General features: G+C 41.1%; 8 protein-coding genes, 1 long non-coding RNA gene and 2 pseudogenes across 19 annotated transcripts; 6 read left to right on the plus strand and 5 right to left on the minus strand.

Annotated features, from left to right (window-relative positions):
• The first annotated feature begins 2,891 nt into the window (after window positions 1-2,891).
• Window positions 2,892-110,203, plus strand: EIF2B3 (eukaryotic translation initiation factor 2B subunit gamma). 2 transcript variants are annotated; one of them, XR_015697281.1, is made up of 12 exons: window positions 2,892-3,024; window positions 3,610-3,765; window positions 9,030-9,169; window positions 24,103-24,262; window positions 27,927-28,038; window positions 54,176-54,265; window positions 69,662-69,789; window positions 70,750-70,940; window positions 75,541-75,618; window positions 76,905-76,926; window positions 101,832-101,935; window positions 109,997-110,203. XR_015697281.1 is itself a non-coding variant. In XM_087719759.1 (12 exons), exons 2-12 carry the CDS (start codon window positions 3,618-3,620, stop codon window positions 110,047-110,049), a joined length of 1,353 nt encoding a protein of 450 aa, XP_087575885.1. In that variant the 5' UTR covers window positions 2,897-3,024; window positions 3,610-3,617; the 3' UTR covers window positions 110,050-110,203. The 2 variants fall into 2 exon arrangements, 1 of the variants encoding a protein (XP_087575885.1); XM_087719759.1 differs by having other exon boundaries at window positions 2,897-3,024; window positions 76,905-77,053.
• Window positions 110,204-141,873: 31,670 nt separating this feature from the next.
• Window positions 141,874-218,701, plus strand: PTCH2 (patched 2). Its single transcript, XM_087719760.1, has 23 exons — window positions 141,874-142,249; window positions 143,534-143,726; window positions 178,526-178,715; window positions 179,491-179,560; window positions 180,825-180,916; window positions 188,151-188,346; window positions 191,790-191,911; window positions 193,566-193,713; window positions 194,713-194,844; window positions 194,958-195,113; window positions 195,865-195,957; window positions 196,070-196,195; window positions 196,673-196,791; window positions 197,161-197,563; window positions 198,458-198,770; window positions 201,379-201,521; window positions 201,777-201,957; window positions 202,182-202,465; window positions 207,108-207,245; window positions 207,879-208,021; window positions 208,708-208,807; window positions 211,229-211,477; window positions 214,696-218,701. The coding sequence occupies exons 1-23, from the start codon at window positions 142,109-142,111 to the stop codon at window positions 215,110-215,112; spliced, it is 4,149 nt and encodes a 1,382-aa protein (XP_087575886.1). The 5' UTR covers window positions 141,874-142,108; the 3' UTR covers window positions 215,113-218,701.
• A 10,011-nt stretch (window positions 218,702-228,712) lies between these two features.
• On the minus strand, window positions 228,713-251,683 carry HECTD3 (HECT domain E3 ubiquitin protein ligase 3). The gene is made up of 21 exons (XM_014066305.2): window positions 251,238-251,683; window positions 250,148-250,308; window positions 249,579-249,671; window positions 249,153-249,288; window positions 248,182-248,297; window positions 247,109-247,222; window positions 245,435-245,517; window positions 244,518-244,683; window positions 242,767-242,848; window positions 241,786-241,968; window positions 239,792-239,844; window positions 239,346-239,410; window positions 238,603-238,706; window positions 233,706-233,825; window positions 232,280-232,369; window positions 231,694-231,900; window positions 230,615-230,744; window positions 230,248-230,322; window positions 229,728-229,809; window positions 229,545-229,616; window positions 228,713-229,088 (listed from the first exon to the last, which is right to left on the minus strand). The coding sequence occupies exons 1-21, from the start codon at window positions 251,592-251,594 to the stop codon at window positions 229,004-229,006; spliced, it is 2,574 nt and encodes an 857-aa protein (XP_013921780.1). The 5' UTR covers window positions 251,595-251,683; the 3' UTR covers window positions 228,713-229,003.
• On the plus strand, window positions 230,891-230,996 carry LOC148044618 (U2 spliceosomal RNA; annotated as a pseudogene).
• On the plus strand, window positions 251,660-289,179 carry UROD (uroporphyrinogen decarboxylase). 4 transcript variants are annotated; one of them, XM_087719762.1, is made up of 10 exons: window positions 251,660-252,548; window positions 261,608-261,720; window positions 262,855-262,934; window positions 265,582-265,644; window positions 265,764-265,961; window positions 266,561-266,722; window positions 279,758-279,895; window positions 280,790-280,890; window positions 285,785-285,851; window positions 286,697-289,179. In XM_087719762.1, exons 1-10 carry the CDS (start codon window positions 252,442-252,444, stop codon window positions 286,859-286,861), a joined length of 1,194 nt encoding a protein of 397 aa, XP_087575888.1. In that variant the 5' UTR covers window positions 251,660-252,441; the 3' UTR covers window positions 286,862-289,179. The 4 variants fall into 4 exon arrangements, with proteins under 4 accessions (XP_087575888.1, XP_013921781.1, XP_013921782.1 ...); XM_014066306.2 differs by lacking the exon at window positions 251,660-252,548 and adding an exon at window positions 256,505-256,614; XM_014066307.2 differs by lacking the exon at window positions 251,660-252,548 and adding an exon at window positions 258,191-258,316.
• On the minus strand, window positions 281,485-284,221 carry LOC148044619 (uncharacterized; annotated as a pseudogene).
• ZSWIM5 (zinc finger SWIM-type containing 5) lies at window positions 288,481-457,011 on the minus strand. The gene is made up of 14 exons (XM_014066302.2): window positions 456,336-457,011; window positions 331,718-332,074; window positions 321,175-321,323; window positions 317,928-318,078; window positions 310,397-310,576; window positions 308,488-308,664; window positions 306,132-306,278; window positions 305,476-305,613; window positions 304,531-304,791; window positions 302,538-302,673; window positions 301,480-301,634; window positions 292,352-292,515; window positions 291,209-291,290; window positions 288,481-290,528 (listed from the first exon to the last, which is right to left on the minus strand). Exons 1-14 carry the CDS (start codon window positions 457,009-457,011, stop codon window positions 289,666-289,668), a joined length of 3,636 nt encoding a protein of 1,211 aa, XP_013921777.2. The 3' UTR covers window positions 288,481-289,665.
• Window positions 306,168-307,989, plus strand: LOC148044620 (uncharacterized). The gene is made up of 2 exons (XR_015697282.1): window positions 306,168-306,303; window positions 307,315-307,989. It is a non-coding gene; the product is annotated as an uncharacterized LOC148044620 (long non-coding RNA).
• A 5,510-nt stretch (window positions 457,012-462,521) lies between the features above and the next one.
• Window positions 462,522-491,355, minus strand: MMACHC (metabolism of cobalamin associated C). 3 transcript variants are annotated; one of them, XM_014066316.2, is made up of 6 exons: window positions 491,224-491,355; window positions 482,103-482,297; window positions 469,539-469,691; window positions 467,661-467,741; window positions 464,220-464,367; window positions 462,522-463,437 (listed from the first exon to the last, which is right to left on the minus strand). In XM_014066316.2, exons 1-5 carry the CDS (start codon window positions 491,302-491,304, stop codon window positions 464,257-464,259), a joined length of 621 nt encoding a protein of 206 aa, XP_013921791.1. In that variant the 5' UTR covers window positions 491,305-491,355; the 3' UTR covers window positions 462,522-463,437; window positions 464,220-464,256. The 3 variants fall into 3 exon arrangements, with proteins under 3 accessions (XP_013921791.1, XP_013921792.1, XP_013921790.1); XM_014066317.2 differs by lacking the exons at window positions 462,522-463,437; window positions 464,220-464,367 and adding an exon at window positions 465,160-466,097; XM_014066315.2 differs by lacking the exons at window positions 462,522-463,437; window positions 464,220-464,367 and having other exon boundaries at window positions 465,160-467,741.
• LOC106548836 (uncharacterized) lies at window positions 482,348-505,808 on the plus strand. 4 transcript variants are annotated; one of them, XM_014066313.2, is made up of 13 exons: window positions 482,348-482,437; window positions 486,006-486,058; window positions 493,317-493,383; window positions 494,950-494,983; window positions 495,905-496,065; window positions 496,949-497,030; window positions 498,503-498,683; window positions 499,130-499,197; window positions 499,330-499,406; window positions 500,338-500,438; window positions 500,941-501,032; window positions 503,855-503,989; window positions 504,675-505,808. In XM_014066313.2, exons 3-13 carry the CDS (start codon window positions 493,318-493,320, stop codon window positions 504,806-504,808), a joined length of 1,131 nt encoding a protein of 376 aa, XP_013921788.2. In that variant the 5' UTR covers window positions 482,348-482,437; window positions 486,006-486,058; window position 493,317; the 3' UTR covers window positions 504,809-505,808. The 4 variants fall into 4 exon arrangements, with proteins under 4 accessions (XP_013921788.2, XP_013921784.2, XP_013921783.2 ...); XM_014066309.2 differs by lacking the exons at window positions 482,348-482,437; window positions 486,006-486,058 and adding an exon at window positions 491,707-491,845; XM_014066308.2 differs by lacking the exons at window positions 482,348-482,437; window positions 486,006-486,058 and adding an exon at window positions 491,756-491,889.
• An 11,347-nt stretch (window positions 505,809-517,155) lies between these two features.
• On the minus strand, window positions 517,156-528,663 carry LOC106542789 (uncharacterized). 2 transcript variants are annotated; one of them, XM_014058616.2, is made up of 5 exons: window positions 528,006-528,663; window positions 520,655-521,053; window positions 519,290-519,592; window positions 518,723-518,889; window positions 517,156-518,122 (listed from the first exon to the last, which is right to left on the minus strand). In XM_014058616.2, exons 1-5 carry the CDS (start codon window positions 528,082-528,084, stop codon window positions 518,078-518,080), a joined length of 993 nt encoding a protein of 330 aa, XP_013914091.2. In that variant the 5' UTR covers window positions 528,085-528,663; the 3' UTR covers window positions 517,156-518,077. The 2 variants fall into 2 exon arrangements, with proteins under 2 accessions (XP_013914091.2, XP_013914090.2); XM_014058615.2 differs by having other exon boundaries at window positions 519,290-519,604; window positions 528,006-528,660.
• Between the last annotated feature and the right edge of the window lie 14,177 nt (window positions 528,664-542,840).

A 542,840-nucleotide genomic window follows, 5' to 3' on the forward strand; every position in this document is an offset into this window, starting at 1 on the left:
TGAAAGAAAAAAAAATTAATTCTAGTTGATCCCAGTTAAGAGACTACTCCCCCCCCCAAAAAACCACATCTAAAATTAATCTTGCAGACAATCAGAGATAACTCTATTCATTCTTGTATTTAAAAATTTACCTGAAATGTACCCATTATTTTTCTCAACAGGCTGCCAAAAAGCAAAAGAAGATATTTTGTGGTTTCTATCTAGTAGCTTAACAATTAGTGACAGCAGGTGCTGTTCCCCAGAAGACAAGCCCCACACAAATATCCCCCTCTGCCCAGCTGCCAGCTTTTATATTCTAAATGTAAATTATATTTACATCAATAGTCTTCAATAGCATACAAAATGAAAGCGTGATCATAAGGGATACACACATCCTTGCTAGCAAAACACCTCTTCTTTTTACACTTGAAGTTCTAAAATAAAAAAGATAGGAGAACTGCAGAGGACAGGTCAAAACTCAAGGTCAAGTATACCTCTGCAGGAAAATGCCCCCATCAATATTACAAAAAAGCATGAGCAAGATGCACATTTCCCACCTGTTTCTGCTTTGCTTAGCAGGCCAATCAGCCATGGCTTTTCTGGATTTGAAATGCACTATGAAATCTGTGCAAATATTAGACACAAGAAAATCCAGTGTACAGAATGCAAAAATGAATCAATGTCACCAAAATGTAAAAAATCCAAACAAGCCAAATGAACCAAAGCACATCATCAGCATAGAACTTTTGAGGAAAGAAAAAAATAATATTGATTTCTACTGGAACGATGGCCTACTTCTGGACACCACCTTCATATTGTCTTTGATCCAGGATGATCAGGTATTGAGGCCCAGCAAATTCATCACTGGCTATACCTGAAAATAGATGAGTCATGGGAATCAGACTTGGGAAAGTCTGGGAGGGTTGTGAATTGAATCTTTGTTGAATCTTAGTACTTTCATATGGTCCAGGGGCTAGATAAGCCCACATGGAGCTTATTCCGCATAAGATCGAATTTATACATTTGGTCAGTCGTTGCTCAGAGAGACTGAAGGGGATGGTCAGATGAGCCATATGGTTCTTACCCAAATATACCTTTCTTAGGTGACTAGGCCATGAATTATCCCTGTATTGCTTTTTCCCCTGACCAAATTGGTCATTGGTCAATGGAACAAGCTTTATACACGTGAGTTGATATCTTAGAGGCAGCAATTTCACTTCACTATTGGACACATCTAGGTGTTGGGCAGATTGCTGTCAGCAATTGGGAGGGCACGGTGAATGGCTGGACCTCAGCTGTTTGAGGTAATCCATAAAAATAAGTTTATCACAGGTTTGTTTCACCAAGTCATCGCTCAGGTCTGAAGGACAAAATGTCATAAATTATCTTCCCTAGAAAACAGCATCTTATCAGTCAGGATGATGTTGGCAGGCAAGAAATGTAATTGGCCAACTGACACTGGTTACCCAAAACTGGGGGAGGTCTGTCCCTTATGGTCTCCAGCTAGTTCAGGTAACACAGAATTGAGCAATCTGCATTGTATCAACAGTCCTCTTTTCTTCCTGGCGACACGCCATGCACACTACCCTAAGTTCAGGCTGATGCCCTTAGGCCTGTCTTCAATGAGTTTCAAAACCTCAAGTTGCAGCATGCACGATTTTATAATGTCTGCCACATCTCCCTTTACTTTCCATTCTAGGCTAAAGGACCAATTACTATAATCTTTCCTTATAGGGAAGGTGCTGTATTATTCACACATTTTTCTCTCTTTGCATCTTTTCTATTTTTTTAAAGCATAATGATCCATACTATACAAGGTTTAACACTCCAAATGTATTTTCACTATAGATTTGTATAATAAAATTATGTTGGCAATCCTATTTGGTTTGTCAATAGTTACAAGCATAGCATGTGCTTTTCTTTCTTTTTTTACTTTTTTTAATCCACCGGCATTTGGCTTACAAGCCTGTCCTGGTAACACCTTTTTGTTTCTACCATGTCTCCATGATGCTGAACGCATCTCATTTTCAGTCCATGAATGAGAGATAGCTTATTTTGTGCTAGGTATCATATTTGACCCAATTCTAGGCCAGCTTCAAGGTACTAGGATCTGTCACGGATTACCTTGGGCAGCAGTGAGGTGAGTTGCCTAACTTGAAACAGAGGCAACATTGTTAACCCACTGGGGATAACCCACTTCAAGCAGCAGAGGTCTTCAAACTTGGCAACTGTAAGACTTGTGGACTTCAACTCCCAGAATTCTCCAGTCAGCAGAGCTCCACCCAGCAGAGCAGAGCTGGCTGGAGAATTCTGGGAATTAAAGTCCACAAGTCTTAAAGTTGCCAAGTTTGAAGACACCTGAGCTATAGTTTCCAGCAAGATAGGTCAGCGCCTCAAGTCAATAGTGGGGTGGGGGGAAGCCCACAGTGTGCGTTCTGCAATAAGCTTTATATCAGTCCAAATCAAGCAATATTTAAATGTAAAATGTTACAACACCATACTATGTAAATCCTCTTATGATGTATTAATTTTCTCAATGCATATCACCATTTTTTGTTTCTTAAACTTAAAAGCACCCTGGTAGTTGACATAATACTTGGGAAATTACCCTGAACGAAGGCAGCCCTTCAAGAAAAAAATAGGAAATCAGCCACCTATTTCTCCCCCTTTTTATTCAGCGCTCTTCCAAAAGAAGATCGATATCTCTGAGCTCTTTCGTAAGGCTCCTGTTCTTCGGAAATCCATAGATCGGCATTCTCTTCACTTGATTATTTTTCCCTACCAGTGACAAGTAGATCGGTTATTCGGTGTTCTCCGTTAGGGCTGTTCATAGATTCACTCCGCGTGTAAACCCGGTACGGTAGAGGGTGTGCACGTTTTGTTAGCGGCGCAAACGTGGAAGTGCACCGGAGGAGAAGCGAAGCTCTTATCATTGGTTCCTCCTTGTCACGGTGAAACCAAAGAGCCTTTAGGCTTCAGGTACCAAAGCGCTTGGTGGGACGTTGGGAAGAGAAGCCCATCCTTTCCCCCGCCGTAGCCTGCCAGGTTGTTATTTATTTTCGTTAGCTTCGCATGTTTATTAGGTATAAAATTGATGCCTGGCTTTTCCAACAAGAGTTTCTGATAAGGGGGTTCATATTCATGTGGAGCATATTTTGTCTACTCACCTGGCAGTGGTAAGGCTTAAAAACACAGCAGATTGGTCTAGAGTAGACTCTAGAATAAATGGAAAGAAAAATGATGTAATAAAGTCTATGAGCAAGAATAGAATCTCTCAGCTCAAAGGGACCAGGTCTTCAGCTGCTTTAACTCAGAAAACAAAGGTTTAATACAAGAATGAGAAGTGTACTATAATCTTTCAGAGGTTGACCTACAGTTTTGTGCATTTTCCAACATTGGCTATACTAGCTAGGGCTGTAATACAGCAACTGGTTGTTGTAGTTATGTAACACAAAAGGGATGATTAAATGGCAAAATGATCAAATGGCTGAGGATGTTGGTTTCTGAGGGTTGTTAAAGTCTTACTATGGACTATGGGAAGTAACTAGTTCTGCACTTTTTTTCCATGTAAAGAGCATAGGTTGTCTGCTTATTGGTTGAATGTTTTATGGATTATTTTCCCCCCCCCAGATTTTGGTATGGAGTTTCAAGCTGTGGTGATGGCTGTAGGTGGTGGATCCCGCATGATGGATCTGACCTCAAATATCCCTAAAGCTCTTCTTCCTATTGGTAATAAACCCTTGATATGGTACCCACTCAACCTGTTGGAACAAGTTGGTTTTGAAGGTAAACAGCCTTGAATATGATGTTTTGCTTTGTGGAGAAATGACATAACAAAAAGTCAAGGACACTATTTCAGCAGTACTGGGAACGAACTTTGTCAATAAATCCAAGGAATCCGGATTTATTGGACTTACCATAGCTGGAAGTCGGGTTAATTCAGGATATCCCATTGTACTTCTAACATGATTTAGAACAAGGGTGTCACTCGCAGCTTGCGGGCTGGATGTGTCATGCACTGGCCACACCCACACCTGGTTTAGGAAAGGGGGGAAAGTCACAATACGTCACGTGACAAAGCCATGCAACCCAAGTTTGACACCCTTGATTTAGAAGGAGGTTATTTGATTGAGATCATCTCTGTATTTAAGTAAACATATACAAGCTTTCTACATAAAGAATGCACACATTGAAATTTTTCTTATCTTTTTTTCTTCTGGGAATTTGATGGGAATATTAACCAAATAAGGGGGCATAATGGCTCAACAGTTAAAGACCGTGTTCAAGACTCGAACAATGCACAATGGGGTGAACTCCTGTTTCTGTCCCAGCTCCTGTCCACCCAGCCCTTCAAAAGCATGCAAATGCAAATAGATTAATAAGTACCACTTTGGTGGGAAGGTAACAGCATTCTGTGCCCCTTTGTTGTATAAGGATGCTGGTCACATGACCATGGAAAGTGTCTTCAGACAACTCTTGGCTCCCTTGGCCAAGAAACAGAGATAAGCACCATGCTCTGCAGAGTTGGACATGATTGGACAGGGAAAGCTTTACCTTTTTATCAACAAAATAGAATCAGTTCAGTGTAGTGGTTAAAGCATCTCACTATGAAACTGGCATTAGTCTAGCTCAAATTAGTTTTGGAAGATCTGTGGGAAGCTTCCAAGAAGTAAATTGTGTGTGTGGATGAAAGAGATTGTATTAATGCCATATTTATATGTAAAGGCAGTATAAATCACCCTTTCCTTCCAAAGGTTTTATATGATAATAATATTCACAATTTGAAGCATTAGACTAATTTTTCTCCAAGCACTTTATTCACTGATATATTTTTCATCCAAAATTTTCATTACCTTGGGTTAACTGATATGGTTTATAATGAATATGTAGTGGAGTAATGCAGTATTTCAGTTTTCAAAGTAAAATGGATTCTTGGGAGAATGCACAAATATAGTACCTGTGTGTAATTACACAAAGCAGCTTGCTTTTTCCTGGAATTGTGCAGGAAAATTGTACAATCACATGAAAAAGCGTGTCATATAGTTGTATAATTAGGCTTCACTGTAATATACCGGTAGTTAGTTCTACATTTAGTCTGCTTCTCTAATTCTGTTATGCTGGTAAACATTTTAACAATTCTTAGTTTAACCCAATGTATGAGACCAATCATTGTATCACATATGTTCATAATTAGTTTGTCATGAGTTATATCTTCCATCTGCATTTACAGTCTTTTAAGAAAAGGTCTAAACTGAAGAAGTTTTAATATAAATAATTTTAACTTTAAATGTATTCACACCTGATTAGTCATGAGGTTCAGTAACTTTGCACAAACCCCAGAATCATTTTCCTTATGGACTAGCATTTTAAATGTAATGTGAATAGTGGCAGAATAGCAGTTTTATGAATAATGCTCATTTGCTATGGTTACTATTGAAAATTATCTAACTGAATACGAAATAGGAAATCATACTAGACTTTTTGGCTCCAAGTAGGGAAAGAATAACTAATTGTTCAGTAATCATGGAGCTTAATGTGTAATTAAAATAGCTTAACACATTAACAGAGTTGAAAGGGACATTGGAGGTCTTCTAGTGCAACCCCCTACTCAAGCAGGAGACCCTATACTATTTCAGACAAATGGCTGTTCCCTCTGTTTTTAAAAACCTCTAGTAACGGAGCACCCACAACTTCTGAAGGCAAACTGATCTAGCTCAGGGCTGTCAAACTCCCGGCCCATGGGCCAGATGTGTCATGTGCTGGCCATGCCCACGCCCAGTTTAGCGAAGGGAAAAAAAGCCCCAATACATCCTATGACGCCGCTGTGACGATGTGAGTTTGACACCTCTGATCTAGCTTGTTAAGATTTTTTTTCTAGTGCATCATTTTCTTTTTAGGATATTATTTATTACATGAAGCTAATAGATTCTTATTCATGGTTCCTATGTTTAATTATCATATGGTTAGTAAAGTTTCTAAAACAAAGTTGGCAAAATAGGGTTATAAATAAGCACTAGGATGGGTTTCTACAGGTTGCATCTCTTCTCTGAGCCAAGAATTCTGTATTTTCTGCAGTGTCAAGCAAGAGCTAATGCCCTTTTTTCTTAAATCCCAGTAATAAGAAGTATTCTTTATTAAGGTTGTATTGTGGAGGCTTCAAGGGAAAGTGTCCGGGGAATTTTAAAGCTAGAACAGAGAATGAGCCATGTCTACTATTGTCAAATTGTTCCAGTTTAATGAATGATTTTGTCCTTGCAACAGTAAATACACCAATGGCAGATGATAGAAAGCGTTCCATTCTTGAAAATAGTTCATTTCAAAGCGGATATATTAAGAAATGCTTAATATGTTAACAAATGCTTAATATACTTTATGAAGGATAATTATTGAGCATTTCCAATATTGGTGTTTAGTATGTAGTTTCATTGGAGAAAGGATAAAGAGATTTCTGGCACAGAGACTACAATAAGAAATTATTACAAAGGCCTTCACTGCTAAAAGATCCTGTTTTCTTTTGAGTTAACCCATTCTGCTTTTTCCATTCCCATTCCATTTCCTTCAAAGGAAATCAGAGCAATAGTTTAGGCTAATTTCCGGAATGCATTAGAGTGCTATGAAAATGTAGTTTCATTTGCAATACTAGCACACTGCCTTTTACTCTGCCTGCTCTTCGTTTAACAAATGGCTAATCTCAAATAATTTCCTTCTGCTTTTCTTCCCAGGGCCACAAGTTTAGGATATTTGGCACCTGGCAAAACGTAGTTAACTAAATGCTAGATCTTGCTTATACGTATAATGTACTTCCTAGAAATCTCCTTTCTGTTAGTTATAAAACTTGTTTTCCTAAGCATTGCTTAGGTCAGATTTCTACCTTCAATAATACTCAAACGACTAAATAAAATATTTCAATCTCCAACAAACCAAATTCCAATCATGAGAATTATTTCTTTGAAATAACTTCAAAACAGAAAAAAAATGCAGAAGAATTTTTCTATTTGGTCCTATACAGATTGGAAAAGAAAACTGACTTAATGAGACACCATTTGCAAAACTGTCCAACCCAATTCCATTTCAAAATAAAATTATTTTAATAAAAAAATGAGTTATTTCCTAAGAAGTCTATACTGTTTGAACAGAAGTTTCCCTCTTACTGCCCAAGAGAAATAGACATTAGCTCAAACTTAAAATATTACTGGCAATGTATTTCATACTCAGTGAAGTGATTCTAAATTTAAAACAACCTAATTCTGAGATATTTCCATTATGAGTGGATTTGCCTAGTTGTTCCCTTGCTGATCCAAAACTGCTTTTGGATTTAATTCCAATGTAGATTAAATGTTTTGATCAGTTCTATGCACCATGATTAATGGCAGGGGCTGTGGGAGTTCAAAACATCTGGTGTTTACTATGCAAGTCTTTGTTCTAGAATCTAGAGATCATTCATAATTATATATTTAAACAGTGGTGGTCTCAGTGCAATTCCCTGGCTGTCCCATTGTTTAGTTTCAACTATTGTGAAAGTTGGCCATTTATTCCTAATCCAAGGTCTCTGCTCATCAAACAATTACAAATGAATAAAGAAACTTTTACTGTGTTAGTTTATTCAAAAACATTGTGATAGATCTATCAAATGTGTTTTGAGAATCCAAATAAATAGTGCATATGAATTTACTACTATCCACATCCATATTGGGACTCTAAAACAGTGTTTCTCAACTTGGCAAATTTAAGACATGTGGACTTCAATTCTTCCCTCTCCCTAAATATACCAGGAATAAATGTTATCCTGAAAAATCTGTTTTCTTAAATGCTTTAAAAAGTTGATATTGCACTGGCTATCTCTTTCTTTCTTTCTTTCTTTCTTTCTTTCTTTCTTTCTTTCTTTCTTTCTTTCTTTCTTTCTTTCTCTCTCTCTCTCTCTCTCTCTCTCTCTCTCTCTCTCTCTCTCTCTCCTTCTCTTTCCTGTCTCTCCTCTCTCTCTTCTTTCCCTCCCTCCCCTCCGTCTCCAAGATCACCGTAAGGTACTGCATTTGCTGATTTTAGGAATATTAAATTTTACATATGAGACTTTTTTTTAGAACACTTGGATTAAAACCAATTAAATCAGATGAAAACGTATCTCAAACTCTTCTAAATGTTACATGGGGAGGCTCATGTATGCTTTTTCAAGAGCCTGATTTAATGGAATTTGAATTCAGAAGACAAAATTCCATCTAGACCAGGGGTGTCAAACTGGTGGCCCACGAGTTGGATACGTCATGTGCAGGCCATGCCCACCCCATCTCCACAAATGGGAAAAATGGTGCAAAACATCACATGACAGCAATGTGACGCAGCAAGTTTGACTCCCGTGATCTAGACAATCTCCTAAAATAAGGGACAAGTTGGTTGCAGCCACGAAGCTTTGGCGAGGTAAATTTATATTATTTGCAAAAATGTATATCAATTGTGTAATTACATTACACTACATTACATAATTACATTACACAAATGATGTAAATTGGTACGAATTACATGTTTTAAAATTTAATAGACATTTAAGATTAATAGAGGCTTCCTCCTCCCAACTTTTCCATTATTCAAGTTATATTTCCATATCTTTATTAATGTCTAGCTTTGTGTTAAATACATAATTATATAATATAATTTTTATAGAATATATTCTATAAAAATTATAGAATATATGCAATTATATTGATATTTTTATATTTTTTAGATTTACTATCTTATATTTTGCTTAGGAGGTCTATCTTACAAAAGCAAAATTACATTCAATAAAATAGCATAAAATATTGTTCTGCAGAAATAATGCTATTTTGTTCAGTAAATTATTTTGGCACATTTTGGCATATAATGAGAACTTTGAAGCCTTGAAGAACTTGATCAAATTATTTGAGGACTTTGAAAGTTTTACAGTTTTAAAAGAATATAAACTTTACATTTAAACTTTACATTTAACAGTTACATCATTCTAAACTATCTAAAATGATCTATTCTGAAAAATGTAAACTATTTCATAGACCTATTTACTTTTTCTTTCTTTTCTGCAGAAGTCATTGTGGTTACAACGAAAGATGTTCAGAAAGTGCTAAACTTGGAGACAAAACTGAAGCTGGATATTGTATGTATTGCTGATGATGCAGATATGGGAACTGCAGACTCGTTACGGCAAATTCATGAGAAAATAAAGGTAATACTAAGCATTTAAAATCATTTTAATTTATCATAATATGAGTAATGTGTATGTGCAAAATATAGAAATAATTCAACAGACCAGTGTTCACTAAGGAAATTAAGCAAATTTATTTATTTATTTATTTCTATGCGGTCCATCTCCCCTCAAGGTGATTCTGGGCAGCTAAGATAAACCATCATCTTAGGAGATGTTTAGATCTTGCAAAGCATGTATATGTTTTTGAACTCTTCTTATTCATGCTGTGTCCAATTCAGTTTTAAGGACAAGATTAACAAACTAAGCCAACCAATGAACAATAATGTAATTATTGTGTACCATATCTTTGAGAAATTATGAGAGAAAAATCCATTTGCTAAATAATGTTAAAAATGGATTCATATCTCAATTTAGATAAGCTAACATTAGTACAAAATATATTCGCCACCTTGAGTTATTTCTAAAAATAATAAAGACAGGCTGCCAATAAATAAATAAATAAATAAAAATTCACTATAGATCATAGACTTTCTGTAAGTCTATGATCCATAGTAAATTTATGTAGAAATGTAATATTTCTACATTCAGTGAGATCTGACTCTTAATATTGAACTGAAACACAAGAACAAAAATAATTGACTTCCTATATATTCTAGGTATGATTCAATTTCATTATCCAGCATGTTAGTGAAACAATATTGTGTTCACGGGTACACTAAAGTGCATGTAAATCAAATTTCATTAGAATATTTTGAGCCGGTTGTTGGTTTTTTGTGTTTCTTATGGTTACATGTTTTTATTGTTAATGTTCAATATTTATCTTGATCCAATATAAATTATTTGGATGCTGAATTAAAATTTTAATTCAATTACTTCTTAATATGAAATTAAATTTAACTATATTGATATGCTTTATGAAAGCATATCAGTAATTTAAATAATTGAAATCCACATTACTAATATCAAAAAGCAGTGAAATAAAAACTGAGAAAGTGATAATCTTAGGTCATGAAGTGAACCTGTTGTTGTATATCAGATACACTAGCAGTAAGTTTTAAATCTGAGCTGTGTATCCACATTATTACCACTGCTAGTGCCAGGAATTATCACTGCAGTACCACTGCTGTGAACAGAACTGATTTTATAAAATCAACATGGTGCTATTTAACGAGTTGTTGAATAAGGGAGAAAATGTCTTCTTTTCTGTTTTGGTGGCTTTGCATCCAGCTCATTGCAATATTTTGTTTCCTGGCAGAAAGCAATGTGTGAATTTGGGCAATATTTCGTCTGTTTCCTGAGGTTTGGCAGCAACATCTGTAGACTCAGGTTATGCGGGAAGAGCCTATGGCATAGCTGCTTCCCATGCTATTATTGCTCCTCTTGGGAATAGAAACAATTTTGGTACGCGAAGGAAACCCACCATCAGCACTTCCTACATACTCTCACTTCTTTATAAAATTACAAGGAAAAGCCCTGTGCAATTAAGACTAATGATGGGAAGTGCTCTTGCTTCTTATTCAGTGTGAGCCAGAGACATATAGAACCACAGATATGGCCCAAAACTGTACTGCCTGGGTAAGAAGACTAACCATTTTTGCTGGCATGTGCATAGATAATATTATGTTGGTTTGGAATATGAAGATGAAAGCTGACACATTTTTCCTCTCTCATCCTGTAAAGATCTTCTCCAATTTATGTCAGTAACTATATTCCAACCAGCTATTAAAATATAGTATTCCAGTAGTATAACAGAATGGAAAAATGTACATTTTCCTGCACTAATAAATGTTTACTTGTTTTAATGGAACCCCTGACTAAACCATACAGTTAGATACTATTGTTAGTAGACCTTGACTATGAAGTAATGATAGGTGGACAACCTAGTGTTTCCTAAATCTTTCAGAATAAAAGTTGCAAAAATGTACCCATGATCCTTCCATCAACAATGAAAAAAAGTAGTAATTTCTTGGAAGAGCTGAGCTAAGATTTGCATCCTGTGTACATCTTTAGGAGCCGTGTTGTGGAAAGTGTGATGTCACAGCAGTGGTCTGTATGCTGCTGAGGGTCAGTGATCCATGTAGTTTTGGACAGACAAGTTTAGTGCTTCACTTCCTGTGCTGAAAAACCTTCTTTCCAAATACATGACATAAGAAAGCTCACTGTAATAGCTGGGAGGTGGAATCTGTGTTTTTGGTACAGTTGAGATGGGTTTGGTGACCATGGAAAAAAACCATAACTTGTAACAGAGACGTTTTTGGACTGTTGTTGGATTTAAAAACAACCATGAAATATGTGCATAGAGACAAATGAGACGTTTTACGCCTTACTTATAGGTTAATTTTGAAATAAATAAATAGAGCATATTATTTCTTAAAGCAGTTTACCAGACTTCTTTTACTGGGGCTTAACCAATGTTCTCTGAAGCACCGTATATATTTCTGAAATAAAAATAACAAGTGCTTTGCCTTACTCACCTCTCTTAACCACACCACAGAGACTTCTATACGACAAAAATAATAATACTTCAAGAGGTTGACAATCATAGGAGCTTTGTTAAGGTCTGTGTCTCAGTGGATTATATGTGAAAATCCTTAGGTCACAATGCACAACCAGAAGCAACTCCCCCCCACCCCACCCAAAAAATCATTTTGCTCATTCTAGACATGAATTCATTTTGAAATTCTCTTGTAAACCTGGATCCTATTATGAAAAAGGAATGGTTACAGAGAGAACTACTGTAGGGAATATCAAATTCAAGTTCAATTAAGGTTATGTTAATCCGGTTTTCTTGCATAAACATTTTTCCTCTATGGGCTAGTCAAAGCAATAAATATATTTCCAGCACATATGTGGTAGGAAAGTTGCTTGTTTTGCCGAAGGTCACTATGTATATTTGCTGTTCCCTTATTTTAGTTCTGGAAGAGGATGGAAAAATGTGTGGAGCAGCTAACTCATCTATAAGGCCCATCTTATAAAATAATGCAATGTGCCCGATCAAAACTTGGAATGGAATGACTTATAAATTCTAAGCACTGGTTATACATCTTCAAAACAGAATTAATCTTTTTACTATTGTAATTAGAAAAGTTATCTATGGAGATTCTCAATCATCCGGGTCATGATTGTCCCAAAGGTGCTTTTTTCTAAAAGAGAAATAGACTTTCTTGGGTTTTTTTTTTCCTTTGAAAATGTTTTGTGTCTCATCCAAGAACCTCAACTGAAGAAGCTTCTTGAATGAGAAACAAAGTGTTTTCAGAGAAAAGAACCCAAAGTCCAATTGCCTTTTGGAAAAAGCACCTCTGGGATAGAAGTACCACTTTTGCATCTCTTCTAGAAAGGAAGAAAGGGTTGCCTTTTCTTTAGGTGTGTTCTCAAAAGTCCTCCTTAAATCTTAGAATTGAGAATTAGGTTGCTACTATTCTTTCTGTAGAATGAATATTTTATTGGTATAGAGTCCAGTGATGGTGAACCTTTTTCTTACGGCATGCCAAAATTGCACATGTGCGCATGCCTGCATGCCCACACCAATTCAATCCTCCCCACCCACTTGCACACGACCCCTCCCCAGCCTCCAGAGGCTTTCCTGAAATCTGGGGAGGGCGAAAAGCAGCTGGCTGGGACATGCATGCGTGCCAGAGCTGACGGTTCACATGCCAACAAATATGGCTCCGTGTGTCACCTGTGGCACGCATGCCATAGGTTCGTCATCACGGGTATAGACCATTATGGTTTTGGAAGTGAAATGGGGACTATTTTCTCTTTTAAAAGATCACGAAAGTAGTAAAAAGTTGGCAAGATTTGGGTCTCCTGGATGGCAGAAACTGATAAAATAAGGTACTTGATTGAAGTTGAGCTCCAGAAAAAAATGTGTTGTTGGTGCTGATTATTTTAAGTAATACAATAAGCTGAATAAGTCTTATCAACTCACTGAGACCATATTGAAATTATTTAAATATGTGTGTGTAGATAAATCTGCACCAGCAGTCATAAGTTGCAAATGTGGATTACAGGCTCCCTGAATTCTTAGTGGGAATTGTACAACACAGTATCAGTATATACTAATATCAGTATCAATATATTGGTACATAGTTGACATACAGTTGTTAAAAGAAGATGGTTACATGAGAAAGCTCTTGAATTAGCTACTTCTTTCATGCTGATTCCCCTCTAAATCCTTCATGCACCAAATGTATGCGCATATGCATATGTATGTATGTGTGTGTATGTATATACATACATACATACATACATACATACATATGCACGTAAGCATCAAATACAAATTCCTTGTGTGTCCAATCAGACTTGGCCAGTAAAGAATTCTATTTTATTCTATTCTATTCTAGCAGCTTTATTCACTGTGCTGTAATTTAATAGTGTATAATACCAGACATTATTTACACAGACTCTCACAGAAGTTACGCAGTTGCTATACTTTCGTTCTCTTCACAGGTTTACATTGTGTACATAGGTTTAGAGCCCCATCTGTAATCGTTTGGATCATATTAAGGTGGATAGGTAACTTTGATATAGTGGCATATTGGCTGAATGATATACAGGCGAAACTTGAAAAATTAGAATATCGTGCAAAAGTTCATTTACCGTATTTTTCAGAGTATAAAATGCATCTTTTTTCCTCAAAAAAGAGGCTGAAAATCTGGATGCGTCTTATACATCGAATACAGCATTTTTTGCCTCCCGAAGCCCTGCCCCTTCACCAAAATGGCCGTGCAGAGCCTTATGAAGGCTTTCAGAGAGCTACTGGGGGCTGGGGAGGGCAGAAATGAGCAAAGAATGGGCCACTTTTTGACCCCCAGCTCCCAGCAGCACTCTATAAGCCTCCATAATGCTATGCATGCAATTTTTTTTGACAAAAAACAGGCCCGTTTTCACAAAAAATGGGCTGTTGTTTGCTCTTTTTTGGCCCCCCACTCCCCAGGAGCACTCTGCAAGCCCCCCAAGGCTATTGATGCCTTTTATTTGAAAAAAAACAGGCCCGTTTTCACGAAAAATGGACCATTTTTCAGAGGTTTGCAGAGTGCAAAAACTTTTTTTTCCTTTTGGAAAGCTCCTTAACGTCCAGATCACACTCCCTTGTCTCCTCCCCACTGGTCCAAGGCTCAGGCGCCTCCTGGTGGCCAACCAGCCTCTCTGTGCCCTGCTCGGAGTCGGAACCCTGTCCAGGGTCCTCCACATCCTCCAAAGCTGACTCATAGGCCCCCTCACTCTCGGAGTCTGGTGGCAGCTCCAACGGCTCCTGCTGGGCCACAACGGCTCCTGCTGGGCCACAACAGCTTCCTATTAATGTGCTTTGATACAGCACTTTGGGAACATCCAACTTCTTTTGCAATTACCTTTTGAGGCTTTCCCTCCTTATGGAGGGTGTCAGTGATGGTTTTCTGCACAACTGTCAGGTCAGCAGTCTTCCCCATGTTTGTGATTCCTACTGAACCAGACTGGGAGACCATTTAAAGGCTCAGGAACCCTCTGCAGGTGTTATGGCTTAATTAGAGTGGGACACTTTGAGCCTAGAATATTGCACCTTTTCACAATATTCTGAGATTGTGGATTTGGGGTTTTCATGAGCTGTAAGCCGTAATCATTACAATTATGACAAATCACGGCTTGAACTATCATCTTTGCATTAATGAGTCTATCTCATATGTTAGTTTCACCTTTTAAGTTGCATTACTGAAATAAATGAACTTTTGCACGATATTCTAATTTTTCGAGTTTCACCTGTAGTTCACGAAAAGAAAAGCTTAATTTAAATTCTATGGAGATTCTCAGTCATCCAGGTCATGGTTGTCCCAAAGGTACTTTTTCAAGAGGCAACTGGACTTTCTTGTTTTTATTTGAAAACGTTTTGCTTCTCATCCAAGAAGCTTCTTGGATGAGAAGCAAAACGTTTTTAAAGAAAAACAAGAAAGTCAGTTGTCTCTTGAAAAAGTAACTTTGGGAGTTAATTTAAATGCTTACTCTCAGAAATTCTGAACATCTTTAAAATCAATTTGGCATTTTTTCATTTTTATTCATCTATAATTCATTGATTAGGGGAAAGATAAACTGGTGATAGTGAAGGTGTGTCCCATCCAGTTGTTGGCGTGATGAGATAAAAGAAATAGCCATTTTTAAGCTCAGTCTCAGACTTTTGAATTGTAATCTTGGATGTTTTATTCAAATAGAATAAAGGATATTTATTCAGAAAGAAAGAAAGAAAATTGTGTTTTTATATAACCTTTGTAAACAATACTATTAAGGGAGCCACTTTGGTATGGTTGTTAAGGCACCAGGCTAGAAAATGTGAGACCATGAGTTCTAATCCTGTCATAGCCATAAAGCTGGTTATGTGACCTTGGACTAGTAATTGTTTGTCAAAAGCAGACAATGGCAACCCATTTCTGAAAAAACTTGTCAAGAAAACTGTAGTGACATTTCCAGATAATTGCCAGGGTTAAGAACTGGAAGGCATGTGAACAGACATATAGACACACGATACTGCTAAATTCTGAAATTGGTGGTGGGCACAAAAGCTATATAGTTTTAGTTTCCTAAACCAATATATAGTCTACTGCATTTATACAGTATAGCAAAAATTTATAGTGTGAAAACAGAGCAAATAAGGATAATTGAACCTAGTATACTACAGCTGAATGTTTTATGGATTGCTTTAAGTAAAACTGGAATGAATCCTACAGACTAATGTCTGGGGTGAAACTGCATATTTCAGGTGTTTAGCCTTAGGGATCTGTTGACTGACTTCAGATAGTAGATACCTAGATTATATTTTCCAATGAGATGGGGTAGATGGGACGTAATGCACTAGTTGAACAATAAGAAGAAACTACTGCATCAATAGGTGACATTAGAAGCAAATAATTGGGAAGAGGTTCTGCCTTGCTGGAGGCCTTCAAACAGAAGCTGGAATGTTGGGGAAAGCACAGGAGACTGTAAATGGAAAAGATGCCTGAACCAGGGATGGGTTGGTGTTGGTTTTACTACTGGTTCACAACCTGCGTGCAACGCATGTGTGCGTGACAACTTCGCTCACATGCTCATCTGCACTCTTCAGTGTAAATTGTTCTTTGTATATGCGCAGAACAATTTACAGTGAACTGCACACGTGCAGTCACTAAAAAACAAAATGGCGGTGCCCCAGCAGCGGCAAGGGAACCAGTTTGGGGCCGTGGCAGGCCTAGGTCACTGCCGGTTCTGCGACCCAGTTCTGAATTCCACTACCGGTTCGGCCAAATCGGGAGCAACCCACCTCTAGCCTGAACCCCTTGTAAAAACTATTAATCAGACAATCTTTATGCAATAAGAACCACACCCTAAAGCACCCTTGGTCTTTTTTTAAAAAAGAAATCCTAATGTTATTTAAAGAAATATTTCTTTTGATTTGTTCTGATATCCAGCTTAATTGGATAAAGCCATATTCTGATATTATGAAAGAAAAAAATACTCAAGCATTAAAAATGTCTAATAAAATGTTTAATAAACCTCTTTAATGTCCTTGTTGGAGTTGCTCTTATCTGCTTAAGAAGGTGATTTCCTAGGAGAGCAGCTGTGGCACTTAACCGCCCTGAGTCACTCATGATATTGCAGTACATAAATTTGATAGATAAATAGAAATAAACTTTATAACACTAAAAATTGCTGTATGTTTAGAAAACTATTATAGTTATATATATTTTTACGAAGATGTACGGTTATATACTGTTAGCACAGTTTTCTGAACTGTAGGGATTATTGTGAGTGTTATTAAATTAAACATACCTATATTTCTGTTACAATATAACAGATTATGTGGCCAGATTTTAACCCACAAATTCTGTGTAGTTGTGATTTATTTGTATTTGTATTTGTATTTGTGTTTATTTGTATGCCGCCCTTTTCCCTGGGGGGACTCAGGGCGGCTCACAATCCAAAGGAGGGGGGAAAACAGACTTTTACATATAAGACAGTACATGATTAAAACGCAACATTCATACCATTCGGGCGGGTTACAATCTTAGCCCCAGGCCTGACGGGATAGCCAGATTCTAAAGGCTGTGCGGAAGGTCTGGAGGGTGGTGAGGGTACGAAGCTCCACAGGGAGATCGTTCCATTGGGTCGGGGCTACCACCGAAAAGGCTCTCCTCCGCGTGGTGGCCAGTCGGCATTGGCCAGCGGATGGAACTCGGAGGAGGCCTAGACGATGAGATCTAATGGGTCATGTGGAGGTGATCGGCAGTAGGCGGTCTCTCAAGTACCCAGATCCACTACCATAAAGGGCTTTATAGGTGGCAAGTAGCACCTTGAAGCATATCCGGAGATCGACAGGTAGCCAGCGCAGCTCGCGGAGGATAGGTGTTACGTGGGTGAAGCGAGTTGCACCCACAATCGCTCGCGCGGCCGCATTCTGGACTAGCTGAAGTCGCCGAATACTCCTCAAGGGCAGCCCCATGTAGAGCACATTGCAGTACTCCAGCCTAGAGGTCACAAGGGCACGAGTGACTGTTGTGAGAGCCTCCCGGTTCAGGTAGGGGCGCAACTGGTGCACCAGGCGAACCTGGGCAAATGCCCCCCTGGTCACAGCTGACAAATGGTGTTCAAAAGTCAGCTGTGGATCCAGGAGGACTCCCAAGTTGCGGACCCTGTCTGAGGGGTATAATGTTTGACCCCCCAGCCTGAGAGATGGAATATTTGCCAAATTGGCGGGAGGGAAACACAACAGCCACTCGGTCTTATCCGGGTTGAGCACGAGTTTGTTAGCCCTCATCCAGTCCCTAACAGCTTCAAGTCCCTGGTTCATCACTTCCACCGCTTCATTGAGTTGGCACGGGGCGGACAGATACAGCTGGGTATCGTCCGCATACTGGTGGTATTTTATCCCGTGCCGCCGAATGATCTCGCCCAGAATGATCTGTTTATTTTAATCATACACTATTTCTTTTGCATTCAGCAATTTAATACTGCAATCCTTTAGATACCAACTCCAAAAATGTCTTATTGAATTTAACAAAATGTCCTAGTTAAGTGCACGTAGCACATGATTTTTAGGGATTTTTTAAAAAAAAAATTGGCTTGGCTACTAATTTAAAATAAGAATAACATTTCTCTTTATGTGGTCTGGGTGATCCTAGATCATCTGTCTTAACGGACTTTCTCTGGAGTATCTGAATCAATTATATTTTTTAATTTCTTGGGTTAAATTCAGTTGTCAGCATTGGAATGAATGTTCAAAATCTATAGTTGCTTTGATTTTAATCTCTGCTTACATTAATTGTATTAATTGCAGTATGTATATAATTGGCATACTATATCCTACATCAGAAAGCCTTAACTATTAATTTGGATGTGCTGTATATTTCATTATTGGTTTCACAGCTACCATGTTTCACTGAAAATAAGACAGGGCCTTATTTTCTTTTGACCCCCGAAATAAGCGCTTGGCCTTATTTTTGGGAGGGTGTTATTATTTTTGAGGTGCAGGAGGCAGCAAGTGTGGTCACCTCATGGTTGCTGCTGTGTTGCAATATTTTCGGGGAGGGTTATTTTGGCGGGAAGGCTTATTTTAGTGCATGTGCTCAAAAGCCCAGTTGGGCTTATTATCCAGTGAGGTCTTATTTTCAAGGAAACAGGGTATTATTTTTGCATTTGCATAAAATCAATGTTGTGTAAAATTAATTAATACAACATTGCCCTTTTAATCAGATTGATATGTAAGGGATAGTTGTTTTTTTCAATCATTGATCCTAATGAGACTTTCTTACTATATCGTTTTTAAAAAAATACAGACCATATTTCCCCCCTCTATCTGCCACATCGACCATTGAAAGTAAAGGAAAATAGAAGCGTCTACTAGGGTGCTTGCCTAGTTTATTTTTCATTCAGGCATTAGTTTATTCTTTCAGGGGTTCCATACTGGAAAAAGGGCATCCATCAGACACTAAGAACTTTATTTATGAGGGTGTTGGTGTTTCAAAGGGGAGGCTGTTGAATCCCAAAAGAGCCTTTCATGGTGTACTCTCAGCATGTATCTGAGGCCGCTGCTCTGCTCATCAGGAGGAGAGGCCGAAATTTGGGCTTCACTTAGCAACAGTGTGTTTCACTGGTCCCTGTGCTCTCTGACGTTTATTTACATATTGAAGAGTAAATGGGTAGAACAGATGGCAACCAGACATGTGGTGGTTCTGTTCCCTTATGCTCCTCAGGGGTCTTGTATTCAGCCTTTGCCAGAGTTCATCCTAAAGAAAACCTCGAGAAGGCTGTCGCAGTTATGAAAACCTTGTTGGCAGTTTATGAGAATGATAGATTAAAATAGTGCAGCTAAATAATTACAAGATTGAGTTCAAAATGAAGGCTTGCCCACGGGCCTGAGGTGACTTTCATCATTGATAAGAAGGAGGTATCCTATTGAGAAAAGATCTAGTCTTTAAAAGCAATCAAACTGTAACCTTGTCCAGGTTTTCAACAAAATGTTGTGTTGTTACAATACGTTTGACAGATACAGTTTATAGCTTTTAAGGATTCCTTATGTGTATAACTAATAATTATTTGAATATTTATTCAGATTGGTTGGTGTGGAATTTTATGTTTTCTTTGCCCCTATCAGATTAAGTGGGATTACTTTATAATAGGAGGATAATTTTTATGTGTTGTCAGTTTTTCTGTGAAATATTCTGAAATACTATCTTTGAAAAGCTGCTTTATATGCAGATAAATTGGTTACAAAAGACATAACCTTTGTAGTTTATTTCCTTTTCTTTTTAAGTTTTACAACTTAACCCATTGCTGGATATGACCTAGTCTGTCTAGTTAATTCTGTAATAGTATTAAATTATTATGTAGTAGTTAGTGAAACTGATTATTTTTTGAAGATTTTATGGTGGGTGGTGGTGGTGGTGGTGGTGGTAGAGGAGGGGAGGAGGGGGAGGAGAAGGAGGAGGAAGAAAACAATGACTATCATTCCAGGCTGATGTTATTCTTTTCAAAAAGAGCAATATTCATATTCTTCTATTAAAGCAATATAGGCTCAGGATTTTGCCTAAAGCTAAAGGAAGAGGAATTAAAATGACCTCTGTTTAAGAAATATTGTGAATAGTATAGAATAGTATAGTATAGTATAGTATAGAATAGTATAAAATTTCTGTAATAGTTTAAGATTAAACTATTAATCTTATTAATGACTTATTTATAATGACTTCACAATATGAAAAATTAATGTACCTTGAAAGGAAATAATGATGGAATGATTTTTGACAACATTGATCATCATATATATCAGGCTCAGCCTAAGAAGAATGTAGAGCAACCCAGCCAGACTTCAGTTCTTTATTTGCTTAAACATATTACCATCTAAACCCTTACTACTCCCACCCTAGTGGGTATAACCTGAGAGATTCTAGGGAGTGGCCATTCTAACTCTCTTCCTCTGTCTTCTATCTAGTTCCGGGCTATGGTCCCCTCCTCCTGTTTCTGGAATGTGCTCACTCCTTCCTGCTGCTTCACTGTAATCCATCTCACCAGCTCCCACTCCGTAGGCACTATATGCTATAAAATTCTCAAATGAAAATACCAGGCTGTTACTTGAATGTCTTGAACTTATTGGTTAGTGTGCTTCTCCTTATGTGGGAATGGCCTAAAGAGAGAAGGGAAAAAGATGCCCCCTAGGGAATGATCAGATGAGAGAGGGCATAGCACACAGTTGCATAATGGGCAGAGAAAGAGACTCAGAAAGGAACCCCTCTAATTTCTCAGGCTGTAAAAGAGACAGCAGGAGACTAGCACTATCAAACCTGTACGTTTCTGTTCATGTAGACTCATAATAAAGTAGAACTAGCTGAACTGGTCCTGTCTGGTCTACTTGGGTAGTTTCATTTCTGCCTTCCCTTCAGAGTGTATACCTTATTATGTAGGATAGAGGAAGAGGTGAGAAACGCTGCCCCAACATCAATCATCTGTTTGTTTGTTTGTTTGTTTCGGGTCTCAGTATTTATTATTGTGTATTACATTATACATTTATTAAACTTATAAATTTATATTTAAGCCAGGGATCTCTAACCTTATCAACTTTAAGACTTGTGGAGCAAAGCTGGCTGAGGAACTCTGGGAGTTGAAGTCCACAAGTCTTAAAGTTGCCAAGGTTGGAGAGCCCTGATCTTAGTGATCTAACCTTGGGTGCTTTAGAATTCTCCAGCATGTGTCCTTGACCACCTCAGTCAAGACTTTACAGGAATTGAAACTTAATACATCAGATTGAAGAAGGTGGCTTTATATGGCATGAAATCTTTGGCTACACTTTCTTATTTCTGTCATTCTCACAGGTCCAAGGCTCTTTAAGCGGCCTTTAGGGAGAAGTAATCTAAAGCATGGTTTTTAATAAATGGAATGAAAATTACATCTATAGGGAACAGGGTTGAATATTTACAACACTTACAAGAGTATTGTATCTGCTCTCTACAGATGTAACTTACAAGTGGTGTAAATGTACAAAAGGCTCTTTTAAGATATATATTAATATAAAAGTGATGCAGAGACAGAAACCTCGATGCCTGGTTTGCGGAGAATATTTTATGTCATGCTCATTGTAAATAATGAGAGCTTTCTCCCCCTCCCTTTTTAATTAATATTTTTAAGAAATGTATTTCCTAGAAAAGAAAACCTAAATGTTGATATTAATAGAATATCCCATACCTTGCAGATATTTTCTTGCTATTGCAATGCAAAAACTGTCATAGTTTACATGTTGGAAATATGTGTTTATACATTTTAGTTTGCTGGAGCATGAAGCCCAGTTTGGACCATTTGCATGTTTACAATGTTTGCCTGGGCAGGCCGACCCATTCAGAAGGTGGCTACATCTTACTTTGTAGACATTCTTAAAACATCATTGTATCAACCTCCTTCCTCCCTAAGATGCCCCCTGTCACTACTGCTCACCTTCTCCTTTCCCCTTTTTCTGGATAGATGGGCATCATTCCAAAGATAGCATCCATTTTCATTTTCTGAGAAACTTTATGAGACCCAGTAGCATTCTTGGAAATAAAAGCAGGAATGGAAATTGAACTTTGCTTTATAGTATTCCAGATATTTGCCTGTAACGTTTTCTTTTAATAACATACAATATATTTTAGAATTATCAAATCTTTAATTCAGAATAGCATTTATAATGTTTATTGCATTAATCTTATCTTGAAGTAGATGTATTCTTAAATTTTGTGTCAGTGAAATTTAAATAAAATACAGTACGTTGGCATAAGGTTTTGAGGTATTTATAAATAAATAGTTCCTGTTGGGAATTCCTGAGGTACACTTTAGAAGTCATAAAATGAAATTAAAATTACAAGAGGATGAAAGATGTCAACTGCTTTAATTCATTCTGACTGACCTGCTGCATTTTTGATAATTTGCCATCAAGTCAGTGTTGACTTTTAGCAACCAGTTTTCCTAACTGGTCAGACAATTTTTCACTAACTGATCTATCAGATCCTCTAATGGTGCAATCATGACTACAGCAACTGAAGCCATCCAGTTTTGCTGCTGGTCATCATCTTCTGAAATAGGATAATTTGAGCCTGAAATTTATGCCTTGAGTGAGGCTGGATTGATGTCTTCAGTGATCCATTTGTTTTGTTTTTCTGGCTGTCCACTATATTCTCTGGAATCTTTTCCAACACTAAAGTTCAAAAACATCAATACTCTTGATACCAACTCTCACTTCTATAGATTATCACAAGAATTAGTATTTTAATCTTGGTAGATATAGATACATCACTGTGATGGAATATCTTTTCCAAATCCTGCGCTTAATCCCATGGAATGTGCTATTGGGTAGGAAAATGTGAGGATTGTCACTGTAAATAATAAAACTGTGCACATTTTTATAATTCTGCAATCCAGAATTATATGGCAAGGAGAGGATTAAAATAAAATACCACTAGCCCTTACCAAATATAATGGCAATAACAGAAATGTTAAAGTAATACAGGTTTTTGCAATCTAATAACTCTATCTGGAAGAGATATTGCAAGCGTACCACACTGTAAGTGGCTATTGGACTAATAGCTGACCCCTCCCCCTTCGTTGCTCATCGTTTAATTCATATTGCTGTATTTTCATTATTCTTATTGTTCCATTGTTTAACTATTTTTATATTTAAATATTTATAATTTTCTACTGTTTTAAGCTGGCCAGAATAGCCCTGTAGCAAGATGAGTGGTAAATAAATGTAATAAATAAATAGATAGATAGATGATAGATAGATAGATAGATAGATAGATAGATAGATAGATAGATGATAGATAGATAGATAGATGATAGATAGATAGATAGATAGATAGATAGATAGATAGATAGATGATAGATAGATAGATGATAGATAGATAGATAGATAGATAGATAGATAGATAGATAGATAGATAGATAGATTAGATAGATAGATAGATAGATAGATAGATAGATAGATAGATAGATAGATAGATAGATAGATAGATAGATAGATAAATAAAATGTCTAGCACATAAAATGCCTTTAAAAGGTGGGAAATAAGTAAATAAATATAAAATAATAAAAAGCTATTGTAGGATTGATGTACCCTGTTTCTCCAAAAATAAGACCACCCTGGATAATAAGCCCAATCGGGCTTTTGAGCGCATGTGCTAAAATAAGCCTTCTCCCAAAAATAAGACGTCCCTGAAAAATATTGCATCACAGCAGCAGCCATGAGGTGACCATGCTCGCCACCTCTGCGCTTCAAAAATTATAAGACCTCCACGAAAATAAGGCCAAGTGCTTATTCGGGGGTCAAAAGAAAACAAGTCACTGTCTTATTTTTGGGGAAACACGGTAGAATGTTAACAGCTTTAGCAGTATTTGCTGGAAAATCCTCCTATGTACTCTTCTTCATATTTCAAAACAATGCATGTACATGTTTATAAGGAAACAATTTTTTTTTTATGTTTTCACAGACAGATGTGTTGGTGCTGAGTTGTGATCTAATTACAGATGTTGCTCTTCATGAAGTAGTAGATTTATTTCGAACACATGATGCCACACTCTCCATGTTAATGAAGAAGGTCTGTGAACCCACAGAACTCGGACCTGGACAAAAAGGAAAGAAAAAATTAGGTAATTCGGTGAGCCTTATTCTAGAATTTGAACTATGGGTCCAGTGGTGGGATTCATTTTTTTTTATTACTGGTTCTATGGGCATGGCATTGCTTGGTAGCCATGGCTTGGTGAGCGTGGCAGGGGCAGGATAGAGTAAAATCTCCATTCCCACCACACTCTAAGGGAAGGTTACTGCAAAATCCCCATTTCCTCCCTATCAGCTGGGACTCTGGAGGCAGAGAATAGATGGGGGCGGGGCCAGTCAGAGGTGGTATTTACCAGTTGTCTGAACTACTCAAAATTTCCGCTACTGGTTCTCCAGAACTGGTCAGAACCTGCTGAATACCATCTCTGCACTGGTAGATTCATACGGTTTGGTAGTTTTTGCAGAATGTTAACAGTTTTCACAAGCTGTCTGCAAGCTGAAATGATATCTCAGTTTCTCTTCCAATTCCTGATAACCATATAATTATTGTAATTACTATTATGATGTTGCCATGCAATATAAGAGTGTCATTTTTCTGTTATATTCTAGCAGCAGTTCTATTCGTAATAACAAAATGTTGGGTTATTTAGCAATAATATTGAAACAGCTTGATTTATACCATGAGGTAAAATGCACAACCCCAAAATAAACTATACATGACTTACAAGATTATGCCTTTAATAAAAATGTATTAGTTCGAAAAGAATCTACCAGATTCCATCTGATTCTGGCTACCATAAACTAACACAGCTCTCTTCCTACAATACTCAATATGGTGACTTTCTTTGTAAACCTTATAATACATTTACTCAAAATATTTGTTTTTTTGTGGCATTCCATCACTATTCTGTTTAGGCAGAATAAACATAAGTTTCGTAAATGAAATTGCTGCTACACTGCTGTTTGTGTTCTCCTGTTTGTGTTCATTAACTTTGGCAAAGTCTCTCTTAGAAATGATTCCTCAATTTTGGAATCTCTTTTAGAAAATTTACCCTTTATTTCTACATAAGCCCAAAATTCTAGCTATTAATTGATATTATTATATGAAACAATATGTCTTTCAATACTTGCTAGCTATGCCAAAAATAATAAGATTTTGGTAAGAATTTGAATTTGAATTTACTTTATTTGTATGCCGCCCTTTTCCCTGAGGGGACTCAGGGCGGCTCACAATTCAAGGGAGGGGAAAAAAACAAACAAAGTTACAAAACATAAGGACCATACACAGCTAAAAAACACAACAATCATACCATTCGAAGTGGGGCTGCAAGTCTTTAGCCCCAGGCCTGTCGGAACAGCCAGGTTTTAAGGGCTATGCGGAAGGCCTGGAGGGTGGTGAGGGTACGAATCTCCACGGGGAGTTCGTTCCACAGGGTCGGAGCAGCCACAGAGAAGGCCCTCCTCTGGGTAGTCGCCAGTCGACACTGTGCGGCTGATGGAATTCGGAGGAGGCCTAGTCTGTGGGATCTTATTGGTCTAGTGGAGGTAATTGGCAGTAGGCGGTCTCTCAAGTACCCAGATCCAATACCATGAAGGGCTTTGTAGGTGACAACTAGCACCTTGAAGCGAATCCGGAGACCAACAGGCAGCCAGTGCAGCTCACGGAGGATAGGTGTTACGTGGGTGAATCGAGGTGCACCCACGATCGCTCGCGCGGCTGCATTCTGGACAAGCTGAAGTCGCCGGATACTCTTCAAGGGCAGCCCCATGTAGAGCACGTTGCAGTACTCCAGCCTAGAGGTCACAAGGGCACGAGTGACTGTTGTGAGAGCCTCCCAGTTCAGGTAGGGACGCAACTGGTGCACCAGGCGAACCTGGGCAAATGCCCCCCTGGTCACAGCTGACAAATGGTGTTCAAAAGTCAGCTGTGGGTCCAGGAGGACTCCCAAGTTGCGGACCCTATCTGAGGGGCGTACTATTTGACCCCCCAGCCTGAGAGATGGAACACTTGGCCAATTAGTAGGAGGGAAGCACAACAGCCACTCGGTCTTATCTGGATTGAGTACAAGCTTGTTAACCCTCATCCAGTCCCTAACAGCCTCGAGGCCCTGGCTCATCACGTCCATCGCTTCATTGAGTTGGCACGGGGCGGACAGATACAGCTGTGTATCGTCCGCATACTGGTGGTATTTTATCCCGTGCTGTCGAATGATCTCACCCAGCGGTTTCATGTAGATATTAAAGAGGAGGGGGGGACAGGACCGAACCCTGCGGCACCCCATACGTTAGGGGCCTAGGGGTCAATCTCTGCCCTCCAACTAACACCGACTGCGACCTGTCCGAGAGGTAAGAGGAGAACCACCGTAAGACAGTGCCTCCCACCCCCACCTCCCGCAGTCGTCGCAGAAGGATACCATGGTCGATGGTATCGAAAGCCGCAGAGAGGTCAAGGAGTACTAGGATGGAGGCATGACCTCCATCCCTGGCTCTCCAGAGATCATCGATCAACGCGACCAAAGCGGTTTCCGTGCTGTAGCCAGGCCTGAAACCCGACTGGAAGGGATCTAGATAACTGGTTTCCTCCAAGGACCGCTGGAGCTGAAAGGCCACCACCTTCTCAACAACCTTCCCCACAAAGGGGAGGTTGGAGACTGGACAATAGTTGTTTAGGACGGCTTGATCCAAAGATGGTTTCTTCAGGAGGGGTCTCACCACCGCCACCTTTAATGCGGGGGGAAAGACCCCCTCCCGAAGGGAGGCGGCAACAACCGCCTGGATCCAGCCCCGTGTCACCTCCCTGCTGTTAACAACCAGCCAGGAGGGGCACGGGTCCAGTACACATGTGGAGGCACTTACAACTCTCATGGCCTTGTCCACGTCCTCAGGGGTAACAGCTTGAAAATCAATCCAGAGATGTCCTACCAGATTATCCCTTGGTGCCTCAGCTGGTTCTGCGGGATTGGAGTCCAGGTCCGTCCGAAACCGAGCAACTTTATCCGCGAGGAATTGGACGTAGTCCTCAGCTCTGCCCTGCAAAGGATCGCTCGTATCCCTCCTATTTAAGAAGAAACTACTCCTCATTTTCCCTGATTCAATAATTCAAATTGTAAAGCAGTGAAGTGGCAATACAAGAATCTTTCAAATTACAGCCACACATAGCTAAAGGATCTCTCATGGAGCTTCTTTATTTTTCTTTGATTCCTCTCTGATTGGAACACTCTTGCTAGAATTTTCAGGAAAATTCTTTCAGGTTCGATGATCAAACTTTGTTGACATTTATACAGGTAATCCTCAATGTACAACCATTCATTTCATGACCATTCAAAGCTACAATGGCATTGAAAAAAGTGATTTATGACCTAACCTATGACTAATGTAACATCCCCACAATCACAGGATCAAAATTCAGTTGCTTGGCCACCGGCATGTATCCATGATGGTGGCAGCATCCCAAGGCCATGTGATTGCCATTTGTGACCTTCCCAAACAGTTTCTGACAAGCAAAGTCAATGGGGGAAGTTGGATTCATTTAAGAACCACATTCTTCACTTCACTGCAGGGATTCACTTAACAGTTGTGGTAAAAAAGATCATAAAATAGGGTCCAACTCACTGAACAAGTGCTTTATTCTAGTCTCAATTATGGTCATAAATTAAGGACCACCTGTATATGCTTTGTTTCAGGTGTTCTAGCCATACTCTTACTAGGTTACAGACAAGAATTGTAAAAGAGTTATGTTATTATTTTCTATTTCAGTGGAACAGCGTGACTTCATTGGAGTAGATGACTCAGAGAAGAGGTTGCTTTTCATGGCCAATGAAGTAGATCTGAATGAAGAAATTGTCATTAAGAGATCTATCCTTCAAAAGTAAGCTTTGGACTTTGCCTCTTTCCAAATTAACAAGTTTCAATCTTATGAAATATACATAAAACAAATAATTATGAAGGCTAGCTGCTGTAGATATTCAAATGTTTCCATTTCACCCAGAATCTATGATGTTTTGTGATTATGTGTATTTATAGTTATTTATATTTTTCAAAGCTAATTCATAATAATATGCACCATAAAATTGTAATGTGAAATTGAACAATTTAATTATTTATTCCTAAAGCTAGTTCACAGCTTATTATTAATCCAGGAAAAAATTGGGTAAACATTACAGCCTCTTAACTTTCCCACAGAAGATAAACTACTATACTGATCTTTCTTTTTACTGCAGTTTTTAAATCTTTGCTTTCCATATGTTTCGTCATTTTGCAAGTAGTACTAACATGGAAAGCCAGTAGAATCATTTTATTTTCATTTTTTCAAACTTTTACTGATAAAGAGAAATTGGTAAGGATGAAATAAGAAAAAGTGCAAACTGGAGTATCTCAATATGTGAATATAAGAATAATATTTTCTGAATTTGAATACATATATTATTATTTTATCTATTATTGTTATTTTCTAACTTAGTATAAAGCATAGTATAAAAATCTGAGCCCCTGAAAGATTTATTAAAAAGGCATTGGATTAATGTTCCTTTCAAAGGTGGCGTTACTAGACTGTATTCTAACATTACAATTAACATTGAAATCTTGCATTGAGATTGTCTGCAACATAGATGGTGAAATTCCAAATGCAATTTGCTTTGGCAACATTAATTGGAATAATAAGAACCTTTTCTAGGCATTTTCTTTTCTAACCTTTTCTAACCAAATAAAGTAGAATTACAGAATTGGCCTTAGACTTATTTTCTGTTATAGTCATTAACTAATATAAAGTAAAATCACTAAGCTAATAAAATTATAGATTTATAGAGTAGATAAGTAGGATTAAAATAAATGATGTACATATATGTATGTGTGTATCTATTTTATTCAATTTAGGTGCCATTTAACCTTAAATTGACTCTTGAGTGGCTAGGATATAAACTTGAATCATTGTGATATCATTAATGTGCCTCTTGATTACAAGAATTAAAATTAAATGTTTAACAAGCATACAGCCAACTAATTGGTTTAGTTTAGGCTCAAAAAATAACTGTGTCTTTCTACTCCTACATATCAGTGTAGATGCACTGTAATACTAATTATACCTCAGGCGTTTCTGTTTTACTTTGTTTTAGCAAACAAAGAAATAAAATCACTAAAAGAAATAGTAAAAAACAGGCTATACAGCTAAAATGAATAAAACATGTTGAATGATTCTTTATGTTGCTTATCAAAACTTCCCAAATGATGAATTAAAAATTAGCATAATGATGCTAAGCAAACAGAGAATAGGTCAAATCGAGCTTCCCTGTAGAATAAAGTTAGGCATCACTACTGGGGGAAAATCCTTTGTTTCATATTACTTTAAATTCTGGTAGAACAGGAATATGGCACCAGACTTTTTAAAATTATTTTATTGTAGGAATTGGTTCATAAAAAATGAATGATTATAAATGATTCCTAGAAATTAGTTGGAGATAAGAGATTAGGATAATTATATTTTGAAATGTACAGGTTTGGGTAATAACAAATTCTTTCCTTCCTTTCACCATATTTATAGCTTGCCTATCCATAGTAGACTCTTAGCAAGGAGCTATATCTCACATTGAATTAGATCTTATATTACACAGGGAAAAAATTGTCTATATTCAAATAGTAACAATAATGTTGTTTAATTAAAAAAAACTTAATTACTTAGCTATCAGTCCTTACTAGATAATCCTAATTCAATTTAAAATATTATTTACCACTGGAATCTAAAAAATACTTAGCTTCTGAAGCTAAATTCAGTTTCCCTCATGTAACACTTTTCTACTGTTGTGTAGTACATGAATGTACAAACATCAGGAGTTGAACTTGATTTGGCAAATTCTTATTTTTTTTATCTTTGGTTCTGAAAAAAAATGCAAGTGTTTTCTTAAACTCATAGTTAAAATGCCTAGGAAGATACAGTCAGCTCTTTCATTGACCAATAAGGCTATTCGTATCATGATAACCAAAGACATTCTAGCGCATGCATCTATCAAAGTCAAATGAGAATCAGTTTTGGAGGTAGCTTTTCCCAAATTGGATATTCTTTAGATATGTGGATTTTAGCTCTCCTAATTCTCAGGAGTAGCTATGGGAATTCTGGGAATGGGAAATATATGTGGAATATGCCTACTTGTGGAAGTCGGCTATAAGGAAAGTATTTACATTGGATTTTGTATTTACATTGAGTTTATTCATTTCCATTGTCACTTGTCACATTTCAAATGTTAGCTGTGATAACCCAAACACTAAGTCATAAATTATGCCAAATGAAGAAATGTTGAATTACCTTTATGTTAAACCAGGATAGGAAATATGTGTCTTTTCAAATTTTGCTGAACTGTAATTCATAACATCACTCACTATAGGCAGTGTTTCTAGAGAGGCGTAGAATTTCCACCTTTGTGTTATGCTGAGGATAAATATTGGATAGCAGTTTGGATCTGGCATTTGTATGTACTTTGAAGTCTCACTTCACTAAGCTCTATCTTTCTAAGCATTTGGCAAGCCACAGCATTGAAAAATAATGAGAATTCTATCGGCCTTTCTCTATCTCTCAGCTACAAAGGTGGTGGTGGAACTGATATACTTGTTTTCATGGAGTGATTACTACAAGCGAAGAAATGTTTGCCTCACCTTAGATATATATAATTGTTTTTTAAAAATATTCTAAAAGACACCTGTTAGAGCAGGTCTAAATTTGGATCATTTCCCCTTAAAATGCTCTGGGTTGTTTGAGGATGAGCTGTCCCTAATAAACCATCCACCTTCGTGGGTGTCCCATCTCTGTAAATGCAGGTGCAGTGCTGCTCCAGAGAGGATGCACTAATAAATCACAGCCACAATCGGGCCTACTCATTACCTCATACAAAAAGGAATACCTCCTATATGATTGTATGGGGTAATGGCAAGAATGGCTTTGAAGTGACAATGCAGTCTCTATTCAAAAGACCTAACCCATTTATGTATGAAGAGGATATTGTGGTTTTACTTAGTCCTCTTTAAAATTCCTTTTGTGGGAGGAAAAGCATATTTAAGTGCGGAGATGAATCATTAAAAGAATTGTTCCGGCACAGAAATGTATTAGGCACCTCTGAAATACTAAGAGAATACAAAGTTAGTTCATTTTTGTTATTTACAGTGGAGGTTAATTTAAACAACTAGTGGATTCTATACTAATACAATAATTTTTGTTACTGTGGTGTTCTTATGAAATTGCTTCTATGAACCTCTATTATATTTTTTTACAATATAATTCCGTAACATTGCATACCTCCTGTAAAGTTAGTGCATATTTCAGGTTAATTAGGGATTGTGTGTCAGTGTTGAGCTTTTTATAGTTACCTCCAAGGCGTTGTAAATCATCATGATTAGAAAAGGGCTACCTAGAGAGAACGGCATGTTAAGAAGCTAAGAGAATATTCTTTTTGTAAGAGTCAATTGATTTTTCCCTACTTTTGTAAGTAAAGTTTTGTTGTTATCCCAAAATATTATAGAGAACTCCTCTGAATCAAATTGATTGCTGCTTATACAACAATGAGTGTGTGAATGTTCACATGCACATGCCTTTACATCAGTGGTGGGTTTCAAAAATTGTTCGAACCTACTCTGTGGGTGTGGCCTACTTTGTGGGAGTGGCTTGCCGCCCATGTGACTGGATGGGAGTGGCTTGCTGCCCATGTGACCAGATATGAAGATGTCGACGACACTTGTCAGAACCACCTTAAATTACACACAGCACTGGCATGCATAAGAATATGATGTAAACTTGTTTTTTAAAAGGCATCTTTGGTTTGCGTTAAAACAACTTCAACACACGCAATGTTCTGATTGCACCACAAACGCAGTAGTCATCCTTACCTTTCACAGAGGCACTGAGTTTTATAAATATGAGCATGATAGTGTAGAATAATCATATCCAAGGACCAGTGGTGGGTTTCAAAAAATATTGGAACCTCTTCTGTGGGTGTGGCTTGCTTTCCGGGTCCACTGGTGGAACCTCTTCTAACCAGTTCGGTAGATTTGACGAACCGGTTCTACCGAATAGGTGCGAACTGGTAGGAACCCACCTCTGCTTTACATGCTCTTGGCTTCAGATAACCACAATAACATACTGAGGAAACTGTCATGAAAAAGCCTATAAGGACTATAAACTTATTTGTACGATCCATTAATCTTTGAATTGTACATTATTTGCATTGCATTGAACAACATGATGTAACACAATGTGCTTTATGTCTTTGCACTAGACTCGGATAGGAAATTTAAAGTGAACCAAGCCAAATTTGGTGTCTACCTACCTTGTCTCAAGCTTACGCTTCTAAGCTAGGCAGAAAATATGGTACTCAAGAGGGAAACTGGCTGGAAGGAGAGGAAAACCCAGGAAGAACAGTCTGTTTCTGGATTCTTGCTATGGACTATGCCAGTGATGGCGAACGTTTTTGGCGCTGAGTGCTGAAAAGGGAGTGCATGTGCGTTCCGCCTGGAACGCAACCCAGAAGAGCTGCCCAGGGGGCAGACCCGCGCTAGAAAATGAACTTCCAGTTTCTGGTGCACATATGCGTGCCGGCCAGCTAGTCTTCCAGTTACTGGCACACATGTGCGCCAATGATCAGCTGCCCAGTGCACATGCTCACGCAGGAAAATGGAAGACCAGCTCTTCCAGTTTTCGGCACTGCTGCATGCACGAAGGCCAGCTGATCATTGCATATTCATGCATGGCAGAAACCCAAAAGAGGAACGGGCAGCGCTGCACGTGCCAGGCAATATGACACGCAGAGCATGTCATAGGTTCGCCATCACGGGACTATGCCTTAGAACAGAGATTTCCAATTTGAGATCCAAAGGTTGTATATACTCCTGAAAACCTTGGATGTGATCCCTTAGAGACCTTCCCAGATTTTTAACCTTTTAAAGTAAGAGTGAAAAATATTAAATACATGATCATGTTAACAGCATTTAAATTAATTGAAATAATTTAAAATGGAAAGGAAATGAACTTCAGTTTGTGTCCTGGCCTCACTGATGTCTCCTCTGCATTTCGTCCTGTGTGGAATATAGAGCCTGACATGCCATTCAAGGGCCCAGGGCAGTTCTCATCCCAAAAACAGTTGTACATCTTTGGCTTAGATGACGGGAATCCTGCCCGTCAATCAAATATAGAACTGAATGAACATTATTGCAATTTTCATTGCTTTGTCTTCCCTTGATGCATCTTTGTTCTATAAATAGTCATTATTCAAGGAACTTGTGAAAATATAATTCATTAACTCTAGAGCTCTACATAATATATTGGGCTGAAAGATCATGATTGACCAAGCAAAGTTGCCCAAGAGACATCTCAGCTGAGGGATGATTTGAATCAAAGTCTTTTGAGTCTATCACTTACTCTACTGCTAGTATACAGGTAATCCTCGACTTACAGACTTTAATTTATTTACTGACCGTTCAAAGTTACAACTGCAATTTATGAGCATTTTTTACATTTACGGTCGTTGTAGTATCCCCATGGTTATATCAAAATTTGGACGCTTTGCAACTAGCTTATATTTATGACGGTTGCTGGGGTCATGTGATCACCTTTTGCAACCTTATGACAAGCAAAATCAACGGGGAAGCCAGATTCACTTAACAACCATGTAACTAATTTAACAACTGCAGTGATTCATTTAACAATAAGAAACATCATAAAACAGGACAAAGCTCACTTGACAACTGTCTTGTTTAGCAACGCACATTTTGGGCTCAATTGTGGTCATAACTTGAGAACTTCCTGTATGTTTAATGCAGGGTTATTGGGGTTGGCAAAATATAGAATAAAGCAGAGAAGAGTAGTTGGAGCTCAGAATTAGAGAAATACTGCACTTGAAAATCTATTGTTTTAATTTTACATTTTAATTACACACTATTAAATGCTCAGGAAATACTTGCAAGTTGTTGGAAATGATGAGACTCTTTAGGTTGAGGGTGGGATAGAAGAGAGTGAAAAAGAGAATATTCCAAAGTATGAATAAAAATAATGGACAATTATTGTATAGATTTAGGTCCAGTAAAAGTGATCACAGTAGAGGTCAAAGAGTTCTTGTCTTCATCATATATGAACTGCAGGACACTGTCTAAACATATTTAAATGATGGCTGTTTATGCACACATCCTTCTAAAACCTCTCTATATATAACCAAAGAACCTGAAGAAGGAGGTTCACTGAATCCTACAATAATTCTTTTTATTGGTACTCTAACAAGGAATAATTAATAAATGCTACAATAATTTCTTTTAACACAGACGTCTATGTTTGCATGAATGCAAAACCTCAGCAGAAATCTGGGATAAGCTAGAAACTCACTGTAATAAATTAAACTGCTATATATAAAAAGCAATTGAAAGTTTAAATTAGCCACATAGTTTTTAAGGAATTAGAAACTTAATGGACCATGTTATCACCCAAAGCTGAAAAAGAACTTGTTGGGTAGATTCTTCTGAAGAAAAAATATGACATGCAAATAATGCCACATACACTCGGAGTATTCGTTGTGCTAGAAAGGTACTTCAGAGCCTACAAATTATGTTCTAGATCAGTGTTTCTCAACCTTGGCAACTTGAAGCAAAACTGGCTAGAGAATTCTGGGAGTTGAAGTTCACGCATCTTCAAGTTCCAAGGTTGGGAAACACTCTTCAGTTGCTTTTTGTGGGGGTCTTTATACATTTAGACAATCCTCCAAACCACACTGGTCACTGAATTTGAACTTTTTCTGCTCTGACTTACCTGCTTATTGGTTGAGTTGAGAAGTGTGCTATATTTACTTAGTTTTACAACATCCTGTCAATGATAGATTTTGTTTTTTTACTCTTATAGACCTCTTAGTAAAACTATATGGTTTCGGATTTCAAAGGTAAAGAGCTCTGACTCCTTATAGGGCAGTTGGAGAGACTGACCTTTTGGTGCATCCATTTCTTACAATTTGAGCTTCTCTCTCTCTCTAACTCTGTTAACTTTCAAAGGAAAAGGTTGGGAAAAAACCAATTCAATTTTCTGAGTGGGAATTTCTATTTCTTAAAAACATGTAGGTTTTTAATTTTAATCTACTTTGCTCTTTTTGGGGCGAGGGGGTTTACATTAGAATTTCAGTACAGAAGCAGTTAAATATTTAATCTAATTGCTCTTTTCAGATTATTTTGTCAAAGCTCAGTATGTATCTGTGCATATATATTATGTAAATTAACCTTCCTCCATTTTGTACCATATTTAAATTCGCCTTTCCCAACCAGCATGACAATAGACCATGAAAGTGTAATCCAACACTTTAGTACCAGACCATAAAAGGGATAATGCCTTTTGAATGTTTACAGGATCTTTCTCAGTGGACAATTCCTAACTTGTTTAGCTTCATAGAATCATTTTACCGTGCTGCTCAGGTGGCATAGAGACTGAGTCTAAGGTCAGTGGAGTTATCCATGCCTATTTGAACACAGTCCGAATCTTCTTGGCCACATGTTAGACATATGTTACTCATCAATAGCTGTGGAACTCCATGACGCAAACCAGACTGGAATGCAGCAGTTAGTTAACACCCCAGTCCGCGTTGTAAATATATTAGCAAATGTAAAGAAGCAGAAGAGAGAGAAAACATTACCTAAAGTACTGCAAGAATAGCATAAGGCATTTGTCAATCTGTGATAACAAACCGAAGCAGTTTCTGTAGCCTTTTATTTTAAACTATCTAGTCAATCTTTAATAAGGGACAGCAGAATAGGATTTTCTATCTGGAAACACCTATGGGAATTGTTTAATTGATTTGTCGTACTCCAAGAAATGCTACCTTGAAAGAGCTCTTATATCAACCCTATCTTTTAGTTCAAAGGAATATGCTTTCTAAAAAGACATACAAGTGAACGTGTTTTCAGAATTGTAGTTACATTTGGTACTGATTGAACTAATTGGAGTTACATAATGACAATTTGCTACACTTACTGCATTGGCTGCTGAGTTAACAATGCCTAGCCAGCACATTCACAGTGGTGCAATTTGGCTGAGGAAGCTGAAAAAACTAAATACCAGCAGGAATCATGCTACAAAGTAATAGGCCACTTGGGAAGTCACCTAAAGGTGAATAGTCTTCTGAACTGTAATTTTTTGAGTTTGTAGGCAAAGAGAATTGTTGTAACAATTACTGATTGGCTGTGTAGGTAGTTCTTGACTTCAGACCAGTCATTAATGACTGTTTGAAGTTATGACAGCTCTGAATGGTTGCTTTATGGTACGTACACAGTTCCAGTCAGGGTAAAATGTAACACACACACACACACACACACACACACACACACTGGTTAAACAATCAGAATTTGGTTGCTTGACAGTCTGTTCCCATTTACGACCAGAGCCAAGTTTCCCACAACCATGGGATAGTCAATTATGATCTTCTCTGCTGGCTTTCCACCATGGAAGTCTTTGGGGATCTCTGAACTGAGCTTGAAAAATGAAGCAGGGATCATGAAGATCTGAGCTTTGTTCCTCCAGCGACACTCCATGCATGGAGGGGAAAAGAACTTCTGCGCTAGGCTGGAGAAACAAAGCAAGGATCAGGAAGATCTGAGCTCCATTTTTCCAGCCCAGCACAGGAGTTTCTTTCTGGTCATGGAGGGGAGGGGAACTCCAGCATTGGGCTGGATAAATGGAGAATCCTGAAGATCCAAGCTCTTTTCCTGCACACTACTGTAGGAGTCCACTTTCATGCATGGAGGGGAGCTCTTGCGTTCCTTCAGCAGGCAACTGTTTCGCTCTATGAGCGAATGGTCATTTAACAACTGCAACTCGGAGAACCAGGATTGTGGTCATTGAGTGAAGTCATCATGTGAGGATCTCATTTAACAACTGCTTCATCAACAGCTGAGATTCTGGTCCCAATTGTAAGTCAGGGAGACCAGAAATATTATTTCCTTTGTTCTTTATTTTTAAGAATTCGGAGGGTAAAATTAAGCCTCAGAGCATTTGATTGCCTCACTTAATTTTAAAAAAAAAAAGTTTTCACTTTGTGGGAACAGTGAAGCCGAAATCAGCCATGCTACAAATGTCTCAGGCCCCATAGGTGTTCTTCGAATTTTGAAATGGTGAGTGAGGGCAACACAGAGCTTTATTGGAAATATGCTCACCTGCCCAGAACGTGGCAAGCTAAGTGTAGCTGAAAACATATTAAGAGGGTAGCCAAAATGGCAGGAAGTTCCTCCCCAGTTTGCCTTCTCCTGAATGCATTTTGTGATTGCTACCAGCTGGCAGCTATTTTATGAATGAATCTAATCCCAACCTAGACCTCCTTCCTCATGGCAGTCATTGTGAGAGCACTCAATTAATTTTAAATATGCCTACAAACCCCTCAAATTTGAAGATATTTATTTAGAGCACACAGCAACCTCTACCTTTTAATGTGACAAAGTCAACATTTGTAGATTCAGATAAGAGAAATTATGAGCTAAATATTTCCTTACATTCATCTTGCTGCTTTCTGAAATTTATCTTCTCCTGTGTTATTTGTTTAAAAGAAAGAAAAGCTCCATATTGGAAATAAATATCAGAAAACAATCGATCAAGGGTAGAGAAGAGGAAGGGGAAGAATGATGGCAATCTGGTCTGGATTGATAACGTACATTTGATAACAAAAAATGGGCAAAGTGAACAATTGCATGCTGGTATATAATAAATCATCAGTTTAATTTAACAAGTTTAGAATTAGATAATTCAGAATGAGAAAAGGAAGAAACTGTCAACATACATTGCATGTAGCAATCTGCCAATTATAAAAATATATTTTGAGTTTAGTCTAAGAAGTAAAATAGGCAAAGTTCCCAGAGAGAAGATTTTCACTGCACCTATTTTGTTAATCAACTTCAAAAAGTTAAGAAGAAAAGAGGTTGGGGAGAGGGGAGGAAGGAATTTTGGCTGCATTCCTGGTTGTGGTTTATCCTTATTGGATCATTGCCATGACACTGCAGCTCCTGGTTGTGTTGTTTGCTTGTCCTTTGAGTAAAGCTGTGTGTAAACCCCCCCCCCCCGAATGTGTTTGTAGGTAACACAATAGTTATACAGGATATGTCAGCCTCTGCTTTGCTGCTGTTTCGGCTGCCATTGAAACGGGGAGGGGGGGCATGGTATTTGGGAAGGGAATCATTATGTGCTGGAGGAAGATTCTAGACGCTGGCCTGACCATCTCATTGCGCATGCGGAGGAAGGGAGTTTCCCGCCAAGGTTAACTGTCCAGCATTCCATCCTGGTGATGTTTTTTGAAGATATCTCCCACCTGACAGTTGGATGAATTATAATTGGATAGAAGGAAAAGAAAAATGTCTTTACATGAAAGCGACCAGGAAGAAGACATGGGTGCAACGGCAGCACCATCTTTAACAGAAATGCTAGCTGACCTGAGAGTGGAGGAACCTGCTGTTCGACCCAGATGGACTTGGGGTGTGGGACAGAAAGAGGAACCTGAGGAATTACAAACTGGAGTCACGAGAAGGAGGCCAAGAAAAACCCCAGCTGCTGACTGGAGTGGCTCTGGAGAGGAAGATTACAAAATGTCCCAAGCCATGAGTCTCCTTGAAGAGGCATGGAGTGAACGCCGGATTCAAGAGAGAGCTGTGGAAAGGGAACCAGCAGAGGAACTGGAAAAAAGGTACCCGCTGCATAGCTTAAGGGAGACTGGAAGGGCCGAAGGGGGATGTGCACAAGAAAACCCAGCACCGACCTCCCCCCCCCTGCGGCTAGAGACATTCAGAGAGCAGAGTGGGGGGCAGGCGATGCTGGATGGCTAAGGTTCTACCCTTAAGCGTAAAAGATGATGGAGAACCCAGCGGCCTTGGGTTGTTTATTATTCAGGTCTGGAATTATATGGAAATATATGGGCCTGATTTGGTTACTGATGAATCTAAAGTGAGAATAGTGTTAATGGCTTTGGAGAAGAAAGCAGCCGACTGGATGGTCAGATTACATAACAGTAACTCCCCTCTCTTGAGGAATTTTGATGACTTTATGGCAGCAATGAGGAGAAGGTTTGACGACCCCTTGACTGAGTGTCGAGCTAGATTAAAATTTACGACCCTCAGACAGGGAAAGAAAACTGTGCCTGAATATGTGCAGGAATTCCGGGAGTTGTCGGCCTATATGAGGGGATGTTCGGAAGAGGCCTTGTTGGATCGATTCGCTGATGGCTTGAATAAAGATGTTTACCAACAATGCATAAACAGGTGCATTCCCTGCCGTTTGGAGCCTTGGTATGAGAGTGCTGCAGATATTGAGCTGGACTTAACCAGGCTTCATTGCATGGATGAGGGAGAGGTTGAGAAATAATAACTTTTATTGTAGCGCCTGGGATGGACCGGGCCCTTATTTTAGGACTCCCCTGGCTCCGTAGATGGAACCCACGCATTAACTGGAGAGGGGTGGTTGCGAATTCGGACAGCCATACCTGAGGGGAAAGTTGAAACTCCAGACTCTGAGACTACTACCCCCACACTAGCAGCCAGGAGGCAGGAGAAAATTGTGGGAGGAAAGAATTCCAGGGGAATATTGGGACCTCAAGGATGTTTTTAGTGAAAAATCTTCTGATAAATTACCCCCTCACAGACCCACAGATTGCACCATTGATATTTCACCTGGAGTAAAGCTTCCAAAGCCCCAAATATATTCAATGACCCCTAGAGAGATGGAGGAAATGAGGAAATTCATTGATAAAAACTTGGAAAGGGGATTCATTGAATCAGCAAGGCCCAAGGTAGCAGCTCCAGTATTGTTCAGGGAAAAGAAAGATGTCTCCTTCAGATTATGTGTTAATTTCAAAAACTTAAACTGCATCTCTGCTCAGAACCTCTACCCCTTATCACTGATGAAGGGCCGGATTTTCAGTAAATTGGACCTAAGGGAAGCGTACTATAGGGTCAGAATTAAAGAGGGGACAAATGAAAAACTGCTTTCAATTGCCCCCTTGGTTGCTTCCAATTTCGAGTAATGCCATTTGGCCTCCAGGGGGCGCCAGCAGTCTTCATGCAATTGATTAATGAGGTTTTACATGACCATCTTTACAAAGGCGTAATGGTCTATTTAGACGATATCCTTATTTACACGGAAACACGTGAAGAACACGTGAAGCTTGTTCGCATGGTTGTAAAGAAACTCCGAGCGGCAGAACTGTACGCCAAGTTGTCCAAGTGCAAATTTCATCAGGAAAAAGTTGATTACCTGGGCTATCGGATCTCCCACAAGGGGATAGAAATGGACCCCTCTAAAGTCAGGGCTGTCACCGACTGGGAGGCCCCATGTACAGGTAAGCAATTACAGAGATTTTTGGGATTTGCTAACTTCTATCGTCAATTTATTCCCTCCTTCGCTAAGATAGCTCTCCCTATAACTAACCTCCTTAAATCGAAAGGAGGGGCTAAGCCTAAACCTAGCAAACTGTTGGACTGGACTATGGACTGTCAAGCTGCTTTCAAGAAGTTGAAACGCCTCTTTGTGAAGGAACCAGTCCTCAAGCACCCTGACATGGACGCACCGTTTGTGGTCCAAGCTGACGCCAGTGATGTGGCAGTGGGAGCTGTACTACTTCAAGCAAATAGCCAAGGTAAATTATAACCCTACGCTTACACCTCTCGCAAACTGACCGACACAGAAAGACGTTGGGCTATTTGGGAGAAAGAGGCTTTTGCTGTTCGTTGGGCTTTATCAACCTGGCGCCATTTTCTAGAGGGCGCCAAGCACCCTTTCGAGGTGTGGACTGACCATAAAAATTTGGAGGCATTGAGAACCCCCAGAAAACTTTCACCTAAGCAGATGCGCTGGGCTCAGCATTTCAATAGATTCAATTTTACCTTGAAATACATTCCGGGAGGGAAATATTTTATGGCTGATGCTTTGTCCAGACTCCCTCAGTACCACTGTTCAAAGCTCAGTGTTGTCCAGCCTGTCATTCCCACAAAGAGCCTAGCTGCTCCTGTTGTTACTAGAAGTCAGACAACTTCCAAATTGGAGGTCACTGAGGACTTTCTATCTAACCTAAAAAAAGCCCTTACTGAGGATGACTGGTTCCAGCAACACGTGGATGAATGCACTATAAAAGATGGATTGGCTTGGATTGGAGCAAAGTTATACATCTCTATGTCCATTAGGACCATTGTACTTCAACGGGCTCATGACTCCTGGATGGCTGGACACTTTGGGTTCATTAAGACCCTGCACCTCGTTAAGAGCCAATTTTGATGGCCATCGCTGAAAAAAGACATTGAGGCTTATGTAGCTAGTTGTCCAGTTTGTGCTGCGGCTAAACACCCTCCGGGTAAGCCCCAGGGGTTGCTCCAGGCGGTGGCCCGCCCAGTAGCCCCGTGGAAGGAGATCTCCATGGATTTCATTGTTGAACGTCCAGAAAGTCAAGGAAACACAGTAATCTGGGTTGTTACTGACTTATTCTCCAAGCAAGTTCATTTCATCCCTTGCTCCAAGATCCCTTCCGCTAAATCTCTCGCTAAGATGTTCATCTCACATCTCACGCTTACATGGGGTACACGACCGCATCATTTCGGACAGGGGTGTTCAGTTCACCTCCCTCTTCTGGAAAGAATTCCTGAAGTGGATTGGCTCCACCCAGGGTTTAAGCTCCTCCCACCACCCTCAAACTAATGGGGCCTGCGAGAGGACTAATTCTGTGTTGGAGCAATATTTACGTTGTTTCATCAACTACCAACAAGATGATTGGGTGGAATTGTTGCCTCATGCTGAGGTAGCTTACAACAATTCTGTGCATAGCAGCACTGGCTTTACCCCTTTCCGTGTCGTGTATGGCCAGGATTTTGTGCCCATTCCTGAGATTCCTTGCGAGTAGCCGCAAGTATCTTCGCTGTCCGAGTGGAGTGATCGCCTTCGGGACGTCTGGCCTTTGGCACTCCAGACTCTAGATGCTGCGCACCGGGCTCATAAGAAACAAGCTGATAAGAAACGGACTAAACCCCATGAATATAAGGTTGGTGATCAAGTTTATTTATCCACTAGATTTCTTCAAACGACGCAGAAGTCGAAGAAGTTGGGCCCCAAGTATGTTGGCCCGTTTCCTATTGTCAAGATTATCAACCCTGTCTCAGTCCGTCTCCAGTTGCCTAAGCATCTCAACCGAGTTTACCCTGTTTTTCATGTTAATCTCCTGAAGCCTCAACACACTTCTTCCTTGAGAGCACCTCTTCCTCCTCCACCTGCTCCACTTTTGATAGAGGGAGAGCATCAATTCGAGATCCGTGAGATTTTGGACACTCGTAAGCGGCGCAACCGTGTCCAGTACCTGGTGGTTTGGAAGCATTTTCCCCCATCTCACGCTGAATGGGTTGACAAGTCCCATGTTCGAGCTCCTCGTCTGCTCCGCAAGTTCTACTCTGCCTATCCTGATAAGCCCTGATTCTTGGACAGTCTGCTACTTCTCCTTTTTTTTGGTTTTTTTCCTCCCTTCCCCTTTCTCTCTTTCGTGTCTTGTTGTCTGTCTGTTTGTTTGTGTTCTTTTTGTTTCTGCAGGTCTGACCGCCCTTTTCTGGAGGAGGGCCGGATGTCAGCCTCTGCTTTGCTGCTGCTTCGGCTGCCATTGAAACGGGGAGGGGGGGCATGGTATTTGGGAAGGGAATCATTATGTGCTGGAGGAAGATTCTAGACGCTGGCCTGACCATCTCATTGCGTATGTGGAGGAAAGGAGTTTCCCGCCAAGGTTAACTGTCCAGCATTCCATCCTGGTGATGTTTTTTGAAGATATCTCCCACCTGACAGTTGGGTGAATTATAAATGGACTATGGACTGGGGTGCCAAGGGGAGGGGATTGACCTATACATGATATCCTTTGCTTTCGCGCCTAATTAACCAGATTCAGCTTTGCTTCACTACTATTCATTTGTAATTTGTAAAAAAGTTTGTAAAACTTTTGTAAAAAAGTACACTTAATTTCAAGCAAATGGAGTTGAGTTGTTTCTTTCCTGATTATTAAATGAAGTAGCATCTGACAGGATATTTTATAAAAAATAAGGTGTAATAAATTCCATATTCCTGTAATTTATAATCTTACAGAGAAAAGAAAGGAGGACAAAGTCAGAGATATATATGAGATTACTTCAATAAATTGTATTTCAGATTATTTACTGTAAACTAATATGAATATAACGTGTGTTTTATTCATTGTTAATGCACATTGGAAGATATCTGTCCTAAACTAATGCTAAAAAAGAAATACATTTATTAAACACTTTAAGTTATTCTGAATGACAAAAAGAAAAACAAACAAAAAACAAGGGAGGGATGGCTTTAGTAGCAAATTATTACATAGATTAAATCCTGCCATGAAAAAAGTAGAATTGACTTTTGTAGCAATATCTGAAAAATATGTCTAAGCTCTAAGAATGCAAGGCAGATTGTACTGGCATAAATATACTGGCCCCAAGTATATGATGAATTAATTCTGGACAAATAATTTAAGTACAGCTATTTGAGCAATTACTAGTTATTCAACACTGAGTTACTAAGTAAGTTTGCAGGAAAAGTGTAAAACAGCTGGCTAGTATCAGGATACTAGTGACAATTAGCTTAGAACCCGTACCCTTCCTTGTGGCTTCATATAGTTGCTTAATATGGTAGAAAAGTTAGAAATCAGGCAGGATTTCCTATGTTAAGTTATGTTATATAACATAACCAAGATGTTCTGCATCCATTTTCGTTAGTTTGATGGGGATGTTGCATGGGGAGGGATGGCTACTTTATATGAATTATTGTAACAATGCAAAGGAATAAATATTGTAAAAAAATGCTTGCAACTGGCATTTACGAAAACATAAAGGATAAGGATAGCAAAATCCTCTATAGTGCTTTAGAAATTAGTAATGCAGAACTTTAAAGACCACACCAGTCAATTTGCTGAGCTTTTTGTTCCAGATGTCTAGATATTCAGGATGGTTATATAAATGGGAAGTTGTTGAAAATGAGTTCTCCATTTGAAGTACTGTATCTCTAGCCAGAGTGGAATTGTATTAAGTAGTAAATAATATTTGGTAATTTTCATCTAGAAAATGCCAATTTTTGTTTGCACTATTATGAAAGCCATTTGTGAAAAAGGGCTGTTGGCAAGCTTTCTTATTTTTGGAAGGATATAATCCCCCCTCCCCCATTTTTGCAATGTAGGATTTTGGATTATGGGTATAGAATTGCCCCTAAAGAGTGGCCATGAGATATAATTTGCTTAAGCCACTCTAACAACCCTGAGAACAGGCCCTCTTCAGAATTCTTTCTTCCCACAGCCTTTGTTTTTAAGAGCACTTGAAAATATTGTTCTTCGGGTAAATCAAGTTCCATGCTTGAGCCATGCCTTAGGATTTCAGTGAACATCTCTTTCCCAGGCCAAGAAGCTATTGAATTTTTAAAGCTTTTCAGGAAGAAGCATCCATGAGCACATATTTAGCAGTACCAGACTCTATTGAAAGAATAATGGCTTGTTCCTCCATTCAGCAGCATTCTTGTCCTAACAGAGTGCTTGAGTTGCAGTTGTGTCAAAATTATTTTATTTCTATACTTTAACATTACTTTTGGTCCCCCCTTTATCCCAAGTGTTCTCAATAAAATATGGGTATTTAAGATATGGGGGGGGGAGTTTGTCTTAGGAAATGCTTTGCAAATAATCCTTATGAGATGGGAAAGTATTATCTGCACAAAAACTATAGTGCTTCCTAATGCTCTGCTTTTATTTTCTATCCCAACTTCTTTTTGTGATGTACCTTATTCCTTAATAACGAAGTCCTAAGTTAGTAGTTATTAAATGATATTGTGAATTAAATAGGCCTTTTGAATGGTGGGCATGAGTCTTACAGTTGCATGGATCATCTTGTTACAAATATAATATAACATAAACAATAGCAGTTAGACTTATTGTTAGACTTAACAAAAGTGAGAGTTCAATTTTTTTTTTAAAAAAACTTACTCTTTTGAAACTATACCTGTATGAAAGATACCTTCTTTTATCACAAAATATTAACTCAGAAATTCAGCCTGTGTAATACACTTCACCGTTCATAGTTCATCATTTTATAAGGTATTTTTAATCCTTAAATAATGATTCTAATATCAACTAGTTTTAACTTGCAATTTACTAATTTGTTATTTTTTTAAAATAAAATTCTGTGTAATTGACAGCTGTCTAAAATGGAGATGGAGAAGAAAGCTAGGAAAAGGCTTAAAGGAGAAATGTTTCTTCTTAATCCTGTTTCCTGTGGTAGTTTTCTGTCTTCACTCATCACACAACTAAAATACATTGCGGCCTTTTGAGAGGGAGATAGCAGAATCTAATCCTCAAATGAAAGACTTCCTTCTGTTCTAACTGCTAACTATTGTGCATGGATAACGTGGATATATACTGTATTGCAAAGTATTTGAACACAGCTTTACAGTTAAAGTAGTTTTGTGAATTTATGCTCCATTACTGTTTAATCCTTAATCTGTAATGCCACTTTGGATGCTACCAGTAAAGTTAATGAAAAGAATGACTCAACTTCACATTCCTTTTTTGACACTTCACAACAATATCAGAGAGGGTCCCAGATATTGTTCAGAAGTATCAAACAGTAAAGTGCAGGTGATCTCTTTTTCAGTTTTTGGAAACATCTGAAGTAGCAACTTAGTCTTTTGCTATGAGAAAAATAAATGAGTTACTTTTTTGCTGGAGGCATTTGTACGTTTTTGTTTTGTTTTGTTGCAAGTTATAAATAGTAGAAAGCATATCCTGTTTAGTACTTTATGTCTGAATTTGCCTTAAGAAACAATGTATAGTTGGAGGCAGAGATTTTTCCTTTTGCTTTTTCATCTTTTCATAGTAAAAAACTGTTTTTACTTTCCTGTCAGTGGTGGAATATCTCTTCTTTTGTCCTGGGTTGATTAGTGAGACTCAGCAGTATGTCTACACAAAAGTTAGGTTTCCCCTTTGCTTTTTGATGTGAAATATCTAAGTGTGGCTTTTGATCTTGAAGATATTTTCCTCACAAATCTACCAATTCTCAATATCCATTTATATAACTTTGAAAACTTTCTGTGTAAAACCTAAGCCTCAAATATATGAAGGTTTTTTTTGGTACAACTCTTCTTTCCTAACTTTCCTTTTGTTCTTTTAAGTTTAAGTCAACATTACAAGTAATCCTTGACCTACAACCTAATTGAGCTCAAATTACTGTTGCTAAGCAAGACAGCTGTTAAGTGCGTTTCATTTTAAGACTTCTTCTCACTTGAACTCATAATCTATTGTTTTCTAGCCTAGTGTCCATCTAGTGTCTAGTTAACCACTAAACCAACATGTTTCATGCTACTATTATATAATTAGCACAATGTATGACTAATCTCTGTTGAATTACTCTTGCATATTAGAAATGTTCTCAATAAGTTTTTACAGAGCCTGAATGAAAAACCGCAATGTAGGACAGCTTCCATTGTTATGTGGATCCCTGGGTAGAAAAAAGAAGGAATAAAAACCCCAAGGTCCATTACAATTTACTAGAACCCAATGAGTTTATGAAGTGTATTTCTTCCTCATGGACACTCTAAAACAGAAACAATCAAAATAAGGCACTAATGTTTTGCAGAAAGTTACAATATGCAAATTATAATATGTATAAAAATGGCCAATTATCTGGTATGTACCGTTACAATGGTGTCTATAATAGGATAGTCTCAGCTGTAAATTCAAACAGTCAAGACCACCTCAGGGCTAGACTTCTTTGCTGTTTCCTTTGGATAGCAGAGTTCTGAAGCCACACTGTGCTCTAAATTGCTCCTGTTACTAAAATTCCTGTTGATAAAGAAAAAGCCATGGTTTCAGTTTCACTTGATTGTCATTTTATGGTGTATTGTTCAAACCAAATAGCACCATGAGTTACAGAAACTTGAAACCCAAATAAGTAGTCCCCTGCTGTAAATTTAATCCTTTTTGAATATTTAAGTAGCTAATTAAACACATTTAGACATTTTTATCTTGCTTCTGTAGCTGGATTGGATTGGATTAGATTAGATTGGCTGGTGAGAGAGAAAGACCATTAAATAAAATTAGATTCACAACACCACTTTCTATCAGTGGTTTTCTCATCTTCCTTGTATACTCGCTCTTGAGCCTCGGGACAATGCCCCCAAATAATTTTCTAGTTAGCTCAGTGAAACTGGCAGCCATAATTTGGACTTCAAGACTTAATACATGGGTATCCAACCTTATGGCTTGCCTGGGCCACATTGAATGAAGAGGAATTGTTTGGGGCCATATATAAAATATATAATATAGTTAATTTATGATGTTGTGGGGGTCGCATTACTAGCTGTCCATGACCACATGCATAGGTTTCAAATGGGCTTAAAACCTAATCTCTTAAGTATATGCCATGCAAAAGACATATAAGAGAAAATAATTAAGAAACCTTAGTGATATTCACATCGTTTTAAGTCATAAAGTTCAATTTAGGAAACTGAAATTTGAACAAGCAATATGCTAAGGAATGGGTTAAATTTATGCCCTTGATTGTATTTCCACCATTCAATTTAGATTTTAAAATTTTCCTAACTCTGTTGGTGTACTCTCGCCTGACAATAGTTTTTACTTCTCCATGCTTGATGTTATCCAACTACAGAATGCCTAAGTATTTGTAGGCTTCATTTTCTTTGCATTTAATTAATTGGCCATTGGGCATTTCAATTCCCTCACATGCAGTGATTTTGCCCCTTTTTATGGATACAGTGGCGCATTTTTCCATGCCAAACTGCATTGAAATATCGGTGCTGAATACTCGGACTGTGTTTGTCAATGATTGGATTTCTATTTCTGACTTTCCATAGAGTATCAAATCATCCATATATAGTAAATGTGAAATTTTTTCAGCTTCTTTGGCTGTTTGGTAGCCTAATTTCATTTTTTTTAAGATTACTGATAGTGGGATCATTGCGATGATGAAGAGAAGAGGTGAAAGTGAATCACCCTGGAAAATTCCTCGCTTGATATTAACCATTCCGTAGATCTCATTCCCTACTGCCAACTCAGTTCTCCATTGTTTCATCGATGATGATGATTATTATTATTATTATACAATTGTATCACAGCGGCCAGTTGTTTCGCCGGATTTGGCATTGGTTACTAGTCGGGCCCCACCCGACTAGTATTATTATTATTATTATTATTATTATTATTATTATTATTATTATTATTATTATTTATTTGTCTTGTATGCCGCCCACTCCCGGAGGACTCCGGGCGGCTCACAAAAGACAAGGGAAAGGGGGAAACGAGACAAAGACAACATATTAAACACAAAACCAACATTCACAATTTCCGTGGAGGTAGATGCTTCTCAGCTCCCCCCAGCCTGCTGGAACAGCCAGGACTTGGTGGCTTTGCGGAAGGCCGGGAGGGTAGTAAGGGTCTGGATCTCAACAGGGAGCTCGTTCCAGAGGGCTGGAGCTGCAACAGAGAAGGCCCTCCCCTGGGGAGTCACCAGCCGACATTGGCTGGCAGATGGAATCCGGAGGAGACCCAACCTGTGCGATCTAATTGGTTTGAGAGGGGTAATCGGCAGGAGGCGGTCTCTCAGGTACCCAGGTCCGATGCCATGTAGGGCTTTATAGGTAGCAACCAGCACTTTGAAGCGGATTCGGAGACTAATAAGTAGCCAGTGCAGCTCGCGGAGGATAGGTGTAACGTGGGTGTACCTTGGTGCACCCACAATCGCTCGCGCGGCTGCATTCTGGACTAATTGGAGTCTTCGAACACTCTTCAAGGGCAGCCCCATGTAGAGCGCATTACAATAATCCAGTCTTGAGGTCACAAGGGCGTGAGTGACTGTCTGAAGGGCCTTCCGATTCAGGTAGGGTCGCAATTGGTGCACCAGGCGGACCTGGGCAAAGGTCCCCCTGGTCACAGCTGACAGATGGTGTTCTAGAGTCAGCTGTGGGTCCAGGAGGACTCACAAATTGCGAACCCTCTCTGAGGGGCGTATAATTTCGCCCCCCAGCCTGAGAGATGGAACAGTTGGACAATCTTTGGGAGGGAACATCAGAAGCCACTCGGTCTTGTCTGGATTGAGTGCCAACTTGTTTGCTCCCATCCAGACTCTAACAGCCTCCAGGCACTGGCACATCACTTCCACTGCTTCGCTGAGTTGGCACGGGGCAGACAGATACAGCTGCGTATCGTCTGCATATTGGTGATACTTAATCCCGTGCCGGCGTATGATCTCACCCAGCGGCTTCATGTAGATGTTAAATAGGAGGGGGGACAGGACCGAACCCTGTGGCACCCCATACTTGAGGGGCCTTGGGGTCGATCTCTGCCCTCCGACCAACACCGACTGCGACCTGTCCGAGAGGTAGGAGGAGAACCACCGCAAAACGGTGCCTCCCACCCCCACCTCTCGCAACCGTCGCAGAAGGATACCATGGTCGATGGTATCGAAGGCCACTGAGAGGTCAAGAAGCACAAGGATAGAGGGTTGACCCCTATCCCTGGCCCGCCAGAGATCATCGATCAGCGCGACCAAAGCAGTTTCCGTGCTGTAACCAGGCCTGAAACCCGACTGAAAAGAGTCTAGATAATCGGCTTCATCCAAGGACCGTCGGAGTTGCGAGGCCACCACTTTCTCAACAACCTTCCCTACAAAGGGAAGGTTGGAGACTGGATGATAGTTGCTCAAAATGGCTGGGTCCAGAGACGATTTCTTCAGGAGGGGTCTCACCACTGCATCCTTTAGGAGGGGTGGGAAGATTCCCTCCTGGAGAGAGGTGTTCACAATCGTCTGGATCCAGCCGCGTGTCACCTCCCTGCTGGTCGAGACCAGCCAGGAGGGACACGGGTCCAGTATACAAGTGGAGGCACTCACCGCTCCCGTGGCCTTGTCCACTTCATCAGGAGAAGCCCGTTGAAACTCAATCCATAGTGTTAAACTTGAGAGAGTGGTTTATTATACCTAAACTAGCCAGTAACGAATACTGTATGAAATTGGGCAGAATCCATTGTAAACTTCCAGTTAGGACTTTGCCAGTCTTGTTTTCTTATTTGCTTAGGGCTTTTTCACACACTGCATTTTTAAACTGCTTGATTCCCAGAAATAAAATTGGTTTAAGAAACCTGTCCCAGATTTCAGCTACTTCGGCCTCCAATTAGTGGCCTCCTCTGTTTTTGTTTTTGTTTTTTGTTTTGTTTTTTTGTTAATTCCTATGGCCCATACCAGGAAATGAAGCAACAATGGCTTTGCTTTCCATGAGTAAGTCTTTGAGAAGAGAACATATGGATTCCATTGACAGACCTTTTCTTTTGTATGGACTTTTCTGTATTGGCTCTGCCTCAAACTGTGCACCAATCCATGGACTGGGGGAGAAAAACATCTTTTTTTTCATTTATTTTTTCTGTTCCTTAGCCTAGAAGTTAGCTCAACTAGTAACTGAATGGGAGGGGGCATTCCTACCACAGCAAACAGTAATTAATTGTAATAAAGATACACAGAATGCAAACTGGACACCCTGCTTATAATGGTAGGAATCCTAAAACACTACTTTAGATGCAAGCCAGAGGGCAAGGTTGAGTAATGGTTGTCATTGTATGTTCCTGCTCTCAAGAAGCACCTAACATGGTAGCCTAGTCATGCAGATCAGCCCTTAGTCCTTATAGAAAATGAGGACTACGATGAATGAACAGATTGCCTGTATCAGTATATATCTCATTCATACTTTATTAGATCAGTAGCCACGTGAACATGACATTTTCTGAAAGAATTTTCTATTAATCTATTACGTTTAGGTATCTTTTTGCCTTATATTTTATGCTTTATGATAATGTAACCATAACTGATCTGGGTAACACTTAGGGCTAGGCAAATAAACATTTAAAGAATAATTATGAATATTTCAATATTGTTCAATTAGCATGTATTTGTTAAGTTGCAAGTTTAATCTTAATTTAGCCTCCAAATGGGAGGAGCCACTTTTGCTTAAATGGGGCATTATTTTAAAATCCTGTTGGTGGCTACATTTGTTTTAACATGGAAATTTGTCCTCATTGCCAGGAATAGAGTTGGAGTGCTGCAGGGTTTGTATTTCTAGAATTCTTTTATAACTTTAATTTATATTTGATTGTTGGCATGGTTGCAATATTTGTATGATCTGATTGACTGTCTGGATAATTTTTTTAATTAAATGCAGACTGAACTCACTCAATACATGTTGCATTTACTTGTAACAAGTTTTCAAATGATTTGAAATATCTTCCCTTGGTCATCTTTAAGTAGTTGAGCAAGCAGTTAACATTTATGACTCCCATTTTAATAAATGTGTTGGAGGTCTTTTTAACACAAACAAAATGTGCTATGCAGGATAATTAAATCAATATTAACATGTAAGAACTTGCAGTTTCTGGAACTGCTGTCTTAAAACTCAGATATAAACAAAAACCCTGTTATTTTTTGTGGTGTACAAGCCCAGATGAAGGAGGTGTTTCCTGCTTTGTGCTGTTCATGGAATGCATATGGGACTTTTGTTGTTGAATGTGACTTGCAGTTGCCCTGGATTTGCATAGCAACAAATGAGAATTTCAGAATCTGTAACATGTCTTTTCCAATTAAGAAGGATAGAGAAAGAGTTGAATTTTCCAGGGCTTTTTCAAAGGCAGGAGCTGATATACGGTACCTTGCCTAACAAATAGGTGTAATACAGACAGTGATCTGTAAATCCTCAGAGCAGATAATAAATATTCTGGTTAAAATCCAAAAATTTCATACTTGTTTCATGAACTTCGCATCTGTTGTGGAAGGAACATATAGAGCTCTCTTATCATTGAAGGTAATGGAGGAGACTTGGTTTGTGGAACATTCTTCAACATAAAACACTCTTACAAAATATTAAGCGTTGTTATGTTCAGCAATACCTCCAGATAATTATCATGCCTATTAAGATGGAAATCCCCTTAAATTTAGTGGGCTTGTTTCTGATAATATATCCATATACTTGTGCATTTTGGATCCTTCATCTTCGATCAGGGATATAAATGACAGAATTACAGTAGAAACAAATCTGGAATAGTTATTAAAGTGTGTTGCTATTGGTATTTTGCAAGGACAGGCAACTTTTTTGTGGCCAGAGGTAGGGTTCATGGTGGAAAATAGTTTTTTGAATCTACGACCACTTGCAACTCTAACTCAGAATAGTCTAATGTGTCCTCTTTGGGGTCTTTTAGTAGCAGTCTATGTATGCCAGTACAAGTATTTTTGTGAGTTTATCATTTTTGTATATCTCTTTCTGTATCTTAGAATTACTAAACTACGGAAGGATTAATGGAAAAAATAAGATTTATGCTCAAAGGAGATATAAAGATCACCTGGTCAATTGCTCTCCTATAACTAAATACCTACAAAGTCTTTGAAATTGCCATTTTGAATTGTTCTATTCTGAAAAATGAGTACAGATATTTCTTGCTTACCAGCCATTCATTCGGCAACTGATTGATATTATGATGGTGCTGAACACATGGTAGTTATGCCCAGTCCTCAAAGTTACAGTTATTGCTGCATCCCTGCAGTCATGAGATCAAAATTTAGTTGCTTATCAGTCTGCTATCATTTACACCCACAGGGGCATTTCAACTCCCCATCCACCCACTTATCTCTCCCAAATCTGTCCTTTCTGACTGCCCTGCCCTCCACTGCTATCGCTCATCCCTACCACCCCTTACTGGCCCTAGCTGTCCTTTGTCATCTCGGAGGGAAAAATATGGTGTAGGAAAGACAAAAGGACAGAAATGGGAGAGGAATAGGTGGATGGGAGTGTTGAAGCAGAGGCGGATGCAAGGCAGGAGAAGGGTTTGCTCTTACCTAATGATGGAACGGTCCTCCCATAACAATCACAATAAGGACTACTGAAACTGCCGTTGCTAAGTAGTGTCTCCATGTGATGTTCAACCTAACAGCCACTTCACTTAGAAGTCACAATTAGGGAAATTAAGCAAGGTTTACTGTACATTCTTTATTTAGAGGTATTATATGCTTAGAGCCAAAATTTAGAATCCTCATAAAAAAAAATTCAGTTACATCAAAAAAAGGTTGAATTTCTCTTTTCCTTTCATTTGTTTTCTTAGGAGACTGAAAGTAGCTTTCCCCAATTTAGTGCTTTTCTAATGCGATAACATTGGATTAGGTAAAACTGATTTAAAAGAATAGAGAGAGATTTTTTTTTTGAAATTCTATTTCAAATAGATTACATTTCCTGTTACTAAATAAGCTACAAGTTGAGCACACTTATCTATCTGGACAAAGGTTATATAAAACACATGATATCACAATTCCTAAAGCTTTCTCTAAAATTCATACATTCAACTTTAGAAAATAACTCAGTGGAAAAAATCAATAGGAACCAGTACCTTTTATGGTTAGAAATATTTGTTGTTACCAAAATAATAATATTCTGTAAATGTCATGTTCTGTTGTATTTCCCCCCCCCCCCCAAAAAAGAAGTAAACAAATTAAACTGGTAAAATTTATTTGAAAAAAACGTATTTGTATGGAAGCAGAAGAAAATCCGATAAAGGAAACATTGCAAATAGTTTGCAGAAATAATATTAGGCAATATTGGTATTTCTAATTTAAATTGTTGCTGCAGTTCATATCAGTCTTTCCCTTTGATACCAAACCTTAAACAAAAGTCTCCTGCAGAACAATGTGGCATAGAATTAATGTAACATCAGCTTTCAAGGATTAGAGCCTGATGTACTTACAGAATGGAATCAGTGACAAACTGGATAAGCAGGTGTGTGTTTGTATGACAAATTAAAGTCATGGGAGCCATCACAATTCACCTCTCCACTAATTCCATAACAAAGGTTTGGGAACACAGATGGCCCTTGTAAAATTTTACCATCAAGAAATTTTAAAGTGGAGCTCTTAAAGTAACTCTGGAATGCAGAGCTAAGTGACTTCATTCTCTGTTATTTCCTCTCCAGGCATTCACGAATTCACATTAGGACAGGTTTGATGGATGCTCATCTGTACTGTTTGAAGAAATGTGTCATAGACTTCCTTGTGGAGAACAGGTAAGGAAAAGGATCTAGAACCCAAATGCACTTCAAAAATGTTTGAATGTCACACTGGAAACATCCTCGGTCTTGCTAAAAAGCAGATTACAATATACAACTAGTGTTTTTCTTGCTTTAAATATAATAACACCCTCTTCAATTTGTGATCACATGGATGCAATCCCTTGATATCCCATGAACCTTCTTTTTATGCTCATGGAATATCAAGGAATGCACTGTGCATTTTAATGATATGCATTGCAGGAGTTCTACCTCATTTTCTACTTATGGGCTCTCACATGTATAAAAGAAATGAAAGAGAAGCAGAAAATACTGAGAAGATCCGATCCCTTCATCTTCCTACTTCCTCTTAGGTACCATGTTTCAGTTTTGAACATATGCATATAGTTATTCCAATCCTGTTCTCAGACTCAGCATTCCCTTTAAAAAAAACACTTGGGTTTTTCCAGGGCCCTCTCCACTGCCTTTCTAGCACTGAAATCAGATGGACAATGAGCAAATTAAAGAATAGAGAGTGAGATGAAACTTTCTTAAAGGTGCTCCTCACCATCATTATTGGTACCATTTATGTTGCAGAACATACAAATGAAGCATCATCTGTAAGGTTTAATTATGTTTTTAAAAAATAATTGAGTCGGAGGAAGATTATGCAGGCCAGTTGCATTGAAAAGGTAAGAGCTTATAAAAAATGCATGGCATCATTCTCTTTCCCACCTCTGATTTGCCACATAGCTTCTTAAAGATAACACAACTATATCTACTGCATCTCACTCATTTTGAATTTGAAGAAGAGAAGGGGTAAATTAAAAAGTTTATCTCTCTGCTTGTTGCATAAAGAATCACTCAGTTTCTTCCCGTTCCTTAGCTGGAGGGGTGTTATGGACTATTTCTATTTGTCCTTCAGATGTTGGACATTTGTAAGTGACCACAATTTTTTGTTAGCCATCAAGGCCACCCAAACTTTGTTGGCTCTTGGTGGGAAATAAGTTTAAAGAGGAAGGCGACAGTGACAAGTTCCATTTAACTGAGAGTTATCTGCAGGATGTCTGCTCTCTGGAATATATCAAGTGCGGGGCAAGTTTATTCAACATGAATGCTAGACAATTAACTCTAATTGACAAGACCTAAACAACTTGTTTGGACACTGGAAATTAAATCCAACCCATTACCTCCCCTGCCTCCCTTTTGTATATGATGGTAACTTTCCACTCAGTAGCATTAGACAATGGAGGATTCCCACACTGAACTAATAATCTTGTTGACTTCATACTGAAACTTAATATGTGCCTTCTTTTGTCTTCATTTATATCTATTAAAATGCTATGTTCAGTAATATGAGTATTTCTATTCCTTTTGTATGGGTCTTCTTTTTGCACATTATTTTGTCTATTTGTAAATCCAATCCTTGGGATAAATCCTCATGTTGGCTATTTTTGATACAACCTGTGTATGTTGCGGTGTTCCTAATATGAAATTGAGACCACCTACTGTGAGGAAGAAAGGCATCCTTTTATGGAAGAAGAGGGAGATCCTGGCTATAATGGTTTACCCGCAATGAAGAGCTATGTACTCACCTCAAACTAGAAGTAACTTAAAGCTGAACCCCAGGCATAATTTTCAGTCCCACCTGCTCCAGATGTTGCTGGAGCTGAAACAGCTGTGTTCCATAATACTTTGCCCCCTTGAAATACTGCAGAAGGCACAGGTGATAATAATTAAAGAAAAAGATAAGATGCTAAGGATAGAGTTTAAATGTTATGGCCAAGTGATATAGTCAAGATGATAATTTTGTCTGTACATTACAGACAGGTAAGGAGGTGAAGGATGACCAATGTGCAAGCAAGTTTCCTACAAGTAAAATAGTTTGCTGTAGTAAGAAACCCTACTTTTATTCCCTCTTCCCCATTTTCAAAACAATTCTTACATATGTGTTTGAATGTATAACATATTTTTATGTTCACCAGACTTTTAGTTTAGAGGCTACTTATTTTATATTTTGATAGATTAGATTAGATTAGATAACATGTTATAGTATTGCTGATTTATTTTATCTGTATTCTCCTTAGTAATAAATCCATGGTAAAGTTGTTGTAACAACTAATACTGGCTGGCCATTGGCTGCATGCCAACCATAGCTACAGGAAAGATAGATCTGTACAAGATGTAAGGTAAAGATTTAATTGGCTACATTCTTTGCTATCAATATGAGACAGGCAGTTAGGTTTCTGCAGTTTGAAAAAAAAGTTACTAGTTCCTGAGATATAAATCAAAAGAAAAGACACTACTTTCTTCTTAATTCTCATGTAATGGTCTGATCAGTTTGGTTTCTCTTTATTGAAGAATGCCAGATCATTAATATTGAAGATCACCAGAAGATTCAACTGGTCCAGAATGTGGCAGCATGGACAGTAATGGGCATGCCTTGGTGTACCCTCACTGCACAAGCTGCACTGGTTGTGAGTTTGCTTCCTCATGTGATTCAGGATACTAGTGATTACCTACAAAGCCCTAAAGGCACAGGGCCCAGGTACACAAAGGATCATCTGTCTCCGCTGGTATCTTCTTGGTCACTTCAATCCAGCAGGATTAGTTTGCTCCAAATTTCTTCAGTTTAAGATTGCCATCTGTTTGGAATCTGGAAAGGAACCTTATACAGTATCTGTCATAGAACCTACTCTCTTGAATATGGTTCTCCAAGAACCGCTATTTGCAACCTTCACCATCTGCTTCCAACTTCCACTTTTGCTGTGATTGCAAAATCAATGGGAAACCCAGTAGAAGGTTGCAAATGGTGATAATATGAGCATGGGATTCTATTACAAGGTAGGATTTGCCTAACAACAGCTACTGATAGTGCCAGAACTACCTTAAAAAGACTCTGTGGCCCCATGAAAGTACATTTTAGAATCCCATTGTTTACAATGGAGTTCCCTATCCCAATTACTATCGATGTGACCTATAGCTCCTTTCTACAGGTATATTTACCTCTACACACACAGACCTTCTGAGCTGAACTGAAGATGCCTCTTGGATGAGCAGTGAAACATTTTCAAAGAAAGTTGTTGCCTTTTTGAAAAAGCACCTTTGGATTGATTCAGAATCTTTCCAGTTGGAGAAAGTGGATTATTTCAAACAGAAGCCTTCAGGGCTAAAGAAACTGAAATTATAGTCCAGCCAATTTATCAAATGGAATAGCAATAGATAAAGTTGTTTAATTCTAACATTTTTTACTCCTGATAACTGTAACTAAATCCTGATGACGCCACTTAGTTTGGTAATGAAATATCTGCAAGAAAAGACCCAAGTTCAGAGGATACCAGGAAATCCCCAGTTCAACCCTGAGGTACTAATTTCCCCTTCTATAGGTACCTAAATGAAATCTAAACACGAAAACTACATTTTTAGTTTTCATCTGTTATATTTATGCCTTCCCCTTTCCCCAATAAATTCAAATCAATGTCTACTTCTTTCCTGTTCTGTTTTACCAACCCAAACCCTTTATCAAAGCAGTCAGACAAAGATGGTGAATTTGAAGGCTAGAGATTTGAATTTGGATCTTTCCCATCCCTAGAACATGGAAACAAGAAGGGCAAAATAGAACTTTGAGCTACTCAGAGCACAAGAAATGATGTGAGGATGATTAGGAACAACTCTTGTGGATAAATTCTAAAGAGTAATAAGTTAGATAATTAGTTTTGTCATATTTTGTTACTTTTGAACCTATAAATGTCAAATTTAATAGCCCTACACGGAGCAGTTTCCCGAGCAAAGTTAATCTGCTTTTCAGAAAAAGCTTTTAATGCTCTTGGCTTGCTTGCATTCAGAGAAGCAAAGTATCAAATATGATTTGGGAAAGAAGAAAAAGCCTTAATGGGTGGTTGAAAAAATTGGCTATTGATAAGCCGCTTCCTCTGCAGTTCCCTTCCTCCTACCCTCAGTCAGTCTCCCAAGATCTTTACTGTGACCTTTTCTGGAAAGCTGTTTCAGAAAAAGATTATTTTTCTCCCATCTGAGCTGCAGACTGGAAGGAATGCTGTGAAGAAAAATCTTCAAAGTTCTGTACCTTCCATGAATAGCACCAAGACCACCAGAGGGTAGGAGCTGTGTTTTGGTTGATTAGAGTAAATTTTGTCCACGGGCTTCTGCTTGATTTGCTTTGTGGTATATTGTACACAGAGGCCCCTGCAGGTTTACATTAAGATATTGCCCAGACTAAACCAGTCTGTAGTTTTGCTTTCTCCCTTTCAATGCCTTTTTATCATTCACGCTGTCACCTGTGTTTCCTGGCAAGGCCTATGGACTGTGAGGGAGGTCTGGCAGAGTCAGACTTCTTCTGGCTTTAATGCATGCTCTCTCTTTCTCTTTTTCTTCTTGCCTGCCGGAAAAATGTCTGTAAAAGAATGTTTGCTGTGTGGATACTGAAGAGAGATACTGAAGAGAGAGCGCGTCAGTTCTATGACTGATGTCTTCCTGATAATGTTCAGGTTGTATAATGAGTATTTTCCATGTGAAAAGAGAAATTGAACAGATTACAACTTAGGAATTAAAATGCAGACAAATAGATGAAATGGCCAAACAAGATGAAAAATATAAAAAATGCAGCTAAAGGAAGACCATTCCTGCAGATTTACTGAAAATTTAAATGGTGGTCATAGGAAAAGGTTTAGGGATGATTAGCATTTACTTCAAGTAGCCCTCAAATTATAACTGTTTCTTCAGCAACTGTGGAGAGTTATGGTGGGTGCTGAACAAAGGGAATAACAATGGGTTTTCAAACTTTTGACTGTTACAATGTGTTGTGACCCGCCAGTGGCCAGCAGAGCTGGCAGCAGATTTGGACAGTAAGGAGGTTGGGGTGGAACATGGGCCAGCCCTGGAGTCTGGGAAAGGCTCTGATGAGGGCTCTATGTCAGAGGCAAAGAGGGGCCCAGAGCCGTATGCCAGTTATCAGGTGCCTTCAGAGTCAGACATCAGTGAGGCAGACGAACAGCTGGAGCCTGTTCCCAGTGTGCGCATGCGCAGAGTTGCCAAATGAAGGGAAGAGCTAAAGATCAGGAGCCAACTTGGGAGTAAGGCCAGAGGTGGACGATGAATGACCCCTCTCAGAAGAAATAAAAGAGGAGTGGAGTTTGCAGGAAACAATTAGTTCGCTTAATTGGTTTGCGACTCTCCGAGACTCCTTGCCAAATTTTGCAGATATTGGTCGGTTAGCTGTCCAAGCCAGGTAAGGTCTTTCACTGTAAATCCTCCCTTGAAAGACTTTGCTGGATGTGAATGAGCAGAATTCACAGTAAATTAATAAAAGGGGGTTTTATCTGGACAAGGAGTTTGCTTCATGCTCTTGGGAAGCCTAGGTCAGAACACAATGCTCCCGCAGTCACGTGAACAGAGCCGAGGTGGTGCAGTGGTTAGAGTGCAGTACTGCAGGCCACTTCAGCTGACTGCTATCTGCAGTTTGGCAGTTCAAATCTCACCGGCTCAAGGTTGACTCAGCCTTCCATCCTTCCGAGGTGGGTGAAATGAGGACCCAGACTGTGGGGGCAATATGCTGACTCTGTAAACCGCTTAGAGAGGGCTGAAAGCCCTATGAAGCGGTATATAAGTCTAACTGCTATTGCTATTGCTAGTGAACAAAATATGAATGCTTGGCAACCAGCTTGCACTTATAACCAGTTGCAGCATCCCTCGGTCATGTGATTGCCATTGGGAACCTTCTTTGCTGGCTTCCCACAGGCAAGGTCCATGGGGATGCCAGCAGGGAAGACTGCAGGTTACTTAATAACTGCCTTTCTTCACTTGCATGCACCACATCCTCCTTTGCTTGCAAGCACACCAGCTCTCTTTTCTTGGCCCTCCTGGCCTCCCTGCATTCACACAAACCTTCCACCTTCTTTCTCTGGCCTCCCTGTGCTTGCACTCACCCTTTCATTCACTTTATGTAACCTGTCTGAATTTGCACCCATACCACAACACCACCACCAACAACAACAATTTCTGTGCGACCTACACTGGACCTCCCAGAGCTTCCCATACCTTGCTGTAGCACCTCCATAGCTTTACCTGGGACAGCCTCTGCTTCTCATATAATGACCCACGCATCTGGAGTTACAACAACAACAACCCAGACTGCCTGGATTGTTATCTTGAAGATAAATTGATAATTCATTCTCAAAATGTTTATTTATGGACAATAATAATGTATGGTTGTACCAAATAGTCCTCTTGGACTTGGACTTAATCTTCGTAAATGTCAACGTCCATAAGGCAGTGACCGTTGCATTGTGAAGGCCAGGGGCAGGACGTCACGGATTACAGCACGCCATTGATTCCGATTTAGGGCGGCTTGTTGGGCATCGGTTATCTAGAAATGGAGTGGTTGAAGATCGTGAGCCACTTGGGATATCCACGTTTTCTTTGGGGCATTTCGTGCGATTTTCCACCCATCCGGTCGCAGCGAGTTAATCGATCAGTAAGGTAATCGGCTATTGTCCATACGGCAAACGTGTCCAAACCATCTAAGTCGTTGTCTTCTTAGGTAAAGTTCGATTGTAGTTTGGTTTTTACACAGCTGCAATACCGTTTCGTTTTTCCATCAGTCCCGTAGAGTTATGTGCAGAATGTTGCGCAGGCATCTTAGCTGGAATCGTTCTAATAGGTTCAGGTCACTTTTAAGTAAAGTCCACGATTCCGAGCCGTACAGTAAGATTGTGCAGATGGAAGCATTAAATATCCTCATCTTGGTCGCAATCGTCACGTCATTTTGGCTCCACAGGCACTTCCTTAAAGAGGCGAATGTGGCTGTAGCATTGCCAATGTGGCTTTTGATGTCATTTGTAGCCACTACACGTTGGCTGTCGATGATCGACCCCAAATATTTAAACGTGTCTACTCTTTCGATAGGGTTGCCTTCGAGGTGCAGTTGAGCTGGTTGAGTGCCCGTGAAAATGAATTTGGTTTTTGCACCATTTATCACCAGGCCGAGTTTGTTAGCATTTGCTTGTAATGCATCCAGGGTATTTTGGGCGGTTTGGGCTGTTTCAGCAAAGAAGACGATGTCATCAGCATACACCAAGTCCGTGAGAGACAGCTGAGCCCCGATTTGAACGCCTGGTGTGTCTTTAAAAGTTTGTCTGAGGATCCAATCCATGATTATATTGAAGAGCATTGGTGAAATAATACAGCCTTGTTTGACGCCGGTAGTTATTGAGAATGGTGGGAACAGATTTCCCAGGTAAATAGTCCTCAATCTACAATTGCAACTGAGAACAGAATTGCTGCAAGCTTACTTTATTGCAATTCTCATCTTAACAGCAGTACAACTAATATATTAATTTTATGTATAAATAAACTTTTTGAGAATGAATTGCCAATTCATCTTCAAATACTATAGTTAATCCTGCCCTTGGGATTTTACTACTGTAACTCACTTTTACTAGGGGATGATGCAGATAAAAAAAAGTTACGTAATAGTTACAAAATTCTACTCAATAAAATTAATTTATAACTTATCAACCAATAATACCAACAATTAAAATTACAATACAACAATATATATTTAAATGAGTGTCCTATAATATCACAGAGTACACATATATCCAGGAATCATATAAAATAAATACCCCAAAGATGGGAATAGGGTAAAATAACCAGAACCCAATAATAATAATAAAAAAATATTCTAAAATCTCTTTAAAAGCCAAATAGTTTTGAAGAGCAAAGTATAGGATGAAACTGATTCTAAAGCAATATTTTTCAAACTTGGCAACTTCTTAAAGTAATGTGTGGATTGCTGGCTGGGGAATTCTGAGAGTTGAAGTCCGCACATCTTAAAAGTTTGAAAAACACTATTCTAGAGTCATGGTGCTGGGTCTGTGAAAAAAGACCACAGCCCTAAAGGGGAAACAGTAAGGTGACTGTACCCAAAGGAACATAAGCAAAAAGCATTTTTTAATGGAGGGCAAATAATATATTTTAAAAGATGCTGTCTCTGTGCTCATACATTTAATGATAGTGATCTTGATTTTAATAGTAATTTTACTTTATAAAGAGTGAAAAGTCAGCTATACATTTCATAATAAATTGGAATATAAATCCACAAAGGGCCAGTGTGTTGAAAAAAAATTACACTATGAAAAAGTGATTTTTTTCTTCCAGAATATCTAATAAAACTAGCTTACTGGAGATTCAAGACAAACAAAATATTGTTTTCATTGCATAGCAGAGTTAGCTGTGAAATGTGCTATCCCAAAAACCTAGATGCATTTAAACAAAAATAAGATTAGTTCTCAGTGGCTACTAGTCAGGTTCTCAGTGGCTACTACTAGTCTATGTAGTATACCTAAGACAGTTACATTATGCTTTTTAGTATTAGTCATGGCTCCGAGGATAGAATCTATCCTGTGGGTTTCTATAAGGAAGCAGGGGAATCACTAATAAAAATGGAAGAGAATTAGATGTACAGTAATGGCCAAAATTGTGGAAACCTTTTGGAAAAAGTGTATTTTTGAGGTTTGTTGGCTAATAACACCACTGTTTTTGGAATAGTAGCATAAAATTATATATCAATGGAAAGATAATTTAATCAAGAATGTAATGCAATAATTTTTATGAAGGATTTGCTATTAGAATAGCAGTTATAAAGAAGAAAAGTGAAACAAATAGAAAAAACAAGATATACCAAAATTATCACCATAGAAAAAATAAGATATACAAAAATTATCACCATACCAGTTAATACTTAATTGGGTAACCTTTAGCATGAATTACGGTCTTACAATGTCTTCCCATGGAGTGAACGAAGTCTTTTAGTTCTGCAGCTGTTATAATGTGAAACCAAGATTGAATGATTGCTTCTTAACTGGGTTTTAATGCTGGGTCGCTTCTGACCTATAACATTTCATGGAATACAGATAATTGAACTAACTTTGTTGCCTTACATTCTTGATTAAATTATCTTTCCATTGATATATAATTTTATGGTACTACTACAAAAAAAGGTGGTGTTATTAGCTATCAAACCTCAAAAATACACCTTTTCTCTCAAAAGGTTTCCACAATTTTGGCTACTACTGTAAGTGCATCAGAACTGCTCTTCCATAGTTGTATGTTCACCTGTTCTTCATTCTCTTTGTGGCCACATCCAATCCTAGCCCCACACTGTGGGAATTTGCAGCTGCAACAAATCCTTGGGATATTTTTGCTATAATCTACATGAATTTGCTTTGAATGTTTCTAATTCTACTTGTGTCCAATGTGCAGCTGGCAGAGCCATTTACATCTACAGCTGTTGTTTGGAGTTCTTTGAAAATTCCAGCTTGTTATGACATAAAAGGAGCCCATTTGGAAGGGTTTTTCCACAACCTGAAATACCCTGATTAGTCTTCCTGCTGTGCCCTCCACTTGGGTTCCTTTCTTCCTATACACTTAACTGTTGGTGGCCAAAGCCACCTGTGATTAGTATTAATGTGCAATACACACTACAAATATAACTGTTGCTTTTTGTTTTGTATTTGGTATACAATGATCATGCTCTGTAAGGAATTTGAGGTACAGATTGGTGAGATCACTGTTTACAATTAGCCATAGTCACAATAAAACATTCCTATTGTTCACATCACTTTTTGTAATAATGGGTAGTGTTTGCTTTTCCTCATGCCAGTGCACACAAACACAGATAAAGTTTTAGGTTGCTTCAGAGAGAGATAATTTATAAATGCAACATTCCCCCTGCTTTTAATGCTCTTATACATAAGACATTAGTCAAATAAAATTAAGAATCACAAACAGAAGTGGACCATAAAGGAATAAAGGTAAACTATAATTATGAAATACATAGAAAACAGACCAAAAGAAATTATCAAACAGTGAGGAAAATTTTGGTCACGTAAAATAATGTTGACTGGACCTTTCCACTATGTTGACAGGAGACCAATTCACATGTGTAGGATAAACATATGTCTTTAATCTAGGATTTTACAGCAGGTGTACTAGTCTTTCCATTGAAGTAAAACAGCCTGTCTAGCCACAGACCACACACTGTAAATCTAGAATTCTTCATACTTCACTTCCAAATGTTTTATATATAATTTAGCAGCAGTCTCATCTCTAATTTTTTTCTTATTCCAACACCATATTAAAAATCTTATAAATATTAAACCAAATGAGCACAACTGTAGAATATGCCCAAAACATGAGTCTTCAGTAAAATTATCCTTGCAGCATACAATTGAGGTCTAGCCTTATTAATATTCTTTGTAGTGTTCTAAAAATATGAAAAATAACTTTTTGTTCTATTCATCACTTTTTAGAACTACACTACAAATTCAATATTCTTTAGAACACTTTGCCTATTAAATTGTAAAAAGAAGATATTCTAGCTCCTTGTTTCCCCTATCTGGCTTAGTAATACTTCTGCATTTTTATCTGATACTTTTTTAAAGCACCAAGTTTACTAGGTGTCTACAAATCTATTAAAATATATAGTTTAAAACAAGCCCAATTTAAAATACAGATATAGTTCTTATTTAGTAACTGTCTGGTTTGGCAACCATTCACAGTTACCACAGTGATGAAAAATCTCTGATCAGGCCACACATTTACAACTTTGCTGCTCTGTAAAGCAAAGGAAAGCTGGATTGAGTACAAGAAGGCATCTGATTCTGCCACAGGATTGGATAATCAAGTGCCTAGAAACAAGAAGAGTTAGTAGAAATATCAGAAGTTTTATGCAAAGGTCAGTGGAGGACATAATTAATAATAAGTGGTGATAGACTTAGAAAGGTTAATATCAAGGGAGGAATATTTCAAGGAGATTTACTATCAGACTTACTACTCTTTGTCATTGCACTAATTCCTCTTCAGCAATATTGAACAAGCCAGGGCATGGCTATCAAACATCAAAAACATCTGCCCAGCTATTCTATCTCCTTTACATGGATGGTCTGAAGCTGTATGAAAAACCATCTGAATCGCTGCTCAGCACTTCATATATGCAGCCAAAATATTGTAATAGCATTTGGATTGGATAGATGAGCCACTCTCATCATCAACAGTAGAAAAATAATGAAAACTGGAGGAATCAAAATGTCCTATGGAAATTATATCAAGACACTGGATGAAGACAATTACTACAAATACCTGGGCATCCTTCAAGATGATAATATCAAACACGCTGAAATCAAGAAGGAGGTTAGAAGTGAATACATCATGAAAGTGAAAAAGATCTTAAGGTCCTGACTCAGTGGCAGCAATTAATAACATATGGCAATTAATATCAGGGCAATTCCAGTCATTAGATATACAGCTGGAATAGTTAATTAAACTCAAGCAGAACTAAAACATCCATGCAGTGAAATTGACAGACTCTACTTGCCAAGGAAAATAGGTGGGTATGGAATGTTGCAAGTCCACCAGACAGTTGAAGAAGAAAAAGGGGCATTGGATGAATATCTGAGGGACAGTGAAGAAGATGCCTTGAGGCTAGTATATCATGAAGACTTAATTGAGTATAGGAGAGACTAAACTGGTCTACAGGAAAGAACAAATGAAGAACAGAAAAGAGGCATAACAACCCAAAATATTACATGGCCAGTACATAAAAAATAGGCAAAGCAGATAATAACAACACCTGGCAATGGCTAACAGCAGGAAAATTGAAGAGACACAGGTGGTGATTGGAGCTGCATAAGACCAGGCCTTAAGAACTAATACATATTAAGCCAGAATTGAAAAGACAGCAACAGACAGCAAATGCCACCTCTGCAAATAAGCTGAAGAAACAGTGGATCACCTACTTAGCTGCTGCGAGACAATACTGATTACAAACGGTGGCATGACAAAGTAGTAACAAGTAGCAAGACTAGTGGGACCACAAAATAGACAAAGCAATAGAAAATGAAGAGGCTAAAGTTTACTAACTAAAGTTCCTTTGTAAGATTCTTATTAGTACATTATCCACCTCACCAGTGATTGTTTACAATAATTGTCTGACTTGTTAACAAGCAGCTGTCAATATTTTATTTATGTATTTACTCTGTTCATATGCTATATTTCTGCCTTTCTGTTCAATGTTTATAATTTAAAATTCTAAAACAAGAAGATGAAATAGTGAAATACAGTCTTGCTTTAGACTATGAGTGCTTTAATTGGAATACCATAGCAGGAAGCTTGTATCTCTTAGCAGAACAATGATAAAAGTTTTGTCTTTCTATTTTTTCCTCTTTTTTTGCAAAGAGATTTGAACCCAAGGGGCAGTTTAAATTTGCTTCCACTTGTGCCATAAAATTTCACAGCCGAATGACACAAAGGCAGGCATGTTGTGTTAAACTTAAAGTCACCATGGTTATAATTTGAGTAACGCACATGGAATTATTTAAAATATCCTGGTCTACCTGACGACTTTAACATTTCTTTCACTTGTCATTTAAAAGTGTAAATCGAGCTAGGAGTAGGGAGAGGAAAATGATGTAAATTGCAATCAGATTTTTTTGCTTAATTTTTCCATTAATGCTTGATTCTCTATCTCAGAAATGCCATGCATTTTAAGTATAAGTATAATCTTTATTGTCATTGTACTTAAATACAACGAAATTGGTTTTAACCTCACTGGTGCAAAATTATTACAGAAACGAAAAAAGAAAGAAAAAGAAAAAAAACTAGCATGTGCATGGAGTGATTGTGGTTGTATTTAAAAGTCTCACAGCCCACGGATAAAAACTATCTTTAAACCTGTTTGTTCGGCTGGCTATACTTTGATGTCTTCTGTCTGATGGTAGAAGTGCAAAGAGACACTGAGCAGGGTGCGAATCATCTCTGAGTATCTTCCTTACTCTGCTAAAGCAGCGAGATCTGGTGATGTCATCCAGTGGTGTCAGAGGGCAACCAATGGTTTCTTGTGCCGAATTGATCACTCTCTGTAGTGCCTTCTGTCCACAGCTGTTAAACCAGCATACCATACTGTAATACAATATGTGAGGACACTTTCTATGGTGGACCGATAGAAAGAGGTCATCAGCCGTTGTTCCACCTGATTTTTTCGCAGGACTTTAAGGAAATGAAGTCTCTGTTGGGCCTTTCCAATCACCAGGGACGTGTTGTTTTTCCAGGTGTGATCTTGACTAATAAGCACTCCCAAGAATTTAAAAGAGGAAACACTCTCCACACAGCCCCCCTCAATATACAGTGGGGCAGGTTCCTCTCTGTGCTTCCAGAAATCTAGCACCATCTCCTTTGTTTTACTAGTATTTAGATGTAAGTTGTTTCTTGAGCACCATGCGGATGCCTTTTGGACTTCTTCCCTGTATGCTGATTCGTCCCCTCACTGACGCAGCACTGTTGTGTCATCTGCAAACTTTATTATGATTATTTAAAAGAATAAATTGCTCAGGAGAGTTTCCAAATTCAGAATATGCTTACCAAAGCCATATTATGTGAAATCAACCAAATTTTGACTTAAGGAGCCAAAGAGGCAGATGGTATTAACTAGAGGTTTTAACTCTTTTTCAGTTCTCCTCCATTTCCTTGAAGGTACAAGCAAGGAAAATATATATTAAGGAAAATTTTTCCTGCTTTTGTACTGAGATTTTAATATTGGCTGGAATAAATGTTTTTTCCCTAATGCCCTTGTTCTTGACATTGTTTTGTTTTTATTCTTTAAAGTGTGATGACTTTTCTTTATAGCAGTGGGGATGGGGGAAAGAAATGATAGCTGATTGTTCTAGTTTGGAATATTAGAGAGCTGGGGGGAAAATAACTTGTTTTATTATTTGAATTCACTTTATAACTATAAGGTTCACAAATAACCTTTCCTTTCACCTCTCTTCCTTTACTTTTTTTACTGTTGTGTTTGATTTTCTGAAATACAACATAATTAAATCTTTAAGATATTTTTAATCATTGACAAGAATTTCTTTCTCTATTAGAACTCTAGGCATCCTTAACTTATAATAAGTCACTTAACCATTGAAGGTTACAGCAGACCCCTCTCCCAAAGCTACTTACATCACACTCTTAAAGTTACAGCAGCTGCAATGTACCCACGATTGTTCATCCTTATGGCCGATTGCAGATCTTCTGCAGCATCCCCCACCCATTCTCTCCCTCATTCCCCACTCTGCAGCACCTTAGACATGTTTCCCACACCTTCCATTGGGCCCTACACCTTCCTCCTCACTTATCTTTCATACATCTCTAAAGGTCAGGATAAGGAAGGAGGACAGGCCTTTCCATTGCACAATTCTGGTCAACATCTTTCAAGTGGTCATATTGAATTGTAGCCAAATTGTAGGACAAAGGCCGCTTCTAGGAATATACCATGCAGCCCAGCAATGAAACACCTTGTTTTGATTTGCTAATGTGACTTCCACAACATTGGAGAATGTTAGAGTATAATAACATCACCAAATATTGAGCTTGACTCAAAGCAGTTTCTATGGTTTTTTTTCTGCTAGGAAATTATATTAGTCTGTGTTTCAAATACTTTGCAGGTCAGATTCAGTGATATCTTTTGCAGCAAGAACTATGTTGTGGTACCTTAACTAATGTATAGGTTGGGGTTTTTGTGCCTCATCACACATAGTCCATTTTATCAGATGTCCAAATTATTTTTCAGTGGTCTGATCATGCATCAGGCAGAGAGAATCAGTCCATTCAGTGTTCCTGCTAAGAGTCACCAGGATATTTAATAGGAAAGGACATATAAATGAGCTTGTGGGCTTTCCTCCTGTGGAACAGCTGCTCCCAACAACATAGCATCCAAATAGCCTGGTATGTTTCATTCCAGTTTGGTCAGTTTTACCCAGCTTCCTTTGCCTGCATTACTGGGCATGCAAAAACATTTTAAAGGATCTATAAATAATCAAAATAGTCAATGTCAATGACAGCTCCATTTTGCAATGAAATCAGCTGGTTGGGTTGCATTTGATTGGCTACAAAGAGGGAGCTGAGAATGTGTCAAGCCACCATTCCCTTTAAATAGACTGTGAATGTTATGCTGCTGAAGCTGAGAGGCAGGGGGAAGGCACAAATTCCCAGAAAAGGGAAAACGGACCACTTACAAGTTCTGCTCAGGGCTATAAAAAGAGAGAATGTATTTTGCCATGCTGGATACATTGCAGTTAAGGCAGAAATAAATTACCTGAGATGCAAACACAAACTGCAGCTGGAAAACAGAATTCGAGAGTTGGTCCTGGAAGGGTATAAAGAGGACCAATACTATATTTTAGTTACAAACTTACAGATTAATGTTTTAGACTATTCTTGAAATGTTCTGCTCTTGTTCAAATCTAGATTTTGCGAACAGCTATTTGAACATCAACTATAAGAAAGAAGCCATTGTTTTCTCAGGAACTTGTAAATAATATATTTATCTTAGTGCTATTGTTTTAATTTCCTTAGGAGATTTACTTCAATCAGAAGTGAATTGATCCCATACTTGGTTAGAAAGCAGTTTTCCTCTCCTGCACAATTTCAGCAGGACCAAAACCACAAAGAGCAAGACCAAAAGAAAAAGGACCAGAAAACAGGTTAGTACAAAAAAAGAAGAAAAAAACCACCCGTGGAGGAGAAAATAAATATCACTTGGGGAATATTACTCCAAAATGGGGAATGCAATCATCTCCCAATTCATAAACTCTTTTTAGCCTGCTTCTTGACAAATAAAAAAAGCTTGTCTCAATCAAAAATCTGGTAAAATTACATATAGAAATAAACGCGACATTGTTGCCACCAGGGTTTAAAAAGATAAGAAACAACATGGGAAAAGGTGAAGGCAAAGATAATGAGGGTGACCAGTTTGTTAATGCCAGAAGTAAGTTAGTGTTCCGTATTATATCCAAACTTGGGAAGTTATCATTTGTTATAATAAGGCAGTCAGCTTGTTTAACAGATCAGTTTAAACAAACATTGGGTTCCTGAATTTGGCTGAAATGGGGAGTTTTGGTCTGTTAAAGAAAGAAACTCCTTTCTTTTGACAGCCATATAAGAGACAGGAACTTATGGGGCCTTGTTCATATATTACAAAAGTACAAAAAAAAAACAAAAAAAAAAAACATTATTCTCTTACAATTGAAGCAGAAATTAGTCTTATTTCTGGGAGGAAAAAACAAAGCATTTTCTTAACGCTGATACTTTTATTATTTGTTTCTTTGATCCCAGTTAAAACAGAGATCTTTGGGTGTTAGCAAGAAATTTCTTCCGAAAGCAGCTCTTTTTCTAACCAGTGGATGGAGCCACACTGTTTTTTTCATTGTCGTGATATATTACCTATGGGCCAACAATCCCAGAGTCCATTGTTGTTCTGGGCAGTGGCAAAGATTGGAATATTGAGCAATGTGGTATAATGTCATTCGTAAAGGATAAGTTCAGCCACTCTTTACCCACCCATTCATTCTGTGCAAAAGAAAAAAAAATGTGAATGTGCCATATATAATGCTCACTTTGATTCCATTTGGAATGTTTATGATTTATATATTTGTATTCCACAGACATTTATAGCTTTATGAAGGGTGATAGCTGGTTTGAATTGGGTACAGACAGAATATGCTGGAACAATTGCAGAGGAGATGTAAAAGAGGCATTCCATGGAGGAAACATTCGTTGTTATGTTCACATCATGAAAGATGGACTATGTTACCGAGTTAACACTCTTGGACTATATATTGAAGCAAACAGGCAGGTAAGAAAAAAAAGCAGTTTTTAACTCAAGACTGGTACTCGTGTAATTATAACAAGAGAGGGACAGAATAGGGAGATTAGATTGAAATATTTTTATCTTGGTTCCTTCATGAAGGGGGGAAATGACTGAATGACCAAAGTATATTTGTTCATATATTTACAGTATTTGCATCCAATCTTTCTGGTCAGAAATCATTCACGATGACTTAAAACATTTTTGAAACTTAGAATGACAACAAATCAACAGTATGTTTCGAAGCTTGGGAATAATGTAAGTGAAGACCCTCTCTTGCACGCCAAATAAATAAACCTCTGACACTGGAGAGATCTTCAAAGGAACCTCTCCTGCAGTACTTCTTGGCCAGACAGACCCATAATGAAGCAGCCTCATCTAAAAAAAGTCCAGGCCTTGACTTATTTAAAGATCAAGTGATCTCTAAAACCTTCACCAGTTACTTCCATAGCTTCTGGACACTTGGTGTCCATTACGTTGCACCTTGTGAACACTTTTGAAGGATAACCCAGGCATAGATCATTATCAGATCGGATTGCTCAGGGACAGTTGCAATTGGTGTACTGATTGTGCTTGCAAGAACACCTCTTTACCATAGCTGTCCTTTATGAAAACAGTAACAGCTGAGGAGTATTTCCCAACTGCGGACTTGGTCTTTCGGGAGGAGTGAAACCTCATCCACAATACACTGAATCAGAGTCATAAAAGCCTTTAATTATTTATCAATAGTGTGTATATATATTCTGGATTTATTCATGGTCAAGTCCATTATAAGAGTTAAGCCTTTTCTAGGAGTGATGGCATATTCGTATGAACTGACTTTAGGGCACATTCATAGTACATCAAAACTTATTTTTCCATATCAGAGAGGAGCTATTTTGGAGTCTGTAATAAGGGATAGTAGATAGAAGATCTCATTTTGCAGATGGAAAAAAGAAAAATGCACAATCGCTAACAGAGTTATATTTTAATTTCAAGGGTTTAAAAGAAAGAAATAAAATTGGTGCATTTTGACAGTCTTAACAGGTGCAAGAGTGAATTGAAGAACAAATTCTAGAGTTATCTGTCTAAATATGTTATTCATTTGGAGTCAGTATTCCAAATATCCCTCTCTCCCCGTGTGATAATTCCAATTAATATATATTGTATATTTACAAAACATTCAGCGATTAGAGACAAATTTTCTTCAATAGTAACTTTTCTGGAATGGAAATATAAGGCAAACTAACTAAGCTAAAGCATTAATACTTCTGAGAATTTTCACAGTTTAAAGAGAATTCTAATAGCCTTATGCTTTTTATTTTGCTTAAGCTGTTCTGGTTTCCAAATATTCCATAATGGTTTGATTTGTGGATATCAAAAAGCATATCAAAGTCAGGGATTTATTCAGAAAGTTCATTCAGTGAAATTTATATATAGCATGATTTTTCTGCAGCCTCCTTTATATCCTATAGCTTGAGAGTATGATCACTCTGTCTTGTTTGTGTCCCATTATTTCTACACATGGAAAGGAGAAGGGACTGATTGTAGCATCATTATATTCAACCATGTCTTCCAACAGATGCATGTACAAATATGGCAGTGTGAGCACAGTATATATTTTGTCCATAACTGGGGAAAACAGCTGCTAATGTATTAGAATTAGCAGCAGAAATAAACCAGCACTTCAGCTCCCTGTTTTTGTACTTAGAAAATATTTTACTTGTTTCCGTTGACCTCTTCAGTCTGCTGCGCCCTTTGTGTGGGCAGATGGCAGCAGGAGAGAGTAATTTTTGGGAATAGGAAGTAGATTACTTCACAGAAAAAAGTACCTTAAAGTTAAACTAAACCACCCCTTGCCCTGGCGCTCCCTGAACATTCTGTTACGCAACTGCTTGTCTCATTAGTTGCTTTCCATATAACAGCATATTTAAATATTTTTTATTATATGTAAAGTTGAGGGGGGGAGAAGTTTTTAAACATATATATTTTATGTTCTAAACAGAAATCTTATGTACATATCATGTAATTACCCTTAAAAGAACAATTTAAGTCAGTTAATAATGAAAAGAGATTAATAAGTATATACACCAGTATATGCAATATAATTTTTAAATAATTAATTTAGTGGTATTTCCAATGGCAAAACGCTTAAGACTAAAATAAATGTTATTCAGACTGTCTTTTAATTGATAAAAACAGGTATCCTTCTGGCCTTTTTGCAACCCTAAAAGCAAATGCACAACAGTTTTTATCCAAGTTTCAGTTCAAGCTAAAGTGGAAAAACAAAACCAGCAGTTTCCACAAGATTATTTTGAGTACATAGCCACCTTTTTAAAAGGAGAATATTAGGAATCACTTTGAAGATCTGAATCTCACTGACAGGCAACCAAAGGAACTGTGGAATGAAATTGAAGAAGTTACTAAGACACCAGAAAATGGAACAAATCAACTGGTGCCAGTAGAGATGTTGGAAATTGGCAAGCCTAGCTAAGAAAGACAAAGGCCTCAGGAAGAAACCTAACAAAGAACTTTAGAGAGCTGTTTAGAAGAGACAAAAAGTAGCATCACAACGACCTTTGTAAAGACATTGAGGATGGAAACAAGATGGAAAAACAAGGAAAGTCATCCAAAAGAACTCAACTGAGAAGACAGTTCCAATCTAAACTTGGTATGTTAATCGACATCAGTGAACAGATAGTAACCAATCAGATAAGATCAAATTTTGAAAGAAGCATACTGAAATATTGTATATTAAAGGTATTTCCTATTTACAATAATTTATAGTACTGTTTAGATCACTATTCAGGTGATTATCAAGTCAGAAGGCTAAAGGAACTGATATGGCAAGCAACAAAAGAACAAGCAAATGCTTTAACCGAACTATGCCAGCAAATCTGAAGAACAATAAACTCCAACAATTGGAAGACATCAGTTTATATCAAAAAGAGGAAATTTAAGAGGGTATGAAGTATCATACAATAGCCTTAAAAATACCACATGCTGGCAAATCACGCTATCATTCAGGGCAGATTAGAGGCCTACATAAAAAAGAATAATTGAGAAAGCCAAAGAAGTCCAAAATAAAATCATTATCTACTTCATTGATTATAGAAATGGTTTAGTTGTATTGACCGTGACACAGTGTGAAATATTCTTAGGAAAATGTGAATCCTAGAATAACTAATTGTCCTTCCCTATCATAGGACAGGAGGCTACACTCTATGGAATTAAAAGTTAAACTTCTTTAAAAAACAACTAGTAATATTAAAAGAATCAGACTACTTACTATGATTTGATGGGTAACATTGAAGGTCTTGGAAAAGATATACAGATACTGTGATGTGTATGTTTCTGCTGAGATCAGAATTGTGCAGGTGTTAGGGTTTTTTTTAGACATTCTATGGAATCAAAAGCAAGATAGAATATTGATGTTATGAACTTTGCTGTTGGAGAAGACTCATGAGAACACTATGGATATCCAAAAAACCCAGCAAATAGATTATAGAATAAACCAATCCAGAATATCTAGAACAATTGGTTTATCTAGAATAAACCAATTGTCCCTTGATGTACAAATAACCAGGGTCAAATTATCAGATTTTGGATGTATTTTGCAAAGTCCTAACTTTTGTGAAATTGATAATATTGGGAAAGGCACAAAGAAGAATTGGCCAATAGCAAAGTGAATACATTTCTTTAGTGAAGTCAGATCATTCTGGAGAAGGCCTGACTAATGGGGTTGCCAAGAGTCAGATTGTTGGCAAATAATCTTATTGCAGGATCTAATCTGGGTTGGTCATTGGAACCAGAGGTTTAGCCTTCCAAGCTTTCAGACTTCTTCTGGAGCCCATCCTTAGGGACTTTCTCTCTACCAAAAGCTCGGAAGACTAAATCTCTGGTCCCGGTCACCATCCCAGATTGGATCCTGCAATAAGATTTTTCTTAAATCCATATTTCAGGATACAGCACAATCTATTGCTGAAGGGAGGCTACACAAAAGGCTCAGCCCGCAAATTAGATGTATCTTGCTGGGATCACAAAGAACTAGATGTTCATTACAAACATCATAGGAAAATAATTTTAACTCTTCCTGGTGTTCCTGAACATTTAATTGTCATTTTCCACCTATGAAGGCCCTTTAGCATGTGTTCTAAACAATTTTAAATAATTGCTTCTTTGCAAGTGACTTGCTTATTTGCAGATAGTGGTGGAGGGACTCCACTTATTTCAGTTTATTTCCAAATGGGTTTATCAGTTGAAATCTATTTACAATTTATCTCTCTTCTAATATTTTTGCTCAGTGTGTAACGCCAAAGCAATGTTCAAACTTAGACTAAGTTTGATATATGAAATACTTGCACAGCCTGTAACTTCCTATAGTCTCCTGAAGCCTAATTGATTGTTGCCTGTTTAAAAAATTAAAATCATCATGCATAATTAGGACATAAGAGGTTTTACACACGCGCACACACTTTTTATGCATGTCCTTTTTAGTCTCTTGAACATAATAACTTTAATTGAGTAAACTAATGGTAATTTTTATATTAGAAACAGGAGTGTGTTTGGTAGAGCATTAATGTATGATTTCTATTTTTTTTTATTTCAGGTTCCCAAAATGCTACCTTCACTTTGTCCTGAAGAACCTCTGGTTCATAGTTCTGCTCAGATTATTGATAAGTGCATGGTGAGTAGCAAGAAGGGGATAATGGGGAGATAGAGGTAAATAAATATGGCATAGCATTTTGTTTTCATGTTTTTTTTTCCTAGTAAATATTGTTATAATGAAAGCTCTTTCCAGCTTTCAGGCAATATACCTTTGTATTTTAACCATTTCTCTGCACATCTGAATGAACAGATAATTATAATTTTCAGTTTTGTTTTGTCTTGTTTGCTGGAGTAGGAAGCAAGGGTTTCAGCTTCAGAGCGATTAGGATCTGGTATCACGATCAATGAGTAGATTAAGATTCTGAGTTTTAGAGCAGGTAAGAAAAAATGCTTAGTTTAGGCAAACTAAGTAGGATAGATGATAACAAATTTTCTAATGCTATGAGGACGACACTCTTTTGTGAATAAAGCAGGAGCAATTGCACAGGAAATCTTAAGGTCCATAAAAGATGTATGCATTGCATTCAGACTTGCTGAGAAAGAGAATGGGTCTGGGTATGAGTACAAGGCAGGTAGGATTGTGTGAAATGACCACCTTCTACTTTAATCAAGTCAGATTTTCTCACATGGCACAAAAAAAAAATCCTGTCCACTTGTTCATGTGTTTGTGTAGAACACGGATGTCAACCTCACAGTGTCACGTTGCCCTCATGTGACATATCACAACATTTTCCCCATTCGCGGAGCTGGGTTTGGGGTGGCCTGCAGATGATGCATCCGGCCGACAGGTTTGACGGTGTAGAACATGCTTCTCCTAGAACCCTCCTAGAGAGTTAAACAGATCATGGGAACAAGACCTACTGTATGCTTGATCTGCTGGGTTGGTATTGCTGAAGTGCACTTATTTTTATTAATTATAAAAGTAGCATTTACATCTATCTAGTCTGACTTCGCTAACTCCCTGCAATGGACTATTATATATGTATTTATAATGTATACTATTTATTCCAGGAGGCTGGAAACAGTTAACTTCAGAGAAAGTGCCAGATGACAGAATTATTTCTTTTTATGTTTTTGAAAAGTGCAGTCAAAAAACCTTAATCACTTGAACATCAATTTAGTAGCTATGGTACATATTCAAAACAACTCAATTTCTCTTTTACTAATCCATTTGGAGTGCTTTGTATTCTCCAAAATACAACAGAAAAAAGTAGATCTTTTTCATGTGAAAAAAGAAAAAGATTCTTGAGGCTTCATTAAAGCTAATTTGGGTCTCTTCAGTCTGTTAATTGGCAGCTATCAGCAACTCAAAGAGAATATATTGTTTAATACTTGGTGGTTCTGTTTTTTTCTCTTCCTCTATAGGTTGGATCTGACAGCATTGTAGGTGCATCATCTCAAATAGGCGAAAAGACTTCAGTAAAGCGTTCTGTCATTGGTACTTCATGCTTGATCAAAGACAAAGTTAAAATTACTAACTGCATCATCATGAATTCTGTCAGAATTGAAGAGGGGTAGGTGGTCTTTTGAAAGAAAATCTTTTGTGGTTTTATATAGAGAATCGTAGCATTAAAATCAATTAATTATGGAATATCCGAAGGATACCCTGTTTGGCTGAATGCCACCCCTTTATTTCCAGGAGAGAATAGAGAATTATGAATGAGGATAGAGGCATCCACAATAGGGCCATAAGAGGCAACATTGTGCTATTGTGATGCAAACTGTACCCTTTTTGTATATGTACTGTATCAAGACTGCAATTCTCTTTTTATCATTTTGATGAAATCCTTCATTCATGCAGATGCTTCTATCTGAGAAGTATTAACATGCCCTGATATGCGTAATAAATAAAATTGGTGTTAAAAAGATTGTCATTGGCATATAATATTGGGATGCTAAAAACAAGAGTAATGCCATGTTTTTTTAAATACGATTCAGAGAACATTTAGAAAATTACAAGCAGAATAGTTTTATTTTGAATAAATTGGTGGTGAGATAATACATTAAAGTAAAATTGCCTGAAGAAGTGTTAGTATTTTCAAATAATGAAGAAATGCTAAATGAATTTTACAAAAATAAGTTATGACCACAAACACTGTACTGTAGCGGTCCCCAACCTTTCCAGCTCCATAGTCCAGCAATGGTGGTGGTGGTGGTGGTGAGAATGGTTTCGTGCATGTGTCTGCCACTTGTACAAATGGAGCTTTCGTATTCATCCACCACTTGTGAGGGTCACGGCCTGATACCAGGCCATACCCCGAGGCTTGGTGCAGGGGTGGGTTCCTGCCGGCATTACTACTGGTTCGGCACACAAAAAATGTTGTCTGAACGAAGCGGTATGGTAGAGCAAAGCCTGCTGGATCAACTGAATGCACTACATAGGTTTTTTTTTGCCATTTTTAATTTATTTTTTAATAATTTATAAAATTATTTAATGTTTTAATTTTCTTAAAATAATAAAATCTAAGTTAATAGTGGTATTCATGCTGATTAACTTTACAAAATTATTTATTTTAACATATTTTATATGTGTTATTTTATATACACTGAGAGCATATGCACCAAAGACAAATTCCTTGTGTGTCCAATCATACTTGGCCAATAAAGAATTCTATTCTATTCTATTCTATTCTATTCTATTCTATTCTATAGGAACTGCTCCCACAAACCTTATTGTGGTAAGGTTTTTCTCAATGGATTGTCCTTTTAGTTCCATACTTTTCTTGTATTGTTTGAAAAAGTTAAATTGTTACATAAATGATGGCTGTTGTGTAAGTGATCTATTTTCCTTTGCAAGCAATTTTTAGTATCAATGAATTGAAAGCATTAAATAATGAATTAAAACAACCGCTCTTTGAAGTTGATTCTCATCACATGCTTGATAATGTGAAGAAAAAGCTTAGTTTTCTGAAGCACATTGCAATTACAAAACTAAGTTATAGGTATTGTAAATATAATTGCCACATTTAATTGCCAGCACACTATAAATTAAATCACCATACCATAAAGATAAAGGGTAATTTCAAATTCATCTTCAGACAAGACCAATTCTACTATTATAAAAAAACAATAAATAATACTCCTGTTAAGATTCACCTAAGACAAGAGTAGATCTTTGGAAAGAGTAAAGAATTTAGGAGCTAACAGTGTTCAAATTTAATTTTCTAAAGCAGAAATCAACAGTCTTTGCTAAGAGAGAATGTGAGAGAGACATTCACATGGCAGTGTCCCAATTAAAGGTTTCCTGAAATGGCCTATCGGGTATTAATATTTAGATAAATGACATTATAGAGAGCAATAAATTATTCTTTATTTTCTCAACTTTTTAGTCTTAGAATTAAAAATATATTGGAATTTGTAGATGCTTGCCTTATATCTACTCAGTAGACTGGAGAGATCTCCTGTACTACTTTTATTTTAATTTTATAAATCTTATGTTTTAGTTTTACATTTTGTAATTATGTTTATTTTCTTTTGCTTTTAACTTTTGTTACTATGACAAAATTCTCAAGGATCAATGCAAATGGCCACATCAAAATGTATAGTTGGGAAGAAATCACCATACTGTATTAACCAAGTTGCAGAGGCCTTTTGAATGTCATCTAGGCACATCTGTCTTGCTGTACAGTAATTTCTGGATTCCTTCAACACAACACAACAATACAATACAATACAATACAATACAACAGCAGAATTGGAAGGGACCTTGGAGGTTTTCTAGTCCAACCCCCTGTCTAGGCAGGAAACCCTATACCATTTCAGACAGATGGCTATCCAACATCTTCTTAAAGACTTCCAGTGTTGGGGCATTCACAACTTCTGGAGGCAAGCTGTTCCACTGATTAATTGTTCTAACTGTCAGGAAATTTCTCCTCAGTTCTAAGTTGCTTCTCTCCTTGATTAGTTTCCACCCATTGCTTCTTGTTCTGCCCTTGGAGAGTAGTTTGACTCCCTCTTCTTTGTGGCAACCCTGAGATATTGAAACACTGCTATCATGTCTCCCCTAGTCCTTTTCATTAAACTAGACATACCCAGTTCCTGCAACCAGTCTTCATATGTTTTAGCCTCCAGTCTCCTAATCATCTTTGTTGCTCTTCTCTGCACTCTTTCTAGAGTCTTCACATCTTTTGTACATCATGGTGACCAAAACCGAATGCATTATTTCAAGTGTGGCCTTACCAAGGCATTATAAAGTGGTATTAACACTTCACGTGATCTTGATTCTATCCCTCTGTTTATGCAGCCTAGAACTGTGTTGGCTTTTCTGGCAGCTCCTGCACACTGCTGGCTAGCAGAAAGTGCTTCAATCTAGCAGAAAGTGAGGCTTGGTGTCATTACTTTCGTAATAGTTTTGGAAGAATGGGGTTATATAATTTCAGTTCTCAGGCTGCTTAGCATGCAGTGAGTGATGGCATCTAAACACTGAAGGGAGAATTCTGACTATATATCTATATTTGGCTCATTTCTTCTCCCTCTTTGTTCATATGTAACGAATTAAGGAGTATCAGTTACATCAAATAGCCACCCTGGAACTTGTCCCTCTTTTGACTTTTTAAGGAAGCGGATGCAGTTTTATAACCAAAATTTCTGCACTAAAGTTGACTTCAGTAGACATTTGATGACTTTTCTTCCTCTTCACCAATAAAGGTTTTTTTCTAATCTTAATTTTAAAAATAGTACTGCCTTTCACCTCATTCATTCATTCAATTTATATCTTACACTTTCTTAGAAGCTCAGGGCAATGTGCCTAGCATCCTGCCTCCCATTTTTCCTCACAATAATCACAACCATGTGAGATATGTTAGTCTAAAAGAGAGTGATTGGCACAAAGCCATTCTATGAGCTTCCATGGCTAGGATAGATTTGAATTTTGGTATCCCAATTTCTGGTCCAACATCTTAACCCCCATGCTACATTGGGTGTCATTTATTTATGTCACTTACTAGAACTTGTTTTATGCTGGTATAAGGAAAGACTACTATATATCAAGTATATACTTTCCTTGCCCCCTAATCCATAGGTGGGTGGGCTGCTTCACCTGTTTTTGTGACCTTCAATGCTCCCCCAGATTGTGCTGCTGAAATACACCATCAATTGTTGGCAACTTTTTTTGAATAAAAGAAATAGAAGTGTTAAATCTCTAACAGGATAGCATATTAATTTTGAATAGCTGCTTTAAAAATAATAATAAATATTTTTCCCATTCTCCCTCCAGTAGCATTACCACTGAAAACACCATAAAAACATGTTTCATGTTCCTTTTCTAATTTTCTCCATAACAGTTGCTGTGACAGCTTAATGGCAGCTTTCCTGTGATGAAGTCTACTTAATAATCTGAATAAGTGAGATTTAATCCATGTATACTGATTCCCCTGGAAAAATATATGTAATCTCTGTATTAATGTCTTGAGTATATATTTTCCCTCCAAAGTGAGATAGGGAAAGAAAAAAGATATTAATACACTTAAGTCAAGGAAGGCAATGTGGTCTTGGTTGTGAAATATTATCCCAAGCTTGTTGATCTTAAGTAGTAAATTATAGCTATTATACATTTTATAACTAACAGGTTAGCTCAAATGTGATTTTCTTGTAAGGTAGTCCCCGACTTTTTGTTTTGTTTGAGTTAAAAAAACAAACATCAATATTTTACCAGTTTTTGACAAGTAAATGAATGAAGGGAAAACACCTCTAGAATTCTTAATTGACAGATTATCAGAATGCATTTTAAGGAGTATTTGATGTCTTAATCATATGCTGAGTCACCTCCCTGAAAAGAGATTGTGTTACTGTTTGTTGTGGTGCTCAATTTATAAAATTATCTTTTTAAAATCTTTAATGTATTCAGTTTGTTACTATATCATAAGTGGGAAATACACAGCTTTTCACTAGAAGTGTCAGTCCATTTCTCACAGCAGTGAGTTGGCTTGATGTATCTAATAGCATGCATAGCACATCTGGGAAGTTAGCTGGCTAGATGACAAGCTTAAAGTAGCAGTGGATGTCAGAGTGAAACTGATGTCATTTGTAATAGAAACATGTTTGGCAAGATTGCTACTCTTCTTTATTTTGAGTATATACTCAGTTTTGTTCCCAGAAGCCATGAATTTAAACTTGTTGAGTTGCACAGAAAATGTGGCTTCTGTATCTGTGTGAATAGTCTATTGCAGTGATGGGCAACCTTTTTGGCATGGTGTGTCAAAAATCGCCAAAAAATCAAGCATAACTCGCGTTGTGTGTCACTTCGACAAAAACATAATTTTGCGCAATTTATAGTTTAGAGGTTTTTTTAGAGGTTTTAGAGGTTTTATTTGCATTTGTAGGCCGCCCTTTTCCCTGAGGGGACTCAGGGCGGCTCACAGAAAACCAGGGAAGGGGGAAATACAACATTGAGACAACAACACATAATAAAATAATGAGCAACATGCATACAACATTCGGGCGGGGTAGGAATCCTTATCCCCAGGCCTGACGGGCGAGCCAGTTCTTCAAGGCTGTGCGGAAGGCTTGGACGGTGGAGAGGGTACGAATCTCTACGGGGAGCTCGTTCCAAAGGGTCGGGGCCACTGCTGAGAAGGCCCTCCTCCTTGTGGTTGCCAGCCGACACTGGCTGGCCGATGGAATGCGGAGGAGGCCTAATCTATGGGATCTTATAGGTCGTAGGGAGGTAATTGGCAGAAGGCGGTCTCTCAAGTATCCAGATCCACTGCCATGTAGGGCTTTATGGGTGATCAATAGCACCTTGAAGCGCATCCGGAGATCGACAGGTAGCCAGCGCAGCTCGCGGAGGATAGGTGTAATGCGGGTGAATCGAGGTGCACCCGCAATCACTCGCGCGGCTGCGTTCTGTACTAGCTGAAGTCGCCGGATGCTCCTCAAGGGCAGCCCCATGTAGAGCACGTTGCAGTATTCCAGCCTAGAGGTCACAAGGGCCCGAGTGACTGTTGTGAGGGCCTCCCGATTCAGGTAGGGTCGCAACTGGCGCACCAGGCGTACCTGGGCGAATGCCCCCCTGGTCACAGCCGCTATATGATGGTCGAATGACAGCTGTGTAGTTTAAACTACAAAAATGTATAATGGCGCTCACAGTTCCCGTTGGCACTCCGCTGTTCCCTGCTGTGGTGCGGTCATAACCGACAGTCCCAGGAGTAGACTCTCTGTGCCGGCCTGACTGGAGAGAGGCGCGCACTGTTCCCGCGCTCCTCTCCTGCGGGTCCTCCCTCGCCGCGCTGATGACGTGTGTGCGCACGGCACGCACGCCTTACCAGCAGCCCCTGCGCTCAGAAAGGGGCGGCGGCGATACAGTAAGTGAGTGTGGGCAGGGGAGATCACACGTCCCGCCCCCCCCCGTTCCTCCAGCACAGATTCTTTCATCCTCGGCGGCCGTGCAGGAGCCGAGGATGAATCGCATGAAATCCTGTGCGTGTCACCCCAAATGGCTACGCGTGTCAGCACTGACACCACTGTTCCCTCTAAGGTGCGCGGCTGCGCGGCCGCGCACCTTGCAAGAAAGCCCCGCGCAGAGTTTCTATCTGCCGCGCAGAGAAACTCTGTAAAGGAAACGTTTTGCAGGCGGCTACAACTGGATCCGGCAGTGCTGTTGCCTGTTGGAGGAGGAGGAGGCGAACCAGCCTGCCACCACTGGCCACAGCCAGCCCCGCCGCTCTTCCCGCCCCCTTCCCAGTCCCACAGTCCAGCGGACGCAGAAGAAGCAGCCCCGGGGCTCCGCTGCCATCCCAGGGGAGGAAAATCGTGTTGGACCAGCAATGGCTGCAACAGTGAGGAGTTAGGAAGTGGGGGATGCAAATGCCCAGCTGTCCGCAAGGCATAGAAATCCTCCCATTCCCCATAATCCTGTCAGAGCTGAAGAAGCTCTGTGCAAAAAAACCCCTTTGTTCCCATCTCGCCTGAGCTTAAAACCGCAGCCTTTAAATGAGGCTCAGCATAACGCGGAGGAAGGAAGGCGTTTCCTTCTGGGGAAAGAGCTGGAGGCCGGGAGAAAGATCCAAACGCAGACCCTGGCTATCTCCCCCCTCCCACCTCCTCGCTTCCAGGAACTCCCCGCAACCCCCCCCGCCCCACAAGAGAGACATCAGCGCCGCCCCGAGGGACAGGAGGGGTCCCAGGCGCAGCGGCATCGTCTCCCCCCCCCCCCGCCCGAATAGGGACTCCCAAGTTTTCTAACATTATCTGTTTCTTCTGTTTTTCAATGCAATCAGAGACAAAAATGTTATGTCTGAAATTAAAACACAAGAAGATTGGTATAACTTCAGAATATAGGAGAAATATAAGCTTATTTACTAGATATTCAGGAATAAAACCAACCTTATGAATAGCTTTCACACAGGAAAAAATATTTCAGAATGCAGAAATGACTTGCTTTGCAACATATTTTACGCACCAATTAGGAAATTTTAATTTTAAAAAACTTAAGAGAAAAAAATACCCCTCACAATAACCCATATTCTTAGAGACTTTCATTTTGGATCTACAATACATGAGGGTGCCTTAGCACCTTGGAGCCATACAGTGGTAGGAAGGGACTGTGATAATAGTTGAATTCTATTTTAATCCACTCACACTTTATAATTCTATGCCTAATGTTAATCTTTATTTATTCTCAATAACACATTAAAACCTTTAAAATGCTTTTGTATGAAATCATGCTAGAAAGAATCATGTGTCTCTAACAATTTTATTGAAATTATAAAACAGGCAGTGACATTTTAATAATTTGAGACACAGTTTACAGAAAGCAAAATTGATTGGGGTTATTATAATTCCCCATTTGTTACCAGAGTTTACTTCTGACAAAAAACAGGACGAAGCCCTAGGAAGGGCTATTTTACACATTCCTTGAGGGGCTTAATAGTTAAGGCACTGGACTAGGATTTAAGAGACCTGGTTCAAAACTACCCTCAAGACACAGCCACTTTTTTTCCGCAGGAAGGGGGAGTTGAGCTGGTGCTCTGCAGATTTTGATTTTAGAAAAAGAAAATAAAGGCTTCTTGGTCCACCTGGACCGGAAAGTCAAAATCCAGAAAATTAACCTTGTTTAGGAAAGTTTTGCACTGATGGAAAAATAGTGTTTTCCAGTGAAAGTTTTTTCCCTACTTTTCCTTGTTTGCTTTTTTGGCCTCTATTCCTTCTCTTCTCTCCTCTCCTCTTTTCTTTCTTCCTTTTTTCTTTCCTTCCTTCTTTCTTCCTTTCCTCTTTCTCTCTCTTTCTTTTTTCTGCCTCTTTTTCTTATCCTCCCATCCTCCTCTCCCCTTTCTTTTTCTCTTTCTCCTCTTTCCTTTTTTGTCTCTCCCTCTGTCTCTGTCTCCCTCTCCCTCTCCCTTCTTTCCTTCCTCCCTTCCTTCCTCTCCCCTCTTTGTTTGCTTCTTCAAGTGCTCCAATTGCTAATCTATATCAGTTGGTAATTTATTCATAACTTGCTAATATCACTGAAGACTATTGGATAGTAAGGGGGAAAGTATAGTCCTCAACTTACAACAGTTCACTTAATGACTAAAGCTACATCAGCACTGAAAAAAGTGAATTACAGCTGTTCTTCACACATGATCATTGCAGCATCCCCATGGTCATAGGATTAAAATTTGGATCTTTGGCAACTGCCTCATATTTATGACGGTTGCAGTGTCCTGGGCTCACCTTTTGCAACCATCTGCCAAGGAAAGTCAGTAGGAAAGTCAGACTGACTTAACAACCAGATTACTGATTTAACCGCAGTGATTCACTTAACTGTAGCAAGAAAGGTTGTAAAATGGGGCAAAACTCACTTAACAAATGTCTCACTTAGCAATAGAAACTTTGGGCTCAATTATGGTCGTAGATTGAGGACTACCTGTATAGGGAGATTTCTTTACTTAATGGATATTTACATGGTAGAATTGAGTTTCAAATAACACTAAGTTCGTTGTCTTGGGTGACATCTATGAAAAAAATCCAGGTGCTCAGGTATGAAAATGTGCTGCTCAAACACTATACTTTTCCGCTCACACTGAAAAAAAATTAGAGGGAACATTGACTGACACGCGTGTCATAGGTTCACCATCACTGGTCTATTGTGTTAAACATAAAAATAGATAAAAACAACAAAATGCTTTCTGATCTAACTTTATTGGTAATATAGTTTTGTCTCTAGTCCAGATAATTGATATTGAACTCCAATTTATGGTATGCAAAATGTCTCAAAGACACACACACACACACACACTGTCAGGGTTCTGACCAGTGCCCTAACACAATTAAGAGTCTCAACCCATCTGGCAATAAAAATCGAGTCTTTTATTAGGAGCACCATGTCAGCATTACCTAGGTGAAGCCAACTCTGACTTCATTCCTTTAACGCCTTGCCTCTGATCCTGTTTCCCCCTCCCCTCAAAGTGTGTCACCCGGTCATATTCCCCAATGAGGTAATTTCGCGGGTTGCAAAAGTCACTCCCTTCCAGGCATTGCTGGTATCCACGGAGATGGCCTTGACTTGGTCTGTCAGAATGCATCTTGTTATGACTGAGGAGTAAATTCTATGGTGCAGCTGCGAGGTGTGATTTCCCATTCCCCTGCCTATGGCAACTTGAGAATAAGCCAGGGAAGTTTCACAAGTTGATACACACTTACTAAAATGTAATGTAAGTACTCCCTGATCATCTTTATTCAATTCTCACTTGCCAACATAAGACGAGATATTATTCTCAAACTATCTTTGAGGAGGATATCTGATTTATATTTTCTTGATTTGGAAGGAGACTAAATTCTGCTTTTTTTAAAATTATTAATATGAATAGAAAGAGCAACATGTTCAAAATCCATATAAACAGCATGCTGTCTGGTTACAATTATTTTGAGTAATATTCATCATAATGATAATAATAGTATTCTCTAATAGTAATCTCATAATAACTGTGCTTTTCCCTCATAATATTAATACATATTTATTGTTAATACTAATCAAAATTAATAAGTTATAGTGATCAACCCTAATAACAAAATTAATATTTTCTCTTGTAATTTTAGAAGTTCTAACGCCTGTTTCTCTTTTTTAACCATTGATAAAACAGATCCCATACCTCAAAATGTTCAATGTCTTCCTTTTATTTAATTTCAAATCGTAGTTTATTCATTTCTGCACATTCTAAATTTTTTGTTATTATCTTTCTCTCTGTGGGGATCGCCTCACTCTTCCAATATTGTGCGAACACAATTCTGGCCGCTGTTAACTCATGTATTATTAAATATGCATTCCTTTTACTGTATTTGGTATGATGCCCAACAGTAATATTTCAGGTTTTAAATCTATATCTTCCTTTATCATTTTTTTCTAGCCAGGTGTGTATTTTTGTCCAGTATTTTTTTGTTTTCCTCTGGAAGGAGACCAAATTCTTTGTAGCACTTCAAATCACCAAAGAAATAAGTAAGTTCTTCCTGATGTATGGAATTTTTGGCAGAGCTCCATAAGTAAGATATAAGTGGACTAGAAGCTGCTACTCTTTAATAAGAGAACACTTTTTATAATTGAAACAAACTTTCAACTTGTGTTATTCAGATGTATTGGAAAGCCATATTGATTGAAAATTCTAGCAATCTTTGCTGTTCATTGCCAGTTCACACCAGACTGAACAATGCTGTTTGGTAAATTGCCTTTGCCATATTGCCTCAAGAATAACTTAAGGAGTTTATTTTGCAAAGAGTTTTGAATTATGGGGAATAATATTGGAATATATTAAACATGTTTAAAGGCAGAGAAGTCTCAAATAGCTTTAAGCCCTTGTCTATGTTAAAACAGAATTCAAAGTAAGGTTTTCAATTGAACTCATTTAGATCCACTACTAGGATTTGTTCAAGATTTTGGGAATAGGCATGGAGATGGAAGACCAATATCAATAGACACTTTGATACCTGTATCAGAGGATCCTAATGTCTGTAGAAATGTTCTTCCAAGTCAACTGCAATGAAAGAGTGGAAATCCTAACAGGAGTGACCTGCTTGTTTTCAACTGGCATTTGTTTCTAATAGTATCATATATAACTGTTACAAAAGCTACAAATGGCACAAAGAGCCGTGGAAAAATACATGCTCGCTTTTTAAAAGACAAGATAGGTAGACCTGCACAAGGATTAGAGGACAAATGAAAGTATATGATATCATCAAGAGAGTAAAAGAATTGAACTGGAAATAAGCTAGTCACATAGCAAGAAGAACTGATGGCAGATGGAGCAAGGCAGATAGAATAGATTCTATTAGATAAATAGCGTCCACGAAAGAGACCTAAAACAAGATGGATCGACAAAATCAGCATGATGTTGATCCAATTGGCAAAAGAAAGCTCAGCACCATATGGGTTGGAAACATGTGGAAGAGGCCTTCATCCTGCAGTGGATAGACAATGGCTAAGATGATGATGACGATGACAATGATGATGGTGATATCTGTTACTTTTCAGCCCCAAGTCAGGTTTGGACTAGAGCTGTCACATCACCTTTCACCTTGGGAGGACTATTATGAATGCCCATGTGATTAATGAGATGGGAAACAGACACCCAAGTTTGGATGGCAATCCTGGATAATAATTGTGGATTTTGAAAGAAATGAAGAGGAATAACTACAAAATTTCTATGCAACTTAATTAAGCTGAAGAAGCTTCTTGGATGAAAAGTGAAACGTCTTCAAAGAAAAACCAGAAAGTCCAATTACCTCTTGAAAAAAGCACCTTTGGGACAACCATGATCAGGATGACTAAGAATCTCCATGGACATTTAATTAAGCTGACTTACTAGATCTCCTATAGTCACTTAATACATTTTCATAACATTATTTCTTTAGATTGTCTGAAGATATTATTGCTGCTGAAATTATTATTGTGAATTGTTTTTGCACAAATTTGTAAGCTATTTGGAACACAAATGGTATAGATAATGTGGAATAGAAATGTAAAGAATACAAAACGTGTTGCTGAACCTGTTAAATCTGGGCCCTTAAACAAGAGCTGCTGTTCTGCAGCTCATGCATAAGCCAGGTGAATTTGCCTTAGCAAATGATACAGTCTTGTTCTTGCAGCAAGATTATGAATGAGGAAGAGCATGTGTGTCTAGTTAAACCCTGCTGCCACCTACCACATGTCTTCAATTTAATGCTGTTTTGTGTGAGAATATGTCCAAGTGAAGGGGAAGTTAAAAAGAAAGTAATAGAATTAGTTGAAGATGGATCATGAAGCGATTAGGTGGTTTTCTTAATAGTGCCTGGGCTAGGGATGAGCTGAAAAAAATCTAATTAATCCCAGGGCGGGGGGGTTGTGATTAATAGACTACAGCGCAAAACCTTTCACTCACTTTCTATCTTATATAATGCATGCATTAGAGCAAACCCGTTCCAAGGTGATATTTATATATTGTACCATCATAACAGAGTTTAAGGACATTCCCTCAGGAGAAAAGATGCTTGCTTCCAATTTCATAATTTGCAAAGCTGCAAATAATGTGGCACTCATGTGGAGATGATCAAATACATTATCTTATACTCTTGGGATGGTATCTTCCTTTCACAGGACTTGCTGAATGCCTCTCATATTAGCCATGCATGCCACATTTATCCCAGTGTGCAGAGCTGTGAGCACTACATCCCGCAAAAGAACAGATTCTCATAATGTAGGCAATGTGCACTAAGCAGTGTGTTTCAGAATTAATATAAAGAGGAACAATTAGATGAAACTCTGTGAAACAAAGATACTAACTTTATCCTTACAGATTTCAAATTAGCCACTCTGAGAAACAGATATGGCAGCACGTGAATATGGAGGTGTGTTCCATAGTCTTTGTGGAAGTTGGTTGCTATTTAAAAAGGGCCCCATTACAGAAAATATTCTCCTTGTAAGATTTATATTTAAATCCAATAGCTCTTGCCAGAGACCGACAAAAAACAGCCAGCAAGATGCTTGCTTTGGCATTGGGCCTGGACAGCAATGCTTCTGGAGTTCCAGGATGAGTTCTGCACTGCATTATACTAATAGACAATGTCGCTCACTGACACCTTAAGTGTCCTTCGCCATTATGGAACACCCAAGTAAGCAGACCACCCAGGACCATGGCACAGTGCTCTGTGACCTAATGGAAATGCCCACTGAGTGAAATGGGTTGTTTTTTATGATACCATGTCTCCCTGTTATCCTACCAAAACACTAAAATTCCAGCATGAAAAATTGAGTCATTTCTATTTATTACCCCACTCATTGCTTCAAAACAGTTCCTTACTTTGCATAATATGTTTTAGAGAGAGTAGCATTGCAGAAGTGTTAATTCTTTTCCAAAGTAAACAGTGATGATGTCAGGAAAACAGAAGATAATAGTGGCAGCTCTAGGACAGGTCAACCAAAAATCTATGGGTACCAGATCCCCAAGTTGTCTCAGATCCCAAACATGGAAAAGACAACAATTTCACATACAATATTCAACCAGGGAGGTTCAGTTTTACAAATCAGTTAACCCCACTTCTTTTCAGGCAAATGCTTTACTACATAGCCAACTATAAGTAGGTGGACCAAAATATACTCCCTGCGAAATGCAGCTCAGAGTTGGTTGATATTACAGATTGGCATTTAAATGCTCAGATCAGTGGTGGCATTCAGCCAGTTTGCACCACTTCGGGAGAACCAGTCGTTAACTTTCTGAGCAGTTTGGTGAACTGGTTGTTGGAAAAAATCATTAGGGCAGAGAACTGGTTGTTAAATTATTTGAATCCCACTACTGGCCCAGATAGAGTAGCAAATGCATTCTACCTCTTAATATCTTAATATCTGACTATAAAGCAAGGATTGATCATCCATCTAGGGCTGTGAATGAATGAATCCTAAATAATTGGTATAGAGCCTCTAATTATGGACTGTCTTTGCTTTGCTGAAGTCTGTTTCTTGTACGAAAATAATGCATATTTCAATCTCCCTGGTTATTCTAACTCTTTCTCTCTGTTCATTTTCATCCATTTCTGTTTTCTGGGAAAAAAGAAAATGCAAAAATACAGTTTTTTTAAAATAGTCTCAGTATTTTAAGTAAAAGAGCCACACACACCCCTCTCTTGTTAAATTTGCTCAACACACTTGATTTATAGATAGATAGCAAGCTCTGAAAGTCAGCAGTCCTGGCACTGTGTAAATCAGCTTTCCTTATTTATAGTTTCAACAGGAAAAGGAATTATTTCCCAACTCTTTACATTTCTTTCCGAAGCAATCGACCACCCTGTCCTTTGGTTTAAAGCTGTGTAGCTTTACCACAAAAGAGTGGCGGGGAGGAGAGAATGCAGCCTGGAATTGCTCTGCTATAAAAACTCCAGATTGTGTGTTCTTGGATGTTGCCTTTAAAACAGCTTCCTTTAAGGCCACACAAGAGATGGCCTGTGTCTTTGGCTTCCTCCCACCCACCCACCCCCCAATCTCTGACCTCTTAGAAAAATAAATAAAAGATAAAGCAGGGTCTGGAATGCTGCAGAATGAGTATACATTTTACTCTCTGTTGTTTTCTGCTGGGATTAGTTGTTTACAATGAGAGGGAGGTGCAAGTTGCAGCCTTACTGAAATTAGAAGCATTTCAGAGTTATCTTGTTAGGTGGTCTGTGCTTTAAAGGCTTAAATCTACTGCCTTCCCTTTTGTCTTCTGGGTCATCATTTCTCCATGTGCCCTCTGTTAAAGAGAAGCCAAACCCTCTTTCTCTTCATCATATCTAAACAATATGCTAACTGTGCTTGTGCTCCTAACCCAAAAGTGGGTATATATTCTCTCCTATGAATGTAAAAGGTTATCGACTTTTAATTCTGCTTTAAACAAATTTAAATAAATAAACTTTTACATTCTTCAAAATTGAAATCATTGAACAAATGTTCTACACATTATATACATATATGTTAAGGTTTATACCTCAATTATGAATTAAAAATCCAAGGAATCAAAGGGTTGGAAGGGTCCTGGGAAGTCTTCTAGTACAACACCCTGTCCATTGCAGGTATTGTCATACCGTCCTGGGCAAACAGCCATCCAATCTTTTCTGGAAAAACTTCCAGTGACAGAGCTTCCATGACTTACAGAGCTTTAATAGCTCTTGTAGCCAGGAAACTCATTCTTATTTCAACTATGGATCTGTCTCTGTAGAGCAGAGCTGTCAAACCGCTGGCCCATGGCCCAGATGCATCACACGCTGGCCATGCCCACACCCAGTTTAGCGAAAGGGGGAAAAGTCGGTGATGACACGAGTTTGACACCCCTGCTGCAGAGCATCTTTTGATTGGTTCATGTTCTATCCTTGGGTGCTATGGAGAATAAATTCATCCACTGTCCGATGCCATTCCATCATATATGGAAGACTGCTGTCATATCTCCCCTTAACTTTCTCTTCCTTAGGCTAAACGTACCCAGTTCCATTACCTTTTCTTTGTTGAATTTAGCCTCCAAGTCCCTTACTATCTCTGCTATTCTTCTTTGAACTCTTTCTAATTTTTCAAGATTTTTTCTTTTTTATATTGTGGTGACCAGAAGTGGACACCATATTCCAGTGGTGGTTTTACCAATGTGGCATAGAGCAATGTTATCACTTCCTGTGAACTTGACACCATAATTCTGTTGATGCCAATTGCATTGACTCTTTTGGCAGATACAGCATTCTGTTTGATAAATGAACGCATGTTTTTGCACAATCCTCTATTTGTAGACATGCTTCAACAAAGCATGAGATATATTTCAGTTCACAGGGTGGAAGTTCCTTTCCCTCTCCTTCCTGTGAAGCTTTTTTATACACACTGCCAAATCAGGTACTATATTGCCCCCATTTTTAGGATCACATTGGTGGTCCCTAGGAACCTAACAAGAGGGGGGGAAAGGTAGCATAAGGACATTATCAGTCATGGAGATCAGTAGACACGATTGAATTCAAGCCAGTATGTTGTAATGTTAGAATACTTCCACTAGATATACAAAAGATCACGTTACAAGTGACATCTGGAAGAATCAGAGATAAGTTGTGGAAAAAGTTGCACAATACTCTCAATAAATAAATTCCAGAGAAAATTTATTCTGTTAGTTAGCATGGATGCTGGGAACAAGATGAGAGAGTACAGGAAAAGCAAATGGATCATTTGGACCATTCAGATATCCAAGAATGAATGAGAATGATAACTCGTGAGGAAGTGCTTAAAAAGACAATTTATTTGTTTTGCATACATAGTTTAAGAGCTAATGTCAGTGCACATGTGAATGAATTAAAAATTGAGAATGAGTGCAAAAAATGTAGATGAGAGGAAGATTTTCAATGGAGAAAGTTGTACAAGAGAGCAAGGAATGGTTAAGTTAATGCAGACAGAAAATGCAAAGAAATTTTGATGGAAAAAAGGACAAACAGGAAGACATCAGTGCTATGTGAATATTAGAAGATGGTAAGATTGCAGGAATAGACACTGCAACGGAGAAAGGTTAAACTATAGATGGGATTGCTTATGGAGTGACTGTGTTCAGTTTAACAAGTGTGTGAAGACTATAACCATGCCTGATGATTGGAATACCATTTAATATCCTATGCAAAGGAAAAGATAGCAAAAAAATATAAAATATTCAGGGTGTTAGTTTATTAAATGTGTATGGAAAATGTTTGGCAGAATTCTGATTGAAAGGTACAAATGAAACAGAGAGAAAATTTGTGAACCAAATTTGTGTTGGGCAGGGGAATGCAGATTTTAAGAAAAATGGCTTTTGGAAAAATGGCAAAAAATTAAAAGAAATTGATGAATTATGTACCGTGATAGAATATTTAATAAAGACAGATGAAATGTTTGTCAGGAAGAAAAATTGGCTGGGTTTTGGAGTATCACTCTGCCCATTTTCTTATATGGAAGTGAGAGTTGGCTATGTTAGAGGAAACCTAAAAGTAAATTGTATGCAGTGGGAATAGAGCACATAAGAAACACAACAAAAAGAGACAAACCAGGAATGAATGATAATGAATTATTGTAGATTGAACACTAACATAAGTGATCAGTATGTAAGTAAGAAATATGTTGAGGCAGCTTTGTCATATAGAAGAAATTATCAGATTTTTAAAAAATGAATAGATCAAGAAGACAATACAAATTGATAAAATATGGAGAGATATAATGAATTGAATTGGTATAAATGATATTTAGCAATATTTCTTTTTTCTAACCCCATACATAATTTATTTTAATTGCTATTTTTATTTGTTTTTTGCACTTCACATACTTTTGCTTACCCCAAAAGAGCATACTATAACATGTATCAAATGTATATTACCATAATGAATATTATCACTGTATTTCATTTGTAAAAGATCAAGTAAAACAGCTGTTTCTTGCATATTAATATTAATAAAATTATCCAAACATTTAAGAAGGCTTTAATCCTAGTCAGACTCTTTGTTTTGCCAAATGTTTTCATATTTCATTTTAAAATTAGTTCCATATTTGTAAATAACAAGTAACAATTGACATTTTAAATAAAATGTATTTGGAATCATAATTAAAATTAATTTTTCATAATTTGTTAAAGTTGTCCTTTTGGGGGGGGGGGCATTTTTCAACAGAGAGAAGTTCTGGGCTGAAAATATTGTTGGATATTTTCTCCCCTTTTTCATGTATCACTGAAGTTTTAAAATTCATATTTTACTCCAATATGGATGTAAATTGGAACTATAATTCCCGTAATTCTGAGAGTCTTCCTGGATGGGGGTTACAGGTAATCCTTGACTTACTACCATTTGTTTAGCAACAGTTTGAAGTTACAATGACACTGAAAAAGTGCCTTACAACCAGTCCTGGCGCTTAGGACCATCACAGCATCCTTACATTATGGGTTCAAATTCAGGCATTTGGCAACTGGCATGTGTTTACAAGGGTTGCAGTGTCCTGGGATCACATGATTTGCAACCTTCCCAGCCAGCTTCTTGCAAGCAAAGTCAGTGTAGGAAATGGATTTGCTTGTGTGAATTACTTAACAGCTGCAGTGATTCACACCTCCATGCAAAAAAGGGTTGCAAAATTGGAGCATTTAAAAACTGCCTTCCTTAGCAACAGAAATTCTGGTCCCTTGTTATCATTGTCAGTTGAGGACTACCTGTATGGAGTTACGCCCAAGGCACATCTGCTTTTCCTACGTGAGAGGGTACAACTTCATGTTTATAACTGATGTATTCCACTGTCTTTTACCAATAATATAGTCAATTTAATTTCTCTGGCCTCCATATACCCTGCTAGGAAAGATACCCTTGGCACACACTCCTGGCATTCTCTGCTTATTCCTCATAGGAGTAGTCCCTGCTGCTACAATGGGAGAGCACAGCAGGACATGTGTGGACTTAGTCATACCCAAAAGTTATCTGCAAAATATGCTGTCTATAAAGCTAATGTGGTGTCACAGAGGTTAGCACATACTGCTCAACACATAACCTCTTAAACTTTTTCCAACTTTAGGATGAGTTGTGCCTTTCAGTTGTAAAAACTGTATTATAATAATCTTTATTATTAATCTTAGAAACCACTGCTTCAAAAACGTTGTTGTAAAGATAGCTGCTATCAACATGCTTAGTTTTAATATTCATAATTTTATAAAGCTGCCTTGCTCAAAATTGAAAATTAGAAGGCCCCAATACAAAGTGCTTGTTGTACAAGAATATAAATTTATTTCTAGTTCTTTATCCTGGATGGTAAGGAAGGACAGAAATGAGGTTGAAATTCAACAAACATACAGTTCTTCTGTTGGCGGTCTTTACGGTTTGATTTTTCAAAATGTGCACAAAAAGGCATTTGCAAGTAATTTCCAAATGGCTGTATTACAGCTGTCAGTGAGTGGAAGGAACACCCACAAAATGTGCTTCAATTTGTTTTCTACTCCTGTGGTAAATACTAGCCAAATTGCTCTGTTGTGTGACAGGGCCATAGCGGGAGCTAGAATTATCAATGTGTGCCTGAAATCCTACATACAGAGATTGAACTCTAAACTGTTTCCAGTCCTGGTATGCTTCCATCATCCTGCTGTCAGAGGATATGTTACTCTAGTTTTGCTAGCTTCCAAAATGAGGATTGTGCTTTACTGGTTCTTTCAACTCCAATAAATGTGTGCAGTTATAGATGTTTTTTTATTCTTAGCAATTCCTAACAGAAGAATGGTCTGTATGTTTTTATAAAACAAACTGAAAGTCACACAACTTTGACATATCTATTGAAATGTTTTTTTTTAAAGTTCCATAGGCTCAGTGTTTTAAAAAAGATGTGAGAGGTTATTATATTACAAGCCCTTTCACGATATTTCAAACTAACATGCAGATTGATTAGGATTGGTTTTGCCAGTCAAAATGTTGATACAAAAATGTTACGCACCAAAAATATGCAATTCAGGAGTAACTTTAGATATTTTTATTGTCCAAGGTTTGAGACAGCTGTGGCCAATCCTCAGTGACAAAAGAGAAGTGTTTTACTTCCATACCATTTTTATTGGAATTCTTGCACTGTATTTTCAGCACATGTCTTCGAGAAATTCCTTGTAGCATGAGGGTTTTTTAGGGGAGGAGGGATAATATTATTTTAAACGTATTATTTTGGTGCTTTTTTTCTATTTATGGTTTTTATCTTTTTCTTTTTAGTCCTTTGAAATGTTTATCTCAGATGAATGAAAAGTCTTTTTTTCCCCTTTTACCTATGGAAATACTGGCAATTTACGTACATCATTGTTCATTATGTCATCTGTAGTTGTTAACTATGAAATTGCTTATGAATCTTTCTCAGAAGGGATAGATATTTTCTAAATTGGGCAATAACAAATCCTACGAAATCTATGAAAACTAGGAAAAAAAAGCTGAATCTTAATAGATATCCTGTTGAATGACAAAAAATCTATACATTGTTAATATACAGGATTTGTTCCTCTACTGCTGGAGGTTTACAGTTATGCTTTTTCAAATGTTCTTGAAGGTTGGTAAAAATTTTGCTGATTTTGTACAAACTGTTCTCAGATATTCTAGTCAACTGTTGAACTCAGAATCTGCCAACAGCATTAGCAGAAAGACTATTCATAGATGATATCATGTTTCACTGTGCTATCAAGTATCAGAAAAAGGGTGAGAAATCTTGCTTACTTAATCTTGCTTACTTGTATACTTAAGTTGTACCATTCTAGGATTTGTAGTGGTGATTTCCTCCAATTCCTGCTAATTGGATTAAAATGTGAGCTTTTATTTCTCTGACCAGAGTTATTACAAAATGAATTATCAAGATGGAACTCATCAAAGATATTTTTCTTCTTATGTTTAATTATCCTGGGCGCCTCTAATTAGGATTTGAAATATATCCTGGGTATAAAAATAGTGATGAGCACAAATCATTATTATATGCTGATGAAATATTATGTTGTAATGATAATTATGAAGATTCTATATCAAGATTTATAGACATAGTACATCAGTTTGTTAAATATCAGGTTACTCAATTCATTGAAGTAAGTTTCACATACTTTCAAAAAACTGTAATTTATACCTGGAAATCTGGGAAAAAAAGTATTTACCGTGTTTTTTGGAGTATAAGACGCACCTTCCCCCCCCTAAAAGAGCATGGAAATGTTAGTGGGTCTTATACACCGAATACAGCCATTTTTGGCCTCCCAAAGCCCCGCACCTGCACCCGATTTTTGTGAAATATGGGCAAAAAACGGGCCATTTTTTACCAAAATGGTGTTTTTGCCTTCCCCCACCCCCCAGAAGTACTCTGCAGGCTTCAGCAGGGCTGGGGGAAGTGAAAAATGCCCCCATTTTGGTGAAAAATGGGGGCACTTTTGCCTTACGCTAACCTGCTGAAGCCTGCAGAATGCTCCTGGGGGCTGGGGGATGACAAAGACTTTTTTTCTTACTTACCTCTTCGAAATCTTGGTGCATCTTATACACCAGTGCGTCTTATAGTCCGAAAAATAGGGTACTTATTGTTTTACTTTTTAGAATATCTTGGAATATTTATTCTCCCCTATCCCAATTCCTATTTCTAGATGTAATTCTTTAAAAAATATTTTTGATTAATATTTATATAAATAGATCTCAGTGACTTTATACAGAAGGATAAATGTAAAAGAAAATATTTCAAGATTTATATAAGTATTAGTATGATTCCCATGGTAATACCTGTAAGGTATTTCATGTAGATGGTTTACCAAGAAACTTTTTAAGGGAAGAGCCTCCAAGATTTTTTTTATCTAAATTACAGATAAAGAAATACAATACAATAAGACTTTAATTTGTCCAACTTTCAGCTTTCTTACTATGCATACATTTTGACTTCTATTTCTTTATGGAATCCTAGTGGACATAATTAGGAAAGTTATTATGGGGCTCCTGATATAACTGAAGTTTGGTTCCTATTTTCTAGTCAAAACTCTATTTCATGGTATAAGACGATGTCAAACTTGATTTCATTGAGGGCCACTTCAGGGGTATGTTTGACCTGGTGGGCCGGGGTGGGAGTGGCCAGGGAGGGTATGGCCAGCTCAACGTCACTCATGTTGGGGGTGCCTGTGGTGACCCGAGCACTCTGACAGTGAAAACAGAGTTTGGAAGAGCCGCGTGCAGCCCTCCTGAGCTCTTTTTGCTGGCAGAGGTACCACGGGCCAGTCCTTTGCTATTTCCAGGACAGCTCCATGGACCAGATCTAAGCATCTTGCTGGCCGGATCTGGTCCCGGGGCCTTGAATTTGACACCCCTGGTATAAGGCATATTTGGAAAACAGGTGGAAATGCAACTTTGACTCTTATTCACATGACAGATATATACATTGGGAAATCTGAGTCTGAAAATTGAAGATAAACAGTTATAATTCAGTAAGAAAGGCATTAATTAGCTAGCCAAGTTTTAAGCCATTTAAATTACTGCAAGAGAGATTCAGATTGTCCAAAACTATAGAAAATTGCAATGTACTCGATCAAATATGATTGGTCTTCACAATTTATTCAAAATGCATTAGCGGCATCTCTATCCTGAATCATTATCGGCACTGAAATTTGTTTTGGTTGGATGATTCCAAATGTATAGTATTTTGAATAGAATACTAATCATAAGAGAAGATGACTTCCAACACGTGTTTTCCCATTTATTGGACACATTAGATTAGAAAATGTGTATAAACCAGTGGATCAATGACATTTTATCCTGTTGCCCATGTGAAGGCGTGGTTAATCTTCCTGCCATCACAACTGGAGCAGTTGGAAAGGAAACAGCTGTGTCAGTGCAGCAGGAATAAGAAACCCAGGGAAAGAGCTGTCTATTCAGACTTTCCCTTAGAATTAACATCTCAATAAGAGGCTTTGCCAAGGCAACCTGAGCTAGATGACTCCATCATCATAACTCTATCTTGTGTGAAAGGGGAGGCTGCTGGCCTAGGATTCAGTCAAGTCCTTCCTGTTCAAAATATTTCTTCCTTTTCGTACCATAGAATTACTCTTCCCTAGACTGTAGGAGATGTCAATTTGGCTGTGACCATAGAAGAGCATTTTCTATGTGTAGGACAAAAAATGGTGTTCTTATCAAAATCCATTTGCATTTCTGAAGCTTTAAGAAATCAAGATCTCTGTTGTGATATTTTACTTACTATGGATGACCAGCCTAATTTATCAGCAATATTTGGGTAGAAGAGTAATCATATCAACCAATAAGAGAACTTCCTAGAACATTATTCTAGTCATTGTAAAAAGTTGTACCTTGTTTTTCTTTCTCATTCCCATTGTCTTTTCCTTCTCTACCATGTCTTTTTAGATTATAACCCTGAAGACAGAACTGCCTGCTTTTAATTATTCTGGGATCTTTCAGATGGAAAATGTGGAGTATTAGCATAAGTAGCCTTGTGGTTCCTCATTATGAAACCCCTGTGGAAGGCCTCAAAATTATTTTGTGGTCCAGCCAACTGGAAGCTACCCATTAACCCCTTACAATTCTGAATTTCTGTTTGCAGATTAAAAGAACAAGATCTCTCCTTTTCCATGTGGACTAGAACCTCAAGATTGTAGACAGTATGATGCAACATGACCTGTGTGAATACAAATTAAATTTTTATTTTTCTATATCAAGACAGCTGTCCTGTTAATTGTTATTTCCAGAGAGAGAATTCGCTCCCCACAGAGATCTTGATTTACTGTTAATAGCTCTTATTCAAGGGAAGTTTTTTTCTAATATTTAATTAAAATCTGTTTGTCAGCCAGTCCTGTTCATTGTCTTTAGAATTAGCGCAACAAATAGTTTTGCTCAAGATAGGCTTCCAGGTATTGGAAGGCTGCTTTTACATGTCTCCTTAATTCTTTTCTCTTGTAAAACATTCAAAAGTGCTTGCTTTTAATAGGATTTGTAGACATCAACTTTCCTAAGCTACTATTTTCTGGATGTGTCAATGGCATTTTGTAAAATATAGCCCCTAGTCATTAACTTAGTTCTGGAGCTAACACAAAGTGGAGTAAAACAGTTGTTTGGTGTTGTTTGGGATAAATTACCTTAGCTTTTCATATTGTGTGGCTATCTCACTTTCATACTATTCATATTCCATCTTGTCATCCGCTAAGATACCTAAACCTTCTTGGATATTCTGCTATGTCTGTACTTGAATATTTTATATCTAAATGTTAGATGTTACATATTGGTTTAATTTAGTCTCATGTTATTCAGTGATTCAATTCTCTACTTTAGTTTCAAACTACTGCTTCATCTTTCAAGATTCAATTCATTCATTATGCTTACTGTCTAGTTTAATAAGGATACTGTTGGAAATAACTTTTTCTTCTTACTGCTTCAGTAAACCCATCAGATTATTGATTGCCAGTAAAAGATGATTGAGTTTAATCTGGCAAGACTTATTTTTGACAAATCAATGTTGGCTCCTAGCAATCAATATTGTTAATTATAAAAGTACTTTTCCAATTATTAGATTTATACCCCATCACTTTGAAGGAACCCCTCATATTTGATATCAAGATCTACCAAAATATTTTTGTTGCCAGATAGATTTCCCTTTTTTTACCCTTTCCTTTTCTGTCTTCTAGGGAGGAGTAATTAAAACATGCTTGTAACACTCATTCCTCCATTTTCCTACCTAGAACCTCATAAATTTTAGAAGTTTTCATAGGCATGGTTTTTGTTCCAACACCGATGAGCAGTAAAGGATAGTATTCAGCTATTTGTGTTAACTCACATGTTGAATACAGGCATTGAAAAGCCAAACACCAGAGGAGGATGTGTGTGCAATGTGTGTGCCTTCATTCCTCTTATAGGAGGGACATGATCAACACACTTGTGTTTCTGTGTGGGTCTGAGTGTTTTCATTAGTGCTTCTTGATTTATTATCTGCCAATAGCTCACAATAAAAAACTGGTACTATTATAGAATTCCAATGGCATCCAATGCCTCGCAAACTGTTTTGGTTAATGTGTCATGTTCTTGAACTCCTGGGCTACCATATCTGGATTGCAAACATCAGATGACAATTAGTAGGTCTTTGTTGCCATTTGGGGGGCATTTGAATTTCTGTCCAAATATGGTGCTTTTGCTTATTTCTTGCCTTTTGTCTCTTATCCCTGTCTTTCATTCATCCAGTATGTGGGGGTCATACAAAGAAAATACCTGAATCTCCTTTGATGTTTTTCTTGCAGAAGGCAAAACTTCCATTTTCTTGGGAAGTAGTTTACATTGTTGTTGGGCAGAAGGTTCACAGCTTGCAGGTCATTGATCGCTTCCTCAATGTCACCTATGCCAGGTTTTCTAAACCCATATAATAGTTTTCTACATTTCCTTAAACCTCCCCACTATATTTTTTATATAAAGATTCCCTTTTGTGTGCTTCCCTTGTGATATCGTTTGTAAATATAAATTTAACCAGGCTCACCAAAATTGTCAATTGGCTTTCCAGAATTTCGGATAGAAGATTTTTCATACTCACACTTATCTACTCTTTAAATGGAGAGAAAGATATAATTTTATGTAAACCATATACTTTGCCACTTAAATATATTGCCTATCTCTTCCCCACAGGGCTTCCATCGGAGGCAATGGAAATGGTCAAGATGACAGGTGCAGCCATGGGATTGAAGCCTGGCCCCTTTTGTGCATGCATTGAGGATGCACCATATGTAAAAGGGGAGGGGCTTCAATTGCAAAATCACAGATGCTATCTTGACTTTCTGATCCACTGCAAATGTTCTGCTTCCTCATCACTTCCTCAATTACTTGGTTACAGGAATGATGGTTACTTTAATTTCTATATTTGTTTTAAATCCTCGGTTATCTTTACAGGTGCAGCATACAGAATTGTGTTGTTTGTCATCATGCAGTGATAGAGAAAGGAAGTGACCTCAAGGACTGTTTGATTGGAAATAGCCAGCACCTGGAAACTAATTGTAAGTAGAATGTAACCAGTGATTGTTAAAAGGGCTGATATTGTAATCCAGTATTTCTCAACCTTAGCAATTCTGGCTGGGGAATTCTGGGAGCTAAAGTCCACACATTTTAAAATTGCTGAGGTTGAGAAACATTGCTGTAATCTGTCTGTGTTCCTGGAATTGTCCTCTGAAGCGATGCAAATGAACTAGTTCAATTTTAATCTGCTCTATAGATTTAATAAGACAGTAATTGTAGAAGGAACTGCCAGAAGCAAAGTTTTAGAAGTCCAACCCAAATTAAAAAAGTAGAAGCACTTTTACTCACTCACTGTAGATTAAAATTAAATTTTTAAATGACAAAACTTAAATCATGTAGACCAGGGATGTCAAACTCCCGCCCACGCCAATGCATCATACGCTAACCATACCTACGCCTGGTTTAGCAAAGGGGAAAATAGTCCCAATATATCACAAGACACTGTTGTCACAATGTGAGTTTGACACTCCTGATGTAGGCAGTAGTAAACTGCACAAAATATTGGTAATTAACATTTTTATGAGACCATTTGAATATTTGCAGAAAATAAGAAGGTTGGGATAGATCTTTAGAGAGAGCTTAATTGTGAAAACCCTGTCTTAAAGCTAATAGTTTATGCCAATCCCTTATAAAATGATACCAGCCATTAAAGCTTTCAGAATCTATCGTTCTTTTTACTAAGTGTACTTGCTGGAGCCAAGAGTAAAACATTAGTTCAAGTGAGAACATGGTTTGGCCAGATTCAAACATATATGTTTTTTAGCAGTCTGGTTTAAGTATTATTGTTAGAAAATCAACAGACAACCTCTCGACAATGTATTGTAAATCACTTACACATGTACTTTCCACCGAATCCTGTGCTAAACTATGGGTGCCTGTGTAAATAAGTGAGCCTATGCTCAGACATTACTCGCTTTGCCAAGTTACACAGTGCAGCCTTAGCAACTGCTGCATGGTTTCATTGATCAACATGATGTTCTGTGTTGGGATCTAAGCAGTTCATGCTAGGATCAAGGTGAAACAAAGTTATTCAGATTAAAAGCATGCCCGCAACAGACTTATTTTAAGGATGAAGTGCTTTCCTTCATTACATTTCAAGGAGTGTTGGCAACTGTCCCATGTGAATTGATGAGGTCCAGTTTGACAAAGGACAGCTGTCTAAACTATCTCTTCTCATCCTGAAGCTTTGTAAGAATATCTGAAGTGATGTGTTCTCCTTTGCTTAGGTGTGGGCCTATGAAAAAACTATAGCATTAGCTGGTTATGGTGGTCTGGGGGTGGGGTTGTTTAAAGTAATTTCCCCCCACAAGCAATGGGCTTCTAAGGTCTTCAAAGTTTGTAATGGAAAAACTGGCTGAGTTTGTATATACACTATATTTATGCTTATTGCAGAAGTATTTATACTATGTTTTGCCATTTAATTTGGACACTAAGGCAGTTAACTCTCCAGAGTATCAATAAACCCTGTGCAGGATTTTTTGTATCTTGGATTTTTGAACAAATTTATCTCTAAATTTGTGGGTCTGAAAATTAGAGATGGATAATATTTTAAAGCAACCAGTAACATCTTTTTAAAAGACAGACAGACAGACATATTTGTGCACACATACACACACACAAACGTACAGAGTGCCCAAGAAGTCTAGCTGACTTCATCAAAGTATAGCTTGCTTCAATCTCTCTTTTGCTTTAAACATCGGCTTTCAAGAATAAAGTAACCTTCTTTAATCCTTAAGCCTTAATATAGACCTGAAGGATGCTAATTCGGGAAAATATATGTCTAGCATTACAGAGTAATTTGTTTGGTGGCTGGGCTATTTTTATAACTAGAAAGAACTATTTTCTATCTTCGTTTATTCTGCTATCAAAGTAATTATAGCTTGTCTTTTTACCCTCTATATTTTCTCTCTTAATTAAATATTTGGTAATTTCTTTTCCCTTATTCTTCTTTTCCTCCTCTAATGAACAATATTTTAAATTATGAGGCATCAGCAGTTTTTATTGTCTTCATATGAGCCAGGAACAAAATGGAATTATCTTTGAGAGGCTTCTATTGGATTTTTTTTTCTTTTTTCGGTTTAAAATATTCTGAATATTCCTACTTAGCTAAAGTATCACAATATTATGTTTTACTATTTAATTATTTTATGTTGAATTAAATCACTTCACTTTGCCATTTTATAATCTGTTCATTCCAAATTCTCATTTATATTCTGATACATATTTCTGACCCTTCTTTTCCGAGGGGCTGAAACACTGCCTCCTTAAAAAAAGGGTTTCCGGAACTATGAATGTTAGTACACCTTTTACGACGTAATAGTTTTTTTAAACTGAAGAGCTAAGATCTTTTTTTTAAAAAGAAGTAAGTATTGTACAAAAACGATTGTTGGTCATTCGAGAAGTAGCTTTATTATGGCGCTGTAAGTTAAAGAAACATAATAATCAAGATAAATTGATGATATCTGTACTGATATATATTCTGATTGCTGATTTCCATAACATACATTGTTCACTTCTCTTCAATCAAATTCTCTTTAGCTAGTAGCTGTCAGTGGTCCTAATCCAAATTCCAACAGAAACCATACCCAACTGCTTGTCACCTAGAGATTTAAAATTCATAATTCTTCTGTAATAATGATTACGCTTTAGTCAAGAGGTTGAGAGAAAGCTGCTTTGAATGCAGAAGTCTATCCTGGATTAGAATCCACCATAACAGGAAACAGTTCTGTGTGGCCTGAGATTCTTTGTAAACAGCCTATGTGAGTCAGAGACCTTGTTGTTAGCAGTCCAAATCACCATATGACATTTGTATAATAGCAACTGTGCATCTGGAAGGTCTTAGAAATTTAACTCTAGGGAACCAGCTGTGTACATGAAGTGGCATCTGTATATGACCCGACTCTCTGATTGTATATGAACACCCACCCTTTGCCAAAAATCTGCAGTCGCATACATCTCCTGTTATTGCTTCCTATTTTCCCTTCTAAGGTGGGTTCAGTAGCCCTTCAGATGCATATTGTCATACATTCATTTGAAAGTACGAACAATTAAAGTTTTCCCAGACCATCAGCGTTTATGCTTACTAGTGATGACTGCAGAGCATTGCAGCACAACTTGCGCTTTCCTTTCTCTGCAATGACTTCATTTAGAAAGTTCCTCACAAAGAGAAACTAGTTAGGCAGACAAGATAGAAGTACTTTTGCTATCGTGAGGCACCTACCTGTGAAAAGGCAAAGTAAGGTAGGATAAAGAAAAGGTATTACAGCATAGCTTATCTTCTGGCATGTAAATAATTCTTCCTAGTTCAATAAGACTCTTCATCAAGCAATCTATTCAATCTTTTATAACTGTAAAAAGGTGTAAAAGAGATATTTGATATGCAAAAATCTTATCTTCATCTTGCTACCACTATAGTTAATTTTAAAATGTATCCACAAACATGCCTTTTTTTTCAGCTACATATATTCAGAGAGATATTTATATGCTTTTTATCTGCAGAGCAGCATTCAATGTAGTTTAAAGGTAAAGGTTCCCCTTGCACATATGTTCTAGTCATTCCTGACCCTAGGGGCAGTGATAATCTCTGTTTCAAAGCCAAAGAGCCAGCACAGTTCAAAGACGTCTCCATGGTCATGTGGCCGGCATGACTAAATGCCGAAGACGCACGGAACGCTGTTACCTTCCAACCAAAGGTGGTCCCTATTTTTCTACTTGCATTTTTACAAGCTTTCGAACTGCTAGATTGGCAGAAGTTGGGACAAGTAACGGGAGCTCACTCCCGTTACTTATGCAGCGGTAGGGATTCAAACTACTGAACTGCCAACTTTCTGATCGACAAGCTCAGCATTTAAGCCATTGAGCCACCGCATCCCCTATATATATATATCAATGTAGTTTAGCATATTACAAATCGTACAAAAACTCCCACATTAAAATATAATATTTAATTATAATGTATAAAAGTGATAGCCTTTAGTTACAAATGCAAACTATAAGTGATAGGATAATTAAAATCAAGAACTAGGGGGAAGGGGGGACTTGTCAAAACAACAATGTTTCAGTATCTCTTTTTAAAAAAGAACACCATTTTACTTATCCTGTTGGAGGGAGAGTTTTAAAATGTTAATTCCCCTGGTCTGATTCTGAAGAGAAACTTACGGCTGATCAGGATTCATAATTCTACAAAAGATATTAATTCCCAAGTAACAATACAGAGAGGCACATTTCTCCTTGATTAATGAAGGCAACCTGATATCATAGACTAAAATCTATGATATCCTAAACTCCTAAAATCCCTCCTGGGTGAACATTATGGAAGTTGTAGTCCAAACTGTCTGGAGTTCAATAAACTACATTCCTCAGGCCAAGGTATCCGAGAGTTTGTGGGAAAATATCTTAAATACATAGGCTTCTTCCCTTTCACGATGGGTTGTATGAAAGTTCCCCCTTGAAAGAAATCTCTTTTTTCCCTTTCACCTCTCTAGTGAGTCCAGTGAGCTGCCCCATTTTGATTGTTTCTCCTAAGAATATTGCTTCTCTTTCCTTCTGTCCTGGCTTGCAATCCTTGGAGAGGATTAAGCTTCCAGTTTGCCCTGGCACCTACTGAATGTTTTCTTTCCCAACAAAAGAAAGACACATCAGACTTTTAGTAGACATAAGCAGTGGTCTTCCTTCTTACTGAAAGCCTCTCATGCGTTCTTGGTTTTGAAGTATAGGGGAAGCAGTCTGGGTCAGCAAATGGTTACTGTAGTTCTCTTTCCTCCATAATAATTACAGCGGATAGATATCATAAATAGAAGAAGGTGTGACCGTGCAGGTTTTAGAGCAGAGGCAGTGGTTTCCTGCTATAGTTTAAAAATTGGTATTTATTCCTCATGTTGATGGAAGTTTATTCATCGATTTAAATCATTTATATACTGCCTAGCAATAGCAATAGCAATAGCAGTTAGGCTTATATACCACTTCATAGGGCTTTCAGCCCTCTCTAAGTAGTTTACAGAGTCAGCATATTGCCCCCACAGTCTGGGTCCTCATTTCACCCACCTTGGAAGGATGGAAGGCTGAGTCAACCTTGAGCCGGTGAGATTTGAACCGCTGAACTGCAGATAGCAGTCAGCTGAAGTGGCCTGCAGTACTGCACTCTAACCACTGCGCCACCTCGGCTCTTTCCAGGAATATAAATCTTAAATAGGTTTACAATTAAAAGTTATAGTTTAAACAATAGGTTAAAACATTTAACAAAAACATACTTTAAGGCACTATATTTTTTTCCTGTTCAACTTTGTCCAATAGGACTGCCTGGACAAATCCCTGCCATCTTCTTGGCAAAGTTTTTCAGAAATGGTTTGCCATTGCCTCTTTCCTGAGAGAATGACTGGCCCAAGGCTACACAGCTAGCTTTGTGCCTAAAATGGGACTAGAACTCAGAGTCTCTTGGTTTCTAATCTGATGTTTTAACCTCTCTGCCAAACTGAATCTCTAGGCACTATATAAACAGTGAATAAAGAGAAAATCAAATCAAACTGCTCAAACAATAGAAACTTAAATCTAAAAGCAGGAATGAAAATTTTTAAATCATGGTGGCATTAACACATTATTTAGAGGCTTGGGAGAATTTTTTTAAAAAGTCTTTGCTTGGTGCCAAAATATACAGTAAGGTCTGGCAGGTATGTTCAAAGGAAGCCTGACTATCCGTTGATAAGTGAGCAGTTTTGGGTTATGGGCTTAGTGCTTTTCTGGAAGCCAGCAATCACGTGTAGGGCAGAGGGTGGCTTCATGCCATAAACCTCAGAGAAAGGGTTGGTTGTTTCTCTTCTCATTCACCGCATAACCCTGCACCACCACCATCATTACTGGTCAGCTGCCCTTCGGGAGGCTGATCCAGGTCGCAGGACCAGTATCAGGATTTTGTATAGATTGAAAAAGCTAAACTTCAGTATTGCCCATAGCAATGGAGGACAGGGGCCAGTGGAGTGGGGCTATGTCCACACCAACTTTAACTGGCCAAACAATGATGAGTTGATCCCATGGCCAAAAAAAAAACAGTGGCTGTGATATCAGCAGAATAGTTGGTAAAGCATGCCAAATTGCGCCCACAATAAAACTGCCAATGGTTGTTGCTTTGGTGCAAATAGGAAAATGCTCTGAGTTCCATCCACTGTCAAAATAAATCTATGAGTGGAACACATTTGCCATAAGCTACTGTTGTCTGTGCTAAATAGCCTGTTTCCTTTTACTCTCCCAGCTACATACTTTCCAGAACCCTTCTCTTCTACTAGTACACCACCCAGAGACCTGTGTTGGGAAATAGCCAGGCAGTGAGGAGGTCTCAAGTGGGGAATTAGCCTTGAATTCTTGTGCAACCATAAGAAATCCAGAACTGACCTCTCCACCTCCAAAGCTTCATAGAGCCTTGTCTATTTGGTTCCAAGAGAAGGCAAACAGTCTGGGGAGATTCCTGAATAATAAGAAAAATATAATAAAGTAATTAGTTTGAACTCTGCACATATGGATCTGGTTGCCTGCGCCTAACACTCTGTGAGTGTGATGGGCAGTTCCAAAATTTGATAAATAAATGTGTGTTTCTTGCCATTTGCTCTTCGTGTCCTCAAGGTTCTTATGCTTTCTATCATCTTAATATTCATTGGGGTAGTAGGGACCAAAAGCATTGCATTTCAAGACCACATTCATGGAGATGCATACATGAACCTGCATATGTCTACATTTTTGTAGCTTCATGCCCATGCTCAACTCACTGTTTCTTTTTAGATGCTATTATTAAAAATATCTCCAGCTTTTAAAAAGTGTTCATACACAACTGAGCCTTTTCGTCAGTGGTGTATAATAGAAGAGCAATTTAGTGCCAGGGACTGTACTGTATTTTATTTAAAAGGATTTATGAAACTGTGTGTAATTGAGTGAGTAAACTGAATATTTTTGAGCCCCTGAGGGCTGGAGCTTCGTGGTGGTCCTGGGTTTTGGTCCTAACCTCTTCTTTCTTCTCTTCCCACACACTCCTCCTTCTCTTCCTCCTCCTCTTTATGGCTTAGCTTTGCCACCACCACCAGCAATCTGTCTGGGGCTAATTGAGCAAATAACAAGGAGGTGCTTTCATTTCCCCCCAAGGCTGCGTTCCCAAGGAGAGATGCTGCCAGAAGATATCTGCTATCCATTGGGGGGGGGGGGGATACTTTTCACTCCAGTACCATGTTGGAGTTTGTTGGAACAGAGTCATTGTTGTCCTTATGTTTGTCAAATTGCCCCATTATACACAATACTGTAATCCATAAACTTCAGGAGCCAGATTTTCTGTAAGTTTGTCACACCTACATTTTCCAAGGTCTGATTCTTCCCGCACTCCCTATAAAAATAAGTGCCGCATTCTCTAAGCCATTCAGGTGGGAGCTCCTGGGCCAGGCAGTCCTGCCTCCCTCACATTCTGATGGGGCTCCGAATCTGCCTGGCAGAGATGCTCTTGGTCTTAAGCAATCATGCCAACAAATTCTGGGACAGTTTTGAAAGTACCTTATTTAATCCCTCTTTTCTGTGTGGTTTGAATGCATCTGTAGCCCTGCCAATGGCAAATAAAAGACAGCCTGGTCAAAAATTTCTGGGGAGGTGGAGAATTTGTAAATTCCTATCTGGCTCTGAGAACAGAATGAAGCCAGCTGAAGAAGCGTTGCCTCTCAACCAGGGATTGAGTGATTCTGGGCCCACTTCCATGTAGGGCTAACCCAAGAAAGTTGTACAGTGCTTAGGATTGGAGAGTGTTACCTTCCTTTTATGCTTATGTGATTCTGTACCTCCCAGCTGTGTTACTTGACTGCAGTGATACAGACATGAAAGTTTTCTCATTCGAGTTCTGAAACCAGGTTATTTCACTCAGCTTGGAACATTATATTTGAGGCTTTCACTTTACCCCATCACTGCCACATGCACCACATAGTCTCTTTTGTGTCACAGTGGACAAAGCATAACTTTTAAACTTTTCTCTCTCCCAAATGCTACTCCCCCCCTTCTCTCTCCCTCCCTCTCTATTGCAGCTAAACATGCAAATGAAGTTATTATGGGCACTGAACAGCTGATGGAAATCTGAGTCTGGCAGAATTGAAGGATGGATTTCTGGCAACCTGAACCAATAGCTCAGCTGGAGATTGTGCTACATGAATTTCTCCTGGCATCACTGACGCTGACAGCCACTCCTGCTCCAACTTCTTCTTTACCTCTTAATAAAGAAATATTTACAACGACATCTGTCTGTCTCCTCCATTTAACTAAGAGTTCCCCTGCTCCTCTTCTCATTGACAGGCAGGCTGCTTTGCAGAGGATGATATGGGGTCCCTGTAAATCCAGTGAACGCATTTTGTTGCCAGCCAAGCTAAGAGCGAGGACCACACAGATTGCTTTCCGCCAAAACAACAGCTGACCAGAGTATCTGCAATGAAAGTGCCAGTCCTCTGAGTACCACTAATTAGAAAAGGAAGGTAGTGCATGTTGATTCAACTTTGCATATGAGGTTAAAAAACATTACATAAGGGGAGAAGAAATGGGGTGCAAAGTGATGAAGGGTCAGAAAAGTACTCTCTATCCATTTGGATTGTGAACACTGTGCTTATCTTTTTCTTAAGTGGAAGTAGTTACTAGCTTCTATTGCCTGTAATTCCCAAAATTATTGTACAAACTATTCCAATCATTAAAAAAAACTGGAAAAGAGAGGAAAAACACTGTAGACAATATGCATGTGTAAGCCAACAGTGAGTATTAGATTTTGCCAAAAATGTAAAATAAACACCTTTTCATTCCAGATTGGGACAAGCACATAACGGTACAGATTACCATTAACTGATCATCATTAAGTGTGTCCCGACCACTAAGACAATTATAGTAAAGTAATTACTTGGAGACAATTACTATTGGCTTTTGCACAGCCCTTCTGAGATCCCCAGATCAATTTGGTAGTGCTTGTGACTATAGAGTCCACTGTATAAAAATATAACTATGCAGTGATGTTGTTGAATCTATAATCCAAAACGTTCAGGTTGGGGGCCATGTGAGAGAACAGTCTTGATCCAAACTACTTTTATAATATTTTTGGCCAAAGTGTCAACACACAGAGTGATTGTTTAGATTTAAAATATTACATTGGACCACATTTTACACCGGCATTCTAGTGCAATAATTCTCATCATATCTGAGTTGTACTTAGTATTTTATCTACGATGAAGCTACATTTTATCTTTCTAGTCAATAATAGCTAGATTATAAGAAAATAATGAAAAATAAGAATGAACAATTTAAAATATGCCTGAAGCATGATGAACTAAAGGTTCTTGGAAACACATAGTTTTCGCCCTAAAATGTTTGGCTTGCAGGGATCTTTTAAGTAGGATTCTAAAACACATATCTGCACCTGTAAAGGCCTCCAGCTGTTGACCCAGAGGTATTCATTTTCATTAGTTGGTGTGATAAACATCTTCCTCATCTTTTTCCTCCCAGAGGGGCTCTTCTTTTTTTCTTTCTTTCTTTGTTTCACACAGGAGTGTCAAAATTATAAACCAGCCCTGCCCAATCCTTCATAAATGAAAAATAAACCACATTAAAGAACTGGCTTAGACTGGGAAAATGTGATGCAGCAGCTGTCTCAGATGAAAGGTTTCTTAGCTCCCCATGTGTGTAAGTGTATACAAATGTAATACATACTTCTGCTAGCCCAAATTAACCTCACAAGCTTCTCTGGTGCCTGGTTTGCATGACATTTGTTAAGTGTATAAAACTGCAAATCTGCTAACTTTCCCAGGAAAAAAAAAGTTCAGCAAATTAAGTTGCATCCCCTTTTCTTTATTCAGTTGAAGGGAAAACTGAGCGCTCCAAAGCATGAATTTCTCATAAAGTGAAGTCTATTACTGAAAAATAATATTATCAGTTAGGGGTCTTGAGCTTTACATAACCCGGATGCTATTACAAAACATAAGGTTTTAAATTCAGACTAGCATATTGGGTGATGCCCTACATATTTCAGTTTGCATCCTTCCTTTAATCTATTCCCTTGTAACCCACTTCACACTGGCAAAATGACCTAGGTCTAATCAAATGTGATTTGATTAGTACACTTACATTATTCAGCAAATATAATAAAATAACAATGCAAACCTCATACAATGCAAACGACCATTGTAATTTTGCTAAGAAAATGTGTAAGTTCAACAGAACTGTCATTCTCACATGATGCAAGGTGCCCATCATTTATTTATACAAGTACATGGTCCTAAGATAAAAATATATACGGAGTAGTAAACCTGAAGAAGTGAAGGTGCTGAATCCAATGTAAAGGCTATATTTAATTTGTCACCTTTGGATGAATATTTGGAATATAATTTCAAGAAGAAATTGCAATCCTTGATGTAATCCCTATTTTCCATGCCTTAGGAAGATGGAGAGTAATCGCTTCCTCCTTTTGCCTCCACAAGGAAGCTCACATAGATTTTATGATGTTTTTCTGTACTGACTTCCCACATCTGAGGAGTCGTCCTGTCTTTATGCTCTTGTTTTGTAGTATGATGAAAAGCCATAAAAAGATGAAGTATGCAAACAAGAACCAAGGCCCTTAATCCATGCACTCCACAGCTTGCACTGACTTTTCCTTTTTTCTTTTATAACCTGCAGGTGTTTGGGGCAAGATAAAAGTAGATTATCAAAGCAAAGATTCATCCTTGATGTAGACATTGTGTGTGGCAGTACTGTAATTATGAAAAATAATTCCAAATAATGTTTTCCCTCAGAAATTGCAGGATCATTGCTAGAAATTTAACTCTCAGATTGTCTAATGGTAAGGAAGTATGGGGTATTCTGGACCCCATTGTGAACAAGCATCTTCCTTCACGTCTGTTGCTGTCAGAAAGGCAGTCTTCAGATAGTTCCATTTACCCTGGTATTTATAGAATTCACAAGCCAACTAACTACAGATAAGCAATTACTGTACCTCAGAAGCTATATTCTTCAAGCAACCTCTCTCTAGAAATATATATCTACAAGTGAATTATTACATGCAAAGGATTCTAGTACTTAAAATTTAAAAACTGATCCATAGTTAGGAGTGGGGTATAAGCATAAGCATATAATTTCCCAATACCTTCAATACATACTTCTCATACATCCCAATTCTCCTGAAGTTTGTACAGCTGACAAGTAGCAAAAATATCCCATACTTCATAATAGGCTGCAAAAAATGTACACCATCATCTGGATTGTGCACATGATAAACATTTGGCACTTCCTGGCATATGAATTTTTTCTGCCACACCAACAGAAGGTAGGAATCGCAGCTTATTAGGAATGTGGGGAACACAATGAGGGGTCCTTGGTGATCTCTGAGCTTGATTGGTTTTTTTGCAGACATTTCATTACACAGTTTCACTAGCACTGGTGATGTTACCTAGTTTGGGTAATGAAATGTCTGCAAAAAAACAAGCTCAGAGAGCACCAAGGACCCCTCATTTCAACCCTGAGCTACAAATATTATTGATTGGTAACTTATACAAGATCTTTTTGTCCATTTAGTTTAATTCTAGATTCATATGTAGCTAAGTTGACGTTTCTTCCATAGTTCATTTGGTGTTGCATTGAACAAGCTGTGGTGGACTTCTTTTTTAAAAAAAGTTTTTTATTTATTTTTAGACAAACAAAGACGAACAACACATGAAACATAAAACCATCATCAATTACATATACATATAGCATGTCATTTGGTTACAAACATTTGTGTATCACTGCTTTCAATTATATATAAAATCACAGATTGTCCATCAAGTATACATAGGTACATTATTCTCATTGTAGATCATACAATCATTCAGCTTACAATTATTATTCCTTCATTTTTTAAACAAATATTCTAAAGATTAGATTCATGTATATACCAACATTCCATTACATCATTAATCTATTTAGTAATAATATGTCTTTCTAGTATCACCTATCTCATTCTATTGTTCTTACCATATGAAAAAATTCTCCAACATTTTGTACTTGTGCATCACCATTTTCAATTGTATATAAAATCACGAATTGTCCATCAAATATACATAGATACATTGTTATCATTGTACATCATATATTCAACAACAATAGTGATTCCTTCATTTTAAACAAAATATTGTGAGCTTGGCCAGCATATGACATATCTGGCCCGCGAGCTGCGAGTTTGACACCCTTGGTCTAGGGCAGGGGTCGGCAAATATAAACACTCAAAGAGCCATTTGGACCCGTTTCCCACAGAAAAGAAAACACCGGGAGCCACAAAGGTCTTAACCGGAAGCCCCCTGTTCAATTCTGGAGCTGACCGGAAGTTCAGTACCCCCACCATAGAGTCTCCTCCTAGCGCGGTATACTTTTTCCTCTACCTGTCATAACCAAAAGCCCTATCAATTGTGGAAACAACTGGAAAGCCCTCCCCTTGCCATAGAGTCTTCTCCAGGCGCACTGTGCTTCTCCCCCCCCCCCCAGAAGCTCCTCTCAAAATTGTGGTGCCAACTGGTGACGGAGCTGCAGCAGAGGGAGGAAAGAGCCGCATGTGGCTTCAGAGCCACAGTTTGCTGACCCCTGGTCTAGGGCATTCATGATCTACAGTATGAAAAGCATGTGACCTGCTTACAGCAAAAGGAAAGTGTTAATGTATTTCATTAACACTTCATGTCTGCTCCAAAGCGAAGAACAGATTAATTGCATGCTAGCAACATGTTCTGGGGCTGCAGTTTGACAAGCCCAGGATCAACATGAATACCATGAATTCAGGATGTGCACTTGCCCCTCCATCAAGACTTGAATGTTTAAATCACCCAAAACTAAAAGCCTTAGGAGGTTTTGTCCAATCAAGTTTGTACACTCAATTAGCATCATGTCATAAGACAGAAACAATCTGGTTACTCATCTGGCATTTAGTAGCTGGGGACCAAGATAACGGTTAATTCCCAGAACTGGAACTACTGGCTTAACAGAGCAGAACTTCATCAGTATACAACTCTTCTTTTTCTTGCAACAGCCTTTCCAATGCCATCTACTTATTTCCTCCCATCCTTCACAATTCCAGTGTGTCTCCTATACAAATCAACAATGGAGGCCAACAATGGCTCATCTCACATCTCTTTTCGCACATGCTCTGGGCAGGGCATTTCTGCAAGCCTAGCCTGGGCATCACTCATTCATACATTTATACCATTTGCTTTAAACAAGCCAGTAGAGTAGAATGTTGATTCCACATTATTTCATAGGTAATCCATTATCTATGAACGCTATGTAAGCCAACCTGTTTTGTCAGCTTTCTCCTTTTCTTGTCCTGCATAGAGTATTAGGTAGAGATTTTACCCATTATACAATTGCTGTCAATTTAGTTGTTTGTAGCCTGCAGCCTAATGCCACGCCAAAGTTAGAATGAGATTTATCAGCTACTGTTAAATTCGCTAGAAAAGAAACACCTTTCTTTTATACCCTGATTCCCTGAAAATAAGCCCTCCTCCCAAAATAAGCCCTCCCTGAAAATATTGCAACACAGCAGCAGCCATGAGGTGACCACGCTCGCCACCTCCTGCACCTCAAAAATAATAAGACCTCCCTGAAAATAAGGCCAAGCACTTATCTTGGGGGTCAAAAGAAAATAAGACCCTGTCTTATTTTGGGGAAAACACGGTAATGTCTTTTGTTCTTCAGTGCTGGTAACTCAGGTTGAGAATATGGCTAATCTTGAAGAACCAAAACTTCATGGTTAGCCTAAATTCCGATGCTTGAGCTGTTGTTCCTATTTAACAGAATACGCAAGTGTAAACATTAATTTCATCAGTATCTCTTAAGAAATGTCATATTTCCCTTTTCCCTAATATCCAAGCTACTTGAGGTAGTAATTGAAGGTACCCATACAATGAATGAAGTTGCGAATAGCTGTAGTAGTAACTGACAGGGAATCTTGCAAAATGTGTAAACAGTATGATTAATTAAAACTTAGGTTCAAAAGATATTAAAATTTCTGGAATGTCATAAAAAGTGGTACATTTTAACCAGTAAGATAAGAAAGCTGTTGGCTTGTGAAGCTCAGACTTGAAAACATGTGGGAAGCTATAGTTGGGTCTTTATCATTCAAGGAAAACTGAAGAGTTTAGTGGATTTTCCTGGCTTTTGTTTTTTAGTAGAAAGGAAAAGATCTGCCCCCAGTTCTTTGCCCCTCATCCTTTCTTTCAGCCGCCCAACGAAAAGGACTAGTGGCTGGCCTTGTATGCATAAGCTAATCCTTTGTGCAACATCTAAATGGTTAATTGTATTTGAGGAAGACATACAGCAAATGGGGAGGGAGGGAGAGAGAGAGAGACCACCCAGCATGAAACAGACAAGAAAGAGCAATCTTTGCAATGTTTAACCAGGGAGAGAGCAAAGTTGTTTAAAAATATTTAATTTACAACATTCCACTCTGCTGATTATAAGCCAAGCAGCCAAGAAAACGCCACTGCGTGTGGGGAATCATCCAGGAAGTTTGCAACAAATTCCTGGGATTGTTTTTAATCTTCCACTGTCAAGCACTTTCTAACTCAAGGCCTGGTATAGCTAAGTTGCCACAGGCCAATAAAATACTATCGAGTCCATCAACCTTCATCTTTTAAAAGTAGCCTTGGAACAGGGGAGGAAAAAAAAGAAGGAACTGATAGGATATGGTCAGTTTAATATTTGATACTGATAGGATATGGTCTTAGTTTAATATTTCCTAATTGTTCACTGATTCAGAGTAAACTTTAATGTTTTTGGCCAGAAGCTAGCTGATTGTTGCATATTTTATCATAAAGTACCTGTTCTATTACTTGTTATAATGTAGAAATATGATGAAGCATGACATCATTAAGTGCTCTGCTCTAGCAATAGCAATAGCAGTAGACTTATATACCGCTTCATAGGCCTTTCAGGCCTCTCTAAGCGGTTTACAGAGAGTCAGCATATTGCCCCCAACAATCTGGGTCCTCATTTTACCCACCTCGGAAGGATGGAAGGCTGAGTCAACCCTGAGCCGGTGAGATTTGAACCGCTGACCTGCTGATCTAGCAGTAGCCTGCACTGCTGCATTTAACCACTGCACCACCTTGGCTCTACAGGGAGTACAATGGGGAGGGGCTACACTGCCTTCCTATCCAGTCTATATTACCTAACCTAGTGATTCTCAACCTTTTCTTTACCTTTTAAGTGTCTTTTGTGGTCAATGGTCCATGGCCACAGAACCCCAAGTCTTAATTCAAGATTTAAATCATATCATTTCTTCAAGCCCCCTCAGAAGGCATTGCAGGGTCCCGGGGGTTGGCCAACTACAGATTGAGAATCACTGACCTAGCCTATATAAATGGCATTCTGGACTTCTGGAGTAATGAATACCATCCCTGCTGAGAAGAGTGGAGAAGAAACTTGAACTAAGATTGGAGAGTTGTACTTTTAAGTCTTCATTAAGTCTTAAAGGTCACTATAAGGTCGGTCACGAGTTATTATCTTTTATCTCGACATTCCTCACAAGGTTGATATAAAGAAGTCTTTTTATACATTATATCTATTTATGCATTTATATTTATATAAATCTATCTATATCTATATCTATATCTATATCTATATCTATATCTATATCTATATCTATATCTATATCTATATCTATATCTATATCTATATCTATATCTATCCATACATACATACATACATACATACATACATACATACATACATACATACACAGACACACAAACACAGACACACACACACACACACACATATATATATATATATATATATGTATATGTATATGTATATGTATATGTATATGTATATGTATATGTATACACACACACACACACACACACATACTGAGTTACCAGCACTGAAGAACAAAAGACATTAGGGCTCTTAGGGCTGTAAAACACTATGAAGCAGTATGTAAGTTTAAGTGCTATTGCTATGTGTAGAACACTTCCTGCTAAACTCAGACTTCAATTCTTTTCCCCTCTCCCCTAAACATTTCTATATCTTGCATGCTATTTGGATTTCCAAGGGCTGAATTATCCACCTAATCCAATGGTCAGATAACTTAGGCTGCCACTGCATTTTGCACAGGTAATGAATGTGTGAGTTTATCATTCATAAAGCTTGCCAGTGGTTCTGTGTTTATGTGTGTGTGTATGTAAGGGGGCAGAGGCTGATAGGATAGGTCTTCAGTAAAGGTTATGTAGTTGAGCCAAGTTTGTACAGTTGTCATTGGGACTGATACTCCTGCTTGCTTATTTGGCAGACTTTAAAAGAATCCCGCCCCAGTTAATTAGCTCCTAGTGGGAGTGAGAGACTTCCTTGTTTCTAGCTGTAGCCTGTTAAGAGTAGGGAGCCCTGGGATGCTGGTAAACTGCTGTGGGTTTAGCCTCCTCCCTTCCTGGCTGAGGAGACCAGAGATGAGTGCTAGGCAGTCTGCAGAAATTCAGCCAGCTTTACTAGGTACTAGTTAGAGCAACTCTTGGAACAAAAGAGTTTCTGTCCATATGCCAAAGTTAAAACGTTCTGCAAGCCAAATCAAACCTTGATGCTTCCCATAGTGCAAGGACCTGGGCCAACTTAATCATGTCTAAGCTCCTCCTTTGAAAATACAGTATAGAGGTTTGTTTCTTCACTAGGAATTTACCAGGAACATCCTTTTCTTGCTATCTACGTGGCTGCCATGCAAGAGTCACACCATCCCTTTTCCTCCCTACACCTATGCAGACACACAGGGATACCCTTTGTGAGACTTTGCCCTCCAGGGGGCTCCTCTGCAGAACATAGGAAGTTTTGTGCTGAGGCAGACCACTGATCCACTGAACTTAACATTGCCTGTCCTGGCTGGCAGCAGCTTCCAGAATTTCAGACAGAAGTCAGATGCCGTGGATTTCTATTTTGGACGATATGCGCATGTCCTCTACTACTGAAGTATAACCATTTTCACACAATTGCTCTTCCCTTGGCTTCGCTCTTCTGTTTTTTTTCACAGCATCTTTCCAAAGGGGGATAAATCCTCTTCGCTGCTTCTCTTGGAAAACGTTTCTGGCTCAGTTTCTAGCGCTATCATTAAGTAAAACCTGGCTTGCAGTCCTTAGATTTGGACTTCATTCCTTATTCCCCCCCCCCATGTTTTTTTTTCTTGATTCAGAATTCTTCTGATCTTCTCAGCCCAAAGGTTTGACTTCTGGATAACACCTTTCTAGCAGAGCTGCTAACCTCCTCCGTGTTCTCCTGCTGCTTACCTTTCTGCTCTTCTGCCCTTCTCGTTTTTATCGTTGCTGACTGGAAAAAAATATGTTTTCATTTTGTCTAACCAATTAATGGTGTGGGATCCACTTCTTGATCATAAAGGCTTGATTCTTACTGATGTTTAGACTCCAGCCAGTGTCATTTGGGATCTTTAGGCTTGTATTCATTTCTTATTCGTTTGACTTATTGATAAAATAGCCCCCAGGCAGCATATATGGTGCTTCCTATTACCTCTTTCCTCCATAACAGCAACCCTGTCAGGTGGGTTGGCTAAATAAGAGTGACTACTCCAAAGCCTTGTGGATGAGCCTCTGGGACTGATGGTGGACCAAACACAGTCTTCCTGTTCCCAAACCAACAAATAAAGAAATTGGGCCCTGACTAAGCTGGTGTTGACCCCCTCAGCTATTCCAAGGATTCAGTTCTTTATCAGAGTTTGTGGAGAACGAATTCCAAATACTATAACTCAGGCAGGGCATATAATATACCGTATTTTTCAGAGTATAAGACAAAACTTTTCCCCTCAAAAAAGAGGATAAAAATATGGGTGCGTCTTATACACTGAATACTGCATTTTTGGCCTACTGAAACCTTTCCCCCTTTGCAAAAATGGAGGTGCAGAGGGTTTGGGAGGCTTGCAAAGTGCTCCTGAGGGCTGGGGAGGGCCGTTTTTGCCCCCCCAGCCCCCAGGAGCACTCTACAAGCCTCCCAAAGACTCTGCATGCCCCCCTTTTTTTGCAAAAAACAGCCCATTTTTTGCTCGTTTTTGGCTCCTCACCAGCCCCCAGGAGCACTCTACCAGACTACCAAACTCTGCATGCCCTCCATTTTTTTTTGCAAAAAACGAGGCATGCAGAGGGTTTGAAGAGGGTTATCTCTTCAAAATCATGGTGCATCTTATACTCCGGTGCGTCTTACAGTCTGAAAAATACAGTACATGGCCACATTTTATGCTCAGGGCTTGCCCCAGCTCGTAATTGTTAGGGGCTAAATCTTATTTAGAATGTATTAGTATGTTTGTACCCTTGGTCTATGGTAGGAATGCCTGTCAGTCCTGACTACTGTAACTTGGATCCAATATATGAAGCAGCATTTGGAGGTGAGCTAGTCAAAAATGAAAATCCTCATCCAGAAGCCAGTGTAAAAAATTGTTCAGCCATGATTAGCTGCATTTAGTATTTTGATATAGAACATAGAATAATAGAGTTGGAAGGGACGTCAGAGATCTAGTTCAACCCCCTGCTTGAGCAGGAGAACCTCACAAATGGTTGTCCAGTCTCTTTACTGTTTATATCAGTGCTTTAAAGCTAATTTGTGTTCTTTATTTGCCAGTTACACATGTGCAACAAAACATTTCTCTGAAATGTTCCTATTAGAAAGATTGCTGCAGGGTTCTTACCAGAAACAATATATTGTACGATAAACTTTATGTTTACTCTTAGTGGTGTGCTATATTAGTTTAATAGCAGTTTATCTAATATATGGAGTTGGTATGGGCTAATTAATGGGAAATATATATTTAATCATGATGCTGCAAATCAATGGTAGCAATCAAGAAGGCATACTTCTAGATGCTTGATTTGGCTGAAGAGCAGCAGATGAGGGCTACCTTGGATAGAAGTGTACAGTCAGCTGACAGTGCTAAACCAGGGGCTAAATAAATTACACAGACATTCTAGGAGAGGAGGCAAAGTTGATGCTTCTGATGAAAAATATTTAAATGATGTCTGATTAATTTTGGTGAAAATGTCACTGATAAAGTTATGTTCAAAAAATAAACTTAAGGCACATTCACCAAACACATATCTTCAGAGCTGACATCCATTTCTGGCAGCAGGAAGAGCCTAGGAATATTGATGCCTGCTGTTACCCCTGTGAGGTAGTACAAGAAGCACAACCAGGAGTAGTAACTTTAGCTTTATTGTTAAGCTACATAAACAGAATCTTGGAGGACTGAAAATATTCCTCCCCTCCTTTCCTTTTACTCTGACAAATAAGGGAGGGTCACTTTTGAAACTTTTCCCATCCCCCTTTTGTGAAAGAAGACATCTTTTGTGTGTCCTGTCTTTAGCTCTCCTTCCTCCTTCCCAAGATCATACAATTATACCTGCTTTGCCTGGATACCACTTTAGAAAATTTCAGCAAGCGCTCTGAGTTAACCAACATTTACGGTAAATGGACTGTAGTGCCTCCAAGAGAGAGTATGCCCCGGTTTCTTTCAACCATGGACTGTTGAATAAGGTGCAACTGTCATGATAAATCAGAGTTAGGTGACTCTAGACCCACCCTGGTGTTTGCATCAGGCTACCAGATCCCAGTGGAAAAATTTCAGACAACCCAAAGATATCGCTCTGCAACAAGCAATGATTGTCTGGAAGATCACAGACCAAGGCTATGAAACAAGTTCTGAGTGGACTTACATTTGGCTCTCCTCTTCTTCTTTGGTGCTGGATTCAGTATTACTCTGTCTTGCCCCACAGTGTGCCCCACACACACAACACATAACACACCTTTTACTGACTTGAATATCAATTCTCTTTCCTACCCCAGCCTGGACTCTGGTGTGTCACAGACGCTTAATCCAGTCTGTAAACAAGGTTGGCCAGCACCTCATTAAACCTTCACAGGGTCTCTCTTCTAAAGTTTGTCTGCCTTGCTTTCCTTTTACCCCCTTGTTAAGTTTCAACTGGCAGGCAGTCCCCTTACAAAGTTGGGTGTCTTTCATACAACAAGGCATCAGATCCCATACAAATTACTTTGGAGTTAAAGCAACAAAAAACCAGGAACATGTTGCTTGGTAGGAGACAAGGCCTGGCTAGTCCTCAAGACAAATATGTGGAAAACTCGCTCATCTGTAAGTTTGCTGTGTGCCTGGGGAGGGGGCATTGCAAGAGCAGTTCTGTTTTCTTTCGCTCAACTGTTGTCAAGGCCTTCAACTGTTGTTTTAGCAGCCTGAGGCTTTAGAGCCCAAGAAAAACTGAAGCATTGGACAAAATCTAGGCTGTTTTTAAAAGAGGCAAAGTAAGCCAAAGGATAGAGTTTTAAGTATGCTATGACAGCAAACACAATCTATATTATTATTATTATTATTATTATTATTATTATTATTATTATTATTTGTAAATGTGTTTTTATTTTGCATTTTGGAGGAAACCAGTTATCTTGATCCATTCCAGTCAGGCTTCAGGCCTGGCTACAGCACAGAAACCGCTTTGGTCGCATTGACCGATGATCTCTGGAGAGCCAGAGATGGAGGTCATGCCTCCATCCTAGTACTCCTTGACCTCTCTGCGGCTTTCGATACCATCGACCATGGTATCCTTCTGCGACGACTGCGGGAGGTGGGGGTGGGAGGCACTGTTTTACAGTGGTTCTCCTCTTACCTCTCGGACAGGTCGCAGTCGGTGTTAGTTGGAGGGCAGAGATCGACCCCTAGGCCCCTAACGTATGGGGTGCCGCAGGGTTCGGTCCTGTCCCCCCTTCTTTTTAATATCTACATGAAACCGCTGGGTGAGATCATTCGACGGCACAGGATAAAATACCACCAGTATGTGGACGATACACAGCTGTATCTGTCCGCCCCGTGCCAACTCAATGAAGCGATGGACGTGATGAGCCAGGGCCTTGAGGTTGTCAGAGACTGGATGGGAGTTAACAAGCTTGTACTCAATCCAGATAAGACCGAGTGGCTGCTGTGCTTCCCTCCTACTAATTGGCCAAGTGTTCCATCTCTCAGGCTGGGGGGTCAAATTGTACGCCCCTCAGATAGGGTCCGCAACTTGGGAGTCCTCCTGGACCCACAGCTGACTTTTGAACACCATTTGTCAGCTGTGACCAGGGGGGCATTTGCCCAGGTTCGCCTGGTGCACCAGTTGCGTCCCTACCTGAACCGGGAGGCTCTCACAACAGTCACTCGTGCCCTTGTGACCTCTAGGCTGGAGTACTGCAACGTGCTGTACATGGGGCTTCCCTTGAAGAGCATTCGGCGACTTCAGCTGGTCCAGAATGCAGCCGCGCGAGCGATCGTGGGTGCACCTCGATTCACCCACGTAACACCTATCCTCCGCGAGCTGCACTGGCTGCCTGTTGGTCTCCGGGTGCGCTTCAAGGTGCTAGTTGTCACTTACAAAGCCCTTCATGGTATAGGATCTGGGTACTTGAGAGACCGCCTACTGCCAATTACCTCCACTAGACCAATAAGATCCCATAGACTAGGCCTCCTCCGAATTCCATCAGCCGGCCAGTGTCGACTGGCAACTACCCGGAGGAGGGCCTTCTCGGTGGCTGCTCCGACCCTCTGGAACGAACTCCCCGTAGAGATTCGTACCCTCACCACCCTCCAGGCCTTCCGCATAGTCCTTAAAACCTGGCTGTTCCGACAGGCCTGGGGCTAAAGACTAAAGCCCCACTCGAATGGTATGACTGTTGTGCTTTTTAATGATGTATGATCTTCATGTTATGTTTTGTAACTTGTCTGTTCTTCCCCTCCCTTGAATTGTGAGCCACCCTGAGTCCCCTCAGGGAAAAGGGCGGCATACAAATAAAGTAAAATCTAATCTAATCTAATCTAAATTTTCATTTTCGTACAGTCACATATATACTGTGCAGAACCGGGGCCATATAACATTAAACAATAAACACAGCCATTCCTCTTGTCAATAATACCCCCCAAAATAGAAACCCAATGTACCTCTTCGACCCTCCATACACCCTTTCTTTCGCCCCCCCTCCAACTTTCCATCTTCCCTCCATCATTCCCCTCTACCCTACTTCCCCTCCCCCTCTACCACTCCTCTCTCGCAGTACACTCCCTCCCTTCCTTCTCACAATCTATATTATGTCAACAATTAGCGTACAGGAAGGTAATTTTGAGGAAAGTGTTGTCATCCGCCCATTCTTAAAATGGCCAGCCACCTGGCCCTGTTATTGCTTCTACTCTTTATCTCTTTTGCACTTCTGACTTGGCAGCAAGGAGTACTCTTAAACAAGAGTATTGTGGTGTGTTATCTGAACCTGTTCAGTTCAGATTATTTAAACAAGCCATGACTTAGCATGGTGTATGTCCCAGGCTATAATTTGGGAGGTTGACTAACCAAGGTCACTTTAGTATAACCATATGCTACAGAGAGTTGCCAGATAGAACTTTGCTTCCTGCATGTATTGAAATCTTCTCTTGAATCAGAAAATGATACTCTACAGTAAACAGAGAACTAAAGAGCCTCTTGATGCAGGTGAAGAACGAGAGTGCAAAAGTTGGCTTGTAACTCAACATTAAGAAAACTAAGATCATAGCATCCGGCCCTCTCAATTCCTGGCAAATAGATGGGGGGGGGAAATGGAGGTAGTGACATATTTTATTTTCCTGGGCTCCAGGATCACCACAGATTGGGGCTGCAGCCAAGAAATTAAAAGACACTTGCTCCTGAGAAGAAAAGCTATGGCAAATCTAGACAGCATACTAAGAAGCAGAGACATCACCCTGCCAACGAAAGTGTGTATAGTCAAGGCTATGGTTTTCCCAGTTGCAATGTATGGCTGTGAAAGTTGGACCATAAGAAAGGCTGAGCACCAAAGAATGGAGGCCTTTGAACTATGGTGCTGGAGAAGACTCCAACACTTGGACTGCAAGATGATCAAACCGGTCGGTCCTAGAGGAGATCAACCCTGACTGCTCTTTAGAAGGTCAGATCGTGAAGATGAGGTGACTGGATAGAGTCACCGAAGCAGTAGGCGTGAGCTTAAATGGACTCCAGAGGATGGTAGAGGACAGAAAGGCCTGGAGGAACATTGTCCATGGGGTCGCGATGAGTCGGACACGACTTCACAACTGACAACAACAAATGTTATTTCTTAGGTTAATAGAGAAAAATAGGAATCTTGCGTAGTCCCCACTTTCTCCTGGAATGGGTGTGTGTAATTGGGGGCTTCCACTGACATGTGTATTACTGCCATCTGTGTTGGAGACAGCCATTTCCTTCATGCTTCAGGTATATGTATGTACACAAAACAGATTATTCTAACTTGTATGCACAAATGTCTGTGCTGGGAATCTATGTGGGTGAGTTCATTGCTAAAATGGATCTCTCCCTCCCTATTTCCTCCAGGCAAGCCCCAGTTCAATGTCCGGTTGCAAAGAACTGCTCCCTTATTGTTTGTCTCATGCAGATTTTGGGGGTGTGAGGAGGAAGGACGAGATGAGATGTGAAGAGAAGGGACAAGATAAAAAGCTTTGCTCTTGCCTGATCAAGCAGAGGCCACCCAAGTTTCATGGTGTTTGCTTGGATGTTTGACCTCTGCACCTTCGCAGGGCACTTTCCTACATTTGCTTCTGTGTTTCTAAATTGCAAACAATTTCCTCCCTTATAAACAGAGCTGGGTGTGAAAAGAACTGCTGGGGTATGTGTCCCTCCTGGATTTGCCTGTCTTTCTGTCTGTCTGCCATTTAAGCAACTGGAACACTTCAGCCTGTTTGGTGAAGCTGGAGCTTTTATTTTGTGTCGCAGCTGATAATTAAATAGTTACTGGGCTTATAAAAGGTATTGCTGCAATTCTTACAGGTGCATGATGTGAGAATTATTTCTGCATATGTCTCAGGGAATGCAAGAAAAAGAACAAATATTTGATGTGCTGAGTAAAAGGGCATTCAGACAAACTTGTTGCCGTTGCTTTCCTTAGAGTTAAAATATTTTTCAAATCTTCAGAGAGATGCTGAGCGAGACTGAACTTTATGCGAAATCCAGATGGAATCTGTCAATCTTGTTTGGGGAAAGAGCATCAACAGCTTTTCTTAATCTGAGATAAATTTCAGCTGTGTTGAGATTGCTACTTTTATCATTCCCAACCCCTTGGGAATTGTTGGGAATTTTGAGAACTACAAACCCTATACAACTGCAAGTGCTAGGTGGGGGAACTGTAATAAACATTATTTAATTAAATATTAAGTTTAAAAAAACCTGACACTATCCAATATGACCAATTTCAGTTTCTATGAACTACCCAATGTCCAAGTTACTGGGATGATTCTGAAGACCAATTTTATCTTTTAAAAATCTTGTGATCTTTCCATATAGTGTATATACATTTCCCATGTCTTTAATTGTGCTTTCTTACAAATGTGAAATGAAAATAATTAATGGGGCTATTGGACCTTCTAGTCTTCTCTAGTTTCTGCCTAGTCCAGTGATGACTAACCTTTTTCCCATCGCGTGCCAAATGCAGAGGGAGCGCAGGGGGTATGTGCGTGATCCGCGCCTGCATGCATGCGCAAACCCCATTTCCCCCCCGCACTTTTGGCCCACAACTGACCCATTTTTTGTCCTCCCCAGGCTCCAGAGGCTTTCTAGGAGCCTGGGGAGGGAGAAAACAGTCTCCCCCGCCCCTCTGGAGGGCAAAAAACGGCCCTACGGGCAACTTGGTAGTCCATTCCTGAACTTCCAGTTTGTGTGTTGGGTTGTTTTTCGCCCTCTGGAGGCTTCAGGGAAGCTTCCAGAGGGCAAAAAATGGCTGAAAAAGAAGGCCAAAGTCAGCTGGCTAGCCTGCACATGCATGCTGTAGCTGATAGGGCAACGCCTGATGCGCCCTAACAAATGATTCTGTGTGCCACAGGTGGCACGCATGCATAGGTTTGCCATCACGGGCCTCGTCTGTACAATTGGGCAGAGTTGGTGTGCTCCAAATCCTCTCCGTTAAACACTATCATCTGACAGGACCCAGGAAAAATACCTTCGATCACAGCACCAACTTCTGGAACACTCCCCCGCAAAAGATATATCTGGTCCCCACTCTGCCTGGATTTTAAACCATGGGTTAAAGTGAGTTCTGTCTTTTGTGTGTTAATGATTCAAATGGTTGTTTTTCTTCTGGATTTTTAAGTGTATTTTAGCATTAATTATAATGTGTGCTGCTCAGACTCATCATAAAGTTGGGCAATCTTATAAATTTAATGAAGCAAATGAATCACAGGTCTGCGACTAAAAAGCTGTTTGATTATTTTCATCTAATTTCCATGTATTTTGGTGTGCTGAAAACAAATAAAATATTGAAAAAACTCCTAGATGTCATGATTTGCCACAACATGCAAAATTGTCTTCAAATTTATCAATTTTTTAAAATTTTTGGTATTTTTTTATATTATGGGGTTTTAACCAAATTTAAAGTCCAAATTACTATTAATTAATTCACATAAGTGCATTTAAGATATAAAATGCAAAAAAAAAAAACTTAAAGGATTTGTCCGAGTTATGTAAAAAAATATAGCACTGTAAATCTGATGGTCAGCAATATATACATAAGCTAAGCAAGTTTTAAGTCTGTGCTTCTAATGGTAGAAGAGGTTAATCTTTCCTGAAGAATCCAGTGGGAGGGAGACACAGGGCAGATAGTAGCATCTCTGGTCAGTGCAGGGGGCGTGGCCAGCACTGTGACGTCTCGTGTACAGACATAGAGCTGCTCTCTCTTGCATGCCACACTTGTGCACGAATCATCATCAGGTTCTTGGTTCTAGGCTGTTCATACTTTTTCATCGCAATTCATGTTAGCTCGTCATTCTTCAACCGTAAAGTTATGGCTCTGCAAAAGTGTATTAATTCACCAGACAGTTTCTGTTTCATCTGTGGTGAATATACAGTGTTGAAGCAACAGCAGAATATTACAGAATTTGTGAAAAAAGTATACTTTGCATACTTTGGACTAAAAATCAAGATAAAGTTTGGGTGCCTCATAAAGTGTGCAAATGGTGTGTTGAGGACCTCCAAAACTGGTTCAAGAGTAAGAAAAAATCTTTCCGTTATGGGATTCCTATGGTATGGTGAGAGCAAAAGAACCATAGTGATGACTGTTACTTTTGTTCATGCGATGTGAAAGGGTTTAATTCCAAATGGAAGCATTCCATTTCATACCCCAATCTTCACTCAGCAATTTGTCCCATCCCCCATGGCACAGATATACCAGTACCCAAGCCCCCTGCTACCTTGGAAGAGATACCTAGCTCCGATGAACGTGAAGTCATACCTGAACCAGATGACGACTCAAGTTCTGACTTTGAAGATGATACAAGACCAAAATTGTTTTCTCAGGGGGAGATGAATGATTTGGTAAGAGACTTGAATCTTCCCAAAGATGCCGCTGAGTTACTCAGATCAAGGCTGAAAAGCAGGCATTTATTGTTGCTAGGAGTGTCATCTTCATGGTTCAGACATCGTGAAAAGGAGTTCGTTCCTTACTTCGCCCAGGAAGACAAGTTGGTTTATTGCATCAATGTCAAAGGTCTGATGGGTCAATTTAAAATCCAATATGATTCAGAGCAATGGCGTCTTTTCATAGATTCTTCAAAAAGAAGTCTCAAAGCAGTTTTACTCCACAACGGTTTTTACGCTTCCATACCTATAGGTTATTCCGTACACTTGAAGGAAACCTACGAGAACTTGGAATTGATTCTTTGTAAACTTAAATATGAAGACCATGGTTGGCAAGTGTGTGGGAACTTGAAGGTCTTGTGCATGCTGCTTGGGCAACAAGCTGGATATACCAAATACCCTTGCTTTCTGTGTCTATGGGACAGTCGAGACCGACAAAATCACTGGACCAAGAAGAGTTGGCAGCTGAGGGTGCTAACAGTCGGTGAAAAAAATGTCCTCCGAGAAACTTTGGTACCTTCCCATAAAGTTCTTCTACCACCTCTCCACATAAAATTGGGATTGATGAAGCAATTCGTAAAATCACTTCCAAGAGATGGAGAATGCTTCAAATACTTGGTCACCAAGTTTCCATGCCTGTCAGAGGCAAAATTGAAGGAAGGTGTGATCGTCTGACCAGACATTAGAAGGCTTATAGTTGATCAAGAGTTTGTCAATACCATGACAGATCCTCAAAAAGAAGAATGGATTGCATTTAAAGAAGTCGTACTTAAATTTTTAGGCAATAACAAAGATCCTCACTACAAAAAGATCGTTGGAAGAATGCTGAAAGCATTTCAAGCTTTAGCTTGCCTGATGAGTTTGAAAGTGCATTTCCTCCAGTCCTACCTTGACTACTTTCCTGAAAATTTGGGAGCTGTGAGTGAGGAACAAGGTGAACGATTCCACCAAGACATTAAAGAGATGGAAAGGAGATACCAGGGAAAATGGAGCATTACAATGATGGCAGGCTACTGTTGGATGCTTCAGAGAGACATTCCAGATGCTACTCACAAGCGTAAATGCACCAAGAGGAGCCTCACAAGGAAGAAGAATTGGGTTTAGTGTGTGTAAGTGAGCTCATTTCAGTTCAAAAAAGGATTTTCATGAAAATATTGTAATAAAACTTTAATTTTATAAGTCTATTTCCATTTATTTTGAGGTATTGCCTTATTTAACATAGTTACCTGAATTGTCAGGAAATGTGATGTCCTATGACAAAATGGAGGTCATTTTCGGATTCAGCGCACCAAAAAAATAAAGATTACGTGGAATAACCAAAACAGCTCTCGAAAAAAAAATTTTTGCAGACCTATGGGGTGCCCTTTGTGTGTCTAAGAAATCATCAGGTATACAGATTCATACCATTTTCCTTTTAAGATATTATTGCTATTCTTGTATATCAGAGGTTAAAGAAAATCAACTAACTGATCCCAAGACGAATTGCAGTGCAGAACTGCAAAGTTTCTAATTCATTAATGTTCAATAATAGCAAAGTAAAATATTCTTTCCTAAATTAGATTGCTGAAATGAAGAAAATTTAAGATGATCTCTAAAGCAATGTTTTTGTAGGAAAGGAGAACCATCTCAATTATGATACCAAAAACTGATTTTTGATTGAGTGAGCTCTGTGCATAAGCTCTTCCTTAAACAACTGATTTCCTATCTGCATAGAGTTACCATTTTGGATAGACCTCCAGATAGTTGATTCGGAACAAAATATATCCTGGAAGCTCAACGTATCTGTTTCTTTGCATTCATTTTTTTAAAAATCTTTCATCAGCTTTCTTGTTTTTTGGACACAGAAGCAAAAGCAATCCCTTGAGTTCTGATAGTATATTTCAGACTTAGTAGTATGAATAATCGCCTGTTACAGGACAAAATAAATTCCACAAAAATGTATGTGTTTACTTTGTGCATAGGCATGTCATGCTTTAGGCATTTCATAACATGCATAACCTCCAGAATTTTGCTTAGCATTTAGGCGTATTGGAACTGAAGCAGATTTTCATGTTGACCAAATTGAACTTGCAAAGGACATTGAGATTAGATTCCTCAAAAGAACAAGAATCGCTAGAAGACATTAACTGACTACATGAATATTTTCATCCCATAGGATATTATGAATATTCCTGATTTCCAATAGATCCAACTGCCTCCAATATTTGATAGAACTAATGTGGATCCTTTGATCAGGGATATCTGCTTGCAATCCCCAATTAGGTTTCCTTAGTTGTGAATCTTGCAATGGCAGTATAAATTGGAAACAAATGGTTCAGCATGAAGAGTTGAAAAGAGAGAATGTGTCAGAAGTGCACTTTCTCCTTCTCCCATTCCCCCCCACTCTTCTATTACTGTCAGTACAGCAAAAATGACTAAGGAGCTTCCCTGTTCTGTTCTTCTCTGCTCCCTGCATCTTCAACCAGCCTCCCCTTCCCAGCCCCCCCCCCCAAATAAAAGTGCCTGAAGAAGACAAAAGGCCCTGTTTTGGCCATGCCACCTGCTATCCCCTATCTTACAATACCGCCTTAAAAAAACGGGACAAACAAAAGGCCTTAAAATCTTAAAGGAGACCATTCATTAGGGTGACAAAAAGGAAAAGAAATACATTATCATAATTAATCCTGCGGCTGGCGGTGGGTGGCGAGGCCCTCTGTCTCCAAAGGTGGCAGTGATGGTTGTGTCATCAGGTCCAGTCTAAAACACTGGGTAGGCAGTTGGTGTGTGAGAGTCAAACTGTAAGAGTTGAGTGCAGAATTGTCTTCTCTTTGCCTGCTCCCCACCCCATGTTACCCCACTGATACGCACTGGTTCTTGTGCAAATTAGCTCACCAACATGCATAGGTTCTGTTCCCCAGTCCATCCTCCTCCCTCTCCTGTGCGTGGCTATGAATGCTATTAGATCTAGGCTGTAAAAAACAAGATGACTATTAGATGGCAGGAAAGAGTGTTTTAGGCAATCTCTTTGCTGCATGTCATGGTTGTCCAGTGTTTTGCAGTTCAAATCTACTTAGCCCCATGCAAGCTCCATTGTAACCCTTGAGCCAATGAAAATTAGATATTAGAAATGGTGAAAATAAATTAGATAAGTCTCTGTATTAGTCTCATATAGAAACTCAAGTCAACTGCAACGCTGTACTAGCCAAACTTGTTAGATTTGTCTGAGCCTTGTTCTTGCAGCCTTGGAAACTACCCCTGAAATCATAGCTTTTGGATGGATGAAGTACTGTTCATGGGTCTGGTTCCTGATTTGTTTGGGATGGCATTGCCCTAGTGACGGTTTTGCCCTCACTGCTTATAAGCAGGTGCCCTGCCAGCTGATTGAGAATCTGTCAGGTAGATGAAAAAGCATTTTGAGCAGCCCTCTATTCCTTCTCTCATCCATCTCCACTCATTTATTCTTTCATTTCTAGGTTATCAGAGTGCCTGCTTGGACAATATGAATTACAGTAATTCTGTTTTTAAACTTGTAAATTAGTCATGGTTAGGAACTGTGCTAATAAAGAAAATTTACTCTTGATATGGTATAGATTGGTTGGAAAAAATCACTGGACATTTTCTTAGAGACAGTAAGTTCTTCTACTAGTAAGTCGGCATAGAATTAGTGAATACCAATGAATATACATTCTAGCTGCATAGGTTCTTGCTGATATGAGTTGTAGTCAAATTCCAGATGTGTTTCTGTCCAAGAAAGTTTATTTATTTTTGTTTTTAAAAGTGCATAGGCATAAGATTTTTACCAAATGCTATTTTTCTCTTCACACTGAAGCATGTAGCAGAGTTTCTGATTCTATAAAGTAAAGAGAGTGCATTCCCTCCTAAGATCCATTCATCTTTTTATTGCTATATTTTTGTAAATATTACATTGGATGATATACACATCCTTTTTAGAAACAGATGCTTGTTTCTCTCTTTGGATAAGACAAAAATAGCTTATGCTGGCTTATGTTGCTATTGTGTTTCATTGCAGCTTTTACAATTGTTGACTATATACTCCTATAGCGTAAGAGCATATTTATTTATTTGTTATTTATTTATTTATTTATTTGTTTGTTTATTTATTTATTTGTTTGTTTGTTTATTTATTTATTTATTTATTTATTTATTTATTTATTTATTTATTTATTTATTTGCAGGATATACAGGATACCTATCTCTGTGATGGTAAATCTATGCCATGTGTGTCAGAGGTGGTACACAGGGCCCTTTTTGTGGGCACGCATGTGGCAGTCAGCTGCTCTTCTGTGTTCCATCATGCGCATGCATGCACCATTGCATGTGTGCAATAGAACCTGGAAGAGCAGCTGGCTGCCATGCGCATACACACCAGCCAGCTGCTCCCTTCTGGGTTCCGGCAGTCTGGTGCATGCACTCCAGTTTTGGCACTCGGTGCCAAAAAGGTTAACCATCACTGTCCTATCTCATATAATGACACTGGGTAGCTCAGTATACTTGTATACAAGTAGCAATGCACAATCCACTAGTGTTTACTCAGAAAGAAATAATATCAAAGATACCCCATTCTATAATCCTGCTGCTTTTCAGTCAATAACATTTTGCTGTAGGTAGAAGACTGCAAATGCGCATAGACACAGCACATTAACATACCTGCAGGTTCAAAGCTGGGATGTTTTCAAAAGTAAATGTATTTTTATTTTAATATTAAGGAGTAAATGAGTCATACGTCTGAACTGCATGTTGATTAATCAGCTGATTATTTATCAAAATAACAAAACTCCATACAGGTGAAATACTGGGAAAAAATGTAAAAACTTGAGAAAAGTGCTATCTATTGAGCTTAAAAAGAACAGGTAGTCTGAAAGATGGAATGCAGATTTTGAATAAGCATTCTAGGTTAGGCACCACGCTAGAAGCCAGGGGACTGTGAGTTCTAGTCTCTCCTTAGATGAAAGCCAATTGGCTGATCTTGGGCCAGGCACTCCTCCTCAGCACATCCCACCTCACAGTATTGTTGCTGTGGGGAAAATAGGAGGAGGAAGGAGCATTAAATATGTTCATGACCTTGAAATATTTATAAAAATAATAAAGGTGGGATTAAAAAAAAATAAGGCACCTCCAGGGGAACTGAGGATGATTCTTGTCTGAAACCCTCAAAGGATACGGCCAGTCAGTAGAAAGAACAGTTGGTCATCCTTCTAATTGCTGGATTTAACAATTTGGGTACACACAAGATAATCCTGTACAGTAGATGAGGCCATGATTTTCTTGTATTATTCTGGAGGGATTAAATCTGCATTACATTTTCTTTTATAGTTTTTCTATCTTCCCTGCCTTAAAATGAAATAATGACACCACACTTCAGTAATTGTGATTGGAAGAGGCTCTGGAGCATGCAGAAATTGGATTTGGGGGTGCACAATGCCCCAGAACTGAAGACCATCTACCCTAGAGGTAAACAATTCCAGCAGGCTAAATAAACCAGTGATTTCAATTAGTGCAAACTTATTTTGTTTTTAATTTTGAGTATCAGAAGCCCAAATATGGATGGGTGGAGGCAAATGGCATCACCTGCATCTTGACATTATCGCATAAAGAACAAATTATATCATTTGTATTTAATTACATATTTTGTATCATCATATATGTACTATCACCATGGCTACTACTGGTTGCTTATGAGCCCACTCAATTTGGTCAAACCGCAGACTGTTTAATACACAAAATCCATTCTGTTGAAAGTGCTTAGGGCAAGCTTGTTTGATGTCTAATTACCTAATGAACATCAGAGACGATGTTGAAATTTAGTATCTGCCTGCATGCAGTCATCTATAGTAGACTTTAAAAAAAGAGTTTTAATATCCATTTCTTTTTACCGTAACAAGGGTAGATGAAGCTGAAAGATAAAGAGTTTGTTATTCGAGGAGAAAGCACCATTCTGCTACGACTCCATTGTTATCAATCACAGGATAAACTCACTTTCTAATGTATTGTTCTTTTTTTATAAGTAAAGATTTTAAAATACGCATATAAACTTATAAAAGGAGTATTAGTAACAGGCAATCAGATAACTCTCAGCATTAATCAACTACAGCTACGTATATGATTTCTTAAGACTGTCAACATTATCAATGTTTTGTCACAGGTATCAATAGCTACTTAATAAAGCAGTATAACTTATTCTGAATACTATATAAGGGTATAAAAGAGATGTTCTTGGGCAGTTTCTTCTTATTGTTGTCCACTAGGGGGGTTCTCCTTTCTTTCTTCTTTAAAGTTGTGGCTCCATCTCAATGACCAAGTGAGTTATTGAAGATGCTGAGCTGAGCTCTCTGAAACAATTATATGAATTGGCCAAAAAAGAAGTAAAAATTCACATTTGCTCTATATGGATGATTAAAATTATTTGGAAAAACAAATGTGAGACAAAATTTAAATCATTAAAAATTAAAGATGAAAACTCTTTAATTTCACAACTTCATAGTTTCAATTGGGAAACTGTCACCATCCTAGACCAAACCAAGTTCAAGACTACTAGGGAATTTATAGAAGCCTGGCATTCTGACAAATTAGTCATCAATAGCACAAACAATATCTATATACAAAGCAAAAGAGACAAGAAGCCAAAAAGGGAACAAAAAGACCAAAACAGCTACCCACCAGCAATCAGCACCCAGATGACCATAGATTAACTCCAAGATTAAATTCAAACCAACAATCAAATAAATAATACACCAATCAAGGAATTGCCAAACAAACCAACAGTAAACAATCCAACCAAAGAACCTCTAAGACCACTGCTTACCAATACTAAGAGGACAAGCCACTAGAATATAAATGGAAAGCAAGCCCCATTCCTTACTAGTACCTACCTAGTTTGGTATAAAACATCTGCAAGAGAAAACAACCAAACCCAGGGAGCACCAAAGATCCCTCATTTCAACCCTGAACTACAAATATTCTCCTTTATTTAACCATAGATAGGTTTTAGCAAAATTCAAATAAAATGACAGCAATCCATATCAGTTCAACATATCTCCTCTATTAGTAACAACACTATTAGTCAGAATATGCTTTTGTTATCTACCTTGCAGCTAACACCAACAATATAATTTGTATCATTACATATTTGTCTTCATCAGACGACAAAAAGATATTTTGTCTTCTAAACTACACTGATTCAGTTGGATTAACAAGGGCATAATGAATCTAGCTCTAGGTTCCTTCTAAAGTTTGCAATGTAATAAGTAATAGGTCAAATCTTCCAAGAGCATAAATGACAAGTAGTTGGAAAACTGTTGTATCTTCCATCCAAATGGTTGGTGCTTTGTTTGAAAGTGAAGTTCTATGTAGATTTGTCTCAGGCAATGGGATGTAAATAGTATGGCATTCCTTGTCCTTCTTTAAGAAATGGATACTAGTTAGCTAATTTAAGCTTATATACCTACTGTCTATCTTGTTTAAAATCTTTAAAAAAACAAGTATTCCCTCAGTAGTTTATGATAATTTACATCACTTAGAAGTTCATGATCTAGCAAGAATTGGGAAAGTAGTTTTAGACACAAATTTATCCATATAGTACTGTTAAATTTTTTCATGGAAGCAGTGTTTTGCCAAATAAGTTTCAGGTATGAGAACCAGTCTCTTGTAATATAAGTATTGTTTTTGTTACCTTTATATTTATTGATGAAAAGGTCACTTATAATATCAACATGGCTGCTAGTATACATGGGATAAGACTAAGACTGATCTTACAAATTTATTCTGGACCACTTCTAATCTTCTAATTCAGCAAGAGAGCGGGGGAGGGAAGGGAGGGAGAGAGAGAGTAAGAGAGAAAGAGAATGGGAAGATGTGTTTACTATCACCTCAACACCCATAAAGGAAATTTGCTGTGCTGGAGGACTGAGAGAAAACTAAATTTGGTCTGTGAAATCTGCTTCCCCAGAAGAGAAACCAAAGCTAAAATGTAAATGATGAGAGAAAAGAATCCTGCCCATAAATTAGACTTTATGTGCTGTTTGTGGAGAGAAACACAGCCTTTTCTGTACAAATCTAGAGTAATGAATGTTGCAGTATTAGTACTGAGACCTTTCTTTGAATAAACTGGTCTTCAAGTGTAGAATAATCATCAGCAAATTGTAATCCCAGTCTGGGATATGCCCTAAATGGGGAAAACTGGTTAAAAAAAAACCTAGATAGTTTCTTCAGGTGTGACCTCTTTTAGTTGAACACCTATGCTGAATGGACAGTATAGTAGATGGAAATGAAAGTTTATTTCTGCAAAAATATTGTTTGTGGGGCCCATAATCTTCTTTTAGAAGGTGACAAAAACAGTGAGTCTTGTGGCACCTTAAAGACCAACAAACATACTACAGCATAAGCAATCCATTTTACAGGTGATGAAGTATTATCCCGAGAAACAAAGATATTGAATTGGAGATTTTCTTTTGGACTTTTACCAAAAAAGTTTCAAATAGCCAATAAATAGGAGTGAGAAACTATAGCTTTCCAGATGTTCCTGGATTATAACTTTTGATAGACTGACCCAGCCAGTGAGGTATCCTGGGAATTGTAGTTCAACATGTTTGGAAGGCCTCAAATTCTGCACCTGAATAGCTGATAGTACTTCAAGGTGGGGGAAACCTAGGGCCCTTATACTGTTCCTAGGAGCAGATCAAGCTGGTAGTTGAGCACCGAGGAAGTTTAAATCAGCATGGAGTGGGGGTTGTTACTGCAGCTGCTGCAGCACACTCAAACAGACAGAGTGTGTGGGATGTTAGGCAGAGAACTTGTTCTCATTAGCTGGACTCTTTTAACTACGTCAGTATCCCTTTGCCTAATAGGAAAAGGTCGGAGACAATAATTTACTAATAGAGACCAGTACAGTCTGGAATCTTAAAATCACATTAGTTCTGCTGACTTTCTAATGCCTTAGAACCCTCTTTCCCAAGCCAATGTTCTTCAAATGTATCGGACTAAACATCTCAATAATCCCAGTTACTGCAAAGTTGAAAGAGAATGACAGGAACTGGAGTCTAGGTACCTGGAAGGCATTATATTGGGAAAAGCTGTTTCAGTGCTTGATTGTAGTAAAACAGTGTTCTCAATCTTAGCAATTTATAGATATGTGGACTTCATCTTCCAGGGGTTTCCCAGTCAGCTGGGAAATCCTGGGAGTTGAAGTCCACATGTCTTAAAGTTGCTAAGGCTGAACAATTACTATGTAATAGAGAAAATAATGGGCTGGGCAATGTATCTGGATTGGGACCCTTTTGCCCTCTAACTTTTCCCCCTCTCTACAGGCCTAAGCAGATGAGAGCTGCTGGAAATTACAATTCATCAATATTTGGCAGGCTGTGAATTCATCACTGATGATCTATATGAAAAGTGGATTATTGTATTAGAAAAAAAACATTTGTTTTTCTCTCCAGTCTCTTTTTACCCAGCTTCAGCACATTATGCAACTTATTGAGGCAAAAGCTACTTGAAAGGAAGCATAAAGGAGACAATTAGCCCAGGATTAAACTAGATGACCTATTAAATTATTTTTTTCCCAGAAAATGAAAAAAAACACCTTTTGCTATTAATGGTTACGACATAAACTGTTATTGTGGGAAACTAACAAACAAAAAATACTTAGCTTGTTATACTGAGGTATTGTCAATCATACAAGGCAGACCAGACCAGGAAATCAACTCTACAAGTAGGCTAGAACTACTTTTATTGATTATAGTAACAGACTCTTCCAAGAGTGATTGTGCTATGCTGCCTCCTCCTTTTGAATGAGTTAGGAAGGTTGAACCACTTTCAAATGTTATCTCATGTTCAGGACTCTTTGTGCCAAGTAATGGTTACTACATATCTCCATTCAGGTAACCTTCCTTACTCTCTACAGATGTAAAGACAGTGAACATTGTTCCCATTCCAAATTTGTTCAGGAAATGGATTTTACTGTAATAAACTGAATTGAATTAATGGATTGATTTTACAGAATTCTGTGTGATTGCTTGTGAAGAACTTTCCTTCTCTCATTTGATCTGTTCACAAAATATTCCACTATGCCATTTTCCCACGATCTTCCATATCTGTCCTATTGCCTAATAAGAAAGTGGTGGTGATTCTATCATGATGGATGACCAAACAGAGCTTTCTTTTCCATTAAAGGAAGTTGCTGAAATGTATCTAAATACAAGTCTGTTCTGTTTGGGTTGTCCAAACTGAGCTTTACGTCAAAGAATCATGTGAATATGCTTCAGACTGCTTCACATCTCTTTGAACAAACTAGACCCACCATTTGTGGTCACATAATGGTCTTTTCTGTATGGTGGCCCATTTTCATTCAGCTCAGAGTCTGTAGCTATATAAATGAATCTCTATTAGATACTTGCACAGTTCTTCCTGCTTCCTCACAGAAATATAAACATAATAACTGTCTTGTAGACTGAAAGAAAATGTCCCCTTTAAAGGCCCATTACTTGTTAACTGACTACAGTAGGGAAAGGAGAGATGATGCTTGTTGCAATCTAAACAGCATTGGTAAGTAATCATGCGGCTTATTCATGTGGTTTGTTGTGTGTAAAATGTACATCCTGCTTTTCCTTTAGGAGCTTAAGGCAGTGCACACAGCGCTGTCTCCTTTAGTTTTTCCTTTCCACCACGGGTGTCAAATGTGGTGTCACATTGCGATGTTTTGTGACGTTTTCCCCATTTGTGGAGCGGGGCAGGTCTGGGCCTGGCCTGCGCCTGACACATCCGGCCCACAGGCCGCCAGTTTGACACACCTGCATTTACCCTGTAATATAGGAGGTTCCACAGAGACGATGATGATGATGATAACAATAACAACAACAACAACAACAACAATTGGTATTTGTGATGCATTTTTGAATGTTCAGTTGACTGAGTTTCATGTTTCATGAATAAAGTATATAATAACAGCCTTTATTGTCATTGTACATCATGTACACAACGAAATTCGTTTAGTACTGGTGCAATCCATGAGAAAAAATACAAGACAGTACAGAGACTAGTTTATCCAAAATCATCAATAAGTCTCAAGTATGTGAGTGAACTTGAACCCACCCAGGTATCCTGTATTTTAACCCTATACCACACCCCAGGAGAGAATTTTATTCTGTAATTGTCCTGTCTGGGGGAGGGAGGCAGTCCAGAGTATACCATCTTCTACTTGCATCCCTTTTCCAGCAAAAAATAGGTAATGTCTTTTTATCAGTAGTTTAAGACTGTTCATATAGACGTTTCCCCCACCTGGATTTTTTGTTTTACTCACTTGCTTCTGAATTAGCAGGAAGTCTTCTTTTGGTCTTTTATTCTATATCTGATTCATTCATATCCTGTCTTAATATTGGGAAATTATTTTTCTGTAAGTTTCAGTTACTCTTTGTTTGTTTTAGATAGGTTAGCTTGTGGGAGGGTGACAGGGTCACTGCATTAGGCAGCTTGCATTTTGTCAAACTGCTTTGATTTTATAGGAAAATTGTCTGAATGGGGAAGTAAAGGATGACATAAGGCTCCTCCCTGTTTCTTTTTTGACCTGGTTGTGTTTTATCAGTGATGAGAAGGAAGCAGGAGGGCTTCCCTCCTGCTAGAGCCAGTCAAGCAAATAGCCCCATGACTGAAAGAGGAGGAGGAGGAGCAGGGAGAGCTGGTACGCCAAGGCCTCCAAGCAAGTCTTCTCTCTTCAGATGTGCTGAAGAATGTTGCCCCATTCCCATCTTAAAAGAATAAGTCACCTGCCAGTTCAGTCAGTTTTCCTACATGGAATTGGAACAGAATGGGAGGCAGAATTTGGGTATCCCCAGGGCTACTTCTGAATATGGTTTTATGTTGTCTGCCCGTTATGTGGTTTTGCTTGAAGAGCAATATATCTACAACTATAAGCAGGTCTCCTGCTTATCTAGAGGCATCAGTCTAGACCAGGGGTCAGCAAACCACGGCTCTAGAGCTGCATGTGGCTCTTTCATCCCTCTGCTGCGTCTCCCTGTCACTCAAAATATGTATCACAATTGCCAATGTGCAACACCCGCCAGCATGTGATTTATTGAGCTTTTCAACCCCGGTAGGCCAACCATGGATAAATCCAAGAAAAGAAAAGTTTCAGAAGAAAACAGAATGTTTAATTCAACTACATATAGTAGTTTTGTGGCCGCTCAGGAAATAGTCAGGCATGGAAAGGGTTTTGTGGCTCCCAGTGTTTTCTTTTCTGTGAGAAACAGGTCCAAATGGCTCTTTGAATGTATAAGATTGCTGACCCCTGACCTAGACAATTTGAAGCCTGGCTTTTCTCTCCTCTGACTACCATCAGATTTTATTTCCATTTTGTAGATTTCACTTCCATTGGAGGATTGGTCAAAATTAGTGGTCAGAAATCCTTGGCCTGTGAAGACGGGATATTTCTTCACATTTCCAGAACGGAGTCATTTTCCTTACTCAATACACCAGAAACTTGGTCATTGGCATACCGTTTGATTTTGGAAAGATCAACATTTGCGGGAAAGAGACAAAAGTAATAAGATAGTTGTTGAATGCATTTGGTTAATGTGTCTGTATTTTCCCTTTAAAAAATTAGGGATAACGATCTCATACATGCAGAATGACTTTAGGTTCTAAGGGACAGATGAGGGACTCAACTTCCTTTGGAAATTTCATATCCATCCCTGTTGCCTCACTACTTCTCTGGGCCCATAGGATTTAGAGAAAAGAGTTTTCTCTGTAGGGAAATAACAGTACTCTATACATGATTAAATCTTTCCTTTTGCTTATGATACTGCATAACTCCTGATGTAAGCACAGGACATTTTGCGCTGTATTTTGTCACTTAAATCATTCCTTCCAGTCACCACTCTATTCTTTCTCTTGTATGTCCTGTTGGCATTAATTCCAATTTGGATCCACCTATTACTTTTCCTGAAATCCATCAATCAAGTTCCCCTTTCCTAAAACTAAAAGTTTTATTCCTTTATTTTTTTTTCTTTCCTGCTCCAGAGTTCCTCGCCTCCTCCCTCCCCCCCCCGCAAGTTTGCAGCTGCCTCGATGTATCCAAACGTCCGCTTGCAATTACAAATAAAGGAGCTCGTTTGGATTGGGGTGGGGTGGGGGGAGCTGGGAAGGGACAACGGGCAGTATTTGAAAATCTGTGGAGCAGAATTCCTGTGTGGAAGGCAAGGCTCCCTCCCCCTGCCCTCATTGATTTGAGGCGGGGAGGAGGGAGGCGGGGGAGGCGCTGCCTGGGTGGTCTCTTCTCTCTCCACTTTGGTGAGCTGTTGCTTAGCAGCTAATAATAGGAGATGTTTGCGGAGTAATTTGCCTCTTCCTCGGCCAATGGGAACTGGAGCACTTTCCCATCAAACCAAACCTTCCTCCCCCCTTTCCTCTTTTCAGGATCTCGAAGGAGGCTGTTTGTTCCAAATGTTGGTGGGACGGGTTCCGAGGCGCACAGCACCGCCGGGCACCCGAGCGACTCTCCTCTCGCTCCCGGAGGCTGTGTGAGTGCTTTGCTCCCCCGTCTCCCGCCGCGCGTTGAAGGGCCACGCTGGGCGGCGCCGAGGGCGTCTGGGGTGCGCCCGCATGGCCCCGGATTCGCCCCCATAATGTTCGCATGGGATCCCCGCAGAAGCCATTCTGAAGCCTCGGACCCCGCACTTTTCTCTCGTGGATTACCGCTCTTGGGAAGCCGCCGGAGCTCCCTCGCTTCTCGTCCTCGTTCGACCCCGCACCATGGCTTCGGGTCAGCCGGTCCCCGGGAGCTGGGGCTTCTTTGGAGAGCTCCCGTCGTCTTACGCGGCCGCTGCCAACTCCGATCTCCTTCGGAGACCCAGCTATTGCCACGCAGCCTTTGCCCTCAAGCAAATCTCCAAGGTAAGGAAGCGGGACGGCGGCGCTTTTCCCACGGATGGGGAGGAGACGAGTGGGTAAAACTTTGGGGGTTCCTTCTCTTCAGGAGCAGTTTTGCAAAGGGGTGAAGGCGAAAGCAGCCCTCTTGGACGCGGGCGTGGGGGCTGCGTGATGGTAGATCCTCGAGGAGTCCCCCGGCTTGTTTTGGGGTGGGAGATGAAAGGAGGGGGCCGGTTCTCTAGAGACAGTCTGCTCTGGGGTCTCAGAAACTTGTTTATGGGAAGAGGGGAGACGAAGCAGAGTCTTCCTAGGGGGGGGGACTGTTCCTAAATGGGGAGCCAGGAAAGGCCTACTCCCGAAAATATGCCTGAGAGGATGGGAAGGGGATAGGAACAGGAGGACCCGCTGCTTGAGTGTGAGGAGGAGAAGGAGGATGGATTTTGCCTAGTCATGTGGAAAGAGAAGTCTATCGTGGTCAGACCTTCAGAATGAAACCACGGGGAGGACCAAGAGAGCTAACTGAGAGAAGGGTGGAAGAGGCTGAGGGAATGAGGTAAGACAAAAAGATGCAGCTGATAAATGGGGAGAAAAAGCTTACACCTCTTTTTCTCCCCTCTTTCCCTGGAAAGTATCTGGGAGTTAAGTTGACCAGATTCTTGACATTCTAGCTGCAATGAGGCTACAGACACCAAACAAGGAGCTTCAGATAAGAGCTGTGTTCAGGAGAAAGAGAAGGTGAGATTCCTTCTCTAAGCCATTATCTGGGTGAGACAACCCCACCAAGTCTTAACTGTAAACTTTACAGTGACTTCTCTCTCTCTCTCTCTCTCTTTTTTTGCATAGTAGCTACCCAAAGTATAAGTGTAGATGGACCCGTATCTAGAAGCATCAGTCACTAGTGCAGCAGCCTTTCTAAAACTTTGCATCCTTCAGGTGTGTTAGACTATAAAGCCATCACTTTCAACCAACACAACCTTAAATACAGTGTGTGAAGGTTATGGAGTACAGTCCAACGCATCTGGAACTGCACAAGGCAAAGGAAGGCTGAACAAACTCAAACTCATATCTTCAAACTAGAAGGGAAGAATCAGCAAGGAGATGAATAAGTTACTAGCAAATAGATTCAATTGAGGCCCTAGCAGATGACTATAGGGAAACACCTATGGCCCCAAATCTGTGAGTAAGATTTCACAGGAATGCTTTACTTAAAGCTAGTAAATCTTCCTGAACCCCAGTGCTAGCTAATCCTCAAACAGGATGTTCCATGTAAGGAAATCATTTTGGCTAACTTTCAGTTTTTCTCCCCAGGGTAAAGCTGTTGGCCAGAAAGCCCCACTGTGGCTGCGGGCCCAGTTCCAGGCTCTGTTGTTTACACTGGGCTGCTGGATCCAGCATCATTGTGGCAAAGTGCTTTTTGTGGGGCTGCTGGTCTTTGGGGCACTGGCAGTAGGGCTGCGAGTAGCCTCCATCGAAACTGACATTGAACAGCTCTGGGTAGAAGGTAAGTTTCTTCCTGGTTGATGTGACTGCTAGGAGGACTACATGTAGCATGGAGTGTGTTAGGGGTGAGATAAAAGTTGTCTAACACATTGGAAGAAAATTTAGTTTTGCTACCAGACAGCTCATATATATTTGAGCACAAAAATGAAAAGGAATTGTGTCCTGGTGTAATATGTATGTAAACTAGTAAAAACATTGCATCAATATTTTTTACTTTTATATAGAACAAAATAATTTTAGGACATTTCTTTGCATTACAACAGATAAACATTGATAGCAGATGTTGTAAAAGTATGGAATACAGGCTTTCTGTGTTTTATGGCAGTTATGTAGGCAACTTCAAAGTAAAAAAATAAATATGGGTTTTACTTCAGTATTGTTTGTTTTGTCACTTAAGACTGTTCCAGAGATTGTGTGGATAAAAGGTATCCAGAAGGTATCTGTTTTGAAGGTTTTAGTAACGAGATGCAACATATTAGGAACAGTTTCTGAAGTTTTGGGAAACCACAGATTTTGATGTTTACTTGTTTACTTATTTATTTATTACATTTTACTTTCTCTTTGAGAAACTTCCAAGTTGCTAGTCTGGCATATGAAGTATTATGCAGAGGCACACCTATATAGTTTAAGCAAAAGAGTTTTAGTTACCCATCAGGCCATTTTCTGATAAGAATGAAATTGTGGTTATTCTCTAGATTGACCTTGTGCCTAGGCCAGGAAATTTCTCTTTAATCTCAGGTTTGTTCAGAAACATTTAAATTAATCTGTTTTTTTTAAAAAAAACAAACCCTATGACTTAAAGCCACAAGTTTTAGGAAGCATATCTTACCCACAATCCATAGATTTATTAACTTTTTTTTTTTAAAGAGACAGTTTGACTCCTGTGCCAGATTTGTTCATAGGATAGTATGTTTGTGTATAAACTTTTCATTGCTGTTCTGCATTTGTGTTCCTGTGCACATTGTCTCATTGTAAGTTGTGTGCAATCCAGATTTCTGTCAGTGAAAATGCATTCTTCCACATATATGTATAGAGGATTGTGTGTTGTTGGTATGATTTATTTGGTTAGGGATTTTCTTTCTTTCACTGTGATATGTATTTGTGTTGGGGGGACACTAAAGGAGAATCATTGTACACATGTTGTGCACTGACAATAAAGGTTGAATTGAATGGAATTGAAATTCAAGTATAATTAGACCGATTGTCTCCCCTCATGGTTTTTCTTGCCACCAATTCCTGATGGGTTCATTACATTATTGATATTCAAACACTGAATTATCTTTTGAGGGTGATACTGAAGGAGTGAATAATTGCAGCCTGCAACCAAGGTGTCAGTTGCACTTTGGTTTGGATCCCACTCTCTGGCAACTGAAAATGAATTCAGGTTAAATGCAGTCAGCCCAAAACAATGGCATCATCCAGGAATACATCTTAATTTGATTTAAAAAATGATGTTTTAGGAAGTCCAGCATGCTAACTCTTTTAAAATTGCTGCTATTTCATCCTGTTCTTTCCCTTCCATCCACTCCCTTGCAATCTTCTCCCTTCCAACTCCAGGTTGTGCTGAATTTTCACACCCTGGGACTTATTTATTTATTTATACTTTTTTTTTTTTGCAAGCAGCCTGGGAGCTTTCCAAGAGCAGATGTTTCTCTGTGATGACTGTCAGCGATCTTTGGCGTTCCACACCTCCTCCCCCTGCACAACCCAAACTCCATGTGTGGTCCTAAACTACTCTTGGATTTTGTTCAACAATAAAGGCAACTTTACTGTTCCACCCTCCCACTCCCTTTTAAATAAAACCACTCTCACATGAATGCCAGTAAAGTTTACCCACCTGTTTCACACTCTGAAAGGGGATTGGAAAGAAAAGAAAATATCTCAACCTTAGCCTTTTCCCCTCCCCTATTTCTTGCCTCTGTGTGATAGAGTCTCATGGCAAAAGGAGATCCATCAAAAATCTGCAGCTGTTTAAACATTTAAAGATGGGAAATACCCTTTTTTAGTAATCAACACATCTTAGTCCAAATCAAGAACCTCCCCTGAGAACCTACAGAATTAGGTTTGTTCTTACTGTTTGGCCATTGACAGTTTGCTCAGTTTTTATGATAGGATTCTTCTTTGGTGCTTGTCCCAATGTTGAGTTGCTGCTTGCAGGATCTAGGGCTCAGCTTTGAGTGCTGCTAAGAAGAGAACCTATGCACAGTCTTAAAAGAAATTCTCACTGATGCCATTTTGAATAGATACTTCTCAACACCATAGGTTGTGTATTACAGCAAATGATTGTGCTTGTACTTCAGTGAAATGCAATGTTTATCAGTTGACTAGCATTTGCCACCCACTGTTTTGAGGTATATTGTTGTGGATAGCTATGTGCTAGGAAATTTGGATACAAAAAGTTGGCATACGGATGGAAGTAAGAGAAGATTTCACCTATATATCTCCTTTCCTGCTGTTCCTCCATCTTCTATTCTATAAATATGGTTATAAATCCTTTTGGTAGTTAAAACACAGTTTTTTCCCCTTGGAAATAAGTACTCATGTGAAAGTGCTGCATTGAATTCTGCATTCTTTTCTGTAGTTATTGTGGGTCTCTTGAACATAAGTTGGTTATCAACATACTGATTTCTAAATTTTCCAATGTTACCTCCAAGCTGATTATTTATAGTGCTGTGCACAGAATACAAAACAGTATTTGGGTTCATGACTGAATTTGACATATGCTTCATCCTTTGTCATCATTGGTTTGGTTTGAGAAAAGCCCTAAATAGGCATATCTCGGACAGTGAGAGGAAAACTTTTTCTGCATTTCAGAGATTGGCAAGGCTGAAACCAAAAATAGATAGACCAGAGTTGAAAGTGGGTGTGTTCCTCTTCCCCCCCCCCTTTTTTTGGCAACTCTCTTTTCCCATTTTCTTGTCTTATCCGCCTCTTCTTTCCTCATATAGATGTAATTCTTAAGGGAAGAATAAATAATTCATGCCAGACATCAGAACTAGTTGCTGTCTGGTGGTGATCGTGTTTTCTTTTCTGTATTTTGGGTTTTTCCCTCAGTCTTTTTCTCTTCCCTAAACCTCCAGATTGAACTCTGGGCTCATCCACATATTGAAAGTAGCCTGTGGATCTCACAGCACAGATTGTTAGCCCTGATCTAGGGAGAGGCTTCTTTTATCCTACTGTAGTATAATTCTTTTTGCCGGTTCATATCAATGGCAACTTCTCAGAATTTATTTCATCAGTACGTACAGGTAGTCCTCGACTTATGATACAATTGCACTCAAAATTTCTGTTGCTAAGTGAGACCTTTGCTAAGTGAGGTTTGCCCCATTTTACAATCTTTCTTGCCACAGTTATGAAGTGAATCACTGCAGTTGTTCAATTAGTAAAACAGTTGTTAAGTGAATCTTCCTTCCCCATTGACTTTGCTTGTCTTAAGGTTATAAAAGGTAACCCCAGGATATGACAACTATTATGAATCAGCTGCCAAATGTCTGAATTTTGATCATGTGACCATGGGGATGCTACAGTGGTCATAAGTGTGAAAAATGGTCATAAGTCACCTTTTCCAGTGCTATTTGAATGGTCACTAAGTGAATTGTTGTAGGTTGAGGATTACCTGTATATTACAATGGATATGGGAATCATCCTTCAAATGTAACTTCTGCCCAAAACATTGGTTCTGAAAGCACAAAATGTTCAGTCCATCGCATGGGGTGTCAAACTGGCAGCCTACGGGCTGGATGTGTCACGTGCAGGCCACGCTCACCCCAGCTCCACAAATGAGAAAAACGTCATGGGACAGCAACATGACGCAGCAAGTTTGACACCCGTGGTCTATAGTGTCTATGAGAATGATGGCAGAGACTAAATAAAGAACTATAAAGAATATAGCTCTTGTAGCAATCAACATCACATCTGATGTTCTTCTAGTCATCAAAATAATCATGGCTGTCTCCTGTTTTTGCATACTGTTCCTCTTTAGATTCCTTCCACCTAATTATTCAATATGCAATGTTGTTATAAATTACCCTTCCTTAGTGTGTTACTATTCAGAGTGCAACTCCTGTCATTCTTAACCATGATTCCTAACACACAAGAAGAATAACAGATTGGAAAAGATTTGGTGTAGATACAAGTGTAGATAAGACCTGCCATCTCCACCTTTTGGTTTGTATAGTGTAGATATGATTTTCCTAACCTAAAAGCACTAAGGCCCTCATCTTGAGGGCATTATTTCTTTATTTCAGAACTGAATGATATGAAGGGATAACAATTGATTGGGAATGGTAGCAGGAAAACATCTATTTAAAACATTTCTGCAAGCCATGTCTTTTGGTCTGTAAGAATGTTTGAGACAAAGCAACTACCAAATTAAATTAATGTTCTTGAACTATGAATGGTTTAAAAGATTTTGAGGTTGTTAAATCTTTTGTGGTTTATTCTGGAAAAAGATCAAACCATTATTTGTTTTTAATAAAATAACTTTTTCTAGTGCTGATATCTTAAATGACTCAAAGGCAGAAGGCATTAATGATATCCTGGGTGGACTTTTTCCATGGAGCTAAGGATACACCAAGTTCATACTTCTTTTAGGTGGACATTTTTCTCCTCGAATATTGAGCACAAATGATTTTGACCAATTTTATGCATTGAAATGTGATTTTAGTAGTGAAAGGTCAAGCTTTTGCCTCATAGCTTAGGAGGTTGAGCTTTTTTCCTCAACTCAATTTTTACTGAAAAGTCATTTTTGGACACATTAGGATGTGTTTTTTATGCATTAAAAACCCTCAGAATATTTTCCAAAGAACTACTGACAATTAAGATACTGTAAAAATATTCCATGAGCAACATTTAGGACTGGCATCTTATAATTAGAAATGTGATAAAACAATAGTATTGACATTTGCAAATATTCTGGAGTAAGAAACATGAGTTTATATCTATCCCACAAACTAGCATTTTAAATTTGAATCTTTCTTTTTTCAATCTCTTGCATCTTTCTATGTATGATTGGTGGGTGGGTGATTATAGCCTGATAATAACATCCAGATTAGAAAGAAAAAACTGGCATGGAATTGAAATCATAAATAATATGCTTTTATTTAATATGAACTGATGAATGAGTTTCCAGAGGCTTTCTCAAGTTTATATACTGTACTCTGTCATATATTACAGGTATTTATTACAGTGAATAATCCTAAATACTTGAACCTGCACACTTTCCTGAAAGCTCATGGCATCCCCCACCCCCCACCCCACCCCCGGGGCCTGGATTTTAGGTTATTTTTTTCTTGTCACATGGTCTAGGCAGCTTTATAAGGCTCCACTAAGAATCAACAGACGGGAATACCATAGTAGTATCTTCACTCACAAGTAAACTAAGGCTTATTTAACATAAATGTAAAAATCCAGGTGATAATCTTTGTCTGGCTTGTATTACTTTAAACTACATGTGGGAGCTTGCAGAAGTGCTCCTCTGTTTTCCAAACACTCTTCTAGATTAAAAAAAAACTTGCATATCAGAAAGAATGCTCTAAATCATTCTTTTCCTTGAAATGTTCATTTTCTGTTTGTAGGATTTGTTTGTGTGTATGGAAGATTATGTGACTCCTGATCTGTGGCATGAAGGGTATAGTCCTGAAACACATTTACCATCATTTGGTGAGAACTAAGCTTAAAAAGTTGGGTTTTTTTTTTAGCCAATTCCCCATGCTAATTACTGTAGTAGCATTCCAACAGCTAAAATATTTTATTTTCTAGTTAAGACCTATAGAATTTCAGACAGTTCACTAACAATGTTTGGATTAAGCCAAAAAGGAATTTATCTCAGTTTATAAATAATATTTTTTAAATTAGCATCTGTATTTTGGAATTTCAGAGCAAGAAAGGAACCTCTTAATGTTCAGTGTACAAAATACTAAACATGAGTAGTACTGATAGTGATAGTCCTAACCACCAGTTTCATGCTAGAGAAAAACTGATAGTGATGTCAAGGGGATTGGTTGGAAGCCCTTATAGGTTAATATCTTTGATGGCACTTGCCAGTTGGCGTAGTTATATCCATGGTAGACTGCTCAGTAGGGATTAAATCAAAAGCTTGGGGCTTGGAAACAAGCAAGTATTATGGAGGCAAAAGGTCATGGCTGATTTATAGGCCAGGGTGACCTCAAAGAAGGCAGGTTTAATTTTTAACTAGAATGTTTTAGTGTAGCTGGCCGCAGGGCTTTTTTAAAGGTTGCTGCTACTGGATGATTATTTTGGCAGACTAAACGCATTTATCCCGCATTCTCCAGTGTGCAAAAGGTAAGAAAAAAATATGGAAGGCTTTTTGCCCATTCTTATTAAGTGGACAAGAATAGGAAAAAAAACAGATGAAGAAATGCTAGTTACCCAGAGATCTGGAAAGTGCTATTGAACAAACAGGTGTTTATTGTTCTAAAATGGTGGACAAGATTCTTCTGACCTTGAATATCTTGTTTCCATATCTTGCATATGTCCGGACAGATTAAATGATAGTTGTGTTTCCTGCTCCAGGAGTTACATCAGTGGTGGAGTTTTTTTGTTTTTGTTTTGCTGTGGATCTACCTCTTAAATAGGATCATTCAGTGAAGATTGATTTTCTTTTAATAGTCAAAATCAAATGATTTAATTGACCCAGTAAATTATAGATGAGGTGATAGCATATTTTATCCTGTAGACTGGGATAGAAGAAATCCTAGATTCAGTTCTTGCTTGGAGACATAGAAAGGGGCTAGTAACACAGGAACAAGTTAACTGGTGTGTTTGAATATAGTATCTGACTTGGGACAGAATAAGAGGAAGAAAGATTCTGAGATTTGGATATTCCTGGAATATACAAACTTGAACTGTTAACTCCATTCTCTCCGATCTAACATCTCTTTATGTGATGTTCAATGAAGAATGCCTGAACTATTTGAAAGAATTGTGTATATAGAGTGCTGAGACTGAAACAGAAGATACATATTCATTCAGAGAGAACTGATGTTTGATGGAAGCAGATTTAGCCTGACGCCTCTGCATATGGGATGAATGAAGCTATCTTTGAATTAGATCAGACCACAGGATATTTGTGATTGGAGATGAACCCCATCAAAGTGGGCAATTTGAAGAATGTTAGATAGCCCATCTTATGTTCAATTAGGCTTTTCTACTATAGCCAGTCTTGTGAACAGATAAATAAACTGTAACTGTGGGGTCTGCATACCTCACTCATAAGAGCAAATAAACAAGCCCCCAAGGCAGCTGAATGCAGAGGCCAAGGGGCTTCAATGTATATGTGTAAGTAATATTCTTGGGTGGGCAGCAGAGGTGGGTGGCCTACTGGCTAGCTGAAGGCTCTGAATGACTTTGGTGCTGATAAGAGAGAAGAAGGAAAAATCTGAAAAGGGTAGGAGCCATGGGTGAGATGGATGACATAGGCTGAAGTGTACTTTTCATAGTGTTAGGCATTTGTGTTTCATAGATGCAAAGAAATTGGAAACCGAAATTGAGATAACATGATTGACCGCATGAAGTATATATAGATTTTGAATAGCCAACATGAAGTTTATTATTAAACAGCAAACTGAAACATATGCATAAAAAAGCATATCTCAAAATGCTGTGAAGCATCAGGATCCTGCAAATACCAAAGAAATTAGGTAATTCGTGGCAACAGGCTACAAAGAATTATCACACATTCTCAAAATTCTATAGAAAATGCCTTGTTTACAAAAGAAAACCCAGATTGTCAATTCTTTTCTTTCTTATATTAAAGAAGTATCCTTAATTTAGACAACCAATGTATACTTATAGATAGGCCAATCACTCTACTGAAATGACAGCTCGCCCACAACAATAATTACATGAATTTCCTTTTGTGATAATTTAAGAAAATAAGTTACTTCCATAATAATCTTAGCCTGCATTCAATATCAGCTTTTACAGAAAGATCATTTGAGAAATTTAATTTGAGATTCACAAATCCAATTAAAGTACATGCATGGAGAATGAAATAGTTTATTTAATTAATTTACATGATCACCCGTCTCACATATGTGACTCTGGGTCAAACAAAATCAAATTATATTGAACTTTGTAAATAAAAAATAAAGAATAATGTTAAAAATACTAAGGAAGAAAACATTTTCCTTGCTTGCCAATAAGATATTATTTTATATCTGCAGTACAAAGTAATATTAGTGGTATTAATCTCAGAAAAAGAATAATGTTGGCAATTAAACGGAGTGTTTAAAGATTTCAGGAAAAGCCAATTTAAAGTTCTCATGCAAAATAATTATTTTTTGCCCATTACTAATAACAGCTCTGACAGTTACTTGAATTGATTCATTCTAGAGAATGAAAGTGTTTTCAGATGCACTCTAAAAACAGAAATATAATGACAAACAAAGAAATTATCCACTATCTTCCAAATCTGTTTTGTTTTCTGCCTTTGCTTTGACATTTGCTCTAAGAAGCATCTTCTAACTGTGATGGCCTGCTTTGAAAGGATCTTTCTTTCCTCAGACTAGCTGAAACTTGCTAGAGTTGCCACTCAGGCTGTTTCAGTTTTCCAAAGAATTGAAAGATTGGGGGAGGAAGAAGCCTTTTGGGGGGAGGCAGCTGAACAAGAGAAAAGAAGTAGGAAGGACAAGTTAAAATAAAAATGGGCTCTCTCTCTCCACCTTGCTCATATGCTTGGAAATGTGGAATCAAAATTTTAAGGGATAGGTGTGAAAAAATGTTTAGCTTTTTTTTAAATGTTATTTTATTGGCAAGGGGCTAACTATAGGACAGAAAATGGAGAGAGCAAAAAGGAGAGAGGAGTGTTATTCTCTGGTTCATCCTCCCCGCTTGGAAAAGTGGTCTGAGTTCAAAAAATTCATTTCTTGCCTGAATGAAGGCAGCAATGTGGAAAAATTTGACCATTCAGAGGGGAATGAATGTATGTTTCAACCCCACATTAAGTCACATTAGCAGGCAGTGGAGTGCTTAATGTGGGCATTTTTCACAGGGCCAACAGAGGAGATGATTAGCATAATTAGTCCAGGCAACTCTATACATATGGAAATGCCAAATGCGTAAATGCCAACACCAGTGGAAATTTATGTCAATGCTGACAAGAGTCTTAGCAGTGAATGGCTCCCAACTGAATCTCTTTTTAGCCCTCTTTCGGGGGGTCGGGCCTTCCCCATATCTTTGGCCAAGGCTCCTTCAGGCCATTCCTCTCCCCGCTCGCCCCCTCCACACTGGGAACCTGAGCCCTTTGCATTTCTGGTAAATAAAGACATTAATTTAGGCCTGGAATAAACAAAAGGGCAAGCCGAGCCTGGGGATTGGGGAGTAGGCCTCAAACAGGCCTTTCACTGCTCTTCTTAAAGCCCGATCCCCCGCCTGCTCTGCCAAGCACTCAGCACCCCTCCCCTTGTTTATTTAGCAAGCAGCCTGGCGTCTCTGTCTTTGTCCCCCATTCGGTTTGTTAGAGAACAAGCACCAGGGGATGCAGCACATCTCCCCCTACCTCAAACTGTTTAGCCCCAAGCGGTTAGCTTAATAGGGTGCCCAGGCACCCTTTCTTCTCTTGATGGAGGCAACCAAGGAACAGGATCCTGTCTGAATGTGTTTTGACAGCAGTAGGCAGCTAGCGGCCGGCTGGCCTTTCAGAGCAACCAGGACAGGTAAAAATGGCTCTTTTAGCCTGCCCCCAGCGAGACTTCCTCCTGAGCAGCATGGCTCCTTTCATAGCTGCCTTAATCCAGCTAATCCGCCCCTCAACACTTTGAAGGTGGCCCATGGCATGTGCGTGCTGCTTGCTCTGTGCAGGGGAAGCTGCAAAAAAAACAAAAAAACAAAAAAAAACAGATTCAGCTGCCATCTCTCTCTCTCTCTCTCTCTCTCTCTCTCTCTCTCTCTCTCTCTCTCTCTCTCTCTCTCCCTCTCTCCCTCTCTCTCTCTCCCTCTCTCTCTCTCTCTCTCTGTCTCTCTCTCTCTGTGTGTGTGTGTGTGTGTTGCCCCTCCACTATCCTTCTTTCTATTTCAGGTCAGCCAAGAAATCATATCCCCACATGGAACTGGAGGGGACACAGCTGTCCCCTTGATCTCCATTATTGGCTGCATTATTCAGTTAATTGCTGATAGGAGTAATCATGGATTAAGCCAAACATAAACTGTCCATGCTGGGGCCTTATTTTCACACTGGCTCAAGTCTAAGTCCATCTAGACTGGTTTTCTACTTCTTATAAGGCAGCTTCTAATTGTTATTGAGGAGTTTCCTAGTACTGTAGTGACCAGATATGGGGTAATTTTGCCTGCATAAAGGCTTCAACCAGACTTAGGCAGTGCAAAATATTCTTCAATCCTTTAAGAAACAAGTTGACAAGTTTCATAATAATTAAAGTCTGTAAACCAAAATAAATCTTACAGGATTGGAGTGAAGACAAAATATATAATATTTCCTAAAAATTGTCATTTGACACATTCTTGTATTAGGCAACAAGTTTATACTACATAGCATTGATACCTAATATTAAGACTAATATTTTAGTTTAGTCATATATAAAGCAAAAAAAAAAAAGATTCATCATGAATACCACTATTCATAATATTTAATCCTAAGGCATTTCCTTCAGTTATATTTGTTTTTTATTATTTTTCGTTCTTCCCAGCCCAACCCAACAATAGAAGTACATTATGAAAACGGAGCTTAGGTTTGTGTATGTCTGTCTGTCCATCCACTAGATAACTCTCAAAATGCAACAGAACAAAACCAAATTTGGCAGCAGAAGTCAGCAGAAAAAGATTTAGCTCTATAATGGGCCGCATTTAGTCAGAGGTTGTGAAGGAGAAAAAATCCCCAGGGAGAAGCATTTGGGCAGTAGCTTGGCATATTACTGTATATAGATTCCTCCTTTCCAAACTACAGAGTCCTTCCTCCTTATCATATAACTCAGGATGGAGTATATGTGAAGCAGTGACGTGCGGTGATCTTTATGGCTGGTGAGGCAGCAATTTTCTTAGACTTGTGGACTTCAACTTCCAGAATTCCACATCCAGGCATGCTCAGTTCCGATTTAAAGCGACAGCATTTTCCCCCCTTGCAAAGTAAGTTTTCCCATTCTTTTTCTTCTCCCTCCCCCTCCTTCCTCCCTCCCTCTCTCCCTCCCTCCCCCCTCTCTCAAACAGACACACGCACACAGAGAAGTTGGATCCCTCTCTCACTCACTCACTCTCAAACAAACACAAACACAGAAGTTGGATTGGATATATTTTCCAACAGCTTGAAAGCAGCTCCTCTGCCCTACCCCCCCACCCTCCCCTGCTGTCTTCCGATCGGAATCTTTGATTGCAGGTGAAGCCACGTTGCCTTTTCAAACTTGTAATCAGTGAAGCTGGGCTTATATACTTTTATCCAGCTGTGTGTGTGTTTGAAAAGGCAACGTGGTTCTGCATGCAATCAAACTTTTTGAATTCCTCTCCCCTCCCCACACACGCACCTTTTCCAGCTGTTTCAGAGAGCATTTCAACTCTGCTTTTGCCTGCCATCATGAAAAGAAAAAAAAATGTAAAAAGAGAAAGGCCACAGTTCTGAGTCAGACTGAGCTAGTTGCTCCCAGAGAACTCTAAAAAGCCTCTAAAAATGCCCTCTACAGGAGGCGAGAGAACACGTGCCTCCTTTGCATAAGGAATTTTAACCCTTGCTTAACTCTGCTCAAGTGATCATAAAGCTAGAATAAAGGAGGCCCATAGTTCTCTTGCCTCCCACTGCAGTTAAGCACTAAGCAGAGTCATCCACTGTGACTCTGTCAGCAACTACCTTAGCCTTTTTCCTTTTAATTATTCTTTTCTTTTCCTCATGACACTGGTGAGGCCCCGCCTCCCCTGCCTCCCCTGACTACACGTCCCTGATGTGAAGCAACCTTCATAGTGCACACTTGCACATCATAACACAGGCAAATGCACACAGTGGCAATACATATATAAGCCTCCTTCAGTAAACCAAACTATCCATTCATAGAGGAGCACCACATATGGACTTACTCTGTTAAACTGTCGCATCCCACAAAAAGGTGCCACACATATGGACACACCTTATTTAATATTTGGAAAAAAGCAGATGTATATACTCATGGACAAAATAAGTTGCTACATAAGAGAGAACAAAATACATATGTTTCCTATGCTGCTGGTAAAGGATTTGAAAAGAATTCCAGAAACTATGTTCTGCATGCTTTTCCTATTTTTGTAAATTTAAAACATTCGCTTTATTTCTCTTCTAAATAAGAAGGGAAACCGGTAAGATCATGTGCTTTTAAAAATGATCTGTTAGGATCTTGCAATGTATAACAATGAATACAGATGTCAATATTGTAAGTTAGTATGAGACTACTCTCATCGCTTTTGGCCTTTAATGCAATATCTTCTCTAGATCCCAGCACAAAACATTTGTGCACAGTTATGATGATAACATCAAAAACCTTTTCAGATCCCAAAATATTAAACTCCAAAATATGCAATTGAAAAAAATGTACAAGGTTTTTGAATGGTAAAAAGTAAGCAAGCTAGCTAAATCCAGGAATAAAGAGCAAAAAAGAATATGTTGGTTGCAGATACTTGATGACCAAATGTAGGGAAGCCAATTTTAGCCTAAGGAAAAAAAGCAGTATTTCCTGATTTTGCATTTTTCTATGTTTACCCAAGTTAAACTTTCACAAACTTTTAATGAGAGTGCACTTGGGCTTTGGCAAAGCCTTTATAAATATGAAAAATTAATTTACTTTGTCTTCAAAATACAAATTATCTTGTTTACACACTCTGTTTAATATTTTTCTTTTATTTATATTGTGAACTCTTTGTTATTCTGGTAAGTTATTTATTTAAAACATTTATATAGCAGCCCATCATGTAACAAACTCTGGGTGGCTCACAACCAAAAAAAATAAAACACCATTCTTTACAATTAAAAATATTATAGTAAAGCCATAAGACTGGCACCATAGCTGAATTATTCCATACAGCTCACAACAAGTTCATCTCAACTATTGCAGCATTTGAAGGAAAAATCCATGTCTTGAGTGCTTTTTGGAAAGTTAAAAGGGTGGGGACCTGCCAAACATCAGTGGGAAAGGTGTTCCATAGATAAGGTGACCAGATTTTCAGATTGGTAAAGAGGGACACCATTGACCGGGGGGGGGGGGGGGGCTTGATTAAAATGATTTTATGGAGCAACAAAAATTTTAATACAACGCAAACATAGTATTGTAATATATTTTTAATTTCAACATAACTACAATTTAACAATATAATACATTTATTTACATTTATATTTATTAAATATATTTACAAAAATTATGTACAATATTATTTTATTCTTTGGCATATTTCTCACTTGAGTGAATTTTTTTTAGTAGCTTGCTGTTGTTGTTTAAAAGGTCATGAAATTTTTCACAAGAATTTGTTAAATTATATTTCACACATAAAATGGCTTTCAAAGTCTCAACACTTAATTGTGATTTTTCTGATGTCCACACTTTATTTACCGTGGAAAAAATGCGTTCAGACGCAGCAGACTATTTAAAAAAAGATTCTATCCAAAATACAAAATACCAGCTGCAGTTATTCACTTAAGAACTGTGGCAAGAAAGGTGGTATAATGGGCTTAGTGACCAAAGTTACAATGGCAATGAAAAAAGTGACTGATGATCATTTTTCACACTTAGCAACCATTTTCACACTTAGCGATCGTTGCAGCATCCTCATGGTCACGCGATCAAAATTTTGATGTTTGGCAACGAATGAAAAATGGTCATCAGTCACTTTTTTCAATGCCATTGTAACTTTGGTCACTAAGCCCATTATACCACCTTTCTTGCCACAGTTCTTAAGTGAATAACTGCAGCTGATAAGTTAGTAACATAAGTAAATCTGGTTTTCCCATTTGACTTTGTCAAAAGGTGATTATATGACCCAAGGACACTGAAAACATCATCAATATGAATCTGTTGCCAAACATCAAAATTTTAATCGGGTGACCATGAGGATACTGCAATGGTCGCTAAGTGTGAAAATGGTCGCTAAGTGTGGGAAATGGTCATCAGTCACTTTTTTCAATGCCATTGTAACTTTGGTCACTAAGCCCATTATACCACCTTTCTTGCCACAGTTCTTAAGTGAATAACTGCAGCTGGTATTTTGTATTTTGGATAGAATATTTTTTTAAATAGTCTAAGACAATTTAAAAAAAGAATCCACACAGAATAAATTGAAGTAAAACATTTCAAACTATTCCACAGAGAATAAATTGAAGTAAAACTATTTTAAAAAATTCTATGCACAATACATTTCAAAGTATTGAGTGTAGAATTTTTAAAAATGGTTTCACTTCAATTTATTTTGGATAGAATCTTTTTTTAAATAGTCTAAGACAATTTAAAAAAAGAATCCACACAAAATAAAACTATTTAAAAAAATCCTATGCACAATAAATAAAATATTATTTTGAAATACATTAAAAAAATAAAAGAAAAAAACCCGGCTCACTCACCAGCAGGCAGAATTAGCAGAACTCCGATGCGATGAATCCTCGCAGCATGGATGGAAGCAACAGGGAGCAGGCAAGCCTAGCTTTCCCCCCTGCCCCCATCTCTACACCTGCTTAGTGACCCTAGCCTTGTAGTCCCTCCACAGTCCAGTGTCTTACCTGTTCCTGCTGCCTCTCTGCCTGCCTGCTCCCTGTTGCTTCAATCCATGATGCGAGGATCCATCGCATCGGAGTTCTTCTGATTCTGCTTGTTGGTGAGTGAGCTGGGTTTTTTTCTTTTATTTTTTTAATCAGCAGAACTCCGATATGATAGATCTCGCAGCAATGGATGGAAGCAACAAGGAGCAGGCAGGCAGAGAGGCAGCAGCTGTAGGAACAGGTAAGACACTGGACTGGACTGTGGAGGGACAACAAGGCTAGGGTCACTAAGCAGGTGTGGAGAAGGGGGCGGGGGGGAAGGCTAGGCCGCGGCAGCTACTGCCAGCCAGCCCGCAGCCTTGCTAGGCTAGGGAAGGCCTTCCCTTGGGAAGGCTAGGCCGCAGCAGCTACTGCCAGCCTGCGGCCTTGCTAGGGAAGGCCTTCGCAAGTGAAGGCCTTCCCTTGCAAAGGCTAGGCTGCCGCCGCCCACCCGAAGCCTCCTGAGTCCCACTGTCGGAGTTGCTTACCTGAAACAGCAGAAGGCGAAGGCGAAATGGAAGACTTGAGCAGCATGAAACTTTTAAACTTAAACTTTTCTGCCCCCAGCCCGCTCACTGATTGGCTGGAGTCTGGACTCCAGCCAATCAGTGAGCGGCAGGCTGGGCTGCCTTGGTGCGAATGGGCGGGGGAGAGAGAGAGTGAGCTGCAACGCGGCAAAAATGGGGGAGCGAGTGAGGGAGCGAGAAGGCGCCAAAATTAAAAATGAAAAATCGGGACATTTTGATAATGATGCGGGACCCGGGACAAATTGTAGAAAATCATGACTGTCCCGCCAAAATCGGGACATCTGGTCACCTTATTCATAGACCAAGGATTGCCATGGAAAAGCCATGTTTCCTAGGTCCCATAAGATGGCATCATTTTAGGAGTGGGCTAGGAACATGTGCATGTGATAGGAGCATGTAGTAGAACAGGCAGATGTCCTTGGAGAGAGACCGTCCCATAAAGATCATGTCTTAGAATAAGGTGACCAGACGTCCCGATTTCAGCGGGACAGTCACGATTTCTAACAATTTGTCCCGTGTCCCGGGACGTTTTTAAAAGTCCCGATTTTCTGGCTTCATGTTGAAAGCCCAGTGGATTTGCTTAAGAAATCCTAACCAGGGCAAGACAAAAGACACCCTGTCTAATCCCTCTCTCTGTCTCAGTACTTTCATTGAAAATAAAACGTTAAAGCAAGAAAACGGACACCACCACCCCCGCCCTTTTACCTACTTTTATAAGAAAAAATGACCCAGCACCCTAGAGCTCCAGGGAATACTTGGCTAGAGAAGTAAGGACTGTTTCTTCCTGGATTTTCCGGAGGGGAGGGGCACGGAGGTTGGAAGTCTGCTTGTGTGGAAAAAATGGTGGCAAAGTTTCTTTGAAAAATATTTCCCTGGAACTAATTTCACCATTTTAATTTGCTCAGTTCTTTGTATTAACATCTATATCATTCTGGATTGACCTGGAGTGCTCACTTGTGCCTGCTGGTAAGTGAGCTGGGTTTTTTTCTTTTATTTTTTAATGTATTTAAAAATAATATTTTATTTATTGTGCATAGGATTTTTAAAAATAGTTTTATTCTGTGTGGATTCTTTTTTTAAATTGTCTTAGACTATTTAAAAAAAGATTCTATCCAAAATAAATTGAAGTGAAACCATTTTTAAAAATTCTATGCACAATACTTTGAAATATATTGTGCATAGAATTTTTAAAAATAATTTTACTTCAATTTATTCTGTGTGGAATAGTTTGAAATGTTTTACTTCAATTTATTCTGTGTGGATTCTTTTTTTAAATTGTCTTAGACTATTTAAAAAAGATTCTATCCAAAATACAAAATACCAGCTGCAGTCATTCACTTAAGAACTGTGGCAAGAAAGGTGGTTGGTATAGTGACCAAAGTTACAATGGCATTGAAAAAAGTGACTGATGACCATTTTTCACACTTAGCGACCATTTTCACACTTAGCAACTGTTGCAGCATCCTCATGGTCATGTGATCAAAATTTTGATGTTTGACAACATTTACAATTTATATTTGTAAATTGTAGTTATGTTGAAATAAAAAAAAAGTACAATACTATTTTTGCATTGTATGAAAAATTTTGTTGCTCTGTATAACATTTTTAATCAAGCCCCCCCCCCCCTCCGGTCAAAGGTGTCCCTCTTTACCAATCTGAAAATCTGGTCACCTTAGGCTAGCACTATGATAGAAATGATAATTTTAATCAATCAAGTGACAGTTCGTAGAGATTTAGCTAGAACAAATCTATTTCTATAAAATTATAAGGATTTTCTCTGACTTTTATGGAGATATGGTATGCTTGAGTTAATACCACTTATCAATCAAATGGAATTAGATGCGCTTTACAAGTGCTTTAATTTTGTGGTTGTTTATGGTTTGTGTTATGTTTGATGGCTGCAATACCTAGAATGCTAAAAGGTTTTGTGTCCAAGGAAAATTTTTGATTTCTTTTCCACTAAATCAATGTCTTCTGAAAGCTTCATCTGGATATATTTTCCTTTAAATAGGGAAATTTCAACAAGCGGCAGTAGGGATCGGTGCTCTAGACGATTCTGGACAAAAGGAGTAGTTTCCTCAAGATTCATACAAATATAATGTACATACAAATATAGGCAATCTCACAGAATATAGGCATTTTAGGCAACTGGCAACTGGTAACTCCAAATATTTTGTGACTGAATCTTTCCCATTCTGTTGCTGAATATAATTGGACAGTATTGCTTTAGCAGAATTAAGAATTTAAAGTAGAAATGCTTTTCTCTTTAGTACACCTTTTGTTTTAAGCTCTGTAAACTGAATGATGCCAGTATTAGGAGCGCTATATTTTTCCATAAAGTTTTAGTTGCCTTGAGAAAATCCTGACTTTTCACTGAAAAGTACATCAAATGCTTTAAAATGTAGCTGGTTTCTCCCACTTCTCTGGAACATCTATTTATTCATGGAGTGTGTCTAAGCAAAAATATTTGTGCATGCATAGATTTATGTATAATTTTCTTGGCAGTTTTATAGAAGTGATTTTCCAAGCAACGCTGGGATTCCCAGTGGTCCTCAATCTAAGTACTAAGCAAGTCTGACCATCCATAATTTTTTTAATCAATCAATATCAATTAGGTGCTACTAGGCAAACAATTAAACCTAGCTTTTGTAGTCAATTAGTAGTTCAGTGTACTGTGCCATGTGAAACTAGGATATAGAGTCAGTTGATTAAACAGTTGCATTAACCATTAATAAAAATGATGTGTACCATATTCACAGCCATGGGATAATGATCACCGCTAAGCAATTCTCCTCCAGCGCATTCCATAAAGCAATTCTAAATTACATAATCTTAATAGTTGTCAAAATGCTTACTGGGACTTCATAAATGCAATCTTCTTATTTTGAATATGTTTTACAGTGGTTTCTTAGTACTCAGTGACTTTGAAACTCATTGAATTGAATACTCAATGGATTTTGACATGAAAATGTTGTCCTGGTACTCATTGTTTGGTATTCAATGCACAAACTAGAATTTTTTGATGCTGGCTGCCGTGATTCACTACATTATTCCTTATGGGGAAAATTTGTTTGGTACTCATCATTTTTAATAGTCATCACAGCTCTCAGAACCAATTAATGATGAGTACCAAGGTACCACTGTAAATGTAATGGGTTTTTAAAAAAGATATTCTTGTTCTAACCCATTTAGACTTTTGTAATTCAGTAAGAAAACCCTGTAATGGATAGTAAAGAGGAAGTCTATATGCAATTCCTGGCATTGGATCAATGCGTTCATTGATGTTCTATTAAGCATTCTACTTGCTGTGCACTGTACTAGCTGAATCTTCTAAACTGATATTGAGGTACTTCCTGGTTGAGCACATGACAACAAACTAATATATTGAGCATCAGTGAACAGGGTTAAAGATTTTCTGTTAAGGAACAGATGTTCTGCTGTTTCACTCAAAGCCGGAGATACTTTTTAGTCACTGAGGCTATCTGAGACTTTATGGACAAAGATATCAAATTGTGAACCTGTTTAATCTAAAACTGGCAAATTGTCTAGCTCACAAACTCAATAACATCTCAACCTAAGAATCCATTTTATCAGAATTCAGTTTCATCACAAATTCAACTCTATGGCAGGGGTGTCAAACTTGCGGCATCATGTGACCACTGTTCCCTCTAAGGTGCGCGGCCGCGCGGCCGCGCACATGGCAAGAAACCCCCGTGCAGAGGTTTCTAACTCCCACGCAGAGGTTTCTTTCAAAGCAAACGTGGGGAAGTCCTTTGCAGGCAGCTAGAACTGGCTGCCTGCAAAGGACCTCCCCAAACTTGTTTCAGCGGCAGCTCTCAGCCTGGCGGCAGCGTCACACAGGCTGTGGAACGAGGGGGAGGAGGAGGGAACCAAAGAGAGGCTTTTACCGAGTCTGCGCCCCACAGCCAGGACCGTCCTGGCGCCTCCAGCCGCGTTTCTTCCCCGCAAAGCCCTTCGGGCAACCCGAGAGTTCCGCTTGACGCCAGAAGGGCTTTGCAGGAAGAAACGCGGCGTTTCTTCCTGCAAAGCCCTTCTGGCGCCAAAAGGAACTCTCGGGTTGCCCGAAGGGCTTTGCGGGGAAGAAACACGGCTGGAGGCGCCAGGACGGTCCTGGCTGTGGGGCGCAGACTCGGTAAAAGCCTCTCTTTGGTTCCCTCCTCCTCCTCCTCCTCCTCCTTCTTTCTGGAGCCCCTTCCTCAAAGATTTGGTACCAAAGCAATGGCGGTGAGGAAGTTGTGTCTTTTGGATTTTGCACTGTTGTCTTTTCAATGGTTCTCAGACTGGTTGAACCTTTAGCAGCTGGGGTGATATTCTTTACTGTTAAGGTTACAATTGGATGTGTTGGACAAATCTTAAAAGATGAAACTTTTATTAAAACGTTTGACTTAACTAAAAACGTCTTCCTTTTTCTTCTTCTTCTTAAATATGATTTATTTATTTATTTTTACTTCAGAAGTTTGATGACCGTTGTACAAACTAATCCAACCTAAATGTAGAGGAGGAGAAGAAGGGGGGGGGGATTTAAAAAGAGCAGAGGAAAAAGAAAAGAAAGCATGAAGAAAACATAAAGAAAGGGATGGGAGGGAGGGAAGGAAGGAAGGCACTTTATGTTGAAACAGAAAATATTATATAAGGAAGAAAATGGAAATAACTTAGGAAGGAAGGAAGGAAGGAAGGAATTGCACTTAATATTGAAGGAAAAGAGAATGAAGGAAAAAGTATTGGAAGGATTGAAAGAAGGAAGGAGGAACAAAGAATTACACTTAATATTGAAATGGAAAAGAAAATATAATGAATGAAAGAAGAAGTATAGGAAGGGAAGGAAGGAAGAAAGAAAGAAACAAAGACTGTTGAAACAGAAAAGATAATATAAGGAAGAAAATGGAAAGACGTATAGGAAGGAAGGAAGGAAAAAAGGAAGACAATGTTGAAATGGAAAAGAATATAAGGAAGAAAATGGAAAAAAGTATAGGAAGAAAGGAAGAAATGTACTTAATATTGAAACAGACAAGGGAATGAAGGAAAAAATATTGGAAGGATTGAAAGAAGGAAGAAAGAATGGAAGGAACAAAGACAATGTTGAAATGGAAAAGAATATAAGGGAAAAAATGGAAAAATGTTAGGAAGGAAGAATTACACTTAATATTGAAACAGTTGAATATAATGAAGGAAAAGGAAACAGGAATAAGGGAGGGACGGAGGACTTCAGCTCCCAGAATTTCCCTGGCTGAAGAATTCTGGGAACTGAAGTCCACCCCTCGTAAAGTGACCAAGGCTGGGAAAAGAATCCGCACTAGGGACAATGCAAGCTATGCTTCACCCCGTCAGTCCATCTTAGCGTGCAAGAAAGACATCAGACAACGCCATAGTTGCTATGGTAGCATTTGGCTATGCGCAGCGATGCTCTCCTGGTCTTTATGGGTGGGAGGGGGGCAGTTGAGCTATGATGCTAATCCCCTCGTGGGAACACAGAGGGTGGGAGAAGAGAACCAAAGAACTTCAAACTCCAAGGTTCTGGAGTGGAGAATAAGGGGATCAACTTTGTCTAAATGATATTGACATATAAAGAACGGTTGTAGGAACTGGGTATGTCCAGTTTGATGAAAAGAAGGACTAGGGGAGACATGATAGCAGTCTTCCAATATCTCAGGGCCCAGGGTTGCTCCAAAGAAGAGGGAGTCAAACTATTCTCCAAGGCACCTGAAGGCTGGACAAGAAGCAATGGATGGAAACTAATCAAGGAGAGAAGCAACCTAGAACTAAGGATAAATTTCCTGACAGTGAGAACAATTAACCAATGGACCAACTTGCCTCCAGAAGTTGGGAATGCTCCAACACTGGAAGTTTTAAAGAAGATTTTGGATAACCGTTTGTCTTAAGTAGTGTAGGGTTTCCTGCCTAGGCAGGGGGTTGGACTAGAAGACCTCCAAGGTCCCTTCTGTCATTCTATTCTACGATTAGGGGACTGGAGGCTAAAACATATGAAGAATGGTTGCAAGAACTGGGTATAATGAAAAGAAGGAATTGGGGAGACATGATAGCAGTCTTCCAATATCTCAGGGGTTGCCACAAAAAAAGAGGGAGTCAAGCTATTCTCCAAAGCACCTGAGGGCAGGACAAGAAGCAATGGGTGGAAACTAATCAAGGAGAGAAGAAACTTAGAACTAAGGAGAAAATTCCTAACAGTTAAAACAATTAACGGAACAGCTTGCCTCCAGAAGTTGTGAATGCCCCAACACTGGAAGTCTTTAAGAAGATGTGGGATAGCCATTTGTCTTAAGTGGTGTAGGGTTTCCTGCCTAAGCAGGGAGTTGGACTAGAAGACCTCCAAGGTCCCTTCCAATTCTATTTCTATTGTATTCTCTATATTCTATTCTTTCTCTGTTCTATTCTAATCTCTTCTGAACTAAATGTTTATCTAGAACTCAAATAAATAGCTGCTTTTTGGTTTTATTTTTTTTAATATTTATCAGTCTCTCTTTTATTCCATACTTCTGGTTGAAAGACTATTCTATGTCATGCTAAACAAATGCATATTCTAGTGGTGGCGGGAGCTCGTTGGCATCTTCAGCAGCAGCCCTGCCTCCTGTGAAAAAACCGAAGATGGAGCAGATCCACGCAGATGACGTTGCTGCAACATGACTGGAGGAGGAATTCTGGGAGTTGAAGTCCACAAGGCTTAAAGCTGTCAGGTTTGAAGACCCCTGGGGTTTTTTTCCTAAAGGGTTAGGGGTGCGAGGGTCTTGTAACTTGACAGCTTTAAGACTTGCACGCTTCAATGCCAGAGTTTCTGAGCCAACATTTTGGTTGCTAAGCAGGACCGTTGTTAAGTGATACTGATATTATATAACACTTTTAATTAAGCGGGTACCTTGAATAAACATAACTTTGAGTTTCAAATAATACTGATTTCGTTGTTGTCTTAGGTGACATCTGTGAAAAAAATTCAGGTGCTCAGGCATGAAAATGTGCCGCTCAAACACTATACTTTTCCGCTCACACTGAAAAAAAATTAGAGGGAACATTGCATGTGACGTATCACGATTTCCCCCCCTTCGCTAAACCAGGCACGGCCATGGCCAGCACATTACACATCCGACCCAACAGGCAGTGAGTTTGACCCCTGCTGTATGGCATATCTCCAAAGCCTCAATAGATGTTAAAATACTACAAAGCATATCAAATCCCATCTCCAGATAATAGACCACTGTGTAGGAATTGAATCATGTTAACAAGGTACATTCACTTCCCCAGTTGAGACAGCACTATAGTTGAGAGCATTAAGAGCTTTTGTTTTTTATTACTTACAGGAATGCTTTATCCAAATCTGGAAAAATAGCCCATGCGTTTTGGAATGATAATTTAAACTGAATATTATCTAAATATGTTCAGTTTTTTTATCATATTAACACACTTTGTTGGTTAAATCTGTCTATTTTGAATGTGATTTAATTCACACATTTTACTAAACTATAATGTAATTTGTTTAGTTTTGGCTTAAGATGCGTTAATCCAACCACTTGTGACTTATTAAAAAAAAACATGGTTTTAATAACCCAGGGCTTAGTACAACATGTGAACAAGATCTTTTTTTTTCTCAGCTAAACTTCCTCAAACTTGTGTTAGTTCAAGCACTACTCACTTCAAGAACAGTTCAGAGTGTTTCTTTCTATCTATTCCAGACATGCTAGCTTTGAAAATTGTTCCTCCCAACTCAATGAGTTCACTCAGCTGCTGGGATCTGATCACTGAAGCCTTTCTTCTGGCAAATGCTGTGAACTGAAAGATCCCAGCTGGAACTTGAGCACAAAGCAGTAAGAATTATCTTCAACTTTTAGACTAAGGCCCGGAATTGGGCTTATTCATTTGAAAATGTGGCATTATAGAAGGATAAATATGAATGTATTCTATTGACTCAAAACAGCTCTGAACATCCCTAAGATCCAGATAAGAAACATATTTTCCACATTGCTATATATTAATATAATACTATTTCCTTTAAATTAGTATTATTTACTGAACTGGAAAATTGTGGAATATAGTATACCGTATACAATATACCACTTTTAGTGTTTAACAGTTCATAAAATTTTGAAAGGCAAATTACAAATATCATGAATAAGTAGCATATTTTCAGGATACAAATATGTGCAGGAGGAAAAGCAGAGCAAATGTAATCAAATCAGTTGCCACAAATAGGAACTTTAGGTTCCAATATCTTCATTTTGATTATTGAGACTGCCTTTATACAAAACTTGTAGTAATCTTGTATTCTGCTGCTGAAGCAGCAGGAATATATGATCATCACAATAGTGATATACTGTAGTACCAGCATGAGATGATTGCCTAAGACACAGTATGTTCAGATGTTGTGGGGAATTGCCAGGCTTTTCAATATAAAATTATGACATTCCACTTCATTTACAGTAATCCAAGAAGCTCATATCTCAAGTAACTACTGTTACTACTGTTTTGTGGCTCAGGTCTGGGAGTCAACCAGGTAGCTCTGAAATGAAGTAGCTGGAAAATGGGATCAGAAACAAAGGGGATTGTACTATGTTGTGGATGTGTATTCCTGGTTATCTATTGCTTGTATTTATCCATGTTACATCTTCGTTTTGCAATCAAGCTAAATGATTGTACAAATAATGGAAAATTAAAATTTAATCATACCAATTACTTTTTCTGTAAGATTTTGTGAGTCTAAAGGACAACATTCTCATATTAATGCCCAAAGCAATTGGATGAGCAAAATAAGGATTTTGTCTACATTCTCTACTCTCTCAGAGAAATCCTTGAATGCTTTGTATAAGTGAGAATGCTGGCTTCCCTAGGAATGATTTGCTAGTAGTTCTCAGCAAATATTTCAGTTTTCATCTTGTAGAATATACCCTAATTTTATATAATATAAACCAAGTCAACCTATTTTATAGATATTAGAAGTAAATTATTCTTGCTTCATGCAATTTACCAGACTGTCATTATAAGAGTGTCTTCTTCAGGGCTGAGAATATCACAGATTTCACACTTGGGAATTAATAATGCTTTCAGGTTAGCTTAAAAATGCAGTCTCATTGAGGGCAGTTTAGTGCTTTGGATCATATCTTGAAGCTTTTATTTGCTCAATTTCTTATTCCAACAGGTAGTGCTTTCTACCAGATTTAGGAATGACTCTGTATCAACTTCTACAGTATCTTAGGAACCAAATTTAGAAACTTTCTAAGCAATATATGAATTTTAAAATATTTTTATAAAACTTTAAAAAGAAATAAGACACATTAAAGATGGGGGGGGATAATCCAGTAATAATATAGTAATAGTAATATAAGATTTTTCAACTGTTCTACATATACTGTATATTCATGGCATATTAAGCAGTTAAAGTTATTTAAACACAGAAAATGTCACACGTTATTTAAATGAACAAGCCTTATTTGTATTTTATAAATAGTGCATTTTGGACAGATTTTGTAAGTTAGCCCTTGGTTCAAAAATTGTTTCTCTATGATGCACTGTTTTGCCCAGTTAAACAGCATAACTACAAGAGTTTTAGTGGTATATTAGACATCCTGTACCCATTGGGTTATTGTTTCAGAGACATTTCCTTACCTAAACAGAGAAATAAATGACCTTGGGTGGGCAAAAAAGCAGTGGGAGTGACTTCTGACTTCCTGCCAGCTTCCCCATTGAGTTTCCTTGCACTTTTAAATTAGAAGATGTGCTGCTGATTTTTTTCCTTTCTCAGGAAATGCAGCAATTTTTCCAATGCTAAAATTACAATATTTGAAAAGATTAAGATACGTGTCCTATCTTCCAAATCTGTTGCCTGGGAACCATAAGCATATATTAGTGCTTATCACATGTTAACAGTCCCACCTTCGTTTTTAGTAATAGCTTTTCTTTCTAGATTAAAATGTTAGTCTTTGGGACATTCTAAACATATTTTTTCTGGGTTAGTACATATTTGTAAGCATGAGATTTCCCCTCACCACTTCTGGGCTCCCCAACAATCCACAAATGGAAAATAAAACATTTTCTGTGTCTTTGAGTAGAACATTAGTTTGTTCATACCATCTAAAGATCAGAACCCAAAGTGACTTGCAAGAGTTCATTTCTCCAGGAACTCAACTGTCCTGCATTTTCTTATGGTGCATCTCCTTCCTGCCTGCTGGTACACAGGAAAAGTGGAGCAGGAGCTAAGAGAGCTCTGATAATTTAACCAAAAACTAGGTTGTGTGGAACAATATTCTAGCTTACGCATTGAGTATCAAGCAAACTATGATTACCAGACAAAATTTTCACATCAAAATGCATTGAGTTCCAAATTCAATGAGTTTTAAAGCAATTGAGTACCAAGGTACAACTGTATGAATAAATATCTAGATGAGGACTATGTTATGGAAAAGGATTTAAATCTTGGGCCTCTGCTGTAGTTCTAAATTACTGTAAATTACACTAGGTCTTCCATATTTGGGCACTAAAAATCCAATAGCTATTATATACCAGCAGATTTTCTTATATCTTTGCTGCTATGTAATTGTAATCTGGAGTTTTGGAATCTAGATATGGTCATTATACTTATACACAAATATTTCACATGTGTTCTTGGAGAAGAGTTGCCAATTGATTATATTCATTGTTTAGATATAACATTTATATTTTGTCTGTATGCCAAAAATGTGCTCATGGAGGCTTAGCACTAATAAAATGCAAATAAACAGAATTACAACTGAAAAATAAAACAATTCAATCAAAAGGAAATAACAGCAGCCCTAATTAAAACAAACTTCAACAAAGCAATCAATTTAATTGCCAAATGTCTATCTGAATGTCTCTGCTTGCTTGTAAAAGAGTAACAGAGATACTCTTCTAATTACTTCATTTGATCCTGGGCTCTAAGACTCCTTGTTTTAGTACTCAATAGCAAAAAATGTTTGTAAGGCTACAGTATTCCCTGTACTTCTCTTTAGTTTCCCTTGCCAGGCGGACCAATAACTATAAAACCCTAACATATCTTCTTTAACTTGGACTCTTATAAGTGGTTTGGAAACAAAACAGGAGGGCCTATTAGGGGGACTCATTTGGGTGGCCCACCAGGAAAGAGGAGGTGTCCAGCAATTTATTCAAGAACCTATAATTATAGGGATAATTGTGAAGTTTCACTGCCAGAGAAGTGGCTATGCTATATCCAAGAGGAAAGATAGGAGAAAGATAGTGTTAACTGAAACACTGCTTTTGTCAACAACAGGTAATTGAACTCATCTACAACTCAGGTATACAATTGTCCATTTCTCAACAGAGTTTGGCTTGCTGTGGTTTTTCAAGGATAAAAAAATAATGTATGATCTAACAATATTGTACTCTGTAGGCTTATAGATAGCAAGCAAGATTTCAAAACAGATTCTTTACTAAGTCTGTAAAAGTAAATTATCTAGGTACAAATCCTGTGGGATGTAATGCACAGTTGGGATCCAGGATGTCTGTCGTTTACAGGCGTAATATTTGTGCGTCCCTGCTTCTTTTGTATGAGGAAACTAAAGTTTTGAGAGGCTGTGGGAATGAGTTATGGTATCTCTTCTGTGTGTATGCGTGCAATGTATGGAAGAGGAATGAGAGATAATCCAATCTAATAATCAGCAGAAATACAATTGAGGTTTGATCATGAGGGAAGAGAATCTTTTGCATGAAAAAGGAGAGGGCTTCCTTTGTTAATTGGAATAAAAAAGAATTTCCATAGGGCTTCTCATTAACATGCTCACTGTTGCTACCTCATTGGATCTTAGAAACTCCTCGCCCAATTTTGCATCAAACAAAGTAATTCTCTCAGCATTAGGGGAGGTGAACAGGAGCAGATGTGGAAGGGGGGGGGTTGTATAATGACTGACAGTTCCTAGTTTAACTCCCTTTCTGTCAGAGAGGAGAGTGCCCCATATAAGCATACTTGGCAGCTTCTCTGTTTGCCTTGTCTTTTCATGCTGCTCCCTGGTTAATTAAGGTGTTGGAATTTGAGGCTTCCTCAATCCACTTTGAAGCTTCAGATACTCCTCTTCCAAATTAAGTTTAATTATAAGAAGAGCTTCCCTCTTTTTCCTCTTCATAATGTTTGCAGATACTCTACATTTTCTACTACAAAGGATGTAATGAAGAAACAAATGCCCCTGTGTCTCTTAAACCACCATTACTCACCTAAGACAGAGCACAAACAAGGCTAGTTCAGTTCAGGAGTTTTTCTGCAGTGCAGATAATGAGAAGGGCAAAGTTAAGCCAGATTTTTGTGCCAAAGGGAGGGATTTGTGTGCATGCCAATCTCTCTCCATGCTTATTTTTGCCCTGGCCATTATACAACATAAAACCATATCCAGGCAGTTGTTAATGAGACTCTATACTTAAAGCCCATCAAGATGGACTTTTTAAATTTTGGGATCCATCTTTGCCTGCGGCTTTAAAGTTTGGACTGAACATATTCTCCACCCTTCCTCAGATTCTGGTTTTGCATGTGTGGTTTTTCTCTTGGGTGGCCTAGTCAAGATCAGCATAGCACAGCATGACTCCTGGTGTTTTGCCTCCCAAACAGCCTGGAATGGTTTGGATTCTGAGCCTGATGCTTCCCCTCCAGCTCAGAAGGATGTAGTGTGTCTGTCCCCTCCCTATGTTCCTTGGCATGGCCTCCTCCCTTACTGGCATCCTAGGAGGTTTTTTTTTGAGAGAATTCAGCTAATGCAAACTTCAGTATTAGAATTGAAAAGTCAGAAAATAGTAGCTCTTCAGCAATGAAATTATCATAAAAACATAGGCGATCCTTATTGGAAGATAATAATCCTTGTTAAAGAATCCTCTTAACATTAGATCAACATTAGCCCAAATTAATTATCAAATTATGGTTTTTGTTAATGTCCTCATTTTCAGTTAAGTCTAAAAATGTTTTTAAAAGTTATGCCAAAGTTAAATGCCCTGATAATTAAAACTTGAGTGGTCAAAAATCTATCCTGTAAATGATATAGATATTTAGGTAGCAACTTGATTATTAGTAAGGACTTTCTAGTGGAAGATTTAAGACTTTTGCTGTGACCACAGCTCTACCACAAGGGACACTTGCATCGTAATTTCTATTTTGATTTTTTCACAATATGGTTTTCATACTCAGTAATGAACCCTAACAATTGTAGCTAGTGGAGATGCATAATATTTCTCTATTACTCATCTTTTTGAATAAATTAGAAAATTGCTTTATCAGTGACATTCTGTTAACAGATTTTGTAGCATTTTAACTATGTGTGTTGTGTTTTCTAACAGTCTAGAAAACAGAGCACATGAAAATGGGACAATATGATTCAGAGTAGAATTCAGCCTTGGAAATTCTGTGCCTTGAGCTCTGTTTGTCTACATAAAATAAAATAGAAATTATGCCCTTACAATATGGCACAAGTTGGTCAAAACATACTTGTTTTATAGATTTAAATGGTTTGGGATTGGTTTAACAGTAGGACTATTCTCCAAAAAACATAGAAATTGTATCATTTTTGTGGAGGTGCTTTGAATTGGAGGTCAGTCCCTTTAAAATAAAGTGGATTTACAAAAGGAATATAACATTGCTTGTAGCCTAAAGTAACTGATTTTATAGCAAAGTGAAGAAATATAGTTTTATAACTATAAGTAGCAGCTTAAAATAATATCTTCAAAATAGGGATTCTGGGAAGAATATGAGGGAGCTGCATTTTAATGAGAGGATGCAACAGTCAGTTGAATAGTCCTGAAAGACTGCTTTACCTGTCCATTTTCATTTTTACACCAAGTATCATGCAGCCACGGAGGATACATGCCTGTGCCAGGTGCACTCTCAGTTTGTGCAGGATGACAATAAGACCAGTGACTTGGACATTTCTCAGCCTGAATTCACCATGCTTCCAAAATGTGTTCTAGAATCACCTGTGATATTCATGAGTTTCTATGATAAATTGGCAAGATGTTTTAGCAGACATCCTCTCTCCCCACCCCCTCATTAAGATGCAATGCAGCAAATATTGACCCTAGCGGTGGGGTAAGGAGAGCAGTGTTGGTTCTATACTGAGTCATGATGTTTGTCTTGAGATGAAGTACCTGGTTGTACATGTGTTACTTACTTCATTGGAGAAATCAACATTGTTATGGAAATATCTAGAAGAGGGCCAGCAATGTTGATATTGGTAGGCAACAGAAGTGGTATTGCTCTGTTCCCCAGTAAGTGATCGATATGAGTAGAGGCAGAGTCAAAGGGGAATGAATTGCCCAAGGACACGTAGCTGAAATCACCAGCTACAAATCTCAAGAAGGTATTTAAAAGAATGTTAAGGCCCAGGGAGCCAGAGGATTGACTACAGAGAGAGCAATGGAGGGTTGCAACTTCTCAAGTCTTGGGCTATAACTCATTGTCCTAATTAGCTGGAAAACTATAAGGGATGCTATCACCCTTCTGGAATGTGTGGGATGTATTGTCAGGAGTATTAAGAATGGGAAAGAAAGCAGGAAGTTTTGGGAGGCAAGTCACTTCCACTTTCATCTTTAAAAAAAATCTTAACCTCTACAACTCTTCAAATCTGGTGGCAAAGTGGGATTGGCAGCACAATTTCAGACAGTTTGGGAGGGGAAGTGTTTTAAAATTACAACCTAGAGCTGTTTAACTTCTGCTCTCACAGTTATTTCTGAGAGAGCAAAGATGCATCATTGAAAGCTGTCTATTTTTAAATAAATAAAATATTGGAATGGCACAGTTTTGGGTACCTAGGCAGGTGTCCGAAATGGGCTGCCTATACTAACTTTTAGGTACCTTGACATAAGAACATCTCGGAGGCTACTTAGTTGTGAAGTTGATGGACAAAAAAAGGAGTCATCTTGTAGGTCACCTTTAAAGTTTCCTACAGTTCCAAGGTACCTCTCTTGGTACAAAGAAGTATTGCACTTTACAGTATAAATACTCTTATTTCTTATATCATTTCTGTGAATTCTGAAACACTAGTACAATGTACAATAGTCAATTTTCTATGTCACAAAATTAATGACTACATTGTGTTCAGCATTAGTACTATTTCTTGCTACTCTACAAGGTAAATGAGATTAAGAAATAGAGTCCATGGAACTCTTTATTTATATTGTCTATAGTAATATAATTGTGCAAGTCTGATTGTGCTTCCCCTCTTTCTTCTTTTTGATTTTGTGTGCTGGAAGGAGGGTCTATCTGAGGTGTTTTTGACTCAAGCAATGTTTTTATTTTTGTTACTTTGGTAATGGAACTTGATGGAACTCTCCATCACATTCATCCTTTTTACTGTCTACTTGTCTTACCACACTTTTATGCTTTTATTTAAAACACAACACAAAACATCACAACCACTAAATCTGAAATCTATTGTGGAAGATCTATAAGTGGCAAGTGCTTCTTATCTAAGGTGACCAGACGTCCCGCTTTTGGCGGGACAGTCACGCTTTTGAACAATTTGTCCCGCATCCCGCGGCTTTTTTAAAAAGTCCCAATTTTTAGATGGGCTTTGCAATACTTGCAATGAGGGTTTTTACCCAGGGGCGCATCCAGCTTTTCCAAACGCTCCCAGCTGTTTCACCTGCAGCGGCCAGGCTGCGGCTGCTCCATCCCTGGAGGGGGACGCAGATGGGGGCGGCGGCGGCTGAGTGCTCTCGGCCCCAGTGCGACGCCCCTCCCAGCTCGGCCCCACGCTTTGCACGTACACACCTGAAGTGGAGGTCCCCGCGGAAGGTAGGGTGTTGCAGCCCGCCATGGCAATTGCAACCAGCCCGCTGGCTTCCCCGGGCAGCATGGCCGCCCTGCTCCCCGCTGCCCTGCTTCAAACGGCTTCAATCGGAGCGGCTCTGCCTTGCCTTCCGACAAAGAGGCAGCCGGCGCCCAGGAGCTTTGCTTCGGAAGGAAGTGGGGCCGGCAGAGCAGGTGGGCCGTGCCCGGGGAAGGAGCTGAGCCCGGGGTCACAGCCTGCGGGGCTTTTACAAGATGAGGACAATAAAAGGTGCCCTTCTCTTCCCTTCCTCCCTTTCCCCTTCCTCCCTTTTGCCTCCCTCCCCTCTTTCCTTCCCTCCCGTCTTTCCTTCCTTTCTTCCTTCCTTTTCTCCCTCCCTTCCTCCTTCTCTCCTTCCTTCCTTCCTTCCTTCTCCTCCCTCCTCCCCTCCCTGCTTTCCTCCTTCTTTCCTTCCCTATCTACCTTCCCTTCCTTCCTTCCTTCTCCTCCCCTCCCTCCAGCCCAGAGGAGAAGCAGCTGCTTCTGGAACTTCTTGAGGAGTTTCCTTGCCTGCTTTTCTCCTTCTCAAATGCCTTCCAATGACTGGCCAAGCTCTCCTCCCCGGAGTCTCTTTCTTCTGCCTGGGAATGGAATGGGGGGGTGGTATTATTGATTAAAACTTTTGCCATCCAGTGCTGCGGCTGAGGTGAAGCTGCCAAGCTCCTGCCGGCACCCCCGCCTGTGACAGCGGCGCCTCCCCCTTCACTCGGAGCATCTCAGCTGGGCACCGCATTACCCCTGCTCCCTCCTCCTCCGCCGTGCTTTTGAGGAGCCATGAGGCCGCAGGAGCCAGTAGGAAGGCGGTGGAGGGGGCAGGAGCAGGAAAAAAAAGACCCCATGGTTTCTCAAAAGCACGGCGGAGGAGGAGGAGGTGGCGGCAGGGGTAATACGGTGCCCAGCTCAGGTGCTCCGAGCGGAGGGGAAGGGGGGCGGCACCGCCGCTGCCATGGGCAGGGTCGCCAGCGGGAGCTTTGGCAGCTTCACCTCAGCCGCAGCACCGGGCGGCAAAATTTTTAATCAAGAACACACCGTTCTTCCCCCCCCCGTCAATTGTGTCCCACTTAACCAGTTTTAAAATCTGGTCACTATATTCTTACCCATTCCTAGGTCCAGCCCACAGAAATTGCTACTTCGTTATTATGCTTTTGTCCAAAGTTTTCGTTAGAAGGAAGATGCTCCACAATGCAGGAAGTCAATTTGGCAGGTGAATTTTAGTGGAAAACTAATTGGAAAGGAAAGAAGCAGTTAATAACTATTGAAACTACATTTGTCAAATTTAGAAATGTAAAAGGCTGGGTGCTATTTAGTATTATGCATATCTTAATTTGTGTGTTTTATGCAGTTTTAATTAATTGCAGTTAAAAGTAATTCCAATCCTTTAATTTGGATAGCTGGAAAACATTAGGACTGTGAGTTACTGAGTCTTCACAGATAAAGCATCACTGAGGCAACTCCATCATAATGTAAGTATCTGCTGTTCTTTGGCAGATGAAAAGCTGGAGTGGTGGTAGCCAACAGAAGGTCCCATTTCAGGGCAGGAGGGAATCAGAACCAGTTTTGGATCTGCTTGATCCATCTGTTTCCATTCTTGCAGCCTCCTGCCCTGGAGCTGGTGTATTTATTTTTCTTCCTCATCCATTGCTTTCAAAGAAGAATGAGAATTGAGCACATATCTTTCAGGATTCAACAGAACTAACATTTGTTTCTGTCTAGCTCCATTTATAGCACTTTTTAATGTTACTGCTTCAACTCTCCAAGTTCTCAAAGCATTCTGAAGTCATTTGTGCAGTTTGTGTTATTCCTGCTGACTTCAAAATGTTACAATCAGGCAAGGAACACAGTGAATCTTTCCAGCTGGCCAACAGGCAAGTGTAAAGATTTTCAGTCAATCAGTAGCTCCATCTGAGCTATAGCAATTCCTATATTAATGAACATATCCTTATATTTTGTAAAAAAAAAAAAAAAAAAAGAGGAAAAACAATTGTTTTCTCCTCATTTTCAGTACATGTTATGTGTTTGTCTGTTTTTGAAAGTACATAAATCTGTGTTGTTGTCATTACACCAAAGCAGCCGACTATCAGATCAGATTTTCTTTATATAAATTCTAGTTAAAACCCAAGTCTTTCCCAAATGGGGCAATCATGGATGTAGGTTGCAATGACCAGCCTTTGAGTTGGAGAGATGAGAGACAGCTAGCTTGAGCCCAAAGACTGGTAAAAGTGTAATATGGGAAAATTTTAGGGAAAACATTTTGCTTATCTGCAGGATTTCTTTTAAGAGAGATTATGAAATTGATTTAAACTGATCTGAAGCATTTCAGATAGTTAGTTGATAAACTTTGCTTATGTAAGGAGGGGAAAACAACCAAGATAACTTTTTATGAAAGTTGTAAAACTGCCTAGAAGGATTTAGAATTCATTGGTAAAACTGTGGAATCTACTTGGCAATTCAGCAGGCTGAGATTAGTGATTCTAGTAATCAGCTAGATCCAGTTTTGGATCTGCTTGATCCATCTGTTTCCATTCTTGCAGCCTCCTACCCTGGAACTGGTGTATTTATTTTTCTTCCTTGTCCATTTCTTTCAAAGAAGAATTAGAATTCAGCACATCTCTTATATCTTTCAGGATTCAACAGAACTAACATTTATTTCTGTCTGGCTCCATTTATAGCACTATAGAATCTACTTGGCAGTTCAGCGGGCTGAGATTAGTGATCCTAGTAATCAGCTAGGATATCCAATAAGAATGACATTGTGATAGTGGTGGGATTCAATCGGTGTAACAACCAGTTTGCTGATCGTGCACACCTGTACTCCGCGTGCGCACAGTGGGTTTGAAAACAGTTCTAAAACTTACCTTCTACTGCAGCCCCAGTGAGTAAAACAGCTGAGGTGCGGCAATCTGCTCTGCTGCGCCTATTGGCAGGAATTCCAACAAAGGAAATATAGGACAAACTAGCGCAGGGGTGGATGGATGGGGCCAACTGATTGCCGGAACTACCAGTTCGCCAGAACCGGTCTGAACCAGCTGAATCCCACCCCTGCATTGTGGGGATACAACATGCTATCTTGGTGCAGATGCTTTCTGTAGCTGGCTCAAGTCTTTTACAATGACATATATTAGAATGTTGAATCTGCATTTTAAGTCTGAGCATGAGAAAAATGCATTACTGAACTATTCATCTTGAATCTGTAAGAAATACAGGTAGTCTTTGATTTATTACCACAATCACAAGCAGAATTTCCACTGTTAGGCAAGACAGTGAATTGTGCCCAATTTTACAAACTTTTTTGTCATGGTTGTTAAGTGAGTCACTGCAGTTTTTAAGTAAATCATATCTTTAAATGAATCCGGCTTCTCCCATTGACATTGCTTGTTAGAAGCCAGCTGGGAAGGTCACTGGTGATCACATGACACTGGGATGCTGCAACCATGGTAAATACATGCTGGTTGCAAAGCACCAAATTTTGATCATATGACTGTGGGGAACCTGCTACAGTCATAAGTGCAAAGGCCAGTCATAAGTCACCTTTTCAGGGCTATGTTAGCTTCAGAAGGTCACAAACCAAATAGTTACATGCTGAGGATTACTTTTAAAATTAAGAAGTAGTATGTAAAACTTCAACTGAATTGCATTTGATATGAACATATCCCCAATTTTAATATCTTGATTGATGATAATGTGAAAGCTGATTTAACAGTGGCAGAGATAAGAGAAAGGTATATTAATTACATTCTTTTTTCTCCCTCTCCCTCTCCAGAGGGCAGTCGTGTCAGCCAAGAGCTCCGATACACAAGAGAAAAGCTTGGTGAAGAATCTCTCTACACATCCCAGATGCTAATACAAACTCCCAAACAGGAAGGAGAAAACATCCTAACTCCAGATGCCTTGGAAATGCATCTTGAAGCTGCTTTGGCTGCTAGTAAAGTGCAAGTCTTACTATTTGGAAAGTAAGTCTGACATGGAGCAACTGTATTACACTAATAATAAGATCTGTTGGAGTATTTTCACTCATTCATTAGATTAGAAGCCCCTCTCCTCTGTAATAGTACTTGCAGATTTCTGGTTTTCCATCGCAGGAAATCAACAGTTTTACTGTTTGTTTGGGTAGCACCATCCCTTTCCTCTTAGCAATTCTGCTGGAGATGCCTGGTTTCCTCCTGCTAATTTTGAGTTGCAGGGAAAAAAGAAGCCATGAGATTTTCCTCCTTTTTCCAGCATTCTACTAGATATAGAATCAACTGTTTTATTGCCTGCTGATTAGCTGACTTGCTAATTAACTTACCAGCAAGACAATCAGAATATCTGTTATCATCCCTTAGTAGCAAATCAATTGGCGGATGGCAATAATTGCAGATTTCTACCTGCTAATGGCAACTGGGAAAGTAGTTTGGCTTTTCCATCGCTCTCTGGACTGCATTCTCTGTGGTAATGGAGCCATAAGCAATCTTGGTCTGCAGAATTACCTATCATTGGATTAAACCAAGATCTAGTTACTTTAGTATTCTGTTGTAGTCACTTACTAACTATATGCTACCACAAAATCATAAATAGGGCATACAAATCATGGCCCTCTGTCCAAGATCTGATGTTCAGAAATTTATTGTCTTGAAATATATTGAAGTCTCATTTAAATATCTTCATATAAATCTTGCATTAGTTAGGACAAGTCTCTCCCAGAACTCCAGATTTCCTGATGTTTGCTATTTCTGCTCTTACTCTTAGATCATGGGATCTCAACAAAATATGCTACAAATCAGGCGTCCCAATAATTGAGAATGGAATGATTGCACGGGTGAGTATATGAGGGAATATATGCCTCTACAACAAGAGCTGATAACCCATGTGTGCATTTGGTTCCTCAGGCTCCAATCTGAGGCCTCTAGAATATCCCAACATCAAGATGTCTATTTTTATTGATGCTCTTTAAAAAATAAAATAAAGCTAAAATATGCATGGAAATGCTTCACTAGAACTCTACAAGCAAAACAAATCCATGAACACTGTTACCAATCTTCGTTACTCAAGGCCAACTACTTTCAGTTTCACAGACATGTGAGGGGTCTAAATCAGTGTTTCTCAAGCTGGGCAACTTGAAGATGGGTTAACGTCAACTCCCAGCATTCCCCAGTCAGCATAGGCTGGCTGGAGGAATGCTGGGAGTTGAAGTCTACCCATCTTCAAGTTACCCAGCTTGAGAATCACTGATCAAAAACATATATGTATGCAGCTGCCAAGCAGAAAAACAACAACAATCCATTTGTCCCATTATTGCATAGTACGTATAGAAAGGAGGTGAAACCAGGGGAAGATATTTTTGTTGAATAGTGTAATTTCTTGGAGGATTACTGGTTTTACTGGAGAGTGGAGTAGATGCTAGAGGGGATCTTGCTATATGGGGGATAGGTGGAATCTTTTTAAAATGCCATCACAAAAGAGCAGCTTTCTAAGTCATCCTTTTGGATTCAGAGATCTGTTTTTTTTTTAAGTTACTGGACTTCTTATTCTAATAACATTCACTTATCTCTGTTCAAGATATCGGCTACTTGTTAATGTTTATCTCCATTCCATTCTGTGGAGTAAGAAAATTTATTTTGTTGTTCTTTGTTTTCAGCAGTGCCTGATCTTTGCTAATAAGGATTTTATATTCCTTAGGCTTGGATTGTAAGAAACTGTAGTGTTTGACCCTTTGTACAATGTCACCAACTTACTGTCACATTAGTCAGGATGCTATCCTTAGAGTGAAGACTTCCCATTGACTAGCCAATGCTAGGACGTGGCTTTCAATATCTTACAGAGTAAGGTGTTGTTTAGATTGTAGACTTTGTATTTAAGATGGTACTCCTTGGTTCCCAGGGCAAATTTCTATTTTAAAAAATCAGTATAGGTTTTTAGATTTTAGTAATAGTAGGGAAAGGATTGCAGAATAAGTAGTCAAGTATGCAGTAAAATGAAGAAAATGTTAACAGATTAAAATAGAGGAAAGAATCCCCATCATGTAGAACTGGCTGCATGAATTTATATTTATGTATCATGATTATTCTTCCTTTTATTGTCAGATGATTGAAAAGCTCTTCCCCTGTGTTGTTGTGACTCCACTGGATTGTTTCTGGGATGGTGCCAAACTACAAGGAGGGTCTGCTTATCTACCGTAAGTATCTGCTTTTTTTTTTTTTTTTTGCTATGTCATTCTATCCCATCCTCCTGCAGTCATATGATGGGACCCAAATTATGAGAAAGATGTAGTTCATTAAGTACTGAATATTATGATGAGTTTCCCTCCCCCTGCCCATACTTTCATTACTCCGATGAAAAGATGTGATGTGATTAGCCATTGTTGCTTTATTTTTTCATAAGATAATAATTGAGCTATGCAAAGCAATAATACTTATCCTCCTCCGATTCCCATTTCTCATTTATCACATTAAATGCTTCTATTTAATATTCACTAAAAGTATTTTCTTTCAAAGAATCCCTCAGCTAATAAACTAGCTGGGTACCCCAACCAACTTAATTTGGTTACTTAATTGATCCTTTCTGCATTTCTTCAATGCATTGAATAGAGTGAAGCCAAAACGATAGGATTTATACCACTTGCTAAATATGAAGCCAACTCTTCCATCTTAATTGACAAGGCTAAGAAGTTTGAAAAAACCCAGTTTTTGCAAAGGAAAAAGAAAGAGAGGATTGCTGCTGATATTATTCATAATACAGTATTATGAAACATTTTCCCTAAACACTTAAAGCACTGAGCTAACATAATCACAATAATGATGATAACCAACTTATATGATCAGAGTTTCATAGAGGAAATAGCTATGCTATCTACTTCCACATTATCATTATGAAGATTAGTGAAGGAGCAGGCTCTCTGCATACCATTTTCCTGTTATACTCACTTCCCTTAGTCTCCTCCCTTTCTTGCTATCTTCCTCCGCTAAACAGTGAGCTGGTACTGTCTGTACTTTAATATTAAAGTGTATATTATTGAAAGTTAATTAGGAAATGGAGACCTCCCTGGTGGTTCATGAATAGAACAAATTTAAATATAGAATTTTCAGTTCTTAGTTTACTGTATTACAGGATTCTATTTGCTAAGTAATGCCCAATAAGGATGGACAGCGTCCCTGATCTGAGATCACTGATTTAAAAGGGGAAGGGTTCATTGAATATTTATGATAAAGAATGGTCATAGGCCAGTGATAGCTAACCTTTTTTGGTTGGAGTGCCCAAAGTGTGCATGCCCAAACCCCCAAAATGCAATGTGTGCACACACACACACCACATGCGCCCCACGCATGCGCGGCAGAGACCCGAAGACCAGCTGGCCAGCAGGAGGAGTGGAGGCATGCACGGTGGAGCTGAACTGGGGCAACAGTTCATATGCCATCAGAGAGGGCGCTTCATGCCACCTCTGGCACGTGTGCCATAGGTTCGTCATCACGGCCATAGACTAAAATTTGGAGGCTAGGATATTGGGAGCTCTCGCCCAGACACATAAAGAGGGCATTGCAAAGGTTTACACTTAAATTAAAGTGTACTATTCAGGCACAACATTTGAACTCAATTATCCTGGACACCTTAGGGGAAAAGGCTGGATTAGTTTGGCAGATTGTAGAACAGAGTCTAACTGATGATATTGAAAAGGGGATCTTTTAAATTTTTTCCTTTGAAAACATTTTGTCCTTTACTGATTTCCTGCACAGATAACCATAAGGTCCTTGTCTGATAATAGTTTTCTTCCTTAGCTTGCTTGACAATTTTGATAAGGCTCCCTTTGCATCTGGTGCCTTCAAGATATTTAGGTACCTACATGACAGAATGTATTCAAGATCACTTCTTATATAAGGAAGCAGTGGTCATTCTGAGTGATCTCAGGGCATACATATCAGGAGTAAAGCTTTTCAGTATTCTCTCTCTTGAAGAATGATGAGACACCAAGGGCATAGGCAGAAATGTTTTGTCATATTACTCTGGACAGGGGAAGAGGTCTCTCCTACCCTGATGGTATTACTATTTACCTTCTTTTTGTATGAAACAAAACATGAAAAGGAAATATAGCTTGCCTTTTTCACCTGCTTTCAATGCAAGAAGATAGAAATCTATGAGTGACAGCACAGAAATATTATGTCAAATATTTTGAGAACATGACTAAGGTCCCAAGGTCTGCTCTCTGTTCCCATTCCAAATCAAAGGGGGCTGGGGTTGCCACTTGCTGTCATCTGTCCCCTGCCCAAATTTTCTGGGCTCAGTTGCCTTGTTTTATTACTTCTGCTGCCTTATAATTATGTTTCTATTAAGGTGTACAAAATGGGAGATGAAGGAGGGGGAGAGTGAAGTTGTGGAGACCGCCCTCTAGAGGGGAGGGGGAAAGTGTGGGAGGGCCAGGGACAATTGCTGGCATTCTTTCTGTTTACAAGTGTGTTTGTCTGTAAGGGGCCCTGGAAACTTATGCTTTGTCAGCAAATGGCAACACCACATATTCTCATGCTAATGACACTTTGAAAGCTCCAAGTTGCCCAACAAATGGAATAGTAGCTTTATTCAGTCTGCTGCTGAGTGGAAGAGGACAGTGAGAGTGAGTAAAGGAGGAGAAAACAGATTTCTAAAACAGAAACATAAAGAGGGAGGGATTACAGCATCCAACTGCCAGAAGGCTTATGGGGAGGTACAGTGCTTTCCGCTTGAACTCAGTAGCAGCACAAATCCAAGGTAAGCAGAACAGGACCTGATTTCATTGCACTGGATGTAGATGACAGGATTATTGGCTCTTTTGGGTCAACAAGATGAGATTTATTCTTCGCCTCTAGGAATGTAGCGGGATTTCTTTCAAGATGGTTACCATGCTTCGGATTTTGAGGAACCATCTTATTACAATATCCTTAACTTTCCTTTTTTGTTTTTTAAAAAGTAGATTTTCATAAATATTACACTTCTTGTACAACAAGGACAATTGACCAGGTTGTTTAATTCTTTTCAGTCACTACAATGGATAGGACTAAACGCAAAGCCTTTGCTCCCTTGTTTTTGCACCTGTCTTTTGGTTTCCAAATTTACCTTTCTTATATTCTTACTCTTTAAATATTTTACACACACACACACACACACACACACACACACACACACACACACAAGTTTTTCTTCTGAATGTCTGAAATGGGGGAGCTTTTACTCCAGCTTCCGCTTCAGTTCAGTTGAGGGTCTCTGTCTCCGCCCCCCCTGTCCTTTTAACGCAAAGGGAGTGAAAATTTGGAGAACAAAAGGCAGCAATCTATGGAAAAACAAAAGTGCTGGACTTGGCTCAGTGAAGCAAGAAACAGCAGATAAAAGAAGCTCTCTTTAGGAGCAGGAGCTGGGCTGTTTGGAATGTGGGAATCAAGCAAGAAGGAAACTTCTTGGGATCTGAGATTTCATGAGTGAGTGGAGGGTGATCTTGCCAAAACCATGACAAGATTTACTCTGCCTGAGTTATCATCATTTCCCCATCTTTGAGTTTAGTATTTATCTATTACTATTAAAAATAATTCAAGACATTCTTCATTATTCTTGTTGAAGATCTCAGAAAACACCAATTGGGTTTATTAAACATTGATTAGTAATCAATGTTTATTAATAATATTGTCACTTTTACTTTTGATTCTCAAAGTTAAATTATATAGTTAGATAGTAACCTTAAGCAGGGAAAACACTAAAGAATTCACTATAGATTTAGGGAGATAAAATCACTTTTTTAAGGAGGCTCTGAAGAGAGATCATGTTTATTTTGAAGAAACTGACAGAAGGAAGAACTGGCTTTTTTTTTTTGCAGAATTTGGCTAGCAGACAAGACAATCTGGCTTGGAGAATCTGCATAAGCCTTCCCTTACCTGGAGTCTTTCAGATATGCCACACTGATTAAGCATTCTGAAAACTGCAGTCACAATTCATCTGGCAGACACCACATTGTGGAAGGTTAACATACATGAAGTTGCCAGCTTTGCATGAGAAAGAAACGAACTCTAACAACTTTCAGCTGGGCAGCTGTTAAATAAGAACATATTTTGCTATTACAGTGCCAAAATGTTAAAATACGTATATATAGGTAGTCCTCGACTCACAACAGTTCATTTAGTGACTTGTTCAAGTTACAACAGCACTGACAAAAGTGAATTATGACCATTTTTCCACACTTACAAACTGTTATGGCCTCTCCATGGTCACTTGATCAAAATTCAGACGCTTGGTAACTGAGTCATATTTATGACTGTTGCCATGTCCTGGGGTCAAGCAATCCCCTTTGTGACCTTCTGACAAGCAAAATCAATGGGGAAGCCAGATTCACTTCAACTGTGGCAAGAAAAGTTGTAAAATGGGGCAAGACTCACTTAGCAACATAAAGTTTGGGCTCAGTTGTCATATACAGGATTATACACATATACAGGACTGCCTGTATATGTTTTTATATATACAAACGTGTGTGTGTGTGTGTGTGTTGCAAGATTTCAGAATCTTGCAAGTCCGAAAGTACAATTTTCCCCTTCCCTTTTCACCCCAAGAAATTAGAGAGGGTGTTCTGAGATTCTTGTCCCACGCAATAGCCAGCTGCAGACTGTGCTGCCTCTTATCTGATCTGACTGTTTCCTAAGCAGTATTTCTTGGCCCAGTCTGCCAAGGTCAGTCCCACATACCATTACACTATTATAGACCCAGAAATTCAATAGCTATTTGTTTCCAAGCTTCGTGTGCCGGACTACTTCTACTGGAAAAGAGATGTATGAAAAAAATGTATACTTAAAAAAAAAGATGATCAAAGGTTGTTGTTGCTGTACCACCTCTCATTGCTTTTCAATAGTTTTAGCTGTTGCCCCATAGCAGAAATTGGACAAGAGTTGATAAGGGTACCTGTAATGGATGGGCCAGTCTTCCTAACCTGGTGCTGTTTAGATGTAGTGGGATTTCAACTCTCTTTTTCTATCCAACAGTTATTATTTGGTAAATTCCAGAAGCTATTATCCAGGACACCAATTTATGGAAGGTTCCACTTAGAATAATCAGTACATCAGCAGAATTGTGTAACTAACATCTTCCATCTTGGCCTAGAGAAGATCAGGGACCCATTCAGATCACACCTCAGTATTTGTCTGAATTCTGATGTAGAAGGGAACAAGCAATAGATCTGTTTATGTCTGCTGGTGCCCCCAGTAGTGGGCACTACTAAAAAAATGTGGATAATTATGCTGGGTATATAGAGGCCAATGTATGGTTATCCATACTTATTGCAGTTTCTATATACAGATACATTTGATGAACATATACATTTCTCCTATGCAGAATTCTTCTCTTTCCTCTCCATTCCTGTTGAAAATAGCTTTTTCCTTTCAAATAAGTGTAATTTCTTCATGTTCTCATCCTTGTGCATAACTACATTTTCTGGTCCTGCCAGAGAAGCACTATCCAATTACAGTATTTTTTGGACTATAAGGCGCTCTTTCCCCCATCTCCCCAAAAGTGGGTGTAAATGTCTGTGCGTCTTATACAATGAATGTCAAACTATTCTCCAAGGATAGAACTGAGGATAGAACATGAAGCAATGGGTGGAAATTAATCAAGGAGAGAAGCAACTTAGAACTGAGGAGAAATTTCCTGACAGTTAGAACAATTAATCAGTGGAACAACTTGCCTCCAGAAGTTGTGTATGCCCCAACACTGGAAGTCTTTAAGAAGATGTTGGATAGCCATTTGTCTGAAACAGTATAGGGTTTCCTACCTAGGTAGGGGATTGGACTAGAAGACCTCCAAGGTCCCTTCCAACTCTGCTATTGTATTGTATTAATGTTGCCAAAGCCCCACCCAAATGATGGCCCCCCACTCTTCAGTCTCTTCCTCCAAGCAATTTGCCTCTTTACAGTAAGTACCCTGGTTAGCTTCAGCACAGCCTGATTTAGCAAGAGCAGGTGATTGGGGGTTGGAACAACCTCCCGGAATACTGATTATCAGCTGTTCCAGGCTGTGTGGATCACCATCACCCATTGCCACTCATTGCAGCTGCTGCCTATCGCTGCCTCCACGCACCCCATTTTTGGCTTCCATGTATCCCTTTTTCTGTGTGTTCTGTTTGGTGGCGATAGGCAGCAGCAGCAGCAATTCCTGCTGTCTGGAACAAGGCGAAAATGGGACGTGCAGAGTCCAAAAATGGGGTGCAGAGGCTAAAAATGGAATGCACGGAGGCTGAAAATGGGGGGTCTGGAGGCAGTGATAGATGGCAGCGATCCCCACAGCTTGGAATAGCTGATCAGCAGTATTCTGGGAGGCCGATCCAACTGCCAATCAGCTGCTCATGCTAAATCAGGCTGTGCAGAAACTGACCAGTCTGTTTGCTGTTTGTTGCAAGGAGGCAAATTGCTGGGAGGCAGAGACAGATTTTTTTTTCTTGTTTTCTTCCCCAAAAGCTAGGTGCGTCTTATAGTGCAAAAAATATGGTACTTCAGAATTGGCTCTCCAAGCCACATGCAAAAGGAAAGCAGCATGCCTGATCCTGTTAACGTATGGGGACAAAGGGAATGACAGCCTGTTCAAACCCTGCACAAATCCCTCCTATTCCTAAATAAGTCTTTTGCAGCCAGTCAAGGCAATTATGTTCTCCTCTACAGCTTCCTCTTAGCTGAACTCTCTTTGGAATAATAGCTGGCTTACTGGACTGCTTTTGCTGTCCTTACAACAACAACAACAACAAATCAAACCACTCCAATAATTCGATTTTAAAATGCGTTTTTTTCTTTATGACAAAAGATTAAAAATGTTCCTTAAAATCCAACCATGCAATTAAAATCAGCAATTTTGGAGCAAATTCAGTAGCAACTCTCATAAGACAGTTAGAGGCAAACTACTTAAAAGTTAAACCTGTAACATTTTTATGACTTTTTCACTGCAGGAAAAGAATAAATAGAAGGAATGAAAAAAGATTTGCAGCCCAATGTTATAGTGTGAAATGCTTCTCATTCGAAATTCCAATAACTCCACTCAATCTTTAGTCCCTTTCCCAGTTCTGGGTATTTTTTTAATCCCAACAGTTAATTAGTACTCCAGGTTTTGATCACATGCATCCTCGGTGGACCTTTATTGTTTTTCTGTTTGTTTTTCAAAACTCTTTTTTTCAGTTCTAAAAACTTTCAGATTCCTAAAGTAAAATTTTCCCACATGAGCAGGAGAAATGATTCATTACTATACCTTTAAGCATCCCTTTTTGGATGTCCAGAACCAGCCAGAGTAGAGATGGCTCTGAGTGTTGGTGGGATTTAAAAGATGGACATGAGTATAAGCGGTATTGCTACTTTAAGCGATATCAGTATGTAGGGCCAATTGATATGTTTTGAATTCTATTAATCTACAGCATTTTGCCTCTACAGGGGCCGGCGCGATATTCAGTGGACCAACTTAGATCCTATTCAGTTGATGGAGGAACTGGGTCAATTTGCCTCACTGGAAGGATTCAAGGAGATGTTGGATAAGGCAGAGGTTGGCCAGGCCTATATGGAGCGGCCTTGCCTTGATCCTTTTGACCCTGAGTGCCCTTCTAGTGCTCCCAACAGCCAAAGCCAGAAGGTGAGTTTCCTCCAATTTTTGGTGCATTTATGAGAATAAGAGCCAACCTGATTTCCCCCCCACCCCACCCCAAAATTTAAGTTTAAAGTAATTTGCTAAAAGAGGAGAGGGAGTTGGGTTTTGGAAGAGGGATATTTAATCCATTACAGGAGAATATTTGTTGCTCAGGGTTGAAATGAGTGGTCCTTGATGCTCTCTGACATTGGTTGTTTTCTTGCAGTCATTTCGTTACTCAAACTAGTGCTAGTAAGGAGTAGGGTTTGCTCTCCATTTATATTCTACTGCTTGCCCTCTCAGTGTTTGTGGAAGTAGATCTTGGAGGTTCTTCTGTTGGGCTGTTTACTGTTAGCTTGTATGGCAGTTCTTTGAGTGGGGTATTGCTTACTTCTTGATTGTTGGTCTATTTAATCCATTTTCCTATGTTGTTTTCCTCAATCTAAATTGATTTTCCTCATGAGAAGCTGCTGTTCAGACGATAGTTATTGTGGAGAAATCTATTTTAAAAGTGGCACCTAAATTCAGTCAGGGTGATATTTCTGTATTTTGACAATATATAAAGATATTTTTAAACATTTATCAAATATTGATTTTTATTCTGTGTTTCTCCATTTTCAGTAATAATTTCTATTATGAATTTTTAAGTTTTTTGGGCTTTTGTAATATATTATTAGCATTTTCTGATATTTAGTGTTGTGTATTAAGTGCAAGACTATGTCAAAAGCATTCAATATAGAATCCAGAATTGTATCAAATTGGGCTAGATAAGCCAATGTTTTAATGTGCAATAATCAGCTTCTATTACCGCTTTTTAAATCTGACTCTCCCACAGTCCTATTATTCTTATACATGCAGCTAATCTTGGAAAGTCATTGCCATTATTTTTATTGCGATTTCAGCAAATAGTTTACTGTTCCAAGTATTATTTTGCTTATTTTCTATTATTACTGCGTTTGACAAGATACAGCAAGATATTAACAATGCTGAATTTCTATAAAGATCCAATTAGTAATTAAAAAAAAGAAAATAAAGGGTGGTTCATTATTTTAGTATTTTAGTATTTTATTAATATTTATAGGCCGCCCTTTTCCCCGCGGGGACTCAGGGCGGCTTACATAAAATAGGGAGGGGGGTATAAACAATAAACATAAAACAATACATAAGAGTTAAAATAGTACTCAACATTCATTCTTCATTCGGGTGGGGACAGATTGTGATCTTATCCCCAGGCCTGACGGGATAGCCAGGTCTTGAGGGCTGTGCGGAAGGTCTGGACGGTTATAATATTACAGACGATAAAGAATATAGACTATGGAAAGGATGCAAAAGTTGCCATTAGTGCAGAGAATTTAGAAATTTGGCCTTCTATAAATTAGTAGCAAGAAGTTGAACATTGGCACTCTTTTGATAAATAAAGGAAAAATGAATAAGAATAATCAACTGATTAAAATAAATTTTCCGAAGAAAAGTTTAGGTCCCCCCCCCCCCTTATCATTCATAGCTATTTGCTACAAGATAACTGCAAGTACACACTAAGTTATATCTCTGAAAATGACAGAGATTGGCTTTAAGGAGAGATGGTTCTCTTGGTTGAATGGAGAAGAGAATGAAGGAGACGAACTTCATTGTCATATGCATATACGTTCGTATGAAACCATATGGTAGTTTCCTGAAGGCCAGAGACGTGTTTTCAGGCTTTGTGTGGCCAAACATACTCAACTAACTGTGGGGTCCCCCATTTCATTAGCCTTGCCCTCCTTATTCAGGGTATGGGGATGCCAAATAAAAGAAGCGGAATGCATGGCCCCGTGCCAAAGCTGGACTGATAGTGCTGATTCAGGCAGGCGTAGTGCAAGTGCTGACCAGCAGGTGGTCAGGGTTGGAATGTGTCCCAGAACAGATGGCAGCATGGCAGCGCTTGGGAAACAGAGGAGGAGGGAGCAGCCTGTGACATGCACACAGAGACTGGGAACCATATGACGGAGGACCGGCTCAGGGAGTGGGAGGGTGGGATTGCAGCCATAATTCCACATTTCCTGGCTTGAAAACCAGACTGTTATCATTATGGCTATCCAGTTTCCCCCTTTTTTCCACCACAGAAAAAGGAAAGATACAGTATGCCTTTGGGTCTGAAAGAAATATCCAAAGTGCCAGGGGTCAAGCATCTGTGGCCGTGTGTATGCGTGCACAAACACAGAGAAAAACAGGATTTTATATTTAGAATGATTTCTGACCAAATACAATCAGCATGTGTTTGCTCATTTTTCACAGTCCTAGAAAACCAGAATGATTCTGTACAGTAGAATGATTCATGTCGATCACTGGAACTTTTTATATTTCTTTGTGTGTGTGTGCGCGCACACACACACACACACATACACATACACATACACACATACACACATACACACATACACACACACACACACACACACACACACACACACACACACACACACACACACACACACACACACACACACACACACATATATATATATATATATATATATATATATATATATATATATATATATATATATACACTCTTGTGACGAGCCGATTGACAGATGATGGAAGCAGTTAGCTTCCTCCCATAATTGGGGCTTACCAGGGGTTGTAAAAATGTAATAGATACCTTTCACCCTGGCTTCGCTGATAACGGATTAGAGCCTGTGGCCTAATGGCTAAGAAGTCTGCCTAGTATGTAATATAGCCCAGGTTCAAAGCCCAGTAAGGGTATGGCTAGCTGATGAGAGCTAAATAGCTTGAAATAGATCTATACTAGTCTCCCTTTATTTATTTATCAGCACAAATAAAACACACACACACACACACACACACACACATATATATGCTCATTTACTTGGTTTTGTTTGTTCATCCAGGCAGGTGCTCTGTTGTTTTCATAGCTGATGTATGGAAAACTTCCAAACAGATGGAATAGATAGAGATACATTAAAGTATGAACAGTGTGGTTTTAGAAGGTCTTTTTGGTAAACAGGTTCAAATCCCCACTCATCCAAAAGGTTAATGGAATGACACTGGAACAGACAGCCCTAGACTTTCAGTAAGCTAATTAGCCTAATTTATCGTTAGGAAACACATTAGTACTTAATATATAAAACTGCAATGCTTTTGCTCTCTCATAAGCCCAACTTGATATTTCTTCTTCTAGGTTTTGCTGCCTCTCATACTTTCTTGGTTTATTTTGGATCTGATATTTGCCAAAGAGCAGCATTTACCCTTGTTTGCCATAGTTAACCAGTTTGTGCACATTTGTAGTAAATAATCAGTCTTAAACAAAGCAAGGTTCCTTGGGGATTCAATGGTTGTAGTTTCTTAGCTTTCAAGAGCTAAAACAGGCTATAGGGAGTTATTGCTTACTATGGAAAACTCTTTGATTGCATACTCACTTTGCGTTCTCTTCTTTTTGCTCCTGCCAGAAACCACACATCCCTTCCGAACTCACAGGTGGCTGCCATGGCTTCTCCCGGAAATACATGCATTGGCAAGAGGAACTCATCTTGGGGGGTACAGTAAAAGATCCTCAAGGAAAACTGCAAAAGTAAGTTGGATTGTGAGTCCCTCTGTATATTAGGAAAAGGTTTCTGTTTTGGAATATACGTGGAAACTAAGGGATTCTGCCTGCAGATCACGTGACTTCTTTTTGCACCGAGGAAAATTAAAGATGATGGTCAGTGCGATCCAGTACATTTGTTTTTCATCTCAAAAAGAAGGATATGCCGCTGGGAAATGAGTGGACTTCACTCTTCCTCCTCTACACTTTGGAATGGTGCTATACTGGCCCCTGAGCCAGCATGTAACTTGATGCTTCTGAGGCTTCAATTTCTGTGAGTGATGAGTGCAAGTCTATGGCCTGACCCTGGGAACAACTGGCAAGCATTTCTCGGCCATGGGATTTACGTTGATCCTGAAGCCTGGGCTGCTGTTATCCCTTCCTTCCGGAAGCTACTGCTCACCCCAACCCCTTCCACTTAATGTGGATGCTATCTTAAAACTAAAACACCTGTTTTTACTACTCTGAACAGCAGATTCTAGAGGGAGCTCAAACGTAGGCAAATTTGAGTTTCTCAACATAATCTGACTTTCAAAATTGTTCCCCATACCAAGATCACTTTGGAAATTTGGTCCTCTGCCAATCTCTTTGTCATCCTTTGTACAATGCTGGGTCCATAGCCATTTATTGGCCAGATTACTGCTACTTAAGTATAGAAGGACACATTCCACATCCTGGTGCGATCAGAATCATTACTGAATTTTCTCATACATTATGCATATGTAGAAAGAAATTATTATGGATGCATCTGTCCCTGAACTCTTTCATGTCGGGGAAGGTAAAGGGTTGTAGGCAAATGGTGAAAGATAAAGATTGCTGATGAGAAGAGCAATAGCTGTTTTCATTTCAAAAATAATAAATGCAACAAAGCAACTAAAAAATCTAAAAGCATGCTAGCTTTTTTTTCAAAGGTTGAGATGCAAGTACAAGATATTATAGAAAGTAAACCTTCGTGTCTTTCAGTACATGAAGGCTTGTGTTTTTGGATGGGTTGAACAACCACACGGTGAACAATATGAGCAATCATGTTCACAAGCACAAATCATAGGCCTACAGTATCTGCCATCACAGGCCATTCGGAAAGGCTGATGGTTTCACTTTCATTTTGCTTGGAGCAGTAGCCAACCTGGAGGACATTACAGCATCATTCCTTCTGCATTACGTTTAGATGTGTACATGAAGCATTTGCTTGGGCTGAAGGAAATGCTGAAAATAAACTTCTGAAAGAGCTGATGGTGGTGAAAGCAAAGTAGAAGTCAGAGCAGGGGTGAAATGCTCTGAAGTCTGCTACCGGTTTGCTTCGCGCGCATGCGCACTGCTGGTTGTCACACAGCTGATCGTCAGAATTACTGGTTCACCTGAATGGGTAGGATTTTTTAAAATTCTGATGATCGACTGTGCGACAATCAGCTGTGCCGTGTGATTAGAAATTGCGTGGCACAGCTGATTGTTGGAGTTACCAGTTTACTCGAACCGGTAATATTTTTTTACTACCGGTTCGGGTAAACTGGTCCGAACCGGTAGCATTCCATCCCTGAATCAGAGCTCCTGTTTTCTTACCTCAGACTGGGTAGAATGCTTTGGCTGCAGAGTTTGGGCAGAAGAAGGGGGTCTCTAAGCCTCTAAGCTTCTCTTTCTCCAGAGCTGAAGCCCTGCAAAGCATGTTCCTGCTGATGAGCCCAAGACAACTTTATGAGCACTACCGGGATGACTATGAGATACATGATATCAGCTGGAGCGAGGAGAAGGCTGCCGCTGTGCTGGAGGCTTGGCAGCGGGAATTCGTTGAGGTGAGGTGCCAATAGGTCTATTCTGGCAGGGGCACTAATGTGCTGCCCGATGTGGGCTGCCTATGGAATGAGAGTTGAAAAGCAGCAAGCAGAACAAGGCAAAGCTATGTTCAATATTTTCTTATAAATATAAATTATTTCTGACTGCTTGTGCTTGACTGCTTGTAAATACTGCTAAGTGGACTTCTTTTTTTAACAAGAAACCACCACCCATGACCAATTATTGCCCAGGCTAAGATTTGAATATAGGATATATTGTATGGCAACATACAAGTTGAAGTGTGCTTAAAGATCTCGGCCAAATTGAGACCGTACAGAAAGTATCAGCAAGGGATTTATTGCACTTGAGTGGATTCTAGGACTTAATTGGCATGCCAAGTAAGAGGATGATTGAGGCAGATTTTTTTTTCTGGAAATGTTTCCGTTTTTGTGCAAGACAATTAGTTAATTGAGCACTACCATGTTTCCCTGAAAATAAGACAGGGTCTTATTTTCTTTTGACCCCCAAAAGAAGCACTTGGACTTATTTTCGGGGAGGTCTTATTATTTTTGAGGTGCTGGAGGTGGTGAGCGTGGTCACCTTATGGCTGCTGCTGTGTTGCAATATTTTCAGGGAGGGCTTATTTTCGATGCAGGGCTTATTTTAGTGCATGCGCTCAAAAGCCCAATTGGGGAGGTCTTATTTTTGGGGAAACAGGGTAGGTTGTTTGTGAGCATATGCTTTCCCTAGGAGCATGCTAGGCATATCTGTGAGAAAGATTGCTTTATTCTACGAATGTCGGCAAAAGGTTTAGGTTTAGGTTTAGTTTTATTCGATTTATATGCCGCCCTTCTCCCAAGGACTCAGGGCGGTGTACAACATTAAAAGAAACATATAATACAAAAGTTAAGAAGAAATTAAACAGGATATCCCAAACCCAATTAAAATTGACAAAAACCATACAAATGTTTTCTTAGAAGTTTTTCTTGCAACGTCTTACCAATTTTTTCTCATTCCAGGTGGCCCAGGAATCTCTGCCTTCAAATTATTCTCAGAACATTCATGCCTTCTCTACCACCACACTCAGTGATATGATGAAGTCCTTTTCAGATGTGAGTGCCATCCGTGTGGCTGGTGGTTATCTGCTAATGGTGCGTAGCAGCTTCTTTCCATCTTTCCCACCTTATTTATTTCACTCTAATTGTGGACAATGAATACTTTTCCCATTCCTACTCTTACAATTTCCATTTTCATCTCTTTGCAGCTAGCGTATGCTTGCGTCACCCTGTTGCGCTGGGACTGCTCCAAATCGCAGGGTGCTGTGGGCCTGGCTGGTGTTCTCCTAGTTGCCCTTTCAGTAGCAGCTGGACTTGGACTTTGCTCCTTGCTTGGAATTTCATTCAATGCAGCCACCACTCAGGTATGTGACCCCCATTTGAGAGGTCCAGATTTCCTGATTTTTAAAAAGAAATCTGTGACCTTTCCTTCTACAATGTTTCTTTTCTTCCTATTCTGAAACATTAGTTACACCGGCCTAAGGTTGACTCGGCCTTCTGCGGTCGGTAAAATGAGAACCCAGATTGTTGGGGGCTGTGTGCTGACTTTGTCAACCACTTAGAGAAGGATGTAAAGCACTGTGAAGCGGTATATAAGTCTAAGTGCTATTGCTATTCAGCCTGTTAAGATTTTTCAACATTAAGCATTGAGGTGGATTTAGCTGATTATCCTAGCACGGCATTATGAATATGTTGCGTTGTAGAGAATATTTCAAACTTGGTGTTACTCTTGGGGCTCCAAAATTATTCCCGTGCTGCTTTCAGCTCCCAAAAGCCTAAAACCTACTACTTTCACATTCAAAGGTGCATCAGAAAATGTAGAGCTAGGGCTAAGCATTGGTGTTCCTTTGATTATGGTGAAATCTTTTACATCCCATTTAGAAATATGCCTAAGAAACCTCTGTTCTAATCTTCAAGGCAAGGAGAGAAATATATTGGTATCTTTTAATGCCTAAGCCCAAAAGCTCAACATAGCATTTATCAAGATTCCCAGCCATTCCATTCCTTCCAGCCATTCCCTTTCCTGCATAGACTAAGATCTATGTCTAATTTTGCAAAACTTGGATAGGTTCTGATCGTGTCCCTTTTGTTACACTTCCATCCTGACCTGTACAGGTGCTGCCCTTCCTGGCACTCGGCATTGGCGTGGATGACATGTTCTTGCTAGCACATGCCTTCACGGAGACTAGTCAGCATGTCCCTGTCAAGGTGAGTATATCTGTCTAGATTTTGGGATCCTGTGTACTGCCAGTTGTAACGTCAGGCTTTATTGTCCATCCATTCTGAGTTTGTGTTGCTCATTTTCACATTTCTTATCCAGGAACGGACTGGTGAATGCCTACGGCGTAGTGGCACCAGTGTGGCACTCACATCTGTCAATAATATGATTGCCTTCTTCATGGCTGCCCTTGTGCCTATCCCTGCATTGCGTGCCTTCTCTCTACAGGTAAGCTCCTCTGCTAACAGCTTTTATACAATATGCTTATAGAATCATAGTATCCTAAAGTTGGAAAGGATCTTAGAAGTCACCTACAAGTGAAATCCCCTGCTGCTTTTCCCTGATTTTACATAAGAGCCAAATCTTTATTCTGCCTCTAGATGCTATTGCTAATGGCAGCAGTTTTCCATAGGAATGGAACTACATGGAGAGTAGAATATCTCCTTCCATTTCATAGTGTGCCCCTCAGACTGCCTATTTGTGAAGAAAACTCTTACACAGATGAGCAAATAAGATGCATAAAAGTGTAATTGTCCTTTAGCGTTTCTGGCCTCTTCTAGAAAGCAGAACGATCCATTTACTTAAAGGGAACTAGTGGTAGAAGAATCAATTTTCATATTTAAAAAAGATTGCATCATTCAAGATCTTGGAATCTTCAATGAGAACTTTGCTTTTTTAAAAGAAAAATCTGCTTGTTTATTGCAGGCTGCAGTAGTGGTGGTTTTTAACTTTGCCATGGTGCTCTTCATTTTTCCTGCCATTCTGAGTCTGGATCTTCACAGGCGTGAAAACAAGAGGCTTGATATTCTCTGCTGCTTCTACAGGTACTGTCTTAGGAGTGGGATGAAGACAAGTATCTTTTGGAGTAACACTTTTTCTGACAAACTGGGCTTTTAAGAGAGGAGAATAATTTGAAAAAGCATTTAGATACAGCAAAAAAAATCAAAGGTCTAAAAAAAATGTCAAAGCCACCAAAAATCAGATATTAGTTTTATTCCTGTCTTAAAAACAAAGGTTTAAAAATTGACATGCAGGATCTAAAACTATTGGCAGAGGGCTACCCTTCCTCTTCATTCCACAGTCTGAAAATTATGTCTGGTCATAAGTAGGAAATGTATCTTTACAGCATGAAAATCTAGAATTGTGTACCTGCCTTTTCTGTTACAGTTTTCAATGACTTCTTCCTCCCACAGCCTCTGTTCTGCTCGTGTCATCCAGATCCAACCACAAGAATATGCTGATGTGAATGACAACCACACTGCACCGACTTATCCCCATGGCCATCCAGCCCTGGCGACCAGCACACACATCACTACCACTGTGCAGGCCTTCACTCAGTGTGACTCCTCTGGGAGACATGTAGTCACTATTTTACCACCCACACAGCATGTGTTTACCAATCCCTCCACTCTCCTTCCTGCCAATCCTCTGGGCTCGCAAATCTTCACTCCTGCCAGTTCCACTCGAGATCTTCTGGCACAGCTAGATGAAAGCAAAGGAGCCCAAGAATGTGTGCCCTTGCCGATTTGTCGATGGAACCTTTCCAGCTTTGCTCGTGACAGATATGCACCCATCCTGCTGCAGAGCCAAACTAAGGTAGGCAACACAGAGTCATTCCCAAGAGGGTTTTTTGGGGGTGGGTGGGTGGGTGGGTGGGGTGTTAAGCATCTTGATCTGTATAGATCATCCTGGACTATCATCCTGGATACAAATGTGCGATTTGAGGAGTAAAGCCAGTTGGAAACTAAATTTCCTTGACTATCTCAACCAAATGAGAGTTGTGTTCCTTTGCAAACAATGTATTCACTGTATGCTTCTAACAAACTCTTGAGTTGGTTGTACCTTGCCAAGTCAGCCCACAAGAGGGAAATATTTTTTTCATAGCAGATATGGATCCTTTGTGCATCTAGTCAGTTCAAAATGAGAACTGAGCAAAATAAGATAAAATAGCTGGGTTTGAAAGGCAACTCACGCCACCCTCATTCAGGCATTAGGATCTCCCACCAGAGGATTAAGAATAGCCAGCCTGCAGGCTCTTCTAGCTCCCTTCCTGGAACGTTAAGAAAAATAGTTCAAGCTGTAAGAAGAAGCACATTGCAGATGTTTCATCTGGCGCATCCACAGCCATTCTCTGTACTGAAGGAAATGCTACAATGACTTTATTTCATCTCACACATAGAAAAAGTACTTGGAGTTGAATGAACTGGGGAGCAATGGCTTCCTCCATTTTATCATCCTTAGATTGCCTTTGGGCAGCATAAGATGCAAAACCTTGTCTGTCTGCTTTATTCTGCATTGAGAATGGATTGCACCTGGGGCAAAGCTTCCAGGAAGCATCATTTGGCCTATAATCCAACCCTGGATATAAAATTTCCAGAGAACCAAACAGGCCAAATCTCATGATAAATAAAAGAGTAAAAGATGGATTATGCAAAAGGGGATATTGTTTGTTCACACCCGTCTTGACACTTTCCTCCCTTGCTTTTTCAGGGAATTGTGGTAGCTCTATTCCTAGCCCTGCTGGGCCTCAGCCTCTATGGTACAACCAAGGTGCATGATGGACTCTATCTGACGGATATTGTACCACGAGGTACAAAGGAGCATGCCTTCATTTCAGCTCAATTCAAGTATTTCTCCTTTTACAACATGTTTGTGGTAACGAATGGAGGCTTTGATTACCCAAACTCACAGGAAGCTCTTTACAGCCTACACAAGACCTTTGCTGCCATCCAGTATGTAGTACGTGAGGAGAACCGCCAGTTGCCAAAGATGTGGCTGCACTACTTCCGAGATTGGCTACAAGGTGAATTAATCTCTCTTTAGCAACTCTCTTTTCTTAGACTTCAATCTCTTGAGCGGATTTTATGGAGCGAGTTTCAACTTGTTGCTCCTGAGGAAGTGAACAAGGCCATGGGAGCGGTGAGTGCCTCCACCTGTGTACTGGATCCGTGCCCCTCCTGGCTGGTCTTGACCAGCAGGGAGGTGACACGTGGCTGGATCCAGAGGATAGTTAACACCTCTATCTGGGAGAGATCCTTCCCGCTCCTCCTAAAGGATGCGGTGGTGAGACCCCTCTTGAAGAAGCCTTTTCTGGACCCAGCCATTTTAAGTAACTATCGTCCAGTCTCCAACCTCCCCTTTGTAGGGAAGGTTGTTGAGAAAGTGGTGGCCTTTCAACTCCGGCGGTCCTTGGATGAAACCGATTATCTGGATTCCTTTCAGTCCAGTTTCAGGCCTCGTTACAGCATGGAAACTGCTTTGGTCGCACTGATCGATGATCTCTGGCGAGCCAGGGATAGGGGTCACTCCTCTATCCTAGTGCTCCTTGACCTCTCAGCGGCCTTCGATACCATTGACCATGGTATCCTTCTGCGACAGTTACGGGAGGTGGGAGTGGGAGGCACTGTTCTTCGGTGGTTCTCCTCCTACCTCTCGGACAGGTCGCAGTCAGTGTTGGTCGGAGGGCAGAAGTCGACCCCTAGGCCCCTCAATTATGGGGTGCCACAGGGTTCGGTCCTGTCCCCCCTTCTATTTAACATCTACATGAAGCCACTGGGTGAGATCATATGACGGCACGGGATTAAATACCACCAATATGCGGACGACACGCAACTGTATCTGTCCGCCCCGTGCCAACTCAGTGAAGCGGTAGAAGTGATGTGCCAGTGCTTGGAGGCTGTTATGGTCTGGATGGGAACGAACAAGCTGGCACTCAATCCCGACAAGACTGAGTGGCTATTGATGCTCCCTCCCAAAGATGGTCCAGCTATTCCATCTCTGAGCCTGGGGGGTGAAATTATACGCCCCTCAGAGAGGGTTTGCAATTTGGGAGTCCTCCTGGATCCGCAGCTGACATTAGAACATCACTTGTCGGCTGTGGCCAGGGGGACCTTTGCCCAGGTTTGCCTGGTGCACCAATTGCGACCCTACCTGGACCGGGAGGCCCTTTGGATAGTCACTCACGCCCTTGTCACCTCAAGACTGGATTACTGTAATGCGCTCTACATGGGGCTGCCCTTGAAGAGTGTTCGAAGACTCCAGTTAGTCCAGAACGCAGCCGCGCGAGCGATTGTGGGTGCACCTAGGTACACCCACGTTACACCTATCCTCCGTGAGCTGCACTGGCTGCCCATTGGTCTCCGGACATGCTTCAAGGTGCTAGTCGTTACTTTTAAAGCCCTATGTGGCATCGGACCTGGCTACCTGAGAGACCGCCTCTTGCCAATCACCTCCCAAAGACCAATTAGAGTGCACAGACTAGGCCTCCTCCGGATTCCATCTGCCGGCCAATGTCGGCTGGCGACTCCCCGGGGGAGGGCCTTCTCTGTTGCAGCTCCGGCCCTTTGGAACGATCTCCCCGTTGAGATCCAGACCCTTACTACCCTTCCGGCCTTCCGTAAAGCAACTAAGACCTAGCTGTTCCGACAGGCCTGGGGCTGTTGAATTATCCAGCCCCACTTTAAGTTATGAATGTTGCTGTAATTTTAAATTGTTGTATTGTTTTATGTATTCCCCCTCCCTTTTTTATTGTAAGCCGCCCGGAGTCTTCCGAGAGTGGGCGGCATACAAAACTAATAAACTATAAAATAAAAAAAACTATAACTCTATCTCTAAAGCCCTCAAAAGGGATGTTTCCCAGTTCTCGTTGCAGGATGCTTTGAGTGTAAACTGACCGGTATTTTAGGGGAAAACAGGATTTGGTACTTTGTTTAACAAGATGTGTCCAGGGAAGAAAAGTTCAAATCTCTATTTCAAAACTGCACTCAGGATAAGATGTATTCTAGGCTACCAGAAACCCTAATAGATCTATCTGTAGACATTTTAACCCCAGCAACATTTCCATCAGAGCTGTGTTTCATATAGGAATTGGTGGTTTGTATTTTGCACAGAGGTAAATGTAGGCTGGCAGTGTTTATTTGTACACAGAAGTAATGTGTATGCATGTCCAGCTGCCCATATAGGACATACACAACCACAGAGGATTTCCTACCATCTAGAACTGAAACTGTGTTCTTATAAGTTAATGTTAGTATTGTTGTATGCAGAAACTGGAGGCCAGGGAATACATGCTGGAATATTTTCTTGAAAGATAGAAAAATAGTGTCTTCCTTCTTTTTTCTCCCACTGTTAAAACATCTGTTGATGCAGATATTAGTCATATTGTGCTGTTCTTATTTGTCAGCAAATTGTTGGGTAATGATCATATATTCCTATATACCTTAACTGTATTAAACACCTTGTGTGTAAGAGTTCAAAGTCAGTTTCTCTGCACTGCGTAAATCCTTTCCTGTGTAACCTGGCCAAAATTATTTTGATAAAGCATAAGAGCAATGGTACGATGAGGGGAGGTGCTAAATATGGACAGATCTCTTAGAGAACTCTCATTTAATTTTACACTCTCTGAATTCCAGATCTACAGGCAGCCTTCAATCAAGACTGGAAAGCCGGGCACATCACCAGGGAAAATTATCGGAATGGTTCGGAAGATGGTGTTCTTGCTTATAAACTCCTTATCCAGACGGGCAACAAGAAAGAGCCTTTCAACTTAAACCAAGTAAGCATTAAGACTAACTCAGTAGTTAGTAGGGAGAAGAAAGTGGATAGATGAACCGTAATAATGAATAATATAGTAAGCGCAAGAAGAGAAGTTCTGCAAAATATATATAGGGAAAGGAGTGTTTCCCTGCTGGAATTATGAGAAGGGTGTTTCTTGGAAATAAAGGTTGGAAGGGACACGGATGATCTGCATTCTTTTGGAGATTTGAATTTTATCCTGCTCAATTCCCTAATTTTTCCATCTGCCCCACAGCTGACAACTCGCCGTCTCGTCGATGAAAATGGGATCATTCCCCCTGATATCTTTTACATCTGCTTGACAGTGTGGGTCAGCAATGACCCCCTTGGTTTTGCTGCCTCCCAGGCCAACTTCTATCCGCCACCCCCGGAATGGATCCATGATAAATATGATGCTACTGGTGAAAATCTTCGAAGTGAGTATTTATGAAAGCTCCATTTCCATTCAGCCTTGTACCACATTTCAATGTTTCAACCCAAGTCCCATTCTGTCATACCATAGAGCTATATAAATGGAATCATCTGCCTAGCTTCATGATTTGGTGGGCCTTAGGCAGAGGGGGACAATTAATCTTGGGGCCCAGAAGTAAGAGTGGGCCAGGAGGTCACTTTCCCTAATGGTTGCCTCTGCTTCCTCTAGTCCCAGCTGCACAGCCTCTGGAGTTTGCTCAGTTCCCCTTCTACCTCAATGGCCTTCAACATACATCAGACTTCGTGGCAGCTATCCAGAGTGTGCGTGCCATCTGTGATGAAATGGCCCAGACACATGGAGTATTTAGTTACCCCAGTGGTTATCCATTCCTCTTCTGGGAGCAGTACATTGGCCTGCGCCACTGGCTTCTGCAAGCCATCAGCATTGTGCTGGCCTGCACATTTCTGGTGTGCACCCTGCTGCTACTCAATCCTTGGACTGCCAGTATCATTGTAAGTATTTTCATTTATGGCTATGTGGGAAGAACAGAGATTTTGAATTGCCATATTCAAACATTATCTGCTGTAGCATATATATGTATGGTTGTCAAATTGGCATTGCAAAATCCATATCGTTGATAGCTCTTGTAAATCAAGGGTCAAGGTTAAAAACAGGTTTAGATTAAACTATGTGAAGCTTCCTGAGATTAGGGGACTTCTACTATTTCCATGGGACGCAGTGGCTCAGTGGCTAAGACGCTGAAGTTGTTGATCAGACAGATTGGCAGTTTGGCGGTTCGAAACCCTAGCACTGCGTAACAGAGTGAGCTCCCGTTACTTATCCCAGCTTCTGCCAACCTAGCAGTTTGAAAGCACATAAAAAATGCAAGTAGAAAAATAGGGATCACTTTGGTGGGAAGGTAACAGCATTCCATGCGCCTTTGGCATTTAGTCATGCCAGTCACATGACCACAGAGACGTCTTCGGACAGCGCTGGCTTTTTGGCTTTGAAAGAGAGATGAGCACCACCCCCTAGAGTCGGGAACGACTAGCACATATGTGCGAGGGGAACCTTTACCTTTACTATTCCCATGATTCCCCTTCTGTGCCCTACTGCTCTTCCCCTTAAACCTGTTTTTTTCTCATCTATACAATATTCTAAAATGCTTTAATTTTTATCACAATTTATTCATTCATTCATTTATTGAATTTCTATGCTGCCCAATCCCAAGGGACTCCGGGCGGCTTACAGAAATGAAAAAAAAAATTAAAAAGAATTTTTAAAAACAATGGGACACAACAAAGTTAAAAAAGGAACACAACAAACACCCAATCGAAAGGGGGCTGGACCTCAATCAAGGGGTCAACAGCCCCAGGCCTGCCGGAGAAGCCAGGTTTTAATGGCTTTGTGAAAGGCCATGAGAGTGGGCAGGGCCCGGATCTGGGGGGTGAAATTCTATGCCCCTCAGACAGGGTTCGCAATTTGGGAGTCCTCCTGGATCCACAGCTGACCTTAGAACATCATCTGTCGGCTGTGACCAGGGGGGCATTTGCCCAGGTTCTCCTGGTGCACCAATTACGTCCCTACTTGAACCGGGAGGCACTCGCAACAGTCACTCATGCCCTTGTGACCTCAAGACTGGACTACTGCAATGCGCTCTACATGGGGCAGCCCTTGAAGAGCATTCGGAGACTTCAGTTCGTCCAGAATGCAGCCGCGCGAGCGATTGTGGGTGCACCCCGGTACACCTACGTTACACCTATCCTCCGTGAGCTGCACTGGTTACCGATTGGTCTCCGGATACACTTCAAAGTGCTAGTTGTCACTTATAAATCCCTTCATGGTATTGGACCTGGGTACTTGAGAGACCACCTGCTGCCAATTACCTCCCAAAGGCCCATTAGATCCCACAGATTAGGCTTTCTCTGGGTTCCATCTACTGGCCAATGTCATCTGGCTACTACCCGGGGGAGGGCCTTCTCTATGGCTGCTCCGGCCCTTTGGAACGAACTCCCCGCAGAGATTCGGACCCTCACCTCTCTCCAGGCTTTCCGCAAAGCCGTTAAAACCTGGCTGTGCCGGCAGGCCTGGGGTTGATGAGTTCCCTTCCCCTCTCGAACCGTGTGACTGTTGATTGTCTTTTAAATTCCCTTGTACCTTCTTTGTTGTATTTCCTTCCTCCCCCCCCCCTTGGGTTTGTGAGCCGCCCTGAGTCCCTCAGGGAATAGGGTGGCATAGAAATAAAATAAACCTTCAACCTTCATCTCTGGGGGCAGCTCATTCCATAGGGCTGGAGCGGCAACAGAGAAGGCCCTACTCCTAGGCATCGCCAGCCGGCATTGTCCCGCTGAAGGCACCCGGAGAAGGTCCATCCTGTGCGATCTTATTGGTCTAAGGGAGAAGACGGTCTTGCAGGTATCCGGGTCCTAGGCCATGTAGGGCTTTAAAGGTGATGACCAGCACCTTGAATCGTGCTCGGAGACCAATGGGCAGCCAGTGCAGCTCACGGAGGATAGGTGTGATATGGGTGTACGTTGGCACACCCAGTATTGCTCGCGCGGCTGCATTCTGGACTAATTGCAGTCTCCGAACACTTTTCAGGGGCAGCCCCAAGTAGAGCGCATTACAGTAATCCAGTCTTGAGATGACAAGGGCATGAGTGACTGTCTGAAGTGCCTCCCGGTCCAAATAGGGCCGCAACTGGTGCACCAGGTGAACCTGGGCAAAGGCCCCCCTGGTCACAGCCGACAGGTGGCGTTCCAAAGTCAGTTGCAGGTCCAGGAGGACCCCCAAGTTGCGAACCCTCTCTGAGAGGGGCAATTCTTCTCCTCCCAGGGTTAAGGACGGACTGGATGGACTGTCCTTAGGGGGCAACATCCACAGCCATTTGGTCTTGTCAGAATTGAGTGCGAGTTTGTTCACTCCCATCCAGACCCTAACAGCTTCCAGGCAATGGCACATCGCTTCCACCGCTTCACTGAGATGGCACGGGGCGGACAGATACAACTGAGTATCGTCCGCATACTGGTGGTATTTAATCCTGTGCCGGCGGATGATCTCGCCCAGTGGCTTCATGTAGATGTTAAATAGGAGGGGGGACAGGACCGACCCCTGCAGCACCCCATAATTGAGGGGCCTAGGAGTCGACCTCTGTCCTCCGACCAAGACAGACTGCGACCTGTCGGAGAGGTAAGAGGAGAATCACCATAAAACGGTGCCTCCCACTCCCACCTCTTCCAGCTGTCGCAGAAGGATACCATGGTCGATGGTATTGAAGGCCGCTGAGAGGTCAAGGAGTACAAGGACAGAGGAATGCCCTCTGTCCCTGGCCCGCCAGAGATCATCGGTCAGTGCGATCAAAGCGGTTTCGGTGGAGTAACCAGGCCTGAAACCAGATTGAAAAGGGTCTAGATAATCTGCTTCATCCAAGGTCCGTCGGAGTTGGAGGGACACCACCTTCTCAACAACCTTCCCTAAGAAAGGGAGGTTGGAGACTGGACGATAGTTTTAAAAAATAGCTGGGTCCAGAGAAGGCTTCTTGAGGAGAGGTCTCACCACCGCCTCCTTAAGAGGCCGTGGAAAGGATCCCTCCAACAAGGAAGCGTTTGTGATTCTCTGGAGCCAGCCTCGTGTTACCTCCCTGCACGGATCCAGTAAACAGGTGGAGGCACTCATCGCTCCCATGGCCTTGTCCACTTCATCAGGGGTGACAAGCTGGAACTCATTCCAGAAATTCTGAGCAAGACCCTCCCTCAGCATCTCTGCTGGTTCTGTCCAAATGGAGTCCAGGTCTGTCCGAATCTGAGCGATTTTGTCTGACAGAAACTGAGCAAACTCCTCAGCTCGACCCTGCAAGGCACCCCCCATTTCCCCCCCATTCAGGAGGGAACGGGTTATCCTAAACAGGGCAGCTGGGCGAGATTCTGCGGACACAATGAGAGTGGAAAAATGCGCACATTTTGCCGCCCGTATCGCCACTAGATAAGTCCTAATAAAGACTCTTAGCAGTGTTCGGTCGGATTCGGAGTTACTAGCCCTCCAGCATCACTCTAGGCGTCTCTTTTGGCGCTTCATCTCCCGGAGTTCCTCAGTAAACCAAGGAGTCCTCCTGGATCCACTGCCGCGGAGAGGCCGCAAAGGCACAATCGCATCCAGGGCCCCAGTCGCCGCTGTATTCCAAGCGGCGACCAGGGACTCTGCCGGATTGTGGGCAAGAGAGTCAGGTATCTCCCCAAGCTCCTTCTGAAATCCCAACGGGTCCATCAGGTGTCTGGGGCGGAACCACTTAATCTGTTCCACCTCCCTGCGGTGGGGGAGTAGCTTCCAAAAATCAAGCCTCAACAGGAAGTGATCCGACCATGACAAGGGCGAGATGTCTATTTCCCTTAACTCGAGATCACGTCTCCACTGCCCCGAGAGAAACACTAGGTCGAGCGTGTGTCCCGCTCTATGGGTCGGACCCTGAATTACTTGGGTCAAGTCCCTGGCTGTCATGGAAGCCATGAACTCCTGGGCCCCATCAGAGCGTTCGCCTAAGGACGGCAGATTAAAGTCCCCCAGTACTAACAGTCTGGGGAACTCAACAAAATATTATTGTAAACAATAACAATTCTTCACATACTCATTTTTTTTAATAATCCTGAAAATATGTTGTTGTAGTTTGCATAATTATTTTGGTTGCAAAACAAATAATTTTTTGGTTGTTCACATTGTACACACACACGCACACAAACACACACACAAACACACACACACACACACACACACACACACTTTTATGCCAGCTATCATGTGAAATTTGGATCAGCCTCTATCTTTGCAACAAACAGCAAATTTATTTCTGTCATCAATTTTCTCTCTATAATTCTGAAAGGTTTAAGTTAACATGTAGTTTATCTACAACTGATGATATGCTGATCCACTTTAATAGAAGTTTGCAAGTTAATTTTCTTTCTTTAAAACTACAGATAGCTGCTACAGACAATTCCTCCTATATTCAGAATATGCGTTTAAACCTCTAGCAGCTCCCAATTTTTTGCAAGAACCATTATTCATGCATAATAGATTGTTGCTTTGTGTTCATAAGCCTTCTGTTTTCCCATTGGGTTTGCTCGTTTTAAATGCTGTACTCATGGTGATTTCTCTTATATCTAGGTATTTGTTTTGGCAATGATGACAGTTGAGCTTTTTGGCATCATGGGCTTGATGGGCATCAAACTGAGTGCAATCCCTGTTGTCATCCTAATTGCTTCTGTAGGCATTGGCGTGGAATTTACTGTACATGTAGCTCTGGTAAGTATAATGTCCCATAAGAACATTTGCGTTGCTATAAGACTTAATGGCTTGTGATGATGTAACATGCTTAACTATACTAGTGGCTCATTTGCAAAGCACGATAAACTTTATTAGCTTTAAGCTTAGCATGCTTTTAAACTGGTTGCAGCTGGGCAAAGCTAACCTATTAGTTAGATTATGTATTAACAGGGTAACCAAGCTAAAGTATTTTAGTATCATTAAACTTTGCTGATACACACTTTAAAAAAAATATTTATTTAGATCCAGACTGAAAAGGATAGGACCAATGAACTACCATCATAGTTTAGAATGGATTTGTACTCTCTTTAAAATTAATATGGATGGTTAGCATAGAATGTAATCTACTCTAATATATGTTGTATGACTTGCTATCTTTCTGGATTATTTTATATTAGAAGGTACTTTCCTTTTGAAAGAAATAGAGCAAGAGCTATCATTTCCAGGTGAGGCTTTCTGCCCTCCTGTCTATGGTGCCTGACTCTATGCACAAGAACTGATCCAGTGATCCAGCCTATTAGATCCCCTCAGCATCTGTGTAGTTAGTAGCCTCTAAGAATGGCTGCAAGATATCCTTTTTAGGTACGTGTCTGACTTTTAATCTATTTTCAGGGGTTTCTCACCGCCATTGGCAGCCGGAACCTGCGCTCTACTGTGGCTTTAGAGCACATGTTTGCTCCTGTAATGGATGGTGCTGTTTCCACTCTGCTTGGTGTACTTATGTTGGCAGGCTCCGAATTTGATTTCATTCTGAGGTATAGTTCTTTCTTTTCCATTTATTAAATACATGTATGTGTATATTAGATTGATTCTCTGGATATATTCAAACAAAATGGCAAATGTCCTATGATCAGCCTCAAAGCCTTACACCTTTGATAGATTTCTGATGTATGTCACCAACAGCTTGAAACTGCTGATCCATTTCTTAGGGTATAAGTAAGAGAAGGCGGGTTTTTTTTCCTGATGGATAGTGGGGAATTTCAATCATGTGTTCCAGTTGAATAACTCCAAGGAGTTAACTAACCAAAGAGATTAGTGATTCAGGTAGATTCCCTGATTCACCAGAGTATAGGAAGGAGTTGTTGATGCCGTGCAATTAAACTTGCAAGAGTATGCTACTATAGCCACTCTCAATAAAAGCAGTTTTAGCCTTCCCATGGAGTTGATTAACTGGTCTGGTCTACCTAGTGAGTGTTACAACTATGCTACCTTCTGGATAAATGACTTTGTGCACCCCTGGCTAAGTTCATACATTGCACTAATCAATTATGTGATTTGTTTGCTTATGGTTTAGCATGACTTGTGAACCTTACATATTGTGTTTTAGCTCCAGAATGGAGAAGAAAAGTAGGAATAATTACTGAATCTAGCAATGAAGGTTTTATTATGAGCAGATTAACCAAATATGCACCAATTAACTAATTCCCATCTTCCATCCCAGATATTTCTTTGCCGTGCTTACTATCCTGACTATTCTGGGACTACTTAATGGCCTGGTACTATTGCCTGTACTACTTTCTATTATTGGACCGCCTGCCGAGGTAAGTGATCTTCTGGTCCCAAATAGCTTCTTCCAAGATACATTAAAAAAACCTTAACACATCAAAAAGAACAAAGGATTCTGAATCCTATTGGCAGATTTTGTTAAGAGACTGTCCAGGTACTATGGGAAATCATTATCAACAAGTAAATTAGACATCAAGGTTTTATTTGGTTTACCATCAATACCGTTCAGGGTTTGCTGTATAATTATGAAAGTTTTAATATTAAGTGAAATTAATATCAAATATAGTCAGGCACATACTTTGAACTTTAAGGAAGCAAAACATAATAAGTTCTGAACAATAATAAGTAGGGAGTCCATGGACAAAAAATTAGTAACGTGACAAAGAAGTCAAAAGGTAGGTAGGAATTTCTAGACTGAGATAGTAAAACATATTATAAACACTTATAATGGGGGGAAGGTATATGAAGGGACCTAAGCTGCCAACGAAAAACTTCAGGAAAGATCTGAAAATGAGGCAGGTCACATGTAGGAGATAAAAAGAGATAGCTTGAATCTATCTATCTATCTATCTATCTATCTATCTATCTATCTATCTATCTATCTATCTATCTATCTATCTATCTATCTATCTATCTATCTATCTATCTATCAAGAGCCAAGGTGGCGCAGTGGTTAAAATGCAGCACTGCAGGCTACTGCTAGATCAGCAGGTCAGCGGTTCAAATCTCACCGGCTCAGGGTTGACTCAGCCTTCCATCCTTCCGAGGTGGGTAAAATGAGGACCCAGATTGTTGGGGGCAATATGCTGACTCTCTGTAAACCGCTTAGAGAGACCTGAAGGCCTATGAAGCGGTATATAAGTCTACTGCTATTGCTATTGCTATTGCTATCTATCTATCTATCTATCTATCTATCTATCTGAACTGAAGCTATACAGATAGTCCTTGACATAACAACCATTTGTTTAATGATGGTTCAAAGTTACAACAGCCTTAGAAAAAGTGACATATGAGCCCTTCTCAAAGTTATAACTCCATCCAATCTACCATTCCCGTAGTCACCTGGTTGCATTTTGGCCAATCAACAGCCAGCATGCCTTTACGACTATTACAGCATCGTGTAGTCACTTGATTGCAATTTGTGACATTCTCAGCTGGCTTCCAACAAGCAAAATCAATTGAGGAAGCTGGATTTGTTTTAACTATTAACAATTATTCACTTAGAGACCATGTGATTCACTTAGCAACCATAGTAAAAAAATGGTTGTAAAAACGAGTCTGGTCCTTTGATGACTCGCTTAATAACCACATCACTTAGCAATCAAAAATCCCAGTCCTAATTGTGGTCATAATTGAGGACTATCTGTAGTATCTTAAAACTAAAGAATGATATTTGAGGGATGTTAAGAACTATAACAATAAAAACTCCATTTTCTGACCCAGTAATGGCTTCTTCAAATAGATTTTTCAAAATAAAAGGAAGGTGGGAAAACTTGCTCATAAAGGTAACAGAGCAATAGATAAGTAAAAAATCAGTCTTTTCAGAGAAGAGGAATATATATTTCATTGTTTGCCCTCCATGCTTTGATTTCAACAAAGTGGTTGATTAAATTTTGGATTGTACCATTTGAAGCTTAATTTCTCCTCAAGAAGCCTAAAACAGGAAAAAAAAGAAGGAATTGCTATGTTATATTTTTCATTATCAGAATTCACCATGAATTGAATTATGGCCACCTTATTTTAAGAAAAGTTGCAAATTTGGAACCACTGCAGACGGCTGCAAAAGTTAACCCAGATCTCAAAATTAAATCTTTTAAGGAAGGGATAAAGGAACTGGCAATCTTTAGCCTTAACACGTAGATTACGTGAGTCATAGATATAATTACACTTTAAAGTACCTGTTGACTGGAAACTGTTCTCTGCTGCCCACAGAATAATGATGTAGAGTAAAGTTGAATCTTAAAAAATAATAATTTAGAGAAAGAGCAATTCTACAGTAGAATCAATCCCCGAAAGAGAAGGCAAGCTTTCCTTCCTGAATATGTTCATGCAGAAGTTTGATATGGATGCTTTAATCTGGATTCCTGCACCAATCAGGCAATTGGACTCCTTCCAAGTTTCTGATTCCTTGAGAAAACAATATAATGGGATTTAGATGTTCTGATCTGCCCTATTTCACTGTAGGGGTCTTATATCATTTTCTTATCGGAAGTGCCATGAACTTACATGAATAAAATTAAGAGCAATATATATCAGCTGTGATTTACTACTTACTATACACAGATAACTAGAGTTGTCTTTTCAGTTGTGCTCTTCAGATATAAGAACTTTTAAGCAATCCTGGGAATGACTCAACTGAGCTGGTTGCTTAGAGGGTCACATTTGAAAGCACAACAGCTGAAGAACTTTTGGTAGTTCCCTTATTCTGTACACATCTCTTTCTTGTCATCGTACAGGTCACACCAGCAGATAATGGCAGCCACTTGCCGACACCGTCACCTGTCCCACCGCCTATCAACCATCACAGCTTCTACATTCGCCAAAATGGAAATGCTTTTGGTGACTCCTCAGACTCAGAATACTATTCAGAGACAATTAGTGCATCAGAGACTGGTGAAGATGACCGCAGCACATATATCATCTCCCCAGCTCAATCACAGATCTTGGTCAAGGCCAGCAAAAGTCCTAATTTTCCCCAAATCACTGTAAGTATCAATCAAGGCCCAAAACAACTAATTTGGTTTTTATGGCTAGATGGTGTTATTTCATAGAAAGAGAAGAACAAAGACTCCTAGACTGCGGCTCCAATAAGAGCATATTTTCCTTCATTCATTGGAGGAGGGACAAAATCAAAACTCAGGTTGTTGATTTTTTTGGTTTCTAATGTCTTAGGATAGGGGTCCCCAACGGCCCGGTAGTGGGCCGTGGTCTATTTGCCACAGGGCCCTGAATGGCGGGCCAGCCAGCGCAGGTGCATGTGCCACTTGCCTTGCACAAGCGGCAGGGTGGTATGTGTGCATGTCTGTGTACATGCGCATCAGCCTATTGCTCATGCAAGTTGAGTTGTGCATGCATGCCGGCTGCTACTCATGCGGCCTGGTTCTCCTCTTTCCCCCACCTCCCCAAAAGCTACAAAAGTTAGGGATTGCTGCTTCAGGAAGTTTTAGCCCTTATATTTCTATGTGAAGTGGAGAAGAGCCAACAGAAAATATTATATTTAATTCAGGATTGAACTGTTCAGTTGTTGGTACTCTCTGAGCTTGGTTGTTTTCTTGTAGACATTTAATTATCAGGTAAAATCATTAGTGCAAGGGAGACTAAAGTTTGCTGGCTGTTTATATATAGTCATTTGCCCTGCCAATATTTGCTTTCTCCTTGATTTTTTTGATTAGGGTATCATTTTCTCCTTGAGGGTTTATCTGGTGCAGTTTTCTGCTTATCTGGATATTGGGAGGAGGGGGAGGGGGAGATGTAAGTTGGGCTGTTTATTTTCTTCCTTGTTTTCTCATTGCATCCTTTAAATGACATGCAAACAGTATTTATTTCTATGTATCTACTGATGGCTGATTTATTTGAATGCCTAATTTCCAGAAATTCTCTACCGTTTTTAGATTTGGATTGATCTAAAACATTAACAGTTTCTCAGTTGAAACTGGTTGAGTGTATCCATGTATTAAGATTTCATTTTGTCTACTGACATCCAATTGGTGTAGGTAGATATGGTCGGCCAGTCTTTTATTTGTCTGTCCTACACAATGACAGTTACAGTCTTTACATTATATATTGGTGATGATACCTGTTTTTTTAAACTCTCTGGTTACTGAGTTTTTTGATTTGCTTAAAATGTTTTAGAGGGATGTTGTTGGCTTGCATGCTGCAGTGATGCTGAATAGTTATGAAAGTCTGTTGGTTGTCTTGGATATGTTTTTGATATACAGTAGTATTGTCCTTTTTGTAGGTTGTAATGGTTGTTTCCTGGTGGATTATAGAGTTCAGGGACGTGCAGTCACTAGAGGCAGGGGAGGCGTGGCCTCACCAGTCATGAGGAAAAGGAAAGAATTTTAAAGATTTTTAAAAAAATAATTAAAGCCAAGGTAGTTGCTACCAGATTCACAGTGACTTGGAACAGTGCTTTGTGTTAACCATAGGAGGAGGCCAGAGTGGTTTAGTGGTTTTATTCAACTTGTATGCTGCCCTATTCCCGAGGGACTCAGGGCGGCTAACAAAACCGGAAGGGAAGGAAACAATACAAAAGGAACAGAAAAACAAAAACAAACAACAATACAGAACCAATTTAAAAGGTCTCAACAAGCACACCAGTTCGAGTGGGGATGGAACTCAGCAGCCCCAGGCCTGCTGGAACAGCCAGGTCTTAACGGCTTTACGGAAAGCCTGAAGGGTGGTGAGGGTCCGAATCTCCACGGGGAGATCGTTCCAAAGGGCCGGAGCAGCCACAGAGAAGGCCCTCCTCCGGGTAGTTGACAGCCGGCATTGGCCGGCAGATGGAATTCGGAGGAGGCCTAGTCTGTGGGATCTAATGGGTCTTTGGGAGGTAATCGGCAGGAGGCGGTCTCTCAAGTACCCAGGTCCAATACCATTTAGGGCTTTATAAGTGACGACTAGCACCTTGAAGCGTATCCAGAGACCAATAGGCAGCCAGTGCAGCTCGCGGAGGATAGGTGTAACGTGGGTGTACCGAGGCGCACCCACAATCACTCACGCGGCTGCATTCTGGACAAGCTGAAGTCTCCGAACACTCTTCAAGGGCTGCCCCATGTAGAGCGCATTGCAGTAGTCCAGTCTTGAGGTCACAAGGGCGTGAGTGATTGTTGTGAGAGCCTCCCGGTTCAGGTAGGGACACGGAAATAGGGGCCTCCTGTGCATAAGGAATTTTTCGCCTTTTAAGAGATAACCAAGAGTTAAAATGCGAAGAATTCCTTATGCAAATGAGGCACGTATTCTCTCGCCTCCTGTAGAGGGCATTTTTAGAGGCTTTTTAGAGTTCTCTGGGAGCAACTAGCTCAGTCTGACAGAGCTCTGGCCTTTCATGAGGGCAGGGCAGGGCAGGCAGAAGCAGAGTTGAAATCATCTCTGAAACAGCTGGAAAAAGGTGCGTGTGTGGGGAGGGGGGAGGAATTCAAAAAGTTTGATCGGAAGGCAGCAGGGGAAGTGGGGGTATGGCAGAGGAGCTGCTTTCAAGCCTTTGGAAAATATATCCAATCCAACTTCTGTGTTTGTTTGAGAGTGAGGGAGGGAGAGAGGGAGGGAGGAAGGAGGGGGAGGGAGAAGAAAAAAAAAGGGAAAACTTATTTTGCAAGGGGGAAAAATGCTGTCGCTTTAAATCGGAACTGAGCATGCCTGGCTGTGGAATTCTGGGAGTTGAAGTCCACAAGTCTAAAAAGTGCCTCACCAGCCCTAAAGCTGACCGCATGTCACTGATAGAGTAAGACACTTTTCAATGAAGACTCCACCTGATGATAATACCTAGCTATTAATGAAATGTCTGCAAGGAAACAACCAAACTCAGAGACCACCAAGAACACAACATTGGTGAAGCACACTGAGAAATAGTCTTTGAGACTGAGAAAATAAGACTTTAAGTGATATTCCAAGGTCAAATAATCACAATGAGAAATATTGAGGAGTCGCTCTTTAAAGGTCTTTTCTCATGAACTTATAAACAGTGTACAGCAACAAATTGTCTGTCAATAACTGTTAGAATGGAAAATAAAGATGCTATAGAATTATGGATATAATATGGAAAAATTGTAAGTACGTTAACAACAAGTTGTGTATTTCTATTTCCTTTTATTTCTAAATGGTTGTGAGAAGCACTGTTGTGAGAAATGCTTGTTCAGAGCAATGTTTTATTACTGGGCTGTTCCTTTCTATACCTAACAGTAATCTTTTCTCTCCTGTGCAGGTAGTAAAAAGCTACAAGACAAGCCTAGAATCACCTTTATCATTGTGCAGCCCAGAATGGACCCAATCCAGAACTCCTGGTGGCTATTTGCCAGCAGCTGTCACAGAAATCAAAAGTTGTTTGCAGCAGCAAGAACAACCCAACCACAGACTAGGGTCTCAATTGGCTCAGTCTACTCCCAATCCCCTTCAGACTAACCCCATTACTCACAGCACCAAAATACCACCTTCAGGACACGGTGGCACTTTCACTACAGTTACAGCTACTGCCTCGGTGATGTTGGCCTTGCACCCACCTTTGCCTGGATCTTGCCGGGGCTATACACATGAGGGCTTTGAATCTGATGATAACTCTGAAAAACCTGGCCCCAAACCATCTGACAGTTTGGAACTACAGGATCTAAAGCAGAATCATTAGCCATCCACTTTGCCAAGCCACGTCACTGGCTCTAGAACTCCTGCCTCAGGGCTGGCCGGCATGCCCAGTGAGCACAGGGGCCAGAAACATCCCACATCACAGATTGTGAAGTTCGCTGTATTTATGGAAACTCTTGCATTGCATCTAACCAACTGCAGGCATAATCAGTACTGCTGAGAACAAAGAGACCAGATTATTTTCAGTATCCATATTGCAAAAAAGCTGATAAGAGAATATTTCTGCATTCCCAGGTGTATCTGGCACCAAAAAGTATTCTGATTTCTTGGGTGTCAGGGCGTAAATTTTGTGCCCTTAGTTTGGGCCAGTGACCCATTTAATATCAGGCCTACTTGAATCTGAAAAAATGAAAGTGACCATTCTCCACAAGCTATGTGAACCATCTCATACCCTCCGTGGAGAAAAGAGGACTCAACTATATGTGGGGGACTCTCCCACATTGTGCTGCTATTCTTTTATTTTTATTAATATTATTTTAATTATTATTATTTTAAACTGTATAAAAAGAGTCACCAACCCTCCCCCTTATAATTATAATAATTATTTTTATTATTTTCACGGCTCTCTCAGTAAACATGTGGCAATTTCCCTTTAAGGGGAAACACCAAGGTGAAGTTGTAATAGGGAGAGCACCCCTGTTGTAATGTGGACTGAAAGGAGAATGCAATGGTGGGGGCGCGATGTGTCTTAAGGTTCTATGCAAAATGTGTGGGACAGGCTGTCTTCTGCTCTGGTTCCCACCAGTAGTACTGCCTATCCCAGCATCTGCGATGTCGCTGTCCTGGATCCTACTCCTACCCCTCTTCCTTATATTGTATACACTTTCTCTTACTTTGCTTGCCTCTTATATCAACTGAAAATGTTCATGAGCCCGAGGTGGCGCAGTGGTTAGAGTGCAGTACTGCAGGCTATTCAGCTGACTGCCAGCTGCAGTTTGGCAGTTCAAATCTCACCGGCTCAAGGTTGACTCAGCCTTCCATCCTTCCGAGGTGGGTAAAATGAAGACCCAGATTGTTGGGGGGAATATGCTGACTCTATAAACCGCTTAGAGAGGGATGTAAAAGCGCTATGAAGCAGTATATAAGTCTAAGTGCTATTGCTATTCATCACACAAATTCCTCCTAAGCAATTTCTGATTAGTGTTTAAATGTTCTGCTTCATGACTAATAGAAATAAGGGACTGTTTAAGAGAGTTTTTGAAATTTCTTCCACCCAGAAAAAAGCATTGTCATATCTTCAAACATCAAAGACAGATAGAGTTATCTGTCTACTTGACACAATGCCAGGATACAGAATGCTTACATAGTACATTGATTATAAAGCTTGTGTTGCACATAAGGATTGACGGTATCTAGAAAAAAAAAATACTCAGAGAAAAAGTATCTCCACATGATAAATTCAGTTGCGTACTGCCCTGAATGAAAGAGTGTTTGTTATGACATAAGGTAACTCACTCAACATTATTGGGGCGATGCCGTGCATATCATTGAGATCTTTTTACCGATAATATTTTTCCACTGCTGAGATGATTGACTTCCTGAACTTTATGGTTATAGTAAAATACTCAAGCCACACTTTGTAGCCAAGTGTGGCTGATGCATTTTTTTCCCTTTACCAGAGGAAATTTTTATGTAAAAGAAACTTTATGTGTGAAACTACCCTTTGATTTTATTTTGAGAGATTTTGAGCTGACAGAAACCTCTCCCATTCAGTAAGATTTTGGTGCAATTGTCAAAGCAGAAATGTTTGATGTCCTGCCTAAAAAAATTAATCTTGTGGTTGCAGTTTCTGTTCTTGAATTCTCCTCCTTCTTCAGCTTCTTTAGTAGAAAATTAAAAATGAACTATCATTTTGCAACAGGGTGCTTCTAAAGGAGAAGCCCCAATTCCAATATATATGCTTGGTTTCTGCATAACCAGTCAATATTGCTTTATAAAACAATTTGGTTTTCCATTTTATTTCAGAATGTCAGCCTTTATTCTTCATGAACTTTAAAGTGATGGTTTCTGGCCAGGTCTAATCTGGGTACCACAAGAGAATGACTGACACCATATATGTTAAAACACAAATCTTCCTGGCGTTAAAACAGCTTTTATTTATTTATTTATTTATTCCTTTTTTTCCTGTCCTTTTCCAAAGGAGAAAAGATGGCAGCTGAAGCAATATTATTTTTGGGCTAGGTCTATTTACATGAGGTTACCAACTTCCTTATGTCAAGCTGTTCCCTATTTAAGCTAGCATCAAATCAAATGATATATTTCCTTAATGTACTATTCTTTCATCTGCTGGATATTAAGCCTGCCAAACATGGCAATTTTCCACAAAGAATAAAAAAGCAAGGCATATAGATTTAGATGATTTAATTGGTCAATCCAACAGACCAGAGATCAATGCCCTCAATGTTGATCAATGCAATCAACTCAATGCCCTCTGGATATTTTGCAGTTCAACTTCCATTAGTCCTAGCATAGCTACTGGCAAGAAATTGTAGGAGTCGTAGTCCAAAATATCAAGAAAGCATTAGGTTGTCTACCCACACAGGTTGCAAGAAATTAGAAGTTGAAGCTGCAACTGGGAAAGCTTTTAAGTGAAGGATTTTTGACCTTGAAATCGAAACAATCTAATGTTATATACATACATGCAAACACATCCAGCTTTCTTACAAAAAAGACAAAATTATTCAAAACAAAATTATGTGCCTGTTAAGGCAGGTAAATTGTTTTAACTAATCCTGATTATCAATTTGGGGATTTCAGAAGGCAGGAAGTCCACCCCTATAAACTTCTAGGCATGATGTTTGCTCAACATTTAGACACTAATAATTTACCATTTTAGCCATGGTATTAACATGTTCAGTAAGTTAACTTTTTAAAGTATTGTCAGTGTAATTGAATCCTGGCCACTCTGAAGATTTCACTTGAACTTGTGACATGCTTAGAAAAAAAATTGTATCATCCCCTTGAGCACAGAGGCTGTTATCACAATCAACCTGTATTCTTACAAGAATTGATTCTTGTTGGAATCCATTTTCCACTGACATTCTTCCTTCTAAACCCCAGGCACTTTAACCCCTTCCCATCACAAAGAACTGCTGTAATTTTATTCCCAGCCAAAGTTGGATTCACTTCTTTTTACCAAGGGAATATACTGCTGAGATTTTAACATCTGTGTAAGGTGAAAACTTCAGTAGCTTTATGCCTCATGTTAAAATGAGCACATTCAGTTTATTTTAAACCATCACTGATTTCTGGAGTCCAGATAAATTTCCCAGAACTACTTTACTAATTTAGATCAAAGTTTTTCCACCATTAAATTTCTTCCTTCCATCTACTAACTAAAAAGGACTGAGTGCTTCTGAAAAATCATTCCCCCAGCCCTCACCAAATCTGGGACCAGTGAAACATGGTGAAAAGTGGACACATTGTATGTGTATTTGTGTGTGTGCTCGTGTGAGAGTATGTAGTGAGTGTGCTAGAGATCTGTTAACCTGATAATGTTGTCTTGCCATATAAATTATTTATATGAAAAAGAAAGATTTATTTTTGTAGTTTGTACAGACTTTTAGCCTTGCAATGGAATTTTTATTTTTAAAAGTAAATATATATTATATATAAACCTATCTTCTAGTGATCCTGTGTGTTGTTCTTTGTTCCAAACTGATTGTCAGCGTTCCAAGTATCATGTAGAATTAAATCAGAGTCTAAGGCAAAACGATCCTTAAAATTCCAATTTAATAAATCAGACATCTTGGCATTATGCTATGAAATCCCAATACTGGAAATGACATCAGAATTCCATCCAGTTAAAAGTTCATGATCTTGTCCCCACATCCACAATCTATCACACAGTCCAATCTTCTTCCACGCTAGCATCCACATCCAGCTGCTTCCGGTCAGGTGTACTAGTGCGGAGACAAAAGACCTTAGCTTCTGGAAAAAAATGAAAATAATACATTCCACAATCTTACTCATGTCTATTCCCCCCTTCCATCAACTATACTAATGAAACAGCATATTGAAATAAGAGAAAGTGTGGCAGGCCAAAATTCTAAAAGGAATATAATTGCAGGCCTGACACTGATGTTGAAGATCCTGTGATTTTTCTAGGTGTGGACCTATAGTGGAAGATTTCCATCTGAAAAGTTAACATTAATTGATTGCACAAATAATTGCATTATCAATGCAGGAAAGAAAATTCCAAGTAACTGGCAGAGAATTGAGGTTTATGAATGAACAATGTGAAAACAATTGTTCCAAGGAGATACAACTTAGCTTGTTATTTTGGAAATGAAAGGTAGACTACAAAAGAAAGACATGCACCTTACATTACCCTGATGAAATCCTAGATGACACAGAGTTCTCCATACTGAGTTAACCCATCCCTCTTGCTCCCTGCTGGAAAAATCAGTCTCTCTACTCCACCTTCCTCTTAGTAGTGGCTGTACTACAGCTGTCTGGTAGTGTTTATTTTTCCATAGTGCATGGAGGAAGGCAGCACAGAATGGCACAGATCTACATGTGCATGGATATGTCTTGTCAGCAGCCACAGAGACCACAGCTGAGCCAATTCCACAAGCAGAGCAACAAACAGAATGAAGAAAAACAAATAGAGATCCGAGTTCTCTCACACAGCACTGAACTCAGAGGTTCAGTTAGGGGTGTTCACTTTAAAAAGCAATGTTACTCCTTTTTCCTACTGTTAGTTGTAGTTTGCAGTGTGCAATGGCTTTAGCAAGAGTTTGATTATGAAAACAAAGCATATGGATAGGCAAATGTTTGATGCATCAACATGTAACTTTAATTCAAAATTATGGCTACTCCCAAGAGAAAAATGAAGAATCTTCCTAGAGGGATAGATAGAATCTTGGTTGATTCATTTCAGATTAGCAACTAAAGTAGCTGTCCATGTTGAACACTAGGGATTCAAGTTTGGCCTGTAAAAGTGCAATTATTAGGGTGTTACTAGCATCCATAAGATGAGAAATAGTCCTTTTCAAAAACTCTTTTCAATGTTGTTGATGTATAAGTCCTGCAGAAGTCACAGTGCCAAGCCCTAATCTTCTTGCCAATTTAGTATCAGGTGAACAAGTTAGCTAAGCTGTTTCTTATCTCTTTATACCAACTCACAATGGTTCTCTAGGGTTCCAAGCTCAGTGTCTGTCTGTCTTCCGTTTTCAAACCAGTTGCTTCATAGCATGATGTTAAGTCCATTTCTCAGGACGAATTGGCTTCCTGATTTTTGGAAGTAGAAATTGTGGCTCTAATTGTGGTTGTAAGTTGAGGACTTACATGATACATGATGCTATATCATGCACTTTACAAGTGATGTCTAGCAACTGCACTGTGGTTCATAACTCTTTTCCAGATATACAAATATGAAGAAGCCTAATCTTTTTCTACTTACATTTATGACATTTATTCAAAGACCAAATGTGTTCCTTAAAATAGACCTGTCATTTGCCAGGTTAAGTCTGAACAGTCAAGAATTTTCCTTTTTTTGCCTCTCTATTGAAATCAGCCCACAGACTGCAATCCTAGTCAGATCTTGCCAACCAAAGAAGCAACTGTAACTTAAAGAGAGCAGAGAAGGCCTTGGAGAAAGATGTTTGGCAAGGCAGGGCAACATGCTAACAAGATATTCAATTTCAAGGCTGCTTGTTCCTGGGGCATTGAGTTCATTTGTGCTCAGAGACAGAAAGTGAATTATGAATGAAAAATGAAGGTGGCAATAGGTGGGCAAGGGATGAACAGTAATGGTTGTTTTTCTTTTCACAAGAAATAATAGAGAAAGAGACCACTGCTAAAGTAAACATTCAGCTTGCTGATAAACTGAATGGGAAAAGAATTCATCTTGTTTTTAAGCCTGTTAAGTCTGTTAATAGGGTAGAAGAAATTCCAAGAGGCAGAACCTCTCAAACCCTTTCAACATGTAGGGACTATCTTTCTTCAGCCTTGATTTAATTGAAGGCAATCAGCCATTCACTCATATGCTATAGATACTAATGAACAACTGTATCAATTCTAGGAAAGCTATGTTTGACTGATTTTTTTTTGGGGGGGGGTCATTATGATAATCGAAGTTCCAGCCCTAAATAAGTAAGTAAATCAATCCCAACTGAAGTATTGCCAGTTTGAGCATAACATTTTTCTTTTCCAGCTGTTTTCAGCATTTAACACCATTCAAAACCGTGAACATTGTTCCCAGAACAGACAGGCAGAAAAACCTATTGATTTCCAGTTTCCAATTGTTTAACAGCAACAGCAGCACTAAAATGACACACGTATTACCTAGCTACATAAATTATACCACTGAACTGCAAAGTGAAGGGAATATACATATTTGAGGAAGATCTACTCTATGATCGGTTCTCTTCAGAACAAACTCAAGATTGGGATCTGAATCCAGTTGATGTCCATTAATTCCTGAAAACAAAAAACAAGTTTCCTTACTTTTATTTCTTGCTTTCATTCAGTAACTCAAGAAAACAAAATGTTCCCTGCTATTTTTTACCACAACATCAACCATTTTGCTGGAAGAAAACAATTAGCCCAAAGTCACCATCTAAGGGTGGAATAGAACCCAGCTCTCACCATTCCTAATCCATTCCTGGCTCTTTAGACTTCTTCCCCTGCTTTTACATTATTTCCTTGCCCACCCGCTCCCCTAGCCACCTTAATACAGGTAGTCCTCGACTTATGAAAATTGACCCCAAAATTTCTGTTGTTAAATGAGACATTTGTTTAGTGAGTTTTGCCCCATTTTACAACCTTTTTTGTCATAGTTGTTAAATGAATCACTGTGTTGACTTCCCGTTGACTTTGCTTGTCAGAAGGTCGCAAAAAGTGATCACATGACCTTGGGACACAGCAACAGTCTTAAGTATGTTGCCAACCATCTGATTTTTGATCACATGGATCATGGGAATGCTGCAAAACTCGTAACTGTGAAAAACAGTCATAAGTCACTTTTTCTGTGCTGTGTAACTTTGAATGGTCACTAAATGAACTGTTGTAAGTCGAGGACTACCTGTAAAGGCACTTGGTCTCCAGCTGGGGCCCAGGCTTCAACCCCAGTGATTTCAAGACTGCCTTCCAGAGACCGTTGATAGAGGTGCTCCAGGAGGTTGCTGGCAGCTTCCTTCAGTTTACCACAGAGATGTCCAACCTTGGCAACTTTAAAACTTGTGAACATCAACATGCGGGCTGGGGAATTCTGGGAGTCATAAAGTTGCCAAAGTTGGACACCCCTGGTTTATCATCAGTCAAATTTGCAAAATTGCTTCAGGGCCTGCACCCTGGTTCACTGGTCCTACAAAGCAATAATCCAAACATGAATTCACACAAGCAAGTCCCAAAGAAAAGTGCAAACTGGAAATACAGCAATATTTAAAATGGGATTCCCTGAAGGTGGAGACCTTATCCCTCAGAAATTTCTAGATAAGCATTCAAGTTTGCTAATAGTTATTTTCTGGGGGTTGCATTAAATAATTCAACTAGTGAACAGATACTTGAGTTTGGAGTTTTTATTTTTGTAGCAAATTTCCGCCTATGACACAAATGCAACTATAATACTCTTGTTCACCAAAAAATATGACAGACACACACACCATCTCAAAAAATAGATGTTTCTTTAATTGGGCAATTCTTTTCTAAATGTTTACGTACCATATTTTCAGAGTATAAGACGCACTGGAGTATAAGATGCATCAAGGTTTTGAAGAGGCAAATTAAAAAAATGTTTTTACACTCTGCAAACCTCCCAAAAATGGCCCATTTTTCGTGAAAACGGGCCCATTTTCCTCCTCAAAAAAGGCATGAATAGCTTTTAGGGGGCTTGCAGAGTGTTCCTAGGGGCTGGGGTGTGTGTGTGAAATTTCTGCCCTTCCCAGCCCCCAGGAGCTCTCTAAAAGCTTCATACAAGCTATGCACAGCCATTTTAGTGAAGGGGTGGTGTTTCGGGAGGCAAAAATGCTGTATTCAGTGTATAGGATGCACCCAGATTTTCAGCCTTTTTGAGGGAAAAAGGTGTGTCTTATACTCTGAAAAATACGGTAATTGTCACTGAGTGGATAAGAATTGAGAAATGCTGCCATTTCTACAAATGAAGAGATATTTCTTTTGCTTTATTTCTTACTGAAAATGATAAATTGGAATACAGAGTGGATTTATTAGATCAAAATTAAAATATGTTACTTATTTCTGATAGCTCTTGATTTTTGCTGATTAGAACTGAAGGATTTATTGATAAGAATTGGTATATGGGAAGTTGAGAACATTTTTTAAAAGTTGAAATATTAGGGAAAATATAAAGTCACAAAAGTTGTTTATGCTTGTCTGAAGGATGGGGGAGATATCTTTCATATAACTTTGTTTCTTACTTTTTATGTTTTTTTCTATCTCTTGGCACTCCTCTCTTTCTTTTATATACATATATATTTTAATTTGTATTAGTCTTTTATCATATTTATAAACGCTAATAAAAAGTGTGTGTGTGTGTGTGTGAAAGAGAGGGAGGGAGGGAGCATGCTGCCAAAAAAGCCAATGCATTAATAGAGGGGTAAAAACAAGATCACTTGAAATACTAGTAGCGCTCTATAAAGCCTTGGTAAGACCAGACTTAGAATATAGCATCTAGTTTTGGTCACCCCATTACAAGAAAGATGTTGAGACTTGGGCAAGAGTCCAGAGAAGAGCAACAAAAATGATTAGGGGCCTTAAAAAAAAAGATTAGGGGCCTAGAAGCTAATACAGTGATTGATTGCAGGAACTGGGTATGCTTAGTTTAGAGAAAAGAAGGACCAGGGATGACAAGATAGCATCTTCCAATACTTGAAGGCTTGCCAGAGGGAAGAGGAGCCAACTTGTTTAACAAAGCACCTATAGGCAAGAGAAGAAACAATGGATGGAAACTAACCAAGGAGAAAAGCAACTTAGAACTAAGGCGAAAATTCCTAACAATAAGAACAATTAACAAGTGGAACAAATTGCCTTCTGAAGTTGTGGGTGCCCATCACTGGAGGCTTTTAAGAAGAGATTGCATAGCCATTTATCAGAAATAGTATAGGACTCCCGTGAGAGAAGGGGGTTGGACTAGATACCCTCCAAGGTCCCTTCCAACTCTATTACTGTTACTGAGCGCGAGAGAGACGCTGCCCTTTCAGAAAGGAAACTGAAGCCCAGTAAGCAAAGCACACCCTCAACTCCCGGGGGGCCGAGGTGCCCCTGTCCGAAAAGTCTCGGACATCCCGGGCTGTTGGCTACGCCCACTCGAGCCTTGCGTCGAGCTCCTCCTAAACACGGCTGGCAGCGCCGCGAGGCGGGAAAAGGCCAGGGAACTCGCGGGACGCTCCTCTCCTCTGTTCCCCGAGCCGCCTGGCAGTCAACAGGCGTCTTCTCTGCCTCTTGAACTCGGGACAGACACAACCTTCCTGCCGGTGCCCTCCCCGCTTGCTGGGTGGTCCGTAATTAATCCTCCGCCGCAGGCGGTACGGGACTTACACGTCCTCACCCAGCAGGCCTCCCCGCCTAATCCCCGGTTCTTGTTACTCGCCTCGGGGGGCCGCCAGCACCTCCGAGAGCCCCTCTCCTCTCCGCCCGCCACCCCCCTCCCCGCGTTTTTCCTGTCCGATTCAGTGATGAAGAGGTAGATGCAATGAATACGGCAGAATCAGACGCCTCCCCACACCCGCCCCCGCCTTTTCTGCAACGACCGTAGCCTTTCCCCGAGAGGGTGCGCGGGCTTTCCGGACTGGTCTGCGCTCGGGCTACAGACGGAGAAACCTCGTTCGTCTGGAGAAGGGAAACGAAGATGACGGGTTAAAAAAAAATGAAGAGAATAAAGCGTAAAAGAAAAGAGCAGCCCCGAAGAGAAGCTGCCAGATAACCGAGAAGCCTCCTTTCCTGCTCCACGCTTTGCATGACAAAAGCCCAGCTGCAGAGATGGCACCCCCCCCTCTTCTCTCCTCAGCCAAATTCCCTTCCCCAATTACCAATCAAGCCCATTATGTGGCAACAATAGCTGCCAGCTCGGGTGGCCCACCCAGGCGGCTAACCTACAGCCCACAGCATGTGCAATTTTGGCAGAGGACTCAGGTCTCCCATTAGATGGATTCCTAACTGGCTGACCAAGCGCACTCAACATGTAGTCCTCAATGGAACTGCATCTACATGGAGGGAGGTATGCAGTGGAGTACCCGAAGGCTCTGTTTTAGGCCCAGTACTCTTCAACATCTTCATCAATGATCTGGATGAGGGGATAAATGGGGAACTCATCAAATTTGCAGATGACACCAAGCTGGCAGGAATAGCCAACACTCCAGAAGACAGGCTTAAGATACAGAAGGATCTTGACAAAGTTGAACATTGGGCACTATCTAACAAAATGAAATTCAATAGTGAAAAGAGTAAGGTTCTATATTTAAGCAAGAGAAACGAAATGCACAGGTACAATATAGGTGGTACCTTGCTCAATAGTAGTAACTGTGAGAGGGATCTTGGAGTCTTAGTGGACAACCATTTAAATATAAGCCAGCAGTGTGCAGCAGCAGCCAAAAAAACCAACACAGTTCTAGGCTACATAAACAGGGATAGAATCAAGATCACGTGAAGTGTTAATACCACTTTATAATGCCTTGGCAAGGCCACACTTGGAATACTGCATTCAGTTTTGGTCACCACAATGTAGAAAAGATGTGGAGACTCTAGAAAGAGTATAGAGAAAAGCAACAAAGATGATTAGGGGACTGGAGACTAAAACATATGAAGAACGGTTGCAGGAACTGGGTATGTCTAGTTTAATGAAAAGAAGGACTAGGGGAGACATGATGGCAGTGTTCCAATATCTCAGGGGTTGCCACAAAGAGGGAGTGAAATTATTCTCCAAGGCACCTGAGGGCAGAACAAGAAGCAATGGGTGGAGACTAATCAAGGAGAGAAGCAACTTAGAACTGAGGAGAAATTTCCTGACAGTTAGAACAATCAATCAGTGGAACAACTTGCCTCCAGAAGTTGTGATTGCCCCAACACTGGAAGTCTTTAAGATGATGTTGGATAGCCATTTGTCTGAAACATTGTATTGTATTGTAGCCCCATCAAAATCCTTGTGTTGATGCCTTGTGTGGCATCAAGGGGCAAAATGTACCCATGCAGCTGTGACCATGTGAGTGAAGTAAAAGGGGAGGTGGGCAAGCCTGAATTAGGGTGAGTAATCACTACTGTTATCACTTGTCAAAAAACTTGTCTCTCTTCTTACCCCGCCCCCAAACTCCCTCCCCAAAGTTTTCCAGTTTTGTCCCTTCCCTTCTTTGCACAAAAATGTACTGAGCTGGTATTTAAGCTTTCAGAAACTAGCACATTTTAGCATTTTGTTACTCAAGATAGTAATCAAGAGGTAGAACTTTGGGAAAAGGCTTTAAGCCAGAATATATAGCTAGGTTGGAATAAGCATATGAACATTTACTCTTTAACCATCAGAAGCAATTTCCAATTTATTTCCAATTTAATAAAATTTGTATGCCGCCCACTCCCTAGGGACTCTGGGTGGCTTACAGACAGATAAAAAACATTTAAACTTTAAAAATAAAGGTACATAATTAAAATTGCACATCATCCATTCAGTGTAGGTGGGGCTGGACATTGATCAACAGCCCCAGGCCTGCTGGAACAGCCAGGTCTTGGTGGCTTTACGGAAGGCCGGGAGAGTGGTAAGGGTCCGGATCTCTACGGGTAGAGGGCCAGCGCAGCTACAGAGAAGGCTCTCCCTCTCTCAGGTAGCCAGGTCCTAAACCATGTAGGGCTTTAAAAGTAACGACTAGCACCTTGAAGCGCGTTCGGAGACCAATAGGGAGCCAGTGCAGCTCACGGAGGATGGGTGTAACATGGGTGTATCTAGGCACACCCAATATCGCTCGCGCGGCTGCATTCTGGACCAACTGCAGTCTTCAAACACTCTTCAGGGGCAGCCCCATGTAGAGCATGTTACAGTAATCCAGTCTTGAGGTGATGAGGGCGTGAGTGATCATTCGAAGTGCCTCCCGGTCCAGATAGGGCCGCAACTGGTGCACCAGGCGAACTTGGGCAAAAGCCCCCCTGGTCACAGCTGACAGATGGTGTTCTAGCGTCAGCTGTGGGTCCAGGACACACAAATTTCGGGCCCTCTCTGAGGGGTGTATAATTTCACCCCCCAGGCTAAGAGGTGGAATGTCTGGACTGTCCTTGGGAGGCAGCATCAATAGCCACTCGGTCTTGTCTTGGTTGAGTGTAAGCTTGTTCACTCCTATCCAGACCCTGACAGCCTCCAGGCACTGGCACATCACTTCCGCTGCTTCGCTGAGTTGGCACGGGGCGGACAGATACAATTGAGTATCGTCTGCATATTGATGATATTTGATCCCGTGCCGGCGTATGATCTCACCCAGCGGCTTCATCAGTGGTGGGTTTCAAAAAATTTTCAAAGCTACTCTGTGGATGTGGCTTCCTTTGTGGGAGTGGCTTGCCAGCCATGTGATCTGGTGGGAGTGGCTTGCTGGCCATGTGTTCTCTCTCTCTCTCTCTCTCCTTCCTTTTGTCTCTCTGTCCCTTTTTTCTTTTTTTCTTTCATCTCTCTCACTTTTTCTTTATTTCTTTCTTCCTTTCTTTCTCGTTCTCTCTCTGTGTGAGTCTGTGTGTGTGTATAGCTCTTTGCCTCTCTCTCCCTCCGTGTCTTTCTATGTCAGTGGTGGGTTTCAAAATTTTTTGGAACCTCTTCTGTAGGTGTGGCCTGCTTTCCGGGTCCACTGGTGGAACCTCTTCTAACCGGTTTGGTAGATTTGACGAACCGGTTCTACCGAATAGGTGCGAACTGGTAGGAACCCACCTCTGGGCTTCATGTAGATATTGAATAGGAGGGGGGACAGGACCGAATCCTGCGGCACCCCATATTTGAGGGGCCTAGGGGTCGATCCACCAGAGATCAGCGATCAGCGCGACCAAAGCAGTTTCAGTGCCGTAACCAGGCCCGAACCCCGACTGAAAGGGATCCAGAGAATTGCCCTAGTTTCCTTTTAGGTGTAAAGGTATAAGAGATATAAGAAAGAAGGGAAAGGGAGGTGCTGACCATTAAAATAAAACCCCAAAACATGATCTTAACTGTAGACTAAGGGAGGGATTTTTTTCAATTATGGTTCCACAATGCCCACTAGTGGTCAAAGGTGTTTATGCAGCTATTGAAAGAAAAATCATTAAGGTACAAGTGTCAGAATAAGAGGTCAGGCAAAAAAGAAGGGAAGCAGAGATACATTTGTGGTTTTGCATAAAAACGGCAGGTAGATGGAAATAATATCTTGTCTGCTGCAAAAGAGACTCTGAAATATAATCACTGGATGAATTAGGGGCAGGGAAGTATATCTTTTATGTGTAATTCACACATTTTTTGGTCCAAATATATAGTCAAAAAATAAACCCTACTGAGTTCCATTAAGTTTACTCTGAGATACGTGTCAATACAACTGCAGTCTAAGGAAGAAACACAAATAAAAATGTAAAAAGACTTCAGCAGGGAACTGTGTCACAAAATATGCCTGATTCCAAAAATGTAAGACTCCTACTACAAAGCAGTATTTTACTTTATTTTTAGTATTTTCTCAGAGAAGGAAAAGTAGCATTACTAAATTATTGAATCACAAATCTTATCTAGCTTTTCACTAGCAAGAAGCCTTTGCTCAAGCCTCTCTTGAAAAGCAGCATGTTAACATAATCTGATATTTTATTTTCTAGATATGTACACCCATATACACTTTGTGGAAGGGGGGTCAGGATGAACAGAGTGCAAGAGCTTCTTCCAGGTAGCAAGGACAAAAATCAGACCACCGTCAGCAAGACCATCATCCTTCCAGGTTTCAGTCTTCCCATGGACTCATGTCCGTATCAATAGCCACACAATTATAAGCTGCATAACGCAATTTTTCTTCACAAACTTTGGCACTAGAAATTAAAAAAAAGGTTAACATTTCTAGGTATCCTGAAAATTCCCAGTACATCTCTGGCTTACCTGTCTATAATTGTTCAATGAAAATTACCTTGCTATCATAGACTCCCGGTTTGCCTGTGTTGTGTTATAGATAAATACTTTCTTTCTTACATTTCTCTAGTTCTTCCACTCTATAACTGTCTTCTCATTATCTACTGTAAATATCACTTCCCTGGTCAGCATGGAACAGTCCTTTCTGTTCTGCTATTATATAATCTCCCCCAAATTGTCTTTCTTGTGTCTCTGTCTCACAGTGGTGGGGAACGATGGCCCCTTTAGGACTTGTGGATTTCAACTCCTGGAATTTCCGAGCCAGCATAATTCTTGGAGTTGAAATCCGCAAATCATAAAGAGGCCATTATTCCTCACCTCTGCTCTACCATAAAAAAGGTTTCTAGAGCAGGACTTACGAGGCATAGTTGGGCAAAAAGAGCGTGCTGGAGCAGGTGGATGATTCAGGGAGGGCATCAGTGGTCTCCGAGCTTGGCCATAAGACAGAAGAAAATAAGGTAAGTCAGAAGAATCTACCAGATAATAAAACTGCAAAGGACCAGAAATCAGTCTTCTCTCCCAAAGAGAGAAGCAGGACTCACCCCAATTTATCAGGATAGATGTAAATTCGAGCTGGAAGTCTGCTTCTCCCCGTAACAAATCTCAGAAAGCGACTACGATCCTCTAAGGAGAAAAGTACATGGCTTTCATCAGTTCATCACGTCCCTCTCCATAATATACCTCCCTCAACATGGTCTCAAGATGCTGGCCTTGGAAAGCAGGAATTACTTTTTATTCAATGAGTCAAAATGTAACTTGTAACCACATACAGTACATGCTAGAAGTTGTGATAACTTTTCACCTTCTCTCTTCTGCTATAATTTACTTAGTCTGACACCACTTCTCCCCTCGTTATCTGAAATAATGGGTTTTTTTTAAAGAAAAGAAAAATGTTTACAGCAAGTTCAGTTCTCAACAATGGGTTCTGCAGGAGAGTCTATGGCACTTATCAATGGGAAAAGTTTCTTAAAATATGCTTGACTCTGCAAACATTTAATAAATGGCAGAAAATCCCTTATATCCACTATTACACAACAGTGAACATTTGTTTATCCTGCTCACCATTAGTAAAGTTGTTCAAGGCCTCCCAAAAGTACTGAATTCTGGTGTCTGATGGTTCAAAATCCTCAAAGCGAGCTGTGAGAAGATAAAAACAAACAGTGCAGAAACAGTAATGCCAATTACATACCAAGATCCAGCTGGTTAGAGAGGAAGAAGTATTCATTAGTTGAGAAGCAAAAGATTTTACTAAATTAGCTCAAACTCACCACACACTTTTTAAATAAAGTAATTGTGCTGGGATTCTGTACTAACTAGCAACTGCATGTGGAGCGAACAGTAGGTACAATGAAGAACATGTACAATATATTCCTCAAGATGAGAGCATTCTAATATACAACAGCAAGTCCAAGTATCAGAGATAACATACTGAGTTTCTTCAAGGCCTCAACTGTAACTTCTGGGTCACCACAGACCTTCTTCTCCAGTTCCTGCCAAGTGAGGAGATCCAAGACAGCCTGAGGAACTACCTTCAGAAGTCCAGCCTGCATTGCTGCAATCTGGGAGAAGATTAGGAAAAAGAAGTAAGAAAAAATATGTAAGATCAAAAAAAAGATATGTAGGAAAAAAGGTCTTACAAAAACACACAACTGTTTTCTGACAAATCCATGAGAATGTATGGTTTTCTCTTAAATTTTCTTCAATATTACCTCTGTAACATCTGTGTAATATCTGTTCTTATCAGTTTAATATCTGACATGTTCTCTATTAGAAGACTACATATTAAATGGATTTTGGAATTGGGAGACAAAGCTGCAGTGGCACAGTGGTTAGAGTGCAAGGTTCCACCACAAATGCGCGCACAACAGAAGCGCGCCTGACTAAACCGCGGTGTCTAAAGCGCGGTGACAAAACCGCGCAATGAATGAGCGACTAATTAGCCCTAAAGCGCGCCGACAAAAGCGCGCCGACAAAAGCGCGCCGACAGAAGCGCGCTGTAACGTAACCCTCAACCTAACCCTCAACCTAACCCTAAACCTAACTGTAAATCTTACCTTAAATGAAATTGCGCTTCTGTCGGCGCGCTGTTGTCGGCGCGCTGTTGTCGGCGCGCTTTTGAAATCGCGGTTTTAGCGCCGCGGTGTTGTCGGCGCGCTTATGACGTTCGCGCTTTTGACGGGTCACGAGAGTGCAATACTGCAGGCTACTTCTGCTGATCACGGGCTGCCAGCAGTTTGGCAGATCGAATCTCACCAGGCTCAAGAATGACTCAGCCTTCCACCCTTCCGAGGTGGGTAAAATGAGGACCCAGATTGTTGGGGGCCATAGGCTGACTCTGTAAACCGCTTAGAGAGGGCTGTAAAGCACCGTGAAGCAGTAAGTGCTAGTGCTAATAATCAATTCGCTTAAATATTGTCCAACAGCTCCTAAAACATGTTGATGCAGACCGATGATAAACTATAGGGAAAAAAGCAATGATTATACTACTAAAATGCCACAATGAATTACCTGTTCCTTACTCTCATTCAGCCGTGCTTTCTGTACCAGATGGATGAACTCTAGCCGATCCTCATAGTGTACTACAGTGCGAATGCCACCAGGAATAAGTTCTACCATGCGCTGGTCACTCAGTACGGTGGTATAGGTCAACTCATTTCCAAACTTGAATTCAAAGGTCTCCTTGTCCATTCCTTCCATCATCTCCAGAAGTTTTACCTGAGAGCATGGAAAGAAACCAAGAAAATTAAAAAGCAATCGCTGGGATTCTGATTAAATTGAAGCCGTCATTATGTGGTGTAGTAACGTAGGGTCAAAGTGTTTTCAAAAGGACAAAAAATTATTATTCTTAAGAGATACATTTGATGGTTTTGACAGATGTTACAATATTTCTAGGTTATCTCCACTACAAAAACTAAGGTGTAAGGATGTTCTAGCCCTCCTTCTCAATGACTATTAAAAAAAAAAAAACAAGCTCAAGCCACCAGCTCAATTATGTATTGTTCCATATTTCTAGTCCCCAACAGCAAGTAAATGGAGAGAAGCCTATACATCAGTTTTTAACCCTGAAACAGAAACACTACTACTCATGACTTACCAGCATTGAGTCAATAGCAGGGAAATCCTTATTCCAACTCACTTCTTCACCTGTCAGTTGCTTCCAAACAAAGCCAGGCAAGGCAAGGACCTTGAACAGAAAAGAAGAAGATAAGCAGAATTTTAAGGGTAGTTGCAAACATTTGGGTCTCTCTACATCCAAACAAATTCTTCAAAAATAGAGCGAAGATACTCTTTTATTTCAAATATGGCTGCTTTGTTTCTGTTGTGATAGGTTTCAGTGTTTTTCAGTATCTTGAAATTATTTTAAGTGCATTTCTTTTTGTCAGCTGCCTTGAACTTTTTATTAAAGTGGTATTTAAAAAATAAAATTAATAAATGTATATACATAAGAATAAAACAGAATATTGTCTCCAATTTAAGGCATTAATTCAACAGAATACCATAATATTAGGCAATGAAATGGGCAGTAGGAATAATTCTGAGAATAAAGGGAGGAAAAAGCACTTTGAAACTTGCAAAATTTTGTCACTGTAACCTTATAATAAAATAGAGTTCTTTGGCACCATAGTCAGGTTTTTTGGAAGGGCTGTAGATGCTAGGGCTAAGGAACTTACTATTTGTATATTACAGACGTTTATGTCCAGAATTGGGTCAACTGTCCTCCATTAAAGAGAAGGATAATTTGTACTGAGAAGGACCCACTATAAACATTTATAGTTTAGCATTTCCCCTTCCTAACTGCATACTATGTTCAATGGTCAGGTAGAAGGTGCTTTATTGCCAATGCATCTATTTGTAAAAACACTTAAATTTGTGACAGCGAAATAGGAACTATTGTCCCAAGTTATCTCAAATGTCTGATGAGAATATAGGCTCTATAGAAAAGAGGGTTGTTGGTTAGTTCTTTGCTGTGCTGATTTACAGTTTCAGATAGAAAATGTTTGATAATTGTTTGATGTGAAAAAGAGACAACTTACACTTAACCCTAGGCTATTGCAAAATTCTAAATTAAAAAAGAAACAAAGTTTTTGAATTAACAAACCAAATGCATCTATGAAAAGGAATAGCCATAAACATAAATAAAGGAATCCCAGAGAAAAGGGAACATATGCCTCAACGAGATCAACAAATAAGAATGAAACATTCAACTTCAAGGAATAGATAGTTGTTCTTTCTGGAATGACATTTTTTCAATATCCCCCACGTTCCGTGACATAAGGGGAGTAGACTTGCAGGTTAACAATTTGTAAAGACATGGAAACATCTAACATTCCCCATTTTTGTTCCTATAGTATATTGGACACAAAAGAGTGATAATTTTTCATTCTTTTAAATGATTACATAAATGAAGGACAGAGCACATGCTCAGAAAACATATGTCTACAGAAAGTATGAAGTTACTTGAGAATGAAGAAATATGGCTTCTGGTGTCAAGGAAAAATTAGTCAATATTGGATACTAACCAGAAATTCTTTGCCGCGTAGAGCTGCACCCATTATTTGCCCAATCCATTCATATTTGAGGAATTCCTTACAGGATGGGTTTGGGACATACATGTCTCGGGCCTCTCCAGTTCCACTGCCCTAAAATGACAAATATCTTATTTAAAACAATCAACTAAGTAACAGTGTAATTATATCAGCATAACTCCATACAAGAACTCCCAATTCAACACCATAGCACCTAGCAATACATAATCCACCAAAGGCCAACAGAGGCACTGCAACTTTTTCTGGCACATGTTAGTGCCTTAACCTGGACACAAGAAATTTAAAAAACAAACAAACCTTGATCTGAAGCACTTTTAACACACTGAAAAGAACAAGCAGGTGTAACAGATAAAATACAGCTCTGAAACACTTAATCGAATTTTCCTGAGGCTGGAGGGTGGAGCTCCTGGCTGCGAGAGGGGAGTGAAAGAGATCCATAGGACTACAATAGAGTAAAACAGTCTCATTTCATTTGAACTTTCCTGAAGCTGGAGGGTGGAGCTCCTGGCTGCGAGAGGGGAGTGAAAGAGATCCATAGGACTATGGTAGTGGCCTAACGGCACGTGAATCATATATCTATAAACCAAAAATAGCAATAATACATTCTGGGTTAATGCGCTTGAGACTGTGGTTTTATTTCAAAATGACCGTCTTAGTTCAATGTAATAGTTGTTTTGCACCTGTCTTTCACAGTACTCTTTTCAAATTTGGATACTGTGCCCTTTGTAAACAAATTACTAGATTACATAGACACATTACCTATCTTGAATCTCTAATCTGTGCTCTCCAAGCAGAAATTAGGTGCCCAATTCGGCCATTCCACTCTATGGAGATGCCACTCTATCAGCCCCCTCTACCGCAAAGATCCCGCAAGAGAAGAGCAGTCTGGACAACTGTGGGATCTGGCAGGATGAGAGCTGTGAACCATAAATACTTTTGCTGTGTCCCAGCATAACAGATATAGCGCCCTTGCTGACCTTAATGGGGACACTAAAGTGACAGGTCAAGGTAGTTGTGATAATGATGACTCAAATAAGCAGGGGACCGTGGTCCAAAACGAAGAACTTACTTCGGAAAGGCAAAAGTGTGAATCAGGTATCACACATTAGTTGCACAAGAAGAGCAAGGTATCCAAAAAGAGAAGTCACCTTCTGGTTGGTGATTCAGTCGTAAGGGATGTAAATTTAGGAAAGGATATGAAGGTTTCGAAAGAGGTCAGGTGTCTGCCAGCTGCTACTGCCAGCAGAGAAAAGAGGCGTATTCTTAAGATAGTCAAGAATGCAAGTAAGGACTGTGATGTTGATGCTATTATACATCTTGGCACAAATGATCTGTCCCAAAAAGATGTATTTTCTGTGCAGAATGATTTCCAGAGCTTGGGGTATGAACTTAGTAGTATAGGTTGTAGGCTTATCTTCTCAGAGGTTATACCAGTATATAAGGAACAAAAAGGGAAGGGCCAGCGTATGGCAGAGTTTAATGTGTGACTAAAGGAGTGGTGTAAAAGGGAAAGTTTTGGTTTTATTAGTCATGATCCCTGCAGCTGGTCCAATGAAAAACTGTACAAAAGAGATGGTTTGCACCCATCCAAGAAAGGGACTGAGTTACTTGGCATTAAATTCACAGATTTTCTGGATAAAATTTAAACTGAACAGCGGGGACAGAGAATTAATTGATACAGAACATTTCTGTCCCCACCAATCTAAAATTCATAGGGTTATCAGTGCATGTAACATAGATGTTTGTGCGGGTAAGATTATCAGTCCTGCTGTCAAGCAAAACCAAGCATTTAATAGTGAGTGCCATACCATGTGCACAAATCACACAAGTGGCAAGACAATAGGGGCAGTCAGGCATAACACAGGTTATATAGACAGTAAACACAGGGTCAATTAGAATGGACTCAAATGTCTATACACCAAAGCACAGAGTATGAGGAATAAACAGGGTGAATTAGAAATTCAAGTAAATGAGGGCAGATATGATATTGTTGTCATTACAGAAACTCGGTGGGATGAAATCCACAATTGGAACATAGAGCCAGAAGGATTTAAATTATTTAAAAGAAATAGACCAAATAAAAGAAGAGGTGGAGTTGCACTATATATACGAAATAACTACATCTCTACAGAAATAGAGCACAACAATGATGAGAACTATCTTGAATGCATTTGGGTCAATATTAAAGGGGGGGAAAACAACATTGCCATAGGTCTATACTACAGGCCACCCAACCAAGCAGAGGAAGTAGATGAACTTTTTGCTAGTCAGCTAACTCAGGTATGTAGGAAGCACACGACAATAGTAATGGGGGATTTTAACTACCCTGACATCAACTGGGAAACAAACTCTGCACCAAGTGGAAGATCCAACAGGTTCCTAACAAACCTAGCAGACAACTTTGTTTCCCAAAAGGTAGAGAAGGGAACAAGGGGATCGGCCATATTGGACTTAATTCTCACTAACAGAGAGGAAATGATAGAAGGTGTTGAAGCTACAGGAACCTTGGGGGCAAGCAATCATGCAATACTGGAATTCAATATTATGCAAAAACAAGTAGTAGAACAAAGTCAAGCTAGAGTATTGGACTTTAAGAGAGCTAATTTCAATAAACTTAGAGAGAGTATGGGAAGGATTCCATGGATGAGAATCCTCAAGGGGAAAACAACTCAAGAAGTTTGGGAAATTTTGAAAAATGAGATTATAAAAGCCCAGTTTAGCACAATAGCAATGAAGAAGAAAAATAACAGTACCCAAAAGAAACCAGCATGGCTGCATAGAGAACTCTGACAAATTGAAAGACAAAAAGGATAAATATAAAAAGTGGAAAGAGGGGGACATAACTAAGGCAGAATATCCGCAAATAGTCCGAGCCTGTAAAGATGAAGTGAGGAAAGCTAAGGCTCACAATGAAGAAAGGCTTGCCACAAAAGTAAAAAATAACAAAAAAAGCTTCTTCCAACATGTTAAAAACAAGAAAAAAAGTTAAGGAAACAATTGGTCCATTGCTGGGAGAAAATGGCAAGAAGGTGACAAGCAATAGGGAGAAAGCAGAACTATTTAACTCACTGTTTGCATCTGTCTTTACACAAAGGGAAAAAACATCCAACCTATCAAAAAGAGCACCATAAAATCAGATTAGGAACACAAGTTGAAATAGGGAAGAAAATGGTAAGTGTGCACCTGTCTACCCTAGACGAGTTCAAATCACCAGGACCGGATGGATTACACCCCAGGGTTCTGAAGGAACTGGCAGACGAGATCTCAGAACCACTGAACTATATCTTTCAGAGATCCTGGAGCACCGGGGAACTGCCAGAGGATTGGAAAGAGCGTGTGTGATTTCCATCTTCAAAAAAGGGGAAAAAAATAGATCCAGGAAACCATAGACCTATCAGCCTGACCTCAATACCAGGGAAAATTCTGGAAAAGATAATCAAGCAACGAATTAGCAAACACCTAGAAGTAAACAAAGTAATAGCCAAAAGCCAACATGGGTTTGTCAAAAACAGATCATGCCATACTAATCTTATTGCATTCTTTGACAAAGTGACAAAATTAGTGGACCAGAGGAATGCCGTCGATATAATTTACTTGGATTTCAGCAAGGCATTGATAAGGTAGACCATAACCTACTACTAGACAAAGTAGAAAAATGTGGGTTAGATAGCATCACCACCAGATGGATTCGTAACTGGCTGACCAACCGCACTCAATGTGCAGTCCTCAATGGAACTGCATCTACATGGAGGGAGGTATGTAGTGGAGTACCCCAATGCTCTGTTTTAGGCCCAGTACACTTCAACATCTTCATCAATGATCTGAATGAGGGGATAAATGGGGAACTCATCAAATTTGCAGATGACACCAAGATGGCAGCCAATACTCCAGAAGATAGGCTTAAGATACAGAAGGATCTTGACAAACTTGAACATTGGGCACTATCTAACAAAATGAAATTCAATGGTGAAAAAAGTAAGGTTCTACATTTAGGCAAGAAAAATGAAATGCACAGGTACAGTATAGGTGGTACCTTGCTCAATAGTAGTAACAGTGAGAGAGATCTTGGAGTCCTAGTGGACAACCATTTAAATATGAGCCAGCAGTGTGCAGCAGCAGCCAAAAAAGCCAACACAGTTCTAGGCTACATAAACGGAGGGATAGAATCAAGATCACATGAAGTGTTAATACCACTTTATAATGCCTTGGTAAGGCCACATTTGGAATACTGCATTCAGTTTTGGTCACCACGATGTAGAAAAGATGTGGAGACTCTAGAAAGAGTGCAGAGAAGAGCAACAAAGATGATTAGGGGACTGGAGGCTAAAACATATGAATAACGGTTGCAGGAACTGGGTATGTCTAATTTAATGAAAAGAAGGACTAGGGGAGACATGATGGCAGTGTTCCAATATCTCAGGGATTGCCACAAAGAAGAGGGAATCAAATTATTCTCCAAGGCACCTGAGGGCAGAACAAGAAGCAATGGGTGGAGACTGATCAAGGAGAGAAGCAACTTAGAACTGAGGAGAAATTTCCTGACAGTTAGAACAATCAATCAGTGGAACAGCTTGCCTCCAGAAGTTGTGAATGCCCCAACATTGGAAGTCTTTAAGAAGATGCTGGATAGCCATTTGTCTGAAATTGTATAGGGTTTCCTGCCTAGGCAGGGGGTTGGACTAGAAGACCTCCAAAGTCCCTTCCAACTCTGCTATTGTATTATTATTGTAATTCAATGGCATCAGGAAAGGATCCAGAAAACTGAGTGTTGTTTCTTTGCCATTAATGCCCCTGACACTCTATTTTCTTCTTAGGTAGCTTTTAAACCTGAAAGACTTGATCTATTTTTGGTTTGAGCAAAGAATGGCACCTGATTGGATGTGCGGACAAAAAAAGGCAGTGGAACAGGCGTCTCAGATGAACTAGGACACAACTCTTCAGACATATCAGCAATGCTGTCCCGGAAACCACCACCTGAAAGAAAGAAAACAAACAAAGAAAAATAAAGGGGAGCCCATTTTACATTTTTGCCAAACATCAACTTTCACTGGATTTCTGATCTTCCCACTCCCATCACTTTAGAAAGTCTATTTTTTTTGTGGGGAGATTACATCCAGGGAGCGGGGGTGGGAATAATCAATGACTTGCTTAATCTACTCTTATATGGTCAGATCTTTGCAGGACTATTGTTCTAACAATAAAATATGATATTCCTAAAAATACAACTACACAATAGTTATTTTTCTGGCTGTTGCAACAGCCAAATTTCCACGTCTGAAATCCTATAACCTGGATTATGTCATGCCTATCATCCAAACATGGTCCACAGAAAATCCAAATGCTCAATTACAAATTATCAAAATCAATAATATCTGCAGGTACCATTGTGATAATGGTGGGCACAATAAAATAGCACGAATTGGGAGCAAGGAACAAAATAAAATGAAAAAGGTTATTTAGACCTTTATGTGGCCATTTTAATTCCATTTCCTCAAAACTGAAACACAAAGCCATGAAACGTGCTTTTATTCGCCTTTTATTGAACAATGCAGAGCACTAAAGGCTAAATTTAAGCAAGGCATCATTTGGGTCTATGCAGAGTTTCAAACTTACCCTGGTCAATGATGCCCTCAGCAATGAATTTACATTCCCACCATTGATCATACCGCAATGGCCACCTGGGATAAAATAAAAATCAGAGCTATCAAGTGGGCTAGCCATTAATCAAAATATTAGAGCCAATTATGATGAAGATTATATTAACCTGTGATAAAAATAGAATGAAAGTGGCAAAAGTAAGCAAAGGTACATAACAATAGGCACACTGGGTGCAATCCAAAAACAATGGCAATGATGTTACCTAGCTTGGGTAATAAGAAGTGTGGAAGAAAACAACCAGACTCAGAGAGCACCCAGGATCCCTTTCCTTGAAGAATGAACTTTTGGTTTATTTGCAAATCCTACGATAGTTGTCATCCAGGCCTTTAAATTTCAGATTCCCAAAAACTTGAAATAGAAAAGGGCAAGGAAGAAAGGCAAATGGTTCAAGGATCACACACCTATAATCCAGTGGCTTCTCATACTTGTCAGAAGGTTTCAGGCCTTCATATACCTAGAAAGAGCAGAAAGGGCAGCTAAAGCTTTAACAGTGGAAGAAAATAAAACTTCACAATGGTACTTATAGATGGCAAAGCAAAAATATCCTGCCCCTGAAGCCTCTGAGTGCATTTTAATTCCGCAGGAAACTGGGAGGGAAATGGTACTCAGGACACCAAAAATTACTTTCCTGGGATGCCTTTCTGGTTAAGTAGAGCCACAGCAAATAAAATGAAACAGCCTGTGTGATGATATGGCCGGACCCCTATGTGAGACAACTCAAACTGCAACTCCTAGTTTATTGGCTGGTCTTGGGAAAATTACAATCTTGTGGGCCAATTTCTCAAGTGATGCTAACAATAAAATGAAGGAAACCACTATAGCTCATTGATAGAAGACTAGAACTAGGCCAAAGAGAAAAATGTTAACCTGACACCTCATCAACCACAATTCCCGGGGGGTGGGGTGGGGGGTGGAGGTTATTAGATAAAAGCTCAAAGAAAATGAATTATTTTGATCAGAGGAAGTAGTCCTCACTTAACAATGGCAATTGGAACTGGAGTTTCCGTCACTAGGACACAGAGTTGTGAAACATGAGTCATGTATCCACACAACTTGGCAATGGAAATTCCAGCACTCCCTGCTGTGCCATCCTTAAGCAAATCACCCTGGGTGTCAAATGAGGACATCATGTGGTTGCCATTTTCAACCTCCTGCTTACTTCCCCATTAACTTTGCTTGTAAGATGCCAGGAAAGAAAGATGCACATGGTGAATATGTGACCTTGGAGCATCATGCTGTCACAATCATGAGTTGAGCACCAAGCACCCAAATTACAATCATGTGAGTGTGGAGGGACTGTGATGGCCATAAGCACAAGGACTGGTCATAGCTATCAGTCATTCAGTGCCATCGTTAAGTTTGGATGGTCACTGAACGAGAGGTTGTTAAATGAAGATCACCTGTGGATACCATAGAGTAGCAGTTCCTTTTTGATACAGGGCACCAGTTTCATGGAAGGTAATTTTTCCACGGACTGGGGGAGGATGGTTTTGGTTTGCTTGCTCACCCACCACTTAACTAGTTTAGTGGAAGACAATTTTTCCACGGACCAGGGAGGGGGGATGGTTTTGCTTGCTCGCGTGATGCTCATCTCCAGCTGTGCAACCCAGTTCCTAACAGGCCACAGACCAGTATCAGTCTGTGGCCTGGGGGTGGGGGACCCCTGTCATAGAGCAGCGATCCCCAGCTTTTGTGGCTTGGCGACCCAGTGGGGGAGGGAGAGAACTGGCTCGCATGAGCAGTGGGCCAGCACATAGCGTGAGCAGCACACTATGCCGGTGCACATGCTCATGTGCATGCAGCTAAACTTGCTCATGTTGAGCTGCGCATGTGTGCATGCACACCGGTTAGCCACTTGTGCAAGTTTAGCTGTGCATGCATGTGCACATGTGCACCAGTCTGCCGCTCATGTGGCCCGGTTGCAAATAGACCAAGGCTCGGTAGTGGGCCACAACCTGAGTGCTGCGGATTCGTCATAGAGGACAAAGAATTAAAATTCAATTGTTTACTGGCATCACACATACATGACACATGAAAAATTCCTGTAAAAGTTATGTTATAAACTGAAGGATCAGTTTATAACAGAAGATTGGGAAGTGATGCTTCCCAATCTTAAAAAGGCTGCACCATAGTTGCTTGTTAGCTGTGATATAGACATCAGCAGCATTTCATTCATTACATCAAAATCATAGCGTAAATAAGCACTCTGAAGTACTGAAGGAAATGACTGCTCCTGAATAATATTAGTGCAATCTTTCCTACTTTGGTATTCTTTAGATGCTAAGTTCCATACCTCCCAGAATATCAGACAGCCATTTTGGAAATTATTGTCCCAACACATCTGGAGGATCCCATAGTGGGAGAATGGCATGCTATTATATGTGTTTCCCCTTACCTGGGTGAAGACAGTGTTTTTACAGGTAGGGTCAAGGGCAGGATTGTCGCGATGCTCCATGGCCAGGCGCCGATTGATATAGAGACGTGGCATGAAGTTGGGCTTGCTGGTTTCAGAGTCTTTGAGGCACTGGCTGATTAGCATTGTGCGTCGCTTGGACAGCAACAGAAACTGTTTGATATGCTGTCAAGGGATAAGAATTGGTTCAAAGAGGGCAATACCCCAATATCTAATGCCTCACTTTTCCAGCCAGTTGGGTTCTATCATCATAATCACCACCCAAGTATTCTTGATATACTGATAACTTATTTCTTTTTCCTATCAGAAACACTCTGATATAGGAAAATGTGTATTTAATGAACAGACCCATTCTCATCTTTCATTTAAAAATTTGAATCACTGTTAATTTATTAAAGATTTATGAGCAATCTTGTATAAAAAGCTGCTGTTCATATTTGTTAAATGAGGGCTTGTTAAATGAGGACTACCTGCGGATACCAGAGGACAAAGAATTAAAATTCAATTATTCCATTGAGTTTTAAGTTGCCGTAATAATTTAAATTCAGATTTAAAAGGATCTCATTAGAATGATAAATAGAAAACTTTGTCTGAAGCTTGAAAAATGAACTTGAACATGAAAAGAAAATACAACGTGCCCATTCTTGTTAAAGTGAAGTTAGAGAGCCATCCTTTTTAAAATGCTTGGCTTGCTTATATAATGATTGAAGAAGAGTTCCCCAGCAAGAACATCCTTACATCTTCTCTGCTACATCATTTTCAACTCACCTTCATAAAACAGGATGGCAGTGTCAGCCTGTTCGATTATCTAGTTAGGTTGGAGCAGAGACATTTATTCAACTGCTTCAGTTCTCCCAAGGAAAGGTAGGTTGGGCTACTACAAAATGGTCACCATTACTGCACTGATTGGAGAAGGAAAAAAAACTGATATTGACCCATTAGTAGGATGTTTAGTCACCTCACCTTTAGTTCATTGAAGGTGCTGAGTGTATAGTCCCAGGCTGGTACAAGATGATGAAGCACACTGTCCAAGATCTTGATAAATCTATAGCAACAAAAAGAAACAGCACCCAAAATGTGGAAAAATATCTAAATGATGTACAGTACACTTGCATATACGTGCTAGTCATTCCCAAATCTAGGGGGCGCTGCTCATCTTCGTTTCAAAGCTGAAGAGTCAGCGCTTTCCAAAGACTTCTCTGTGGTCGGCATGACTAAATGCCGAAGGCGCATGGAACGCTGTTACTTTCCCACCAAAGGTGGTTCCTATTTTTCTACTTGCATTTTTACATGCTTTCTAACTGCTAGGTTGGCAGAAGCTGGGACAAGTAACGGGAGCGCACTCCGTTACATGGCATGATTCCATATAATCATGTAAATAAAACAATATTATGATTAGATTTATATTCCATCTGTCCACTAGGTGCTCAAGATAGAACTCTTTTCCTCCTAATTTTTTTCTATGCATCCCTCCCCCACTGAGCATTATTTGTTTATTTCTAAAATGTACCTCCTACCCAAACAAATTATCTGAGCCTTTATAAATAAAACTGTTGGGGGCATGACCATGAAATGAAGAATAGCAATGAAAACTAAGAGAATTCACATGGTCATAATACTAGGAAAGACTAGTAGAAGAATGAGATGCTTGCTGGTTTATGGAAGTAAGCACTCAAATAAGCAGTGCAATCAAAGAGATACAGTATTCCTAGGTGTAATGGTATGTGGAAAAGAGATTTAGAAGAAACCCTCCCTAATTTTTCCACCTGCAAAGGAGACAGGGGCAGAATGATACTTTGAGACTTAAATGAAACTATATAATAAAGTAGACTTGGTTCATCTGGTCATGTTTCCTGTTTCCTGTGCCTAGTAAGGCTGACACCAGTCTAGCAAGTCTCAAAGTGCAATCCTTCTCCCCCCAACCTCCTTTACAGCCTGAGACACTAGAGAGGGTCCAAAGAGCCTTCTGACCTGCCCACTATGCAGCTGTAGGCTATGCTATCTCTTCTCTGACCATTTCCTAGGCAGTTTATCTTTGTCCAGTCTCCCAAGGTTTTCTCCACATACTACCCTGTTTTCCCGAAAATAAGACCTCCCTGGACAATAAGTCCAATCGGGCTTTTGAGCGTATGCGCTAAAATAAGCCCTCCCCAAAAATATTTAAACGCAGGCACAGCCAGTCCCTGCCAATTCCTGGGGGAAGGGGGCGGACATACCCCACGCAGCCCACATGCACCTTCCATCCATGCAGAATGACCTTGCAGAGGCCACTCCTGCAAACCCTAGCAACTGCACCCTTCTCTTAGAGGCGGCCACAAAAAGAGCGGCAGGCCCAGCAATGTTAGGGCTGGCAAGAATGTGCCAGAAGCAGAATTTCCAGCCCTCTCTGGATCAGCTGATCTGCGAGCCGAGGTTAACGGGCCTCCTATACCTAAAAAATAAGAAGATCTTCCTGAAAATAAGGACAAGCATTTATTTTGGGGGTCAAAAGAAAATAAGACCCTGTTTTATTTTTGGAGAAACATGGTATTACACTAGAAGAAAATTGATACACACCTAGGGTGGGATAGTGATAAAAAAATATCTTGATGCTCTTTTAATTAAATCAACTGCTTGCAGAGGCCTCTCACATATTTTCTTATACCCATCCACAGTTGTGGAAATGTGGCTCATTAGAACTTCTTTATTGGCATTCCTAACTAGCACTTCCATACCTCTGCAGGATCACAGCACGCCAATATAGGACATCGGGGTCTCTCCCTTCCAGTCGTGGATACCTCACTAGGTTGGCTGGTTGAAACATGTCTGCATTGAGCCCCAATTCTCGTTGCCGAGAAGATTTGATCTTTATGCCCCGGAGCCGGACATCAATCCCATCATCTGCATAAAAGGAAAGGACCATAGGCAGCAAGCAAATGATTTAAATAAATAAATAATTCCTCTGTATAAATAGATAAGAAATTACTACGGGGGGAAAAATATGGAGCAGAAAAATAATACCTCCAAGAAAATAGCTTTGTTTTTCAAAAGGATGCAGGTCTTTTTTTCAAGAATAGACATGATTTGGATTTCAAGAGACTTGGCAACAAAATTTTCCAAATTAGAGATTTTACCAAGAGAGGTTTTTGCAAACCATAATTGTTAAATCTGGTTTATAAAAGAAAATCTAGTTCTTTCAGATGGACACTAAAGGATGTACTGTTATAAACAGAATAAATTGTTGAGGACTCTAAAAAGAAAGTAAAAATGTTTTTTTGTCTTTTTTCTTTCATCTCTTTTTTCTTTCATTGTTTTTTTTAATTCGGTATAAATGTGTATAGTTTTTATGTTCTTTTTAAAACTATAATATGTATCTGTCTGTCTGTCTATCCCTGCATCATCATCATTTTCATCATCATCATCATCCCCCCTCCCCCCCCCCCGGCAGTTTATTTGCTAATAATGGGCTTTGCTGTTTTCCTCAAGCACAGAGCCCCTAACTGATGTCTTGGGAGGTGTGATAAAGAAACTGTTACATTTGGCTCTTTGTACTTGCATACAGGTGTAAAAAAATCCCAAATTAGAGTTTCAGAATTACCAAATGATCCTCCCAAAGATTAAAAATGTCATCCTCATATTGACACCCACACACCTCTGCATTCCACAATGCGGACTTCAATAACAGGCAAGTGAGTAGTCATGTCTTCCAACACACACACGTCCCCGATGTAGCTCCTAGGGACAAAAAAAAACAAAAATAAAACCCATCTGTTTCATCTTGCATATATAACCTTCTCCTCTGGCAAACCTTTAATTTTATGTACCCTGTTTCCTTCCCCGGATAATAAGACCAATCAGGCTTTTGAGCACATGTGCTAAAATAACCCCCCCCCCCCAAATAAGCCCTCCCTGAAAATATTGCAAGATAGCAGCAGCCATTAGGTGACCACACTCGCCGCCTCCTGCACCTCAAAAATAATAAGGCCAAGTGATTTTTGGGAGGGTTAAAAGAAAATAAGACCCTGTCTTATTTTCGGGGAAACATGGTATCTGAAAACTGGGGACAAGTTACATTGGGTTGTGAATGGGAACTGGGACCCAAAGACTCTCAATTGCGCAAATTGATCTATTAAACTCCATTAGATGGGGCGGGGTTTAGGGTTAGGATTGTGGGGGGATAGATGATGGAAATTTGATTCCTAAAACAGTGGTGTCAGATAGAACATACAGAAGCTTGCCTATAGCTATTATTATAGATAACACTGCCTAGTGTTTTGCATAAATATAACTATAGATAGTCCTTACATAGCAACCACAATTAGCCCTGGCAACTCCATTACTAAGTACTGCAGTCACTAAACTGAAAATCACGTGAATATATCAGGTTCATGACATCACTTCCTATTCAATCGTTAAATGACAGTTGTAAACTGATGCCGTGTGACTGAGACTTGCCATTTTATTGCTGCATTCTCCATTAACTCTGCTTGTCAGGGACCACTCATTAAGCATGTGATCATGTGGCCACAAAACATTGAAAATCATAAATGTAAAGATTAATTGCAAAGCTATTTCTTGTCATACCTTTGTAGCTCATTGCTAAATGAGGCAGTTGATAAGCAAGGATTACCTTTGCAATGTTTCTTTCTATAATTATGTTGATATTAATAACACAGTCCTCTACTTTGATTTGTATGCTAGGCCTTAGGCAACAAGGAATTACATACCAGCAAATTGGCCAAAACTGGCTGGTTGCTATCTCTGTGAGCAGATTGCCAAACAAAGAATTTCTATTCTCTCTACACAACCTGACAATAGATCAGTCCAAAGCAAAAGAGATGGAGTTCTTGTTTCTTACTCTGTTAATTCCAGTCAGGCTAATAAAAGCATCAAGATAGTAATGATCTGTGGGCTTATTCATAATGTTGTTTCCGGCCTTAATTCCCTGAGATATGATAGCAATAGCAATAGCAATAGCATTTAGACTTACATACTGCATCAGAGTGCCAAATTGCAGGCAACCAGCAGTTAGCAGAAGTAGCCTGCAGTATTGCATTCTAACCACTACACCACTTCTTGATTGACCCCAATATCAACAACCAAATATATGAACCACTAGCACTTCACCAGTGGCAACTGGACCATTAATTCCTTGCTTTGCAGCAGCATTTGATCAAGATAATACTCTTCATTTTCTATTCTTTCCATCTCCTTCCGGTATCACAGGAAATGACAAGTTTTGGACAACTGTTAAACCATTTGAATAAAATTTAGGAGGATGACTTCATTCAATTAGCCGCCATCTCCCCTCATGGCCGTGACTCACTCATCAATGCCGACATCACTCAGTTTCTTCAGATTATCACCCTCGCCACCATACACAGCCACCCTTTTTGGCATGAAATTCTCATCTGTTGTATCCACGGTCAAAAAGAGTTTCCTGATAAAAAGAATTGAAACAACAAATGTGAGACAAAGCAAAGGAGTATTAGGAAAACTTTCACAAGCACGAAAGTTCTGTGAAGGCTGGAAACTCACAAGGAGCATTTTTTAAACAAAAAATTCCTGCTTGAAACTTTCTGTTATTAGAATCCCTGTCAATAAAGGATTGTTTGGCATGCTTACAAGCTACCACTGTAGATGTTTGGAAACATGAAAACGCTCTTGGTATCCATTCTTGCAAACCTCTCCTGCAATTTTTAAATCAGAGAAAATATGATGGAAAAGGAAGAGAGAACTGCCCACCTTAAAACAGTTCAATCAGATTCAGTCTTTTTCTGAAATATTATATTTGGATTTTTTTCAAATATTCTTCAGAAAGGATTGGAAAAAATAAGTATATTCTGAATTAAGAAGAGGGGGTATATCCTTCATATTTCTGTGATTCACTTTGTGTCAATCTGAACTTCAGGTCATTGTTAATAGAAAAAGCCACTAAAGAAGAAAAAGTGTTAATCTATCCCTGACATAAAAAGGAAATGGGATTGTAGAACTGTACATTTTCTGATACAGTCTAATATAGTGTCTTAGCCGTACATTTATAGTGGAAGCATTTGAAAACCCTAGCACATTTATTGTGAAAGAAAATTGAGACATTTTCCATTGTTAAGCATTTCTCAATTTTGTTTTTCTGAAAGAAGAATGCCTAGGCACAAATCATGGTCAGACATACAAATTACATTTCTAAATCCATCTTGATATACATTCAAAGGAATACAGAAAACTGAATGAAAGAATAATTGTTTTTCAGGAAGGCCAAATAAATTAGAGCAGCTATCTCTAATTTGCAATCTGTTCCCAAAGACTGATCCTAAATCACTTTGTAGCTAATGACAGAGGAGAAAATCTTGCTTTACAGAGAAAAAGCTAGGAAAGGGAGGAGTGGATTTAATTACTAACTTTATTATGGTTCCTTTCTTCATGTTGAGACGGACCCAGTGTTGGCCTTGGGATCCATCACTCTCCCAGTAGGTGTCCTCATGGTTGTCGGTCAAGTATGAAACATTGAATTCTTCCTAGGGAAGCAGAGCAGTACATTAGCACAGGCTGACATTTGAACCAGCCCTACTTATTCATACAGACACGATGATGAATATGCTTCACTTGAGAAGCATTTCAATGAAGTACTGCATTTATTGCCCTGTTCAGACCCCATTTGGAGTACTATAGGCAACAAATTGGAGTAAGTTCAGAAAGGTCTAAAGTTCTGGAGAGAAAGCTCTCAGAAGAATGGTGTGCGTATATAGAGATACAAATAAGAGGTGGACTTAGTTTTTCTTATTCCAGAGGACAAGATCCAATTGGTTAAAACAGAAGGAGGTAGATACATGGTGCAGCTTAGCAGGAACTTTCAGTGTGTACAAAGCAAAGATGCCCAGGGAAAGATGTCAGACAAAAATGTTCTAGTAGCATCTGCACTGAACAAGATGAGATGTTTGTGGAGTAGATTACCCCTGAGGTTATCATAGTTCTATCTTTCTAATCCTTTACAAAGACTAAAAAGATAGTTCAAAATTCAGAGACAAGCAAATGAAATGTGAAAGTGCTGGATTGCAGTGTTATTTTCTGCTAACATGGCCACACTGGCTAAAAATAATAGAAGTCCAGCATTACTGAAGAGGACCAGTCTAAAGAATAATGGTTATTCTAAAACTAAAATAGATGGTACTTTTATGCTGAGCTGAGCGGGGTAAGCAGACAATGCCTCTCATCCTTCATCATCAACTGTGAAAGTTGCAAGAACGATATTTATAGACAACCTTTAGATTTTGCTTATCAACTACAAATTCATAATCCTTGACAAGAAGTTACAGATGATACTCTGAGGAAGAGTTTCCCCTACAAAGAGATCCAATCTGCTCATATTATACCGTGTAAGAGGAGACATCGATGCTGTCCACGTACTGCTTGATACTACCCAGATTCTCATCCTCCTTGCCAATGTGGTCATAAAGGAAATGTACCAGATCTTCATCACATTCATAGCTCCATGTGGGTGGCACAAACCTAGAAAGCAGTGATGGTAGTCAGTAGCACAGAAGGAGCATTGAGGGGGGGATAGTCAAAAACAGTAATCTATTTATTCCTCCATTCTTAGTCATGTTTTTCATTTCCTCATTCCATAATACATCTTCCAGTGTGTTACTTCAGTCAGCTTTATACCAAAGAACTGTTTCCATTGGTGGTGGATGCCAAAGCCTAACTCAACTCCGTAGGTCAAATCGCTATTCGCAAAGTAATGGCACTGACTAACCCAAGCAACCAGTACCCACCCACACCAAATAAAATAAAATTACCGGAGTCTTTCTACAGCAGCCACATCTGGCTCCATGATTTTTGGCTTTGTTCCAAGATGCAAGGAATATGTTAAATCTACCACCTGTTCCCATCTGGAATAAAAAAAATGCAAAAAAATTATAAACATCAACTCCAGGTTAGAGAAACTGATTGGCTTCTAGGAAAAGTTCTAAGAAAAAGTTATGAGAACAAATCAATATGGACGAATATGTAGCCATTTGTGGAAGGTGTAACAACATTACATTTCTAATCCATTTTGTTATACAATCTTTGCTGTTATACAAATTTATCAGATCCATAATTAATCAACAAATGTGAAACAATTTTTAAAGACAAATGATTCACTAACTAGCATTCGGCAAATGTTATTTTAAAAATGGGCATACCTACATGATTAAGAAAAAAAATAGCCTCTCTCCAGAATCTTCTTTTTGTGCCACACATTTTCTTCTGAGAATGCTGACAACCAAGAGATTCATGGACAAATAACATATATTGCTTACATTCACATTTGCAGTATCCTCCATGAGTCCTCCAAAGCCAACCAAGCAGAAGTGAGATTCTGTACCTGATCACTGGTTTAAAATCCATCCCAAAGAGCTGTTGCTGCCTCTGAATCCTCTCCATAGATTCCACTGGTACCAGCCTGTCTCCACTATCTGCATGCTTACACATAAGAATCCAGCCTTCCTCCAGGTCACAACCAGTCTTGTATTCCTGAAGTTGCTCCTATATGGTTAGAACACAAAGTTACATGAGCAGTAAAGTCTAAGTTGATAAAAAAGAGGCTTCATTACTATAGTACAAATATATAGAATTTAAATATGCAAGATCTTTGCACTGTTTGTGCAGCTCCAATTAAATCCTTATGTGTTAATACCACTTTATAATGCCTTGGTAAGGCCACACTTGGAATACTACATTCAGTTTTGGTCACTATGATGTATGTGGAGACTCTAGAAAGAGTGCAGAGAAGAGCAACAAAGACGATTAGGGGACTGGAGGCTAAAACATATGAAGAATGGTTGCAGGAACTGGGTATGCCTAGTTTAATGAAAAGGCCTAGAAGAGACATATAGCATTATAGTGTTCCAATATCCCACAAAGAAGAGGGAGTCAAACCATTCTTCAAAGCACCTGATGGCAGAACAAGAAGCAATAGGTGGAAATTAATCAAGGAGAGAAGCAACTTAGAACTGAGGAGAAATTTCCTGACAGTTAGAACAATTAATCAGTGGAACAGCTTGCCTCCAGAAGTTGTGAATGCCCCAACACTGGAAGTTTTTTAGAAGATGTTGCATAACCATTTGTCTGAAACGGTATAGGGTTTCCTGCATGGGGGGGAGTGGTGGTGTTGGAGTAGAAGACCTCCAAGGTCCCTTCCAACTCTGTTATTCTATTCTATTCTTATGTAAACTCAGCTTGTATTTTTGTGATAATAAATATGCCTGTACAAATTTCAGAGTCAATGAAATACAGTGAATAAGATGGTGAACTAGAGAAATATCCTGATCAGGATCTATTTGGATCTACTCGGAACTAACGCGGGATCGAAACGGTTTTGGCCCGCCAGGGTTTCACTCCGTTTCTTCGGATTAGCCTCCAGGTCCAAAGGCCGCGCTCGAGAGAGAGAAAGAGAGCCCCGCCTTGTCCCTCACCCTGGTGAACTTCACCCAGAGCCCGTGCCCGTTGCAGTATTCCTCGCCGCTGGCTCGAATGCACGACCCTTTGCGCAGTTCGATGGTGGCCCTGCCCGGACCTTTCCTGATGCCGGGACCCGCACCGGCCGCAGCTTTGCTTGGGCTCTCCCACACAGACAGCAGGCTCCGTCCCGAGGCCGAGGCGGGTCCCTGGGCGCTGGGATCCTTGCAGAGCTTGTACTGCACTTCGCGGGGCACGTAGCCCAAAGCGGCGGGCAGCGGCTCCGCCCGGATCAGGCAGCCGGTCGCCTCGTTCAGGAAGCGCAGCCGGCCCAGCAGCAGGTGCGGAGACTCGCTGTCAGTCGAGGGACCCATCCCGCCTGTCTCGACGGGGTGGGCGGGAACTGCGGCAGCCGCTCCACCGGTCCTCGCCTCTCCTTCCTTGTCGCAGCCGGCGAAAGCGCTACGGCGGTCAGAAGCTTCCTGCTTCCTCCGCTGCCTCAATTCCGGCTGCTCTACCGTAAATCATCCTCTATCGGCGGAACTTAAATCAGGGCGGTCGTGATTTTGCGAGTCCGCGGCGTGGGATTATACCGCAGTTAGCCCGTGAGCGCCGGGGTTCTTGTTCTTTTTGCCCGCCGGGGAGTTTCGAACCACCAACCCATTAAGATCTGCTTATTTTGTCTGTTTCGTACTTTTTGCCCATCAAAAAGTGGGCAAAAAGGACCTTGGAGTACTCATATCTAATGATCTAAGTGCCAGAGCCCACTGTAACAACATTGCCAAAAAGGCATTAAGAGTTGTTAACCTAATCTTGCTGAGCTTCTTCTCTGGCAATATTGTACTGCTAACCAGAGCGTACAAAACATTAGCTAGACCAATTCTTGAATACAGCTCATCTGTCTGGAACCTGCACTGCATATCAGATATTAATACAACTGAACGACTCCAGAGATATTTCATCAGAAGAGTCTTCCACTTCTCTGCTTGCAATAGAATCCTTTATGCCACCAGACTTGAAATTTTGGGTTTAGACAATTTAGAACTATGCCACATTCAGTCTGAGCTAAAGTAGTACATAAAATTATCTGCTACAGTGTTCTACCTGTCAATGACTACTTCAGCTTCAACTACAATACATAAGCACACAATAGATACAAACCTAAGGTAAACCGCTCCAAACTCGACTGCAGAAAATACTACTTCAGTAACAGATTTGTAAATGCCTGGAATGCACTACCTGACTCTGGTTTCTTCCCCAAACTCCAAAAACTTGGTTCCTGCATCAAGGCTTTGGTTCAAAGGCTGGAAAGGAAAGGCATTTATTGGGTAAGGAGGCTGTCCACGATTCAGTTGCTTATTTTTTAAAATTATAAATACAGTAGAAAATGAAAAGCAAACACCTCTGGTGGTTAAAACAGCAAGATAGATGGCAAAACTTCAACTTGTCCAGGAAAAATGTGTTATTTATTGCCTTAATGTCTGGGGTTTGTTTGTTTTTGAAAGAACAAAAAGATGATTTACCTGAGATTCTCCCCTAATTTTCTCTCCATAACTCTGAGAAATAGCGTTGACTGAATGCCCACCCCAAAATTTATAATCCAGTGGATTTGAACCTGAATCTTCCTAGACAAAACTCATCCACCACATTATAGGAACAGGCTTAAATTCTGGTTTATGGTAAGACAGGCCCCGGCCTGAGGAACTATATGTATATTTACTAGTGGCTGTATCCGTATGACACATTAAGCTAGGATGTTACCTGAGTTTATTGAATAAATCACAATCAACTGGATTCAGGCAGCTTTCTAATCTGTAAAAACAGATTATATTGAATGGATTCCATTTTGGGTTAGGGTAATCTCTGAGCCCAGCCCATGCTTTCCTAATCTAGTGGATCAGTGATTATCATACTAATTCTGTCATTTCTGCCTCTTCTCTCCCAGAATCAAGCACCATTTTCTCACTGTCTGTTTTCTTAATAACATTCTAGAATGATTGAAAAAAGCACCTCTCTTAATCTTAAAGTTTCAGCAAGCAGTTTGTTTTGAAGAAAGCCCAAGGCCATATTTCCTGTGGATTAGAGACCTAAGGTGCTGCCTTTTATGGGATCAACCCACCAGTCTAGCTGGTTTACCACTTTTGTTTGGTTGATTGTAGTAATGTTTTAGATTTTCCACACCACCTTTGTATAAATGCAAGGATTGAACTGAGACATTGTAGAAGCAAATGGTTTGCCACTGAACTATGACTCTTTATAGGATAATTACTTTCTCAGATGTAAGTTACATATCAGGTAATAAAATAGCTTGACCAAACATGGATGCGATATATCATGATGTGGCAGCAGTGAAGGGGAAATTTACCACTTTACCTAAGGCAGTGAAATGCCTTGGCTAATGCTGGTGATGGCTAAAGTCTTAAGCTCAGGACTCTTTGCTTACATTATAAATCAATTTTATTCTGTATTGCATGTGACTGTACAGCGCATTGCTAATTATGTATATGTTTATTAAGAATACTCTCATTACATGTTTGGTAATTAAATATTTAGGAGATTTTATAAATTCTGAGCTCTGAATTGTGTGATGTCTTCCTATACTAACAGTGAGAGGCCGCTTCTGCTTCAAACTGATTAAAAACCATGGGTGGCTCTTCTACAGATACAACATGCTCTCTGCAGATAAAAATGGCCTTAACCGCAGCACCATTCAGCATCCTATAGATAAAAACATGGGTGTTGTCAAAGGCAGTTTTATCAGTTTCTTTGTTTCAACTTTTTTTTTTTGGCGGGAGAATCCACAGCGCACTGAAAATATGGTATATGTACACTTCACTTTCCGAGTACTCAGTTTTACACAACTAAAACACCAATGTGTACATATTATACAATACAATACAATAGCAGACTTGGAAGGGACCTTGGAGGTCTTCTAGTCCAACCCCCTGCCTAGGCAGGAAACCCTATACCATTTCAGACAAATGGCTATCCAACGTCTTCTTAAAGACTTCCAGTGTTGGGGCATTCACAACTTCTGGAGGCAAGCTGTTCCACTGATTAATTGTTCTAACTGCCAGGAAATTTCTCCTCAGTTCTAAGTTGCTTCTCTCCTTGATTAGTTTCCACCCATTGCTTCTTGTTCTACCCTCAGAGGTGCCTTGGAAAATAGTTCGACTCCCTCTTCTTCGTGGCAACCCCTGAGATATTGGAACACTGCTAACATGTGTCCCCTAGTCCTTCTTTTCATTAAACTAGACATACCCAGTTCCTGCAACCGTTCTTCATATGTTTTAGTCTCCAGTTCCCTAATCATTTTTGTTGCTCTTCTCTGCACTCTTTCCAGAGTCTCCACATCTTTTCTACATCGTGGTGACCAAAACTGAATGCAGTATTGATGATTAAGATCATCACAACACTTGAAGAATTTTAAAGGGGAAATGAAGGGATCTCTAAAAATTAAAAATAGCAATAGCAATAGCAGTTAGACTTATATACCGCTTCATAGGGCTTTCAGCCCTCTCTAAGCGGTTGACAGAGTCAGCATATCACCCCCACAGTCTGGGTCCTCATTTCACCCACCTCAGAAGGATGGAAGGCTGAGTCAACCTTGAGCCGGTGAGATTAGAACCACTGAACTGCAGATAACAGTCAGCTGAAGTGGCCTGCAGTACTGCACCCTAACCACTGCGCCACCTCATGGTTAAAAAAAAGAGAGAATTGAGTATCCCCCCCCTCCCATAGCATAATATTTCTTCTTTTACATACACAGCCTGACCATTTGCTGCCATGCTAGAGCTGCAAAAATCCAGGTAACCACTTGATAGTAGCAAAGAGCTGCAATGCTCTTAATTGTTTCCTGCTTACAAACTATAATTTAATGAATTAATTGGTCTAAAACTTAACCCTGGGTTAATGATAGACTGAGCTAGTAAGTTAAGGATTAGTTGTCATAAAAGATTCATAAAATATTTTTTCCAGTCCTATTACAGAAGTGCATAGTCAGATTCATATAGCATTGTTATATAAAGTTGCAAGTTCATTTCTTGATATAACCTCTTGGAGATCTTTTTTCAATCTAGCAGATCTGAGTTGAAAAAACACAGACAATTGTGAAATGGCTGCCAAGAGAATCAAGATTTATACAGTTCAGTTTTGATACCCAAATTTTACATATATTTTTAGCAAGCCTTAAACCACAGGGGTTTGGAATTCTGGATCAATGATCTGATGCAGAATTCAGTCAAGTTCTACCACATAGAGACTATGGGTATGTTTCTAGTTGCTATGATTAGGTTATATTAGGTTATATCTAAAAATTCCTTGATTTCTGCAATATTTGTTCTTAGCTTGTTCTTAACAACTTAGATTCATTATTAGTCCATCTCCATCTATCATATGAGTGTTGCAACTATCTGACTATTAAATTATAGGCACTGATAAACTTACTTCTTTAAGAACATGTAAATTGTAATCATGTCCACCCTCATCGGGAAGAACAGTTGCAGGAACTGGGTATGTCTAGTTTAATGAACAGAAGGACTAGGAGTGACATCATAACAGTGTTCCAATATCTCAGGGGCTGCCACAAAGAAGAAGGAGTCAAGCTATTCTCCAAAGCACCTGAGGGTGGAACAAGAAGCAATGGGTGGAAACTAATCAAGGAGAGAAGCAACTTAGAACTGAGGAGAAATTTCCTGACAGTTAGAACAATTAATCAGTGGAACAACTTGCCTCCAGAAGTTGTGAATGCTCCAATACTGGAAGTTTTTAAGAAGATGTTGCATAACAATTTGTCTGAAGTTGTGTAGGGTTTCCTGCCTAAGCAGGGGGTTAGACTAGAAGACCTCCAAGGTCCCTTCCAACTTTGTTATTCTATTCCATTCCATTCCATTCTATTCTAAACACAATATTTAGATATTTGAAAATTACACTGTCACACAATCCCATCCCAAAAAAGCATGATGAACAAAAGGTGGCTTATTAAGTTAACTCAATTCCTTATCAGAACTTAACATGGTACATATTGTAGCTTGTATGTAGAGTATATGTATATATGCTACATATATACGTAGAGTATATGTAAAGAGAATATGTAGAGTAACGTATTGTTAATCGAATTCAAGCGTATGGTTTCCACATCATGCAAAGAGAGACTTCTTTGACTTTGCTCTTTTTTTTGTCGGAGCTACTACGGCTATCATTACGGTAATGGGGCCCCTCTCTTTTGACGCAAGCCTTGGGTGGGTCCCAAGAGCACCAATTAGGACAGCTAGGACAAGAATCCGGAAGTCTACAGAGAGAGGGGTTTGATTTTTTCTTTTGGTAGGCAGCAGGGCGGGAAAAAGACACGCACCGCCGCGTAGAGGGCAAGATGGAAAAGAATGGGATGGTCGTGTGAGTAGCGGCTGCGGAGACGAAACAGAGGGCTCGAATAGTATTTCTCCTTTCTGCTCTAGATTTTACTGCACTACATTTCCCATAGTTCCCAAATCTCGCGGTCATTGGCTAAGGCCGGCCGAACTTTGGGAATTGTAGTACAACCTGCATGGCACCGAGCTGGGGAAGGCTGCCGTGGGTTCGGTCGGAGGGCGCTGGCATACGGCAAATTAGGGAGCGGTGTCCGAAGCCGTCCGGCATGAATTGGGTTACATGGGGACGAGGCACAAGAGTGGAGAACTCTGCTTGGGTTATGCTCCAAGAAATGGGGGTTCCTGCCTCCCCCCCCCTTATAGTAGAGGTCTTCAAACTTGGCAACTTGAAGACTTGTGGACTTTAACTCCCGGAATTCTCCAGCCAGCATTGCTGGCTGGAGAATTCTGGGAGTTGAAGTCCACAAGTCTTCAACTTGCCAAGTTTGGTGACCCCTGCCTTGTGGCAAAATCATTAGTTCTTCAGTGTAAGCAGATAGCTTCACGTGCAGACGTGCTCCCCAAGATCCAAGGTCCAGGAAAAGGAGGCCACTTAACTGAGAAATCTAGTGGTTTGCAGCCCCCGTGAGCTAGTGTTTAGTTTGGGCGCCCAGAGTAGCACTGTGTCAAGAATGATAGGCAGGACTTTATAAAAGAGGTCATTATCCTTCGCCTTTCTTAGTTTTAATGTGTGACTAGGCACTTCTGGCAGAAAAGAGATTAGGTTTCAGTAGTAGTTTTTTGTTCTGCGGCTTAAAAACCAGGGGGCTCAAACGTCTCATTTGTCCCCTTTTTGAGATAATCTCCTGGGTGTGGAAAGCAGCCTAAGAACATGGTATTCTGAGAATCTCTCTTTCTGTTCAATTGCTCCTTAGTTCAAGGAAGGCAAAGCTGTAACCTTTCAGATACGATTGGAATCTGGCTGCTATCTGCCCCAGTTGGCCTTACTATGGTCAGAGGACACGAGAATTACAATTCACAATATCTGGGACATTTTACGCTGCCCTCTCCTTCCCTATGTTACCGTTCTTCAGAAATATAAATGTGAAAAGGGTTGAAAATATTGTGTGATCGTTTTGAAATATATACAGGGACAAGAAACCTAAGTTCTCAGTGTTTGTTTTTGAAATGAGATGATAAGAATGGGCTGTAAAGGTGATATTTTGAAATAATTTCCAAACAACATTTTGCAATAAAAAAAATACAGGTGCACCGTCCAGTTGAATATGAGAGCCAAAATTCTGCTATCTTTGTCCTGTGCCTACCGAGTGAATTTATCTACTCTATCATACCTTTTTAGAGATAATAGCTTATCCCAACCTTTTCCTTCCCAATTGGTATTGTATAGCTCACAGACTTTCTATAACCAAAATGGCTAGAATTTTGAGAGTCACCGCTCCATAAGACCCTTAAGTTGATGACTTAAGTGATTGAATAGGAATTAATTTTGGGATGACATGTGTAAAGTGTAGGTCAGTACAATTCCATATACAGTATCTCAGTGAAGGGCATTGTAATAATGCACAGTTTTTTCTTATGATACATGGACCATTTAAGTTACAATCTTATGAACACTTACCCGGGAATAAGTCTCTGGAACTTAGTGAAATTTATTTCAGAATTACCCTGCATTTAAAAGATTAATTTGCTACATTGCTGCTGACCAATGATGCTGACAGTATAAGCAGGTAATCAAAAGTTAACTGCTGCTCTATATTACTGACAGTGAAAAAAGATTATGCTAACCTACAAAAATCATTGTTATTGTGTGACAGTGGCATAGGGGCTAGGGGCATCTGTAGCTGCTTCTGGATAAACTGTCAGCATGTGTAATCCTACACTGTTGTGTCTCTTTGACAGCTGAGGAGATTTAACTTTAGCTCTGCTGTGATGTGAGAGAAACTGCTCTGATACTAGTTTTCAGAGGGCTGGAATTCTGCAGAGTTTGGAGGATGTGTTTTCCCCCTTACAGGAATCTCTTCTGTCATCCCAAATCCTGAATAGGAGATGAGGATGCTACATTCAGAACTTGAGTTTGCATATAAGAGTAAAGCTTATTGTATAACTTTTATTTAGGAATCAGAGCTCAGAATATTTTTGAAAATCTTCAGAATGCTTTGCTATTGCAATTGAGGCAATAATCACTTCCAGAAAAATAATCAAGATCTGATTTATTTATTTTTATTTAAAAGACTAGCCATTGAGAAGGAGGGGAGGTTTCATTTATTTTCAGCTTTTTGCCACAGTTGGAAAGAAATAATGTAAAGGACCTCAGGATTCTGTGTGTTTGACCCTCACTAGGATAATTCTCAGAAAATAGAATAGAACTTAATTTTTTTTCTGGCTAGACCACCGCACGGCCATTGGGTCATCATTTCAGAGATATTATCTTACCTAAGCAGAAAAACAGGACGACTATGGAAGGGCAAATAAGCAGTGGAAACAGGAGTGACTTCCAATTTCCTGTTGCTTCCCCATTAGGTTTCCAGTGGGAAATTGGCAGGGAGCATCAGAGATCGATCTTTCTTTCCTTCCTTTCCTGCCTCCCTATTGTTCTGCTCTTATCTCCCTCCCTTCCTTCATAAAAATCCTATTTGCTTCCTATTTTCTTTGTTTATGGAAAGCTTACAGGGAGAAAGTCAGTGAGGAAGCCAGCAGGCAGCTAGGTGGTTGCTGCTGGGAGTGGGAAGAGAGCAAGGAGGTACATGTAGGTGCAAGTTAGGAAGGATACATGGGAATGTGTGAGAGGTACCATGTGGTTTGGGAAGGATATGTGGGTGTGCATCAGAGATGCTGTGAGCGTTAGGGAGGTTGTGCAAATGGTGATGTAGGTTGGAAAGGGTATCCAAGGTGCCTGAGGTTCAGGTAGAATGCATGGGGGGGGGGGATGGGATAGTGTGGATGAAAAGGGATGTGGAGATCACAGGGGTGTAAGAGGCTATGGGGATCAATTAGGGTATGCAGAAGACAGTGTGGCTGCAGAAGAATGCATGTGGGTCGCAAGGGTGCATGAGAGGTGCTGCTCTGGTTGGGGATGGTTCACAGGAGGAATGTGGAAGAGTACCGAAGGGTAGAGAGAGCATAGAGGTGCTGTGCAGTTCAGGGATGGCATACAGGCGAGACAGGTGTATGGGGATTCCCAAAAGGTGCTACATGGGTCAGGAAGGTATGCCAGAGAGGCAGGGGTTGGAGAGGGGACATGACAGTGCACAAGAGGTGCCATGTGGATCAGTGATGACACACAGGAGACAATACATGTCAGGAAAGATGCATTGGGGAACGCAAGAGAGACCCAGTTGGTCAAGGAAGGCACACGGGGGCAGGGGGGGGGGCAGCATAGGTCAGGGAAGGTGCATGGGGTTGCATAACAGGTGCTGCATGGGTTGGAGAAAGCCAGTGTGGGGTTGGGAAAGTGTGCAGGTGTGTAAGCACAGGTTGGGGGAGCATGCAGAGGGCATGGGGGCAGGTGGGGGTGCACAGGGGTTCCCTTCTCTTCCCTTCCTATCCCTTCCCTTCCCATCCCAGAAGACAGATAATGGCTGGGTGGGGAGGGAGTAAAGTATTGTGAGACTGACTGAGAAACTGTCAAAGAAATTTGAAAATGAAGATCAGGTGACCGGAGCAGCAGCCAATAGCACTGAAACAGCCACATTCCTCCAAATTTCATTCCCTTGGGTCATGGATCACATTATGTAAATTAGCCCATTAAAGGTTCCTTGGTCCCCAAACCCTTGCCCTATGATGCACCATTTCACCCAGTTAAAGATCATAACAGTGGGAGTTGCATATAGATAGATAACCGGGGAGAAGCTGACAGTAGAGATCGCAAGTCTGAAAATGGATCAGAAGAAGTTGGGGAGCTGCAGAGAAAAAAATGCAGAAAACATTATCATGTGAGCCTATGGCACTTCCATTTTAACTGCATTCATTATGATCGAATAACCACGAACAAAGTATATGCCATCTGTCTTGTGTTTCCCAGCGTACACGTATGGATAAATAATACATACATGTACAACATAAGGGGAGAGCACACAAACATACACAGTCTGCATGTGCCCTCCCTCAATTATCTCTCTCTCTCTCTCTCTCTCCCTCCCTCCCTCCCTCCCTCCCTCCCTCTCTCTCTCTCTCCCTCTCCCTCCATGTGTGTTTCTGTGTGTGCATTCAACCTGCTTAGTGCCTGGGGACAAAGGGCACCCAAATGTAGCTCATTATCACATGGAAGGAAAGCCAGGTGCTTCCTAAGGCTGCTTATGGGACTAAAGGGGGTGGGAAGAATTTCTAGCTGTGATTTCCTTGCCTATTTATTCCAGCCCTTTGGAATATTGGAAAGAAACGTGATGAGGTTGGGACTCTGCCTGCCTGAATGCCTGTCAGCAGGATAACACTCTGGAAACTGAACAAATGGGGGATCAAATCACTGTAGGCACACACATTGTGAAAAGACAGATCAAGATGGAAATGGTTTGGACCCAGACATGAGCACAGAGAAAAACAAATTCCCACAGTGCATCCCTAAGGGGCATGACTTTGAATGTTGGCAGTGCCCTATTCTAAGCACCCTCCCTGCTCTCTCCTAGTCGTGTGCCCCAGAGTGGAACATATGGGGTCCACTCTCCTCCCAGTGCACAGACACCATGGGACAGGAACAAAAATGCTCATGCACAGATGCAGCGTGTTACTTCATAATGGATGCCTCCTATTGGTAAAGAGCTTGGAAAGATTTCCCAAAGCCACATTTGATGGCAGACACCATTAGCTTTTGACTGCATCCTTAACCCCAAGGAGGAATTAAAAAGATATTATTCGATTTTTCCCTGTACAGATGCAGGATTTCCACTCTTGTAATTCCCACACTAAGGAAGGCTGTAGAATATATATTGAGAAGTAACTGCTTAATACCACCAGCTATAGTCATCTGAAAGATTCAAAGTCTCCATCTTTTAAGTTCATATTGCTTTTTGTTTTCTGATTAGTCCTACAGGATTTCCTGAATTGAAAAATGATACTTTCCTGCAAGCAGCACTTGGAGAAGAGACAAAATACACTCCTGTTTGGTGCATGAGGCAGGCAGGAAGATACCTGCCAGGTAATTAAAGCAGAAAGGGTGACATGGATTTCTACAAGAGATGCCATTTATCACTTTCAAATAGCTGCAGTGCTAGTTATTCTTAGTCCTTGGCCATATTGGTTGAGTTGAATGGAATTATAGTCCAATAATACTGTTTCTGTTGTCTAGTCAGGGTGTCATTTCTGAATTGTAAAAGTCCAGATAGCCATTAAGGTAAAGGTAAAGATTCCGCTCACAGATATGTGCTAGTCATTTCTGACTCTAGTGGGCAATGCTCATCTCCGTTTCAAAGCCAAAGAGTCAGCGCTGTCCGAAGACATCTCCGTGGTTATGTGGCTGGCATAACTAAATGCCAAAGGTGCATGGAACACCTCCCACCAAAGGTGGTTCCTATTTTTCTACTTGCATTTCTACATGCTTTCGAACTGCTAGGATGGCAGAAGTTGGGACAAGTAACAGGAGTTCACTCAGTTACACAGCGCTAGGGATTCGAACCGCCGAACTGCCAACCTTCTGATCGACAAGCTCAGCGTCTTAGCCACTGAGCCACCGCATCCCTTTATAGATAGCCATTAGATGGTAGCAAAAAGAAACGGAACCCCCATTAGTTACCTGAATTTGGGAAGCTAGACAGTATAGCTTTTTCTATACCTTGTGGCTTTTTTGAAGTGATTGGTAGTATTTGGGGTGGGGTTGTATTGGTTTTTGTGCCTTCAAGTCAATGTTGATTCCAGCTGACTACCTAGACAGTCTCTGCAGTTTCCTTGCCCCGAATTTTCAGAAGTTATTTGCCATTCCATTTTCCCCCTAGGGCTGAAAGAGAGTGACTGGCCCAAGATTATCCAGCTAGTTTTGTGACTAAAGGCAGGACTAGAATTCAGTCTCCTAGTTTCTAGCCTGATGCCTTAACCACTATATCAGCCTGACTCTCTTGGGTTGGGTATGGACACTTTATTTTAATAAGATATATAAGCCATGAATTATGAAGCAAGAGTTAATTTCTGTCAAATGAGAAGAGGGCAAGGGAAAAATATTCTAAAGATCAGATTCTGGGGAAAATTCTGGGTGTGAATACAGGTAGTCCTCGACTTACAACAATTCATTTAATGACTGTTCAATCCACATTCCAACCCCGTTCTAATTATTTTGCAGAATTCCGTGAGACTCGAGCAGCTCAGGATTTCTTTGCAACCTGTCGATCACCAGAGAAATGCTGTGAACTTACGCTGCAAGTAAGGAGGGAGCTTTATGTTGTTCAGGACTGAGGTTCTGTTCAGGACATGACTTAACCTCTTAAGTCTATTTTCATTTTGTTCTTTTCTAAAGTTAATCTCTGCTCCACTTGTTTAACGTCTGTGTATCCTGGGTGTTTTCCCTTCTTCTTTGCTTCTGTTATTTATTCATCCTTATTGTACTGCGTGTATTTCTTACCTTCTGTATTAGAACTTAATTTGGGATGTTTTCATTAGGTTTATTTTCATTAATTTACCCGATGTAGTTTTGTCTTAAAAAAAAACCATATTGGTACCCTACATTTTTGTTTATTTGCCTACAAAACAATTATATACATTGCTGACTGCTTTGGGAGTTCTTTTTCCGCTTTTTAATCTTCTATTTATATAATGCTTCCTCTGTTTTCTGTCACATTGTTATAAACTTGTCAATATTTTTTCAGTGTTCATTGTCAGACTGACAGCATCACTTTAAACATTACTTGGATTTGTTTTTATAATTTTCATATTGGGGAAAAAAAACCTTTTCTTTTTTTCCACCCATTAATCTTTTTCTATTTTGGCCCATTGAGAGTTTTCTCTTTGATCTGAATATAATTTTAGTTTTAAATAGAAAATTTTGTATTTGTTAAAAAATAACTTTTTAATATTTATCCTTTTGTTATATTTTTAAATCACTACTTTTCATGATCTTTTAATACTGTCTTTGGCAACTTTGAACACTATCCCATATGACTTGTCTCTTCATCTGAGCTACTTAATGGTTTTCCAATCATATTTTCATTTTTTTCCCATTAAGTGGTTGCTGTTCCTAATCATTGTCCCGCTCAGTTATTTTTTATTGGTCACTTCTCCTCCTCTTTGTCATTTTTAAAAAAATATATTTTTATTATTTTTACATTTAAAACAGTGCAGTACCACTGAGTCGAAGTGACCATACATTCACATTATACACAACTAGTCTCAACCATTAACTATTAGCCTACTTAGTGCATTATCTATACTTCTGTCAAATCACAATGTATACAGTTTGTTCCAGTCTTGTCACCTTGTCTTATACCAATCATAAAATCTGTTCCAGACTTCAAAATATTCTGATTCCCCTTTATTTTTAAGTGAGCCTATCTGCTTCCGCACAGGCCAACACTTTTCTGATTATATCTAGCTCTGATGGTGTATTTTCTTTTTTCCAATACTGTGCAAAAGTTATGCACACCACAGTTAGTACATGTATAATTAGATAGAGTATATTTTTCTTAAACCCTTCTGGTATTATGCCTAGGAGAAAAAGTTCTGGTTTAAACAAAATTTGGTCTCCCACTATTTGTTCCAACCATGATTGAATCATTTCCTAATATCTTTTGGCCTCATGGCATGTCCACCACATATGATAAAAAGTGCCTGGTGTTTTTTTTTACACTTTCAACAATTTGGGGCCAGATTTTTAAACATTTTGGAGAGCCATCCTGGGGGGCTCCTCCTCTTTGTCATTAAGGGCTGTTTGTTTGGGAAGGGGGCGGCAGGGGAATTGTAGAACATAAGATTGGGCGTGAAAGATTTGATGGGGCCCAGACATATTTAATCTTTCTTAAGCAAAGTGAAGAATATTGTCCAATACTGAAGCATTGCATGTAATTGTGAATGCACACGTTATAGGGCTCACCTAGTTAGTCAAGAGCAAATTTCTTGAACCAAATTACTTCTTTCTTTAGACACAAAATTGAAGAGCAAGCATCTAGTACATTGTCCTAGAACTACCAATATTTCTAGTAGTATGACTGGAATGTATACACCCAATTATTGCCACCCTCCAATAGCAATAGCACTTAGACTTATACACTGCTTCACAGTGCTTTACAGCCCTTTCTAAGTGGTTTACAGAGTCAGCATATTTTCCCCCCACACCAATCTGGGTCCTCATTTTACTGACCTCAGAAAGATGGAAGTTTGAGTCAACCTTGAGCCCCATCAGGATTGAATTGCTGGCAATGCAAATGCAGAGTTAACCCACACAATACCGTATTCTAACCACTGTGCCACCATAGCTCTTGTGCTCATATTGTAGCTCTTGAAAAGATCCTCGTTAATTATCATATTTTTTATAACTATATTCTGCCCCAAATGAACAATAATTTGCCTCTTGCTAAGTTAGGCATTCTTGCATTTCCTATAAATTTCAGCATATATTTATAAAAGGGAGGTGCCTCATTAGCAGAATGTGAATAATATTAACAATATAGTACTACCAGACGTGATGTGGTTTCTGAAAATCAGCAGAACTGATGTATAGAGAAATTCTTTAGTGAACAATATATGTCTGCATGGTAGGCAAGATTGTGCTATTGATACAGCAATGCTGGGTTTCTTAATTATCCAAGAAGCACTTAAAGCTGCATCTGGAGAGACCTGTAATTATGGTTTCTTAATTTTCTTTTATATATAAAAACACTCCACATAGAATGGCAGCTGCTGTGCATCATAAAAAATCCCCATTTTACTTTTTCTCTGAATTTGTTCAATCAAATTCTTTATATTTTCACTACCATCATGAATGCTAGATTCACCTATTTCATATAATACCTATGTACAAATCAAAGCTGGTTAAAAATTGAGTTTATGTGTTTTTTTCTAATCTCTTTGGTTTCAGCCTCTACGACGCTTTCCTTTTGATGCTGCCATCATCTTCTCTGACATCTTGGTGGTGCCTCAGGTATGAGAAATGGCTGGGGAGGAGGAGATACTGCTAATGATTTTACTTGGGAGAAGAGAAGCTGGCAAACTTTTTAAAACCAGAATGAGTTCTGTCCCACATTGACTCATCTTTTTCAGGCACTGGGCATGGAAGTGGTGATGGTGCCAGGAAAAGGGCCCACATTTCCAGAACCCCTAAAGGAAGTAGAGGACCTCCTGAAGCTTCGGCAGAAGGTCGATGTGGCAGCAGAACTGGGCTATGTCTTCCAGGCTATCACACTGACACGGCAGAGATTGGAAGGGAAGGTGCCTCTGATCGGCTTCTCTGGTGCCCCAGTGAGTTCAGTTGTTTGGAAAAACAAACCTTACAAGAAATCCCTGTTTTCATCTCTACACTTTTCTATTGGGTAGTATAGGAATGTGCTAGATTTCTATGTTATTATTGGATACCAGGAAGGTTCTGAGTCTTTGGCAGCAGCATTTGACAAGTCATTTGAGAAGGAAAAAATGTCTTGGTTCTTAATTACTTTCAGCCAAACCTTTTATACTCTTGCTCCTCCGCCATTAATACATTGATCAGTTGGCTAGCCAACCATCTACTCCACAAATATCTACCAGTTTTATTTTATAACATGTGATTTGAGCCAGATGGGGTTTTTATTTATTGCATTTCATCCCAAAAGACTTGGTTGGATATGAAAACTTGTTTCACAAGCTACTTTTTTTGGACAAGATGTGTAACTCTCCAGAATGTACAAACTGTTGATATAGTTTCAGAGGAGAGCACAAGTACAATGCCAACCATGTAATCTGTTTGAGGTAGAGCTGCTTCACTGTTTCTGCAAGGTTCATGTAATTGCAGAAGCTGGGCTAGCTTTGGAAGTAGACTTTTTTATTCATATGTACTTTTCCTTTCTGCTCACTCTCATTCCTAGTGGACTTTGATGTCCTATATGATTGAAGGTGGTGGCTCCAACACAATGGCGAAAGCCAAGGCTTGGCTCTACCGACATCCTGAGGCCAGCTATCAGCTGCTCACTTTATTGACTGACGTTATTGTGGAATATCTGGTGAGACAGGTGGCTGCAGGTGCTCAGGTGAGTGGACCCTGAATAACTTCTGTTCTTAAGTTTGTAGGCATCACATTTCCTTAAATAGAAAGGTTCTTGGTTTCTGAAGGTATACTCTTCCTTTTATCTTTCTGCTGAAAAGGATCCTTTCAAGGTAGGATAATTGAATCGATAAATTAGCACTGTATTATTTAGGCTACTGTTCATAGAACATACATTTTCATAAATATCTGATTGTATTTCCTCTGTTATTTTTAAGAGTAGATTTCTGAAATGCATAAAGACAGATCGAAGCTGAATTTGATGAGGTTGGACAGAGCACAATTCTGCACCACAGCAAATGATATATAAAATACCGGGGCAGAGCTGCAGCCGGTGCAGCTGGAGCATGTTTGCAATAGTGCCTCCCGGTTTTATTTTATTTTATCAATTTTTAGTACTCCTATTGGATTCTTTTTTATTTATTTAACATTTTTTGGTGGAGATAACAGCATAGAACATAATACAAACAAAAACTTTCGTTGTTGCCGAAGAATTAAATAAGGATGGGAAAAAGAAAGAAACGCCATGGCACCAGCCCAGTGAAGATAGCAAAACAACCAAGAATTGAGGAGCTCTTTGTTGGCAAGAGATCTGTAAGTACAACTAACCCCCCCCCCATCTCCAACAATCTGGAGAGATTAGAACAGGACCGGCAAAAAGATATGGCAAATCAGCATTTACTAGACTTTTCCGATCTGTTGGGGGAGGGGGGGAACAAAATGAAAGCCAGCTCTTATCACAAACAACTAGTCCAATAACTTCCTTTATGGAGTCTAAGTTAAAGACTAAAAAGGCAAAGAACAATCAGATAATTCAGAATATGGAGAGTTTACCTGGGAAAATTCAACCGAGTTTATGGCAAAGCAATGCCTTCTCACAGCGCAAACGGTGGTTTCAATATTTGAACAATTAATTGCCATTCAACATGATGTAGAATCATTGAAAAAAGATTTAGCTGAGCCAAGGTGGCGCAGTGGTTAAATGCAGCACTGCAGGCTACTGCTAGATCAGCAGGTCAGCGGTTCAAATCTCACTGGCTCAGGGTTGACTCAGCCTTCCATCCTTCCGAGGTGGGTAAAATGAGGACCCAGATTGTTGGGGGCAATATGCTGACTCTCTGTAAACCGCTTAGAGAGGCCTGAAAGGCCTATGAAGCGGTATATAAGTCTACTGCTATTGCTATTGCTATTGCTATTGCTATTGCTATTGCTATTGCTATTGCTATTGCTATTGCTATTTTTCTTCAAATGCAATATCGGGCCCCAAGTACTCCCACTAAAGTTCTGGCAGAAGATTTGATTAATTCCCATTCGCAGGATAAGGAAAAGGAAATAGAGCAAAGAGCCAGAGAAACAGTTAAAGAGACAGATAAAAGGAGGCAGTCCTCTCAGAAAAACAGTCCCTCCCCAGACATGGCAACGAGAGGAAAAGGTATCAATAAAGAAGAAATCAGGAAAGAATCTTTCCCTCAATTACAACAATCACATCGCTCACTACAAACACAAAGGATAGCTTTTAGAATCCATTTGAACGGACTTAATTATGGACGTTGGAATTCCAGAAGTGCAATATTAAATTCCCTAAGCCAGCTTCTTCACTGTCACAGTGGCATGATTGATCTCCGTGCTGTGGAGTGGTTACCTGAGGCCCCAAATTGGAAGCGGATCCTTCTGTCTTTCAAACAGCCCACCATACCACAGATGTTATTCAAGATGAAGGCATTTTTAGCCTCCTTCCAAATCTTTCCCATCAGAGTCTTTGGTGAGGAAAGGGTTATTCCGTTAATAGCTAATATGCGAGCCTCCAAGGTGAATGACACCACCTCATTTTCAACCTTGGAAAAGAAAGAGAACGATAGTGGGAGTCAACCAGTCTTGCCTGGAGAAGAGATACTTAACAGCACAGAAGCTGGCCTCATTAACGCTTTTGGTGCTCTCCCAAGGAAAGAACAAGACAATATATTATTCAAGCTAGAAAATTTAAAGAAATCCTTATTGGTCACAATGGACACAGCAGAACCACTTATAGACCTGGTTTCCCCAGTAATTGAGCCTCTCACTTCCCCCCCAGAGGACAAGAGATTACATGAATTCAAGATCATAGAAAATAGAAGCCAAGACCCAAAGGGGGTATTAGAGACCCCAGTAGAGATGGAGATGTTTTCATCCCTGTGTGAAAATCCCATGACACCTTCAGCACCGCCAGCTCCAAACCAAGATACTGAGAGTCGACTCACGACAGAGCCACCATTGCAAAGAATGAAAGATGACCTAATAACACCTTGTCCTACAACCAGAGAAGAGGCTTCGGAATGGCAAGCTCTGCTAGCTGGTGCTAAAACCTCTTACCCTGAACAAGTTTCTCAAGAGTCTACACATGACCTAGATGGGTCCTCCCTATTTTTAAAGAAGACCAATTCAGTGTGCGATGACACCTCAATCCATGGTAACAATCAGACAACTTCCCTAAATCAAGTTTCCTGATGAGCTCCAAAAGTTGACCCACTCTCCCTTATAACCTGGAATATAGCAGGTTGGTCCGTCCCATCAAAAGACCAACTCTTTTTTGACTATATATCACAATTTGACATCCTCTTCTTGCAGGAAACCTGGGTCTCCACAGAGATTCAGTTAGATGGCTATTGGGTCAACTCAATTCCGGCTGTCCCAAGCAAGGTGGGGGGGAGAGCTAAAGGGGGTATTGTGACATTAGTTAATACATCCTTGCATTTTAAATGTGTACCACTGCCACCTTTCCAGTCATGGGTTGTAACTACATTACTCTTATTTAAACAGGTGGAGATTTTGCTATTCAATATCTATATTCCTCCACTTAATAAGAATAATGAGATTAACAAGATTTGGGACAGCATAGAAGATTTTATTCCCCAAAGCTGCAATAATTATAGGGGGGGACTTAAATGCTAGGATGGGTCCAAATGACCAAGCATTATATAAGCAGTTTAAGATTCACTATGATGAAAATGTAACAGATGAATCTTTGCATGCCAGACAATTTAAAGACCCTAAAGCTAATCGGGCAGGCTTATGTGTAAGACAAATGACTGAAGGTTTGGATCTTTGTATCCTTAACGGGTCCCCATGGGGCAATTTCCCAGCAGAATATACTTACTGGGGAGCAGGAAGAAAATCCACAGTTGACTACTGGATAATATCATATGACCTCCTGAAGTTCTTACAGAAGATAGAGGTAGACTCGCGATTGGAAAGTGATCATAATACAATACTCCTTACTCTCACATTGCACCAGAATTCTCTAAGGGCAGGCACAGCCTACCTACCCAGGTTAGAGACTCAAAATACCCAGGTAAAAATTAAATGGAACGAGAAAAACGCTAAGGAAGTTACCAAATGGATGTTAGACCCTGAAACCATAGAGTTACGTACATCTCTACTAAGAAATAACTGTGGGGGTCTTACCTAGAGGGGTTTGAATCCTTAATTTTAAACTTGAATTCAGTTCTCAGTAACAGATCACTAGCTCACCCCAAAATGCTAGTTTCAAAAAACAAAAAATGGTTTAATAGAGATTGCGTTCAACTAAAAAAGATATATAATGAGGAATACAAGAAAAGTAAAAGTGCCCCCTCCGAGGAGCACACTTACTACTTAAAGCAGCTGAAAGCACAATATAAGAACCTTCTAAAAGAAAAGAAAAGTGTTGCCCTGAAGGAGTCTTTGCATAGTCTAATTACGGCAGTCAGGACAAAAAATACGTCCCTTTTTTGGTACATCACCAGGGGACTGGGAAAACCTCCCCTACCCCCTACAAATCAGGTTCCAATTCATGCCCGGGAAGAGTACTTTAGGGAGCTTTATACAGATCCTGACTATGTAACCAAGGAGAGCCAAGCTAGTTTGGACCACACTCCTCACTGGCCCCCTGTTACACCAGAAGAGATATCCCGGTTGATTGGAGCCCTAAAGGCTAATAAGGCACCCAGAGCTGATAATGTCCTGCCAGAAATAATTAAAAAGAATGCCAGTTGGTGGGCCCACTTTTAGCATCACTGTTTACATTTATAGACAATACAGGCCATATGCCTAGAGATTGGGGAGTAGCAATTATCATACCATTTTCCAGAGGAGGGGGAGGGAGTGGTCATGTGTGGGTTTTATCTTAGCCTGATTGGTCCAAAGACTTGAGAGCAAAGCTTTAAATACTGGTGCCTTCCAATCCTGGCCCAGATTCTCTCAGTCTTTGGTCCAAACACTGTTAGAGAGATATAGGTAGGATTTATTGTTGTTTTGCAATCTGGTTTCTATTTGGATTGATTGGGCACTTTAAAACGTTCTCCTAAATTCCAAATTGTGCAGCTGCGGCCCCAAGGGACAGTCCTCTGCCTTGGGCGGTTGGGGAGGGCCCTGTGGGGCGTTCTGCCTCCCCCCTGCGGGCCTGGAGCCTTAGCCCTATCCCCGGGAGTGTGGGGGTGCCAGCTCCTTTTTCGGCGGCTGCAGCGGCAGCTGCGCGGGCCATAAAGCCTCGGGAAGCAGCAGCGTCGTTGTGAGGCGTCCCCTAGCCGCTCGCGGAGCCGACGATCGTCGGATCAGCTTCTGCATTCATTTCTGGGCATTCTCTGGCTGCGAGTGGCCTCTGGGGGAGGGGGTGCGAGCCTGAGTGCCGCGTGGCCTCCCCCATCCTCTCTGGAAGCGGCGCGGGCGTCTGAGTGCCCGGCTGAGCCGCGGGAGGCTTGATTTGGCCGTTGGGCTGGTCCGAAGAGCTCCGGCGGCCATTTTTGTTGCCGCCATGTGCGCGCTGCCCAGGCCTTATTCCCTCAGCGTGCTGAAGGCCTCGGTCCTGGTGGGGCCTACAGTGCCTTGAAGCCCTCGTTCCAGCGTCGGACACATGAGTAGGCATGAACGAGGGGCCTGAAATTCCCCAGGGCAAGGAGGTGGGCCTGATTGGGGATGGGGAAGGCCTAGGGCAGGGGGTTGACCAGAGTATTCCCCCCCCCCCCCGGATTCTGGGAAGGCCCAACGCCCAGCTAGGTCCTCCACTAGGGAGGAAGCCAGGAGGCACAGGGCTATTGAAAAAAACTTTTGCAAGGGCTGAAAGACAGGCCAAGTCTACTAGGCTTTCATCCCGGGATAGATCCAGGTCCCCTCTGGGCCCTCTTTCAGCACGTTCTTCCCCTAAAGGATTTAGCCCTTATTCTTCCCCCTCGGTCTCTCCAGGTAGGCCTCGTTCCTACTCCAGAAGGAGGCGATCTCCCTCTCCTCCCCTTCTAGGGATCCCTTGGAGGGGACGTCTAGGGGGCCCTGTCCCTCACGCAGGTTGGCCCCGCAAGGGCCTAGCTCTGCCTTTGGTGATGTAGAAGATTTGGAGCACCTTCCTGAGGGTATTAAAAGGCTTATTTCTGCAGCCATTGCTAGGGGTGTTGTCCAGTGGGACAAGGGGTCCTTTTCTTCCAGGCATGGGGGACTTGGCAGGACCCAGTGTCGTACTTCCTCTCCTTCCATGGTGAGCGAAGCTTCTTTCTTGGGGGGGGAGAGCCTCCCGGACATGGGCTTCTCGGATGATGAGAATGCAGGCCTTTCGGATGAGCCCGTGTCTAAGGGCCTCTTTGTTCCAGCCATGTTCAAGAGCCTCTTGGATAAGGCGAGGCAGACCACCAAGGTTGGACCCCTCGGTGCCCCCGCCTAGAGATCCTGACATGGCCATGTTCTCCGCCACGGCAACTAACAAGGAGGAAATTCCAGCTCCTCCCCTGTTTTTGGAGGTCTTGACCGATCAATGGGCTCGCCCCTCCAATTTCTCTGCTCCAGGGAGTAATGACTGCCGGCACTATAACGTGGAGCAGACCTTTGCCCAGGCCATTCAATTGCCTGCCTTTGACACCCCAGTGGCCGCCCTTGTTTCTGCCTCTCCGGTGGTTTCAGGTGATGCGGTGGATAAGATGAAGCCGGAGGATAAGCGTGCTGAGCTTACCTTGAGGAAGACTTTTAATGCCACTGCATGGGCTATCAAATCCGTGGCCTCGGCCTCCTACTTTAACCGCGCCACTGTCATGTGGCTTAAGAAGCTTCAGGAGCTCATTCCCATCCAGGACGAGCGGATCCACCAAGATCTCTTTAAGCTTGCCAGTTCTCCGCTGATGTGACCCTGGACACGGTAAAGTTTGCGTCCAGTGCCTTAGCCACACCTGTTACCTCGCGTAGGCTTCTTTGGCTATGCCACTGGCAGATGGATAACAAGGCTAAGTGGGATTTGGCAGCCGCCCCTTTCAAGGGGCCCAATCTTTTCGGGGAGGCTCTCGTCCCCATCTTGGTTGAGGACAAGGACAAGAAGGAGGTCCTTCCCACTAATGCTAAGAAACCCGAGGCTAAGTCTCGCCCTTTCTGTAGACAAAGGTATAGGGCTACAGATTACGGCTATAACCAACGCTTTTCTTCTTTCCCAACTGATAGGCAATTCTCCGGATCGTCCTTTCAGGACAGGAATCGATTCCAGGGCCACTCCAGGTGGCCCTTTCATGGGGGAGGCGGTCGTCCCTTCCGCAGGGGGAAGTGACTCGAACCCGAGTCGTCCCATTGGCGGCCGCCTCTCCCTCTATGCGGATCAATGGGACGAGATCACGTCGGATGCTTGGGTCCGAGCCACGGTTCGTCACGGTCTCAGGTTAGAATTTCTCTCCACTCCTCTGAACCTCTTCCGGTCGTTCCCTCCGTCTTGGAGTCGGGAGCGCCGCCGCCTGATGGATCAGGCAATCACCCACCTTCTCGACATTCGGGCGGTGGAGGCGGTTCCTCTAGGGGAACGAGGCCTGGGCCACTACTCCAACCTCTTCGTGGTTCCGAAGAGCACGGGGGGCTGGAGGGCGATTCTAGACCTCAAGCGCCTGAACAGGTTTCTGGTGTACAGACGCTTCAAAATGTCATCCCTCAAATCTATCCTTCAGGGCATCAGGAAGGGGGACTTCCTGGCCTCCGTGGATCTCACGGAGGCCTATCTTCACATTCCCATCCTGCCCGCTCATCGCCAGTTCTTGAGGTTCTCTCACAAGTCCCGTCACTACCAGTACAGGGCTCTGCCCTTCGGCCTGGCCTCGGCCCCACGGACCTTCACGAAGGTTCTGGCGGCTCATCTGCGGTCTGTGCCGGTTTGTCTCCAGTGTTATTTAGACGATGTCTTGGTTCAGGCCCTTCCTCAGGCCGTCTCGGATCTTTGGCTCACCATTTGGAGCCTTCAAGGCCTGGGCTTTTCGGTGAACTTCGCCAAGAGCCATCTTTCCCCCTCCACTCACATTCTGCACCTGGGGACAGTCATAGATTCCAAGTCGGGGGTGGTGAGTCTGTCTCAGGAACGGCAGGACAGCCTCCGTCGTCTGGTGGAAAGCGTTCGCGCAAGGCGGTCCACTTCCATCCTCTCTCTGTCACAGTTATTGGGCAAGATGGTCTCTTGCATCGGGATTGTCCCGTGGGCCAGGCTTCATCTCAGGCCCCTCCAGTGGGAACTCATCCCATTTCAGAGGGGACAATTGAGCAATTCTCTTCGGACTCTCCGTCTCCCGGCGAGGGTCTGGGTCTCTCTGGCGTGGTGGCTCTCCCCAGCCATTCAGTGGGGCTGCTGCTTCTGGGAGCCGGACAGGGTGACTGTCACCACGGACGCAAGTCTGTTCGGGTGGGGGGCCCTGGTGGGCTCTCGGATGGCGCAGGGCAGGTGGACGGCCCCGGATCTCCGCCACAACATAAATTGGCTGGAGCTGAAGGCTGCGCAACTGGCTCTGAGTCACTTCCAGTCCTCGGTGGAGGGGTGTCATGTGCTCCTCCTGACGGACAATGTGGCCACCAAGGCACGCATCAATCGTCAAGGGGGGACCCACTCGCAGGCCCTCTGGTTGGAGGCTCTGCGGCTGGGCTCCCGGGCGGAGAGGCACCTGCTGTCCTTGGTGTTGAAGCACATCTCGGGGCTCTCCAATGTCCAGGCGGATTGGCTCAGTCGAGCGACTGGACAACGGCGAGTGGCAACTCCACCCGTCGCTGTTCCGGAGGATCTGCCAACGGTTCAGGTCTCCTCTGGTGGACCTGTTTGCGTCGCCCGCAAACTCCCAGCTTCCATGGTTTTTCACCCGTTTCCAGTCCAGGTCGGCGGAGGGCACGGACGCCCTCCGGAGCCGGTGACCCCCGGGCCTTCTTTATGCTTTCCCTCCCATTCCCCTCATCCCGGGGACCGTCAGGAAGGTGGTGGCGGAGGGGGCCCTGGTCATTCTAGTGGCCCCGTATTGGCCCAGGAGGCCCTGGTTCGCGGATCTGGTGCAGCTGTCGGTGGCCCCTCCGTGGAGGATTCCGCGGGGGGCGGTAGTCTTGCTGCAGGGGGCTCTGGTACACCCAGAACCCCAGTGGCTTCATCTGACCGCCTGGTTCTTGAACGGCGGCTTCTGAGGGAGGCTTATCTGTCCTCCGAGGTCATTCATACCATCGAGGCGGCTCGTCGGCCATCGACGACCCACATTTATAACTCCACCTGGGCGGCCTTCGTCCGATGGCGCTCGCCTAAGGGCATTTCTCCTGATAGGGCCACTATTCCCAACATCTTGGATTTCCTTCAGAAAGGTCTTGAGGACGGGCTTTCACAGAATACCTTGCGTCGACAGGTAGCAGCCCTGTCTTCAGTCCTGGGGGGGGGTGTCTTCTTCCCTTTCCCAGTCTCCTCTGATCAAGCTTTTCCTGAAGGGGACAGCTAATCTCAGGCCTCCCCCCGTCCACAGGTTCCCCACGTGGGATCTTCCCCTGGTGCTCAGGGCCTTGACGGGGGCCCCATTCGAGCCCCTCTGTACTGTTCATTTACGTTTCTTGTCGCTGAAAGTGGCCTTCCTGGTGGCGATTACATCCGCCCGACGTATTTCTGAACTGGGTGCCCTGTCTTCCAGGGACGACCTTTGTCACTTTCACCAGGACAGGGTGGTGCTTCGCCTTGACCCGGCCTTCGTCCTGAAGGTGAATACCCCCTTTCATAGGGCTCAGGAGATCGTCCTGCCCGACTTTTGTCTGGGTCCCTCAATGACGGGGAATGCCTCTGGCATCGGTTGGATGTCCGCCGCGCTCTGCGAATCTACCTCTGGCGGACCAGGGAGGTCCGTAGGTCGGAGGCCTTGTTTGTCTCCTTCCAGCCGGGGTTGCTGGGGTCGAGAGTGTCTTCGGCGACCATTGGCCGTTGGCTATGTCAGGCCATTGTGGAGGCTTATGGGGCTTCGGGTCGGCCGGCCCCATCGGGGATCACGGCCCATTCTACCAGGAGTGCTGTGACCACGGCGGCGTGGGCCACGAGGGCCCCATTTGAGGACATCTGTTGTGCAGCCGCTTGGCCTTCCCCGACGTCTTTCATCCGACATTATCGTCTGGATGCCTTCGCGTCTGCGGACGCGTCCTTCGGTCAGAGAGTGTTGCAGGGGGTGGCGGCTGAGGCTCCCCTTGGGCCCTAGTGGTTCCTGTTCTCCCTCCCTGGGACCTTTATATGTCCCACACGTGACCACTCCCTCCCCCTCCTCTGGAAAAAGGATGTTGGTCTTACCTGAACGTCTATTTTCGGAGGGGGGAGGGAGTGGTCATGACCCGCCCTGAGTTGTGTTCGTTGGGGCCAAGGGGAGGGCCCGGGGGTTCCCGGAGTTTGTTGTGTTTTTTTTTTTTTGTTGTTTCAGTTCTACCGTTCGGCTTCGAGAATCTGGGCCAGGATTGGAAGGCACCAGTATTTAAAGCTTTGCTCTCAGTCTTTGGACCAATCAGGCTAAGATAAAACCCACACATGACCACTCCCTCCCCCCTCCAAAAATAGACGTTCAGGTAAGACCAACGTCCTATTTATAAAAAAGGGAATAGAAATGACCCAGGCAACTACAGACCCATTAGTCTTCTAAGCGTTATTAGTAAACTGTATGCCAAAAACATAAATTATAAACTTCAAGATTGGCTAATTTCAGATGGGATAATCAAAGATGAACAAGCTGATTTTAGAGAAGGAAGATCGATGGTGGATCATATCTTGGTACTCCACCATTTAGTACAAAAATACACACATAAAAAAATCCTCTCTTTTTGTGGCCTTCCTGGATTTTAAACAGGCCTTTGATTCAATATCCAGGATCACTCTCTGGGAGAAGTTAAAATGCACCACTATCGATAAACACTTCCTCTTCCTCATACAAAAATTGTATGCCAATTCCACCCTGAAAGTGAGGTGCAATCCCCAAGGGAGTTTAACTAGCTCAGTAAGGGTACAAAAAGGGATACGGCAGGGTTGCATCCTGTCCCCCTCCCTCTTCAACTTCTATATTAATCCCCTGATTGATCTTTTACAGAACCCTGATTTCCATCCTCCTAACCTAGCACACTGCAAAGTGCCAATTCTCTTATATGCTGATGACGCCGCTATCATTTCACAAACCCCCATAGGACTGAAGAGAGCAATTAGGGCAATGCTCGGCTATTGCAGGCAAAACAAGCTGGTCCTTAACTTCGATAAATTTAAATTTTTAGTTTTTGCTAAAAGACCAAGCCAATACTCATGGAAATTGGAAGGATATAGTTTGGAAAAGGTTAGAACATTTAGATACCTTGGTGTCTAGGGACATGGAAGGCACACCTGGATCACACATCGCAAGTAGCCATTAGGTCCTCAAATGCAATCAAACATTTCTTTTATACAGGTGGAGGTCAGTTAGTACCTGCTGCCTTAAAATTTTTGAGGCCAAAACATTGGCACAAATTCTTTACGGGCACAAACAGGAATCCTTGCAAAGAGAAACTTGTTAGAAACCATTCAAACAAAATTCCTGCGAGCCATCTTAGCTTCTCCCAATGGAACTCCAAATGCCCAGTTAAGAATTGAGACAGGCAAGTAAGAGCCTGGAAGATGATGATCATTTATTGGCTTAAAATGCATTTCTTTCCAGAGGGACTGTCCCCACTAGTATTGACTGACAATTTCCCTTCCCCCTGGAAACCAGCAATTGGACACAAGCTGGGCTCTTATGGGCTCTCACCATTATTCTTAATGTCCCTAGGCTTTGAGCAAGCAAAGCAAGTAGTAATCAATAGAATGAGGGACATGGAGTTCCAAGAAGAACTAAATAGGTTGCCTCTCCACAGTAGGGACAGAATCAAACAGGGTGTGTGGGAATCGGCAAGATACCTAATTGACCTGATCTCTCCAAAACAAAAAATAGCTTTCTTCAGAGCCAGATTTAACATTCTTCCTTCAGCACTCCTCCAGGGCAGGTATAAGAGAACACCTACAGCCGAACACGTTTGTATATGTGGTAAAGGAGAAGTGGAAGATAATTCACATGTACTATTACACTGCGAGCTATACAGAGCTTGTAGGTCTGCATATATTCTCCCCTTATTAGAGAGATTGCCAGGGAGGGAGAAAGGCAGACAATTTTTATCTAGGCTTTCTCCTCCAGGACACTAACCCGGTTACCAAGTATGCAGTGGCAAAGTTCTGTGCTGCTGCAATGTCCATAAGAAAAAAATTGGCTACAGCATAGTACCAGCTTGTACCAATTATCTGGACATACCTTTAACAATCTTTGGACCATAATGTTATTATCCACTTTTAATGTCAATACTTTTTAATTATATTTTAATATTAGTATTTTTTAATATAGTGTAAAAACAAATGTATATTGCTGGTCTTTGACCGTAATAAAGATCTTACTTACTTACTATATAAAATACCAGTCACTTTCAATTTTCGAGATTTTTGATCTGGCTTTATGAGCTTCAGAAAACTCTTTTTTTCCTCCCAGATTATTCTTCTTCCCAAAGTGTTTCAAGAGACGACATATATATATATAGCTATATATATATAGCTTCCTCCCATAATTGGGGCATACCAGGGGTTGTGACTTTAAATATATACCTTTCTCCCTGGCTCAGCTGATAACGGAGGACAGCCTGTGGCTTGATGGTTAATACATCTGCCTAATATGCAATACAGCCCAGGTTCGAATCCCAATAAGGATATAGCTAGCTGATGAGAGCTAAATAGCTTGAAATAGTTCTATACTAGTCTCCCCTTTATTTATTTATCAGCACAAATACTACACAAATGTAACAAAAGGCAACAGTAAAAATATTGGGCTTTCTGTCTGGATGGTCTCTTGTGACGAGCCGATGGACAGAGAATGGAAGCAGTTAGCTTCCTCCCATAATTGGGGCATACCAGGGGTTGTGACTTTAAATATATACCTTTCTCCCTGGCTCAGCTGATAATGGAGGACAGCCTGTGGCTTGGTGGTTAATACATCTGCCTAATATGCAATACAGCCCAGGTTCGAATCCCAATAAGGGTATGGCTAGCTGATGAGAGCTAAATAGCTTGAAATAGATCTATAGTAGTCTCCCTTTATTTATTTATCAGCACAAATACCACACAGAAACACATACACACACACACACATATATATGTATGTATGTATGTATGTATATATATGTGTGTGTGTGTGTGTGTGTATATATATATATATCCAGGACAGTAAGAGTTTGCTGACGAGTCCTGCCCTTCATTCAACTGCCTGCAGTTACTATTATGATGAAACCTAGATCTATCCATATAACTGGCTACTATGATAGGCTTCTTGAATATACTGGTATAGATTCTGCCTATATAAAACTCATTCTTGTATTATACCAAATAAATAGGAGCTGCAACCTTGTCCTCTGTATTCTTTCACTCGAGAATAGGATTAAAAACTGCAGCTACCATATGACAATCTAATCCTGGAACTAAACCTTCAACAAAAACATGAACAATGGATAATACTACCTGAGGGTTTTCTGGTGTAATTTTCTCCTTAATACATTTTTGGTGCACCCAAAGGCAATTGAAACTTAGATTTGTTCCAGTTGAAGAACCCTAGAATGATATTTCTAGGCTAGGACAGAATAGAGTGAATACCTTGTATAGTGGGGAAGGCCTTACAGATAAGTGAAAGGAGAGAGGGAGAATAGCCGTTAACCAGGAAGTGGTTCTGGTTCTCTGCTCGTCTTTTTTTGTCAGGCTCTGCAGATTTTTGAGTCCCACGCAGGACATCTGGGGCCAGTCCAGTTTGCAGAGTTTGCCCTCCCGTTCATTCGGTCCATTGCCAAAGGTGTGAAGAATAAGCTACAAGAAAATGCTCTCCCTGCGGTGCCAATGGTAAGAGATGGGACTGTTTCCTTCTGCTTTTTTTCTGAATTATTACCCAGAATTTATAGCAATTCTGTCCAGAATGACAGCGTTTTATTTATTTTAAAGGCAAATATCACATTTTTGTAGAATCCAGAAGCTCATTTCACCCATCATATGCTTTTCTCAATGATTGAAAGACCATTTACATACATTTTCTAGAAAACATAAAGGTAGAAGAGAGAAAAATATAGGTGCCGGTAAAAAGACCTGGACCATACTAAAAACCTACGTAATCCAATATTCAGATGGCTATGGAGTGCTTGCAAGTAGGATAGGAGTACAGTTAGTTATGGACTCCAGCAACTAATACAAAAAATTTGTAGCCTCTGCGGTTGCCAGAAAATTCATAGCTACCCTGATATAGTAGCCAATAAAAGAGAATAAACTATTCTTTTTTTCTATTCCTTCAATCTCCTTTGTCAGAACTTTTTCCTGACTTATCAAAACATTATAAAAATATGAAGAACATATTTTAGTATAGAAATATACATTTCCAAATGAAAGAATTGGGATGTTAAAGTAGAACAGTTCCCTTCTCCCCTCAAATCATAACTGAGAGTAAAGCTGATATTTCAAAGATTAGTTTTACAGTGTAGTTTTTCCCTAATCAGAGGTGGTGGACAATAGATTTGCACTTCCACTACTTTTTATAGAAGCATCTTTTTTCATCCTCTCTAATGCCTAACTAGGAAAAAAAGGATAATATTCAAATAAACATATTACTATGCATAATTTTTAAGCCATGACATAATGTAACTTTATTTCATGCAAAATTTGAGTTCCTATGTTACCAAGCGTTTGTAACCCTGTCCATATAATACTAGTTGTTTTCTATCTTCTCCTCTTCTCTCTATCCACTAGATCATCTTTGCTAAGAATGCCCACTATGCACTGGAGGATTTGGCACAATCTGGGTACGACGTGGTTAGCCTGGACTGGACCATGTGTCCTCAAGAGGCTCGGTGAGAAATGGGTTGTATGCTCTTGGGAACTCTGTATGGGTGTCCTCTCTTCTAATGGCATACTTCCTCAGTTTTGCAATAATAGAGTAGCTTGTGATAAAAGTCAAATCCCTATCACATAGGATACTTGAAAAATAAAGGGATGGTAGCTGAAGCTAAGACTTAAGGAAAGATATCCATCATAGGTTGTGCATGAAATATTACCCTTGCGTAGAGATGAGTTTTCTAGGACAGGTTAGGCTGATACAGTGTAACAGATAGGGCATAATGTTTTATTGCTCTCTGTTTACAAAATAAAAAAATGGTGCCTTATTTTTTCTAATTAGAAATAAAAAATAAGGTACTATATAGGGAAATTAGTAATGCTCTGTTTTCACTCAGCTACCTAAGTCTTGCTTTTGTGGGTAATTTCCTCTGCTTTAGCAGTTAGTCAGAGACGGATGGATGGATGGGTGGATTTGACTGATAGCTTGTCTTTTATTTAGGAGTTATCTTATTTATTTATTTATTATCAAAATTTATATGCCGCCCAATCCCGAAGGACTCCGGGCGGCTTACAAAAGAGAGAGAGAGAGAGAGAAAGAGAGAAAAAAAGGCAGTTTAAAATCACAACACCACATACATTCATTCTAATCGGGGCTGGACCTCAACAATGAGGTCAACAGCCCCAGGCCTGCCGGAACAGCCAGGTTTTTACAGCTTTCCTGAAGGCCATGAGAGTGGGTATGGTCCGGATCTCTGGGGGTAGCTGATTCCAAAGAGTCGGAGCAGCCACAGAGAAGGCTCTCCTCCGGGGGCCCGCCAGCCGACACTGTCTGGCTGATGGCATCTGAAGGAGGCCCAATCTGTGGGATCTTACTGGCCGCTGGGAGGTATGTGGCAGTAGGCGGTCACGAAGGTACACTGGCCCTAAGCCATGTAGGGCTTTAAAGGTAATAACCAACACCTTGAATTGCGTCCGGAGACCAATTGGTAGCCAGTGCAGCTCGCGGAGGACAGATGTAACATGGGTGTACCTCGGTGCACCCAATATCGCTCACGCGGCCGCATTCTGGACTAGCTGCAGTCTCCAAACGCTTTTCAAGGGTAGCCCCATGTAGAGCACATTGCAATAATCCAGCCTTGAGGTGACAAGGGCGTGAGTAACCGTTTGAAGTGCCTCCCGATACAAATAGGGCCGCAATTGGTGCACCAGATGAATCTGGGCAAAGGGCCCCCTGGTCACAGCCGATAGATGATGTTCCAGTTTCAGCTGCAAATCCAGGAAGACCCCCAAATTGCCCTCTCTGAGGGGCATAAATTTTCACCCCCCAGGCTTAAGGATGGATTGTCTAGGCTGTCTTTGGGGGCAGCATCCAAAGCCACTCAGTCTTATCGCGATTGAGCACAAGTTTGTTCACCCCCATCCAGATCCTAACAGCCTTCAGGCATCGCACATCACGTCCGCCACTACACTGAGCTGGCACGGGGCAGAAAGATACAGTTGAGTATCATCTGCGTATTGGTGGTACTTTACCCCATGCTGTCGCATGATCTCACCCAGCGGCTTCATGTAGATGTTAAATAGGAGGGGGGACAAGACCGAACCATGTGGCACACCACATTTGAGGGGCCTAGGGGTCGACCTTTGCCCCCCGACCAACACCGACTGCGACCTGTCAGAGAGATTAGAGGAGAACCACCGTAAAACTGTGCCTCTCACTCCCACCTCCCCTAGGCGTCGCAGAAGGATACCATGGTTGATGGTATCGAAGGCCGCTGAGAGGTCAAGAAGCACCAGGATAGAGGAATGTCCTCTATCCCTGGCTCGCCAGAGATCATCGGTCAGGGCAACCAAAGCGGTTTCCGTACTGTACCCAGGCCTGAAACCGGACTGAAAGGAGTCTAGATAATCCGTTTCATTCAAGGTCCGTCGGAGTTGAAGCTCCACCACCTTCTCAACAACCTTCCCCAAAAAAGGAAGGTTGGAGACAGGACGATAGTTTTTCAAAATAGCTGGGTCCAGGGAAGGCTTCTTGAGGAGGGGTCTTACCACTGCTTCCTTTAATGGTTGCGGGAAGGACCCCTCCTGCAAAGATGCGTTAGTAATCGTCTGGAGCCAGCCTCGTGTCACCTCTCTGCTGGTTGAAACCAGCCAGGAGGGGCACAGGTCCAATAAACAGGTGGAGGCACTCATCGTTCCCATGGCCTTGTCCACTTCCTCAGGGGTGACAAATTCAAACTCATCCCAGAAAATCCGATTAAGACTAGCCCTCGGCATCTCGGCTGGTACTGCCCAAGCGGAGTCCAGGTCTGTCCGAATCTGAGTGATTTTATCCGACAGAAACTGAAGGAACTCCTCAGCTCTTCCCTGCAGGGGTTCCCCCGCCTCCTCACCTTTCAGGAGGGAGCGGGTCACCCTAAACAGGGCAGCTGGGCGAGATTCCGCGGACACAATAAGAGCGGAAAAATGCATACATTTTGCCGCCTGTATCGCCACTAGGTAAGTCCTAATAAAGGCTCTTAATAGTCATCGATCAGATTCAGAGTCACTAGCCCTCCAACGTCACTCTAGGCGTCTCTTTTGGCGCTTCATCTCCTGGAGTTCCTCGGTAAACCAAGGTGCCCTCCTGGATCCACTGCTGCGGAGAGGCCTCAAAGGCGCAATCCAATCCAATGCTTCAGCCGCCGCAACTTTCCAGGCAGCGACCAAAGACCCGGCCAGATTGCAGACAAGGGAGTCAGGTATCTCTCCAAGCTCCCTCTGAAATCCCTCCGGGTCCATCAGGCGCCTGGAGCGGAACCACTTAGTCGGCTCCACTTCCCTGCAATGGGAGAGTAGCGTCCTAAAGTCAAGCCTCAGCAAGGAGTGATCTGACCATGACAAGGGCGAGGTCTCTATTCCCCTTAACTCGAGATCACGTCTCCACTACCCCGAGGAAAATACAAGGTCAAGCGTGTGTCCTGCTCTATGAGTTGGACCCTGAACTACCTGGGTCAAGTCCATGGTTGTCATGGAAGCTATGAACTCCTGTGCCCCATCTGAGTGTTCACCGAGAGACGGCAGATTAAAGTCCCCCAGTACCATTAGTCTGGGGAACTCCACCGCCAACCCGGCTACTGCCTCTAGCAGCACAGGCAGGGCTGTCGTGATGCAGCTGGGAGGTAGGTACGTCAACAGCAAGCCCAATTGAACCCCTAGGTCCAATTTCAAGAGAAGAGATTCACACCCCACAATCTCTGGGGCAGGGATCCTGCGAGGAACTAATGACCTTCGGACGATAACTGCTACTCCCCCACCCCTTTTCTGGTGTCGTGGTTGGTGGAGCACCTGGGACCCATCTGGGCACATTTCTGAGAGGGGGACTCCTCCCTCTTGGCCCAGCCAGGTTTCGGTTATACATGCCAGGTCTGCCTCCTCGTCTAATATTAAATCCCGGACGAGGAGAGCTTTGTGAGCTTTGTTCACAACTGACCTGGCATTTAGCAGCAACAACCTGAGACCAGGGCCCTGAACTCCTCTGCCACCAGGTCCTTGAGTTGAGCCTGAGAGGCTGGAACAAGGAGTTGCTGTAATGTAGCGAGTCCTTCTTCCCCGGTAATGGCTAGCCCCACCGCTCCCGTCGTATCTGCCCCTCCCAGTCGTAACCAAAATGCTCCAACATCCCCCTCCCCATAGACCCCCCCTCCCCTATGGCCCCCATTCTTCCCGGCAGGCCACGCGTACCATTCACTCCAGGACGGGAGGCGAGTCTGGGCCCCCATCCACTTCTGCTTCTGCACTCAGTGGAGGGGACTCCAGGTCGCACTCCCGATCCTATCATACTCACCAATCAAACACTCTCTTCAGACACACCCCACAATAGTTATTAAAATACAATAATACAATAATTAAATTAAAAGTAGGCACATTTTCTCTCACATTCATACACTCATACACCCAACAAACCAGCTAAAAAATGCCCGCTTGGGGGAGATCTCGGGTCAGCGTCCTCCGGGTCTTCAGCTCCCGCACGGGGCTTTCCTCTGCTGTTTCCCGAACCCTGGCCTGAAACCGGGCCCTTGTCCGAGCTCTGCAGGGAAGGACCTTCGTCCGAACCCCGCAGGGAAGGCGCTCAGCATGAGTCCGGTGGTAGTTTGGGGGGGGGGGAGTTCCTCGTTCTCCTCTGCGGGGCCTGGAAGCGGGGCAGGAAGTCTGAGGCGGCTTGGGCAGCTGGTGATAGCTGGGGGGGGGGGGGACAGGCTTCTCGTCGTCCTTGTCCTCCCTCTCCTTCGCCAGTAGGAACGCAGCATGCCTGGATGTGCCACTGGTGATCTTTAATAGATGTTAGTTTCAGGAACTGAAAAATTTCTGCTACCGTCATGCAGCTTTTAACGTCCTGCTCCAGGTTCTCCGTCATGGTGGGCAGGGGGCTGCCGCCAGTGTTCGACATGGCTCCCTTGGCAGGGGAGTTGTGGTCATAAGTCGAGGAACTACTGTTTGTTGGGTGGTTGAGTCTTGACAACTTCTCCAGCTCACTCCTGAAGACCCACTCAAGGGACAGAAAGGTCTCCTTCTCCACTTCCTCCATCCAGGATACCAGAGATTCCACTTCCTGGCGAGACTGTCATAGCGACTGATGGGCTGGTCATTCAGGTAGCCCCTAATGAAGGAGGCAGCTCCTGGCTGGGCTCTAGTAGTTTCAGGTAGAAATAATGCAGGGAGTGTGAGCCGAGCTCCGCCCTGCCAATCCAGCAGCCAAACCCCACGCTGCCTAAAAAGCACTTCTTCCCATTTGTACAGGCAACAGTCCTTCATAGGATAGGGATAGGGATAGGGATTATCATTGCATGTTGAGGCAATGAAGTCCAACAAGTAATTTTATCTTAGTTACGTGCCTTCCATACAATGTAATATTTTCTTTCCCCAATTCAGCAAGCGGACAGGAAAAAACGTTACCTTACAAGGGAATTTAGATCCATGTGCTCTATATGCATCCAAGGTAAGGAAACATGCATTAACCTGTAAACAATCAGGTTATACTCACTTCTGCAGCCAGTGGCTTCTTATATAAATTCACTTGTTTTCTACCTGGGTTCTATGGAAATTGAATGGGGTCTGCTGGTCAAAGGAAGAAAAATTCTTTACAAGGTATTTATTAAAGGGGAGGGGGAAATTCCCTGGCAGAGAATTTAACCTTAGTCCCTTATGGAGAGTAGGAGGGGAAAAAACACACACAGAGAACAGAACACACACTGCTAGAGAGAAGTTTCCAAAGATGGGCTCCAGCCCAAATCCTCCTGCCCTTGGCCCTTTATGAAAAGAGTTTTTCTCCTCTTAGCCACTAAGGAATAATCGTGTTGCAGGACTTGCTCGCTGACATTCAAAAGCCCCACCCTTCTTGATTACGGGTTCTGGGACTTTATTTTTTTAAAATCTATTCTCCAACTTGAAAAAGTTTGAAAATTCATGTTCTTGTCTCTTTTTTTGGTAAAAAGAAACAAGTAACCAAGGCCTTTCATGGACTAAGAAGTTAAAGTAAAGACCATTTTCAAATCCTAACCCGATTATCAGTTATTTCCTATTGTAAATAAAATCTTGCTTATAGGTTGATGAAGGTCAAAGAGCTGTTACCATTTTTCTCTGCTGTGGACCAAGTGACCAATCAATGACTTCAAACCATGCTTTTGTTATGGAAACAACCAAAGTTGGCTTTAAGGTGCTGCTTCCCCCCCTCTGTAAACTTTAGAGTGGAGTGTAAAGCACTATAAAGCGATATAGAAGTCTAAGTGCTGTTCCTATTCCTATTGCTATCTGGTCTGCTTAATCATTTTTCACTTCCCACAGGAGAAGATTGGGGAGCTGGTGAAAAAGATGTTAGAAGGCTTTGGCTCCCAGCGTTACATTGCCAACTTGGGCCATGGCCTCTATCCTGACATCGATCCAGAACACGTAGGGGCTTTTGTGGATGCTGTGCACATGCATTCCTGCAATCTGAACAAATGTTCTTAGGAGACTCGGAGAAAACAGTCCTTAAGTGAAAAGAAAAGAAATGGATCATCTGCTCAGCAAATGTAACTGTTATTGAGAGGTTACATCCTGAAAAGGATTTCGGTGTAATTAGCTACAAAGGCTGTGGCAGGAACTGGCAAAAGAAGCTGGGGAGTGCAGGCTTTTCACACATACGTTATCTTCTTCTCAGTCTCTACTGTAGAAAATGGATTCATTATGAAACATATACTTCCCCAACTGTGTACTTTTTATCCCCAAATTGCTCCAACTGATTACAAAACTAATCTTGAATGCCTCCAACAATTAGTGAACACTTTTTTATTGTAATTGAACTTCATCTGCCCTTCTCCATAGGAATTGGCTGTCTTGTCTTGCTTCCTACCCATCTGTTTCTTGCAGAAACTTTTTTTTAATTACTTGGATTGTTTTTAATAGTCAGATGTGCCGCAAGAGTGGGGCTGTTGATGTGGGGAGTAATTCAAAACATCTGAGGAGGAGCTATGCCTCATGCATATGCCTGAGTGGTCTGCTGCTTCTGCAGGTTAAGTATCTTGTGTCTGAGAAAGGGTTAATCGGTCCCCTTTTAGCTTATATGCAAATTATATTGTTTATATCAAAAAAAGGAAGAACTATCCCCTCGCTTCCAGTTACATGGAACGGTAACCTCTCTGTAGTCCAGGGGTCAGGTCTGGAGCCGCATGTGGCTCTTTCATCCTTCTGCTGCGGCTCCCTGTCACTCAAAATATGCATCACAACTGCCAATGTGCAACCCTTGCCGGCGTGTGATTTATTAAGCTTTTCAACCCCCGGTAGGCCAACCGTGGATAAATCCAAGAAAAGAAAAGTTTCAGAAGAAAACAGAACATTTAATTCAACTACATACGCTAGTTTTGTAGCCGCTCAGGAAATAGTCAGGCACAGGAAGGGTTTTGTGGCTCCCGGTGTTTTCTGTGTGAAATGGGTCCAAATGGCTCTTTGAGTGTTTAAGGTTACCGACCCCTGCTCTAATCCCATCTCAGCAGCAGCACAGATTGTCTTTAAATGGCTATCCTTTTTATGATTTCGAACTGGCAGCATTAATGGACTGATACCAAAAGGGGTGGAGTGATACAACGAAGTCTTCCTTTTTTTTTTTTTATTAAACATCAGATCAAGAAGTTGTACATACAAAATAAAGAGACAGAAGAATGATACTTTTATGGCAACAAATACTGGGTGAGTAGGGCTTGTCTGGTCTTCGAACCAGTTTCTCAGGATTTTTTTTTTAAACAAAAACAAAAGTGGAGTCAGACAGTACGTAATTTTAATCCACATTTTCTAAACTACGCTTCATCTTAACCCCTGCCCCATCCATTCCCACCCTGCCCCTTTTAAAACTAAGATGCATCGGAACAGGGGAACACAAAGACATTTAGAAAAGGGGGAAAACTATTTTGCTTCTGCTTCACTCCATTTCATTGGACCGAATAAACATTCAGATGGATGCAAAGCAGTAGTAGGAGATAAAGTAGCAGAAACTATGGCAGAAAGCTGTCCTCAAGAAGGCACCAACCTAAGCAGAGGCCAGCAAAGACAGTAGTTTTTGAAATAAAGTTCAAAATAAAGACACATGCAGACTAATTCCTCCTGCTCCTCAGATGACAAAAGAATAAAAATAGAACCCTTTCTAAATTCACAGAGTAATATAACTCTTGCACAAATCAAATGGTTTGCATTTGGAGGCCAAAAATAGAGCATTTTACACTATGAGCTCAACCGGCTCACAGTTTTGTTCCAGCTTCCTGGGGTCATTTTGTACGCCACATTTGGAACCATGGTACGAAGTAGCAGAGTCAAGTAATGTGCTGTGGCTTATAGCCAGCGGGCAAAGTCCACACCCTGATGGCCTTGAAATGCTGAGGTGTATCTGGCTTTGCGGTTGCCACCTTGGTCTCCTCTCTTCCAAGGTTGTGTGTTGTGGTAGGTCTGCTCAAGCTTTTGTTTATTTTCCATTAGTCAAACCCCACCCACTTTTTTTTTTTTTGCCAACAATTCTGGGGTGTAAAACCTGAGAAACGTTAATATTTCTCAAGTTTGGAAATGCTTAGCCCAGACCACAACACTTTTCAAGTATCCCCAAACAAACAAAAACAAACAAAAAGAATAATTATAAATAATTAAAACTTTACAATTTAATAATTGACACATATACTATTGTATTTACAGTATCATAAATGCTTCTGTTACTTTTAGTAAAGCAATCCCTGAGAACCGTTAACATTAGTTTTTTTTTAATTAAGGATTTTCATACTCACGCGCTTGCACACATACTAAACCAACCCCCCAACCTATTACCGCCCCCTCCCTCGTCCCAGTTACTCTGGAGTCAACTCATCCTATTCCCCAGCCAAGCAAATTGAAGTCTGGCAAATCTGATGGGTAACCAAGTTGGAGAAGGCTGCACTAAATGGTGACACCAGTTATGGAGGATGCAGACCTCAAAACCCACCAGCTGAGAACCCAGATGGCAGCGCAAGAGGCTGAGTAATGTGCTTCCATATTGGTTGCTTTTCTGCCTCCATCCACCATGCTGTTTGGGAGAGAGGTATTCAGTTTCCTAGTTAGCCTTTTGGTATTGCTGAAGTGTTTGCAAATAAGTGGTCATTGGAAAGCAAACTCTTCCTGTCATGCTACTTTTGGTTTATGTTCCTCAAAGAATTGGGAGATTTTCTATGATGAAAACTACAGTTAGTCTTGCCTGATGAGCATGATTCCTCCAACAATGATCAGGGTTTCTTCTTCCCTTTTCCCCCTAACGCAGAAGTTCAACCAAATCGTTCTCGCACTAGCAACATAAGCTTCTTCTTGCCCTTATAGATCTGCTTAAGGTTGTCTATGAACTGTGCAAACTGAATGTGGCCATCCTGAGCAAGCAGGAAAGTCTCTCGAGCTTTGCTCAGAAACTCAATAAACTCCCCATAATGCCGTGGGCTGATGTGGGTAAGACGGGAGTGTGTGGTATTGATGTAAGCGTTTATTGTAGCATCCAGCAGTTGGCGCAAAGGTGCTTTGTCCGTTGACATCAGTTTCCCAGAGTTCCTGCGGCCAGGGATGCCAGCAAGGCCTGGCGCTGTCATGGTGCAGCGGCGCAGAATGTCAGATAGCACTGTGGCACAGTGCACGCTCTTTACTACCAATGGAATAATAGCGGCCAGCTCATTCTTCCCAAGGGAATGGCTGAGTGCACATGCCCAAAGCACATCATTGATGGCAGGGTGTGTGTCCTGGTTATAGGCAAGGTTGAGGTGTGTCATGGCAAGGGAGGCCAGCTTGAAGGCCCGCAATGGGTACCCGCGGTGCTCCATATACCGTGCAATGGTGAACAGTTGGGAATAAGTCATGCCAGTGGATGCAGCATCTATAACAATTTGGTAAGCGGTCTCGAAAGCGATGTGGTCCTTCTCACAAAGGGTAAGAGCCGAGAGCGCACAGTTTTGTGGATCCTTCATGGCACACTGCAGGGCCAGTGTGCGAGCACAACTAGCCAGTTCTTCGCGCTGTGGATAGTCCAGGCTGAGCCGCAGGATGGTACTGTGGGACATCACTGTTGTTGCTACTATGCTAGTTGCTTCAGTAGGGGTAAAGAGTGAATACCAACTCTGCAAGATGCTGACCAGCGCGCGAACACCTGCAAGAAAGAATCATGAACTGCTCAACCAGTAGGGAAGGACTAGCAAGGTACACACAAGGGTAGTAAGTAAACTGAGCACTAATTGTATTTTATTTTTCATCAGATTGGACCTATAGCACCAAGGCCATAATTCTGTCAGGGGACCAATATTGCAGTCAATTATATTTTTGTCTCTTTCTCTGTTTTGAAAGTAGCAGTCTAGTTTAGCACTAACTTGTAGGAGATGACCTCTCTCTTTTTTTTTTTACAATGAATGTTTGAGCTCCATAGTGAAAAGATTAAAAAGATTGCTATAATTTGAGCTACTTAATGAATTCAATTGGGAAATGTCATATAGTGTATCTTATCCTATCTTCATTTGGTGTGTTTTCCTTATAATTAAATATTTCGATATTTGCTACCTAGGGAATCAATATTGGGAGAAATAGACTATTTGAATTAGAAATCACTTATCTTTGTCATGAATTTGGATATTAGTTATCATCCATATTTGACTCTGGTGCCCAATAGCATCTTAATATCTTTTGGATGAGCAGAACATGCTACATGTGCATTACCTTCCTGGTGTTTGGGGAATTAAAGCTCCCAGAATCTCAAGCCAATGTTGAGGAAGGCTGAATTAGGCTCGCTCTAGGCTGCAGTCTTAATTTTAAGCATGGGTTTGTGAAAATACCTACCAACTTCTGTAGCACAGGTCACCAGCCATCGCACCATCTCCCTCCGTCTCCAGTTCAATGTTGATAAAGTCATGCGCATCACCTGCAACAGTAGAAATGAGTAGAAAATATTTTTTTCACCTACCAGGGATATCCTAAGAAATGGTTGCATTCCCCTAGATCAGCATATCATAACACCTTAAGTGGTTTCAACCTGTGAAAGATTAACAGGTTTGGCTACTAGCTGTCAGCATTCCAAATATAATGCAGAATTAAATCAAGAGTCCAAGGCAGAGCTATCCTTAAAGTTCCAATTTAATAAGACAGACATGTTGGCACATCTGTGGAAATCCCAAATCTGAAAACTTCCTGGGATTTCACCCAGTTGAAAGTTCATGATCTTATCCCCACACCCATAAATCCATTACATGGTCCAATCTTCTTCAGCCACGCTGGTATTTCCACCCACCCGGTCAGATGCAGAGGTGCGGAGACAAAAGATGACCTTGGCTTCTAGAAAAGAATGACAACAACACATTCCACAATTTTATTCCTTTCTATTCTCCCCTCCCAACTATTACACTAAAGAAACAGCACACTGAAATAAGAGAGTGCGGCAGGCCAAAGATCCTAAAAAGGAATATAACTGCAGGCCTGACACTAGCTTCATAAACTGCCTAGATTGGATGCCACGTGGGAAGCATAAAGTCCCATTCTGAATTTTTCAGTTGAGAAATGTGTGGTGGTTTAATTATTCAAATCAGAGGTCCTCCAATGTTTCTGGTTTTGTGGACCAGTGGGAGCGGCAGGGCAGGAGAGTGGATGCTTCTGTGTGAGTGGCAGGCGCCATTTGCACAAAGAGTGGGCATGAATGAACACTGCTCACACAAATGGGCTTTGCACATGATTGTCTGCTGCTTGTGCAGCCTGGTTCCGAATGGACTGTGGCCTGGTACTGGGCCGCAGCCCAGGAGTTGGGGATCCCTGATTTAAATGGCCAGTATGCCCGAAATCCTGTAAGAGAGCAGGATTAGCGCTTAAGAGCACAACTCAGCAGGCTTTTTCTTTGGCTAATATGGACATTTCATTAACCTTCAAGGCTTCCAACTTACTCTAAAGATTTGAAAATTATTCATTTTTCCTGATGATTATTAATATCCTTACTTGTAGCCCCAACTCCAGTGCCACATTAAGTAGTGTGGTGTCAGCATTACTATCAGCAGGTGTGGCAATCTTAAAAGCATCCTGAGCCAGTTTGAAGATCAAGGAAGAGGAATGGATGTTCTTCTGAATTGCTTCTAAGACAGTCCGTAGACGCAGCATGTCACCTGCAGTTTAAGAAAGTTTATCCATTTGTAGGTTACATCCACCTTATTAAAATAATAGTAAATATCTTCCTATGTAAACTGGGTAAGCTCAAGCAATATTATTCTTATTTTATATATCCTGCTAGAGAGAAATCAGTTTGAGGGCTCAAATATTCAACTACAGGTTTCTTCTCTGATCCATCAGTGTCTTTCCACTTAGCATTTTTTGGCTCGAGCAAATATGCCAAGGGATTCTATGACAAATCTGCATTTTGCCTATTTCTAGAGCCAAGTAGAGAAATAAGCATAGATAAGCACAGAAATAAAAGGCCAATGTATATCATCTGCAATCTGAACTGCAGTCATAAATTACCAGACAAAAATATATACTAGCTCACATTATAAAAGTCAAAACACAAGTATTCTCCCAAAGTTTCATTTTTAAATCTATAGCAGGCAAAACTTATTTTAAAAATACAACTGCAAATAAAAATATTTTCTATTTGGACTAAGTATGCAGATGCTTTGGTCTTCAAAGCCCAAAACTTTAACTTTCTGGCCTTTTGTTCACCTCAAGTAGCTAAATGTCCATCTGTCTTGATAAGTCAGAACCAAAACTGCTATCAAAAGTGGTTAGAGAGTAAAACATTGTCAAGAGTGTCATGCAGAAAGCAACAGTGTTGAGAGCCAGAAACCACTCAAAGGAAAATGAGGCAAAGAACAATTGGGTCCTAGTATAATTCAGCAAATCTGTAGCTAATGAGTATGATTTGCTCTGGTTTGTTTCAGAACTCTATCTCTCATAACATCTGGCCAAATATTAAGCACAGTTCAGGAAGAGAATCTGGGCCAGAAACTGATGACCCCTATGTAAGTGGGAATCCCATTAGAACTACAGTTCTTATACAGAAATCAAACCAAAGGAAGGGTCTCAAAGCTTTCCTCAATAGTAACTAGGAAAAATAATTGCCTGAAAAGGGGACACAAAGAAAGCAATTATATAAGTCACACAGAAGTAGTTTTCCCCACTAGCTCATCTTTCCAATATTAGCAACTCTCCTATATGCAGCATAGAACCGCATCTGCACTGCAATATGTGAGAGGGGAATCGGAGTAATTTAACTTTGATTTTGGGGAGTTTTGGATTTCTGGGAGTCCCACCATCCAGTCAGGTAAGAATCCCTTCCTCCTACTATAGACAGGTAGGCTCATATCAACAAATGCAATTTTTCTTTGTTGATAAAGTGATCTTGTCCAGCAGTTTCCCTCTTCCATACAGCCCAGCAGGAAATAGTCTGCAGCTTGTGGGTACTAATCATAAAGGCTTTATGGAGTGTGCAATTGCTTTTGTGAATAGGCCACTATCTGCATACAGCTGATGTTTCCAGTTGCTCATGCACATCGGCCCCTCTTTTCACTTCTCGGTATCAAAAATGTCTAGGTGTCAGAACATTCTTGTCCAGATTGGCAGAAAAGATGAAACAGCTGCTGTATCCAACAATGTACTCAGAAAGTAATTGCTATTTCTTTGTTTTTAATTAAATGTCTGTGTCTACTATTCTAGTGTAGGGACGCGGTGGCTCAGTGGCTAAGACGCTGAGCTTGTCAATCAGAAAGGTTGGCGGTTCGAATCCCTAGAGTCGGGAACAACTAGCGAGGGGAACCTTTACCTTTATTAGTTTCCGAAGAGAAGGTGTGGGAGGAGTAACCATCAGGTATTAACCTAATCTGCTTGCCTATTGGAGATTGAGGAAATCTTGGAAACCACACCTCCTGCTGCTCCCGTGGCCACCCAGTTTAACCTCAATCTCGGCCTGAACGGAGTGTTTTTTCCTCTCTCCCTTCTATCCGAAATTCAGGAGTTTCTTACTTTCAGCAAAGCTTCAGCAAGGATTTTTAACTTAAAGCGATCTCACCTGCCTTCTGCTGTGCTCCACGCCGCTTATTCAAGCCTCGGCTTGTCAGCGCGGGCGCGCAGAGTCCTGCGGGGCCGCCCGATCATTCCAAAGGGGGTGGAAGCCCCAGGAAGGCCCAGGATCGCAGAGAAACCTCCAGGTGACGATCGGAGGAGTCCAGGAAGGCCGGAGAACCCAGAACCCTTCCAGGACTGCGAAGAAGATTCCAGCGGAGAAAGGAGACTCCCGATGGCACCAGCAGTCGCCATTTTGGATCGTCGCCATCTCAGGAGCACGTGGGAGCGCGTAAACAGCGTTCCGACGCCGAAAGCGCTCACAAGGCCGTAGGAAGCCGGAAGAGGCTTCCTTTCTGCTCTGCCCCGCCGGTGATCCGGGGGGAGAATTCAGGGCCTTGCCTGCCGGCAGCGGAGCACACAATCAAACAGGGAGCGGCGGATCCTATCCCTAGGAAGGGAATTCATTTACAGCCGGCTGCAGAAGGAACACGTGGGTGAGCAACGATCCGTGAGTAATGGCGGAGGCGACTAGGAGCAAAAACTCTAGACCCAGAGCCCCGCGGGGTGCGGATCCAGAGGAAGGGCCCTCTAGAGCGATTCCCCCTGCTCCCAGAGGCAGATCCCCATCTAGGAGGGACAAAGCCAGGGCTCCCAAGAATCCATCCCCCAGGAAGGAGGCCAGAGCAACCAGGGCCTCGGCCAGGGAGTACAGGGCGACCATCAGCCCTTCTCCCCCCAGATCACGCTCCCCACGCAGGGCCTCTGCCCGAGCTGAACGCAGATCACCACCCCCAGCCTCTCCAGGGGGATCTCTGAGAAGGCACAGCTCTCTTTCTCCTCCTCTCTCTCCTGCTCCCTTACTGGATTCGAGAGCGGATCCTTTTGGCCGCAGAGCAGCCAGTCCAGCCCGGCCTCGCCTAGCACCCCTATCCCCTGAACCCAGGGAATATTCCCAACCACCAGAGCTTCAGCCTGTGCTGCCTGATCTAACCAGCAGCTTCCAGGACATGTTTGCCAGAGCTCTGGCCCAGGTTATGGCCTCCAGCTTAACTCAGCAGCCACAGGCTCCCAGGAGCAGGGGCCCCCAGGAGCCCCCCAGAGGACAGAGCGATCGCCCTAGCACCTCGGCTGCAAGGGAAGCCAGGTCTCCCTTCCCATCCACGGCTAGTGAGGCGTCCGACCTCGAGGAAGGAGAACTAAAGGATGTGGGTTTTTCGGAGGGTGAAGACCCCCAGGCGGAGGAGGATTCCACCGTAGCGGGCCTTTCCCCCCCTCCTTATTCAGCTCCCTTTTACGCAAGGCAGTAGCCACAGCTGATCTGGATCCACCTCCGGATCCTAAGCCAGCAACTGAGTCCTCGGGCAAGGGCAAAAGCAAGAGGAAGAAGGGGCCCTTTCATAGGCCCCCCATAGCTAAGGAGGAAATTCCCACCCCAGAAATGTTCATGGAGGTGCTCAAATCACAATGGGTGAAGCCAGGGTCTTTTCCCACTCCAGGGGGGAATGAAAGAAAATTTTATAATCTTAACCAAGCTTTTGCCCAAGCCTTGCAGGTTCCTGAAGTGGATAACCCGGTGGCAACCTTGGCATCTTCTTCAACGGTCATAGCAGGAGACACCGCTAATTGCCTCAAGCCTGAGGATAAGAGGGCAGACATTGTTCTGCGCAAGACGTTCCAGGCCATCACCTGGGCTATCAGGGCGGCCGCCTCTGCCTCCTTTTTTAATAGGTCCACGGTCCTGTGGCTGGAGCAACTGAGGGATAGGACCCCAGCATCTGAAGTGCGACTCCTGCAGGACATCTCCAAGATGCTTGCGGCAACGCAATTCTCGGCGGACGCCACCTTGGACGTGGTAAAGTATGCGTCACGAGCTATGTCTTCCTCAGTTGCTTCTAGGCGACTATTCTGGCTACGTCACTGGCAGGCAGAATCCCGGATGAAGTGGCACCTAACCGGCGCAGACTACACCGGGGACAAGTTATTCGGGACGGTGCTGGATCCTCTCCTTGTGGAGGATAAAAACAAGCGGAAGATCCTCCCGTCAACGAACAAGCGGTCGGATTTTCGCCATGCACCGTACCCTAGGAGGACCTCCTACAGACCGTGACCCGTCAAAACCGCGGTAGACAAAACCGCGCTCGACTAAAGCGCGTACCTGACGTCATCAGCAGCACGACGAAAAAAATTAAAAATAAATTAAATTGAAATTAAAATTAAATTAAAGCAAGCCGGTTCACATAAAAGTAAGGGTTAGGTTTAGGTTTAGGTTTAGGTTTAGGTTTAGGGTTAGGTTAAGGGTTAGGGTTAGGTTTAGGGTTACGTTAAGCGTTAGGGTTAGGTTTAGTGTTAGGTTAAGGGTTAGCGTTAGGTTTAGCGTTAGGTTAAGGGTTAGGTTTAGGGTTAGGTTAAGGGTTAGGTTTGGGGGGGGTTAGGGTAAGGTTTTCGCTTTAATTTTAAATTTACCGCTCACAGCGCGATGTTTTCGTCGAGCGCGCTTTTGTCTACCGCGGTTTTGTGGTGGAACCCTACAGACCATCTGAAGGAGACAGCCAAGGCCAGAGGTACCAAAACCCCAGATTTCAAAGGCAGGGGGATAGGCAATTTCAGAACAGATTTAGGGGCCAACACCAGGGGAAGCGGCCCTTTCGTGGAGGCGGTCGCCCCTTCCGCAGATTCAAGTGATCCGTCCCCGGATCACCCCATCGGTGGTCGCCTCTCCATGTTTGCGGATGCCTGGGAGCGTATCACATCGGATGAGTGGGTTCTCCAGACGGTAAGGCTCGGGCTTCGCCTGGAGTTCCGCTCCCTTCCCCCCAGTAGGTTCCGCACCTTCACCTCCTCCTCAGACCCAAACAAGAGGGCCCTTAAGGCCAAGGCCATTAAACATCTCCTTGACATCAGGGCCATCGAGAGGGTCCCAGAGGGGGAAAAAGGGTCAGGATTTTATTCAAACCTCTTCCTAGTGCCCAAAAGCTCGGGGGGTTGGAGAGCCATCCTGGACCTAAAGTTACTCAACTCCAGGGTGGTATACCGTAAATTTAAAATGGCTTCTCTGAAATCCATCCTGGAGGGCATCCGGCCGGGCGACTTCCTTGCCTCCATCGACCTTACAGAGGCATACCTGCATATCAGGATCGCCCCAGAACACCGTAAATTCCTGAGGTTCTCCCATGAGGGGACCCATTTCCAATACAGGGCCCTGCCTTTCGGGTTGGCCTCAGCTCCCAGAACCTTCACCAAGGTACTAGCTGCAGCTGCGGGTCACCTACGTTCCCTCCCTGTCTGTTTATTTTGCTACCTAGACGACATCCTCGTCTTGGCCAGGTCCTCTGCCTCGGCTGCTAGAGATCTGAATACTACCATCGACACTCTCAGATCCCTGAGGTTCTCCATTAACCTGGAGAAGAGCCACCTCGTGCCCTCCACCAGGCTGCTTCACTTAGGGTCCATTATCGACTCCGTAGCGGGGGAGGTGTTTCTCTCTCAGGATCGCAAGGACAGCATCGTTAAGATGATTCATGAGGGTCGCAAGTCACGCTCTGTCCCTGTAGTTCTTCTTTCCAGGCTCCTGGGGAAGTTCATCTCGTGCATAGGGATCATCCCTTGGGCCCGACTGCACGCCAGGGAGCTCCAGTGGTTCCTGCTACCACATCAGAAAGCCGGGACGAGCGACGCGACCTTCAAGATCCGAGTATCACCCCAAGTGCTGCTATCCTTCCGCTGGTGGCTGTCTCCAGCTCTGAACAGAGGCTGCCTCTTCAGAGTTCCACCAAGGATGACGCTCACCACCGACGCAAGCCTCTTCGGCTGGGGGGCCCACCTGGAGAACCAGATCGCCCAAGGTCGGTGGACTCCAACAGATCTAAGGCACAACATCAACTGGTTGGAGCTCAGGGCCATCCACCTGGCCCTCCGACACTTCAAGGACATGGTCAGAGGTCAACACATCCTAGTCCTGACAGACAAGGCACACGTGAACAGACAAGGAGGCACCCACTCCAAGGCTCTCCGCGACGAGGCGCTGCGTCTGGGTCACTGAGCGGAGAAACACCTGGCGTCCATCAAAGCGGAGCACATCTCCGAAACAGAGAACCATCAAGCAGACTGGCTAAGCAGAGAAACGATCAACAACGGAGAGTGGCAGGTCCATCCCTCGATCTTCCACAGGATCTGCGAGAGGTTCGGCCAGCCGACGGTGGACCTGTTTGCGACGCTGCACAACGCCCAGCTACCGGAGTTCGTCTCGAGGTTCCCGACCCCGCTGCAGCTGGCCACCAGGTCTTCTCTACGCCTTTACCCCCCTTCCCCTCATCCCTGGGGTTCTGAAGAGGGTGGTAGCGGAGAGGGCAGATCTGATAATGGTAGCTCCATTTTGGCCGCGCCGCCCCTGGCTGGCAGATCTGGTGGACCTGTCCACAGCTCCTCCCTGGAGGATACCAGCAGGGGAGGTGGTGCTTCACCAGGGATCCCTAGAGCACCCAGACCCGGAGTGGCTCCATCTGACCGTCTGGCGCTTGAGCGGGAACAACTGAGACAGGCTCAGTTCTCCGAGGAGGTCGTTAAGAACTGGATGAGCGCTAACAAACTGGTACTCAACCCGGACAAGACCGAGTGGCTGTTGTGTTTCCCTCCCAACAATTTGGCTAATGTTCCAACAATTAGGCTGGGGGGTCAAATTTTATACCCCTCAGATAGGGTCCGCAACTTAGGAGTCCTCCTGGATCCACAGCTGACTTTTGACCACCAGTTGTCAGCTGTGACCAGGGGGGCATTTGCCCAGGTTCGCCTGGTCCGCCAGTTGCGGCCCTACCTAAACCGGGAGGCTCTCGCAACAGTCACTCGAGCCCTTGTGGTCTCTAGGCTGGAATACTGCAATGGGCTCTACATGGGGTTGCCCTTGAAGTGCATCTGGCGACTGCAGTTAGTCCAGAATGCAGCCGCGCGAGTGATAGTGGGCGCACCGCGGTTCGCCCACGTTACACCCATCCTCCGCGAGCTGCACTGGCTACCTGTCGGTCTCCGGGTGCGCTTCAGGGTATTGATGACCACCTTTAAAGCACTCCATGGTAGTGGATCTGGGTACTTGAGAGACCGCCTTCTGCCGATTACCTCCCTTCGACCGATTAGATCGCACAGACTGGGCCTCCTCCGAATCCCATCCGCCAGTCAATGTCGACTGGCGACTACACGGAGGAGAGCCTTTTCTGTTGCAGCTCCGACCCTGTGGAACGATCTCCCCGTCGAGATCCGTACCCTCACCACCATCCAGACCTTCCGCGCAGCCCTCAAGACCTGGCTCTCCCAACAGGCCTGGGGATAGGTTCCCAATTTACCCGCCCGAGTGTTGATTGTTGAATGAAAGTTGTGTTTTATTATTTTTCTTTTGTTCACATTTTGTTTTGTCTTTGATACTGCACCCCCTCCCCTGTGATTGTAAGCCGCCCTGAGTCCCCTCAGGGAAAAGGGCGGCCTATAAATCTTAATAAAATGAAAAAAAAATGAAAAAATGAAATGAGGTCATCAAGGTGGTAGAGGCATCCCGGAGACAATCCACCACCCGCATCTACAATGCCTCGTGGGTGGCTTTCTCAGACTGGTGCCGGGGTAAAGACATCTGTCCTACGACTGCCTCGGTTCCGCAGGTTCTTGACTTCCTCCAGGAAGGTCACCAGAAGGGCCTCGCCACCAACACCCTTAGGCATCAGGTTTCTGCTCTTTCCACCGTCCTAGGGGGGGGGGGTGAACGCTCCCCCCTTATCTCAACACCTGGTTCTTAGGCGTTTTCTCAAGGGGGCGGCGAATCTGAAACCCTCAGCGGTCCATCGATTCCCCTCCTGGGATCTTCCCACGGTCCTCCAGGCCCTAACGGAGGCTCCGTTCGAGCCTCTGAAAGAGGTTTCCCTCCAGCTTCTGACCCTTAAGGTCGTTTTTCTGGTAGCCATCACTTCAGCCAGAAGGGTCTCAGAGATCAACGCCCTTTCCAGCAGAGCAGACCTCTGCACCTTCCTAGATAACAGGGTCGTCCTCAGACTCGACCCTTCCTTCATGCCCAAGATCAACTCCCCCTTCCACAGAGGGTTAGAGATCATCCTTCCGGATTTCTGTCCCCATCCCTCCGGGGAGAGGGAGAAATCCTGGCATAAGTTAGATGTTAAAAGAGCCCTACGCATCTACCTGAAGCGCACGGCGCCCTTTCGACGATCAGAGGCCCTCTTCGTGTCCTTCCAGCCTTCCACCCGAGGGGCTAAGGTCACCTCGGTCACCATCAGCAGATGGATCAGAGCGGCCATCTCACAGGCCTATCAGGCTCGGGGTCTTCAGGTCCCACAGGGTATCACAGCGCACTCCACTAGAAGTGTGGCCACCTCAGCCGCCTGGTCTTCCCAGGCTCCCCTAGAAGAGATTTGTCGAGTGGCCACCTGGGTCTCCCCGTCTCCCTTCATTAAACACTACAGACTGGACGCCTACGCCTCTGCAGACGCCGCCTTCGGCAGGAGGGTCCTTCAGGGCATCCTGGACTCGCAGGGGGGCTCAGGCCCATCCATTCCCTCCCAGGACAACTAACTTTGGTATGTCCCGATGGTTACTCCTCCCACACCTTCTCTTCAGAAACTGGCAGTTGGTCTTACCTGAACTGCATGTTTCGACGAGAAGTGTGGGAGGAGTCACTTCCCGCCCGTTATGGCGCCCCGTGCCGTGAAGTAGGGCCTGAGCACGTCCAGGTTCAAGCAACGGCTAGGAAGAATTGGTGTTGGCTGTTTCTTTTTTGCTTCCTTTCTGATGCCGTTCAGACGTTCGGTTAAACTGGGTGGCCACGGGAGCAGCAGGAGGTGTGGTTTCCAAGATTTCCTCAATCTCCAATAGGCAAGCAGATTAGGTTAATACCCGATGGTTACTCCTCCCACACTTCTCGTCGAAACATGCAGTTCAGGTAAGACCAACTGCCATTCTAGTAGTCAACAGTGTCTGCCTGACAAGTACAAATTGACTTTCTATTAGATTTCTCTTAATGACCATGTGAATATTTCACCTGGATCTCTAGTGAGCTTTGTACAGTTCTATTAGGAACCCACCTTTGGCTGCTGTCAGCATAGTGGAAGCAAGTTCACACTGTTGTGATTCCAAGTGCCCCAGAGTAAACCAACGGGGATACCTGCTAGGGACCACTGAAACAATGTGGTGAGGATGTGTGACATCACCTGAGGGAGTTGTCTCCAAAACCGGCAGCCTAGGAAGAACAAAGCCACAACATTAGGTCAATAGAAGGATACCTGCTGGTAATCATATTAAATCCTCTCTGCATTGTCTTCTTGTGGCATGCTGGGGGAGAATGAGGTGATAAACCTTTCAAAGGCTTTCAACAGCATATGGTTACAAATTAGTCTTGAACAAATTGGAAAGGCCACTAGAAAACTAGAAGGGATTTAAATACTTGTAAGAAAAAATAAAACTTTAGACATTTCTTATGGTTTATGTCAGAGCAAAACTTGATTTGCACTGCAGTTATCTAATTCTGTGGGATGTGGTGGCTCAGACGCTGAGCTTGTCAGAATGGTTGGCAGTTCGGGGGTTTAAATCCCTAGCGCCACGTAGTGGAGTTAGCTCCCATTACTTGTTCCAGCTTCTGCCAACCTAACAGTTTGAAAGCACACCTAAAAATGCAAGTAGAAAAATGGGAACCACCTTTGGTAGGAAAGTAACAGCGTTCCGTGCGCCTTTGGCGTTTAGTCATGCTGGCTACATGACCAAGGAGACGTCTTTGAACAGCACTGGCTCTTTGACTTTGAAACGGAGATGAACACTGCCCCCTAGATTTGGGAACGACTACACATATGTGTAAGGGGAACCTTTACCTATCTAGTTTTGCTTAGTGAAGGGGGTGCATGTGTAATTTCTTGTTGGCTATCTTATGCACTTTAGATCTACCCATTTACATGTTTATATAGATAGGCCTCAAGTTACGATGATAATTAGGAGTGGAATTTCCGTTGTTAAATAATGTGGTCATAAAGCATGATCTCACAGGACCATATCGCTTAATGACAGCAATCTCAGCTGTCTCTGTTGCCTTTGTTAATCAAATCCCACTTGATTTTCTTAACAAAGGAGGTAAAAAAAGAGGGGTACCAACCTCATGGAGCGCAATGCCAGCTTGTAGGCCAGGTCAGCATCATGGGGTAGTAAGGCAGAAAAGAGGTACTTCGCAAAAGTGTGCATAGGTACACTTTCCCGGTGGATGACTTCACCAAGGCCACTAAAGGGACCACCTAGGCAACAGCAGAAGCACATCAGTGTCTCTCCTTCAACCAATCTTATTTATTTATCAGATTTATGTCTTATCTTTTCATCAAGAGCTCAAAATGACACACATAGTACTCCCTCCTCCAACTGTCCCACAACAATTGTATGAGGTAGATTGGACTCAAGAGTAGGTGATTGGCCCAAAGTCAACCAGTGAACTACCACAACTAAGCTTCACCTTGAACCGGGATCTCTAATGTTATGACACAAATGGTTGGAGATATTCCTCTTCTTGCCATCAAACTGAAAATCAGATTATCTTTCTGACATTTTCAACTCAGACATTGTGATTAAAAAGGCACAGATTGTCTTCTCCTCCCCTCCCTTACCAATAACTTGGTAATGGCCAAGTTATCCATTAATTCCCTCTACTTTTCAAAGGAAACTGCAGACACATGAATACACAGGCTTTAGAGCCCACAGTGGAATGGGAAGGGAGAAACAGCATTTTTAAAGCATGGATTGTCTTCAAAATGCAACCTGTCAGAGCCTTCTAGACAAGAAGCGATAGTAATCACTACAAAGGGCTCCTGTTTCAGTAAAGAAAAAAAGCAAATAAGCAAGGGGTGAGGAAATGTATACATAAAAAAACTCACATTAAAGAAAATATTTGTGTAGTACTAATGCTGAGAAATCCAGACACTGGATCTAAACTACTCATTGAACAAGATCAATAGACAAATCAATAGAGCCAGATCGATTCCCAGGGAGGACATATTAAAACACAGACCACAGAAATAGAAGAATAGAACACTATTGGTTGTCACCCACAGCTCACAGCTCAAACCAGTCAGATATGTTATTAATAATTACAGCTTATTCTGGGCAATGATTCTGAATTTCCTCAAGTACTGAGCGTCAGGCCTACACTTGCATGCAGACAGCCACTCAACCTGAATCAGATTCTCACATTCAACAAGAGGTAACATGGAACCGGCCCCCTGCAACAATCCCAGAGGTCTACTTTGCCCTCATATCTATGCCAACAATACTGTCACAGGCCCCAACAAGTATACACAAAGGATTAAAGGCCTTTCATATGCTTTTCCTCCCATGTGAGATGCCAGGTGCATGCCATCATCTGCCAGCAATGCCCTTTGAATGCTACATAGGACAGATGGGACAAGCTTTGTGCAAAAGAATTCACAGACACACATTTAATATCAAGACTCAAAACAAGGACAAAATAATATCAGAACATTGCAACTTGCCAGGGTACATCACTGCAGATTGCAAAAGGGCTGTTTTGGCAAAATTGGACTTTTAACAGCACCATCAAGCAAAGTCAATCTCAAAACATCTCATCAAACACAATGGTTTTCTAACACATTACTATTGCTAATTAATAAGGGTCTTCAATCTGTTTCATGTAGAACCTGCACCACCACCCTGTCCTCCCCTCCACCCTGCTCCCCTCACTCCAATTCTACCTACAAAGATCTAACCACTCTGTGCATCTAATGAAGTGAGTTGCAACTCACAAACGTTTGTGTCCCTCAATAAAACTGAGATTTCCAATCTCATCCTGTCTCTTTTACCATCAAAGACAAAATTCTCTTCCTAAAATCTCTAATACTGTGTAATCTGTTTTATCAAATGCTGATATTCCCAACCTCTTTTCCAATACATGTCACTATCAAATTCTTCTATTCAAAAGTATTTTGATACCATTATCTCATTGGAATATATGCTACAGTGACCAAGGGAAACTGACCGGGTTTCCGATATGGAATTTACTTGAGGAAATATGAAAAATTTCCCCCCGGATTGTGGACACAGCCTTATCTCTCATGTGACTGGCAGCAGCATCTCAATTCTCTCACCTTCCAGAAGCAGAATGCACTGCTTGCGTAGGGTCTGCACCAATACAGCATCAAGCTCCAGCTCTTGCAGGCAGGCAATAATCTGTTCCTCATTACGCCACACTTTGTCTTGCGCATAAAGGCCTTCTGGCATCACCCGTTGCTGCCCCATCCCCATCAGTGCCACTTCCAAAGCCAGAGATAGGTAGGATTCCCCACTCTCAGGGCAATTGTTGGCCACAGGCACATGCTGATACACTGGAGGCTTTGACTCACTAGCATCTGATGGCCAAGAAAAGAATTAATAGGACAGGTAGATCCCACTCTATACAGTACTGTAATTATAATTTCTTTTCACGACTTCCAAGATACACATCAGGTTGGCTCTATTAATGCTATTGGTCCAAACTATCCACTCACAGCACAATATAGTGGCTGTTTTTGCTGCAGATCATGTGCTCAATTATACTGGTGCAGCTGGGCTGAGCTACACACCTCCATTAATTCCATCTCACAACTTCTGAAGTACACTGCACAGGAATCATAAGGAGTATTACACCAACCTTTGGACTATGAACAAATTAAAAGAATGAAACACTGCTTACTCTGCTAGTAGCTGGAATATTTTCTGAAACTGATTTTCATTTGATATCAATTCCTCAGGAATAGCCTGTGCTTAGCAGAAGTCAACCATGCCAAGTGCAGATGCCAAAGAGCAAATCATCAAAGATGTCATATTATCAGCTAGAGCTAAAGAGCTACCTGAGAAAATTCTAAGGGCTATTGGAAGGCTGCATTTCCATTGAAAATTGTGAGCTGAGTTTTTCTCATTTATTCATATACATACAGCTTTTAGACAAAAAAAGCATTCAGTAACAACAACATGGCTCCAAACTAAACATAGGGAAAAAGAACAGAAGCTGGTTTGAATTCAAAGTTTGCAATCTGAAGTTCTCATTCTCATACCTGAAATATCAAGGCTGTTTTCATCCTCTATTCGACATGCTTCTGTCAAAGTGAGAAATAAGCAGCCAATCGGATTGAGAGGATGTCCTACCCAGCTTTCCAGGTTTGTGATGGTGGTTGCTCCTCTTTGCAATAGTTCTAGAGGACGGCACAAAACAAGAAAAATCCTAGTATGAGGTCACACAGGGCAGCCTCTTTGGCTTCATCTTCCAAACCATAATGCTCAAAGCTATCCCTGAAAACTTGCAACCGATAATAGGGATTCCTTTTAATTTGTTGTATTTATTCTCTGTTCTTCCATTGTGACAAGGTTGTCACCAACAAGGTTGTACCCAGTTTTGGCTTCAGTTTTTGAAGTACTGTAAATTCCATGCATTCTGTGTTTACAAAAAGGCAATGGCCAACTCACTCCAACAGCACTCACTTATGCAAGTATCCTTTATATGGGCAACACCAACTTCAAATGGATAGTTGTTTTTTAAAAGATATTTGCAAAAATAATTGCTTTACGGTTAAAATTTGTTTGGAAAGATCAGGGTGGAAACTCAGGGATCTGTTATGTTCCAAACAGCATAAAAATAATGTATCAAGAAGTCCAAATTAACATTCAGAAAGTTGGATTGGTACCAAAGTCACAAACACAAGCTAATTCATACCTTTCTTCTGATGCTTGTATATTTCCAGCTGCCTCTGTTGCTGCAGTCTCAGCGTGTTGATTATGGCCACAGTTAGACGGAGAGCCTCCTTGGGGTATCCATGGGACCGTAGGGCATCAACCCGGGCACAAGCAGTTGGGACATGTTCTGTGGCGTCGTGTAAGGATAGAAGGTAATTAAGTCTCAATTAGAGACAAATGAATTATACAGGCAGTCTATGCTCAAGAATCAACTGAACACTAGGAATTTAAAGCTAAGCTTTATTTATATATTCTGTTCTGTTGCATCCCCCCCCTTAATGATGACTAACATGTAGAAATAGGCCTTTTGATGCTTGCTTGGTTTTCTTGGTTTGCCTTTTTCCTAGTGCAGCATTGAATGTGTGTAATATGCAGCTTACATTCTGTATTTCACCTCTTGTATCTGCCAAACCACTATTATCCTAACCTTAGTTTTTAATAAAACCAAATAAAACCCACAGTGGTATAACGTTCATCCATGAAACTGAATTTTCAACTCCTTCCTTTCAAAAGATAACCCAAATACACAGATGTAATATTTCTTCTGATTATAGTATATTATATTAAATGAAAATATTAAAAGATTCTGCCTTTCAGAAAACGAAGGCAAATGAGGGAACAATTGTATCCTAGCATAGCCTTTTGTCCTAACATTCTAGTTTTATTGCAAAAGGACGTTGCCTGTGTATGTTTTGAACCTCCCCTGGTCCCACTGACTTACCGTGTTTTCCCGAAAATAAGACAGTGTCTTATTTTCTTTTGAACCCCAAAATAAGCTTATGGGCTTATTTTCAGGGACGTCTTATTATTTTTGAGTTGCAGGAGGTGGTGAGCATGGTCGCCTCATGGCTGCTGCTGTGTTGCAATATTTTTGAGGAGGGCTTATTTTCGAGGGAGGACTTATTTTAGTGCATGTACTCAAAAGCCCGATTGGGCTTATTATCCGGGGAGATCTTATTTTCAGGGAAACATGGTACTACATCTAGCATTCAAACAAAGCCACAGTTACAATTCCATCCTTCAAACCCCCTCTTTACTCAGAGCTCTTTATGAAATAGAAACCTGATGTAGTCTTCTTTCTTTTATAACTTCTGCTCAACCTCTAGAATATCTCTCTGGAAATGATTTTGTATCAAGTGTATGTTCTGTGCCATTCCTGATAGTATTATTACCAGAGAACGTCGTGTCCTGTGGCAACACAACTGCATGGCATAGAAATCCATCTGTTCCTGATTATTGTCATTGTCCCATCCCGTCCTCACAACGACATGGAGAGGAACAGATGACACAGACTGGTTGGAAAGCTGCAAAGAACTTCTTCCTCTCTAAATGTCTGTGTCATGGGGAATACAGACAGAAAGTCACACGAGTGGACAATCTGTGAAGAAAATATTTTTGTAAGGTATCTCAAGATCTTTAATGACAGCTACATTCTTTTTCCTTAGCTGATTTGCTCCATGTTTTTAATGCTCCCGAAGAAAATGCTTGGGTCTCTTTTTTCAAAAGTTTGTTCATTCTATGTGCAGTATGCACACCTTTTTAAAATTGTATCATTCAGATGTTGCTGGCAAATCAAAAACAAGTCCTCAATGCTCTCAATTTCCTCCAGGAGGAGCCCCAAGAAAAGGAAGCAAGAAGATTGGACAATGCATTTCATTTATGTCTTTGGCAAATTCAAATGATCTATCCAAATAAGGATTGAGGAGGAGAAGGAAGATGCAGAGATGGCTAAAATGTTTTGTTACCTGACTGAGGTCCCATGCACTGGCCGCTATATCCCTGAATTTCTGTATTCTGTGCTACATAGGTCTTACTTTCCTAATGAAGCTGTAAAGAGGTAGGTGTGTTGTATTATGATATGGGATTAATTTTAGCACAGTAAGCTTCATTGATCTAGATGAAAAGCCCATTACAGTACAATCATTAGTAACGTCAATGTTTGGCTATGGATTTCAGTTTTAATGCCTTTCATTTAATTTCAACCAATTTGTAGTTTTGTTATTAGTAGACTTCGTGATCTAATTAACTCGAGCACTGTTGCATTTCATTACAACATCAGCAAACTCTTTCCACACTGAATTAGGAGTGTTTCAATACACAGTATCCCTATATAGAGCTAGGAAAAAGGGCTCTGTGAGTATTGAGTATTGCAAGTGGCTAAGTGCCAGGCTTCTCAAGTTCTGGAAAATAAGTAAGTGAAATATGTGTCCTTAGAGAGGGACAGCAGCACCCACAAATGCAAGAATATTATTCTGTCCTAGAGGGATCACAGCTTTTTCTTCAACAAATATTCTTTTTAAAAAAACCTGCACAGCAACCAGAACCAGGAAGCTTACCCAGCCACAACGGTTGTCCTTGTGAGTTGAAAAGAAGACCCTCACCCTCCCTGGGGTAAGATGGAGAAATGTAGAAATCACTGCTGATTATTCGCTGGAGGTGACTGTCCTGCCAGTGGAGGTCACAGCCTTCAATAGCACGAGTGAATACTGTGCGCCGTGGCCGTGTTAAAGGGCCTATAAGGAAAAGAACAGATAAGAACATAAAAACCCAAGCAGCATCCTGCTGGATCAGATCCCTACCCTATCCAACATGGCATCGATTCTCACAGGGGACAATCAATTGCACAAGGAAGCCAACTAGTCTTCCAGCAGGTGGCCATTGAAAACAGTCCCCCATCCATCAAGGCTAATCAGATAGAACATCTAAATGCAGAGTGGTCTTCTCAAACTATTCCCTCTGCTTGGGGGAATCCATTGGTCACAATGGACCTGTTTACTACCAAACTGCTCACATGCATTAAAACTGAACACAGGCCAAGGAAAGTACAACTCAATCCCTGACAGAAGGGCTAGGAAGAGTTCTAAGCAGGACATTGAACCAAGCATTATATTATTTTACACACTAGTGTATAACTCTATGCTGTGCTTTGCTGTGCTAGTCACACAATTTTTAAGCTCCCTTTAAAAAGACAGACGCGGAGGATATCAAAATCTTTGTACAACATTCCAGATCTATTGTCACCATAAGAAATCTATTCGCAGGATTCGTTGCCATTTACAAGATAAGGTCAGGCAAGAACGCTGTTGCCATGTTATGTGAGAAAATATCTCTCCCAATATCAACAAGATTTGGGAACTTTGCACACCAAGTTTGTGAAAGTAATATGAGCCCATTTTTATGCATTCAGCTTGCATGGAGTTCAGGGCTGGCCAGGAATGTTTCAGACTGCAAAGCATTCAAACGATGCTTTTGCTAAGTATTGTTAGCAAAATTGTTATAACAAAATTTTGTTATAAAACTCAGTTATACAAATTATAGCATTTCCAGCACAAAACAGCATGGGGAAATAATTGAGGAGACAGATAGAGCTGACCAATTCTTTTCTAAACTGGATAATGTCCAGTTAATATTACTACAACAACAGCAACAAAAACAACAACCTACAGCAGAGTCCATCCACTGCCTGGTACTGAGCAAGAGTACAGGGAGGGAATTAAAGAGAAAATCAGGAACAGAGGAAGGGGGGGCAGGCCACTGAAATATCCCATTATGAGGACAGGAGCGAGGAAGAAGACAAGATTTATAGAGCTCTGATAATCTGAATCAAAACCATTTTCCTCCAATTGGGACATTTTAATAAGAACTAGGCAACCCGTGCCCCACTGGGTCATCCTTTCAAAAATAATCCCTTACCTAAACAGAGAAAGAGAATGATCACTGGCCAGCAACCCCCCCCCCCGCCAAAAAAAAAAGACAGTGAGAGGGGACAGTGAATTCCAACTTCCAGCCAACTTCCCCACTGACTGTCCTTGTAAAAAGCTGGCAAGGAGTGTTGCAAATGAGGATCATTGCAGCTATGGCAGCGCAGCACAATGAAGCAGCCACAATTTTGCAACGTTTGTCACATTCTGCCCACAGGAGTCACAGGTCCTGAATTCTGTAAATTAGCTAATTTGAGGTAGGTTGATTCAAAAATTGTTGCTCTATGACACACCATGTCACCCAAATGAAGGTTACGAACAATCAAAAAGACACAGGAGTTTTAGTAGTACACCCCTTTTCCTTGCCTTCAGGCAACATTCCTTTGTTCATTGATCTACCAGATGAAATGCAGAGCAGTCCTATGCCCTGAACTAGATTTCTATTATCCCATAACTGGGATGTTATAAGATTATTTTTAGTGTTTATGGAAACTAGAGAAAGATGTTACATAAGAGACAGCGAAACTATCTCCGCCACACTTACTTTGCCTGTGACTAGAGCTCTGAGTAAGGGCACTAGTGATGTTGGGAAGTTCATTGCTGTAGTTTCCATCTTCCAGTGGACAGACATCCATATCACCCCACTTCCGGAGCTGTCGCAGCCAGCACGCCTTTTCTTCTAGTGTGCAGTGTGGATTTAATACAACACACACCCATAGGGCCCCTGTAAGAACAAGCCAAGTGCTGAAATGTATTTTTCTACTTGAACAGGCAACAAGAGCACACATACCCCCGTCCCCCATAGGTTCCTTGCTTTGAAGAGTTGGGAAATGTTTACATCTTGTTTTAGGGAACTGCACTGAGCCCAGAGGGAGAATTTATAAAAGAAACTAGCTAACTAACTCAAGAAAACATCTTCCATAAATCAGCTTAATTGTATTCCTCAGAGCTGAAAATGGAGAGGCAATGTGCATCCGAGATTATTTTTGTCTGCCAGGATATATCGATTGTTTGAACTGTACTTCAAAGACTGCTTAAATGTATGCCAGCAAGTCCCAACGTTGGAAACCCCACATGATAGCCTGATTTCTATACTGCACATTTAGTCCATTTTAGAAAAGTAGTAGGCAAGTGGCATTTGCCCCATAATCAGTAGCAACAATATAATTACTGCTCCCAGTACTATAGTTCAAATCTGCAGGTCAGTTAATGCTGTATATCTAAAAATATATATTAAGTATTCTTTGGCAAAAGAATCTGAAATTAAGCAAAGACTAAAGAAACATTTGCCTTTCAATTGAGTTTCACTTCTCATGACTTTGTGGCCAGGAATGCATATAGTTTTCTTGGCAACCATATGGAAAAAATATTTTATTCCACAATGATTTTTTTTAGTTTCCAATCTAGTCTTCAGCCCTTGCATTTTCTAACGTTCTCCTATCCCAGTCAGGCTCAACACAAGTTTTTAAGGTCAGCTGAGGTCAATTAGATGATGAGGGATACAGATACAAAGCCAAAAAAACCACACTTAACTCTGGATGGTTGTTTAGAGTTTTAAAAGAGATTATGAGTTTTATACATATCACATGATTTGTGGCTACCTCTATTTTTATATTTTTGTACTTAATTACATACTTCATACTTTGTAACTATCTCTTAAAATACTTCTCCTGTGCCTGTGAGCAATCATCTCCTCTATTCATTACTCTATTTGATTAAAATGTTTTTTTGCAGAAATCCGAAGACACATAAGGATACAGTAAATGCAGATATATGTTTAAGTATTCTAATAGCAGAATGTGCAGATTTCTGTATAACTGGAAAACTTGTATAAGCAGCTCTAAGAAAAGGTTTTCTATACCGGGCAAATTAAACTCTCAGGATGCACACTTTAAGCAGGTTTCACACCTCTTAGAACTGGAATTGGCTGGGGCTCCTGCTAAGCCTGAACCAATTTCATTCAAAGCCAGGGATTATAGGCCTTTATGCTTTGCGACTCACCAAGATGAATGTTCATCAATTACATGGTTATATTGGTTTAACAGGAGTCTATAAATTTGCTGTACTTGGTAACTGTGACAAAATTGTGCAAATGTTATCTTTAGAATGGAGTAAGCCACACCGGATCGTGGTGCAGGGCCAGGTTATTTGAGGGACTTTAAATCAAAACAAACAAATAAATTGGACTTAATGGTCAGCCTTTTTATTATTTAACATTTCTATATCTATATCTTTTTATATCTTTCCCTTTCTGTTTCTATATTTCTTAGGACATCTTCATATGAGATGCTCCATTTGAAACCATCGCTTAGAAATCTATGATCCGATGAGACCAGTTGTATTTGACAGCCAAGCAAATTTGTTTCTAGTTCAGCTATGTTAGGTTTAAAAATTAGTTGTTCCTAGGAAAGGGATGTGGTGGCTCAGTGGCTAAGACGCTGAGCTTGTTGATCAGAAAGGTCGACAGTTCAGCGGTTCAAATCCCTAGTGTTGCATAATGGAGTGAGCTCCAGTTACTTGTCCCAGCTTCTGCCAACCTAGCAGTTCGAAAGCATGTAAAAATGCAAGTAGAAAAATAGGAACCACCTTTGGTGGGAAGGTAAAAGTGTTCTGTGAAACTTCGGCGTTTAGTCATGCCGGTTACATGACCGTGGAGACATCTTCAGACAGCGCTGGCTCTTTGGCTTTGAAACGGAGATAAGCACCACTTCCTAGAGCCGGGAACAACTAGCACATATGTGCGAGGGGTACCTTTACATTTAGGAAAGATTGTGACTCCATATAGCTCCATAGAGTCTCTTTCCCATTTACAGAAACTCCTGCCTCACCCAGGGATTTAGCCCTCAACAGAGGTTTCAGGAAACATTGTGGCTTGGGCAGCTCCCCTTGTAGGAATTGCTCAGGGGTTTGTTTGTTTTTTTGACAAAATCACAAAGCTGCATACAGCATGACATAAGGATGTAGAAAGCCGAGCAAGCCATTTATTTCCATTTTGATAGAGAAGCAAGTAAGAAACGTTTTGCTCCTCCAACTCCGGCATCAACTGGAGGAAAGATAATGATTTTTTTGCATTCCTTGTTAGAAGTGTGGACTTTTAAAAAAAATTGTTTTGAGTGCTTAGGGAACCAGTGGCAGACTAGAAGGGCCCAGAATCTGTAAATACAGGGTCTTATTTTCTTTTGACCCTGAAATAAGTGCTTGGCCTTATTTTGGGGAGCTCTTATTATTTTTGAGGTGCAGGAGGCAGCGAGTGTGGTCACCTCATAGCAATAGCAATAGCAGTAGACTTATATACCGCTTCATAGGGCTTTCAGCCCTCTCTAAGCGGTTTACAGAGAGTCAGCATATTGCCCCCAACAATCTGGGTCCTCATTTTACCCACCTCGGAAGGATGGAAGGCTGAGTCAACCCTGAGCCGGTGAGATTTGAACTGCTGAACTGCTGATCTAGCAGTAGCCTGCAGTGCTGCATTTAACCACTGCGCCACCTCGGCTCTTAGCTGCAGCTGCGTTGCAATATTTTCAGGGAGGGCTTATTTTGGGGGAGGGCTTGTTTTAATGCATGTGCTCAAAAACCCGATTGGGCTTATTATTCAGGGAGGTCTTAATTTCAGGGAAACAGGGTAGCTACTCCCAGCCTCCCTGCTACTAAGCATCTCAGGTTCCCTCCTATTTCTCAGACTGTCCCCTTCATTATGGAACTGAGGTAGTTTGGGGTTTTTCTCTTTGAGCCTAACAATAAATGCAGGGCCAGCCATCCTTGAGCTTCTAAGAGTATCACTCCTCATACTGAACAGGAAAAAAAGCAGCTTTACAGACCTGGCTTTTTTGAAGTTTCCTAGCTGGCAAGTCTGCTCCTGAAGGGCTTCTTTTCCAAAGCTGGCAGTTTAAAGAATCAGTTCTTTTGATAAAGAGCCACAATGCTCAGCATAGAGTAATGCATAGATCTGACTCCTGGGTGGCAGGTTTTTAAACTCTTTTTTCTGGGTTTATACAAAGCAACTGATCTCAACCTCAGACTGCTGGGAACCAATGGCAGGGGATGGGAAATAATCTAATTGCCCTGTTCCCCTTGCATGCTCTTCTGAAATACTGTTGGGGAAACAATATGTCAACATAAGGATAATATAAAACACGGATCAGGGTTCACTAGCCATCTGTTGGGCATATATTCATATTTTCTGAAATTCTAATGAAAACAGAGCTTTTTTGCACAACATGTTTATGGGATCATAAATGAGTATTTCTGTTTTGTTGTATAAAGCATCAGAGCAATATATTTGAGATATTTTGGTTTTTGCTTACTAATGCTGTAATATGTTTCCCAGATGGCCTAACTGATCTACAGCATTCCCATTTTATCCATGTTCTACCTTCAAATATGCATGCATATGTTTGCAAGTCTACAACTTGCAATCAATCATTTTATGGTCTCTGAAAGTGGATGAGTGCTTTATGACCAGTAAACCATACCCAGCCATTGTAAATAGTTGTGCCCCCACAGACATACACACTGGTCACATGACCATCTATGTTGGGTGGGTCAGCTTTAAGATCTCTTGTGGCATTCCACAATCACATGACTGTAATGTTAATTGCTACTTTCTGGGAACTTTTTTGCTGGTTTCCAGCAATAACTGCTTCTTCAAAAAATAGGTTCACGTAATCACCGCTGCCTTTGCTTAATGACCATGGTGAAAAAGACCAAAGAATTACTTCATCATTATGGTCATTTGCAACCATAATGACTTACAACTGGATTCTACGGTTGTAAGATGAGGACTATCTTTATAGAAATCAATGTTAAACCTTTAGCTATAATTATTATCCTTTATGAACAAAGCTAGTTGAATCCTTGCCTCTCCTCTTGTTCCATATTAAATTCCTATGTATTTATTAAAATTATTTTCCCAATTAAATGTGTAGACTCCCATAAAATACCCAACTGGCATATTTTTCAATCATTCAAAATCTCAATCACTACTGATATGCATATAGTTAAAATAACTGGGTAACCTTGTATTTTTTGAAAACCCAAACTATAAGTGAGTAAAGGACACAATCTTAAATTTTTCATTGGAGAACCATAAAAATAACAGCAGAGGTAATATTGTTTGGGTATAGAATAGGAGCAGAGTTGTTAAACCTCACTGATCCCGCATGTATGACTAGAACTACAAACAAATATCCTGGACAATACTACTCAAGTGTGGATATGTGTCTTTAACTTCTCTGCTGTAAGGGGAAACTACGGTACTCTTCATCAGGAGGAAGAACAATAGTAACTCTAGCAACAACTCAATTAAAAAATACAATTACTCAGTTCAGATATAATGCCAAAGAATTACGAGATCAAGCTTCCAGCTGATGCACCCTTCGTCTTCCCAACTGGTTTCCACAAACCACAGTTCTAGATTCTAGCAAAAGGGCCAACAGAGAAACAACTGAAGCATATCAGCCTCAGGCTTGTTTCATTTTATGTTTCACATGAAACAAGCCAATTTTCCCCACATTTTGTTTTCTTCCCTATTCTGGTCTCCAGCTGTAAACAAAATAAAGGTTAAGCTGCTCAAAGATTAAGGTCGAGCTATAATCCAACTGTTTTCAACTCAATTAGGATTTAATCTTTAATATCACTGCAATGGGATTAAAGCTTCAAAGTTTCTCAGTGATGGTAATACCAGCTTTCCTCTTGTGTTTTAGCTGAGGGAATCATGTAAGAACATTTATCTGGAATTCTCAATGTCTTGATTTTATCAGAAACAAAAACTTTCCTTTTTCAACCCTGACCTCTTTATTTAAATTACAAATCAGGTCATAATTCTGAGACTTTCTATTTGAGCATGAACTATTGAGATCGTTTTGAATGTACAATTGCTGGTGAGGCAAAGCTGGGTAATTTTGTTTTACGAATCTCACAGGTTGTGAAACTATGTGCTGGAGAAACAAAGAGGATGTTAGTACTAAGGAGGAAGAAATGAAAAACATAAACAAAATCATGAAGATTGTGGCAGTAAAGATCAAAATAATTAAGGCAATGATTTTACCAAGGGAACATTTGGTTACAAAAGAGGATAAAGAAACAGGTAAATGATGGGACTGTTTGCCAAATATAGTGATAAAAAAACTCTTTCTTAGTTCTGTATTTCCAATCAGACATAAGATTTAGATAAGCAGTTTTACTGGATTAGGAAGCCCTAATACAAAAAAGAAATCTGCCAACACATAGGAATCTTGCCCTGTGTGTTTCTATATGTATCAATGCCAAGGTTCAAATCCTGGGTTTCTTTTTTTCTTTTCTTTTTTTAGACTATGGATTTTTGGCTGCATGTGAAGCATTCTGCAGTCTACCACCTTGTTTACCAAGCTGATACTTCTGGTGTTCATAGGAGCATATGCAGAGGGAGTCATCTATGTTATAATAAAAGCATGGCTGGTCAATTGAAACCTTCCCCCATTTTAAAATGTGTTGAACACACATTGAACACACATTTAAAAAGGGCAGGACTTTGATCATTGGTTACACCTGCCGCTTTGAAGTTGTTGTCATACTCTCCCATGGTGGCAGCCAGTGTGAGAATTGGGGGCCTCTGCCTCACCAATTTTAACTCTTTCAGTAAGATCAATGGGCAGGATCAAAATGTTTGTTCGAATATTCAGAACTGCCAGAAGTTATTACTGGTGACTGGTCATGATGGCAAGCATTTGTCCGTGCAAGATTTAGGCTCCATTTGACGCATTTAATTAAGTTTATTCTCATTTTAAGTTTCAGATGTAGTTATGCATTGTGTGTTTTGGCCCGCCAGTGGCTAGTGGATCTGGCAGCAGGTTCAGACAGTGAGGAGGTTGGGGAGGAACACGAGCCAGTCATAGAGTCTGGGGAAGGCTCAGATGAGGGCTCTGTGTTTGAGGCAGAGAGGAGGCCAAAGCCATATGCCAGTTATCTGCTACCTACAGAGTCAGACATCAGTGAGGCAGATGAACAGCTGGAGCCTGTTCCCAGTGTATGCATGAGCAGAGTGGCCGGATGAAGGGAACAGCTAAAGAACAGGGATCGACGTGGGAGTAAGGCCACAGATGGACGATGAATGCCCCCCCTCCTGAGGAAATAAAAGAGTGAAAGGGAAGTGGAGTTTGCAGGATACAATTTGTTCGCTTAATTGGTTTGTGACTCTCCGAGACGCCTTGCCAAGTTTTGCAGATATCGGCCTGTCAGCTCTCCAAGCCAGATAAGGTCTGTGACTGTTAATCCTCCCTTGAAAGACTTCACTGGATGTGAATGAACAGAATTCACAGTAAATTAATAAAAGGGGTATTTGTCGGGACAAGGAGTTTGCTTCATGCTCTCAGGAAGCCTAGGTGATTATTCAAGAATGGAGATGAAAACTTTGAAGATCTTACATCCATGCCAAGGGCTACTGCAACCTTTCAATGATGTTCCACTGTTTTTCAAAATGTCTATATGCATCCAACATCAATTGACATTCTAGATATCGATTCTCAATGCTAAGTCACAAGCTAAGGTAAAATATATTATTTCCCTAGCAGTCTCTACTCAAATTACCATGACTGCACAAAACCCAGAGATTCAGGCAAGTTCTGAGTATTAATCTATTTTTATGATGTTGATGAAATAAAAACTTTTTTTCATATTAGATTTTAAATTCCAGTGCAAGCATATGCCCTGGGAAAACAGGAATATTATTTTTAGGAGAGATTATAGATTGTTTATAGAACACACTTTTTGTATAAAAAATTTCCCTGGCATCTCCATTAGAAAGAATCAATTAGCAGACAGTGGGAAAGATCTTATGGTTAACTTCATTTTCTATTTTTGAGGAGAAAGGCTAATTTTAAAAATGAATGTGAACCATTCTCTTTCTCTCCCACCCTCCCTCCCTCCCACACACATACACACAAACTCATATACTAACTCATGTAGCCTATAGCCTATAGTAATGATATTCCCAGCTCTGTATGCTTTCCAGCTGCCATCATAAGTCATCTGCTATTTTCTTGCAGCCTTTCCGATCTGAGTTTCTTCTAGACGCAAGCATTACAAACTGCTGGACTTACCCAGCTCATCCCACAGTTGTCGACATTTGTCCGTCATGCCTGTTCCTTGTTGTCTCCAGAGAGCAAGACGTGGATCTGCCATGAACTGCTCTGTTATTAGCGTCAGCATCCTAGCTCCATTAGAATCTCTCATGCGCAGCATTTCACGGACCTAATATAAAAGAGGAGGACATGTAGACTTTCAATCATATAGGGGTTAGATTTAAGGGTGACATGAGTTAGTTTGTACATAGTCTTTGCCATATTTTGCCCATAGGGTGTCCCACCATACATTTGGAGCTAAATTACAACTCTGATTATCCTGACTGATCATGGTGGTTACAACTGACACGAATTGAGATACCTGATTTTTTGGGGGGGGAGGGATTATGTACTTATAAGATGATAAAAAGCTTGCCATCATCAAGCTGTCTACATGGTTGTGAAAATGTCTCTAAGGAGTAAACCTTGCTGTGAACAAATAACAAGCTATTCAGAAAAGCCAAAGAAACAATTTTTTTCCTGAGAATAAGAGGCATTCAAAATCATTAATAAAGAATATGTTAAGCCAGATGGTGATTTTTATATTCTCTGGCCAGTAGAGGCTGAACCAGATATATTCAAATCACGATCTCCATCTCCAACAATGTTCAAATTTAAATGCTTTGTGGGTAACTGAACTTCCAAACTCCCTCCTCAAAAAATACCTTGGAATGTGGGTTTAGATTATGAGAATTCTTGGTAATCAATTTGTCTCCCTTTACTGTTCTATAATTTGAGGGGAAATGCCTCATGACTAAAGAAATATATGTTCAGACTTTGAATCCCCTCACTATGATGGGTTCTTGAAACCTGAACAATTCCAAGTAATGTTTAATCTTGTAAACTATTTGAGAGAGAAAGGTTTGTTTTAAATGATATCTAAGACCTTTTATAGAATAGATTTTTGAAGTAAAGTGTGGAATCACCATACTTGGACATTTTCAAATATAGGAAGGCATATCCTGCTCAAGAGATACAATTGCTTACAGAATTCCAATTATCATTTCTTGCATGCTGGCTTCTGCAAGAGAACATATCACTTGATCTAACTAGAATTTCTCTAACACACCAGGTTCTAGAATAATGTTTTCTCAAAATGTGTAATGCCCAGATGGAACAGTTTAGAATAAGGATCAAAGTATACGCTGACAACATTCTTTGCTTTATATGAAGTATAAACATTTATAAAATAACTTATGGGGGTCAGTGGCTATTAGTCCTGATGACAGTGTAATTGTCTATAAGGTATTTACAGGGAAGCTAGTGAACTTCCTTGTAGTTAATTGTCCAAAGTGAGAATAGACTGCTAGACTACATGGCAACAGGTTCAATCCAGAAAGGACTGCTTAAATCATTAATTACATAGATTGTCCTAAATATGATTAACTAATTTTCCATCTATCTATCTATGAATGACTGATATAAAATTGCAGCAATATATCAGGAACAGTTTTAAAAATAAATCTTGCAATTATGCATATGTACAAGTATTTGCTTTTTTAAAAAAGCGAACAAACTTTTGTATGCCATTAATATTTTGGCCATCTTGACTGCATTTGTCTATGAAAAACTACAGATTAATGCTTATGGATTAGTCTCAGGTCATGTACTTTCTATTTTTTCCCCCCTTAGAGGCATGCATAGATTAATTCAATGCAAATATGATTAAACTTTGAACATTTGCATTCAATACTCTTATACACTGTCTATATACTGTTGTTCTGTTTGTTCATACATTTTATACTGGAATTTATATGTCTTTATAAGAAGGATTCTAGATACTCCTTTTTCATGATAGTCCTGTGACAGAACAATCTGCTATATCATTCAAATTCTGTTTATTTAGAATAAAAATGAAGAGCGTTGAATTCTAAGTAAAGGTAATACATACTTCTACAAAAGCCTTCAGTAATTGCTTTTAAAACCACTGCTACAGTCCCTTTTTTTTTAGCCGAACTCACCTTTCAGGTGTCATGGTTCCGAGCAATGAACCCAAATGTACCAAGATTCAGAAGCTCCATTCATGCTTGAAACATCTTTTATTGAGTACATTGTATCAGCACTTAGAAAGTTGAAGCTAACTCTGGGTAATTCCCACGCTTCAGAGTAATAAAAAGATTAGAAACTTCCCACCCCCCTCAGGTGTCTTGGGTCAGGTTAACCAATCAATCCTCGGACTCAGCAGATGTTCATTGCCATGACCTTGGTTCACACACTGAATCTGGTGGATGTTTTGTCTAGTGGACTCAGGCACCACATTCCAGTTCCTTCTATAAAAAAAACCCCTCCCTCCAAAGAATGGCAACTAAGAAACTAAGCAAACATAAATATGGCCTTGGCCGTAGTCGCTTCGAAGTTGACAACAGGATTCTTGTGGGGAATTATTAAAAAAAACAAAAACGCACTGCTGCTACTGAATCATAAGCAAGACTTGCTTGTTCAGATGGCTTTGTATATTGTATATTATAAACAGTATTGATGATGTTGTGTTTGTTTGCATACATGTATATGCCAAAATCCAGCAATGGAGAAACAGGTTACATGTTCTATTTTTCCACTATTACTTTTCTATGTTGCAATCCTTTGTTAAAACCAAAATCTCTACTACAAAGGTTTGATTGATAAATCTTCCTTGAGTGAAGTTAATAAGCAGAAAGCACCAAAAATGTGTATCCAAACAAAATTTGCATAAGTGGAAATACCTAATGATGAGCTAATTGTGAGTAACATATATTTTTTTATTCCTAGTGGCCATTGCACCAATGCAATTTAACATGTCAGTTCCAGTCCATCTTTTGAAAAGACTGAACCAGAGATGGTATTCAGCAAGTTCTGACCAGTTCTGGAGAATCGGTAGCGGAAATTTTGAGTTCAGAGAACTGGTAAATACCACCTCTCATTGTCCCTGTCCCCATCTATTCTCTGCCTCCCACGTCCCAGCTGATTGGGAGAAAATGGGAATTTTGCAGTATCCTTCCCTGGAGTAGGCAGGGAATGAATATTTTACAGTATCCTTCCCCTGCCATGCCCACCAAGCCATGCCATGCCCACCAAAATTTGCCCACAGAACCGGTAGTAAAAAAATTTGAATTTCACCACAGGACTGAACGATATAATCCTAAATGTTTATTTCACGGAGAAAAGAAGAGCAAATTGAAAGAATATTATAAAACTTCAAGGGTAAAAAGTTTTGCAAATGGGACAGAAAAGGCAATCTATGTCTCACCTTAGCAAACATGGAATTGAGTTGCTTCCCAGAGCCATAGTACCCTCCTTGGGAGAGGAATAGCTTCACCTGCTCTCGAACCTGTTCCTCATCCAAATGCCAGCAATTTTCATCATCAATACTGGCTCCTGCAGTAGGGTCTGGAGCACCTATGGCAAGAAAACTCAGCTGTTAAATGAAACCTTCTCCGGAGCCTTAATAGGGTGAAAATGCCTGTTATCCCTAACCCTATCATATAGGAAAGCAATATTTCTTAACCTTAGCCACTTTAAGATGACTTCAACTCCCAGAATTCCCAGTTTCATCTCAAAGTGGCTAAGGTTAAGAAACTCTGCGGTAAGGTCTCCATAAGTGGGGAACAATTCCTGGTGTCTTTACACATCCATGCAACACTTTCCAGGATGTCTCTTAAATTCTCAAATTATTTTAGGTACTCTTTGATAGTCTCCTATCTAAGTTAGGCAGGCTCTAACCTACTTAGCTTCCAAGCACAGACAAGTTCAGTCACCCAGTTCAGTCACCCGCTAACACGTGCTGAGTTACCGTCCATACAAAAGAGGGGGGAAGCTGTTCTTTAGACAAAACAACAGTGTAGTACCACAGTACTTTAATTTAAAAAATCAATATTTATTCAAATCAGTACTTTGGTTTTCAATGCAGAACAAAAAAAAGTAGGGTTATGTTTGTATAATCGCAGCAGTAGAGCCAAATAAAATACTGTAAAATAACAAATAATTGTCCCAGCCTATGATGAATTATCCCAAATAGTTTCATTTAAAAAAGAATATGAATAGCAAGGGAGAAATTTCAGCTCTATTCTGCCATAACAGGCTTGACATTGGTAGTATTCTCCACAACAGCTCCTACAGTAAGCTAAAAACAAAATAAGAATCATCCTCTTCTTTGTTGCTAAAAACTTTATAATGCATCAGTTTGGATGGAAGCCTTAATATTTAACATGAAAAGTCTTCCTAGATCAGTTTCCTCCACTGAGGCCCTCCTAATAAATTTAACTACCAGGCAAAGAAAGTCCAGTTCAGATTCTAAGATGATCCAAATAACTCCCACCAAGACTTATACTTGGTCTTTCTGTGCTGATCTCTAAGCAATTCCTATATGACTATCTTTCTTGGGCCTCAAAAGAGAGAAACTATCCCTCTAAAGCCATAAACTTCTCAAAGACAGCACATGGAAAAATATACAGGGAAGATTAAATTGCTGAACTCAGAGAGGTGTCACAAAATGTTTGGAGATGTCCATACAGAAGATAACCATTCTCCTGACACACTTAATCTTAGCTATGTTGGCTATTTTAAGAATGACTCAGTAAGGATTACATGAAACAGGCTGAAAGCAATGAAAGCCAGTGATGGCAAGGCCACATTATCTTCAACAGCTTGAGGATGATTTCTTTCTATCAGAGGAAGAATCAATTTTATTATTATTACAGAATTATCTATCAAGGATTCCTTTGGCTAGATATCTCAATAGGCAAAGGAGGACACGAACAATTGCAAAGGGGAACACACTGCTCCAAAGAAAAACCAAGACACTAAAAAGGCTGGACAATATTTGATTTTAAAGTGTATCTGCTGGATGGAGGACATTAACTTTCTTGGCATCCATTTCAAAAATTACAGCAAAAAATTGCAAAGAAATGTACTTAAGCTGATATGTATATGAAATCACTTTTTCCACCATCAGAAAGACTGATTTTTCATGCCAGGGGCTTTGGTGGACCCTTAAGAGGTGAAGCCCCCCTCTCCTGTGGTGCAGGGAGGCAAGGATCTCCGCTTGCAATAGCTGGAGAGGCAGCTAAACCAGTGAACCAGTTAGCCGACGAGTTCGCTGTCAAGCGATTCCTCACAATTTCTTCTCCGTTTGCTTTCTTAATGTTTGGAAGAGAATCCAGGAATCAAGCTGTGGAGCAGTTAAAATCTGAATGTCTCGACTGGCACAATACTGGGAAAGTCACCAGGCAAAGGAGGCACTACCAAAAAAGATGACAGGCTCAGTCTCCAGGCAGAAGAACAGTGCAACACCCATTCTTGGATCTTTTTCCCTTCCCCCTATGGAGAATTGGTGATGACATGCTTTTCAAATTTCACCATAGAAAAATATGACAAGTCATATAGTCTACTTGTTATAGTGAGTGATAATAGATTTGAAGAGGCTGGATTTAACTCGACTGCTTGAATCAGGAAATAAATTAAATATTGTAAATTTAGGGTATTAGTTTACTGTCAGATAAAGAAAGAAGCAATTTACAAGGTCACAATAGATAAAAGTTTGAATGACTGCCATTGTGAAAACTGCTCAGCTCCAAAGAAAAACCAAGACACTAAAAAGGCTGGACAATATTTGATTTTAAAGCGTATCTGCTGGATGGAGGACATGAAGTCCTCCACTATGTCCTCCTTTTGCTTGATGTCTCATAACCCTACCTTGGGTAGCATCTTAAAGTAATTAATATTTGCTATATGAAATGCTGGAATAAGAGCTGCAGAGATTACGTACTGTGCTAACTAACCTCAAGAAAGAGAAAACGAAAAATAAGTAGACGTAGATGCCACTTTATCATTCAGCACTTTTGAGAAAACCTTCAAATGTTAAAGAATAATTTAGTCTTTTTCAAGTCTTGATCCCAAACATGGTTTTAGGTAACAAACTGTTTCCTGAGTACTGAATCTTTGGGATGGCATAAGAATCTCATAGATAAACTAGTAAATGGGGAGGGGGGATGTTTTTACCAGTCATTCATCAGTAAGAAAGAACATTAAGAAGGTAGTGGGGGGGATCCTATTTAGCCAGGAACAGCTGCAGTAATTTCTGGAAGCTATTAAGTTCTATACATGTATATACTTTTATTGGTAACATGCCTACATACTTTTCCACTTATGGATGAGGTCAAGGAGAAGTTAGTAAGACTAGACTTGGATTTAATAGGTTACTGACTCATAATCATTTAGAATCCTCTTGCTTTAATACTCTTTAAGGTGTTTTGCATCACTTTAGATAACTACAGCCCTGAAAATAGTTAAGATTTACTCCTGCAAGCTATATTGTCTGTTTCTAGAGCCAAGGTGGCGCAGTGGTTAAATGCAGCACTGCAGGCTACTGCTAGATCAGCAGTTCAGCGGTTCAAATCTCACCGGCTCAGGGTTGACTCAGCCTTCCATCCTTCCGAGGTGGGTAAAATGAGGACCCAGATTGTTGGGGGCAATATGCTGACTCTCTGTAAACCGCTTAGAGAGGGCTGAAAGCCCTATGAAGCGGTATATAAGTCTACTGCTATTGCTATATTCCACACTTAAGACTCAGACTTTTAAAGGTTTCAGCAGAATGCTTATTAAGGAAGAATAATCATGTCCAAAAAGCAGACTCGTTTCTATTTCCTAAACTTCAAATCCTTTTTCTTGTTTCTCAATGTCTTTCCCATACACAATACAGTCCAAAAAATGCGAACATTTAGCGTTGCTTACTTACTTACTTTTCAAGCTTCAGCTTTGCAGTGGTACAAGGCACACAATTAATCTGTAAGAACAGCTGACTGCCTCACTGATGTGCTCTTCACAATGAAATCTTTCCTTACAAAGCATCTTAATGCCATAAGACTAAACAAAAATCTTTCTAAAGTCAATAGCAGCTCCGCTATAAAATGAAAGATGCCAAATTGATGATATTCCCTCCCACATTTTTTGAAGCCACTAGAAAAATGCAATTTATGCTTGGAGAGAATAATTTATAAGGCACTCAGCTGTGCAGCACCCCCAAGAAATTAGGAAGCATTTCACATTGTTACATTGTTGTACTCAACTTCAAAAGCTAAAAAAAAGTGTTTCTATATAAAAATTATCAACATTATCAATCTGTATGTCTGACATTAGATAACAAAAAACAAAATTAAAAAATCCTAATCTATGCTGGCAAGAAGAATCATGGGTGGAAATTTCAGTTAGGGCAGTGTTGAAGTCCACAGGACTTAAAATCGTCAGGAACATGCAACACTGACCTTTATCCCATTTCTTTAATGTTTATTACTACTCTTCAGTCAGTTAATATAGCTCATAACTGGACTGAGGAGACATGGCAAAAGACAGATGCAGCCCTTTCCAACTGGAACTAGTCAACTGGATTTATCCTTGTCAATAAAGCTTCATCTCTACAACCACTAAGAGAAAGCTGGCCAGGAAATGCCTGCTTTAATCCTACTCAGAGGCAATTAGCACTCTCAAAATAAGCAGCATTGTGGAGCAAAACCAATATATTATAATGATGAAATTAGAAAAATCATATTGTAACTGTCCCATCAACATAGAAGCCAGATGATTCGTAACTACAGGGCAGAGCAATAGGGCAAAGCAGTTTTGCAATCCCTAGGCATCTTCAACTGAAAGTAACAGAATAACAGTTGGAAGGGACCTTAGAAAATTTCTAGTCCAACCCCCTGCTCAAGCAGGAAACCCTATACCATTTTAGATAAATGGTTGTCCAATCTCTGTTTAAAAAATCTCCAGTTTTGGAATACCAACAAGTTCTGGAGGCAACTAATTATTCTGTCAGGAAATGACTTCTTAGTTCTAAGGTGGTTCTTATCCTTGATTAGTTTGCATCCATTGCTTCTTATCCTGCCTTCAGGTGTTTTGGAGAATAGATTGACTCCCTCCATTTAAACCAGGAGTAGGCAACCCATTATTTTGCAGATAATTTGAATTTAAATTTATACCAGCCTCAATAAGCCCAGCCATTTGCAAAGGATTTTACAATTTGACTGCACTGGGTTATTTGCCAGAATTTTCAACAATCAGTGAAGAGGCTTGCCTGCCAAACCCCAGGGTTTGATTTGTACCTTAGAGAAAAGATGCCAGTCGAGAATTACCCCAACTTTCAGAGCATTCAATTAGCTTTGTGTAAGCAGGAAGACTTTCACTCAGTGTTCAAGACATTAAAACCTTTCTGGTCACCATAAACCATGGGGCGGGTTCACTAGCAGCAAATGAACCATTTCCCTCAGTTTTCTTCATTACCAATTTTATTCTTACACATATTAGTAACAATTATTTGGTTTTCAATTGTCAGACAATGGGAGGTCCAAATATTGGTCAGCTTTGATTATATTTTGTTTATAAAGGCTAGTTTTTATTTCTAAGATGATTGCAGCTGAATTGCTTTTCTAAACAAAGGAAGAATAAGGAAAAAGGAAAAAAAACAATACAGTGACCCTTTGGTACTCAACAGCCTTGAAACTCATCAAATTTGGTACTCAACAAACTTTGATGCGAAAATTTTGTCCCAGTACTCATACTTTGTTTGGTATTCAATATACAAGCTAGAATTTTTTGGTATCAGCTGCCTTGTGACTCACTACATTATTTCTTATGGGAAAAATTGTTTGGTACTCATCATTTTTGGTACTCATCATGCCATCCAGAGCCAATTGACAATGAGTAAACGTTTGCCCTCTTTATGCTTCTTTCTATGTTCCAAAATAAGCAACTCTTATTTTTATTCCCAGTTTTATACTTTAAGCCTGCTATATTCATTAACCTGCAATGGTTCTTGCAATTATGAGGGGAAAGCTTAATAATCAGTAAATTTGTTTTTGCTCTGTATTAAAAATTTACAGAATATTTTATTACAGTTCTTTGGGATGATTTAAATAGTGATTTAACTAGACTGACATCCCTGGAATCAACTGTTTTCAAAGGAATTAATTGATTCAAGCATTTCCTTGAGATTTCTAGTCTAGGGTGAATTCTATGTGCCTTTATTAGAAACACCCTCTTCTTAACAGCAGCCTCCCAATGAATTCACACAGTGATAGGTAATCTGAATCAAAGCCAAATAGAAAGAATAGAGTGCATGGATGGGGAGAGAGGAGAAATAGCTACAGGCATTGAATAATTCACAGTTCAGTATCAGAGGTTTTCCCTGTCTGGTCATTTGGTTTTCCATCTTATGGAGAAGTTTTTCAATAGAATTTCATGGATGGAAATCCCCAAAAGTCTATTATTGCTGACATCATCCCACTTGAAGGGAAAGAGAGAAGTACTTTCCAAAAATATTTAACACAAAGGGAGATTATAATTAATAACAACTTTCAGATGGAATTTTGCAACAGTTGATGCCTAGTAATAGCGAAACTCTACTAGGAACGGGAAAATATATTGCAGAAAGGAACAACTTTGCTTAATACCATATGGATTAGTTACAGATAATCTTTCTACAGTGACTGCTTTGTTTAGCAATCATTTGCAATTATGACAGTGATGAAAACATCATTTGGTGTCCAACCCTCAACCCTTTCACAGGTCTGTTAAGCAAAGGAAAGCTGAAGTAAGATATAAGCATAGTAGCAATTTCACTTATTGATTGCTTTGGTTAATTTTCGGTCTCAATTGTTGTTGCTAGATGAGGACTACCTGTATACTTATTTGTCATAAATAATACAGAACATATTTTCTAGCATGAGAATAAATATCTCTTATGCTTTGGCAGTGATTGGAAAAAGGTCCTTCATCATTGGGTTTTGTGGTCTAGTCATTTCCAGAGAAAGAGAGAGGGATCTTTGTTCCTCAGGGTAACGTATATTGAACAAATATATTGAACAAATACATTCTTGAACAAATTTATATAGTTGCCCAACTCACATACATGTGACTTCAGGAAACTTATAATATTAGAATCCACTACAAAAACCATAATCCCCCACTAACCCCCATGGCAGCAGCAATACGAACCACTTGATCGGCTCCAGTTCCATTTGGGGACTGTCTCCAGGGCCTTTGGAAAAGCAATAAGTATGGTAAATAGCTCAAATATTTTGGGACATGTCTTGCCATGCCCAGCATAACTGATCATAACAATAGAAGAAAAAAGCTATTTACAATTAAAATATTTGGAGTTTCCACTTGAAGTTGGCTTATTATTGGCAGAACAAAGCCCTTGTGCGGTATTCCCCCTTTGAAACTAGTGCACAACTCTGCATTACAACTACTGCACAAAGATCGGGCAGCAATTGTGATGAGGATGGCTTTTGTATAGGTTTATGTTGTGTGCTACTTGCACATATTGCTAGAATTTCTTTGTTGATTAATTAATTAAATCTATATGTCAATCATTCTCACGCTGAAGGGTGACCTACACTCTGGGTGGTTTTCAATTGAAATCATAAATATAAAGCTATTAAAAACATAATTAAAGAAACAAGAAGCAAAAAGATAATATAAGTAAAGTGGTGGCATCTTTTCAGTTAATACACCAACCATCTTCAAGCACCCCCATGAGGACAACATGCTATCTGGCAGAGTTGCCTTGAGTTATTTGTAAAAATAATAAAGATGGGATGCAAACAAACAAACGAACAAACATTTAAATACCCTTCCAAGAAGGGCAAAAGGGTAGAGGCAGACCTCACCTGAGATGGCAAGCTATTCCAAAAAAGCTGAGCCATAGCAGAAAAGTCTAGCCTTCTAGATTCTGCCACCCGAAGCTCTTTGAGCAACAGAGTCTGCAGCATGCCCCTTCTGCTGGACTGAGTGGAGTGGGCTGATACCTTTGGAGTGAGATGGTTCCTCAGATAACCTGGCCCCATGCCATGAAGGGCTTTAAAAGTGACAACCAACATCTTGAACTGGACTTGGAAGCAAATCAGCAACCAAGGCATCTTGAATAATAGCAATGTTTCATACCCAATCCAACTGGCGGCTAAGCCTGTCTGCACCACTGCCATTCTGTACAAGCTGTACCTTCCAAACACTCTTCCTGCATAGCCCCATGTAGAGTGCATTGCAGTAATGACCAGCGCGTGACTGACCGAGTCAGGGTCTCATAATCTAGTGAAGGGCACAACTGGTGTAAAACATGAAGTTGTGCAAAAACCCTCCTAACAGGAGCGATGAGTCCAGGAGGAACCCCAAGTCCTGAGCACTGGGTCTATCTGGTATAGTGCAACTCCTTCCAGAACTAAAGATGATAAACTTCCAGATCCTGAAACTCCTGTGCCTACAAATATTCCATAATTGGCAGACAGGTAATTAACTACATTCTAGTTATTTCACAATTGAACTACAATGCATGTTGCATGGATTGCCATTGAAATTCATCCATGGAGCTTCAATTAGTTCAAAATAAAACAACATGACCAATGATGGGTATACATTGATATGCCACTATATCGTCAATGATCTACGAGTTGCATTGATGGCCAGTTTGGTTGTGATGCAATTCAATTTGCTGGTTGTCAACCATAAAACCCTAGTTATTTTTTAAAAACTACCTGGGTTTGTGCCCATCCAGTACAATCAGATAGAGTAGGGGTATTCCATCTCCCTTCTATCAAATAATATCAGCTAGTGGTACTCCAGAAGTGTACCTTCTCTGTTATGGTGCCTGTCTCCCTAGTATATCATCCCCCTGAGATTTGTGCAGCTTCCACTCCATAGGAGTTCCACAACTATGAAAACATGGTTGTGCTCTTAGACCAGGCTTAGATTGGTTGTTGAGTATCTGGTGGGTTTCTTTATGTCATGTAACATGAGTTTTTTTTCTGGGTTCACCTGTTTTTCTGTTTTTTATTGTTTTTCTTTATTTTCATTATTAAACCTTAATTATTCCCCTTCTTTAAATTATTAATTAGAGACCCAGTTTAGCCTAGTGATTAAGGTACCAAGCTAGAAACCAGGAGATTATGATCTTATTTCAGCTTTCCTTTGCTTAACAGACTTGTGGAGGTCGTAAACTCAAGGATTGATTACAAACTTTTCCCCCCCTTATTGTTGTTAACTGTGAAACAACTTCAAACAAAGCAATCACTAAAGGAGAACCTTTATAAGCTTTGTATTTAGCAACTAAAAAGAAAAAAAAGTGCTGTGGTGGTGAACCTATGGCACACCGAGCCATATTTGATGGCATACCAGCTGTCAGCATATATTTTTTGCCCTTCCAGAGGGCCAGGGGAGGCTGTTTTTGCCCTCCTCAGGCTTCAGGAAAGCCTCCGGAGCCTGGGGAGGGGTCACACATGCATGCACGGAGGGGGTTGCACATGCATGGGCAGAGGGGCTGGGAAATTGAGTGGGCACATGTGCACAATTTTGGCATGCTGTAAGAAAAAGGTTCGCCATCGCTGGTCTAGTGGTTAAGTTACCAGACTAGAAACGAGAAGCCTGAGTTCTAATCCCACTTTAAGCATGAAAGCTGTCTGGGTGACTTTGGGCCAATCACTCTCTCTCAGCTTAACTCACTTCAAAAGTTATTGTTGTGAGGAAAATAAGAATAGGAATGAGTATTGTGTTCACCTCCTTGAGATATTTATAAAAATAATAAAGGAGGAATTTTAAAAAGAGATGATATAAACTGATCTATATAGGGTTGAACTGTGGAGTCCTTGGTGCTCTCTGAGTTTGGTTATTTGCTTGCTGATGTTTCTGTAAGCAAACATCCAAGCTTAAAGAACACAAAGGACTCCATAAGCCGATCTGTCATCTCAAAATAATTAGCCAGAGTCTAAATTGGGAATGTAAAAAAAAAAATCACTCATTCTCACTTCAATATACCTAGAAATAGCAACCACGTCTTTGCTTTTCTCGGTAACAAAAAGTAGCAATAGCAATAGCAGTTAGACTTATATACCGCTTCATAAGGCTTTCAGCCCTCTCTAAGCGGTTTACAGAGTCAGCATATCGCCCCCACAGTCTGGGTCCTCATTTCACCCACCTCGGAAGGATGGAAGGCTGAGTCAACCTTGAGCCGGTGAGATTAGAACCACTGAACTGCAGATAGCAGTCAGCTGAAGTGGCCTGCAGTACTGCACCCTAACCACTGCGCCACCTTGGCTCTAGTCTGAGTACCTTCTGCCAGCACCATGGCAGCTGATAAATCCTCACACAGTAACATATTCAGGGCATTCGACTTGTAACGCTCAGTGGTTATAGAAGAGAAAAAATGCACACCATTCTCAACTTTGACATGTGGGTTTTTTAAAATATAGTTGCTATGAATCAAATTTCACTAACACTTGGCTTTCCACTTTCTAACAAGGCAAGCTCCATATGTGTTAGAGAACCACTCTCATCATACTACCCACATGAACAGATTGGAGAAAGTTAATAGTTCTCTTCTATCAATGCTAAAGAATGAACTTGTAGAACAGAAATGTGGTGCTACTTTATAAAAAGGGGCTAGCTTCTCTCCTTGTTTATGCTCTCCAGCAAAAAGTACAAACATTACATATAACCTGACAGGGTCACAATATATTTAGAGTCCAGGATGTTAGATACTCAACCACTTCCAGCATTGTTTGTTGTTATAAATTTCTTTTCCAAAAGAGAGACAAACAGTTGCAACAGACAAAATCTTTTGGTGAAAGGTATGAGCCTGCAGACAATTTGTCAGGGAGCTGTAAAGATTCTATATCTTAAAGAATTAAGTGCTTCAGACATTATAAACATGGTGAGATTCTTCTCCTCTTCGGGTTCGTCAAGAATGAGCACATTATTATGATTTGGGAGATTTATCAGAAGTGATTTCTGCCTTGTTGACTTACCATGCACTTGATTGATTTCAGAGTTGGAGGACAAGATTTCGTCAGCCAATTTCTGGGCTGTTGGGAGCACTTCAGTGTGGTGGGCTGTAATCAAATACTGAACAAACTTTTGGAGCTGGTCCCTGTTCATTTGGAAAAGAGTCTCTGATATAGGAAGACGAAGTTTGACTTGATCAGGCTTGCGAATCCTGTAGAGGGAGAGTGCCACAACATGAGCGCAATAGAAAATGTCCTTGTTCCCACAATCACATGTCACGGATGTTATCTTGCACCGGTCAAAGCTGATGGCCACTTTGTAGGTCATTTCTGGTTCAGTTGCAGTTGCTGCTTCTGTCACAGTACCACTCAGGTGGAATCCTGGAAAGGAAAAAATAAATTACTAGGGAAAGGATCTTTTTCTTTTTCTGCTTATAAAAGTTCTAATTTTGTTGTCTTCTGTTTTGGTTTTTTTTAAATGAAGGGTAAAATTCTCAAAAAAGGATAGTGGTGAATATACTTCTAGCCACCAGAATTGTGCAGTCTATACTAGAGGTATTGAGACTCAGAACAGAAGTCTGCAGGTTAAATATCAATAAGACAATTGACTAATGGGGAGCCTTAAGACAGAATGGAAGCATAGCCCAGACTTATAATGAGAATGATGTTGATTTAATGCAATATAAGTGTGTATCTCTTTGATGGAGTTTCCGTTATAAAATAGAATTTCCAGGAATTTATATTTCCAGTAATTATAATCTTGCCCCTTAAAAGCAATTCAGAAGAGGAAAAAACAGAAATAAATGAAATCAGAATGAAAAAGCATTTATTTTGCCCATCCTTGCTCAATTTATTCATCCTTATAGATGCCTTATAGATAATTAGGAAGTCTCACATTGTATTATGTCTATAGTATTGTTAAAATGCCTACTTTCTAATCATCCTAAGCATCTCATTTGTAATTAAGGGATAAATAATATAATAACAGTCTGGCATTACTGGACCCCGGATTTATGATTATTGCTAAACCTTGATGGGGAAATCTCTCAGAGTTTTACCTTTTGCAACAGTAGCTTTGATTCATTTGCTAGATGTGGGGTGACAAAGACCTAGAGACAGCAGACTTGTAACAGGGCTACTGGATGTGAGTGCCTGTGTGTTGCATACTAGAGAAACAAGTTAAAGATTCTTCTTGTACATTGGATGTTGTGCTGCCTGTTACAATCTCTGAAAAGCTTCTGCATTACTCTCAAGGCTGAAGTCACAACATCTTATGGCACTGAGTGATTTCAATCATGATCTGTGCCAAGGCTTGAGAAGATTTGAGATTCCGTGGTCTCTATGATGACCATGGGCTTATACAAACTAATCTTGGGATTGACTCACATCAATCATACTCTTGATTTTGTATTTGCCTCAGAGAGAGAAGTTGCTAGATAATCTGAATTCAGAAGTTATATCATATAACATGTACTATGGTCAGATCATTTTATGGTCCAGATGAAACTATCTGACTCTTGGAACCCCTGCAGGGAGAGTGAACTGATTAAAATGGTATCAGGCACCATATGAATCCAGATGGACTTCAGCAGGCAGCTGGTGATTTACCAAGCAACCTGATAGGTAGCTCTATTGATTGTCTGGGTAGCCACGGGCAACAGAAGGCAACTTGACCCCACAACTAGCTTGTTCCCAAGCAGCCTCTCTTTGTTCATCAATTCCAGTTGTCCCTTTGCTTTACTGAGTAGCTCTAGGAGATAAAGTATCATTAGAAATGCTTAGGATGTTGGAAGAAGACGAAAAGTAAATCTTTCTATATTGTTCTTGGCAACAGCATTTCTATATTGTTGCCAAGAAAATCAGGAGTTGAGCCCAACTTGAGTCAGTCTTTGTTTTAAAGAAGACAATAATAAGGTATAAAATAAGTGGACTTTTCTAAATTCATAATATGATTAGATACAAAGTCTGGATTCTTACTATATTTCATCTAATCTATAACATTATTCACGTAATTCACTTATTGCCTTTCTATATTTTTAGCCTGCTAGAAATATTCTACCAGTGTATTTTAATGCAAATTCATATTCTAGAGGAAACTGACAGATGTATGTGTAGCAAAAGATGAAAAAATTATTAATTGCATACATGCCTTATGTTTTTGCCAACTCTTACAAGTTCTTTCAGACATTTTTAATCAACAGCCTCAAAACCATCTATATACTGCTATTCTGTTTAAAGCAGTGCCAAAACTCACATACAGATCTAATTAAGGACTGAGAGATGATGTTTCACTTTAAAAACCATTTTTTTAAAAAATAAGCCTTGTAAATAGAACATGAAAGCTTTTAGATTAATATAAACCCCAGAAATATATTCAGAAAAGCCTCATCCATTGAAAACCTGTTTGATAACGATATCATTTCTCCTCATACATTTCACTTTAAATAGCATATGGAACAATTTGCAGAGCATAGCAGGGCCATTTGCCCATTATACTAACAAGTAATATGGATTAGTCAAGAATAAGGATGATCATTCCCACAATCTCATTGCATGGTGAGTATTGCTAACAAACTACTATCCTTTTACACTAGCCAGAAAAAGAATCCATGGTTGTTGAATAAATAATTGGAGTTCTTAATCTATGCTCCATGACTCCTGTAGAATTGAAATTTGGCAAATTTTATGAAATATTTTATGAAATTATCATAATGTAGTTTATGACAAAATGCAAAAAACTTCAGAAAACTTTTCCTGTGCTAATGTTTGAGCATGCAATACAGTTCAACATGGGCTGTTTTCAAGACAGATGCCTCTGAATGTATTCATTTATTTTGAAATGAAATGAAAAAGGGACAGATACTCTTGAGCTATTTGATTATATAATTAATCTCATTGCTACAGAAGTTTCTTCTTTATAGCACTAACAATAGCATTTAGACATATATGGCTTCATAGTGCTTTACAGCCCTCTCTAAGCGGTTTACAGAGTCAGCATATTGCCCCCAACAATCTGAGTCCTCATTTTACTGATCTCAGAAGGATGGAAGGCTGAGTCAACCTTGAGCTGGTGAGATTAGAACTGCTGAACTGCAGCTAGCAGTCAGCTGAAGTAGCCTGCAGTACGCACTCTAACCACTGCACCACCTCGGCTCTTGTTCGAATTGATGAATAGAAATACTTTTACCTATTCTGGAGCAAACAGAAAATTGTCCCCAAAGTCTACTGGCTCTCTGTATCAAATCACTTGTAGTCACTGACTCCCACCCACCCCACACCCAACAACAAATTAATGTATCAAAAATCCTAACAAATTTTATACACTATTGGACAGTGTCAGAATGGAAGAAAATACTACTTTAATACCAGCTAAGGATAATTTTAAATTGACTCATGAACTGGGAATAGGATGAAGGTGACAATATTGGTATGGGAGGGGAGAAAATTATTGCCTAGGAGGGCATATTTCTGTCCTAGTCGGGAAACTGTGTGAAAAGACCCAGAAAAGAACTAATTTCTTATAGAATTTTTGCAAGTAATATTAAGCTCACTATCTATCGAAAAATAGTAACTTGACAAACTTAGTATGCAACAGCTTATTTTAGATTCAATCCTAAACACACTTGCCATGATTTATTTATTTTTACTGAATACAATAATACTAACCTTGTGGTTTATGTGCATAGATTTATGCTGTAATATTTGGAATATGCTATAGGCTTACAGACTCCTTTCCTGTTATGTATCTGCATTTTTATATAGTAGACCACATGTCACAACATCCAAACTAAAAATCATTCTGGTTTTTTTTTTCAGCCTTTCAGTGGTTGCTTCCACATTATGGTGTAGTCTATCCCCACGGGTACAATTGGCCTCTACCTGTCATGTATTGTGCAATCTTGTTCAACTGCACTTTTGACTATGGATGGTTAAAAATAAACATTTGTATTTCATTCCATTAAAGTAAATTTTATTGTTTTTTTACTATATGAAGTATTAATGCTTTCTGATATATCACGAAAAGTTGGGATGGCTGGGCAATTGTACAAATATTGCAAATAAATAAACACGGTATGCTAATCTGTGGGTCTGGTTTAGATTCTAAAGTTACCTGGAAGTATGCTCAGTGTCAGTGTCATGCCAAAATATAGTTCAAGGATTTCAGAAATACAGGAAAGAGACAATGCCTGCAAGTCTGTAGCACATTCCCACATTCTCTGAGATCTCTGTAAAATCAAGCTCAGAACTATTAGTAGGCTGATATTTTGAAAGTTAAAAGTGTAGAATTTAATAAACTAGATCAGGATCCAAGTAAAAGCTCTACTTCAAAAATTTCCTTCAGGTACTGTGAATGGTAACCAAGCACCATATAAGGTTGTCCTTGTTTAATAACTGACTCATGTAGCAAATATTCACAGTTACAGTGATGACAAAGCAACTTTGCAACCAATCCAAATATATCTTAAAACAATTAATTTGTTATCTATGACTTTGGAAGTCTATAAAGCAAAGGAAAGCTAAAATCAGATTGTAAGCACAGTCAGTTTCACTTAGCAACCATTTTGCTTAATGACTGAGTTTCTAGTCTCAACTGTAGTTGCTAAATGAAGATTATCTGTACATTTAGCCAATTTTGAAGATTGAAAACAGTCTACAAGAAAGAGAGCGCAATTCATTTTTTTATATTAAGATAAAAATGTCTCCGGAGCACATCATTTTAAAAAAATGTTTAAGCTTTTAAAACAAAAATCATTTTAATTTCTAGATGTCATCACACTAAACTGGCAAAGATTAACTAGGGAAAAGCATATGCAAAATATTTATCAAAAGCTTAGCCAGAGATTAAATACTAGTTCTTAATGGCAGGAAATGTTAACATGAATAGTTCACTTATATTAGCATTTCAGATGCGTTTGGCCAAATTTCTTGGAAGCCACTAATAGTACTGGGAAACCAGAAACCAGAAAAGAAGAATACAACTTTTACAAAATATCACTGTCTCCATCTATTCTGGAAATCTAGTTTGTCAAACTCAGCTGTATTTTGTACTGAGAAAGAGAGGATTTTTGTACTGTAGAGAGGAAAAAGATTTGCATTCATTCATTGCAAACATACATTAAATTATCATAAAATGAAAACTTATAGCACCAATGTTTTATATTATCAAATCTGAGAATAGTGAGAAAATGCTTAGATTTGTGTTTGCAAGTGTCACTACAGCTGATATAGTGAACAAAATGCCATAGTTTAACAATGAGATGTTTCCTATACATGCATCCTATTAATATAACAAAATTGAAAGAAAAAGTTGCTTTCTGGGTTAAAGATTTTAGGAAACAGTAAGGAGTACAGATTGCTAAATTAATAAGGTAAGGAAACCCTCCTCTTATTTGAAAGGTTTTGCACAAGCTAGGGAATCCTAATAACATGGACTGGGGAAATCAAGTGCTTCTCTATTTCTTTTTCAACATGCTCCAATTTCATTGTCTGTGATGCATCATTCCTTAAGAGGAGTGGACAACACATAGCCTCTGTCCTTCGCCAGATTTTGCTCCATATTTAAGCAGCAAAATGCATAGATTTAAGAGTACAATCCTTGAGGGTTTTTTTTTAAATCCCAAAATTTAAATCAGGTATGTTAATACACCAGGGATTTAACATATTTATTTCACTTCAAATTAAATCCCCAAGCACCTCAACCCAATCCCCTCTAGTAATGTCACTATGACCCAAAAAGTACTTGAGAGTGGAAAAAAACATTTTTTATGGTTAGTCATTCCTGCTCCAAAGAAATTTGCATTGGATGTAGTACCAATTTCTTACTTGGCAACTGAAATACACTTTTTCAGAAATAGTGCAAGATCCATTGACACCCAATATGGTTTTGATACAAGGTTGAGGTGAAAATAAGTGATATGCACATATGCACAATCTGCTGAATAATAAATCTTAATGTGATAAGCATGTATACTTGAATTTTCCAAAGTTTTTGATAATGCAGTTATCAGTCTTGAGAAAATTTGGCAGTCATGGATTAAAGATTAGTCCTTTTATAAAATCAACCAACTAGTTAAAGACCAGGAAAATGATAGTGGTCATTTTCAAAATAAATAAATAAGTTGAAATATATTTTCAAATATGAAAAAATGGGTGAATAAAATAAATAAAATGGCATCTACAAATGTCCTGTACTGGCCTTAACAGGGCCTTAGCAAGACAGTGGGATAGTTACAGGACCATGGATAGCTCCAAATGAGCAACCCGCTCCTAAAACTAAGAATAGAGACTAAAACCTTTTGTTTATTGCAATGCTTTCATAAGTCTGCTCTTAAAAAGAACCTGGAAGTTACAGTTGATTCAACATGCAGCCACTCAAATACTGACAGGCATTTCCGAAGAGGCAATGGCATCAGGACAAAAAAGTGGATTTTATTATGTTAAAATCTCAAGAATTGTAAACCTTTTTCTAGCATTCAGAATCATTCAATGCATTGATAAAATACTTACCATATTTTTCACACTATAAGACAGACACACTTCCCCCGACCCAAAAAAGTGGGTGGAAATGTCTGTTTGTCTTATAGAGCAAATATTGTAGTGGGGGGAGGGGGGTTGGTGCAGCAGTGGTATTCAACGCCACTGTCACTGCTTCTGCCGTTTGCCACCACCAGGGAACACTGGAGCTTTTGCTGCTGAGCAGCTCATCAGTGGTTGGATTTGCCTCCTGGAATACTGCTGATCAGCTGTTCTAGGTGGCGGGGATCACCGCCGCCACTAATTGCCACTGCTGTTCACCGCCGCTGGCAGTGGTGACAATCAATGGTAATCAGCAGCAGTGATCAGAGGGTGGGGAACAGCTGATTGGTGGTATTCCAGGAGGCCGATCCAACTGCCAATCAGCTGCTCAGCAGCGAAGGCTTCAGTGTTCTCTGGCAGTGACAGCAGCTGAGCTCAGTTAACTGATGGTGGGCGCAACGGAGTGGAGCACTGAGGAGCCATGTGTTAGGGCTGTGATAATGTGCTGAAGCTGACCAGGCCATTTGCTGTTAGTGTCTAGTGGCCATTTGGACACTAGCCAGATAAATACTGGATGGATGCTGGGAGGCAGATTTGTTTTTCTTGTTTTCCTCCTCTAAAGCTAATGTGCGTCTTATGATTCAGTGCGTCTTATAGTGCAAAAAAGATGGTATATTTTAGATCAGCGGTAGAGTATTGCTATTTTGTTTTGGTTGTCAACTTTTGATCTAATTTTTGTTTGTGTTTTGTTACAAAGGAACAATTAAAAAAACCTTCCAAACAATTAGGCCAATGTTTTATTTAATTAATCAATATAATTATTTATATTAATATAATATACCTGGCATTTTGTTTCTTTTTAAAAAAAATAGCTTATAACACATTGTAAACACTTAAGCCCTTACACATGTTTTTATTTTTGTAATATAATAAAATTGCAAATAGATTAAGAATTTGAAAAAAAATATTTTGAATTGAACCATTGCAAATCTGAAATGTCTTTTTAAGTTAATCAGTTGTTTGGTGCTTGAAATGGACTATTTCTGTCTTTTTCTGCATTTCAACCACAGAATGTGAAACAAAGCTGTTCTGAGTTTAAAACTTCGCAAATAATTGAAACCCATTTTGTGGGCAAAAATATTTATTTAAGCTTTGATAATAATTGTTTAAACCTTGACATTGTTTTTAAACTTTGAGACAACTGACTTCTATTTGAGCCAGACTGAATTCAAAATATTTTCCATAACACATATTGAAACAAAGAGAAATATCCAAAGTTAGAATGCAGCCACTACACAATAAAATGCATTGGTTGTGATACTGCTTACTGTGTGAAAAGCTGCAGTGCTAAACAAGATTAGGGAAAACAGAATTATGACAGGGCTACATAAAATTATGCAGAAGATGAAGATAATTAGTAAAGAAATGTTTTGTTTCTTTTCTATTTTATCATCTAGTGAGTCTGAATGACAGATTCAGGACATATAGCCTATTTAATAAGCAAGGTTCTGGGTATGCCCTGATTTTAGTCCATTGTCAGCTACAGAAACTCACCCAGGATGACTTTGGATCCATCTTCTCAGCCTAACTCACCTCGTAGGATTATCTTTGTAGGAAAAATGGGTGGAAGGAATATTAGGTATGGGGCCGTGAATTCTTGCATGAAAGGGAGGGAAAGAAGTCTAACAATAAATTTATCTGAAGGGTATTCACTAAGAGGATATAAAGATAGTAATCAACTTAAACTATTTTAAGGGAAATGGAGAATATTATTCATGAAATCGATATACTATATCAACTGCTGTGGGACAACAACAAAAGTAATAAAATATGCAGGATCCAATCTCGGTTGGTCACAGGGACCAGAGTTTGAGTGAGTTTGAGTTGCGTTTATTTATAGGCCGCCCTTTTCCCTGAGGGGACTCAGGGCGGCTAACAACTTATGGGAGGGGAAGACATACAATAACATAAAAATACAGTATGTGGTTAAGATCAAACAACATTCATTCAACATTCGGGCGGGGGCAAACTATAGTCTTTACCCCCAGGCCTGGCGGGATAGCCAGATCTTGAGGGCTGTGCGGAAGGTCTGAAGGGTGGTGAGGGTACGAATCTCCACGGGGAGATCGTTCCAGAGGGTCGGAGCTGCTACAGAAAAGGCTCTCCTCTGCGTAGTTGCCAGCCGGCACTGGCTGGCAGATGGCACTCGGAGGAGGCCTAATCTGTGGGATCTTATGGGTCGAGAGGAGGTAATTGGCAGAAGGCGGTCTCCCAAGTACGCAGATCCACTACCATGAAGGGCTTTATAGGTAGTAAGAAGCACCTTGAAGCGCACACGGAGGTCAACAGGTAGCCAGTGCAGCTCGCGGAGGATAGGTGTTATGTGGGCGAACCGAGGTGCACCCACGATCACTCGCGCGGCTGCATTCTGGACTAGCTGAAGCCGCCGGATGCTCTTCAAGGGCAGCCCCATGTAGAGCACGTTGCAGTATTCCAGCCTAGAGGTCACGAGGGCGCGAGTGACTGTTGTGAGAGCCTCCCGATTCAGGTAGGGTCGCAACTGGCGCACCAGGCGAACCTGGGCAAATGCCCCCCTGGTCACAGCCGACAGGTGGTGATCAAAGGTCAGCTGTGGATCCAGGAGGACTCCCAAGTTGCGAACCCTGTCTGAGGGGTGTAAATTTTGACCCCCCAGCCTGAGCGTTGGAACACTAACCAAATTTTTGGGAGGGAAACACAACAGCCACTCGGTCTTTTCTGGGTTGAGTACAAGCTTGTTAGCCCGCATCCAGTCCCTAACGGCTTCAAGACCCCGGCTCATCACGTCCACCGCTTCATTGAGTTGGCACGGGGCGGACAGATACAGCTGCGTATCGTCCGCATATTGGTGGTATCTTATCCCGTGCCTCCGAATGATCTCGCCCAGCGGTTCCATGTAGATGTTAAATAGTACGGGGGACAGGACCGATCCCTGCGGCACCCCATATGATAGGGGCCTCGTGGTCGATCTCTGACCCCCGACCAACACCGACTGCGACCTGTCCGAGAGGTAGGAGGAGAACCACTGCAAAACAGTGCCTCCCACCCCCACCTCCCGCAGTCGTCGCAGAAGGATACCATGGTCGATGGTATCGAAAGCCGCCGAGAGGTCGAGGAGAACCAAGATGGAGGCATGGCCTCCATCCCTGGCTCTCCAGAGATCATCGGTCAATGCGACCAAAGCGGTTTCTGTGCTGTAACCAGGTCTGAAGCCGGACTGGAAGGGGTCCAGGTAATCGGCTTCCTCCAAGGACCGCTGGAGCTGGTAGGCCACCACCTTCTCAACAATCTTCCCAATAAAGGGGAGGTTGGAGACTGGACGGCTGGATCCAAAGATGGTTTCTTCAGGAGGGGTCTCACCACCGCCGTTTTAAGTGCGGCGGGGAAGTGCCCCTCCCGAAGCGAGGCGGTAATAACCGCTTGGATCCAGCCCCGTGTCACCTCCCTGCTGTTAGCAACCAGCCAGGAGGGACACGGGTCCAGTACACAGGTGGAGGCACTCACAGCCCTCATGGCCTTGTCCACGTCCCCGGAAGTAACATCCTGAAACTCAACCCAGCGATGGTCAACCAAATCGTCCTCTCGTGCCTCGGCTGGTTCTGCAAAGGTGGAGTCCAAATCCGACCGAAACCGAGCAACTTTGTCCGCCAAGAAGTGGGCATAATCTTCAGCCCTACCCTGCAAGGGGTCCCCCGTATCCCTCTTATTTAAGAGGGAGCGGGTTATCCTAAACAGGGCGGCTGGACGAGACTCGGCGGACGCAACCAAGGTGGCAATATAAGATCTCTTTGCTGCCCTAAGTGCCCTGATGTAATCCTTGGTGCAGGTTGTTAAAAGTGCTCGGTTCGGTTCGGATTTATCGGACCTCCACAGGTGCTCTAGGCGTCTCCTCCGGCGCTTCCTCTCCCGGAGCTCCTCGGTGAACCAAGGAGGCCTCCGGGATCCGCCGCCTCGGAGGGGCTGTAGTGGCGCAATCCGGTCGAGGGTCTCCGATGCTGCCAAATGCCAAGCGGCAGCCAGAGTCTCTACCGGACTGTGGGCGAGAGTATCAGGAATAACCCCAAGCTCCGTCTGGAACCTCAAAGGGTCCATAAGTCGCCTGGGGCGGAACCACTTGGTCGGTTCCTCCTCCCTACAGTGGGGGTTTGGTCTTCGGAAGTCAAGCCTCAGTAGGCAGTGGTCTGACCACGACAGGGGTATGATCTTATTACCCCTCAGACCAAGATCACAAGTCCACTGCTCCGAGAGGAATACGAGGTCGAGCGTGTGACCCGCAGAGTGAGTTGGGCCCCGAATTATCTGGGTCAAGCCCATGGCTGTCATGGAAGCCATGAACTCCTGCGCCCCATCCGAGTGTTCACCGAGCGTAGGCAAATTGAAATTTTTGTCTTCCAGCTTTTGGATTCATGCTAGAGCCCATCTTCATAGAATTTCTCTCTAGCAGAGTGTGTGCTGTTCTGTGTGTGGTATTGATAGTGCCTGTTGTAAATGGCTTTTTAGATCTTGATTGGGGTGTGTTTGATGACTGGCTTTTAATCACTTCCCTGGCTGTTTTTGTGCCTGTTCCTCTACAAATGTAGTAGCTGCAAAGTTGAATGTGTGTCCATATTGATTGCAGTGTGAGGCTACCAATGAGTTTGGATTTCCTTGTCTGAACACTCACTTGTGCTGTTGTAATCTGGTACTTAGCTTTCTCTCTGTCTGTCCTACATAGTAACAGTTGAAAGCTCAGAAGACAACCCAGATTGGATCCTGCAACATTATCCTGGGATACGTATATTCACCTTCATTCATAATAAGATAATATTTTCTTAATATCCAGCTTCCCATTGGCTTCTGATAGGCTACTGTGAAATGCTAGACCAGATAGGTCTTTGGTCTGTTTTAGAAAAGCTCTTATGTTCGCTCTCCAAAGAATTATGATTAATAACATCATATGTTTTATTTAAACATCAACACCCCAAGCTCCCAGTAAATGTCTGGTTTTCTTTCAATGCTTGCCAAACCACAAAATTTTGCTTACAGGGTTTCCCATAAATGAGGGATTTCCCCCAAAGCCTGATGTTTAGAAGTATCAGCTTCAAAGAATAAATATGCAAAAAGGGGACATTTCTTCATACCCTCTTCCTCAAATCATCTCATAAAAAGTTTTTAAGAGGTTTGCAAACAGCTTATTTCTGCTTCTTCTTTCTATGTGATCTTTTGCACCCTCCAAACTTCAAGGAAGCAATAGGGAATCAGTCTTATACAATTAGCAGAAGGTTTTCCCAGGCTGTACCAGAAAATATATATCACAAATACGTCATTTATATTTTCTGTTCAGATTAAGTGAACCAGCTCTCCTTTCCCAAACTTTCTATGGAAGAAGACTATTCCTTAGTAACAATCATAAATTTATTATAATAATATTAATCGTGGTACTATCCTTAAATAGGTCTTTGAATTTGTTACAAAGCTTCGCTTTCCTATCTAAAACCTATAAACCATTGTCTCTTTCTACAATATAAGCAGAAAATTAGGAAGCAATGTTAGTGGATGATACAAAGAGCCAAGCATGGATATGGACAAAATTAACATGAAATGTTGCCAGCACTTGCATACAAACATGGCTCTGTATGAATTAAAACTCTTGTAAGTCTTTTACGAACTGTAAACTATCATGTGCCATTTTCACTTTACAGAAAAGGAAATCCATATTAGTTTTCTTGTATGTGACCAGCAAGCTGCACCTGCTCAGAAACAAAGCAGCTTTCTGACTCTCTTCATCATGCTGAGACAGCATATTATCTTACTGAGCATGTTTGGTTTCTAGCTCTGAAACACCAACATCTAATTGGGCAAACCCAATTTCAAGTGTGTGTCTGCTGTATAACAATCTGCTGTCTGATTATAATCCTTATCAAGACCAAGGAAATGTAATACTGCATTGGCTAAAACTGCACGCTCATTCAGAACCAACTTAATTGTATCAGTCTTTTCTTCCATTTGAATCACAAGCAAGCTTTTTCCTCTCCTTAAATGCATTATCCTTCCAGGCCAAACCAAATTTCAATCCTGAAACTTCCAGGGCCTTTTTAGAGAGTGACTGGCCTGTAAATAAAATAACATCCAATGTCTTATCTTAAAGATAAACAAGTCGGTGTAAGAGAAATGAACAAATGAGGCCAGTGAGAGAAATAACATTGGTCTTACCTGAACGTGTCTTTTAAGAGGAAGGGAGGGGGTGGTCACGTGTGGGTATTCTCAAAGCCTGATTGGTCCAAAGACTGAGAGCAAACTCTTAAATACTGGTGTCTTCCAATCCTGGCCCAGTTTCCTCAAAGGCAAACGGTAGACCTGAAACAACACCAACCCCCCGGGAACCACCCAGGCCCTCCCCTTGGCCCCAAAGAAAAAACCCCAGTGTGGGCCATGACCACTCCCTCCCTTCCTCTTAAAAGACACGTTCAGGTAAGACCAATGTTCTTTTTCCAGAGGAAGGGAGGGAGTGGTCACGTGTGGGACATACCCGAGCTTTAGTCCCAGGGAAGGAGAACAAGAAACCACTAAGGCCCAAGGGGAGCATCAGCCGCCACCCTCTGCAATACCCTCTGACCAAAGGACGCGTCTGCCGAAGCAAAGGCATTCAGACGACAAAGTCGGATGAAAGGCGTCGGAGAAGCCCAAGTGGCTGCACGACAAAGTCCTCAAACGGGGCCCTCGCGGCCCACACCGCCGTGGCTGCGGCACCCCTAGTAGAATGGGTCGTGATGCCCGTTGGGGCCAGATGACCAGCCGCTCTGTAGGACACTGCAATGGCCTGATGCAGCCAACGGCCAAAGGTGGCCAAGGACACCCTAGAACCTAACGTTCCTGGCTGGAATGAAACAAACAAGGCCTCTGACCTACGGACCCCCTTGGTCCGCCGGAGGTAGATCCGCAGAGCGCGGCTTATGCCCAACCGATGTCAGAGCTCTCCCTATCATTGGACGGGCCTGGGCAAAAGTCAGGCAGGACGATCTCCTGAGCCCTATAAAAGGGAATGTTCACCTTCGGGATGAAGGTAGGAGCAAGGCAAAGCACCACCCTGTCATGGTGAAAATGGCCCCCAGCCCTGAAACAGGAGGAAACCGCCACCAGGAAAATCACTTTCAGAGACAAGAACCGTAGATGAACAGACTGGAGAGGTTCGAATTGGGCCCCCGTCAAAGCCCTGAGGACCTGGGGAAGATCCCACGTGGGGAACCTATGGACCGGGGGAGGCCTGAGACTAGCCGCCCCCTTCAGAAAAACGCTTGATCAGGGGGACATGGGAGAGGGAAGAAGATCCCACACACCTCAGGACCAAAGACAAGGGTGCCACCTGGCGGCACAACGTATTCCGTGAAAGCCCGTCGTCAAGGCGCTTTTGCAGGAAGTCCAAGACGTTGGGAATAGTGGCCCTGTCAGAAGAAATGCCAAGAGGAGAACACCACCGGACAAGGCCATCCAGGTGGAATTGTAGATGCGGGCCGTTGAAGGACGCCGAGACGCCTTGATGGTACGAATGACCCCGGAGGACAGGGTAGCGCCCCTTAGTAGCCACCATTCAAGAGCCAGGCAGTCAGGTGGAGCCACTGGGGCTCCGGATGAAGCAGGACCCCCTGCTGCAAGACCACCTCCTCCCACGGAATCCCCCATGGAGGAGCCACCGACAGCTGGACTAGGTCCGCAAACCAAGGCCTCCTGGGCCAATAAGGGGCCACCACAATGACTAGAGCCTTCTCTGCTACCACCCTCTGGATGGTCCCCGGAAAGAGGGGAATGGGAGGAAACGCATACAGAAGGCCTGAGGGCCACCTGCTCCTGAGGGCATCCGTGCCCTCCGCAGACCCGGACTAGAAACAGGTGAAAAACCGGGGAAGTTGTGAGTTCAAAGTTTCAAAGTTTCAAAGTTTAATAACACTTGTGTGCCGCCCAATCCCGTAGGACTCTGGGTGGCTCACAATACAAATAAATCAAAAGGCATAGAAAAAAAAGAAAAGATAGACTTAAAAACACACCATGCACTCCAATCCAAGTGGGGCTGGACCATATTTTGGGGTCAACAGCCCCAGGCCTGCCGGATCTGTGACAGCAGGTTTTAGTGGCCTTACGGAAGGCTGAGAGGGTGGGAAGGGTCCGGATCTCTGCGGGGAGATCATTCCACAGGGCCGGAGCAGCTACAGAGAAAGACCTCCCCCGAGTAGTCGCCAACCGGCATTGCCCAGTCGGCGGTACCCGAAGGAGGCCCAATCTGTGCGATCTTATAGGTCGTTGGGAGGTATGTGGCAGGAGGCGGTCCCGTAGGTATCCAGGTCCCAAGCAATGTAGGGCTTTAAAGGTAATGACCAGCACCTTGAAGCGCATTCAGAGACCGATGGGAAGCCAGTGCAGCTCCCGGAGGATAGGTGTAACATGGGTGTACCTATGTACACCCGATATCGCTCACGCGGCTGCATTCTGGACCAATTGTAGTCTCCGAACACTCTTCAGGGGCAGCCCCAAGAAAAATGCATTACAGTAATCAAGCCTAGAAGTGACGAGAGCATGAGTGACCATTTGAAGTGCCTTCCGGTCCAGGTAGGGCCGCAACTGGTGCACCAGGCGAACCTGGGCAAAAGCCCCCCTGGTCACAGCTGACAGATGGTATTCTAATGTCAGCTGAGGATCCAGGAGGACACCCAAGTTGCAGACCCTCTCTGAGGGGCGAAGGGTTTTGCCCCCCAGGCTAAGAGATGGAATATCTGGTCCGTTCTTGGGGGGCAACATCAACAGTCACTCGGTCTTGTCGGGATTGAGTGCCAGCTTGTTTACTCCCATCCAGACCCTAACAGCCTCCAGGCACTGGCACATCACTTCTACCACTTCGCTGAGTTGGCACGGGGCGGACAGATACAACTGGGTATCGTCCACATATTGATGATATTTTATCCCGTGCTGACGAATGATCTCACCCAGCGGCTTCATGTACACGTTAAATAGGACGGGGGACAGGACCAAGCCCTGTGGCACCCCGTATTTTAGGGGCCTAGGGGTCAACCTCTGTCCACCAACCAACACCATCTGCGACCTATCTGAGAGGTAAGAGGAGAACCACCGTAACACGGTGCCTCCCACTCCCACCTCCCCCAGTCGTCGCAGAAGGATACCATGGTCGATGGCATCAAAGGCCGCTGAGAAGTCAAGAAGCACCAGGATAGAGGAATGTCCTCTATCCCTGGCCCGCCAGAGATCATTGGTCAGCGCGGTTTCCGTGGAGTAACCAGGCCTGAAGCCCGACTAAAGGGATCTAGATAATCAGCTTCATCCAAGGTCCGTCGGAGCTGACAGGCCACCACCTTCTCGACAACCTTCCCAACAAAGGGGAGGTTGAACACTGGACGATAGTTGTTAAGAATAGCTGGGTCCAGAGAAGGCTTCTTAAGGAGGGGTCTCACCACCACGTTCTTTAGAGGCAGTGGGAAAGATCCCTCCTGAAGAGAGGTATTAACAATCCTCTGGAGCCAGCCTCGTGTGACCTCCCTGCTGGTCGAAACCAGCCAGGAGGGACACGGGTCCAGTACACAGGTGGAGGTACTTACAGCTCCCATGGCCTTATCCACTTCCTCAGGAGTAGCGAGCTGGAACTCGCTCCAGGAAATCCGATCAAGGCCCACTCTCGGCATCTCAGCAGGTACTGTCCAAGTGGAGTCCAGGTCTGTCCGAATCTAAGCGACTTTGTCTGACAGAAACTGAACAAATTCCTTGGCTCTTCCCTGCAAGGGTTCGCCCGCATCCCTCCCTTTCAGGAGGGAGCGGGTTATCCTAAACAGGGCAGCCAGGTGTGAGGCGAGGCGAACAGATCCACCAGAGGAGTGTCGAACCTCTGACAGTTCCCTGAAACAACAACAGATGGAGTAGCCACTCGCCATTGTCCAGAGTCGCCTGACTAAGCCAATCTGCCTGGACGCTGGAGAGCCCGGAGATGTGTTCCGACACCAAGGACAACAGCTGCCTCTCCGCCCAGGCGCCCAGTCTCAGAGCTTCCAGCCAGAGAGCCCGAGAGTGGGTCCCCCCCTGATGATTGATGTGGGCCTTGGTGGCCCCATTGTCCATCAGGAGGAGCACGTGATGCCTCTCCACCGAGGCCTGAAAGTGTCGCAGACCCAGTCGAGCCGCCTTCAGCTCCAACCAATTGATGTTGAGGTGGAGATCCGAGATCAACCACCTGCCCTGAGCCATCCGGGAACCCACCAGGGCCCCCCACCCGAACAGACTCGCGTCTGTGGAGACGGTCACCCTGTCTGGCTTCCAGAAGCAGCAGCCCCGCTGAATGGCTGGGAACAGCCACCCACCAGCGAGACCCAGACTCCCACTGGGAGGCCTACTGCCGATCACCTCCGCACGACCCATTAGATCCCATCGTTTAGGCCTCCTCCGAATTCCATCCGCTGGCCAATGCCGACTGGCCACCACGCGGAGGAGAGCCTTCTCGGTGGTTGCCCCGACCCAATGGAACGATCTCCCCGTGGAGCTTCGTACCCTCACCACCCTCCAGACCTTCCGCACAGCCCTTAGAATCTGGCTATCCCGTCAGGCCTGGGGCTAAAGATTGTGTCCCGCCCGAATGGTATGAATATTGCATTTTAATTATGTACTGTCTATTTGTAAAAGTCTGTTTCCCCCTTCCTTTTTGATTGTGAGCCGCCCTGAGTCCCCCCAGGGAAAAGGGCGGCATACAAATAAACACAAATTCAAAAATTCAAAAAGAGAATTGCTCAATCGCCCCCTCTGAAAGTGGATGAGTGCCCACTGGAGAGGCCGAAGAAGTCTGGCCCACGGGACTATCCCGATGCAAGAAACCATCTTGCCCAATAACTGAGATAGAGTGAGGATCAAAACTAACCGACTTCCGCGAACGCTCTCTGCCAGTTGACACAGGCTGCTCTGGCACTCCTGGGACAGATGCACTACCCCCGACACAGAGTCTACAACCATCCCCAGGTGAAGAATGCGCGTGGAAGGGGAAGGTTGGCTCTCGGGGAAGTTCACCGAGAAACCCAGGCTCTGAAGACTCCGGATGGTGAGCTGAAGATCCGAAATGGCCTGAGGAAGAGACCCCGCCTGAACCAAGACATTGTCTAAAGAACATTGGAGTCTCAAGGGATGGAGTGCAGATGAGCAGCCCGGGCCACCAGAACTTTCGTGAAGGCCCGGGGAGCCGAAGCCAGCCCGAAGGGAAGAGCCCTGTATTGGTAGTGGCAGTTCCCGTGTGAGAATCTCAGGAACCTGCAATGACCGGCCAGAATTGGGATGTGAAGATGGGCCTCTGTGAGATCCACTGAGGCCCAGAAGTCCCCCTTACTGAGGTCCCGAAGGATAGAATTGAGGGAGGACAATTTGAATCGCCTGCACACCAGAAACGGTTCAGACGTTTGAGGTCCAGAATTGCCCTCCAACCCCCTGAGCTCTTCAGAACCACGAACGGGTCAGAGAAGAGGCCCAGGCCCCGTTCCTCTAGAGGAACTGCCTCCACCGCCTGAATGTCGAGAAGGTGGGCGATGGCCTGATCCAGCAGGCGGCGGCGCTCCAGGCTCTGGGACAGAGGGAACGACTTGAATAGATTCAGAGGGGTGGAGAGAAATTCCAACCTGAGACCGTGACAAACCGTGGCTCGGACCCAAGCATCCGACATGATCTCATCCCATTGCTCCACATACAGGGAAAGGCGGCCGCCGATGGGCCGAATCGGGTTCAAGTCACATCCCTCCGCGGTAGGGACAGCCGCCTCCCCCATGAAAGGGCTGTCTGGACTGGTACTGGAAACAGTTTCTGTCCTGAAAGGACAACCTGGGAAACTGCCTGTCAGAACGGAAAGAAGAAAAAACGCTGGTTATAGTCGTAATCTGAAGATCTACACTGTTGCCTACGGTAAGGATGAGACCTAGTCTCGGGCTTCTTAGCGTAAAATGACAGAACCTTCTTTTTATCCTTATTCTCGACCAGAATGGAATCGAGGGCCTCCCCAAAGAGACTAGGCCCCTTGAACGGAGCGGCTGCCAAATTCCACTTGGCCTTGTTATCCATCTGCCAGTGGCGCAGCCAGAAGACCCTGCGAGACGTGACCGAAGTGGCCAAGGCACTGGACGCAAACTTGATCGTGTCCAGGGTCACATCAGCAGAAAACTGGGAGGCCGCCATGATCTAGATTAGATCCTGGTGAAGCCGCTCGTCCTGGATGGGTATGCGCTCCTGGAGCTGCTTAAGCTACATGACCGTGGCGGGGTGAAATAAGAATCCGAGGCTGCGGATTTGATAGCCCACACAGTGGCATTAAAATTCTCCCTCAAGATAAGTTCCGCTCGCTTATCCTCCAGCCTTAATTTATCTGCCGTATCGCCGGATACCACTGGAGAGGAGACCAGGGCGGCCACCGGGTTGTCAATGGCCGGCAATTGAATGGCCTGAGCAAAAGACTGCTCCACGTTATAGTGCCTGCGGTCATTACTCCCAGGAGTTGAGAAATTGGAGGACATGCCCACTGGTTGGTTAGGACTTGCATAAACAAGGGAGGAGTCGGAATCTCCTCCATGTTCATGGCCGTGGCAGAAAACATAGCCAGGTCAGAATCCCTAGGTGGGGGCACCGAAGGGTCCCCGGTCCCCACCTTGGTGGACTTCTTTGCCTTGCTCAATAGAATCTTGAACATGGCTGGGACAAAGAGGCCTGCAGACGATGGCTCATCTGATGGACCCGCATTCTCATCATCGAGAAACCCATGTCCTGGAGGCTCTCCCCCCCCCCCATGACCGAAGCTTCACTAACCATGGAAGGAGAGGAAGCATGAAGTTGGGCCCTGCCCAGGCCCCCATGCCTGGAAGAAAAAGGAGCCTTTGTCCCTCTGGGCAATGCCCCACGAAATGGCAGCAGAAATAAGCCTTGTGATACCTTTTGTTAAATGCTCCAAATCTTCCACATCCCCATAAGAAGAGCTAGACCTCAGGGGAACCAACCTGCAAGAGGAGCAAGAGCCTCTGGAAGAACCCTCCAAGGGACTGCACCGCCCCTCCCCGTGTAACCTGGAGACACCGAAGGAGAGGAGAGGGCCCTGTCAGGAGAGGCAGAGGAGAAGCAGGGCTGAAACCCCTAGGGGAAGAATGCCTAGAAAAAGGCCAGATTGGAGACCTGGATCTGTCCCTGGAATTAGGCCCTGAGGCCTTGGTCTGCCTCTCTGCCCTGGCAAGTCTTTTCAATGGACTTATGCCTTCTGGCCTCTTCCCTGGTGGAGGCCCTAGATGGGCGCTGAGCCATGCTAGGCCTAGGAAGGGGAACCCCCTCGGAGCCCTGCACGAAAGCCTCCACACACCCCATCAGGCCTTCCACCTGGCCCTGGGGAAGATCCGACCCCTCCTCCATGCCCCACTCACATGTCCGACCAAGGAGAAGCCACTGGCCTCTGTAGGCCCCACTGGGACCTGGGCCTGCTGGGTGGAGTGGAGGGACTAGGCCAAATTCGTCCCCAGCTGAGCCACACGATCGGCTGTAGAACGAGGCAAGGGCCTCACGCATGTGGCGGCAGCCAAAATGGCCGCTGGAACTCCGTGCGGAGGCGAGGGGACAAAACAAGCACTCGCGGCTCCGCTCCGCTCCTAGCAGCTGCCGCCGCTCTAATAAGGATGGGGGGAGCCACACGGCCCACCGGCACGCACTCCTTGCCCCCGAACTCCCCCCGCAAAGCCAGTAACTGCGGAGACACGCGGCAGCCGCCCAGATCAAACGCCGGCTCCGTGGCAGCTCGCGCGCACCAAGGCGCCGAAAATCGCTCTCTCTCGCCCAGGAAGGCAAGCTGCCTTCCCAGAAGTTGCACCTGGAGCTGGCACCCCCACAATCCCGGGGATAGGGCTGAGACTCCAGGCCCACGGGGGGGGGAGGCTGGATGCCCCACAGGGCCATCCCCAACCGCCCGAGGCAGAGGAATGTCCCTTGGGGCCACAGCAATGAGGATTTAGAATTTGTAAAATTTTAAAGTGCCCAATTAAGCCAAATAGAAAGCCAGATCGCAATAAAACAAAGCCTATGGAATATTCTCAACAGTACTTGGACCAAGAAAGACTGAGAGGAAACTGGGCCAGGATTGGAAGGCACCAGTATTTAAGAGTTTGCTCTCAGTCTTTGGACCAATCAGGCTTTGAGAATACCCACACATGACCACTCCCTCTCTTCCTCTGGAAAACTATCAATGCTAGAGTTCTGTAAAAAAAATGTCATCAAGGTAAGAAGATTATTCTGATCCAAAATAATTTTCCTGATCTGAAAAATAGGAAAGAAATTGAACCCAATGTACAAATATTTACATGGGCTTATAAGATAGGGGAAAGAAACCTTTATACATTTTTTCCCAAGAAAAAAGACCTACCCACCACTAATTACTGCATTCCATTCATTGACTAGCGATCACATTTCATTCCCAAAGCTAATCAGCTCCTAATTTCTATGAATTACTTTAAGCCAACCCATATCATGTAAAAGCATACCCATATATGCTCATTTGTGCATATGGTTATAAGTCTATGCTGGCACAGTGAAGAACTGAATAAGCAACATTCTAGCAAACAGATTAATGGCTCCAGCCAACTGAAACTGACAATTGCTCTATCCCTGACCTTGCAGTTGGAAAGAAGATGGGCTCATGAACTCATTTCCACATGACAATGCTCCTGCAAAGTGATTTGCTTGCCTCTGAGAACTGTGGAGAGTTCTTCTCACAGCCCTGCCCTCCCCAACTCATTGAAAGCAGCTCAGTAACAGTCTTTTGTGTTACAAGTGCAAGAAAGGCTCAGTGGAAGATGCATGCAATTAAACCTGCTTTTCTTGCAGCTCCTCTAATTCAAAGGTTCCCTGGGCAGGTGTTGCTACAGACAAAGGGGGAAATAAATTGTAATCTTTGCAATATAATATATCCTCTTTCACTCTTCCTCAAAAGAGAAAGGAATGGGGATGGGAGAAATAGAGAGAAGTAAATATTATTGTTTCTCAAACACAGGTATAAGTTCCGTTTCACAAAAATCTACAACAGAGAAGAGTAAGCTCATATCTGTATATGCATTTCTCCCTCAGAAAACTATTTTTTTCAAGGCAAGTGGACCTCTGGACAATGTACAGGGAGGAACAGGCGCAGAAAAGATATTGTCCTCTCTTCAGCAAGAGGAGACTCCTTTTATTTGGGAATAATGCTGATGCAGCAAAACATGGAGATATTTCATTAACTTTGCAATTGTCTTTCCTATTCCTCCCTCCTGCTCCACATTATTTGGCACCAATGTCCAAGTCAGGATTCTGCTCTACTGAAAAAAGGAATCAATAAATAATTCACCCACATGGAAAAATTCAACAAAGAAAAATAGGAACCTGATTACAAAGCTTTTTTTATTTTTTTAAACTGACTTTCCAACCTGCCTCACATAATGTTTTAAAATGAAATACTGCATTTAAGAAAGCAACATGCACACAGCGGACTGAAGGGCGCAGGAAACACCCACATGGTTTAGGTGAACAGCCATGTTCGCAATGGAATGAAACAGCACAGCGTCGTCTTGAAATGAAAGATTCTAAATTGGCTTGTTTATATTAGCGGTGGCCATAAAGTTCTCTGAGCAGCTGAATAAGCTACAGGGATGTTCTTCTTGCCATCTGTTCCTTTCCCAGAACACCTCCTGCAAATCAAGAATCAGTCTGCTAGTTTCTATTCCTGTTAACCTCTAATCACCCACAAGGGCCCTTCTTTGCTTTGCTCTTTATCTGCGCCAGCTAATGCGTGAAGTGGTCTTCGCTTCCCATCTGTTCCAGCATTAGTAGAGTTAAAGAACAATGCAGCTAGCCTGGTTTAAGCATTCACTTACACAGATGCCCTAGTATTAACTCAATTTCTCACTGTTTGTTACTATTATCCATACAAGATTTGGAATGTTTGCTAATTTGGAAGGCAAATAATACTATTTTTTCCCATTGATCAGCTTAGAACTCTCTGTACTTCTTTCCAATAAAGCAAATCAAACCCTAAAAATCCACCATATCCATTTGAGGCAAATTATTAGAAGAATGTATTAGAACATGTTTTAACAAAAGCCCTGGGTATCTCCAGTTTTTCCAGTCTGGATCCAGGCAACAGCCAACCTAGCATCTACTAGGCTGTCATTCCTTAGTGAAATGGATCATTAATCTTCCCATGCCTGCTTTTCAGATACCAAATTCATGCAGCCATGGTCGTTGTGAAAGAAAAATTAAATTAAAAATCTTTTCAAAAAGGCATTGTTTGAGAAGAGCACTGCCCATGAAACTGGACTTTTTTCTAAGTCTGCTGCTCCCATCCGAGGAAACTGTCAGCAGAATCACGCCACAAATCTTTGATCACATTAAGAGTGGAAGATATTTGTATTCCTGTTTTGTAGTAAACCAAATAATCTACATATTTGAAAGGCATTAAATACCAATTCTTCATAAACACATACACTTCATCAATAGAAAATCAACCAAGAGTGTTTTCATTCAATACTATAGCTTTGGATTTATTTATTTATTTGTTTATCCCTGACAAGAATAGATGTGTTCAGGAAAGACAAGAAATTAAATTTGCAAGCCTAAAACAAATGTGCTTAACTGAAACACCAATACTGTTCCTTTAAAGCAAAAGTGACCATGTGTTTTATGGTGATTGCTTGAGGGGGAAAAAAGTAATATAGCAGTTTCATAATTATATATTGTGTTAGTTCACCAAGGAATTAAGTATGTTTCTATGCCACTATGCAATCAGTGTAAGTTACAGTTAGTCCTCAAGTTACTAGGATAATTGGACCAGAAATTTTCATTGCTGAATGATGCAAATCATAAAGCGCAATGTCATATGATCACATTGCTTAGCCCATCCTGGCACACCTGGTTACTGTTGTTGACCAAATTCCTCTGGATGTTAGGCAAGTCATTCTGAGCTTGCTTCCTCCCAGCTCTGAGCCTTGGTTTTTCCAAGGTAAGAGACTGCTTCCCTTTCAGCTTCTCTGCCCTTTTGGCTCCCCTGCATCTTGCCTTGTAACGTGAAAACAGCCATAGAACTGCTTGTTTCTGGGGCTGCTTGCCATGCTGTGGCTTCAGGTGTGCCCAGTTGGTGTGCCCCAGTTCTGGGGCTGCAAGAAGCCCCTGAGCCACAACACAGCACAAAGCTGCAGCTTCCCCTAGAAACCTAAAAAAAAAAAAAAACCCAGCCAAATAGCATTGTATGAAGGAAGCTGCATTTGCAGCTCACCCCAGCAATGCAGGGAAAGGTTGCTGCTGCCCTAGGAGTCCCCAAGTGCATATTGCAAAGCTGCAGTCACCTTGGGAAACCTCAGTTACCCCAGCCCAGTTCCAGCTGCAGGCAATCTCACCACTCTGCACTGTAAGGCCTCTACCACCAGCACTTCACCACCCCAGCAGACCTTCTCTATCTTTTTCTTCCTGCTGCTTCTGAGCTGCCTGCCTTGGCAGAAACTGGTCATGTGAGGCCATCATCCCCAGTCTCACAAGTAAATCACCGTGTACAATCATGGGAGGAGATCCTCACAAGGTCAGCAGCTGCTACAGAAGAGCTAGGCTAGACTTGTTTGGTCAACAATAGGAGCAAAAAGATGAACGTCAACTAGGGCATCAGGGGTTGTAGAGTGTAGGGGATCAAAGGTCATAGATGGGGGGAAATAGGAGAGGATCTAAAGCTTCCCTGCTGTCGTAAGTGTGGGCTGGGTGCCAAGTACTTGAATTTTGAGCCTGTGACCAGGATGTGTATGCTGCAGATTTCATAACTTCAGGACACCCAAAATTCAAGTTCTACACAGATCAATCTGAGTGCAGCCTGGATTGAGTACAGGAAAACCTATTATTCAATGTCCTAAAGGTGCTTTTCCAAAAGACAAACTTGGATGGGAAATGAAGCATTTTCAAAGGAACAAAAATCCCATGAAAGCCCAGCTGCCTTTCGGTAAAACAACTTTGGTACAACTATAACTTGGACGATTGAGAATCTCCATTTGACACTAAGACTCAATGCCACACATATGGATCTGAGAATGCCTGGAGCTTTACAATATTAAAGGACACTAAAGATCCTCAAAAACTCAATTGGAGTGTGGAAGACAACACTGGAAGTCAACTCAAGACAGTTTATAGAAGCAGCTATCAAGTGTGGTATATATCAAGGTGATTGTCAGGTGCTGCTTCATTTAATAATCAGGAAAGAAAACCACTCAACTCCATTTGTTTGAAATTAAGTGTACTTTTACTAATTACAAACGAATAGTAGCAAAGCAAAGCTGAGTCTGGTTAATTGGGCGCGAAAGCAATGAATATCATATATAGGTCAATCCCCTCCCCTTGGCACCCCAGTCCATAGTCCAATAATAATTCACCCGACTGTCAGGTGGGAGATATCTTCAAAAAACATCATCAGGATGGAATGCTGGACAGTTAACCTTGGCGGGAAACTCCCTTCCTCCACAAGCGCAATGAGATGGTCAGGACAGCTTCTAGAATATTCCTCCAGCACATAATGATTCCCCTTCCAAATATCATGCCCTCCTCCCCGTTTCAATGGCAGCCGAAGCAGCAGCAAGGCAGAGGCTGACAGTGATACACTGTCTCTGCTGCTGTTTTGCATAGGTCTGAATTTCCTCAGCCAGATAATCACAAGGACTGTGTATGGATGCAGGTTCAAGAGCAGAACTACCATGAACCACTTCTTCTGCATGGATGACATTGAATTGTATGGTAAGATTGAATGAGACATTGACTCACTGAGCCACTTGACATTGGAATGCCATTCAAAGTGGAGAAGTGTGGCCTAATGGTAGTCAAGAGAGGGAAGGTAGTTAAGATTAATGTGATGGAACTTCTAGCTGGCCACATGGCAGAAATACAAATGAGAACTCTGAGACTCCCAGGTCTTTGGTAGTGCACTCAAAAATGAAGAAGACACTTACCATCCGTATGAGTGAAAAGGGATTATATAATATACATATATAAATATATATAGAGAATGGAAGCAGTTAGCTTCCTCCCATAATTGGGGCATACCAGGGGTTGTGACACTAAATATATACCTACCTCCCTGGACTCAGCTGATAAGGAGGAGGACCTGTGGCTTAATGGTTAAGACTTCTGCCTAAGATGCAATACAGCACAGGTTCGAATCCCAGTAAGGGTATGGCTAGCTGATGAGAGCTAAATAGCTTGAAATAGATCTATACTAGTCTCCATTTATTTATTTAACACACACACACACACACATATATATAGTGGCACAACCCCTGGTGTGCCCCAATTATGGGAGGAAGCTAACTGCTTCCATTCTCTGTCCATCGGCTCGTCACAAGAGACCATCACGACAGAAACCCAATATTTACTGTTGTCTTTGTTACATTTGTGTAGTATTTGTGCTGATAAATAAATAAAGGGAGATTAGTATAGATCTATTTCAAGCTATTTAGCTCTCATCAGCTAGACATACCCTTACTGGGATTCGAACCTTTGCTGTATTGCATCTTAGGCAGAAGTCTTAACCATTAAGCCACAGGTCCTCCTCCTTATCAGCTGAGTCCAGAGAGGTAGATATATATTTCATGTCACAACCCCTGGTAAGTTGTCTTTGTTACATTGGGTTTCTGTCATGATGGTCTCTTGTGACGAGCCGATGGACAGAGAATGGAAGCAGTTAGCTTCCTCCCATAATTGGGGCATACCAGGGGTTGTGACACTAAATATATACCTACCTCCCTGGACTCAGCTGATAAGGAGGAGGACCTGTGGCTTAATGGTTAAGACTTCTGCCTAAGATGCAATACAGCACAGGTTCGAATCCCAGTAAGGGTATGGCTAGCTGATGAGAGCTAAATAGCTTGAAATAGATCTATACTAGTCTTCCTTTATTTATTTATCAGCACAAATAAAAAACACAAATATAACAAAGGCAACAGTAAAAATATTGGGTTTCTGTCCTGATGGACTCTTGTGACGAGCCGAATGACAGATGATGGAAGCAGTTAGCTTCCTCCCATAATTGGGGCTTACCAGGGGTTGTAAAAATCTAATAGATACCTTTCACCCTGGCTTCGCTGATAACGGATAAGAGCCTGTGGCCTAATGGCTAAGATCTCTGCCTAGTATGCCTAGTATGCAATATAGCCCAGGTTCAAATCCCAGTAAGGGTATGGCTAGCTGATGAGAGCTAAATAGCTTGAAATAGATCTATACTAGTCTCCCTTTATTTATTTATCAGCACAAATAAAAAACACAAATATAACAAAGGCAACAGTAAAAATATTGGGTTTCTGTCCTGATGGACTCTTGTGACGAGCCGAATGACAGATGATGGAAGCAGTTAGCTTCCTCCCATAATTGGGGCTTACCAGGGGTTGTAAAAATCTAATAGATACCTTTCACCCTGGCTTCGCTGATAACGGATAAGAGCCTGTGGCCTAATGGCCTAGATCTCTGCCTAGTATGCCTAGTATGCAATATAGCCCAGGTTCAAATCCCAGTAAGGGTATGGCTAGCTGATGAGAGCTAAATAGCTTGAAATAGATCTATACTAGTCTCCCTTTATTTATTTATCAGCACAAATAAAAAACACAAATATAACAAAGGCAACAGTAAAAATATTGGGTTTCTGTCCTGATGGACTCTTGTGACGAGCCGAATGACAGATGATGGAAGCAGTTAGCTTCCTCCCATAATTGGGGCTTACCAGGGGTTGTAAAAATCTAATAGATACCTTTCACCCTGGCTTCGCTGATAACGGATAAGAGCCTGTGGCCTAATGGCTAAGATCTCTGCCTAGTATGCCTAGTATGCAATATAGCCCAGGTTCAAATCCCAGTAAGGGTATGGCTAGCCGATGAGAGCTAAATAGCTTGAAATAGATCTATACTAGTCTCCCTTTATTTATTTATCAGCACAAATAAAAAACACAAATATAACAAAGGCAACAGTAAAAATATTGGGTTTCTGTCCTGATGGAGTCTTGTGACGAGCCGAATGACAGATGATGGAAGCAGTTAGCTTCCTCCCATAATTGGGGCTTACCAGGGGTTGTAAAAATCTAATAGATACCTTTCACCCTGGCTTCGCTGATAACGGATAAGAGCCTGTGGCCTAATGGCCTAGATCTCTGCCTAGTATGCCTAGTATGCAATATAGCCCAGGTTCAAATCCCAGTAAGGGTATGGCTAGCTGATGAGAGCTAAATAGCTTGAAATAGATCTATACTAGTCTCCCTTTATTTATTTATCAGCACAAATAAAAAACACAAATATAACAAAGGCAACAGTAAAAATATTGGGTTTCTGTCCTGATGGACTCTTGTGACGAGCCGAATGACAGATGATGGAAGCAGTTAGCTTCCTCCCATAATTGGGGCTTACCAGGGGTTGTAAAAATCTAATAGATACCTTTCACCCTGGCTTCCCTGATAACGGATAAGAGCCTGTGGCCTAATGGCCTAGATCTCTGCCTAGTATGCCTAGTATGCAATATAGCCCAGGTTCAAATCCCAGTAAGGGTATGGCTAGCTGATGAGAGCTAAATAGCTTGAAATAGATCTATACTAGTCTCCCTTTATTTATTTATCAGCACAAATAAAAAACACAAATATAACAAAGGCAACAGTAAAAATATTGGGTTTCTGTCCTGATGGACTCTTGTGACGAGCCGAATGACAGATGATGGAAGCAGTTAGCTTCCTCCCATAATTGGGGCTTACCAGGGGTTGTAAAAATCTAATAGATACCTTTCACCCTGGCTTCGCTGATAACGGATAAGAGCCTGTGGCCTAATGGCTAAGATCTCTGCCTAGTATGCCTAGTATGCAATATAGCCCAGGTTCAAATCCCAGTAAGGGTATGGCTAGCTGATGAGAGCTAAATAGCTTGAAATAGATCTATACTAGTCTCCCTTTATTTATTTATCAGCACAAATAAAAAACACAAATATAACAAAGGCAACAGTAAAAATATTGGGTTTCTGTCCTGATGGAGTCTTGTGACGAGCCGAATGACAGATGATGGAAGCAGTTAGCTTCCTCCCATAATTGGGGCTTACCAGGGGTTGTAAAAATCTTATATATGGCGTTTGTGCGTATATACACATACATACATACATACATACATACATACATACATACATACATACATACACACACATATACATATACATATACATATACATATACACATACATACATACATACATACATACATACATACATACATATATATGGCGTTTGTGCGTATATGGTCCCTGTGCGACACTCCACCGAGCAGCTGGACCATCGCGGGTGGTGGGTATGCATGTGTGCGCTGCGCACGTGCATGTGGTGGGTGCCCGGCCCCGTTGCAGCATACCATTTGCAACGGGATCCGGAACCCACCACTGATTGTTTGTGTGTGTGTAATTTCATTAATGATTTTAATCGCAATAGTAAAATGTAATACAAACTAAAAGAAAGAATAAAAACAAAGAATGAGAAGTGCAAAGTAGAAGAAAAAAGAAAATGAATTTATAAAACGATTTCCAATTTCATCACAAGTAGAAACAGTTTTTGTATCTGTTTACCCCTTCTTAGTTTTCAACCAATGATCTTTTTATCCCATCTTCCATCTCCATAAAGCACCTTTTCAGTCCTAGTGACAGCAGAAATGTAACCAGAAAAAAACATCTTATTTTAACTTTGATCAGATAGCCAAGTTTATTATATTCCTTCTTTTTAGTTCTAACAGTCTTAAAATTTAGTCCATTCATACAATGTTGAACAGTTTGATTTCTTTTCATTTCTTCTTTGTCCCTTCTCACAAAATTCTTCCTAGCTTTAACAAGACTTTTTTTTGTAAATACGGAATAAAAAAATATACAGGCCATTGTCTGAGTTTATTGTTTGTATTTCCCTTTTGATTTTTAAAACATCAACTAGGTTTCTTAAGGTACTAAATTATTTCCCACAAAACTATTATTCCAAAGAGGAAAGAATACCTCTTTTTTAAAAGAAGTACTATATAAAATATCCATGCAACAGTTAGAATATATAAAGCTAGTTCAGTCTTTATAGTTGGATAAAGTTTATATAAAATATCATAAATATTGCAAATAAATTAAAATTCAATTTTTAAAATGTTTCATTCTAATGATGAGTCATTTACCACATTGTTGAACATCAATATGAAGTCACTGGACACAGCTGCAAAGAGTTTGGGGATAAGATACTCTGAATATGCTGATAGAATTCAGTTCTATTTGTCCTTATATCTGAAACAGGAAATGCTATGCATGCCCTGAACTGTATCAAGATGCAATCACAGACTGGATGAGAGCTAATAAATTGAATCTATATTTAGACTAGACTTTCAAGACAGTTTCTGGGTATAAGAATTGGGAAATCTGTTCTAAATAGGATTACATTCCTCCATAGGAAAGAGATATAAAATCTTTGGATGCTCTTATAATCTTCATAGTTGTTAGTGTTGTCTAGAACTAATTTCTCGAGGAAGGAATCCCATGTTCCAGTTTCAGCTGTATCCTATTCTGGATAATCTAGCTACTGCTGTATATTCGTTGCTAATGTGGTGGCTCAGTGGCTAAGATGCTGAACCTGTCAATCAGAAAGGTTGACTGTTCGGCAGTTCGAATCCCTAGCACTGCGTAACAGAATGAGCTCCCATTACTTGTCCCAGATTCTGCCAACCTAGCAGTTCGAAAGCACATAAAAATGCAAGTAGAAAAATAGGAAAGGTAACAGTGATTCATGCACTTTCGGAGTTTAGTCATCCCAGCCACTAGGGAGACGTCTTCAGACAGCACTGGATCTTCGGCTTTGAAATGAAGATGAGCACCGCCCCCTAGAGTCGGGAACAACTAGCACATATGTGCAAGGGGAACCTTTACTGTTACCTTACCTGGCCAAGGGCATATGACACCTGAAGTGCTGAAAAAACTGCATTGGTTACCAATTAGGTAAAAAAAAAAGGTGTTTCAATATTTTTTTGTATGCATATAAAGCCCTAACTATCTTTGGGCCAAGACAATTGATGCATTGCCTGCTCTTTTACAAATTGTTCACTATTTATACAGGAAGGAGCTACTGAATGCCCAGGACCCCAGGATCTGTAAGCTACCATATTGTGGTCACTAATCTATGGACATATGGTCTTTAGAATGTTTATTCATTTTAATGTGTGTCTCATATTTTTACAGCTGTTCTATTGCTTTTACAAAAAATATAATAGAAACAACACAGGAAAACAGTTTTGAAGTTTTTCAAGTGGAAAATCACAATTTCCGAATCTTTTATAACTGAGGCAAAGATGATTGCCAAGTCCAACCTGGAAGCACTGTGGAATTGTAGAGTAAATATTTTATTTTGTTCAGTTCAAGAACTGTCAAAAGCTAAGACCATTTCCTTTCTCCTTGAAGTGTTCCAAGAATTTTTTCAGGTCCTGCCTAGTATCAGAAACCTGATCTGAAGAAAAAAAAGAGTTATGTCTGCTTAATCTATTAATGGATCATAGTAGTCTCTTTGTATCTATTTTCTCCGTTTGTAATCTGTGTTCTATTACTACCTTTGTTTTCCACATTCCATTCTCAATCTCTTTTCAGCAACATAGGCTCCCTCCTTTATCTGCAATCTTTCAGGCTTTTTCCTTTATTTGACATAGTAGATCATATTTATCAATTGCCTTTACCTAGAATAACTTTGCTACAGCCTGTGTAAAATAGAATTGACCTGATTTCAATTCCTAATGAATTCATGGTTGTGTTGCCAAAAATATCTCATAAATAATGTGAAACCAATGTCTACTAATTAATTGCTTCCTTCCTTCCTTCTTCCCTCCCTTCGCTATTTCTTGATAGATCCAATCATAGTGAAATTGAAAATACTTAGCATTTTGAGATCAGTCAAGGTTGGCTAGAATGGAGCAATAGCTGGATTAGTCATAATTAATAATTTATTAATCACAAAGCATGAAGAGCTTTCATGGATGAGAATCATGGTGGGCTGACACTCTCCAACGTAGGGAGAGACATCACAGCTGCAAACATTGGCAGGAAGGAAGTTTCTGGCCAGCATAAACTCACTGGATCAAAAGAGATTGTAAGATAAACCAAGTGCACTCCAGACAGTGATTCATCATGAATAAACTGCATAAATGGAAAAAAAATTGCACTTGGCTCAGTATTGAACTGTCAGAAGTCCTGGGCTTCCATCTATTCTCCTAACTGTGGTGGACATTAAGTTTTGTTTCCCCCATTTCTTAATCATTTGGGGAAGATTGAGGGGTGGGAAGGCATAAGGAAAGGGTGCTTGTCAGGCGACCCTCTTATTAACCCGATTTGTGGAGCAGTGGAAACTCCACAGAGACGAGCTTAATGATCAACATTTGTAATCGTCGACGTCCGAGGCTGGTTTCTCCGCCTTTTTTTTTTTAACCCCGAGCTGGAACTGCTGCGACGACTGGACTCGAAGCGGTTTAAATGACTTTTCGAGGGAGATTTCCTTCCTGCGGGGCTGACTTGCTGCTCTTTGTATCTTTTGCTGCTATTTGGCATGAGGGAGCGGAGACGCGGTTCGGATCAAAGGGGCATCGCCTGCGGGCGGAACTGCACAGCCCAAACAGTCAGCTGAAGAGGTGATCAGAAGGAAGAAGGAGAGCCCAACCGTGCCAATCTCCCCCCCCCCAAAAAGACCCCAAAAGACAATTGCTCACCCTTCTCCATACCAACCGGAGCCCAACGCCTCACCCTCCGCTTCTTCACCTCTCGACCACCCCTCTCTCGCCCCGAAAAACCCCCTCCCTGCCCGCGCCTGCTAAACGAGAGCGCTCCGCCCTTTGCTAGCAAGGCAGACGGGCAGCGCGTGCGCCTGTGTGTTTTGTGTGTGTGTGTGTGTGTGTGTGTGTGTGCGTGCTTGTGTGTGTGTGTTTGAATGAGCATGTGTATTACAGCTCGGGGGGGGGAGGACGACAAGAAGAAGTCCTGCGGAAGTCAAGAACGGCACCCCCCCCTCTCTCTTTCATTTTTTCTTTCCCGTTTTCTTGCACTTGAACCTTTAAGCTCCATAAACCTCAGAAACGTTTCCTACGATAAAGGAGCCGGATTCTCCCTTCCTGCCGTTTGTTCTTTGCCAGGGAATTCAACGCTTTGCCTGCAAGGATCGTGGGAGAAAAGGGGGATTTTACGGGGAGAGAAAACCGCCCTAAGTCCTAAGAATCCAAACTCCGAGATCAGCTCCGTTCTTCTGGAGGGGAGTAGAAGGAAATATTTTTCCCCAAAGAAGAAAAAATCCATATCCCCAGATATTTGTAAGAGGAGTTGAGCGGATTTTCTTGTAAAAGGTTTCGGTGTTATTTAGGAAGGGTGGATGGATGGACGGATAGATGGACAGTATATCAACGCAAGCGTCTCTGGTTCAAGAAGGGCTCTGGTTCATCTCAATGGGCGGAAAGTAAGAGGGAGGGACCCTTCCTCCCTCCCTTCCATCTACTTTATTGAACGCCGTGGGAGGAAAAGCTCTCCTAGCCCCGCTCTGAAGTGAAGGAGTATAAACTATGCCATAAGGAAGTATCTTTAATGTCATCGTCACCCAGCTGACTGTACCCCAGTCCTCCTTCTGGGGGTCGCGGGTTTGTGCCTCGTTTCACACGCTTCGCTTTTGGCTGGCCACGTTGGAAACATGGAGGGGTCAATGGGCTGTGGGGTCTCACGTTCCTTCCCCCCCCCATCTCAGCAGTTTCCTTCTCCTCCGTTCCTCCAACCCTTCCACAGCTCGCACAGGCTTTCGTCTCACGTTCCTTCCCCCCCCCATCTCAGCAGTTTCCTTCTCCTCCATTCCTCCAACCCTTTCCCAGCTCGCACAGGCTTTCGTCTCACGTTCCTTCCCCCCCCATCTCAGCAGTTTCCTTCTCCTCCGTTCCTCCAACCCTTCCGCAGCTCGCACAGGCTTTCGTCTCAGGTTCCTTCCCCCCCCCCATCTCAGAAGTTTCCTTCTCCTCCGTTCCTCCAACCCTTCCGCAGCGTACCTTGCACAGGCTTTCGTCTCACGTTCCTTCCCCCCCCATCTCAGCAGTTTCCTTCTCCTCCGTTCCTCCAACCCTTTCCCAGCTCGCACAGGCTTTCATCTCACGTTCCTTCCCCCGATCTCAGCAGTTTCCCTTCTCCCTTACTCGCGGGTTATATGAGTGGGCGGGGTCTACGGAAAATATTTTACACGATCTTGAAAACCTGCGGGTTATTCGCGTGGGCGGGTTATTTGCGTGGGCGGGTTATATGGGTGAAAATACGGTAACTAATTTATTGAAGAGATATTTCCTTTGAAGAAAAAAATAAGACCTCTTCCAGTGAATTAAACCATCTTTCAAGATTATGAAAAATAATTAAGCAATACTTTAAGGATCCAAGCATTTTCTGAGCAGAGAAAGAACATTTTAAGAAGATGGAAAGATCTATAAAGCAAGTATATGAAGAGGTAAATCAAGGTTAGAATAGAAATTTTAGAAAGTGAACACCAAAAATATTTGTACAGAAATAAATACACTAATTCAGAAGATTTTAAAGAACAATTAAAACCAAAGGCTTTTATTTTGGGATGGATAGACAGCTAGGAAAGAAACCATGGAGCTACATATGACAACTGTAATGACATTACTATATGCTCAGACATTTTGGACCAGTTAGTGAAGATGATGGAGCTTGTAGAGATGACTAAACTGATTTCTTTGATTAGAGAAAGAACAATATCTAATTTTATGATTCACTGAAAATGTCTTATAGACCTTTTGTATGAAACAGAAACAAATTCATTTCTAATGTGTTGCTTTAATGAAGGAAAAAGTGGATGATAGAAAAAAGTGAGTTTTTGTATAGTCATAAAGTTAGTTTTTAAACATACTTATATTTGCTCGAAGGAAATCTGAAGCTTCTTTCTATTTGTTTTTATCTTTTCTTTCTTTGTTTTCTTTATTTCCGTATTATTTTGTGTTAGTTTTTAGGTTTTATTTAAAATGTTTAATACAATTTATATTTTAAAAAGGCATAAGACAGCATACACCTAAACAGAAAACAATTTAATATTGGAAACCATGATTAACTAAATATGCATTTAAATATCTTGAGGGGAACAATCAAAAAGAAATGAGCAACATGAAGCTTAAAACAGAACAGCCTCTCCCCCCCAAATATTATACTCTATTAAACAGCTAAACGACCAGAAGCGAACTAAAAAGGGTGTAAAAATCAGTTTCCTATGACCCCAAAGCCAATGGAGGTCCAAGATCAGTTTCTCTATACAAAATGTTTCAAGGCAGGCAGTTATGACATTTCTCAAATAAGCCGTTTCTTGCAAAAAATCACCCCCAATAAAACACCCAGACACAAACTGAGATATGTGATATATGCAGTACAACGCAGTACAGATCAGTAGATTGGAGAAATAAAACAACCACTTTAAAATGCATGGCATAACACGGGAGAACAAGCCCATCAGGACAAGATTCAGCATGCATCTGCATCTGAAAGACAAAGATGACAGCAAAGTCCACATTCTGGAGACAGAGGAGCTGATGGGTTGAGAGGAAGGTTAAAGAGGCCATCTACATTAAAATGGAACAATCCTCTCCACTGTTCCCTCTAAGGTTCCCTTACTGGATCCCTCGCTCACTCAAAAACACACACACACACACACTCAAGCACAAAACCATTTTTCTCCATTCCAATTCAGATCCTATAAATCAATTGCTCTGTGAAACATCTGTGGAAAAAATTCAGGTGCTCAGACATGAAAATGTGCTGCTCAAATACTATACTTTTCCGCACACACTGAAAAAAAATTAGAGGGAACATTGGTCCTCTCACACCAGAGGGGGAGGGATTGATATCACCTATATCCTGGTTACAACATAGTCCTTTCAGTAGTTCCAAAAAGGTTCCACATACATTTCCACTATTCAGGTGACCCTGAGGGCACAGATAAACCTCCAAGGAGCCTCAACAACTCTCAGAAAGAATGCTAACAATCAGACGATTGCAAGGAACATAAATCCTTCCATCCTCCACTGAAGAAGCTTCTTGGATGAGAAATGAAACATCTTCAAGGAAAAACAAAGTCCAGTTGCCTTTTGAAAAAGCACCTTTGGGACTCTCTTCGCTGGTAGCTTTTTGACTTGATCAAAGCTGTCTGTAACAAGCAATAGTCAGTATTCTTGCTACAATTAGATATATAGTTAGATAATACTATAAATGAATTTATACCGTGTTTCCGTGAAAATAAGACAAGGTCTTGTTTTCTTTTCACCCCTGAAATAAGCGCTTGGCCTTATTTTTGGGGAGGTCTTATTATTTTTGAGGTGCAGATCACCTCATGGCTGCTGCTGTGTTGCAATATTTTCGGGGAGGTCTTATTTTCAGGGAAACAGGGTAATGAAATCATAATTTTGTACCTGTTCTTATATACATTAATATCTGGCAAAACAATTGAAACCAGAAACAGATGAAACAGATAGGGGAGATGCAAACACGTAGGGGAAATATCAATATTTCAAGGCATCTTGAATGAACTAGTCACTTTAAATCTTTCCTTAGTTCGAAAGTGAAATGGAAAAATGCTGCTACAAGAGATATGTGCACTATTATTCACTGGATGTAAATGTCAATTTGCACAATTCCTTATAGTTTGCAGATTATGTATGATTATGACAATGAATAATGGCCATGTTTTATTAAAACCTATTACTACAGTTTGCTATTGCATTAAACTTTGTATACTTATGCACATGTATGAGAAGCCCTTAGCTATATATATTTGCTATTCAATCAGCCTGAAAAAGAGATGCAGCTATTTTAAATAGCTGACCTCTTGGCAATGCCTTTTTCTCTTTGCAAGCTCACACCTAAACCCAAACAAATTTCTGCTTTCACTAAGAGTGAAGTGGTGTTGTGTTCATGTACAGTCTAACTCTTTCTTTCAAATAACCTTCAAACACGTATAATGCTAATATTTATAGGAATAGAATAGAATAGAATTCTTTATTGGCCAAGTGTAACTGGACACACAAGGAATTTGTATTTGGTGCATATGCTGTCAGTGTACATAAAAGAAAAGATACATTTGTCACGAATCATAATGTACAATACTTAATGATAGTCATAGGGTACAATCAAATCATACTAGGAAACAATCAATATAAATTGTAAGGATACAAGCAACAAAGTTACAGTCATACAGTTATAAGTGGGAGGAGATGGGTGATAGGAACGATGAGATGATTAATAGTAATAGTAATGCAGACTTACTAAATAGTTTGAAATGTTGAGGGAATTATTTGTTTAGCAGAGTGATGGCATTCGGGAAAAAACTGTTCTTGTGTCTAGTTGTTCTGGTGTGCATAGTAGATAAATACCTTCCTACCCAGCAGGCATGTAAGCATTTTGCTCTTAACATGACAGATCTATAATTTAACATGGCCCTCCCTAAACCCAAGGATATATTGGGACTACATCTTCCTTGGGAATTCTAACAGTTATTGTAAACAAATTTAGAGGTGACCTTCAAGAAGGTATTAAAGAAACATTAAGGAGGGACTTGGAGAAGAGTTTTCACAATCCAGAGATTGAAGAAGAAACTCAGAATAACTTGTCTTGGTTTTCTTTACTATAAAAGAGGGAAATTTGAAGAAGCTTTCACAATTCTTTTATCATACATTGAAATTAAGTAGCATTCCTGGAACCCCAGAGGTATCTGTTCTTGAGTGGCCTATTTCAAAAGTCTGATAGTACCGCATAATCCCAATACGTCTGGATAACACCAGGTTGGGGAAGCTGCATATTACATAGATGGAATTTAGTTGGGAAAATTCAATCATTTACTTTGGATTAATAATTTTAATTGCTTTGTTTCTCATAGGGCTCTAATCAAGTAAGCAGCTGATGTCAAGCTTTAAATACCTAGCTATTTTATTTGCTATTTCATGGTTGAGTGAGCATGTGTCTGAAGAAATAACAAGAACTGGACAAAGCAAGACAGATTTATAATTTCAGAAATAAAATTTGAGTCCCCTTACATCTATTTCCTAAATGAAGTCTAATTCTCCAAATCCGACATGCTTTTCCAAAGAAATAACATGTTGTAGTAAAAGAAATAAATAAAATAAATCAGCAAGTCTTGACCCTTTAAAGACTAACAGGTGACTCACAGCACAAAGTATCATTCACTGCTGAGCTCAAAAGATTCATGAAATACATGAGAACAATATTATCAGCTACAGAATGGTAATGAACAAAACAATTGAATTGATAACTCAAACATCAGCCAATTAAATTATTGGGACTTTTTAAATAGATTCCAGTTTAAATTGCAGAAAACAGAAATGATCATCTTTTTATACCACCCACATATTCACATATCTCCTGACTCAACAGTGCTTCACTGGTTTTACAGCAGGTTATAAAGGACATGTGCACCTGACATACATTGCCTCCCATTTCCAAATCTCAGCTGACTTCCCATTTAATTGACCAATGTGAACTTGTGGAACTTCTACCTTCTCTTATCAAGCTCCTGCTAAAGGCACAATTTGTCACACTTTGACAGCATGGTGATGATGCCATCAGGGAGACAGATCTGCCCAGTTCTTAATGGCCGCTTACAGCTGTACCATACATACTTCTTCTCCTTTCCATTGGATCGTCTTCCATGCCTGCTTTTGATTTGCACTGCTGAACTGATATCTGGCTTCCCAACAAGCCTCTTCCATAATGTATGTTAAATGCTCTTGTGAGAGGCACCGATAAGAGTGATAAACTTTGCTCTCAAAAAATTGCACAGATGGTTAACTTTGCTTTGAAAGAAAGCTTGATTCTGCCACTGATGTTTTGCTAATCATCATTATAGATTCATACTATACTTCAATGCAAAAAATTCCAAGAAACCACAACATAGTCATGAGAACAGCTTTTCATTGGAACTCTGTTGGATGCCCAGGAACAGTGGTGGACAGTGATATTTCTGCTGTTATTCTCCATAGTGAACTCTTTGCTGCTAATCGGTAACAAGTAGTTGCTGCAATAATACATCATTCAATTATCCACCAGATATATTATGGCTTTAGCACGCTAAAACAAAGATGTCTCGGTATGGAAAGAAGCAGTGGGGAGCACTGAGAAATCATCCACTAAACTCTCTTCAGTTTCACTCTGATTCCCAGGCATTTCTTTTTGCCAGCCAATAGAAGAACCTAGACTGGAATTGCCACAAAGACTGCTATCCATCACTGCCTACACAAGGTTCGTCCTGCTGTCTCCCAAGGTCATTCCAACATACCACCACATCACCTATTCAGTTATTCCTAGCACTGCAGCCTTGGTGAACATTGCAAGGTACACTGGAAAAAGTGGGATAGGAAGGTACAAAAGGAAGCTGTAGGGAGTACAAAGAGAGGGAGCCAACTCCTTGCTACAACAACCATACATAGGTAAAGGTAAAGGTTCCCCTTGCACATATGTGCTAGAAGTTCCTGGAGGGTGCGGTGCTCATCTCTGTTTCAAAGCCGAAGAGCCAGCGCTGTCCAAAGACGTCTCCGTGGTCATGACTAAATGCCAAAGGGGCACAGAATGCTGATACCTTCCCACCAAAGGTGGTTCCTATTTTTCTACTTGCATTTTTACATGCTTTCGAACTGCTAGTTTGGCAGAAGCTGGACAAGTAATGGGAGTTCATTCTATTACGCGGCGCTAGGGATTCAAACCGCCGAACTGCTGACCTTTCTGATCGACAAGCTCAGCTTCTTAGCCATTGAGCCACCGCGTCCCCTTAACCATACATAGATACACATTTTGATAGATTTACACCAAGAGCCTGGCACTTCTGGAAACTTGAATATGGTGCAGAGCATTTATTTCCGTTGTCCACACTGTCAGATTGCTTCTGCTTTTACCCCACAATGGCCTCAAAAACAGCAATTGGTGCTTGTTTTTTCCTGCCAGGTAGGTAGGAATAGGAATGCAGGTGGGAAGAGAAAGGAAATCACCAACAGCTGCACCTTAATTTGGTTCACATAAAACAGTCATGAAGGCAGGCATCAGTCAGCTCCCTTGTGGTACAGAATAGAGACAGGCTGAGAGAGAGAAGAAATTATGTTAGGATGCTTTTAGCAATAGCAATAACAGTTAGACTTATATACCGCTTCATAGGGCTTTCAGCCCTCTCTAAGCGGTTTACAGAGTCAGCATATTGCCCCCAACAACAATCCGGGTCCTCATTTTACCCACCTTGGAAGGATGGAAGGCTGAGTCAACCCTGAGCCGGTGAGATTTGAACAGCCGAACTGCAGAACTGCAGTCAGCTGAAGTAGCCTGCAGTGCTGCATTTAACCACTGCGCCACCTCGGCTCTTTTGTTAATCAAGCTCTCTAGATGGCCCTGCCGTACAGTTCCCACAGAAGTTTCTTTACTTAAAAATAATGTCAGTGTGGGCTTTGAATATTTTCGTTTCTAATGTCAGATTGTGTCTTTATTACTTTGCACAGAGAGTGGACCATGCAGAATGCATTAGATTATTACTGGCCAATGACAACATAAATCACATTATTTATGCTGCTGTAAACCAAGCTCATTATTTTCTGGAAACATAAACCCATTGATAGATCCTAGCTGCCACATCCATGGCCCTGTTTGGAGAAGGAAAAATCATTTGCTAGAATATTGCTGGAATGGAATTAAGTGAATAACTTAAAAAAATTAGGGTGTGTCTGCAGCACATACAGTACATTATTCATCGTATGCATCATTCATGATGGTATTTAAACTGTGATCCACTATCATGCACAGAAATATTTCAATAAACTGTCTTAATCCGACCCATAAATGCCATTTACTTTTTAAAAAATGTTGAAAAATATATACATTAAAAAAAAGGTAAAGACATCATCAAGTTAAATTTGACTCTAATTACAAAGATATATCTACACAATTTACTTGGAAACTGGACCTGTCAGCAAGCCATTAAAACACCCACTTCATTCTGAGTTTATTTCCTAAGAAACAAAATATTAATTTCCAGTGTTAAATCACATTGAGAAGGAATTCTGGGAGTGTACTTGGCAATCTCTCTCTCACATCCTGTGGCCTTTTTTTATTCTGGACTTCACTTGCTCAGCATAAAGCAACTGAGTCACTATGACGTTAAAATATAGATTAGCTTTTTAATTATTCTGTCCTGCCAGGATGCCTTTCAACTCATATTGCAGTGCTGAATTCTATAATGTTGCACTACATTTTTATCCATATTGGCTGTTAGATGTACAATGCAAATATTGTACAAGCTAATTTGTATCCAAGTCTGGCAAACAAAAAAGGAGAAGGCAAAGTTCCAGCTAATTAAACTGCTCATTTGGAGTCATGTTTTAATACCAGGGACAGGATGTTGGACATTTGGCAGTTTTTGTCTGATGTTTTTCCATGCAACTGATACTCTGAAACTCTTCATAATCTTGGAAACCAAAATGATTGGTTAATAACGTAGCGTACTCTGCCTAATAAGAGAAATCAATTTCAAAAATTATGAAGACCTCAGCCACATCTCCCTCCCCCCCCCCATTCCATGCACCAATGCCTGCCACGTGCCAGACACAATAACCCTCTGGATTTCCTCAGCAGAGGGTGCGATGCAGGAATGCTGGTTTGCATTCCAGAAACCCTTTGCAACCATCCCCATGGCTTCGGCAAGAAGAGGCATTTCAGAAAGAAAGCCAGTCCAGGCACTCGGCCAAAATCTTGAATTATAACACATAATTTTGGAGGAATTAGGGTAGCTGGCTTTGCATTCTGAGCGATCAATGGCAGCAGAAGAGCAGCGATCCTTTTGCCACTGGAGACACTGCCTTTTGAGAAAGCTACAACCTCCTAATACCTCGTTATTAGATTTTCTGGCTTTGTTCCTCATGCCCAATTGGGATGCTCCAGCTATTAAAGCTGCCCTTGTTAAAATGCTAGCTAAGTAGTGCAAATACAGCACCTGCAATTGAAGCTACCTTTACAAAAGAAGGCTAATATGCTAAAATGAAAAAAAAAAACTGAGGTAGCTGTAAAAAGCTCAATTTATGCATGTGTGTTGGGAGTGGAGAGCACTGTCGTTTTGTTTAAAAATAACCAGAGTTGATTAAATCTTTCAATAAGGGTTTGTTACCTTCATATTTTACTCAACAACAGCGTACTGTTTGATATGACACCACAACGGACAAAGCTAGAAGTGGGAAGGTCAAGGGAACATGCATTTTTTAATCTTGATCTATAAGTGACTTTTCAGTCATGTTGTAGGACGAACAACCCATGACCAGGTATTTTTGATTAAAAAGAAATGATACGATATGGAGGCAGCACACACACAATCAGTTAAATTATACTAGCAAGAAAACTGTAGGGTCAACACTAACTCAAATATACACAGAGAGATGGGGGGAGAGAAACACAAGATTGCAGGAAGTACTTGAATATCCAATAGACAATTCTGAATATACAGCTGATCAAGGTAGTCACAGACTTCAGAGGACAGCTGCATATCAGGATGAATTCATCAATCAATCAGCCCAAAAGAATTCAGCTACAAGAAGCCCCTCTTTATGAGGAAATATTGGGTTAATACTACTACTGAGTCCACATACACTCCATTAACAGCTATAGCAGTTGCTAATGGATCCCTGCTAAAAAATCTCCTCCATAAATTAATTTATTTTAAATCCAATCCATTTTCCAAACTTAATTTTCCTCTCTCTGCCTCACCATTTTTCATAAGGTTTCAAATTACTTGATTCCTCTGACCTCAAATTCTCATTAATATCTGCTGACTTTTGCTCCCATTTGAAACATGCAAATGAGACAATACAGTACTTTCTTCTACAAATCTGTGTTGCCATAGTATATTTTCTATCCCCAATCACAAGTCACAGTAAGCATCCCATCTTTGATTGATTCCTGTTTGGTGTTTGGCCTGGGAACATAGCTGGAGTACTCAATAACAACATCATTTAAGAGCAGAGCTTGAAGCTTAGCCTGGAGCTTAGTAGCCAGTTTGGTGTAGCAGTTAAGATGCTGTGCAATAAGCCAAAAGATTGTGAGTTCTAGTCCTGTCTTAGGCATGAAAACTCATACGCTTTCCACCCAACCCACCACATAGGGTGGTTTTTGTGCAGAAAAAGTGGAAGAGGAAGGAGTATTAGGTGTTTGCTGCCTTAAGATCAGGCCCTGGTACTTCTCCAACTTTTCATACTTCTTCCTGATGTGGCTGTCACTTGGCACTACTACATACATACCAGGGTTCCCTGACAAATGCGCGCTTGACAAAAGCGCGCCCGACAAAACCACAGTGACAAAACCGCAAGTTCTAAATCGGGCCAACGAATGAGCGCAGAAGCGCACCAACAACAGCGCGCTGACAGAAGTGCGCTCTAAACCTAACCCTAAACTAGGGTGACCAGACGTCCCGCATTTGGTGGGACAGGCACGACTTTTCATAAATTTTCCTGCGTCCCGCGCCGTTCTTAAAAAAACACGCTTTTTTTGGTGCTCACAGCTCCCTCGCTCCCCCGCCCATCAGCTGCTAGCTCGCTGGGCTTTCCTCGTCCGTCTCGATTGCTGGAAGCAGTAACAAACGGCGCGTCCGCTCCGCCCTCAGCGCCCTGACAGCCACCCCAGCCAGCGGCTACCGGGCCTCGCTGGAGTCAATTGCAAAACCGCGTTCAGCGCTTTGAGGACCTGAGGCATCTTGGGAAATGCAGTTCTCTATCGGAAAGAATGGAGTAGCTGCGAATTTGTAACAACAACAGAAGATAATAACTTGGTGCTTCGCAGGTTACGAAAATCTCGTTTGATTTGCACACTGTTTTTTAAAAGTTAGATAAAGAAATTATGCTGTGAAAGTGACTAGAAAGCCCCCCTCCCCTTCCTGTGTGCGAGAAAGGGAAGGAGAGGAAGGAAGGAGGGAGGGGGGAAGGAAAAGAAGAAAGGAGAGGGGAGAAGATGGAAGAGAAAAGATGGATGGAAGGAGAAAGAATGGAAGGAGAAGGAGGAAGATGGAAGAAGAAAGGAAGAAAAAGAAGAAGGGAGGGAGAAAAGAGGGAAGGAGGTAGGAAGAAAAGGGGAAGAGAGGGAAAGAGCAGAAAGACAAAGAGGATGAAGTTGATAGGCAAGAGGAAGGAGGAAGGAAGGAAAAAAGAAAAAGGGAGGGAGAGAAACCATCATAAATACGAATCTGTTGCCAAACATCAAAATTTTGATCGCGTGACCATGAGGATGCTGCAACGGTTGCTAAGTATGAAAATGGTCGCTAAGTGTGAAAAATGGTCATCAGTCACTTTTTTCAATGCCATTGTAACTTTGGTCACTAAGCCCATTATACCACCTTTCTTGCCACAGTTCTTAAGTGAATAACTGCAGCTGGTATTTTGTATTTTGGATAGAATCTTTTTTTAAATAGCCTAAGACAATTTAAAAAAAGAATCCACACAGAATAAATTGAAGTAAAACATTTCAAACTATTCTTTCTATGCACAATATATTTCAAAGTATTGTGCATAGAATTTTTAAACATGGTTTCACTTCAATTTATTTTGGATAGAATCTTCTTTTAAATAGTCTAAGACAATTTAAAAAAAGAATCCACACAGAATTTTTAAAAATCCTATGCACAATAAATAAAATATTATTTTAAAATACATTTAAAAAATAAAAGAAAAAAAAACAGTTCACTTACCAGCAGGCTTGCACTCCAAGTAAACCCAGAATGATGTAGATGTTAATACAAAGAACTGAGCAAATTGAAATGGTGAAATTAGTCAGGGAAATATTTTTCAAAGCCACCATTTTTTCTACACGAGCAGACCTCCAACCTCCGTGCCCCTCCCCTCTGGAAAAGCCAGGAAGTAACACTCGCGAGCTCTCTAGCCATTTCCTGGAGCTCTATGGTACTTGGTCATTTTTTCTTATAAAATGTGGTAAAAGGGGCGCGGGGGAGAGGGGGGGTCCATTTTCTTGCTTTAACGTTTTAATATCTTCAATGAAAGTACTGAGACAGAGAGAGAGATTAGACAGAGTGTCTTTTGTCTTGCCCCGGTTAGGATTTCTTAAGCAAATCCACTGGGCTTTCAACATGAAGCCAGAAAATCGGGACTTTTTAAAAACGGCCCGGGACACGGGACAAATTGTTATAAAGCGTGATTGTCCCACTGAAATCGGGACGTCTGGTCACCTTAACATTAAGGTTAGTAACTCTGGCTGCCTATCTTATGCTGTTAGAAGCCATTCATTAAAGAGCCTTTTAAAGATATTTTTAAAATATATTTAAACACAATCTAACTGCTGATCACAACCTAGATCTGATTTGGCTAACCTTTTTTCCATTGCGTGCCAAAAGCGGGGGAAAAGCAGGGGGGTCATGCGCAGCCATGCCCACACCCATAATGCTATGCATGTGACCCCCCAATGGGCATGCATGTGTGACCCCTGCCCCCCACCTCCCGCTTTTGATGAGCGATGGAACCGTTTTTCGGCCTCCCCAGGCTCCAGAGGCTTTCTAGGATACTGGGGAGGGTGAAAACAGCCTCCCCCACCCCCCTGGAGGTCCTCCAGAGGCTTCAGGAGGCTTCCCTGCAGCCTCTGGAGCGCAAAAAATGATCCAATGCACAAACGGAAATTCCGGTTTGTGTGTTGGGTTGTTTTTTTGCCTGAAAAATGGCCGAAAAAGAAGGCCGAAGTCAGCTGGCTAGTGTACGCATGCGTGCTGGAGCTGACAGGGCAATGCCTCAGGTGCCCTAACAAATGGCTCTGCGTGTCACCTAGATATTTATAGTTTGTATCAGAAGAGATAATAAATTATTGCTAATATCTATTTAAATTATTTTATCTAGTATTTTTTATTAGCTTCATAATTCTTTTCCTAGAAAATTGTCTAAATTTGCCTTCTTTTCTAATGTACAGTATGTAAAAGAACCATTTCTACTTAAATTTGATTAGACTTCTAAAATAAAATATGATAGCTTGGTAGAGTGATTAAAAGTAAAGGTAAAGGTTCCCCTTGTACATATGTGCTAGTTGTTCCCGACTCTAGGGGGCGGTTCTCATCTTCGTTTCAAAGCCAAAGAGCCAGCATGTCCGAAGACGTCTCCGTGTTCATGTGACTGGCATGACTAAACTCCAAAGGTGCATGGAACGCTGTTACCTTCCCACCAAAGTGGTTCCTATTTTTCTACTTGCATTTTTACATGCTAACTGCTAAGTTGGCAGAATCTAGGACATGTAACGGGAGCTCACTCCGTTATGCAGCACAAGAGATTCGAACCACCGAACTGAAGACCTTTCTGATCAACAAGCTCAATGTTTTAGCCACTGAGCCACCGCGTCCCTTAGTAGAGTGATTATATGCCATCAATACAGTGTTTATTCTTAGCAATCACATAGATTTACTTCAAGACAACCTGTCCCTAACCTGGTTCTTCAGGTCTTCCAATGGTGTACAAATTTTATCACTGTAACTGTCCATCTCGCCTGCAATTGGTCATCCTCTTCTTGACTTTTATTCCACATTCCCCAGCAATATTGCTGTGTTTTTGTACATAAAACAACACATTTGTACGCCGCCCAAAGTTTCTTTCCATGAAATAGGAGGCCATATAAATTTACATACATACATACAGTACATAAATAAATAACTGCCTAAAGAGCTAGCTTTTCATATGTAGAGATATGTATTAATGTTTTTGGAGATATGGGGAATGGGGAATGATGCTGCCTAGGGAAATAGCAGATAAGAGAGTGCATAGCCCACAGCTGCGTAATGAGCAGAAAAAAAAATCTAAATTTACCAGGCTATAAAAGGGATGGCAGGAGATTTGTGCTAACAGACTTGCAAAGATTCTGTTACAATAAAGTAGAATTAGCTTATCTGGTCACATTTCCTGTCTAATCAACCTGGGAAAGATGACATTGCATAATATGTCCAAAGAAGATCTACATCTGGTCACTTATGCCTCTATAATGAATACAGACCTTGAATTTTGCTATTGCTGCTGCATATTTTCCAATATTGGTCTCCCAATCTAATATTATTAGCAAACTTCTTGTTTTCCTACATTGTACTACCTTTGTTCTTGTAGGTGTTAGCAAGTACATTAGCATATTGTGTTATTTTCATTTATGATTTCTAAATTATGGAGCTAATAAAAGTATTGCTCGCTTACTGTGTTACTATGTAAACACTTCTTACAGATCTGATGTCACAACACAAGTACTAGAGGATGGAGTTTGCATTATGTATGTCTTATCATTTTGCCATCATTGTGATTAGGAGCTAATCTCATATTAGCAATTTTATTTTCATGTTGATCAGTGATCAAAAGTATTCTATTATATATAATATAGTACAATTATACCACAATGTTATATCTCCTTTAAAAGTTGAAATTTAAAAACTATTCAATTTATTTGAATAGTTTACATGAGCCGAGGTGGCACAGTGGTTAGGATACAGTATTGCAGGCCACTTCAGCTGACTGTTATCTGCAGTTCAGCGGTTCTAATCTCACCAGCTCAAGGTTGATTCAGCCTTCCATCCTTCCGAGGTGGGTGAAATGAGGACCGAGACTGTGGGGACAATATGCTGACTCTGTAAACTGGTTAGAGAGGGCTGAAATCCCTATGAAGCGGTATATAAGTCTAACTGCTATTGGTATTGCTATTTGATTTTCATTTCCAAAACTCAGTAATTAAAGTATTTTGTTCAACTAGATACCTTTTCAAATTAAAGGATAAAAGTAATTTAAGTTGTTAAAATAATTCTGCATTGGATGACTAATAGTTTTTTTCACTCTGGGATGTTTCTGCTAATTTAATTTTGCAATTTCAGACAATGCAGAAATGAGTTTTGTCCATTTCAATTGCATTGCAAAAAACCCCACTTTGTGACAAAACATTACACTTTCATTAAAGCATATTACAACTTATCATGTTTTTGACATCTTGACAATTTAACAAATATTTAAACAATTGCAATATGGATATGCAAGTAAACAAAAAGTTCCTCTTGAAATATGTTTTGTATTTTACAGCAATAAATCATTTCAAAAACATAACATTGTTGACAATTCACTGAAAGGAAGCAAGTGGAAAATATGTAAGCAAATAATACTCCAAAATTAAGGTGACCAGACGTCCCGATTTTGGCGGGACAGGCACGATTTATAACAATTTGTCCCCTGTCCCGGGGCGTTTTTAAAAAGTCCCGATTTTCTGGCTTCATGTTGAAAGCCCAGTGGATTTGCTTAAGAAATCCTAACTGGGGCAAGACAAAAGACACTCTGTCTAACCTCTCTCTGTCTCAGTACTTTCATTGAAGATAAAACGTTAAAGCAACAAAACGCCCCCCCCCGCCCTTTTACCTCCTTTTATTAAAAAAATGACCCAGTATCATAGAGCTCCAGGAAATACTTGGCTAGAGAAGTAGCAACTGTTCCTTCTTGGATTTCCCGGATGGGAGGGGCACGGAGGTTGGAGGTCGGCTCGTGTGGGAAAAAATGGTGGCTCCTCATTTTTCTTTGAAAAATATTTCCCTGGGACTATTTCACCATTTTAATTTGCTCAGTTCTTTGTATTAACATGTACATCATTCTGGATTAACTTGGAGTGCCTGTCTGCTGGTAAGTGAGCTGGGTTTTTTTCTTTTATTTTTTTAATGTATTTTAAAATAATATTTTATTTATTGTGCATAGGATTTTTTAAAATAGTTTTATTCTGTGTGGATTCTTTTTTTAAATTGTCTTAGACTATTTAAAAAAAGATTCTATTCAAAAACAAAATGCCAGCTGCAGTTATTCACTTAAGAACTGTGGCAAGAAAGGTGGTATAATGGGCTTAGTGACCAAAGTTACAATGGCATTGAAAAAAGTGACTGATGACCATTTTTCACACTTAGCAACCATTTTGACACTTAGCGACCGTTGCAGCATCCTCATGGTCACGCGATCAAAATTTTGATGTTTGGCAACAGATTCGTATTTATGATGATTTCAGTGTCCTGGGGTCATATAATCACCTGTTGACAAAGTCAAATGGGGAAACCAGATTCACTTATTGTCAGCCTCTGCTTTGCTGCTGCTTCGGCTGCCATTAAAATGGGGAGGGGGGCATGGTATTTGGGAAGGGAATCATTATGTGCTGGAGGAAGATTCTAGACGCTGGCCTGACCATCTCATTGCGCATGCGGAGGAAGGGAGTTTCCCGCCAAGGTTAATTGTCCAGCATTCCATCCTGGTGATGTTTTTTGAAGATATCTCCTACCTGACAGTTGGGTGAATTATAATTGGATTATGGCCTGGGGCGCCAAGGGGAGGGGATTGACCTATACATGATATTCTTTGCTTTCGTGCCTAATTAACCAGATTCAGCTTTGCTTCGCTACTATTCGTTTGTAATTAGTAAAAGTACAATTAATTTCAAGCAAATGGAGTTGAGTGGTTTCTTTCCTGATTATTAAATGAAGTAGCATCTGACAATAAGCTGAATCTCCCCTCGCACCCAACCCGGAGCGAACAACTTCCGAGGGGGGTGCCCTCATAGAAGGAAAAGAAAAATGTCTTTACATGAAAGTGACCAGGAAGAAGATATGGGTGCAACGGCAGCACCATCTTTAACAGAAATGCTTGCTGACCTGAGAGTGGAGGAACCTGCTGTTCGACCCAGATGGACTTGGGGTGTGGGACAGAAAGAGGAACCTGAGGAATTACAAACTGGAGTCACGAGAAGGAGGCCAAGAAAAACCCCAGCTGCTGACTGGAGTGGCTCTGGAGAGGAAGATTACAAAATGTCCCAAGCCATGAGACTCCTTGAAGAGGCATGGAGTGAATGCCGGATTCGAGAGAGAGCTGTGGAAAGGGAACCAGCAGAGGAACTGGAAAAAGGTACCCGCTGCATAGCTTACGGGAGACTGGAAGGGCCGAAGGGGGATGTGCGCAAGAAAATCCAGCACCAACCCCCCCCCCCCCCACGTGTGGCTAGAGACATTCAGAGAGCAGGGGGGGGGCAGGCGACGCCGGATGGCTAAGGTCCCACCCTTAAGCGTAAAATATGATGGAGAACAAAGCGGCCTCGGGTTGTTTATTATTCAGGTCTGGAATTATATGGAAATATATGGGCCTGATTTGGTTACTGATGAATCTAAAGTGAGAATAGTGTTAATGGCTTTGGAGAAGAAAGCAGCCGACTGGATGGTCGGATTACATAATAGTAACTCCCCTCTCTTGAGGAATTTTGATGACTTTATGGCAGCAATGAGGAGAAGGTTTGACGACCCCCTGACCGAGCGTCGAGCTAGATTAAAGTTTACAACCCTCAGACAGGGAAAGAAAACTGTGCCTGAATATGTGCAGGAATTCCGGGAGTTGCCAGTCTATATGAGGGGATGGTCGGAGAGGCCTTGTTGGATCGATTCGCTGATGGCTTGAATAAAAATGTTTACCAACAATGCATAAACAGGCGCATTCCCCGCCGTTTGGAGCCTTGGTATGAGAGTGCTGCAGATATTGAGCTGGACTTAACCAGGCTTCGTTGCATGGATGAGGGAGAAGTTGAGAAATCCCCTCCACCCCCCCTAAAAAACCCCTCCCAAGGAGTGAAAAAGGGGATAGGGGAGGTTTTGCAGGCAAGCCCAAGCCCTCCGCTTGTTTCCGCTGTGGAAAGGAGGGGCATCGTGCTGTAAATTGCCGAGTGAAGCTGCCCCACTCTGCTCCACCTCCCTGGAGGGAGAGGAAACCTGAGAAGCCCGCAGGCAAGAGAAAGGAGGCCGCCTTTGCTGGGGAAGATGCTTCTCGATGCTTCGAGCCAGAGGAGGGGGGAAACGAAAGTCCCAGCTCGTCTGACGACAGTGATTATGAGGATTCTCATCGCTGGGTAAGTTCGCGCTCTGGCCCCATGCTTATTCAGGTCGAGCTTAGAGTGCCCTCTTCTGGCGCAAAAGAAAAACTAATGGCTCTATTAGATTCTGGGTGTTCCCGTTGCATGATAAGCCCTGAAATGGTTGAGAAACTGGGCTTGAAACTAAAGACTTTGAAAATCCCTATTGCTTTTTGCCAAATAGATGGCTCTATTGCGGGGGGCGGTCCTGCTCATTTTTCCACTGAACCCATCAAGATGTGGATGGGTACCCACCAAGAAATAATAACTTTTATTGTAGCGCCTGGGATGGACTGGCCCCTTATTTTAGGACTCCCTTGGCTCCGTAGATGGAACCCACGCATTAACTGGAGAGAGGGGTGGTTGCAAATTTGGACAGCCACATCCCCTGAGGGGAAAGTTGAAGCTCCAGACTCTGATACTACTACCCCCACACTAGCAGCCAGGGGCAGGAGAAAATTGAGGGGGAGGAAAGAATTCCAAGGGAATATTGGGACCTCAAGGATGTTTTTAGTGAAAAATATTCTGATAAATTACCCCCTCACAGACCCACAGATTGCACCATTGATATTTTACCTGGAGTAAAGCTTCCAAAGCCCCAATGGGGTCAATGACCCCTAGAGAGATGGAGGAAATGAGAAAATTCATTGATAAAAACTTGGAAAGGGGATTAATTGAACCAGCAAGGCCCAAGGTAGCGGCTTCAGTATTGTTCAGAGAAAAGAAAGATGTCTCCTTCAGATTATGTGTTAATTTCAAAAACTTAAACTGCATCTCTGCTCAGAACCTCTACCCCTTACCACTGATGAAGGACATGCTGGCCCAACTGGGGAAGGGCCAGATTTTCACTAAATTGGACCTAAAGGAAGTGTACTATAGGGACAGAATTAAAGAGGGGGGGGGGGGCAAATGGAAAACTGCTTTCAACTGCCCCCTTGGTTGCTTCCAATTTCGAGTAATGCCATTTGGCCCCCAGGGGGCGCCAGCAGTCTTCATGCAATTGATTAATGAGGTTTTACATGACCATCTTTACAAAGGTGTAATGGTCTATTTAGACAATATCCTTATTTACATGGAAACACGTGAAGAACATGTGAAGCTTGTTCGCACGGTTCTGAAGAAACTCCGAGCGGCAGAACTGTACGCCAAGTTGTCCACGTGCGAATTTCATCAGGAAAAAGTTGATTACCTGGGCTATCGGATCTCCCACAAGGGGATAGAAATGGACCCCGCTAAGGTCAGGGCTGTCACCGAGTGGGAGGCCCCACATACACGTAAGCAATTACAGAGATTTTTGGGAATTGCTAACTTCTATCGTCAACTTATTCCCTCCTTCGCTAAGATAGCTCTCCCGATAACTAACCTCCTTAAATCAAAAGGAGGGGCTAAGCCTAAACCTAGCAAACTGTTGGATTGGACTATGGACTGTCAAGCTGCTTTCGAGAAGTTGAAACGCCTCTTTGCGAAGGAACCAGTCCTCAAGCACCCTGACATGGACGCACCGTTTGTGGTCCAAGCTGACGCCAGTGATGTGGCAGTGGGAGCTGTACTACTTCAAGCAAATAGCCAAGGTAAATTACAACCCTGCGCTTACACCTCTCGCAAACTGACCGACACAGAAAGACGTTGGGCTATTTGGGAGAAAGAGGCTTTTGCTGTTCGTTGGGCTTTATCAACCTGGCGCCATTTTCTAGAGGGCACCAAGCACCCTTTCGAGGTGTGGACTGACCATAAAAATGTGGAGGCATTGAGAACCCCCAGAAAACTTTCTCCTAAGCAGATGCGCTGGGCTCAGCATTTCAATAGATTCAATTTTACCTTGAAATACATTCCGGGAGGGAAAAATTTTATGGCTGAGGCTTTGTCCAGACTCCCTCAGTACAACTGTTCAAAGCTCAGTGTTGTCCAGCCTGTCATTCCCACAAAGAGCCTAGCTGCTCCTGTTGTTACTAGAAGTCAGACAACTTCCAAATTGGAGGTCACTGAGGACTTTCTATCTAACCTAAAAAAGGCCCTTGCTGAGGATGACTGGTTCCAGCAACACATGGATGAATGCACTATAAAAGATGGATTGGCTTGGATTGGAGCAAAGTTATACATCCCTGTGTCCATTAGGACCATTGTACTTCAATGGGCTCATGACTCCCGGATGGCTGGACACTTTGGGTTCGTTAAGACCCTGCACCTCGTTAAGAGGCAATTTTGGTGGCCATCGCTGAAAAAAGACATTGAGGCTTATGTAGCTTGTTGTCCAGTTTGTGCCGCGGCTAAACGCCCTCCAGGCAAGCCCCAGAGGTTGCTCCAGGCGGTGGCCTGCCCAGTAGCCCCGTGGAAGGAGATCTCCATGGATTTCATTGTTGAACTTCTGGAAAGTCAAGGAAACACAGTAATCTGGGTTGTTACTGACTTATTCTCCAAGCAAGTTCATTTCATCCCTTACTCCAAGATCCCTTCCGCTAAATCTCTCGCTAAGATGTTCATCTCACATATATATCGCTTACATGGGGTACCCGACCGCATCATTTCGGACAGGGGTGTTCAGTTCACCTCCCTATTCTGGAAAGAATTCCTGAAGCAGATTGGCTCCGCCCAGGGGTTAAGCTCCTCCCACCACCCTTAAACTAATGGGCCCTGCGAGAGGACTAATTCTGTGCTGCAGCAATATTTACGTTGTTTCATCAAGTACCAACAAGATGATTGAGGGGAATTGTTGCCTCATGCTGAGGTGGCTTACAACAATTCCGTGCACAGCAGCACTGTCTTTACCCCTTTTCGTGTGCTGTACGGCCAGGATTTTGTGCCCATTCCCGAGATTCCTCACAAGCAGCCGAAAGTATCTTCGCTGTCCGAGTGGAGTGATCGCCTTCGGGACGTCTGGCCTTTGGCACTTCAGACTCTAGATGCTGCGCACCGCGCTCATAAGAAACAGGTTGATAAGAAACGGACTAAACCCCATGATTATAAGGTTGGTGATCAAGTTTATTTATCAACTAGATTTCTTCAAATGATGCAGAAGTCGAAGAAGTTGGGCCCCAAGTATGTTGGCCCGTTTCCTATTGTCAAGATCATCAACCCTGTCTCAGTCTGTCTCCAGTTGCCTAAGCATCTCAACCGAGTTTACCCTTTTTTTCATATTAATCACCTGAAGCCTCAACTCACTTCTTCCTTGAGAGCACCTCTTCCTCCTCCACCTGCCCCACTTTTGATAGAGGGAGAGCAGCATTTCGAGATCCATGAGATTTTAGACTCTCGTAAGCGGCAGAACTGTATCCAGTACCTGGTGGCTTGGAAGCATTTTCCCCCGTCTCATGCCGAATGGGTTGTCAAGTCCCATGTTCGAGCTCCTCGTCTGCTCCGCAAGTTCTACTCTGCCTATCCTGACAAGCCCTGATTCTTGGACAGTCTGCTGCTTTTCCTTTTTTTTGTTTTTTTTCTCTCTTCCCCTTTCTCTCTTTCGTGTCTTGTTGTCTGTCTGTTTGTTTGTGTTCTTTTCGTTTCTGCAGGTCTGACCATCCTTTTCTGGAGGAGGGCCGGATGTCAGCTTCGGCTGCTATTGAAACGGGGAGGGGGGGCATGGTATTTGGGAAGGGAATCATTATGTGCTGGAGGAAGATTCTAGACGCTGGCCTGACCATCTCATTGCGCAGGCGGAGGAAGGGAGTTTCCCACCAAGGTTAACTGTCCAGCATTCCATCCTGGTGATGTTTTTTGAAGATATCTCCCACCTGACAGTTGAGTGAATTATAATTGGACTATGGACTGGGGTGCCAAGGGGAGGGGATTGACCTATACATGATATTCTTTGCTTTCACGCCTAATTAACCAGATTCAGCTTTGCTTCGCTACTATTCATTTGTAATTAGTAAAAGTACACTTAATTTCAAGCAAATGGAGTTGAGTGGTTTCTTTCCTGATTATTAAATGAAGTAGCATCTGACAATTATGTTACTAACTTATCAGCTGCAGTTATTCACTTAAGAACTGTGGCCAGAAAGGTGGTATAGTGACCAAAGTTACAATGGCATTGAAAAAAATGACTGATGACCATTTTTCACACTTAGCGACCATTTTCACACTTAGCAACCATTGCAGCATCCTCATGGTCACGTGATCAAAATTTTGATGTTTGGCAACAGTTACAATTTATATTTGTAAATTGTAGTTATGTTGAAATAAAAAAATATTACAATACTATTTTTGCGTTGTATGAAAATTTTTGTTGCTCCGTATAAAAATTTTAATCAAGCCCCCCCCCCCCCCCCCGTCAAAGGTGTCTCTCTTTACCAATCTGAAAATCTGGTCACCTTATTCTATACATTTCTATCTTGCATTCATAATGTCCTTATTCGTTATCCATTTTTATGTACAATTCTATATTTATTTATATTTAACTATTTATAACCAAATATTGTTTACCTATATTCTGCTTTATATTCTTACTGTCATTTATTCTCTTACATACAATTATAGGTATACATTCACATAATTATTCTTTTTCTTTTCCATTCTTATACTATTGTCATTCCATTTAAAAGGTTATAAGGTATAGTTTGGATTGCTTTGTTTACCATCCCTAGCGCCTGTTGTAACACCACCTTATTTTCTCTTTCTTTTCTCCCTCCCTTCCTTCTCTACCTCCTCCCTTCCTCCTTTCCTTCCCCTTCTTCCTTCCCTTACCTCTCCCCTATCCTACCCTCTCTCTTCTCCTTCCTACCCTCTCTCCTTCTCTTTCTCTCCCTTCCACTCTGATAGAAATTCAATTACTACCTTTCCTTAGCTTAGATTTCTACTTTTAAAAGGAAGCCCTCTAAATAGTACTCACTTTTGTTTAAAGTTTTCTAGAATGTCATTAAAAAATTTCTAAGGCTACCAGAATTCCTGAAGATATTTTCCACTACAAATTTTCACAGTGCTAAGCCATACTATATTATTTCATTCATATGCTAAACTAAAAGCAAACAAGCCTCATTATGGTTTAGGGTAATACATAATTTAGACGAGATGGTTCAACCTCTATAGATAAGAATGTGACTGAAGAATCAGTATGATTATAAGAGTTCAAAGATGAGCAATCTAGATGTAGTTATTAATACATATAGTAATATTATGAACTTCTAGATTTCTTGCAACAACAACAATAATAATAATAATAACCTGTATTTACTGTGTTCTTTGCTTCATAAACCCCTGGGATGTTTAACTGAAGAGCCACATGTAGTGCTCATTTTATAAAAAGTTTTTCTTTGTTTTAGCCATCTTTATTTGTTCCCAGTCTATTGATGTGACTGATTTCATATGAGAAAATATTTAGTAAGTCCCCCATATATTTTTATGAGAGATCTTTAGGATAGTAAATTAGCTCATTCCTTCCTTTCCCCTCCCTTATTTTGAAGCCATACACTAATTCTTGTAGTCAGGAAGTCTTAGAATCAACAGACAGTTTGCAAAACTTTGTTCAAGTTATGTTTTGTCCATTTATTTAATTTTCTTGTACAAAGCTAAGTATTTACATGTGGTTTGTAATATTATCTTTCTGCTTCCTAGATCCTTATTTTTCTACAATGAGCTGAATGCTTTAACCAACCTTCTGGGTTAAATGCTCTGCTGTACCTAAAGAAAAAAATGACCTGTGATTTCATAAGCCAAGTTCTTTATTATTAATATACCATACAGATTACAAATGGACAAATCATCCCTCTAAAAATTCTCTTCAAGCTGAAATGATAGGTGCAAAACATTTATCCCAATCTCTTCTTTTGATGTAATAAGATTTTAAAAAATGGTCTCAAAAATGTCAGAATTTTATTTATTTCATTTTCATTTTCATTTTATACAATCACTTATATACTGTGCATAAAAAAAAAAAGGAAAAAAAAAAACCCAACATAACACTTCATTCCCCCATACACCCTCTCTTCTCCCCCTCCAACTTTCCTTTCACCCCTCCAGCATTCCCCTCTTCTACTTCCCTACCCCCTCAGACATCTCCCCCTCCCTCCATCTCACCCTCCTTACATTCCCTCTCACTCCCTCTTTACTTCTCCCTTCTCTTTCCCTCTTCTCCTCACTTTGGTGTATCCATACAATTCAGTTTGTTTTTAAAATAAAAGTAGAAAAAGAAAAAAAGAAAAAAAAGAAAAACGAGCCACAGTATACAAGTGAATTCTTATTGTTCTAAGGATTGAAACTGTAATTCCACCCTCCCCCTCCCCCCTATAATCCCCCCTCCCTAACCCCCTTACGGCTTCGCAGGTCCCATGCCCGGCATAATTCTTTAACAAGCATTTGAGTATAATAAGGCCAGCTAACTTTAAAATTAAAAAAATAAGATAAAAGTAAAGCCAAAAAGAAAAAGGAAAAATAGTAGAAAATAAGAAATTAAAAAAAAAAAAACACACACTCACACACAAAAAGAAGAAAGAAACAAAAAGGGTCAATAAACCCACTACGTTAACACAGCTTCCCATTATCTGTAAATCTTAAACAATGTAGCTCATTCCAAATTTCGGTTATTTTGCTACTTGCAGGGTTTCAAACTGTATTAGAGCCAGGTAAGTTGATCAATTAGGATTCCCCAACTAAAAGTCTCATTGCTTTGTCTATCTATTCAGACCTTTAATTTATCTCTTTTTTATCCAAATATCCAAACCTTTCTATAACACCATTAAACTCAAATACTTCTTTCATTTTTCATTTCCAACACCTCCCTTTCTATCCTTACCCACCTCCACATATAAATTTTTTACCTTCCACCCTGCCTTTATCCATATCCACATATATATTTTATCCACATTCATTGCTCCTCCCATGTTTACTCCACTTTCCTGAAGATTCTCCGACCAATCTTTCTTAACCTTATATTGAGATAGCAACTCAAACAAACATCAGCTTGCGTTCTAGCCCCAGGTAATCTAGTTAAGCTTTCGCTACCCCTCCCTCTCCCACGCACCTCCCAACTCCGTTCGTCCCAAACCACAACTCAAAAAGATCACAATTTCCGCTCTCCTCGCCTAAGAAAATAGTTCATGCGCAATTTGAGTTAGAGTTCAGACAAAACCTATGTACAATATATGTCCACAATCAGCAACGCTTCTTTCAGTCTCCATGTCTCATCATCGATATGCCACTTTTCCATTTTATCCCAGACGGAAATCATAAAGCTTTAAAAACAACGCTTAGTCTTTATTCTTTAGTCTTCTGCCCTTCCGGAAGAGGAAAGCAACACCCTCCGCCTTGTAGCCACGTGTCTCGCTGTTTGTCTTCTCCTTCTCCTTGTCTCTCTCCAGGTCCGGATGAATCAGGAAGTCCCGCCTTCAGGGTCTCGTAGTAAAATTTTCGGGCTTCACAGACAGAATTAATGCGATGTTTTTGGTTGCCAAATGTAACTGTAATACCAGCTGGGACTTCCCATTTGTATGGAATCTGAGAGTTTCTGAGTTCTTCGGTTAAGAAAGCGTACTGTCTCCTTGTTCTTAATATTTGAAATGGTATCTCTTTAAAAACAATCAAGTCCTCCCCATCAATTCTCAACCTCTTTCCGTAAAGCCTCTGTATTATCTCATTTCTAGATTCCCTTGTAGTAAAGTATATTATTATGTCCCTCGGAAGCTGTCGCTGTTTTGCTACCCAGGAATTCTGGCGGTAAATTCTTTGAATCTGCCAATCAAAGTTAAGTCCCGGACTTCCCACCAAGCGGCTGAAAGCCTCAAAGAAGGTCTGTTTCAAATTCTCCTGTTGGTTTTCACGCAGTCCTCTAACTCTTATAGCAAAGGCAGTCTTATCATAATTTATCATGACAAGTTCTTTTTGAGCAGTTTCAATTTCCTGTTGCAACGTTTGAATTTTTGATATCAGATTAAGGTTAGTTTCTTCCAAAAGTTCCAATTTGTCCTCCGTTTCAGCAATATAATCTGTCATGACTGTCATTACTCCGATCATATCCTGCTTTGCCTGAGCAATTTTAGCATCAAATTGATCACATAAATCCGATATCAGTTGATTAATCTCCTGTCTGAAATCATTAAGCGTTTTGAGAAGAAATTCTTGTGTTAGCAAATCTCCCGTGGAGGGTGTAGGAGACAAGGGTAGCGACTTCATAGCAGTTTTTGGAGATATGTTATTAAGGAAGCGCTTCTGTTTAGATTTGGGAGCCATTCCAGAATAAAAATAAAAGACAAGCAATCAAGCGAGCCAAAAATCAAAGTCTCTGCTCCCCTCAGTTAATCTTTTAGCAATTAGTACGGAGAAGCCTTCAGGAGGGTAGGGCTAACTAAGTACGTCACCTCAAACACAAAAGCTACGAGATCGCCATCTTGTGACGCAGCTAAAAAAGAAAGGGAGCCTTTTGCGAAATTGAAGCTGGTATTTTAAATAGTAATGGAAGAAATTCCTCGGGAATGGTCCCCGCCCGGATTGACTTTTAAATAGCTTAGCTTTGTCCTGGGGGGGAGGCAATCTGCCTAGGCTGCAAAAAAGGCAGCGCGGAAAACTGGCCGGAGTAAAGGCTCAGCTAATGTTGAACCTCTTCTCCATTCACAGCAAAAAGAAAAGCTATTACAAAGAGATCCTAACGACTGACCTTCTCCCTGCCCCTTTCTGCCAGAAAGGGGAGATATCTATAGATCTTATAAGATATACGAACCAGAGTCCTGGCAGGAGCTTTGTTGAGCTCCCGACGGCGGCAGCTCCTCCCCCCGAAGCCCCCAAAACATTTATCCCAATCTCTTCTTTTGATGTAATAAGATTTTAAAAAATGGTCTCAAAAATGTCAGAATTTGAAGGGACCACCTAGCCTTCTAGTCCAACCCCCAACAGAAAGGGTGGGGCCAAGATATTTTGCCTCCTTTTTTCCTGTTTTGTGGGGTTTTTGAGAGGAGAATAGGAACAGCAATTTTGAGTGTTGCAAATAATTCCCATTCTCTCCCTTAGACCCTTTTTTTGCCTTCCAAATGGTCTAAAATTGTACTTTCAAAATTTGCAATTTTGCTATGAAATTTCTGTGATATGATGTAGAGTAGTTGGTCTATTAAAGGTAAAGGTAAAGGTTCCCCTCGCATATATGTGCTAGTCATTCCTGACTCTAGGGGGTGGTGCTCATCTCCGTTTCAAAGCCAAAGAGCCAGCACTGTCCGAAGAAGTCTCCGTGATCATGTGACCGGCATGACTAAACGCCGAAGGCACACAGAACGCTGTTACCTTCCCACCAAAGATGGTTCCTATTTTTCTACTTGCATTTTTTACATGCTTTCGAACTGCTAGGTTGGCAGAATCTGGGTCAAGTAATGGGAGCTCACTCAGTTACGCGGCACTAGGGATTTGAACCACTGAACTGCCAACCTTTCTGATGGACAAGTTTAGTATTTTAGCCACTGAGCCACCGCATTCCTCAGTTGGTGTATATTAGGATTGTGCAAATGCTTTGAAAGATTTGAAAGAAGATGAATAGAAGTGGTACTCTAGTTCAGTTAGGTCATATAGGATTGTCATGCCTGGGACCCCTTCTTTGAAGCAATGTAGTCTGACAGGTTCTAGGAAGCTTCAAATCTGCTGCAGCCTCTGCCCTCTGGACTGATCTCTTCCCCTTGTCCTCCACAATATGGTTGGCTCTCACCCTGTTGGCTTTCTGAAACATGGGTTCTTGGCCCCAGAATAATTTGAATTTCTTCCAGGAGGGTTATAGAGAATATTTGTGTTCCTAATCACTTTTCAAATGTTGTTTCAATTGTTTATGCTATTTGCTTATTTTATTACTTACTTACTGTACACTGTATAGAGTCAGTTGCAGTTTGGCTGAGATTTTATTTATTTATTTATTTATTCATTCATTCATTAATCACATTTTTATATCACCCATCTCACATAGTGATTCTTAGATTGGGCAGCCATATAATCTCCTAAATAAATTAATTAAACAAAAATGAAAAGCAATATTGGACAACATAAGTGACTCATAATCCTTTCGTTGCTTAATAGACTGTCATAATAGACAATTATATATTAAAACATATTTACTTTAGTTCTTACAGTAAAACCATTTGAAATATTCTAAATTTAAAATCCTGTAAAAGCTGCAATATGACTTGCAAACACATTAAATTCATTTCTCAAAGATACTAGCAATCCAGCAATTTCTTAGATTCAGCTCTTTTATTAAATGAATGTAACCTAAGAACATTTAAACAGTGAATCTGATGTTCGGGATATAATGGGGTGACACTTTTAATATAAAACCAGCAGTCATGGGTGTCCACAGGGTAGGGCTGGATGAGTCATTGGGGCACAAGTAAGTAGGATTGCATTCACCTGATGAGTTAACTGTTGGTTGTGGCAGATGCTGTTCCTGGCAAAATTAACAATTGCATACCTGGAGTGTGTTCATTGGTTAGTAATAATCTCCTCAAATGAATGTAAGAAGTAAAAAAAAAGTAGAACATTTAAGGATTTGCCATTTATCAATAGAACAATCAATCATCCTCACCCCCCTCTCCTGATAGCAAAGCTATTCCCTCCTGTGTTCAGAGAAAGGGGGGGGGGGTCTCACTTGTATCTCTGATAAATTTTTAAAGTTGCTATGAAATGCATTTGGCATATTTTGAAAGCTTAGCTTAATTTTTAAGAGAACAATTTTTCTTTGAATACGGATAGAATAAAGGATATTGATTTAAAACATTAAAGCTGGTGTTATGGAATTTAGAAAAAAGAAAATGAGAAGGAGATTTAGTGTTGGCATGGGTTGCTGCCTTAGGCTTTTGGTGGTTTCTTTTTTTCTTTTGCAAAGAGGGAGTTGCTGAGGGCTATGTAGGGTAAGAGGGAAGGCAATTGTGTTTGAAGTCTGGTTTGCTGGCAGCTGGCAGCCAGCTGTGAGACACTCCCTGAATTGTGGTTTCCTATTCATGTTGAAATGTTTGATATGAACTCCTAGGCCTCCATGTAAGTGAAGTTACGTGAATTGTACTGGTTTCCTGCAGTGTGGCTGTAGAATTACTTCAGCTTTCTTGTTAGTTTAATTCAAAGAGTCTTAAGAAAACAAAGCAATGGAGGATGGGAACAGGGAAAATTAGATTTGTTTTCAAGTCTATGCCAGATGCACTTTTATTAAGGTGACCAGATTTTCAGATTGGTAAAGAGGGGGGGGGGCTTGATTAAAAAATTTATACGGAGCAACAAAAATTTTCATACAACGCAAAAATAGTATTGTAATATTTTTTTATTTCAACATAACTACAATTTACAAATATAAATTGTAACTGTTGCCAAACATCAAAAATTTGATCACGTGACCATGACGATGCTGCAATGGTCGCTAAGTGTGAAAATGGTCGCTAAGTGTGAAAAATGGTCATCAGTCACTTTTTTCAATGCCATTGTAACTTTGGTCACTAAGCCCATTATACCACCTTTCTTGCCACAGTTCTTAAGTGAATAACTGCAGCTGATAAGTTAGTAGCATAAGTGAATCTGGTTTCCAATGACTTTGTCAAAAGGTGATTACATGACCCCAGGACACTGAAACCATCATAAATACGAATATGTTGCCAAACATCAAAATTTTGATCGCGTGACCATGAGGATGCTGCAATGGTCGCTAAGTGTGAAAATGGTCTCTAAATGTGAAAAATAGTCATCAGTCACTTTTTTCAATGACATTGTAACTTTGGTCACTATACCACCTTTCTTGCCATAGTTCTTAAGTGAATAACTGCAGCTGGTATTTTGTATTTTGGATAGAATCTTTTTTTAAATAGTCTAAGACAATTTAAAAAAAGAATCCACACAGAATAAAACTATTTAAAAAAATCCTATGCACAATAAATAAAATATTATTTTAAAATACATTAAAAAAATAAAAGAAAAAAAACCAGTTCACTTACCAGCAGGCACAAGTGAGCACTCTAAGTCAATCCAGAATGATGTAGATGTTAATACAAAGAACTGAGCAAATTAAAATGGTGAAATTAGTCAGGGAAATATTTTTCAAAGAAACTTTGCCATTTTTTCCACACGAGCCGACCTCCAACCTCCGTGCCCCTCCCCTCCAGAAAATCCAGGAAGGAACACTTGCTACCTCTCTAGCCAAGTATTTCCTGGAGCTCTATGGTACTGGGTCATCTTTTCTTATAAAAGTGAGTAAAAGGGGCACGGGGTGGTCCGTTTTCTTGCTTTAAAGTTTTAATATCTTCAATGAAATTACTGAGACAGAGAGAGAGATTAGACAGAGTGTCTTTTGTCTTGCCCCGGTTAGGATTTCTTAAGCAAATCCACTGGGCTTTCAACATGAAGCCAGAAAATCGGGACTTTTTAAAAACGCCCCGGGACACGGGACAAATTGCTATAAATCGTGACTGTCCCGCTGAAATCAGGATGTCTGGTCATCTTAGTATAGAAGGGAAAACACTAACTGCAAAGAAACTGATACGGAACTGCTGTATGATATACAATGGAACTTCTTGTTCCTATGTTTGTTTTAAGTCATGTGTCTGTTTCTGTTGATGTGTTTATGTGTTTAAAATAAAAATTAAAAAAAAATAAAAAATAAAAGTAGAACTCACATAAAACAAAAAACCACAAACAAATCAGAGTTAAAATCAAATCAAATAAGGAAATCAAAATTATTAATATAGATTGATATTAATTTAAATACAGTAGGAAAGTAGCCAAGGAAGGTGCCAATAAAGAAGTAAAGAGTTGTAGAAGGACAATAAAGAGGCATTAGAAAAACTGAACAAATTAACTATTTTTATATTCACTGGAGAATATTTTAGGCAATTTGCACAAGAGCATTTTTGAGAGGAGAGTAGCTAAAGAATTATTGAAATGCAAACTTATTTTAGAATTAACTGCCAAAATTAAACATATTATCCAAATAATATTTAACTACAAATTGTCAACTGAGGAATCTTTCAGAGATTTATGTTTTCCACATTCAACAATCCATCACTAACTTCCCAAGGGTTGATAATTAAAAAATTAATTTTTGGATAAAACATGCAAACTGTAATTAGATTGGCCTCTTAATCACGGGATTTGAAGTAGTCAATACAAAACCAAATATTCAAGACAGAATAAAAGTGAAATTATAATATTCTTATTCTAATGTTTTACATAGCTAAAAAGAAGAAAAGTATTAATAATAAATTATACCTACCCAAAATCATTATATCTATACATGAGAAAGCCTCATTGGGGAAAAAAATGTCTTCTGCAATAGGGAATCTTCCTCTAACTTTCTTCCAGTTGTTGAGAATATAACAACAAATTGAAATGTTAATCCAGCAGCACCTGTCCCTGTTGCCAATCTGAATCTATCCTACTGTTCAGAGTTTTGGGGGGGAGTTTTCTTCTTTAGCTTTGCTTCCTTTCAGCAGGTGACCAGAGTTCAAGGAAAAGCATCTATTGGTTGCAACTCTGTGAAGCAAATGGGATGGGTCTTATTTTAGGACTGTCTTTGTTTCTGTAAACTAATGTATCTGTTCCTTCTCTCTCCCAGGTACAAAAAGGTGTAATAAACCTATGAGGCAACATCACTACAGAAATAGTTCCCAACAGGAAGGAGACAGAAGAAAAATGGTAGCCCAGTAGTTAATCAGGAAAGAAAGATGATGTGTATAAACGTAATTCAAGAAACCATTATTCCAAATGATTAGAATTCTTGACTATTAATTGGTCAAGGATTGTCCCTGCCATTCATGACTTGTAAAAGATGTACGGTATTTTCTCTTGTCATACCCACAATAGATCACTTGGTTTATCTCCAGGATAATGGGTTTTATGCACCTTGATGCTGCCCTTAGATAGTGCACAAATGAAAGAGAAAATACTGCAAATGATGGTAACATAGCTATGTCACAAATGGTTGAATACAAGGATATAGGCACTGAGTGAGGCAGGGAAATCAAACCAAGCTTAATTGTAAGTGGGGACAGGCCCAATCCCTCTATTTCTCTCTCTCAGGTCCAACACAGATATACACACCATTGTAAGGAAATAGAAATTTGACTGAACTCAGGTCAGCTTTTCATTATTTTTTTTAAGCCAACATAAGAGAAACAAGATAGCACAGTTCTGAAACAGAGAAATTCCACTCTCCTCTTAAAAAGAGCTTTATTCTTCAATCCAATTCACAAGATAGGAATGATGAGTCTTGTACCTCTTTCTTTTAAAATGCAGCAGCAGCTTTTTCAAGAACCTTTCCTTTAATGTTATTGATTCGTCATTATAAGCCTCACATTGGGATTTATCCTGAGCCAATGCTTGCCCAGGTTCTTCTGACATACCTTTACATTTTCCAGAAAAAGCTGAATTCTGCAAATTTCATTCCTTGATAATTGCATAGTAAATCGTAACTGCTCAGGTTTGTTTGACCCTTTGGATAGTAGCTGTCAGGACTTCCCAAGATGACAAAACCTTTCTTCTTCTTTTCTATTGCACTACTTCCTTATGCATACTCGGGGTTTATATATATTCTATTTAGTACAGTGTTATTAAAAATGGTTTATGTACTGAATTCCAATATATCAGAAATGGATATGTTCTTGTACTGCTTTCTAGAAGATAAAGTGAAAAATGGTTTGCCGCAATTAACAGAAGCAAACTTTAGATACATCAATTTAAAAAGTGATTGTTCACAAAAAGAAGTGTTAATTAACCTTCACCTCAATTTCAGTTTTCCTCCTACAGATCCTATTTAGAGTATTCTTGTGATCATGTATGTCATTAACACAATATATAGGTATTACCGTAACTATATAACACTGGGAAAGCCAAAACATAAAAACAATTATGTATCTTTTTAAAAAGTTTTAATTCAAAATAAAACAAGAGGCAGAAGAAGCAGAATGAAACAGACAATAGCCTATTTTCTAATTAATTACTGCAATATTAGAAATACTTTAATTGGTCAAAGTCAAACTCTGTCTACAACATTTGTGAAGTATAAAATAACCATTGGGTTACCTGCAGGGGTGTCCAAGCAAGGGTTAAATTCTGTCCCACTGCCCAAGGACTGGATTGAAAATCTTTGGCCACGCCCTCTGGCTCCTTCCATCTTCAGTTTTTCAATGAAGGCATGGTCTGAGACGGATGTCCGTCAGGCAAAGTATCCTCACACGGAAAAGCAGGACATCCTGGAAATAATACCCCAGGGTGAGATTGGACACTCCTGCAGTGCACCGAGAATGACCCCTCAGGTAAACCAATGGTCATTCTCCGGTGCACTGCTTGGAGTGTCCAAGCAGGGGACATGCCCAAGCAAAATGTCACTAGGACGGGTGCTCCAATGACGTCCACAATCCACATCAAGATTCTGCAAGACACGTCTTCCGAAGGCAGCAGCCACAGAGGTGTATTTGTCCAGCTTGTAATACCTAACAAATAAGGATGGTGTCGTCCAGGTTGTGGCTTTGCAGATCTCCTCAATTGAGGCCTGGGTAGCCCAGGCCGCGGTAGTCGCTGCACTTTGGGTTGAGTGCGCTGTCAGTCTGGGAGGTGTAGCCCTACCCTGGTGTTCATAGGCGAGGGAAATACAAGCCTTGAGCCAGAAACTGATGGTGGAAGAGAAAACCTTCCGGGCCATGGCTGCCAGTTGGAATGATACAAATAAGGCCTCCGAGTGTCAGAGGGAGGACATACGCTTAATGTACCGCTTCAATGCTTTCCGCACATCAAGGGTATGTCAACCCACATCAAGGGTATGTCAGCGTTCCCTAGGATGCAAGGGCCTTGGGCAAAGGTTAGGGAGAACGAGCTCCTGGGCCCTGTGAAAGTAGGAATTGATCTTCGGGATAAACAACAGGTCCAGCCGGAGAACGATCTTGTCTCTATGAATGAGGCACAAATCCTCCCTGACTGCCAGGGCTGCCAATTCACACACCTTCCTCGTCGAGGTAATGGCGACGAGGAAGGCCATTTTGAAGGAAAGGTGCCTGATAGAAGAAGAGCAGAAAGGTTCAAAGGGTAGTTCTGATAGAGCCCTGAGAACAACAGCAAGGTCTCAGGACGGGTATCGATGGATCACTTGCGGCCGCAGGTTCGATGCGCCCTTAAGGAAGGCCCGTACGCTGGGGTGACGGATGAGTGGTTGGGAAGAGTCAACAGATATTACAGTGGCCAGTGCAGCGACTTGGTGTCATAAGGTGTTTGGAGCTAGTCCTTTATCGAAATCCTCTTGGAGGAAGTCCAGTATTTGAGGAAGAGACACAGAAAGTGGCTCTAGGTGATGTGAGCCGCACCAGGTGGAGGAGGCAGACCACGTGGCCCTGTTGATTCTGGTGGTGGAGGGACGCCGGGATGCCTGGATGGTATGAATGACCTGCCTCGAGAAGTTGGCTTGAGCTAGGAGATCCCCCTCAAGTGCCAGGTGTTCAGATTGAGCCACTGGGGCTCTGGGTGTTCTATGACCCCCTGGCTGAGGGAGACCAATTCCTGGGGAATTCTCCAAGGCTGGCTGACCGAGAGGTTGGTGAGATCGGCAAACCAAGTCCTTCAAGGCCAGTAAGGGACCAGCAGCAGCACTTCTGCTTGTTCCAGCAGAATCTTCCTGATGACTCGAGGAAGTAGAGGCAATGGCGGGAAGGCAGGCCCTTGGGCCAAGGGCAGTTGAGCGCATCTACCCCTTCTGCCTGAGGTGAGCTGTACCAGGTGTAAAAGCGGGGAAGTTGGGTGTTCTCCGGCATGGCGAAAAGGTCGAGTAGAGGAGTGCTGAACCTGAGACCCAGTTGACAAAACAGGTTCGGATGCAGGGGCCACTCCGACTGGTCCAGAGTGGACCTGCTTAACCAATCCACCCGAATATTGTTTATCCCCAATATGTGTTCTGCTCTTATGGAACTTACATGATGCTTTGCCCACCATCCGAGCACACCCACCTACGGCATCAAAGCGCTGGATATGGTGCCACGATTGATGTGCGCTTTCGCCACCACATTGTCCCTCTGAACAAGCACACTCTCTAGGGCTTTTTGGTGCCTGGCATCCACTTTATCTGTGCAGCCGACTCCTTCCTGGAGTAAGGATTCCTCCCAATCTCCCTTATAGCTTCCCTGGCCGCCCTGCCTGCCCTTCTGTTATAGGGCCTATCTACCCCGGTCCCACTGCCCGACATTCGACAATGGAATCTGTGTCCATGTTGCACAAGATACCAACAGCCGAGCCTGCGGAAAACTTGGGCCTGGAGGCAGATGGTGATTCTGCCCATGGACTCGCTCAGGCTGAGGCGCTGTGGTCAGGAGAAGGGGCAGGGCTCTGTTGGGCTGCAGGTGGAACTTGCTACTGGCAGGGAAAAAGGGCCATGGAGGATGGCAGCTGCCAAGGCCCCCGAACGCCCAGGCACTTGCCCGAAACTGCTGCAGGGAGAAGAAATGGATTCACTGGGTCCTGGAGCTCTGGCAGCAATGGGCAGCAATTTAGCTTTTCAGCGGGGAAAAAAACACCTCCAAAATGGCCGCCACTTTCCAAGATGGCCGTGCCCAGTGGGAACATGCAGCGTGGCTCCAGCATAAGAATGGGTGCTCCTGGTTGATCCCTCGTCCTGCGGCCTTTGGAGTTGCTGGAAGTGCCTCCCAAATGCTGGATGGGCCACCGAAGCTTCGGACAGTCCCGCCGGTGAAGATCAGCTGGGGGGTGGCACCGTGGAGGTGACGAACCGGCTGAGAGGCTGAGAAGCACGCCGCTCCATCCGGAGCAAATCCGGATTCTCAGGGCAAGGCAAACGATACTGCTACAGTAAGAAAGACTAGCTAACTGAAAAGGGAAGGTAAAACAACAAAAATCTAAGCTAAGGAAAGGTAATAATTGAATTTCTATCAGCTAAGGCTGTTAAATACATCCGATGGGCTTTGGACTGAATTGAAAAACTGATGATAGAAGGACCCAGAGGGCGTGGCCAAAGATTTTCAATCCAGTCCTTGGCCAGTGGGACAGAATTTAACCCTTGCTTGGACACTCCAAGCAGTTCACAGGAGAAAGAACGTTGGTCTTACCTAAACATGTCTTTTAAGAGGAAGGTAGGTATTCTCAAAGCCTGATTGGTCCAAAGACTGAGAGCAAAGACTTAAATACTGGTGCCTTCCAATCCTGGCCCAGTTTCCTCGAAGTTGAATGGTACAACTGAAACAACAACAAAAAAAAACCCCCAAACCCCCGGGACCTCCCCTTGGCCCCGAAGGACAAACCCCAGGGCGGGTTGTGACCACTCCCTCCCTTCCTCTTAAAAGACACGTTCAGGTAAGACCAACACTCTTTTTCCAAAGGAAGGGAGGGAGTGGTCACGTGTGGGACATACCCGAGCTTTAGTCCCAGGGAGGGAGAACAAGAAACCACTAAGGCCCAAGGGGAGCATCAGCCGCCACCCTCTGCAAGACCCTCCTACCAAAGGACGCGTCCGCCAAAGCGAAGGCATCCAAACGATAGTGTCGGATGAAAGGAGTCGGAGAAGCCCAAGTGGCCGTGCGACAAATGTCCTCAAACGCGGCCCTCGTGGCCCACGCTGCCTTGGTCGCAGCACTTCTAGTACAACGGGGTCGGCTGACCAGAAGCCCCGTAAGCCTCCACAATGGCCTGACGCAGCCAACGGCCGATGGTGGCCGAGGACACCCTAGAACCCAACGTTCCCAGCTGGAACGAAACAAACAAGGCCTCTGACCTACGGACCCCCTCGGTCCGCCCGGAGGTAGATCCGCAGAGCATGGCGGACATCCAACCGATGCCAGAGCCTCTCCCTATCATTGGACGGGCCCGGGCAAAAGTCGGGCAGGACGATCTCCTGAGCCCTATGAAAGGGAGTATTCACTTTCGGGAGGAAGGTAGGATCAAGGCAAAGCACCACCCTGTCCTGGTGAAAATGGCAAAGGTCATCCCTGGATGACAGGGCGCCCAGTTCCGAAATACGTCGGGCGGAGGTAACTGCCACCAGGAAAGCCACCTTCAGAGACAAGAACCGTAGATGAACAGACTGGAGAGGTTCGAATGGGGCCCCTGTCACAGCCCTGAAAACCAGGGGAAGATCCCACGTGGGGAACCTGTGGACGGGGGGAGGCCTGAGATTAGCCACCCCCTTCAGAAAACGCTTGATCAGGGGGACATGGGAGAGGGAAGAAGATCCCACCCCCACCCCAGGACCGAAGACAAAGCCACCACCTGGCAGTGCAACGTATTCTGCGAAAGCCCGCAGTCAAGGCCCTTCTGGAGGAAGTCCAAGACGTTAGGAATAGTGGCCCTATCAGGAGAAATGCCAAGAGGAGAGCACCACCAGACAAAGGCCGCCCAGGTGGAATTGTAAATGCGGGTCGTCGATGGAAGCCGAGACGCCTCGATGGTACAAATGACCCTGGAGGACAGGTTCTCCCCCCTTAGAAGCCGCCGTTCAAGAGCCAGGTGGTTAGATGGAGCCACTGGGGCTCTGGATGAATCAGAGCCCCCTGCAGCAAGACCACCTCCTCCCCGAGGAATCCTCCACGGAGGGGCCACCGACAGCTAAACCAGGTCTGCGAACCAGGGCCTTCTGGGCCAATAAGGGGCCACCACAATGACCAGGGTCCTCTCCGCCACCACCTTCCTGATGGTCCCCGGGATGAGGGGAATGGGAGGGAATGCATAAAGCAGGCCCGAGGGCCACCGGCTCCTGAGGGCGTCTGTGCCCTCCGCCGACCTGGACTGGAAATGGGTGAAAAACCGAGGAAGTTGGGAGTTCGCGGGCGAGGCGATCAGATCCACCAGAGGAGTCCCGAACCTCTGACAGATCCTCTGAAACAGTGCCGGGTGGAGCTGCCACTCGCCATTGTCTAGAGTCGCCCGACTCAGCCAATCCGCCTGGACATTGGAGAGCCCGGAGATGTGTTCCGACACCAAAGACAACAGGTGCCTCTCCGCCCAGGCACCCAGCCGCAGAGCCTCTAGCCAGAGAGTCCGCGAGTGGGCCCCCTTGACGATTGATGTGGGCTTTGGTGGCCCCATTGTCCGTCAGGAAGAGCACATGATGCCCCTCCACCGAGGACTGAAAGTGACGCAGAGCCAGGCAGGCCGCCTTCAGCTCCAACCAATTTATGTTGTGGCGGAGATCTGAGGCCATCCACCTGCCCTGAACCATCCGAGAACCCACCAGGCCCCCCACCCGAACAGACTCGCATCTGTGGTGACTGTCACCCTGTCTGGCTCCCAGAAGCAGCAGCCCCGCTGAATGGCTGGGGAAAGCCACGACGCCAGAGAGACCTGGACCCCCGCCGGGAGACGGAGAGTCGAAGAGAATTGCTCAGTCGCCCCCTCTGAAAGGGGATGAGCTCCCACTGGAGAGGCCGAAGGTGAAGCCTGGCCCACGGGACAATCCTGATGTAAGAGACCATCTTGCCCAATAACTGTGACAGAGAGAGGATCGAAGCTAACTGCCTTCCGCGAATGCTTTCCACCAGTTGACGAAGGCTGCTCTGACGGTCCCGGGACAGACGCACCACCCCTGACACGGAGTCTATGACCGTCCCCAGGTGGAGAATACGCGTGGAGGGGGAAAGATGGCTCTTGGCGAAGTTCACTGAAAAGCCCAGGCTCTGAAGGCTCCGAATGGTGAGCCGAAGGTCCGAGATGGCCTGAGGAAGAGATCCCGCCTGAACCAAGACATCGTCCAAATAACATTGGAGTCGCACTGGGATGGAACGTAAGTGAGTTGCCAGGGCCGCCAGAACCTTCGTGAAAGTCCGGGGAGCCGAGGCCAGCCCGAAAGGAAGAGCCCTGTACTGGTAGTGGTGGGTCCCGTGCAAGAACCTGAGGAACCTGCGGTGAGCAGGTAGAATAGGTATGTGAAGATAGGCCTCCATGAGGTCCACGGAGGCCAGGAAGTCCCCTTTCCTTATGCCTTGAAGGAGAAATTTGAGGGAGGACATTTTGAAATGCCTGTACACCAGGAAACAGTTCAGGCACTTGAGGTCTAGAATCGCCCTCCAGCCCCCCCCTCCCCCGTGCTCTTCAGAACCATGAACAGGTTGGAGTAGTGGCCCAGGCCCCGTTTCTCTAGAGGAATTGCCTCCACCGCCCGAATGTCAAGAAGGTGGGCGATCGCTTGATCCATCAGGCGGCGGCGCTCCGGCTCCGAAACGGAGGGAATGACCGGAAGAGGTTCAGAGGGGTGGAGAGAAATTCTAACCTGAGACCGTGACGAACCGTGGCTCGGACCCAAGCATCCGATGTGATCTCGTCCCATTGATCCGCATAGAGAGCAAGGCGGCCACCGATGGGACGACTCGGGTTCAAGTCACTTCCCTCTGCGGTAGGGACGGCAGCCTCCTCCATTAAAGGGCCACCTGGACTGGTTCTGGAAACGGTTCCTGTCCTGAAAGGATGACCTAGGGAACTGCCTATCAGAGAGGAAAGAAGAGAAATGCTGGTTATAGTCATAATCCAAAGCCCTATACTGATGCCTACGATAAGGATGAGGCCTATTGTCGAACTTCTTAGCGTTAGATGGAAGAACCTTCTTCTTGTCTTTATTCTTGACCAGAATGGGGTCGAGGGCCACACCGAAAAGATTAGGCCCCTTGAATGGGGCGGCTACCAAATCCCACTTAGCCTTGTTATCCATCTGCCAGTGGCGCAGCCAAAGGAGCCTGCAAGAAGTGACAGAAGTGGCCAAGGCACTGGACGCAAACTTGACCATGTCCAGGGTCACATCAGCAGAAAACTGGCAGGCCGTCCTGATATTGAAGAGATCTTGGTGAAGCCGCTCGTCCTGAATGGGAATGCGCTCCTGGAGCTGCTGAAGCCACATGACAGTGGCGCGGTTAAAGTAAGAAGCCAAGGCTGCAGATTTGATAGCCCATGCCGTGGCATTAAAATTCTTCCGCAAGGTAAGCTCTGCCGCTTATCCTCCGGCTTCATTTTATCTGCCGCATTGCCTGATACCACCGGAGAGGAGGAGACAAGGGCAGCCACTGGAGAGTCAATGGCCAGCAGCTGAATGGCCTGAGCAAAGATCTGCTCCATGTTATAGTGCCGGCGGTCATTGCTCCCAGGAGCTGAGAAATTGGAGGGACGAGCCCACTGGTTGGTCAAGACCTCCAGAAACAGGGGAGAAGCCGGAATCTCCTCCTTGTTCATGGCCGTGGCAGAAAACATGGCCATGTCCGGGTCCCTAGGCGGGGGCACCGAAAGCACCTTGGTGGTCTTTCGCGCCTTGTCCAAGAGAATCTTGAACGTGGCTGGGACAAAGAGACCAGCAGAGGAAGGCTCATCTGAAAGACCCGTATTCTCATCATCTGAGAATCCCATGTCCTGGAGATTCTCCACCCCCATGACTGAAGCCTCGCTAACCATGGAAGGAGAGGAAGCCCAATACTGGGCCCTGCCGAGCCCTCCCTGTCTGGAAGAAAAAGAGCCTTTATCCCACTGGGCAATGCCCCGTGAAATGGCAGCAGAAATAAACCTCTTAAGACCTTCAGGGAGATGTTCCAAATCCTCCACATCACCAAAGGCAGAACTAGGCCCCCGTGGAGCCAACCCGCGCGAGGGACATGGCCCCCTAGATGTACCCTCCAATGGATCCCTTGAAGGGGAAGGGGACCCCCTTTCTCCTGGAATAGGAGTGGGGCCTATCTGGAGAGACCGAGGGTGAAGGACTAAATCCCCTAGGGGAAGAGCCTGCAGAAAGAGGCCCCAGGGGAGACCTGGACCTATCCCTGGAGAAGGGCCCAGTTGACCTGGCCTGTCTCTTTGTCCCTGCAAATGTTTTTTTTTTTCAATTGCCCTGTGCCTCCTTGCCTCCTCCCTAGTGGAGGCCCTAGACGGGTGCTGGGCAGCCAAAGAACCAGTGGGGGGACCTCCTGCTCCACCCCCCGCACAAGGCCTTCTCCATCACGGATCAGGTCCACCACCTGGCCCTGGGGGATCTCTGCACCCTCGTCCATATCCAACTCACGCGTCCGACGCTTTCTCGAGGGTTCCCAGACTCTGTAGACCCCACCGGGACCGTGGCCTGCTGGCTCCTGCAAGCAATGAGTCCTGGGATGGCGCAGGTTGAAGTGCGCTCCTCGCTCCACGCGGCAATCCAAAATGGCCGCTGGAACTTTCGCCCAAGTTTAGCAACCATAAACAAACTCCCGCAGCTCAGCTGGGCTTCCAGCCACCCGCGCCGCTGCCAGTAAAATCGGGGGAGACCACATGGCTCCTGGCTCGCACCTCCCTCCCCCAAGGCCAACCAAAGCAGGGGAATAAATGGAGCGAAGCACAGAAGCTGCTCCGATCTGTTGCTGGTTCCGCGAGTAGCTTGTGCGCGCCTCGTGGCTCCACCGCCGCTTCCCTCACTCAAACTGCAAGAACGGCAGCTGCTTCAGCAGCTGAGATAGGAGCTGGCACCACCGCACTCCCGGGGATAGGGCTAAGGCTCCGGGCCTGCGGGGGGGAGGCAGAATGCCCCACAGGGCCCTCCCCAACCGTCCGAGGCAGAGAACTGTCCCTTGGGGCCGCAGCTGCACAATTTGGAATTTAGGAAAACTTTTAAAGTGCCCAATTAAGCCAACTAGAAAGCCAGATCGCAATTTTAAAAAAGCCTACCTATGGATATCTCAAACAGTACTTGGACCAAGAAAGACTGAGAGAAACTGGGTCAGGATTGGAAGGCACCAGTATTTAAGTCTTTGCTCTCAGTCTTTGGACCAATCAGGCTTTGAGAACACCCACGTGTGACCACTCCCTCCCTTCCTCTGGAAAACATTTCATTCATTCCTTATTTATTTATAATTTTTCTTTATTAAATGGAAATGCAAATGCAAATGTGTATATAGAGAAAAAAGATGTGAAGAAATTAGGAGCTGTGACTTAATTGAGGCATAGTTGAAATTTTATTACTATGGTGTAGCAGATGTTCACACATGCACAAAATTCAATGTGGTTAAAGCTTTGAATCTCAGTTAAGGCACCACATTTTTAGAAATCTCATTCACATTTAGCTAACATACCATTTTCATTGCTGTCAAATATGTATGTATCTCCAATATTTCATTCTATCATGAGAATGTTAACATGTCCAACCTTTTCTACTGTATCTTCTAGAAAGCAAAATAAGAACATCAAATATTTCCCTTCCACCCAAAAGAACAAGACAACATTGGGAAATAAATTCTTTAAATCTGCTCTAGCAAAATGGAATAAAGAGCACTTTGAAGATGTGAGAGGTAACCACAGAATAGAAGAGAAACAGGGATACCCACTGTATTAATTATATTTACTCAACTATCACTGGATACAGCCATCAGTAAATACTGTGAATGACTGCTTTGACAAGTATAAGATATGGTGATCCAATGTAAACATCTATTTTTCTAAAATATTCTGAATGGTGCAAGAAGAACTCATAGTCCACAGGGATTATAATTGTTAAGAAGACAAGGCAAGCCACAGAGAAATATATCAGCTCTATTTCCAGGTGACAATCAAGGTAGGTAAACCTGTGTTGTTTACACAACCAGATAAGAAACAATACTGAAAACAGTCTAGGGAACATGTGTCATCCAGGAACACCTGGAACAATTTTGCCACGACACATTCATATTTGAGGAAACTTCCAGTACCTTAAAGGCAATGTATCAGTACTGATTATCCCATTCTGAAAAGAAATCTCTTCATTGAATACTTTACAAAACTATTGCCCTGTTATTTTAGCTCAGGAATCACATAGAGACAACCAATGCTTTTTGTTTGTCAAAACTATCCAGTTTATAGTTTTGAATCTAAACAGTATTTTTTTAAAGAAAGTGTTAAGAAACTATTGCAGCTAAACAAGGATAATTAAGATGATACAAAATACTATGCTCAATCTCAGGCTATTTTTGAAGTCAAAACATCCCATAAGGTTGACATTACATGGTAAACATAACTTCAAGAGTGGAAGATTCCCATGTCTCCTTCTTGACATCCAACACTTTAATCATTATATTACCACAGCATTGTTATTAGTTTTCTGAATCTTAAAAAGAGATTCTTAAAAGAAAACTCTGTCATTGTTTCTTTTAAAGCAAAGATAGAGTGCTTCCTCTGGCTCAGCATCATTACTATTTTCTTATATCTATCTAGCCTCTTTTCTCTAATAAAGTGCAAATAACCACACTGGCCAAGAGTTTACAAAACAAATAATGGCCCCTAACTCGTCAGACATCTATCATTTACTGAACTGATCCTATATACCTAGAGCTTTGGATGCTTCCTTATTAATTGTTCCAACTTTAACATCAGTTTGCAGTTCTGACTTACATTTTCTTATTACTACACTATGTTTCCATGCCCACATGACCATGGAGATAACTTCAGACAGAGCTGGCTCTTTGGCTTTGAAACGGAGATGAATACCACCCCCTAGAGTCAGGAACGACTAGCACATATGTGCGAGGGGAACCTTTACCTTTAACCCAAACTATCAAATACATTTGAACCATTTTTCTATTCCCATCTCCATTTTATTGCACATTCATTATTCTTTCTCTCCTGTGTCAATTCTAGATTACATGATCTTTAGGTAGAAACCTATCATATTATATTCCATAATGTGCTTTGCACACTAATGACATGAAGAGAAAGTAAAATAATTATTTATCTTATACAATAACCACTCATAAACCTCAAACTTCAAAATTGTACTTTTTCCTAAATTGGATGTACCTGTTTGGAATTAGGGTGCTCAGTCTATCAGGAGATCCAGATTGAAATTCTCTTTTGAGTAGGGAATGAATTCTCCTTGATGGTCCTGCATGAGTATTTTAAATTCTTTTTCTTTAGTGTCTTCTTTTTCTGCCTTTTACTAGGCATTCATATATGGATACATATACAATACAATACAATACAATACAATACAATACAATACAATACAATACAATACAATAGCAGAGTTGGAAGGGACCTTGGAGGTTTTCCAGTCCAACCCCTGCCTAGGCAGGAAATCCTACCGTTTCAGACAAATGGCTATCCAACATCTTCTTAAAGACTTCCATTTGTCCTGTTGTGCACAAGCTTACAAAAAAATTTCATAGATAGAAACTTGCATTTTGCAGCAAAATCAGGATAAGTGAGCTTAGTAATTTTGTCTTTTAGTTTATATTCATACATTTCCCCCCCCCCCCTCCGCAAGTCTGTAGGTCCAATATATTTGGTCTTATGGTCAGACATGATTGCTGGTTTTGTTAAAGATGATTTTAGTGCCTAGGAGGAAATACTTGGTATGCCGATCAGCTCTTCTTCAGTTAAGGGTTGGCAGTAATAGTGGAGCTGGTAAAGGTCGGGAAGAATTGGAGGCACTTGGCATGTTTTTCAGGGCACCAGTACTGGATTCTTATTAGGGGGGGGGCAAAATCTGGTGGGACAGTACTCAATTTACTTATTTTTATAAAAAGTTGGCAGACTGCATAAGACTGCTTGGTGGGCCATATGCAGCCTGCAGGTTATTATGTTGTGTAAGCTTGAGTTAGAAAGGAAGAGTCAATTGAAGAAAAGTGTAAAAATCAGTTCAGAGGAAAGAAATGAGGGAAATGATATGCAAAATGATTCCTAAGAAAAAAGGCATATATATATGTTATATTTGTGCTGATAAATAAATAAAGGGAGACTAGTATAGATCTATTTCAAGCTATTTAGCTCTCATCAGCTAGCCATACCCTTACTGGGAATCAAGCCTGTGCTGTATTGCCTCTAAGGCAGATGTGTTAACCATTGAGCCACAGAGCTCGACTCCTTATCAGCCAGCCAGGGTGAAAGGTATCTATTTAGATTTTACAACCCCTGGTAAGCCCCAATCATGGGAGGAAGCTAACAGCCTCCATTATCTGTCAATCGGCTCATCACAAGAGTCCATCACGTGTTAGTGACCATTCAGTTACAACAGCACTGAAAAAAGTGACTTATGACCGTTTTTCACACTTATAGATGAATGCCATTGTGCAGGGCAGCCAAAAGGGCAAAGATGGGAGGATGGGCAAGTAGGGGATTTGATGTGCCCTTGCAAGTATGAATGGTTTGCTAAGTTTGATTGCATACGGGCACTGCAACAGTCATAACTTTGAGCGGTGACTGAACAAATGCTTGTAATTCAAAGATTATCTATCATATAAATAAATACATTTTCTCCTTTCAAAAAAGACTGGGCCATTCTAAATATGAAACTGAAAAAAAACTATTCTCAAAGAAGTAGCCTTATATGTCTTGACATTTATATGCTTGATATGCTGGCTGTTCTATAATTGAACTATTTCAAATTTTCTTCTGCTATTCTCTCCTCCTAGTCTTGTTGTGCGGTTCAACTCAATGAAATATTTTAATACACATTTGCTTTCAATAATTTGTCATTCCTCTATAAAGAACTGGGGAAATCACTGCATTACATAAAGAGATATCCAAGGTGAACATGGGAAGCAGAAAAAAATCTAAACAGAGCTAAATTAGTGAATAGTAACAATGCTTGGTACCAAACACACAATAAAATGACATTTTTTCAAAGAAAGGACAGGCTGATATTAGGATATTGTTCACAGCATACATGCAACAGAATCCATCACCTGTTCCGTGTCTAGAAAACTTTTGTCTTGTACATTCACAGGAATCTGGTAAGATGCTACTGTAGGTAAAAAGCAGTCAGTATTCACTCTTTGTTTATTCAGAGGCACCTGTGCGCATGTGACAAAGAGTTTGAATGCCTTTTTGTTCCCTCTAATAATAGTTTGGTAAGAAATATTCACTTCTAAATAGTAATGTTATCTATAGAGTAGATTTAATGTTGATTCATGAAGAAGAAAATGAGCTATAGCCTACAATGATAACTAACATATATTGTGGTAGCATATGGGTTTTCTCAAATCAAAGGTTCAGATTAAATTACAAACCTGTGACCTTTTCAAGGCCTGTACTGTTCCATAATCATTTTAAGGAGACTCCCTGGAAATATCCAAGGTGCTGCAGCATGGAGATAAAATAGTGATTAAATATACAACAGGCACACAGAGGAAAAAATTAGAAGAGAGGGCAAAATGGGTAGCTAAATTGGAGGTGGTAGAAAAAGCCTTGCAACAGGACCCACTAGATGATAGGAAAAAAGAAGAAATGGCTAGAATTAAGCACGGGGTCTCTCTTCTAGACCAGGAGGATGTTGCTCGGAAACTTAGGGGGATTAAGCAAAACTTTTTTGAGCATGCTAACAAACCGGGTCGTTGGCTCTCTTATAGACTTCGGAAAGAAAGAGAGAGCAGACGTATAGCTCAACTGCAGAATAGTAAAGAGGAATTAGTAGAAACCAAGGGGGAGAAACAGGAAATTATTCAAGGTTTTTTTCAGCAACTATATAGTAGAGAAGAAATTTCTGAGGACCAAATTAAGGAATTTTTAGATAATGCAAATCTACCCAAGATCTCAAATGAAGCGAAAGGGGTACTGAACCAAAAGATAACAATAGATGAATTAGAAAAGGCAGTCAAAAAAATGGAAAACAACAAAACTCCTGGCATGGATGGTTTGCCAGTTGAAATCTATAAAACTTTTTTGGAAATCTTAGGACAAAAGATGATAGTAATATTTAATGCTGTCTTGACGGATTCTATCGCACCGAAATCGTGGGCTGAGGCCTATATAACCCTTTTGCCTAAAGCTGGAGCTGACCGTACCCAAATTAAAAACTATAGGCCCATTTCACTTTTGAATGTGGATTATAAAATCTTTGCAGCTATACTGGGAGATAGACTTAAATTCTTCCTTAGTAAATTTATACACCCTGATCAGAACGGCTTCCTGCCGTCAAGGCATTTGAAAGATAATGTTAGAATTATTTTGGATGCCTTAGAATATTATGAAGCCCGGCCGGATAAACAAGTGGCCTTTATGTTTTTTGATGCACAAAAGGCTTTTGATCGGGTAAATTGGAAGTTTATGTTGTCACAATTAGAAAATATGAAGTTTGGAGAAAACTTCTTAAATGCAATTCGGGCAATTTATGTACGACAAACCGCGACATTATTGGTAAATGAAGAAGAGGTGGGTGATATTGAGATTGGTAAAGGCACAAGACAAGGATGCTGTCAGCCTCTGCTTTGCTGCTGCTTCGGCTGCCATTGAAACGGGGAGGGGGGCATGGTATTTGGGAGGGGACTACTAATTGTACTGGAGGAAGATTCTGGAGTTTCTGCTGCCTGTCTTACTGCGCATGCGGATGAGGTTTCCTGCCAAGGCCAACAGCACCGACATTCCATCTTGGTGATGCCTTTCGAAGTTATCTCGCACCTGACACTTGGGAGAATTATGATTGGACTGTGACCGGGATGCCAAGGGGTGGGGAATGGGTTATTCTATATATATAATTTGCTTTCGCGCCTAAATAATTAGTCTTTGCTTTGCTACGCTTCTGTTCATTTATAATTAGTAAAAGTACACTTGATTTCAATGGAGTCTTGTGGTTTTCTTTCCTGATTATACAATGAAGGAGTGCTGACAGATGCCCATTATCCCCCCTACTGTTTATCCTCACATTAGAACCCCTTCTCAAAATAGTGAGGAGTGATACACAAATTAAAGGGTTACGAGCTAAAGCTCAGGAATTTAAGGTCCAGGCTTTTGCCGACGACCTTGTTTTTATCTTGGAGGATCCTATGGCTTCTGGGATACAACTTTTACGTAAAATAGAGGAGTACGGTAGGATAGCGGGGCTACGTATAAATAAAGAGAAGACAAAACTGTTAATTAAGAATATGACTTTGAACCAGAAAAGGGAAGTACAAAGCCTGTTGGGGATTAACATGGCCCATAAAATACAATACTTGGGAATTTGGCTCACGGAGAGATGTTCCTCTATCAAGGTAGATAATTATATGAAATTGCTACAGCAGGTATCTAAGGATATGACTAATTGGAGTGGTAAACAACTTTCTTTGATGGGCAGGATTGCGACAGTTAAGACATATGTATTACCGAAATTTTTGTTTCTGTTTCAAACGGCACCAACTAAATTGGACAAATTTTTTTTTAAATCTTTGGAGACAATAGTGGCTCGATTTATATGGCAAGGCAAGAAAGCACGAATTAAAACCCAAATGTTGCAAAAACATAAAGAACTGGGAGGCTTCGGAGTACCCAACTGGGAAGCATATTATAATGCAGCAATTATGACATGGGTGAAGGATTGGGTGATGTTGAGTAGAAGGCGCCTATTGGCTATAGAGGGACATGACCTCCCCCAGGGATGGCATGCCTCCCTCTGGCAAGAAAGAGACACCCCCCATAGGTACTTCATGGGACATTATATTCGGAAGACTTTGATGGGGGTCTGGGAAAAGATGAGGAAAAATACTATCTTAGGGTTCCATGCTGATTGGCACCATTAGAGGCCTTAACGCATCCCAGTGTATTTAATTGGACAAGAAACATAACATATAAAGACATTATGACAGAAGATGGCAACATGAAAACAAAGATGGAATTAGAGCAGCAGGGCAGGAATCTGGAATGGTGGGAATATTTACAGGTTAGAAACAGGTTTAAAAGCGATAAGGTATGGTTTGGGATCTACCCAAACCCTCAGGGGCTAGATAAGATTTTGTTTGGCGGAGACAAGAAAATGTTATCGAAGATTTATCGATTTTTGACCTGCCAAGATGCTAAAGAAGAGATGGATAAAAGCCTTCTAACAGCATGGGAGAGAAACTTTGGCTATGAGATTGAAATGGGCAAATGGTGGGATCTATGGAGTAAGACTATTAAACTTACAATATCTACAGCATTCAAAGAAAACATATACAAGATGGTTTATAGATGGCACTTTCCCCCAACGAGGTTAGCCAAAATGTTTCCTGGGTTATCTCCACTGTGTTGGAAATGTGGAAGAAAGGATGGCACATTCTACCATATTTGGTGGTCCTGTACCGAGGCCACGAAATACTGGAGAAGGATTAAAAAATGGCTAAAAGAGGTTACCGGGGCAAGCATGGAATGGAAACCCGAGAATCTTCTACTAAGCATTAAACCAGAAAACATGAGCAATTCAATATGGCATTTGAGCCTACATATAATTGTGGCCGCAAGAATAACTTATGCACAATTTTGGAAATCCACTACCATACCGTCGGAAGATGCTATAATTAAAAAGATCTATGAATGTGCAGAAATGGACAGAATGACGGGTTGGCTGAGGGACAAAGGAGAAACGGAACATTATCTTAGCTGGAACCTATGGTATATGTGGGCGACAAGGAGAACAGCAGGGACTTAAAACGAGGAAAGTTAAATAGCAGTTGTTAACAATGGGAACTAAAAGTGAACATGGGTATTGTAACAGATCCCTGAATTTTGTAATGAGAAGATGTGGCTTAGTGACCTAACAATGAGGAAAGGAAAAAAAAAGTTGGGCTGTGAATGACTGTCACCGCGGGGGGGGGGGGGGAGAGGGGAGGTTGTATGTTTAAAATTGTATTTGTATTTGTATGTTTTACTCTTTAAAAAATGTATAACTAATAAAGATTACTTTAAAAAAAAATAGTGAAAAACACAAACCTGTGCATCCTTTTTTTTTCATTTCCAAAATGTCAAATACTTCTCCAAACCAATAGAATGTTCACCTCTCAAAACTGCAGCAAGTATGGAGTTGCCATGCAAGTGACATTGTCCCAATCCAGTTTAAAGTTTAGAGCCAAGGTGGCGCAGTGGGTAGAGTGCAGTACTGCAGGCCATCTCAGCTGACTGCTAGTTCGGCAGTTCGGCAGTTCAAATCTCACTGGCTCAGGGTTGACTCAGCCTTCCATCCTTCCGAGGTGGGTAAAATGAGGACCCGGATTGTTGTTGGGGGCAATATGCTGACTCTGTAAACCGCTTAGAGAGGGCTGAAAGCCCTATGAAGCGGTATATAAGTCTAACTGCTATTGCTATTGCTATTGCTAAAGTACCATTCTTCCCTTAAACCAACACTATCCTACTACATCTTCAAAGGGTGTAAAATCTGCAAAGCTTTGTCGTACATTATCTTGGAGGTAGGGCCAGCTGATTAATTGTGGATGTCATGTAACAATATTTGGCTAATGCTGAAAGGTATTCCCTTCTGGCCAACCTCCAGAGCAGCCATTTATTTCTCTTCCAGCATTTGTTCTCTCCATTAGCAATTTGTTTCTTTAATGTCGATCACCTACTACTTTTGACATCAATTTCTCTCCAGACTTCCAACGAGACAGAGGAGAGGACATTAAGCTCCACGGGGTTTTTTTAAAAATAAGAATGGGATGTGTTTTTGTGTTATTTAAAAGTATTCTGAAATTATCTTTGACTTTAGATGTAGCAACACTTTTCTGTTTTTCAGTATTCAGAAAACCAGGGATATTGAACTGAGTTGTCCTATCGCATTCTTGTTTTGCAATGCTATTAATGGTGGAGTTGTCCCAGCCAGTTAGTGATATGCTAAAGGAGGACAGGATAGCAGCAAAGTCAGAAGAGAAAAACAATCACTGCGCCTATCATAAACTGGCACACTCACAATTCAGGACAATGCCATTCAACAGTAGCTTGGAACAGATACAGAAAGGCAGGAGAAGGATTGCTAATGGCAGCAGCACATTATTTAGTGCTGACTCAAAGATGGGAGGGTAGCACTTAACATCATTAGTTGAGAAAATCCTTAGAAATAGCAATACATTTGTTTCTGCAAACAAAGGAGACCCAATAAAATCAACAAACAAGGATAGACAGTTGGTTTAAGAGAAATTAGACTGGCCTCTTTTTTTGCACTCCTGGATTAGAAGGAATTTCTTTCAGACATTATCCAGACTGGCTGCTTCAGCTTGTAGGTCTCCCGCCTCCCCTTTCGGATGAACATTCACAAATGTACAAAGAATCATTTTTTTGTAATTTTGCCATAATCAAGCAAAAAGCAGAAGACAACTTGCATATAAAGGACCCCTTCCCCTAATTAATCTGATTTCAGCTCAAGTGAATATTCATAAATTGTTTCTGCTCTCTACTTTGCAAAAAAAATCTCAGTCAGCAAGTAAACACAGTGGATGACTGAAGAGGCCCCAAACAATGTTGTTTACAATTCCCCTTACCTTCATTATCTTTTACTTCTGTTAAATTCTGAGTGTTATACGGTCATTTCCCACAGCCTCACTATCTCCCAGACTGTGTATTACTTTAGTCTTCTATTATAACATTATCTCCTGGTTCTAATATACATTCATCTTTAAATGAACTTTAAGAAGAGAGAGTGTTGCCTGGACAGAAAATTACATTTGCATGCTTCAGAGAGGCCTGAGGGGCTCTCTGTCGATTTTGGCAAAGCTCATAAGCTCAGTAGGGATGAACACTGATTTGATTTCCCCTGTCCTTCTCTTCTCTTTTCTCTCCTTCCCCTTTTCTTTCCATAATATATATGTTAATTTCACCTTTTGTCTGCATATGCAAACCCTTTAAAGAACAATGGCACAAATGAGACACCTCCTTAAGATGTGAGTAGAATTCAGTTGTACATTATATATAGTAATTGCATAATTAATTAGTAATGAACCTGGTAACTATTTTTGAGTAGACGCCCACTGAAAGAAGCTCGGTGCCCACTCCTCCCCATCTTCAAGGGGTTCTTTTGCATACTTAATTAAGGCTTCAGATAAACTAAATGAGATAAGTAAATAAGTGATGTTTAAAAAAGATTTGCTAACATTTTAAAATAGGCTTGGACCAATTGGGCAAAAGAAACTACAACATTCATGCTCTTAAATCCTTGAAAACAAATCCCTGGAGCAAGGGGGAGTCTCGTGAGCAAAAGTCAAGAATGTACAAAAGCTTCTGGTGAGGCAATAGGATTTACACCACATGTTGGGATGAGAGCCATTTTAGCTTATCCTAGAGAAAGTCAATAGAGTACCTTTTGGACACCTACTGGTCAACTGGACATCTCTTTGGTGCAAAGCCACCTTGACTTTTTTAAAAGATGCTTTTGTTTTTTTAAAAAACACTTAAACACTTAAATAAAGCACTTAAGAAATGCTCTCGAAATTCCTGGTCCCCAAAGGATTGGAGTGCAAACAAGACCATGTCATAGTCAATATTTTTATCCAACAAAGTTCATTTATGTTTTATGATTTTTCCATGTCCAAAGAACCAGATGGCCAGAACCCATTTGGGATATGTAGTGTTTTTTTAAATAAACAGATTAAAGCCAGCACATATTTTCCCCTTTTTCCTGATTTTGAGTTGGCTAATTCTTATGAGTATAAGAATGACATGGTAGCTATGAAAATTGAATGGCACTCATATGGGCAACATCCATAAAACACCCTAATCTTATTTAAAAGTATATTTTACAAGGCAGAAGATAATTTACCAAAAAAATCATCATGAACTGATTTATTCTGTATGAAAAGATAGAAAAAGAAAATTCCTAAGCTAAAAAAACAACACAACTTTTAAACTTAGGAATATGCTTGAAAGTCAGAAACCCACCAAGAAAAGAAATCTGCTATTGTGTGTCTTATTGCTTTACAACATAATAAGACATTAGCTCTCTTTATACACACAGTTCTGTCAAGTTTAAGCTATTTCTAAGAAATCCTGAAGAATATAAAAGATAACTCTTCCCATGTCTACAAGTTTCTGAAAACTAAAAGTCAAATATAATTAAGCTAAAGCTTCAATATTTTCGATACATACTGTAAAGCAAAGACAAAAACCATTAGAGAAGATTCTGATGCCTGAAAATACTAAGAAAGAGGCTGACAAAAGGCAAAACAGATACTGTCACTGGTTGGAATGGGACAATTTTCCACAGCCAACTCACCACGGTCACCTCATCACGGCCCATCAGTTTACCATGGCCCATTCACCGCGGGCAACTCACCACCCCTAACTTGCCACAGGACAACTTGACATGGCCACAGGACTACTTGCTTCAGGAGAATTCAACAACTGAATTGAATTGAAATACAACAATTCAATTATTTAAAATAATGTTTTAATTATTTTTTAAAAAATTGCCATTCATATTTTATTTTGTCCCTCCTTTGGTATCCTTTCTTTAATGATTCTATTCCACTATTTCTTCGATATTAGTGTAACTCTGGTCCTGCGGTGAATTGTCCTGCGATGAGTTGACATGACGAGTTGCCCCACGATGAATCGGCCATGGTAAGTTGTCATAGACCTATCATTAGTAACACAAGCCTGAGAAGTGAAAGAAGCAATTGCTGACAGACAATCTTGGCTTAACCACTTATCTATCAATAACCAATAACCATGTATAGCAGCTTTTAAAACTGGAAATGAAGATAACTGTTTAGTATAACTGGAGCCTAAATTTTTCAACATTTCAAAGGGCTTAAATATTTGTTCTCTAAATAGACCCAAAGATAGCAAATGTTTAGAAAGAATATATTATTCAGGGACCTAGCATCTCATCTTGGATCCCTCAGGAATTTATTTATATAATGCATGTGATTCCAAAACTGTTTATTGCATTTTTTGTATTCATACATTAGACATTAAAAAAAATGGGGGAAGAAACAAGGACTTAATTTAAAATAGTATGTCCAAATTAGTTCATTCAATCTAAAGATGGTACTCTTGAGCGAATTGTTATTGAAATTGGTTCTGTATGAGTTTCAGAAAGAATTAACAATTTTTGAAGTAAAAATGCCCTCAAGTCATGTTTGACTCCTGGTGTCTCCATAATTGCTTCCATGAAACATTCATATAAACAATAAGGAATTTGTTATTTGTCTACTATGTTTCCCACTCAATTTGCCAATATAGCCTACATAGATTTCCAGGTGGGACTAGCCAGATCTCACCCTGCTTAGCTTTCTTCAAAATCAGCCAGGGTCGCTAGTAGAGGTAGGATTCATTTTTTTTTACTACTGGTTCTGTGGGCGTGGTTTGGTGAGTGTGACATAGCTTGGTGGGTGTGGCTTGGTGGGTGTGGCAGGGGAAGGTTACTGTAAAATCTCAATTCCCTCCCCATTCCAAGGGAAGGATACTGCAAAATCCCCATTTCTTCCCAATCAGCTGGGACTCAGGAGGCAGAGAATAGATGGGGGCAGAGCCAGTCAGAGGTGGTATTTACTGGTTCTCCGAATTACTCAATATTTTCGCTACTGGTTCTCCAGAATTAGTCAGAACCTGCTGAATCCCACCTCTGGCCGCTAGGTACTCTACTTCTATATGCAAAGTAAAATGAAGATTTTTACTAGGCTCTGAGATGTCTTTGTGCTGATGTAATCAAAAGAATTTGATAAATGATCCCAGTGGAGATTGCTGGCCTATTACATGGTTCCAGAGGAACAAAATGTCAGCTATGTTTGCTGCTAATTAATTTTGCTGTTTAGCTTTAAAATAGTGACTTTGGTTTACATCTATTACAATCAGATAATAGTAGCTGCAGCAGACTGGGTTTATTTTTATATTTTATAGTAATTAAGAAGGCAACACTGATTTCTGTTGCAAACAGTGTTTATAGTCACAGCTAAACTGGGGAACCTGGGCTATAGAAAGAAACATTACATATTTATTTCCTGCTGCTTCTCTCATGTAAAGGACTTCTCTAAATGCTGTTTGGCACAAGAAAAATAGGAGCAGACTCAATCTATAAATACTGAACATACAGCTTCAAATTCAACCACGGGGACTTTTTAAAAACCTAAATACATACTGCTTTATATCAAAAGGATTTTCCATGTTGCTCCAAAGTATCTAAAATAATTAACAATAAGCTACAGCTTAATGCCAATTTATGAATTCAAAATCTTAAAGGGAGCAATATTCCTTAAATACAAGTGGAAGTCATGTATTTCAATATTCTCCTATACAAATATTTAATTATCTACAAATACATAACAAATTCAATGCTAAGGAGAGGCTCCAGTATCCAACCATTAAGTCTTTTAGGATCAATTATAGAAAAAAGTAGTTTTTTAAAAAATAATTTCCACGTATATTGGTACTTTGTCTCCACACGTTTTAATCAGTGATGTGTAATTTTTACACTGACATTGCTCCAAATCAAGTTGGTGTCCTTTCATCCAACAGATCTGAAAGCTCTTATATGATTCCCTTGGCTTGAAGATGGAGATCAATCTGATCCTCAATATTGATCTACTAGATTAAGGTGACCATATGTCCCGCTTTTGGCGGGACAGTCATGATTTTTAATAATTTGTCCCGTGGTGTGTTCAAAAAGTCCTGATTTTCCAAAAGAAAGAAAATCAATTTTAAAAAGGACGCCGTTAAAAAAAAGTTTTTATTTCTCTGAAGTGTCGTTCCCAATGTGGCCTTTAGAGGGCAATGGTTTCCCTCCCTCCCCTCCTGCGCATGCGCGCGCCAACACGAGCCGTTTTTCTGCAGGGAGAGCGATGGCTTTCCGGTGGCGGCAGCACGGCAAGGAGGAGGCTTGGTCCCGGGCCAAGCGGCTCAGCCTCCGGGTGAGCCATTGGGAGGCAGGCGGGGATCCGGTTGGGAGAGGCTGGTGATGCGGGTGGCTTTTGAAAGGGTTGGGGGCGTTGGGGGAAGGCAATCGGGGGAAGGCTGCTTTGCAACCGCCAGCGAAGCCCCATTCCCCCCCCCCGCTCTTGCCTTTCTTTCTGCTTGCTCCATCCCAGTGGAGGCTGAGCCCGCCTCTTATTTGGACCTCCTGCATCCCCCCCCCAAACAGAGCACCCCATTTCAAACAACGAGGGGTGCCAAGCAGGGCAGGGTTGCAAACACCCCCTCCCCCCAAGGCTGTAGGCAAAAGCTGCTCTCCAGCGTCCCGTCCCTGCCCTGCCTTCCCAGAGCCATCTCTGTGGAGGTCCTTTTTGGCTTTAACGCAAAGCCTTGAGTGGGGAACAGGGCGCACCCAGGCACCTGTCTCAGACTCTGCCCCTGAATCAGGAACGCTGGAGAAGTGTGGGCAGATCGCTGGCTTTTTAAATCAACTTTTTGGAAGGTGGGATTATTTCCATATACTGTACAGCTAGACCTCGATTTACAACCACAATTGACCCTAAAATTTCCATTGCAAAGCAAGACGGTTCCTCATTTTATGACCTTTCTTTCCACATTTGTTAAGTGAGTCACTGCAATTGTTAAGTGAACCATGCAGTCATTAAGCAAGTTTGGCTTTTCCCCAGTCACTTTGCTTGTTGGAAACCAGCTGGGAAAGTGACAAATGGTGATCACATAATCCTGGATACTGCAACTATCATGAACACATGCCAGGTGCCAAGCAAATTTTGACCATGTGGTCATGAGGATGGTGCAGTAGTCATAAAGGAGAAAAACAGTCACAAGTCAGAAGAGCAACAAAGATGATTAGGGGACTGGAGGCCAAAACATATGAGGAACTGTTTCTGGAACTAGGTATGTCTAGTTTAATGAAAAGAAGGACTAGGAGAGACATGATAGTGTTCCAATATCTCAGGGGTTGCCACAAAGAAGAGGGAGTCAAACTATTCTCCAAGGTACATGAGGGTAGAACAAGAAGCAATGGGTGGAAACTAATCAAGGAGAGAAGTTGTGAATGTTCCAACACTGGAAGTTTTTAAAAAGATGTTGGATAACCATTTGTCTGAAATGGTGTAGGGGTTCCTTCCTAAGCAGGGGGTTGGACTAGAAGATCTCCAAGGTGCCTTCCAACTCTGTTATTCTATTCTAACATATAGTGTTTTAAAGAAGCACAGAGGGAAAAATCCTCCAGGCTTTAGTGACTATCACTAAGTGTTGTAGCTTATGATTCTTGATGAATGTATTATATTTTATTTTTCTTTATGTACACTGAGAGCATATTCACCAAAGACAAATTCCTTGTGTGTTTAGGAGTTTAGCTTCTCTCTCTTGAAAATGTAAGCTAGCATAAGGCATTATAATGCAAGCTAGCCTTAGCTTTCAAACAGTTCATTTAGTGACCAAAGTTACAATGGCATTGAAAAAAGTGACTGATGACCATTTTTCACACTTACCGACCATTTTTCACACTTAGCGACCGTTGCAGCTTCCTCATGGTCATGTGATCAAAATTTTGATGTTTGGCAACAGATTCGTATTTATGATGGTTTCAGTGTCCTGGGGTCATGTGACCTTTTGACAAAATATAAAATTTTTAATCAAGCACTCCCCCCCCCCCCAGTCAATGGTGTCCCTCTTTACCAATCTGAAAATCCAATCACCTTATACTAGATTACACCTTATACTCTCTTTTTACTAAACATAATCAGCTTTCATTGATAATAAATTATTCAGGGGCTCCTCAGCAGCAAAATTAGAAAAAAAGATCAAGTTGGAATAGCTACAATAATAGTCACAGATAAATCCTTACCAAAGTAAAAGAGAAGGGAATTGAAAGTTTGGTTCATTAGCATGTCAGATGAAATGCATTTTCATAACAAAATGGTAGATGCTATTCTTAGATCTCTATCCTCTATATAAGAAGTCAAAACTGTTTATATTTTTTGGGCTGCTAAACAGTTTTAAGACGTAGTTCATGTGACCTCATACAACTTTGTTTTATAGAAACAAAGAATGAATAAATCATTGGATTCTTATGTGTTCGTATGCACAATGCCACACAAAATGTTGATTCCTAAGAAGCCTGAGTTTATTTCTCTATCAAAGGCATTTTTGTCTGCAATGTGCATATCAGGATTATAGATAAATCTGGATTATTCACTGTTCTGTGAAAAGGTTGATGCATATAATTTTAAACATGTTTCTACTTTGTCCCTGGAGAAAAACTGAAGTGTTTTGGTTTCCATCAAAGCTGAGGTCAAAAGGATTTATCTGTCCTATTTCCATATTCTCCTTAATCAGGTACATATAATAGTCCGGTCTGTAAACCAGAATATGAATAATATAGTTTGTTTCACCTTTGTTGTTCTTTTGGCGCAAGTGGGAAACACACTAAAAAGATCACATCGGTCAATTTTGCATTATCTCCAGAAAGCTATTATTAATAGCTACCAAACAAGCCAAGATACGAAATGGTGTAAAATTATCTTAGTTTACACTGCTATTTATTCAACTATATATATATTCAGTCAAATACACTGATTTATTGTAGGATGAAATTTTGAAGGCCACTGTCTATCAACAAATGAAATGGTTCATTCTCATATACATCTCTCTAGTAGCATTTGATGAAAGAAAGGTATAATCTGATTTCATCATAGACAACTCCCAACAGGAGCTCAATTAACTAGAGCAAAAGAAAAGAAATACTGAATGTGTGTAATGTCAGGCAATATTTTTTCCTCAAATTTATAATACATTAGTGGGATATTGCAAAGATAATGGAGATGAAGGGGACAAAGACTGGTGACAACCATATCTTGATTGTAACATAGATTTAAACTCTATGATTCTGCATCATCTGAGAACATAACAATAACTGATAGAAAATTTATATTTGATATACATAACCTAAAGGACATGACTAAAGGCTATGCTAAGGTGACCAGATTTTCAGATTGGTAAAGAGGGACACCTTTGACCGGGGGGGGGGGGGGTTGATTAAAAATGTTATACGGAGCAACAAAAATTTTCATACAACGCAAAAATAGTATTGTAATGTTTTTTTTAAATTTCAACATAACTACAATTTACAAATATAAATTGTAACTGTTGCCAAACATCCAAATTTTGATCATGTGACCATGAGGATGCTGCAACAGTCGCTAAGTGTGAAAATGGTCGCTAAGTGTGAAAAATGGTCATCAGTCACTTTTTTCAATGCCATTGTAACTTTGGTCACTATATCACCTTTCTTGCCACAGTTTTTAAGTGAATAAATGCAGCTGATAAGTCAGTAACATAAGTGAATCTGGTTTCCCCATTTGACTTTGTCAAAAGGTGATTATATGACCCCAGGACATTGAAACCATCATAAATACGAATCTGTTGCCAAACATCAAAATTTTGATCGCGTGACCATGAGGATGCTGCAACGGTCACTGTGTGAAAATGGTCACTAAGTGTGAAAATGGTCATCAGTCACTTTTTTCAATGCCATTGTAACTTTGGTCACTATACCACCTTTCTTGCCACAGTTTTTAAGTGAATAAATGCAGCTGATAAGTTATTAACATAAGTGAATCTGGTTTCCCCATTTGACTTTTTCAAAAGGCAATTACATGACCCCAGGACACTGAAACCATCATAAATACGAATCTGTTGCCAAACATCAAAATTTTCATCGTGTGACCATGAGGATGCTACAACGGTCGCTAAGTGTGAAAATGGTTGTTAAGTGTAAAAAATGGTAATCAGTCACTTTTTTCAATGCCATTGTAACGTTGGTCACTAAATGTTTTCCCCCTCCTCGAGACACCTCACTTCTTCCTTCATTCCTCTTGCTTATCTACCTTCACCTTATCCATCTTCTGCTCTTTTCTTCTCTTCCTTCCTTTCTCCTTCCATCCTCTCTTCTTTCCTCACTCACTCCCTTCCTCCTTTTCTCTTCCTTCCTCCTTCCATTCTTTCAACTTCCTTTCTTTTACCTATCTATCTTTTCTGTCTTTCTGCTCTTTCCATTTCTCTCTTCCTCTTCGCTTCTGTTCCTTCCTCCTTCCATCCTTTCACCTTCCCTCCTTCCTATTTCTTCCTTCCTTCTGCCTATCTATCTTCACCTTTGTCTTTCTGCTCTTTCCCTGTCTTCCTCTTTCCTCCCTCCCTTCTTTCCTTTCTAGTTCCATCTTTTCTTCTTTCCTCTCTCCCTCCCTTTTTCTTTCTTCCTTCCTTCCTCCTTCCTCTTGCCTATCAACTTCATTCTCCTCGTCTTTCTGCTCTTTCCCTCTCTTCCCCTTTTCTTCCCACCTCCTTCCCTCTTTTCTCCCTCCCTTCTTCTTTTTCTTCCTTTCTTCTTCCATCTTCCTCCTTCTTTCTCCTTCCTTCCATCTTTTCTCCTTCCATCTTCTCCCCCCTCCCTTCTTCTTTTCCTTCCCCCTCCCTCCTTCCTTCCTCTCCTTCCCACTCTCTCCTTGGGAGGGGTTGGGGTTGGGGGTGGCAGCAGAGACCAAATAAAGTCAGAAAATCTTATTAAAACTTTCCTATTTGTTGGATTGCCTTGCTGCGAACTTATAAACCAAATCAGGGAAACATTTTGCAACCGAGCATGCTGCAAGGAGAGGCAGTCCTGCCCCAGTTTTGCAAGGAATGAGAAACGGTGCTTTAAACCGAAGCAACTGCAATCGGAACCGCAGACAGGGAAAGAAAGAAAGAAAGATCCTTGTAGCACAAAACCCACCTTTGCATGGTTGTGAGAACATAAACAAAACAAAAAAAAGCACAGCGTCCCTCCGCCCTCTGAATAGGACTCAGCATGACTCCGAGCCGGGCAGGGAGATAAGCACCTTCATTTGCATTCTCTGAGACCATGATGCTTTGCAAGGAACATTTCCCCGGGCTTTTTGGAGATTTTTCCTTTCGTGCTTAAATAAAAAGAACGGGACTTCTTTAAAACGCCACAGCTCTTTCAGCCTAACAAAAATACAATCTCTTCCTTCGTCCTTCTCCGTCACTAACAGTTGGGGGCTCAGAAATCAGAGTGAAAAGCCAGTCCTCCATCTCTTCCCTCTTCCCGGATTCACTCCGAAGTTTTAAATCTTCCTTCTGTGCATAAACACTCCCTCCCTCTCCCTCTCCCTCTCCCTCTCTCTGTATCTGTTTGTCTCTCACTCTCTGTGTGGCTCTTTACCTCTATCTCCCCCCCTCCCTCTCTCTGTCTCTCTTGTCATTCTCTGTGTGTGTCTGTCTCTCTCTCTGTCTCTCCTCCCTCCCTGTGTGTGTGTGTATGTGTGGGGGGGATCCCTGCCACCGCGGATGGGCTCCGGACTAGTGGAGCCTCCTCTTCCTCCTTTTTAACCAGGCGATCTTTGGCTGCTACACAATCCCAAGGTTTGCTAAATCCAGCGCGGCTTCAGAGAAAGAAGGCATGCGAGAAAGCCCCCCCCCCCATCCCCACTGCCTGAACATTTGAATGAAGGAGGCTGCAGGCTCCTTTGTCCTTGGCTATGCAATTTTCTTTCGTTCTCTGCTGCCCGAACGAGTGAATGAAGCAGAGGGAGAATGAAAGGAGATTGCGTCCTTTCTGTCTCCCCGTTGCTCAGAAAAGCAACTGTGGGAAGGTCCTTTGGTGGCGGCAGGCGTCCTAGAACCTGCCTGCTAGCAAAGGACCTTCCCAGAGTTGCTTTTCTGAGCAACGGGGAGACAGAAGGGACAAAATACCGGCCTGGCTGGGATGGGTATACACAATGATGCCAGACCAAGATTCCTCCACGATCCCCAGGAAGAGGCAGAGAAGCGAAAAGCAGCCACAGCATCGGCGGGTGGCGAGAGGAAAGGAAGCTGCAGCCGAAGGGGGAGATGCTCGCTATGGTTCCCTGCTAGAAGCCGCCAAGGGCTGCGTCCACCGCTCATGGCTTCCAGGTGCCGTTTGGCAACGGGAGGCCAGCAACCACCGCAGCAGCAACATATTCCCTTGGCAAAGGCAGATGCAATTCCCCGGCGGCTTGCCTGCGCGCGTGCACACACACACACGGCCCCGCACACTCCCTTCCCTTCCACGGCTGGCTCCCTTCCCTAAATCCCTAAAGGCTCCACTTCGCGGGAGCCAGTACTGTCGCCCGCTTTCATTTTCTCTCCGTTGTGCTCCGAGCTCCGCCTACCACACAACACTGTGACCTTTCCTCTGACAGAAATGTAAATTTTTAGGGAAGGAAGCACGGAGTGATAGTCTCAGCCGATCGGACCTTCCTGGCCGCCTTTGCCGTTTCCAGCCTCGGTGCAGGGGTAAATGCGGTGCCCTTGCGGTGGCTCCTCCACCCCCCCGCCCTTCCCCCACCTGCACCACCGGTTACTCACCAGTAAAGCAGCAAACAGCGAAGGCGAAATGAAACGGAGACTCACGCGGCGTGCTTAAGCGGACTCCAGCCATTCAGTGAGCTGGCTAGGATGCCGCGTGCTTAAAGTTTTCCATCCCAGCCAGCTCACTGATTGGCTGGAGTCCAGGCCAATCAGTGAGCGGCAGGCTGGGCTGGCTTAGATTTTTAGTGCAGAATAGAATAGATGGGGGAAAGGAATGAGCGAGCTAGCGGCAGCTGATGATGGGCGGGAGAGCCAGCGAGCGCCGAAATAAAGCGGGGCTTTTTGAGAAGCGGGCGGGACGCGGGAAAAATGATGAAAAATCAGGTCTGTCCCGCCAAATCCGGGACGTCTGGTCACCTTAGGCTATGCAGTACAAGCATTACACAAATATCTAAATTTATTCATTTCTAAACGCATTCATACCTCTCTAATATTTATAATTATTTTTTTCCATTCCACTAAATAGTACCATTCAATAACATTTTATAGTCAAGTTTTGTTTTGTTTTGTTCTTTACTTAGCAGCTTTTCTTTGTCACCACTTTAATATGGAAAGTCTGAAAACACAAGTTGTGATCTTGGCAGAAAAGGGCAAATTTATATAAAGCAATACACTGTCAAAAAGAAATATAATCCAGAGCCTGATCTGTAAGCAATAATCCATTACAGTAATGAAAGAGCATTTTCCCTTGAGAACGCCATGTATTTAAGGGAGGGGAGAGATTAATATGACTGAATTTTTACACACACACAGTTTGTCTTCCTACTGCTACACAATCTTTCCTGGGCCAAGAACCTTGATGTTTACTTTCAAGCCTCACTCTTGCCTTCTAAGAGTAAATTAAAGTCATATCCAAAATCTTAGTGTAAAGAAATAACATGTCACTAAATTGTGGACATCTACCCTGCAGGCTTCTTTAAAGCAAAATCTTGACTTAGGCTTTCCTCTGAGTCCCCAAATCTTTACAGGAATACCAATATGTTAGACGGCCAAGTCCCCTGGAGCATCTTGAGATGACATGTCCTATAAGATTCTCTTATCTTAGAAAAGAAAGGAAGGAGGGAAGGAGGAAAGGAGGGAAGGGAAGGTATGAGAGAAGGAGGGGGGGATGGAGGGAGGAAAGGGAGGGAGAAGGAAAGGAGGAAAGGAGGAAAGAAAGGAGGGAAGGAAGGAGGGAAGGAGAGAAGGAGGGAGGGAAGGAAGGGGAGTGGGAAAGAAGAAACGAGGGAAGGAAAGAGGGAGGGAGGGAAGAAGATACCTAACCTTTGATGTCTATAATGATTTTGATATTATGGGAATGTCTCGAAACGTAGTCAAATGTAAAGCAAAACAGTGGATGTTGTATTGTTTTTTACCAGATATTGGTTGTTGTATTTTTCTTTTACTAATAAAAATACTTATTTTTAAAAAAAAAAGATTCTCTTATCTTTAACTTTCATAATAAGGAATTTGAATAAAGCACCCTTCTTTGACTTTTCCATTCAATATGCAGTAACTGAAACTATACAATACAATAGCAGAGTTGGAAGGGACCTTGGAGGTCTTCTAGTCCAACCCCCTGCCTAGGCAGGAAACCCTATACCATTTCAGACAAATGGCTATCCAAGACTTCCAGTGTTGGGGCATTCACAACTTCTGGAGGCAAGTTGTTCCACTGATTAATTGTTCTAACTGTCAGGAAATTTCTCCTCAGTTCTAAGTTGCTTCTCTCCTTAATTAGTTTCCACCCATTGCTTCTTGTTCTACCCTCAGGTGTTTTGAAGAATAGTTTGACTCCCTTTTCTTTGTGGCAACCCTTGAAATATTGGAACACTGCTATCATGTCTCCCCTAGTCCTTCTTTTCATTAAAGTAGACATAGCCAGTTTCTGCAACCGTTCCTCATATGTTTTAGCCTCCAGTCCCCTAATCATCTTTGTTGCTCTTCTCTGCACTCTTTCTAGAGTCTCCACATCTTTTTTACATCGTGGCGACCAAAACTGAATGAAGTATTCCAAGTGTAAGTATTTGTAAGTATTTGTAAGTATTTGTAAGTATTCCTTACAAAGCCATTATAAAGTGGCATTAACACTTCACGTGATCTTGATTCTATCCCTCTGTTTATGCAGCCTAGAACTGTGTTGGATTTTTGGCAGCTGCTGCACACTGCTGGCTCATATTTAAATGGTTGTCCACTAGGATTCCAAGATCCCTCTCACAGTTACTACTATTGAGCAAGGTACCACATATACTGTACCTGTGCATTTTGTTTTTCTTGCCTAAATGTCAAACCTTACTTTTTTCACCATTGAATTTCATTTTGTTAGATAGTGCCCAATGTTCAAGTTTGTCAACATCCTTCTGTATCTTAAGCCTATCTTCTGGAGTATTGGCTGCCATCTTGGTGTCATCTGCAAATTTGATGAGTTCCCCATTTATCCCCTTATCCAGATCATTGATGAAGATGTTGAAGAGTACTGGGCCTAAAACAGAGCATTGGGGTACTCCACTACTTCCCTCCATGTAGATGCAGTTCCATTGAGGACTATACGTTGAGTGCGTTTGGTCAGCCAGTTACAAATCCATTTGGTGGTGATGCTGTCTAACCCACATTTTTCTATTTTATCTAGGAGTAGGTTATGGTCTACTTTATCAAATGCCTTGCTGAAGTCCAAGTAAATTATACTGACGGCATTCCTCTGGTCCACTAATTTTGTCACTTTGTCAAAGAATGCAATAAGATTAGTCTGGCATGATCTGTTTTTGACAAACCGATGTTGGCTTTTGGCCATTACTTTGTTTACTTCTAGGTGTTCGCTAATGTTGCTTGATTATCTTTTTCAGAATCTTCCCTGGTATTGAGGTCAGGCTGATAGGTCTATGGTTTCCTGGATCTATTTTTTTCCCTTTTTTGAAGATGGGAACCACACAAGCTGTTTCCAGTCCTCTGGCAGTTCTCCGGTGCTCCAGGATCTCTGAAAGATATAGTTCAGTGGTTCTGAGATCTCGTCTGCCAGTTCCTTCAGAACCCTGGGGTGTAATCCATCCGGTCCTGGTGATTTGAACTCGTCTAGGGTAGACAGGTGCACACTTACCATTTTCTTCCCTATTTCAACTTGTGTTTCTAATCTGATTTTTGTGGTGCTGTTTTTGGTAGGTTGGACTGTTTTATCCCTTTGTGTAAAGAAAGATGCAAAAAATGAGTTAAATAGTTCTGCTTTCTCCCTATTGCTTGTCACCTTCTTGCCATTTTCTCCCAGCAATGGACCAATTGTTTCCTTAACTTTTTTCTTGTTTTTAACATGTTGGAAGAAGCTTTTTTTGTTATTTTTTACTTTTGTGGCAAGCCTTTCTTCATTGTGAGCCTTAGCTTTCCTCACTTCATCTTTACAGGCTCGGACTATTTGCGGATATTCTGCCTTAGTTATGTCCCCCTCTTTCCACTTTTTATATTTATCCTTTTTGTCTTTCAATTTGTCAGAGTTCTCTATGCAGCCATGCTGGTTTCTTTTGGGTACTGTTATTTTTCTTCTTCATTGCTATTGTGCTAAACTGGGCTTTTATAATCTCATTTTTCAAAATTTCCCAAACTTCTTGAGTTGTTTTCCCCTTGAGGATTCTCATCCATGGAATCCTTCCCATACTCTCTCTAAGTTTATTGAAATTAGCTCTCTTAAAGTCCAATACTCTAGCTTGACTTTGTTCTACTACTTGTGTTTGCATAATATTGAATTCCAGTATTGCATGATTGCTTGCCCCCAAGGTTCCTGTAGCTTCAACACCTTCTATCATTTCCTCTCTGTTAGTGAGAATTAAGTCCAATATGGCCGATCCCCTTGTTCCCTTCTCTACCTTTTGGGAAACAAAGTTGTCTGCTAGGTTTGTTAGGAACCTGTTGGATCTTCCACTTGGTGCAGAGTTTGTTTCCCAGTTGATTTCAGGGTAGTTAAAATCCCCCATTACTATTGTCGTGTGCTTCCTACATACCTGAGTTAGCTGACTAGCAAAAAGTTCATCTACTTCCTCTGCTTGGTTGGGTGGCCTGTAGTATAGACCTATGGCAATGTTGTTTTCCCCCCCTTTAATATTGACCCAAATGCATTCAAGATAGTTCTCATCATTGTTGTGCTCTATTTCTGTAGAGATGTAGTTATTTCGTATATATAGTGCAACTCCACCTCTTCTTTTATTTGGTCTATTTCTTTTAAATAATTTAAATCCTTCTGGCTCTATGTTCCAATTGTGGATTTCATCCCACCAAGTTTCTGTAATGACAACAATATCATATCTGCCCTTATTTACTTGAATTTCTAATTCACTCTGTTTATTCCTCATACTCTGTGCATTGGTGTATAGACATTTGAGTCCATTTTGATTGACCCTGTGTTTACTGTCTACATAATCTGTGTTATGCCTGACTGCCCCTATTTTCTTGCCACTTGTATGATTCGTGCACATGGTATGGCACTCACTATTAAATGCAGGACTGATAATCTTACCCGCACAAACATCTATGTTACATGCACTGATAACCTTATGAATTTTAGATTGCTGGGGACAGAAATGTTCTGTATCAATTAATTCTCTGTCCCCGCTGTTCAGTTTAAATGTTTATCCAGAAAATCTGTGAATTTAATGCCAAGTAACTCAGTCCCTTTCTTGGATGGGTGCAAACCATCTCTTTTGTACAGTTTTTCATTGGACCAGCTGCAGGCATCATGACTAATAAAACCAAAGCCTTCCCTTTTACACCACTTCTTTAGCCACACATTAAACTCTGCTACACACTGACCCTTCTCTTTTTTTTGTTTTGCAGATTTTTTTATTGACCCTTCCCTTTTTGTTCCTTATATACTGGTATAACCTCTGAGAAGATAAGCCTACAACCTATACTACTAAGTTCATACCCCAAGCTCTGGAAATCATTCTGCACAGAAAATACATCTTTTTGGGACAGATCATTTGTGCCAAGATGTATAATAGCATCAACATCACAGTCCTTACTTGCATTCTTGACTATCTTAAGGATACGCCTCTTTTCTCTGCTGGCAGTAGAGCTGGCAGACACCTGACCTCTTTCGAAACCTCCATATCCTTTCCTAAATTTACATCCCTTGCGATTGAATCACCAACCAGAAGGTGACTTCACTTTTTGGATACCTTGCTCTTCTTGTGCGACTGATGTGTGATACCTGGTTCACACTTTTGCCTTTCCGGAGTAAGTTCTTCGTTTTGGACCACAATCCCCTGATTATTTGAGTCATCATTATCACAACTACCTTGACCTGTCACTTTAGTGTCCCCATTAAGGTCAGCAAGGGTGCTATATCTGTTATGCTGGGACACAGCAAAAGCTTTGTGTTTATGGTTCACAGCTCTTATCCTGCCAGATTCCACAGTTGTCCAGACTGCTCTTTTGCGGGATCTTTGCAGTAGAGGGATTGGTAGCATGGCATCTCCATAGAGTGGAATGGCCAAATTGGGCACCTAATTTCTGCTTAGAGAGCACAGATTAGAGACTCAAGATAAATAATGTGTCTATGTAGTCTAGTAATTTGTTTACAAAAGGGACTCTTTTGAGATATGACCTTCTGAAGAAGCAACTCCTCCTGTGTGATAGTTCAGCTGTTTCTTAAGGATCATGAGGGGGAGAAATAGATGTAGATCAGAAGAAAACCTTAAAATCTCTTCTCCCAGGTATCTCCAACCTCATCCTCAGGAAGTAAATATCATCTTTATAAGACTGATTAGCTTTACAGAAACTAGAGTCTCCTTTACCAAAGAAATCAGCCTACATTGGACAAATGCCTATGAGTCAACCTTCTTATTAATGCCAGCAATGGGATACAGATGGAGGCAAATTTCCCCTCCTTTCTCTCTTTCTTTCTTTCTGTCCAAGCCTTCTGCTCAAACAACAGTTTAGCACTGAGCTCCAAACTCTTTTCCCAACTGGAGAGCAGAATTTTATTCAGAATTTTGAAAGCATGTTACAAGAACTCCTACAAAATGGCTGTGATGGTTTATCAAACAGACAGATTGTTAAGGTTACTCCCCAAGATGCTCTTTAAATTTCCCAGGATGTTTTCTACCATCTCATACTATTTCTGTCTTCCTTCCAAGCAAATGGCTCTACTTCCAAGGAAACTCTGGGATGCAGTCACATATCACTTCTATATTTCAAGAATAGGAGGCGTGTAGAAAACAAGGACAGTGTGAATGAGTGTGCCTTTTTTGTTGTTACTAAATTTACAAAACTATGTTAATTTGAAAATACTAACATGAACAAATCATTACTGTTTAAGGAAAAGCAAATTTCTATAGTTACAAAGAGATGGAAATTTTGTCCCGAAAAAAAATATCTGGCACATTCAGTCCAATTGTATACTATGATTTAGCAAAAGTTCAATCAATAAACAAGAATCTGACAGGGCTGAATAGATAGTATCATCATCATCACCACCACCACCACCACCATCATCATCAATCGTCCTACAAATCAGAATTAGGTTGGCTCAAGCTGGAATAATAATAAGATGTTGCTAAACATTAACTGAGCTTCTGGCAACACAAATAAAAAATTGGCTTTGTTCTCCAACAGTAAAGCAATACTTTTTGCCACCAGCTTCCTACCATGCAACATAACACTATCCTAAGGACAAAAGGAAATTATCAAAATAAACAAATACACAAAAGAAAAGAAAAAAATGAAAATGCCCTGTGCGGTATTTCTTTTTGAAGTGTAACCTATCTGATCTGTATGTATAATTCTGCAAATGTACTCCTTTATATGTTTAGTTAGTATAGTGCTAAATATCTTGTAACCAATATTTAATAAATTGATCTACAGTATATAATTAAAATTTATTAAGATCATACCATTCTTTGTGTATTTCCATTTTATATCTCCCTTCCGCAAACTCTGGTATTATGTTTAATATTCAAATTTCATTACCTTCAATGTGGTTTTGCTAGTTTCTTTTCTAGCTTTTCATAAAGAGAGGCCATAAAGTATTTAGGCCCAGTGCTTAACTAATTTTAATTTTTTTCTAATTCTTTAATATGGACACAAAAATATAGAGTTACAATTTGTCATCTTCTAAAAACTTCTTAGAATTTAAAAACAAGGGATACGAATGTGTCATCTAACCGAGGCAAATCATTCTGTTAAAAAGTTCAGAAATTTGTTCAGAATAGGCACCTGAGGTATCTGTCTCTGGTACTACACAAGAAAGAGATGTCACCCAAAACGTAGTTCAATATTTTAAGTTGTCAGATGGATCAATGTTTTTCATTCAAGAAATAGTAAGTAATCAGGTAAAATATATTCCCAAGTATTATTTCAGCATCAGGGATTTGTCTACATGATGCTGTTTATTTGTCAGGGAAGAACTATTACATTTCATTAGGATGCAGTGAAAAGGAAAATAAGCATGCAATTAACTTTAGGTTCCCCAAGCTCTTAAAGAGAGTGGCCAGTTTTCAATTCCCACAAATACACTAAAGTACATATATTCTGAGATTCTTGGTTGCAACACCATTTACACATAGAAATTTGGTGTGATATTATTCATACAAATGACAAAGTGGGGGGAGCTTTCAGTACACATGCCTGGGATTAAAATATGAACAATAGTCAAGTTATCTTTAACATTATGAATTCTGTGGCAACAGCCATATCCAGTCATAAGAACATTAACTATGCTAGTCCTTTTATTAAGACCGCAACAGCAAAGGCAATATGAATTCTTCAATAATCGTTTAAATATAAAATACATGTTGTTTGCATATGGCCTAATCACAGAATGTAAGCAGGCAGAAATCTGTCCAATCTTTCATTAGCTTGTGTTATCCCTTCTATTTCAGGCACAATAAAAACACCTCCTCCCTGCTTTCCCAATCCTTTATCTGGGTCAGTGCAACCACAATTTCTACCCTAGTGTTTGTTGTCAAGATTCATTAGAGCCAAGATAACAGAAAAAAGGATCAAGTGTGCCATCTTTACAGGCTGTCAACAAATGATTCGCTATTATTTGTTGTCAAGTTATCAAGGCTGACAAAACAGAAAAGGATGCTTACTGGTTTTTATACGCAGATGTTTTTTTTAAAAAAAATATTCTTTTAAAGCCCATTTAAGGTTAAAAGAATCCTTCAGTTACAGTAGAGCTACTTTAGCTCGACCTTGTCTAATTTACATGCATATTCATAACCCTTATGTATTTAATTAAATTCTCTAGTCCCTGGAGTGTCTTTCCTAAACAATGGTAATTTATCATGTGCAGATAAGGGGGCCTTGGATATATTTCGCTTTGTACTTCGCAAGATTCTCTCTTGATGCAGATTATGAAGTAGCTTCAAATGCAGAAAATCTTTTTAAAATTATTCAGCACTAAAATTAAGTTTTCTTTTCAACACCCAGAATTTAAACACTGCATACTTGTCAGATATCAACAGAGATACCATTTTGATGTCTTAAATATCTTTTTGGTAGATAATACCTCCAGGAGTGCTCTTCAACACACAAGAAGTTATTTAAATTCCATTTTTTTACAGTTAATACAAATACTATTGACATCAAGGGGCAAACTTCTATCTCAAGACAACAATGCTTCTGAAGTTCTATGTCAGGAAAAATACTACTTCATTCAAACACTGTATATAGAGCTAGAACAGTTGGCCTATAATTCTAATAGAGGTTTCCTTTATATTTCAGTAATTTAAACATTCAAAAAAAAGCAAATGCTGGCAGGATGGGATATAAACTAGCTTTGGGCAAACAGAATCTCAATGTCAATCCACAAACACAGTTTCCAGTTTATAATTTACACTTTCTTTGACCTCTGCCATACGATGTGTATAGTAGTAGGATGTCACTCTATGCTAAGTAATACTTTGTAATTGTCAAAAGCCAAAATAACACATTCTTGTTTCCCTGTGTCATGTCTGCTAACTATAATTGTTTGGGGCAATTATGATTTGGGGCAGTTCATCCTGCCCCAAAAACGTGTTCCAGAAAATCTCAGGCTAGTACCTTGAATCTTCCCTGAAGATTGTTGTAGTGGCATTAAAGAAGCCTGAGGAGGTGCAGGCCATCACAAATGACATTTTGTCATGAAACTGCTTCCAGTTTGCTTCTCTGATCAGCACATCAAACTTGCACCTGAAGTGTAACTAGTCAGAATGTAGAGCTGGCTTACCTCATACGCTCATTTTCTGAAGAAGTGAGACAGCATCCCTGTGTGGGTTATTCTCATGTACCAACCAATAGAACTGAGTCTGCAAAGTTTAAGTCCTGCCTCTTCCTGCTGAGATCCCCAGCTTTTTTGACGAAACTAATATGCAGACAGACGTGCTTGAACAAAAAAATGATCTCCCCAGAATAACGGACCGGACCTCAAGTGTGGGCTGGATGCTGTCTCCACTTCTTCAGAAAATGAGCATATCAGGTAAGCCAACGCTACATTTTCCTGACTCAGTGGAGACAACATCCCTGTGTGGGACATACCAGAGCTTGTCCAGCATCACAGGAGAGAAACTGTCTGGGACGAATCCCCTTGACTAACCCTGACCTGCTGTAAGACTCTTCTCCCAAAGGCCACATCCGCCGATCAATGTTCCCTCTAATTTTTTTTCAGTGTGAGCAGAAAAGTATAGTGTTTGAGCGGCATATATTCATGCCTGAGCACCTGAATTTTTTTCACAGATGTCACCTAAGACAACAACGAAATCAGTATTATTTGAAACTCAAAGTTATGTTTATTCAAGGTACCCGCTTAATTAAAAGTGTTATATAATATCAGTATCACTTAACAACGGTCCTGCTTAGCAACCAAAAGTCTGGCATTTGAAGCACACAAGTCTTAAAGCTGTTGTTACAAGATCCTTGCACCCATAACCCTTTAGAAAAAAAAATCCCAGGGGTCTTCAAACCTGACAGCTTTAAGATTTGTGGACTTCAACTCCCAGAATTCCTCCTCCAGTCATGTTGGCTCAGAAACTCTGGCATTGAAGCATGCAAGTCTTAAAGCTGTCAAGTTACAAGACCCTTGCACCCCTAACCCTTTAGGGGAAAAAAAACCCAGGGGTCTTCAAACCTGACAGCTTTAAGACTTGTGGACTTCAACTCCCAGAATTCCTCCTCCAGTCATGTTGCAGCAACGTCATCTGCGTGGATCTGCTCCATCTTTGTATTTTTTCACAGGGGGCAGGGCTGCCGCTGAAGATGCCAACGAGCCCCCGCCTCCTCCTCCAACATCACCAACACATTTTCTGCCCAGCGCTGCAGCCGAAGTGAAGCAGCCAAAGCTCCCGCAGGCACCCCCACCCATGGCAGCGGTGGCGGTGCCTCCCCCTCCCCTCGGAGCACCTCAGCTGTCCTCTGGGTTACCTCTGCCGCCGCCTCCACCGTGCATTTGAGAAGCCATGAGGTCTTTTTTTTCCTGCTCCCGCCCTCTCTGCCGCCTTCCTACTAGGTCCCGCGGCCTCATGGCTCCTCAAAAGCACGGCGGAGGAGGAAGGGGGAGGGATAACGCGGGGGCCAGCTCAGGTGCTCCGCGTGGAGGGAGAGGCACCACTGCCACGGGAGCTTTGGCGGCTTCACCTCAGCTGTGTCGGGCGGTAAATCCGGAAGTGCTGTTGGAGGAGGAGGAGGCGGCAGCAGATATTCCCCTTCTGCCTGTGACAGAAATCACTGCACGCGGTTAGAAACGGCTGCGCGGTGTTTTCTTGCCACGTGCGCGGCCATGCAGCCGCGCACCTTAGAGGGAACAGTGCCGCCGATACGTAGTTGTCAATCCTGTAATGCCTAATAAAGCTGGACAGAGATGACCATGTGGCCGCCCTACAAAACTCATGCAATGCTGCCAGTGTATCCCAGGCAGCCATAGCGGCTGCGCTAAGCATAGTGTGTTCTGTAATGTTACCTGGCACGGACTGACCCTGAGATGAATCCACCTTTGCAATGCATGCCCTGATCCACCTCCCCAAGGAGGGAGACGATGCTCTGAGACCCATAGATTCTGGTTTAAATGACACAAACAGGGCTTCTGTACAACATAATGATGATTTTCTACGTAAGTAGATTTTCAAGGCTCAACGGACGGCTAGGGTGTGCCAGCTGTGTTCAAGGTGATGGACCGGCTGTGGGCAGAAGTTGGAGATAACCAACTTCTGTGCACGATAAAAGATAGAGTTCACCTTGGGGATAAATGCCAGATCTACCCTGAGAACCACCCTGTCTGCATAGAAGGTGCACAAGTCCTGTTGAATGGAAAGAGCCACCAGTTCCGAAATCCGGCGAGCAGATGTGATGGCTACTAGAAATAGAACTTTTTGAGACATGTAGAGAAGAGTTGTGTCTTGCAATGGCTCGAATGGAGCCTGGGTGAGTGCCTGAAGGATGAGTAGCAGTTCCCAGGACGGGTAACGATGTATGGTAGGAGGGCACAAGTTGGAGGCATCTTTCAGGAATTGCTGAATGAGTGGATCAGTGGCCAGTGATCTGTCAAAGCTGGAGCACAGGACAGAAGAAAGGGCCGCAACCTGATGCCAAATGGTGTTGGGAGCCAAATCAGCAATCAACCCACTCTGCAAGAATTCAAGGATGTGGCACATCTGTGCCTGGAGCGGGACCACCCCTTTGGACCTGCACCAGGTGCAGAAGGCCTTTCAAGTGGCATCATAGATTCGAATAGTGGATAGCTGCTTGGATTATCCAAATTACTTCCAGTGAAAGACCCTCTGCTGTCATTGAGCGCTGCTCAGCCGCCATGTGGTCAACTTGACCCACTGGATCCGGATGCGTCATGGCTCCCTGCTGTAGAGAGGTCCTGGAGGGAGGACCCTCCACGGAGGAGTGACCAATAGGGACAGGAGATCCACGAACCACGAGTGTCACGGCCAGTGGGGAGCCAGGGGTATCCGTCCGCTCTTCCAGCATGACTCTCTGGCTCATGGGAAATGGCAGGAAGGCATAAAGAAGGCCCAGCGACCAGTAACATCATAGGGCATTGCTTCCCTCTGCGCCCAGAGACACGTACCTGGCATAAAACCAAGGAACCTTCTTGTTGCTGGTGGTGGCGAAGAGGTTGGCCACTGGAGTTCTGAACCACCTGGTGATCTCCCGGAAATGGGTAGGTTGGAGTTCCCACTCAGCCTGATCCACTTGCGACTGGCTCAGCCAATCCACCGTGATGTTGTCGGTGCCTGTGATGTATTCGGCCCGAATGGAGAGGAGGTGTTCCTCTGCCCATGTCAGCAGCGGCTGGGCCTCCTTCATCAATCAGTGCCACACTGCCTGCTGACATGGGCTTTTACCGTCCTGTTGTCTGTCAGGACTAATGTGTCTGCCTGCCACCAATGAGTGGAAATGTAACAGCCGCAGATGGATCGCCCGCAGCTCCAGGAAGTTGATTGTCTGTTGTTGCTCCGAGGAAGTCACTGGCCCTGTGCCACCTCCGATCTGGAATGGGCTCCCCATCCTGTCAGGCTGGCATCAGTGATCATTGTTATTCGATGAGGCTCCCGGAACAGGCACCCTTGCATTTTGGCCAGAGAAGACCACCAATTCAGAGACCTGCGGCCCTTGGGGGGCAATGTGATTCGAACTATGGAGCAGCTGCTTTTGTCCTTTTGAAAGGGAGGGAGCAACCATTGGAGTGGCCTGCTGTGGAGCCTGGACCAGGGAACTATTGCAAAACATGAGACCATCTTGCCTAGCAGCTGGGACAGCTGAAGTAGCTGTACCCAGTTCCTCCTCCCGACCAACTGTGCTAATTCCAGGAGACCTTGCTGTCATTCCCTTGATAAGAAGACCCGACCCTGGCGGGTATATATGAGTGCTCCCAGATGAATTATGCATGTGGTTGGAACTAGATGGCTCCTTGAAAGGTTTATTGACAAGCCATGAGTTTCCAGAACGTATACAGTGTCCCGCAGATCCCTGCAGGCCTGTTCTGGGGACCTGGACAACAAGAGAATGTTGCCCAGGTAGCACATAATTCGAATGGGCTGGGCACTTAGGTGGGCCTCCAAGATTGCTAGCAATTTGGTAAACATCTTGGGCGCTGACGAAACACGGAATGGGAGGGCTTGATACTGGTAATGGTGCCCCCGATAACAAAATCGTTGGAACTGTTGATGTTCGAGACGGATTGGGACATGGAGGTAGGCCTCTGTCAGATCTATCGAGGTGAGGAAGTCGCCCCTCCAGACGCCCTCTAGGATGGTCAGTAATGAATGCATCTTGAACCACCAGTATACAATGTGGCAGTTCAAGGCCTTGAGGTCGAGGATTGCTCTCCAGCCCCCTGACACCTTCGGGACAATGAACAGGAGGGAGCAAAGCCCCTGTTGGTCCACTGGAACCAGTCGGATGGCCTGTATGTCCAAGAGGTATCTACCAGATGCCTCTTTTCACGATCCCGAGATACGGGACAGGGGCAGAAATGCGTCGGGGTGTGTGTTAGGAGAGAAACTCTAGGGAGAGGCCTATTCTCACCATTTCTCTGACCCAGGCATCCGTTGTTACCTCCTCCCATTGATCGGCAAAGAAGACCAAACAACCAATGGGAAGGTTCCTTTCGCAGTCACTTTCGCCTGCGGAAGGGAGGAGAGTTTCCTGAACCTCGGTACGATCTCCTGGAAGGGGGGAATCGTTGGTAACCCCTACCCGTTCTGTCCTGTTGCTGTTGGGGACCCTGATGTCCTGAATACTGGCTGGCTGGACGGGAGAACCTGTATTCCCCGTCCGGGTTCCGAAAGGATGACCTACAACGATACGGTGCAGTCCAATTCTCAGTCCTGAGAAACACGGAAGGGAGAATTTTCCTTTTATCTTTGGATTCTATGAGTCTGGGTTCAAGAGGAGCCCCAAATAGCTTAACCCCTGCGAACGGTTCAGAGGCCAGACACCACTTGTTTTTGGTGTCGGCTTGCCAAGGCCGCAACCATAATAGACACCTGGCTGCTATAGCCGACCCCACTGATTTGGCCGTGAACCTAGCTGCATTAATGGAGGCATCAGCCAAGAATTGCAGGGCCGCCTTCAGCTTATTGAGGTCATAGTGGGACCTCGAATCTGAGACCGGAATCCTATCCCTCAACTGTTGGAGCCACAGGAGAGCAGTCCTGTTAAAGGATGATGCCATAGCCGCTCTAATCGACCAGGTGGCGGATTGGTAACCCTTAATGAGGACGTGCTTCGCCCTTCTATTCTCAGCCTTCAGGGCATCTTCCGGATTGTTTGGAGCCACATTGGGCGAGGACAATGCCGCTATCGGAGCGTCCACCAAGGGGACCTCCAAAGCCTTGGCTAAATCAGGCCCAATATTGTAGAAGCGTTTGTCCTGAGTGTAGGGAAAAGGGCCCGACCCTGGGGACTTCCATTGCTGTTAGACTACGTCCAGAAAAAAAAGGGGGGAAGGAACTACCTCCTTCTCCACAATGGGTTTGGTGAACACCAGTCCAACTAAATCCCTTTTGGTCGCCGGGGACTTAGTGGCCTGAGCTGCTTCTAGGTTGGCTATTTTCTGAGCTTTAATTAAAAAGGACCCGAACATAGCAGGCTTGAAGAGCCCAGCAAGGGGGTCTGTTCCTGATCTGAATCCTCGTCATCCGAAAGCTCAGAATCCTGAAGGGCCTGGTCCTCCCCATCCTCCGAAGAGGAGGAACTGTCCAAAGACCCCTGGGGCTGTTTCTCCTGAGCCGGGGCCGCCCTTGATTGTCCCACTGACATTGTCCTCTTACTACATTTCTTATGCTTTTGGGAGGCAGAGGCGGCCTTTTGTTGGAGGCCTGCTGCAAGACCCTGTCTAATGGCCTCAGTAATGATGGCCTCCATATGAGGAAGGGAAGTATCACTACACAGGCCGGCAGCTAACCCGTGCCGTAGGAGAGATGGCAGAACCTGCAGCCCCTGGGTTGTCCATTCCTTCCAGGACAGAGGGATGAGTGGCCTCCTCCGTTTCTAGGTCCTCTATTCCAGAACTCTCACTGTCTGTAGACAGAGCATCTTCAGGGTCTGGGGCCTCAGCCGGTGCAGGAGTCTCAGAAGGAGATGGAACCGCCACCGCCTAGATCACTGCCTCCGACTGTTTCTGTGCCTCTTCTGTGCTTTGGCAAATAGCTTGTCTATGGCCTTTTGCCTCCTGAGTTCTGCTCTCTGCTTGGCCTTTGACTTACCCTTTGTTTAACCTCCCTTCTAGGGGGGAGGGGACTTGCTTCTGCTGGTTAGGTGAAGGGTGGATGGGCCTTCCAGAGGGTCATCCAACAAAGGGGATGAGGCCTCTCTTGCACCTCCTTCCATTTCTGTATACTATCTGATTAGCTACTTAAGGTTAATAAATGGAGGTGGATATCCCAATTAAGGGCGCACCAGGGCCTGGCTTCTGAGTAAATGAGAGCAGATAATGGCCCTTCTAGACAGGCACGCCTGGGCCTGTCTCTTGCCCACAACCAGAGACCCACTGGTCCCTGTGCCAAAAGCCTCAACCCTTAGGGAGGCAAGGCAGCCAGCTCCTTGCTGAAGGAGCAAATTCAGTTGGCCCCAATTTCGAACTGTCTTTACTAGAGTTCTAGGCTGACTCAACAGGGGCTCCTATCCTGCAGTGGCCTAGAGGGAGACTGTTGGAGTGGTTACTGAAATTCCTGCCCCACTGGCGACCAAATGTCCCGCAATTAGCAACCATTTCGCACTTATGACCGTTTTCAAAATGGCAGCCACCACCTGTTTGGCAGTCAAAATGGTGACTGCCCCCCCAAATCCAAAATGGTGGCCGCCAGTTGTTTGGCAACAAAAATGTCAGCCGCCACACTCCCCAGAGCTAGAAAATGCTGCGGAGGTTTAAACAGGCAAGGAGAAGCCTCTCCTTGCCTCCAAATGCCTGGTGCCACGTGCCTGCGCTCCCTGGAGCCAACAGCAGCTCCGGACGCTCCGAAAAGCACAAGGAAGCCGATCACAGCTTCCTCACTCTTCTGCGGCACTTAAAACACCCCCAGGGCCCTCTTGATCGCTTACGGGGCATCTGCAGCCGCTTCCTAAGGAAGCCAGGTGGCCTCCAGGGATCCAACAAAGGGAGGATCTAAAGGGAACCTAAGGGGAAGGAATAAAGGGAAATTTAAGAATAAAAGGTCAAGAAAAGGTAAGAAATTAGGACAATATTCAGGGATAGATCTAAAAGCACATCTAGTTTTCAGTGGTAGTGAGTCACAAAAGCTGGGGATCTCAGCAGGAAGAGGTGGGACTTAAATTTTGCAGACTCAGTTCTATTGGTTGGTACGTGAGAATAACCCACACAGGGATGCTGTCTCTACTGAGTCAGGAAAATTGACAAGAGGCTGAAACATAGAACGTAAGAATGGCTTGTAGCAATTATTATTGAGGTTCTGGCCTTAAGCAGTAGTGTGCTGATAAATATATAACAACTGGCTCTGCTGACTCAATTGCCACCTCCATACATGCCACTAGCCACCAAACAACTAACCAGCTCATTAGGTGGCACGGTTCTGCTCTGCTCTCAACCAATTCACAGAAAATATAACAATGAGCCTGTTCTGAACTGGTATGAGTGGGCTTCAAAACAGCACTGGCCATAAGTATGCAAAGTGTGGTTATGTTTATCCCTCTCCCTAGGTAGATATAGAGCAATAAGTCTAAAAGTTTAGTATTATTTCCAGAACTTGTTTATTACTACAAACCAGTACTTTCTGATAAAAAAACATTTATTTTCCAAAACTACTTGCTGAAGACCAATGTTTTTCTGATACAAAACAGAAGTCTCTTCTTTCCAAAATAGAGGGATCCAGAGGTTTTTCAATACAGAACGGTTCATATTTTACAAAACATTTTACTGTTGCTATATGCTTAAAAAGAAATATAATGAAACTACACAAGTGACAGCAACTCAGAACAGATGTATTTTGCAAAACCTGTATCTGGGATGTCTCAATATCCTATGGTGGGGATAGTTATTCAGTTTGTTAATTCCTTTAATATATAAACAAGGAAAGCAGCTATGTTCATCGCAGATACTCATATACTGTAAATGTATTAGAAATATATATGTATTTGAATGTTTGCATTAGACAAATATATATAGAATTTTAAGTGTTTATTGCTATGATATATATTTTCTTTTTTATTTATTTTATCACTTTTTTGTTAAAGCACTTTTTATGTGTGAGGGTTTTTTGACAATATACAAATCAGCATCTCTATTTGTGACATCACAAAATAATAGTGATTTTAAATATTTTCAATATGGAGTTTAATAACACAATAATACCTTTAAAATTTATTAATATTACGATATACGGTATAACTATAAAACAAGCCCAAAATATATGCCCATATCCACTTTCTAGTACTAGATTTTTAACATATAGAAAGTTAAACCCATTTCTTATTTAATATCCTTTGGAGCATCCAATAAACATAAAACTAAACCCTAAAACAAACCAGAAATTTGGGAATGGACTTCCGGTTTGCTTATTAGGCCATTTTTCTCCCTCAGGAGGCTTCTCTCCAATGTGCAAACTGGAAGTTAGAAAATGGGCGGTTTCCGGCCTCCGGAGGGCATCCAAGGGGTGGGGGAGTCCGTTTTCACCCTTCCCCGGCTCCTAGAAAGCCTCTGGAACCAGGGAGGGCAAAAAATGGATCTCCTGGGCCCACCGGAAGTCGGAAATTGGGCCATTTCCAGCCTTCGAAGGGCCTCCCGGGGGGGCAGTGGAGGCCGTTTTCGGACTCCCTAGGCTCCTAGAAAGCTGTGCGTATGTGCGGGGCAGTGTAGGGTAAAGTCACGTGTGCATGTGCAGGGGTCACGGCTCAGGGGGCATTAAATTATGGCAATGGTATGTGAGCTCGTGCTTTTGGCACCCGAGGTGAAAAAGTTCGCCATCACTGCAAATATGAATGAAACTGGAATAACTATAGGAAAAAGGTTAAGCAAATAAAAAGTTCATTCTTCCTCCTTAATATAGTTCTATGAATTAAATTTAAACTTAAAACCAAAGTTGACATTGTCTACATTGATACAAAAATTCAGTCAATAAGCAGAACGATTGCTTTTTCTGGAAACACTGAATGGTCAAATAAGTGTCAAATCTAGATACAACCCCAATAGTGGAGGTGCTATATGCATCTTTAGCTGTTTTACCAAGCATATGTCTTTCAAAACAATTCATTGTTGCTTTCAAGTATACAGTACTGGCTAATTAAATGTTTTGGGTTTGTTTGTTAGTTAGCAAACATTATGGTGTTTACTTTCACAACATCCTTTCATTACCCAAAGGTTAATTATAAATATCAATACATATGTTACATACAAATTCAAAAACATTTCTCCAAGGCTACTTGTAATGTTTGCTATGTGTTCCATATTCAGTATATTCAAATCGAGACAGCCCACATGTATTTTAAGGGGAATTTGGGGTGAGGAAAATAATAATTTCATGTATGCTATGTATATTAGCGCACACAGGCCTCCCACACAAATTGCAATGATACCAAAATGATGAAATGTCCATTCTGATGTCATGATGCAACCGCCAGTCTTTTGTATCAGGTTCAAACTTGGGGTGTAAACAGGGGTGGGTTTCTCGCCCCGTTCCAACCGGTTCGGTTGGAACGAGGCCGGCGGCGTCCTCGCACACGTGTGCGGCGTCCTCATGCACGTGCGCGGCGCGGGCGCGCACGTGCGCAGCGCACGCATGCGTACTAGCATCTGTGCGATGCTCCAGCTGCTCCTGGAGGATCGCGCAGGCGCTGTATGCGTCCTGCGCATGCGTGGAAGCGCAGAATTCATCAAAACCGGGTAAGGAGCGGGCGTGGGGGCGCGGGCGCGCACGGGCGCGGGCCTTCGCCGTTCCCAGAAGTTACTTACTTCCCGGTTCGGCGACCAACCGGTTCGCAGGGACCGCCGCGAACCGGTTGAAACCCACCCCTGGGTGTAAATATGTAAGTCACATGATTTGTACTGTAATGTCATGACACATTTTGTTATGTGCACCCTCCCACCATTCTGCAAATGTCTAAATATGCATACGACAACGGTCTTCGAAAGCACAAATACATTTTTTTAAAAAACTCTCCCTCAAAGAGTAACCAATTATAAGGCAAGTAACCCTTGCTTAACAAACACAACTGAGACCAGCAACTCAATAGCTAGATGACATATTAAGCAAAATTGCAACTTGTGGGGCTGCAACAGTCATAAATGCCCACTGTTTGCAAAGTGCCTGAATCTCAATTAAGTGTCTATGAGGATGCTGCAATAATAGTAAGTGTGAGGATCAGTAATAAAGTTTATTTTCCAACCGAATCATAACTTTCAGCAGTTGCTAAATAGGCAATCATTAAGCAAGGACTCTAGGCAAAGGTGCAAGGAGAACCTTTACCTTTAAGCAAGGACTATATGTAGCTGTGGAGAAAACATGAAGTTTTGCTGGAAATGATACCATATTTTTTAGGACCTAAAAATCTATTTTTTAGAAAATAATAGTTCGATAGTCATATTACAAAGAATATTGCTGTGACTTCTGTGAAGTGAGAACATTTTAGGAGAGTCTGCTACAGACCACAAGATAATACAAAATAATTTGAATCAAGCAATGGCAACTGCATGAAAAAGAACGATACTGTATTGTCTTTTATTCCTTAAGTGGCCCATTTTCTCTATAATTGCAGATTATTAAACTAACAATACAACTTCATTTAAATTAATCACGCGGTAGCACATTGGATAGTAAAAATACTGATTGACCAATGGCTGACCAATTAATTGTAAATAAACATTTTTTTTAATTGGCACTTGTGAAATAGCCACTGATGTAATGCCACAAGCAAATTATTTCTATCCCTTTATTTGAGTAGTATTTTAAGATTCATTACAGAAATTATTTTTACAGCATTACAAGAATAGGAAGCTATGCAGTTGATGGTCTATCAATCAATTTAATAGCAGGTTCTAGGTAAGATAAGGAATGTATTTTCAAAATGAATGGTTAGCTCTTGGCAGTGAATTTTCATGCACGCAATGACAGTGATCACAGAAAATTTCAGGGAGCATTTCTAATGTCATATTATTTAGTGCAATGCAGAATTACTTTGTGGAAAAGCTCACTATGGCTGCTAAATCTTTTATGCTCAAGAATCTATACAGATAGTAATCTCCGAGATTTTGTGGAAAGCAATGCTATATGCAAAAGAAAGGCATCATATCTGAATTTGAATTTACCATTTATTTTCAAAGAGTCCTGTCACCATAGGATTGATTAGTATACTCCACAATATTCAGTCTTGTTGCAGTCTGAATATTGATTAGAAAATCCATACATTTATGCTTTTTTTGTTTCGATTATTCAGCTGCAAAACAAAATTGTATCTGCTATTTTAGGAATGTCTGTGATTTTAAAATAGTTTATTTTATAAACTATAAACTGTTCAATAGTTTGAACAGGCAATTAACACTTCAAAAATTATAAAAATATTCTAAATATTTGTCAGGACATCATAGTAATAATTCCTGAATTAACATTCAAAAGAATGAAAATGTTGGATAACCAGAAAATTTTTGTATGCATCGAGATGGAAAAACTTACAACTGGTGTTCGTTGGAATGGATGGTGAAGTTAATGGAACTAGCTGAGATTAGTGATTGATAGTTCTCAAAATAAGAAATGTGTGTCTGTGTCTGTATTTTTGTATGTCTATGAAAAAGAGAAATAGAAACAATAAAACATGTAAATCTGCATGTCCAAATGTCCTGAATCACTAGTTAAATTAGTCAGAGTAGAATTGAAATATGCTGCTTGTCCTTATGACTGTTCATGTGACATAATTAACTTAGTTGGTGGGCTCCATGATTAAGTTCTGGAACAATGCAAAAGAACAACGCATAAGTCAGTGCAAATTCCTGCCCATAGTCAGTGCAGAACTCTAGGACAATCAAAAAACAAAACAAAATGCAAGCTTCCCCTGCCATACCTTATTAATAAACAGCTGAGATGAATGAGTACCTTACACTGGGAAATAACCCTTAGTGGACCTTTTCATAAGTTTCATGGCCTTGTGAGCTCATGATGGCATTGGTTCTCACAACACTCCAAAACATGGCCAGAGAACAAATCCATATAGCTTCTTTTCCTGAGTGAGAATGGTCCATTAACTATTGCCAGAAGATACAGCCAATTGCCACCACCTGTATTTAATTGTCTACCAATGCTGAGACAGACTAAGGATGACTTTAGGCACTCCATTCTGGAAACACTGTTGCCTTCATCCTACCTCTAATTGCTGTAGGTGGTGAATGTAGGGCACCATGCGTGATGTATAAGGGAGAGGCAGTCTGAATTGACATGTCAATTCCATATCAGATTTCATGTTAAATCAATAGCTGAGAGTCTCAGAATTGAATACAAATACACTAAATGGGAAAAATGTATTCAGTACTAAACAAGACTATAACCTGTCAGTTTACATAAATTTCTAACTCTTATGAGAAGTACTGCAGAGTTCTGAAAATATTGATTATTAGCTGAATGAAAGCAAATAAGCAACAGGAAATGAAGAATAATTAGGATTTTGAATGGGGGCCATGTAGAGCTACTTATCTCACAGCCAAAGATAACATTGTTTTTGCACTAATTTAGATTCTAGACTTCAAGCTAAAAGTGAATCTAGTGACTATGTTCTGCAGAAGAAAATACAGAATAGTCTTAGAATTGGACCCATATTTTTAAAAAAATATGCCATCCAATCACTGAAATACTTTTGCTAGCCTTTATACTCAAATACTACAGTTGCAACAAGCAGGCTTTTGCCATTTTTAAAAAAATATTGATATTGTCACAGCAAAATGCTTACATTCATAGGCTCAAACTGTGTTTTAAAAAAGTACTATCCCTTGTAATGTTTATTGATACCTTCTAAGTAATATGCACAAAAACAGTTTTATTAAAAAGACCAATAGAGGATTCTTTGAAGAAAGGTGTAATAAGGTAAGAAAAAGGAACAGCATTTATTTGTCTGTTCTAGCATCTGACAAAGGTTAATTTTAGTAGATACTGTCTCCTAAAGCAAAGTCCACAGTACATTCTCCCAGCCTATCTGCCATGTGAAACCAGAACCTTGCACAGTTTTGCTGACTGCAACATTTCTTTTACAAATGGCTTAGCCTGTTTTTCTTCAAGATAAAGGTCAAAGAGAAAATTCATTTAATAGAACTCTAGATAATACAAAACAATACAGAACAAGCACAAGGATAAGAAAATTTCAAATATGCTGTGGCAGGAAAAAGGTCAGAGTTTCATATATCTTTTGGGGGCAAATTGTACTTAATGCATACAGAAAGCTTTGAATAAGTGGTTTGATCCTGTCCTCTTGGAAGTCCCCCTTGCATATAACAACATTAACTAAAAATCTTGGATTGGTCTGTCTTTTCCTGTAAGAGTGATAAGAGAAAGTCCCATGTTTTCAGGCAACATACATTAAAGAACATGACATATTTTCATTAAAAAGTGAAAATATTTTTTTATTAAATAAGTTTTGTCCACATTTTCCTCACTTATGTTAACTTCTATTTTTCAGAGACTACTGTACTGTGTATGTTTTTTATACTTGGTTGCATTCACAAATAAAATGGACTTACGAACAGTCTCTCAGAATATAAGCTGTTCACAGCTAAAGAACTGTCTGTAATTAAAGTTTAAATAACTTCAAAATACATCCACAGAAGAAGGAAAAAATAGGGAGAAATGGAAAAGAGAGGGCTTCAGTACCGAAATAGTTTTTGCGTGTAATGTTTTGTGTTTCATTTTTCTTACACTAAAATAACATTTTTAAAAATAAACAATTTTAAGTGCTTACAAATTATCAATCACTATTATCAATGATCAGTGACTAGCAAATTATATTATAATTTGTAAGTACTGTATCTAGAGCTTGTTTTGTGTAGTGTTTAAGGCAGAAGGCTAAAAATTGAGAGATTGAGAGTTCTAGTCTTGCCTTAGATATAAAACCAGATAATTTTGAGCTAGCTATTCTCTCTCAACCAGAGAAAAAGGCAATGACAAACCACTTCTGAAAAGTGCAGTGAGGAATCACCAGGAGTCAAAACTGACTTGAAGGCACAGCTTTAATGAGTGTGTCATCATGTGACATGCTATTATATTTTCTAGTTTCTATATTTTAATTAAGAAGTATGTAAACATTTTAACGTATCATTTTGTATATATTTTCAATTTTTCCCCACACACAGTCTGTCAGAAATTAGAATGAACTGCTTACTAATCAGAGTGAAGTTTTGAACAGATGAGTGGGAGCAGTTCTTTCTTCACTTTATCTAAAATTCAGATGTGCAGTTCATTCTACTATAGTTTCTGAAGCCCCATTTAGTATTTAGACATTTATTCTACTGAAACAGGCAACGTAGGTACAGAGACCAAGCAATTAAGGCTGCCCAATGCTAACTGTCTGTAGTATTCCACCCTGACCTCTGCTAATCAAGCACATGAGCATTTTTACTCCCTTTAGGGGCAAGAAATGTGACTTGTTGATGTCGTCAGCTGAGTGTGGATTAACACAATTGCTCAGGCTCCATTGTGCCAGCCCAAATATAAATAAACAAATGCACATTTTATTTTATTTTCTGATTTCTAGTTTACAAGGACAGCATTGATTAAAATGCTCACTATGCTAATACTAATTGTGGCATATTGACATCCAGCACATTCATGAACAAACAGAAACATGAACATTTTTTATCTCTCAGAAGGCGGCTTCAGGATTGATTGCTCTTGAAACAGTGAATGAATATGTACTTTTCAAGGAATAAAAAGGTGGAAGAATAATCATTGATGTTTGCACATTTTTTCAACCTCTTTTATGTCATTTGCACTTTGCACTCATAGATTTCTTTTATGAAACTTTGATTCAGGGATCGTTGCTTTTAAAGGAACTCACACATCTTCGAATGTTCATTACGGCAACTGGCTTCAGGAAAGAAATGATAACATCTTATACTTATTAAATTAAAAAATACTAGACCACTTTGTTCTCGTGGTTAAGGCACCAGGCTAGAAACCAGGAGATTGTGAATTCTACTTCTATCTTAGGCATGAATGCCGGCTGGGAGACTTTGGACCAGTCACTCTCTCTCATCCCAATTCACCTCACAGGGTTGTTGTTGTGAGGAAAATTGGAAGAGGAAGGAGTATTGTGTGGGTTCGCTGCCTTGATTTATAAAAATAATAAAGGTGGGAAATAAATAAACAAACAAACAAATCAAGTGTGTGGGTAAGAGAGAGATTGAGAGAGAGAGAAGAAGAGGGAAACAGACGGGACAGAGTATAAGGGAGTGGGGGGAGAGAAAAAGATTCATTTAGTATGTACAAAATAGGCATACTAGACCTTTCCCATTTTGAAAGTATGTGAAAAAAGGTATCATATTTTTGACTGCTCTAGTACTGCAACTAGTACTCTAGTACTGCAAAGCTGAATCATGCTTATTTCTCTCTTGCTCTCTCAAGAACCATCTGTTCCCTGTGAGGGACTCATAATCTGAGGTTCTCGAACGTGAACGTTGTAAGTCTTCTAATGATTGTGGCAAGAGGTATTAGCAACAGTCCCTCACGAGACAGAGACTAGTTTATAGCTGAAAGGAAAAACACATTTTCTGTCTGCAGACAATTGCAGCTGTGCATGGCTTGCCACGAAGTGCGAAGCAGCCCTGTGTGAACAGAGAGGCTCTGAATCAAGTTACGAAAGAAACACAGAGAACTGGAGAATGAAAAGGCATGAAAGCCAAGCATTTAAATCACCAAGACATAGGAACCAACGACTTCATCTTTGAATGGGTACCTTGAAGCCATATTTTTGCAATGCCCGCACATTTCTACAGCTACAGTTGCTGAAAACTGGCAGCAGAATTTGCAACTGTTTGAGCTTGAAATACATACTACCATAATCATTAAACCAAGCTTAACAATAATAAAACACCCCAATGTAATAACAAAAAAAGAAACCTTTTTATTTTAATAATGAAAAATAAATCTCACCAAACTCCCCTTGAAAACAAAGGAAAAAGCAAAAGCAAAATCTTTGCCACAGTCACAATGCATGCCTCCCCAGATACCTTGCAACACATCCAATATAGCCCTTGGACCACCAGAACTATTAGATGGAGCACCTAGTTACCAAAATATTCCTCTCTCCTTTATGTAACGATGCTAGAAACAAGGAAAGGATTTTAGAAAGGTAAGAGTGAAGGAGAAAACATTCTGAAGACTACTTGACATAAAGTTGATTAATTGATTTGAGTGATTGATTATGTGTCATCAAGATGATGCTGCCTCTTAGCAACCACATAGATAGACCTGTCCCCAACTTGGCCCTTCAGGACTTCCAATGGTATCTCCTTTCCACTCTTACGGAGGTTATCCCACTTCCTGCTGTTTGCCTTCTTCTCCTCCTACCTTTCCCTGCATTATAGACTTTCCCTGCATTATAGACGCTCTTTCCAGAGAGTCTATAATACAGAGTTTCCCTGCATTATAGACTCTCTTTCCAGAGAGCTATAGGTCATCCCATTATTTATTGATTCAGTGAATGTATAAGGCTGCCCAACTCAAACAATGTGACTCTGGGTGATATACAGCAGACAACAAACAATAAAGCAAAGCACACAGCATTAAAACATATTTTGTCAGTTTGGTTAAGTTTTGTCAGTTCTAGCCTAGGAATCAGGAGACAGCAAATTCTAGATCTGCTTTAGGCATAACTGTTCCACTTCTTCCTGCAAATTTGCTCCATCCCTTAAAATTGCTCATCATTCCTCTTTCCAGTTTCATTGCTTGCAAAGTGCAAAATAAAATTGGGCTTCATTTAAATGCATTACTTTGCACTTGAATAAAATATGATATACAGTATATAATAATACAAATTTGGCCCAGAGCTTCACAACAAGTACCCAGGTACATACAACCGTATAGAAGAAGATCCACGTGTTCTCTCTTGTTCCAAAAAGTCAGACACAGAATAATGGATTTAAGTTCCAGGAAAGCAGTTTCCAATTGAATGTTAGGAGGAAAAAATCTATCACAGCAGTTTAGAGCTAATTACCCACTCAAATGATGAGCTCTTTTTTGGATGTGTTCAACCAGCTGGGATGTTTTAATTTCCAACTTTATTATGATTCTATAAACTGTATAACAAAAATCAATACAATACAAACTTTTAAGCTTGAAAGTTAGCCACTGAAGGACAAACTATATTACATTAAATATGTAAATATGTTTGTTCTAATATTTTGAATAGCTAATTGACTATATCTCATAGCAACAGCTTCATTGAATGGGGGTTCTCAAATTGTAGGTCATTGCTTCCAGGAGTAACATGAGAAATTCAGAAATGAGCTGCAAAATATTTTTAAAGCCACAGCAAGCTTATACCGTCAGAGTGACAAGCAAAGTCTGGAGAAAGTTTTGACAGAGGGCTAAATATGTGGATCTACTTAAGCCATCTGTCAAAAATATCTGTCAATTGCAGCAGTACTGCAATTGGCAAATGGTTTCCCACCAGCTCATGATTTCTAGCATGACATTTATTTATTTATCAAATTTCTATACTGCCTATCACATTTACATGACATGATGTGTAAGAATATATCTGTATTCTCCGGAGTGTCTATAGATATTTCTGTGTTATCAAACTTCAGTACTGTATTTTTAACTTTTATTATAAATTCTTAACCTTTCAAAATGGGTAAAAATATTAGGAGTGCTGCTAAAAGTAAACCTGAGCAAAGGATATGTCATGAAAGTTACATATCTTTTAGTAAATGCTATATTTATTCCTTGCCCAATAATCCTAACCCAAATGGAATCCTTAATAGGGGTGGCACAAATGTACTTATTACTTGAGCATTGCAAAGTTTGAGCATATCTGCCTTAAAAAAATAGTCCCCATTTACACAAGTACAGAAAAAAGTATGAAAATTAGCTTACTAAATATTAATATCCTCATGTTTTAGATTTCCAGAAAATCCCACCAGATATTAATGTTTCATGTTAAGGTTCTGTGTACTTTTATTTTTAATGCATCTAGTAATTTTTACATACTACTACCACTATTACACAAAATTAAATATGTATTATTAGGTGCTTATTAAAAGATAAAGATGCCTGTATCCAACAGCTTTCCGAACATAAAATATCAATTTAGTGACTGTAGTTACATTAAAATGAAACAGTGTTTGCTTTTCCAAATATGAAAGAGCAATAAACTGTCGATAATGGTAGGTACCAAAAGGTTATATGCAAAAATCATTTTATCCTGTCCACCTCTATTATTTTTTTATTGCTTAAGCGCAAATACACAACTATCTGTTTTATAGATGTCTACATTCTTTTGAAACAATATTTCTTTTGTATTCACATGATTTTACCAGGTATGAAGAGACATAAACATGCATTGGTTGTATAGCAACATAAAGAAATGCAGAACCACAGATAGTGTTTATTATAAATTGGCAGCTGAACACATTTCATAGGTAGGATATTTTCCCCATTAAAATATAATGACCCCATATAGTATATCCAAGCATCAAATTTCCAATTTCAGTGCAAATATCCCTAAACCTAACAAATTTCTTTGCTGGTTAGGATTATGCCTCTTTTTACATTAAAAAGCGTGGTTACCTATAGAATTACAGAACAAGTTATGCCCCACCATCTGCACAAAATAAACATCTATCACCTCAGAGCATGTTTGTTTTATTAAATTATTGCTCAGCCCCTTTTTGGCAAACAGCTTACACTATTATGCAAATAGATACTAACTCCTTCCTCTATTAAATAAGCAATTTTTCATCTCTTTCTACAACCCTATTGTGAATTAGTATATGGTTTGGAATTTTTTTTAAAAAAAACTGAGATAGAACATCAGTGCAAACTGAGAACCTTTTTTAGTATCTTGGGCTCAATAGGCTATATACCTAAATGAAGCACACATTCATGATTCATAGTTCAACAAGTAAACTATCACTGACACTGCTGAGTAATCCATTAAAAATATTTAACAAATACCAGACTGCATTTAAAATTTACATTTATTAATACAGAACCTAGTAAAATAAGAAGTTCTGTTACCATCTCCAAGTCTCAAGGTATTTGTACTAATCATGGAATTATAAAATGCCCAAGTTATTGTAACAATGCCCATACTTTGGGTGTAAGCATCAACAGGCCTGTGTAATTTGATTACACTGAAACTGAACATGGTTGTACTAGTGAAACTCCTTTACAAACTTAATCTTTTCTTTTCCATATTTAAGAAATGTGTCTTTGCGATTTAGATAGATACATTTTTGTGTCTAATGATTTTTGTTTCTTATAAATTGTTTTACTTACTCCCTATGTTTTAAGAAAACTCATTTTAGAGGAAGCACTTATAAACTGTTATAGCAAATATTGATAACAGAATACTAAAGCATTTAGGATGACTTGAAGATTCTTATAAATAAGAGCATAAGCTACTTATAATTTACCCATAATATTCCATCTGGTGGTGCATATTATTGTGACGAAAATCATGTAAAAATCACTCCAACTGAATTTATATACATTAAATCAAACCTAAAATTCCCAGTCCCAACATTCCAATACCAAATGTATTACTAACTTAATGTCTTCCTTTATAAGAAATTTAATACTTTTTTATTCCTTCAGTCTGAAATGTTCTATCATGTAGAGGTGCCAAACTGGGTAGACAATTAAATATTTTATTAGAGGAAGACTCAAATGAAGTCTTTATGAAGACTCATTTCTTTTATTGTGTGTATTGTTTCATTTCATCCTTTCTTAATTATCTTAAATGACTGAAGGATATATTATCAAAACTGGACAAGCCCAGGTTGGAAAAAAAAATCTAACAAAATAATCTCTTTACCATTTTGCCATGTAAATATATCAGAGTATGGTACCGAAATCAATGTATAATATTCTTGTCCTTTGGATTAGATCTAGGTTATACCACTGTACCTTTCCTTCATTGCATTGGGATTTTTTTAATGACTCAAAAAAATGAATTTGCTAACCTTACTGCTGATGAATGACAGTAGACAGAGTACAAAACAACTTTACATTTCAGATTTGCAAAACAAATCATAGCAGGATACCAGTTTTGATGAGAACACTCCTTTCATTTATCTCCATTAACTATGCAAATGAGATTATTTTCTGTTAGACTAAAAGAAATATTTCTTTCATATTGACGCTTTGTTTTCATTCATAAGCTTCTGATCAACCTAGCAATGATGAACTTTGTGCAGAATGTCAAGGTAGTCAAAGGATTCATGTCTTTTTTATTTCCAATGGAATAATAAAATGCAGTACTGAAAGCTGTATCTTTTTACATTAAATGAAAAGGATTAGTAAAATGTGAACTAACCAAATACTTGTCAGAGTTTTGTTTTTTCCTAAGGAATACTATTTGTTGCAATCCAGGAAAGTTAGAATTCTTTGGGTAGAAAGCAGTCTTTTCTTCCATTTTAAAAGCACCACCCTACTGTTTAGATTCCACAGTTTTCCAAATTGCCTTTTTTATGTGATGATATTTTGCTTATCCTCATCTGCCCTTTTGGCTACCCCTCAGGGGGATAGCTGGGAGCGGCTAGGCAAGAAAGCAATGCTTACAAGACACCATTTGAGTGAAAGGTGTATTAACTCCGTCTAGTTCAGCCACTCAACTGGCAGCTGCCTAATGCTTTAGGAGACTTCACCCCAATGTCTGCCTCTCAACTATTGGCATCACCCCCAATTACCAGCAAGATTACAGAAATAACAATAATTATAACAGAGCTCTCTCCTTTCTCAATTGCCACAAAACACATTCCACGTAACCTGCTATTCCCCCCACCCACCCCCGCAACCTCAGCTCTAAGAGGTGGCCGCGGTGGGAACTACTGTCAAATTACAAACAAGGGCAGACAAAAGGCTGCGATGGTGTGTGCGCGCGTGCGCGTGCGTGTGTATGTGTGAGTGTGTGTTGTGGGGTCGGGATCTGGGAGCATAGAGGTACGGGAGAAAAGGCGATAAAACGGGGGGGGGCGTGAGGGGCGGAGAGAGGAAGAACGCAAGGGTGGAATAAAGGTAGGGAGGGAAGGGCAGCGGAGGGCGAGATTCAAAACCGGAATGGAACTTGACAGGCGGGAGGGCAGCGGAAGGGCAGACGGGAGGAGGAGGAGGAGGAGGCAGACAGGGCAGAAAAAAGAACAGGAGAGGAAAGCGGAGGGAAAGGATATCGGGAATGACAGGGCAGAAGAAGCGACCTCCGTGGGAGGGCATTCACTCACCCACTTGCAGCACGTTATCCACGGCGCCTGTCTCCAGGAGGCGGATGCCTCTGCGGAACGGGAGTCCCTCGGAGATGGCGGTGCTGGCGGCGGCCGGCAGAGGGGCCGGCCCGGACGCCCCCGAGGGAACAGCTAGACCAGGGACGGTCGCCGGGTTCTCCTCTCCTCCGACTCCCAAGTTCGTGCCGCCGCCGCCGCCGCCCGCGGCTCCTGAGGCGCTGCCAGATGCCCCGTTGCCGCTGGGTCGGCCGGCCTGAAAGCTGGAGTACATGCAGATCTGACGCTCGCTGCGGGGGAAGCTCCAGTAGACGATGCGGCGCTGCACGGGCTCCGGGATGCGCTGGAAGCGGCCCTCTACCCGCTCGAAGGCCCAGCTGCCTGCCACCCGCTTGGCTGCCGCGTCCAGCAGCGACTCGGGTTGCAGCAGGGGCAGCAGCGCCCCCTCCGGCCCGCAGCCAGGCCCCGTGCCCGCCCCGCCCGGGGGGCAGCAGCCGCGCGTCCCGCCGTCGCCTCCGCCCGCCGCCGCCGCCGTTCCGACGGGACCTCCCGGGTAGACCCCGGAACGGGGCAGCGTCGCCGCCCCCACCGCCCGCAAGCACAGGCGCTTGGGGCCCGGCGACCCCGCGGCGGGCAGCGGCGGTCGGAGCAGCTCCTCTCCCTCGCCTCCCTCCGCCATGGCTGCGTCCGACCCACTGAGTTCCAGCCGGTGCCTGCCTGCCGTCCGCCCGCCTGCGAACGCGGGGGGGCGGGGGCGGTAGAGGGAGGAGACTGCGGCGGTGGCGGGGAGTGGGGGGGAGAGAGGGAGAGTGGACGGGCACCCTGGTGCGGGCAGCTGCCCCAGAGACCCGCGGCGGGAGGGAGGCAGGGGAGGGGGGATCACGTGGCGCCTGCCGCTACCATTACGCCTCCTGCCCGAATAAATCACTCGCTCCTGTCTGCAACCTGCGTGGGTGCGGGCGGAGGGGGGGGGGTGAACGCTCTATTCACGAATTGACTTTGCACGCTCACCGCGCTTCCCATTCTTAATCTGAGCGCGATTTCCTTTCCCCAGGGTTCCTGGCGTTTGAACGACCGCAAAGGGGGGGCGAGGAGAGGGAGAAGAGAATGCTTTTGTTCGCATTCGGGGAAACGAGATCGCCGCGGGGACAATGTTCACGGGGAATTACTTCGCGGCGCGCCCAGAGCTCTGCTCTGGAATCTCCTCGCCGCGGTCCTACGTGGGCTGCGTCCTGGCTGGGAATAAAAGTCGGGTGGCTCTACGGGCATGCCCGCCTGGCTCCAGCAGCGACTTTTTCTTCGGGAGATTTCTGGCTTGTCGCGTCTCTCGCCTAGGATTAAAGCAGCGCTTGGCTGGTGCCAAGGCTGTTAGACGCGCTTGAACTTTCCACCAGCCCCCTGCTTTAGAAACGAGGCGTCGAATAGTGAAGCGTCTCCCGTCGTACGAACGCGGCTTTCCCTTCTCCATTCACATCACGCAGAATCCGTTTTGGTGGCTTGTCACGACAGAGCATTAACAACCTTTTAGCCAGTAATCATACTGAAGTCTAAGACGGAGAAAGTGCCTTCTCAAAGAGCAGAACTCCATAGGGCCCCCTGTTGTAAATACAGTTAAATACCCTGCCGTTTTACCAGAAATCCACAAAGCAAGCGATCACGACTTCTTTTCTCATGAATAAATGTCTTTTCAAAGGATCTCTTCAATAATTTCCATCCCAAATATACCTCCTGAAACATGAAGGGTCCCAATTCACTTTTTTAAGCCTTCGTACATTGATTAACTAAAAGGAAGAAAACTGGGCACTTATCATTTCTAGAACAGTACAGATTTAATTGAGCATATGCAGAGTATAATTATGGTATTTCACCATAACAATCAAATGTAGATTGTTTACTGAAATTAATTGGCCTTCATGTTTATATCTCTTCAGACCTGGCAGCAGACTCTGGTATATACTAGCAGGAAGTTTTTAAATTAAACTATAAATTGGTTGGCAAAACTTGCAGATTTTATAATCTGATTTTCACACAGGTTAAATTCCTCAAACCAAGATGTGTATTGAGAATGACTGAATCATACCCGACTCAGCTACAGTATATTCTGTAGAAGCTGGTTATTTTCTTTGAAGCAAAGCACTCAGACATGCAGAACTCTTATTCAATGCTTTGAACAGTCATGCCAATAAGCAATTCTACAGAAACGAGAGAACTATATTAACTATTCTGTGATACATAGCTAAATTATGTTTCCCTAAATTTTGATTATTGCAGGAAGGAATTTTTGTGCCACGCAGAAAATGTTAGTTTTTGCTGATAGATAGCAAAGCAATGTTAAAAAATATGTATTAACTTAGAAAGGCAGTAATTTATTAAACATCTATATATTTTCTCTGTCTTATAAATTTTTATGGCAATCTGCTACAACAAAACCAGTAATAGAACAATTTTTTAGGTATACTGAGAATGGAAATACAGTAGTATGCCAACCACAGGGCTTCACGTCCTAGTTGTGTTCAGCCGCATGGTAAAAAGGCCCACCAATAATGTTGGTTAGGAAGTCTGCTGCAAGTGCCATCTTCACTGGTACAGGGTTGACCAATGAATTCAAACTAACAGGAACATTTCCCTAATTGCTCTTATTATACCATATTTAAAATGAAAATGTCATGGGAAGGAAAATTCATTCCAAGCATGGAGCAAAGTATGCTTTTTGGGAAGAGCCTGCAGAGAGCACACAGAATTTTCCTTAGTCAAGTATTAAAGTTCCGCCCATAGGAAATAACCTCCCACTCCTTTGGGATATGAGATATGTTCATATGCCACAGACACAAACTGACAGCAACCACTGATTTCATTGGGAAGAGTAATAGAAAGCAGGAGCTGGGAACTTTGGCTAAAAGAAAATATACTTTTACCTCAGCTTTTTTTAAATTATCCAATTTTTATTAAAACTTTTAAACTGGGAAATAAACACGAACTAATATAAAGTAAAGGTGAAAAAAAGGAAGAAAACGAACAAAAAGCAAAAAGTGAAACAAGAAACAATGGATGGAAACTAATCAAGGAGAGAAGCAACCTGGAATTAAGGAGAAACTTCGTAACAGTCAAGACAATTAACCAGTGGAACAGCTTGCCTTCGGAAGTTGTTTGTGCTTCATCACTGGAAGTTTTTTAAGAAGAGACTGAACAGTTGTTTGTCTGAAATGGTATAGGATCTCCTGCTTGAGCAGCGGGTTGGACAAGAAGACTTTCAAGGTCCTTTCCAGTTCTATTCCGATTTTGATACTGAACTCCAATCCTTTAGAGTACTCCAGAATTCTGTGTCCCTGCTATTTTTGGGAAATGGGCCTCTTTTTTAAAATAACTGCATTGCTATTAGTCAGTTTCTGGGTACAGTTCAAAGTGCTAGTTATGACTTATAAAGCTACCTAAAGGAATACACCCTTCATTTGCGTCTACCCAGATATTTTAAAACTGAGGATTCTTCTTGTCAGCTGCAATTCACAGACATCCTAAAGTAATCACAGAGTCGTAGTCTACATGTATTCTCTTTAGATAATTTAGATAATCTTTAGATAAATACTTAAGTAGTATTTGATATACTTTTTAATCTGTAGCAGATCTGGACTGGACATATTATATTTTTAATCGTTTTACAGGGTGATTTGCTGTGCTGTGTTTGAAAAATATTGTTCTTATGTTGGGAGAAAGAACATAAAATCTCAAAAATAAATATATCAGAAGCTCCACTTCCTAATGGATTTCATATCATGATTTTCTAATAACCCACACTCCCACTATACAATATCAATACAGCACACATTCCTTTATGGTAGAAAATAATTTAATTAAATAAATCAGTTCATTTTTAAAAAAACATGAGACAATGTTCTAATTTTTCAAGACTGAGACATGGTCTTATGAATGGAAGAATTAAAGGGTGTTCTGTGAATGTGATTTTCTGGTGCCTGTTACATAAAAACAAAAGCCTAGGACAATAAATGTCTTTCCTTTTGTCCTCATGTATGCTTCTGAAAGACTTACAGTTTAGAATTATAAAAACTTTTGATTGCAACTGCATATCCAGATCTCCAAAACAGAATCAATTGACATAGAATAGATGGCACAGAGTGTGAAAATCAACAGATGATTCCTATCAATATTAATTATAAATCAAATTCTCATCAACTAATATCAGTGCTGATCAGTGTACTACATATTGTGAGTCAATGAATCATGGATCTTTTTAAAATTGATCTTTCATTCTGTTATTGCCTTGCCTTTAGAAGACCCCATTATTTTGAAGATATCCTATATGATATTTTCAATACCTAGCTTTGTTTTTCACTAAGAAAACCGGTAATGCAAGAAAACAACCAAGCTCTGAGAACACCAAGGATCCCTCAATTCTACCTTTCTGCCCACAAAGCATGGTCATATATTAGTACAAGGTGAATTTATGTTTGGAATAGCAGATAAATAGTTTGCAGTAAGATTTAAAAAAATTGTTGCAGTGCTTTGTGTGATCAATAACAAAATTAAGGCTATCACATCTGTACTGCAAAATTCAGAATGAGTACAAAAAGATGAGATAGAAATGTTGAAAATTGTAGCTTTTTCTTGCCATCTGGGAACCCTGACAAAATTTCCAAGAAATTATATGCAGGAATATCAATATGGCTAGGCAGTAATTATTCTATAATCAAATAACTCATTAGTCCAGACAGAAATTTCCTGAAGGCAGAAAGCTTGAAATACACTTCTTACACTTTAGTAGTCAGTCATTAAATATATTAAAGCCTGCAGCTTTACTGTTAAGGTGGTGTATAAATTCTATTTTAGGATAACAACGGAAATTGTCTGTGTGTGTGTGTGTGTTTCATTTTATTGCTCACAACAAATAAGTAATCAGGTTAAGGGAAATGCTTATCCACATGCATTGCAGTCATTTGTCTGTAATCTATAATCATTTGGCAGCAAGTCCCTAAATTCCTACTGGCCATGGAGATAAGGAATTCCTTAAACTTTCTTACTACTCCCTATCACTCCCATTTCATTTGAAAGTTTATAATGGGTTTTGCCCTTTTATAGTTGCTTAGGTCCAATTGGAAATAAGAAAAGGCTAACAAACATTTAATCCTTTTCTGGAGTTCTATGGAAGAGGAGGGGAGAGGTGTAATTTTGTTTCCTGCAGGAAAATTAAGCAGACTTAAATCTAAGTAATGGTGTTTTAAAGCTAAAGTCCCTCTTGTGGCAGAAAGAGGAAATCAACATATGGTTCGATTGTAACTAACAGAAACATGAAAGATGATCTATTAAACTCTTGTCGAATTGCAAGTTCTTGGGATACTTGCAGTAAAATTTCTGTCTAGGACAGTGTTTTCAACCATTTCAACTTGAATGTGTGTAGACTTCAACTCCCAGAATTCCCCAGCTGGCTTGCCTCCTAGGAATTCTGGGAGTTGAAGTCCACACATATTCAGCTTGTCAAGATTGACAAACATACTTCTAGTTTAGGCTTACACATGTCTATATAGTATGTCTCTGTGTGCAAGCTAATGCTCAGTATTGGTGATTAACAAAAAGTAAGAGTATTTTTCCTATATCATCACTCACCTTAAAAAAAAATTAAGATGTGATTATATTTTCCAATGGTATTTTTCTTCTTTACAAAAGGATATTGCATATTTTTGGCGTACTGATCCTCCCTCTTGACCTTCCTTCTTGACAGTTAGGTAAAAGCTAAATGATAAAGAGCTATATAAAGGTCCAAGTATACAGAAGACCTTTGCTAATAGGCCCGAAATGTACCCAATATCTTATTAATTTAATCTCTACAAAGTGTTAGAACTGAATAATCATAGTGCTCAGAGTGTAACAAAAGTAGAAATAGGTGGTATAACTTTCCTAATTAAAGTAGGACAATCCCTTCCATTGCCAGCCTCAGACATGTTGGCAGAGCAGCAACCAATAAATTCCCATTTAATATTTATATTGTATTCAACATACTGTGAGGAATCCCTGTTCTGATGTATTTCAACAGTGCCCACGGAAGATCTGACAAGATGACATCATGTCAAGAATTCAGAGGAAACTAAAGCTCACCTTTTCTATCCCAATACAGATCTAATGCTTAGATACTTTCACAGAATGTTAGAATCGGACCATGGGACACAAAATAACAGGCAGTTTGAATTTACCCAGGTTTTATTTAGCTCAGATTACACAAATATGCACTTCAAATTCATGTCTCTATTAAAACAGTTGCCCAGAGGCCAAAATGTTCTCACTCATGCTATCTCCTTTGCAATGAACTCTATATATCCTCTAATCCCCAAACTTGCTCAAAGAGTAACCTGTAACTAGATAAATTATGTTGGCTTTCTTTGGAATTCTGAGTGGTGAAAGGATTCATGACAAAAGGTACATTCTTCATTTATTCACATTAAAGCTGTATTTCCCAAACCTGAGTAAATTAGCCAAAACTGGGTAAAAGCAATGTTTTTGGGGGAGTAACAAGAGACATTCCGTTACCCAATCACAACAGGGACATTTAAATAAGGACTTTCAGATACGTGGTTTTGGGTAACAAAGGAAAAATTTAGGAAGAATTGCATTAAAGCAATCTTATTTTTCAGACGCATGGGAATTAAATTCAGAATTTTTCAGCCAAGTCACAGGACATCTAGAAGAATTGACTAGAGGTGAGATGGGTTAAAAGAACTTTCACTGCAATATATTTATTATTATAAGACTCCTTTATGTATGGATTAATTGACGGCTACTATGTCTAAATGAACCAATAGATGTCTTCCAGATTTCTCTTCTGTTTTGGCTTTTAGTCTACTGTCTGAACTTCATTATATAAATGAACTAAGGGGAAATGGACTATACCTTCCTTCAAACCTGGTGCCCAACCACTAACAAAATCTAACAGAATCTAACAGAAAAGTAATCTGTATTTCTATTTGTCCATTTTTTCAATCTCAGCTGCTGCCTATAAGGAAATATCTCCAATGAAGTCCCATTGGCAATTCTCCAATTTTTACTGGGTATCTCACAGCTGTTGTAGAAGTAGGAAAGAAAAAAAATCTGTAATTCACTTCTGAAACAGAAAATAAAATGCAATTTAGCAAATGATTATTTTATTAAACAATAGTTAAACAGCATTTTAATACAATGTTCTGTTTCAATTTTATCCTTTTTATTCCAAGCATATTCTTTGACTAATGTTGTTGTCTATTATAAATAATAATAATTGCACAATTGCACAAAGTAATCAAAAATAAAATGATAGTTGAGCTAATAGTAGAATGGTTGAATTTAAACCCCTTCCCATCTCAGAAAATAAGTTTGGCTCCTTTGAAGTTCTTGCTGAATTCAATTGTTGGTATATAATGTAGGTGCCACAATGATCTGAGGAGATGGGATGTAACTTTCTCTAAGGGCCTGCCATTTTAATGTTCTACTAGGCAGATTTATTTTCCATCAGACTATAGAATCAACTGGAAAAAAAGTAATTTCAAGGCAGCCAGGCAGGACACTGCAGCAGTTCTTCATCCTACATAGCCATGGGATATCATCCTTAGAGAACATAAAAAATAATAACAGCCAGAAAAGGGCTTGAGATTAAAAATCAGAATTCTTTGAAATAAAAAACAGTGTAACTGCCTGGATGGCAGCTGCCATCTTCCGTCAGAATACAGTAGTTGGTTTGCTTCTCAGAGGAAGCCTAGATTATCACCAGGTATCAAACTGTGCATGCTGAAATACCAAGGAAACCTTGCACCTGACTCTGCTCTTAAGATTTCCAGCAGCAGCCACTCAGCTGGCAAGCTGCAAAAGGAAGACCAATGGAAAAGGGGCTGTGAAGGATTTAGAAATTACCGTAGGTATCCTCTGGCAGATTGCAGACATGACTGTTTCAGATATGGCCTTCCAATCCTAGCTGCTTATGGTGACAACAAGTGTGGATTAAACACCCAATTTGCTGTTTAATGCAGATGGATTTCAGCCTTGTGCAGCCGAATAGCTGCTGAGGGGAAAAAACAAGCAAACAAACCAATCATAATCTCAAACATAGGAAAAATGTGTCTGGGTCCTAACTCACCAAAGGAATATAATTTCATCCTTGGGGACCCCAGATTTACACAAATAAATTGTATTGTTTAAGTAAGGCTTGCTCCGCTATAAATTGGAGATGACTTTCTCAATAAACACAGAAAAACTGTGAAAGAATTAGAGGAACACCTCACAATGCACTGGCTGGAATTCATGGAAATTGTAGTCTAATCATCTAGATGTCATCAGGATGAGTAAAACTGACCTCACCTATTCTCAACTACCCAAACATAAAATAAATCCCATATGCTATAAACATAAAACTTCCACACTTCCCTTATGAAGGTCACAATAATGCTCAGATACAACCTTACCTGGTACTGTAGATTAGTAACGTAAATTCTTTTAAGGAATTCATACAAACAATAGTGTTCTTCTTCCAAGTTCTGGCATAAAGTAATGTAGAATGTTTTGATTCTAACTGTATAATTCTGTAGGCATATTTTTCACAGTTGTGTTTCCAACTTTGCTTGCCAAGTCTCCTAAAATATTTGACACAATATTTTCCTCTGTGTTCAGGCTCATTCAGAGGGTACAAGTCCCTCTGACATTTTGGGATTCCTCTTGTCCCAAAGCACTGGCACTGACATCAAGAAAAGAAACTATATAGATTTCACTATAATGAGTTTCAGTCACATTTTTAAGAACAAAATAAATCAATCAATTACTACATTAAATCAATTAGTGTACTTGACTAAATTCTGTCTGTTTTGCAGCTTTATTCTCTTTTCAAAATAAATACCAAATAACATCTTACAGCCGTATATTTATATTATTTCCAGTGTTTCAGCAGCACCATTAGAATAAATTATCCATCTTTAGGTATCTTACAAATCAAATCATACAAATAAAAACAATTTCAAATTTGAAAAAAACAACACAGCATGCTGATCACAGAAGACAAGCATAGTTCTTAGTTTCTAAAAGATCTGTCAGAAAAGTTATTTCAGCTTTTCAAAAACTAAGACAAAACTAACCAAACCAGATTCTTAGATTAGCCTACATGCTACTACATGCAGAATAGTTGATATCAGCATCTGTATTGCCAGAGAAATGATGCCCTTATATATCATATCTTAACACAAATGACACAATGATATAATTGTATCACAATGCAATCTGCTACAAATTAACACAAACCCAATATTCTCATCCTTTGCCCAATGGCATCAAAATGACACACATGCCATCATTTTGACATCCTTGAAGCTTCTCCTGGATGCATGTTATGGATCATTTCCTTAGGCTGTACAGTATCCTTCCAGAAATTCTCCTCACCCATCAGGAGTATTCAGTTTTGACAAAAAATGTACAGGTATTATTATTTTTTTGTTTTTTAATTTAGCAAAGAGGCAATTGACAACCTTTGGATGACCACACATTTGTTTTTGGTGAAGGCAGACTGTGTTTGAGGGGCTACAAAAGAAGGTGACCAGGGCTCTTTTGCATGTATAGTGAGGCCAGCAATGAGGGCACAATTTTCCTGGTTTAGATGGGAGATGTTTCTGAATTAACTGTTTTAATTGATTTTAAGGGTTGCATTTCATTATCAAATCATACAAGAAGACTGAAAAAATATATTCAAATCTTACAGGAATTACTCCAATCATTGTCATATAGTAAACTTACAAAATTTATGTTTTACTGAAAGAATGAGAGAGGAAAAGAACCTTGGTTAGGGAACAATGAATGAAAAGAAATCAAAGCTGTTTAAAAATCACATTAAAACCATGGGGATAAAGTAATAAAAGCAGTGAGGTGAAATAGGAAGGTCCACTCTGTACACTTGTATTGTAGAGTCAATTGTCCTTTGGCTCTTCTTCAACCAAAAGTCTCCGTTAGTGATCATGAAGCACTTTTATAATGTAGTACCAGTAAGAATTCCTGCTGCATGCACTGGTTTCCATTTGCCCCCTATGTCAGGAGAGGACAAGGTGTGCTCTAAAGACAACACAGGGATCTAACACAAAATTTTGCAGCAAAAAATAGGGAGCCGAGGTGGCGCAGTGGTTAAATGCAGCACTGCAGGCTACTTCAGCTGACTGCAGTTCTGCAGTTCGGCTGTTCAAATCTCACCGGCTCAGGGTTGACTCAGCATTCCATCCTTCCGAGGTGGGTAAAATGAGGACCCGGATTGTTGTTGGGGGCAATATGCTAACTCTGTAAATGCTTAGAGAGGGCTGAAAGCCCTATGAAACGGTATATAAGTCTAACTGCTATTGCTATTGCTAAAATTATCCATTTTCAGTAGCAGAATTTTGCAAGATTGCTTTTCTCAAAAATGTGAATCTAAATTCAGTAATACGTCTTCTCACTAAACTGCTTAATTGCCACACAATTTTTACATAATTAACATGTAGTAAAAAGTCAGATCATTTGGTGTCTTTTAATTGTGCTTTCTTTAAAACTGCTTAAGTTCTCTTTCATCATATGGGTTAGATAAGCACCCCCCACCCCCAATGCTTCATTAGAAGCATTGGAAAGCCTGGAAATCAACCAAGCAAGCAAGCAAAATGAAAATGATTTCAAAGCTTCAGAGTATGTGCTGGGAATTACTAAAATGGTATCGTACCAGAAATAACGTTATACTGTGAAATACTACACAATATGTTTCAGAACATTTGCTGTCTGGAAAATTTCTCCCACAGGATAACAAAAAGTGCAATTTATAAATATGTTTCTCCTTAGAATACGATTTCACCCCTTCTACCAAAGAATCATTCTGACCCCTTCCCCTGATTACTAATAAAATAAAATAAAACTTATACATTTCTATGCCTGAATATACAGGCGTTACTAATATTGTAATTCAATTCTGTTTATTTGAAAGCAAATCCTCCTGTGTTCACTAACTCTATGGAAAGTGTATTTGCCTTCCATCTTGGGTTTACCAACTCACCCATCAATTCTGTCCCTATATATCAGTTGGTACAACAGAATGTGTTTTGCATATTTTTGCACAGTGAAAATAGCTACTTAGACTATTATCCTTCTCTGCAATTCTTCCTCCAGTTTCAGCAATTTTAATCGCTCAGCTGGGGGAGTTGCAAAGTAGTTTTTTTGTTCTTCTGAGTATTTATCTTTTACTTCAACAATATCCCGATAGCTCCAGTCCCGCCAGTGGAAATTGAATTTCTCTAGTAGTTCTATTCTTTTTTCTTCTGTGGATACACAATCAATAGGGCTTTTTTGCAGCAAGAAGGGTACCTTGATATCTGGGAAAAGCAGAAGAGCTCGGATTGCAAACCAACCTCCATAAGAGGGGTGAATACAAACACCATAGATCTTCTGAAATGAAAGAAAACAATTTGAAGACATGAATTTAACAACAACCAATGGCTCAAATCTTATGCAGAAAAAAGACAAATGCTGACTGGTACATGCATCATGTTAATCCCTGGATTGTTAAATATAGTATAATAACTGGATTCCCACAACTTATATCTAAAGTAAATAAACTACACTAAATAGATATATGGCTACAATTTTATTTCTTTCAAAAGATAACTGTGGAACTTTAGTAACAGGATTTGACCTGGAGTTTTCCACTACAATCATATTTCAAACCGTCATACCTATAGAAACTTGCCTTTCAGTTACTTTGAGAAATAGTTTCGAACAAAGTTGAAAATTAGTTGTGAGAGATGTTAATTTTCATAACTTTTACGCATTCCTTTTGTACCATTATTACATAAAGTGAAACAGGGTTTTCATGAAGCCTTTTGAAATCATATATCACTTTGGAAAAACAAAACAAATTAGGCACCTATTTGGCAGCAGTATACAAAGTAGGTTACTATTTTATTATAAAATTGTATGACTAAAAATCTATGAATATTAACTTGAAAATATGTCCACTAAATTTAATGGAATTATTCCCAAGCAAGAATATGCGTGAATTGTTACATCAGGAGTATGGCAAATTTATCATATTAACTATGGGGGAAGAACATCAGGAACTACTTGTCAAATAGGGACAGAGACACCCCTATTTTCCCAGCTATTTTCAAAGTCTCAGCCATTATACATCTCTACACCAAATGTGCTGTCCCAACAGTATACAGCTAATATAGGAATTAAGAGCTGTCTCCTTTAAGCAACTATCTCAAGGGAAATGTAACTACCTTATGGGAAATGTAGTCCCATAACATGTGACCACATCTGTGCTCCCTGATTGGGCAGTGGGGTATTTTGCCCGGGAAATTGTTTTATTACTGCGCACTCACTGAATCGCTATCAGCACTACCAGAAGCAGCTTTGCACCAGCGGCATGGGTTAGAGGAATTAATGTCTTTTTACACTACGTGATGGGACAGATCAGGGAAAGTCAGAAGAATCTTAACACTGAACTGTAAGTTTTGCTATTAAGGATTCCTGATAATAAACTTGATCTGAAAGTTATTCCCAAGCGTGGAGTTAACTGGCTGCCCGAGTAGAACCTCATTGCCCGGGGCAGAACACCAAATATAATAATTAGTAAAAAATAAACGTGAGTTCATTGTTATGTACTCTCAGATAAGTGAGTACATTATTACATCCTTACAGTATTTGATCATGAATATTTTTAAACATTAGATTTCATATATAATTTTAAAATGATACATATATTTTTATTACTTGATCCTGGTTTTCTCTCTAAAAAATTGAGGGCAAATATCCCAATTGTTCAATTGCTATGTTGTTTCCCTAGAGGAAAAGCAGGACTTATGTTTTGAAACTAAAGATTTGCTATTTGTTTAAGATATGAAACAGTCAGGTGCAGAACAGTACTAACTGCCGAGCTGCAGAACTAGCAGTCAGCTGAGGTGGCTGCAGTACTGCACCCTAACCACTGCGCCACCTCGGCTCTCAATTGGTCTCAATTACAATGATCTCCAATTTTATAATCTGTTCAAAGGAAGAGTGCAAATAGTCTTGCATTACACGTATGTATACACAAAGTGTAATATGTAAGCTTGATAATACAAGTGGAATGGAAGAGGAAATCGGGTACATAATCTGTAAAACATACTGAATTGATGAAATCAGAAATGACCCATCAGTTCTCAAAGAAAAAACCTCCCCTGCTGTTCCCAATTTGCTTACCTTTTCTCCCCAGGAATCTTGATGTACATCTTTTCTCTGATAGAGGTATGCAGCCCCAGATACATGTGCTGCTGTTTGGGCCAGGAATTTAGGCTTCCGGGTAGGCAGGATCTCATAATCATACATGATGTCCATGTTCTGGTCAGCAAGACTCTGGAAAGAAGAGTTTCCATTACAAGTGAACCTGCAACGTAAAGGAATAGTGGCTTGCAGACATATGTAGAAATGTAAAAGCATTTCTACAAGTTCCTGTTTCATCTAATGATATGAAATGGTGATGAAGAAGTTACAGCTTCTTACAAAGGTAAGATCTGAAGTACATGGTATTATATTCTCTCAGGTATCATTGAATTTAATCTTAGGATTCTACCATTTATTTCATCAATCTCTTTAAGAAATTCATAGGTCTTCTCATGTGTAAAAGAAGCAAGTCCTTCAATAAGTGGTTTATAAACAACGCTATAGTAAAAAAAGTCTCCACACAAAGATTTCATTATTTTTTGTTTGCATACTATTAAACTGAGGCAGCTGAATGGTATCAATTTGAATTAACCTTCTAAATACTGGAAAGTGGAGAAACAAGAAAAACTACTCTGAAGGGTCAAATTTATTGGTAATTACCTTTGTATAGCACTAACTTAACTATAGCCAAGCAAAGTCTATCACCCTATCACAAAGTCCATCTGGGTGGTTATAATAGGTAGAATGGAGCAAACTGAAGAAAGTAAAGAAAATTGTCCTATGCTAGAAACTTAACAGCCATAATTGCCTCTGTGCATAGAAGCGACAAGTCAGCAGGTGCATGTATAATGGAAAGTTGTGGTTGTGTTTGCACACTGTCAAGCCATTTTCAAATTTGAACAGAAGCCACAAAAGGTGAAATCATGCCACATGACATAAAGGCACTACCATGATGGAGTGATTTGTTTGTTTATTTATAAAATGTATTGGCTGCCCACCTCACCTCAGGATAGCTCTTGGCAGCTTACAATGCGGAGGTGGTATTCAGCAGGTTCTAATCAGTTCTGGAGAACCGGTAGCGGAAATTTTGAGTAGTTCAGAGAACCGGTAAATACCATCTCTGACTGGCCCCGCCCCTATCTATTCTCTGCCTCCGAAGTCCCCAGTAACCTTCCCCTGGAGTTGGAAAGGAATGGAGATTTTACAGTATCCTTCCCCTGCCATGCCCATCACGCCACGCCCATCAAGCCACGCCCACAGAACCGGTAGTAAACATTTTTGAATCCCACCATTGTTACAACCATATGCTTTTGCTTATAAAAGAATTAAATCTAGAAACTCCATGAAGTCTTTCTGTCAATTGCATCAGCATATTGTGAGTTTGGTGCAAAGATAATAATTAAAACAAATGTCAGAGGTAACTATTTGGTCTACAAATAATTTCCTAAGAAAGTGATATATTTGCCAGAAAGATAATTTTATTTTTATTTTTTTCAAATATATTTTATTCATTTTCACATTCCATTTTACAGTCACTTATATACTGGATATTTGCTATAAGAAAAGAAATAAAACAAAATAAAAAAGAAAACACAACTCATCATTCACAACCCCACCTGACACTTCCATCCTCCATACACCCCATCTTCCCCCTCCAACTTTCCTTTCCTCCCTCTAACACTCCCCTCCTACTTCCCTTTCCCCTCAAACCTTCCTTCTCCCCTTACTCCCAGCACGCCCTCCTTACATTCCCCTTACTCCTTCCTTACTCCTCCCTCTTCTTTCCCTCTACCTCCCTCCTTGGTGTATTCCTTTATTCAACTGTTGTTTATTAATATAATATGATAAAAAATAAAATAAACCAAGGAAAAAAAAATATAAAGAAAAGAGAGAGAGAAAAAAAAGAACAACCGTATACAAGTGCATTCTTTTTCTTATTGAGACTATATTAACACCCACCCACCCACCCCCCATAAATCCCCATCCCTAATCCTCCCGACTTCCCAGGGCCCACACCTGGCACTGCCCTCTATCTAAAGTATCTTATGATCGTATGGATTAAAAATAAAAGTAATATATTAAAAAAAAATAGATAGAAAGAAAATACAAATTATATAAAGGAAAAGAAAGAAAAAAAAAGAAAAGAAAAAAAGAAAAAAAGAACTCTTTGTATTAAGCTCAGCCCCCCATCTTTATTTATGTTTAAATAGTGTAAGTCATTCTATATGTATTTTATTCTCGTCTCTTGCTTCTTTGTTATTTACCCCAACCTGCTGTAGACTCTCCAGTTCCTCTTCCTTAACCTTATATTCAGATAAACATTTATACAAATTTGTATAGACATCAGTATACAATCTAGCTCAAAAGTAATCTCCCCAAACTTTCCCTTCTAGTAAAATTTAAGCAGCGTGGATCATTCAACATATTCAAATATTACTTTACAGAAGAATAATCTCATCAAACTTTCCCTTCTAATAGGATTTAAACAGCGTAAATCATTCCGCGTGCATTTTACCTTCGTCCCTTGCTTCTCTAATATTTACCACTATTTCCCATAATCCCTCCAGATAATCTTTCTTAACCTTGTTTTCAAACAGTAATTCACACAAGAGTCAAAATTTATACAAATTTGTGCAAACATCAATTTACAATCTAGCTCAAAATAATCTGACCAAACTTTCCCTTCTAGTAAAATTTAAGCAGCGTAGATCAAATATTAGTTTACACAAAAATCAGTTTGCATTCTATCTTAAAATGATCCCATCCAGCTTTCCCTTCTAATAGGATTTAAACAACGTAAATCATTCCACATGCATTTTACCCTCATCCCTTGCTTCTCTGATATTTACCACTATCAAATTTATGCAGACATTAGTTTACAATCTAGCTCAAAATAATTTCACCAAGCTTTCCCTTCTAATAAAAATTAAATAGCATGGATCATTCCACATATTCAAATAATACTTTCAACAAGAATCAGTTTACCTTCTATTTTAAAATAGTCTCATCAAACTTTCCCTTCTAACAGGATTTAAACAGCGTAAATCATTCTGCATGCATTTTACAAATATACATTCAGCCTCACCCCACCAATATCCAATTCCGCTTTTTCTACCGGAGAGAGGTCGCAAACCCCCATTCAATCCACAACTTTGACGAATATTTTAGAATATCTAAATCCTCGATCTCCGCTTTTCTGCTTCTCCGAGGGAGGGAGAGCTACCCCCTCCATCTTGCAGCCATGTGGTCTGTTGCTTGCCTTCTCCTTCGGCTTGTCTTTCCTCTTTTCCAAGTGAATCAGGAAGTCCCGCCTTCAAAGTCTTGTAATAGAAATCTCGAGCCTCCGAAACAGAATTGAGACGAAGTCTTTGATTCTCAAATGTGACCGTAATGCCGGCTGGGGCCTCCCATTTATATTGAATCTGATGATTTCTAAGCTCTTTAGTTAAGAAAGTATAGTCTCTTCTTGCTTTTAACATCTGGGATGGTATTTCTTTGAAGACAATCAAATCCTGGCCATCAACTCGCAAACTATTATTGTGAAACTTTTGCATGATCGCGTTTCTGGATTCTTTTGTGGAGAAATATATAATTATGTCCCTCGGGAGCTGTCGCTGTTCCGCTACCAATGAATTCTGGCGATAGATTTTCCGAATCTGCCAATCAAAATTAAGTCCCGGGCTTCCCACCGCATGGCTGAGGGCTTCAACAAAGGTCTGTTTCAGATTCTCTCGCTCCTTTTCGCGGAATCCTCTGACTCTTATTGCAAATGCCTTCTTGTTAAAGTTTATCATAACGAGCTGTTCTTGAGTATCTCTAATTTTTTGTTGTAATGTTTGGATATTAGTAGTCAAATTAGAATTAGCCTCCTCCAAGCTTTCCAATTTATTCTCCATTTCAGCGGTATAATCTGACAGGGCAGACACGGCTACGAACGTATTCGCCTTCATTTGGGCAATTTTAGACTTTAAATTACCATATAGCTCCAATACAAATTCTTTAATTTCTTGTTTAAAATCATTAAACATTTGAAAGAAAAATTCCTGTGTTAAGAATTCTCCAGTAGAGGGCGTAGGAGACAAGGGCTGCGATTCCATAGTAGATTCTTTAAATTCATTCGTAGATTCTTTAAGCACATTCGTAGAGAGACGCTTCGATTTTGACCTGGGTGCCATTATAAATAAACAAATAAACAGCGCTCTCGCTCCCCTCTGTTTCCCCAAAAAAATTATTTTGTTAAGGAGCGGTCTGCAGGAAGGTAAAGCCGGCTAAGTACATCCCCTATCAGTCACCAACGGAGAGAAATCGCCATTTTGAAGTCCGTTTAAACAAAGAAGCCTCTAAGACAAATGAGGCTGGTGTTTAAGATAGTAATAAAAGCATAAATCTCACAGGGGTGGGACCCGCCCGTATTAATCCTAGCTTCAAACAACTTTGCTTTGTCCTGGGGGGGGGGGTCGCCTGTCTAGGGCTGCAAAAAAAAAAAAGCAGCTGAGAAGAACTGGCTGGAGATAAAGGCTCCGCTTACGCTGGATCTAATCTCTGTCCACAGCCAAAAAAAAGAAAAAGGCTGTGAATTACGAATAGACCCTAGCCACAGAGCCACTCCCTGCCCCTTTCTTAGCCAAAAAGGGGTGATATCTATGATCTTATTTAGATATACAGACCAGATCTCTGAGAGGAGCTTCGTTGAGCCCTCCTCGGCGACAGGCTCCGCCCCCAGGAAGTCGCCAGAAAGATAATTTTCTATGTCCTTCCCTCTTATTATATGGAAAAGCATGTTTAAGTTGTTACATGTTGAAAACAACTTTGTTTTCAAGAAGGAGTTTGTGTCTGCTTGCAGATATAATTAAGTAATATTTACCTTCGTACTAGTTTTTTCTTTTATTTAGGTTGTTAGCTATAAAAATGTAAATCTATGGTTCCCTAAAGTGCAGTGATGTGATTCAGTGTTTTTTTTTAATCTTTGGCAACTTTAAGATATATGGGCCTCAAATCCCAGAATTCCCCAACAAGCTACTCTAATGGAATTACCACATCCATTAATTATTTTAATGGATATACAAGAGCAATCATATCTGAACTGCAAAACTCCAGCTTACAAAGAGAAGGCAGCAAAGAGATACAGAAAAGCCTGGTTCTTTGTTATCATTCCAGCCTATCTGTGATTATTGGATTCTTGGGTCTAATAAATGCTTTGTGGTCTGTACAATGCCATGTTTGCTTTTGCCATGTGGTATTCTACTCTTAATTCATTCCCATAGCAACAATCTCACATTGCCTTTCAAACTGATGCTTCCAGATATATTGGGCTAAAATTCCCTTAATCTCCGGCCAGGACATCCAGATTGTAGAATACTATTGTAAAGACTAGCCAATAAGACTTCCATTTCTATAACAGAAAAAAAATTGTAAAATGCTTCAAGGTCTTTTGCTGATTAATTTTATTCATCTACCTATTTTACTTCCCAAACTCACTCTACAATATGATTTTTTTATTATGACCACACCTAATAGGAACACAATTAAACAGCTGCATAAAAGACAAGAAATGAGGTTTCAGAGCTAAATAGCAAATTAAAATAAATATCTGTATTTCACTGGCATATACATAGTGTTTTTAAAAATTCAAATGTAATACTGTTAACTTTTTACAAAAACAAACAACTTGTCACTAAAACTGGCCTTCTGTAGAAAGACTGGAAAGCAGGAAAAGAAATACTGATTTATTTTTAAAAAGAGACAAAGGGTCTGCTAACTTAGTTCTATCTTGCCCAGATGTGTGGAAAAGACCATTGGCTTACCTGAATGGTCGTTCTCGAGGCGCTGTGGAGTGTCCAAGCTCGGGTTAACTTCAGCTTGCTGCCCAAGGAACCGAGTTTGAAACTTTGTTGTCGCTCCGCCTCCTGGTTGCTCCAGAGGCTCAGTTTTAAAAAATGAAGGAGATCAATAGTCCATGACTGAACTAGTCCAAGTCCAAGACACGAAGGTGCTAAGAACACACCTCGCGGCCCCACCTTAAGGGTGGGTTTGGACACTCCGCAGCGCCTCGAGAACGACCATTCAGGTAAGCCAATGGTCTTTCTCCTAGGCGCTGCTTGGAGTGTCCAAGCTCGGGACATGCCAAAGCTATGTCGAAGTTGGGAGGGAAGAAGAAATGTCCGGGGCCGCAGTGCTTGCCACGACCCTCTGTAGAACTCTCCTCCCAAAGGACGCCTCAGCGGAGGCGAAAGTGTCCAGTCTATAGTTGCGTATAAATGGAGACGGACCAGACCACGTCGCCGCACGGCAATTTCTTCAATTGGCGCTTGCGTAGCCCAGGCGGCCGAAGTCGCAGCGCTCCTTGTAGAGTGTGCTGTTATGCACGAGGGAACCGGTCTGGCCTGAATCTTGTAAGACAACTTGATGCACGCTCTGAGCCAGCGTCCGATGGTAGATGACCTGACTTTCTTCTCCATGGAGGCCGGCTGGAATGACACAAATAAGGCCTCCGATTTACGGAAAGGAGCCGTTCGCTTGATGTAAATACGCACCGCCCTCTGTACGTCCAATTTGTGCCAAGTGACTTCCCTCTGGTGCTTGGGACGAGGGCAAAAGTCAGGGAGTATCACTTCCTGCGCTCTGTGGAAGATGGTATTAATCTTCGGGACAAAGGCAGGGTCCAGTCTCAATATGACTCTGTCGGAGTGGAAAATGCAAAGGTCGCCTCTGACAGACAAGGCGGCCAACTCCGAAATTCTGCGGGCGGAGGTGATGGCGATGAGGAAGGCGGTCTTTAGCGTAAGGTGGCATAGGCCCACCGTCCGCAACGGTTCAAAGGGAGATGCGGTCAATGCCTGCAGAACAACAGTCAAGTCCCAGGTAGGGTACCTGTGAATGGTGAGCGGGCAAAGGTTGGACGCCCCCTTCAGGAACCCCTTTACCTGAGGATGTCGTGAAATCGGTAGCTGAGAGTCAGAAGACAGGATGGTGCTCAGGGCGGCCACCTGTCTACGGAGAGTGTTTGGTGCCAGCCCTTTCTCCAAACCGTCCTGAAGAAATTCCAGGACTTGCGGAATGGTCGCGGAGGATGCCACAAGGTGATGGTTGAGGCACCAACTGGAGAAGGCCATCCACGTAGCCTCGTAGATTCTGACGGTGGATGGTCGTCTGGAGGCCTGGATTGTCTGAATGATTCTGTCGGAGAAGCAATGAAGCCTCAGGAAGTCCCCCTCAAGTGCCAGACGGCCAACTGCAGCCACTGGGGCTCCGGATGTTGGACGACCCCCTGGCTGAGGGAGATTTGCTCCTGAGGTATGCGCCACGGCCGGGACACCGACAGACTGACCAGGTCGGCAAACCAAGTCCTCCTCGGCCAGTGAGGAGCGACTAGGAGCACCTCCGCAGCTTCCTCCAGAATCTTCCGAATGACATGTGGTATCAGAGGGAGCGGAGGGAAGGCGTACAGCCGACCCGGGGGCCAGCGGGATCTTAAAGCGTCTGTGCCCTCCACCCTTGGGCAATGGAACTGGGTGAAGTACCTTGGAAGTTGGGCGTTGGCCGGCGAGGCAAACAGGTCGACAACCGGGTGGCCGAACTTCTGAGACAGCTGGTAAAACAGTCTCGGGTGCAGACGCCATTCCGAGTTCTGGATGGTTGTTCTGCTGAGCCAGTCCGCTGTCACGTTGTCCACGCCGGAGATGTGGTCTGCTCGTATTGACGCCAGATGACTCTCCACCCAGCGACCCAGAGTCTCTGCTTCCGACATCAGAACCAGAGACGGCGTGCCGCCCTGGTGGTTGATGTAGGCTTTGGCGGCGATGTTGTCCGTCAGAATCAGTACATCGCGGCCTCTGACCTGGTCAAGGAAGTGGCGCAGGGCGAGTCTTGCGGCCCGGAGCTCCAGCCAGTTGATGTTGTGGGCGAGCTCCACCTGTGACCACCTGCCCTGCACCACCGCTGTTCCCAGATGAGCACCCCAGCCAAAGAGGCTGGCGTCTGTGGTGATTATCAGCCTCTTTGGCTCCCTGAAGTGTGTGCCTTTGAGGAGGGCTTCCGTCTGCCACCACTGGAGGGAGCGGAGGACCTTCAGTGGGACCCATACCACCCGTTTGGAGTTGCTGGCCTTCTTCCTTTGGAGAGGGAGCAGGAACCATTGCAGTTCTCACGTGTGCAGCCGCGCCCAAGGGACCACCGCGATGCAAGACACCAGCTTCCCCATCAGTTGTGATAGAGAGAGGATCGAGGCTGACCCGGTTGAGCGGATGCTCCTCACCAGGGTCCAGATGCTGTCGACTCGCTCTTGAGTGAGGAAGACTTGGCAGGTTTCGGAATCAATTATCGTTCCGAGGTGCTGGATCCTGCAGGTCGGGTTCAGATGACTCTTGGTGAGGTTGACTGAGAACCCGTGAAGCTGCAGGGCCTTGATGGTGGTGGCCAGGTCTGCTTGGGCTTGCCCCCTGGACGATGAGTGGATAAGTATGTCGTCCAGGTAGCATTCCAATCTGACGGGCAGAGACCGGAGTCGTGCGGCTACAGCTGCCAGCAGCTTGGTGAAGGTCTGCGGGGCCGACGAGAGCCCGAAGGGAAGGGCCCTGTACTGGTAATGGTGATGGGCAAAGTGGAACCTCAGGAACTGGCGGTGCGCCGGGTGGATCGGAACGTGCAGATACGCCTCCTTCAAGTCGATCAATGTCAGCAGATCGCCCGGTCTGACGCAGCCCAGGATGGTCTGGAGGGACTGCATCTTGAAGCGCTTGTACGCCAGATGCTTGTTCAGCTTCTTGAGGTCCAGGATCGCCCTCACCCCCCCTGATGACTTGGGGACCAGGAAGAGGATGGAATAAAATCCCCTGCCTTCTTGCCCTCTGGGGACCTCCTCTATGGCCGCTATCTCTAAAAGGTGTTGTATCTCCGCCCTCATCAGTTGTAACTTGTGGGCAGACCTGGGGATAGGGCAACGGAGGAAGGTTCTCGGGGGGAAGGACAGGAACTCCAGGGTCAGCCCGTGGCGGACCGTGTTCTTGACCCAACTGTCCGTCGTCGTCTCCTCCCACTGGGCGGCATAGAGCTGGAGCCGGCCGCCTATGGGGGGAGCCCTGTGACGGTCACTTTGACTTTCTAAAGAGCCTGTTGGAATAGCCTCCCCGGAAGGGTTTGCGGAAAACCTGCTGCTTCCCTCTGTCTCTAAAGGAGGGTCTATCCTGGGCGCGATCCTGTGAGGTGCCGTAGGCTCGACTAGGACCGGCAGTGGAAGTGGAGGGCTCGCTATTCCGAAAGGAATTTTTGCGAAAGGGCTGACCTTTCCGTTCGTGCTTTTTTGTGACCGGAGGGAGCACCTTGTGCTTATCCTTATTCTCGGTGAGGAATGGATCTAGGGCCTCTCCAAACAGCTTACCTCCCTTGAAGGGGGCGGAAGCTACCTTCCATTTCGCTTTAACATCAGCCTGCCAGTGGCGGAGCCACAGCAGGCGCCTCGAGGTGACATTCGAGGCCAGCACCCTGGATGAAAATTTGGTGGCGGCCAGGGATGCATCAGCAGAATACTCCACGGCGGCTATGATCTTGGTGATGTCCTGCCTAGTTCTGGAGTTGCCTGCCGGGAGGCCAGCCCGCAGCCTGCGGAGCCAGAAGAGGGCTGCCCTGCCAAAATAAGAGGAGCTGGCGGAAGCGTGCATGGCCCAGGCCCAGCCGCGGATTCCGCCCTCTTGTCCTCTGCCTTGAGGCCTTCCAATAACTCGGCTGGAAGGGAAGTGGGGGATGTGAGAGCCATAATTGGATCGTCCACCTGAGGAACCTTGAGGAGCTCCTCCAGGGGAGCCTCCATGGTGAATAGCTTCCTCTCTGTCCCACTGGGAGTGGCTAAAGTCCCCGCCTGCACCCATTGTCACTGGATGATGTCCAAAAATAACTGGGGTGCCAGCACGAGGTCCAAAGGCGGAGGAACCTCATTAAAAAGGCCTGCGCCGGGGTCCTGGGGCCCTATGACTACACCCGTGACCGGATCAGATATAGGCTTTGCTGCGGGAGCTGGGAGACCCATCTGGGGGCCTGCAGCCCTGGCCTTCGTAAGGAGGGGCTTAAACATGGCCGGATTGAATAGGGCTGAGCCCGTGGCCTGTTCAGCGGCAGGTTCCTCATCCTCCGATAGGACCGGAACTTCTACCTCAGGCTCCTCCTGATCTGACACCTCACTAAGGCCCGTGGGGGCAGGAGAGGGTGCCCTAGCTTCAGAAGCCTTGGGGATCTTGGCCTGACTGGGGGCTGGCTTGTGCGCCACAGAGGGCAACTGGGCCGCCAGCTGTACCATGCCATCTGAGATGCCTTTGGATATGGCCCGAGCTACCACCTCCTCCATGGCCCTGGATAGGATGGACTCCTGACCCTGCGGGGGAGGGGGCTCCAATTCAGATGGAGCTAAGGATTCCTCCTCAGCTCCTGAATCCATGTCTGCTAGGGAATCCATAGCCATGGAATGGGTAGGGGATCCCAAGGAAGCCCTATGAGGGTTGGGAGAGAACCCAAAGTCCTCACTGCCTGGGCCTAGAGGGGATTCCCCTTGCTGGGATTCGCCCCTGGGAGACCCACTCCCGGTCTCGATGGGAGATGGCTCCATAGAAATCTTGCACTGTGCGGCCTGGGCCCTCTGGAACTGTTTCTCCAGGGCCTTCTGACGGCGCAGTGCCATTTTTTCCTCAGCCTTGGAGGCTGGGCCTACCTTCTCCCTTGGGGAAATACCCCCCCAACTCCCTTGCCCGATGGATTGGGCCTGCTACGCTTACTGGGAGTGGGCCCGGTCTTTTCCCCTTGCCTCTCTTCCATGCTGATAGTACTAAGCTGTTGCTCCATTCTGGCAATGGCAGTAGACCAGGCCTGGGGTAGGCCAGAACCTGATCCACATGCTGGGCCTTTAAGGCTCAGAGGCCTAGCCTGCTGAAGAGAGGAGAGGGAGACTGGAGCTGGCTGAGAGGATCGGCCTAGCGTCTGCGGATCCGCACTGAAGGCAGGTAGGCGGGGGTTTGAAGCCCGGGTTCCCTGCGGCCGCTGGAAGGAGAAGGAGGGCAAGAGACAGCGTGAGCACCTCACGTGAGTCTCCGGGCTTAAGGCGGCCCTCCACGGCGATCCGCTGTTCAAGGGACGCTGCGTGGCAAGAATAGAGGCCTGGAAATGAAAGCGCGCCAAAACGGGCCGTTTAAAATGGCGGGCTCTTTTGCCACACGCGCCTGGAGCGTTGTCGGGCCGACACGGAGCCTAGCGCTCCTGTCAAGGGCTCAGGAAGGCTTTAGCAGATGAATCCCCCCCCCCATGTACTCACTGAACCGGCGTTTTGGGAGAGACCCGACCTAGAAACAGCCCAGGTGGAGGCTGGGCTGTGATTGCCCCAGGGAGCCTGCCTGCGTGATGGATTAAGGCAGAATTCTCGAAGAAGTAGAAAAGCAGGATAAAATTACCCTAACTGCAACCTATCTATCCAAACTAGCAAAAAAAGGAGCTACAAACTCTTTAGGAAATACTAAATCGGGGTCCAGCTTGCTGCACAAGGACTGGAGCCCCTGGAAATACGTCTTGTTGGGCGACTGAGTTTTTTTAAAACTGGGACTCTGGAGCAACCAGGAGGTGGAGCTACAACAAAGTTTCAAACTCAGTTCCTTGGGCAGCAAGCTGAAGTTAACCTGAGCTTGGACACTCCAAGCAGCGCCTAGGAGAAATTCTATCTTGCCCAGATGTGTGGAAAGCATTACAGTATTAAAAGTAGATTATTATACTACGAGAAAGCAGTGTTCCTGAGGAAAAATCAGGTAAGCTCTGCTTTATTAGCTCTTAACACTATCAACAAGTATAGCAGAATTGGTAAGCTAAGTATAATATTGCATTAAATAAAATGTTGATATGACAAGAATTGCATTTATTTATTAGATTTATATTACTATTCATCTGGCAGTTCAAAGTGGTATATACAATATAATGCTTCCTCTCCCTACCTTTTCTCATAGCAATACCATATGAGGTAGCAAGGGCTGAGAAAAGTGAGTGACCAAAATCACCTAGCGAGATTCTGTGGTTAGGAATGGACCAAAAGTTGGATTTCCTGCTCTACACTGTCACACTAGCTCTCAGAAGAGTTCACAGTAGGTGCTGGCTTAAATATGGATACAACATATAAATATATTCATCCACTGATATTAGCAATATTGGTTAAATGAAGATTTAGACATATTAGCTGAGATTGCAGAGCATACAAAACTATGGTATCCTTGGTCACAGTTTCATAAATAAGCCACAATTGATCAGATTAACAAATAATGCTAAGCCATGCACTAGTGACCAGGAACAGGGGTCCTGTAGGAGTGGAATAGAACAGAAGTCCATAAGCCTGCTTATTGGAGAAGGATATCATGGTCTAGGTCAGAAAAGGCATTGCCAAACCATGCTAGCATTGTATTTATATGCCAAAACCACGAGTTTGCCTTTGAATAAATGCAAATAATAGTTGTGTGCATGGATATTAATGGCTATCTACTGTTAGAAATAGGACACTGGATTGAGTCTTGCCATAATCAAGCAGGTCTGTTTTTGTATTTGTAAGGGAGAAAAGACGAAAGGGGAGAAACGTATGAGTCTTACCTCCCTAACCATCGACAGATGATAAGAAATGCATTGATCCACCGGATCGTGAATCTTCTTAAGCAGCTGCTTCTTCAGGAAGGGTTTGAATGCCTTGTCAAACATAGCAGGAATGCTAAGCACTACAAATGCCAGAGTATCGTCAGAGTACCGCAGATGAAAAGTTGGAGGAAGAATCTCATTATACCATCCTACCTTCAGGAGAGAAGGAAAAAAAGCTAAGTTTCATTCTCCAAAAGAAGAAAAAAGTAGCAGTTGATTTTTTTTCCCTACAATCAAAAGATTAAATATATCTTTACTCCATAATCTGATGCTATGGGATGTATTTAAAAAAGGTTAGATAAACATACAGAAACTGAACAACAGCTGCATTTTTTCCTAAAATTCAGTTTCCCAAAATTTAAAGATTTTCAATTATCTTTCAAGGCCTGAATTGAAACAGAAAGGGTAGAAACAGAGAAATGGGAAGCTGGTTTGCATATCAGATTTACCCGTTAGGCTAATACTAGAACTCGTTATACAGAATTAAAGTGGGGAGGGGGGAAACTAAATAAAACAGTAATCATATCTCAACCTAATTAGCCAATATAAGCTTTTAACAGGCTCACTGCATTCTTTCTGATGCATCTGTATTTTTTTAATATGGGAAACTATGATTATAAGTTTAATGGATTTAAACCAGCTTCAAATCATGATTTTATAATGCAAATGCAAACTTCAATACCAGAAGTGAAACTGAAGATTTTTAAATTTTAATTTCAAGTAATTTAATTTCATGAGGATTGTTGGGGGCAATGTGTTGACACATTGTTGTCACAGAAAGCAGAAAGCACTATGAAACAGTATGTAAGTCTAAGTGCTATTGCTGTTGCTATTAATTTCAAGTACTTATTGCTTGAAAACTGGAATTAATTTAGAGTTTACAATTCAATGTCTAATGTGAGTTAATGACATAGCATATTTGCTCCTTGTGATATCATAATGGATGTGAGCAGAAGTAAGCAAGAAGTTTGGGGCCTTCGTTGAACCATGTGTTTCATATCCAAAGATGAATTATAGGGCAAACAAAGTACTTGTGTGGTCATAAGCCGACACATTTTGAAAGTTCTATTTGAAGGCAGATAATAGTGATCTAAATCAGATACTTATTTATTCAGATAGATATGATGACAATTTTGCGTGCATGTTAGCATAAAACTTTAAAGTAGGTCCTTATATTCCACTAAATGAAAACCCCACTTTAAAAAAAAAAAGTATGAAGATTTTACTAGGGATGAATTAATTCTCAGTAAAATGTTCCAATAATATCTGACTTGAACACAACATATTGTAGCTTTCTTGGTTGGTGAGAAATAAATTGGGAAGAGAAACTGGTAAAGATTCTGTGTGCTTCATAAAATCACAGACATTTTTTGTTGTAAAAACTCTTGCTACCTGTGACTTCTTTTTACATGTCTGGGTTCAATTATATGGTTCTAACATATCTAATTCGATTCCAAGTCATAGTATATCATTCAAACACAGAAAAGTGGGCTGATTGGAGAACCCATGAATAGGGAAAGCTCTACTCAGTGATGGTATCTTGCTTTTGTTCTCCCTTCTCTCTCTAAATCTAAATGAGGATTAAATGATTTAATGGCCTTTGTACCACTGTGGGTACAAACCTACGTTTAAATTGTGCTGTCTTTTCAACTCTAGGATGAAACATTTATCCTGGTAGCTGTTGAAACTTTGCCATTATAAGCAATTTTATTCAAACAAAATGTAAGATATGCTGACATAAGATGAGCCAAATTCACACAAAACTCTAAATTACAATGTGGTTGCCTAGTCTCTGGTTAAATGTTTGTGTAACCCCAGTATGGTTGGATAGCTGACTAGTTTAAAGATGAATGTAAATTAATTAACCATGGATAAGCACGTTAGATCAGCATACAACGAACTATAAACTGACCACATGGGCTGGGTTCACATAACACATAAGGCTAGTTTGTGTTCAGTAGATCATATCGGTACTCCTTGACTTACAAGCACAATTGGGGCTAGAATTCCTGTCATAAGTCATTATGGTTGTGAGTCAAGTTGGACCTGATGTTGTAACAATTTTTACAACAGTTCTTAAGCAAATCACCACAGTCATTGAGTAAATCACAGTCAAAGTGACTCCAGCTTCCTCGGTGGCATGTGTTGCTGGAAGTCGGCAAAAAAGGTTGCAAATCACAATCATGTAACCACAGGATGCTGTAACTGGTCATAAATACAAGCCAGCTGCCAAGCACCAGAATTGTGTTCAAGTGACCGTGGGGGTGGTGCAAAAGTCATAATAACTTGGTCATTCCTTCCTCCTGTGTCTGTACTGCTAGAATATAGAATTGGGCTAGTTTTAATCCAACCATACTATCACATAAACTTTTGCCAGGAAGCCCCTTTTTCAGCTGAATAGGATTTTATCCCCTTGTTCCACATGCTTAAAACAACAAGTTCAGTCTTAGAAAAAAGTCATACGCTGTGATGAAAGAAATGTCCTTCTGGGTTCGGCTCCAAGTGGAGAAAAAGACACTGGAGACATGGAGGCTGCTTGGAAAGATGGTTTATTGTTGGACAGGGCCACATGGCTTGAACCCTGAACAGAAAAGGTGATCACATGCTTCAATGTTGGTGGAGAAGAAGAGAAGGGGTGAGGGAGGGGCTTGCTAGGCTTTTTATAACCTGTTCAGTCCCACCTCTCTGTTTCCTGTTCCTGTGTAAGAAATGTATTCTGATTGGTTGTCAGACTCCCATGGGGCCATGCAGGGGCTACTCTCTAGGCTGTGTTTTGAATCCAGATTTGGTTGAGTTCTCAGATGCCATGTGGTCAGTTGAGTAAAGGGCCAATATTATCATGCCTTTACTCCCATCCCCCCTGGGGCTGCAGTGGAGAAGTCTTTATTATGTAAAAGGGACTAGCTTGGCCTTCTTAATGGCCCATTGACAAAGCAGGAAGCTACAGGCAGCTATTCTGTCTTTTAAAACATGTTTCTTTCTTTTCATATCCAGAGAAATATTCTGCCTTTTCAATATTTCCTAGGATATTTCATTTTTCTGGGAGAGGGCTGGATGATAACTTCCCACAGCTGTTTCCATGACTTAGCTGCAAAATAGCTAATGACATTTTAGTCTGACAAGTTGCATTCATACTATAGCATACTGTGCTATAGTACTACCTTATAATTTAATGTCATGCAACTGGGCAAAGCAAATTATTACTAATTATGGGTGTGTTGTGAAAATATTGCTCAAAATGGAAGACCTTGTATAAATGGAAGACTCTGACCAAGACAATAGAGCAGATTGCTTATCCTTTTTTCCCCAGAAACCATATTCTACCATAGATTTTTTGCATCAAGATTCCATAAACACATGAATAGGATTTTTCAGTTGAAGATATAAGGAGAAAGTCACTATACAGGTAGCTTAGAAAAGGGAAGGCCATCTTTCAAATAACATTTGTTTTGGATGCCCATCCCATCCCCCACCCCAATCCAGGCCTCTCAATCAATGGAAACTGTCCTTTGAGTAAACGCTCAGGGCAGGTAGCAGTGTTTCCCAATATGGGGGGTAGAATGGCATAATTCACATATACCAAGCCTTAGTTTGCCTGTCAATGGTTTATTTACTAAACCTCACTTGCCTAAGCATTTGTATAACACATTAAATTATAAACGAACTCTGATTTTGAAACCATAGCAGTATAATTCACATAATATGCTGAAGCAAAGTGGAACAAATTTATAATTAAATTATAAATGTAATTATGAAAAAAGATTAGTGTAATGTGTGAATGCATGTATAAAAATAGGCTTTTAGATGTGATGCACTACAAATGGTGCTACTGCTAATCAAACATATATTTTTGCTTTCCAGGATCACAGACGGAAACATAGAACATTACAATCATAATTTCTTACAGTGGAAGGGTAAGTTCCCTTTCTGTGATTATACTACAAACTACTATACATTAATCACTTGTTCATAAACATCTACTGTCCATATTGGTCTTGGGGAAGCAATCTTCTTGTAGTTGCATTTTTCCTTTTTTACCCCATAAAAGAAAAGAAAATTTTCTAAGTGGGTGGAGGCTCATCCCTCTGAGGTAGTTCAAGAGAACAGTACTAGGAGAAAAAGGCATCATGAAACTTTCTCCTTCTTGGTTTTAGTTAAAGAAATGGACAAACGATTGCTTTCCAGAATAGATATTTTGCTAATGCTCAGTGACATGGCTTGTAGAAACTCCAGGAATCACTAGTTGAATGCTAGGGGCTGCATAAACCCAAGAGCTACCCAGCTCTGATCAAGCACTAGGGGCTACATATTGCTATTGCTGAACTAAATGTTAGTCACTGCTTTGTCTTTCTTGGCTGTCCAACAGATTTTGAGGTGAGGTTATTCCCCATGCCCTGTATGCAATATGTATGGGCTACAGTTCAAGCTGAAACCCTGATCCTTATGATTCCAGCTATTCTTCACAGGGGTTGCCATCCTTTTTGACCCATCAGGACTCCTGCACTTTTGCAAAGTCCTCCACAAACAATTACATACACAGGATAAACTATATCTAATAAGGGAATGCAACAATTGGATTTAGCAATCTATTATTCTGTTGCAATACTTTCAAATGCACAGCAATTATTTGGAGACATAAAGGTGGGCAAGCCTATTTGCCTATTAATAGTGCTGGTTCTGCCAGCTGATCTCTGAAACTGTTCAATAAAACCTTGGATACAGCAATTGATTCATTGTCAGTCTGTGTTAGTTGATGGGGGCCTGCCTACCATCATATGGTTCTAACATATGCAAGTCTTGAACTCCAAATGGAAGCTCAAAAGACTTCCTATTACAAGGACTCATCTCAGCAGTTGAGTTCCAATGAAAAAAAGGATGATAAGTCCTGTTATTACTTCTATGATGGACTATGCAATCTCGTACCAGGAAAAAAACATAAAGATGCTATTCTGCTGAGAACTCGTAAGCCAAATAAATCAAAGAGAGTAAGCATGCATTTGAGTAAATGAAAGTTTAAGAGATTATTCAAAAAATGCGCAAGAAGTCATGGTTGCACTAATTCATAATATAATTTAATTACTTTGACATAACATCTCGCATTACGTTTGCAAATAACTAATTTAGGGTTATGTGAATCCAGTGTCTTATTTAAGAAACCACAAATAGAGCATTATGTGAGCTGACAATGAACAACAGATGAATGTTAAGTGTTCTCGTTTAGTGAGAAACCTTGTTTAGTGAAAAATCACCACTTTGTATAATTAAAGTTTGGCATCTACAATTGGGCCCATAACATGATATGCCCATTATATATTTTCCTTTCTACAATCTTCTTCCATCAAATGTGTAGGAAGGACCTGCCTTTTTTTCCTCTAAAATAATTATTTCTGTCCAAGTATGACTTTAGTCAGGTTTGTTACCTTTGACTTTTATTCTTTCCATATTCAAGTTTGCATTTCCTAGCATACCATCCAATAAAATTATTAGCACTGGCTCCGAGAACAGTACTGTCCTTCTTTTAATTGCAATCTAGTCCTCCCTTTCCTTGCACTGAGGCCCTTACTTGATGAATCTGAATTCAGAGATGCCAGGCACAGATGGCACTGTCAAATATATGATTATCTACAGAAACTGCAATGCCAAACCAGGTTGAGTTTCCACAACTCACTAGACAAAGTGCAGTTAACTGATCTGTGGCTCTTGGTGCATTAACCCAGACATCTGTATTAATTCAGGAACCCTTGGTTCAGTTAATTAGGGATTAATGTGTTGTATATTTTTATGACTAGCTCATGATTCAGTGAGAAGCCAGCTTTTGTAAAAGAATTTATACGGAGCAGTACTGCCTTACATTTTGATGGGCTCATAAAAAAACATTGTTATATAGAACATTATGACTGTGTGTATAGTTGATGTTCTGTACATTAATAACATAGTTGGGCCTACTCATGTGGTAGGGTTGCTGTAACCCATGCCTTAGCATTTGTTTTGATATTTATTGTTTTGGTCTGGCTAAGTCAAACTGCAATATAATCCTCCATATTATCACTGGCTGGCAACTGTTGTGTCAAGGTAATAGGGTTGGTTGCCTTGTGATTTTGAAGCACTGACATTCTACAGAACTGACTTCATGTTCCTATTGTTTCCACTATTTTAAAAAAAGTATTTGGCACAATTTACTTCTCTGACATGTTATATCCCCAAAATAATTTGGTGAAGGATTTCTCATATTTGGTAGCTTATAACCAACTTGATTAGGAAAATATCTATTTGACTTGTTAAAAAATGCAAATAAAATACTTCCCCTTTAAACAAGAAATAGGAAATCTAATTCAGTATATCTTTCAGCTTTTCAAATGTTAAAAGAGACAACTAGAAACAGCAATTTATCCTGTCAAGATTACTGTATATACAATTTTCCTTTGATTGTGCAGACTATTCAATTAATAGCAATAGTTCTTATACTTATACACCGCCTCATAGTGTTTTACAGTACTCTCTGTGCAGATTATAATGTCAGCATGTTGCTCCCAACAATTTGGGTCCTCATTTTACTGACCTCAGAAGATGGAAGGCTGTCAATCTTGAGTCCCATCAGGATCAAACTCCAGACTGTGGGCAGTTATCCTGCAATACTGCATTCTAACCACTGCACCAGCCTCAATGTTTAACTTGCAAGGTTGTGCTGTAAATTGTGATTTACAGTACAAATTATAGCAGATGGCTTGGACCAGTGTTTTTCAACCACTGTGCCGCGGCACACTAGTGTGCCGTGACATAATGTAAGGTGTGCCATGGGAAAATTACTTTATATATAGTTAATATAGGCACAGAGTTAATTTTTTTTAACATTTTCTAATGGTGGTGTGCCTCGTGATTTTTTTCATGAAAAAAGTGTGCCTTTGCACAAAAAAGGTTGAAAAACACTGGCTTGGACAGCCCCAATCAAGCCACATCGTGGTTCAGAATTCTATACTAATGCAATCTGAAGAGACAGTAACAATAAGCAACTGAGATTTTGTGCCCAATGTAAGCAACAGGATTCCTTTATATTAGTGGTTCTCAACCTGTGGGTTGGGGGTCGAACAACCCTTTCACAGGAGTCGCCTAAGACCATTGGAAAACACATATTTTCAAAAAATATTGAAAACATAAAATAATTTTATGGTTGGGGATCACCACAACATGAGGAACTGTATTAAAGGGTCGCGGCATTAGGAAGGTTGAGCCCCACTGCTTTATATATAAAAAGGATGCTGGATTGCCAAGCAGCATTTGAAATCAACAGTTCACTGGTTCTCTCATGCTCCTCTGTATCTTTCTCAACAGATCTTTAAATGGAACAAAAAATTTAAAAAACAAACCCCATAATTGAACTATTGCTTAAGAAAGAAAGCATGACATGAAGGTAGTGATAATTTATTTATTTATTTATTTGTCTTGTATGCCGCCCACTCCCGGAGGACTCCGGGCGGCTCACAAAAGACAAGGGAAAGGGGGGAACAAGACAAAGACAACATATTAAAAACAAAACCAACATGCACAATTTCTATGGAGGTAGATGCTTCTCAGCTCCCCCAGCCTGCTGGAACAGCCAGGATTTGGTGGCTTTGCGGAAGGCCGGGAGGGTAGTAAGGATCCGGATCTCAACAGGGAGCTCGTTCCAGAGGGCCGGAGCTGCAACAGAGAAGGCTCTCCCCCGGGGAGTCGCCAACCGACATTGGCTGGCAGATGGAATCCGGAGGAGACCCAACCTGTGCGATCTAATTGGTCTGAGAGAGGTAATCGGCAGGAGGCGGTCTCTCAGGTACCCAGGTCCGATGCCATGTAGGGCTTTATAGGTAGCGATCAGCACCTTGAAGCGGATTCGGAGACTAATAGGTAGCCAGTGCAGCTCGCGGAGGATAGGTGTAATGTGGGTGTACCTTGATGCACCCACAATCGCTCGCGCGGCTGCATTCTGGACTAATTGGAATCTTCGAACACTCTTCAAGGGCAGCCCCATGTAGAGCGCATTACAATAATACAGAAAAGCTCAAAAAAAGGAATAAATAATGCAAGAAGATTAATTGCATCTGTGTAAATGAACTGGAGAAAAAATGATGCAAGAGTCATTTGCTCACAAATAAACAGGTAACTTGCCAGTTTGATCTATTTATTATTTGCACCATTCTCATACAACAGCATTTCCTAATACAGGTAATCCTCAATTTACAACCATTATTTATGACCGTTTTAGTTACAACACCACTGAAATAGGTGACATGACTATTTCTCACATGATAGTTGCACCATCCCCATGGTCATTTAATCAAAATTTGGAAACTGGTTCGTATTTATGACAGTTGCAGTGTCCCTGGGGTCGTACAATCACCATTTTGCAACCTGACAAGTAAAGTCATTGGGAAAGCCAGATTCACTTAACAAACCGTGTTACTAACTTAACATCTGCAGTGATTCACTTAAGTGAAGATTCACTTTCTTCACTGTGGCAACAAAGGTCATAAAATGGGGAAAACTCACTTAACAGTCACCCTTAACAACTGAAATTTTGGGCTCACTTGTCGTCAGAAGTTGAGGACACCTGTATCTCACCTAAAAATTGCAAAATTATGCTGCAACAAAACGTTCTGATGGCCTCATGAATTGTTTCCATGAATATTAAATGATTGCCTGCCGATTATATCACTTATGAATGCCAATATGTGTAATTTAAATATGTCCACTCTATAGGAAAGTACAAAAATAAATAGTAAATCAGTACTCTCTCTCTCTCATACACTCACTCACTCTCTCTCTCTCTCTCACACACACACACACAAAACTACAGTTATTCCTTAACATTATAAGCACTGCATAATGTCAAGGAAAGGAAACCCTTTAGATAGTATAGTTGAAGAGCTGTATATTGGTCTATAGTGCAAAAAAAAATCAGAAGTCTGGTAGCACCTTTTCCGACTAGCACATATTCTGTGAGCTACTATTTACGCCTTTCTGAGCGACATTACAGTGCAATAAAAAGTATATATCGATCTCCTTCGTTAACTGAGCTCTCTAGACGCTAACATGTGCGCAGTACCTTAAACGGATAAATCTCAAAACCCAGATTTTCCAGGAGATCTCGGATCTTTCTCTCCAGATGGACCACATGTAACTCCATGGTGCTCGATCGCCAGGCCCTATGGGAAATGTAGTTTTTGCGGCGTACGAAAGGCCCTCGCCCACATGCCCGGCGTGGCCAGAGGTGGTCAAGCGATCGAGGGCGGCCGCCGGCGATGCCCCCTTTGTCTTTCTTCCGAATGCCCCCGCGACTGGCTACGACGAGAAACGTCTTCGGTGTTTCCGGAACATCCCCGATTGCGGCCTTGTTAGCAACGTCCCCGCTCAGAGTAATCAACGGGACGCCCGGATTTTCCCCGTCCAGAAGCCTTCGCGGCGTAGCGGAAGGCGGAATCGGCCAACCTCGGGCTCTTAGCGGTCCGCGGAGGACGCGCTTGAATCGGCGCCGAGTCCAGGGCCCCGGGAGGGCGCGGGCGAAGACCTTTACGGCTTTCTTTCGCTTGCTGGCGGTCCTCAGGCGAACGTGAGCAGAACCGCCCTGAGTTTTGGCGGAGCGGAGCGGAGCGGGCGCTGCCTCCTGCTTTGGTCGCCGCCTAAAAAGTCTCCTAGGCCGGCTCCGAGTCTCCCCCCGGATCGCTCAGGTGACTACCGAGTTTCTTCCGTTGGCTGGGTGCAACGGCCGAGGGTAAGCGAGGTTAATTGGCTTTCCTCCAAATGCTGGCCTGGGTCACCGACTCGGCCTGAGGCAGCTTAACTGGGTAGTTTCTGAGGGAAGGTCGGTGGATGCAATTCCCCCCCAAAGGCGGCCGGCTTTGAAGGAATGGCGGGGGGGGGGGAGAGAACGGTGTGGCTCGTCATCCATTTAGATTTACTTATTGGTACAATGGCTGCGGGCTCCGCACTTCTTCCCTGCCGCTATTGGTTTAGAGCGGGGAAAGCAGGTGGAGTCAACACGGTGGCGGGAAGGGTAGACAAAAGGATGGCTGCTTCTTTCCTGGGCGCTCTCAATTTATCCTCTCTGTCTGGTCTCCTAACCCCCCAGGTAAGAGGATTCTTCAGACTACCACGTGGGAGGAAGAGAGCATCTCCTGCAGTCCTCTGGGTTTTGTTTTGCTTTTTTGGCAAACTTTCCCAATTCTTCTTTTGAGGCCTCTGGCTTCCCTTCCTTCCAATTGACATGGGGGGGGGGGGGGAGTTTCTTCTTTTATGATTGCACCTCGTCAGGAAAATACTCTTTCAATAAAACCTCTGCATGCAAGCTTGCTGGTAAGAGGCCAATACGGAGCAATCCCAGAAGTAGTCCTGTGAACTCAGCTAACTAGAAGTATTATTGAAAGTTGAGTTCTGCTTTTCCCTGTCATGAGAACATATTTATTGTGTTACGTAAAGTACTCAAAAAAGAATTTGTTCCCCATTAGAAGCAACTTTCATTTTTCCTGCGTGTAAAAAAAGGTAGCAATGCCCAGTTGCTTTTTTAAAAGGAACCTGCCTGGATGGTTTTATCTTTCGATATAAAAGATTGTTCTGAAGCACGTGATTTAAAATCTGGATCTGAATCTGTGATTTAAAGAATGCTTGTGAGTCCCTTTTCCAACATGAAAATGTCACTATAGTCTTTCAGTCCATTTTACTGAAATGCATCACACATAATAACATTTTCTTGTTACAGTAGTACTTGGTTGTGCTGTTTGGTTTGTACGTCAATATTAATAACTTTAAAACTTCATCCATTGAACATAAAATACATACTTGTCACCTATTACAAGTATTTTGCATAGTTCCCATTCTCCATCTATTTAGGAACCTTGAAAAAAGAAAATTCTGGAGAGTATATGTTTATACTCCTTCAGTGGTATTTTCTATATTGGGTATGCTTCGGCTGCTCTGCAGAAAATTTACAATGGATTTTATACAGAACGACCTGCAGTTTCAAGTCTGCATCTTGTGATGACTTTTGTGTGTGTGCTGCAATATATTTTTGTGAAGATAACAGAGGAAAATAAACATTTTCTCTGAGTGCTTTTGCAGATATTCTTTTTTCTAACCAAAGTTTTTCCCAAGGTTGAAATTGGGTAACCAGTGGATTTCTAAAAGAAATCTTTTCCTCAACAGCATGGATTGGGACGCACGCCTCAGTTCTATATTGGTTGAAACAGACAGCAACATGACCAAAATTAAGGCAAGTTAAGCTGCAGAGCAATATATTACTTTTCTACTCTGTTGGTGAAAAATATTTTGTGCTTGAGTATTCTGTTTATATGCACACACACATGCTAAACATATACTAAATATGTAGATACAAAAGCATCTTAAGAAATGTATTCTATTAAATGAAAAGATGTTGGTAGTGTCCCCTCCCAAAAACCCTGTCTTTAATGCTGAAGGTTTTGACTACCAAGCTTTTCAACATTGTTAAATAGCAGTTACCGGGCAGGTGAACAAGTTATAATAAATGACAAAATAAAAAGAGAAAGGATAAAGTGTTTAATTGAGGCTTGACTCCTGGTGACTTTGTAAGGATATTTATATATAATTTGTTGACAACAGTACATAAGTTATTTTTACTTGTTTCTTCTAGGGTGATTTTTCACTAGTCTGGAAAGTCCACAGCATATATTTTGTGATAGTTTTCTGTCCAAGTACTTGGTAGCACTGATCCTGTTTGTTCAGCTACATGCTGCCATTTGCATTGAGGTCATATTTAAATACTTTGATGGTGACTAAAGGGACCAGTGTCTTCATGCTCAGTTCAAACAGTAGAGCAACATGACAACATTTTGGACAAAGCACTGACTTTTATATTAGGAATGGAAAAATGTAACAAGTATTGACTACCTCTTCCTAACTTGTGGTTCCCATTAGATTTGTATTGAATTAATTATGTAGACTCCTTGAGACGTATCAAGATTCAACTTAAGTTACAGGCTTTGTTCAGTAAAACAGATGAGGAGCATGTGGCCCTCCAAATGTTTCCTGAATTGCAGCTGTCATCAGTGTTATGAAAAAGTGCTAAGGAACTGATAGTGTAGTTTATCTGGTCTGGGTTATCTCAGAGAAATCTTCATCCCTTATACATGTTCATACAGTTAGGGATTTACCAACAAACGCTGTATCAGCTTAACATCTAGTCTCCAGGAAAAAAATACTCTGCAGTATTATAGAATTATGAAATACCTTGCCTCGAAGGTACAAAGAGAGACTACCTTTATTCTATAAAAAAAAACTAAGAATCTGAATGATTATATGATTATATAATAACGCTGTTCATTGACTTTCTCAATGATGTGGATAAATAAAACAATAGATAAAAACTGATTTCATTCAGATTGGTCCTACTGTGTATTTTCCTACTAGTAAACCATTAGTTCATAGACTTGAATTAACTATTTTAATTATGTTTAATGTTGAGATTATATATTCTGAATTATTTTATATACTATATTGAGATAGTGGTTATGGAACAATTTTGAATTCTTTTTATGAATAAAGAATGTTCCTTTGAAGTTGCAAATGAGTTGTTTTGGCTTAAGTTATATTGAATGCATTTTCTCCTATTGCATGCCAATTAAAGTGATATGATAAATGAAAACATTCTATCTTATACTTTTTGTTCACAAGTTTTTACAAAACTATAATGATATTAAAGATTCCGATTTGATGGCAATTTGAAGTTGCATTTGTTTCAAAATTGTATTTTGAAATATGTGATAACTTTCTAATCATTCTGTTTCTTTTTCTTTTGCAGCAACATCTAAACACAGACAGCATCTCTTCCAAAGGTAAAAGTGATTGACATGTTCCGTATGTTTTCAGGACATCTCTTAGAAAATAGAGATTTTTATAATTTCTTGATTGCAAAAAGTTTTCAGCAAGGGGAAAAAACTCTCTTGCTAGAATTCTAATGGTAGCTTTCTTCAGATTCAAGGGAATATATTTTTAAAGCAAACAAAAGATGGTTATGATTTAGGTGTCCTGCTTTAACAGCATTATAGGTCTGGTTTGTTGGAAGCTAAATAGCCATGCAAGGAAAGTATTGAAGCACAGCACCATCTGGAAAGCTAAAGATTCCTTATCCTTCAGGCAGAACTTGGTCTGATTTAGTCTGACAAGTCTTAATGTTTACTTAATCTAATCAGTGGCAGTGCCATTTACCCCATTTGTAAAAACTGAAATGTAATACAATTTCCAGGTCATTGGTTACTAACCAACAAAATTACAACAAATTCTTTCTCCCAGGTTTACAATCTTAAAAAAACAAAAACATAAGGTAAAAGGAGTTAGTGAAAAATAATCAATTAAAAATTGCTATAATTAACTTCAGGAGTCAGTTTAGTGTAGTGGTTAAAGCATCAGACTACAAACAAGGAGACTGAGTCCTAGTCCTAGCCCTACCTACAAATCCAATTAATGTGAATTTTGAGAAAAATGACAATGAGGACTAAAAACAATTTCTGTGTCTAAATTTGAACTATGAAGATGATTGAAATAGAAAGTTTAGAGGAAAATATAAATATTCTGACTTCTGTGTATTACATTTTAGATTCAGCCTGTTTATGGAGTAGTTGTTAAAATGAGGATGAATGGAAAAATATATTTATCATTAACTCAACTGGAATTTATCTCCAGCAATTAAAACAAAATAACACTCATGCTTCCATGCTTGCAAGATTAGTCTAGTTCATTATTTTTCATCTCTGCAGCTGATTCGTTAGTGGGCAATATAAATATTAGGAGTCCTGTTCCAACTCAGCCACAGACTGGACTACCATCCTTGCATTTCACATGTGGAATTCACCCATGCTGTAGAATGGCCAATGAGGAACTTTCAACTATCAGCCAGCAAATACATTCACAAGCCCAGGTAATTTATACTGAATAGATGCACAGTTCTTTTCTGTGGGACAGACACAAAGAAGTAGATGCTTACACATTTTGTTTCTCCTTTGTTAAGGTTTTTGCCAAGTTTTCTGTAGTTTGGTAATCTCAAATTAATTAATTAAAACAATTTTATCCAAAACATGAAGTGCTTTAAATGCTTTAAAACAGTTGAGTAATTGTGCTCAAAAAGGATAGCTCTGGCTTCCAAACTACTGTTTAATATTACTAGCCTGATTCATAATGATAAGTTATAGCATAGTTTTTGTTCTAGGCTCCGTGCAGAAAGCAAAATGTGTGGATTATGCAAGCTATCAACACTACTTTTGTGGCATCTAGAAATTTTCCAAAGTAGACAGTCAAAATTCCAACCCATTTTTAAGAGAAGATGAGGAAATTTAAGCTCTGTAGAGACTAAAGCACCTATTTACGGCATTAAAACATTTACCTTCTCCAGAATCTCTGTTATGGACTACTTATTTTGGATATGTTGACATTCATATACCTCACAAATGAATGTAGCCTTCAAGCCATCATATACCTCACAAATGAATGTAGCCTTCAAGCCAAGTAAATGTTGATGCACATGGTTTGGATACTATGTGTAAGTTCAGTTATCATAGCTTAACGTTCTCTTGGGCCAAAATATTATGGTTTATTAAGTTGGGAGGATATAGAAAAGGATAGTGTGAAAGCCCACAAATGAATGAAAGAAAGAATGAAATTCAAAGTGAAAAGGAGATGCATTGGGATATAAATATCTGAATTCTAATCATTTCAATTTATTAAACCTTTTTCATCCTGGAACTTTTTGGAACATTTAATTAGGAGATGTTTACTTATACTGTGGCTCCTTTCTGCCTCTTTAGATTATAGAGTCACTCACCCAAGCAGTATGTCGGCTCAAACAAGAGAAAGAACAGCAGCAGCAAAGTATTAATCATCTAGAAGGTATGAAAGCTTAGCAGTTCTTTTTCCAAAGCTGTTCTTCTTTCTTTCTCATGAAACAAAACTTTTCTCCAGAATATTAAAGAAGCATGATTTTTTTTAATCCGGTTCCCTTTTCTAAATATTTTTAAATATTTAGGGTGATTAAGAGTGAAATTTTTAGTTTTGAACATTGGTGAATTGGCAGGAAAAATATTTACCAAAAGAGAGTTCTTGCAAACTAGAAGAAAGCCCTTAGGCATGTAATAAAAAAGGGTTTCTCACAAAATGGAATTTCATAGCCTAGCCACGGATTTGTGGCCTTTTTCAAAGTGAAGCTACATTTGTTAATTGAGTGGTACACTGGAGACTGAACTCTCCAAACTGAGCAGGTCCTGGACTAACCTGGGTTTAAATGAAATTTATATTAAATGTTAATGTACCTCTTTCCAAAATTTCCCATTTGATCTTATTTAAAAAGCACAATTCAAAGATAATCCTTTAAGATTAGAGGTTAGTTATAGAACTGTAGTCTTGGGATATTCCACCCACACTGAATTAATTTCTTGAGAAAATACAAAAAAAAAGGTTTGAAGCAGATAATGGAGCAGATTCTAGTAGGAGAAAATTATCTTCACAACCTGGTCCTAATTCGTTTGAGCCTGTAAAGTAAATAATTAACAATTCAATGGCTTGAAAGTTTTCCCATCTTCAGATATGCCTTATCAAAACAAAGCTGACACATTCCTTTGAATTTTCCAAACAGCTTCTCTAATCCCAGAAAACCTGTGATTCTTCTCCCCTGCCCTGGTAAATTTAGTATCTACTATTTGTTGAAATTAGAGATCTGCCGTAATGAAAAAAATGACTCAATTTCTACTCCCTGAATTCAGAAATATACAATGGATTTACCATCATTTCAGCCCATTATTAGAAAAAATAATGAAAACTAAAAGAGGTGGATGATATTGAACAGAGTTTTAGCAAAATTCAAAATGATCAGTATTTATTCCATTTATATCCTAAAAAAGTTAATACTAAAATAAAAGCAAAAATGGATCTTAAATAATAATGGTTGGAGTACTGAATATGAACATCTCATTGGCAAAGGAAGTATATAAGCTTCTGTTTGTATTATTAAATGCCTCGGATACCTTTTTGTAAATCCTTACTTTGTGACAATGAAATCTGTACACATGTATAAGTGCATAATGTATTCTATAGGGAAAATCAATAGCTGTAGAGAATGGTGCCTAAATTCTAAGCAATGGAAATTCTTTTTGCCTTATTTTTACTACCCTATTTGTTTCTCCTACAAGTACGATTTCGGAGATTTTTTTTTCAACTTGTTATTGAAATGGGGATAAATCAATCTCTAGTCGAGTACTTAACACTAATAATAAATGACATTAAAGCCAAATATTGTTGTCAGTCTTAGCAGTTAGAATGTGTGGCCTGAACTAATTTTATTTTTCCTATTCTGGGTATTTATGCAGGTGAAATGAATCGCCTACAGCATAATTCACCTGGTAGCTTTGAATCATTGCTGGGATGCCGGATGGAAGGGTTGAAGAATGAGCTCTGCAGCCTTCGACAACATGTGCTTCATCAGTCAGATGGAGATTGTACTCCTGATCTGTTTTCCTGTGCTGGCGTCATGCAAGATAAGTTGGAGAGGTCAGTCATTTGATAAGCATAAATAACTTGGCAGGATAATATGGTAGGGAACAACAGTTTTCTATTATTATCCAGAAGACATGCTTACTGGGATAAACATATGTCGAAGCTTGAGTATACCGTGAAACTGTTGGATTAGAAGGAATAAATTTTTTCTCCTAATAATGATTTTAACATATTTGCTTGTAATAGATAATATTAATGAGAGGGCTTATTATAATTAGGAATGAGTGAGCTTGTCTGTCCCAGACATTTCTAGCCCATGAAAAACAGCTGGGTAATTTACTATCTCTTGATGCATTGGCATTCCAGAGAGCCTATTTGCTATTTTTCAAATTCTGTTAATAATTTAAATCTTGTGTTCATTTTCTAAGGGAGCTTGTATATAGTTAAGAGAACTAGTCCTTGTTTTGTTGCTTAAAGTCCTGCTTTTCTTCTTATTCTAGTAAAAAAATCCTATGGCAAGAATACGAGTGCATCAAAAGAGAAATAGATCAGCTGAAACATAAACTTGGTAAGTAATTCTTGAAGTTCCTGCTCCCATAGCCTCTCTTCTGCATCAGGTAAAGGACCACTTATTGGTGGCCCTATTGAAGAAGAGGAAAAGAGATACACAGCTTTAAAAAATTTATATTTTGTCCATTAGATTGCCACGAAGAGGAACTATACAATCAAGTTTCTGCAACTCATGAGATTAAAAGAATCCAAACCCGGTACTGTAAGGTACAACTATAAATACTCTATTGCTACTGAATGATTTAATGCTAATAATGTTACCCCCCACATAAAAAGTGAATTCAATCTTTGTCTAATAAAGCTTATCTATATTAGACCCCAAAAAAAGGTGGAAGTCACTGTGGAGGATCACAGTGTACCCTGTTTCCCTGAAAATAAGACCCCCCCGGATAATGAGCCCAATCGGGCTTTTGAGCTCATGTGCTGAAATAAGCCATCCCCTGAAAATAAGCCCTCCCTGAAAATATTGCAACACAGTAGCAGCCATGAGATAACCATGCTTGCTGCTTTCTACACCTCAAAAAATAATAAGACCTTCCTGAAAATAAGACCAAGCGCTTATTTTATGGGTCAAAAGAAAATAAGACCATGTCTTATTTTCAAGGAAACACGGTAGTTCTTAGCTAAATCTATAAATGGAAAAAGTAATCATCTACCCATGGCTCATTTGCCCAAACATTCCTTCTTCCTTAAAATGGTTTTTTTTTATAATGGGGGGGGGGCACCTACACAAAGCTGCTGTTAGTTTGGTTGTCTGTTTTTTCTTCTGTCATCATCAGGAATGTCTGTGTGCTGAAATAGGATGGAATAAGAGGAAAACAGATGGGAATAAGCATGTGCAGCCATCAATACATTGTATTTTTCCAACTACATATGCATAATGTAGTATCATGGCGGCTGTCCTTTTAGCTTCCTCTTAAGGCTGAAATTTAGTCATAATGTTGTGCTACAAGAGTGTGAATATAATTTGCCAATTTGTTTTCTGTATACTAGTTTTTTTTCCTAATTGTACAGATGAGTAAATGGGGAACTATCTACCTTTAAGCAAAAAATACCCTTTTAATTATTTCTTGTTCATCTTTTTAAAAAAACTAGATAAAAACCTATATTCACCACTACACTTTTTTGTCCTTTCCAGATGTTGGAAGAATTAATAAACACACATAAAGCTCAGGTTCTGGATTTTGACAAAACAAGGAATGAAACTCAGAACACCCAACAGGAGCTCAGTGTTGTCAAGTAAGCCATTCTATACTGTGCTTTGTATGCTTTAGTGAACATGTGTTCATGTAGAGCTTCATGAAGGATTGTGGAGAACAACATGGTGGTTAAATTCTGGTGGTTATTCCTCTCATTCAGAAGACAGTGTGATGGTACACGGGGAAATGTTAAGTTAGGACTAGCAGGCAATTGCCCACCAGGTGGCTCCCTGTTTACATGATTAGTTTATTAACAAAAGTGCCTGACCACTCCATGAATTTGATGCATCCAGAGAAAATTGATTGATAAGATAAATTGCCTTTGTTCTGTTCCCTAATACAATTTTGAGCCTTTTGCCTTTAACATCAGCATCTGTCAAATAGATTATGTTTCTGACCACAAGCACTATAAAATACTTAATTTTTTTATACTGCAACTCTTTGAATTCTTTAAAACTGCCCTGAATTTAGGTTTGTCTCGGGTTCCATGTATTTGTTCCTTTGGAACCAGTACTACTATGGATTTTATTTCTTTTAATCAGATCTACAGTGAGTGATCTAAAAGAACAAGTGAAATGTCTCAGCTTAGAAGACAAGTATACTATGCAACCCAAGAAGGATAGCACTCATCTGGGTAAGTACTGGTTTGTACAATATTACATAATAACAAGAGGTGGAAGGCACCTTGAGGGTCTTCAATCCCCTGCTCAGGCAGGAAACCCTATAGCGTTTCAGACAAATGGCTGCCAAATCTCTTAAAAACTTTCAGTGTTGGAACATCCACAAATTCTGGAAACAAATCATTATTTTGTCTAACTGTCAGGAAATTCCTTCTTAGTTGGAGGACAGAGGTCGACTCCTAGGCCCCTAAAATATGGGGTGCCTCAGGGCTCGGTCCTGTTCCCCCTCCTATTTAACATCTACATGAAGCCGCTGGGTGAGATCATTCGTCGGCACGGGATCAAATATCATCAATACGCGGATGATACCCAGTTGTATCTGTCCGCCCCGTGCCAACTCAGCGAAGCGGTAGAAGTGATGTGCCAGTGCCTAGAGGCTGTTAGGATCTGGATGGGAGAAAACAAGCTGGCTCTCAATCCAGAGTGGCTATTGATGTTGCCCCCCAAGAACGGACCAGATATTCCACCTCTTACCCTGGGGGACGAAACTCTTCGCCCCTCAGAGAGGGTCCGCAACTTGTGTGTCCTCCTGGATCCTCAGCTGACATTAGAATACCATCTGTCAGCTGTGACCAGGGGGGCTTTTGCCCAGGTTCGCCTGGTGCACCAGTTGCAGCCCTACCTGGACCGGGAGGCACTTCAAATGGTCACTCATGCTCTTGTCACCTCTAGGCTTGATTACTGTAACGCGCTTTACTTGGGGCTACCCCTGAAGAGTGTTCGAAGACTACAATTAGTCCAGAATGTGGCCGCGCGAGCGATATCGGGTGTACCTAGGTACACCCATGTTACACCTATCCTCCGCGAGCTGCACTGGCTTCCCATCAGTCTCCGAACGCGCTTCAAGGTGGTGGTTGTTACCTTTAAAGCCCTACATGGCTTGGGACCTGGATACCTACGGGACCGCCTCCTGTCACACACCTCCCAACGACCTATAAGATCGCACAGATTGGGCCTCCTTAGGGTACCGTCGACCGGACAGTGCCGGTTGGCGACTACCTGAGGGAGGTCTTTCTCTGTAGCTGCTCTGGCCCTGTGGAACGATCTTCCTGCAGAGATCCGGACCCTTCCCACTCTCCCGGCCTTCCGTAAAGCCATTAAAACCTGGCTGTTCCACCAGGCCTGGGGCTGTTGACCCCAAAATATGGTCCAGCCCCATTTAGAATGGAGTGCATGATGTGTTTTTTTTTAAATCTATTTTTTTCTTTCCTCTTCTTCTTTTTTGATTTACTGTATTGTTAGCCGCCCAGAGTCCCACGGGATTGGGCGGCATACAAATGTTATTAAAACTTAAACTTAAACTTAGTTCTAGGTTGCTTCTCTCCTTGATTAGTTTTCTTCCATTGCTTCTTGTCCTGCCTTCAGGTGCTTTGGAAAATAGGTTGACTCCCCCTTCTTTGTGGCAACCCCTCAAATATTGGAACATTGCTATCATATCCCTAGTCCTTCTTTTCATTAAACATTCATTCCTGCAACTGTTCTTTATATGTTTTAGCCTCCAATCCCCTAATCAACTTTATTGTTCTTCTCTGTACTCCTATCATGAGGATTGTACCTGGTTAGGAGAGATGTGTATGATCCTGTGTAAAACATTGTATAATTAAGGAAATGGTCTGACATAAGCTAGACACACTAATACTTGGGGTCTACCTTAAATGTAACCTGAACTCTTACCAGTCAACAATGCAACATACTTGCTAGTTAGCTATTAATGTATTTGATATGTAGCTCTCTTTTCTAATCTGGGAAGTACTTAAAGTGAAAAGTTTTGAAAAATAAAACCAATCAACAATCTATGTAAGAGATGTACCAGTGCAGAATTTCTAAATAGGGATGACGTGAGAGAAAAAATGCAACTTCTAAGGGCTATTCAGTAGTCTGAAAATAAAGCAAGAGGAAGCCTTCTTCAATGTGCCAGAAAGGAGTGCCTCTGGCAGTGGAGACAAGTATGCAAAAGCTCTCTCTACAAGGGTCCTTTCCTATTTTATTTAAAAACTAAGCTAAATTATAGTTCTTAACAATCGGACCAAACTGTAATGGCAGAATCAGGTCCAAAACCATTTAAAACTTCAAAAATAAATGTTGGCTGTTTAAATTGTGCATGGCAATCAATGCAAATCTTTTGGTATAGGCATCCTATGTTCCCTGTGTTTTTGCTAATGACATACAAGTTCCAAAGAGGGCTGTGGTTACTGTGATACAGCTTTCTGGTTGCTAGAGAATAGATATGGTAATCTCACTTTTGCTCAGTGAGGGACAGGCAAGGGATGGGGCAATTTTCTAATATCCCCAGTGAATTAAAGGCGGAAAATAATTTAATTTTGACTGTTTTCTAGCATTATCTGCTTATCTATATCAAATCCTCTTTTACCGATAGTAATAAGATAGATACTTCCAATTAGTCCAATTTTTAATCTGCTTTTATATTGAAAAGCAATCAATCTATTACTAATTTAAAATGGCCTTCAGGCAACAATGGTAATTCAATATAATCTTTTAACTATTGTCCTTTAATATAATCTGAAATATATCATACCTCTAAATTTCCTTTCTTTGAACACTAATGTTTGTATAACATAAAAACATTTCCTAATTACTTCATGTTGCAAAACATAATGTGCAGCCAATACAAATGACAGAGATGGAACAAAGTGCACTATTGTCTTTTTAATACATTTTTATTTCTTTACTAAATAACATATTGCTTTGGAAAATAGAGCCCATGGTTATGAGTTGCTGCTGGATTCCTCATCACTTTCATTGTTTTGTCTGCTAGAAAAGAATGAAGAGTTACTGCATGAAGAAGACTTATCTTTCTCCTTTAGTAGTGATGATTCTATCTCTGAGTTCAGTCTCACAGATGTCAGCTCGGATGAACTTTTCAGTGAAACAGAAGTTGTACAACTTGTTGGTAAGCACTACTTTATTTTGAAATACTGAACTATGATGTTGCTATGAGGAGGGAAGGAGCCAATACTAAAAAGACCTCTTTTTCCACGTCTTGAAATTTCAAGGTCTATTTCATCACACTGGGGGGGGGGGGGGACACACAATATTTTGGGAGAATAAAAGGATTAACATTCTCTTCCAAGATATTGATACCATTTCATTAAACTGTTCAACATTCTCATTAGCAGGATTTGGAAGAATGGTTTTCCTAAATTTATGTAGATTTTGCTCTGTTCTAATCCTCCTAATTTACTTCTTTTTTTTAAAGAAGGTGGGCAGTTCCCAGCTTCTATATATCTGGTTCCACTTCTCCATGCAAAAAGCTTCCAGTACTTTGCAGTTTCACTAGCTCATTGTGCCATATATATATGCCTTTGATGTCAGCTAAAGATCCTGTTTTTTTACAAAGATATACTAATTATTTAACAGGCTGTTTTAAAGCTCTTTTCAAATCCCCACTAGGATCACTTGGGGAAAAGAAAACCCACTAAAGGTGTGTACTACCCAGAGCCCATAGGAATTGGGCAGCTAATAAATTAGATGGCTAATAAATTCAAATAAATAAATAAATAAAAGGTCCTCTTGAAAATGTGTTCTTATTTAATGGTTCATAGAAATTTACTAATTATACTTCTTGTACCTTTTAGATGACAAGGTTTCTTTACCAAGTTTGAAACTGGAGAATATCCACGGAGAGGCAATTGGTAGCATGTTGGAGAGGGCAGAAATCAGCAGTGAATTATCCACCAGTTTGCCTGAGCTGAACTTCAGTGACCTTTAAAGCATCACTTAAGGGCTGCCTCATGCTTTTTAATGAGGAAACAAATTAAAGAGAGGAAAAAAAAACATGAGTTGTTTTCAACATGCTAAGATGCTTTTGTACAGATATTGCACGAGGTAGGAGGAGCAGAAGTCCTATGTCCTATGTCATGTTGGTATGTCAGGATTTGCTGGGTAGGTGTGGAATCATTTCAAAGAAACAGTGCATCTTGTTAGTAGCTTCCAGTGTCTCTTTCTAGAAATGAAACAATGGTATTAATGAAACCCAATGTATGTCAAATATGATATATATATATTTTTCCCCAAAAACTTAAATAGTCTGTAACCTAACATAGGCAAGAAAAATATTCTGGAAGTTAATTCAACTTAAACTACAAAACCTGTTAATTTGGTCAGTATCTGTAATCCAGGAAAGAAGGAAGCATCTACTAAAGGACAGAAGAGCCTATACTATATTACATGTATGAAACCATTAATTTGCCAGTGCACCAACAGGTGATTAAGACAAACTTTGCTGTATATGAATGCATGTTAGAGTTTTGTGGTATAGACAAGTTTTCAGGACAGTGTGGCTCATCATGTCTTGTTCAGGAGCAACTGGAATTATTGGATAATTCTCAGTGTGCCCATCTTGTTTTCTTCGCCACTGAACTGTTACACTGTAGTCTTTGGGGTCATAAGGGAACTAATGTGTCTTAAGTGACAAGGTGTCCAAGGTTACTGATTTTGAGTTAGGTGGGGAAGAAATCAGTGTAGCTTCTTAATTATCATGCCTTGGGTCATTTTCAGTGAATGGCAAATGTTAAAATAAAATCTTAAGAGTCATGCTATAGTTAGGTTTTTATCCAAGCTAAAATGTAGCCTATATTATTTAAGTCAATGAGGAAATACGTCAAACCACATGTGGATTTATTTGTGCTGAAGTTTTCCTTAGTTTGCATTGTGTCACTAAACTTTTAAATAGAAGAATATTACAATAAAGGTTACTTTCTCCTTGACAACTTTATGGTTAAAATCATACACACATGCAGGACATCCTTGCAACTTTTAAAGTGAAAGATTTCCATTTGTGGGAATTATTAACAGAAAAGTCATGAATGACTTTTGAAAAGTAAAGCTACAGTATAAAGAATATAGCATATCAGGTGTCTCTAATATTACATCTCCTCTCAAATGTGTAGTCTTTGCATTCCTGTTACAGTCTGGATTTAATTTGGGCAGTGATACATTCTTATTTATTTAAAAAACAAGTTAAAAAATAAGGCATGTTTTCCTCCCGAATGTTTTAGTTTGTTTTTCTCAGTATATGGGATTCTCATTTTACTCCATGGAAGTACAAAAGTATATTGAGCAAATAAATGTTTTGAGAAAACCATTATTATCTGAATTGCAACCCCAGAATTCTTCATCATAGAAGGTTCCAGACTTAGGCATCTTTATATATAGTTACAAATTAACTAATAAGAATAGATTATTGCAAAAGATGATTATCTTTTTCTGAACCATCCAGTTTTGAAAATAAGATTAAATTAATTTTGAATTGCAGCTCTTACAGCTGCAACTTCTTTTTCCAAGGCCTAGATGGAGTAGAGACCTACTAAAATTGTTAAGAAGTCCTCAATCTTATTCTGAGAACCCCTGGAATTCCTGTAGGTATGACATATTAGCATACTGGACAAAGCTGCATCTCTCACATATCCTGTATTGAAAAAGACCCTTGAATAGGAACAACCCCAATCTCAGGATAAAAGTAATTTCAGAAGAGGAAAAGTGTTACAGGCAAGGGAGTGGAGAAAAGGTGAGAAATTAGCAACAGATTTAATCAGTGGATAGTCCAATAGTTCAGAGTGTGACAGGAAGAAGCAATGGTTGCTCCCACACTTTGCATTCATTAACTGTTTGCTTCAGATTTGGGGAAGCATAGAGAAGTCCTTAATTCAGTGGACGGAACAATTTATCACAATAAATGTAGCTGATTGTATTAATGCAATAAAGCTTGCATATATTTATTAATAAACTGGACTTTGATAGAAATATTCTTTTCTGAAGTTTAGTTTTTGAACAATGAGGGATTAGGAAAAGAATAACTAGTCTTCAAGTCCTTAGAGAACATTGATAGGATGAGAGGCACATAGATTTCTGAGAGATCGCATGCCAAAGGACAGGTGTCATGACAGGGTAGGCACACTTCCCAGGTTCCAATATTATAAATGACACTATTCAATCAGAGACCCGGAGTGTGCCAAATATACTGGCCAGGCTGAAACTATGGGAAATCAGTGGTTCCTGAAGTAAATTGGCCCTGTGCCATATAGGGCATTACAGGTAATAATCATCTTGCAGTCAGAAGCAGACTGGCAACCAATGCAGCTGTGGGGCAGAGATGCCATATGACATACTAAAACATGTTCATCATTGTCCACACTGCTATATTCTGCACCCAATGTGTCTGAGTGATTTTCAAGGGCAGCTCCATGTAGAGTGCATTAGAGTAATTGAACCTTGGGTTGTTCACAGGGATAGATGGGTGATTCTGAAAGGACACAACTTGTGCACTAGATTGAGCTGAGTGAAGCCCCTTCTCCCGTTGCACACCCTGCAAATGAAGTACTAGCTCATACAAGAGTATGGATGGAAGGTCCTTGAATGGAAGATTCAGGAGGCCCTAATATCACTCAGTCTTGGAAGGATTAAGTCTTCCTTCCTATCTAGGCCCATATAGCCTCCAGGTACTCAGCCAGGATCTTAGCAGCAACACTTGTTCGGTTTGGAATTGAGAGAGATAATTGGGTATTGATATATTCAAAGTCTAATTACATTTGCAGTGCTGTAAATGATTCAGAATAAGAATCTTACTTAAGTAGATTTTTCTTCCTCATCCTTGAATATAACTTATCTTTAAGCAAACTTCTTCAATAAATTTTTACGGACATGAATTTTCTGCTCCTTCTCCTACGCGGTAGCCTGGAGTGTGCTTTGCAGCTGTTGGGCGGGCGGAAATGGCGGCGCTTCGCTGAAGGCTCCGCTTCGGCGTTTTTGGATCTAGGCGTCCCAGGCATTGACAAACAACTCTGGACCAGCGTTTTGCAAACTTTTATGGTCCTAGCCTTGGCCCTATTCCCTCTGCTGATTGAGAGGACCCCGGTGTTTACTGCTTCCGGAGGATTACTGTTATCAAAGGAGGTGGGTGACCCGAACGAGGCTGGGGAGGCAAGGCAGCTTGTAGGGCAGCCTGCCGACGAAATGCTGGAAAACTCACGAGCAACATCTCCAACATCTCTAAAATATAATATAAATATCTTACCCGGAAAGCTTAAGACCCAGGGAGCCAAAAATAGATCAGCTGACGCTAGGGACTACCTCTGGAGTAGAACTGTGGATTGGAAATGGCGGTGGCGCTCTGTGGGGGCTCCGTCGCTTGTTCCATTTTCTAGCTATGCTGGCTTGCGACGGGAGCGACCCACGACTGTGCACCCATCCCCAGGACTATCTTTGGGCCGTCAGGACGCTGCAGCCTCGGATTACGGAGGCTTGGGCGACTCTGGCGGATTCCGGGCTGCATCTTTTGTACCAGCTGTTCGGCGGCGAGGGGGAGAATATCAACGTGGTGGCAGTGGCATTGTTTTTTGGCGTCCTTATCGCCTCCCCCACCCCTGCCCCCTGTTTGCTTACAGGAGGATTGTGGAACTGGGGAGACTACCCCTGGAATTTACAGACTTGGATGATCCTAGTGGTCCCAGAGTCTCCGGTGCTTTCTGGGTTGCCTTACCTTACCTATTTAACATCAAGGGAGTAAGCACCATTTTGGGAACAAGCACGGAGTCTTTAGGCAATTACAGCGCCTGCTCCATCCTTTTCCATCTAATTTTGATGGTGTACCTCTGGGAACTTCCTGGAAGGGTTTTTCTACCAGAAGGAAGACTCCGGACTTGTACTGTGGGTGGACAGATGATGATTATATTGCGTCTGGGTTTTGAACACCCACAGGACATTGAGAACCAATCCCTATTGCCCGAACTCGCACCTTAAATTAACGAACTTGCGCATTTCACAATTTCTTTCCTTTTCTTTCATCTTTTTCTTCTTCCTTTGCATGGGCTATGTATGAGATACGTATGAGATGATTGAATGTCCCACTTTTTATGATCATATTGTTGTAAATTTTGTGTTTTTAATTTTTACGTGGGGACTGTTTGGGGGAGTGTTTGAGTATGTATGATTCGGAGGACCTGCCGGGAGTTGCGGGGGCCATGGGGGTGGTTGAGGGGACCAGAGATACGGGAGAGGGTCGGGGTATTGCGGTCGTAACAGGGAGGGGCAGATACGGCGGGGACTTTAGGGCAGGCCATTACCGGGGAAGGAGGGTTCGCTACATCACAGAGATCCCTCCTTCCGGCCCTAGGAGCCCCACTCCAAGACCAGATGACGCAAGTAATCAGGACCCTGGTCTCAGGCTGTTGTCGCTAAATGCCAGGTCTGTTGTACATAAAGCACCTCTCGTCCGGGACTTAATTTTAGACGAGAGGGCAGACCTGGCATGTATTACTGAGACCTGGCTGGGCCCAGAGGGAGGAGTCCCCCTTGTAGAACTGTGCCCAGAAGGATTTCAGGTGCTGCATCAGCCGAGAGCCCAGGGAAGGGGTGGGGGTGTGGCCGTTGTTATCCGGGAGTCGTTAGTTCCTCGTAGGGTCCCTGCTCCGGAGATTGTTGGGTGTGAGTCTTTGCTGTTAAAGTTGGACCTCAAGGGTCAAGTGGGTTTGCTGCTAACGTACCTGCCTCCCAACAGCGTTGCAGCAGCCCTCCCCTCGCTCCTCGAGTCAGTAGCCGAGCTGGCGATTGAGTTCCCTAGGTTGATGGTCCTGGGGGACTTTAATTTGCCGTCGCTCGGTGAAAACTCTGATGGGGCGCAGGAGTTCATGGCTTCCATGACAGCCATGGGCTTGACTCAAGTAATCCGAGGCCCAACCCATTCAGCGGGACACATGCTTGACCTCGTATTTCTCTCGGAGCAGTGGATGTGTGATCTTGGTCTGAGGGGGAGTGACATCATACCCCTGTCGTGGTCAGACCATTGCCTACTGAGGCTCGACTTCCGGAGGCCAAACCCCCACTGTAGGGAGGAGGAACCGACCAGGTGGTTCCGCCCCAGGCGTCTTATGGAGCCAGTAAGGTTCCAGACAGAGCTTGGGGTTATTCCTGATACTTTCGCCCACAGTCCGGTAGAGACTCTGGCTGCTGCATGGCACTCGGCAGCGTCAGAGGCCCTCGACCGGATTGCGCCACTGCGGCCCCTCCGAGGCGGCGGATCCCGGAGACCCCCTTGGTTCACCGAGGAGCTCCGGGAGATGAAGCGCCGGAGGAGATGCCTAGAGCACCGTTGGAGGTCCGATAAGTCCGCATCGAACCGAGCAATGGTAACCACCTGCACCAGGGAATATACTAGGGCACTTAGGGCAGCCAAAAGATCACACATAGCCTCCCTGGTCGCATCCGCTGAGTCCCGTCCAGCCGCCCTGTTTAGGATAACCCGCTCCCTATTGAACAAAAGGGAGGCGGGGGAACCCTTGCAGGGCAGAGCTGAAGAATATGCCCAATTCTTAGCGGACAAAATTGCTCGGTTTCGGACGGACTTGGACTCCACACCCGCAGTTCCAGCCGAGACTCAGGGGGATCAAGTACAACAGCTCTGGGTTGAGTTTCAGGAGGTTACCCCCGGGGATGTGGACAAGGCCATGAGAGCTGTGAGTTCCTCCACCTGTGCTCTGGATCCGTGTCCCTCATGGCTGGTTTCTAACTGCAGTGAGGTGACACGAGGCTGGATCCAGGCGGTTGTAACCGCCTCTCTTCGGGAGGGGAACTTCCCCGCCGCACTGAAAGCGGCGGTGGTGAGACCCCTTCTGAAGAAGCCATCCCTAGATCCAGCTGTCCTTAACAACTACCGCCCGGTCTCCAACCTCCCCTTTCTGGGGAAGGTTGTTGAGAAGGTGGTGGCCTTCCAGCTCCAACGGTCCTTGGAGGAAGCAGACTACCTAGACCCCTTCCAGTCAGGCTTCAGACCCGGTTACAGCACTGAAACCGCCTTGGTCGCATTGATGGATGATCTTTGGAGAGCCAGAGATGAAGGACATCCCTCCATCCTGGTCCTCCTTGACCTCTCAGCGGCTTTCGATACCATCGACCATGGTATCCTTCTGCGAAGACTGCGGGAGGTGGGAGTGGGAGGCACCGTGTTACGGTGGTTCTCCTCCTACCTCTCGGACAGGTCGCAGTCGGTGTTAGTGGGAGGGCAGAGATCGTCCCCAAGGCCCCTGAAATATGGGGTGCCGCAGGGTTCGGTCTTATCCCCCCTACTATTTAACATTTACATGAAACCGCTGGGAGAGATCATCCGTAGGCACGGGATTAGATACCATCAATATGCGGACGATACTCAATTGTATCTGTCCGCCCCGTGCCAAATCAATGAAGCGGTTGACGTAATGGACCGGGGGCTTGAAGCCGTCATGGACTGGATGAGGATTAACAAGCTTGTGCTCAACCCAGAAAAGACCGAGTGGCTGTTGTGTTTTCCTCCCAAAAATTTGGCCATTAATCCAACACTCAGGCTGGGGGGTCAAATTTTACACCCCTCAGAGAGGGTTCGCAACTTGGGAGTCCTCCTGGATCCACAGCTGTCATTCGACCATCATATAGCGGCTGTGACCAGGGGGGCATTCGCCCAGGTACGCCTGGTGCGCCAGTTGCGACCCTACCTGAACCGGGAGGCTCTCACAACAGTCACTCGGGCCCTCGTGATCTCTAGGCTGGAATACTGCAACGTGCTCTACATGGGGCTGCCCTTGAGGTGCATCCGGCGACTTCAGCTAGTGCAGAACGCAGCCGCGCGAGTGATCGCGGGTGCACCCCGATTCACCCGCATTACACCTATCCTCCGCGAGCTGCGCTGGCTACCTGTCGATCTCCGGATGCGCTTCAAGGTGCTATTGATCACCCATAAAGCCCTACATGGCAGTGGATCTGGATACTTGAGAGACCGCCTTCTGCCAATTACCTCCCTACGACCTATAAGATCTCATAGGTTGGGCCTCCTCCGTATTCCATCGGCCAGCCAGTGTCGGCTGGCAACCACAAGGAGGAGGGCCTTCTCAGCAGCGGCCCCGACCCTTTGGAACGAGCTCCCCGTAGAGATTCGCACCCTCTCCACCGTCCAGGCCTTCCGCACAGCCTTGAAGAACTGGCTCGCCCGTCAGGCCTGGGGATAAGGACCATTACCCCGCCCGAATGTTGTATGCATGTTGCTCATTATTTTATTATGTGTTGTCGTCTTAGTGTTGTATTCCCCCCTCCCTGGTTTTCTGTGAGCCGCCCTGAGTCCCCTCAGGGAAAAGGGCGGCCTACAAATAAAATCAATTCAATTCAATTCAATTCAAAGCAAGTCATACTGTACTGATACTTTATCCTAAGTACATAAAACATAATGCACAATAGGGCTACTATACAGCTAAGATGTGAATGATCACTAAATTGCAGCAAAAAGTTTATATTGTGTATCATCCTGTTGCCATCTAGTGGCTATCTATTTTTGCAGCCTGGATCTGATAACTATACCATAATGCATACTGCAATAGCAAACTGATAAAAGAGTTCCTTTTATCTTGATTAGTGTCCCAACCTTTCTAGCTTCAAAGGTAACCACTGAAAGTGATTTATAGTTTCTTGCCAATGAACAAAATTATGCCTGAGCCTGGAATTAATAAAAAAAAATAACCCACAGAAGCTATCAAAGCTTTCTGTCACCTTCAAAGAGATCTATAAGGATTTGGCACATTGCCCACTAATGCTGTTAGTCTACTTCTTGTGAAGTGAGTACCACTTTGTACTAGCCTCAGGGAAACTGCAACGCTAAAGGAGACAGCTGAGCTTAACAGAACAAGTAGAATATCCTCTGCAGACTTGCCTAGGAATTCCTTGATACATTTGAGGCCCATCAGCATTGAAGACCTTCTGAGAAATAGCGCAAGACAGCAAAGGGAACCCTTTTTGCAACTGAAGACTCTATTTTTGGTGCTGAAGACCATAGAAAACACACTATACTGCCAAAAGTATTCGCTCACCTGCCTTTACATGTGAACTTACTGTAAGTGACATCCCATTCCTAATCCATAGGGTTCAATATGACGTCGGTCCACCCTTTGCAGCTATAACAGCTTCAACTCTTCTGGGAAGGCTGTCCACAAGGTTTAGGAGTGTGTTTATAGGAATTTTTTACCATTCTTCCAGAAGCGCATTTGTGAGGTCACACTGATGTTGGACGAGTTTACATGGCCTACCATTCGTGGCTGACTTGCTGTCGTTCCCAAACACTTCCACGTTCTTATAATACAGCTGACAGTTGACTGTGGAATATTTAGGAGCGAGGAAATTTCACGACTGGATTTGTTGCACAGGTGGCATCCTATCAGTTCCACGCTGGAATTCACTGAGCTCCTGAGAACGACTCATTCTTTCACAAATGTTTGTAAAAACAGTCTGCATGTCTAGGTACTTGATTTTATACACCTGTGGCCATGGAAGTGATTGGAACACCTTATTCTGATTATTTGGATGGATGAGCGAATACTTTTGGCAATATAGTGTAGCAATGATGCTGGACAAAAAAAAAATTAAAATCACTGGTCCTGTTTTCAGAAGAGAGTTATTGGTTTTTAGAAAACTAAGCTTCATAAAAAACATTTGGGGGCTGATGCTATTATTACATTTCTGACATAAGAATATTATATTATTTGGTGACTTCCTGCCTAATAGTTGTGGGGAAAGTACAAGGAAAGAAGTAAGGTGTGTTCACTGCCTTGAGTTACTTATAAAATAATAAAGACAGGATAAAAATTTAATAAATAAAATAAGAAAAGGTGATCTTGAAATGAAGTAGCAGATCCGTGATATTACAGGCTGGTTAAAAATTGGCTCTGAGGTTGTTTTATCTTGCAAAAGGTCCACTTGACACTTAAGAGATTCTAGTACAGAGATCCTCAATAAGTATCACTCTTGGGATTCTGTATTTAAGCTCCCCCAATCCCAGAGTAAGTTGCTAGGTTCACAAATCATCCTGCATCAATTTTTTTAAATGTGTCTTGATTAAGCTACAAGTTTTCACACTCTGCCAAGCCATAAACCGTGGTTTAAAAACCTCCATTGCTGGGTTTATCCATCTTTTCAGTATAACCAAATAAACAACATTAAGCCTTATTTTTAGTATATAAACCCAGTTTGTACATGAAAACATAGCAGCTTTTGAATGTGATGAATGAGATGAATTGTCTAACAGTTGATAGAAGGTGAAGAGGAAGAGAAGGGGATAAAGGACTCATGTGGAAACAGGAAAATTTCAGGTGTTCATGCCTTCCAAGTAGCCAGGACTATTCAGGCTTGGTAAATAGTAGCACATAAAGCTGGATACAGCTTTCAAAAAGCAAAAGTTTCAAAGTTTAATAGCATTTGTATGCCGCCCAATCCCGAAGGACTCTGGGCGGCTAACAATACAATAAATCAAAAAGAATAGTAGAAGGAAAGCATAGATTTAAAAACACACCATGCACTCCTTTCCAAGTGGGGCTGGACCATATTTTGGGGTCAACAGCCCCAGGCCTGCCGGAACAGCCAGGTTTTAGTGGCCTTACGGAAGGCCGAGAGTGTGGGAAGGGTCCGGATCTCTGCGGGGAGATCATTCCACAGGACCAGAGCAGCTACAGAGAAAGACCTCCCCCAAGTAGTCACCAACCGGCATTGCCCAGTTGACGGTACCCGGAGGAGGCCCAATCTGTGTGATCTTATAGGTCGTTGGGAGATATGTGGCAGGAGGCGGTCCCATAGGTATCCAGGTCCTAAGTCATGTAGGGCTTTAAAGGTAACGAGCAGCACCTTGAAGCGCATTCGGAGACCGATGGGAAGCCAGTGCAGCTCGCGGAGGATAGGTGTAACATGGGTGTACCTAGGTACATTCGATATCGCTCACGCGGCTGCATTCTGGACCAATTGTAGTCTCTGAACACTCTTCAGGGGCAGCCCCAAGTAAAGCGCATTACAATAATCAAGCCTAGAGGTGACGAGAGCATGAGTGACCATTTGAAGTGCCTCCCGGTCCAGGTAGGGCCGCAACTGGTGCACCAGGCGAACCTGGGCAAAAGCCCCCCTGGTCACAGCCGAAAGATGGTATTCTAATGTCAGCTGAGGATCCAGGAGGACACCCAAGTTGCGGACCTCTCTGAGGGGCGAAGGGTTTGCCCCCCCCCAGGCTAAGAGATGGAATATCTGGTCCACTCTTGGGGGGCAACATCTACAGCCACTCGGTCTTGTCGGGATTGAGTGCCAGCTTGTTTACTCCCGTCCAGACCGTAACAGCCTCCAGGCACTGGCACATCACTTCTACCGCTTCGCTGAGTTGGCACAGGGCGGACAGATACAACTGGGTATCGTCCGCATATTGATGATATTTTATCCTGTGCCGACGAATGATCTCACCCAGCGGCTTCATGTAGATGTTAAATAGGACGGGGGACAGGACCGAGCCCTGTGGCACCCCGTATTTTAGGGGCCTAGGAGTCGACCTCTGTCCACCAACCAACATCGACTGCGACCTATCTGAGAGGTAAGAGGAGAACCACCGTAACACGGTGCCTCCCACTCCCACCTCCCCCAGTCCTCGCAGAAGGATACCATGGTAGATGGTATCGAAGGCCGCTGAGAGGTCAAGAAGCACCAGGGTAGAGGAATGTCCTCTATCCCTGGCCCGCCAGAGATCATCGGTCAGCGCGACCAAAGCAGTTTCAGTGGAGTAGCCAGGCCTGAAGCCCGACTGAAAGGGATCTAGATAATCAGCTTCCTCCAAGGTCCGTCGGAGCTGAAAGGCCACCACCTTCTCAACAACCTTCCCTACAAAAGGGAGGTTGGACACTGGACGATAGTTGTTGAGAATAGCTGGATCCAGAGAAGGCTTCTTAAGGAGGGGGTCTTACCACCGCGTCCTTTAGGGACAGCGGGAAAGATCCCTCCTGTAGAGAGGTATTAACAATCCTCTGGAGCCAGCCCCGTGTGACCTCCCTGCTGGTCGAAACCAGCCAGGAGGGACACGGATCCAGTAAACAGGTGGAGGTACTTACAGCTCCCTTGGCCTTGTCCACTTCCTCAGGAGTAGCGAGCTGGAACTCGCTCCAAGAAGGCCCACTCTCGGCATCTCAGCAGGTACTGTCCAAGTGGAGTCCAGATCCATCCGAATCTGAGCGACTTTGTCCGACAAAAACTGAATAAATTCCTCGGCTCTTCCCTGCAAGGGTTCGCCCGCATCCCTCCCTTTCAGGAGGGAGCGGGTTATCCTAAACAGGGTGGCCGGGCATGATTCTGAGGACGCAATGAGAGCAGAGAAATGCGAACATTTAGCCACCTGAATCGCCACTAGATAAGTCCTAATAAAGGCTCTTAATTGTGTTCGGTCAGATTCGGATTTACTGGCCCTCCAGCGTCGCTCTAGGCGTCTCTTGGCGCTTCATCTCCCGGAGTTCCTCGGTAAACCAAGGGGCCCTCCTGGATCCACTGCTGCGGAGAGGCCGCAAAGGCGCAATCTGATCAAGAGCCCCAGCCGCCTCTTTGTTCCAAGCAGCGACCAAGGAGTCCGTCGGACTGTGGGCAAGGGAGTCAGGTATTTCCCCAAGCTCCGTCTGAAATCTCAAAGGATCCATCAGGCGCCTGGGGCAAAACCATTTAATCGGTTCCCCCTCCCTGCAGTGGGGGAGTAGTTTCAGAAAATCAAGCCTCAGTAGGAAGTGATCTGACCATGACAAGGGCAAGGTCTTTATGCCCTTCAATTCCAGATCACCTCTCCACTGCCCCGAGAGAAACACAAGGTCAAGAGTGTGTCCCGCTGTATGAGTCGGACCTTGAATTACCTGGGTCAAGTCCATGGCTGTCATGGAAGCCATGAACTCCTGTGTCCCATCAGAGAGATGGCAGGTTACAGTCCCCCAGTACTATAAGTCTGGGGAACTCAATCGCCAAACTGGCTACTGACTCCAGGAGCGAAGGCAGGGCTGTTGCAACGCAGCTGGGAGGTAGGTACGTTAACAACAAGGCCACTTGACCCCCAAGGTCCAGCTTCACCAGCAGGGACTCACACCCGACAGTCTCTGGAGCAGGGATTCTACGAGGTGCTAATGATTTTCGGATGACAACAGCCACTCCCCCATCCCTTCTCTAGTGTCGTGGTTGGTGCAGCACCTGAAATCCTTCTGCGCACATTTCAGAGAGGGGGACTCCTCCCTCATGGCCCAGCCAGGTCTCAGTAATACATGCAGCACCAATTACAGTTATTGCACAATCTTATTGTTCCAAGCATTGTCAACAATACTGGCAGGATTAAACATATTCTTAGAAAAAAAATGATTAAAAAAACCCCATCCTGTGTGCCATCCCTTACTATTAAATAAAGGAGTACAATTTCCTCAGTAAACTGGTGTTAAACCGAATGCTGAATTCAGTTTAAACTACAGCTGCTCTTATTCCCTGCAAAAACACCACAAAGCAGAGCAGAAAAAGTAGCAATAGTCAGACAATGCAATGTGAATACTGAATACCATTAACAGGAATAGGAGATTACTGTTTTCTAACTTTGTCTCAACTTGCTAGAGACATTTGCATGGCCCCGTATGAAAATGAATGCTGGACTAATTTTCTTAGTATAATTCAGAGTGTCTTGATTAAAATGATGAGATCACTACTTCCTTCTGGAACATGTTTTAAATCTTGATAGAAACATGAAGTGCCATTCAAAGAAAATAAGAGGGCCAACTTGATTTCCCAGTCACCGTTTGGTTGCATTTCCATTCTCAAGAAACACATCATATTCCATATATATCATATTTTTTTTACTTTTTGTGAAAAAAGCACCCCATACAGTGTGTTTTCTCAGAATCCAACAAACCTATCTTTGATATGAAGCCAGCATTTGAAAAGATAGTTGATTTTCTCTCTCTCTAGCGTTGCATGTATCCAGTCACAGAAAATGAAGATGTATTGAGGAAAAGGTCTTGGTTAAGCTGATTCTCAAAAATAAGAAAAAAAGACAAGCATTTAAAAAAAGTCATTTGACTTGCAACGCTATAGTTATTTGCATGTCAGTACAGTGGCTCCAAAATTGTAGAGATGCTCCCCAGTTGGGATCCTTAACAAGCTTTGTGGTCTTTAATAGATTTTGATGGTTTTTTTAAAGTCTTTCAATTGTTTAGTAGCTGTAGAGGGAAAGAGGTGTGTCTTCCATCATGTCATCCTGTAAGAAAGAGAAAAAACTTAATTTTGTGCTAGCCCAGACATTAGTGAAAGATGTCTAAGTTTATGTACTATATATATTCTTAGTGACTTCTGAACCATCCCTTAATGAATCTGAGCCCTTGCCATCTCAAAGAATTACCCTTTGGAACAGACAGACTAGGCAACTAATATTAAGGTACAGTGGCAGTGAGGCCATATCCCAGACCAGAGTCTCATGCTTCTTGATGAGAAAGTGCTATTAGTTCATTAAGCTTGAAATGGGGAATTGGTTTGGATAGCGGTCATGATGCCAACTTTTAGACTATTCAAATAAGGCTATTCCATTGATCTGGAATAACTCTGCTCTAGCTACAGGTACAGCAATCCCTTCCTATCTCCATAGATATAAAAATATTCCCTAAATATGTTTGCTACTCTCAATACATAATCCTTCACTAATTATATCTGAATGCTTCTAAGAATCGGTTATCAACATCTGCCTTTCTACGTACACATCTGGATTGTGACCTTTGTTCCTCCCCTTCAAAATTCTAGAATTCCTGTTCCCATCTAGAAGAAAAATAACAACAGAATGGGTAAAAACCCAGCAGATGCTCACCATAGGCAAGTCCTGGAGACGTCTAAACCGTAGTCTATTGCTACGTTGTCGATACCTCAAGAAACCCAGGAAAGTCAGAATCCCTACTGTCACAACAAAAATGACAACGACAGCAATCACCAGGGGATCGTTTCCTATTGGACTGACTACTGGTCTACTGGGCAGACCTGAAAGCAAGAAGAAGGCAGTAAAATGTAGCTCATCTTTTGAAACTATTAAGGTTCATTCACCCAGCTACCTATTTTAACAATCAAAGGAATACATTCAGCTGCATAACCCAAATCCAGCATTGTATTTAATATTATTTATACAAACTTGCAGTGCCTGTCCCAACATCTGTTTCCTCCAAAACTATTTTCAGGCAAAAGTAATTCCTAGCCTAATTTGGAGATATCAGAGACTGAATAAGTGACTTTTTCCTTCTTTTTGCAGACCATATGCTTTGTCACTGTGCTATGTAGTTCTTCCATAGTTTTATACAAGATTGGCTTTAACTATTTCTCGGTTTTCACCAATCCATTCTAAATCTGTTGTTCCCTAGATGAGACAAGATTGCTAAATGTATACCTTGATTGTTTCCCACATCAAATATAGTTGTCTTGTGATCATGTTTAGCTGGTTGCTCTGTCTCTGCTGATAAGATTTTGTGAGGTAAGAGAGTAGAGGAGGCAACCTTAAATGTTACTGATTGAGAAGTATTGGATGTAGTTATTGTAATCACTTGTTCACGAATAGTAGTCCTTGGAAATGATGTGGAGGCAACAGTGTTCTCTTCTGTGAAAGCCTTATGGTCCATGACTGGCGTGGTATTTTTTGTTGGTCCTGTGGTAATGAATGTAGAAGATTTCGGCTGCGAAGCAGCTGCTGTTCCTGCAGAGAAAACTGTCAGTACAGTGGGGGTGAGTGAGAATCCTGGCTCTGCTTAATTCAGAAATACAGAGAATCTACTTTGGCCAGACTTTTTCTAAATGTTTCTACAGTTCTAACATAAATCTTGATAGTTATCAAATCTAATCAAAAGTATGTGGATAAAGCAGGTCCACAGATAGACTCCAGTGTTGGAGCAGGTTATGTGAAGATAACTGGGCATCGTGTTGCTCATTTATCAGGGAAGAGTTGGACCTGAGAAAGCAGGCAGGGTCCTCATGACTGTAAATTCAGCCACGTCTATATTAGATCCATTTTCATCCTAACTGAAAAAAACCATGAACAATGTTCAATGTTTTACATTTTTACTGGTTGTGTATTACAGTTTTTATAATGATTTCATATACCCTCTGGAGCCATCCAGAATTGGCTGAAAGATGGGTGGCTATATCAACAAATCAGCCATCAAACAGGCACATAGACATAAGCAACATCTACATGCCATTCAAAAGAGACAATTGCAAAGCCAAAAAGGAAACAAAAAGACCAGAAAACTTCCTCACCAGCAATCAACACTCAGATGAACAGATATTAACATAAAGATTAACATTAGATGAACAATCAAGAAGCAAACAATACCTCAATCAAGAAATTGCCAAGCAAGCTAACAGTAAACACCAGCCCAAGCAAGGAACCACCAAACCTACTCCTACCAACACTGACCGGGCAAGCCACTGGTATATAAAATGAGAGTAAACCCCATTCCCTACTAAAACTGATGATTCAGGGCAACAAAAGAAGATCGGCTGGGAGGCATTATTTTTTAGAACACTGAGGCCACAGAAATATTTGACCATAACTCTGCAAACTTAGGGGGTATGTTTTTTAGCTCAGATGGCGTTCTCTTTCTTTTTTCCATTTTTTGGAAAATACAGAGTATCTAATTGTAATCTAATATAATGTTTTTACAGGCTGTGACTGTAAAGCAGAATTAGTTGAGTTATCCTGGTCATATTTATTTAAACCACGTATTGTGATAAATTATTGATAACTGCCCAGTCTTACCTTGTGTCTCCTTTGATTGCAAAATTTCTGTAGCCAGGATCTTGGTGCTGGAAGTAAGCAAGGATGTGGCACTGATGTATCTTCTATCACCATCCGAGCCAAATGTATTAGTTTCCAGTAAATGTGAAGTTGGTGTAAGAAATAAAGAAGGGTCAGTGCTACCATTAGAGGCATTATTTGCAGTCTGAGTCTGTATCCTTGCCGTGGTATTCAAATAGCCAGGCTTAGTAGTGGTCAGATAATCTGGCTGACTGATGCTGCTGACATTGACTTGTGAGGTGCTTTTGATAATGTTATCCCTATTGGTGGCTGTGGCTTGGAAGTTTCTAGCCTCAGTGTGAGGAAGTGTGAACTGAGAAACTGTGCTGGAGGAAGCTGATGATCCATTCTTCCCATCTCCTGGTACAGGAAAACAAACAGGAAAACAAAATTTGGCAGCATCCTTACAACATATGTCCTTCCCTAGAAGATCAGCTGGAGAAATAAGTATCAAAGAGAAGGAATAAATCCACATCCAAAACAATTGCTGTCAAAGGGACAGCGAATTGGGGAGTAAGTTCTTTTGTAACTGAACTCTCTTCAGACATTACTACACCTATATTCCTTCCTCTAATAAAGTAATTGGGTAAAATTGTGTACTGTAATAAAAGAGACCAAGCTATACGTAATCACCACTGTCATTTCCATGGATAGAATTCAAGGGGTATCACCAGAATTACCACATCATGAATCCAAAAGAATAATATTTCCCCTGAACTATATTTGCAGTTTTGCAGATTTAACTATGTTTTGAACTGTTCTAATTTCCTTAGAAAATTTGCCATGAAAAATGTTGCTTGGGGGGAAGGGTGGACAGCACTTTCAGATTTTTGGACCATCAGATACAGATTTCTTAAGACAAACTAGCAATGCTCTGAAAGACATAAAGTAGACTTTGATTTGAGAGTGGAAAAAGGGAATTACATGCAACTCATATTAATCCAAGTGGTAGTTGGCACCAGGTCAGTTTTTCCTGGGCTTAGAAACTAAGCAGGACTGGACTTGATTAGTATTTAGACGAGAGCATTAGGGAATGCCAATTTTTTTTATTAGGCAGACAAAAAACAATATACACACAAAACCTAGGTGTGCCTATTTCATTCCAGATTAGAACATGCAGGATTTTAGATTAAGTATTCATTCAGATTTTCTCTCTGGTTTGAAAATAGTATTTTGTATTGCTTTTTGTCTACCTTAACTACTAGATTGACAAAATTGGGATAAGAACAATATCGTGATCCTGAACATGAAAACTGGGACACAGCAGTCTTATATAATATGTTCCAAAGCACCGGTCCTCTCTTAATGCAACTAATAGGTATTAGATAAATTAATAGTAGTAATGAACCACCATCAGCACCCTAGAGATCACACACAGTAAACCTGTTTCATACAATTCCTACATTTACATTTTCAAAAAGTTCTTATTCCTGTGTTCATTGTTTCCTTTATCATTTACAATGATTCTAGAGAGAATTTCTGAAAGTCAACAAGTGAATGAAACTTAACTAACAGTAAAAAAAAAACAACCTCCAAACTAATCCCAAACTACCACAGGTAATATTTATTTTGAGTATTTGTACTTCTAATATTTATTTCATCATGGAAAAAACAACCTAGTGCCCATTTAGTATTAATTAAATTAAATTAAAATATAATATTGTACCACTTGGGGTACTTTTTGTAGGAAAAACATCAAAATTAATTTTCTTTTCTATGCAAAGAAGAGGTATTGGATTAAAGTATTTAACTAGTTAGAGGGAAATTATCTGAATAAACATCTTACCCTTAAAATTGTGCCCACAGTACAGGTAGTACTGGACTTACAACCACAATTGAACCCATAATTTCTGTTGCTAAGTAAAACATTTAAGTGGAATTTGCCCCAATTTTATGACCTTGTCACAGTTGTTAAGTGAATTACAGCAGTTGTTAAGTTAGTAAAACCAACACAATTGTTCTCTAGAGCGCTGAAAGTTGCAAAGCTGGTGCAAATTTAATCTATCAGTTGCTGTCCCTACTTAAAATTAAACTCTTATTGGCAGAAATAGTTTTAAAGTGGTAGAACTAGGTTATCAACATTTTCTCTTTTCTCCCTCTGACCCGAGAGAGAAATAAAAAAAAATGCAAGCAGGAAATCTTGCTGTGGTGAAGGTTTAAACTGAACGACTATTTTACTACATCATGCACAACAGTGCTGTTGTGAATAATTACATAATCTTTATTTTTAAAACTATGCCCATATACAGTATAGCTGTAGTAATGTGCACATTCAACAAAAAAGCAATGTAAAGCTGCACAAGGGCCTCTTGCTTCATAATTGCCATGCTATGTTATAATTTGTAGCACTTGCCTGCCTATGCTATAAACACACATAATCTTTTAAATTTTGTTTACTCTTTGTAGGAACAACATTATGCATGGCTATGGATTGGTACAATGAATGCTACACTGTGTTCATTAACACATACATCAATTTAAATCAGCCACCGTTGATTTAGGTTACTGTACATGTTAATCTGATGTGCAAACTGGCCAGTAACTCCTTAGAATAAATAGGGGCACTTACAGGGGAGATTGTCTATCTCTCAGCTTAGTTTTTGTTTAGCAATAAAGTAACGCTCTTACAGTATTCATATTGCACACTTCTTCAAGAGTTCAAAACTGCACACATTATCTTCCCCAACCTGGCATTCTCCAGATGTATTTGGTCACCAATTCCCAAATTGGCCAGGAATTTTGGGAACTGCAGTCCCTATGGGGGTGAGATTGAGAAAGGCTGATGTACATGATGAACCCATTGTGACCTGATAAAATTAATATTTGCCTGCATATGTTACATTAGCCCAGAGCATTTAATTCAAAGAGTGGTGTATCTAAGAACTTTAAGGGGGAAAAGATATGTTCGCTTGCCAAAATGTTTCAAGACACTCTTTCATTCATCTCCATACTTATACTAATATAGGGCACAAATCCAACACATTAATTGCAAGCTAGGAATAGAAGATTTGAAGCCCAAGAATAAATATAGTACCTAAGCACAAAATATCTAAAAATTGTTAACAGCAACTGAAATATATTATATCAATATTCGTCTAAAAGTTTTATAAATGGCATAAGCTACTTCAATAGAACACTTAAGAAGGATTCCCTTCCATACAATAGTACACAGATTGTATTCCACAAACCTGTTTCTGTGTATATTGTATTCTCTGCACCAGACATCTTGGACTGAACCATCCCATTTAATTTTAAAGTATCGCAAATCCACATTGACTATATGTTACATACTGCTTCCAGTATACTTATAACTTCAACAATAGAGCAGTGCTGGGAATTCTTTCATTTCTTGCTTTTTTACTTCAAAGGAAGCATTTTATAAAATGAGTAGCGAGTTTGACAATTTTTTTAATAAGCATAGACTTTCTTCCAGCATAATTAGCACAAAAGGGAAAGTTATCAGTTGAGCAATCTGATATCTGATTAATATGTTAGTGACTACAATTTAGTCAATTGTGGGAAAAGAGGTGAGGAAACAGGAGGAAGATTGCAGTCCACAAATGTTTTATACTGACTTTTTTCCCATTCCAATCTCATTTTATGTTAGAAGCCTATGTTATTTGCAATATATACAATCTGAGAAAAAAAATACTAACAAGTATTTACAGAGAAAGATAATCCTAAATTTGGACATCGTCCTAAACAAAGATTAGATTTTTTAAAAAACTAATCTTCCATTTTTCTCATATTCTCGGGTAACTGAAGATAACCATTCCATTTTAAAAAATTAATCATTTGAAGAAATATTTCTTCAGCTAAATACATCATCTTCTATCTTCAGAAAAAGTTTCCTAAAAATTTCCAGATGATAAATGCTCTTTACTGATTCACTTATTAGCATTCTTTATAAAGCTTTGGGGAAAATATGACAATAAACTAAACCTTAATTTGGCATCAGTGTAACTTTTAATATGCAGCACACATTTTGACTATAATATTTTTAGGAAGATGAGATACTTCTCTGAAGAATCCTTATCTGAGACAGCAGATGACAGGATAAAATGCTCCATCTTCTCCTTCCCAAATGTAAATTAGGAAGTTTGCATTTCATAGTCAAATGGATTTGAAATCATACACATGCAATGTGAGGATACTTTCTTGCATGACTGTTATAAAGATTACTGCAATTAAGAACTGAAAGTGCCATAAACATGAAATTGTTAACGGATACTGCAAAATTTCCACAGAATCTTTATACTGAGAGGAAACGCACAGCACCTGTCCTTGGCTTAGACATCAATATTTCCTCTTTAAACTGTAAATATAATTCTTCTCTTTCATTGCACTCTGCAACCAGCAAAAAGAACATTAACATCTAAACATGTTTACATTTTTAAAACTACAATGAGGAATAAATAGAAAAATATATATAATTTGAAATTTAATGAAAAACATCAGATTTTGCTTGAGTGTGTTTTCAAGAGAAATTATATTCATATATTTATGGTGCTACTGCCTTTTCACTTTTTCCCCTTTTCCCTAATGCAAAGAAAAATCAAAATGTTTAAACTATGATGATTAATTTCCCCTTGCTACAATCTTAATTTTTTTAAAAAATGAAATCCAACTATGTCCAATGTAATTTACTTTTGGAGACAATAAATCACTTGGATGTTGGGGGGGGGGGGGAAGATACACATTTTTGTGTTATTGTTGAAATCTCAACTTTGGGCATATAGTTTTTGACACTATGCATAATCATTGAATTGATAGAAGCTATACATCTCTGATTTATATACTCTGTCATTCTTAAATAAAGAATCTGGCAAAATAGCAGAAGTATAGTCATATGTAACTATTTTAACCTTAATCAACAAACAATTATGATGAAGATACATAATTGCAAATGAAAATAGTATTTTCATTAATATCTATATTAACTAAAATGTTTAAATTGGTAATTATATTAGTAATCCTCCTTTCCCTCACTACAAGTAGTGAACATAAAAGGAAATACTATTCCACCCAAATCTAAAATCTCAGCTTATAAATTATTTATATAAATCAACCAAATATAACCAAAATAATAAAATCAGCCAAAATATCTTTACACTACTCTATTGACAAGCATGAATTAAAATATCAGTTAAGCAACTCTCATAAATGCACTCATCTATTTGTATATAATTTGAGATATAATGTTTGTATCTTTACAAGACCTTAAAATGACTAGGGTGGGCATGTCAGTCTGACATTTATGAAATATCTTGAAAATTTGCATAAAGTCCTTACCAAGCATACAGGAATTAAATTAAAATACTGAAGTGGCATACAAATCTGAGTAAATAAATCAATGAAACTGAACTTACATTTTAAAAAACATCCTCCATATATCTATCTATCTATCTATCTATCTATCTATCTATCTATCTATCTATCTATCTATCTATCTATCTATCTACCTGGACCTGGATAGAGATGCTGATTTAATTGACACTGTCAAAATATGTATGAAGTGCACTGTATTTTGGGGTACAGCCAGCCTGGCTCTAACAAAATTATTTTGAAGTGTTCTCAAAATCTCTATTTTCTATAGATTTCCATCATTTTAGGAACTCAGTATAAGTATATTAAGTATATTATCCTGTTAACTGGTTAATATAGGATATATAAATACCATTATCAAAATGCTACACTAAATGGTCTGGAAGAGTGATAAAAAACTGCTTTATAACTAACAGTGCCTGGAGCCATAGAATTATGAGTAGATAAGAGAGGGAATCATTTATTTGTCTTCACCCATGTAGTCCTTTTGCTTTTCAAATCAGTGCTAGGAAGTTTGGATTTAAAGAAGTTCTGCAGTGATTGTTACTTTGAACTCCAAGAGAAAGAGCCCTTAGGACAGACATGCTTTATGCCTGAATTCACACAACATGCTTAACTTGTTTACTGGTTTCTCCTTAAACATAGATTTATAAGCCAATCAAACAGGTTGAATTTGCATAGCATACTAATACACATAAAGGTAAAGATTCCCCTCGCACATACATGCTAGTTGTTCCCGACTCTAGGGTGCTCATCTCTGTTTCAAAGCCAAAGAGCCAGCACTGTCCGAAGATGTCTCCGTGGTCATATGGCCGGTATGACTAAATGGAACACTGTTACCTTCCCACCAAAGGTGGCTTCTATTTTTCTACTTGCATTTTTACGTGCTTTCGAACTGGTATGTTGGCAGAAGCTGGACAAGTAATGGGAGCTCACTCCATTATGCAGCGCTAGGGATTTGAACCACTGAACTGCCAACCTTTCTGACTGACAAGCTCACCATCTTAGCCACTGAGCCACCGAGCCACCGTGTCCTGCTAATATACATACATATGCACAAAATCAAAGTTTGTGAGTTCAGAGGCTAGGTATGTAACTGGCAAGTACAACTGCTGGAACTATAATTGGTGATTGTACAAATACACCTATTTGAGCAGAAGTCTCACCTTCCCATATCCTATCTTATTAAGAGGTCCTGAATCTGCAATCAGGAAATGCTTTGAAGAAAATATAACTCTGCAGCAAATACACCAAATAAAGAAAATTGTGACTTCCCAGGTAGCAGAAATAAAGAAATCTAATAAGCAACGAAAAGCGAGGGATGAGTTTCTGCTAAGTAGTGTAGATAAACATGCAACCTGAGTGGAAAAAAACCCAGGTTTTGAACCAGAGATACGACTCAAACTGTTTTGAATACTGGCAGTCTACTTGTGAAATCTATACACAGAAGGCAAGAGCATTTCTTGATGCGTTTCAGTGTGTGTTTTCCAAACTACTGTTCTGATGAAGCCTTATTTGAGTTCCCAAATGCCCTGGTGGTGGACGTGGCAGCTTCAGCTCTAACACTACTCATTTGGTAAACAACAAGCCCAAAGAGTAGTCAGGGCCTGCATCAAACCTGGGAGCTTTAGTCCTTGGGAAAACTGGGTGCCAGCCCTAAGGAAGGGCACCCCAGAGCCCATCGCACCATGAACCTAAGGAAAGCCTGACCCTCTAGCTGGCCATTGAGCCCCTCCAGGAAATTTAGGCTGAAAGCGAAACAGAAAGACTTAACGCAGGCAGGAGAGCAATGCCTTCTTAGATGGCAGAACATTTGGCGCGTCCAATCCAAACAGGACGGGCAGACTCGCCATGGGGAGGTCTGCCAGGGACTTTTGGTTTTGCAATGGCTTCTGAGGTTCCTCAAACGTCTGGGCTACTTCCAACCGCGCCTGCCTGCACCCGAGACCCGACCTTTCAGGAGGGATGGAGCGAGCGGTGCACGTACCTGGCAGAGACAGGAGGCTTCCAGCGAGGAAGCAACAAACGGCCGTGAGGTTGTATAGGGGGCGACGAATTCCCACCATGATGGGCCGGCCCTAGCGGCGATCGGTCAGGGCGAGAGAGAGAAAAGGAGAACCGGCGCCCCCGGCAGCGGCTGTAAAGATCTGGTCCTGGAGAGCGAGTCACTGCCACGTGGTTCGTTCACAAACACAAGGATGGGACTAGTCGGGGCGTGTTGCGGCCTCTTTTTCGCTCCCCGACTCCTTACAAAACTGCCCGAGTTCTTCAGTTGTTCCGTATCGTCCGCAGAACTCTCACGCCCCCTGCGGAAAAAAAATCTATCCCACTGACTGGGGGCCGCAGCCCCTCTCCCTGCTGAAACGCAGAAGCCGATGCTTTCTCCGCAATCGGCCAGAGTTTTTCTAGAAGAGCAACAAGAGGAGCAGAAAGTGCAACACCGTCCCATTGACACCGTCTGGGAACAAACCGGCGGCGCTGCGAGAACAGCTCCGCCCCTTCACCGTCGGAGCCGTGGGGTGGGGTGGGTCAAAGGAGACCATCGTCTCCGCGATAGGTGACGAAATTAGCTTTGAGAATCTGTTCAACATTCACCCATGTTGCCTCAACATCCCGGTTGCCCTGACTGGAGACAGAGAACACACGAAGGAGAATCAGGAAGTACAGTCCGCAGATCTGGGGGGGAAAGTCTCAGATGTTTACCTTTTCTGAACTGACACGCCTAAAACCAATATAATGCTACATTAAAAGTAGCGACTTTAACAAGTTTACCCAACTAGGTGGCAGCACACAACTCATTCTGGCTGATGTTGGGAAGGCAAGCTACATTTATCTGATTACTAGGGTCTGGATGGGAGTAAACAAGCTGGCACTCAATCCCGACAAGACCGAGTGGCTATTGATGTTGCCCCCCAAGAATGGACCAGATATTCCATCTCTTAGCCTGTGGGGAGAAACTCTTCACCCCTCAGAGAGGGTCCGCAACTTGGGTGTCCTCCTGGATTCTCAGCTGACATTAGAATACCACCTGTCGGCTGTGACCAGGGGGGCTTTTGCCCAGGTTCGCCTGGTGCACCAGTTGTGGCCCTACCTGGACCGGGAGGCACTTCAAATGGTCACTCATGCTCTCGTCACCTCTAGGCTTGATTACTGCAATGCGCTTTACTTGGGGCTGCCCCTGAAGGGTGTTCGGAGACTATAATTGGTCCAGAATGCGGCCGCGCGAGCGATATCAAGTGTACCTAGGTACACCCATGTTACACCTATCCTCCGCGAGCTGCACTGGCTTCCCATCGGTCTCCGAATGCGCTTCAAGGTGCTGGTCGTTACCTTTAAAGCCCTACATGGCTTGGGACCTGGATATCTGCGGGACCGCCTCCTGCCACATACCTCCCAACGGCCCATAAGATCCCACAGGCTGGGCCTCCTCCGGGCACCGTCGACCGGGCAATGCCGGTTGGTGACTACTCGGGGGAGGTCTTTCTCTGTAGCTGCCCCGGCCCTGTGGAATGATCTCCCTGCAGAGATCCGGACCTTTCCCACTCTCTCGGCCTTCCGGAAAGCCATTAAAACCTGGCTGTTCCGGCAGCCTGGGGCTGTTGACCCCAAATACGGTCCGGCCCCATTCAGAATGGAGTGCATGATGTGTTGTATTTTATATCTATCTTTCTTCCCTGTATCTTACTTTTTTTCTTTTTTGATTATTTTTATATTGTAAGCTGCCCGGAGTCCTACGGGATTGGGCGGCATATAAATGTTATTAAACTTACAAACTTATAAACTTACTACTTGGAAGGCAAAGACCACCATTAGGGTACCCCAGGGCGATTTGATATTTGGTGAATCGTGAATAATCCTGGAAAAAAGAAATGGTAAAACATTTCCAAAAATGCTACACGGACCGTCTACAAAGGCACTAGGAAAGCTCAAATGAGTCCAGATTTGGGGCATTTCCCTGACACTTACATGCAAAACAAATATACTTTGGCAGCTATAATACTGATGTGTAAAGGTAGGCAGTTGGGTAAATTTTATTTATTTAAATATTTTTATTGAACATATTTTGACATTTAAACCTCATTTTCAATCTTTTACAGCGCTCCAGTATAGGTATCACTCATAATTACATAGTGGTTATTTCATTATTCTTCTTTTCCACTTATATACATCACTGCTCTATATATTATATATTATATCTATATCTATATATCTATATATCTATATCTATATCTATATCTATATCTATATCTATATCTATATCTATATCTATATCTATATCTATATCTATATCTATATCTATATCTATATCTATATCTATATCTATATCTATATCTATATCTATATCTATATATATCTATATCTATATCTATATCTATATATATATATATGTATATATATTGATATATACATATATCATATATATATGTATATATATATATATATATATATAAACATATATATATTTATATTTATATATATATAACATATATATATATATATATATATATATATATATATATATATATATATATATATATATATATATATATATATATATATATAATATAAATATATATATAACAAAAATGTTTTTTTATTTGTGCTGATAAATAAATAAAGGGAGACTAGTATAGATCTATTTCAAGCTATTTAGCTCTCATCAGCTAGCCATACCCTTACTGGGATTTGAACCTGGGCTATATGGCATACTAGGCACACTAGGCAGAGATCTTAGCCATTAGGCCACAGGCTCTTATCCGTTATCAGCGAAGCCAGGGTGAAAGGTATCTATTAGATTTTTACAACCCCTGGTAAGCCCCAATTATGGGAGGAAGCTAACTGCTTCCATCATCTGTCAATCGGCTCGTCACAAGAGTCCATCACGACAGAAACCCAATATTTTTACTGTTGCCTTTGTTATATTTGTGTTTTTTTATTTGTGCTGATAAATAAATAAAGGGAGACTAGTATAGATCTATTTCAAGCTATTTAGCTCTCATCAGCTAGCCATACCCTTACTGGGATTTGAACCTGGGCTATATGGCATACTAGGCACACTAGGCAGAGATCTTAGCCAATAGGCCACAGGCTCTTATCCATTATCAGCTGGCATCAGAACCCCCTGGCTTCGCTGATAACGGATAAGAGCCTGTGGCCTAATGGCTAAGATCTCTGCCTAGTGTGCCTAGTATGCCATATAGCCATATTTTCACCTTAATATAACTCTTAAATAACCTTTATGTATGATCTTTACATCTATTATCTAACCAATTGTACCATATGTCCCAAATCCTATAATTGTGGTTTATAGACTTGAATTTATTATTTGGCATGTCTGAATGAAGCCTATAATGTTTATTCAATAAACTAACTAAACTAGTTAAGCAAACCAGGGCTTCCTGGCTTATTTTTATTTTTAGGCGAATGTACAGGAGTCCAGAGGTAAAACTGAAAAAAGAATCAAATTAAATAAAAATCATTTTAGTCCCAAGAAAGAAACTGAAGATAATTCTGCTTTGAACTTCTTTAGTAAAAGAGAGTGCAGAAGTAAATACTTTCAGCTTTTCGAGTTTTTACCTATATAACTGTGGGAAGGGAACTTCACCAAAACAGTGTTGTATTAGGAAGACCAGGACAGCCCATAACCAAACTGGAAGTCACTAGAATAACAAAGCCAGCATGCATTCTAAAAGAAACCTCCTGAGAATAATTACCAGGATATCAGAACAATTCGAAATAGCTGCAGAGTACAAAATAATACAAAAGACCTAGGAAGTGCAGGAAGAAGTTACCTTTAAGATAGAAAAAGGTCAGAGTGACACAAAGACTGATTAGCTCAGGGCAAAGATGTAAAAATAGGAAATACAGTAGAAGACACTAGGGCTCATCCCTGCCTTATGGGAATTAATTTAGGGCAGAGGAATAACAAAATATAAGACAGAATTAGAACCATTGGCAAAGGCACACACAAAAAGTGATAAAACAATAGTACAAAGAAAACAAAAGGACTTCAAAGAGAAAAATGGTATAAAAATGTACACTTACTGTATGTTGGAGTCAGCTCATCCAGGAACGCTGATCTACATCACTGTCAGTCTTGCTTTCCTGAAATAATAAAGACAACTTGCTTTCAAACGCAGCTTGCTTCGATCCTAAATTCGTTCACTCAGCCGATGACGCGCTCCCAGCCGGGAAATCCAAACCTGCGGAGGAAATCTTTTTCCATTTAACATAACTTATAACGATATAGCAGTGTTTCAATAATTAATATACCTATTTCTTGACCTTGCTTACCTCAAAAGGTTGACAGTTTGACTAGAAAATTAAATATGTATTATAGCAAAAGTGTCTGAATAGTTGCTTAGAATGGTATTGAAGAAACTTATAAATAAACACAAAGTGTGTCTTGGCGAAAATATATGGTGTGTGAAAAAAAACTAAATATTGCCAGATCTTGACTCTCTTTATTATAAGAGGAAGGGAAAAATGCTGTCAAAGATTTTCTTCTCTGGATAAGCCAGACAATGTTTTGGTTCTATAAATGTTGCAAAGTTGATTGTGAATTTCTGATTTTCAAACAATTATAAATTTTAGAAAAATAATGTGACATTATTTTTTAAAGCCTTTTATGAAACATACTTTGTAAAATAGTATACTTCTGAGTGACCTACACAATAGTGATTATGCATCATTTTACATAAATTCTGTTAAATACAGTGGAAAAATGATAAGAAAAATACACTGCAGAAGATGTCCACTCCATGGCGGTGTGTTACCTGAGAACAGCTATAACAAACAATTAAGTTCCTAGTCTATGTATCAATTTTAATGAATAAATTTTGTGACTGACAGAGGAGCACTAGCTTGCTAAAACTAATCCATTTGTCATGCATAGAAAAAAGTATAAAAGTAGTATGTACATTTAATCTTTGGGTAATTATTAAAATCAAGCATTCCTTTGCATTGAATTATAATTATATGTGCAATGAAGGGCAGGATTAATTACTTCTAATTAACATAATTGCTAAAGGCAAATAAGCTTCACTGTGAATAAGGCAAACTGCATCCCTAATATAGAAACTTGCCTTTTTGGGAAAATATGCATTTTGGCTATTCTGCTATGCCAGACTACAGATTAGTTTACCATAATTATTACATCAAAGCATAGGCCAATATGAGCCATGATGAATCATCGTGTGCCATGACATCAACACAGAAATGCTGCAAATTGTGTAATATGTCCAGGTTATATATGCTTATATTGACACTATATTTAAAAAAAGTATTCTGGTAGTGGCAAATAAATTAAAGGAAATATTAACCTAGGTTTTACTGTGGCTAAGTGGCTGATAAATTATGTCATGCAGACCAGATTAAACCCAATTAGAGGGATTCATTTTTATGCAGTTTGTTATGCAAAGCCAGTCAATTGGCCAAATGTAGTAAATCATAGTTTAATGTTGTGTGAATAAACCTACTGAATAATTTAGCCAACCAGATTTTACTTACCTAGTATATTTTGTCCATGTTATCCACTTTTAAAGTGTATTGGTTATCTTAAATGGACTTAGAAGCTCTCCAAATATTACTGGATATTGTTGTGAATAAAGCTGAACTGAGGAGACCATTTCTATCCTGCTATTTATCTATTTATCTGTTCAGTTTGTACAACCTTCCTGTTAAAAATGCAACTCTGAGCATTTACAATCCAATTAAAACAACAAAACCACTAGCAAAAGCATTTAATTTTTTTCTTTTTATGACTCTTTAATCCCTTTATTTGGGGTAAGTTGGAGTGTCTGAATGGAACTGAGTGTTTATCAACACTCATTTGATATTACTATATAAATCAGTATATAAATCAACTTCCTAAAAGTGAGGTCACCTAATTTCCTGAGAGAAAAAATAAGATAAACTGGATGAGAGCAATCTTGGATCTTGGAAGTAATTCTACAGGGGAGGCACAGTATCAGAAAATAATTTCCTGGATCCCATCAACCCACCTCACAAAGTATTGTGGAGAAAACAGGAGGAAGAAGGAATATTAGACATGTTTGCCACCTTGGGTTATTTATACAAATAATAAACAGCGTATAAAAATACACTTAAAAATAAATAAAAATTTATATTTTTAATAGAAGGGCATGTCCATACTGTCAGATTTTATGGTTCGGGCAGAAATAACTGCAGACAGGCTGTTTTGCAAATAACCTGGCCCTGTACCTGAAGGGGTCTCTAAATACAACTAGCATCTTGCATTGTAGAAACTTACTTGGAGCCAATGCACTAACCCTAACCTCCCATCTAGGAATGAACTCAGTTGGTGCACCATATGGATTTGTGTATGAACTCGCTTCTTACACAATGGCTGCCACCTACTCTTTAAGAAGCCAAGCATTCTAGAAGAGACCCCAAATTACACACCAGTTTTGTTTGGGAAAGCCCAACCTAATTCATTAATGAGAAATAACCAGATCTAGGGCAGGGCTCAAAAATATAGTCATTCAGGTTGTGGTGACTAGGTTGGGAAGAAAGAGGCTTAGGCTCCACTCTAGCAAGATCCCCAGAGGGCAATCTATGGATACTATCAAAACAGGAAAATAGTTATATTTTGATCTTCTTACCACTAGAAGGTAATCCTTAAAAGATTCCTATTGGTATCCATCTTTAATTGGATTTGATCTTCATCTTTTCCTTGTAACACTCTAGGATTTCTTCTGCCCTCTTCTGCCATTTTATCTCCCAGAGTTTATTTGAAAACCAGAGGCCTTTGAACTCATGAACACAGAAGTAGCAATCTGATGATGGCTATCACTCTGAAAAGGAATTGCTCTGCCAGCATTCCCAAGCTAGCACAACTGCTTTGAGAGACAGATTCTTCAGACCTAACCTCAGAGGTGGGTTGCTGCCGGTTCGGCCCAGATCGAGCGAACCGGTAGTAGTAAGGTGACCAGATTTTCAGATTGGTTCAGATTTGACCCGGGGGGGGGGGCTTGATTAAACATTTTATACGGAAAAATTATACAGAAAAATTATGGACTGTGCCGAAATGGATAAATTAACAAAAGAAATACAGCTGGGTGAGCTCTCCGGTGCCCCGCGCTTTCCTGCCTCCTTCCATCACGAACCGGATCACAGACAGTGGTCACATTGAAGAAATTGGGATTTTATAGTATCCTTCCCCTGGAGTGGGGAGGGAATGGGGATTTTATAGTATCCTTCCCCTGGAGGGGGGAGGAAATGGGGATTTTGCAGTATCCTACCCCTGGAGTGGGAAGGAAATGGGGATTTTATAGTATCCTTCCCCTGGAGTGGGGAGGGAATGGGGATTTTATAGTATCCTTCCCCTGGAGGGGGGAGGAAATGGGAATTTTGCAGTATCCTACCCCTGGAGTGGGGAGGGAATGGGGATTTTATAGTATCCTTCCCCTGGAGTGGGGAGGGAATGGGGATTTTATAGTATCCTTCCCCTGGAGGGGGGAGGAAATGGGAATTTTGCAGTATCCTACCCCTGGAGTGGGAAGGAAATGGGGATTTTAAGGGTGCGGAGGACGTGCCTCTTGTCGGTTGAGGCATCGGCTGCCCTCCCTTCTTCTGCCTTATCTCTCTGTCCATCTACCTTTGCGTTGGGAAAGAGGAGCGGAGTGGGAAAGCAAGACGGATTGCCATTGTCACTTGCCAGGCTTCCAGCAGGTTGGCTGGACGCCGCCCCTGCGCTCCCGCCCAGTAGCAGCAGCAGCAGGGCTGGCGCCTGAGTGTATGGCAGAGACACCCACAGCCTTCTCTGGCTCACTGATTCTCCCCAACCCCGCGATCTCCCTAGGTCAAAGCCGAGAGGAAGGGAGGAGATTCCATATGAAGGCATCCCGAGGCTGTACTTTAACCCATGCGGGAAGTTTGGGGGGGTTGCATCTTTTCCCTGGCTTCTCCGAGCTTCGTTCCTCCCGCTTCCGTTCCTTCAGCTGGAGACAATTACACACGCCCCCCTGTCTATTCTTTTCCTCAGTTCGCACGCCCAGGCGGGTCCGCACAAGTTCCTCGCCTAGTTAAGCGCGCCTGGGATCCCAGCCCCGGGGCACCTTTCCACAGTTGGCCAAGCTCCTGCTCTCCCCGCAAAAGGTAGCCTCGCCGCCGCCTCTCTCTATTGCCTTTGCCCGCTGTCAGTTAAGAACAAAGCCCACGGTGGGGAAGCTGCTTGTTTGTGTGCCTGGGATTCTTTGGGGTTTGTGTGTGTAATTGTCTCCAACTTCCCGCATGGGTTAAAGTAGAGCCTCGGGATGCCTTCATATGGAATCTCCCCCCCTCCTCTCGGCTTTGACCTAGGGAGATCCCAGGCACTCCTGCCACCCAGCTGGAAAGGAGGAAAAAGGGAGGGCAGCCGATGCCTCGATCGACAAGAGGCACGTCCTTTGCACCCTTATCAGGACCAGTCCCATCCCCCCCCGTCCCCGCCAGCGCAGCCCCTGGTGCAATTGGGCTGCAATCGGTGGCCGTCCCTGCTGCAATCCACGCCGCCCGCCGCATCAGCTGGAATCTAATTCGAGAGATCTTAATCTTATAACACGGGGCGACTAACGATAGTTTGAGTGGGCACGGCCGGCGCAAACTACCGTCAGTCACCCCGCGCTCATCAAAACAAGTCCGGGGAGAGTAGGTGTTGGGCGGGAAGGCTGGCGGCTCCTGGGCGGCGATCCCACCACCATCCGCTCATGGCTCTTCCCGCCCAGACGCCCAAAGCCTTCCAGCCCGCCCGGGGCGAGTCAGCTGCAGTGCAGCCGGTGGTGGGCAGGAAGTCTTCTGGTGGCTATCCCACCGCCATCCGCCCGCTCACTCGCTACACTACCCCGCCCATGCTTGTCACTTACTCTCTTTGGGTGAGTTCAGAGAAGCGGCAGCCCCGGGAGTCAGGAGAGCCGGGACAGGCTGGGAAGCAGACGGAGCCGGAAGGGGTCCCATGGAGGAGTCTCCGGCCGCTGCGCTCGCCTCGGCCGCCGGCCCTCGAAGTGTGCGAGGGATGCTTTGGCGGAAAGGCGCCGCTTCCAGACCCCGCCGAGGGCCACACACACAGGTGGCTCTTTTCGGAGAGGGGGAGGCTTTCCCATGGCTTGTCCGGGTGGAAGTGGGGCTGGAAAGGCGAGCTCGCTCCCCCGCCCATCTGCCCGCTCACTCGCTACGCTACCACGCCCATGCGAGCGGCAGCAGATGGGCGGGGGAGCGAGCCATCGAAGAAGGCGCCAAAATTAAAAAGTGGGATCTTTTGAGAACGGCCCGGACACGGGAAAAATTATGAAAAAGCGTGCCTGTCCCGCCAAATGCGGGACGTCTGGTCACTCTAGGTAGTAGTGGTGGTGGGAGGCTCCGCCCACCCGCTTGGACCCTTCTGTATATGCACAGAAGTGTCACGGATGCTTTAGAAGTCCAGACGAAGGACGAGGCAGGAGGCAATCTGAGGTAACCAACAGCTCTTTATTTTAGGTAACAGCATAGATAACTATGTACATAGGCATTTCCGCACCTTCCCTGCTTGACAGCTATTTATACGGAGCTGTCAAGAAGGGAAATCAATAGGAGCACCCCTAGCGGCCCGCGCTTAGCCAAGCCGCGTCTTAACCAATCAGGACGTGGCTTGGCTGTTGCTAGCCACTAGGTCATAAGTGAAGGACTTACAACACTTAACACCCCTTCCCCTCTAGCGAGGCCGCATGCGCGGAAACGGTGCAGACACACTCGCTCAGGTAGGTGGGGTGACGCCGGACCTGCCCCGAATGTCTCAGTTGGTGAGGAGTCGTCGTCGAGGTAAGATATGCCCGTGGAAGCTCTTCCCTGAAGGGAGTAGAGCTCTGGGTGCCGCTATCTTGGCCTGGCCCAGAAGGCGGGCCCAGCAACCAGGTAGGCCCGGACGAGGGCGCGCGACCCCAGAAGGAGGAACAAAACCCTGCTGCCGGTAGGTTGCGGCCGGGCTACTGAGGTCTGATTGGCCTGAACTAGGAATGCAGGGAAACCCCAGGGGGGGGGAGTCCTAACTCGGTTTGAGAAGGAACAGGTAACGGTTGCTGGCAGGCGGCATCAGGGTAGGAGAGGCCTGGTTGTGAGAAGGCCTCAAACTGGGGATCAGTGACCACTGGCCTTGGCGGAACGGTGACTGGTTGGTGTGCAATGGTGGCCTCGCTCCTTGGATCAGTTGGTGTGCCAGCCTTGAAGGGATGTCATCTCCTTAACTGATCCACGTGGCGCCTCCATGACTCCTTAACTGATCCACGTGGCGCTGACTGACTCCGAAGGGCCCTCCGGAAGGGACACTGTGAAGCAATCTTCTCCCCGCCACTGTTGTCAGTGGTCCTGCTGGCAGCGTGGCTGCGCCGAAGGGCCCACCGGTGGTTGCTGGGCAGGTGGCTGCTGGAAGGGCGCTGGCAAGGTGGTACAGCAGACCTGTGTCAGGTGGCCGTTTTTTCTGCAACACTGGCAGACCGTGGCCTTGAATGGGCAAACGGACCGGGCCAGACCTTTGCCTTGAATGGGCAAACGGACCGGGCATGTTTGCCCCCACAACCCAGGCAGACAGAGGCAGCAGAGCTGGCTGGTTGAAACGGCAGGCATCTGGGCTGGGCCCTCAACTGGTCAACGTGGTCGGACCATGGAATGTCAAGCTGCCTTTGAGAAGCTGAAACGGCTTTTTTCTGAGGAACCGGTCCTCAAGCACCCGGACATGGACGCGCCGTTTGTGGTTCAGGCTGATGCCAGCGACGTGGCGGTGGGGGCCGTGTTGCTTCAGGCCAATGATCAAGGTAACTTGCAACCCTGTGCGTACACCTCTCGCAAACTGACTGACACAGAGAGACGTTGGGCTATCTGGGAGAAAGAGGCATTTGCTGTTTGTTGGGCTTTAACCACATGGCGCCATTTTCTGAGGCAGGCGCGGGTGGGAGGAGGAGGCATTTGGAGCCGCTGATGTCAGCCATGGACTGTTCGGAGAGCTCTGCGGCTCTGGCCTCGTCCACGGCCTGCTGCAAGGTAATCTCCACCCATGCTAGCAAACGGTGCTTCAGGCGGGAGTCTTTCACTTGTTCAAGAAGTGAGTCGTTGAGATCAACGAACTCACACTGGATCGCCGCCGTATGAAAAGACTGGAGGAATTGACTCACAGTCTCAGATTCTTTTTGGATGCATTGTCTGAATGCGTAGCGGCAGGTGATCCGTGCGGGCGTTGGAGCATACTGGTTGCAGAGCTTGGTCATCAGAGTCTCCCAATTGAGCTGGTACACAGGCAATGGAGAGGCCAGAGCTCTGGCTGAGGCGAATAGGGCCACAACAGCTCAAGAAAAAACTGCATTTCTCATCGGGCGGCAAGTTATAGTTCTTAGAAGCAATAAGAAAACATACGAACCATTCCAGGAACCCAGCCCACAATTTGCCAGAGGTTCCGAACGGAGCGAAGGGAGACAGAGATGCCATAGTGCTGTTTTGTGAGGCGTGAGAGGCTGCGAGAAGGAGAATTTTTTTCCCCCCGCGATCTCCTCAGCTAAGCAATCTCTCTCTTCGACCTAGATGGCTGTTCAGCAAGACCACCGAGATCTCACCCTCGGCGCCAGTTTAGAAGTCCGGACAAAGGACGAGGCAGAAGGCAGTCTGAGGTAACCAACAGCTCTTTATTCTAGGTAACAGCACAGATAACTATGTACATAGGCAGTTCCGCACCTTCCCTGTTTGACAGCTATTTATACGGCGCTGTCAAGCAGGGAAACCAATAGGAGCGCCCCTAGCGGCCCGCGCTTAGCCAAGCCGCATCTTAACCAATCAGGACGCGGCTTGGCTGTTGCTAGCCGCTAGGTTGTAAGTTGAGGACTTACAATACTTAACAGATGCAAGCACACGAGCGAACCGGTAGGAAAAAAATTAGAAACCCACCACTGCCTAACATTAATTGTCAATCCTTATTTCAGTCATGTCTCATATTTTCATTCTTTTCTAGCAGCTTTGTTTTTGCCTTTTGTCCATTTCTATTTAAAATACCTTTTCTGTTTTAATTTCTAAAGAAGTAGAACTGTAACACAAAATGTTAGGGATTTTCATTTTAGGTATCTACAGTAGAACCTTTGAAATTGTTCACTAGTTTGAACACAAGATGTCACTCATTTTAACTTTTACTGAATCACAGACTGAGACATATACCTATAAATGTTAATCTATAGCTCAATTTCCTGGGCAAAAATTGCAGACACACACCCAATATGCTATCCTGGACAAATTTTACACTTTAATTAGAATATACTAATTTTACCTGAACATCATAAAAAGATTGGAAACCATTGCTCAATACTATTTCTGCCAAGTATTTTTTCCTATTCAACAAACATTTTGAAGAATGCTTTTGGTTTTTAAGGAGGCCTTAGAGAATTCAGCAGAGCTGTGTTTTCTAGTTGACTCTGTGAATAAGCAATTATTTTAGATTTTCCAGTGCCATTTGTTTTCTATATTCCAAATAGGGAAAATTCATTCTACAAGAGCATTTGTGCCAAGCATCTACTTGGAAAATTATACAAGGCAGCCATAAAAATGGAAATATCATGTTTCCAAAATCTATGATAGTTTTGGGCCAACTGCCCATGTACAGGCTTTTTTCCTTCTTTTATTTTGTCTAGACAATATTTCTTTGCACATATCAGTTTATCAAATAATTGTTTCATTGATTTTGTAGTTACAAAGCAGAAAAAGCTCAGTTTAGCAGGTTTAAGCTTAACTAGTATTTGGATAGGAGACACTAGAGAATACCAGGGCTATAGATCAAAAATCTATCCCAGAAGGCAATGGTAAATCACTTTTGTACTATAGCCAGAAAAACAACATGGTGTTCGTGTATTTAAATAACTCATCAGCAGGAAATTTTTCTACCTGTTTCTAAATGGGATCTGGTCTTTCGGGCCCCATATGAATGACTGCAGCTCATTGAAAAGTGCTCTCCCACCCATTTTTTTTTTAAATTAAGCAACATGGACATATTTCTGGAACTGGTTTTCTTTTTAAGAAAAGCCTTGACCTGCAGCTACATGAAACATGTGCATCTCTTCTTTTAAAGAACTTTTCTTTCAGGTCTCTCCATTTCATGATAATGTCAATCAGGCTGGTATTTTGTTTTTCTATACAGTAACCAGTATTGTGTTGTTGAACAGAGAACTGATTGTACAGAACCAGAGCCAGATTTCACCAAGAGTCATCAGAACATAAGATTTGAGTGCTGAAAGGATTTTGCTTGTGCTGAGAAACTGACAATATTCCAATCAATAAAATCACACAATTTCTTTCAAAGGGTAGTTCTACTTGCACAAATATGGAAATACTATACATTTAGACTTTGGTAAAATGGCTCAATGCCAAGAGGTATTTTTTTAGAAGTAACTGTACTGCATTATGGGCAATATATGATGGCTACCCTGTCCAGTTAAATAAAGAGTTTTCAAGGATTTACTTCTTTCAATCTGGAAAAAAAAGCCCCTCCCCCTTTTAGTTTATTATCAAAATTGGCAATTTTCTCAAAAAATAGAATAGAATAACAGAGTTGGAAGGGATCTTGGAGGTCTTCTAGTCCAACCCCCTGCTCAGGCAGGAAATCCTACACCACTTCAGACAAATGGACAAGAGCCGCGGTGGCGCAGTGGTTAGGGTGCCGTACTGCAAGCCACTTCAGCTGACTGTTATCTGCAGTTCAGCGGTTCAAATCTCACCGGCTCAAGGTTGACTCAGCCTTCCATCCTTCCGAGGTGGGTGAAATGAGGACCCAGACTGTGGGGGCAATATGCTGACTCTGTAAACCGCTTAGAGAGGGTTGAAAGCCCTATGAAGCGGTATATAAGTCTAACTGCTATTGCTATTGCTAAATGGATAACCAAGATCTTCTTAAAAACTTCCAGTGTTGGAGCATTCACAATTTCTGGAGGCAAGTTGTTCCACTGATTAATTGTTCTAACTGTCAGGAAATTGATCCTTAGTTCTAAGTTGCTTCTCTCTTTAATTAGTTTCCACCCATTGCTTCTTGTTCTACCCTCAGGTGCTTTGGAGAATAGTTTGACTCCCTCTTATTTGTGACAACCCCTGAGATATTGGAACACTGCCATCATGTCTCTCCTAGTCCTTCTTAATAATACGTTTACACTCCATTCCTAAGGCTGGAGAAACCAATTCAAAATTCAAGTTTTATTTTAAATTACTTTGAACATACACACACATATTCATAAAATGAGAAGTTGTATAAAATATTTTCTGAATAACAGACATGGGATGGTGATAAAAATGAAAGCCATTCAGGAAATAAAGCATTAATCTGAGAGAGTAATTATTAGGAAACCAATGGCTCCTTGTAGAGGCTGGAACAGTCAGAGGAATGGATACACCCACACTTTTCATCATGGCAAAACCGTGTTTGTAGTCACACCTATAACAGGTCTCCTGACTTCACCTCAAATAGAAGAGTCCTGTCTGTAGTTAAGGGGGTATAAATGGTGAAACAAGTATTATGACATTGTTGCACAAACTCATACCTTTTACACACCTGCTGTGATATTGTACACACTTATAAGGGCTGAGCTTGCCTTGTGATGGTGACACACATATTTAGCTATTTTGACAAAGCATTATTAGACTCTTTGTTTAATTTTGTGATTCAGTATGGAAGTCTTGAGGTATACCACTATAACGAATAATTTTTTCATTAGAAAACTCTCATTGGTATCTAGCCAGAAGAAACCTCCTTGGATGAAATGAACCCTGCTCCTTAAATGCCCCAATGCAAAAGACACCCCCAGTTTAAAGACACCGAGGAAGGTAAATC

This window comes from Thamnophis sirtalis, unplaced genomic scaffold (assembly GCF_051295495.1).
Source record: "Thamnophis sirtalis isolate CommonGarterSnake01/CBP01778 unplaced genomic scaffold, rThaSir2_p1.2 scaffold_7, whole genome shotgun sequence".
NCBI classification, from domain to species: Eukaryota; Metazoa; Chordata; class Lepidosauria; order Squamata; family Natricidae; genus Thamnophis; species Thamnophis sirtalis.

What these genes read in the sequence shown, in the direction of transcription:
- UROD (XM_087719762.1), top strand. Translation starts at nt 252,442, where the DNA reads ATGCCTGGAATGCACTACCTGACTCTGGTTTCTTCCCCAAACTCCAAA. An exon ending in AAAGGAAAGGCATTTATTGG is followed by an intron (nt 252,549 to 261,607) that starts GTAAGGAGGCTG and finishes TTTTCTGATTAG; the next exon opens with TCCTACAGGATTTCCTGAAT. An exon ending in ATGTGTCCTCAAGAGGCTCG is followed by an intron (nt 280,891 to 285,784) that starts GTGAGAAATGGG and finishes TCCCCAATTCAG; the next exon opens with CAAGCGGACAGGAAAAAACG.
- ZSWIM5 (XM_014066302.2), bottom strand. Translation starts at nt 457,011, where the DNA reads ATGGCGGAGGGAGGCGAGGGAGAGGAGCTGCTCCGACCGCCGCTGCCC. An exon ending in CTGGCATTGCGCTCCATGAG is followed by an intron (nt 301,635 to 302,537) that starts GTTGGTACCCCT and finishes TGTTCTTCCTAG; the next exon opens with GCTGCCGGTTTTGGAGACAA. An exon ending in TATGCTGACAGCAGCCAAAG is followed by an intron (nt 292,516 to 301,479) that starts GTGGGTTCCTAA and finishes CTTAAACTGCAG; the next exon opens with GTGACATGCTGCGTCTACGG.
- HECTD3 (XM_014066305.2), bottom strand. Translation starts at nt 251,594, where the DNA reads ATGGGTCCCTCGACTGACAGCGAGTCTCCGCACCTGCTGCTGGGCCGG. An exon ending in AAGAAAGGAACCATAATAAA is followed by an intron (nt 247,223 to 248,181) that starts GTTAGTAATTAA and finishes TCTTTTTATCAG; the next exon opens with GAAACTCTTTTTGACCGTGG. An exon ending in AAAACACTGTCTTCACCCAG is followed by an intron (nt 239,845 to 241,785) that starts GTAAGGGGAAAC and finishes TGCTCTTTCTAG; the next exon opens with GTATATGAAGGCCTGAAACC.
- LOC106548836 (XM_014066313.2), top strand. Translation starts at nt 493,318, where the DNA reads ATGGATTGGGACGCACGCCTCAGTTCTATATTGGTTGAAACAGACAGC. An exon ending in GCAACATGACCAAAATTAAG is followed by an intron (nt 493,384 to 494,949) that starts GCAAGTTAAGCT and finishes TTTCTTTTGCAG; the next exon opens with CAACATCTAAACACAGACAG. An exon ending in AGACAGCATCTCTTCCAAAG is followed by an intron (nt 494,984 to 495,904) that starts GTAAAAGTGATT and finishes TCATCTCTGCAG; the next exon opens with CTGATTCGTTAGTGGGCAAT.
- EIF2B3 (XM_087719759.1), top strand. Translation starts at nt 3,618, where the DNA reads ATGGAGTTTCAAGCTGTGGTGATGGCTGTAGGTGGTGGATCCCGCATG. An exon ending in GAAAAAGGACCAGAAAACAG is followed by an intron (nt 69,790 to 70,749) that starts GTTAGTACAAAA and finishes TGTATTCCACAG; the next exon opens with ACATTTATAGCTTTATGAAG. An exon ending in CCAGCACCTGGAAACTAATT is followed by an intron (nt 101,936 to 109,996) that starts GTAAGTAGAATG and finishes TCTCTATTGCAG; the next exon opens with CTAAACATGCAAATGAAGTT.
- MMACHC (XM_014066315.2), bottom strand. Translation starts at nt 491,304, where the DNA reads ATGGAGTTACATGTGGTCCATCTGGAGAGAAAGATCCGAGATCTCCTG. An exon ending in ATCTGTCGATGGTTAGGGAG is followed by an intron (nt 469,692 to 482,102) that starts GTAAGACTCATA and finishes TCTTCTTTCCAG; the next exon opens with AGTCTTGCTGACCAGAACAT. An exon ending in AAGATTCCTGGGGAGAAAAG is followed by an intron (nt 467,742 to 469,538) that starts GTAAGCAAATTG and finishes CTTTCATTTCAG; the next exon opens with AAGATCTATGGTGTTTGTAT.
- PTCH2 (XM_087719760.1), top strand. Translation starts at nt 142,109, where the DNA reads ATGGCTTCGGGTCAGCCGGTCCCCGGGAGCTGGGGCTTCTTTGGAGAG. An exon ending in TGCTGCAGAGCCAAACTAAG is followed by an intron (nt 197,564 to 198,457) that starts GTAGGCAACACA and finishes TTGCTTTTTCAG; the next exon opens with GGAATTGTGGTAGCTCTATT. An exon ending in AGCCTTTCAACTTAAACCAA is followed by an intron (nt 201,522 to 201,776) that starts GTAAGCATTAAG and finishes TCTGCCCCACAG; the next exon opens with CTGACAACTCGCCGTCTCGT.
- LOC106542789 (XM_014058615.2), bottom strand. Translation starts at nt 528,084, where the DNA reads ATGGTGGGAATTCGTCGCCCCCTATACAACCTCACGGCCGTTTGTTGC. An exon ending in TGATGTGGGAAACAATCAAG is followed by an intron (nt 518,890 to 519,289) that starts GTATACATTTAG and finishes TCTTGCTTTCAG; the next exon opens with GTCTGCCCAGTAGACCAGTA. An exon ending in GTCTCCAGGACTTGCCTATG is followed by an intron (nt 518,123 to 518,722) that starts GTGAGCATCTGC and finishes TCTTTCTTACAG; the next exon opens with GATGACATGATGGAAGACAC.